Source organism: Balaenoptera borealis, assembly GCF_965194805.1.
Source record: "Balaenoptera borealis genome assembly, chromosome: 8".
NCBI lineage: Eukaryota > Metazoa > Chordata > Mammalia > Artiodactyla > Balaenopteridae > Balaenoptera > Balaenoptera borealis.
Window position 1 is genome coordinate 13,698,057 of NC_138865.1, and position 576,716 is coordinate 14,274,772.

Sequence of the window (576,716 nt, forward strand, 5' to 3'; positions counted from 1 at the left end):
AAGTCTAGGGTTGCAGACAGTTTCATTAAAGGTCAGCAGGCTGCCAGGAGCAATTCGTTCGCGGGGAGGAAATGAGCAGGATGTATTTTCATAGGAGCCTAGGGCTGGGAGGGACCTGGTGAGACCGTGGATCTCCAATCCCCTTCAGGGAAGATCGCCTGTAAATCAGGCCATGTGGCTGACCTCTCTTGTGTTCTTAGAGGACTTTCATCAGGGATGAAGGGCATCTTTGATGACATTTGCCGAGATACTATTTCACATTCGGAGGGCAGATGTATTACACAGGGATTCTATTGTTCTTAATGTTCTGAAGCCAGGCCAAACCTGGTTCTCACAGAGCACAGCACTAGTCTGACCAGAATTCTCCTCTCCAGAGGCTCCAAAGTCATCACAGGAAAAACGGGAGAGTGAATCTTCGGAGGACCAGCCTTGCATAAACGCTGACTCCTCTTGAGAGCAGGGCCTAAACGTCCCACCCCTTCTCTATTCCTTACCACTGCCTTGTTTCTTTCACATAGCTTAACTCTCCCTTCTTATCTCCTCCTGCTTCCAAGGATTCCTGTCACCGCCCCTCACAGGGACTGAGTTAACTTTGCTTTCTGGAGAATGTGTCTTATTTTCCACCAGAAACAGAAGGATACCCATCTTTACTTCCTGCACTGGAATTACTTCTAAAATGATTTGGCTCCGAGAGAGCCATTTCCAGCCCTTCATAAACTGAACCTTAGAGAACTCTGCTTAAGAAAAAAAAAATCCACAAGAACTACCACATTAAAACCTTCTATAATTAAGACAGTAATGCCCCCAATACCATCCAAGGTGCCTTCAGAGGAAAATCCATCTGTACATCAAAGATAATATTCCTTTAAATTATTTATACCAATTCAGTTACATAAACATTTACAAACATAGCAGTGGTGATGGTTTAGTGATGTCAAATGAAAGAGGAATTATCACTAGCCAGAAACCTTTTTATTGTAAATCTCTTCTTGTACTTGTACATTAAACATTCTCTTGATGTTTGTCTCCTTGTCACTCTTACATCTTGAATCCATATTGTCTCTTTACTCAGAGCAAGATGACTTGAATATCCTGAAGAGCATTAGTAAAATATTGCCTGTTGAATAAATTTAATTTTGTATATTGTATCAAGCCCTAAGTTTGAGGGTATGTTCCTAGGGTATCAGTCTATAAAGGAAAGATCTTGTTGTTTTGTAAGACTAATGTAAAGGGTGGTATTTCAGAGAGTTTGGTATTTTAGATGTTACTATTTGTGTGTGTCTGCAAACAACAACAACAAGAACAACAACAAAAAAATAAAATAAGGACTAGAAGACCCCCAGGAGCCTGGAGAAAGTTAAAAGAAAGCCCCACATATTTATGGTTACCAGAGGGTAAGTGGGGGGAGGGATAAATTGGGAGATTGGGATTGACATATACATACTACTATATATAAAATAGATAACTAATAAGGACCTACTGTATAGCACAGGGAACTCTACTCAATAGTCTATAATGGCCTATATGGGAAAAGAATTGAGAAAAGAGTGGAGATATATATATATATATACACACATACACACATATATATATCACTTACAATATACAATATTGTAAATCAACTATACTCCAATAAAAGTAAAAAAAAGAAAAGAAGGCTGCACAATCTCAGCCCTCAACCTCCTTCTTCAGCTGCCCTGCCCTTCCCCACTCTGGTTGCAGGGAAACCCAGTGCCTTCATGTGGTATGCCATTGTCCCGAGGCCTGGACTAAGGTGTCTTTTCTATGGCTGTACACTCCGACATTCCTCTCTCCTTTATCTCATCAGGATATTTTGATGTGCATTCCAGTTGAGCCAAGCACTCAGTTAATTAGTTTCATAGATGGACACCTTCAGGGTATTTGCCAGATGTGCCTGGAGCCACAGTAGGGCTTTACCTTTGACAGACCTTGAGGTGTGTGTGGGGCAGGGAATGACAGGATGTGGACTCATTGTTTGGGAAGAAAAAACAAAAGCAGGATGTGGAAAGTTAATGAGCTCTTGCTCATCAGAGTCTGTATCTGCCTCCCAATGCCTAGAGCTTTGCACACGAGTGGGAACTTATTCTGTGTTAGATGATGTCAAATTGCAAGAAGAAAGGAGAGAGAAGGTGATTTGAAGGACCACGATGTCTAGACAATATGTTAACTTTGCCACTAGGCATCAGATCTTGTGATACTTAACTAGTCAGGTGTTAGAAATGGAAGTATAAATAGATTTCATAGTCAATCATAATTAGAAAATAGGCTGATGGCAGAATTTCAATGCATAAGAAAGACATTACTCCATAAGTAAAGGTATAGGCAAATGACACACTCTGAATTAATAAGAAGAAACAAAGAAACGTTATGAAAGCTAGACAATTATTAAGAGGATAAAGAAGATTAAAAAACCTAGTAGGAAATATTGACAATAAGCATGAAATGGCAATTCACAACAGAAAGAACAAAGGCCCAATTCTGTGAAATGTAATCAAAGATATAGAACAAACAAATGTAATTTATTTCTGTTAATTTGGCAAAGTATTTTTTAAACACTACTGCCCAATATTGATGAGGATATGAAAAAAAGATAAGTCAATTTTGTAGTCATAAGAATATACATTTGTACAACTTTCTTGAAGACTAATTTGGTGTTTTAATTAAAAATGTATATAAAGTTCAGTTCATATTCTTTAACAATACAATTCAACTTTTAAGAATCAATTCCCATAAAATAAATTGCACACAAAGATTTAATATAGGGACTTCCCTAGTGGGCCAGTGGTAAAGAATCCACCTTCCAATGTAGGGGACGTGGGTTCGGTCCCTGGTAGGGGAACTAAGATCCCACATGCCACAGAACACCTAAGCCTGCATGCCACAACTACAGAGCTCACGTGCCTTGGAGCCCATGCTTCACAACTAGGAAGAAGCCCGAGCGCTGCAATGAAAGATCCTGCATGCCTCAAAGAAGATCCTGCATGCCGCAACTAAGACACGACACAGCCAAATAAATAAATAAATAAATAAATATATATATATATATATATATATATTTTTTTTTTTTTTTTTAAAAAAAAAACAAGAAAAGGTCATTGAAAGAGGACAAATCCCAGAGAATGATCACAACTTTAAAAAAAGATTTAATATAAATATATTAATTGCAGTTTTGAATGGTAGATTATTGGAAACAAATATCTGTAAGAAGTTAGGTTCAGACTGTTGGGCCATTACTTTGATATTAAAATAAGGGACCCAGAAATGAGTCAATATGACTTGATTCCATCACATCTTCTTCTCAAGAAGACTGGAGGGAAATATAGTATGTACTTTCTTTTCCTATATATCCACATATAGGAAAAGAAGTGTCAATGGAAGGCAAAGTTACACTTTAGCTGGGCTCTGACTCTGAACTTCAGATAATCTGGGCTGTGTAGAGAAACTTTTATTTTACCAGGTCAGCTTGAATGATCCTGTGGGGCAAAGTAATATTCTTTGCCTTTTTCACTGGGTGTTCTCAGAATTTGCCTCTTCAGTGAGTCAAAAACCCATACTCACTACATCAGATGAAATGAGCCTGCAAAATTGCAAAAAAAAAAAAAAGGAAATAAAAAGAGAAGAGTAAATGTTTCCTTCTCAACTACCTCTGGACTTTCTACCTGAATTTACTCAAATACTCAGTCTTGTGTAACTTTTTCTGGCGTGGGCTATACTTGGTAGAAACAGACTTAGTTAACTTGAGAGAAACGTAGACTTGAATTTTCTAACATTTCACAAGAAGCTCTGCATGGACCAATGTTTTGCAAAGACAGAAGAGAGTGAAAATAGCAATGGCTATGAACACTGAAATTTATCCCTTCAAAACATCATTGCTTGAAAAATACAGCCTTAAAGTATATTCTTCAACTTGAGCAATATACCCTCCTCTAGGAGACATTAGCTCTTTTGACCTGTTTTCTGAATCTTCCTTGAGAAGAATAAGGGTGAGGGAAGAGGAGGAACCTTGAGATTACAGTGGAGGCCCAAAATGTCCACACATTACATATGTCTTGGCACATATAATTTGCAAAATGTCATAAGATCAAGACATTAAAAACCATGGACATGAAGAGTAACATCACAAAAAATGTGGAGTTTAGTGAAAAAAAAAGCTAGCTATAGTATGCACAGTCTGAATTTAATAGTGTAAGGGTTATACATATTTATAGAAAAAAGACTATATGATAATGATGGTAGATAACTCAAAGTAGTGAGAATACAGATGGCTCACATTTCCCTCTTCCTATGCAAAAAAAAAATTTTTTTAACATCTTTATTGGAGTATAATTGCTTTACAATGGTGTGTTAGTTTCTGCTTTATAACAAAGTGAATCAGTTATACATATACATATGTTCCCAAATCTCTTCCCTCTTGCATCTCCCTCCCTCCCACCCTCCCTATCCCACCCCCCTAGGTGGTCATAAACCACCGAGCTGATCTCCCTGTGCTATGCGGCTGCTTCCCACTAGCTATCTATTTTACGTTTGCTAGTGTATATATGTCCATGCCACTCTCTCACTTTGTCACAGCTTACCCTTTCCCCACCCCCCCCACCCCGTATCCTCAAGTCCATTCTCTAGTAGATCTGTGTCTTTATTCCCTCCTTGCCCCTAGGTTCTTCATGACCATATATATATATTTTTTACATTCCATATATATGTGTTAGCATACAGTATTTATTTTTCTCTTTCTGACTTACTTCACTCTGTCTGGCAGACTCTAAGTCCATCCACCTCACCACAAATAACTCAATTTCATTTCTTTATATGGCTGAGTAATATACCATTGTATATATGTGCCACATCTTCTTTACCCATTCATCTGTTGATGGACACTAAGGTTGCTTCCATGACCTGGCTATTGTAAACAGAGCTGCAATGAACATTTTGGTACATGACTCTTTTTGAATTATGGTTTTCTCAGGGTATATGCCCAGTAGTGGGATTACTGGGTCGTATGGTAGTTCTATTTTTACTTTTTTTTTTTTTTTTTTTTAAAGGAATTCCTTTATTTTTATTTATTTTTATTCATTTATTATTATTATTATTTTTTGGCTGTGTTGGGTCTTCGTTTCTGTGCGAGGGCTTTCTCTAGTTGCGGCAAGCGGGGGCCACTCTTCATCGCGGTGCGCGGGCCTCTCACTATCGTGGCCTCTCCTGTTGCGGAGCACTGGCTCCAGACGCGCAGGCTCAGTAGTTGTGGCACATGGGCTTAGTTGCTCCACGGCATGTGGGATCTTCCCAGACCAGGGCTCGAACCCGTGTCCGCTGCATTCGTAGGCAGATTCTCAACCACTGCGCCACCAGGGAAGCCCCTCTATTTTTACTTTTTAAAGGGACCTCCATACTGTTCTCCATAGCGGCTGTATCAATTTCCATTCCCACCAACAGTGCAAGAGGGTTCCCTTTTCTCCACACCCTCTCCAGCATTTATTGTTTGTAGATTTTTTGATGATGGCCATTCTGACCAGTGTGAGATGATATCTCATTGTACTTTTGATTTGCATTTCTCTAATAATTAGTGATGTTGAGCATTCTTTCATGTGTTTGTTGGCAATCTGTATATCTTCTTTGGAGAAATATCTGTTTAGGTCTTCGGCCGATTTTTGGATTGGGTTGTTGGTTTTTTTGATATTGAGCTGCATGAGCTGCCTGTAAATTTTGGACATTAATCCTTTGTCAGTTGCTTCATTTGCAAATCTTTTCTCCCATTCTAAGGGTTGTCTTTTCGTCTTGTTTATGGTTCCCTTTGCTGTGCAAAAGCTTTTAAGTTCCATTAGGTCCCATTTGTTTATTTTTGTTTTTACTTCCATTTCTTTAGGAGGTGGGTCAAAAAGGATCTTGCTGTGATTTATGTCATAGAGTGTTCTGCCTATGTTTTCCTCTAAGAGTTTTATAGTCTCTGGCCTTACATTTAGGTCTTTAATCCATTTTGAGTTTATTTTTGTGTATGGTGTTGGGAGTGTTCTAATTTCATTCTTTTACATGTAGTTGTCCAGTTTTCCCAGCATTGAAGACGCTGTCTTTTCTCCACTGTATTTTCTTGCCTCCTTTATCAAAGATAAGGTGACCATATGTGCATGGGTTTATCTCTGGGCTTTCTATCCCGTTCCATTGACCTATATTTCTGTTTTTGTGCCAGTACCATACTGTCTTGATTACTGTAGCTTTGTACTATAGTCTGAAGTCAGGGAGCCTGATTCCTCCAGCTCCGTTTTTCTATCTCAAGATTGCTGTGGCTATTTGGGGTCTTTTGTGTTTCCATACAAATTGTGAAATTTTTTGTTCTAATTCTGTGAAAAATGCCAGTGGTAGTTTGATAGGGATTGCGTTGAATCTGTAGATTGCTTTGGGTAGTAGAGTCATTTTCACAATGTTGATTCTTCCAATCCAAGAACATGGTATATCTCTCCATCTATTTGTATCATCTTTAATTTCTTTCATCAGTGTCTTATAATTTTCTGCATACAGGTCTTTTGTCTCCTTAGGTAGGTTTATTCCTAGGTATTTTTTTCTTTTTGTTGCAATGGTAGATGGAAGTGTTTTCTTAATTTCACTTTCAGATTTTCCATCACTAGTGTTTAGGAATGCAAGAGATTTCTGTGCATTAATTTTGTATCCTGCTACTTTTCCAAATTCATTGATTAGCTCTAGTAGTTTTCTGGTAGCATCTTTAGGATTCCCTATGCATAGTATCATGTCATCTGCAATCAGTGACAGCTTTACTACTTCTTTTCCGATTTGGATTCCTTTTATTTCTTTTTCTTCTCTGATTGCTATGGCAAAAGCTTCCAAAACTATGTTGAATAATAGTGGTGAGAGTGGGCAACCTTGTCTTGTTCCTGATCTTAGTGGAAATGGTTTCAGTTTTTCACCATTGAGGACGATGTTGGCTGTGGGTTTGTCATATATGGCCTTTATTATGTTGAGGAAAGTTCCCTCTATGCCTACTTTCTGGAGGGTTTTTATCATAAATTGGTGTTGAATTTTGTCGAAAGCTTTCTCTGCATCTATTGAGATGATCATATGGTTTTTCTCCTTCAATTTGTTAATATGGTGTATCACATTGATTGATTTGCATATATTGAAGAATCCTTGCATTCCTGGGATAAACCCCACTTGATCATGGTGTATGATCCTTTTAAAGTGCTGTTGGATTCTGTTTGCTAGTATTTTGTTGAGGATTTTTGCATCTATGTTCATCAGTGATATTGACCTGTAGTTTTCTTTTTTTGTGACATCTTTGTCTGGCTTTAGTATCAGGGTGATGCTGGCCTCATAGAATGAGTTTGGGAGTGTTCCTCCCTCTGCTATATTTTGGAAGGGTTTGAGAAAGAAAGGTGTTAGCTCTTCTCTAAATGTTTGATAGAATTCACCTGTGAAGCCATCTGGTCTTGGGCTTTTGTTTGTTGGAAGATTTTTAATCACAGTTTCAATTAAAGTGCTTGTGATTGGTCTGTTCATATTTTCTCTTTCTTCCTCGTTCAGTCTTGCAAGGTTGTGCTTTTCTAAGAATTTGTCCATTTCTTCCAGGTTATCCATTTTATTGGCATATAGTTGCTTGTAGTAATCTGTCATGATCCTTTGTATTTCTGCAGTGTCAGTAGTTACTTCTCCTTTTTTATTTCTACTTCTATTGATTTGAGTCTTCTCCCTTTTTTTCTTGATGAGTCTGGAGAATGGTTTATCAATTTTGTTTATCTTCTCAAAGAACCAGCTTTCATTTTATTGATCTTTGCTATTGTTTTCTTCATTTCTTTTTCATTTATTTCTGATCTGATCTTTATTATTTCTTTCCTTCTGCTAACTTTAGGTTTCTTTTTTTCTTCTTTCTCTAATTGCTTTAGGTGTAAGGTTAGGTTGTTTATTTGAGTTGTTTCTTGTTTCTTGAGGTAGGATTGTATTGCTATAAATTTCCCTCTTAGAACTGCTTTTGCTGCATCCCATAGGTTTTGGGTCCTCGTGTTTTCATTGTCATTTGTTTCTAGGTATTTTTCATTTCCTTTTTGATTTCTTCAGTGATCTCTTGGTTATTAAGTAGTGTATTGTTTAGCCTCCATGTGCTTGTATTTTTTACAGATTTTTTTTCCTTTAATTTATATCTAGTCTCATAGTGTTGTGGTCGGAAAAGATACTTTATACGATTTCAATTTTCTTAAATTTACCAAGGCTTGGTGTGACCCAGTATATGATCTATCCTGGAGAATATTCCATGAGCACTTGAGAAGAATGTGTATTCTGTGTTTTTTTGGATGGAATGTCCTATAAATATCAATTAAGTCCATCTTGTTTAATGTATCATTTAAAGCTTGGGTTTCCTTATTTATTTTCATTTTGGATGATCTGTCCATTGGTGAAAGTGGGGTGTTAAAGTCCCCTACTATGATTGTGTTACTGTCGATTTCCCCTTTTATGGTTGTTAGTATTTGCCTTATGTATTGAGGTGCTCCTTTGTTGGATGCATAAATATTTACAATTGTTATATCTTCTTCTTTCATTGATCCCTTGATCATTATGTAGTGTCCTTCTTTGTCTCTTGTAATAGTCTTTGTTTTAAAGTCTATTTTGTCTGATATGAGAATTGCTACTCCAGCTTTCTGTTGATTTCCATTTGCATGGAATATCCTTTTCCATCCCCTCACTTTCAGTCTGTATGTGTCCCTAGGTCTGAAGTGGGTCTCTTGTAGACAGCATATATCCAGGTCTTGTTTTTGTATCTATTCAGCCAATCTATGTCTTTTGGTTGGAGCTTTTAATCCATTTACATTTAAGGTAATTATTGATATGTATGTTCCTATTACCATTTTCTTAATTGTTTTAGGTTTGTTATTGTAGGTCTTTTCCTTGTCTTGTGTTTCCTGCGTAGAGAAGTTCCTTTAGCATTTGTTGTAAAGCTGGTTTGGTGGTGCTGAATTCTCTTAGGTTTTGCTTGTCTGTAAAGGTTTTAATTTCTCTGTCAAATCTGAATGAGATCCTTGCTGGGTAGAGTAACCTTGGTTGTAGGTTTTTCTCCTTCATCACTTTAAATATGTCCTGCCACTCCCTTCTGGCTTGCAGTTTCTGCTGAAAAATCAGCTGTTAACCTTATGGAGACTCCCTTGTATGTTATTTTTTTTTTTTCCCTTGTTGCTTTTAATATTTTTTCTCTGTATTTAATTTTTGATGGTTTGATTAATATGTGTCTTGGCGTGTTTCTCCTTGGATTTATCCTGTATGGCACTCTCTGTGCTTCGTGGACTTGATTAACTATTTCCTTTTCCATATTAGGGAAGTTTTCAACTATAATCTCTTCAAATATTTTCGCAGTCCCTTTCTTTTTCTCTCCTTCTTCTGGGACCTGTATAATTCTAACGTTGTTGCATTTAATGTTGTCCCAGAGGTCTCTGAGACTGTCCTCAATTCTTTTCATTCTTTTTTCTTTATTCTGCTCTGCAGTAGTTATTTCCACTATTTTATCTTCCAGGTCACTTATCTGTTCTTCTGCCTCAGTTATTCTGCTATTGATTCCTTCTAGAGAATTTTTAATTTCATTTATTGTGTTGTTCATCATTGTTTGTTTGCTGTTTAGTTCTTTTAGGTCCTTTTTAAACGTTTCTTGTATTTTCTCCAGTCTAATTCCAAGATTTTGGATCATCTTTACTAACATTATTCTGAATTCTTCTTCAGGTAGACTCTTCATTTCCCCTTCATTTTTTTGGTCTGTTGGGTTTTTACCCTGCTCCTTTATCTGCCGCGTATTTCTCAGTCTTCTCATTTTCCTTTATTTACTGTGTTTGGGGGTCTCCTTTTCACAGGCTGCAGGTTCGTAATTCCCATTGTTTTTAGTGTCTGCCCCCAGTGGGTAAGGTTGTTTCAGTGGGTTGTATAGGCTTCCTGGTGGAGGGGACTGGTGCCTGTGTTCTGGTGGATGAGGCTGGATCTTGTCTTTCTGGTGGGCAGGTCCACATCTGGTGGTGTGTTTTGGGGTGTCTGTGATGTTATTATGATTTTAGGTGGCCTCTCTGCTAGTGGATGGGGTTGTGTTCCTGTCTTGCTAGTTGTTTGGCATAATGTGTCCAGCACTGTAGCTTGCTGGTCATTGAGTGGAGCTGGGTCTTGGTGTTAAGATAGAGATCTCTGGGAGATTTTTGCCATTTGAAATTATGTGGAGCTGGGAGGTCTCTTGTTTACCAGTGTCCTGAACCTTGGTCTGTCACTTCAGAGGCACAGCCCTGACACCTGGCTGGAGCAGCAAGAACCTGTCATCCATACCACTTTTGGGAGGTCTGAGCTCTTCTGCCAGTGTTCAGTAGATTTTCTGTAGGAGTTGTTCCATATATAGATGTATTTCTGATGTATTTGTGGGGAGGAAGGTGATCTCCACGTCTTACTCTTCTGCCATCTTGAAGCTCCTCTCCCAGTACTTTTTTTTTTTTTAATTTTTACTTATTTATTTATTTATTTATGGCTGTATTGGGTCTTCGTTTCTATGCGAGGGCTTTCTCTTGTTGCGGCAAGCGGGGGCCACTCTTTTTTGCGGTGTGTGGGCCTCTCACTATCGCGGCCTCTCTTGTTGTGGAGCACAGGCTCCAGGCACGCAGGCTCAGTAATTGTGGCCCATGGGCCCAGCTGCTCCACGGCATGTGGGATCCTCCCAGACTAGGGCTCGAACCCGTGTCCCCTGCATCGGCAGGCAGACTCTCAACCACTGCACCACCAGGGAAGCCCTCCCAGTACTTTTAAAATCAAAGTAAATGAATTTGTCTAAGCCACTGCAATAAGGTAAGAATGAGAAATATAATAATTATTTATAATAGATAGGAAAAAGAGCAAGTCAAACAGTCTCTATAGTTGATACGATTTTTTTAATATTGAAAAACCTTAGGTGTCTAAAAAATTACTAGATCTAATAAGCAAATTTAGCAAGGTTGCAGAATGCAATATCAGTATTCAAATATCAATCATTTTTCCATATATCAGCAGTAAACAGATGGAAATCTATTTCTAATAGTATAAAATATACAATAATTAGGAAAAAATGAACATAAAATGTTCAAGACTTTTATGCTGAACTACATAGTATTACTGAGTGAAATTAAATATTGCTGGCCTCAATAAATGGAATGATATATGTTCATGAATTGGAAGACTCAATAGTGTTGAGATGTCCATTCTTTCCAAATTGATCTATAGATTTCAATGCATTTCCAATCAAAATCTAAGCAGCCTTATTTGTGGAAAATGACAAGCTGATTCTAAAATTTATATTGAAATGTAAGTCTAAAAGAGCTTCAAAATTTTGAAAAAAGAGGAATTTTAGTATCTTATATTTATGTACACTATAAAATTACAATAATTTACAGTATGCCATTAGCAAAAGCATAAATGTATACATCAATGGAATAGAATATTCTGTAAGTAGATCTTCACATATACATGGTCAATTGGTTTTCATCAATAGTGCCAAGTTAATTTATTGGGGGTGGGTAGGAAAGAATGGATAGGTTTTTCAAAAATGATAATGGAACAACTTGTTATCTATATGAAAAAGAATGATCCTCAGCCCTTACCTCACACCATTTATAAAAAACTAACTTGAAATGGATCAGAGAACCAAATTTAAGGGTGAAAGCTCTTTAACTTCTAGGCAAACAAGCAAAAAAAATTTGAACCTTCAGGTAGTTTTCTAGTTATCAACTGCTATGTAACCCACTGCTATCAACCCACATACAGTGGCTTAAAACAACAATTTTTAATTTTGCCCACAAATCTGCAACTTGGACAGGATAGCTAATGTCTCCTTCACACGTCAGGCTGGGATTACTCAACTGGAGCTGGCATATCACCTCCCCAATGGCTGGCCAGTTGATTCTAACTATCAGTGGGGAGCCCAGCCACAGTTACCATTTAGTGACCTCTGTCCCACCCCAGGGGCCATTCCACAGGACTACTTCAGTAGAACATGGTAGATGGGTTTCAAAAGCCAGGATTCAAAAAGACAGGAAGAGGTTGCTGGTAGTCTCTTAAGGCCTGAGCCTCCAAACTGGCATGTCAATAACTTCTACCATATTCTCTTGGTCAAGCAGTCATAGAGCCATTGCAGATGGCTTGTGGAGGGAGCATAGGCTCTGTCTGTTGATCAGAGGAATGTCAAAGAATTTGCTCACATCTTTAATCTACCACAAATGAGCAAAAAATTTTTAAGTAAGACACAAAAGGCACTAAAGATATTTTAAAAATTTGACAAATTATATTTTATTAAAGTTAAAAATTCTTTCTCTTCCCAAGATATCATTAAGAAAATAAAGAGATAAACCAAAATCTGAGAGGAAATATTCAAAATGCATACATCCAACAAAGACCTTGTATCTGGAATAAAGAACTCTTGTGATTCAGTAATATAATGATAAATAATAAGAGAGTCTTCACAAAAGGCTATGTATGAATGGGCAATAAGTACCTGAAAAGAAATTCTAAATCATTAGTCATCAGGGAAATGCAAGTTAAAACCACAATGAGATATCATTGCACATTCACTAGAATGGATAAAATTAAAAATACTGAAAAAAATAAATGTTGATGAAGATGGGGAGCAAGTGAACCACTCATATATTACTTGTGGGAGTGTATAATGACACAACTGATTATAAAAATTGTAAAAGTTGCATGTGTATAAAAGTTAAAATCCATGAAATATCCTATTAAAATTTTTTTTATAAGTTAGTATATATGACAGAAGAACTGGAAGATGAGAAAATGAGTATGTATGTGTCTTTAAAGAACATTGTAGGAAGTTGAGGAGGAGGTAATACTAGCACCCATTCTAAGCATCTATTGTCAGGCAAGTCTCATTCCAAGAAATATCATCACCACTGCTGTGTGCACAGAGATTCCTCTTCCCCCTCGCTCTCTTCTCTTCTCTCTGGGCCAAGACTCAGTGCTTAGTGTTTACAAAATCCAGCTCCTTCTGTGTCATTGATGGCCCTCTATTGGAGGGAGGGAACCTCTAAGAGTGTAAATGGTTGGCTACAGCTAAATGCATTCCTGGTCCCAGAACTCTTTGCATTTTAACAAGTATGTAAATATCTACGTTTTGTATTTTTAAAAATCCATGGACTATATTTTTCAGGGTATATTTTCAGTCAGTTTTACAAATCTACAGGGGAAGATGTTTTGGCCTTGATAGTGGTGGCAGTTCTAAACTCTTCCTGTTATTTCTTTTTTATCAGAGTTATCAGATATTCTAACTATGAGTATGGCTTCATTTACTTCAGAGAGTTATTATATTATAAATCTCACAATGAGAAGGGACCACTAGAGGTGGGTCTAGAGTTAAGGTTCTAGGACCTTGGGCCAAATAGAGTGAAGGGATACATTCCAGGTGAATTTTAACCCATTCAAGAGAACTAGAATAAAATCAAGTCCTCAGGAAAAAATAAACAACTTGGAACACTATTTCTTCTTAATCTATCCTACGTTATTCATTCCTTGTTCAAAAGTCACCTAGTTCTGCAAATTCTTACTATATTAAACCTTTTTTTTTTAACAGTATTTTTTTTTTTTTTAATCCTCTTGGGCTTTGCTTTTTTTTTTAATATAAATTTATTTATTTATTTATTTATTTTTGGCTGTGTTGGGTCTTCGTTTCTGTGCGAGGGCTTTCTCCAGTTGCGGCAAGTGGGGGCCACTCTTCATTGCAGTGCGCGCGGGCCTCTCACTGTCACGGCCTCTCCCGTTTCGGAGCACAAGCTCCAGACGCGCAGGCTCAGTAGTTGTGGCTCACGGGCTTAGTTGCTCCGCGGCATGTGGGATCTTCCCAGACCAGGGCTTGAACCCGTGTCCCCTGCATTGGCAGGCAGATTCTCAACCACTGCGCCACCAGGGAAGCCCACTATATTAAACCTTTTAAATAGCTATTGATATTATCTACATTCTTCTCAGAGAACCTCTGCTTTTGTTTTAGGGAAAATAAGGAATCAACCTACATTCTTCATTGGCACAGAAATGTGAGTATGAATATAAGATATTGAACATATTATTTTGAAAGGTATTAATCTACCCAATTTTTCTGCCATCATATAGATGTTCTTTTCCGGCATTTATTCATTCATTATTTCTTCTTTATGGCTCTACAATATGGGCATACCTAATTTTACTGCACTTTGCTTTATTGCTATTCATAAATGTTGTATTTTTACAAATTGAAAGTTTGTGGCAACCCTGGGTCAAACGAGTCTATCGATGCCGTTTTTCCAACAACATTTGCTCATTTCATGTCTCTGTGTCACATTTTGGTATTTCTCGCAATATTTCAAACCCTCCACCAGCAAAAAGTCTATGACTTGCTGAAGGCTCAGATGGTGGTTAGCATTTTTTTAGCAACAAAATATTTTAAAATAAGGTATGTGCATGGTTTTTTTAAGACATAATGCTATTGTACACTTAATAGACTACAGTATAGTGTAAACATAACTTTTATATGCACTGGGAAACCAAGAAAATTCACATGACTTGCTTCATTGCAAATCCACTTTATTGTGCTGTTCTGGAACTGAACCGGAAATATCTCCAAAGTCTGCCTGTATGCCCAAGGCTATGCTAGGCAGTGTAATAAACAGTGGAGATATAAAAGCAAATGAAATAAAACCTCTGTCTTCAGTGAGTTCACATTTAATGCACGGTAACATAAATGTTGTCATTGGAAAAGGCACAAATAGCCCAGCGGGCGTGAGATACTCAGTGGAAACTTTACAGAGGAGAAGATATTTGAAGTATAATCGAGACAGCTTCAGGCAGGAAAGGAAAGGGATGGATTTTCAATGCAGGGATAAAGCAGGTAAAATTTAGATTCTGACCATTTCCTTGTCAACCATTCTTAAGGGCTTATGTGTTCAAACACTAAACAGATAGAGGCTTACTGGATTTGAAAAAAGGAGTAAAAGTTATAGTTTTTATATTTCCATCTGTGAGAATACATTATGTACAACAAATCACTTAGCAGTCATGGGTCTGTTTCTTCATTTTTCAATCATCAGATCAGATATATTTTTAGTACACCGTGACTGGTCCTCAGCAGGTGGTAAAGATGAAACTTGTACTTACCCTTTTTACTAAGCTAAAACAACAATAACCACCTCCTAGCTATTTAAAACATTATAAGCAATTTCCTCCCTCTAAGATAGAAATTTTGGAGAAGAGTGACTCACTGATCTGGGGAAAAAAAAACCCTAATCCTTGAAAGAATCCTTTTACTTAGGCAAATAAAGACGATATTCCCACCCCTTATTCTTGTAGAAGACCTGAATCCAATGAAACACTCCAAATGTTAACACTTCAACCTGAAAAACATTATTCTGTAGAGTAACGCAAATATGGATATTTCTTCTAACTCGTCTTTATTTCTGTAGGTTATACTTATAACTGGGATATTTTCCCCTAACTTTAGTTTTGTATCTCCAAGCAAAACTAGTGTCATTATTTTTACGTGATGTAGAGCTGGGATGCAGATTGTGGGAAGTACTTGAAAAGTTTGATGAGAAACTAGGAGGAAAAAGACTTCAGGAAAGGAACTGGTCTAGAATTGTTTCAGCATAATGTTGACTGGATTGTGAAATTACAGACCTGGTTTTGTTTACAATTCAATAACTACATCCTTGGGAAATGTACTGATGCCAGAAAGAGGTTCTGACCAGAGGAGGCTGATGATGGGCAGAAGAACAGCTCAGTGCCAGATGCTGGCCAAGGGGCCAAGCTGTAACAAAATTGTTTTGAAGAACATTTAAATGATCCCCAGTGATAAACTCTCTAGTTGTTCCAAAATGTTAGTGACCTTCAATGTTTCATTTTCATTTTCAATGAGAGAAAGGATTTCCACTTATGAACTTAACAACAATATTTGAAAAGATGAAGTTGGTCAAACACTGGGTCCAACAGTCTATTGGCTTGGACCACTGTGTCTTGGTCATTAAAGTGAAGTTAAGACTCTATAGACTGGTTAAATTCATGATACTTCTATTGTAGCTGAAAATAGTTACGCATTATGTGTATTATAAGTAATATACCAATAATGGATTATTATTTCATACATAAATATAATGACAAAATGTCATTTTAATAATGATGATAAGGTAAAATGTGGATAAAGTTGGTAGGTGGAGAAATCTAGGGTTATTAGCAAAGAAACTACATGGTACTTTATTGTGTAAAATGTTTAAATTTTTATATTTGCTAAAATTATATCACTTTTCTGAGGATGATATTTTATCTTAATCATCTAAAAGACAAAGTATTTTCTCCTGACTTTACCTCATTATCCATGAGATAGGTTAACCTCAATTGTAAAACAGTGAAGAAAGGGCAAAAGTACATGGAACCCTATTGAAATTCATGCTTAATCTATTTACAAATTCAGTGCAAAATTCAGTATAGACACCTACTTAGGCTTCAGATGCATTTACTTCATCCAATTTAGGGGTGGTTAGGGAGATAAAAATAAAAAGTGATATAATAATGTTAGCAACGGCTGTGGGTTCTGAGTTTTACATCCAGTTGACTTTGTATTAGCTACCAGGAAGCATACATAGTACTGAGCTCATATAGAAATATACAGGATTAAGATCCAGAACAAGTGAGTCCAATTCCAGGTTACTCTAGTAATGTGCTTTGTTGTCAGCTTTCTTCTTCTCCTCCTTTGCCTTCTCCTTCCCCTTGCCCTTCTCTTCTTTTCCTCCTCCTTCATCATCATCATCCTACAGTGAAGGACACTGTTTGCAGCAGCCTCAGGCTTACAAATTAACATAGTAACAGTACTTTGTAGCTGTAAAGTAGAACTGATTTCTCAGCTTATATACTCGGGAAGAGGGAACAAATGGAACATTTAGCACTTACTAGGTGTTAAAGTAAGTGTTAAATGGAACATTTAACACTTACTAGGTCTTACAGTTTGTAAGAAACATGTTTTCCCATTTTACACAGAAGTGTTTAGAGAGGTTAAATTGCTCAATGACAGATAGCTGGTAAGTGCCAGTGAATCAGAGACCAAAAATAATTCTGCCTAATTCTAAAGCCTGTACATTGCCCATGATATCACCCAGCTTTCCATCTGATCTCATGGCTGGATAAACCCGCAAATGCTCTCCTACGATCTATTGATAGTGGTGAACAACCTTAATCAGAAAGTAGAAAAAAAACCAGGGGGGAAATGTTGGGAGAGGGATAAATTGGGAGATTGGGAATGACATAGACACACTACTATATATAAAATAGATAACTAATAAGGACCTACTGTATAGCACAGGGAACTCTTCTCAATACTCTGTAATGACCCATATGAGAAAAGAATTTTAAAAAGAGTGGATATATGTATATGTATAACTGATTCACTTTGCTGTATGTATAGCAGAAACTAACACAGCATTTTAAATCAACTATACTCCAATAAAAATTAAAAAAAAAAAAAGAAACTATGTGAAAGAGATCTAGTGCCTATTGCAAAGACATATGCCTGGAGCTACTGTGAAGTGCAAGAAAGCATTATGAACCTTGTGTCAACATGAATTGTTGGTAGTAGAGTGTGAAGAGGGCTATGTCTAACACTGGCAGTATAGAATGGCTCTGAGTGAATGTTCAATATCACAGATTATTACTCAATGAACCCAGTGAGTTTTCAATGTACTCTGTAAATTTTCAAGACATTTTCACCTACGTTATCATATGTTAGTTTTCATAACAATCATGACACCTAGTTAGGGCAAATTTATTCATTTTATTTTATCTCTGAAAACAGTAAAATCCAGAAAGTTACGTGGCTAATTAGTTAGCAGCCTTTTGAATGTTTCTGTATAACTTATTTCCATTATATCATATAATTCTTATCCCTTAAGGTTTGGGTATTAAATGGGATTAAAGATACAGCCACTATAGAAAACAGTATGCAGGATCCTCAAAAAATTAAAAATAGAATTACCATATGATCCAGTAATTCCACTTCTGGGAATACATCCAAAGGAAGCAAACACACTAACTTGAAAAGATACCTGAACACCCATGTTTATAGCAACATTATGTACAATAGCCAAGGCATGGAAACAACCTAAGTGTCCATTAATGGATGAATGGATAAAGAAGTTGTGGTATATAGATAATATTCCATTGTTTGTATATACATTAACATTATATAGCATTGTATATAACCATTAAAATGAGGAAATCTTACCATTTTCTACAACGTGGATGAACCTCAAAGGCATTATATTAAGTGAAATAAGTCAGACAGAGAAAGACAAATACTGAATGATCTCACTAATATGTGGAATCTTAAAAAAAACAAAACAAAAAAGACCAAACCTACAAAAACGGAGATCAGACTTGTGGTTACCAGAGGTGGGGGGTGGGGGAAGGGGAAATTAGAGAAAGGTAGTCTTAAGGTGCAAACTTCCAGTTATAAGATAAGTAAGTACTAGGGATGTAACGTACAGCAGGATGACTATAGCTAACCCTGCTGTAATGATATATAGGAAAGTGTTGAGAGTAAATCCTATGTGTTCTCATCACAAGGAGGAATTCTTTTTCCTTCTTTTTATTGTATCTATTATGAGAAGATGGATGTTAACTGAACTTACTGTGGTCATCATTTCACAGTATATGTGAATCAAACCATCATGCTCTATACGTTAAACTTACACAGTGATGTATGTCAATTATTTCTCAATAAAACTGGAAAAAAAATAAATGGGAATAGAATTTCTTGCTCTTTGACCACTGCTTTTGAGAGAGAAAGATGAGAAGTTGACTAAGATATGCCTTGAGCTGAATAATCCTTTTTAGTTAATACAGAATTTCTTAGTTATTTTTTTTAATCCCCAACTCCCAAAAGAAGCTGACTGGTTGGCCCTTGGTATTTCTTTTAGTTAGTAATACCAGATTGCAACTTTGATCGGAAAGCAGATATACCAATCCATTACTTATTAAAATGAATACCTAATGGATGTATTACAGGAAGGAAGTACTAACATGTTGAAGCTTTACTTTGTTAGGGGTTTTACATATATTACTTTATTTCACCTTCACAGTCAGTGATTCACAAATGAGTGATATAGGTCTATAATTCCTAGTTTACAAATATAGAAGGGAGGCTCGGAGGGATTAAGTAACTGCCCAAGGTCATGTAGCTTGATTTTGTAGGATAGAAACCAGACGGAAGTCTTCTGTCATCAAAGCTCATGATCTTTCCAGATCGGCTTGGAATTTAGAGTATTCTGTGCTACTATTCTATTCTTCCCTATTCTACTACTTGGTATATGTTGAGCTTTCAATGGCTTTTAAATTGCTATGGGCTTTCTCATCTTTCTAAGGACATATTTTGTTGCCCTAAAATATGCGAACTGCTTCTTGTTGCCTGTTGAAATCCCCTCTGTCTTTGAAGTCCAGCTGATATTTTGTCTCTTCGAGAAAAATCTTGAGGAAACTGAAACTGAAAGTGATCTTTGCCTCCTCTGGACTGTAGTAAAACTTACTTGTATTATTTGAGTGTCATTTGTTGCTTGTAGCTGCTAATTATTTTTCGTGTCATTTTAAATTTTCTCCATTTCATTCAAGGCTTTTGAGGGCAGGGACCACTCCTGTTAAATCTTATCTCAATCAGTGGCACAAAGTAGATGTTCAATAAATATTGTTTAAACTTTATTAGAGAGTGATTAGTGAAAACTAATTTGGTCCAGATATACAGAAGGTCAGAATTTACTAATAAGCAATGTTAAGCCATTTAAATTTTTGACAGCAACATCAATGGAGCTAAAAAGATTGTCAAATGGGAATTCGTCTAGTCTTGCTTGAGTGCCTTAATACTGATGATTTGTACTAGTCCACTAATTTTATTCTATATGTGGATATTAATAAATCCCTTACAATATTTATTTTTTAAAAAAGTAAGGTAAGTTTTTTTCCTTCCATTTTTGTTAACAGTATTTTTTTGCTTACCACATTTTAATCTTTTTTCCATTGAGCACTAAAGTAAGTGCCAGTCCAGCTTCTCTCAAAATAATCACAAGTGGACCCAGTTTAAACTGATGAGCCTTTATGGGGTCTTTGCAAATCCTCCTGGTGCAGACTTAAGGCATGAACATTTTAGGCTTTGTTGCAGAGGAGATAGAAAACTTGTCTTATAAACTTAAAACTGAGAGTTGAATTTTCTACAAGCAAATACAGATTAGCTCCTTACCTTCACCTTATGGCTACCTCTCGGAATATGATATATAATACATGTTTAATACATATTTGTTAGGTTAAATGTAAAAACTTGAGATTTTATAAATGGCCTATTGAATGTCACAGGTACAGAGGACTGACGTGCCCTCAAAATTCTTCTTCTCTTTTCCTATCTCTTTGTAGGCAGATCTTAATATTGAAATTTAGGGCTGGAGGATAACTCACTTTCAAGAGGCCAGTCTAGGCATGTGGCATGAAGCCAGTGGTTCAATTACCAAAGTGGAAATTTGCCTGATTAGCCTCATTTGGCCTTCAGGGTCCTCAATCATCTTAGATGACTTATGACATACTGCAGTTGGAACCTCAGAGTTTCCAAAAGTTAGAAGCACTGATGATGTTTAATTAAAACTTCTCACGTTTTAAAAATTGAATAATACAAAAATTAAACTTCTTACAATAATGCAGTGGCACTAACTTAGGAATTGAGCTGATAAAACTAATTTAAGATCTTCAATAACCTTGAATCCACTGACTTTTGGGGAAGAATCTGAAATTTACAAGTTCAGTGAACAAAGTAATACAAGGAGAAATTTAGAATCATCTCTAAGTCACCCTTGCTCCTAAGAAAAGTTAATTATTATGTAACACTTGGATAATATTTGTAATTTTGGAAAGTACTTTTTGTCTATTATCTCATTCAATTCATCATCATTGCAAATACTAGATCTTATTTACTAAAGTGGAGATGAAACAAGAACATTTTCTTTAGATTTATAAGACCAAATTTTAAGTAATAAGGCAACTAAAAATGATTTAATATATTTCTGTGGTGAAATTCTATGTGCATCTGTAGCTTTCATAAAACAGAAGTTCATACAGAAAATAGTCTAATGCAAAGTTAATTTATCCTAAACACATTTATATACTCAAAAGGGACCTTATTTCATCATTATTTATTAATTAGGGTAGAGTAGCTTGCTGTAAGATATACTCTAAGATTTCAGTGACTTAGCACATAGTAATCCAAGGAAGTTGTTTCTGATCAACTGCCCTTCCTTTGGGTTAGTCATTCAAAGATCCAGTTTCCTTCCACCTTGTGGCTCTGTTATCCTTTAGGGTCTCAGAGAGAGGCCCTCTGAGGAGCAAAGAGAAGGTAAAGAAGGTCCATTTACTTCTTAACCACATTAGCCTAGAGGTGACATGCATCACTTTCACTCATAGCACATAATAAAGAACTAATTACATGGAGACTTTCTGGGGGTTGCAGAAGAAGGGGAATTGGGCTTGGTAAACAGCTAGCCCACCTAAGCCACAATTTATTTTTGAGTTACTTAAAAATATCTTCTATTCCCCACATACCTTCCTTTATATACTTTCAGATATCTAAAATTTTTACAACTAGAATAAATTTTTAAAAATTTAACCAGAAATTATAGTTGATAATGAAACTTATGGACAAGGAGGAAGATCTAAAGACAAATATGTTGGTATTAGGGAAATTCTGATGCATCAAAATATTACAGCATGACTTTAGCTCAATAAGGCAGGCTGGGAGAGACTTTCAAGATGGCGGAGGAGTAAGACGTGGATATCACCTTCCTCCCCACAAATACATCAGAAATACATCTACATGTGGAACAACTCCTACAGAACACCTACTGAACACTGGCAGAAGACCTCAGACTTCCCAAAAGACAAGAAACTCCCCACGTACCTGGGTAGTGCAAAAGAAAAAAGAAAAAACAGCAACAAAAGAATAGGGACGGGACCTGCACCACTGGGAGGGAGCTGTGAAGGAGGAAAAGTTTCCACACACTAGGAAGCCCTTTCACTGGCAGAGACAGGGGGTGGGTGGGGGGGAGGGAAGCTTCGGAGCCACGGGGGAGAGCGCAGCCACAGGGGTGCAGAGGGCAAAGTGGAGAGATTCCCACACAGAGGATTGGTGCCGACCAGCACTCACCAGCCTGGGAGGCTTGTCTGCTCACCCACTGGGTCGGGTGGTGGCTGGGAGCTGAGGCTCGGGATTCAGAGGTCAGATCCCAGGGAGAGGAATAGGGTTGGCTGCGTGAACACAGCCTGAAGGGGGCTAGTGTGCCAGAGCTAGCTGGGAGGGAGTCCGGGAAAAAGTCTGGAACTGCCTAAGAGGCAAGAGACCATTGTTTCGGGGTGCGCGAGGAGAGGGGATTCAGAGCTCCAACTAAAAGAACTCCAAGGATGGGTGGAAGCCGTGGCTATTGGCGGCTGTGTGCAAGCATAGGTCACTATCCACACCTCTCCTCCTGGGAGCCTGTGCAGCCCACCACTGCCAGGGTCCCATGATCCAGGGAGAACTTCCCCGGGAGAACACACGGCATGCCTCAGGCTGTGGCAATGTCATACTGGCCTCTGCCACTGCAGGCTCGCCCCGCATTCCATACCCTTCCGTTCCCCTGGCCTGAGTGAGCCAGAGCCCCCTAGTCAGCTGCTACTTTAACACTGTCCTGTCTGAGCGAAGAACAGACGCCCTCAGGCGACCTACATGCAGAGGTGGGGCCAAATCCAAAGCTGAACCCCAGGAGTTGTGTGAAAAAGGAGAGAGAGGGAAATTTCTCCCAGCAGCCTCAGGAGCAACAGATGAAATCTCCACAATCAACTTGATGTACCCTGCCCTGCAACTCTGGAAGACCTGAATAGACAACAAATCATCCCAAAATTGAGGCAGTGGACTTTGGGAAAAACTGTAGACTTGGGATTTGCTTTCTGGATCTAATTTCTTTCTGGTTTTATGTTTATCTTAGTTTAGTATTTAGACTTTTTTATCATTGTTAGATTTGTTTAATGATTTGGTTGCTCTCTTCCTTTCCTTTTTTTATATATAGATATATAAATTATTTTCATTTTTCTCTTTTTGTGAGTGTGTATGTGTATGATTCTTTGTGTGATTTTCTCTGTATAGCTTTGCTTTTACTATTTGTCCTAGGGTTCTGTCTTTTTTTTTTTTTTTTAGCATAGTTTTTAGTGCTTGTTATCATTGGTGGATTTGTTTTTTGGTTTGGATGCTCTCTTCTTTCTTTTCTTTTTTTTAATAATTAAAATTTTTTATTTTTAATATTTAATTTTAATAACTATTTTATTCTTTCTTTCTTTCTTTCTTTCTTCCTACCTTTCTTTCTCTCTCTCCCTTTTCTTCTGAGCTGTGTGGCTGACAGGGTCTTGGTGTTCTGGCAGGGTGTCAGGCCTGTGCCTCTGAGGTGGGAGAGCTGAGTTCAGGACACTGGTTCACCACAGACCTCCAGGCTCCACGTAATATCAAATGGCAAAAGATCTCCCAGAGATCTCCATCTCAACACTAAAACCCAGCTCCACTCAATGACCAGCAAGCTACAGTGCTGGACACCCTATGCCAGACAACTAGCAGGACAGGAATACAACCCCATCCATTAGCAGATAGGCTGCCTAAAAACATAATAAGGTCACAGACACCCCAAAACACACCACAGACACAGTCCTGCCCACGAGAAAGACAAAATCCAGCCTCATGCACCAGAACACAGGCACCAGTCCTCTCCACAAGTAAGCCTCCACACCCACTGAACCAACCTTTGCCACTGGGGGCAGACACCAAAAACAACGGGAACTACGAACTTGCAGCCTGCAAAAAGGAGACCCCAAACACAGTATGTTAAGCAAAATGAGAAGACAGAGGAACACACAGCAGATGAAGGAGGAAGGTAAAAACCCATTAGACCAAACAAATGAAGAGGAAATAGGCAGTCTACCTGAAAAAGAATTCAGAGTAATGATAGTAAAGATGATCCAAAATCTTGGAAATAGAATGGAGAAAATACAAGAAACGTTTAACAAGGACCTAGAAGAACTAAAGAGCAAACAAACAATGATGAACAACACAATAAATGAAATAAAAAATTCACTAGAAGGAATCAATAGCAGAATAACTGAGGCAGAAGAACGGATAAGTGACCTGGAAGATAAAAGAGAGGAAATAACTACCACAGAGCAGAATAAAGAAGAAAGAATGAAAAGAATTGAGGACAGGCTCAGAGACCTCTGAGATAACATTAAACACACCAACATTCGAATTATAGGAGTCCCAGAAGAAAAGAGAAAAAGAAAGGGACTGCGAAAATATTTGAAGAGATTATAGTTGAAAACTTCCCTAATATGGGAAAGGAAGTAGTCAATCAAGTCCAGGAAGAGCAGAGAGTCCCATACAAGATAAATCCAAGGAGGAACATGCCAAGACACATATTATTCAAACTATCAAAAATTAAATAAAGAGAAAAAATATTAAAGGCAACAAGGGAATCTCCATAAGGTTAACAGCTGATCTTTCAGCAGAAACTCTGCAAGCCAGAAGAAAGCGGCAGGACATATTTAAAGTGATGAAAGGGAAAAACCTAAAACCAAGGTTACTCTACCCAGCAAAGATCTCATTTAGATTTGACAGAGAAATTGAAATCTTTACAGACAAGCAAAAGCTAAGAGAATTTAGCACCACCAAACCAGCTTTACAACAAATGCTAAAGGAACTTCTCTACGCAGGAAACACAAGACAAGGAAAACACCTACAATAACAAACGTAAAACAATTAAGAAAATGGTAATAGGAACATGCATATTGATAATTACCTTAAATGTAAATGGATTAAATGCTCCCATCAAAAGACATAGATGGGCGGAAATATACAAAAACAAGACCCGTATATATGCTGTATACAAGAGACCCACTTCAGACCAAGGGACACATACAGACTGAAAGTGAGGGGATGGAAAAAGACATTCCATGCAAATGGAAATCAACAGAAAGCTGGAGTAGCAATTCTCATATCAGACAAAATAGACTTTAAAATAAAGATTATTACTGGAGGCAAAGAAAGACATTGCATAATGATCAAGGGATCAATCCAAGAAGATACAACAATTGTAAATATTTATGCACCCAACGTAGGAGCACCTCAATACATAAGGCAAATGCTAACAGCCATAAAAGGGGAAATCGACAGTAACACAATCATAATAGGGGACTTTAACACCCCACTTTCACCATGGACAGATCATCCAAAATGAATATAAAGAAGGAAACACAAAGCTTTAAATGACACATTAAACAAGATGTACTTAATTGATATTTATAGGACATTCCATCGAAAACAACAGAATACACTTTCTTCTCAAGTGCTCATGGAACAATCTCCAGGATAGATCATATCTTGGGTCACAAATCAAGCCTTGGTAAATTTAAGAAAACTGAAATTGTATGAAGTATCCTTTCACACCACAACACTATGAGACTAGATATCAACTACAGGAAAAAATCTGTAAAAAATACAAGCACATGGAGGCTAAACAATACACAACTAAATAAGCAAGAGATCGCTGAAGAAATCAAAGAGGAAATCAAAAATATACCTGGAAACAGGATGACTCAAAACCTTTGGGATGCAGCAAAAGCAGTTCTAAGAGGGAAGTTTATAGCAATACAATCCTACCTCATGAAACAAGAAACATCTCAAATAAGCAACCTAAACTTACACCTAAAGCAATTAGAGAAAAAGAAGCACAAAAACCCCCCAAAGGTAGCACAAGGAAAGAAATCATAAAGATCAGATCAGAAATAAATGAAAAAGAAATGGAGGAAACAATAGCAAATATCAGTAAAACTAAAAGCTGGTTCTTTGGGAAGATAAACAAAATTTATAAACCATTAGCCAGATTCATCAAGAAAAAAAGGGAGAATACTCAAATCAATAGATTCAGTAATGAAAAAGGAGAAGTAACAACTGACACTGCAGAAATACAAAGGATCATGAGAGATTAGTACAAGCAACTCTATGCCAATAAAATGGACAACCTGGAAGAAATGGACAAATTCTTAGAAAAGAACAACCTTCCAGACTGAACCAGGAAGAAATAGAAAATATAAACAGACCAATCCCAAGCACTGAAATTGAAACTGTGATGAAAAATCTTCCAACAAACAAAAGCCCAGGACCAGATGGCTTCACAGGTGAATTCTATCAAACATTTAGAGAAGAGCTAACACCTCTCCTTCTCAAAGTCTTCCAAAATATAACAGAGGGAGGAACACTCCCAAGCTCATTCTACGAGGCCACCATCACCCTGATACCACAACCAGACAAAGATGTCACAAAGAAAGAAAACGACAGGCCAATATCACTGATGAACATAGATGCAAAAATCCTCAACAAAATAGTAGCAAACAGAACTCAACAGCACTTTAAAAGGATCATACACTATGATCAAGTGGAATTTATCCCAGGAATGCAAGGATTCTTCAATATATGCAAATCAATCAATGTGATACACCATATTAATAAATTGAGGGAGAAAAACCATATGATCATCTCAATAGATGCAGAAAAAGCTTTTGACAAAATTGAATGCCCGTTTATGATAAAAACCCACAAGAAAGTAGGCATAGAGGGAACTTACCTCAACATAATAAAGGCCGTGTGTGACAAACCAACAGTAAACACCATTCTCAAAGGTGAAAAACTAAAACCATTTCCTCTAAGATTAGGAACAAGACAAGGTTGTCCACTCTTACCACTATTACTCAACATAGGTTTGGAAGTTTTAGCCACAGAAATCAGAGAAGAAAAAGAAATAAATGGACTCCAAATCAGAAAGAAGAAGTAAAACTGTCACTGTTTGCAGATGACATGATACTCTACATAGAGAATCCTAAAGATGCTACCAGAAAACTACTAGAGCTAATCAATGAATTTGGTAAAGTAGCAGGATACAAAATTAATGCACAGAAATCTCTTGCATTCCTATACACTAATGATGAAAAATCTGAAAGTGAAATTAAGGAAACACTCCATTTGCTATTGCAACAAGAAGAATAAAATACCTAGGAATAAACCTACTTAAGGAGACAAAAGACCTGTATGCAGAAAACTATAAGACACTGATGAAAGAAATTAAAGATGATACAAACAGATGGAGAGATATACCATGTTCTTGGATTAGAAGAATCAACATTGTGAAAATGACGATACTACCCAAAGCAATCTACAGATTCAATGCAATCCCTATCAAACTATCAATGGCATTTTTCACAGAACTAGAACAAAAAATTTCAGAATTTGTATGGAGACACAAAAGACCCCAAATAGCCAAAGCAATCTTAAGAAAGAAAAATGGAGCTGGAGGATTCAGGCTCCCTGACTTCAGACTATACTACAAAACTACAGTAATCAAGACCATATGGTAGTGGTACAAAAACAGAAATATAGATCAATGGAACAGGATAGAAAGCCCAGAGATAAACCCATGCACATATGGTCACCTTATTTTTGATAAATGAGGCAAGAATATACAATGGAGAAAAGACAGCCTCTTCATTAAGTGGTGCTGGAAAAACTGGACAGCTACTACATGGAAAAGAATGAACTTAGAACACTTCCTAACACCATACACAAAAATAAACTCAAAATGGGTTAAAGACCTAAATGTAAAGCCAGATACTATCAAACTCTGAGAGGAAAACATAGGCAGAACACTCTATGACATAAATCACAGCAAGATCCTTTTTGATGCATCTCCTAGAGAAATGGAAATAAAAACATAAAGAAACAAATGGGACCTAATGAAACTTGAAAACTTTTGCACAGCAAAGGAAATCATAAACAAGATGAAAAGACAACCCTCACAATGGGAGAAAAAGTTTGCAAATGAAGTAACTGACAAAGGATTAATTTCCCAACTTTACAAGCAGCTCATGCAGCTCAATATCAAAAAAAAAAACAACCCACTCCTAAAAATGTGCAGAAGACCTAAATAGACATTTCTCCAAAGAAGATATACAGATTGCAAGCAAACACATGAAAGGATGCTCAACATCACTAATCATTAGGGTAATGCAAATCAAAACTACAATGAGGTATCACCTCACACCAGTCAGAATGACCATGATGAAAAAATCTACAAACAATAAATCTGGAGAGGGTGTGGAGAAAAGGGAACACTCTTGCACTGATGGTTGACATGTAAATTGATACAGCCACTATGGAGAACAGTATGGAGGTTCCTCAAAAAACTAAAAATAGAACTACCATACGACCCAGCAATCCCACTACTGGGCATATACCCTGACAAAACCATAATTCAAAGAGTCATGTACCACAATGTTCATTGCAACTCTATTTACAATAGCCAGTACATGGAAGCAACTTAAGTGTCCATCAACAGATGAATGGATAAACAAGATGTGGCACAAATGTACAATGGAATATTACTCAGCCAAAAAAGAAACGAAATTGAGTTATTTGTAGTGAGGTGGATTGACTTAGAGTCTGTCATACAGAGTGAAGTAAGTCAGAAAGAGAAAAACAAATACCATATGCTAACACATGTATATGGAATCTAAAAAAAAAAAAGGTTTTGAAGAACCTAGGGGCAGGACAGGAATAAAGAAGCACACATAGAGAATGGACTTGAGGACATGGGGAGTAGGAAGTGTAAGCTGTGACGAAGTGAGAGAGTGGCATGGACGTATACACACTACCAAATGTAAAATAGATAGCTAGTGGGAAGCAGCCACATAGCACAGGGAGATCAGCTCAGTGCTTTGTGACCACCTAGAGGGGTGGGATAGGGAGGATAGGAGGCAGATGCAAGAGGGAGGAGATATGGGGATATATGTTTATGTATAGCTGATTCACTTTGTTATACAGCAGAAACTAACACAACACTGTAAAGCAATTTTACTCCAGTAAAGATGTTTGAAAAAAAATAATAAGGCAGTCTGACAACATAAGTTTATATTCTCTCTTTTTCCAAAAGTTATTAATGTGATAGTAAAGAAAACAAACTAATCAACAAAAGGAAAGCAAAAAAAAGTATTGCCCCTAATATAGGGTTTGGAGGTGGACCATTAGTAGAAAAGAAATTTTAGCAACTTTGTGCAAGATGGAAACAAGGTAGAGAACAGATGGCCAATGAAGCAGAATGAAGGAAATTGGGTTCTAAAATATCCGAGGCTGATGAGGTCAACTGAGGCACAAGCAGTACTCCCTTGCAGAGCATCATTTTCACCTGAACACTTGTTAGAAATGTTAGCTCCCAGGCCCTACCCAGATCATCTGATTCAGAAACTCTGGGGATGCCAGTATGAATTGTGGCATTACTTAATAAAGACTTTTGCATTCTGCCCCCCCACCCCCAGCCACCTTCTCGGCCACTTCTAATCTGAAGCCTGGTTGGCGCAGTGGTTGAGAATCTGCCTGCCAATGCAGGGGACACAGGTTTGAGCCCAGGAAGATCCCACATGCCACGTAGCAAGCAACTAAGCCTGTGTGCCACAACTACTGAGCCTGCACTCTAGAGCCTGCGAGCCAGAACTACTGAGCCTGTGTGCCACAGCTACTGAAGCCCACACAGCTAGAGCCCATGTTTCACAATAAGAGAACCCACCGCAGTGAGAAGCCCAAGCACTGCAACGTAGCATAGCCCCCACTCGTTGCAAATAGATAAAGCCTGCACATAGCAATGAAGACCCAATGTAGACAAAAATTTTTTAAAAAAATAAATACATTTATAAAAAATAATTAAATAAAGTGAAGCCTGATGATGGTTTCTCTGTTCACATAAACAGGTAATCCAATCAACATGTGGCAATTTTGCAACATTAAAGGAAATAGGCAAAGAAAAATTATTAGGAAAAAAAATGACTCTAACAAAGTGTAAGATAACCCAGGCACTGTAAAATAACTCAGTACCTTCAGAGAGATTTAAGAAAATATCATCTCCATAAATAATATCAGAGGAGCCTCGAAAAATTAGTAAGTTAGAGAATAAAAAGTAGTTTTTTGGAAATTCAAAAGATTAGTAAAAAATACACAAATTCCAATTATGCAATTAGAATGTCAGTTTTAGGAAATTTTATTAGCTACTATAAAAAAAGACAAGTAGAGGGAAAAGATAAGTGAAAAGATGAGAGACATAGAGGACTGAAAATGGAGGTAAACATTTGACTAACAGGCAATACAGAGAAAATAAGTAGAAGGAAATTATAGAATAAAGGCTGAAAGATAAATTTCAAGAGCTGGAGTATAAGTGCCCTCAGATTGAAAGGGTATAGAACATCACAAATTACAAAAATGTACAAGACAAATCACTGTGAAATTTTAGAATGACTGACAGAGTAAATGAAAGATTCTGAAATCTTCCAGAGAGCAAAACCAGTTCAAGGATAAAGGAATGAGAATCAGACTAATACTAATTTCACATCTGCAATACTGGATACTGAAAGGAAATGAAGTGCTTTCAAAGTTCTGAGGGAAAATTATTTTCAAAGATATGTAAAATCCCAATTTAAATCCTCAATCAGGATGAGTAAAGAATCAAGACATTTACAAAACTAAGGGATATTACTTCCCAGACAAAATTTCTTAGGAACTTACTTAACGATTTTGTTTAGCAAAATGAGGAGAGTAAGAATGAAGAAGACATGGAATCCAAGGCAACGCAGATTCAGGGTAGGGGACAAAGGCAGGGGTCCCAGGATGGCAGCTTTGCAGCAGGTCTGGAGGATGGCAGTCCAGACAAAATTGAGGGAACAGAGAGAGGATCCAAGACGGAGGCATCTAGCAAAAAATGGCATTTCATAAATTTGATATTATTGTTGAGAAGGTAGAACTACTTAAGTATTTAATAAGGGCAAGCAATATGAGAAAATAAAAAGGTAATTAAAAACTCCAGAAAAATGCAAAAGCTATACAAAACAGCAAAATCAACTACATGGCTCTGCAGTGCACAGTACCTACAGAGGAATAACAAACAAAACATGATTAATCGGCTTTCTGTTTTTATAGTCAAACTATAGATCAGTCATAGAAGACATTTGTAGCCTTGGAAAAGGATGCAAATATTATTCACCTTGACAGTTTAAAGGCAAGAGATGTAGCTTATGGTTGCTACAAAAAGAAATATAATGGTGGACATTTATTTAAAGTTACAAAAATAATTAAAAGAAAGCAAAAAAGGAGGGTAAGAATCACATTGGCAGGAGGCCTGAGATGATACAAGACTTAAATCTTGTGTCAGAATAGGAAGTCAACAGATCTTATCTCAAATTAATGAATCAAGAAATATAGTAGAAAAGTAGATTAGTTAAAGACTGAAAGTAATAATCAGAAATACAATTTTAGAAATAATTTTAAAGGTTAAATGGTGTTACTCCTGTAAGAAAAACTAGATATTGGGAAGTATGGAGCAAAAGAGTTTTGTTTTTAATTTAAATCGCTCCACTTGGTTTGCTTTTTTCAAATCATACGAATGAATGAATCCATTTGAGTGGATTATGAGTTAAAACTCATAAAAAATAAAACACTTATCTTTTTTCTTAGTTTAGGGGTTACTGTTGGTTGCTTAGTCATTTTTTTTTAATAAATTTATTTATTCGTTGTTTTTTATTTTTGGCTGCATTGGGTCTTAACTGCTGCCCGCGAGTGTTCTCTAGTTGCCGTGAACGGGGGCTGCTTTTCCTTGTGGTGCACTGGCTTCTCATTGCACTGGCTTCTCTTGTTACGGAGCACGGGCTCTAGGCGTGCTGGCTTCAGTAGTTGTGGCACGTGGGGTCAGTAGTTGTGGCTCGCGGGCTCTAGAGCGCAGGCTCAGTAGTTGTGGCGCATGGGCTTAGTTTCTCTATGGCATGTGGGATCTTCCTGGACCAGGGCTTGGACCCGTGTCCCCTGCATTGGCAGGTGGATTCTTAGCCACTGCGCCACCAGGGAAGTCCTGCTACTCATTTTTTATTCCCTTTCTTCTTTATTGACAGATCTCCAGAATTCTTTGTACAGCTGTTTCCTCCATGCAGCTGAGTGTAGGGAAGGTGACTTTACCTCCAACTATGAGGTACATTCGCATTAATTAAATTATCAAGGTAATTCCATATTTCTAATTGAGAGATAGAGTTAGAGTTATTCGTGCGATCAGTTCTGACCAAAGAGATAAGAGGTGTGTCTGCTAGCAGCTTTTGATAAAAAGTTCCTTGTTTTTAAAAAGGTACAAAAAAAAGGTGTCACTTTTCCTAGGTGTGACTTCTGGAACTCTTCAGGCCAACTGACAGCCCTGAGGGCAACTAGTCTGGGGACAGAGCAGAGATGCTGAGGATGTTTAAACAGAATGATGGTAAGAACCTGGGTCCTTGGTGAAGTTGCCACTCATTCCAAGGACTTATTGTATGTAATAATTTTCCTTGTGTTAATCTATTTTGAGTTTGATATTTTGCTCCTTGCAGTTGAGGGCATAGGCTCCAAGACCAGGATGTTTTTACAGGATGTTTTCTGGCAAAAGTAGGTTGGAATTGGGCTCTGATGGCTCTCCCAACAGTGCGATTGCTTTCTTTTTAATCTTTATTGACTTTAAAAATTGATTTATTCATCGTTTTTATTGAAGACCATAAAGAACTAAAAAAATGGAAGACCAATCCAGTTCATCACAGATATTCAAAATATAGACATGGATAAATGACAACATCTATGATTCTGAACTAATACTGAAATTTAGATATTACTTGTACTCAAATTACTTTTTAAAATCAACTTGGGAAATTACATAACCATATTTAATTCCTCTGAGAAGAATTGTTCAGTTCCAACCATCTGCTAAATTAAGCAACACTGATAATAATGAACATTTACAACAAACCTGATATAAAAGAAGGTAATAACTTTAGGTATAAAATAAAGCCTTGGGAGGCTATTGCAGTCTTATAATTAGGAGTACAGATTTTTCAGTGTACTGGAACTCTAGGGGTGGTGATGGTCAAAGTGTTACATCACATATCCTTAAATTCTTTAGTTCATTTTAGGAAAAATGACCACCAAATTCTATCAAACTATCAGTTTTCCAGATTCTTTCACCATGTCTCACCAGACTACTATTTTTCTTTTTTCCCTTTCTTTCTGTCTTTGTTTCATTTTTTTTCTGGTGGTAATGTAGATTTTGTTTCTTAACTCTTAAAAAAACTTTTAAAATTCAATTTCTTTAAACTTAAAAAAAAGTTCACCATTTCTCCCACTGCACCACTCCCTGCCTCTTGCAACCACCAATCTGTTCTCTATACCCATGAGCTTGGTTTTTGTTGTTGATGTTATTTATTTATTTTTTTTGAGATTCCATATATAAGAGAGATCATACAGTATTTGTTGTTCCCTGTCTGACACTTTTTACTAAACATAATACCTTTATCCATTCATTTGTTTTAGATGGCAAGATTTCATTCTTTTTAAGGCTGAATAATATTCTATATATATATATCACAATTTCTTTGTCCACTCATCCGTCAATGGATACTTAGGCTGCTTCCAACTCTTGGCTATTGTAAAGGGACTGTCCCTTCCCTATTGTATATTCTTGGCTCTTTGGTCATAAATTAATTAATTGGTCATATATGTGTGGGTTTATTTCTGGACACTCTATTCTGTTTTATTGATCTATGTGTCTTTTTATGCCAGAACCATATTGTAAAGAATGCTGCAGTAAAAATAGGAGTGCATAATCTTTTTGAATTAATATTTTTGTTTTCTTCAGGTAGATACCCAGAGGTGGAATTGCTAAATCATATGGTAGTTCTATTGTTTTTCAGGAACTCCATACCATTGTCCACAAGGTTGCACCAATTTACATTTCTGTCAACAGAGCACAAGAGTTCCCTTTTCCACATCTTTGCCAACACTTGTTAGTTCTAGTCTTTTTAATAATAGCCATTCTAACAGGTGTGAGGTAAAACCTCATTGCAGATTTGATTTGCACTTTCCTGATGATTATGATGTAGAGCATCTTTTCATATACCTGTTTGTCATCTGTATGTCTTCTTTAGAAAAATGTTTAATCAGATTTTTGGCCTATTTTTAAATGCTTTTTTGTTATTGAATTTTATGAGTTTTATATATTTTCAGTTTTAGCCCTTTATCAGATATACAATTTGCAAATATATTCTCTGTTTGGTAGGTTGCCTTTTCATTTTGTTGATGGTTTCCTGTTTTGTGCAGAAGCTTTTTAGTTTGATGTAGTCTCACTTGTTTATTTTTGTTGCTTTTGCTCTTGGTGTCAGATTTTTAAAAATCATCATCAAGACCTATGTCAAGGAACTTCTTGCCTGTGTTTTCTTCTAGGAACTTTATGGTTTCAGGTCTTATCTTTAGGTCCTTAATCCATTTGGTGTTAATTTCTGTGTCTGGTATAAGATAGTAGTTCAGTTTCATTCTTTTGCATGTGGCTCTCCAGTTTTCCCAGCACCATTTTTGAAGAGACTGTCCCTTCCCTATTGTATATTCTTGGCACTTTGGTCATAAATTAATTAATTGACCATATATGTGTGGGTTTATTTCTGGACTCTCTATTCTGTTTTATTGATCTATGTGTCTTTTTATGCCAATACCATATTGTTTTAATTACAATGGCTTTGTAATATAGTTTGAAATCAGGGAGCATGATGTCTCCAGCTTTGTTCTTCTTTCTCAAGATTGCTTTGGGTGTTTGGTGTCTTTTGTAGTTTCATACAAATTTTAGGATTGTTTGTTCTAACTCTATGAAAAATGCCATTGGAATTTTGATAGGGATTGCATTCAATCTGTAGATTGCTTTGGGTAGTATGGGCATTTAACAATATTAATTTTCCCATTCCATGAGCATAGAATATCTTTCCATTTATTTGTGTCTTCTTCAGTTTCTTTCATTAATGTCTTATAGTTTTCAATATACAGGTCTTTCACTTCCTTAAATTCGTTCCTAGGTATTTTCTTCTTTTCTATTTTTTCTTTTTGAATTTAAATGAGATAGTTTTCTTAATTTCTCTTTCTGATAATTCATTATTAGTGTATATAAAATCAACAGGGTTTTGTGTATTGATTTTGTATCCTTCAACTTTACTTAATTCATTTATTAGCTCTAACAGTTTTTTTTTAAACGGAGTGTTTAGGTTTTACACATATATAATATCAAGTCATCTGGAAATAGTGACAGTTTTACTTCTTCTTTTCCAATTTGGATGCATTTTATTTCTTTTTCTTGCCTGATTTCTCTGGCTAGGACTCCCAATACTATGTTAAATAAAAACTGAGAATGGACATCCTGTCTTGTTCTTGATCTTAGAGGAAAAATCACTCAATTTTCACTGTTGAGTATGATGTTAGCTTTGGGCTTGTAATATGGCCTTTCTTATGTTGAAGTATGTTTTCCTCTATAACCATTTTATTGAGAGTTTTTATCATAAATTGATGTTGACTTTTTTCAAATGCTGTTTTTCGCATCTTTTGAGATGATTATATGATTTTTATCCTTCATTTTCTTAATGCTGTTTATCAAATTGACTGTGATGTTGAACCATCCTTGCATCCCTGGAATAAATCCCATTTGATCATGGTGTATAATTCTTTTAATGTGTTGTTGAATTTGGTTTGCTATTACTTTGTTGAGGATTGTTTTTACATCTATGTTCATCAGGGATATTGACCTGTAATTTTCTCTTTTTCTGTGGCATCCTTGTCTGGTTTTGGCATCAGGGTAATGCTGACCTCATAAAATGTGTTTGGAAGAGTTCCTCTCCTTCTGTTTAAAAAATTTTTGAGAAGGATTGGTATTAATTCTTCTTTGAAAGTTTGGTATAATTCACCAGTAAAGTCATCTGGTCCTGAACTTTTGTTTGCTGGAAAGTTTTTGACTATTGATTCAAACTCCTTGCTAGTAATTGATCTGTTCAGATTTTCTATTTCATCCTGATTCAGTCTTAGTAAGTTGTATGTTTCTAGGAATTTATTCCTTTCTAATAGGTTTTCCAATTTCTTTGCATATAATTGTAGTAATCTCTTATGATCTTTTGTGTTTCTGTGGTACCAGTTATAACATCTCTTCTTTCATTTTTGATTTTATTTATTTGAGTCTCCCATCTTTCTTTCTTGGCAAGTCTAGCTAAAGTTTTGTCAATTTTGTTTATCTTTTCAAAGAACCAGCTCTTAGTTTCATTGATTTTTTAAATTGTCTTTTTAGTCTTTATTTTATTTCTGCTCTAATCTTTATTTCCTTCCTTCAACTAATTTAAGCTTCAGTTTTTCTTCTTTTTATGTTCTTGTATGTTTTTTATGATATCTCAAGGCCATATTCAAGGAAACATTCCTGGGATCATCTACCTAAGACATGAAGTGACAAGCTCAAATTCTAACTCCCTCTTGATGAAAAAACTCAACTTGAACCCAGGTTGTAAGTGTCAGCCTTGAGCCTTCATATTAGCTCGTGCTGACTTCATCAGCAGATTAATTGCTCCCAAGTTTGTTAGTGCTGATGGTTCTGCCATTGTAGGAGCAGGGATACTTACCTTTTCAAATGAAAAACAGAGCTAGGATCAAAGCTGTCAACTCAGGGACTTTAAGAAATGATTTCTCTTTTGACTTTTTATTGCCTAGGCTATCATAAAATAGTCTACTCTTTCCACACAGTTGATTGAAGCCTGAATAGAAGTCTTCACTCAGATGACAGCCAGAGGAGATATTTGTAATTTGGCACTAGCTTTGATGGAGATATTCTGTGATTTATGGCTTTGGCAAGTGGAAGCCAAGATAAAATTAAGATATTATAGCTTTGGGAACAAAGATTTTTTTGTAAGTTTTCTTGGGCAGTTAATTTGTGTTTGGCAGATTGTTCTCAAAGTAATGGAGATGAATAGAAATAACTTTACCCTGAATGGTCTTTTGGGGAACATATTCCTTTTAATGTATCAGTTTATAGGGCCTGGAATCTTTAGAATTTGGTAACAGAGACCTAAGCAGAGATGTTCTGCTGAGTATTCAAGACTATTTTTACATAAGGCTTCATTTTTCTTCATTTTACATAGGGCACTATTTTTACAAAGTGCATCGACTGTCTGGTCTAATGAGTCTTCATAGGCAAGGAGGTGAGAGCATCAATATGTTCCTCAGTTTTGGGATGGGCAAACTGAACTCAACATCTCACTAACTGTCAGAATTAGGGTCATGTAGAAGATCCAAATCTCCAAAATTCTGGCTTATACATGGTTACCTGGGATGACTATTTCTTTGTATTTTCTAAACTAGACAAGGTCATTTAGCTGTCATAGCAATAGAAAATTAAATATCTAAGGTCAGTGCACCAGTGTTCTTTGGAAGATAGTCAATGAGGAGCCAGGTGGATCTGAGTAATCTTCGGTGCATATGCCCCATGCTCAGCCTACTCTTGAAGCTTTCAACAAGAGTAGAAGTTTACCTAAGGGGATTCTTATGAACTTTATTTCATTTCCTAATAGCGTCTCCACATCTTCATCAACCTTTCATTTTCCAAGTTACTTCCAGTATAACATGCATTTCTGTCTGGTCAGTTTCCAGGTAGGAAAAATGATAGTCATTGCTTTTGCTTTTGACAACTTTTCTGTTTCCATGGAGCTCTGCTCAGCTGGTTTAAACTAAAACTTCTTCTATTTCCTGATATTTCTATCACTAAGTTGGCTGCCCTTCTGTTCTCTGGTTGGAACACTATGGGTACTAATAGAAATCTTGAGATATTAGTTTGAAAATGTTAAGTTTTTGAAGCTTCTGGTTTTTGGTATATTATTTCCCCTTATTCTTTACACTGCTAGGAAGTTTGAAAGAAAGAAGGATGTTTTGATAAACAAAGAGAATTCAAGTGATGACCCCAAAGCTCACAGATTATAAGTGATGCTCACTCTATATTAATTTTCTCACCTTTGTAGAATTGATTAGTTGGCTTATAGTTTGCACTCTTTAAGAAAATATTATATTAGAGGCTAATGAATAAATTAGGAGTGGTAGTAATTATTCATTTGCTATGGACTGAATGTCTGTTTCCCCACCAAATTCATATGTTCAAATTCTATCTCTCAAGGTGATGATATTAGGAGGTGGGGGGGGCAGTCCTTGGGAGGTGAATATGTTATGAGGGCAGAGCCCTTATAAGTGAGATTAGTAAATTTATGAAAGAGGCCCCAGAGAGTTCCCTCACTCCTTCTATCACATGAGAACACAGCTAGTGAAAAGGCACTGTCTATGAACCAGAAAGCAGGTCCTCACCAGACACAGAATCTGAAGGTGTCTTCATCTTGGACTTCCTAGCCTCCAGGACTGTGTGAAATAAATTTCTGTTGTTTATAAGCTACACAGTCTATGGTATTTTAAAATAGTAACCTGAATGGACTAAGCCATTATTTTTATAAGATTACATTCTTTAAGACTAAGATTTGGGAAAAAAACAGAAAGACTTTGAATAATTTTTTTCCAAAATGAAATTGTGTTAGTTCATAAATCATTAAATATTTGGGAAGAAAAGGGTAAGCTGATGATGAAGAATGGTAATGTGGCTAAAAAATACAGGCAAATGATGTGGTGGCATAAGAAAAATCATGCCTTTTAAGATAAAATTCCCTTGAAAGGGTAATACGAGTAAAATTCCCAAATGTTATTTTGGATAAAATCAACACAACTTTTCAGTACACATTTCAACCAATAAATCAATTAAATATGCTTAGTAAATGTGTACCATAATTTTGCTCAGTGCTGTTCCATATATTGAGAAGAACACGGAAAAAATGTAAGTTATTGAGCCTTGAGAAGCTTCCATTCTAGTTGAAGAGGCATGATATTGTATAAGCAACAATTAAAGCAAAACACAGGGAGTAGCTGAAGTCCAGGGCTCCATTGTGCAAAACAATTCTCAAGCACTATTAGTGTTTCATACATGGAAAGATCAAATCAATAAGGACCACTTTTACCATGACAGCTCCATTGGAGGAGATAGGAAAATTCATCCTTATAATTATGGAGCTTTCCAGTTCTTATATTTATCCTATATTTTGATATATTAAGGTCAATCAAGTCAAGTGAATGGAAAACTAAAGATTTCTATTACGTTCAAATATTTGAAGTGGAATGATCTTGTAAAGTCTTCTCTGACTTCCAGAGTATGTTTATTTAGTATTAATTTAAAGAATAGAGGAGAAGGAACAGGATGGAAGGGAGACCAAGAAATGGAGGAAGAAAGAAAGACCTTTTAAAAATCCTAAATGAATTCTCTGTTTGTTTGCCTTCAATAATGATCAGATGAAAATCAAAGGATAACCTTCCCTCTGACATTTCCATACATTCTACTGTGTAAATAACCTGCATTCACTCTGCATATTAAAGTCAAATTTGGTTAAAGAAGAGGCATCAACTAGTTCACAGAGAGCTGTCCAAAGCATTTTTATGGAACTTTTTCAGTGCATCCCTCGTACACCTTTTCCTATTGTCTAATCCTTCTTGGTCTCCAAAAAGAAAAAAATGAATCTTTTTATCAAATGTTCAGGACTGCTTGGGTTTCATAGGCACTGCATCTTCACTAAATCTACTTTAGTTCTAGAATCTGTGCTTCATTAAACCTCTGTTGCTTCGATAGTTTTCACTTTATTAGGAGCAATTAATTTTCTGTACATCTATTATTTGTCTATAGGTCCCCACCTGCCTGAATGGGAAGATTTTTTTCACACATGATTTGGGATTTTGTATTTTCTGTGCATGCTAAAGATTACATGATGCTTTTTTCTAAACATGCTATTTAAGTCCTTTGCCACCATGATTTTTCTTTAGGTAAAATTTTGAATGAGATTGTAAGTATTTTACTCTCAGATTGATGGTGCAGTGGAATATGTCCCAGTAGTATGGACAGCTCAGGTTCCATTTTACAGATCCCAAAGTAATTCATTTAGAGCAGTGACTTATGTGTGAAGCATTTGACTTTTGAAACCATCTGGCTTATAGTTTCAGGAATAATGCAGCAGCCTTTCAATTGTCCCCTCATCTCCCATTCTTGGAGAGGCCATTTCATTTAATTTCAGAAATGGGGATGTCTTGATTGGCTGCCAAGTATCAGCTTTCAGTGCATTTTTTATAATTCCATTTACACACCCTCCCAGAGATCAGAGTTGTATGGAAAAGCTTATGGTCTCTTTGTTCTGGCTTTGGTGTTAAAACAAATGAAGCTGCAATAAAATAAATATCCGTACAGCTTGGGATGTTACAGTATTATTTCCTTCCATTTTCAAAACAGTGAAATATGGCATAAATTCTTCAGATAGCTTCTTGACTTCTAGATAAATATTGATTTCTCTCTTTTCTCTACATACGTGCTTATTTTTCTTTTTAACCTTTGCTGTTTGCTTTGGCTTGGGTTATGTATTTATTGGAAGGATAAAATTATTTCAGCTTATCATCTAACTATGCAGAGGAAAACCTGGTGCTGCTTTTTAGAATTATACACAAGAAAGTATTAGGGATATAGCAGAATATATTCTTATTTTCAAAAATGTCCTGGGGTTTATTTAGTGATTGTTTTTATAATCCTAGTTAGTTTATGTAAAGAGTTTAGAATTAGTTACACTAAAATGTAGTAGGCAGGAGAAATAAAACATCTGTTTAATTTAAGATTTGTTTCTGATGCTGGTTAGATATGTAACGTTCCCCTCTGGGATGCAAATTTGTTGAATTACATTGCTAATCTTGTTTCTTGCGTTTCCCGCATATTCTCTGTGCTCCTATCAAACTGAACCACTTCTTTTTTCCCTAGATATTTGCACATGTTCCTGTTTTGCAACCGTTCCTGTTTTTTTCTGCTCCTTCTAACTCCATCTAACTCTTCTAAAAGAGCACTTCTCATCACCTCATGCCTAAACTCTTTCTCCTTACCTCTTCTGGATCCTAAACCACTTCTTTCTGGTGGCCATAGGAAATTTCTTCCTTGACCTCCTATAGCACTTACTTTCCATCATTTCAATTTTCTTCTCTTTCCTTTTATATTATACCGTCTCTCTTTATCTCTCTCTCTATCTACCTATCTATCATCTCTCCATCCGTCCATCCATCCATCCTCCATTTTCTATCTGGTTTCATTGTTTTATCTTCTCTTGTAGTTCTGTACACTGATTTATCGTTGTATTCTCTCACTATATCCAGCATGCCTTACTTACAATCTTATAATAACTACTCATTAAATATTTATTGATAAGAAATGAATGAAAGTCCTTGCAGGTTGTTGCTGCATAATAAATGTATGTTTTTAAAGATTGCGATAATTACAAATTCCCTAACTGGATCCTTGTAACCTATTGGTTCTGTTCTTTGTTTTTCTTCAGTCACTCTCATTATATAAAGCAGGTGGGTAGTGGACTAGAAATAGTTAAGACTAAGGACATAAAATGGAAAGAGAAAACAAGGAAACATCTTTCTTCATTCTCTCCATTATCTAATGTTTATTTTTTCCCGTTTACAGGAGTAAAGGCAGAAAACTTCATTTTTCTTGTGCATTGTGAAACCCATCACATAATCTCTCCAATGCGGAGGGTTTTCTTTTTTCCCTAGGTATTTCTTGAATACTTTTTGTGGCAGTTGAGTTTTTTTTTAACCAAAATGTAAATTTTTCAAATTTCCTCTGACACAATCTGTTATGTATCTTTCACCACATACCATTATATTTGGAAAGGAAATTAGAGGTTTCAAAAGTGATTGTAAATTATTTTTTCATAGACTTTGAGAGATATTTTGTAGGACAGCAAGGTGGCATTGACTTCAAAAGTGTAGAGCAGCATCATGAAATGCCATAGTTTCCTTTATAAAGGTATTAATAGATCAGTCATTGGAAATGAATGTCTACAATCATCTCTAAATTGTATTTTCAGTTGCCACAATCTTAGAAGAAATGTGTGTTGTAATTTTAGGATTCACTGTATAAGTCTATTTGATGAAAGCTGATTTATGCAGATTGCATCATTCCAGTTAAAGATTCAAGGACATCTCTAGGGATTGCCTAAGTATAGGTACTTATGCTGAACTTTGAAAAGCGGATTCTACCAGAAGTGTGAGAGTCATAAGATAGTAATGCTCTTCATGCTGTGAGCAATGTGGAAGAGACCAGATTGGGAGAAGAAAGTGCTGGATACTTGGAGAAACAGCTGGGTCAGGAGCTAAGGGCCATCTGTAATCCAAAATAGACAAGTCTTAGTGAATGCAGCAAGATTTCATTCCATTCCCCAGTAAGCAAACAGATTGATATAAAATGAGGTAGGTCTTGTTAGTTTGAGAGGAATAGTGCCTGCTTTGAAATTTCTGGACAGACCCAATGCTCACTGTTGGTACAATAAGATCTTTCAGCTAGTGAATTGGATGCAAGGTAGGTTACAGTGAATAGTTAAGATTCCTGAAAAAAAAGTTGCCAGGATCCCCTAATTGGAAAATGCCCTGATGGAGGGTACATTACTAGTATCCCTCTAGATACCAACAACCCAAACTTACAGATAAACTCTAGAGACTTGGAAAGTTTGCCTTCCCATCTTCAACTGGATGGCAAGTAAATTTAAATGCCGATGGTCATTTATTCGTTAGTTATTCATTTATTCACCCTAACATTTATTGAGCACTTGTTCTGAGTCTTTTAACACCTTAGGTGCTGGAGATATAAGGAATATCTCTTTGCTCTTAAGGAGCTTACCCTTTGGTGGGAGAGTGGTAGACTGATTGTATAAATTGCCCCAATTCTTCATGATATCTGTATAGGTATCCTTTGCCTTGAAATTTTTGAGTTTTTCTGACTGAAAAGATAGCTTATTTCTGTGCATCTTGATTCTGAGTTTGGCCATGTGACTTGCTTTGGCCAATGGCATTTTAGCAGAGGTGAGATAATTGAGGCTTGAAAAAGGATTTACACCCTTTTGCTTCCACTTGAACTGTGAGAATATATCAGGGTAAGCCTCTGAGAGGGATATGAAAAACACATGGAACAGAGCCAAGTGATCCTAGTTGACAACTTGTCAACTATCAGCCATGTGAAGAGCCCACCTGAGCACAGAAGAACTGTCCATTCTAAATCACCAATTCATAGACTCATGAGCAAATAAAGGTATGTAGTTTTTGATCACTGAATTTTGAGCTGGTTTGTCTCACAATGATTATTATGGTAATAAGTATCTAATATGGGAAATATACAAAAGTAAATAATCACAATTTAGAGTGATAAAGTGATAAAGGGTATGAGAAAGTGCACACAGGGGAGACTTTTGCTTTGGGAAGATGAAGTAGTACTTATCCCTACTTCCCTTGCTAAGTTCAACTAAGAATTCTGAACACTAAATAGAAAACTAACATAAGAAGACTTGGAAAGGTGTAGAGATGAAGGCAGATAGGTGATGGATCACACAACCCAAGGAATAATGTGATGGTTAATTGCATGGGTTCCCTTTCTGTCTGATATATCCCAAACTTGGAGTTGAAAAAACTGGCAACCCAGAAATGTCAACAGGTGCCAAAAAAAAAATTCCCAACCAAAGCCTGCTCTCCATCCAAAGGACCAGAAGAGAGGCAGCTTACCAATACAAAATTTTTTTTCAATAATAATTATTCTACTCCAGACAAACACCACAGAAGATGCTGTGGTCCAACCCCCACCCAACCAACAAATTTAAAAGTTTAATTAAAAAAATGCACGTGGGGTGATGGAGAGCTTGCCACTGCCCTTGAGATTGTCTTTTTATTACTTCCTAGGTACTTTTTTTAACATCTTTATTGGAGTATAATTGCTTTATAATATTCTGTTAGTTTCTGCTGTATAACAAAGTGAATCAGCTATACATATACATACATCCCCACATCCCCTCCCTCTTGTGCCTCCCTCACACACTCCCTATCCCACCCCTCTAGGTGGTCACAAAGCACCGAGCTGATCTCCCTGTGCTACGCAGCTGCTTCTTACTAGCTATCTATTTTATATTTGGTAGTGTACATATGTGAATGCTACTCTCTCACTTCATCCCAGCTTACACTTCCCTCTCCCCGTATCCTCAAGTCCATTCTCTACATCTGCGTTTTTATTCCTGTCCTGCCCCTAGGTTCTTCAGAACCATTTTTTTAGATTCCATACATATGTATTAGCATACAGTATTTGTTTTTCTCTTTTTGACTTACTTCACTCTTTATGACTGACTCTAGGTCCATCCACCTCACTACAAATAACTCAATTTCGTTTCTTCTGATGGCTGAGTAATATTCCATTGTATATTTGTGCCACATCTTCTTTATCCATTCATCTGTCGATGGTCACTTAGGTTGCTTCCATGTCCTGGCTATTGTAAATAGTGCTGCAATGAACATTGTGGTACATGACTCATTTTGAATTACAGTTTTCTCAAGATATATGCCCAGTAGTGGGATTGCTGGGTCATATGGTAGTACTATTTTTAGTTTTTTAAGGAACTTCCATACTGTTTTCCATAGTGGCAGTATCAATTTACATTCCAACTAACAGTGCAAGAGGGTTCCCTTTTCTCTACACCCTCTCCAGCATTTATTGTTTGTAGACTTTTTGATGATGGCCATTCTGACTGGTGTGAGATGAAACCTCATTGTAGTTTTGATTTGCTTCTCTAATGACTAATGAGGTTGAGCATCCTTTCATGTGTTTGTTGGCAACCTGTATATCTTCTTTGGAGAAATGTCTATTTAGGTCTTCTGCCTATTTTTGGATTGGGTTTTTTGTTTTTATGATATTGAGTTGCGTGAGCTGCTTGTATATTTTTGAGATTAATCCTTTGTCAGTTGCTTTGTTTTCGAATATTTTCTCCCACTCTGAGGGTTGTCTTTTAGTCTTGTTTATGGTTTCCTTGGCTGTGCAAAAGGTTTTAAGTTTCATTAGGTCCCATTTGTTTATTTTTGTTTTTATTTCCATATCTCTAGGAGGTGGGTCAAAGAGCATCTTGTGGTGATTTATGTCATAGAGTGTTCTGCCTATGTTTCCCTCTAAGAGTTTTACAGTGTCTGGTCTTACATTTAGGTGTTTAATCCATTTTGAGTTTATTTTTGTGTATGGTGTTAGGGAGTGTTCTAATTTCATTCTTTTACATGTGGCAGTCCATTTTCCCCAGCACCACTTATTGCAGAGGCTGTCTTTTCTCCACTGTATTTTCTTGCCTCCTTTATCAAAGATAAGGTGACCATATGTACGTGGGTTTATCTCTGGGCTTTCTATCCCGTTCCATTAATCTATATTTCTGTTTTTGTGCCAGTACCATACTGTCTTGATTACTGTAGCATTGTACTATAATCTGAAGTCAGGGAGCCTGATTCCTCCAGCTCCGTTTTTCTATCTCAAGATTGCTGTGGCTATTCGGGGTCTTTTGTGTTTCCATACAAATTGTGAAATTTTTTGTTCTAGTTCTGTGAAAAATGCCAGTGGTAGTTTGATAGGGATTGCACTGAATCTGTAGATTGCTTTGGGTAGTATCGTCATTTTCACAATGTTGATTCTTCCAGTCAAAGAACATGGTATATCTCTCCATCTGTTTGTATCATATTTAATTTCTTTCATCAGTGTCTTATAGTTTTCTGCGTACAGGTCTTTTGTCTCCTTAGGTAGGTTTATTCCTTGGTATTTTATTCTTTTTGTTGCAGTGTTAAATGGGAGTGTTTCCTTAGTTTCTCTTTCAGATTTTTCATCATTAGTGTATAGGAATGCAAGGGATTTCTGTGCACTAATTTTGTATCCTGCTACTTTTCCAAATTCATTGATTAGCTCTAGTAGTTTTCTGGTAACATCTTTAGGATTCTCTGTGCATAATATCATGTCATCTGCAAACAGTGAAAGTACTTATTTTTTTCTGATTTGGATTCCTTTTATTTCTTTTATTTCTTTGATTGCTGTGGCTAAAACTTCCAAAACTACGTTGAATAATAGTGGTGACAGTGGACAACCTTGTCTTGTTTCTGATCTTAGAGGAAATGCTTTCAGTTTTTCACCATTCAGAACGATGTTGGCTGTGGGTTTGCCATATATAGCCTTTATTATGTTGAGGTAAGTTCCCTCTATGCCTACTTTCTGGAGGGCTTTTATCATAAATGGGTGTTGAATTTTGTCAAAAGCTTTTTCTGCATCTATGGAGATGATCATAAGGTTTTTCTCCTTCAATTTTTTAATATCGTTTATCACATTGATTGATTTGCGTATATTGAACAATCCTTGCATTCCTGGGATAAACCACACTTGATCATGGTGTATGATCCTTTTAATGTGCTGTTGAATTCTGTTTGCTAGTATTTTGTTGAGGAATTTTGTATCTATGTTCATCAGTGATATTGCCCTGTAGTTTTCTTTTTTTGTGACATCTTTGTCTGGTTTTGGCATCAGGGTGATGATGGCCTCATAGAATGAGTTTCAGGGTATTCCTCCCTCTGCTATATTTTGGAAGAGTTTGAGAAAGATAGGTGTTTGCTCTTCTCTAAATGTTGGCTAGAATTCGCCTGTGAAGCCATCTGGTCCTGGGCTTTTGTTTGCTGGAAGATTTTTAATCACCGTTTCAATTTAAGTGCTTGTGATCTGTCTGTTCATATTTTCTGTTTCTTCCTGGTTCAGTCTTGGAAGGTTGTGCTTTTTAAAGAGTTTGTCCGTTTATTCCAGGTTGTCGATTTTATTGGCATATGGTTGCTTGTAGTAATCTCCCATGATCCTTTGTATTTCTGCATTGTCAGTTGTTAATTGTCCTGTTTCATTTCTAATTCTGTTGATTTGAGTCTTCTCCCTCTTTTTCTTGTTGATTCTGGTTAATGGTTTATCAATTTGTTTATCTTCTCAAAGAACCAGATATTCATTTTATTGATCTTTGCGATTGTTTCCTTCACTTCTTTTTCATTTATTTCTGATCTGATCTTTATGATTTCTTTCCTTCTGCTAACTTTGGGTTTTTGGGTCTTTTTTTCTTCTTTCTCTAATTGCTTTAGGTGTAAGGTTAGGTTGTTTACTTGAGATGTTTCTTGTTTCTTGAGGTAGGATTGTATTGCTATAAACTTCCCCCTTAGAACTGCTTCTGCTGCATCCCATAGATTTTGGGTTGTCGTCTTTCCATTGTCATTTGTTTATAGGTATTTCTTGATTTCCTTAGTGATTTCTTGGTTTTTTAGTAGCATATGGTTTAGCTTCCATGTGTGCATTTTTTACATTTTTTTTCATGCAATTGATATCTAGTCTCATAGCATTGTGGTCGGAAAAGATACTTGATACGATTTCAATTTTCTTAAATTTACCAAGGCTTAATTTGTGACCCAAGATATGATCTATCCTGGAGGATGTTCCATGAGCACTTGAGGAGAAAGTGTATTCTGTTGTTTTGGATGGAATGTCCTATAAATATCAATTAAGTCCATCTTGTTTAATGTGCCATTTAAAGCTTTTGTTCCGTTCTTTATTTTCATTTTGGATGATCTGTCCGTGGTGAAAGTGGGGTGTTAAAGTCTCCTACTATGATTGTGTTACTGGCGATTTCCCCTTTTATGGCTGTTAGCATTTGCCTTGTGTATTGAGGTGCTCCTATGTTAGGTGAATAAATATTTACAATTTTTATATCTTCTTCTTGGGTTGATCCCTTGATCATTATGTAGTGCCCTTCTTTGTTTCTTGTAATAGTCTTTATTTTAAAGTCTATATTGTCTGATATGAGAATTGCTACTCCAGCTTTCTTTTGATTTCCATTTGCATGGAATATCTTTTTCCATCCCCTCACTTTCAGTCTGTATGTGTCCCTAGGTGTGAAGTGGGTCTCTTGTAGACAGTGTATATACGGGTCTTGTTTTTGTATCCATTCAGCCAGACTGTGTCTTTTGGTTGGAGCATTTAATCCATTTACATTTAAGGTAGTTATCAATATGTATGTTCCTATTACCATTTTCTTAGCTGTTTTGGCTTTGTTTTTGTAGGTCTTTTCCTTCTCTTGTGTTTCCTGACTAGAGAGGTTCCTTTAGAATTTGTTGTAAAGCTGGTTGTGTGGTGCTGAATTCTCTTAGATTTTGCTTGCCTGTAAAGGTGTTAATTTCTTTGTCATAGCTGAATGAGATCCTTGCTGGGTAGAATAATCTTTGTTGTAGTTTTTTCCCTTTCATCACTTTAAATATGTCCTGCCACACCTTTCTGGCTTACAGAGTTTCTGCTGAAAGATCACCTGTTAAGTTTATGGGGATTCCCTTATGTGTTCTTTGTTTCTTTTCCCTTGCAACTTTTTTTTTTTTAAGGTTTAAGAGTTTTATTTCTACAAATCACAGCTGATGAACACCAAAGCCTTCACACGTAGAGACCATGCTCCTACTCGGGCCTGGGGAACTGCTCTGAGGAAGAGCTGCTCCCAGGAAAGGGTGGCGTGACAGGCAGAAACCTGCGCAGTCCAGAGTCCAGGGCGGAGAGGGGTCGGGCCCGATGGCCTCAGCCAGAGCAGCCCCGGCAGCCGCAGTGCGTGCACTCGATGATCCGACCCACTTCCAGCTTGCTTTTGGGGACCCGGCAAATGCAGTTTGTCCCCAAAATTGGTGTCCCATGTCTGAATGCACCGCAGGCAGCATAGGTTCTCATATTCCTGCTTTTTCCATTTTGCGATCAGGTTTTTATCTGCATAGCCTTCTTTAATACAGTATTCATACAGTTCTATGCTTATGGCTTTCCGCTTGTAGAAGAGGTCAAAAATATAGCGGGTTTTCTGGTGATGGATCCTAAAGATGGGCCACAGAGATTCCACTTTCCTCTTTCCCTCGTGAGGTTCTGTTTCAGCTTCTCTCATCTTTTGATCTAATTCATCCAATGTTGGCTCGATCAACTCCCAGCCATCTGGGGGAGCTTTCCAGCTTCCTTTGACTTTAGGCATTTTTTCCCCAGAAGATAATCTGCAAAGATCACGTCCTCCGTCGCCGTCGGACGCCCCTTCTCTATTGCCTGCCTCCCTTGCAACTTTTAATATTTTTTTCTTTGTATTTAATTTTTGATAGTTTGATTAATATGTGTCTTGTCATGTTTTTCTTTTGATTTATCCTGTATGGGATTCTTTGTGCTTCCTGCATTTGATTGACTATTTCCTTTTCCATATTAGGGAAGTTTTCAACTATAATCTTTTCAAATATTTTCTCAGTCCCTTTCTTTTTCTCTTCTTCTTCTGGGCCCCCTATAATTCGAATGCTGGTGCATTTAATGTTGTCCCAGAGGTCTCTGATAGCGTCCTCAGTTCTTTTCATTCTTTTCTCTTTATTCTGCTCTGCGGTAGTGATTTCTACTATTTTATCTTCCAGGTCACTTTTCCGTTCTTCTGCCTCAGTTATTCTGCTATTGATTCCTTCTAGAGAATTTTTAATTTCATTTATCGTGTTGTTCATCATTGTTTGTTTGCTGTTTAGTTCTTCTAGCTCCTTTTTAAACGTTTCTTGTATTTTCTCCATTTTATTTCCAAGATTTTGGATCATCTTTACTATCATTATTCTAATCTTCTTCAGGTAGACTGTCTATTTCCCCTTCAGTTATTTGGTCTGGTGGGTTTTTACCCTGCTCCGTTATCTGCTGCATATTTCTCTGTCTTCTCATTTTGCTTAATTTACTGTGTTTGGGGTCTCCCTTTCACAGGCTGCAGGTTTGCAATTCCCATTGTTTTTAGTGTCTGCCCCCAGTGGGTAAGGTTGTTTCAGTGGGTTGTATAGGCTTCCTGGTGGAGGGGACTGGTGCCTGTGTTCTGGTGGATGAGGCTGGATCTTGTCTTTCTGATGGGCAGGACCACATCCAGTGATGTGTTTTGACGAGCCTGTGACCTTATTATGATTTTAGGCAGCCTCTCTGCTAACGAGTGGGGTTGTGTTCCTGTCTTGCTAGTTGTTTGGCATGGGGTGTTCAGTGCTGGAGCTTGCTGGTCGTTGAGTGGAGCTGGGTCTTAGAGTTGAGACGGAGATCTCTGGTAGAGGTCTCGCCAATTGATATTACATGAGGCCAGGAGTTCTCTGGTTGTCCAATATTCTGAACTTGGCTCTCTCACTTCAGAGGCTCAGGCCTGACACCCAGTTGGAGCACCAAGACACTGTCAGCCACACAGCTCAGAAGAAAAGGGAGAAAAGATTAAAGAAATTAAAAAAAAAAAAATTAAAAAGTTATTAAAATAAAATATTAAAAAATTATTAAAATAAAAAAATTAAAAAGTAATAAAAAAGAAAATGTAGAGAGTAACCAAACCAATAAACAAATCCACCAATGATAACAAGCACTAAAAACTAAACTAAGATAAACATAAAATCAGAAACTAGTCAGTCCCTTACAGCATACCCCATGTCTACAGTTGCTCCCAAAGTTCACCGCCTCAATTTTGGGATGAATCGTTGTCTATCTAGGTATTCCACAGGTGCATGGTACATCAAGTTGATTGTGGGGATTTAGTCCGCTGCTCCTGAGGCTACACGGAGAAATTTCCCTTTCTCTTCTTTGTTTGCACAGCTCCTGGGGTTCAGCTTTGCATTTGTCCCCGTGTCTGCATGTAGGTCACCGTCTGGTGTCTGTTCTTTGCCCAGACAAGAGGGGGTTAAGGTAATGGCTGATTAGGGGTCTCCGGCTCACTCAGGCCGGGGGGGAGGGGTGTGGAATGCAGGGTGAGCCTGCGGCAGCAGAGGCCAGCGTAATTTTGCAACAGCCTGAGGCACGCCATGTGTTCTCCCAGGGAAACTGTCTGTAGATCATGGGACCTTGTCAGTGGCGGGCTGCACATGCTCCCAGGAGGGGCTGTGTGGATAGTGACCTGTGCTTGCACACAGGATTCTTGGTGGCTGAAGCAGCAGAGTTAGTGTTTCATGCCCATCTCTTGTGTCCACGCTGATAGCCGTGGCTCGTGCCGATCGCTGAAGCTCATTTAGGCAGTGCTCTGAATCTCCTCTCCTATGCACCCTGAAACAATGGTCTCTTGACTCTTAGGCAGTTCCAGACTTTTTCCCAGACTCCCTCTTGGCTAGCTGTGGCACACTAGCCCCCTTCAGGCTGTGTTCACGCAGCCAACCCCAGTTCTCTCCCTGGAATCTGACCTCTGAAGCCTGAGCCTCAGCTCCCAGCCCCTGCCTGCCCTGGCTGGTGAGCAGACAAGCCTCTCAGGCTGGTGAGTGCTGGTTGGCACCGATCCTCTGTGCGGTAATCTCTCCGCTTTGCCCTCTGCACTTCTGTTGCTGTGCTCTCCTTCGTGGTCCCAAAGCTCTGCCACCCCCTGTCTCTGCCAGGGAAGGGGCTTCCTAGTGTGTGGAAACTTTTCCTCCTTCACAGCTCCCTCCCAGAGTTGCAGGTCCTGTCCCTATTCTTTTGTCTTTGTGGTTTTTTTTCTTTTGCCCTACCCAGGTACGTGGGGAGTTTCTTGCCTTTTGGGAAGTCTCAGGTCTTCTGCCAGAGTTCAGTAGGTGTTCTGTAGGAGTTGTTCCACATGTAGATGTATTTCTGATGTATTTGTCGGGAGGAAGGTGATCTCCACGTCTTACTCCTCTGCCTTCTTGAAGGTCTTCTTTCACTCTATTTTTTTTTTTTTAATAATTATTTATTTATTTATTTATTTTTGGCTGTGCTGGGTCTTCGTTTCTGTGCGAGGGCTTTGTCCAGTTGCGGCAAGCGGGGGCCACTCTTCATCGCGGTGCGCGGGCCTCTCACCACCGCGGCCTCTCCCGTTGTGGAGCACAGGCTCCAGACGCGCAGGCCCAGTAGCCGTGGCTCACGGGCCCAGCTGCTCTGCGGCATGTGGGATCTTCCCAGACCAGGGCTCGAACCCGTGTGCCCTGCATTGGCAGGCAGATTCTCAGCCACTGCGCCACCAGGGAAGCCCTTTCACTCTATTTTTGATGCATGTTTTTTTTCATGAGCTCTTCTGGCTTTGCTCTGTTGACTTGTCTTTCAGAAAAGCTCTCCCACAGCCTGATACCTGACCAGCCGTGTGGCTGGATTGATGCCTTGCCACATTCTTGGAATCCCCTCACATGCTGTTCCTCAGAAGGTTGCATTCAGTGAGTCAATGATCTTGCTGTCCAAGGGAGGGGAGAGGGGGAGCCAGAATCATACATGAACTGCAGAGATTCTTTTTCATGATGATGAAGCTCTTGAGTTAGCAGCCAACCTTCTACTTGTAGGTTTTAGTTCATCTTGGTCCATGGTTCAGGTTCAATGGCTCTGAAGCTTGCTTGCACCAATTAAATCAGAATCTCTGGGACAAAGGCACTCAGACATCAGTCTATCTTAAAGGTCCTAAATGATCCACCCATGCAGCTGGGCTGGAGAATTCCTGGCTATGGTGCAGCTGTGAATGGACTCCTTCTGGGAGCTACTGCATTAGAAGACTCACCACCTTCTGACTTCTTAGATCTCTCAGAAAATTCGTTTTTGTGTGTTGTTGTTAAGCAGTGGTGAAAGTGGTATTAAATGGAGTGCTCCCCATTGTTCTCATAGCTTTCATTTGACCTTAGATTTTTTTCTTTTAGATAAGCAGGCATTCATGACTGTTTGCAAATATATTTTCCATTTACCATCTGAGGCATTGTACCAGTTTTTGGATAATGGACTTTGTGAGTTAGCTGTTTGCAACAGAGCTAGCAGAAATATCTGTCTACTGGATTGTACTTTTGTTTATTTTTTTCATTGTCACTGTTGGATTCCCTACATTTTTATATTCCTTTGAGTATTTTACTTATCAGCTAATAGGGAGAAAGATGCTTATGCTTCATAATAATTATGATGATGATGATGATTATAACTACTGTATAATGTGTACCTAACACTATTAGACACCATAGCTATAAACTGTGCATGAATTATCACATTTAATCTTTGCAATAATTTTGAGAGGTAGTGTATCTCCATTTTATAAATGATAGTCTAGTTGTCATCTTACCTGGAAATCTTCAGCTAAATTGTGAAAAATGACAAAAGGCAATCTACCACCTGACATGGTGGTGTTGGGTTCCAGATGAAAGAGGAGGGTAGAGAGAAGGGTTGATGCAAGGCGTTCTGCTACTGCTAATTCCAGCCTATTCAGGACCAGGTTCCATGAGAACCAAGCTTCGTGGTACAATTATGAACCACTCTCCAGCAAATATTATTTAGGAGTAGCCTAATTAGTCCAGTTTCCTTCATTCTTCCAGCAGTAATTTCCAGCATTCCTAGTGTAATAGACTTGATGATGAATTTGGAATTTGGTGTCCATAGGAAGACTGATTTAATCTACCTTCACCATGTATGGACTAGGTTTCTTTCTTTTTTATTTTTTTAAATTTATTTATTTTATTTATTTTTGTCTGCGTTGGGTCTTTGTTGCTGCTTGCAGGCTTTCTCTAGTTTCTCTTTGTTGCGGTGCGAGGGCTTCTCACTACAGTGGCTTCTCTTGTTGTGGAGCACAGGCTCTACGCATGCAGGCTTCAGTAGTTGCAGTGCATGGGCTCAGTAGTTGTGGCTCACAGGCTCTAGAGCGCAGGCTCAGTAGTTGTGGCACACGGGCTTAGTTGCTCCGTGGCATGTGGGATATTCCCAGACCAGGGCTCGAACCTGTGTCCCCTGCATTGGCAGGCGGATTCTTAACCACTGTGTCACCAGGGAAGCCCCGGACTAGATTTCTTCTCTTTTCTTTTAAAAAAATTTTTATTGGAGTATAGTTGGTTTACAATGTTGTGTTAGTTTCAGGCATACAGCAAAGTGAATCAGTTATAAATATACATATGTCCACTCTTTTTGGACTAGTTTTCTTGAAGAGTTCTTGACAACCTGGTGCCTTGAATGGTTCCCTTTGGAAAATGCAACCTCATTTTGAATCCCTGAGAGTTGACTAACAGCCATGACCTTCTCTTCTTCTGTTTACCCATCTTTTCTGGGGGCTGAATTCTGCCTCAGAGCTCCCTCGTCCCATCTTTTAAAGTGTTTTTATTGTTAAAATTTTTATTATTTTTCCAGTATATATATATATCCAGTATGTGTGTGTGTGTGTGTGTGTGTGTGTGTGTGTGTGTGTGTGTATGTATACACACAAACACATTTTCTTTATCCATTCATCTGCTGATGGACACTTAGCTTGTTTCCATATCTTCCCTTGTTTCACCTTAAATGAGCTTATCTTACCTGGTGAGAATGGCTCCTGACTCAAAAGCTGCATGTGGCCTCACTGCATTCTCTTTGTTTGGGTTCCATCTTGCTCGCTGAGTTTTGCTTACATGATTTTTCCTTCTTACTCTCTTGGTTACTTGTAAGTGTGCTGCTCTTCCCTTCAGGAAGGAAATGCTCTTGCTGCATGGTCAGTTTTCCCAGTTTCTTATCCTGTCTGGTAGAAGCGTGCTCTGCTTTTCTCTGAAATAAAGTTCTCCACGTGCTACGTGTCCAGGAGAGAATTGCCTCTGACACTTGTGTTTATCTGACTTGAATTTCTCATCACTGTTTCTGCAAGGAGGCTCCTTTGATTCTCATGCCATTGGGATTTCTAGGGGCCTGCCCTATTTTTTTCTCCCTGGAGTAGACACAGTCCCTTCAGAACTTTGTGACACAAGCATTAGAGAAACTCCAAAAACATTTAATCTGTCATTGAAGATTTTCTATCTTGAAAAGGAGAAATCTCAGCCACAGTTCAAGATTGCCTATCTCTGGTTATGAAGGCAGAAGAATATAAAGTCTTTGGAGACTGAGAAAATTTCACTCTACCTGGACACGTCACAATGAGAGGAGTATATTTGGGTTGGCACTAGGAACCTTGGCCAAAAGTATTAAGCTGTTAATCCTTTTGATTCATTGTGAACCCATCTCCTGAATGTCAAAGGTTTGCAGTACACTGATGAGCCTACTCTATTATTTCTCTCCCTTATCTCACCAGGAGCTTCTCACCCAGGTGTTCAAAAATGTCAATATTTGAAAATTCAACGGTGATCTCAATTCCAGAGAGACAGCACTTAGCTGAGGAATTGATTGGAAGCTTTGAACAAGAAGGTCAGGTTGCGGAGGAATAAAATTCCCCAGCAGGGACAATAAGGAGAAGGAGAGTGTTTGCAAAAGTTTATTTTGAGTCATTGGCTGACTTTTATTCTCATGATGTGCAAAGTTCAGTAGAGGAAAGAACTTCCAGCTTAATAACATGGGATGTTAACTCTTCCAAACACACTTGTCTTTTCAGGTGTTTGCTGACCCCTGGCATGAAAACTAGCCCCCACACTGTGACAGGCAAGACACAACCCAGCAACAAAGCATTTTTTTTTTCTAGATGGATTCTAACAGAAAATTGCCCTTGCCCTGAAAGGTTGGAGGTGGAGGCCCTTGGGAGTAAGTGACAAAAAGGAATTAAGCAGAAGGTCCTTAAGGTCAGTCAGGGGTATAATTTTTTTAGTTTCTCTTTTTCACCCTTAGTAGTTAAAAATGAGTCCTAATCTTCTAAAAATCTTCTGGCCAACTCAATGATCCCCATTAATTATTTCTCTGTTAAGTACTTTCATTTGTCTCTTGACATTTGAACAAGTCAAGTTTTTTCTGTCTTAGAGGCTAGTATGTTTTTAATCAGGGCATGCTGTAATTGGTACTCTAGGTTTATGAACAGGACTGGTAGAAGGAATTCCATTTATTCACTTATGGATCTTGCAGGAGAAATTTGACTTTTTCATGCTTTAACATTTAAAAAAATTTTTTATTTCTTACCCAAAAAAACAAAAAAACAAAAAAAACCCACCAAAACATCTCTTGGAGCCACCAGACAAGGGGGAAATTTCTTCGCATTCTTCCTTTTCTTCTCTTGCCTTCTAAGCAAACCTTTGTTCTCAGTATGTGGAATAGATGTTTCTTTCATAATAGCAAATTGTACTGGTATTTAACTGCCTTAATAAAATTAACTCAATAACACAGAAAAGAAGAAATTGGTACTGAAATTTAGCATAAAATAATAGAAAAGTGAATATTTATTGAGTGTATAAAATAAGCTAAGCCTGGTACTCAATTCTTTTTCTACAATATATTTTCAGTTGTCTTAAAAATTTTATGAAATATTATTATCCACCTTTTATAGATAAGGAACTATATAGGTTCATAGATATTAGGTAACTTATTCAAGGTCACACAAGTAATAGATGACAGAGGCTGTATTTAAATTTGGGATTGTTTGATTTTAGAATTCTATTTCATATCCATTATACAATACTTCCTTTCAGTATGGAATGACTTGTAAAGTTGGTAGAAAGATGTGTTCTATTCCATTATTAAGTTTCAGGTAATCACTCAAGCAGACAGAGTAGTTATTTAGTGCCTATAGATTTTGTGACCACCACTGTATCAGACACCTATTGTATTGTGTTCAAATCTAAGCAGAATATAAGTTATGGAATTTCTAAGATTTGAGATCACCTAGAGCAATGAGAAGAATGAGTCCTGAATGTGGTATCAGAATATGCTAATATCAGAATATGCCATCAGAGACCTGGGTCTAGAACTTACTAGATGTGTAATGTTCAAAAAGTCACGAATTGCTTTTTTTAGACCTAATTTTTTAGAGTAGTTTTTAAAAAAAATTTGTATTGGAATATAGTTGATCTACAATGTTGTGTTAGTTTTAGGTGTTCAACAAAGTGCATCAGTTATACATATACATATATCCACTCTTTTTAAAGATTCTTTTCCCATATAGGCCATTACAGAGTATTGAGTAGAGTTCCCTGTGCTATACAGTAGGTGCGTATTACTTATGTATTTCATATATAGTAGTGTGTATATGTCAATCCCAATCTCCCAATTTATCCCTCCCCTAGAGTAGTTTTAAGTTCACAGAAAAATTAAGAGGCAGATACAGAGATTTTCCCATATACATGTATAGCCTCTTTCACTATAAACGTCCTCCACCAGAGTGGTACATGTGTTACAGGTGATGAACCTTCATTGACACACCATTATCTCCCCAAATCCATAGTTTACCTTAGGAGTCACTCTTGGTGTTGTGCATGTCACTAATCTTTTCAAGCTTCAGTTTCTACATCTGCAAAATATTTGCTTGTATTTGTAACATGCTTTTTGTTTACAAAAAGTTTTTAATACATTTTCTTATTTAAGTCTCATCAGAATTGGGTGAAAAAGGCATAATTATCCTAGTTTCACAGATGAAAAACAAAGAGGTTAAGTGGCTTGCCTAAAGCCAAATACTAAGTGGCAGAGAGGGAATGCCAATTCTAATGTAAAATCAAGCGCCCCTATACCCTTGACAAGATTGTGAGGAACAAGCAACATAAGTAAGTGAAAATGCTTTGCAGTCTATAAAATCTTAGAAATACTGGTCACAATGATGATCAAGTTTTAACTATTTATTCAGCAAATTATTATGGGAGAGCTCATTCTTGGTGAAGTTACCCCTTTGGTACCCAGGATGGTTGTAATAGGGGTGGAGGAACAGGACATAAGTGGACTTTTCTTGACTCGAACATCTACCCAGTGTAACACAGAGATCTATACCACATTCAGCATTCCTTAGAAGCACTGTTTATTCAGGATGGGAGAAGGATATTTCATTAACAGGAAACAGCCTATAAAAAGGTACACTCTACAATGTGCATAATGTCTCTGAAAGTCCTACAATGGATCAGGCTCTTAGAGGTCACAGAGTATTATTGACTCTGTCTCTTCTAGGCACTTGAGAAGAGGAAGAAGTCCTTTTGACATCTAGATGCCTGCAATTTATGTCATGGCCCTCTGATGCATGCTACATGTCTGGATCTATGTAAGCTGGGGGACCCTCCCTTGACTTTCCTGGCAGACAGTCTCAGTGCTTTCTTCTCCTCTGTTATTCTGTTACTGAACCAAACTTGGGTCCACTTGCCCTCATGCAGTAAAGTCAATCTACTGACATTGGGTTGTGGTGAAGGAAAGTACAGTGTTTATTGCAACGTGGGGCCAGGCAAGGAGAATGGACAGTGCATGCTCAACAGACCCAAGCTGTCTGATGGCTTTTAGGGAAGGATTTTTAAAGGCAAGGTGAGGGAGGGGTTGCAGGGTGGGTGATCAGCTCATGGGCGTTCTTCTGAATGGTTGATGGTGAGGTAACTGGGTGATGTTTTGGGAATCTCAATCATCAACCTCTGGTTCCAACAGGTATGGGGTCTACATCTTGGTAGTCAACATGAAGTTAACTTCTTCCACCTGGAGGGGGTTTTAGTATCTGCAAAACAACTCAAGGATAAGGCTCAAGATGTTATCTATAGTCCTTGAGGAGGAACTAAAGGTCCTTGACTTTGTTTTATGGCTAAAGTATTATTATTTTGTCTTGCTTGCCTGTTTTCCTTTGTTTCTGCATTTTCTTGTTTCTCTGATAAAATTTTCTCCTTGGAATTCAGAGAAGACCAAGGATGCTAAAGCTTTTCTACAAACAACAGGCAGGGGCATGGGGGGTTTGTCCTTGGGAAGGCCCTGTAGGGTCCTGCTCAGTTTCAATACCACATACCCCTATCAATTCTGGAGCATCTCCCATCCATTTAGTCTTCACAGAGAAACTCTCCCTCTTTAGGGATGCCACCACATTTTGTTAATTCATTTTGAAGACCAAACCTTTCAAAGAATTTGAAGAATAGATAACCAAGTCCATAATAAAATATGGAAAATATCCATTCAAAGCATTTCAGTACAAAAATGTATGTGTATGTATAAGGGAAAAAGAGAGAGAGGGAGGGAGGGGGAGAGGGAACTAACTAAGGATGGGAAAATGAAAAAAAAAAAGTTTCTAAGCACAGTTGGAGAGGAGGGCTATAGCAGAGACAAAAAAAGAAGCAAGTACCTCATTCACTAGAGTGTGTTCACTGATTGCTTGATAATTCCATGTGGAAAATTGGCTACCAGAAGACAAGGGATGAACCAGGAAATTAATTGAAAGTATCAGAGAAACCAGAAATACAATAGGTATGGGAAACCCTAGACTATATTAGGCTTTGTCTAGACCAAATGTTCTCAGTTTTAACACTATTGATATCTTGGGCTGGGTAACTCTTTCTTGTGGCTGGCGGTCCTGTGCACTGTAAAATGTTTAGAAGCATCCCTGGCCTCTACCTACTAGATGTTCGTAGCACCCCTCTCCAAGTGTGGCAACCAAAAATGTCTCCAGAAAGTGTCAAATATCTCTTGCAGTGGGAGGGCAGGGGCAGTAAAGTGAAGTCATTCCTGATTGAGAACCACTGGTCTAAATCTTCGACCTGAAAACAGGCTGAGTTAGAAAAAAAAGTAGAATCAATATAGAATATTGCAGAATATTAACAGTGAAAATCTCTTTGCAGTAATGAGGATACAGATAACTTTTAAATTTTATTTGGTTTGCTTCCCTATAGTTTTGAAAATTTCCATGAAGAACATGCATTGCTTGTATAACCATAAAATAAGGACTGTTCATGTTGCCTTAAAAGTAAAGATACTCAAATTAATTTTGTGAGTTCTCTGATGAGTGAAGATGTATTCTGAGAAAAAAAGGACTTACAGTGTTCAAATAAGGTGAAATAGAGAAGAAAATCAGATTAGACCAGGGGAAGTAGAACATTCATGAAAAAGAAGGAAGAAGGGGGAGAACAAAGAATCAGTAAAATATGAAGCTTCCTAGAATTAAAGACCCTTTTCATCTATTTAGGGATGGAATTGAGCTCCCAAGCGTGGAATGGTGACATTTGATTGTGTCTTATGCAAATGTGTTAAGGAGAGAGTGAACATTAACAAATATGAATGAATGCATATGGTTGATGGTGTCTCTAAATGCTTATGTTTGTATTTTCTTCTTGCTTATGACTCAGAAGTATTGTAGTCTTTGTTAGCTGTCGACAACATTGAGTCTCTCCCTCTAGAAAGATTTTAAATGATGGCTCGTGAATTCATGTGTGTGATCACCACACAAGTAGGCTAGAGGAATTGGATAAAACCACTGATCTTTCCATTTAAACACCCAATTTACTTAGCAGGAGGCTGGAGTTCAAAGACGTTTGGAGATGTCAGGTCATCAGACTTGGCACTGGCCCAGGGATCTTCTGAGCACATACGGGTTATAGGCATGGGCTTTGGAACCAAATCAACTTGAGATTGAGCTTAAGCTCCAACACTACCCAGCTGTATGGTTTGGGGGAAGTTTTCTCGTGTCTCACCGACTGTGTCCTTATTCATAAAGAAGGAGTAATAATGGTACTTGTCACCAGTAGCATGCTGGTTAATGTTTAACAACCAGTTAAGCAAAAACAAAACCCAAACACGGGGAGGGGGAAGGGTAAGCTGGGACAAAGTGAGAGAGTGGCATGGACATATATACACTACCAAATGTAAAATAGATAGCTAGTGGGAAGCAGCCGCATAGCACAGGGAGATCAGCTCGGTGCTTTGTGATCACCTAGAGGGGTGGGATAGGGAGGGTGGGAGGGAGGGAGACGCAAGAGGGAAGAGATATGGGAACATATGTATATGTATAACTGATTCACTTTGTTATAAAGCAGAAACTAACACACCATTGTAAAGCAATTATCCTCCAATAAAGATGTTTAAAAAACAAAACAAAACAAAACAAAAAACAAAACTGAATTGTTGTCTTTGCTGATTGCTCTTAAGTAGATGGATGGTCCCACCGTGGCTAATTTCAAGCTAGCAGTGTGATGTCACTGAACATGGACTTGGGAAGAGATGCAAACCGCAGAGATGCTCTCATAAACTGGTACAAGCTGGCTCCAGCACACCACTGCCTATCACAGAAGGTGCTGGGAGGATTGAACAGCTACTGCTCTTAAAGCGCTTAGCACAGTATCTGCTAAATAGCAGGTGGTCAATAATGTTTGCAGGTATTTCCTAGTGCTCCAAACTCCTAGGAGACTGCCCTTTTCACTGTATCATGCTGCTTTTCTATAATGCTGCACACAATCTTATGAATCATGTCTGTAGTGGGATTGGGACTAGATTGACTACTGCAAGTGCAGTATTGCTTGTCCCTAGATGCTGACAGCACCCACTTAATGCATTCCTGTTGTTTTGGAATCACAGTTAAAATCATTTATCTAAGTCAGTCTGCCTGAGAGTTTTCTCCCCACTTGAATGGCATCACTCCATTCTTTATCTCCTATACTATGAGGTCAGCCTCTGGGCCTACCCCCTTCTTGGAGAGTTTTAATAGTTTTTGACAAGGAACATCTGTTCCTCTTTCTAACAGTCCTCCAGATATCTGCAGACATTGCCCCCGATGGCTTGGAGGACAGCTTGAGCATGCATGTGTGGTTCTGGTAGGCCTATATTTACAATCAAATGGCCCTTCTCTCCTAGCCAAGGGGCTATCTTGTCTAATGTATCTCAGATTATGATACAGAGTGGTTTCCAAATATCCACTCTTGTTGAGACAGCCTGTGATTCTCTGGTTCCTTGTTGTCTAAATCAGGTTATATCTACACAAATTAAAGTGTATTTAAGTCTTAGTGAGGATTATAAAGCAAAATGAATTTGTCTGTCTGCTTCTATTCTTCCATTTTCCCCCCATGTCCTTTTAGAATACTCATCCTTTTCACATAAGATGCTTAAAGACTGAATGCTGATTTTTCATTCTCAATCTTGTTGGGTGTTCTCATTATTTCCAAGCTCCTATCTGTTAAGTGAAAAGGATGGTTCTGAGCTAATCAAATAAAATGATTTCTGTTGACTTTAGCCTTAAATATGTAATTCCTTCTAGATCGTGCAGTTTAGATGATTGGAAACGTTAATATACATACCGCCAAAAGTTCCCAAGTAATAATACCAATAAATGACCACAAGCACTGTGGCAGGGGTACACAGGATGGTAGTGGGGTGTGCTCTGGCAGAGGACAGGGATTTGGGGGTACAGGTGTTCCTAAAATAGTGCAAGATAGGCATGATACCATAGTGTGACAAAAATGAGTTTTTTCCTAACTCAAGTGGAGTTAACAATACAACCCAGGCAATGATTTTCTAAAAATCTCTCTCAAACTTTTAAGTTTAAAATGATCAGAACTTTAGCTTCCTTAGTATGCAGGGCTTATTGAGCTGCGGCTCATTAGAGTCATATACAGAGAGAAAAGGATTGTGTTTTGCTGGAACAATTTCCCAGACTCTGACTTTAGTAAGATTCTGTATCATATTTTTCTGGGCAAAACAGCTACTAGAACAAACCACCGTGTGCCAAGTGGGTAGTAATTCCTGAGTTTGGAAGAGTCAGCTGACAGAGGTATTCCATGTATAGTCTATCTTTTATGAAGTTCTAGATTCTTCCCAGTAAATGGAATTTTGCATACTCCATAAATACCTGTTAGTGTCACTGATTTCTTTGGGTGGTGTATGTCACTAGATTCACATCTTTTGTAGGGACTACTTGGATTTTAGACATTTTGTACCTTACTTTGTCCTTTCAGTGTCTCTCATTTGACTCAGAAGAGAAAAGGCACTTATATCTGCACACTCAGTGGATGTTCTGCTGAATCTGTTTTATTGGGGATATTTCTGATTGTAGATTTCTCACATGGACACTTTCATTTACTGAACCAATCTATCAACCAAGGGTATTGATTGAGCACCCCTGTTATAAGGCAGCAGGCTGGGGTTGGTTCCAAAAACAATAATGCATTATATATCTGTCAAAGGCCTTTCTGGCAAAAGAAAGCTCTGAGCACACAATCTTATTTTATTCTCTCTGAGAGAGATTAATGGAAAATAGATTCAGTTCCATCTTTGCATCTATTCACACAAGCCCAAAGATGCTTTATGACCTGCTCAAGGTCATGCAGAGAGTGAGTGAAAAACTGACATCTTATATCATAATCAAGAGGTAAATTAAGTGGTCACAGAGGACTTTCAAGTCACGGGCCAATGTAAGACCTAGGATTTCCTTTATGCATATGCTGGAGAACTGGTTTCAGCAAAAACAATTTGTGCAGGAGGTAATCTGATTATTGACACTATCAATCTTCACAATGCAAGGTCAGCATTGACTTTCCACTTGGCCATTCTCAACAGCTGGGCAAGGTAAGCATAATCACAGGCAAATTTCAACTGTTTTGTCTCATTCAAATTGTGCTTACCTACACGGGTTCTTCAAATACAAAAAGCTGCTGTTTCAGAACTTCTCAAGCATATCATAATTTTCACTTCTCAGAGCTGAGATCTTCTGATTAGAACTTGACAAGAACAAGACTTTGACCTTCAGTCCACTGAGGGGACAATGTGTGTTTGCATTTATTTTTAAAATGCTGAAGTAGAGGTTGAGTTGACAGCAACCACTGACCTTGAGAAAGTATTGGGATCTTGTTGTCTTGTTATCCGAAAGAGAAGAAGTTAAATCATAAAAAACCAAACCAAACCAAATCAAACATTGAAGTCATATCTCATAAACACCCATTTAATAATTTACTTTGAAATGCAATAATTGCTAGTTGTCATGATTAAGTGGGAAAGCCTTGTGTGGTAAGGTGGGAAGAGGTGGTATGCTTAGCCATCTCGCTAAGGGTCATACATTTCCACTTCGTTGCATGTCTGGTGATCTTTGACTGGGTGTGCACATTGCGAATTTTACCTTGTTGGGTGCTGGACATTTTTGTATTGCTTTAAATACTCTTGGCCTTTATTTTGGCGTGCAGTTAAGATACTTGGAAACAGTTTAATCTTTTGGAGTCTTGCTTTTAAGATGGGATCAGAACAGCACCATTCCCCACTACTGAGGCCAAATGATTCTGAATACTCTATGCAATGCCCCACGAATGATAAGATTTTCCAGTCTGTCTGGTGAGAACAGAAACGATCCCCAGACCTGTATAGCTACTGGGTACTGCTTCCTCTAATCCTTCAAATAGTTCTTTCTCCTGGCCTTGGGTAATTTCCTCACATGCATGTATTGGAGTGATGGATCCAGCAGGTTGCTCTGGAGATCTCTGGGGTTCTCTCTGGGTAGAGAATTTTGATACTCTCTACACAGTCTTCTCATTGGTGTTATATCCCGGGAACTCTGGTTGCCTTATTCTCCCAGACTCCTAGTTCTATCTGCTCAACTCAGGGAGTCTGCAGGTCTCTGCCTGGATTCCCCCTCCCTGCACTGTGGCCTGGAGACCCTGGAGGCAGGAAGCTGGGGCAACAGTAGGGCTCATCTCCTCTGTTCCCTGTCTCCCAGAGGTCCCTACCCTTCTTTGCCTTTTGTACAGTGTTTTGAAAGGTTTTGTTTCATATATATATACATATACATATATACGTATATATATATATGTTGTGTTTGTGTGCAAGTGTGTATGTGTGTGTGATGTTGTTTCAGGTGGCAGGGTAAATTGGGTCCCTGTTATCACATCTTAGCCAGAAGTAGAAGTTTGTGTTGATTATGAGTGGTAGAAACTGCAACCAATAAATCAAGTAAAGCTCTTGTCAAAGAACAATAGAGGCTGGGCCAGGGAATATCATTCATGACAGCTAGCTCTTGGGAGCAGCCAGATCAGACCAGGGGATGGGCTGACGTAAAGAAATAGGTGTCCAGATACTTGAGTGCTCGCTAGAAATGAAGTGTGTTTGTATAACATTTCTCCTTTGGCCATGATTTTTCTTTTCCTTAAAGTGGCAGTGCTCTTGAGTTACCAACCAATATTTATAACCCACTTATTGGAATATTAATACAGTGCAATTCTTTGCAAAATACCAATATCTGGCATAAGAGATATCTATCGTTACAAAAAAGATCTCTCCCAATTTAGAGGAATTACTTTTTTTTTAATCTGATGCAGGAATATAGCAGATCCTTACAAGCACAGTTTTGCACTTAATACAGAAGACTGCTTGTCAAGGAGAAGCTTGTGAGAGATTGTTGTAGGCTTCCTTTACTCTTTTTAAGATTTGATCCTGGGACTTCCTTGGTGGTGCAGTGGTTAAGAATCCACCTGCCAATGCAGGGGACACAGGTTCGAGCCCTGGTCTGGGAAGATCCCACATGCCACGGAGCAATGAAGCCCGTGCGCCACAACTACTGAGCCCGCGTGCCACAACTACTGAAGCCCGTGTGCCTAGAGCCCAAGCTCCGCAATAAGAGAAGCCACAACAGTGAGAAGCCCACTCACCACAACAAAGAGTAGCCCCCGCTCGACACAACTAGAGAAAGCCCACAAGCAGCAATGAAGACCCAAAGCAACCAAAAAAAAAAAAAAAAAAAGGTTTGATCCTCACTCACCAGTTGAGAAACTACATCGGTTTTTTTCTTTCACTTCTATTCATTTTTGCCTCATGGATTTTGATGCTCTGTTGTTTGGTGTATACACATTGAGGAATGCTAAGTGAATTGACCCATTTATTATTGTGTAATGACTCTCTTTGTCTCTAGTAATTTTCTTTGCTCTGAGGTCTACTTTATCTGATATGAACATAACCTCTTCTGCTTTTCTTTAATGCTTGCATGATATATCTTTTCCCATCCTTTTACTTCCAACCTACTAGGTCATATTTGAAGTGAGTTTCTTTTACACAGCATATAGTTCAGTCATGTTTTTTATAATCCACTCTGACAATCTCTGGTATATTTAAACCATTTACAGTTAAATTTATGATATGCTAGGGCTTAAGTCTGCCATTTTATTTTTTGTTTTCTGTTTGTTTCCTCTGTTTCTCATTTCTCTGATCTTTTCTTGTCCTCCTTTGAGTTTCTTGAACTTTTATTTTTAGAATCTACTTTATTTGTCATGATTGTGAATATACCTCTTTGCATAATTTTCTTAGTGATTGCTCTAGACATTACAATATACATATATAACTGTATATGTTATACATATACATATACAATATACATATATAACTGTATATGTCACAGTCTACTGGTAATGAAGTTTTACCACTTCAAGTGAAGTGTAGAAATCATATTTTCATTTAGGTATCTTTACCCTCTCTACTTTAAAAATATAGCATTTTTGGTATTTCCTCTTCATACACTGAGTGCCACATTGGGTGATACTATATTTTTCTTCAACCATCAAATATAGTTTTAAAAACTCATGAGGAGAAGGGTAGCCTACTTTACTGAGCCCTATTTTGACCCATTCTTTTGGTCTTTCTTCCTTTATAGATTTCCATGTCTCCTCTGTTATACTTCCTTTCTGTTTGGAGAACTTCCTATAATCGTTCTTCTTTGTTTGCTAATGACAAATTCTCTTAGCTTTATCTCCTTTGAGCATGTCTTTATTTCCCCTTCATTACTGAAGAATATTTTTGCTGGATATAGAACTTAAAGGTAGCAGTTCTTTCTGTCAGTGTTTTAAAAATGTTGTCCTGCTTCCTGTTGGCTCCATGGTTTCAGATGAGAAACCTACTGCCATTCAAATCAGGGTTCCCCTATATGTGTCCTTAATTTCTAGCTGTTTTCAAGATTTTTTTCTTTGTTTTCAGTTTTTAGAAGTTTGATTATAATGTATCTTGACATGGATTTCTTTGAGTGAATACTGTTTGGGGATTGCTCAGTTTCTTGAATTTGTAGGTTTAGGGTTTTTACAAATTTGGGAAATTTTCAGCTATTATTTCTGTGAATATTTTTTCAGCTTCACATTTTCCCCCTGTCATTCTGGAACTCTGATGACATAAGTGTTAAATCTCTTGTTACTGCCCCTCAGGTTTCGGAGGCTCTGTTTTTATATTGTTTTGGTTTGTTTGTTTGTTGCTTTTTTGGCGGTCTACCTTCTTTCTTCTGTTCCAGTCAGGTAAATTCTATTGATTTGAGCTCAAGTTCAGTGATTCTTCCTTAACATTTCCATCTTACTTTTGGGTCCATGCAGTGAAGTTTTTAAGAAAAACTATTACAGTATTTTTCAGGTCTGCAGCTTCCATTTTGGTTCCCTTTTATAACTTTTTTTTTTTTCTTGAGATTTTCTCCTCATTTACTGGTTGCATGAGAATCTGTAATTTTTTGCTGAAGTATTTTTACAATGGATCCTTTAAAATCCCTGCCAGTCAATTTCAGCATCTCAGCCATCTCAGTGTTCGTGTCTGTTATTGTCTTTTCTCCTCCAGGTTGTGATTTTCCTGGTTCTTGATATTTATGTCTTTTATTTTAGCAGAAAGTTACCCTGTTTAATTTAGAACACACATCCTGGTCTGCTTTGTGGGCTGTAATACTGATAACACTTTAGTTTTAAGAAAGAACGGACCTAGGGCTCTGCCTTTATTAGGATCTGAGGGTGAGGTATCTAGGGTTTCTCAGGTTCACTGTCTGAGATACATGGCAGATAAAAAGAAAACCCAAGGAACTCACTACCATGCCCTTTCTTAAGTCCTAAGGTCCTCAGTCAGTCTGCCCTCATGGCCACCTTTCAGAGGTTTTCTGTTTGTTTTGTTTTTTATGATTGTCTATCAGATTATTTCCAGGATTTTTTTAGTTGAACTTAGAGGAGAGGAACAGGGAGAAATGGGTCTACACTTTCTTTTCCTGAACTGACAGTTTCATCAGAGTCTTTTGCCGTTTAAATTTAGGAAAGAACCCTTGCTTTTTCTCTATTCTTGGCTCAGACTGATGATCTAACAGTTCATTTAAAGGCATAGTCTGAGAAGACAATTTCTAGTTTAGTTCAACAGTTATGGTACACACTGTGTATGCACCAGACATTATGCAGGTTCCTGACATTTCAACATTTAGAGGAAAAACAACCTCAATTCTAGCCAGGGAGACAGACATGGCAACAAATAGCTCAAGGTCACTGAGTTGACTGGACTTGAGTTGAAGTTTGTATAAAATGTGACAGGAAAATAAATGGAGGAGGTAATAGTGTGTGGTCAGGAAAGCAGGGAGCCAGAGAGAAATCCAGAAAAGAGAAACTATGATGTGGGCCTTGATGGATAGGTAGGAATTCAACTGACAGTAAATTAGGGGATAACATTCTGAGGAAAGAACACAGCATGAGCCAACATGTAGAATGTAATGATACCTGGCAGTGTGGAAACAGTTGAGTAGTCTAATTTTTCAGAAGTAAAGGGCTTATGGGCTTAGATCAACTCAAGTTTAGAGAATACCTACCAGATTGTAAAGGGCCTTCCATTCGGGATTAGGAGTTTGAAAGTTGTTCATAAAAAAATGGGAGCTACTGGAAGGCTCCTAAGTGGAAACTTAACAGGATCACCTGAGCATTTTAGAAAGATTCTGATACCAATGCGAAAAATAAGTGATTAGAGATGTAATTGGAAGTTTTATTCAAAAAGATGTTGTACATACACAAGGCAAAGATTCAAATAATGCAGAACGTATAGAATAAAAACTCCCCCTTCCCCCTCTCCTGGTTAACCCCCAATCTTCTCCTAAGAGAACCCTAATTGAGATTGTTGTGTATATTTCCATGCATCTTTCAGCACACACGTGTGCACATGTGCACACACACACAAGCACATCTTTAAAATTTTTATTCTTTCCATTTTTAAATTTTTTTGGACTTCAGGTGCAGAGGGTTGAATTAATCATTTCCTTCCGTTTATGGCATACTGTCATTATCACTGGTCTGTATAAGGCACCTTTAGATATTTCTCCCCTTTGCCATTAAATCCATTCTCTCATTTCCTCCCCATGGGCACATGCTCCAAGGACTTTGATATATGGCCTTGAATTTATATGCACTCATAAAATATTTAATGTTGTTTTTCATGTGTCTCCAGTTTACATAAGGGATACCTATCGTTTCTTTTTCTTGCAATAAACTACATTCACTGTGTATACATCTAGTTTGTATCATTTAACAGTTGCATGGAATGTTAAATGCATCTACCACATTTTATTTCATTATGGGCACCTGGATTATCTTCAACTCCCCAGTATAATCAACAACTCTGCAATAATTCTTCTCATTTTAATTTCTTTATGGATTTATATGAGAAGTTCTCTGGGATATATTCCCAAGGCTGAGATGTCTGGTTGTGTGTATATACAGTGAACATATACTTAATTTCACAAGGATTGACAGAGTGCTTTCCCAAATGGCTGCTCCAGTTTATTCTCTCCTTTGCAGCCTAGAAGATTCCTGTCTAAACACTCCTTGCCAACATTTAGTATTATATGATGGACCTAAAGGATTCTTTTATTTTGAATTTGTCTGATTGCTAGAGAATTCGAACATTTCTTCCCATACTTGATGGAGCTAAAAAAATCAGAGAAAAGCAAACTCATATTTACTGAGCTCCTAATGTGTGTGTGTGTTACATGTTTAATACTTCCTATCAATTTGTGTTGAAGGCATTACTGTTATCCTCATTTTCAAGATGAGAAAGCCAAGTTTTAGATGATTATGTCAATAGTGTAAATTCACACAGCGCTCCCTTTGTAATCTGCCGTCTGACCCCAAAGCTCATAATTAACATCATTCATTACACTGGGCACTAGAATGCTTATTGAAGAGGTTAAATGGAATTTTTTTCCCCTCTTAGCAGAAGCAAGGGAATTAGGTGGAGGAAATGAATGCAACCGCATAGTTTTACAATTTCCCCTAAGAAAACAGAAATTGCCAACATGACTTTAAGTAATGGGCAAGTAAGTCTGGTTGGGCTGACATCTCACTTTGGGTTCTGAGCCACTAAAATTCATTCACGGACACTCCCTGTATCTGCTCTATGCATGGTATTGTGAAGAGACTGTGAATGCTGGTGAAATAAATTAGAAATGAACCTTGCTTTCAAGGTACTTTCTATCCAGCCAAGGATTAAGTGAAAATAGCCACAATTCTAAGCAGATGCAGTAAAGTGGAGGCACTGACTCAGTCCTCCATAGGCATCCAGTGTCAGACATCAAGGCCCAGTGCGTGCAAGACCAGGTGGGGATCGCCTTCAACTATCTGTGTTGTTTTCAGTACATTCTGACTAAAAGAAACTTTCTGGTGTTGTAAGAAACATATAGAACAGATGTTGGAGAGGGTGGAACTTTTATTTAATAAAAATTCTAGGGCCCTAAAGATGCTGAAAATAAATTTAAAAAGCTAAGACTGTGATGCATTTAAGGCTAACTTGATATTAAGGCAAAAAAAAAAAAAAAATTTGGATTCCCCCCCTGCTTCCCTGAAGTGTTTGGCCCAGCATACTGCCCTAAGCCAGCTTGAGTGAGTGTTCTATAACAACCTGAAATTGACAAAGCCTCACTGAAAAAGTCCACCTTGCCCCTCAGTTCACCAGCCTGCCTCTGACCCCCAAGGCATGCACTTTGGCCAAGACTCCCCCAGCTCAGCCCAGTTGACCTGCTGCAGGAAAGGACTACCCTGGACAGTCCAGAGGGATAAATTATTGCAAACTGGGCTCCTATCAGATCAGCAAACTGCTCTGATATTCAGCACCCCACATCCTTTCTCTCTCTTCTCCAGTGAACTTCAGAGATGTTAAAGCAGTTATCAGGGAGAAAAAAGATTGTTTCAAAAATTCCCCGAGGAACATGTGCCCCTTTTTAGCAGCTTTCAGTGAGAGAGTGTTGCCCAACATCAGAGATTTTGAACATATTCACACAACTTCGAAAAGTAGGGATTATTCCCATTTTGCAAATGAGAAAACTGAGGCTTAGAGAGGTGACGTTACTTGATTGAGTTCACCAAGCAACTCAGTGGCACATCTAGCCATTGAACTCAGGCTTCCTAAGTCTAAAACCCATGTTTTTAAGCCCATCACTTTAATATAAAGTATGGAAAGGAGGAAAACATTGGACTTTATTACAAAGTCCAGCTCATGAGGCATCTAAACCTGGAAAAATAGAAAATCATACAAGGAAAAAATGTAGTAAAAATGGACCAGAAGAATGGAAACAAGGGAGATCACCAATGAGAACATGCCCCTCCCCCTCCACATTTTTTTTTTAAGTATTTAATAAATTGTTCGGGGTTGGTACAGATGGCTTTTCTATTCCAGGGGGACCAAAGCAGGGATTGGTTTTAAAAAAGGCTATTAGATTAATGGATGAAATATACTGCAGTCCTAAATAACTTGCATCATTTCATTATTTACAAATACATTGAGGCTATGTATTGCCAGGTCCATGACATAGGCTCTTTGCTGGGAACTGGGGTCTCCTGGGTCAGCCCAGTAATGGTTTTGGGTGCCTCCAAACCAATCCATCTCAGGCACTCATGACATTTATAAGAAAGTTAAACAAACCTTTGGCCCTGTTAAAGAAACTCTCAAAGTAGAAAATATAAATATACTATATTTACATATACATCTACAAGGGAAAACAGGAACAAGTTAAAAAATGCACATATACCATCCTGGGTGGGGCAGCTACAGGATGGTGCAGTTGAAGAAGAAATTAAAGAATTTTCCAGCACCACGGGTTAAGAACTTTAGAAGTTGAGATAACCAGAATTTTTGTTTGGGGAACAGTGGATGGTTCTGAGTCCAAAGAAAATGAAAATTTAAGGCTGTATTGTATGATCTTGTTGATCACATCAGTGAAAGTTGCAAACGGGAAGAAAAGAGCAAGACAGGTGAAGGGCAGAGGGATCATAAATGTAGTCAGCCAAAGGGTGAAATTATTTGCAACTGAAGCCTGTCTCCAAGGCATGAGGTATTTGAACAAGTGAAATGTTTGCTTGCCTCAATCTGTACACAGGATAAATTTAATAAATAGATGGTGATGCAGTCTTTTGGAAGTGAACCAGTTCCTGTTTTAATCAGCTAAGCATCTCCTTTGGACAAGAGTGGAGGAGAGAGGGAGCTGGCTTTCTTTCCTGTGTCTAAGCAGTTTTGAAGTATCCTCAAGACTCCTTTGTTTCCTCGCTTATCTTATTCTCTTCTTCCTCTTTCTTCCAGATCACATTTTTTTTTTTTTTACTTTAAAAATATTTTCACGCATTGGTGACAAATTTACAGGACTATATCAGACTCTTCACCATCCAAGTTATCTAAATGGAGAGGGGTTCTGAATATTATGCATATTAAAGCACTACCCTGTTTAATATGCAGAAAAGAAATAAAGAAGTGTCAGGTCCATCCTTTTCTTACTCCTCTCTCTTTTTCCTCTCTCCCTCCCTTCCTCCTCCCATCCTTTCTCTTGCCTTCCTCCCTTCCTCCATGCTACACATTAGGAGGACAAAGTTATAGTTTCTACCATTAAGGAAGCTTATGTTAAGTAGGGAGAGAAAGAGGCAAACTAATATTAAGATCCACTCTAAAAAGTGCTGTAGTAATAGGAATGTACAAGTTATGTGGGTACACAGAAGAAAGAATGATTATTTCTACCTGAGGGTAAAGCATCCATTTAAACCGAAAAAGGAATTAGTTACATGGATAAACAAAGAGAAAAGGACATAGCAACCAGATTTAAAACTAGGGAAGACTGATGAAGCAACTTCGTTCAATTTTCACTTTTGTTGTGCTTTTCATTTCGCATCTCACACACTAATACATATGAGGCAGTAGAGAGTAGTGGTGGAGAGTGTGGATTGGATCCAGTTTGCCTGGCTTCAAATTCCAACTCTGCTCCTTACAGGAGTGTGATTTGGAAAAGTCGTTTAACCTCTCTGTGCCTTGGTTTCCTGATCCATAAGATGAGAGATAATAATGGTAACTACTCACGGATTATGATTGTCAAAGTTAATAGCAAATATATAGGGAGCACTTAGAAGTGGTACCTGGCACATAGTAAGCTATTGTTATAAGAGTTTAATCAATAAAATCATAAGTGCTGTGCTAATGATTAAATTTGCTAATTTACAGTGCTGTGTTGATTAAATTGGATTATTCTTTTTACCATCTGGCTACTTGCTGGAATGAGATCTTATGCATTGCCATTAACCAGTGCCTAATGCATCTGACAAAGTCATCAAGTTGTTTAAATTAAGAAAGTATAGAATGCTAAAGAATTTGTACCATCTTCTAAAAAATAATGAATGTGAATTCCATGGGGTTATACTTGTTGTAAAAGTGATTTGACCTCAAGATATTACATCTGTGGACCGTGACATATACAACCAAGAGTGAGGTAGTCCCATCCCATACCCTCACCAAACATGGAATTCTCAATCCACCAATGTTGATGTCTTGGCCTCAGGTTTTTGGAAGGTGGACCAAATATAGTGATTCTACTGCAGTCATGCTTTTGAGTGTTTTTGGTCTCTCCAGTGATTGAAGAATGTCCTGTCCTAGCTTTTTATCTTATTTGGCCAAATTCATTCAATTCCTAGCTTTTATTTACTTAGATTTCTTTACTTATATAGAAATATTAATTTTGCTCTAATAATATTTAATGCTATCATCCATATGAAACAAGAAAATAATAATACTCCCAAAGTACTTTTATGTATAGAATGCCTTTTGTTGTTTACCACAAACTTGAGAAATGGTAAATTTTATGACTTCTATCTATCAGATGTTGAGAATTACATGGCTTAGATGATTTTACTTTTTGGGTCCTTTTTTGGGGGGCTGTGAAATTTGAGCCAAATTTCACAGCCAACAAAGTTATTCTTCATGACTAATTAGATTATTATTGATGGAATTTCAGTATAGTGAAGTGATTAAGACATCAAAGGAGTTTGAACAGTGTCTAGTGTCTAGTGTTTACACTAGACACTAGTGGTAACATTCAATAAGTACTTTAAATGCAGTATTTAAAAAAGTAGAAGTAGCTTATAGTAAAAGACAACTGTAAAATGAGATTATTAAAATAAAATATATTAAAAATATTGAGTACAATGTACCAGGTGTGGGGAAATAAATATTTTACATGGCTTTTCTTATTGAATCTTCATAACATAGGTAGGAGTTATTGTAATCCCTGTTTTATAGATAAAGAAATGGATGGTTAGAACAGCTATATAAATTGTCAAAACTCATATAGCTGGTACATAGCAGGTCTCTGATTTAAAAGCAGAAAATAGGTACGTTGGTCAGGGTATTAATGTTTGATTGGGCATTGACTTCGGCTCAAAGGCCCTGGCTACCAAAATCAAAAAGGGAAATAAGCTGTGTCACTTTTTCTTTTTTTTTTTTTGCTGTTTATGGTGTTTCTATAAGATAACTTCCTTACTTGTTTATTTTTCATTAGATCTGTATAGAACTGTATTTCTTTTAAAATAAAATTGTCCTTTCATTTTATATGTGCAAACATTTTACTAAGAATAAGTAGCCTCAGTTTGGGCTAATCAATGTGTAGATTTGTATACTTATACCCTCTGTGAAGACTTCCTGGTTTTGACATTCCTCAAGGAAGAACCACCCAAAGACTTTCTGTCTTTCAACTGCGGAAAATTCTCTGACTGTAGGTTGAAAAACACATCTGACATCTGTTTCAGAAACTGTCTTCTTTAATTCACCTTACCTTAAATACGAACTCAACTAAGTTGACTGGTATTATTTCGTCAAAGAAATGTGGCCCTCTGATATCCTCTATAGATAGGCAAAACGACATTAAGCTCCAGGAAAGGACACTACAGTCTACATAAACCTGTCTCAGGCTTTAGCCTTTAGTTTAATCCTTCCTTAGCCTTTAAGGTGTCTTGTGGTCACTCACTTAATGCCACTTTTCAATTTGACACAATTGGAAAATACTATGTGAATAAGTAATAAGCTTTTCTTTGATGGAAATATAATCTATTTAATATTTCCAACAGGTTTTGGGTGGAAAAGTTCCCTTTGCAAGTAGGGAAAAAAACTAAGTTATTTCCACAGAACTGCAAAATTAAACAAAAGGTGACAGTCTCTTTAAGGAGAAACTTCTAGAATCCACAAGTGTACTTTAATTTTCATTAGTGAGAAAACCCTTGAATAGTCTGTGCGAGAGCTGTGATCTACATAAAAGAGAAAATACAGAATTTTGAAAATGTGACTTGTTTTATTTACTAAGGAAGCATTTGTAGCTTTGAAAAAGAACATGCATCTTTTTTATTCCTAGTAATTTACTAGTGAAAAGTACAAAAGAAGAATTCAATATAAAAAATTAAAGTTGTGTTACAAGTAATGCTTTAGGCTTCTAGCTTGCAGATAACTTCTTCCATTGTTGACACATTTTTATCATTGGCCGTTAAGGTCATTATAAGAAATACCATATGGAACATAATGATTTCACTCTAGGGATATGGTTCTAAAGCAGTGGTCAACAGCAGGGACTTAATGGACAAATAGGCCCAGTCAAGTCCCAGCGCCGCCATTTATGCTATACAACCTGGCCAAGTTCTTGAACTTCTTTGAACCTCAGTTTCCTCATCTCAGAAAAGCCTTGTAAAGTTTTTCTGAAATGTGAAGGTAGCAATGTAGACAAAGAATACTTGGATAATTCCCACTAAGTGCTCGTCATTATATTAGATAACTACATTATATGGAGTCCACTGTTGAGGAGCCATGGAAGAAATTTTTTTACATAATTCTTAACATACAATAGGAAGACACACATGTTAGATATCTATACCTCAAAGGAGACAAAGTTTTACTAGTTCCAAAAGGAATTTATCATGTGAAACTTCATTCAGGAGACATCAAGTAGCATGATGAAAATGTCCCAATGATACCTCTAAATGAGTGTAAAGTTATTTCCATAGGTCTATTTCCTGTTCAAACCTAAGGCATATGACAGGATCCCCAAATTCGTTGCAAATAATATGGTGAAAATGATTATTAGTCAATAAGCTAAGTTAGTGTGATCTAAGTATGTCATATTTTATGCTCTAACTTGTTATAACTCTTATGTACTTAAAATGCCTAGAGTGGTATATAGACAGCACATCCTTTAGTTTGTCTTATTTGGAGATTGTTAATCCAAGCTGGGTTTTGCAAAAGGTAAACAGTGGACAAAATATGGTAATACTCTCTGTCCTGCATTTGTGATATTCCATGGATCTGGGCTGGGAAAATTGATGAATTATGAATGCTTGACAAAGAGATAATATGCTGTTCTACTATGATAGCTAAAGTTGTTATTCCCAAATGGAAAACCATCCCATCTTTCCATGGAAGGTGGACCTCAAGGTCCCTGAAGTGGAACTAGAATGATATTACAGTGATTTGTCCATGATCAGAAGTAAACAGTGGAAAAGACCTCTGTCCCAAGTTTTTTGACTCTGGTCTAAGATCACTGTTCAACAGCACCACCATATTTAGCTGACTTAGTTGCTATTAGAGGCATTTAGTTCAAATATTTAGACTTGAATTATATAACTGTGGTAAATAGGATTCAGGACAGAACTGCTTCTTCTGTTTAATTTGTTAGAGATCTAGTATCATGTGGGTAGTAGATTTCTGAGATAACAGATCTCAGATAACAGATCTCAGATTTCTGAGATAACAGTGTATGGATTTATACGTAAGCAGTTATAAACCAAGAGATACGATGCCTAATGCATTTGGGGACCATTTTACAGACATGGCCCAACCATTATTCAGATCACTGGTTGATGTCACCTTTCTCACTGGGAAGGGGCAGAGAGAGAAGAAGGGTGTCTAGGGGACACATGATCCCATTCTCTTTCTTTTTCTCTTTTTGTTTTTTAAATTGTTTTTAGTTTAAAAAATTGGGGGCTAATTATTTCTTCCATTTCCAAATTCAGTAATTTCTACTTTTATCTTCAGTATTGCTTACCTCCTACTTGCATTAAGCTTTCTTTACTGTTTTTTTTTAAAAATAAATCCTTGAGTTAAATCTTAGTTTTTAATTTTATTTTTTTCTTTTACAATTATGAAATAAGTCAAAATCATGATTTTACTATACAGACAATTTTGGCCACATCTCCATGGGTTTTGCTATGTCAGTGTTTTATGTCATTCTCTATAGTTTCTGTAAAAGCTGATTTAATTTTCACTTTCATCTAAAAGTTACAGTAGTGAATTTCAATTTTTAGGTGGATTTAAATTTTAGAAAACTTTTATTATTATTAATTCAGATCTATTATATTCTATTCTATTTTATATTCAGAGAATGTGACCTAAATAATTTCTGTCTTTAGAAATAAATTGACAAAATCTTGAATACCTTTCTAAAGTATGTGTGATACATGACACACTTGTGTAATGATTACATAAATTTTTATGTCAAACTTTTTATTGACGTGTAACATACACACATTAAAGTACAGCAGTCATAAGTATACAGCTTAATTAATTTTCACAAAGTAAACACATACCTTGAGAAATAAATAGACCATCCCAGCACCTGAGATGCTCTCCTTGCATCTCCTCTTAGTCACAACTCCTTTTAAGGGTAACCACTATCCTGTTTTCTATTACTGTTAGGTTTGTCTGATTTGGAACTATGTTCTCTTTGGTAATGGGCTTCTTTGTTCAACATTATGTTTGTGAGATTTATCCAGGTTGCTGCATTTAGTAGTGGTTCATTCATTTACATTCCATTAAATAAGTATTCCAAAATTTATTTATACATTTTACTCAATATATTTTTGGGTTGTCTCCATTTTGAGGCTATTATGAATAGGACTGTTATTAAAATTCTTATATTTCTCTTTGGGTGCATATTAGTATAATTAAAATTAAATAATGGGCAATAGTTGCATAACTCTATGAATTCTGAATTGCCAGTTTCTTCAAAGAAGCCAGTTGGGATTTTGATAGAAATTGAGTTGAATCTGTAGATCAATTTGAAGATTAATGCCATCCTAACAGTATTTACTATTCTAACCCATGAACATGGATGTCATTCTTTTTATTTAGATATTTTAAAGTTTCTTTCAACAATGCTTTGTACTTTTCAATGTATAAATCTTACACTCCTTTTGTTAATTTTATTCCTAACTATATTATTCTTATTGATGCTATTATAAATGGAATTCCTTTCTAAATCTCATTTTCAGATTGCTAGTATATAGAAACAATTGATTTTGTATATCAAAATTGTATTTTGCAAGTTTGCTGAATTTATTAGTTCTAGTAGTTTTTAAAATTGATTAGTTAGGAATTTTTTGTATGTAAGATCATGTTATCTGCAAATAGAAATAATTTTATTTCTGCCATTGAAATATGGATGCCTTTTCTTTCCTCATTTCCCTAGCCAAAATCTATAGTACAATGTAGAATAGAGGTGGCAAGAGCAAACATCCTTGGCTTGTTCCTGATCTTAGAGAAAAGCATCCAGTCTTTCTCCATTAAGTATGATCTTAGTAGGATACAGAGGCCTTTCTCTCTGTGTCCGTGTCCCTGTCTTTCTCCGTCTCTCTGTTTTTTTCTCTCTCTTTTTTTAAAAATTTATTTATTTATTTATTTTTGGCTGTGTTGGGTCTTCGTTTCTGTGCGAGGGCTTTCTCTAGTTGCAGCAAGCGGGGGCCACTCTTCATCGCGGTGCGCAGGCCCCTCACTATTGTGGCCTCTCTTGTTGTGGAGCACAGGCTCCAGCCAGACGTGCAGGCTCAGTAGTTGTGGCACACGGGCCTAGTTGCTCTGTGGCATGTGGGATCTACCCAGACCAGGGCTCGAACCCGTGTCCCCTGCATTAGCAGGCAGATTCTCAACCACTGCGCCACCAAGGAAGTCCCTGTTTTTTTCTCTTTGACAAAGAAAATAGTGGGTTAATGTCTCTCTGTGTGTGATCGTTAATGACATCAGGTCTTCCCTTTCTTTCTCTCCCTATTGCTTCCTGTCTCACAGTATGTCATATTCTTTAAAAGGTTGAGGACAAATGGAAAGATCTAAGAAGGACCCCTATCTTACTCACATTGTCCTGACTATGAAACTATATTGAATTAGTGCTATGTTGTCTGAAGAAGGAGAATCGAATTTAAGCAGAAGGTAACCCCTCCCATAGCAATCTTGTTAAAGACTAACCCCAAATACATGGTGCTGCTCTTATACTCCCAGAAATCATGCCAAAACTGAACATAGAGTTAGGTGTGGTCAAGTATTTGTTGGAGTTAGCAAAGATGTTGTAGTGTACTGCCCAGGTGTTGGGTGTGTATTGAAATTTTCATTCTCTCAAGCTGGAGTGGGGTGGGAATTGAGTAACATTTCCAAAACTTCAGACTAGACACCACCTATCATCCTGTGCTAAGGACATTAGTTCCATTAAGCCAGTGGGTGCATATTGGAAGGGGAAGAATTTGATCTGAGCCCCAACATTAGCTAAGATCTCAGGCTCACCCCTGTGACTTTATAGTAGAAGGTCAGGGAGCATCTAAGACAACATGGTAAACAGGTTGTTTCCCTCCTGACTATTGATTATATTTGGACATGTATGCTTGAGTGTGAACGTGTTTATGGGATAAGAGAAGTTAGCTGGGAAGTATGACTTTTTTAAAACTTTACAACAAACACAGATATATGATAGAATAAAAAGAAAATTTTGCACAAATTTTAAGATAAACCATGAGGTTTCAGAACACTTTACACTTCTGGTTAACTGTTTTCCTTTTTTTTTTTTTTTCCCCACCCAGGGATAGGTGCTTACTCTCCTTTGCTGTTAGATTTATATTTGTGGAAGAGTCTAGGGAGTTTTCAAAAACAAGACTAAATTTGGACTCTATCAAAATTTTTTCAAACACTGAAAAAGGTGCTCATTTCATTGATTTAGAGAATTATTGACTGTTTAACTATTGTAGACAAGAGTGCAACACTGATTTTAATCATCACCTTATTTTTTATGCTCCCTGCTTTCCATTATATATATTTTTCAAGTACTGTATTTCATCTTACTAACATTCTCAGTGACAATAACATTTGCTTAAATTTGCTTAACCATCTTTCAGTTTTTAACCATTTAAGTATTTTTTTTTCTTTCAATAAAGCACTAATTTGTTCATTTTCTTGGCATTATGATTTTCTTGGATATAAATAATAGTGAAAAACCTTTCATTATCAACAATTATATCTTCTTCTGCTCCAGAAAGTCAAGAACTGCATTTCCTCATAATCCAAAAAACAAATAAATAAAACCCAAACCAAAACAAAATGCAGTATTTTCTATAGGGTTGAGTGGAAGAAAGTAAATTACAGAAACTTTGGTTATTGAAAGTCTGATATGGAGTCCAAAAAGTTTTGTGTTTTTCACTTTTAATTACCTATGAGTTTCACTGCTCTGAGATTAAGGTAATAAATATGTTCACTTCTGTATTTGTAGCAGTGTCTTTCAGAGTTACCTTTCAGTGACGTAGGGAAAAATAACTAATCGTAGACTTTTATCTACAATTATGTTTTTATATGCTTACAAGCTTACATGTTCATATATATTAATACATGTACAAATTTTTTTTTGCTATATGAATTCTATTTAGGAGCTTATAATGAATTAGAACATTTTCCAGAATCTCCACTTTTTTTAGCCTCATAAGTAATGATGGAGGTAAGTCTTAATGGTGGCAGTGACAGGAAAAGCCAGTTGTCTGGGGATAAGGTCTTAGGCTGAGATAGGCAGTTGGGTTTCATTAGGGAGCATGGAGCACAGAGCATGTGCCCGCTCCCAGGAATGCTTCTCATTTTCGTTTGTTCTCGGGAGGCAGCAGGCCACAGGGGCGAATGGGCAGGCTTTATCATCAGCAGCACTTGGGCTTGAATCTTCATGCTGCTTCTTGCTTGATGTGGGTTTTGGAGAAATTACTTTTATAAGCCACAGTAAGATTATCTGAAAACTGGAACTAATATGATCTACTTCCTAAATAGGGGTAATTAATTGAAATCACGTGTATAAAGCCTAGCACAGAGCAGTCATCATAGGCATTATACTTCGTAGACCAGCAACCCCTTTCTTGTAACAATTACATGTCTTATCCGAGCAAACGTGATTTCAAAGATTATCTTAACTAATATGTATCTTTAAAAAATGTATTTTTTAAGGTAATTATTTCCTTTTCAATGCAGAGTAATATGCTGAACACATTACTAAGGTTGATTTACATATTAATGTGGTTATGAGTCTTTTATTGATAAACTAACAAATTAGAAATATTATTTTCATTTTTAGTTGAGGCAGTATGCTCATTGTGTCTATACCCCATGCCCTCTTTCCTCGTCCCTTCTGCGAATCATTTGATATTTAGCTTAGTTTATAATATGCACAATGTATCAAAGCCTTCTTTTATTCAATCTAAGTATCAGTGGTCTGACTGTGTTACTTAATCCTTAAAGATTTTCACCCACAATTGCTACTAGACTTAGGAGAAATCATAACACATTAGAGAGCATCTGTGAAAGTTAAGGATGACATTTGCTCATAATCCAAAAAACCAACAAACAAAAACCAAACCAAACCAAGACAGAACATGGAGACACGTAATTAGAAGTGTTCAAAATACGAAAAAAGTAAAATGTTTAGAATCTAGTTCTTTAAAAGTAGACTAAATGTTTACGTGATATAAGGAGCAAAGAGCTACTTTGGATGCTGAAGAAAGATTTTCAGTTAAGTTTTATGTCTGCTGTAAAAGCATAACAGGCACACACACATATGAATCTTCCACACTCTTTGGGGCTATAAAGCCATGCTTTCTAATTAGATCTATAAAACTTGGCTTGCTCAGAATCAATTTTTGTTCTGAAGCAACTGATCTGTAGCAGCTGGGAGTTTCTAGCACCCTGTGCTGTTACTAGAACTACTGCTCAGAACCAGGCCCCAGGGCATGTTCTCAATCTTTCTTGCTTGGAGGGTTCTAGGTTGGATTCTTGGACAACTGTTTTTGCAGGGAAGTATAGGGTGTTCAGAGGGATTCAAATTCAGTATTTATTTAGCACTTGTTTGATGAGTGTTTTAGGGGAGATAACTCATTTAATGCTCACAAAAGTCATTGGCGTTAGGTACTCTCAGAATCTCCATTTGATAGATTAGGAAACCAGAGCAGTTTTTGCAAGGTTATATAGCTTGTTAGTAATGACAATGAGATCTGAACTCAGGCAGTTTGTAACAAGCCCATCTATATAACTACTGCCTCCTACCTAAGAAGGGGTTGCTGCCTCATACCTTCCTTCTCTGCCTTAAAGGAGAAAAATATTCCTGTGCAGGCATACCTTGTTTTATTAGACTTTGCTTTATTGTGCTTCACAGGTACTGCATTTTTCTTACAAACTGAAGGTTTGTGGCAACCTTGAATTGAGCAAGTCTGTCAGTGTCATTTTTCCAACACTTGTTCACTTCATGTCTCTGTTTCGCATTTTGGTAACTCTCTCAATATGTCAAACTTTTCCTTTATTATTATATTTGCTATGGTGATATGTGATCAGTGACCTTTGATGTCGCTATTGAAAAAGATTACACCTAGCTGAAGGCTCAGACGATGGTTAGCAGTTTTTAGCAATAAAGTATTTTTAAATTAAGCTATGTATATATATTTTAGACATAATACTAATGCATACTTAATGACTACATTATAGTGTAAACATAACTTTTATATGCATTGGGAAACCAAAAAATTCAGGCAACTCACTTTTTTGGGATATTTGCTTGAACCTGCAGTATCCCAGAGCTATACCTGTACTGCATCAGCCCCTGGAAAAGGTGTTTTTTTCATTTTATAGACATGGAAAATGATTATAAGTGTGAAATGAGGGTGACATTCTACAATGTATACTATGGTGTCATTCTAATCTCTTTCCCTTATCTCCCAAAACAAATGGTAAACATTTAGGGAAGGAAATGGTAATTTTAAGACATTTATATTTTCTTTAACATCAAGCTTAATGTCTTGAATATAGTGGGTGCTCAATGAATATTTGCTGATTTGATTTGCAGATGGGGGTGATTTTTTTTCCCTCAGGAACTATCTTTAGTTTTTTATACCCAGTTTATCTGCACTGGTACATTGGCAGGTATTTTTTTCTCAAGTTGAACTTTTTAATATGTGTTTCCACTCTTTAAATTTTGCCTTTCTATTCTAGAAATATATATTTTCAAATGGCAGGTATGTTTGGGAATTTCTACTCTTTGCAACCTTGAAGATGAGGGAAAATGAAAGAATGAGGTATAATGTATAGAAAAAAAAGATTGGATTTATATTTTGGTGAGTGAGAAAAACTAAAGCTGGGATTTGTATTGATAGAGGTGGATTAGATGATGTTGACTAGCTACCAAAATTCTTTGTGTTTTGAGCAGAGAGATGCATGAAAGCTGTTTCAATTCCTTTTATTTGGATGGGATGGAGATTTGATGGGCCTCTGTGGGGAGTTTACATAATCCTGCCTATAGGATGAAGCCAACATATGGCCAGCTCCTCCTCCACAGTCCAGGGAGGTTCCCTCTCCCTATTATGGGAAGGACCTGATTTTTTTTTTTTTTTTTTTTTTTTCAAAGCAAGGGAGATAGTCAGTTATATTCCCAAACGCTGGCTGTGCTTTGTGGGCTGCTTAGAAACTATCGCTAAGGTGTTTCCCATCCTTTCAATTCCCTGCTGCCGCATGGGTTCCTGTGGGACATCCCAGAGCAGCAGAAGGATGGGCTGATGGGCAGGCAGCTAGATTGCAACCCAGCCTCACCACCTGGCTCCGTAGCTGCTCCATCTGTCAGTTGTTCCGGGTGCTGACGAGTCCAGCAGTTCAAAGCTCCACTCAGGGCTGCTTCTGAGCATTTCTTTATCCCCCAGGGACCTGATATTCTGGCCAGGGAGAGGAGATTGGAGCCAAGCGCTCCTCAGCCCAGCAGCCGAGGGGGTACGGGGTTGGCAGCCACAAGGCCCCATGCTGTTCTGCTCCTTAGGAATTTGCATAAGAATTGTTGTGCTTATTTCTGTTCATTTTACCATCTTCTTTTTTCATGATGCATCTGTGTCAAGTTTGGAATGAATTAGAAATTTACAATCCAATAAGGATTGTAAATTTATTTCAGTAATGGCACAGATAAGAAAGCAGAGTGTTTACCTAGTAAATCTGACAAGAAGAAAACATTATCAGTGTGGGAGGATGATTAGCATAGCACATACAGGGAGGTCCCTTTCTAGAGGACTGGGAAACAAAATTGACACTTAGGTTGATGTGTGTGTTGTCCATTTCCAAATCCATCTTGAACAGTCAAGTTTTAAGGCTTTGGATTACCAATCCGTGTTGTAGCTGCACAGCTCAGGCAGAGGAACAAATGATGTTCCTGTGTTGATTTCCTATTTGTACATAACAAACTACCACAAACTTGGCTGCTTAACCCACGCACGTTTATGACCTCACAGTCTCTGTGGTTTAGGAATCCAGGCTTGGCTTAACTGGACCTTCAGCTCAGGGTCTCACCTGGCTGCAATCCAAGTGTGAGTTGGACTGTGTTTTCATCTGAAGGCTCAACTGGTGAGGCATCTACTTCTGAGCTCACTCATGTTGTTGCAGAATTTATTTCTTTGTAATTGTAAGACTTAGGGCCACAATTTCTTGCTGACTGGCAGTCAGAGGCTTCTTAAGGGCCCAGCCTGGCCCTTAAATATCTCCACCATAAACATCATGCCAGCTTTCTACCTCCTATTCCTGAATAGAGGGGACTGCAAGAACCCAGAAGAGGGCAGAGCCACAAAAGATGGAAAGAGATCCCTGCATGACTGTGTGGAACAGAGCACGGCCCTGTCCACCTGTATTGGACAGAGACTTGTTCAAAACATGAACTATTATGGTGTTAAGTAAATTATTGAAACAAACAAACAAAATTCTGTCATTGTGCCTTAATACAAGTTTCTTTTTACATGTTCAGATTCAAAGATCTCTGGGAAGGCCCTCACCTCAAAGCACTTGGGTAGAAATGCCTAAAATTCCATTATTAAGCATTCATTTCTTAAGTGTGATCATTATCTTGTTCATAGCATCTTTCAAAACTAAAATACTCTGTGAAGGAGAAATGCATACATCTTTAAATATCAGTGTACCTGACAAGAGAAATGATAGTAACTCCCGAGAGAAAAGAAGGATGAAAGAGAGGCAGAAGAGGGGCAGATAGTAATCTATTTTACAAACGTTTGTTGAGTATCTCCTAGGTGGCAGGCACTATGCTAGGCTTGGAATATAAAGAATACTGTGCCTCAGTCTCCAGGGGGTTAACCTTTTACTATTTCAGAAGTGAAGCAGCACCTTACACTAAATGTGTACATCTAAGTAGTCATGATTCTTTATCCCCCACAAAGCTGTTGTTAAATAAATGTGTCTTTTTATTCATATCATCTCAAAATCAAGGAAATATGCCATGTCCTGAGGCTTCTCATACAGTGTTTCAGTTAATCCTCTTGATGACACTGTGATAAGATATTATTAAGCCCATTAACTCTTACTCATCCTTCAACATCCAGTTAATTTTCTGGAAAATTTATCTCACCTCCCACATTAAATTACTTTCCCTTATTAATGACTCTTACAGTGGCATGCATCTTATCTCCCCAGGACCTCAAAAAGTTGCAATTATATTGGTGGGATTATTAAATTTACTTTTATCTTCCTTACCATACTGCAAAATGCATGAGGAAAAGGACCGTGGCTACTTTTGCACTCTTTTAAAATCTATTACATACAGGACATCATTGACCTATAGTCCATGTTTGTTGAATGGATGAAGAAATATGTAATCGACTTATTAGCTTTCTAATATTGTGGAAAAAGCAAGGTTATCTCTCAATGACACCTGAGTTGTTTCCATGGAGTAACTGCTACTTGACTGCATTTTCTTGTCCTGTAGACCACTGACCATCGACTCAAATCATGGTCTGACCACCCAGACATCATGGAGAAACCCGGGAGAGGAGCTCACACTTCACTTCAGCTACTCATTCCTTTAATCACCATTATATCTCTTGTAGATAAGTCAGGTTTTAAAGAAGGTCTGGACAGTGAGAGGGTATTTTCATAACAGCAGCAACACAAACAAATTAGAATCAACTAACAGCTCAGATCTTAAAAGTCTTTCCATCACTGTTCCTTAATTTTTCAGTGGCCACATTTTCCCTAAGTGCTTACCACTTGAAAAGTCACAGTCTCTTCCCACCCACTTCCTCCCTTTCTTGGTCATTGCTCTGGCATATCAATGTACCTTTTTCTTTCTCTCTTTATTCCATTCTATTTCCAGTCCTCAAGGCCTCTGGGCTTTACCTTCTACTTCCTCAGGGAGCTAATTTCCTAAGAAAGCTCTATTGTCCACCCAAGGGTGGCTCTGGTGCTGATAATATTTTGATTTCTTCCTCACACACATGCATTATCTCTTTCTACTTCAACAGAGAGCCATCAAGACACTCATGAGTTGCACCTCCAATGCCCGTGTTCTCCTCACATGATCCATGACTATTTGTGCAGAATCACTTGAGAGCTTTATAAGTACAGATTCCTGGGCTCCAATGCATTACTACTGAATCCAAGTCTCTGAGAATGATCCTAGACTCTCCATTTTCAACAAGACCCCTAATGACTATTATATACACTGAAGTTTGATTTAAAAAAACAAACAAACTGACTTCGGAGAGTCCTATCTTGCTGTCACTCCACTCCTCACTCCACTCCTCACTCCACTCCTTACTCCACTCCTCACTCCCCTGAGTTCTGAAGTCAGCCCCATCATTGTATTCACCGTCTTTGTTTCATTTTTATCTTTCAAGCATCCCCAATATAACAACTTATTATATTGCCCTCTCTATACCACTTCTAAAAGTTAAACTTCTATTCAACTGGTTCCTTTCTATGAATAAGTGAACAAACATAAATCTCTCTCCTCTTAAGAACCGAAACAACCTTCCTGACCTCTGCCAACCACCATCAGCCTTATTTCTCTCCTTCTACTCAAAGAAAAATGTCTCAGGGGAATTGCCTACATTCACCATCTTTTTTTTTTCTGCACATCCCATTCCCTCCTCAGCCCACAGTTTTCCAAACTGTTATAAAAAAAACAAAATCTCTAAGCCAGATAAATATTATTTTTCAGTTCACGTTTTAATTGATACTTTAACTTCTTTGCATCTGTGACAACCACTCTTGCCTACTTCTACTTGTATTCGTTTGGTTCTATTGTCCCTATCTTCTTTATGGTTCTTCTTGCCTTAAGGGGGACTAAATATTTGGACTAATTAAGGCTCAGTCCTAGACCTCTTTCCATTTCCACTCTAAGACTGGTTTCCCCAGGATTAGCATGTGCTGTATTTGCTAAGGAGTGTTCTTGGGATCAACACCTGTGGACAGGAGAAGGACGTCAGGTTTGGTTGAGGGAAAAGCTGAGCTGTGATGAAAGCTGAGACAGGTTGGGACCCGAGACCCTTTGCTGCAGTGCTGCAATGCTAGCACCTGGACAAACTTCTCCTTGAGCAACAAAATACAAAGAAACTATATGGAACTGAAAAGAACTGCATTCATGCACAGTTGGGTTGCAGTTCTGGGGCAATTTCTGGACAAAAGATACAAAGTGAACAAAAAACCCAACTGCCAATTTTTTGTTGTTGTTAACATCTTTATTGGAGTATAATTGCTTTACAATGGTGTGTTAGTTTCTGCTTTATAACAAAGTGAATCAGTTATACATATACATATGTTCCCATATCTCTTCCCTCTTGCGTCTCCCTCCCTCCCACCCTCCCTATCCCACCCCTCTAGGTGGTCACAAAGCACTGAGCTGATCTCCCTGTGCTATGCAGCTGCTTCCCACTAGCTATCTATTTTACATTTGGTAGTGTATATATGTCCATGCCACTCTCTCACTTTGTCCCAGCTTACCCTTCCCCATCCCCGTATCCTCAAGTCCATTCTCCAGTAAGTCTGTGTCTTTATTCCTGTCTTGCCCCTAGGTTCTTCACGACCTTTTTATTTTTTTTTTAGATTCCATATGTATGTGTTAGCATACAATATTTGTTTTTCTCTTTTTGACTTACTTCACTCTGTATGACAGAATCTAGGTCCATCCACTTCAATACAAATAACTCAGTTTCGTTTCTTTTTATAGCTGAGTAATATTCCATTGTATATATGTGCCACATCTTCTTTATCCATTCATCTGTTGATGGACATATAGGTTGCTTCTATGTCCTGGCTATTGTAAATAGAGCTGCAATGAACATTTTGGTACATGACTCTTTTTGAATTATGGTTTTCTCAGGGTATATGCCCAGTAGTGGGGTTGTTGGGTCATATGGTATTTCTATTTTTAGTTTTTTAAGGAAACTCCATACTGTTCTCCATAGTGGCTGTATCAATTTACATTCCCACCAACAGTGCAGGAGGGTTCCCTTTTCTCCACACCCTCTCCAGAATTTACTGTTTGTAGATTTTTTGATGATGGCCATTCTGACCGGTGTGAGATGATATCTCATTGTAGTTTTGATTTGCATTTCTCTAATGATTAGTGATGTTGAGCATTCTTTCATGTGTTTGTTGGCAATCTGTATATCTTCTTTGGAGAAATGTCTATTTAGGTTTTCTGCCCATTTTCGGATTGGGATGTTTGTTTTTTTGATATTGAGCTGCATGAGCTGCTTGAAAATTTTGGAGATCAATCCTTTGTCAGTTGCTTCATTTTCAAATATTTTCTCCCATTCTGTGGGTTGTCTTTTCATCTTGTTTATGGTTCCCTTTGGTGTGCAAAAGCTTTTAAGTTTCCTTAGGTCACATTTGTTTATTTTTGTTTTTATTTCCATTTTTCTAGGAGGTGGATCAAAAAGGATCTTGCTGTGATTCATGTCATACAGTGTTCTGCCTATGTTTTCCTCTAAAGTTTGATAGTGTCTGGCCTTATATTTAGGTCTTTAATCCTTTTTGAGTTTATTTTTGTGTATGGTGTTAGGGAGTGTTCTAATTTCGTTCCTTTAATTGTAGCTGTCCAGTTTTCCCAGCACCACTTATTGAAGAGACTGTCTTTTCTCCACTGTATATTCTTGCCTCCTTTATCAAAGATAAGGTGACCATATGTGCGTGGGTTTATCTCTGGACTTTCTATCCTGTTCCATTGATCTACATTTCTGTTTTTATGCCAGTACCATACTGTCTTGATTACTGTAGCTTTGTAGTATAGTCTGATGTCAGGGAGCATGATTCCTCCAGTTCCGTTTTTCTTTCTCAAGATTGGTTTGGCTATTCGGGGTCTTTTGTCTAAACATACAAATTGTGAAAATTTTTGTTCTAGTTCTGTGAAAAATGCCAGTGGTAGTTTGATAGGGACTGCATTGAATCTGTAGATTGCTTTGGGTAGTATTGTCATTTTCACAATGTTGATTCCTCTAGTCAAAGAAAATGGTATATCTCTCCATCTATTTTTATCATCTTTAATTTCTTTCATCAAGTGTCTTATAATTTTCTGCATACAGGTCTTTTGTCTCCATAGGTAGGTTTATTCCTAGGTATTTTATTCTTTTTGTTGCAGTGGTAAATGGGAGTGTTTTCTTAATATCACTTTCAGATTTTTCAACATTAGTGTATAGGAATGCAAGAGATTTCTGTGCGTTAATTTTGTATCCTGCTACTTTACCAAATTCATTGATTAGCTCTAGTAGTTTTCTGGTAGCATCTTTAGGACTCTCTATGTATAGTATCATGTCAACTGCAAACAGTGACAGCTTTACTTCTTCTTTTACGATTTGTATTCCTTTTATTTCTTTTTCTTCTCTGCTTGCTGTGGCTAAAACTTCCAAAACTATGTTGAATAATAGTGGTGAGAGTGGGCAACCTTGTCTTGTTCCTGATCTTAGTGGAAATGGTTTCAGTTTTTCACCATTGAGGATGATGTTGGCTGTGAGTTTGTCATAGATGGCCTTTATTATGTTGAGGAATGTTCCCTTTATGCCTACTTTCTGGAGGGTTTTTTTTTATCATAAATGGGTGTTGAATTTTGTTGAAAGCTTTCTCTGCATCTATTGAGGTGATCATATGGTTTTTCTCCTTCAATTTGTTAATATGGTGTATCACATTGATTGATTTGCGTATATTGAAGAATCCTTGGATTCCTGGGATAAACCCCACTTGATCATGGTGTATGATCCTTTTAATGTGCTGTTGGATTCTCTTTGCTAGTATTTTGTTGAAGATTTTTGCATCTATGTTCATCAGTGATATTGGCCTGTAGTTTTCTTTCTTTGTGACATCTTTGTCTGGCTTTGGTATCAGGGTGATGGTGGCCTCGTAGAATGAGTTTGGGAGTGTTCCTTCCTCTGCTATATTTTGGAAGAGTTTGAGAAGGATAGGTGTTAGCTCTACTCTAAATGTTTAGTAGAGTTCATCTGTGAAGCCATCTCGTCCTGGGCTTTTGTTTGTTGGAAGATTTTTAATCACAGTTTCAATTTCAGTGCTTGTGATTGGTCTGTTCATATTTTCTATTTCTTCCTGGTTCAGTCTCGGAAGGTTGTGCATTTCTAAGATTTTGTCCATTTCTTCCAGGTTGTCCATTTTATTGGCATATAGTTGCTTGTAGTAATGTCTCATGATCCTTTGTATTTCTGCAGTGTCAGTTGTTACTTCTCCTTTTTCATTTCTAATTCTATTGATTCGAGTCTTCTCCATTTTTTTCTTAGTGAGTCTGACTAATGGTTTATCAATATTGTTTATCTTCTCAAAGAACTAGCTTTTAGTTTTATTGACCTTTCCTTTCGTTTCCTTCATTTCTTTTTCCTTCATTTCTGATCTGATCTTTATGATTTCTTTCCTTCTGCTAACTTTGGGATTTTTTTGCTCTTCTTTCTCTAATTGCTTTAGGTGTAAGGTTAGGTTGTTTATTTGAGATGTGTCTTGTTTCTTAAGGTAGGATTGTATTCCTATAAACTTCCCTCTTAGCACTGCCTTTGCTGTATCCCATAGGTTTGGGTTGTCGTGTTTTCATTGTCATTTGTTTCTAGGTATTTTTAAATTTCCTCCTTGATTTCTTCAGTGATCTCTTGGTTATTGAGGAGTGTATTGCTTAGCGTCCATGTGTTTGTATTTTTCACAGATTTTTTCTTGTAATTGATGTCTAGTCTCATAGCGTTGTGGTCAGAAAAGATACTTTATACGATTTCCATTTTCTTAAATTTACAGAGGCTTGATTTGTGACCCAAGATATGATGTATCCTGAAGAATGTTCCATGAGCACTTGAGAAGAATGTGTATTCTGTTGTTTTTGGGTGGAATGTCTTATAAATATCAATTAAGTCCATCTTGTTTAATGTATCATTTAAAGCTTGTATTCCCTTATTTATTGTCATTTTGGATGATCTGTCCATTGGTGAATGTGGGGTGTTAAAGTCCCCTACTATGATTGTGTTACTGTCGATTTCCCCTTTTATGACTGTTAGTATTTCCCTTATGTATTGAGGTGCTCCTATGTTGGGTGCATAAATATTTACAATTGTTATATCTTCTTCTTGGATTGATACCTGGATCTTTATGTAGTGTCCTTCTTTGTCTCTTGAAATAGTCTTTGTTTTAAAGTCTATTTTGTCTGATAGGAGAATTGCTACTCCAGCTTTCTCTTGATTTCCATCTGCATGGAATATCTTTTTCCATCCCCTCACTTTCAGTCTGTATGTGTCCCTAGGTCTGAAGTGGGTCTCTTGTTCACAGCATATATACGGGTCTTGTTTTTGTATCCATTTAGCAGTCTATGTCTTTTGGTTGAAGCATTTAATCCATTTACATTTAAAGTAATTATCCATATGTATGTTCTTATTACCATTTTCTTACTTGTTTTGGGTTTGTTATCATAGGTCTTTTCCTTGTCTTGTGTTTCCTGTTTACAGAAGTTCCTTTAGCATTTGTTGTAATGCTGGTTTTGTGGTGCTGAATTCTCTCAGCTTTTGCTTGTCTGTAAAGGTTTTAATTTCTCCGTCAAATCTGAATGAGATCCTTGCTGGGTAGAGTAATCTTGATTGTAGGTTTTTCTCCTTCATCAATTTAAATATGTCCTGCCACTCCCTTCTGGCTTGCAGAGTTTCTGCTGAAAGGTCAGCTGTTAACCTTATGGGGATTCCCTTGTGTGTTATTTGTTGTTTTTCCCTTGCTGCTTTTAACATTTTTTCTTTGCATTTAATTTTTGATAGTTTGATTAATATGTGTCTCGGCGTGTTTCTCCTTGGATTTATCCTGTATGGGACTCTCTGTTCTTCCTGGACTTGATTAACTATTTCCTTTCCCATATTAGGGAAGTTTTCAACTATAATCTCTTCAAATATTTTCGCAGTCCCTTTCTTTTTCTCTTCTTCTTCTGGGACCCCTATAATTCGAATGTTGGTGCATTTAATGTTGTCCCAGAGGTCTCTAAGACTGTCTTCAATTCTTTTCATTCTTTTTTCTTTATTCTGCTCTGCAGTAGTTATTTCCACTATTTTATCTTCCAGGTCACTTATCTGTTCTTCTGCCTCAGTTATTCTGGTATTGATCCCTTCTGGAGAATTTTAAATTTCATTTATTGTGTTGTTCATCACTGTTTGTTTGCTCTTTAGTTCTTCTAGGTCCTTGTTAAACGTTTATTTTATTTTCTCCATTCTATTTTCAAGATTTTGGATCATCTTTACTGTCATTATTCTGAATTCTTTTTCAGGTAGACTGCCTATTTCTTCTTCAGTTGTTAGCTCTGGTGGGTTTTTGCCTTTCTCCTTCATCTGCTGTGTGTTTCTCTGTCTTCTCATTTTGCTTAACTTACTGTGTTTGGGGTCTCTTTTTCCCAGGCTGCAGGTTCGTAGTTCCTGTTGTTTTTGGTATCTGATCGCTCTACTCATTTGAAAGGACCATCTTTTCTCTGTCTTTATTCTCCCTAAGGCCTAGCACTTCAGGGCATCCTGAGGGAACTATGGAGAATCTTGGACTGATGCCCAGCCTAGAGGAACCTAGGAACCTACTACACTTCTAGACATGTGGCTCTTTGGATAAAAGTGGGAGATGCAAGAGAGAGAAGATATGGGGATATATGTATAGTATAGCTGATTCACTTTGTTATAAAGCAGAAACTAACACACCATTGTAATGCAATTATACTCCAATAAAGATGTTCAAAACAAACAAAACAACAAAACAAACAAACAAACAAAAACATTTTGGGGGACTCTGAAACTGGAATGGCTCTTCAGTTTTTCTGGGTTGGGCCATGATGCTCTGGGCTTTATAGTCCTTCAGATATTTTTCAGCCAACCTGGAAATAGGTATAACATGATCTTTGCAGATAAAATAATTCCTGAAGCAGCTGACAGGCTCTCAGCCAATGGTACTTTTAGCAGTAGGGGCAAAGAGTAGTTCACTAAAAGGGGATCTGGGTGCCTCACTGTAGTGTCCTCCAGATACTTTGTTTTGTGTGCATTGGCAAACTCATCTACAATTACCATTTTGTTGACCTCTTTTCTGAGCTCTAGCTCCACATACTCAACTGTCTACCCAACATCTACAATTCAATGCATCAAGGGCATCCTCAACTCAGCACAACCAAACTGGACTCACAGCCTTCACTCATTTTTCTCCCCAAACACCATAACCCTGTTTTTTCTTTTTTTCCTTCTTAGTAGGTGACACCATCACCTGGTTAATCCCAGAAATCATCATTCTCTCTTCCTTGATCTTTTTTCAATTCCCATGTGTAATAATAACTCACATCTTGTTGATTTTACCTCCTGACATCTTTTGAATCCATCTGCTGCTTTCTCTTTTCACTGTTAAGTCTTGAGTTCATGTTCCCATTATTTCATGTCAAGACTACTGCAGTAACATTCTAACTAGTCTCTTTCCATCATTTTTGCATCTTTTCAATCTCTCTCTCATACTGAAATCATGATAATCTTTTTATAACTTAGATTAATCAAATCACTATCCTGCTTAAAACCCTGAAATAATTTTCCTGTTATTTTAAGGTAAGGACTAATATCTTTAACATAAACTGCCAGGTTCCTGCCTATTTCACCAGCATAACCTCATGGTCCAGTGTCAGCGATACTGGCCTTCATATTGTTTAAATGTGCCATGCTCCTTCTAACCTAGGCCCTGGACATGGTATTCCCTTTACCTGAACAACTCTCTCACCCCACCTCCCTACCATTACCTTTGTCTACATATGTGATTCCTACTCAAGCCTTAGATTTCATGTCAGTGGTTATTTCACTGAGATTTCCCTAAACTGGACTGGGTTTCCTGTTTTAATGTCTCATAGTACACTTTTCCTTCTCCTTATAACAATTGTAACTGCTTCCAAATATACATTTATTTGTATGATAATTAATGAATTTTTTACATTAGAGTATAATTTCCACAAAAGCGAGGACCCTGTTTTTGCTTATAATTGTATCTTCAGTTCCTGGTATATGGAAGGAAAACAGCTCAACTCCCCATATCAAAAGAGAAACCAAACAATTTCTGGGATAAGTATTCTTCATGGATGGTTTTTCTATAATCATCTAGTAGGTGGAGGATGCTAATGGTTCTCAAGATACTTAAAAACCCCTCACTAGATTACATGGCTGCATGGGGGCAGAATGTAGGTAAAGCAATACCATAGAGAAAGTAGAAAATGCAAAGCATCTTATAGAAGTTAGGCATTAAACCCAGAGTGTGAGTGTGACAGGAGAAGGAAATTACCTGTAATGCCTGAGAATCTAACATTCTCAGATAAAATAAACATTAAGACTGTGTAAAGTATCAGACTATGACTTTTTTAAGCTAAAAATTATTCACTCAGGGAAAGTACCCTTTTAAAAATCTGCCATGATTATAATTTCAGTGTCTTTAATCATTCCTAAATACCTTGAGAAAGGTAGAAATATTGTGTCATTTCAATATATTAAAGATGGATATAATCAAATCTAGTAAAAACCAGAGGTCGACCAAAGTCAGTAAAAGCTAGCATAAGAGAACAAACTGTTACAGAACTGATCTCCTGTTGTGAACATCTGTAAATTAGAGTTACTATAAAAGCATCTGCTTTTATACATAAGATAACAGACAGGACAGGATTGCAATCTTTGAGAAAAGGGAAAGGAGGGAAACAAATGAGATGAACCCTACCATTACAAGGAAAAAATATGTAAAAAATTTTTTGAAGATATTTCTGGACTGCAGGCCAGGGCAATGAACCTCTGATAGACTCTAGCAATCTCCTGTAGCAATAGAAATGACAGAGATCAAAGTTCAGGGAGGACAAAGAGTCTGGAATTTCTGAGGAAAAGACCCAAGATGAGGAAGAAATACATAGAAAGAACTCCAGAAATGTGTATAATTGTTTTCATGCATCTTTGGATGAGAACTCTGCACATGTGTAGGGTAAAACCCGAAAGAGCTAGACAAGAACAACTTCTGAAGAAAGAGCAATTACTGGAAATCTTTAAGGTGAACAATGCCCAGAGCTTGTATAGGTATAGGGAACACTCTGATTGTTCCATCTAAAGTGGGAAGACCTCATTAAATACATAGGGCATTGAGCAGAGACCATAGAACACATTAAAATGGTTACTTTAACCTCAGGAGTATTCTAGACCCACTCTGAATAGGTTTAAAAATAAACCTTGGAAGGATAAACCTAATCTCCAAACAATCTAACTACCTTCTAGGTGAATACAATAAAATCTAGCATTTAATAATATAAAGTTCATAGCATTCAGTATCCAATAAAAATTTTTGCTGGTCATGTAAAGAGGAAAATATGACCTGTAACCAGGAGAAAAATAAGTAAAGAGAAACAGACCAAGAATTGATAGAGATGATGGAATAAGAAGACAAGGACATTAAAAAAAAAAAACCTGTCATTAATATACCCTATATGTTCAAGGATCTAAAGGAAGATGCCATAAATATGTATGATGAAAATTTTAAGGCAGCTACAAAAGCAGATACTAGAACTCACAAGTGAGTGAGTAAAGAACTCAATATAAAAATTTTATTCTATATATGATATAAACTATTGGAAGATAAAAATAAAAATACTGTTAATAGCATACAAATCATGAACTAGTTATAGATAAATTTAATAAAATTTGTACAAGACTTGGTAAAGAAAATTTCAAAATATTGCCAAGAGAAATTTTAAAAAGATGTAAATAAATGGAGAGAGAAACCATGTTTGTGAACTGGGAGACTCAATATTATTAAGATCGTGGTTCTCCCCAGATTGATCTGTAATTTTAATGTAATCCCAATCAAAATCTCTGCAGGCTTCTTAAATTTATTATTTATTTATTTTTATAGAAATTGGGAAGCTGAAAGCTGAATATAAAACCTACATGAATATTCAAAGGAGCTAGAATAGACAAAACAATTCTGAAAAAGAACAACATTGGAGGATTTCACTAATTAATTTCGAGGCTTAGTATAAATCTAAAGAAATTTTGATACTGGTATTGACATAAGGATTGACATATAGATCAATAGAACAGAATAGAGAACCTAGAAACAAATCCTCAAAATATGGCCAATAGCTTTTTGACAAAAGAGCCGAGGTAATTTAGTGGAGAAAGTAGAGTTTTTTCAAAAAATGATGATGAACCTTGACCATTTCCTCATGCCACATAAAATTACTTAAAATGGATTATAAGCCTAAATATTATAATTTATCATAAAAACTAAAACTATAGTTTTTTCCAGAAGAAATAAGAGAAAATCTTTACAACATTGGGATGGGCAAATATTTAGATAGAACAAAATAGGTCTAAACCAGGAAAGGGAATTAATAAACTTGACATCACGAAAACTATAAACTTCTCTTACAATGACACAATTAAATGAAAAAGCAAATCACAGACTTGGAGAAACTATTTTAATAATACATAGTATCTAACAAAGGACTTGTACCCAGAAGATATATAGAACTCTTCATTCACAAAAATAAGACAATAAACTCAATAAAAATGTGAAAAAGATTCACAGAATTTATAAAAGAAGATATATGAGGTAATAGGTAATCAACTCATAGCTATATGCTCAATACCATCAGTCAGTAGGAAATGCAAATTAAATCCATATTGAAATAATACTACATGCCCATTTAGTTTCTGATGAGAAGTCCATGGCCTTTTGAATTTGTGTTCCCATGTACATAATATATCTCTTTCTCCAACTTTTTAAAGAATTCATTATTTCTTTGTTTTTCAGCATTTTGACTATGCTCTGCTTATGTGTGTTTCCTCTGTATTTATTCAGTTTGGGGTGTGCAGCATAATCCAGTGAAACCATCTCAGTCAATGCTTCTTTTCTTTTTTTGAAAGATTATTAATTTGTTACCAAAGACCATCCAATCACAGCCAAAACCATTGCCAAAGGTGTGGGCATCCTCTCAGAAGACAAGGAAACCATAGAAGACATTGCATCCTACCTCATCATCCCAGTGAGCCAGGTGAACCCAAGAAGTGCCAATGCCTGCATGGTACATGGAAGTGATCTGAAGAACTTGACTTTCCAGCAGCTGGATGACATTTTGAAGTACCATACTGAGACTGTTTTTCCCAGGTCCTCTCCTCAACAGAAGCTGATCGTTCAGGAAGACTGCCAGAGAGAGGGCACTATCATGGCTGTAACTGGTGATGGTGTCAATGACTCAGCTTTGAAGAAGGTGGACACTGGGGTTACTATGGGAATTGCAGGCTCAGAAGTGTCTATGTAAACTACTGACATGATTCTCTTGGATGAGAATTTTGCCTCAATTGTGACTGGAGTGGAGGAAGGTCGTCTAATCATTATTACAAACATTCCACTACCCCTGAGGATCATCACCATCCTCTGCATTAACTAGGGCATGGACATGGTTCCAGCCACCTCCCTGGCTTATGAGCTAGCTCGGAGTGACATCATGAAGAGACAGCTCAAAAACCCCAAAATGGACAAACGTGTGAATAAGCAGCTGATCAGCATGGCCTATGGACAGGTTGGTATGATCCAGGCTCTGGGGGTCTTATTCACTTACTTTGTGATCCTAGGCTGAGAAGAGCTTCCTCCCAATTCACCTGCTGGGTCTGAGTGGCCTGAGATGACCACTGGATCAATGATGTTGAGGACAGCTGCGGAAAGCAGTGGACCTACAAGCAGAGGAAAATCTTGACTTTTACCTGCCACACAGCCTTCTTTGTCAGTATCTTGGTGGCACAATGGGCCAACTTGGTCATCTGCAAGACCAGGAGGAATTCAGTCTTCCAGCAGGGGATTTGGCCTCTTTGAAGAGATGGCCCTTGCTGCTTTCCTTTTCTACTGCCCTGGAGTGGGTGTTGCCTTGAGGATGTATCCTCTCAAACCTACCTGGTGGCTCAGTGTCTTCTCCTACTCTCTCCACATCTTCCTATATGACAAAGTCAGAAAAGTCATCATCAGGTGATGCTGATGCCTTGGTGGCTGGTGGAGAAGGAAACCTACTACTAGACCCCATGTTGCACACTGTGAAGCACCATGTCACACACTCTGCTCCCACTATCCACCCCCTTTTTGTGTACTTTATTTTTGGAGTTCATAATTCTATACTGGTAGGAAAGCACTGAAGCATGTGGAGGAAGCAAGATGTTCTGAAATGAAACATGTAGCTATATGGGGCGGGTGTGTGGGTGGAGGTGGGGAAAGGGTTCCCAGAGAAGCATCCATCTATGGAAATCACAGCAGGGAAGGTTATTTTGTGCCTTTTTGTCTTTGTAGAGAGGAAAACTAGGATCTCCTTGCCTGATGCACAGCAAAGCCAATTTACTGACATTGGGTTGTGATGAAGGAAAGTATAACATTTATTGCAGGGTGCCAAGCAAGGAGAACAGTCAGCTAGTGCCAAAAGACCCAAACTCCCTGAGGCTTTCAAGGAAGGGTTTTAAAAGGCAACATTTGTGGTGAGGGTTCCAAGGTGTGTGATCAGATAGTGGACTTTCTTCTAATTATTTGGTGGTGAGGTGACAGCGTGATGTTTCAAGAATCTTAATCATCAGCCTTCTGGTTCCAACCAGTTTAAGGTCTACGTGCTTGTGGTCAGCATGTAGTCACCATCCTCCACTTGGGTGGGGGTCTTATTTTCTGCAGAGCAACCTAAAGATATGTGTCAGATTGTTATGTATATCCCTTGAGGAGGAACTAGGACTCTGTTTTGTCACTGAACTATTGCTTAAGCTATCATTACTTTTCTTGTGTGACTGCTTTTCCTTTGTTTCTGCATTCCCTCATTTCCCTAATTAATAACTGCTTGAGCTTTCTCTTTGGAACTCAAGGAAAACCTAGAAGAATAAAACCTTTTTCTACAAATGAGAAATGGGGAATGCAAAAAGGCTTTTGTACCCACTGGGCCCCATAGAGTCTTGCTCATTTTCAATTATTGATTCAATTTCTTTAGCATGTCTTATACTTTTTTTCTTGGAAGCCAGACATTGGGTATTGGGAACTGAGATAAATAATCCTTTAGTCTGAGGTTTTGTGTTAATCTGCCTAGGAGTTGGGCTGTGTTTAAAGTTTGCTGTAGGTATAGGTGCTAGAGGTTCCGAGTTCTTCCAAGTCTTTTGTTTCTTTGTTTCCCTTGTTTTCCTTTGTGTATCCTGAAGGACTCTTCTTTAAATAGAGTATGTGCTTTGCAGCTTTTCCATCTGTCATCTATTATTATATTGGGTTCCCATTAATGTGGTGGTAAGTTGGGGGGCAGGGGAACTATTCTACAATTTTATGATTGAATCTCAGTCTTCTAGTGGGCCCTGAAGGGAATTGAGGATAGAAAAAAGAGGTGAGGCATTCTGGGCTTTGGATAAATGGCCCTCTAGATAGTTAAAATGCATATTTCAAGGAGAATTTCCATGACCCCAGATTCTTGCATCTTCCCATACACAGAAAAGCACTAAAATAATTAACTTGAGATATCTGTTCTTTGTGATTGGCAATAATGTTTTACCAAGATGTATGCTTGACTATGTGTATTTCCAAGCCTAAAAATTCATATATCAATATATGCTGGCTCTTCCCCTACCACCCCTACCTCTTTGGAGCAGTTCCTCAGAGTTACTGAGTGGCCATCTCCTGGTCTATAGTCCTCAGTAAGACCCTGAATAAAGCTTAAACTCACAACTCCAATGTTGTACATTTTTCTTTAAGTTGACAGATCTCTGGTCTCTGGTGGGTCCAGTGATTTCCAGTTTGTTCAGCTTCTTATAAGGATAGGAGTGCTAACTTCTAAGCTCTTTTCATGTGGGGAACTGCTCCTATGTTTTATAATTTATTTGCTAACCAGATTCCATTTTATACTCTAAGTATTTACTATTACTTTTTGAAATGAAAACATTTGTCTTGCAGAAAATAAATGTTCTAAATAAATGTGCATAACAATAGGAATTAAAATTTAAAATTTAATTATATAAGTTCATTAGTAGGGAGGTGTTTAAATAAATTATGTATTATTCATACCGAGTGATACCATGCAGCTGTGAAAAGATATGAGACAGATTTGTATATTGGTAAGGTGATAAGAAAAGATCACAAGGTTCACAGTTAAGTAAAAAAATGAAAATTTGATAGTATAATTTGCTTTCATTTGTGTATTATAAAGGGCAATGTGTCTATATGTCATTGTAGTAGAATAAATAAGAAAAGAGTAAAATTAGTTGCTTTTGAGAACTGAGGAACTAAGGGTTTAAGGTTGGACAGAGACCTGATTTTCATGGTGTATCCTTTGGTGTCATTTGATTTTAACATATTGCTTTAAAAAATACAGTTATTAAAAAATTACAAAACTGGGACTTCCCTGGTGGTGCAGTGGTTAAGAATCCGCCTGCCAACACAGGGGACATGGGTTCGATCCCTGGTCTGGGAAAATCCCACATGCCGCAGAGCAACTAAGCCCATGAGCCACAACTACTGAGCCTGCACTCTAGAGCCTGCAGGCACAACTGCTGAGCCCCTGTGCCACAACTACTGAAGCCCGTGCACCTAGAACCCGAGCTCCGCAACAAGAGAAGCCACCGCAATGAGAAGCCCGCACACTGCAACGAAGAGTAGCCCCTGCTCGCCGCAGCTAGAGAAAGCCTGCATGCAGCAACGAAGACCCAACGCAGCCAAAGATAAAAATAAATACATAAATAAAAAATTTATTTAAAAAAATTACAAAACCAACGTGTTTAAAATTCCTTTCAATTTTTTATACAGTGTGTCCATTTGATTAATGAAACTGGACCCATTGATCACTTCTGGTCTTAAGAGATAAAATAATGAAACCTTTTTTCTAGAAAGGAGAAAGCATCTGTAAAGTGATGAGAGAGAACATGTTTGCAAATAAAAAAGCTGAGCATAGGTAGTGAGACTTTCAAACACAGATATTGAGAGATTTTAAATGTTTATGTTCCTATTTTACTAGCTATAAGAGAGCAATGTTTGCCAGCAACAAAGCACTATTGATTATAGCAGCTGCAGATAAAAGCTAGCTTGTAGGGAGTAGGTGTTAAATGACAAACATAATTAATTAGGAACCTTGTTTTCCAGTGGGGTGTTTGTTTATCATCCTGTAGCTCATTGTAGTTACTAGTTCTCATTGCCTGACTGCAATAGTAGTTTATTCCTGCCATTTTTCAAAATGCTTCTGAATTTTATTCTTCACTGACACCTTTGGTGATCAGAGTTAATAGGTGGTATTCTCATTTTCAAAATGCATTTGTAGTAACAGTATCAAAGCCCTAAGAGAAGCTTTAGAAATACCCTTCATAACTTAACAGTCATAAAACCTTCAACTTTGCATCTAACTGAATCCAAATCTCTTATGCATAGTCCCTCCAAAACATAAAATTCAACAAGAAGTATAATAAAACCATACATTGACTTATGATTTCAGCATTTCTTTAGTAGGAGACAGAGAATATCATGAACTTCAAGTAACCTCTGAGAAAAATAAACTCCAAATTGCAACAGAGCTGCTAAACCTTCCAGCCTGTGGGTGTAGAAAGTGGGTAATGGAGGACTTAAAAGATTCCATCAAAAGGAGGCGAGAAGAAAGAGGGATTTAGATGAAACACAGACAAAATCACCCTCTGAAAGAGAAATTTCAACACTGAATGATAAAATGTATGTGGTAGGAAAAATAATGGCCTGTAAATGTGTCCATGCCCCAATCACCAAGAATCTGAATATCCTGCTTTACTTGACAAAAGAGACTTTGCAGATGTGATAAGTGTAAGACATTTGAGATGGAGAAGTTATCCTGGATTATCTGAGTGGGCACACTGTAATCACGAGTCCTTAGAAGTGGCTGCAGCTCACTATTTACAATAACCAAGACATGGAAGTGACAGAGGAGTGGATAAAGAAGATGTGGTACATATATACAATGGAATATTGCTCAGCCATAAAAAGAATGAAACAATGCCATGTACAGGAAAATGGATTTACTAGAGATTATCATACTAAGTGAAGTAAGTCATAAATAGAAAGACAAATATCATATGATATTGCTTACATGTGGAATCTAAAAAAGTAATCGTACAAATAAACTTATTTACAAAATAGAAATAGAGTCACAGATGTAGAGAACAAAATTATGGTTACCAGGGGGGAAAGGGGGAAGAGGGATAAACTGGGAGATTAGGATTGACATATACACACTACTATATATAAAATAGATAACTAATAAGGACCTACTGTATAGCACAGGGAACTCTACTCAATACTCTGAAATAACCTATATGGGAAAAGAATCTAAAGAAGAGTGGATATATGTATATGCATAATTGATTCACTTTGCTGTACACCTGAAACTAACACAACATTGTAAATCAACTGTACTCCATTAAAAGTTATTTTTTAAAAAGTGGCTGCAGTTATAAAGAGAGAGATGTGAGGGCAGAAAAAGGAAGAGAGATGTGATGTTGCTGGTCTCTACGATGGAGGAAGGGGGCCATACATGCTCCAAAGAACTAGGGAGATCTCTAGAAGCTGAGAAAGGCAAGGACATGGATTTTCTCCTAGAGCTTCCAGAATGAACACAGCCCTCCCTACACTTTGATTTAAGCTCAGTGAAGGCCAGTTTTGGACTTCTGACCTTCAGAAGTGTAAGATAAGAACTTAACCAAGGTTTTGGTGAGGATGTGAGAAACTAGGCACCTTCGTACATCGCTGATAGGACTGCAAACTGGTACAATCCTTATGGAGGGGAATATGACAATATTTAAGAAATCTACATATGCATTTTACATTTTGACCCAGAAATACTATTTCTAGGAGTTTATCCTAAAGATGTATCTCCAACAATGTAAAATTACAGTTGCACAATGATATTTGTTTCAGTATTTCTTTTTTGTGATTTACTATACTGAAACATCTTGAATGGCCATACATAGAAGAGCAGTGTGGTAGGACATAGTACCTTGCAGCTACTATAAAAGAATGATGAAGATCTCTATGATCAGTTATAAAGTGATTTCTAAGAAACAGAGTGCAGAAAAGTATCTATAGTACTCAAACTTTTGGTTTAGAAAAAAAGGAAAATGTAACTCTATAGATTTATCTATTTTACAAAAAACTTGTGTAAAATGTTAACTAGAAAATAATGATCGGCAACCTACAGGGGAGAATGGGAATGAGGTGGAAGTGGTGAGGATGACCCTTTTCTAAGTGTACCTATCAGATAGTTTTGACTTCTTGGAACCGTGATAATGTTGTACATACTCAAAATAACAGTAAAATAAAAATGAACCCCTAAAATTGAATGTAAAAGTATTTCAGATGAATAACATTACTACATTGAATGGAGAGGAAACTTAACTTGAGTAGCTTTTGAGTTCAGTGTTTTGACTGTGTGCCCTCAGACTAAAGATTTTTTTTAAAAGATATAAATAAATATTGAGCTAGTAACTTTTTGTTTGAAGTGCTATGGGTTAACTATAGTAAACTACTTTCTGTGTATTTTATGACTGGGCCATCAAATAAATACATTGAGGACAATGTGAGCTAGATTTCTCCCTGTCAGATGCAGAAAAGGGGAAGACTAAAATAAACCCTCTGTGGTTGTCATTGGAAATTTTAGAATGAACTCATTTATGTGTGTGTGTGTGTGTGTGTGTGTGTGTGTGTGTGTATCCACCACATATATTTGTTGTGTATATATATGTATGTTTATATATGTTATTTGAATAACTTGTTTATTTCTGTCCATCAAACTTTGATTATTAACTCAGTTGGAATAAAGTAGCAAAAGGTATTTGTATATATGACATATAAATTATGTCTTTTATCCTAATTATATTTTCTTTTAAGCCAATATTCATTTTCATTTGTATTCCCTGATTAGGGTGGTGTAATCTGAAGTGTGCTCAGAGAAAGGAAGAAACAATTTTGGATTTAAAAAATTAACCATGATGATCTGAGTGAGTAACTGAGAATTGCTGTCATGTATTTGTGATAATTGATATTGCAGAGAATTAGTTAATCTTACTTATAGCTGCCTAAAATTTATGATTTTAAAATACCCAACAGCATTTATAAAAACCCATTATTCTTAATTTGTTAGGGAAGTTAATTATATCTGGTCAAATATGATTATGGCAAGTTGTATGATTAAGAACTAAAAACCATCAAGAAAGGTAATGTTTGCAAGGAGATTGCATTTATGGTAACCATTTGTGAGAACATATTTCATTAGGAAGAGACAAAATGCAATAGCAACTTTATGGATTCTGCCATGAAATAGTAAAATGGGGAAGAACTTTAGGCATGGAACCAGGAGTCTGCCAGGGGTCTCTGTGTGTCTTTTATAAAGTCATTTAATCTTTTTTTTAAACATCTTTATTGGAGTATAATTGTTTTACAATGGTGTGTTAGTTTCTGCTGTATAACAAAGTGAATCATCTATACATATACATATATCCCCATATCTCCTCCCTCTTGTGTCTCCCTCCTACCCTCCCTATCCCACCCCTCTAGGTGGACACAAAGCACCGAGCTGATCTCACTGAGCTATGCGGCTGCTTCCCACTAGCTAGCTATTTTACGTTTGGTAGTGTATATATGTCCATGCCACTCTCTCACTTTGTTCCATCTTACCCTTCCCCCTCCCCACGTCCTCTAGTCCATTCTCTACGTCTCCGTCTTTATTCCCGTCCTGTGCCTAGGTTTTTCAGAACCATCTTTTTTTTTTTTTTTTAGATTCCATATATATGTGTTAGCATACAGTATTTGTTTTTCTTTTTCTGACTTAACTTCACTCTGTATGACAGTCTCTAGGTCCATCCACCTCACTACAAATAACTCAATTTCATTTCTTTTTATGGCTGAATAATATTCCATTGTATATATGTGTGCCACATCTTCTTTACCCATTCATCTGTCAATGGACAATTAGGTTGCTTCCATGTCCTGCCTATTGTAAATAGAGCTGCAATGAACATTGTGGTACACGACTCTTTGAATTATGGTTTTCTCAGGGTATGTGCCCAGTGGTGGGATTGCTGGGACATATGGTAGTTCTATTTTTAGATTTTTAATGAAACTCCATACAGTTCTCCACAGTGGTTGTATCAATTTACATTCTCACCAACAGTGCAAGAGGGTTCCCTTTTCTCCACACCCTCTCCAGCATTTATTGTTTGTAGATTTTTTGATCAAGGCCATTCTAACCAGTGTTAGGTGATACCTCATTGTACTTTTGATTTGCATTTCTCTAATGATTAGTAATCAAAGGATGAGTCAGTTGAGCATCCTTTCATGTGTTTGTTGGCAATCTGTATATCTTCTTTGGAGAAGTATCTATTTAGGTTTTCTGCCCATTTTTGGATTGGGTTTTTTGTTTTTTGATATTGAACTACATGAGCTGCTTGCATATTTTGGAGATTAATCCTTTGTCAGTTGCTTCGTTTGCAAATATTTTCTCCCAATCTGAGGGTTGTCTTTTGGCCTTGTTTATTGTTTCCTTTGCTGTGCAAAAGCTTTTAAGTTGCATTAGGTCCCATTTGTTTCTTTTTGTTTTTATTTCCATTTCTCTAGGAGGTGGGTCAAAAAGGATCTTGCTGTGATTTATGTCATAGAGTGTTCTGCCTATGTTTCCCTCTAAGAGTTTGATAGTGTCTGGCCTTACATTTAGGTCTTTAATGCATTTTGAGTTTATTTTTGTGAATGGTGTTAGGGAGTGTTCTAATTTCGTTCCTTTAATTGTAGCTGTCCAGTTTTCCCAGCACCACTTATTGAAGAGGCTGTCTTTTCTCCATGGTATATTCTTGCCTCCTTTATCAAAGACGAGGTGAGCATATGTGCATGGGTTTATCTCTGGTCTTTGTATCCTGTTCCATTGATCTATATTTCTGTTTTTGTGCCAGTACCATACTGTCTTGATTACTGTAGCTTTGTAGTATTGTCTGAAGTCAGGGAGCCTGATTCCTCCAGCTCCATTTTTCTTTCTCAAGATTGCTTTGGCTATTCGGGGTCTTTTGTGTTTCCATAAAAATTGTGAAATTTTTTGTTCTAGTTCTGTGAAAAATGCCATTGGTAGTTTGATAGGGATTGCATTGAATCTGTAGATTGCTTTGGATAGTATAGTCATTTTCACAAAGTTGATTCTTCTAGTCCAAGATCATGGTATATCTCTCCATCTGTTTGTATCATCTTTAATTTCTTTCATCACTATTGCTTGTAGTAATCTCTTATGATCCTTTGTATTTCTGCAGTGTCAGTTGTTATTCTCCCTTTTCATTTCAAATTCTATTGACCTGAGTCTTCTCCTTTTCTTTCGTGATGAGTCTGGCTAATGGTTTATCAATTTTGTTTATCTTCTCAAAGAACTAGCTTTTAGTTTTATTGATCTTTGCTATTGTTTCCTTCATTTCTTTTTCATGTATTTCTGATCTGATCTTTATGATTTCTTTCCTTCTGCTAACTTTGGGGATTTTTGTTCTTCTTCCTCTAATTGCTTTAGGTGTAAGGTTAGGTTCTTTATTTGAGATGTTTCTTGTTTCTTGAGATAGGATTGTATTGCTATAAACTTCCCTCTTAGAACTGCTTTTGCTCCATCCTATTGGATTTGGGTCATCGTGTTTTCATTGTCATTTGTTTCTAGGTATTTTTTGATTTCCCCTTTGATTTCTTCAGAGATCTCTTGCTTATTTAGTAGTGTATTATTTAGCCTCCATGTGTTTGTATTTTTTACAGATTTTTTTCCTGTAATCGATATCTAGTCTCATAGCATTGTGGTCAGAAAAGATACTCGATACGATTTCAATTTTCTTAAATTTACCAAGGTTTGATTTGTGACCCAAGATATGATCTATCCTGGAAAATGTTCCATGAGCACTTGAGAAGAAAGTGTAATCTGCTGTTTTTGGATGGAATGTCCTATAAAAATCAATTAAGTCCATCTTGTTTAATGTATCCTTTAAAGCTTGTATTTCCTTATTTATTTTCACTTTGGATTATCAGTCCATTGGTGAAAGTGGGGTATTAAAGTCCCCTACTATGATTGTGTTACTGTCGATTTCCCCTTTTATGGGTGTTAGCATTTGCCTTATGTATTGAGGTGCTCCTATGTTGGGTGTATAAATATTTACAATTGTTCTGTCTTCTTCTTGGATTGATCCCTTCATCATTGTGTAGTGTCCTTTTTTGTCTCTTGTAATTGTCTTTATTTTGAAGTCTATTTTGTCTGATATGAGAATTGCTACTCTAGCTTTCTTTTGATTTCCATTTGCATGGAATATCTTTTTCCATCCCCTAACTTTCAGTATGTATGTGTCCCTAGTCTGAAGTGGTTCTCTTGTAGACAGCATATATACGGGTCTTGTTTTTCAGCCAGTCTATGTCTTTTGGTTGGAACATTTAATCCATTTACATTTAAGGTAGTTATCAATATGTGTGTTCCTATTACCATTTTCTTAACTGTTTTGGGTTTGTTATTGTAATTCTTTTCCTTCTCTTGTATTTCTGCCTAAAGAAGTTCCTTTAGCATTTGTTGTTAAGATGGTTTGCTGGTGCTGAATTCTCTTAGCTTCTACTTGTCTGTAAAGGTTTTAATATCTCTGTCAAATCTGAATGAGATCCTTGCTGGGTAGAGTAATCTTGGTTGTAGGTTTTTCCCTTTCATCACTTTAAATATGTCCTGCCACGCCCTTCTGGCTTGCTTAGTTTCTCTGAAAGATCAGCTCTTAATCTTATGGGGATTTTCTTGTATATTATTTGTTGCTTTTCCCTTGCTGCTTTTAATATTTTTTCTTTGTATTTAATATTTGATAGTTTGATTAATATGTGTCTTGATGTGTTTCTCCTTGGATTTATCCTGTATGGGACTCTCTGCACTTCCTGGACTTGATTGAATATTTCCTTTCCCATATTAGGGAAGTTTTCAACTATAATCTTCAAATATTTTCTCAGTCCCTTTCTCTTTCTCTTCTTCTTCTGGGACCCCTATAATTCGAATGTTGGTGTGTTTAATGTTGTCCCAGAAGTCTCTGAGACTGTCCTCATTTCTTTTCATTCTTTTTTCTTTATTCTGCTCTGCAGTAGTTATTTCCACTATTTTATCTTCCAGATCACTTATCCGTTCTTCTGCCTCAGTTATTCTGCTATTGATTCCAATTTCATTTTTTTGTGTTGTTCATCATTGTTTGTTTGCTCTTTAGTTCTAGGTCCTTGTTAAATGTTTCTTTCATTTTCTCCATTCTATTTCCAATATTTTGGATCATCTTTACTATCATCACTCTGAATTCTTTTTCAGGTAGACTGCCTATTTCCTCTTCATTTGTTTGGTCTGGTGGGTTTTACCTTGCTCTTTCATCTGCTGTGTGTTTTTCTGTCTTCTCACTTTGCTTAACTTACTGTGTTTTGGGTGTCCTTTTTGCAGGCTGCAGGTTCATAGTTCCCGTTGTTTTTGGTGTCTGCCCCCAGTGGGTAAGGTTGGTTCAGTGGGTTGTGTAGGCTTCCTGGTGGAGGGGACTGGTGCCTGTGTTCTGCTGGGTGAGGCTGTATCTTGTCTTTCTGGTGGGCAGGACTGCATCCAGTGGTGTGTTTTGAGGTGTCTGTGAACTTATTATGATTTTAGGCAGCCTCTCTGCTAATGGGTGGGGTTGTGCTCCTGTCTTGCTAATTGTTTGGCATAGGGTGTCCAGCACTGTAGCTTGCTCATCGTTGAGTAGAGATGGGTCTCAGCATTGAGATGGAGATCTCTGTGAAAGCTCTCGCCGATTGATATTACATGGGGCTGGGAGGTCTCTGGTGGACCAATGTCCTGAACTCGGGTCTCCCATCTCAGAGGCCCAGGCCTGACACTGGCTGCAGAGCCATGGCACTGTCAGCAACATGGCTGCTAGTGTTGGAGTGTCTCCTGCAGAGGTGGAGGTGGCTGTGGCTCACCATGGGGACAACGACACTGGTAGCAGAATTTCTGGGAAGTACTCCTTGGCGTAAGCCCTCCCAGAGTCTCCATTTAATTTTTTTGTACCTTGAATTCTTCAAGACGGAAATACCTGTCTCAGGTGTTCTGTGATGATTTAAATATGGTAGTGCATGTGAAAATGCCTGAGAAAGGTAAGATATTACACAAATACTAATTGCCGTGATTGTTTGTCTGCTCCATTTTATTTTTATTTTTTTAGTTTAAAAGTTATCTTTATATTTTCTTTTTTATAATATTATTTATTTTATTTTATTGTTTATTTTATTTTTTATTTTTTTGGCTGTGGCGGGTCTTAGTTGCAGCACCCAGGATCTTCGTTGAGGCATGCGGTGTCTTTTTCATTGTGGTGTGTGAGCTCTTTGTTGTGCCTCACGGGCTTCTCTTTCGCTGTGGCATGCAGGGTTTTCTCTCTCTAGTTGTGGTGCTTGTGCTCCAGAGTGCATGGGCTCTGTAGTTTGAAGTATGTGGGCTCTCTCATTGAGGTGCATGAGCTCAGTAGTTGTGGCTTGCAGGCTTTGTTGCCCCAAGGGATCGAACCCGCATCCCCTACATTGTAAGGCGGACTCTTTACCACTGGACCACCAGGGAAGTCCCTGTCTGCTCCATTTTAAATGAGACTTTAGCAGCTTAAATCCTCACATCTCTCAGACATTTTACTGCTTGCATCATGATTCATAATAAAACAGAGCAGCCTCTCACTGCTGGGGCTGCTGATTCCTTTCCTGAACATACATGGAGATAAAAAGATAATTGATTCTACTTTTATTGATTGCTGGATGTCTCAGAGTTTTTAAAAAATAAAAATTTAGAAAAGATTAATGCAGGTTTCATTGCCTAGTAAATTTACCCTATCAGCTTAAGTAATGAGGAGTTAAATCCCATTTATTTCAAGCTTGTTTTAGAAATACAGCTATTACCTACCTGATACTGTAACAAAGTATTCGGAAATAATTGAATGTTGGATCATCCTTCTAGGGATCAGTTAATATGTCAAAGCCAGTAGTGAAGGTGTGATCATGAAAAGTGTCATAGGACAATATCGTAGAGCAGATCTCTGAAATGTACTCATCTTGTATAACTGTAACTTTATAGCCATTGAACACCAAGTTCTCCCTTCCCCTATCCCCTGGTAACCACTATTCTTTTATCTACTTCTATATCTTTGACTATTTTAGATACCCCATATAAGAGAAATCATGCAGTGTTTGTCCTTCTGTGACTGACTTATTTCACTTAGCATTATATCTTCCAGGTTCATCCTTATTGTCACAAATGGCAGAATTTCCTTCTTTGTTTAAAGGGTGAATAATATTCCATTGTCTGTATGTACCACATTTTCTTTATCATTTGTCTGTTGATGGACATTTAAGTTGCTTTCATGTCTTGGCTATTGTGAATAATGCTGCAATGAACATGGGAGTACAGATATCTCTTGGAGATCCTGATTTCAATTCTTTTGGATATACACCCAGAAGTGGGATTGCTGGATCATATGGTAGTTCTATTTCTAATTTTTCTGAGGAATCTCCATACTGTTTTCCATACATAGTGCCTATAGTTAGCAATAAGGTATTGCGTTCTTAAAATTTTGTTAAGCAGGTAGATCTCATGTTGTGTTCTTGTCACACACAAAAAATAAAATAAAACAAAATAAAACAAACAAAACTCCATAGGGACACAAGGAAACATTTGGAGGTGGTGGGCATGTTTATTACCTGGATTGTGGTGATGTTAATAAGAGTATATACATATGTCCTAACTCACCAGATTAGATACATTAATTATGTGCAATTTTTGGTACACTAGTTATATCTCAAAAAAGCTGAAAAAAATGTCATGGGAGTCAACTCAAATTTTAATATTCTCAATATTGATATTTTCCTAGGAATTTCATAGCATGGATGTGTGTATTTGTGGATCCCCTGAGTCCTCAGAGGTCATTTTTTAGGGCTGTTATTCAGAGTGGCACTAGTCTCACATTCTCTTATGCTAGGCCTTTTGAGGAGCATTTAGGATAGGACTATTTACTTCTTATTTACTTAGATCAGAGAGGAGGACGTTTGGGTTTCAGGACATGATTTTTATATGGTTTTGAATATATCAGCGTGTTAAATCCAGTTATCATGCTTTTTTTTTTTTTTTTTTTTGGCTCTACAACTTTGGTGCCACTGTTGATTTTCCTTTGATTAAAAGAGAACAATGCTTACAAAATAATAAAAACTATATCTAATAACAGGATTAAAACACACACAACTGCTGTCTCAGAAGAGTGGAACTTGTTAAACTGAAGATCCTTTGTGCTGAAAATTATGATGGTTTTTATCTAAGAAAATGTAGGGGCATAGCTACATTTGGAATTAGAGCCTGGAAAAAGCCACATTGAGATGTACTTGGGGTAGGAGAAGAGCGGAAAGGGAGAGAGGAATGAGGAGCCGTGATACGGGTGCAACGTGGGGTGATTTTATAAATTTGGGGGATGATTTGTTACACAGCAGAGACTAACTGATAAAGGCCCATTAAGAACTAATTACTCTTTCATTTGAATTTTGTTTAAATTCATTCCTTGAGAACGAGAATTAAGCCATATAAATCTTGTACTCTTTCAGCTCTTTCCTCAGTTCCTTACACATTATAATCATTATACTTAACATTTATTATACACTTACTTTGTATCAGGTACTTACTAATGGCTTTCTGTGTAATAATAAACTGAATATTTGGAAAAGCCTCACAATGTAGGACTATGATCTACAGTGTTTAGATGAGAAAACTGAGGTCCAGAAAGGAGAAATACCTGCCACCTTCACAAATCCAGTCACTGGCAGGGTGGGCATTTGCACAAGAGTTATCCAGCTCCAAAGCATGCATCTTTAATATCTATAATAGACTTCTTTGTTACACTAAATGGCACCTATATGTATTATGTAAATTCTTAACTATGGTAACAAAGTGTGATTCTGTTAGCTGTGTTCTAACTTACTTGATTTTTCAGAAAGTGTCCCCTTTGTAGAAAGCATCTAACATTTTCCAGAGAACCTTTTACTCTGGGAGCTATTGGAATGAGTCACAGTTAAGTTCATTAAGCGTTAGTGCTTCAGGAATGCCTCTGAGACTGAGTGGCATGTTTTAAGGGATGTAAAACATTGTGTGGAAAAGAAAACAGTGAACACGGAGGCTATGGAAATTTATCTCCCTGCAAATCTTCCCTTCTGGTTTTCTTCTGGAGAATGTCCTCAGTTCACTTCTAGCACTGCACTCCATCCAGGAGGATCTGTTACATAATCCCCTCCTGTTTGCTGCTTCTTCTCTCAGGCTCTAATCATCTCAGGGCCCTATGAAGCACCAGGCACTTGAGGACTATTTTATTTCAGATTAAAAATTATATATAAATAGCTAGTGCCATTTGCAGCAACATGGATGGACCTAGAGATTGTCGTACTGAATGAAGTGAGTCAGAGAAGGAGAAATATCATGTGATATCACTTATATGTGGAATCTAAAAAACAAATTGATACAAATGAGCTTATTTACAAAACAGAAACAGACTCACAAACTTAGAGAACGAAACTATGGTTACAGGAGTGGGGGAATGGTGGCGGGGAGGGATAGTTAGGGAGTTTGGGATTGACATGTACTCACTGCTATATTTAAAATGGATAACCAACAAGGACCTACTGTATAGCACAGGGAACTCTGCTCAATATTATGTAACAACCTAAATGGGAAAAAGACTTTGAATAGACGAAGTGAGAGAGTGGCATGGACATATATACACTACCAAATGTAAAATAGATAGCTAGTGGGAAGCAGCTGCATAGCACAGGGAGATCAGCTTGGTGCTTTGTGACCACCTAGAGGGGTGGGATAGGGAGGGTGGGAGGGAGATGCAAGAGGGAGGAGATATGGGGATATATGTATACATATAGCTGATTCACTTTTTTATAAAGCAGAAACTAACACACCATTGTAAAGCAATTATACTCCAATAAAGATGTTAAAAAAAAAAGAATGGATACATGTATATGTATAACTGAATCACTTTGCTGTACACCTGAAACTAACAACATTGGTAATCAACTATACTCCAATATAAAATAAAAAGTTAAAAAAATTATATATAAATATCTAGTACACATCCCTTGACCTCAAGAACTATGACAATAGATGGGGAGAGATTGATTTGATTTCAGGGGAGGATCTGTGACTAGCAATAGTTAGGGGGCTGTGTTTTAACCTGGCTGAGCCACAATTCACCTCTATGACCTTAGGTCCAGGCAGACCTCAGAGATATTGCAGGTTCAGTTCCAGACGACTGCAATAAAGTGAATACTGCAATAAAGCAAGTCAAATGGATTTTTTGGCTTCCCAGTGCATAAAAAGGTTATGTTTACACTATACTGTAGTCTATTAAGTGTGCAATAGCATTATGCCTAAAGAAACAATGTACATAACTTGATTAAAAATACTTTATTGCTGAAAAATGCTAGCCATCATCTGAGCCCTCAGCGAGTCATAATATTTTTGCAATAGTAACATCAATGATCACTGATCACAGATCACCATAACAAATACAATAATAATAAAAAAGTGTGAAATATTGAGAGAAATACCAAAATGTGACACAGAGACATGAAGTCAGCAAATGCTATTGGAAAAATGGCGCCAATAGACTTGCTTGACACAGGGTTGCCACAAACCTTCAATTTGTAAAAAATGCAGTATCTGTGAAGTACAGTAAAGCAAAGCACAATAAAATGAGGTACGCCTGTAAATCTTTTAGCGTATCCTCAACCAGCAGCTTTTGCTAGAGTACAATCTCGAAGTGTTGGCTATTTAGATTTTATCAAAAGTCTAGTGAAGAGAAATAATTCTTTAAAAAAAATTGTGATATACTGTCTATTCACTTCTGAGATCTAAGTCTTATTGTTGGCTCAGGTCAGACCATTGGGAGACTACGTTTTGGAAAATTTGCATAATCACCTTTATGGATTATACTTGTATTTTAGTGTTTTATCCTCAGAATTTAAAATGTCAAAGCTGAGCTGGAGCCTGGCTCTGCCAATTATTGGCTGTGTAATGTGGGGAGAACTGCTTATCCACTTTAAGACTCCATTTCTTAATTTACAAAATGTGATAATAAATACTACTTCATAGAGTTTTTGTGAGACTTGAATGATACAGCCCATGTAAGGAAAATATAAGTCCCTATAGCTTTAAAATAATTTGAAGTTTAAAACTAATTTGTAGCTTGAAAGAAAAGCCATATGAAATTCATTTTGGCGTATTTGCTGTAAAATCTGCTGTAAAATCTGTTGTCAAGGTCATCGCCAATTTTTAATGTCGCCTAGAAAGAATTTCATTTAGGCTTTACTACCAGGTTAGAAAGAACCCTGCTTCTCCGAAGAAGTAGCATTTTTCTCCCCACCTACCACTGCTCTCCAGTAATAAGAATGAGCTAATTTCCCATAGTTACCTTCTTGTCCTGGCTACAGAGAAGATCAGGGTAATATCTGTGCTTCCCAGCAAGTATATCAGCTTGCCTGGTTGTATTATCTACTTCCTTCTCTTCTTTGTGGCTGTGATGTTTAAATTTCTATTTGACTACCAACATGGTTTAAATGTCTTGTTTTAAGCCATCTTGAATCCTTTTTAACAGCGGAGTGATCTGAATTCAATCAAAGTATCCTTTAGACTCTCAAGGTCTCTATTTCCTCATCTGACAAAATGCTTCTATTGGAAGGCTGACAAAATCAGGTAATGTTGTCGAGTGCATTTTGGAAAACCAGACACTACAAAAGTCAGCCCTGTCCAGCCATGACAGACGTGCAGCCACCAACATGATGACATGACGTCACTGCCTCTCAAATGCTCTTCAGCACAACCCTCATTGCTGAGCTCAGAATTCGTTCCATAGTGTATCTTGAAAGTGAACTTGTACTTGGAATGACGCAGACCAACGTCATGGCTCAGCGACCCTGGGTGAAAGGGAAGATCATTGAGATTTAGAAACCTGATAATGATAATAGTGAACCTAGTGGTGACAGCCTAAGGAAACGTAAGGAAAGTGGTAGGAGAAGAAGCTCTCTGAGACTACAGTGATGGCTTTAGTTCATTTCCCTGTGAGTCCAAACCCCTTTTCCCGCTGGGCAGGCCATGTCCTAGGGCAGCCCATGTCCCGGGTTGGTCTTTTCCGGTGTCTGTGCTTCTTGCAGCATCGTGTTTAGAACAATAGAGGGGAGAGTTTTCCATCAGAACATCTAAGATCCTTGCTCAGGTGCTAACTAACAATGTAGGAGCAACTAACTGTATGTAGCCTCTGAGGTTTTTGTGTTTGTTTTTTTTAAAATACATATATTGTTTACTAATTTTAGAAATAATACATAATTACTGCAGATTTTTAAATGGGGGGACAGAAACTATAAAGAATGAATCTACTAGGATTCACAATCCTATTTCATGCAGAAATAACCACAATTATCCTGTTTCTTTCTCACTGTACAGGTTTGTGATTTTACCACAGATATAATTTTGTTTCATTTGCTCTTTTAAAAAAAGTATGTGTCATATTATATCATCTTGAGCCTCAGTATTTTCATCTGTCAATTGGATATGCTAATATCTACCTCAGAACTTGTCTAAGGGTTAAATAAAATAGGTGGATAGAAACAGCCTGAAGCATAGTAAGTGCTGAGTAAATATTAATTAATTTTGGATTGAATCAGTGTTTGGCCTTGGAATTGCATCTTTCTGCCTTGCTCCATTAGATACCTTATTTCTACTAAAGTTGTGAAGCAGGTGAACAGAAACAAATGTACACACTCGGAAACATCTTGGGGTAAGAACAACCAGAATCTGCTTCCTGAGTAGACAAATGTGAGTGGAAAAAATAAGGGCAGTGCCAGATTTCCTTAAGATTTAAACTCTGCTGTTTCAGCAACTCAACCGAAAAAGCCAATCTTTCAAGTAAAATGGTCTCAAAATAAAACGGGGCACAGTTCTATTCCTCTGCAAAAGGAATTACAAATAGGAAATACGACACGGCCACTGTTTGGTGTGCAGCATTAATTACTATGCTTTTTACCTAGGAAATCCGACAAAGTTTAAAACTCTGGATGAGAACGTGTCTGCACGCGTAACTCATCCCCAGGGGACTGGTTTCCCAGCCTCTGTGCAAGGACAGTGGAGATCAGAGCACCTGCTCCTTGATATTGCCATGTCTCGGAGCGATCAGCTCTAGCCAAATTATGCTGCAACTGAACCGGGGGGAAATATAAAACAGCAAAGAAAACAAAACAAAACATAACCCCAAACAGTCTTTTCCTTGAGGATGGAGTTATTATTGACTGTAGTGGAAGAGTGATTCGGAACCAGCACTAGAGGTCAGTGGACATCAATAGTGAACTTGTCAAGTGCCCATGAGAGAAGCCCAGTATGGAGTAAAATAAGTAAAAAGGCAGAGAAGTGGTTGTTTGATGACATGGTATGATGGGGTCAGAGCAGGAGGCAGAGAAACTACTCATCCAAAGACAGCTATAACTCCCTGAAACTCATTTACTCATTCAAATCTTCTCTCTTCCTACCCCTCTACTACTCAGGGAACACCTAACTCTTACAAGTAGCTACTTTTTTAGTGGTATGAGAAAACAATCTGATCAGCCCCAATCATTTGCTCTTTTATTTATGTATGTACCATCCACCCATTCACACGAGTTTTACTGAGAGCCAATGGCTGTAAGTCGTCCTTTTGGAGATTCTAATATGAATCAAATATGTGTTCTACCTTTTAGGAGCTCACCGTCTAGTGAGGGAGATAATGATTTGAATATCAATAATCACAATAAAAAGAAAACTATTGATAAGCCTACTGAGGAGGCAAAGGCAGGGTGCCTGATTATCAGCAAGAATAGCTGGTCTGCAGCAATGTGGGACCTGATGAACTCCCCTGTCAATCCCGCAGGGTTAAGCGTCTCTGCCCTTCCCATCCATCTGCAGGGCCCTCCAGGATGCATTTTCCCCAAATGAGCACTGCATGATCCCCTGTTTTCCTGGGTTGCCAGTCCTTTCAAGACCTGCCCATCTATCCAAACTCCAAATCAAGAGGTGGTACCCAAGGATCCGGGAGTCCCCCTGTGTGTATTCTGCAGGCGATGCCTGTGTTGGTAAGAATTGACCTGCGTGTCCTCAAGGCTGTTCAATTCTCTAATTCTATGAATTTATCATGAGTCTGAAATAGTTTCTTAAGGCAGCAGATGCAATTGCATATAGGACAACAGGCATAGGGAAATGAAGATTTTTGTCTCTCTCCCTCCATCTCCTGCTGTTGCATGGCCTCTAAACGACCTGCAGGTGGTAGGTGGGTAGGATGGACACATCATGTTGGGCCCAGGCGAGCGCTGCCTCGGCAGAGCCTGTGAGTGGAATAAACCAAGCAGGAGGTATCTGTGGCTGGGCCAGGATGAGCCACGACCTGACGACCTGACTGCAGGGCTGTTGATGGGGGATGATGACTCAGAGGAGAAGGCCCCCTCCTGACTCAGGAGCTGCAGGCAGAGAGGAGGCAGGGAATTGGAGGTGGCTTCCCAGAGCCATTCTTTGCAGGACAATGGGGATTGCAGCTGCCCCAGCCTCTGACTCATTCATCTCCAACTGGCAGGTCAGGTCCGAGGGCTCTTTGAATACTAAGAAGGAAAACAAATCAACAGAACATGCCTATTTAGATGCATGTGGATTTAGAGATTGTTGGCTGCCAGTTAGAAAAAATAGGGAAGTTTTAAAAAGTACTGATGGACAGTCCCCACCCCAGAGAGTTGGACCTGGGCATTCGTGACTCCTAAAAGCTCTGCAAGGGATTTTTTTTTTAATGTTATTTTTAATTAATTAATTTATTTTTAATTAATTTATTTTATTTTATTTATTTTTATTTTTGGCTACGTTAGGTCTTCGTTGCTGCGCACGGGCTTTCTCTAGTTGCGGCAAGCGGGGGCTACTCTTTGTTGCGGTGCGCGGGCTTCTCATCGTGGTGGCTTCTCTTTGCGGCAGCTTCTCTTGTTGCAGAGCACAGGCTCTAGGTGTGCGGGCTTCAGTAGTTGTGGCACGTGGGCTCAGTAATTGTGGCTCACGGGCCTAGTTGCTCCGCGGCATGTGGGATCCTCCCAGACCAGGGCTCGAACCCGTGTCCCCTGCATTGGCGGGCAGATTCTTAACCACTGTGCCACCAGGGAAGCCCTCTGCAAGGGATTCTAATGAGTGGGAGAGACCTAGAAAACCTGAGCTATTGCAAAGTGATTCAAGCTGAGAGTAACTAGCGGGTGATAGTCTGAAAACTACTAAAGTTTGTTCTTGTTTATTCACAAAGCACAGCACCTCACATATATATGATGCGTTTCCATTTACAAAACATCTTATACACAATTTAATCTGACCCTTACAATACCCAAGAGAAAGGTAAAGGGATTATTAACGCTGTCTTACCCACGACGACATGGCTGCCCGGAGTCAGCAGGTGATTTACGTGATCCCAAGTAACTGAAGAGCCCAGCAATCAAACCTAGACGTTCTGGCTTGTAGGCCAGTGCTTCTTCTCGTTTACCACCTAGAAGTTCGTTTCTCAGAACTCCATGTGCCCTGGACTTCTGTGCTCTGACTTCTGCTCCAGTCTGTTTCTACCTCCACCTCTGCTCCTAAAAAAATTCATATAGGGGGCTTCCTTGGTGGCGCAGTGGTTGAGAATCTGTCTGCCAATGCAGGGGACACGGGTTCGAGCCCTGGTCCGGGAGGATCCCACATGCCGCGGAGCAACCGGGCCCGTGAGCCACAACTACTGAGCCTGCGCGTCTGGAGCCTGTGCTCCGCAACAAGAGAGGTTGCGATAGTGAGAGGCCCGCGTACTGCGATGAAGAGTGGCCCCCGCTTGCCGCAACTAGAGAAAGCCCTCGCACAGAAACGAAGACCCAACGCAGCCATAAATAAATAAATAAATAAAATTTTTAAAAAATTCATATATTCTTGGGAAGAAGAAATACAGATCTATACAGTATGATGTGGCCAAGCCTGGGTTCTCTCCTGGGGTAATCAAGCATTTTGAAACACTGCCTTTTGCTTGTTTTCTGCTGAAGCTTATAGAACGACAATCCTCAACCTCTCCTGCATATTAGAACCACCTTGGGAATTTTTAAAACTCTCAGTGCCCAAGTTGTACCCAGGACTAATTAAATCTGAATCTCTGGGGGTGGCTCAGGCTTCAGTATTTTTAAAGCTTTCTTGTGAACCCAATGTGCAGCCACTGTGATGAAGCCTTGTAAGATTTTGAGATGAGGAGAGAGATGATCTGTGAACATTTATGGAGCATTTTGCTCTAGAATATCATTAACATGTTTCTCTAGCATTCTGTGTGTGGATACACATGTTCCTACAGGTGGCTTCTTTATTGCCATACCATTTTAATTATTCATAATCTGACATGGGGTTCTCTGCCATGCTGGGGTGGTATTTCATCTGTTGTATCTCCTACAACGCAGCTTTTATCTGTTGGGATGATTTATTTGTAAGTAACAGGTAAACCAGCTCTAAATGTCTTAAACAATAAGAAGTATTTGTTATTCTACATCACAAGACTCCCAGAGTAGGTCAGCTTCATGGCTGGCCAACTCAGTAGCTCAATAACCTTAGCAAAGACCCAGGTTCTTTTCACCTCTGATTTGCCCTCCTTCATGTGTTGGCTTTGTTCTTAGACTTGAGCCTCAAGGTCAAAAAATAGCTGCCACTGTTCCAGACATTATGACAATGTCTGATTGAACAATATTATTTTTGTTCACTTTTTACGAGCAGGAAACATTTTTCCAGAAAATTCTCAGAGAACTTTTTCGAATACCTCATTGGCCAGAATTGGATCACATACACACCACTGAAAACCAACAATGGCAAGGAAACTGGGATTTGCCTAATTGGCATAGACACATTCAAAGTAATGCTTCATCTGGGATAGAATCATTTTCCCCCAAGGAGTGGCCCCCTGGGGTTCTGTTGGCCAGGAAGATGAAGGAGGTTGTGGTTTGTTAAGAAGCCAGTCACTTCTGATGAAATGTAAGGAACTGGATTTGGACTTAGAAGACTAATCTCAGCACTTGCCCTCACAATATTTGTGCCTTTGAATAAGTCACAGTCTCTCTGAACCTCAGTTTTCTCAACTGCCAAATGGAGACCATAGTACCTGTATGACCGGATGGCTGTGAGGATAAAATGTATGAATGTGCCCGGAAATCACTAGACAATACCTGAAACATACTAGGTACATAATATATGTTGATACCCTCCTTCCCCTCCTCTTTCTTCTTTACCCCTTTCCTGATAATTTTCAGTCATTGCCAACTCCAAGTTAAATAGTGAGCCTATAGGTAGTAGAAAAATTTGGTTGGAAAAGGTATGGAGAGAAATAGGAGACAAAGTGGAAGAGAACAAAATGACAAAGGTATAATATATTGTAGCTTAGGGCCATCTGACAAAAACCTTCCCTTCTCAAAACCTTTTCTCACTTTCTGTGGGAGTTTTCACCTATCATGCAGTTTTTTTTTTTCTTTCTTTATTTTCTTTTACTGTTTTTTTGGCTGCGTTGGGTCTTAGTTGAGGCATGTCGGATCTTCGCTGAGGCATACGGGATCTTTCATTGTGGCATGCGGGCTCCAGGGTGTGTGGACTCTATAGTTGTGGTGTGTGGGCTCCAGAGTGCATGGGCTCTGTAGTTGCAGTACACAGGCTCTCTTGTTGAGGCGCATGAGCTCAGTAGTTGTGTTGCGCAGGCTTAATTACCCCTTGGCAAGTGAGATCTTAGTTCCCCGACCAGGGATCAAACCCGCGTCCCCTGCATTGGAAGGCAAATTCTTTACCACCACCAGGGAAGTCCCTATCATGCAGTTTTGTTTTTAACTTTTCTAAGGGTATGTGAGACTTCTTTGCCTTTCAGATTCTAATCAGGGTTCATCATATTTTATTTACTAACTTAAAATGGACATTATGCTTGAGAGGATTTATAGAAACAAATGCTTCAAAGAGAAATATTTCCTAAGACATGGTAACTGTAGAATGAAATTGAGCAGAGTTGCTTATATCCTTCCCCATCTTTGTGAAGGGGATGGTAGTCTATTTATCATAAATGTAGATAGAAATACTGAAATGACTCACCCTTGTTTTCTGTTGCATATACTTCTGAGTCCCTGAGCCGCTGCAGAAGGGAGTGTTCCTGGAAATCTTGGCAGCCTAACTCCAAGGCATTGGAATATCTCTGGGATTCACCTCCTCAGTCTCTTCTTACAGGAGGTGAATTCAGTTGAAATACAGTCACTGAGACACATTCTACCACCATTGAATGTCCTATCTCTGTTAATCTCTTTTAACCATTACCTTTAGATGTTTACTAAAATCAAATCCCTAAACTCAGAGATACTTAAGAGCACATGATTGGTCTGTAAGGCAAGATTGGGAGGCAGAAGTGTTTTCAAACGTTTTATCTGCTCTCCTCAGTTTCCTTGAAATGAGTCCTTTGTGTTTCTTCTTTTTCTTTTCCTTGACTTTTTATTGATTCTCAATCCTTTTTTCTTTCTTTTATTCTTTCTCCTCATTCTCCTATCTCCCTCCTCTGACACACTTTCTTCAGAATCTGACCAGGGAAAATGATCTCATATTAACCATTTATAATTTAGTGGAAAGGCAAGTTCATGTTTTGTTAGTTCTGATAGAGATCCTCATTTTATATTTGAGTTATTTTGTACCTAGAGGATTCCCATGGAACGTCTTTTGAGGGGAAGAAGCTGGAAGCTCATAACACAGGTAGCCACCATTTTCAAGCTCCATCTGTTCTTAGTATCTGTTACTCTGATATTGCCCTCAAGAAAGAAATTGCCCTTATTTTAGGATGAAAGCCTGGAATTGAAAAGCTGGAGTCATGGATGGTGGCAAAAAGTGGTCATGATGGAGGGACTCCTGGATTAAGGATGAAGCCGACTTTAATGAATGTATTACTCTCCAACACCAAACCAAAGTCAGCCAAAAGGAAATCTGAAAGGTGGATGTCACATCAAGTGGAGTCAGAAAAGTCAAGGATTAAACGAGGCCGAAGTAGATACCCAGCTACATGGATGACAGTCCAGAGGCAAAGATGGCTAATTATATTTTAGTCTACATTTTCTCCGTTTAGGGTCACTACTTGTCCATCTTCTGTGTTTAGCAAACACAGTCTCACATTTGGACTCTTATCTCGATAATTCTTATTTATCATCCCATAGATGTTTTCAACACCATTCTTTTTAAAGTAGGCTAGTACTCCAATTGGGAATTTTCTATGGTGCACTGAACCTTAAATCTAGAAGTACTGCTAGGGAAACTAACAGATAAGAAAGATGCTGATAATTACAGAGTGCAGATCATGCCTATGCACACAACTGCAAACTACTTACAGGATCCAATTTAACCTATGCTTCTATCATTATCATCTCTAACTTATAGGTGGGTTGTAGAAAGATAATATCCCTGCCGGAGGTGCACAGTGAAGTAGGCTCTACGACAGAAAGCCCACACGTTTCATTACTCCCATGTTTCCCCGGCCTGTCTGATCATTAGAATCACAGATTCCTTGGTGCCTCTGCACCCTTGAATCAGAATCTCCAAGAGACAGGCAGAGAAATATGTCTTTTAGATGGTATCCCTGATAATTACTTAGACCAGGCAAGTTTAGGGACCTTCTTCTAAACCGTTCTGGGGTGTATCCTGGAGCCCCAGCCAGTAAGGTGTTTGTCTATTGAGCTAGTTGTATTGAGAGTAGGTCTTCTCCTGTTACGAGGACTCCCAGGACAGAACATGCAAAGCTGGAAGCATGGAACAGCGGCACAGGTGACAGATGTTGGGCTCTCTCTTTCCTTTGCCTAATCTCTGTTCTGTATCCTCTCCCATTCCTACAGTCTCCTACTCCCTGATCCTCTGGGAACCTTTAACTCTTAAGCTTGGCATTCTCTGCCTTAACTTATCCCTCCTTTAATTTCCCTGGTTGGTCTCCTGAATCCTTCGGTTGCTCTGTGATGTTAAGAAAAGCAACTGAAGCAAGTCATCCTTGATTCTTTCCTCAGCAAGGAGATAGTTTCTCCTTTTTATTTTCTTGTGGTAGATCAGAATTATCAGGATGCTATTACTTCTTTAAATTTTTTTCTCTCCCGTTTCCTCATCATCAAAATCAAGGTGGAGCATGGGAAAGTGTGATAAACTAGATCAGCTCTTCAGGAGTCTTCCCAATGCAACATTTGGCAGGTCTATGAATGTTATTTAGTGGAAATAGATTTCATCCCTCATGAGAAGGGAATGCAACTGCTATCTTAAACCTTAAATAAAAGATGAGTTTGTTTGAAACATCTTGGTGTCCATGGAAGTGGCTTTAAAACAAAAATTAATATGCATTATTTACACAACATTATCTTCAAGAATTCTATAGGTTTCCATACAATTGATGATGTCATGCACTGCAGTAATCAGGGAAAAGAGGAGATAAAAAGGCAAGAGTGTTAACAACATTTGTGGTTACTGTGGTTCTTGATCCCTATACAGAATGGACTTGCCTTACACATTAGTGGGACAGGGCCCCACATGGGATGATCTGAAGGGAACTGAAGGCTCCTCCCATTCTTCCCTTCTAAGCCTTCTATTTTTAACTCGCCACAATATCTGAAATTTCACTGTTTGAAATTTACATGTTTGAGTGAATTTAGGAATCACATGCTAAATTGCAAACATGGCAACAGAAGAATATTCTTCCACAGCTTTTAATCATTAACATGAGTTTGCTAAGTCATAGGAAATGAGTTAGACAAGCTATGAATACTAGGTGATGTGGCATAGAAACTTCTAGAATTGAGAGAATGCTGTGCCAGTGCACCAGGAATGTAGAAACAGACAGTGACAGGGATGCTGGCATGACCCTCAAGCCTTGCCTGTAATAATAATTTATTAAATTTTCAATAGTTTCTCTCTCTTGGGAATTTTCTTGGCATTAGAGCAATAATATCTGCTAAGATCTGAAAACCTGACCAAGGTCATTAATTTCTACTCCCATATGGATTCTTTTCCTTTTGAACATTCTTTGTGTGTAGCAGATGTTGCTCAACATAATAATACTCCAGTCAACTTGCTTTTCATTAGCAGATTAATATAAAAGTAATCTTTAAAAAATCTTGCAGAATTTCAATGACTCTATCAATACTAAAATTTATATTTATGCATCTAGAATATATTACTCTGATTTATGGACCAGATCTTAAATGTTAATGGAGATAGCAAGAAACATTTTGGCAGGGTTTTAAGATATTAGCATAAAATAATTTCTTCCTGCAACTTGCTTACTTTTGGTCCTGAGGAAAATGGGTAAGTGACTCCCTCTAGAGTGATTTCTCTGCTATTATATCAGGTAGCATCTGTAAAAGACATACTTTGGAATGGCAAAAATTAAAAAAAAAATTGAAGAAAGAAAGGAAGAGAAAGGAAAAAGAAAAGAAAAAAGTGTCTTTAAGTTTTAAGGCACAGTCTCTCCTTTTGACTATGCATTTACAGACAAATTTGATTACAAGGAGGAACATTTTGTTTGTTTTATTTTGTTTTGCTTTCATTTTCCTTCATTGATTCAGGCTACTTCATTACCCTGTAATTCAGTTGCTGTTGGGAATGACAAGATAACTGCATAACTCTTTCCCTTTAATTATTAATTTTAGCCTAGAGCTGTGCAATTGCCACCCAAAGGATGGAGACACACTGTGCTGTGCAGTAGATTCTTTTCTGAATTTTCAGAATTTTAACTCAGAAAAGCTGAATGTTGGATTGTACTAAGGCACCCTGGCTTGTTACTGGCCTGAAACATGAAGAGATATTTTGGGAGGTAGTAGAAACATGGAAGAGCCACCCTGCCTGGATTCACACCTCTGATCTGTACCTTGTTAGATCTGTGATCATGGGCACAGTGCTTCATTTCCCCATGGCTCATTTTCCTTATCAGCTGAATGGAGGTGATGATGTTAGTATTTCAGCTTCCCATTTCAGTTCTATGGGAAGCACTGCCCATAAGCCTGGGTAGGAAGAAACCCTGCACTGGGCCCTGTCCTTCAGGAGCCCCCATATCATATATTCACAATAAATCCTTATACAACATGGCGCCTGGTCTCCTTTGTCACTCAGGATCCAGAGTCAGCACTGTGCAGTGCACCCTGTTCCTCTAAATATCCTCTCCCATTACTAATACCATTCAGGCCCTAGGAAATTCAAAGCAAAACGTGCTGTGTCCTAATGCTGTTAAGGTGTGTAGGTCATGCTGCTGCTGAGATTGGAAATGGACCCTTGTCTCAGAGTGCAGGGAGGACTTGGAAAGTGGAAGGACTTACGTGAGAGAAAAGACAAATAAATTAACTTGTTGAACCTTCTTTTAGACAGCAGGTGTGCAATAGAATGTTTAATATTAAAACTTTACTTCTTAGTGCCGCTGATCATCCTATTTCTTTCTCCTCTTTGGGTCCAATACATAATTCTTTTTTTCTTTTTTTAAAAATAAATTTATTTATTTATTTTTGGCTGCATTGCGTCTTTGTTGCTGCAGACAGGCTTTCTCCAGTTGCGGCAAGCAGGGGTTACTCTTCACTGTGGTGCGTGGGCTTCTCATTGCGGTGGCTTCTCTTGTTGTGGAGCACGGGCTCTAGGCATGTGGGCTTCAGTAGTTGTGGCTCATGGGCTCAGTAGTTGTGACTCGCGGGCTGTAGAGCACAGGCTCAGTAGTTGTGGCGCATGAGCTTTGTTGCTCTGCGGCATGTGGGATCTTCCCCGACTAGGACTCAAACCCGTGTCCCCTGCATTGTCAGGTGGATTCTTAAACACTATGCCACCAGGGAAGTCCCCAATTCATAATTCTTGAGGTATAAGTTAGTGCAGCATTCAACGCTTACACATGGAGGCTAAGCAATATTTTGTAATATTGAGCAATTCATATCTGAAATTTGTGTATATGTTGGTGCAGACATCATATGTATGAGGCATAATATTGATTTTTTAACATTGCAACTACATGGACACTGAATTCCAGTTCTGAAGATAGTTTTATTTTTATAAGCATGTAATAAGATTTAACTAAATTTTAAAAAGTAAAATTTAAGAATATTTTATTTAAATTATTTTGATTTAAGATATTTATATGTATTTTTATAATTTGTACTTTGCATTTGAATTTTCATAGATAATTCTGAATATTTTAAAAGATAGCTTTTTGAGAAACATGAAAATAATTTAAATTTTATATTTCCACATTTATTTTATTTTACATTCTTTGATAAAAATACTCATAATTATATACTTGGATAAAATCTTTTACTATCTAATCCTTAGATCATTTAGAATGATTATATACTAGGATTATAATAGAAAAAATATTTTAAATAGAGCTCAACAACATCCAGAAACATGAATATAAAATGGAAATAGAATATCTTCTAAAAAGCTGTGTGCTTAAATATTTAAAAATTGGAAACAGTGAAAGTGAGCAGATTTCATGTGTGCATAAAAAAAGCACATGAATACAACAGTGGAAAATATCTAAATTAAAAAGATATGATTTTGAAATTTTGTGCTAGAATAACTAGATGTCTAAGATAAATAAAAATAATTTAAAAATTATTATTATTTAGGGTGGAGAATTCAAAATGTGCTCATTAAATTATAGGTGATAAAGTAAGAAAAGAAATCCTACCCATACTAGAAAAATTTCAATTAGATTGTTCCAGGAATATTGTACAGTCATACTGAACAAATAAGATTTATTATATGAATTGTTGAGCTACCAGCAAAAGAAAACCAAGAAATCAAAATTAAGAAGTATTTCATTGATTTTTAGACCTCTTGTTAAAAGTATAGCTTTTTACTTAAGTGAAGACCTGAAAAATTACTTCTTCACTGTCCTCACTAATTTAAAAGATTTGTCTAGGGCAAGCCTTTTATAATCCTCTAGTCCATAATCTAGAAGCATACTCTGTATCTGTATAAACTATATATATATATTTATTTTGTAGGAGACAAGGCCTCGGTTGTTCTGATTACAGTGGCATTCTTCGAAACAATTCAGAAATTATGTTAGATATTTTTGGGATTTTTCAAAATAGGGAACTTCTTGATGAAACACGTGTATTTAACTTTACAACTACCCTTGGAAAGACAATGGGAATTCTGACTAAGTGTTCTTGAAGTAATTAGGGTTTATTTAGACAGGATATAATTTATACTAAAGAGCTGAGCTAACCAACATAAAATCCACAAAGATGAATAGTGTTTGGAGGAAGATGAAATAAATTCTGAATTTGTGTTCTCCATAATTATTTTTTTATCAACCGTTTTTTAAAATTATAAGTTATATTAGCAAAATTTACAAAATAACCCCCAAACTAGTCTAGATTTTGCTACTTTACCTTTAAAATGATTAAAAATATTTTTTAAAATTGTAGAGAACATTTTTTGTCTAAATTAAAAGAAACTGTGAAATACGCAACACTATGTGACATTCCAATAAAATATAAATTCTTGCATGTCTATGAAGCCGACTATTTCTGTACATAAAATACTGGTGGTAGAAAGCTGCACTTTCTGATCAGAGAACATAAGTGCTGAGTACCAGATATTAGAAATTATGAAGTCACTGGATGCCTTTGTGACAAGAGCTTCAGAAAACCAGATGAGGTGGCAGGTAATTTTTAAAAATATATAGAACAGTAGACCTTTAAGATGGCGGAAGAGTAAGACGTGGGGATCACCTTCCTCCCCACAAATACATCAGAAATACATCTACATGTGGAGCTCCTACAGAACACCTACTGAACGCTGGCAGAAGACCTCAGACCTCCCAAAAGGCAAGAAACTCCCCACGTACCTGGGTAGGACAAAAGAAAAAAAGAAAAAAACAGCGACAAAAGAATAGGGACGGGACCTGCACCAGTGAGAGGGAGCTGTGAAGGAGGAAAAGTTTCCACACACTAGGAAGCCCCTTCACTGGTGGAGACAGGGGGTGGCAAAGGGGAAGCTTTGGATCCATGGAGGAGAGCGCAGCAACAAGGGTGCAGAGGGCAAAGCGGAGAGATTCCTGCACAGAGGATCGGTGCCGACCAGCACTCACCAGCCTGAGAGTCTTCTCTGCTCACCCGCTGGGTCGGGTGGTGGCTGGGAGCTGAGGCTCAGGCTTCGGAGGTCAGACCCCAGGGAGAGGACTGGGGTTGGCTGCGTGAACACAGCCTGAAGGGGCTAGTGCACCACAGCTAGCCAGGAGGGAGTCCGGGAAAAGGTCTGGAGCTGCCGAAGAGATAGGACACCATTGTTTCAGGGTGCGCAAGGAGAGGGGATTCAGAGCACCGCCTAAATGAGCTCTAGAGATGGGCGTGAGCCAAGGCTATCAGCGTGGACCCCAGAGACGGGCAAGAGACGCTAAGGCTGCTGCTGCTGCCTCCAAAAAGCCTGTGTGCAAGCACAGGTTACTATCCATACCTCCCCTCCTGGGAGCCTGTGCAGCCCGCCACTGCCAGGGTCCCGTGATCCAGGGACAACTTACCCGGGAGAAGACACAGCGTGCCTCAGGCTGGTGCAATGTCACGCCGGCCTCTGCCGCCACAGGCTCGCCCCGCATCCATACCCCTCCCTCCCCCTGGCCTGAGTGAGCCAGAGCCCCCGAATCAGCTGCTCCTTTAACCCCATCCTGTCTGGGCGGGAACAGATGCCCTCAGGCGACCTACACACAGAGGCGGGTCCAAATCCAAAGCTGAAACCCAGAAGCTGTGAGAACAAAGAAGAGAAAGGTAAATCTCTCCCAGCAGCCTCAGAAGCAGCGGATTAAAACTCCACAATCAACTTGATGTACCCTGCACCTGTGGAATACCTGAATAGACAATGAATCATCCCAAATTGAGGAGGTGGACTTTGGGAGCAACGATATCTATATATTTTTCCCATTTTCTCTTTTTGTGAGTGTGTATGAGTATGCTTCTGTGTGTGATTTTGTCTGTATAGCTTTGCTTCTACCATTTGTCCTAGAGTTCTGTCTGTGCTTTTTTTCCCTTTTTTTAGTATAGTTTTTAGCACTTGTTATCATTGGTGGATTTGTTTTTTGGTTTGGTTGCTCTCTTCCTTCTTTTTTCTTTTTTTTTTATTACTTAAAGAATTTTTTTAATAACTATTTTTTAACTTTTATTTTAATAACTTTATTTTATTTTATTTTACTTTTTTATTTTATTTTGTTTGCTTCTATCTTTCTTTCTTTTTTTTCCTCCCTTTTATTCTGAGCCGTGTGGATGACAAGCTCTTGGTGCTCCAGCCAGGCATCAGGGCTGTGCCTCTGAGGTGGGAGAGCCAAGTTAAGGACACTGGTCCACAAGAGACCTCCCAGCTCCACATAATATCAAACGGTGAAAATCTCCCAGAGATCTCCATCTCAAAGCCAAGACCCAGCTCCACTCAACCACCAGCAAGCTACAGTGCTGCTCACGCTATGCCAAACAACTAGCAAGACAGGAACACAACCCCATCCATTAGCAGAGAGGCTGCCTAAAATCATAATAAGGCCACAGACACCCCAAAACACACCACCAGACGTGGACCTGCCCACCAGAAAGAAAAGATCCAGCCTCATTCACCAGAACACAGGCACTAGTCCCCTCCACCAGGAAGCCTACACAACCCACTGAACCATCCTTAGCCACTGGGGGCAGACAGCAAAAACAATGGGAATTAAGAACCTGCAGCCTGTGAAAAGGAGACCCCAAACACAGTAAGTTAAGCAAAATGAGAAGACAGAAAAACACACAGCAGATGAAGGAGAAAGGCAAAACCCCACCAGACTTAACAAATGAAGAGGAAACAGGCAGTCAACCTGAAAATTCAGAATAATGACAGTAAAGATGACCCAAATTCTTGAAAATAGAATGGAGAGAATAAAAGAAATGTTTAACAAGGACCTAGAAGAACTGAAGAGCAAACAAACAGTGATGAACAACATAAAAAATGAAATTAAAAATTCTCTAGAAGGAATCAATACCGGAATAACTGAGGCAGAAAAACGGATAAGTGACCTGGAAGATAAAATAGTGGAAATAACTACTGCAGAGCAGAATAAAGAAAAAAGAATGAAAAGAATTGAGGACAGTCTCAGAGACCTCTGAGACAACATTAAACACACCAACATTCGAATTATAGGGGTCCCAGAAGAAGAAGAGAAGATGAAAGGGACTGAGAAAATATTTGAAGAGATTATAGATGAAAACTTCCCTAATATGGGAAAGGAAAGAGTCAATCAAGTCCAGGAAGCACAGAGAGTCCCAAACAGGATCAAACCAAGGAGAAACAAGCCAAGTTTAATTATTAATTAAACTATCAAAAATTAAATACAAAGAAAAAATATTAAAAGCAGCAAGGGAAAAAAAAAAAATAACACACAAGGGAATCCCCATAAGGTTAACAGCTTACGTTTCAGCAGAAACTCTGCAAGCCAGAAGGGAGTGGCAGGACATATTTAAAGCGATTAAGGTGAAAAACCTACAACCAAGATTTCTCTACCAGGCAAGGATCTCATTCAGATTTGACGGAGAAATTAAAACCTTTACAGACAAGCAAAAGCTAAGAGAATTCAGCACCACCAAACCAGCTTTACAACAAATGCTAAAGGAACTTCTCTAGGCAGGAAACACAAGAGAAGGAAAAGACCTACAATAACAAACCCAAAACAATTAAGGAAGTGGTAATAGGAAATACATATCAATATTTACCTTAAATATAAATGGATGAAATGCTGCAGCCAAAAGACATAGACTGGCTGAATGGATACAAAAACAAGACCCATCTTTATGCTGTCTAAAAGAGACCCACTTCAGACCTAGGGACACATACAGCCTGAAAGTGAGGAGATGGAAAAAGATATTCCATACAAATGGAAATCAAAAGAAAGCTGGAGTAGCAATTCTCATATCAGACAAAATAGACTTTAAAACAAAGACTATTATAAGAGACAAGGAAGGACACTACATAATGATTAAGGGATCAATCCAAGAGGAAGATGTAACAATTGTTAATATTTATGCACTCAACATAGGAGCACCTCAATACTTAAGGCAACTACTAACAGACATAATGGGGGAAATCGACAGTAACACAATCATAGTAGGGAACTTTTACACCACACGTTCACCAATGGACAGATCATCCAAAATCAAAATGAATAAGAAAACACAAGCTTTAAATGATACATTAAACAAGATGGACTTAATTGATATTTATAGGACATTCCATCCAAAAACAACAGAATACACATTTTTCTCAAGTGCTCATGGAACATTCTCCAGGATAGATCATATCTTGGGTCACAAGTCAAGCCTTGGTAAATTTAAGAAAATTGAAATCGTATGAAGTATCTTTTCTGACCACAACGCTATGAGACTAGATATCAATTACAGGAAAAGATCTGTAAAAAATATAAACACATGGAGGCTAAACAATACACTACTTAATAACCAAGTGATCACTGAAGAAATCAAAGAGGAAATCAAAAAATACCTAGAAACAAATGACAAAGGAGATACGATGACCCAAAACCTATGGGATGCAGCAAAAGCAGTTATAAGAGGGAAATTTATAGCAATACAAGCCTACCTCAAGAAACAGGAAACATCTCGAATAAACAATCTAACCTTGCACCTAAAGCAATTAGAGAAAGAAGAACAAAAAAACCCCAAAGTTAGCAGAAGGAAAGAAATCATAACGATCAGATCAGAAATAAATGAAAAAGAAATGAAGGAAATGATAGCAAAGATCAATGAAACTAAAAGCTGGTTCTTTGAGAAGATAAACAAAATTGATAAACCATTAGCCAGACTCAACAAGAAAAAAAGGGAGAAGACTCAAATCAATAGAATTAGAAATGAAACAGAAGAAGTAACAACTGACACTGCAGAAATACAAAGGATCATGAGAGATTACTACAAGCAACTCTATGCCAATAAAATGGACAACCTGGAAGAAATGGACAAAATCTTAGAAATGCACAACCTTCCAAGACTGAACCAGGAAGAAATAGAAAATACGAACAGACCAATCACAAGCACTGAAACTGAAACTGTGATTAAAAATCTTCCAACAAACAAAAGCCTAGGACCAGATGGCTTCACAGGTGAATTCTATCAAACATTTAGAGAAGGGATAACACCTATCCTTCTCAAATTCTTCCAAAATATACCAGAGGGAGGAACACTCCCAAACTCATTCTACGAGGCCACCATCACTCTGATACCAAAACCAGACAAAGATGTCACAAAGAAAGAAAACCACAGGCCAATATCACTGATGAACATAGATGCAAAAATCCTCAACAAAATACTAGCATACAGAATCCAAGAGCACATTAAAAGGATCATACACCTTGATCAAGTGGGGTTTATTCCAGGAATGCAAGGATTCTTCAATATACGCAAATCAGTCAACGTGATACACCGTATTAACAAATTGAAGGAGAAAAACCATATGATCATCTCAACAGATGCAGAGAAAGCTTTTGACAAAATTCAACACCCATTTATGATAAAAGCCCTGCAGAAAGTAGGCATAGAGGGAACTTTCCTCAACATAATAAAGGCCATATATGACAAACCCACAGCCAACTTCGTCCTCAATGGTGGAAAACTGAAATCATTTCCACTAAGATCAGGAGCAAGACAAGGTTGCCCACTCTCACCACTATTATTCAACATAGTTTTGGAAGTTTTAGCCACAGCAAGCAGAGAAGAAAAAGAAATAAAAGGAATCCAAATCAGAAAAGAAGAAGTAAAGCTGTCACTGTTTGCAGATGACATGATATTCTACACAGAGAATCCTAAAGATGCTACCAGAAAACTACTAGAGCTAATCAATGAATTTGGTAAAGTAGCAGGATACAAAATTAATGCACAGAAATCTCTGGCATTCCTATACACTAATGATGAAAAATCTGAAAGAGAAATTAAGAAAACATTCCCATTTACCATTGCAACAAAAAGAATAAAATATCTAGGAATAAACCTACCTAAGGAGACAAAAGACCTGTATGCAGAAAATTATAAGACACTGATGAAGAAATTAAAGATGATACAAATAGATGGAGAGATATACCATGTTCTTGGATTGGAAGAATCACCATTGAGAAAATGACTCTATTACCCAAAGCAATCTACAGATTCAATGCAATCCGTACCAAACTACCACTGGCATTTTTCACGAACTAGAACAAAAATTTCACAATTTGTATGGAAACACAAAAGACCCCAAGTAGCCAAAGCAATCTTGAGAACGAAAAATGGAGCTGGAGGAATCAGGCTCCCTGACTTCAGACTATACTACAAAGCTACAGTAATCAAGACAGTATGGTACTGGCAGAAAAACAGAAATATAGATCAATGGAACAGGATAGAAAGCCCAGAGATAAACCCACACACATATGGTCACCTTATCTTTGATAAAGGAGGCAAGCATATACAGTGGAGAAAAGACAGCCTCTTCAATAAGTGGTGCTGGGAAAACCTGACAGGTACATGTAAAAGTATGAAATTAGAACACTCCCTAACACCATACACAAAAATAAACTCAAAATGGATTAAAGACCTAAATGTAAGGCCAGAGACTATAAAACTCTTAGAGGAAAACATAGGCAGAACACTCTATGACATAAATCACAGCAAGATCCTTTTTGACCCAGCTCCTAGAGAAATGGAAATAAAAACAAAAATAAACAAATGGGACCTAATGAAACTTAAAAGCTTTTGCACAGCAAAGGAAACCATAAACAAGACCAGAAGACAACCGTCAGAATGGGAGAAAATATTTGCAAATGAAGCAACTGACAAAGGATTAATCTCCAAGATTTACAAGCAGTTCATGCAGCTCAATAACAAAAAAAAAACAACCCAATCCAAAAATGGGCAGAAGACCTAAATAGACATTTCTCCAAAGAAGATATACAGATTGCCAACAAACACATGAACGAATGCTCAACATCATTAATCATTAGAGAAATGCAAATCAAAACTACAATGAGATATCATCTCACACCGGTCAGAATGGCCATCATCAAAAAATCGAGAAACAATAAATGCTGGAGAGGGTGTGGAGAAAAGGGAACCCTCTTGCACTGTTGGTGGGAGTGTAAATTGATACAGCCACTATGGAGAACAGTATGGAGGTTTCTTAAAAAACTAAAAATAGAAGTACCATACCACCCAGCAATCCCCCTACTGGGCATATACCCTGAGAAAACCATAATTCAAAAGGAGTCATGTACCAAAATGTTCATTGCAGCACTATTTACAATAGCCAGGACATGGAAGAAACCTAAGTGTCCATCATCAGATGAATGGATAAAGAAGATGTGGCACATATATACAATGGAATATTACTCAGCCATAAAAAGAAACGAGATTGAGATATTTGTAGTGAGGTGGATGGACCTAGAGTGTGTCATACAGAGTGAAGTAAGTCAGAAAGAGAAAAACAAATACTGTATGCTAGCACATATATATGGAATCTAAGAAAAAAAAAAGAGGTCATGAAGAACCTAGGGGTAAGACAGGAATAAAGACACAGACCTACTAGCGAATGGACTTGAGGATATGGGGAGGCAGAAGGATAAGCTGGGACGAAGTGAGAGAGTGGCATGGACATAGATACAGTACCAAGTGTAAAATAGATAGCTAGTGGGAAGCAGCCGCGTAGTACAGGGAGATCAGCTCAGTGGTTGGTGACCACCTAGAGGGGTGGGATAGGGAGGGTGGGAGGGAGTGAGACGCAAGAGGGAAGAGATATGGGAACATATGTATATGTATAACTGATTCACTTTGTTATAAAGCAGAAATTAACACACCACTGTAAAGCAATTGTACTCCAATAAAGATGTTAAAAAAAAATTAGTCTGACACACCTTGTGGAAATGAGGCATACTATTTAACAATACTTTAATAGTTCTCAGATACATGTGTACCTTCTCTTAAGAGGTTAGATAAGGGGTTCAAGGGTGAAAATGCAGCTGATGGTACTGAAATTAGAACCCAGAATACATACATTCCTTGAGATGTATTCCAACTAAATCAGGATAAGTGAGTGAAGGAAGGGTATGGAAATGATGTTGAATACAAAGTCTTTTAAGCAGCTTGGGAGAAAATGCAAGGATAGCAATCTAGAATAAGTGATATTTATACAAAAGGCTCCGAGTGCACAAGCTGTCATTTTTCTAATCATCCATGAATAAGTACTCTATAAGTGAGAGTGGGACTGAATCTGTATCTTTTTAAAATTTGAAGGCTCTATTATTGTTATTCATTTTAAAAGAAAACTTTAATGTTACTTACATATATCTGTAAGGAATATCCCTTGAATCTCAACTGAATTTGTGGGAAATGCGTTTTGCATTTGGTTACTGTGCTGACAAACCATTGCATAGAAAAGGGAGAGAGAAGTTGGTGGGAGAAAAACATGCATCTCCAATACAAATTTATTTTAACCTATCTCACCACTATTTTTGATCAAGTTCTCCTTATTTTTTATTCAAACCCATTTGTGGGGGAAAAGTTTTAATGAAAGTATTAATTCAGTCAAAATAATTATGCAAAATAAACTGTTAATTTAATTGTAGACTATGTATGGAAGCTTATTTCAAAGCAAATGTTTGGGTTCAATCACTAGTATTTAAAATCCTATGCAGTAACTGGTAATTTGACTTAATTCAACCTTGTCATTATTACTTCCTATGTGTCATTTAAAATTATTTTATTTTCACAGATTTAGTATAGAAAAATAAGAAACTTAGATTCAGTCAGCTTGAGATAATCACTATTACCATTTTGATCGCTAGCCCTCTAAATATATATGTTGTTAGATATGATACATAGATTTCCATGAAAATGCAAATTTTGCAAGGCTGTAAATTTGTGATTCAATGAATAAGTGCATAGTAACAGAATTAAATTACAACACATCTACGGTTTTTATTTTTTATTTTAATTTTTTTCTGAAGTACAGTTGCTGTACATTATATGTTACATGTGTACAATATAGTGATTCACACTTTTTAAAGGTTATACTCCATTTATAGTTATTGTAAAATATTGGCTATATTCCTCATGTTGCATAATATATCCTTGTAGCTTATTTTATACCTAATAGTTTGTATCTCTTACTCTTACTTACAATTTTTAAATATGAAATTTTCTCACAAAATACATTTTCTATTATTATGATATTTTTATCATATACTTTTTATGGACTACATATAACTTCATGACTTTTATCAGGCCCTAAGCTTGAATATTTAGATTATTTCTAATTTTTTGCCATTTTACTTATTTAAATTTTTTTAACTTAAAATTTTTTTCCAGCTTTATTGAAATATAACTGGCATATAACATTGTATAAGTTTAAATTGTACAATGTGGTGATTTGATATATGTATTACTGCAAAATGATTAACACAAGAAGGTTAGTTAACACATACATCACCTCATATAGTTCCCATTTGTGTGTGTATATGTGATCTTTTGCAATTTTAAACAGTACTATAATTGAAAGGCTTTGACTACATCTTTGGATATATTTGTACTTATTTTATTAGAATCATTCCCTAGTCATGGGACTGCAAAAGAGATGTGCCCATTTTAAAGATGTTTATTGAATACATATATATTCAAATTGTGCTAAAGAAAGATTGTGTCAATTTATATTCTCATAGGCATGGCAGTGCCCATTTTTCTGACTCTTGCCGTTCATGAGTTATAATTTGCATGCAGTCTGTTTGGTATTTAAAAAATTATATTTCAAGGTTTTAATATTATTTGCTTATGGTATGCTTAAACACTTTATTCATATATTTAAGGGCGATTAGTGTTTTGTTGAAGAGTTCAAAGACTTTATTTTCCTCATATTAATGTCCTAGCATTCTTTATATAGGAGGGATTTGTCATACAGATTTCATTATATACTCCAATATTTTAATATTTTATTGAAATTTTAAAATTTAGTTATTTATGGAAATTTTATTTATTTAATATCTGACTATTAAATGGATTTGTTGTTTTTGAACTGCTCTTTTCCTTTAAGATGTTGCCTTTAGGGTTATATTTTAGAAGAATTAATATTATATAAATGATATTATGTAGATAAACACTTCCATTTCCTTCTAATACGTATTTTATAATAAATCTATTTTATATATTTGATAAACTATTTTAAAAATTTTAAGACTCAATTTTCTACCTTTTACTCTTGAATTTAGCAGAATTTACATTGTTATTGTAAATAAGGACTTTTTTCCTTTTAGGGTACGATTGACACTTGAATAACAGGGGTTTGAACTGTGTGGGTCCAGTTATAGGCAGAGTTTTTTCAATAAATGCTTACTACAATATAAATGATCTGCAACTGATGGACTCTTTGGATGCTGGAACCCAGGATATGGAGGACTCTGGACCCTTTGAAAAATTATAGTTGGATTTTCATTTGCATGGGTGTCGGTGCCAATAACTCCCAGAGTTGTTTAAATGTCTAACTGTATGTTCTTATTGCTGGCACATAAGGAAGTGATGGATTTTGATCTTTATTGTTTCTTCACTTGCAACCTGGCTGAATTTTCTCATTGGTTGACTCTTACTGACCCCCACTCTCGTACTGAGCCCAAAGTCCTGCCAGATGAAAGTCAAGAGGGGCAGTGCAGACATTTGTTCTTGTGTCAGCACTGACATGCTTTTCCAGAGACAGTGGTTGGGCCATAGATTGTCCCCTGGTCTAACCTTATTGCCCAGGCTCCCTGCTTCCCCCTCAGGCAAGGCAGGATTTCTCTTCATGCAGTGATCCAGGTGCCTGTCAGGAGACTCCCTCCCATGGTCTTGCCAGCACTGTTTCTTGCAAAAATCCCTTGAAATTTTGCACATGTGAACACTGTTGCCTGGGTTTAGGATCTACAGGTGTAGATTTTGATACCTTTTTTACGTTCCTTTTATCATATTAGTAGGATTTGAGAGGCAGGGAGGATTAAAAAGGTGGGCTCCATTTTCACCTTCAACCAGAATCTTCAAAGTCAGTTTGTTTATTGGTTATCCTGTGCATCTTATAATTTAGAGAGTTTAAAAGAGCGGAAATTAAAACTCTTACATAGAAATTGCTGTTTCTAGAAGCCACATTTGCTTTTGTCTCTCTCTGCCTATTCTTTAACATTGCATTTCTAAGCTGTGCTCTGCTATAATTAATGAGTGCTGTCTTTGACTAGTAATAGATGAAGAATCAATGCATATCATCTACCATTACAGCTTCTTGATTGCATGAAGAGGCTCATGATCTGGGGGGAGGGGCTTTGTGATTTTTTTTTTTTTTCTGGTGCAAATGTAAGTTACTGGATCACCTATCCTACGTGCGACTGCAATTCTGATCCTTATTTCCAATAAAAGAGTAAAATTCGGTTGTTCACTTTCAGGAGTTTCCGACAGGAAGGAATTCTAATGTAGAAGGAAGGAAGGAAGGTTTTCCAGTATGTACTGCAGAAATCACAACTCACAGATGCTTTAGTTATGTTAGTTGCTTCAATGCAATGGGTTTTCCAACACCTTTACCACCCACTTATATGTGACCTTGAGAAAAGCTCTTCCTGTTTGAAAGCATGAGTTTCTCAGTAGCCAGCACTGCATTTTTGGAGAAAATGACCACAAGGCACAAGAAGCTCACTAGTCTAATATTCTGTTGTGTAAAGATTGTGATCTATATGGCTTGGCCATAGGACACGTAGACCATTAGAATGGCTGGTTGCTGTGAGTGGCTGAGATTGGGGGTGAAATAGGGTAACTGACGTCCCTCCCTCTGAGAACAGTCATCAAGTCTGGGGGGCTCAGGGACTGCAGGGGGGTTGTTACACTCTCACCACATTAGTGAGTAAGATGCTCACGTTCACTCACCGAGCTTCTCACTGTACCTAGATTTCAGGTCATGATTTAAGCCCAGCCAAGAGTTTCTTCTCCTCTTTTACCATAAATAGAAATACTAGGCCTGTGTGATAGAGTTTTCTGGGCTCAAGTCTTTGCCTGCTGTTCTGTGCCGAGCTGCAGATCTGCTGGGATATTTTCTGCTGCGTGAGCAACTCAGCTTCTATTCTGAATATTTTATACATTCTGTGCATGCTTGGCAGAATAAGGGCTTTCACCAGTGATGAATTCATAGTATACACATTGGCAGCTTTCCTGAACCGGTTACTTTAATGACATTATCAATTAGCCCTAAAAGTTGAAATTTAAATGAAATCCACAAACAAGCCTTTGAATCAGCTAATCACAGGAGATGGGCCTAACAGCCCCTATATAATTAAGCAGGACAATAGTGAGGGGAAATTAATTGAGGGGTGGAACATAAAGGGCACTGGGTTCTTTCTCCACAGCTTTGAAAAATTCTATAACGCCAAAGGGAATAGAAGAGATTGGGTTATGAAACGGGTAGAATCAATCAATACTCTTTATCCTGTTTATTGACACATTTAATCTTTACCCAAGAGCTCTGCTGGCCACTGGAGATACAAAAGGGAGGGAGTGAAGAGGAATTACTTACTTAACCCTTTCTGTCTGGCAGATGTGACACTCATTGAAAACCATTTTATTATCTTTAATTTTGACAATATTCTGCAGAGTAGAGACTTAGTAGGTGAAGATTTTATGGATGAAGAATCATTCAGGAGATGGAACAATAGTGCACAAGAGAACACGGGTGGGAGTGTCATTGAGAAGGAAATCCCACTATTTGTGGAAATGCAGAATGTGTACTGTAACTGCTGTTAGGGTTAAAGGAAGGGAGAGGCCGACAAGATCGGGACAATCATGAAAGGCTTCAAGGAAATTAGACAAATAAATGTGACTTAACACAGGTGTAGGATCTTAAGCAGAGGCCAACAGGATGGGCTTCTAGAAAAAAATATTCTCTTTTGCTTCTTTTTTATTAGGTCATGTTTTTTTCCTCCTAAAAGAATGATCTTTTTTTGCATTATGCTTAATTTTTAAAAGAAATTTTATTGGAGTGTAGTTGATTTACAATATTGTGTCAGTTTCAGGTGTACAGTAAAGTGAATCGGTTATACATATACATATATCCACTCATTTTTAGATTTTTTTCCCATATCGGTCATTACAGAGTACTGAGTAGAGTTCCCAAGAATGATCTTTAAAGGAGGGAGGAAGACTAGAAGGAGATTGTGTGTGTGTGTGTGTGTGTGTGTGTGTGTGTGTGTGTGTGTGTGTGTGTGTGTGTGCACATGTATGAGAGAGGGAGGAAGGGATAGAGAGAGAGAGAGAAAAACAGAGAGACACTGGTGCAGAAAGCACCAGTGAGCACTAGAGAGGAATCCAGAGACAATTTCTTTCATGAATCATTTTTCTATCATAGATGTGTATGTGGTTGAGAGTGAGCTCTACTTGGCAGGGCCGTTTCTAAGGCTGTCCAGCATGCTTGTGACTACGAAGGAGCTGGCTTAGCTGCAACCAAAGAGTATGGAAGGGAGATTCTCCATGTGGAGCAAAATGTGTCTCCTCTGAGAATTTTTATCATGTTAAGTTTGTTCTAGAGTCAGGCATTAGAAAATTCATGATATTATTTAACTTTGTTCTGGAAGGCAATGTTATAGTTTACAAAGATCTTTCACAGCATTATGTCTTTTTTTAGATTTTACCTTTGCAAGGATTCTGATGATAGAAAAGATAGTATATAATATTATATAAAAGATAATAGGTATTATTGTTTGAGCAGCTATTTTCAATTATTTTGGGTACTTACCCAAGAGCAGAATTGTAGGGTCACTTAATAATTCTATGTTTAACTCTTCGAGGCGCCACCAAACTGTTTTCCACAGTGGCTAAACCATTGCCTTCCCACTAGTGATATATAAGTGTTTCAATTTCTCCACATCCTCACCAAGACTTGCTATTTTTCACTTTCTTGAGTGTCGCCATCCTAGTGGATGAGAAGTGGTACCTCATAGTGGTTTTGATTTGCATTTTCCTAATGACTATTTATGCTGAGCATCTTTTCATGTGTTTGTTGGCCATCTGGAGAAATGTCCATTTCAGTTTTCTGCCCAACTTAAAAATTGTATTTTTTTTCTTGTGGAGTTGTAAAAATTCTTTATATATTCTGGGTACAAGATCTTTATCAGATATATGATTTGCCAACATTTTTTTTCCATTCTGTGAATTATTTCACTTTCTTGATAAGGTCCTTTGAGTTGAGAAGTTTTTAATTTTGATGAAGTCTAATATATCTACTTTTTCTTTTGTTCCTTGTGCTTTTGGGGTCATACCTAAGAATTCATTGCCAAATCCAAGGTCATGAAGATTTACCCTATGTTTTCTTCTAAGAGTTTTATAGCTTTAGCTCTTATATTTAGGTTGTTCCATTCTGAATTAATTTTTGTATGTAGTGTTAAGTAATGTTCAGATTCATTCTTCTGCATGTGGGTATCCAGTTGTCCCAGCACCATTTTTTGAAGAGACTATTCTCTCCTCATTGAATGGCCTTGGCACCCTTACTGCAAATTAATTGGCGTACATGTACAAGTTATTTTTGAATTCTCAATTTTATTCTATTGGTCTGCATGGCTAACCTTATGCCAGTACTACATTGTTTTGATTACTACACCTTTGCACTAAGTTTTGAAATCAGACCTTTGTTATTCTTTTTCAACATTCAGGGCCCTTGGCAATTCTATATAAATACAACCATCAACTTTTCCAATTCTGCAAAAAAGGTCATAGGAATTTTGAGAGAGATTGCACTGAATCTGTAGATCATTTTAGGTATTATTAACATCTTCACAATGTTAATTCTTACAATTCATGAATACGAATGTCTTTCCTGACTGTCCTAAGACAGCCATCTAACTCTTCCCCTTGCTTTCATTCTTAACCTATACTCCTAAAGCTGATTCTTCTCACAGCAGCCAAGATAAGCATTTTTAAAGGAAAATAAGATCATGTCATTCCTGTACTTTCAACCCTCCAATGGCTTCTCCTCACAATTAGAATAAAATCCACAGTCCTCACTGAGCCGGTGAGAATCTGCAGCGTTGGTCCTTACTGCTCCCTTTGTTCTCATTTTCTACCACTCTTTCCTTGCTTACTTGGCTCCAGCAATTCCAGCCTTGCCATTCCTTCACTATAGGAAGCATACTTCTCTCTCAGGACATTTGCACTTCTTTTCTCCTTTGCCTGGAGAGCTCTTCCCCCTGATATTTACTTATCTTGCTTCCTCTCCTTATTCATATCAGCTCAATGCTATGTCTTTCGAGAGGCCTTTTGTGACTATTTTATTTATAGTAGTATTCCATTCGTATCACCCCATACCCTATTTTATATTTCTTTATAGATTGATTACTACAATGTGAGAAAGGATTTTGCTTCATTCACTACTGTCATTCTAGCATTTAGAGCAGTGTCTGATACATATTAGGCAGCGACTAATTTCTGCATGGAGGAAGGAATGAATGAATTCTCCAGAGAAAGAGAAGTTGAAGTAGCATAACGAACATAAATAAAATAGGATTTGGAATGAGGCAGAATTTGATTTTTTTTTTAAATTTTTATTTATTTATTTATTTTTGGCTGCGTTGGGTCTTCGTTTCTGTGCGAGGGCTTTCTCTAGTTGCAGCGAGTGGGGGCCACTCTTCATCGCGGTGCGCGGGCCTCTCACTGTCGCGGCCTCTCTTGTTGCGGAGCACAGGCTCCAGACGCGCAGGCTCAGTAGTTGTGGCGCACGGGCTTAGTTGCTCCGCGGCATGTGAGATCTTCCCAGACCAGGGCTCGAACCCATGTCCCCTGCATTGGCAGGCAGACTCTCAACCACTGCGCCACCAGGGAAGCCCAGAATTTGATTTTTTAACGCCATTCTGTCACTTACCAACTGCGTGATCTCAGTAAATTATTCGACCTCTCTGGACCTCAGTTTGGAGGACATGAAATGGACATGGTAGTATTTTACTTGCAAAGTTGTGGAGAAGCTTGGCTGTTAGGCATGTGAATCCCCTGGTACAGTGCTTGGCAAGAAGGAAGTACTTAAATAATTGCAGCTATTGCTATGGAGATTATTTCTTGCCCTCAGCTAGGTTAAAACACATGAAAGTCATGTTCCTTAGACGACAGTAATATATTTTGGCCTCTGGACTCAGAGCTGCAGTATTGAAATTGCTTGGTGTCTGATTACACAAAACACCGAGTTTTCCTAAAATTGCTCAGCTAGTTTCCAGGGGTTATTTTCTCCTGTTTATTGTTTTTCCCCCTCGAAGAAGGTGTATTTTGGTTTCTGAGTCCATTAGGAATTTCAAAAGAGATACATGTATATTGATAATCCAGAGCTAGCTTGTTGCCATGAACATTATTTTGAACCTTCAAATTTGTAATCAAAATTTCATTGGTGTCATAGTTAACTTCCTCTTGAAACTCACATACCATTTTCTTAGTGAACTGTTGAGAATTTAGTAAAATTCTTTAGCCAATCTTAAACTGTACTGTGGATGACTTAGTCACAATGCAGATAGAAACAAATAAGAGAGACTACATATGTCATATCATCCATTCAACCCCATTATTTTATATTCACTGCTGCCACAGACAAGTCCTTTGTTAGGGACTATATTGTATCGTATCTAATTCCAGGGTTGGGAAATAAAGTTGCATTAATGATGAGAGGACTGGCTTGGTACATAGCCAGGTACAAATGGTGGAAGCTTAGTGTTTGATTCTGCTGATGTGCTCTTTTCGCTCAGATCCTGGAACACCATCCCCACTGCTCCTCTTGGCTCTTGTCTCTACTGCAGGCTCTCACATGATGTTAAAGAACTCTAAGGAATCAGTCTTTCAGACAGACATGAGCTAAAGATTCTGACATAACTGCCCACGGGACTGGCATCAAGATACTAAATTTGTACTGAAAAAAAAAAAAGCAGCAAAATCAATCAGATTTAAGAAACTGCCGTACCAGAGGGTGGGTGGGCACCTGGAGGATAGATGTTATTTATTTTCTTTTTTTAAAAACAATAATTATGCATTATCTAGAATGCTGAGTGGTAGAGGTAAAATCTATTCAATAACTCAGTGATTTGACAGTTGAACCATGCTTGCTAATATTGTTTCACACAGCACATTAGACACAGCTTGTTCTCAATAAATATTTTTCCTGCATAATGGCTCTCATACACTTCTTTTCCCTCTGATTTTGAGCTGGCAGCCATGATACCCAAGGAGTCTTCATCTTGTTAGCAAGATGCATTATCTCGTTGGCCATCAAAAGATTAGAGCAGAGGAACAGCTGGAAACCAGCAGGGATGGGTGGGGGGAAGAAAACCTGCTCTGTAATTATTTCATTTCTCTTCTTTGACAGCTTCCTCCTATTCTAAGACATGGATTCAAAGTGACTGAGTGCCTCCCTCCCTGATCCTGTGTCAAGATGAGCCTTGTAAACTAGGGTCACAGAAGTTGCTTTACTTTCCTATCACAGTGAAATAATGTGCTAAAGCTCCAAACTTGAAGCATGGAAGAAAGAATAGATGTTAAATGTAGCCATAAATATACTCACGTTTTTCTCTTTATTTTTCTTAGTAACCTGAATGGATACGTAGTCCTAAGCAGTACTTTCCAGGGACATGGGGCCTATTTAAATAACAGCTACTTTTAAAATCTGGATTCCAGTTTTTCACTGTGTTTTAATCAGTGAAAGTTAATTTTAAAGAAGATATTTTAAAGAAAGTTAATAAGTTTGGGTGAAAACTCAGTTTAGATTCTATATTAGTTGTGCTTTCTATTGTTTTCTTGTTCCCACACTTAACTCTAGGCTGAAACAAATCAATATAAAAGGATTAGACATAAGTAAAGACGATGACAAAACCAGATTTGGCCAGATATGTGTACAATGCATTTAGTGTCTGGAAACATAAAAAAAATGCACAAACTGTGATGAGACAAAATCAATTGTAATGAACACGTGCTGAATTTCAACTCTGTGCTAAGCACTTAACATGTATTCTTTTATTTATTCTCTAAAACAACTCTGGGAGATGATAGAAATAGTAAAGTAGAAAATGTGGATAGTAATAGCTATTTCACAAAGTCTTTGAAGTGCTTTAATAAGCTAGTTAGCTACACAGATGGCAAGATGCCTTCGACATAACATAATTTATGCATAATAATAATTGATTCCCCTTTGAATTTGACATAAAAGAAAAATCGAAGCTCAGTGAAGTCAAGTCACTTTCCCTAGGTCTTATCACTGGCAAATAGTGGCATAGCTGTTCTAGAACTCAGGTGTTAAGAGAGTCCCTTGGAAAAAAGGCTTTCAGGACCCCCAATTCCCCTAACATTGTCATGAAAGTATTTTTCTAGCTCACAGAAAGCAGGCGGGACAAACAGAATAGTAAGGTAATAGGGTCTGTGCATTCCTCTTCAGGATTAACATACATTTGCAACAAAAGAAAAAAAATGTATTAGGATCTGAAAATTCCCTTTTAAAAGTCTCTTTTGGCTTTGAATTCAGACTTGCTCATTTTTCATTATTTTTATTAATGACTTTCAGAGTGAACTGGGATACGTATAAAAATATTCTCAACAGTGTTATTCATAATGGCCCAATTGAGAAAAAAACACATGTTCATCAACAGAAACACTATACATCAATTAAAATGAATAAATGTCTGCTATGCATTCATTAGCCAAGCGTGTAAAGAGATCTCAAAATATAATAATGAAGAAATATGTATAATAATGTGTAAAAGAAGCCAAACTAAAAATACATACTGTACAATTCCATTCATATAAAGCTAAAAATAAGCGAAACTAAACCACATTATTTGGAAGTTCATACATAAGTATTAAAAGTATAACAAAAAGCAAGGAAATGATCGCCATAAAAGTCAGGTCAGGGTTATTCCAGGATATAGGAGAGAGTTTTAATTAGGAACAATAAGTTGAGTGCTTTTGGAATGCAAGGATATTCCTTTTTTGTCCTCAGAGGTGGTTTTAGGGATGTTTACTTTACAATAATTCATTAAACTGCACATTTATATTTTATGCATTTTTCTGTAGGTGTGCTATATTTTACATTTCACAATAAGAAAGGTTTCAAAAAAGAATAGAAACTTGTCTTATTGAGAAGACACATTTCTTTGATGAGAGAAGAAATAGAAGGGGTTAGTACACTTGATTCCCATTCTCATGGTGTGACTTGTCCCCTATTGGAACGGATGCCAGGTCAGGCCAGCAAGGCCTGCTGTCTGCCTGGTCACGAGCCATCTGAGCCAGTGATGGGGCCTGGGCCTCTGGGGAAATGCCTGGCTCTTTCCTTCACGCAGAAGATGGGAGATAAGCTGGAAATGATTTGGATAGTGTCGGACACTGCTTTTATGGATCATTTTAGTGAGTTTATCTTTGGGGATTCTGCAATTTCTTTCTCACCTCAATAGAAAGAACCAAACTATACTCAGACCCTAAAGAGAAAACATCCTTATTTTCAGCAGACCCCCAAACATCAAGTCAGTTTCACTCTGAAATCTGTTACATCATCATTAGTAATCATTTTGCATGGTTGCTGAGCTTATTTCAGGGGACTGCTCATCTGTGAAATTAGGTGTGTCTGCCCCCCGATTCCCTGAGTGAAATGGTTTCAGGGTGGACATGCGGCTGAACTAAGTCAGCTTGAGGGTGGAGTGTTCTGAACAAAAGAAACCCAGCATCCAGATGGAAGCAGCTTGAGTGGACGCAGCCACAGGGGCTGCAGGGCAGAGGCTGGGAGCCTGTATCTGCTAAGGATGTAAGATTATCTCAAAAGTCAGGGCCTGGGCTGCTCGTCTTGACATGACATTTGTAAGATCCAGAACGAGGTTTGAATGTGAGGAGGATGTAAAGGATGCAAGTGATACTTATTTTAAAAAGAAAAATACAGCAGTCAGCTTGAGTGTCTACACAATCTCCTCGGCTTCCCTGGTCAGTCAATTCTTATAACCAAGGCTGATTCTTGACCGTGGTGCATGATTTAGAGTCGAGGCTGTATGCTAAACAGGACAGGAAATAAGGTGGGCCCTGGAGGGCTTTAATACAGAGTCTGGGAGGTCCGTGTTCACACTGCCAGTAGGAACCTGAAACAGAATTCTAAGGCAAATAAGGTTAAAGAATCAGATTTTCCCCCATTCACTCCATATGTCTAGAGTTATGCCTGATTTTTTTTAGAAAAAGAAGATATCTTCACTGGCTAGTAAACTGCCTGTGACATTTTGGTGATTAATAAATTACTTTGTTTGTTAAAGATTACATAGAAATTACAGAGCCACTTGCTCGTTTTAACTTATTGAGCTCCTTATATCAAAACAGAAAGATGGGGTCCTCTGCGTCTTGTAGTTGTCTGCAGATGCTGCCCCATCTGACTAGTTGCAGTACAAATAATTACAAACGAAATCTAGTTTAACAGGGGGTCATGGAAGGCACATCCACCACTTGTGTGATGTTAAACATTTTCAATGATTCTTAATGCCGGGATTTCCTCATCTCTAAATCAGAGATGACCACATTTTTCCTAAAATTGTTACAAAGATTAAATAAATAAATAAATATGTATATATAATACACACACATATATTATAAATATATATATAACCTCTTTAATTTCATTTAATGCCACATATATGTAACATGCCACGTCATACCATGCTCAATAACAAAAGTCATGGTGCCATGCTTTTCCCCATACGTTGGTGTTCAATGAAAAACCTCACCTACAGGATAACAAAGTAATACCAATGTGTAACTGAATATTTTGCAATATAAGATCTATGGTTTACGACATCTGAGTGATTTTTAAAGTAAAATGTATAAAAATAACTTATACATCTTTGCTACCTATAAGCAAGTTCTCTTTCGTGGATTAGGAACTCTTTATAATTTACAAAGAGAAAACATCCTTAATTTTGGTGGGCCCGAGAACATCAGGTCAGTTGGACTGAGCAGGTCAGTGCTTCTTATACAATTTTGTTTTTATTTTATCGACTGAAATAAGGGTGCTCTCTTGCCCTTTCTACTTCTAAATACCATGCTTAGATTGCATTTCTTGGTTTTTCTTAATGCTTGGTTTAAGCATTAGTTACTGAATTTCTCCTCTGCCCATCCTCATCACATACATGTCAACAGCCTGTCAGTCTCTCTAGTTTAGATTTTATAACTTTGGTCAGATCAATGATTCTCAAACTTTAGAGTGCCTTAGAATCACTTTGATAGCTTGTATAAATACAGATTCGTGGGTCCTACTCCCCTCTGATTCAGTAAGGGAGAATCCAGAGACTTTGCATTCCAAACAAATTTCTAGGTGATGTCATGATGTTGTTGGACTGGCCGAGGGACCACACTCTGGGAACCACTGGGTGACATAAACATTTTATCTTCACATTGTAAAACATACGTTATAGCTGAGCCCTGTATATATACCATAGTTGCTTTCTGTTTCTCATGGATATATTTTTGTTCTCCCTGGAGTTAATAATTGTCTTTTCACCATTTGATTTAGTTTGTATGCACCTATCATTAAGTTATACCCAAATTCTCTCTCAGTGATGTAAATCTCCCAATATGTTCAGATTCATTAGGTATTTTTAAATATCTTTTAAAAAAATAAATATCCCAGAGTTTTTTTTGACATGCTCCAACATGGACTGACACACACAGCTGCTGTGTTGAACACCCTACTTTTCAGATTTTGTAGCTTTTTAAAAAAGTATCTGAGAATGTCTTTTTTTCTCCCCTTTTATTCCATTGAAAGTTGGTTGACTAAAATTCTAGGTTGAAAGTAATTTCTTTTTGAAAGCATTGTTCCATGGTCCTCTGACTTCCACTGTTGCTACTGAGTAATCTGACACTATCTGATTCTTGATCCTTTGCAAGAAACCAGTTTTCTTTCTGGAAGTTTTAGAATCTTTTCTTAATCTCCAGTCTTCTGAAATTTTTCAGGGGTTCTAGTGTAGGCCTATTTTCATCTATCGTGCTGAGCACGAAATGGGCTCTTCCAATCTGGAAACTCACATCCTACAAGTCTGAGACACTTTCTCCAGTTATCTCGTGGATAATTTCTTACTTTCTATTTTCTCTGTCCACTTTTTCTGTGACTCCTATGTGTGTATGATGGACATTCTGGAAAAGTTGTCCAATTTTCTTATCTTTTCTCTCCATTTTCTAACTCTTTATATTTTAGTTCTACATTCTGCGAGATTTCTTCAAATTTATGGGGTTTTTTTCCTCATTTTTAATTCTTAACATCTCTTTCTGGCTGTTGTCTTAATATTTTTTTTGAAGCATCTTGTTTTTGCTTCATGGATGTAATATCTTTTATCTCTTGGAAGGTATTAATATAGATTTAAAAACTTTTTTTCTCCCTGTATTATCTCTGTGTCCTTCCTATTACTTTATGTGATTTCTGTCTTTTATAATACAATTTTCCTCAAATATGTGGTAATTGTTGACTGTAAATTCTTATTTAAGAGTGGACTACTAAAAAGCCAACTGGATGCTTTTGTATCAATAAATAGAGTTGTTTGTCTCTCACTAAACCCTCACTGCCCAGGACCATGAAGCCCTGTCTTTTTCTACCTCTGGAGAGACATGATAACTTATGTGATAGAAAGACCATGAGATTTGCTATGAAGATCTGCATGTAGGGTCTTGAATCTCCCCCTTAGAAGCTGCCTGAGCTTGAATAGTTGTCTTGTTTTCTCAGTGTCAATCTGAACGCTTAGAACAGTGTATGGCACATGTCATACATGTAATACATATTTGTGGAATGAACAGATATCCTCAGCTGAGAAATGAAGATCATAACACCCTTCTCCTCACTTTGTGGAGTTATTTAATTAAGAGAGTATGTCAAAAAGTCCCTTGAAATTATCAAGTGCTACTCAAATTTCAGAGGTTATTATCAAAGAGACGCTAACATTTATTGCACAAGGGCAGTATTGTAGGGAGGGTGCTGTACTGGTCAGTTTCACTGCAGGCATATCCTTCATAATACATGTGCAAGTATGGATGCTGTGCTTCTGTAAAATGAGAAGCATTGTTTTTTTTTTAGGATAGAAAAGACATAATTTAATTTTTTCATAAAGTATAATTTTTAAAAAACATTAACCCAGGAAATCATGGTCGTTGGTGTTTGCAGATCAGGAAATAAAATATTTCATCATCACACAAACACCTTATGTATAAACCAGCTTACATAAATAATGAAATTACTTACAGTGTGAAGCCTAGAGTATACTCCATTCTTTGTTGTTCTCATTAGCATAAGCAAACGTATAAGTTCCTTCTTATATCTTGAGAATGAATGATGGATGTTTGTTTGAACCACCAGGGTTTCTCATCATAGCTGAAGCCGTTTTATAGTGTAGAATTTCCTTTTCCATTATTAAGAATGAAAGTCCATTCTCGAGTATATGTGGTCCAACAACTAGCATTCTCAGGGTTTGTTGCTTGTCTGTGATTAATACTAACTCCACCTTCTGTTAGCCAGTACCCTCGTGGACCATGCGGAATGGCATGTGCTTTGCAGCTTGTATTTAGGACACTTGTTGCAAGGTTAAGAACTACTTCAGAGGGGCTTCCCTGGTGGCGCAGTGGTTGAGAGTCTGCCTGCCAATGCAGGGGACACGGGTTTGAGCCCTGGTCTGGGAAGATCCCATATGTCGCGGAGCGACTAAGCCCGTGAGCCACAATTACTGAGCCTGCGCGTCTGGAGCCCGTGCTCTGCAACAAGAGAGGCCGCGATAGTGAGAGGCCCGCGCACCGCGATGAAGCGTGGCCCCCGCTTGCCGCAACTAGAGAAAGCCCTCGCAGAGAAACGAAGACCCAACACAGCCAAAAATAATAAATAAATAAATTTAAAAAAAAAAAGTAGAGGAATTTAAACAAAAACTCCTAAAGAAACTCAGCATTTTCTGAGTCAACAAAGTTGAGCCCTCATAGTAAAAAAAAAAAAAAAAAAAAAGAACTACTTCAGAAAATGAAGTTTCTTTAAACTCTTGATCAGAGGTAACCTCCAGTGCATTTATGCTACTATGGCAAAGGGCTTGTGGACACTTTTTCACAGAATCCAGCTCTCCTGGTCCACGAACAAACTTTGTTACTTCTGCAGCAAGTCGTTTCTGAGGACGCCGATTTTCTGGCTCTGTGACATGCTGCTGCATTATGTCATTAATCTCTGGAAGGGGTGGAAAAGTGAAGGGCTTTCGGTACCTTTCTATTGAATCATCTTGCTGCCTGACAACCGATACAATTCAAAGGGAGGTATCTTAACTCTGTGTAGCCAAACAGCACTGTCAGATGACTTTCATGGTTTTGATCCACTTGTAATTAGGGGAACAGTGATTCCAAATACGTCTTCTCCAGTCATCTTGTGGATGAAATCATACCTGGCCATGAGATTGCTTAGCTCATCAGATCCACCCAGCCGGATCAACAGCCATAACGCTGGAACAGGTAGTAGAAGTCATAGGCCTGGAGCATTCAGTATAAGAAGAACTCGTTCATAGGCCTGGAGCACTCAGTATAAAAGAACTCGTTCGACCTCATGATCTCAGGGCTCTAGTGCCGACGAGTCTGAATGCTCATGCGCAAGCGTCCGCCCGCCGCTGCTCGGAAGGGCATAGAGTCCTGCGCTGTGAAGCTGCAGGTCGGCCCATCAGCAAAGAAATGCTTATCAGCCGCTGGAGCCCTCTGCGCAGGCGCAATGGCCCCTCCCACCTGCGCAATCGCTTTGAAGGTAAAGCGGCGCAGCGGCGCCAGCAGACGGCCCACAAGCGGCAACAAGTCGGCCGTGGGATGAGGCCGCAGTACGTGGTCTGAAGAAAGCTTCCGGCCTTGCCACAGTGGAAGAGCTCTGGCAATTCTATCTTCATACCCCTTTTGGGGGAGAACTTCTTGAACAGACCCCCGGACTCCTGCACCGCCGGCCACCCCTGAGAGCCGGAGTGAGCCTCACGCAGCCCCAGGGGCAAGACTCCTGAAGGGCCTGGGGCTCCAGACCAGCTGCCTGAGGAAAAGGACCGCAACATGGGCGCCACCATTTTGGTGGCAGCCAATCAGAAGCAGCTTTGGAATATGTGAAAACTGTCATGTAGAAGAGCAGGTAAGGTTCAATAGAGTGGCAAGGTGGGGGAAGATAGGTGATGTACATGCTGGCTTCCTATCAGGAGGAACTCTGTTAGAACTTTGAACCAAAGAGATGTGCTGTCTTATCGTGGGTAGGCTTCCTGTCCCTGGACAAAGCAGAATTTTCCAGGAACGCTGCAAAGGAAAATACCTCCTGGAATGCTGTAAAGGAAATTTCCTGGGAGGGATAGATGACGTCACTAGACTCAAAGTGCTCTAAAACCTTTTTTGTCTTTAAGCTCTTCGTTATTACAAAATTACAGATTTTAAAGCTACCATCAACATTCCAAATGCTAGAAAATAGACATAAATGTTCTCAGTCAGATTTACTTGGGATGTTTTATAAACATCTTTTGAAATGAATCAGTAAAGAAACAAAACATTCCCAATATGTCTAAGTCGTTGGAGCTGATTCTGTCTTCAGAAAATGCAGTTTGATAACTGCTTGGAGAGGTCAAAGTCCCCCGCTGTAGGACAGTGGCTTCTTCGTTGAGGCCAGTCCTTTATTTGATATTTTCTTGAAGAAATGAAAGGCGTTTGGGGAATGCAGACAAGGGGGATGGTGCGCTTCCAGGAAAGAACACAATTTCTTCCTTGAACGGGGGCTTGCTGCCCAGAAAACAGGTTGATTCCCATTTTATCTGCGGTGCATCAGTCATTCATGTGCAGTGCTGTAGGGCTGCCAGCCTCTGCCTGGATACAGTCTTGTCCCCTGAGAAGGGCTGCGTTCATTTGTAACCATCCGATGCTGTTGAGTTGACAAGTCAGCATTTTCATCCTCTTTTACCAAGACCCCAAGAAAAGAAACTACTGTAAGATCTTCTTTAGCCTTTCAAGGTCGCTTCAGAAGAGAGCTGAAATAAGAAAATATCACTATATTTTCGTTTGAACAGGATTTAAAGGATCAAATAAGCAAGAAATAAAAGAGTGCAGGCTTTAAAGATTGAGTTATATTTTCAGGAAGTGTAAATCAAGGGAGATAATTGCACCTTTTTTCTTCATCTCTCTTATTGAAATCCAGGTAGAATTGGTGACTAAGAAAAAGGTTACTGAGCTGCGATGGCTTTGCAGTGTCATTTTCTGACCAATCCATTCCAATACCCTGTAGAATAGATACTGCAGTAAAGGGTTATCTAATGGTTTAAAATTAAGCTTCTGTTGATAACTTTGGCTCAGGCCTAAGGTAAGGGGAGAGGGCCCGCATAGTTGCAGGTGTCCGACGAAGAGTGGTAGAATATCTCAAGAGCAACAGCAATATGCCTGTCACTGGGAGGTTCCCTAGAGCCCTGTCCTAAGTCCTCATCTGCTGTCTACCTAGATGGTATCATCCAATGCCTTGTTTTAAATTCCTATCTGAATATTTCCAAACCTCTATCTCATGCCCATACTTATTTTAAGTTTTAGAAATGAATGTCAACTGAGTAATGAACATTTACATATGAATGGATCAAATGAACTAAAAACTAACCTCTCTTTTGGGGAATAGGGCAGAGAATTGAAAATCTTACCCCTCACTTCATCTCCACTGGGGTTCCCTATACACAATGTATAAGATATATACACAAGGTGGAAAACCAAATAGGAATCAAAATACTGTTCTACTGTGGATCAGCTATTACCTAACACAGCCTTGCCACAGGAGTTAACCCAGCCCTCTCTGTTAAAACTGATTTGGAGTGTATGACTCGAGCTTGGATTCCCCAGTGGGATTTCCTGTTCTCTCTCTGTCCTGAAACTAAAATGGCTAAGTCTTCAGATTAGACCGTAGACTAATTACATGGCCTGCCCCTAACAATTAGACCCAGCCCATATTTGTTTTCCACCTGGGGGACCAGAAGGACACAAGTGGAGGACAGGAAGACTGCATAGGGTTCTGAACTTCAGTTTGCACATGTTTTTTCTTCCCATTCAATACCTTTCCTCCACTGCCTGATGAATTTCTAATCATTCATCTTGATTAAGCTTAAATTTCACCTTCTCTGAAAATGTCTTGATATAGCAAGCTTTACTTATCCATTGTGCTCCCATAGCATACTGGTGCTGACACTGTGGCTCTTAGAAATATTCTTTGTCCTTGCTGGTTCTGCTCTGCGTGGTGGGGGACTGGCTTTTCCAGGCTGCATTCTCCAAGCTCCTATAGCAGGTGAAGCTTATGGCTGGCATCACTGGCAGGAGATGGGGGATGGGCTCTTCCCTTCCCTCCCTGCATTGAGTGACTTTTCTAGTAGTGAGTATGTTCCTTCTGAAATTCCTCCCTCTGGACATGCTTACTTCTGTTCCAGTTCCAAGTGGGGAACCCTAGCTCTGGTAACAACACGGTATTAGTTTCCTGGGGCTACTGTAACAAATTACTACAAATTTGGTGATTCCCAACAATAGAAATTTATTCTCTCCTAGTTCTGGTGGCCAAAAGTCTGAAATTAAGGTTTCAGTAGGGATAAGCTCCTTCCAACAGTTCTTGAAGAGGATTCTTCCTTGTCTCTTCCAGCTTCTGGTGGTTCCAGGTGCTCCTTGGCTTATGGCAGCATTACTCCAATCTATGCCTCTGTCTTTACATGGTCTTCTTCTCTTCTCTTTCTGCACCTTCTACTCTTGTCTCTTGGAAGAAAATATTTTTGGATTTAGGGTCCACCTGATTAGTTCAAGATAATCTCATCTCAGGATCTTTAATTACATCTGCAAAGACCTTTTTTCCAAATAAGATAATATTCACTGGCTCCAGGTATTAGGATGTGGACATATTTTGGGGGAGGTCTACCATTCAACCCACTACAATCACTTCCTCTCCTTGTTTCTCCCATCTATGATTGGTAGAGGCTGTCTGCTTTGGAAAATCTCTAGGTTATCTTATTGTTCACTCTTTAGCTGCTTAGATCCTGCCTCTTCTGAGTAACCAGCTACTTACATTTTCTCTGTTATAAATATTTGAAATGGTTATAGTGAGATCCTGATGGATATATATAGTGATTTTTATATGTGTCTATTGTACACTCATAATACAACATATTGTCATGCTTTGTTTACATGTCTATGTCCCTTGGTATGCTGTATAACCTTTGTTATTTTTCTTTCTGTCCCCAGGACTCAACGCAATGCCTAGTTTGGAAAGTTTTCAACAAATAATGGATTATGAACAATGATCTGAAGATGAAATGAGAAAAATATGCTTAATAGATCTAAAATCTGCAATGAATATATTATAAAGTGTCCATTGAAACTATTCAAAGAAAATGTTTGTGTCCTTCGACAAAACAGCATCACTTGGAGAGAAAAATATCTTCATGTGGACAGAGAAATTATCGGCTTTTTTGAGTCCAGTATGGATAAACACCACAAAACAGTGAGTCTGGCAGAATTTTATAAATATTTCTTAACACCTTCTTATCTCTCAGAGTTTCACTCGATGAAATACTCATTCACGGCAGATGCTTTCCAAACTTCCTCTTTTTACCCATAGTCAACATTTTCGATAAACAATCTGCTTCTAATTACCACTAATAATTTTAATTGGGGAGTGTGTGTTCTTTATGGATATTCATTATTGTTCAATATATAATCTTTTCTATAGACTGTTTTCTGGACAGTCTTTTAGAATAAGAGTTCTGGTGATTTTACTCCCTTTTTAAAAGTCTTCAGTGGTTTTGCATTTTTCACCAAAAAGGTCCAAAGTGGCATTCAAAGCTGTCTTTCGTCCTTGAGCCCTCTAATATTCTCTCCTACTGTGCCTGTGTGGATTACTGACAGTCGACCAACATCCCTATGGTCTTTGGTTCATATACCTTTTCACTTTAATCCTCCACATCTGAGGAAATTTGACAACAGTTCTGCTTGTTTCAACTTTCTGTTTTTAAAGCCATTATACCGACCTGGCTAAACCTTGGGAACTAGATAGATTTGGGTTTGAACTCAGATTCTATTTATTGACCACGCGTGAACTTGAGAAATTCAGTAATGTCTTGGAACTTTGGTTTTCTCATTTGTAAAATGGAGATTTTCATACCTACCTCAGAGTGTTATTTCTAGGATTAAATGAGAAAATAAATGTGATATGCTTGTCACACAAATACTTAAAAGATGGTATTATTCTTATCTTCTGTCAAAGAAAATTTTCTGATTGAAAGCTTTCCTGATTTTCCAAACATGTTTCTTACTTTAAAACTTGAAAATACATTTTATTTTAGTCCTCTTTTAGTATTTATATTACTCAAAGTTAAATTTATCTTTTAAATCTAACCCACTCACTATATTGAATAGAGTATTTATGATTTACATTTCTCTATATCCTTTAGAACAATCCTGTGTCTGGCACATAGTAGGCATTCAAAAAATTGTTGAATTGAATTCATTATCAATCCATTGAGCTGATAAATTGCAGTACGTTCCTGCTCTATGCTCCTTGTTCTGAAGGGCTCTGCTCTACACATTAATCTTAGAATCACAGGGAATGTAGGCCCTGAAGCTGTGGTGTCTCAGTTTCATTATATTAATGAGATAGCTCAGAAGATTGGAAATAGAATGGTATTTAACCATTGATTAGCCATCAAAAGTTTCCTGAGGTGCTGAAGTATATGTTCTATAATTTCAGAAGCACTAATTCATTTTATAAAAGCTACTTAAGGGTAGGTTTTCCACAAGCATTAATCGGTTGGGTCACTATTCAGTGTTGAAGCAAACAATAGCCTAAACCACTTGTTTCTTTAATAAGTCCAAGTGGTTTGGAGTCAGGGAATTTAATAAGAATGCGTTATCTATTAATTTATTCACACATAAGAATACTTATCATTTACTCCTTTTATTCACTCATCCATATTTTAAGAACTGAAAACATGGTATTTGAAAGAGAAATTATTTCTCTAGTAGAGCCTATACTATTTCTTTGAGGTATTTTGTTAATATTTAGGATTTTTATTGCTTCGAGTATATACATTTATTACAGTGTCACATTTTGTTTAATCTTAATATTCTTTTCCTGAAAATTTTGAGTCATTAATATGAATACATAGGTTATTCAATTAGTATTAATATTCCTTTTGTCCTCAGGCATATTCATTTCTGTCTTGTGATAACAGTACTTTTAGTGCTGAGACCACGAGACCCAACCAAATGCCCCAGGGTGCTGATCAGTTGTATAACATCGGATAATATTCCAGCATCCCACACATATAACCTTTGGTTGATGCCCTTGATGTTACCACCACAGTAAGACTGTGCCAGCTGTCCTCTCAGTGGCTTTACTATGGACCCGTTGATGTCTGATGAAGGGTCTACTGGGGATGAAAGATGTTCTCAGTGACTTGAGTTGTCATAACTAAGTCTTAGGCTTTTCCCAGAAATCTATGGGTTATTATCTTGAAGTCGTGTAAATAAGTTGAAATCAGGTCTCAGCAATTGCAGTCACATCCGCACCTTTATTTTTTACTCTCCTCCAGGGAGAACATTAATGGATTGCCAGAATTTCATTTGCAGAGACACTCAGAATCATCTTAGAGTCATATTTAAGGTTTCATTTGATTTACTTTATGGCCATACCTCAGTGATAAACTTCTTAAATGTGATTCATATCGGAAGCTTTTATGCCTTTGAATTCTATCAGTTTGCAGAAATAGCTTTTTTTAAACTTAACCAGTGGATTCTTCTTCCTTTTAAAACAGACTTATTGGGATTTGATTTATACACTATAAAATTCAGCCAACGTAAGTGTACAATTCAATGGTTTAAGTATATCTACATAGTTGTCCAGTCATCAAGATATAACCTTAGAATATTTTTATAACCCTGGGAAAAAACCTTATACCCATTAGCAGTCCCTCCCCATTCTGCCAATCTCCACTATCCGTAGGCAAATATTAATCTACTTTCTATTTCTATGGATTTGCCTATACTGGACATTTCATATAAATGGAATAATGCAGTATGTAGTCTTTCATGACTAACTTCTTTCATTTATCATAATGTTTTCAAGGTTCATCCTTGTTTTAGCTAGTCCTGTGTTTTATTCCTTTTTATTGCCAAATAATATTTCATTGTATGGATAAACTGTGTTTTGTTTATCCATTAATAAGTTGATGGACATTTGGGTTGTTCCATTTTTGCCTATCATGAATAATGCTACTATGAACATTTGTGTACAAGTCTTTGTGTGGACATATGTCTTCATTTCTCTCTGGGTAGATACCTAGGGGTAGAATTGCTGGTTCGTATAGTATCTCTGTGTTTAATATCTGTGAAAACTGTGAAAGAAACTGTGGAAGTATTTGCAAAGTGAATGCACCAATGAATTCTTATTTTCAATGTTAATATTGGTCTTACTAATTTTTATCATTGATTGCTCTGTACCATTTTGCTGTGATGACCTTCCATTTTCCTTGTAACTTCTTATTTGGGTTTGTGATGCTTTAATATTCTGGGTTTTTTCCCTGTCTTTTCTGTGACTCTTTTCCCCTTCCTACATGCAATTTTGTTCCTGGTTCTTCTCTCTTTCTACCTCAGCGATTTCATTCAGAAAAGGATACTTCACTTCGCTGCCTTGTGGTGATTCAAATCAGTTACCCCATGATTTAGTCTCTCCTAAGTTGCAGTCACACGGTTCTGATTGTTCTTTTAGCACCTCTACATAGCCGTCTGGTTTCTATGCAGTATGTCAAGAGAGCTCATCATCTGCTCTGCAAAGCTGGTCTTTTTTTCTGATTGCTCTCTTTTGAAAATTCCTCTACTGTCCTCACAACTCAGACTTGAAATTTCAGTCATCTTTTATTCTTTCTTCTTCCTTGATTCTTTTGCCTAATATTTGCCAACTCCTGTCTATTTTATGTGTCTATCACCCTCAGAGATAGTCCCTTTCTCTGCATTTACCCTCCCACTGCTCTGCTTTGCTCAAGCACCCTTATTGCTCAATTTGACTTTCATACATTCTCTTTAATTGGCCCACATAATTATTGTATTTTTCCTTTTCCTTTTTCCCAACATTTTACATTTACATCTTCATAGTTCAATCTCATTCCTATGACTCCTCTCTTAAAAATCTTCAAAGATTCTATATTATCCTCTAAGTAAAGAAACGATTCCTTAGGTGTACATTCAAGTCTCTAATATATAGTCTGGTCTCCACTGCATTCCTGCATAGAACTTATGTTTGAGTCAATCTCAATTCTCTTTGTTTATCAACCAAGTTTAGTATTTTCCTGCCTCCAGCTTTGCTCATGCCTCTCCTTGGGGTGCCCTGTCACTGAATCTACAGAAGCCAATTCCTCAAGGCCCTAATAAAATGTGTCCTCCTTCACAATGATACCCATGATCTCACTAGACTGAATTTATGACTCTTTACTCTCAACTCTCACAATGCCTTTTTCAATTATTTATTACAGTCATTTGATATACATCTAACCTTCCCTCTTTAAATCTATGGTCCTTGAGGGCAGAGGCCATGGCATATTTATCACAATTAGAGAAGTTACCATTTCCTGAATATTTACTATGACCTGGGCACTGAACTAGGTATTTTGTCTGCAGTATTTTCTTTAATTATCAAAACAGTCCTCTGAATTAGGCATCTTTTTAATCCTCATTTTATAGATGAGGTAGTTAATGCTTAGAGAAGATAAGTAACTTCCTCAAGGCTAAACAGCTTGTAAATGACAAAGCTGGAATTTTAGCCTTCTCTGACTCTAAAGTCTGTGTAATTAACTAGGACTATGTCACTTTCTCTACAATACCTAATTTAATAAATGCCAGTTAAGTGAATAAAAACTGGTCAGTAAGGGCTGCTGAAAAGACACATAAGGTTTAGTAGTTAGATTTTAGTTCATATTGAAGTTCTAATGCTTTCTTTGGAGTGAATTATTTACCATGTCCGAGCTGTTTACTCATTCATAAGGCAGAGGAAAGAGATAATAGTCCCTGCCTCACAAGGGCATTGTGAAGATAAATGAAACAATGCACAAGATGGCAGGTACTAGTAGGCTCTCAGTAAATATTAGTTGATAGTAATAAAAGTAAATTTCCATTTTTACTAATCCTCCTTGATAAGGTTGGCTGTCCTTGAAGGTAGCGAGATGAAAGGAGAGGCATGCAACCATCAGTAACCATAACAATTTCACAGAATTCACCCCACCAGGAAATAAATTTTATTATCCACTGTGCAGTCATTCATAGTCATTGACCTAAAATGAAACTAACAAACTATACGATGCTTTATAGTTGAGTGCTGTTTTTACCATTTATATATCAATATCTCTATCTACCTATCTATCTACCTATCATCTATCTATCTATCTATTGTTTATCTATCTATGGGTTTAAGTATAATAACACTAAATTGACCAGGTAACTCTGTCACTGGGTTTCTAGAAGTGACATTTGGATAGTTCAATCTTTATGAAGACATCTACCTTCTCGTCTGAGTTCCAACTCTGTTCTTGTTGATATCCCTCAATTAGCCTCAAATATGCAAGTAAAATTTGATTCTCTTTCCTCTAATCTTGTTTTTCTGGGTAAGTTTCTCCTCTTTATCTCGCTGACCACAGTGATTCATTATGGCATGTCAAATGCTTCTAGACATTGGTGTTCATGGGAATATTGTCACCTCTATCAAGGCCTTTTACCAAATGAAAAATTTTAATTATAATGAGTGTACATGCTTTCACCAAATTGTACTATTTCTTACTGTTACCCTTATTTTCATAGAATAAATGCCCTTTGACATTTTATAAGATCCCATTACTAATCAGTGGTTGAAGAAATCCTGGATCTTATATTAACTCCTTATGTAAGATGAATCCTATTCTCAATACCTTTTTCTTTATAAAAACAAAATCAAAGACTTGTTTAAGATACTTGGGGAAAGAGACAGTTCTCAAGCAGGAGGTGAGAAGAGAAAGTGAGGGTGAGTGTGATATGGAAATACAGAGTTAATTTTCTGGTTGCTCGGGCTATCTGAATATGGGTAAGGTACATTAAGATGTCACAGTAAAGATGAACTTTGTCAGTATATTTTCAAGTCCATGACTGAGGAACTGTAGGTGGAGAATTTTCTATGCAGTTCCCATTCTATTGATATTCAGGAAAAAATATATGAAACTCTTATGTGCTGTCTTGATTTTTTTTGTTTTGGGTACTCTGTATTCTAATGGGAGGTGTAAAATTCAGTCTTCACAACCTGGAGGGATTTCATAAGTGCAGGGTGCAATTTGGAATATTAAATATTTTTAAAAAATCTCTGTGCTTAAAATGTCATAGCAAAAATCTACAGTAAACATCCAAATCATCTCTATTTCAATACTAGTATTGTAGCTAAATGTGCAGAGATTGCATCTCGTTTAATATAATTTTAAGGATGTCTTTGATACTGCAAGATAACATTTTCTGTGCTTGTGATTGCTTATAGAAACAGTGATTCATAGATCTGGAGACCTTTCTTCAAGGAACAGTGGTGTAGAGTTGCTCGTTCTGTCCTTACTAGTTTTTGTCAGGTGTCTGTCAAAGGACCTTTATGTTGATGGTGTTATAAGTAGGAAAGGGATGAGCAGGGGAACACCAGTAGTGTTTCTGGTCCCCACAGTTTTCTTGTGCCAGCATCAAGGAACACTTTCACATATATGCTCATTAACTTTCTCCAAACGAAATACCCTAACACCCTCGTCAGAAAATAGTAAACTGCAATAGCACTCACCAAAATAACATAAAACAGACACAGTCCTAGGACCCTGGAGAAGGACCCTACCAACTCAAACTACTTATTTTTAATTATAACTAAACAATTAGAAAGCTTATTTTTTCATTCAGTGTCTTTCCATGAAGAACAATTACTCATTAATCTGGATAAAATTCTATAAAAGGTAAATCATTTGGGAATTTTGTCTAAAGTTTGAGATAAAATGATATTTCACTTATATTTATATTTTATTATCCTTTGGAGTGGCAAAACGACAGATATTAGGATAGTAGATGCCATGCGTGTGAGCAAACTCTGAACATATAATAACAACTAGGACTACCCTTAACAGGTGACTAACCACTTTTACAAGAACTACTCAGTTGATTTGCACTACTTTGCCAAGAAGTAGACTGAGCCCATACTATTAATTCCCTTTTGCTGGGCTCAAAATGCTGGAGAGATTTACACACATTCACTTAGAAAGTAAATGGAAGATTTGGAACATGAAACAAAGTTTTTGACTATAGATTTTTTTCTTTTTCCAATATTTAACAGTGCATCAGGGGAATAGAAACCTATGTGAACAGACAATAATGTAGGAGAACCTCTGTACATGGGGTTGGGTGAGAATCTTTTGTCTAGAAGCATATTCCCAATGGTGTAGGCACCAATAGAGCTAGTAGTAAGACTGCAAAAAGGCATCTCTTCCTAAGAAATTTGGAATACTGGTGGCTCCTATAAAAATAAATAAAGGAAAAATTGCATTTCATTGAGAGTAATTCTGTATTTAGGTTTTTATGGCTCAAATAAACATGGAAAGTTACCTATTTAATAAATACTTGACTAAAAAACAATGGACATAATGACTTCTTTAAAGTTCTCTTTGGATAAAACTTAGAAGACTGTATTAATCATGGTTTTCTTGAGGAAATGGAAATTTTAAAAAATTAATTGCAGAAATATTTATTGCTTGCTATATACCTGTTTTTATACACGAAGTGTACCAAGATGAATAATGTGGTGATTGCTCTCAAGAAGCTCAATCTTAAAGGAGATAAAGGCATGTGATTTATATTTTATGATATGATTTTAGATGACATGGTAAGACAAGAATAAATATATAAAGGAAGAAGATAGTGACAGTATACTGAAGTATCAAGGATGGCTTTCCAAAGAAAATAACGTCTCATTAGATTTTAAAGAAAGAATGGAACATTCACCAGAAGGTCGTGGTCATTCCCACCAAGGAATAATAGGTCCTGGGACAGGTGTTTATTCCTCCTGGAACTTTATATTATAGCAATGAATAACCCTCACATGTTGTAGTAGAAAGATTTCCAGGCTAGGATGAGTACATCTGACTTCTATTCCAAACTCTGCCCTTGACTTTCTTTGAGTCACTGGAAAATATCTCCATCTCTCTGGGCCTCAGTGTGGACAGGATTAATACTACAGTTTCTTCTGTGTCTGATGCAATCAACTTTATTGAACAAAGCATGAGACTTAAGAGTATAGGCTCTAGGGTCCAGCTAGATCTGTGTATGAATTCTAGTTTGACCACTTTCTTGCCATGTTAACTTAGGCAAATTCCTTAATGTGTCTGAGCCTTAGCATCCTCCTGAGTAGAAAGAAAATAACATCAACCTCAGAGACTAATTGTAAGGACTGTGTAAGATAATGTGTATAAAGTGAACTAACTGACACGATTATTGGAGCCATTATACGTTTAGTTATAACATTTAAGGGGGAATTGCATACGTTGGGGGCAGTTGATGAACAGTTAAATAGATAATACTAAAATAAGCTTTTGTGCTTCCTTACATATGCCCTCATTGGTCCTACCCGAGTCACAGGTAAAATACCCTTAACATACTGTTGAGGCTACTGTGGGGCCAGTCCCTTGGGCATAACTGGCAGGTGAGCTCTATTAACACAGGGAACAGGTGAGGCCAAGGTTGTGGGTTTGATCCCCATTGGGGCACTTAGGTTCACATTGCTCCATTTTCAACCAATGGCTGCTGGGTGCTGGTCGTCAGATGGGTGCTGACATGTAACTAAATCTGCTCAAACCTATGTCGAATCTCAAATACCTTCCTTCTTCCAGATCTTAAGTCACCTAAGTTAGATCTTCCCCAGCTATCCTCTATAAACATTCACCATCTTTGGATGCCCTTTTTTCTTTTCAAATATTCTTAGCACTTATCACTTTCAGGTATCACTTGGTACTTATCACTTATAATTAATTGAGTTACCACTTTTATTGTCTGTTTCCCCATCTGAAAGGTAAGCTCCTGGAAGGCAAGAAGGTTTCTCTGTTTGTTTACTAATATTTCCCTATGGCTTTGATTAGTCACTGATATATAATAGACATGTTGAATAAAGAAATGTCACATGAAAATGGATATGATGTATACAGTTGCCAACACTTTAACCAAGGAGCATGCAGGGGATTATTTTATACCAGGAGACAAGAAGCTATTAAAGAGTAAATGGCTTCTAAGTAACGGATGTGAGTTTGCCAGCTGTGAGATTTTCTTTCTCAAAGTTGGAAAGGTCTATAAAATCCTGTTTCACGCTGGCCAGAGACTATATCTTTATAAAGGCATATTTGCAAAGATTGTCAGCAAGGTTTAAAAACAAAAGGAACACTGGAGAAAATAGCCATTGAAAATTCATGACTCCTGAATTCCAGTCATTTGCATGGATCTGTGAAAATGCTGAAGACAGAAAAAATAAAACAATATCAGTAGAGTTAATAAGGTAGAAAAAATCATGTACAATAAAACCTATAATTATAAAATTTTCAGTTGAAGAAGCACATTATCCGGATTCAGGTATGGGCTGTAGGAGTCATAGAAGACTTAATCTTTATATTTTTGATATTTAATGGTAATTTTAATATATTTCACTCTAACATTTTATAAATTCAATCTTATAAAAATTATTTTCAGTTTGTCCATTTAAAAATCTCTCTTTTTATCACATTTTGATCCTATGTAGCTTGATAGATTGGCTTCACTTTTTTTTTAGAGCAGTTTTAGGTTCATAGGAAAATTGAGTGGAAGGTATAGAGATTTCCCACATACCTCTGCTTCCACACATGCATAGAGTTGCCCATACTGACATATCGTAATCAGCCAAGTCTGTACTGTGCTCCACCTATTCGTCCCTCCCTCCAAGCCCTTGGAAACCATTGATCTTTTTATTGTCTCCATAGTTTTGCCTTTTCTGGAATGTCATATAGTTAGAATCGTACAGTATATAGCCTTTTCAGATTGGCTTCTTTCACATAGTAATATGCATTTAAGTTTCCTCTATGTCTTTTTATGCTTAATAGTCATTGCTTCTTGGAACTGAATAATGTTCTGTTGTCTGGATGGACAAGTTTACTTATCCATTCACCTACTGAAGGACATCTTGGTTGTTTCCAAGTTTTGGCAATTATAAATAAAGCTTCTATAAATATCCACATACAGGTTTTTGTGCAGATATAAGCTAAATGGGAAAAGAACTTGAAAAAGAATAGATATATGTATATGCATAACTGAATCACTTTGCTGTACACCTGAAACTAACACAACATTGTTAATCAGCTATACTCCAATATAAAATTAAATTTTTTTAAAATAAATTAAAAAAATAATTTGCATTTCCCTGATGAAATATGATATGAAACATCTCTTTATATGCTTACTTTCTGTCTGCATATCTTCTTTGGTGAGGTTTCTGTTAAGGTCCTTACCCCATTTTTTAATTGGATTGTTGGTTTCCTTATTGTTGAGTTTTAAGCATTCTTTGTATGTTTTTAGAAAACAGTCCTTTATCAGATGTGTCTTTTGCAAATATTTCCTTCCTGTCTATGGCTTATTTTCTCATTCTTTTGACATTGTCTTTCACAGAGCATAAAATTTTAATTTTAATGAAGTTCAGCTTATCATTATTTCTTTCATGGATTTGCCTTTGGTGTTTTATTTAAAAAGTCATTGCTATACCCAAGGTTATCTAGATTTGCTCTTGTGCTATCTTCTAGGAGTTTTATAGTTTTATGTTTTACATTTAACTCTATGATCCATTTTGAGTTAATTTTTGTGAAGGGTGTAAGGGCTGTATCTAAAATTTTTTGCTTGTGGATGTCCAATTGTTCCAGCACCATTTGTTGAAAAGATTATTATTGCTCCATTGTATTGCCTTTGCTCCTTTGTCAAAGATATATTGAGTATATTTATCCAGGTCTATTCTGTTTCATTGATCTATTTGTCTATTCTTTTTTCAATACCACACCATCTTGATTGCAGGAGGGTTCCCTTTTCACAACACCCTTTGCAGCATTTACTGTAGCTTTATAGTAAGTCTTAAATAGAATAGCATCAGTCCTCCAACTTTGTTCTTTTTCCTCAATATTGTGTTGGTATTCTGGGTTTTTTGCCTCTCCATATAAATGTTAGAATCAGTTTGTCAGTATCCTCAAAATAACTTGCTGGAATTTTGATTGGGATTGCATTGAATCTACAAATCAAGTTGGGAAGAACAGGCATCTTGACGATATTATGTCTTCCTCTTCTTGAATATGGAATGTTTCTCCATTTATTTAGTCTTCCTTTGATTTCATTCATCATAGTTTTGCAGTTTTTCTCATATAGATCTTAAACGTAATTTGTTAGATTTACACCTAAGTTTTTAGCTTTGTGGTGCTAATATAAATGGAACTGTGTTTCTGATTTCAAGTTCCACTTGTTCATTGCTTGTATATAGGAAATCAAATGAATTTTGTATATTAAATTCATATTCTGCAATCTTGTTATAATTGTTTATTAGTTCCAGGTGCTTTTTTTTTTTTGTTATTGTTGATTCTTTTGGATTTTCTACATATGTTTTTCTAATGTCATTTGCAAACAAAGACAGTTTTAATTCTTCCTAACCAATCTTTATACCTTTTATTTCCTTTGCTTGTCTTATTTCATTAGCTATAACTTCCAGTATGATGTTGAAAAGGAGTGACGAGAGGGGATATTCTTGCCTTGTACTTGATTTTAGTAAGAAAGCTTCAACTTTCTCACCATTAATATAATGTTAGGTGTAGGTTTTTTGTAGATATTATCTGTCAAATTGAGGAAGTTTGCCTCTACTCCTAGTTTACTGATAGTTTTTACCATGAATGGGTGTTGAATTTTGTCAAATGCTTTTTCTGCATCTATAGATATGATCATGAGGTTTTCCTTTTTTAGTCAGTTGATGTGATGGAGTATGTTAATTGATTTTTTAAAATAGATCTTTATTGGAGTATAATTGCTTTACAATACTGTGTTACTTTCTGTTGTACACCAAAGTGAATCAGCCATATGTATGCATATATCTCCATATCCCCTCCCTCTTGAGCCTCCCTCCCATCCTCCCTATCCCACCCCTCTAGGTCATTGCAAAGCACCGAGTTGATCTCCCTGTGCTATGCTGCTGCTTCCCACTAGCTAACTGTTTTACATTCGTTAGTGTATATATGTCAATGCTACTCTCACTTCGCCCCAACATCCCTCTCCCACCCTGTGTCCTCAAGTCCATTCTTTATATCTACATCTTTATAACTGCCCTGCAACTAGGTTCATCAGTACCATTTGATTTTTAGTTTCCACATGTATGCGTTAGCATACAGTATTTGTTTTTCTCTTTCTGACTTACGTCACTTTGTATGACATACTCTAGGTCCATCCACCTCACTACAAATAACTCAATTTCGTTTCTTTTTATGGCTGAGTAATATTCCATTGTGTATATGTGCCACATCTTCTTTATCCATTCATCTGTCGAGGGACACTTAGATTGCTTCCATGTCCTGGCTATTGTAAATAGAGCTGCAATGAACATTTTGGTACATGGCTCTTTTTTTTTTTTTAAAAATTAATCCACACTAATCACTTTTTTTTTGTTTTAATTTTTATTTATTTATTTATGGCTGTGCCGGGTCTTCGTTTCTGTGCGAGGGCCTTCCCCAGCTGCGGTGAGCGGGGGCCACTCTTCATCGCATTGCGTGGGCCTCTCACCATCACGGTCTCTCCCGTTGTGGAGCACAGGCCCCAGACGCACAGGCTCAGCAATTGTGGCTCACGGGCCCAGCCGCTCTGCGGCATGTGGGATCCTCCCAGACCAGGGCTCGAACCCATGTCCCCTGCATTAGCAGGCAGATTCTCAACCACTGCGCCACCAGGGAAGCCCCATGGCTCTCTTTGAATTATGGTTTTCTCAGAGTATATGCCCAGTAGTGGGATTGCTGGGTTATATGCTAGTTCTATTTTTAGTTTTTTTAAGGAACCTCCATATTGTTTTCCATAGTGGTTGTATCAATTTACATTCCCACCAACAGTGCAGGAGGGTTCCCTTTTCACAACACCCTTTGCAGCATTTACTGTTTCTAGATTTTTTGATAATGGCCATTCTGACTGGCATGAGGTGATACCTCATTGTAGTTCTGATTTGCATTACTCTAATAATTAGTGATGTTGAACATCTTTTCATGTGCCTCTTGGCCCTCTGTCTTCCTTGGTGAAATGTCTATTTAGGGCTTCCACCCATTTTTTAATTGTATTGTATTTTTGATATTGAGCTCCATGAGCTGTTTGTATATTTTGGAGATTAATCCTTTGTCTGTTATTTCATTTGCAAATATTTTCTCCCATTCTGAGGGATGTCTTTTTGTCTTGTTTATGGTTTCCTTTGCTATGCAAAAGCTTTTAAGTTTAATTAAGTCCCATTTGTTTATTTTTGTTTTTATTTCTCTTACTCTAGGAGGTGGGTACAAAAAGATCTTGCTGTGGTTTATGTCAAAGAGTGTTCTTCCTATGTTTTCCTCTAAGAGTTTTATAGTGTCTGGTCTTACATTTAGGTCTTTAATCCATTTGGAGTTTATTTTTGTGTATGGTGTTATGTAGCATTTTATTTTCATTCTTTTACATGTAGCTGTCTTTTCTCCATTGTATGTTCTTGCCTCCTTTGTCGTGAATTAGGTGACCATATGTGCGTGGGTTTATCTCTGGGCATTCTATCCTGTACCATTGATCTATATTTCTGTTTTGGTGCCAGTGCCATACTGTCTTGATTACTGTAGCTTTGTGGTATAGTTTGAAGCCAGGGAGCCTGATTCCTCCAACTCCATTTTTCTTTCTCAAGATCACTTTGCTTATCCGGGGTCTTTTGTGCTTCCATATGAATTGTAAGATTTTTTTGTTCTAATTCTGTGAAGAATGCCGTTGGTAGTTTGATAGGGATTGCATTGAATCTGTAAGTTGTTTTGGGTAGTATAATCATTTTCACACTATTGAGTCTTCCAATCCAAGAACATGGTATATTTCTCCATCTATTTATGTCACCTTTGATTTCATTCATCAGTGTTTTATAGTTTTCTGAGTAGAAGTCTTTTGCCTCCTTAGGCAGGTTTATTCCTAGGTATTTTATTTTTTGTTGTTGCAATGGTAAATGGGAGTGTTTCCTTAAATTCTCTTTCACATTTTTTGTCATTAGTGTATAGGAATGCAAGAGATTTCTGTGCATTAATTTTGTATCCTGCTACTTTCCCAAATTCATTGATTAGTTCTAGTAGTTTTCTAGCAACATCTTTAGGATTCTCTATGCATAGTATCATGTCATCTGCAAACAGTGACAGTTTTACTTCTTTTCCAATTTGTATTCCTTTTATTTATTTTTCTTCTCTGATTGCTGTGGCTAGGACTTTCAAGACTATATTGAATAATACTGGTGAATGAGGACATCCTTGTCTTGTTCCTGATCTTAGTGGAAATGCTTTCAGTTTTTCACCATTGAGTATGATGCTTGCTGTGGGTTTGTCATATATGGCCTTTATTCTGTTGAGGTAGGTTCCCTCTATGCCCATTTTCTGGAGAGTTTTTATCATAAATGGGTGTTGAATATTGTCAAAAGCTTTTTCTGCATCTATTGAGATGATCATATGGTTTTTATTCCTTAATTGGTTAATGTGGTGTATCACATTGATTGATTTGCATGTATTGAAGAATCCTTGCATCCCTGGGATATCTCCCACTTGATCACGGTGTATGATCCTTCTAATGTGTTGTTGGATTCTGTTTGCTAGTATTTTGTTGAGGATTTTTGCATCTATGTTCATCAATGATATTGGTCTATAATTTTCTTTTTTTGTAATATCTTTTTCTGGTTTTGGTATCAGAGTGATGGTGGCTTCGTAGAATGAATTTGGTAGTGTTTCTCCCTCTGCAATTTTTTGGAAGAGTTTGAGATGGATCAGTGTTAGCTCTTCTCTAAATGTTTGATAGAATTCGCCTGTGAAGCCATCTCATCCTGGACTTTTGTTTGTTGAAAAATTTTAAATTATGGTTTCAATTTCATTACTTGTCATAGGTCTGTTTATATTTTCTAATTGTTCCTGGTTCAGTCTTGGAAACTTGTACCTTTCTAAGAATTTGTCGATTTCTTCGTGGTTGTCCATTTTATTGGCATATAGTTGTTTGTAGTAGTCTCTTATAATCCTTTGTATTTCTGTGGTGTCAGTTGTGATTTCTCCTTTTTCATTTCTAATTTTATTGATTTGCATCCTCTCCCTTTTTTTCTTGATGAGTCTGGCTAAGAGTTTATCAATTTTGTTTATCTTCTCAATGAACCAGCTTTTAGTTTTATTGATCTTTGCTATTGTTTTCTTCATTTCTATTTCACTTATTTCTGCTCTGGTTTTTATGATTTCTTTCTTCCTACTGACTTTGGGTTTGCTTTGTTCTTCTTTCTCTAGTTGTTTTAAGTGTAGGGTTAGATTGTTTATTTGAGATTTTTCTTGTTTCTTGAGGTGAGATTGAATTGCTATAAACTTCCATCTTAGAACTGCTTTTTCTGCATCCCATAGGTTTTGGCTCATCGTGTTTTCATTGTCATTTTTTTCTATGTATTTTTTAATTTCTTCTTTGATTTCTTCAGCTATGTCTTGATTATTTAGTAGTGCACTGTTTAGCCTCCATGTATTTGTGTTTTTTACTGTTTTTTTTCTGTAACTGATTTCCAATCTCATAGCATTGTGGTCAGAAAAGATGCTTGATATGATTTCAATTTTCTTAAATTTAGTGAGGCTTGATTTGTGACCCAAGATGTGATCTATCCTGGAGAATGTTCCATGTGCACTCGAGAAGAAAGCCTGTTCTGCCACTTTTGGGTGGAATGTTCTATAAATATCAATTAAATCTATCTGGTCTTTTGTGTCATTTAAAGCTTGTTTTTCCTTATTTATTTTCTGTTTGCATGATGTGTTCTTTGGTGTAAGTGGGGTGTTAAAAGTCCCCTACTATTATTGTGTTTCTGTCGATTTCTCCTTTCATGGTTGTTAGCATTTGCCTTATGTATTGAGGTGCTCCTATATTGGGTGCATAAATATTTACAGTTGTTATATCTTCTTCTTAGATTGTTCCTTTGATCATTAAGTAATGTCCCTCCTTGTCTCTTGTAACTGTCTTTATTTTAACGTCTATTTTTTCTGATACGAGTATTGCTACCCAAGCTTTCTTTTGATTTTCATTTACATGGAATATCTTTTTCCATCCCCTCACTTTCAGTCTGTATGTGTCCCTAGGTGTGAAGTGGGTCTCTTGTAGACAGCATATATATGGGTCTTGTTTTTGTATCCATTCAGTCAGTCTGTGTCTTTTGGTTGCAGCATTTAATCCATTTACATTCAAGGTTATTATCAATATGTATGTTCCTATTACAATTTTCTTAATTGTTTTGGGTTTGTTTTCATCGTCTTTTTCTTCTCTTGTGTTTCCTGCCTAGAGAAGTTTCTTTAGCATTTGTTGTAAAGCTGGTTTGGTGGTGCTGAATTCTCTTAGCTTTTGCTTGTCTGTAAAGCTTTTGATTTCTCCATCGAATCTGAATGAGATCCTTGCTGGCTAGAGTAATCTTGGTTGTAGGTGTTTCTGTTTCATCACTTTAAGTATATCCTGCCACTCCCTTCTGGCCTACAGAGCTTCTGCTGAACAGTCAGCTGATAACCTCATGGGAATTCCTTTGTATGTCATTTTTTTGTTTTTCCCTTGCTGCTTTTAATATTTTTTCTTTGAACTTAATTTTTGTTAGTTTGATTAATATGTGTCTTAGTGTGTTTTTCCTAGGGTTTATCCTGTATGGGATTCTCTGTGTTTCCTGGACTTAGGTGACTCTTTCCTTTCCCATGTTAGGGAATTTTTTGCTATAATCTCTTCAAATATTTTCTCAGGCCCTTTCTTTTTCTATTCTTCTTCTGGGACCCCTATAATTCGAATGTTGGTGCGTTTAGTGTTGTCCCAGAGGTCTCTCAGATTGTCTTCAATCCTTTTCTTTCTTTTTTGTTTATTCTGCTCCTCAGCAGTTATTTCCACCATTTTGTCTTCCAGCTCACTTATTCATTCTTTTGTCTCAGTTATTCTGTTACTGATTGCTTCTAGTGTATTTTTCATTTCGGTTATTGTGTTGTTCATCTCTGTTTGCTTGTTCTTTAGTTCTTCTAGATCTTTGTTAAATATTTCTTGTATTTTCTCAGTACGCGCCTCCATTCTATTTCTGAGATACTCGATTATCTTTACTATCATTACTCTGAGTTCTTTTTCAGATAGATTGCCTATTTCCTCTTCATTTTATTGGTTTTGTAGGTTTTTACCTTGCTCCTTCATCTGTGACCTATTTTTTTGCCGTCTCACTTTTTTTTCTTTATGAGTGAGATTGTGTTCCTGTCTTACTGGTTGTTTGGCCTGAAGCTTCCAACACTGGAGTTTGTAGGCTGTTGGGTAGAGCTGGTTCTTGGTGCTGAGATGAGAACCTCTGTGAGACATCACTCCAATGAATATTCCCTGGGGTCTGAGATTCTCTGTTAGTCCAGTGGTTCGGACTCAGAGCTCTCACCACAGGAGCTTTGGCTCAACCCCCGGGTCATGAACCAAGGTCCCACAAGCCACGTGGGGTGGCAAAAAAAAGAAAAAAAAATAATAAAAAAAAGAAAGAGAACAATAACAAAGTTAGAAATATAATTAGACACGGAAACTAACAGATATTTTAGAAAGAATATAAAAATAAAAATATAGATGAATCAACAACCAGAAAGTACCACAGTACCACAATAGTAAAAAAGAGGAAGAGGGGAAAAAAATGGGGGGTGAAGACCTTGGCTTTGTACGGCGGGGCCTAAGCAAGGGCATGGTTTGGGTGGTGGACGGGGCCTATGCTTAGGACCCAAAGGGCTGGAAAAGGCCTTGGGGGCTGTGGGGGTTGAGTCTTAGGCTCAACGGAACAGTAGGCATCCAGGCATGCCCCCCACCCCTGATCTTGGGGGGGAACCTCACCTGGGAGCCCAGCAGGCTCCTTGGGCCCGAGTGGGTGGGGCAATCGCCCTCCGCTCCTCTCTTGCTCCTCCTAGAGGGCCCCTCCCACCTGCCTCTCCTGATCTCCCTGGCCTCAGGGGCGCCGATCCTGTCTGGCCTCCACTTCTCCTTCCCCTTCGGTACCCCCACATCCTACCGGTTCACTTGGGGGTTCCTCCCATTTCCTTGGGCGTCAGAGTCCCCCACCAGTGGCCAGCAGGTGACCTAGTTGTGGGGAGACGCTAACTCAGTGTCTTCCCACACTGCCATCTTGACTCCACCCCCTAATTGATTTTAAAATGTAGAGCTAGCCTTGCATACCTGAGATAAATCCCACTTGGTCATGATGTGTAATTATTTTTATACACTGTTGCATTAGATTTGCTAATATTTTGTTGACGGTTTTTGCATCTATGTTCATGAGAGTTATTGGTCTGTAGATTTTTTGCAATATCTTTGTCTGCTGTTGATATTTTGGTAATGTTGGCCTCATACAATGAGTTAGGAAGTATTCCTTCTGCTTTTAGATACTAAAAGAGATTGTAGAAAATCAATATACTTTCTCTGTAAATGTTTGATAGAGTTCACCAATGAACCCATCTAGGCCTGGTGCTTTCTGTTTTGGTGGATTATTAACTATTGGTTCAATTTTTTTATAGATATAGGCCTACTCAAGTTTTCTGTTTCTTCTAGTGTGAGTTTTGGCATCTCGTATCTTTCAAGGAATTGGTCAATTTCATCTAGGACTTGTTCCCGACCTTAGTGGTAAGGCTTCTAGCTTCTCACCAAAAGGTATGATGTTATCTGTAGGTATCTTTATTCTTTAATCATTTGAGAATTCATGAATTTCTGACATTAATAGCATTAAGCCTTCTTTGGAAAAACAGAATCTAGCTCTGTCATTCAATAGCTAAATGACCCTTTGCAACTTATTGAGGCTCTACAAGTCTCAATTTCTTTCTGTTAAATGGAGAAGTAAAATTTCTCCTTTATAGAGAGATTGTGAGACAACATAATGTAGGTTTACAGCACACTTTGCTAACACATATTAAGTACAGAACAAATGTGGGTCAAATAATAAAATGTGCATAAAAACGTCAAAAATTTTCCTCCACTTTAGACAAACATATGTGAAATACAAATTTACTAGGTTTGTGATGAGTCCAGTGATACCACTTACAAAATGTATTTGTTTGGTAAAAATTGGGTCCAAGTAAGAATCTCTTTGCATGATTTTTGGGGAAAAGGCAATAGAATTAAAATGTAACTCTCTCTTACTGCTTTTGCATCTTCCCTTTTATCAGATCAAGGTCCCTGAAATTATCCTTCTGAAGACCTATTAAAATGAGTTGAGTGTATCTTCAAAAATATTTTTAGAAAATTGAAATGGTGAATAAAGGAGAAAAGATAACTGTCAGCTAATTCCTCACCTAGAATATGGGATTTTTTTTTATATTCTAGCATACATGAGAACAGAAAATGTCATGTGTCTAGTAAAATATTCAGTATCAGAGGGATAGTTTATGATTCACATTTTACAACACAGATGAAGCAGATTTAAGTAATCCTGTACATTGATGGAGTCATAACAGAATTGGTTGATACAGAGAGTGTCAAAAATGTCTCCAGTTTTCTTAAGTTGGTGTAAGTTTTACTAAACAGACTCAATATACTATACACGAATCTGTGTATTCCACATGGTTAAAATGGGGCCTGTTCAATATTGATAGAGCTCATGTGATGTAGGAAAATTCTCAGAAGAAATGTACAAATAAAGAAGAAAATAGAACTAACTCTACCTCTGTTTTACATCTGGGAACAACAATAAAACTATGAATTATATTTCCCAGGGCCTTTGATTAAAACAGCAATTTAAAAACTCTATTTTTTGCAATTAATCAAATAAACTGAGAACTATAAGATTTTCTTTCTTGGGGGTGGTAGGGGAACCATAAATGGGAGTGCCAAAATAATTTGTAAATCTCTGTATTGGAGAGTTGTTAAGTGGTGTCAGTTTTAATTCTGGAAATAAGAATTATCTCCTAGCATATCTGATAGCTTGTGATAATACAATGACAGATACAGAGTAAAACAGAAATACCATATTTAAGGAAATTATATTTTAATGAGTTTTAATCATCTCTACTGCACATTGCTCATGTCCCCTGATTAAAAATCACTGATTCAGAGACTTCCAATTTAAAATGGAATCTGGCTACAAGCCTATGATGAATCTTCTCCAATTTCCCACTAAATACCTGTGAAGGCAGAAATATATGACACCCCAGAAGAATATAAAATTAGGACTGACAGATAACTATCAGAATATGTAAAAAATTAACTAGGAAGAAAGTGAACCAAGGAAATGCAAATATTTATGCAAAAGAAAAAGCATTAAAACTATTTGTAAAAATACTTCCTGATCTCTTCACTGCTGCTCTCCCCCTGCCAGACACACATAAACACTCAAAGTCTGTTCCTTCCTGCTAGAAAATGGCTCCTTTGCAGTATGGCTGCTACTTTTTGAGCATCCAGGTTATTTTTGTTCCTTCCTCATTAAGTGAATATATTTATTTGGGGCACCTAGAAAACAGGTTGCTGGAAAACAACCTGCATTTAGGATGGTAATAAAGTCTAATAGCACCTTAGGAGATGTAGTTCCCACAAGTAAATCACTAATACACTTTACTAATGATATATTTAGGGATTTTACTTTACATATGTATACTACCCCAGCTTAAAATAATGAGAATCAAGAAGCAAGAATCAGAAGAGGAAATCAGCTGAGAGTTGTGCCTGTCATCTTGCCCTTCAGCTATTAAACTGAAAAGAGAATTTTCCACTAAGCATGTGGGGAGAGAACAGGGATAAAGGCAATCAATACATCCCATCCCATCCTGTCTATTGGTAAATAAGCAAGCTGAAAAAAAAATCCCACTGTTTTTTAGATTGAGACAAGATTAGTGTGACCACATATTCTGGTTTGTCTGGGAAAGTCCCAGTTTACCACTGCTGTCCAAATATCTCATCTGGTTTCCTGTTTATTCTGATTTTTTTTCATTTTTACTGAAGTATTGTTATCAACAGCAGCATAATAAGCATGTGAATTGTGCTTTTGTCTTCTGCCATGGTCTTGTCTACTAGGGTGTAAAAGGAATATGTAGTAATGAGAGTTCTTGCCTTAATATATAAATAAATATGAAAGGCCATCAATGATAATACTTTGTCTTTACACTTTCCAGCTCCAATGTAACTAACATCTTCCTGCCAAAGAGTGTACAGAAATTCACTGATGTAACAAGTGAGCTTGGATTGGAGAAGCTAGGGATAATGAACTCTTTCTGGTCTGGGTGATGGTAGGATAATTCAATATGCTGCTCCTTTTGGCTACTTGGTGCATTAGTCAGTTGCGCCATGATGACTGCTTTTTACTTTTAAAAGTGATTCTTGGCTAACGTTTTTAATGGCCAACCTTTATTCAATTTTAGTAACTTTTGTTTTTGAAAAGAATATAAAATCTGTAATTATTTAGAACAGTCTTTCATGTATTTCAGTTAGGTCAAGTTTTAAATTTTGTTGTTTGGATCTTCAATATATTTTCTCCTTACTGGTTTTTGTCTATTTGTTCTATCAGTTTTTAAGACAGTTGTGCTAATATGGTTGTGGATTTGTCTCTTTTCTCATTTATCAATTTTTGTTTTATGCGTTTTAAAGCCAAGTTATGTGGTACGCAGTTTAGATTGCAATATCTTCTGGTAGTTTAATCCATTTATCATTACAATATATTCTTTAATTGAATTAATCTTCTTTCCTTAAAGTCTACATTGTCTGATATTTGTGTAGGTACAACAACTCTCTTTTCATTTACACACACACATATAAATCTTTATAAATATATATATTATGCATTGTAATATATAAAGCAACATATATCATCCTGTATTATATATTATATATAAACATGTATAGAAATTACATATACATATAGAATGTAATGTTTATAACATATGTAGAATATAATTCTCTCTATAAATTCCCTATATGTTTACATATAATATATAGTACAGGTGTATATATATATGTAAATATATGTCCATTTATTTTCACTTTTCTTTGACTTTAAAGTTAAGAAATGTTCTCTTTTACTGAGAATATAATTGCTTGTGTTGCTTTTGTAGTTTTTTTTTTGTTTGATCCATTCTGTTAATCCTATTCATCCACTTGGAGTATTTAGTCCATTTACACTTAGTGTAATTACTGATATAGTTGGGTTTTATTTTCTATCCATTTTTTTTTTATAATTTTAAAAATACATTTATTTAGTTTTGGCTGCGTTGGGTCTTTGTTGCTGCACGTGGGCTTTCTCTAGTTGCGGCGAGCGGGGGCTACTCTTCGTTGCGGTACGTGGGCTTCTCATTGTGGTGGCTTCTCTTGTTGCGGAGCATGGGCTCTAGGCACACCAGCTTCAGTAGTTGCAGCAAGCAGGCTCTAGAGCACAGGCTCAGTAGTTTTGGTGCACGGGCTTAGTTGCTCTGCGGCATGTGGGATCTTCCTGGACCAGGGCTCAAACCTGTGTCCCCTGCATTGGCAGGTGGATTCTTAACCACTGTGCCACCAGGGAAGTCCCTCCATCCATTTTTTATTTCCAATTTTATGCATCTGTTTTATGTTACTTTTATGTTTTATGTTACTGTTTTTCTAATTTCTTGCCTTTTTTTAGGTTAGCCAACTATTTTTGTATTACATTTTCTTCTATTAACCTGTAATTATTTGTTCATTCTTTCAATGGCTACCCTAAAGATGACAACATGAGTCATGGCATTATTATCCAATGCAAATTCTTACTTTTAACACTTCTATGATAATGCTATGACACATAGAAGTATTTACTCATCTGTTAATAATGCCATGCATTTCAGTTAGACATATTTTAAACTCAAAACGCAGTATTCTTATTTTTGTAAATTTGATATTTATTTACATTTACCCTTTCCAGTGCTTCTCACTAATTCCTGTGTATATGAAATGGTTGAAGAGTAGTGCAATGGACATCCATAAACTCACTTCTCAGAAACAATTACGTTAACATTTTATTGTACCTATTTGCAAATAGGTGTGTGTATGTGTATACGTGCTAAACCATTTCATAAAAGCTGCAGACTTTACCACCTAGAGCATCTTCATGAATATTTTTAACAAAAGGACTTTTTTTTACATTATTATGATGCAGCTATCTCCAAAGAGTCAATATTTACATAATTTCATTTCATACCTAATCCATCTTCAAAGTTCTCCAGTTGTCCCACAAATAACTTCTATAGTTGTATTTCTCCAACCAAATCCAATTAAGATTTATATATTATAGTTGTTTTTTCTAGTTTGTTACCTTAGAACAGTTCTCTCTATCTTAATTTAATGACACATACTTTTGAAGTGATAAGACCAGTTGTATTGTAGAAGAAGCTACATTCTGCATTTATTTATCTGATTGTGGTGTCATTTATCTTGTTTCTCTTTCCCCAATAGTCCCAGGTAAACTGGAAGTTAAGTCCAAAGTCTTGATTATATTCAAGTTTAATATTTTTTGTAAATTATTCTTAGGTGGTATTATGTTCTTTATATTGCATCTCATCAAGAAACACATAATTTCATGCTGTCACACAATTAGTGATGATAAGTTGGATTGCTTAATTATAGTGATAATCTTTTAAAACAAGTATTTTTGTCTAAGGTTCTTTAATCATATTATCTTAGTCTAAAGCAACCAAGATTTTGCTCAAAAACATTTTTTATTGTGGTTTTTCTTATTACTTATTTTTGATATGTCATTTTATTTAGGAAGGATAGCATGTGTTTTAGATCTCTGTTATATTTCTTGATCTAGCATTTTCATCTATTTATCTTTTTATTTTGCAAACTGAGAACATTGCCTGTGTTTATCTTATGTATAATGGGTCTCATTTCTGCATGTCCCCTCTGCCCTTGACTATTCCTAATGCCATTTTAAGTTCTGCTTTAAAATTATCAATATTCTTAGTCTGTTCATCATACTATAACAAAATATCATAGACTGGGTGGCTTATGAACAACAAGCAGAACTGGAGGCTGGAAGTCCAAGATCAGGGTATCAGCATGGTCAGGTGAGGGCCCTGTTCTAGGTTGCAGGCTTCTCACTGTATCCTTACTTAGCTGAAGGGGCTGGGGATCTCTCTGGAGCTTCTTTTATAAGGCACTAATCTCATTCAAAAGGGTGGACACTTAAGGACCTCTCAAAGGCCCCACCTTTTAATAATGTCACCTTTGAGGGTTAGGATTTCAACATACGAATTTGGGGCAGGGGGACACAAACATTCAGACCATAGCAATTACCTTTTTTTTTCTGGATCCCTTCCTTTGCTTTTCCTTAAAGTTTCATAATCATTTCTGCATCTTTTTCATGATGTCCTGGTATTCTTGAATTTTGCTTATACCACAGAGAAGATTCTCTTTATTTGTATCTTTTTTTGCATTTATCTTTTTTGCAAGAATGTTCTTCTGATATATACTTTTTTGAGTGCTGCATTATAGCCTTCCTTCTTCATAAAGAATAAGTTCAAAGGGCTTGTGTTAGTTTCCTATTCTCGTTGTGACAAGTTACCATGAAATTAGTAGCTTAAAGCAACACAAATTTATTATCTTACAGTTCTGGATTTTAGAAGTCCAAAATTAATCTCATTGGCCTAAAATTAAGTTGTTGGCAGGGCTGGTTTCTTCTGGAAGGGGAAAATCCACTTCCTTGCCTTTTCCAGCTTCTAGAGGCCACCTGCATTCCTTGGCTAGTGACCCTTTCTGTGAATTATTCCAACCCATTGCTTCCATTGTCACATCTTCTACTCTGACCTAAATCTGAAGGTCTTGCCTCCCTCTTAAAAGGACCTTTGTGATTACATTGGGCTCATCCAGAATAATTTCCTCATCTAAAAATCTTTAATCACACCCGCAAATTCCCTTTCACCATGTAGATGATATATTCAAAGGTTCTGAGGATTAAGATGTGAACATTTTGTGGGGGGAAGGCATCATTCAACCTACCACAGGCTCCATATTGGTTTTGTGTTTTTGTTCTTTGATATTTAGATAGGATGAGAATTCTAATCTGGTATTATGTCCTAAAATAGACTCCTTACTTGAGTGCTTTTAAAATCCTTTTTCAGATCTTAAGTTGAAGAACTGGTTGATATGCATTATATTGCCAACTCTTTGATCCCAACATTCTGAGAAAATGGTGAGCACCCTGAAGTGCAGTTGTAGTATAAGGAATTTAGTTTCCATGCTACTTTTCTGCATAAATCTACCACCAGGAATAAGCTTTCTGGAATTAATTTTCTGTTCTGTTTTGTCTTCACATAAGAGAGCTTGTCCAGCTCTTTTCCTTGCATTACTATAAAAAAGGAAGGACCATAAGTCTTCAAGAGGTGAAGGTCATGATGATGATAGTGATGATAATGATAATGATGATAATAATGACAATAGTGGTTGCCACATATTGAGTGCTTATTTTACGCTAGTCACCATGATTAAAGCTTTGCACATATTCTTTCATCTCCTCCTTTCCACAAACCCTTGAGGTAAGTACCATTGTTATCACTATTTGACATTTTAGAGAAAGGATAGTCACAGAAAGAGTAATTAACTAACCTGAGGTCGCATGGAGAGGAAATAGTAGAGCTGGGACAGAGGCTTCGTTTTCACACTTTGCTGTAGCAAAACTCTCTCCAGGGTTTTTCTAGCACAGTTGGTTCAGAATGCTTTGCTATGCATCAGTGTCTTTCCTCTGCCCTTGCAAATTGGAACTTGTTAGCAGTGTTCTGCTTGTATATCTTTTGTTAGTACACTTGAAATTATTGCGTTCCAGAGAGAGTGATTATGAGTTGGTTCTTGCTGTGTTTCTACTCAGTATATTCCTGTTTGTTCAGTATTTAGTGGAATGTGACTTCATGTTTTATAAGATGTGGATAGCATTATTTTCTAGTTTCCAGTGCTGATACGTATTTCCTCGCAATTTTGTATTCCTTTGGTCTTATGCTATACTTTAAGAAAGAAACTGGCTTAGATGTTTTTATTCAAGATGCCACCATTCTAGGAAGTGCTCTAATCTCTCTTTCTGAAAAATTTCTTTTTAGATAACTTAATGAACAAGTCACCATCTGCATCATTTACTTCAAACTCTCAAATTCATAATAATTACTGTTTAGAATCATTTTGGATCTTTCCTTTTTATGTCATAATTTACTTCATAGCCTGCTGATTCATGTCAGCTGTATTTAGATTAGTAGGTACCCAGTTTTGATTTGACTTGACACATTAGTGAGAGACTTTTAATCAAATAAGCAAAACACTTTCTCTGTTGGGCTACTGACTGTGCTCCACTCAATCTACTTCTGTTTTTTTAAGACACCACGATAATTTAAATAGGCAAATAGGTTTTCTACTTACACTTCAGCATTTAAGGAACATCATCAAATGTATCTCTGTGTGTTATTTTGGAAGGTACTTGGGAGAACTGCGCTTAAGCCACAGCCCTGTCATTATTGGTTGTGTGGCATTAACTTTCCTTTTTTTTTTTTTCTTCTATAAAAAACAAAGGTTGTTGAAACAGATAATCCCTTCCTCCTTTAGAATTGCCTAATTTTCAGTAGCAAGAGATTAAATGGCTAGTTCTTGCCTCAAGTAAATGAATAGAAGTTGAATATAGTTTCTACTTTGGATATTAGAAAGCAAATGATAATAATGCAAGAACTAATCTTACTATTTAAGAAGATAACCTTATAACCCAACATTTCACTTGAATGTCATAGAATTTGGCCATAGGAGAAACTCTGTTCTGAAAGCCCATGACCTTTCAAGGGTAAGGGAGAAAAAAAATGGCGTTGAGACAAACACAGTTCATTAGCACTTCTCAAGTTCTTATTAATACAGGTTTTCATTTTCCCTAAGAGCCCTTAAAATCTTTGCAGCAGAAGATATTTGATTAGTCATAAAGCATTTCACAACATACAGAGCTGATATAGGGGACAGAGAGTCTAAGTGGAACAAACCTAGGTCGGAAAGCTGAAATTTGTCGTCAGCTGTTCTTGAAGCTTAACACATTATAAATTTATGCATTGCATATGGCAAGTGAGGGTAAATTAGAGACTCTGGCAAGCCAGACTTTCTGTACATAAGCATCTTTTTCCTTGTGCAGGAGAGAGAAAAGTGTAAAGGAATAGCACTGAAGAGAGTTTCTCTTGGCAAGAAAAGGATACATAATGATTTTAGAATTAATTGTTGTGATGAAAAGAACAATAACGAAGATATACAGTATCATTCTTTAGTTATTATAGTTTTCTTTGTATTAGATTAATGAGATATTCTGAGGCCTAATCTGGTGATTTCATGAGTAAGAAAGTTTTGCTTGAATATATTTAAACCTTGGCCCAAATCTAAGCATTTAAGGCCTGAATCCAGAAATGATAAAAGTTATGTGTTAGTTTAGACAAAGATATATAAAGGAGAAAAAAAGTCTGTGGACTGGAAATAACATGCTGGTCAAAAAAAAAAAAAAAAAGGATATTTGTCATCAGTGCCTTGTGTTAATGAAAATGAGTAGTTGAGAGCTCCTGGGTGCACTTGATACCTTGAGGTCTTGCTGAGAATGCAGCTGCTGGCTCTATATATAGACTTAATTCTGATGCTGAGGGAATAAAAGCATACGTACCATAGTAATGAGATTACTGGGACAGCTCCCAAATCGAGACAGCTGAGCCAAATCAATAAATGCATTTTTCTTCCCCTTAAAATTGCTGAGCTCATTAGAAAGACCAATATACTTCATGGTTAGACCTCTTAGACTGTGTGTCAAGCTCCCTCTAGCATTTTGCAAATTAAAAATTTAAATACAAAGATGATTCCCAAATATGACCACACCATCAAATTTACAATTTCCCTAGGATAAGCATTACTATTTCTCTTTTTAAAAATTCCCTTATGCATTTTGGGCACGTGGATTGGACATAGTTTTCTGACTGGTATGCTGTCATAGGAGACCATATGGTACAGTGGAAAATGCAGGAACTTTTAAGTTATATATATTGGAGGTTAGAATCCAAGCCACTTTGTGCACTGGCTATATATATATATATAAAACCTTTGTATATTCACTTAACTACAGATCAAAACAAACTCTTTCCCTTTGTAAAGCTGTAAATTTGAAGAAGACAAAAATCCAGAAGTAATTTTAAGGAAATAGTTGAAGATGCAGTTAAGTACTCAACTACAATGATAATCCTTGCACCATTGTGTTTACAATTGAAAATAAAGTATTTAATAATAAAAGATTGCTTAAATAACATGATGTGTTTATACAAAGTATTATTATGTAGCCACTTACATGATAATTTAAAAGAATATTTTTTGTAATAGAAAGAGGCTCAAGATATATTATTAGGTTAAAAAACAGAATCACCTAGTACGTATGGTTTGTGTGGTATGACACTGCTGTATGTATGGTCATGTATATGCACGATACTCATACAATATTTATATACACACACATACATATCATACATAGAAAAGGACATCTAGAAAATTGTGGACAGCAGTAAATAGTGTGATTACGGATGAGTCTTTCTTTCTCTTTGTTGCTTCTCTGTATTACTAAGTACTCTATAATAAACATCGTACTCCTTTTATAAAGAATAAAGTTAAACAGTAATAGTTCAAAAATAACAAAAAGACTGAGACTCTCTTCAACCAAACAAAGGAATATTGTAGCACATAAATCGGTAAGAATCATGAACTGCTTACACAGAAATTCAGCCTGCTTTCAGTGAGAAATCCTGAGGCACATATTATGAAGCCCAGTTTGTGAGAGGGGCAGAACGAGAAGATAAGAGTCTGAAACTGCATCTGATTAAGGAGACACACAATAAATAGTCCAGACTATTCACAGACTCTTTAAAGGTCTGTCAAACCATACAGAGGGATAAGCAGTTTTGCAATAATAGACAAAGATGGCCCTTCTGTCTGGGGAAACATCTCAGTAATCATATCCACATCTTTGGAGAAGCAGCAGAATAAAACATCTGACTAGGAGGTAGGATATCAGATAGGTGTGAGTTTAAGTCCTTGTTTCACCATTTACTCACCATGTTACCTTGGTTGCCTTCACATTTCTGAAACTCAGTTTCTTCACCTGTTGAAGGAGAATAATAAGAATTATCATTATCTCAATCACAGTTAACACTGACTAAGGGCTGTATTCTAAGGGCTACTTGTAACATCCCCTTGGAGATTAAGGGAGACTTGTCTGCAAAACATTTAGCTTGGTGACCAAGAACATAGTAAGTGCTCAATAAATGCTAGTTCTCAGTACAGCTACGAGCATAGAAATGGTATTTATTTAACAACTATCATTTGTGGCTATAATTCACATAGCTCTATATTGTAAAACAGGGAGGGATAAAAGGATGAATAAGACACATTCTCTGCTCCCAAGGAATCTACAGTTTTGGGGAGGGTGGAGGCCAGACACAGGAGGAAATGCTGAGGAAGGTCTCAGTGTAAAAGTGGCCAACCTCATGGTGCCAAAGCGAATTCAGTATGTTTGTTTTGGAATTCTGTCCCAAGGAGTTGTCAAGGGTGTTGTTCTCCCTGGGATCTGAGGATAGGTGGCTCCATAGATTGGGAGGGGGGTCACCTTTCAGCCCTATCTTAATACAGAAAAAAATGTAGCAAATGTTTAATTTCTAATTTGAAGATTATCGTAGAGTTGTTATACCTCATTTGACTCAGCTGGGTCTGAAAGTCAAAATATAATAGTGTCCACTGGCAAGATAAGAGAGTTATTCTATTGTTTTGTTTTTCCTTAAGAGATGCAATGCCTCAGATCACATATTTTTTTTTTAAAGGGCACTTTCTTTTTCCAAACATGAGAAAAATGGTCTATAAATAAATGACCTTTGAAGTTTTAAAAATCACATTATCTTGTATTTGCATTTTTCTCTTACACTTTTCAAAGTATATTTCCAGTCACTTGAGTCTTTTAACAGTCTTGTGAGGTAGCAAAAAGCAGTGTTATTAATCTCATTTTGTTGACGATGAAAATGAGATGCCCAAAGGTCAATGACTTTCTTAAAAGTCATATAAGGTGATGGAATTAGGCTCAGGATCCAGAGCTCTTGATTCTTAGCCTTAAATTGTTTTATTTCTATTACACTCAAAAATATTTTAAGACATTTTATATGGATGACTTATGTAATTTTTATATTTGAACACATAGCATTAAAAGAGTGACTTCATTTTTTAGGCTGGTTGAGAGAGGTTTTGTGAAAAGACCATTCTGATATTTCACAAGCCTGAATTACAACCCACTCGTAACACTGATTGTCTCCTGGACTATGTACACAACCAGATCATTCATCTCCAGATGCAACATGCAGTTCACATAAGAGAATTTAAGCAATCCACAATCTCGCTGGACCAAAGATTCAGAAGCAAAAGCTCAAAAGAGCTAGCCCTAGTTTCTGTAATGCACTAAAGCACCCTGATAGCACAGTGGAGACTGATGATATGGTAATTTGGTATTTATTAAAATATTCTTTCTTGTTTAACATTTATGAGTATGGCTGGTGAAAATAAAGCTAAAGTTCCTTCTCAAAAGAAGGAGTGCAAAGCACATGTTAAAAGAGTTTTATAGTTAATAATGAATAAAGCTGTGGAACATTTGGCACCTCTCTTTGGATACAGAGATACTGGAGCATTATTTCTCATGTATTTGCCACATGGGGGAAGATATAGCTTCCACTAGCAGAGTTTAATATATCCATACAATTAAAAAAGAGAATAATAAACTTCCATTCCCCAAACTGCACTCATTTCATGAAAGTTAAACAATTCATTCCAGAGGAAGACTGTTAATAATCCAAGAAACCTCATATATTCTAATGTTAATTGTTTTATTATTTAATATAGCCATGCTATTACTTTATTAAATTTGAAATTAGTCTTTCTGTGGTGATTAATATAACAGAAATGGGTTCCTATGGATTTTCTTCATTCAAAAATAACAGATTATCTAAAAATAATTTTAAAAAGCCACATAGCTGTACTTAAGAAAAATTATATAAATATAAAAAAAGCATAAAGAAGAAAGTAAACACTTGTAATCATACAAAAGACAACTACTGTTAATATTTTGGTGTACTGCCATCATGTATTTTTTTCCGCAATCAGGGTTTTTTTTTAATATATCTATATCTCCCTGTATGTATTATGTAAAATTTTGTATTTTTTTATGGAGTCGGAGAATATATTGTATATACTCTATTGCATGATTTTTTTTTCTCGTGACATAGAGATTTTTCTTCTAAATTTTTGTTCCTAATAGTAAACAAGAGGAGATAATTAACTTTGAGGGTCTTGATATAGAAGCCTAACTAGGTCCACGAAAAATAGATACTTTCTTTGAATTCCGTGTTTTTCTCTTTCATGTGAATTTTGCACTGCAATCCATATCAAATGCATGTTAGTTTTAAAGAATTGTCCCTTGGATATATTTAATAAAATTGACAGTCTGTGGAGATAAGCTATGTTTATCCTATGAGTCAAACATCATCTCACATGTAAGGGGACAGACATCCTCTTTAGAGGAGCATAGACAATACCGTATGGAAAGCCATTCCCTGTGTGATTAACTGATTCTCTAATCCATCAGTTGTTTTATGTACATGGTCTTCCATTGCATCACTGTGCTGTGAGTTGCACACTCTCTTCCTCTGGGTGAACTTGTGTTTATTCTCCCTCACTCAACTAACAGTTTTTAAAAAGAATTGGGCCACACTGCTCAAGAGAAGACTTTTTGCAATGAAGAATCAATTAGAGTGTTCTTTAGGACCAGTAATTGCAAACATAGACCTTGGAGTCAGGTAAACCTGGGATCAAATCTTGTCTCTACTACTTGAAAACTGGTTTACCGGGGAGACCTTCAAGATGGCGGAGGAGTAAGACATGGAGATCACCTTCCTACCCACAAATACATCAAAAATACATCTACATGTGGAACAACTTCTACAGAACCTACTGAATGCTGGCAGAATACCTCAGACTTCCCTAAAGGCAAGAAAATCCCCACGTACCTGGGTAGGGAAAAGAAAAAAGAAAAAACCGAGACAAAAGAATAGGGACGGGACCTGCACCAGTGGGAGGGAGCCGTGAAGGAGGAAAGGTTTCCACACACTAGGAAGGCCCTTCACAGGCGGAGACTGCGGGGGGCAGAGGGGGGAAGCTTCGGAGCCACGGAGGAGAGCACAGCCACAGGGGTGCAGAGGGCAAAGCGGAGAGATTTCCACACAGAGGATCGGTGCTGACCAGCACTCACCAACCTGAGATGCTTGTCTGCTCACCTGCCAGGGCGGGTGGGGGCTAGGAGCTGAGGCTCAGGCTTTGGAGGTCAGACCCCGGGGAGAGGACTGGGGTAGGCTGTGTGAAGACAGCCTGAAGGGGGCTAGTGCACCACAACTAGCTGGGAGGGAGTCAGGGAAGAACTCTGGACCTGCCAAAGAGGCAAGAGATCATTGTTTCGGGGTGCTCAAAGAGAGGGGATTCCTTCCCCATGTGCCCACAAAAGGCAGAGCACCACCTAAGCAACCTCCAGAGACAGGTGCGAGCCATGACTATCAGCTCAGACCCCAGAGACAGGGGTGAAATGCTAACGCTGCCGCCGCTGCCAACAAAAATCCTGTGTGCAAACACAGGATACTACCCACTCCCCCAAGGAGCCTGTGCAGCCTGCCACTGCCAGGGTCCCGAGATCCAGGGACAAATTCCCTGGGAGAACACATGGCACACCTCAGGCTGTTGCAATGTCATGCTGGCCTCTGCCATCACAGGCTCGCACCACATTCCAATTATGACTATTGTACCCCTCCCTCTCCTTGGCCTGAGTGAGCAAGAGAGCCTTAATCAGCTGCTGCTTTAACCCTCTCCTGTCTGGGTGGGGAACAGACTCCTGAGGGCGACCTACACACAGAGGCGGGGCCAATACTAAAGCTGAACCCCAGGAGCTGTGCTAACAAAGAAGAGAAAGAAAAATTTCTCCATGCAGCCTCAGGAGCAGCGGATTAAATCCCCACAATCAACTTGATGAGCCCTGCATCTGTGGAATACCTGAAGAGACAACTAATGTCCCCAAAATTGAGGCGGTGGATTTTGGGAGCAACTGTTGACATGGGGTTTGCTTTCTGTGACTGATTTGTTGCTGATTTTTATGTTTATCTTAGTTTACTTTTTAGTCCTTGTTATCACTGGTGAATTTGTTTATTAGTTTGGTGGCTTTCTTCTTTTTTTAATTTTTTAATTTTTATTTTATTATATTATTTTATTTATTTATTATTTTTTCCTTTTTTTTCTTCCTTTTCTTCTGAGACGTGTGGCTGGCAGGGATTTGGTGCTCTGGCCGGGTGTCAGGCCTGAGACTCCGAGGTGGGAGAATACTTTTGACATCTCCTTCTCTTTCTTCCTCTCTGTTCCACGAATCACCAAGTCTTGCCTATTCATTATGTTTCAGATTAAATGCTCTCAAATCCTTGCCACAAGTCCTATCTATGCTCCCATGGCCTCTCACTGGATTACTGTAATAGCCTCCAAAATGGATTTTCCTATTTTGATTCTTGCACTTTCTAATGCTCTCTACACACAGTAGCCACTCTTTAATACATACAGATGTGGCTAAAATCCTTCTAGGTTTCCTTGCTTAAATCTTCTATGATAAATACTGAAGTCCCTAACATGGTTTATAGATAGGATGGCTGTATAATTTGTTATCTAAAGTAGCACACACTTGTGTATAACTGATTCACTTTGTTATAAAGCAGAAACTAACACACCATTGTAAAGCAATTATACTCCAATAAAGATGTTAAAAAAATACCATTAATATAATGTAAAAAAAAAAATAAAAATAAAAGGAATTATAATATAAAAAAAATAAAGTAGCACACATTTGAAAGTGAAAGAGGGGTTCTATTTATAATTACACCAATAATTAGGGCAGTAAGAGTAAAATGGGAAAAGCTGAGGCAGACCAGGGTGTATGGATACCCTTCCTAAAATGTTCTTTGTGATTTAGTTTCTTACAAATATTTTATGCTATATTCCTCTTCATCCACTGTGCACCAGAAACATTCTTTCAAATTCCCTAACATATCATACTTTTTCTCACCTTAGAGATTTTTGTACAGCTGTTTTTCCCCTTAGAACACACTCTTTCTAACCTGTCTAAATCCTACTTTCTCCAGTGTAACTCCCTACTCATCTCTCAGAAAATGCTATTTCTTTAGGAACACGTTGCCATACTCCCATTGTACCTTATATTTTTACTTCTGTCTGGTATATAGTAAGGTCAATAAATATTTATCATGAATGAATGAATGTGGTATAATTAAATAATAAATAATATAATTCTTATAATATTTGTCTTTCTTACAAGAATGTTTGTTTCAGATAAACAGTGGCCATGCCATCATGGAACACAGTGTTTTGTACATTCAGTGCTGTCCCAGAGCCAGCTCGTTCTGGTCTGCAAGCACAGGTTATTAAATTTTCAGGAATTTTATGAGCCAGTTGTTAAATAGAACTATTGTTAAAATTAAATTATATAAACTTTCAATTAAATAACTTATAATAAAAAACAGAGGCAATAAAAACTCATTTTCCATTACTTCCTAATTATTTTACTACATTTTCCTATATCCTTTGCTCTTGAGATTATGTATGAATATTGTATCTTGAGATTATGTATGAATATTGATACTATATAATGGTGTGCCAGCATGCATCTCTTCTCTACTCTGCATCCAGTGATGTACGTAGGTGCATTTAAAATCAGTCAAGGTGGGAGTATTTGCATCGTGGAAAGAAACCATTACCATTTATTGTTTTGTTGATTGTCTAGACTTTGAAAAATGACGAAGAAAATGTTAAGAATGCAGAAAATGTTAAACTTATTGGCTGTAGCCACTTCAGTGTCAATAAGACCAGAATCAGAGGAACTATTCCTCTAATATTTGGAAATTATTAACTGATTCAGCAAAAAGTGTTGCTCATGTCATTAATGAATGAAGTTCTGACATATGTCTTCACTGTGTCATTTTTCTCTTCTTTGTTAACACAAACAAACCATCCCCAACATTTATGTCACAACAACACCCATTTGCCAATTGCAACCGTAGGTTGACTATGGATATGAAAGTTCAGCAAAAATCAAGGAAATGTATTCTGTGATAATTAATTGGTAATTTGGAATCTCCAATAAAGAATATTGCATATTTTATTTTTATTTGTAAATTGCTGCCTCGCACCTTTGAATCAGTTACATTTATATAAAAACCGATATTTGTATACATATATCCAGACCGTATTTTTGGAGAGTTGCTGGTTAAATATTTACAAATGTACCACTGCTCACAGTAGAAACCCAAAAAATATATGAAAGAATATACTGTTGACTTACTCTTCTACATGTCTCCTTTCTTCTTATAGAACATACCTCTAATAAGAATGGTGAGATGTTAGAATGACTGAAAGAATGAAGGTTGTAAGGAAGGGCAGGTGATGGCCATGGTAATATGCCTCATTAACCTGCATTGTTGGTGCCCTGAGTATGGAGACAGTCAGTGGGGGAAAGATAGCAGGTGTCCTCTTACTTATTACTATTTTTCATTATGTCTTTATTTTATGAAGAAATATTGGTTTAAAATCAGTCCTAAGTAGGATTTCTTCTAAATCTAATTTGACCTGTCCTGTTGATTAATAATTAGGATTTCATCTTGACACCAGTATGAAGGTGTATCTTCATCTTGGTTTTTGGTCTTGCTGATATTTGTCTTTTTTCCTTAACTTGCAATTTTGAGTTGTGAATGTTGTTCTCCTTTGCATGTGAGAAATGTGTTCCTTAGAAGCACTTTCTTGTTGGAAAAAGTTGTTTCCAAGGAAAATAAGTTGTTTTCTACTTTCATTCGCCTCATTGATTTCCCTGTGAGCCATCTGACTTGTCCATTCATAGACATTGTTGGGTCAACTTCCTGCATGTCAGGGTTCTCAGTGAGCTTTGATTATCTCATGCTCAAAGGTTGATGAATGCTATTCACTCAGTGAACTAAAAGGCCTGTTTCAATAATCTTTTAGCTTCTTTATGCAACCTATATATATATAATGATATCACCTTTTTATTTTCTGAACGGAAGAAAAATATTGAAGTGAACCCATCCTCGTGCTCTATTCGTCCATATTAACTTCAGAAATATGCTGTTCATTTATTTATATAATTTGAGTATAGAATCTAAGAAAGAGAGAAATGAACATTTATTGTGTATTTGTCTTAATGCCAGATATTTTATGTAAACGGCTTTAATTAATTCTCACATTAACCCTGTAAGCAGATAACTATTGTCGCCTTTTGTATACGAGGAAATTGAAAACTAAAAAGATTGTATACTGGCTCCAAGATAGTGGCAGAAGCTGGATTTGAGTTAAAGTCTGTCTGATTTTAAACACTGTTCTTCCCATGACAATGGTGCTACTTTGTTGTTGTTGATCTTTAATATATCAAAGCCTAGTTGTAAAACTGACAGCATAATCAGTTTTGCCACTGTTCTGTTACCCAGCAAGGAGCAGAATGCAGTAGAAAAAAGCTTCTAGGGGAATCAAGAGAGAGATTTAAAGTCTCAGTGACCCCTCAAGGCTTGCTTTTTAGACAATCCATTTTATCTTATTTTTGTGCTTCAGTTTCGTTCTTTTTAAAGTTAGGCAGAGAACTAGAAGATCCATTAGGTTTCATTTTAATTATAACACTCTTAAATTTTCTTTGCTCCCAAACTCCTAGAGAAACACAGAAAATGGTTTCTTCATGCAGAAAATATTTTAAAATAGTAAGCAGACATCTCAAACTTCGCAATAATACACGAATTGAAAAATGTTGGCTGCCCATTAGAGATAAAGGACTGATTATATTTTGCCCCAAATTATGTTAGACCAGCATTTTATCATTGGCATCTTGGTTTGATTGATATTAGGCAGCTGTCAACATGGGCACGTGGTATTTTCCCTTGACTGAAAGCAGACCATATGAGTGCCCAATTTAAAACATTTAAACAGGAATTGTGGTTTTCACTATGGATGGTCAAAAGGTCAGCATGGTGATGGGGCTGTGTCTTCCGAGGATTGTTGCCACGGTTACTAGGGCTCCATATGGTGCATTTAATGGAGAGCCAAGTGCCTCCTGCTTTGAAGCAGCTGGGACGCTCAGACAAGGGCATGACCTGAGGCTGGAAATGGAGCCTAAAGTGATCAGCCTGTACTGAAATAAGGGGTTGCCTGTAAAGCTGCAGAGTCAAATGCTGTCTCCTAGAATTCTGCAAGGATCAATTAATCAAAGGAAGCAGGACAGGTCGCCTGGGGTGAGATCAGCAACCGGAGATTCTGCTGCAGTTAACTGATCCTAGAGGCAGTAAGAACTGTGCTCTGTAAATTATTTTTTTTATCTGTGTCATAGGAATTATATTTTCTTCCACTCATTGAATCATAGTTTCTCATCAAGCCCAGGGTGTTAATCTCCTCTGTGATATTCCTAACGGAATGCTGAGTCAGGAATTTCAGAGTCATCCTTACATTTTTACCCATCCCATATGAAGCTAAATTTATGTATTTTTAATTCTGTACTTGACACTGCAGTTTGTTTTTGAATGTGTTATTTTATTTTGTCTTCATAACAGCCTTATGAAAATGCATTGTTATTTTCTCTATTTTACAAATGAGGGAACTGAGCCACAGAATTTAAGTGTCCAAGTTACTCACAGGTAGTTAGTGGTAGAACCAGAATTTCCACCCATGTCTGCCTGACTCTATAGCACATCCTCTTCCAGTATCCCGGTCAATGACCCAATCCTCTGACTTCTACCTCCCTAATAGTTCTTGATTCATCCGCATCTCCATTTTTCCAAGGCCATTGCTTTAGGACAGACCTTCAGCAACCTTCACTTGATTATTGTAAAAATTGTCCTAAAGGTGTATATACCTACAGATTACTCTGCCATGAGAGTGATCTTTATAAATATACAAATACAAATCTGATCAAGTTACTTGTCTGCTTAAAATCTCCCAATCTACTGCATATACTATAAAATAAAGTCCAAATGCCTTAGCCTAGCAACTGTATTCTTTACACTCTAACTACAGCTTGTGTTTACTGCCTTGTGTCCACTTTCTTGCTAAGAACTTTTCCTAAGAACATTCCTCACTCTAATTACACAATTCACGAATGTCTTGCCCTTTCCTGAACGTGGCACGCACTTCTACTTTTCCATATGTTTGGGCATCGATGCTTGAGGGATTGTGAGACGGTAAGTAGTGCCAGGGTGCTGTACTTTGTTAGAGTCAGGGTGAAGAGGGCATATTTTATAGTGAAACAGGAAAAAAACCCAGCAGGATTTCTGTTTCTTTGTGGTTTGTTGTTGTTTGCTCTCTTGTTTAAAATTACAGGAAAGTTTATGAGTTATTGTAGCACTCTGCTAACACCTGCCAAAGGTCAGGGCTTGCTATAAAGCTCACCACTGCAGTGCTTGCAGTCAGAAGCTGCCTGCACAGTAGTGGGCAACTGAGGCAAGCACTTTTGCAGAGCACATACTGGAAGGATGTACTGTGGTGGACCTTCTTAAGATCAGCAGTAGCAGATATGCACAGAAGCATTCAAGAACCAGTGACTAAATTAATAGAATTACATACATATGCTCATAAAACATCACCTAAAGCTGTTCACCAATCCATTCTATATTCGGAAAAGTATAAAAGCTTTATCATACTACCGGGTCAAATTTAAATGTAATTTGTAAGCCAAGATGTTTAAATTTATTTCGAGGAATTTTTTTATGTCTCTCAAGCTATATAATTCTAACAGTAAAACAACCTTTGAGTATTATTCAAAATATATGCACAACTATATTTCCTTAAAATATTTTTGCAACTTATGCCTTGATTTATCATACCAATACATTTCTCTATAGTTAATAATAAAAAAGTCAATAATGACAAATTATTCTAACTCTGTACTGTTCATTATATCATCCTTTTCAGATAGCATCTACAAATGTATTATGCTTAAATTGGATGAGCTATTAAATATATTTCAGATAATCATTATGTGGATAATTTTTTTCCATTAATGACTTGTAGAGAAGAATGTTGTCTACAGAATCATATTCAGCAAGTACAGATAATTGTTAATATTTTCTTTTTTTTTGAATTTTATTTTATTTATATTTTTATACAGCAGGTTCTTATTAGTTATCTATTTTATACATATTAGTGTATATATGTCAATCCCAATCTCCCAGTTCATCCCACCACCACCACCACCCCCCGCTGCTGTCCCCCCTTGGTGTCCATAGTTTTGTTCTCTACATCTGTGTCTCAATTTGTGCCTTGCAAACCAGTTCATCTGTACCATTTTCTTTTTTTTTTTTTTAAACATCTTTATTGAAGTATAATTGCCTTACAGTGGTGTGTTAGCTTCTGCTTTATAACAAAGTTAATCAGTTATACATATACAATATGTTCCCATATCTCTTCCCTCTTGCATCTCCCTCCCTCCCACCCTCCCCATCTCACCCCTCTAGGTGGTCACAAAGCACTGAGCTGATCTCCCTGTGCTATGCGGCTGCTTCCCACTAGCTATCTATTTTACATTTGGTAGTGTATATATGTCCATGACACTCTCTCACCCTGTCACATCTCACCCCACCCCCTCCCCATATCCTCAAGTCCATTCTCTAGTAGGTCTGTGTCTTTATTCCTGTCTTGCCACTAGGTTCTTCATGGCTTTTTTTTCCCTTAGATTCCATATATATGTGTTAGCATACTGTATTTGTTTTTCTCTTTCTGACTTATTTCACTCTGTATGACAGACTCTAACTCCATCCACCTCATTACAAATACCTCCATTTCATTTCTTTTTATGGCTGAGTAATATTCCATTGTATATATGTGCCACATCTTCTTTATCCATTCATCTGTCGATGGACATTTAGGTTGCTTCCATGTCCTGGCTATTGTAAATAGAGCTGCAATGAACATTTTGGTACATGACTCTTTTTGAACTATGGTTTTCTCAGGGTATATGCCCAGTAGTGGGATTGCTGGATCGTATGGTAGTTCTATTTGTAGTTTTTTAAGGAACCTCCATACTGTTCTCCATAGTGGCTGTATCAATTTACATTCCCACCAACAGTGCAAGAGAGTTCCCTTTCCTCCACACCCTCTCCAGCATTTATTGTTTCTAGATTTTTTGATGATGGCCATTCTGACCGGTGTGAGATGATATCTCATTGTAGTTTTGATTTGCATTTCTCTAATGATTAATGATGTTGAGCATTCTTTCATGTGTCTGTAGGCCATCTGTATATCTTCTTTGGAGAAATGTCTATTTAGGTCTTCTGCCCATTTTTGGATTGGGTTGTTCGTTTTTTTGTTATTGAGCTGCATGAGCTGCTTGTAAATCTTGGAGATTAATCCTTTGTCAGTTGCTTCATTTGCAAATATTTTCTCCCATTCTGAGGGTTGTCTTTTGGTCTTGTTTATGGTTTCCTTTGCTGTGCAAAAGCTTTTAAGTTTCATTAGGTCCCATTTGTTTATTTGTGTTCTTATTTCCACTTCTCTGGGAGCTGGGTCAAAAAGAATCTTGCTGTGATGTATGTCATAGAGTGTTCTGCCTATGTTTTCCTCTAAGAGTTTGATAGTGTCTGGTCTTACACTTAGGTCTTTAATCCATTTTGAGTTTATTTTTGTGTATGGTGTTAGGGAGTGTTCTAATTTCATACTTTTACATGTACCTGTCCAATTTTCCCAGCACCACTTATTGAAGAGGCTGTCTTTTCTCCACTGTATATGCTTGCCTCCTTTATCAAAGATAAGGTGACCATATGTGCGTGGGTTAATCTCTGGGCTTTCTATCCTGTTCCATTGATCTATATTTCTGTTTTTGTGCCAGTACCAAACTGTCTTGATTACTGTAGCTTTGTAATATAGTCTGAAGTCAGGGAGCCTGATTCCCCCAGCTCCATTTTTCGTTCTCAAGATTGCTTTGGCTATTCGGGGTCTTTTGTGTTTCCATACAAATTGTGAAATTTTTTGTTCTAGTTCTGTGAAAAATGCCAGTGGTAGTTTGATAGGGATTGCATTGAATCTGTAGATTGCTTTGGGTAGTAGAGTCATTTTCACAATGTTGATTCTTCCAATCCAGGAACATGGTATATCTTTCCATCTATTTGTATCATCTTTAATTTCTTTCATCAGTGTCTTATAATTTTCTGCATACAGGTCTTTTGTCTCCTTAGGTAGGTTTATTCCTAGATATTTTATTCTTTTTGTTGCAATGGTAAACGGGAGTGTTTTCTTAATTTCACTTTCAGATTTTTCGTCATTAGTGTATAGAAATGCAAGAGATTTCTGTGCATTAATTTTGTATCCTGCTACTTTACCAAATTCATTGATTAGCTCTAGGAGTTTTCTGGTAGCATCTTTAGGATTCTTTATGTATAGTATCATGTCATCTGCAAACAGTGACAGCTTTACTTCTTCTTTTCCGATTTGGATTCCTTTTATTTCTTTGTCTTCTCTGATTGCTGTGGCTAACACTTCCAAAACTATGTTGAATAATAGTGGTGAGAGTGGGCAACCTTGTCTTGTTCCTGATCTTAGTGGAAATGGTTTCAGTTTTTCACCATTGAGGACAATGTTGGCTGTGGGTTTGTCATATATGGCCTTTATTATGTTGAGGAAAGTTCCCTCTATGCCTACTTTCTGCAGGGCTTTTATCATAAATGGGTGTTGAATTTTGTCGAAAGCTTTCTCTGCATCTATTGAGATGATCATATGGTTTTTCTCCTTCAATTTGTTAATATGGTGTATCACATTGATTGATTTACGTATATTGAAGAATCCTTGCATTCCTGGGATAAACCCCACTTGATCATGGTGTATGATCCTTTTAATGTGCTGTTGGATTCTGTTTGCGAGTATTTTGTTGAGGATTTTTGCATCTATGTTCATCAGTGATATTGGCCTGTAGTTTTCTTTCTTTGTGACATCTTTGTCTGGTTTTGGTATCAGGGTGATGGTGGCCTCGTAGAATGAGTTTGGGAGTGTTCCTCCCTCTGCAATATTTTGGAAGAGTTTGAGAAGGATAGGTGTTAGCTCTTCTCTAAATGTTTGATAGAATTCACCTGTGAAGCCATCTGGTCCTGGGCTTTTGTTTGTTGGAAGGTTTTTAATCACAGTTTCAATTTCAGTGCTTGTGATTGGTCTGTTCATATTTTCTATTTCTTCCTGGTTCAGTCTCGGCAGTTTGTGCATTTCTAAGAATCTGTCCATTTCTTCCAGGTTGTCCATTTTATTGGCGTAGAGTTGCTTGTAGTAATCTCTCATGATCTTTTGTATTTCTGCAGTGTCAGTGGTTACTTCTCCTTTTTCATTTCTAATTCTATTGATTTGAGTCTTCTCCCTTTTTCTCTTGATGAGTCTGGCTAATGGTTTATCAATTTTGTTTATCTTCTCAAAGAACCAACTTTTGGTTTTATTGATTTTTGCTATTGTTTCCTTCATTTCTTTTTCATTTATTTCTGACCTGATCTTTATGATTTCTTTCCTTCTGCTAGCTTTGGGGTTTTTTTGTTCTTCTTTCTCTAATTGCTTTAGGTGCAAGGTTAGGTTGTTTATTCGAGATGTTTCCTGTTTCTTGAGGTAGGCTTGTATTGCTATAAACTTCCCTCTTAGCACTGCTTTTGCTGCATCCCATAGGTTTTGGGTTGTCGTATTTCCATTGTCATTTGTTTCTAGGTATTTTTTGATTTCCCCTTTGATTTCTTCAGTGATCACTTCGTTATTAAGTAGTGTATTGTGTAGTCTCCATGTGTTTGTATTTTTTACACATCTTTTCCTGTAATTGATATCTAGTCTCATAGCGTTGTGGTCGGAAAAGATACTTGATACGATTTCAATTTTCTTAAATTTACCAAGGCTTGATTTGTGACCCAAGATATGATCTATCCTGGAGAATGTTCCATGCGCACTTGAGAAAAATATGTATTCTGTTGTTTTTGGGTGGAATGTCCTATAAATATCAATTAAGTCCATCTTGTTTAATGTATCATTTAAAGCTTGTGTTTCCTTATTTATTTTCATTTTGGATGATCTGTCCATTGGTGAAAGTGGGGTGTTAAAGTCCCCTACTATGATTGTGTTGCTGTCGATTTCCCCTTTTATGGCTGTTAGTATTTGCCTTATGTATTGAGGTGCTCCTATGTTGGGTGCATAAATATTTACAATTGTTATACCTTCCTCTTGGATCGATCCCTTGTTCATTATATAGTGTCCTTCTTTGTCTCTTATAATATTCTTTATTTTAAAGTCTATTTTGTCTGATATGAGAATTGCTACTCCAGCTTTCTTTTGATTTCCATTTGCATGGAATATATTTTTCCATCCCCTCACTTTCAGTCTGTATGTGTCTCTAGGTCTGAAGTGGGTCTCTTGTAGACAGCATATATATGGGTCTTGTTTTTGTATCCATTCAGCCAGTCTGTGTCTTTTGGTGGGAGCATTTAATCCATTTACATTCAAGGTAATTATCAATATGTATGTTCCTATTCCCATTTTCTTAAATGTTTTGGGTTTGTTATTGTAGGTGTTTTCCTTCTCTTGTGTTTCTTGCCTAGAGAAGCTCCTTTAGCATTTGTTGTAAAGCTGGTTTGGTGGTGCTGAACTCTCTCAGCTTTTGCTTGTCTGTAAAGGTTTTAGTTTCTCCATCACATCTGAATGAGATCCTTGCTGGGTAGAGTAATCTTGGTTGTAGGTTTTTCTCCTTCATCACTTTAAGTATATCCTGCCACTCCCTTCTGGCTTGCAGAGTTTCTGCTGAAAGATCAGATGTTAACCTTATGGGGATTCCCTTGTGTGTTATTTGTTGTTTTTCCCTTGCTGCTTTTAATATGTTTTCTTTATATTTAATTTTTGACAGTTTGATTAATATGTGTCTTGGCGTGTTTCTCCTTGGGTTTATCCTGTATGGGACTCTCTGTGCTTCCTGGACTTGATTAACTATTTCCTTTCCCATATTAGGGAAGTTTTCAACTATAATCTCTTCAAATATTTTCTCAGTCCCTTTCTTTTTCTCTTCTTCTTCTGGGACCCCTATAATTCGAATGTTGGTGCGTTTAATGTTGTCCCAGAGGTCTCTGAGACTGTCCTCAGTTCTTTTCATTCTTTTTTCTTTATCCTGCTGTGCAGTAGTTATTTCCACCATTTTATCTTCCAGGTCACTTATCCTTTCTTCTGCCTCAGTTATTCTGCTATTGATCCCATCTAGAGTATTTTTAATTTCATTTATTGTGTTTTTCATCGTTGCTTGGTTCCTCTTTAGTTCTTCTACGTCCTTGTTAAATGTTTCTTGCATTTTGTCTATTCTATTTCCAAGATTTTGGATCATCCTTACTATCATTATTCTGAATTCTTTTTCAGGTAGACTACCTATTTCCTCTTCATTTGTTAGGTCTGGTGTGTTTTGACCTTGCTCCTTCATCTGCTGTGTGTTTTTCTGTCGTCTCATTTTGCTTATCTTACTCTGTTTGGGGTCTCCTTTTCACAGGCTGCAGGTTCGTAGTTCCCGTTGTTTTTGGTATCTGTCCCCAGTGGGTAAGGTTGGTTCAGTGGGTTGTGTAGGCTTCCTGGTGGAGGGGACTATTGCCTGTGTTCTGGTGGATGAGGTTGAATCTTGTCTTTCTGGTGGGCACGTCCACGTCTGGTGGTGTGTTTTGGGGTGTCTGTGGCCTTATGATTTTAGGCAGCCTCCCTGCTAATGGATGGGGCTGTGTTCCTGTCTTGCTAGTTGTTTGGCATAGGGTGTCCAGCACTGTAGCTTGCTGGTCGTTGAGTGAAGCTGGGTCTTGATGTTGAGATGGAGATTTCGGAGAGATTTTTGCCGTTTGGTATTATGTGGAGCTGGTAGGTCTCTTGTGGACCAGTGTCCTGAAGTTGGCTCTCCCACCTCAGAGGCACAGCCCTGATACCTGGCTGGAGCACCAAGAGCCTTTCATCCACACAGCTCAGAATATAAGGGAGAAAAAAATAGAAAGAAAAAAAGAGGTTAAAATAAAATAAAATAAAGCTATTATAATAAAAAATAAGAAAAAAAATTATTAAGAGTAAATGTATTCAGAAAAATTTTTTTTTTAATTTTTTAAAAATAGATTTATTAATTTTTTATAGTAAAAAATAAAAAAAATTTAAGAATAAAATTTATTTAAAAAAATTTTAATTTTTTAAAATAAAAAGTATGAAAAAACTTATTAAAAATTTTTTTAATTTCTAAAAATAGAAAATATGGAAAAAATTAAGAAAACATATATTAGGGAAAAAAATTTTTTTTAATTAAAAAAAAAAAAAAAAAGGACAGACCTAACCCTAGGACTGATGGTGAAAGCAAAGCTATACAGACAAAATCTCACCCAGAAGCATACACATATACACTCACAAAAAAAGGAAAAGGGGAAATTAATATATCCTGCTCCTAAAGTCCACCTTTTGAATTTGGGATGATTCGTTGTCTATTCAGGTATTCTACAGATGCAGGCACATCAAGTTGTTTGTGGAGCTTTAATCCGCTGCTTCTGAGGCTGCTGGGGGAGATTTCCCTTTCTCTTCTTTGTTCGTACAGCTCCCAGCGTTCAGCTTTGGATTTGGACCCGCCTCTGCATGTACGTCACCTGAGGGCGTCCGTTCCCCGCCCAGACAGAACGGGGTTAAAGGAGCAGCTGCTTCGGGGGGCTCTGACTCACTCAGGCCGGGGGAGATAGCGGTTTGGAGGAGGCGGGGCGAGCCTGCGGCGTCAGAGGCGTCGTGACGTTGCAGCAGCCTGAGGTGCGCCGTGTGTTCTCCCGGGGAAGTTGTCCCCGGATCACGGGAGCCTGGCAGTGGCGAGCTGCACCGGCTCCCAGGAGGGGCAGTGTGGAGAGTGACCTGTGCTCGCACACAGGCTTCTTGGTGGCAGCAGCAGCAGCCTTAGCGTTTCCTACCAGTCTCTGGGGTCCGCGCTGATGGCCGCGGCTCGTGCCCGTCTCTGGGGTCCGCGCTGTTAGCCACGGCTCACGCCCACCTCTGGAGTTCGTCTAGGCGGCGCTCTGAATCCCCTCTCCTTGCGCGCCGCGAAACAAAGAGGCAAGAAAAAGTCTCTTGCCTCCTCGGTGGCTGCAGACCTCCTCTCCGGCTCCCTCCCAGCTCGCCGAGGCACGCCAACCCCTTCAGGCTGTGTTCACGCCGCCAACCCCAGTCCTCTCCCTGCGATCTGACCGAAGCCCGCGCCTCAGCTCCCAGCCCCGCCCGCCCCGGCGGGTGAGCAGACAAGCCTCTCGGGCTGGTAAGCGCTGCTCGGCGCTGAGCCTCTGTGTGGGAATCTCTCCGTTTTTCCCTCTGCGCCCCTGTTGCTGTGGGATCCGCGCTGATAGCCGCGGCTTGCACCCGTCTCTGGATTTCGTTTAGGCAGCGCTCTGAATCCCCTCTCCTTGCGCGCCACGAAAAAAAGAGGCAAGAAAAAGTCTCTTGCCTCTTCGGCAGCTGCAGACTTTTTCCCGGACTCCCTCCTGGCTAGCACCAAAGCCCGAGCCTCAGCTCCCAGCCCCCGCCCGCCCCGGCGGGTGAGCAGACAAGCCTCTCGGGCTGGTGAGTGCTGGTTGGCGCTGAGCCTCTGTGCGGGAGTCTCTCCGCTTTGCCCTCCGCACCCCTGTGGCTACGCTCTCCTCCGCGGCTCCGAAGCTTCCCCCCTCTGCCACCCACAGTCTCCGCCCACAAAGGGGCTTCCTAGTGCCTGGAAACCTTTCCTCCTTCACGGCTCCCTCCCACTGGCGCAGGTCCCGTCCCTATTCTTTTGTCTCTGTTATTTCTCTTTTCTTTTACCCTACCCAAGTACGTGGGGATTTTCTTGCCTTTTGGGAGGTCTGACGTCTTCTGCCAGCGTTCAGTGGGTGTTCTGTAGGAGCAGTTCCACGTGTAGATGTATTTCTACTGTATCTGTGGGAAGGAAGGTGATCTCCGCGTCTTACTCTTCCGCCATCTTGCCCCTACTCCTGTACCATTTTCTTAAATGAAGCTAAGTCTGAATCTAGTAGAAGATTACACTATGTTTATTAATTTATTTATTCATTGATTTTTCCAACCCCACATGCTTTTTAAAAAAAAAGTTAAAACCACAGTGATGATAGTTAAAAGTAAATTCATTCTGCCATTTGTTCTCTGAAAGTGAGAAAGACACAAACTAAATTACTTTTGTAGAATTTTTTATTGTGTATATGTGATTGCCTTGCCTGCTAAAAGAAGAAATAGAGAACTTTCTGTCTTTCCATGCCTTCAGTTCATCAGAGAGTATAGTTTAGTTTTGGGTGTCCTGTCATAATCTAAGAAACATAATAACAAATTTATTTTGCCAAATATATCAGTTAAAGGAGTTTTAAAAACAACCAAGGCCAAAACATTTATATGCAATGTAAACCTTTTATACCTTTGGTGTTGAGAGTAGGAATAATATCACTTCTATTGGTATGTAAATTGTACCATGCCCAGTTTTCTCTTTCTATTTTGAGATATAATCCCAACATTGGTACATCTAATTCGGCAGGATTCAGCAGTATGACTCCCCAACTGTGAGTTTTATATATCACAAGAGAATGAATATTTTTAAGCTGGAAATAAGCAAGTATTGAACTTACTAAACTTAAATGTTTGGCAGTTCTTAGGACTGAAGCACCTTTTCCAAATCAAGGTTTCTAGTTGTATGTCTTTTTTTTCAATCTAGAAAGATGATTCTACCAACATGTTCACTAGAGAGATTTTGAAATTCTTGATTCTGATAGAAATAAATTACAACTGAAGAGTCAATTCTACCCATACACTTATGGTCAATTATTCTACAACAAGGGAGGCAAGAATGTACAATGGAGAAAAGACAGTCTCTTCAATAAGTGGTGCTGGGAAAACTGGACAGCTACATGTAAAAGAATAAAATTAGAATATTCTCTAAGACCATATACAAAAATAAACTCAAAATGGATTAAAGACCTAAATGGAAGATTGGATACTATAAAACTCCTAGAGGAAAACATAGGAGAACACTTTTTGACATAAATTGCAGCAATATTTTTATTGGATCCATCTCCTAGAGTAATGGAAATAAAAAGAAAAATAAACAAATGGGACCTAATTAAACTTAAAAGCTTTTGCACAGCAAAGGAAACCATAAACAAAACGAAAAGACAACCTACAGACTGGGAGCAAACATTTGCAAATGATGCTACCAACAAGGGATTAATTTCCAAAATACAGAAACAGCTCATATAGCTTAATATAAAAAAGTGAATAACCCAATCAAAAATGTGCAGAAGACCTAAATAGACATTTCTCCAAAGAAGACATACAGATGGCCAACATATGAAAAGATGCTCAGTATCGCTAATTATTAGAGAAATGCAAATCAAATCTGCAATAAGGTATCACATCACACTAGTCAGAATGGCCATCATTAAAAAGTCTACAAATAATAAATGCTGGAGAGGGTGTGGAGAAAAAATAACCCTCCTACAGTGTTGGTGGGAATATAAACTATACGCTATATACATTATATATATTTACCGTGTGATCCTGCAATCCCACTCCTGGTCATATATCCAGAGAAAACTCTAATTTGAAAAGATACACGCACCCCAATGTTCACTGCAGCACTATTTACAGCAGCCAAGACATGGAAACAACCTAAGTGTCCATTGACTGATGAATAGATAAAGAAGATGTAGTATATCTACACCATGGAATATTACTCAGCCATTAAAAAAGAATGAAATAATGCCATTTGCAGCAACATGGATGGACTTAGAGATTATTATGTTAAGTGAAGTAAGTCAGACAGAGAAAGACAAATATCATATGGTATCACTTACATGTGGAATCTAAAAAAATGATATAAATGAACGTATATACAAAACAGAAATAGAGTCACAGACATAGAAAACAAACTTATGGTTACCAGAAGGAATATTGGGGGGGGTGGAAATTAGGAGTTTGGGATTAACATATACACACCACTATGTATAAAATACATAAACAACAAGGACCTACTGTATAGCACAAGGAACTATATTCAATGTCTTGTAATAACCTGTAATGGAAACGAATCTGAAAAATATATATATATATATTTATATATATATCACTTTGCTATGATATGTATATATCATATATATTTATATATATATATGTATTTTTATCACTTTGCTGTACACCTGAAGCTAACACAACATTGTAAACTAACTATACTTCAATTTTAAAAAATGGTTAAAAAAGGAAAAACAGAGTGAATCCTATAATTAGTAGGAAATATGAATTTAAGGTGTGTAACAAACAGCCCCCCAAATCTTATTAGCTTTAAACAACAAAATTGTAATCCCCACTCACATTCCTGTTCATCAAGGGGTTGGCTCTGATGTGCCCCTGTCCTGTCTTCATTCTGGGACCAGGTTGAAAGAGCAGCTCCTATCTGGAACATTTCTTGTCCTGTGGAAGAGGCAAGTTAAGAATAGCAGAGCCAGAAGATAACTCTTGAAGCTCCTACTTAAAATTGGCATACATTACTGATATTTCATTGACCAAAACAAGTCATATGGCCAAACCTGATATCAAAATTATGGGGAGGTATAATCCTCCTATAGGGAGAGAAATATTTGGAACAATAGTAATACCAGTTGATACTCATTTGCCATATGCATAAAATCACATGTTTAAAAATAGTCACATTATTTACCTGACCTAACAGAATTAGTGTGATAGCCAGGATCTGTTCCAGGAAAGCCATCACTCTCTGCAACTCTGGGCACTTTTCCCTCTGATTTGCCTAGAGATCTAGCAGATTGACTATAGCCAAAGGGGCCACTCCTACTTGCAAACACTGGGTAAAAGAGGAATAGTGAAACTTAGGTTTCATCTGCTATTGTTCTGATCACAGTTGCACTGTTCAAGGAATTCTTGTCCATTGCTGTGATAATTGTCTTTCTGGTCCACCTCCCTGTGCAGCCATCTGATCTTTTAACAAGGACGACTTCATCCGTATTATGCATGCCAACAGTCACTCTACTTTTGGTCTCCCAAGACTTCTGCTCTTTGAATTTACACTCACAGGCATTGCCATGCCTCTGTGATAAGAAACAGAGGCTAGAAGTGGACTCAAAATATACCTGAACAAACCCTTTTTTTCCCACTAACTTCCAAGGTTGTTAAACCAGTTCTCTGGTTCAGATAACGCCTAATCTTACTAAAAGTTATCCTTGGGGACTGTTGGTGTCTTCAGTACTGGCAAACCTTAGTTGAGACTGTCTCAGTTCATTAGAGATGCCACAAAACAAAGAAACTGGGTTCTCAATCACTTCCCTTACAGGATACTCGATGCCGTGATTTTGCCAATCTTTTCTCTGCAGGCAAAGTCCACTCAACAAAGGTTATTGAAAGGAGTTGTCTCTGTCAGACTAATCAGTGAAGGTCCTATAATACTTTATCCTCAAGGTAATGAGTGTCTGCTTACCTCACATTTATACAACTGGAAAGCATCTCTTTCCTGAAAAAAATGTGGTCCAAGGTGACTTGTCTTCACTCACGGAAGAAAGTGACCAGCAGCTTATTACAGTTCTGTTCAGTCAGGTTCTCCTCTGTGGGTACCAATTCCTGCCTGAAAAACTATTAAGATAAAGTAGAGGGAAAGATTCTTTTAATCAAATAATATGTACCCTGTTATGAGTTGAATTTTACCACCCCTCCAAATCCATGCATCCAAGTCCTAACCCCCAGTGGCTCAGAATGTGAACTGATTTGGAAACATGATTATTTTAGATGTAATTAGCTAAGACAAGGTTTTACTGGAGTAGAGTGGCCCCCTAATCCAATAAGACTGGTGTTTTTATAAAAGGGGGAAATTTGGGCACAGCCATGCATACAGGGGGAATGCCATGCAAACATGAAGGTGGCCATGTATAACCCAAGGCGAAGAGTCTGGAACAGATCCTTCCCTCAAAGCCATCAGAAGGAATCAACCCTGCCAGCACCTTAATCTTGGATGTCTAGCCTCCAGAACTGTGAGACAGTAAATTTCTGCTATTTAAGCCATTCAATTTGTGGTACTCTGTTTTGGCAACCCTAGAAAACTAGCATAAACCTGTTGCACAAAAAAGAGTGCTTAGGACTTCTTACATTTGTACTGGATAGTTATCTTAGATTTTATGTGCTAATTCTGAAATTCTTCTTTTCATACATACCATGAAAATACTAGAAGGTTCACTATATTTCATCATCTAATCTACATATCCTAAATTGTCCTACCTGGCTGAAAGTGGTGCAAAAGTCCTTGGTTATCACATGGGCTCATTTGCTTGGGGAGCAATGGTCAAATGTTCTTTTAGTAGCTGAGGTGGTTCCTAGGCTCCTGCCCGGCTGGTCTGTCCCAAGATGTAGGGCTCCAACAAGAGAGAAAGACTTTTAAAGATGAGCCTCCCGCCTTTATATGCCCCTGCTAATAATTGAATTCGCTGAAGTACTTCTCTGAACTCTTCCTCTGAATCCAATCTAACAGTGTTACAGACATCCTTCTCAAGGTTTCTATTTTAATTTCAACTTTTCCCACATTGATAAAAGTTTGCTGAATTCTGTTGGGTTCACCCCATTTTTTTAAAGCAAGGTGGGTGTAATATATTGTATTCCAAAATAAGTATTGTCAAGGTTCATAAATGTTAAGGTTGTGTTTGTAACTTGGAGAAGCTCATTTGCCTGAAAGTGTGAATATTGAAAACATGAGGTAGCATATTTATACGTTTCTATAATTGGATCTATGTAATTATTTACTGTAGGAAATGAGGCAGCATACCACAGCAATTACCTTCTTTTGAAACTTATTTCAATAGTCTTTTGTTTTAGAAACCATTGAGTTATTTGAAAGTCATTCCTGAACTTTAAATACAACTGTATCTAAAAATGACAAGCATTTTCAAGATGTTTTTATATCCAGAAACTGGAGTTGATGCTCTAAATATCATCCTCTTTACAGAATACCTCACTACAAAGTGTGCAAAACATAGTTTTGTTTGTTTTCTCAAGAAAGCTGCTTTACTCATTAAGAAAAGGCTGTTTCAAAAGGATATATCCTATATGGTTCCATGTATGTAACATTTGTGAGATAAAACTATAAAGATGGAGAACAGATTAGTGATTGCCAGATGCCAGGGATGGGAGAGGAGTTAGGTCTAATAATGAAAATGTAACACAAAGAAATCTTGCAGTGATGGTACAGTTGAGCGTCTTGATTTTGGTCGTGGTTAAGGAGGTACACATTGCAAACATTGCAAAGATACACACGCACAAATGAATGCATGTATTACTGTTGAAAGATGAATAAGCTTTACAGATTGTATGAATGTCTTGATTTTGATATTACACTATAGTTGTGTTATAGGTGAATTTTAGTTGGGGAAGGGTGCACAGGGTTTCCTTGTACAGTTCTTTGCAATCTCCTATGAATCTATAATTTTTTCAAACTTAAAAGTTAAAAATATTGAACCTATGAAAAGAAAAAAAAAACCTTAAAAGTCAAGAAACTAATGAATTCCCTATCTTGGGTCTGTACAGAATTCTATTCAGCCTATTCAGGAACATCGATTCAATCATTTCTCTCTGTCTTATGTATTTTCAGCTTCTACTCTTATTCTAGGTGCTCTGTCAGCTCAAGTCTATCAAATCATTAAAGAAAACAAACAAATCTTCCTCAATCCCAATTTATCCTCCAAACATTGTTTTCTTCTCTTTTTTATTGCCAAGCTTCTTAAATATATATATATATATATATATATATATATATATATATATGTATTTCAAGTTGTACTATAAACATCTTGACTGGGAAATATGTTTCTCAGAGAATCTCTAGATGGAGTGACTGGGGTTTATTAATTTCTGGATTCCCAACAGTTTGCTTTGCTAGCTTCTTTGGAAACCTTGCTGCTAATTATTGTCTGAGAGATAGTAAAGCTCATGGTGACTTTTATCCACTTGGAACCTCGTTGTAGCCAGGTCAGTCTCCTATAGGTCCTATGTCTACTACAGGAAGCTCAGTCAGGACCTGATTCCGCTTACTCTTCCTCAGACACAAATGATCATAGAAAAGACCTAACCCAAGGTTTAATACCATTCCTGTTTACAAAATGTTTATTCTCACCACATTTTATCATATTTTTTAAAGCCTTAGCTGTAACATGGCATTGATAATTATTTTTTCTGTTGGGAAAAAAAATCAAAGCATTAAAAAAACAAATGAGTGACAGCAAGTCAATAGCTAAATAAGAAAAGAGAATATCATCCCAAATGGATTCTCTTCAACTGTAAATGTGGGCTTTTCTTATAATTTATGAAATAGCAGCTTCCTAAATTGGTAGATGGTAAAAATAAACATGAAGTAGTTCTTTAGTGTTGTTATTGCTTTTTTTTTTTTTAAGTCTTTTAATGTTTTTGTTACACCTACGCTAAGTGCCAGATTCTCAGACTGTCAACAATTTTATAAGAACTGGAAAACTATCTTCCAAAAAGAAAAAAATATTAAGCTAAAGACAATTGGTATGTTTACTTGGGAGAGAAAAAGCATGTCTGTAATCCAAAAAGGATGCTCTCAGCTAATTAGTTTTATTAAAAATGCTTCTGTAGTGTTTCTTTCAACATTGTACTCATTTTCATTATATCTTTACGTTTTATCTATGCGTAGCAACATTTATTGCTAATTATAACCACCTTCATTTGTATGATTCTGTACTTTCCCCTAGAGCTGCATTTTGGCACGCTGAGAACCTCTGTTGTTTGAAATTATTATAAAAATATATGTGTTTCTTATAGCCATGTTACATCTTATTAATTATTCCAGTTCAGGGATGATCCCTGATCATCTTTAAATCTGCAGCCTCTAGCACAGAGCACAGACCTAGGTGGACAGTCTTCATGTATCTATCAAGTTCAGTTGAATCATTTAATATCTAATTGCCATTCATTTGAGAGTCACCACTCCCCATAGTTACTGTCTTCATACCCCATACTTTCATCTGACCAGAAAAGATTTGTGAAGAATATCTTCATTTAAACTTTCAAACTGGTGGGACTTCCCTGGTGGTGCAGTGGTTAAGAAGCTGCCTGCCAATGCAGGGGACATGGGTTCGAGCCTTGGTCCGGGAAGATCCCATATGCTGTAGAGCAACTAAGCCCCTGCACCGCAACTACTGGGCCTGTGCTCTAGAGCCCGTGAGCCACAACTACTGAAGCCTGTGCACAAGTTGTGGACACAAGAGCCCTTGCTCCACAAGAAGAGAAACCACCACAATGAGAAGCCTGCGCACCGCAACGAAGAGTAGCCCCCGCTCGCCACAACTAAGAAAGCCTGCGTGCAGCAATGAAGACCCAACGGAGCCAAAAATAAATTAATTAATTAATTTAAAAAATTTTCCAACTGGTTAAACATTTGAGAATTTTCAGTTTCAATATCTTGGTTAGAGTGATTCTGGTTTGCCCAGGACTGCCCTGGTTTTAAAACTAAAAGTCCCACACTCACGAACCCATTCAGTCCTGGGCAAATTGGTAGACTGGTCATCCTAATCTTGGAACATCCTAATATTTAAAAAAAAATGTTGAAAATCCATGTTCCATATATTTATTTCATATGTACTTGTGGAAACTGTAAGATTTGGTGAAAACTAGACTGAATATTTTTATCCACCATACTTGACTATTCTCACTTATCATAAAAACAATTCAGTAAAATCTCATAAAATGTTAGATAGTTCAGAAAACTGGCTTCCTATTGATGATACCTTGGTTTTCCCCTAAATCAAGATATTTGGAACTGTCTTAGCCTTGGTTAACTGTACCACATATGTGATGAGTAGCACTCCTAGTATCATTGAAATAATGAAATATTCTCTGCTTGTTTTTGTGAGTCAGGAAGAAATATGGCATAAGCATAGTGATCTAATTTACACCTAGTTTCATATTCTTGCTAACCTTCATTTTTCTCTAAGTAGACTAATGTACATATTAGTGCCATTGTGGTAAAAATGGCCTGTCTGGACTCTTGTAAACAAGGCAGATATTAGGATTGTTAAACTAGAGTGGTCTGGGTTATTTTTGTTTTTTTTTTTAACGTCTTTATTGGAGTATAATTGCTTTACAATGGTGTGTTAGTTTCTGCTTTATAACAAAGTGAATCAGTTATACGTATACATATGTCCCCATATCTCTTCCCTCTTGCATCTCCCTCCCTCCCACCCTCCCTATCCCACCCCTCTAGGTGGTCACAAAGCACCGAGCTGATCTCCCTGTGCTATGCGGCTGCTTCCCACTAGCTATCTATTTTGCGTTTGGTAGTGTATATATGTCCATGCCACTGTCTCACTTTGTCCCAGTTTACCCTTCCCCCTCCCCGTATCCTCAAGTCCATTCTCTAGTAGGTCAAGCAGTCTGGTTTTTAAATAAGAGTTCTGAGAGTAAGGAGATCAATGTGTACCAGTTAATCCAAGAAGACTACAATAATAAGATTTTTTATTTGGATCCTGAAGTAGAAGGTAGGGAAAAAAAATGGGGAAATGGAAATTAGCATCTACTAAGGTAGAGTGTTAAGTTGCTTTCTTTGTACACATTATTCTATTTAGTCCTTGCGTTTATTCTGTGTTTGCTATTAGATATAAATGTTTTTTTATATGAACTATATAAATTTTTTTTTTTTTTTTTTTTTACTAATGGTCAAAATGGGCAACTTTGTATGGTCTAAACAAACATTGTTATCCTTATTAAACAGAGAATTTTAGTCTCAGAAAAGTTAAAGAGTTTTTACAGGGTCGTATAATGATGTCTGACTCTAAAGTCCTTACTGATTAATATCTTTCTGTTTTTCCTGTTTTGTCACCCACCAGCCAGGTCCTGTAAATTCTACTCTTAATATAGCCAGAATCTGCTGACTTCTCTCAATCTCCACTGCTATCATCTTAGTCCACGTCATAATAATTTCTCCCAAGTAATATAATAGCCACCCTGCCTCTCTGTGGCTTCCTGAGAATCCATTTTCTATACAGTGTCCAGAGTGACCCTTTAAAGATTCAAAGCAGAAGCAGGTTGTGTCAGTCTTTATTTTAAAATACAATTAAATAAAATTTTAAAAACAAAAATTAACCCTCCCCAAACTGCTGATGGCTTCCCACCATGCTTTGAAAAAAGTTCAATTATTTTTACGATTTTTTAAACATGGCTCCTGCCTATAACTTAAATAGTGCTTGAGACATAGGTGTTCAGATTGTTTGTTGGATGAATAAAAAGTGGGATATCTGTTAAAGAGAGTTTGGACGATGAAGTAGGAGTGATAAGGTGGGAACCAACTGTAAAGCTTTTTGAATAGCAAGCATTTTAACTTTATTCTCTTGGTCACTGGAACCCATTGCAAGTCTATAACAATGGAGGTTTAGGAAAAAAAAAAAGTAGTGTCATAGATTAGTTTGAAAGCAGAGAATAAAAAGGGAGAGAAAAAAGTGAGAAAGGGCAAGAAAACCAGTTGAAAAGTTGTCTCAGTTGACTCCACTGGTTAAAGATGGCTTGGGCAAAAAGGTATACTGCTTGGAAAGAACAAGGAAAATATGAATTTGAGTTTCTGGGCAACTAATAAAGGAGAAAGAACAAAGGACACTGTGGACTCAGATTATAGCTCTTTTATGAAATAATGACATTTGCAGCAACATGGACACAACTAGAGATTATTATACTAAGTGAAGTAAGTCAGGAGAAAGACAAATGCCATATGATATCACTTATATGTGGAATCTAAAATATGGCACAAAAGAACCTATCTACAAAACAGAAACAGACTCACAGACATAGAGGACAGACTTGTGATTGCCAAGGGGGAGGTGGGTAGGGAGAGGGATGGATTGGGAGTTTGGTGTTAGGTGATGCAAATGATTACATATAGAATGGATAAACAACAAGGTCCTACTGTATGGCACAGGGAATTATATTCAGTCTCCTGGGATAAACCATAATGGAAAAGAATATATGTGTATAACTGAGTCACTTTGCTGTAAAGCAGAAATTACACGGCATTGTAAATCAAGTATACTTCAATTAAAAAAAAAGATTATAGTTCTTTTTTTCCTCTGAGTGACCAGATGACGCTCCTATGAGTGATGACTCCAGTCACAAATGGAAAATATTTTTCTAGAAAAAATATTTTATTTTTAGATGCTTTGAATATGTGTTAAAATGTGAAAGTGAAAAAATACATTGGAGACATGGGACCCAATCCTTTGTTTTTTAAAAATGCCTTGAATATACCCCATCTTCCCCTCCATCTCCCTGCTAGTGTCCTTCTCCACACTTTCATTCCTCTCATCCTCTTGCCTGGGCTAAGAAATGATCTCCTTAGTTGTCTCTTGGTCTTTACATCCTCCAGAGTACTTCCTTAAATGCAAATATGTTTCTGCACCTCCTGACTTAAAACTGGCAGAGGTCTCTCTTGTGACTCCCACTCCTTTGTCCTCATTTCCCAAAGCATCATGTCCAAAATCCTTAGCATGACACACAGGGAACTTTTCTCTCTGTCTCTACCTTAATTCTCTAGCCTTCTCCATCTTTTACTTCCCCATGCCCCACCCCTCCCATGCCCAAGAAAGTTATCAGTAATTGGTGTCAGTAGGTTCTTCGCGTTTCACCCTCCATTCCTGACTCTAAGAGACAGTGGACAATACCTTCCCCAACAAAGCAAAAGAAGTCATGGCCACTGTTTCCATGTCAGCCACATAGTCAGAAACTTTAAATTATCCAAATAAAAAGAAAGATTCTGACAGAGCCTCCAGAAAAGAGCACAAATGCCAGAGTCAAGAAGTGGTGCTTCAAGGAAGTGAGAGTATTCTGTAACACAAATGCTTCATCTCTACTACATGTTCAACTTTTATCCAGAAAGCTGCACTATGTCGGTGGTCTTCTTGTCCAACAGGAGTAGGTGAGAGTGAGGAGAAGACTTGAGCTGCCCTAGAGCACTGGCTATCATTTTTCTTTTTTTTTAACCTTGATTTAGAGTAGATTGCTAACTGACCTAAGCCAATATGGTTATGTATGCTATTTTGGGGAAGGTTGAGCTGGGTAAAGGGTTTAGGTCTCTTCTGTCACATTCTCCCCACTAAATTATAAGAAAGTAAACCTCAAACCAAGTTCTTTCACAACTCAAGGACTCATTAGAAAATAGCACAGAATAATCTTGCAACCTGTTCTGTAATCTCTGTGTCTTTTAGGAAACTCATCACTACTGTGCATGGATGGGCTCTTCAGGAAATCACTGTTTTAGAGACAGGATTCAGTTAGATTACAGTCTTCATCAGGCAACCAGAATCTTCTTAACGCAAGATATTTCTGAGTCAAGCTCTATTCCAAGGAGGATTAGCAAAAATCTCAAGCAATATTATACTCTGTTCACTCAAGGCCAGGAAGCATTTCTACAAATTTTAGCTTGAACGCTAGTAATTTCTCCAATGATTATGCACTTCTAAAAATCAAGAAAATGACTTTCTTATGGCTCCAGATCTAACAGCTTTTCTCTGTCAAGATTAGCTCTTCATTTAAAAAGAAAAAAAAAAAAAGATATCTGAGTGCGGAGAGGGGTCTCATCCAAAGATTGATAGAAAAAGTCTTTCTATAAGCATAGACATATTGTGACAATAGATTTAGAATTAGAATGTAAAAGCAATTGTTAATGATAATGGCTTCTCCATTTTCCTGACAGTCACCTACACACTTTAGCACATTGATTTTTCAATGTAATTTTATAGGCCATCAATATTGAAGGCATTAAACCAAACCTAAGTGTATTCTCTTCTGATAGAGTTAATGCCAAACATATAATTGATAATGTAAAATGTATAAATCATCACTTTTGGCATCTCATCGCTTTTTCCTTTAGCGTGTTTCCAGAAGGAATGTCTGGAGAGAACAAATCCATGGTTCACTTAGAAAATGACTCTTTAAATCAATACTACCTGTGGATGCACTTAACTGTATTTATTTATTTACTTTATTTATTGATGTGTAACTTAGAATGTTATGTCAGTTTCATGTGTACAATACAGTTATTCAATATTTGTACACATTATAAAATCACCACTGTAAATCTAGTTACCATCTATCATATACAAAGTTATTACAGTATTATTGACTATATTATATGTGCTGTATGTTATATCACTGTAACTTATTTATTTTATTAATGGAAGTTTGTACCTCTTAATTTTCCTTACCTAGTTAACTCATCTTCCCACTCCTCTCCTCTCTGGAAATCACCAATTGTTCTCTGTATCTATGACTCTGTTTCTATTTTGATGTGTTTGTTCATTTGTTTTGTTTTTTAGATTGTACATATAAGTGAAATCATACAATATGTACATACATATCATACAATATGTATCTCTCTATGACATTTCATTTAGCATAATATCCTCTAGATCCATCCATGTTGTTGCAAATGTCAAGATTTCATTATGTTTTATATCTGAGTAATATTTTAATGTGTATATGTATATCTATGTACATACATATGTATATGCATGTGTATATATATATATATTTATATCTCACATATTCTTTATCCATTCATCTATCAGTGTTCTTCCACATCTTTGCTATTGTAAATACTACATTGAACATAGGGTACATATATCTTTTTGAGTTAGTGTTTTTTTTCCTTTGGAAAAATACCCAGACGTGAAATTGCTGAATTGTATGGTAGTTCTATTTTTAATTTTTTGAAAAACTTTTATACTCTTCTACATAGCAGCTGTACGATTTACATCCCCATTGACAGTGCATAAGGGCCCCTTTTCTCCATATCCTCATCAACACTTGTTGTTTCTTTTCTTTTTGATAATATCCCTTCTGACAGGTGTGAAGTGATCTCATGGTTTTGATTTGAATTTCCCTGATAATTAGTGTTGAGCATCTTTTCATATGCCTGTTGACCCCCTGTATGTCTTCTTTCGAAAAATATCTATGTATTTCCTCTGCCATTTATTTATTTATTGATTGATTCATGTTGAGTTGTATGGGTTCTCTGAATATTTTGGATATTAAACCCTTATTGGATATACCATTTGCAAATATCTTCTCTCATTCAGTGCGCTGCCTTTCCATTTTGTTGAAAGTTTCCTTTGCTGTGCAAAAGCTTTTTAGTTTGTTGTAGTCCCATTTGTTTATTTTTGCTTTTGTTTCCCTTACCTAAATTTCTTTTCCTCTCCTTGCTTATACTTAAATTGTTTTTTTAAACATCTAGTTTCCTGAGGTGGAAGCTAGATTGATTTTAAATATTTCTTCTTTTTGAATATATGCATTTAGTGCTCTACACTTTCCCTAATTATAGCTTTTATTGCATCCCACAAAGTTTGATAACATGTATTTCCATTTCATTTAATTCAAAACATTTTAAAATTTATCTTGTGACTTCCTTTTTGGTCTATGTGTTATGTAGAAGTATGTTGTTTACTTTACAAACAACTGGGGATTTTCTAGCTATTTTTCTGTTATTGATTTTATTTTAAATCCATTACTATCTGCAAACATAATTTGTATAATATATATTGTTTTACATTTGTTAAAGTGTATTTTGTGATCCAACATGTGTTCTATCTTGGTAAATGTTCTATGTGAGCTTGAAAAAAATGTCTATTCTGTAGTTATTGAGTGGAGTATTCAAAAACTAACAGCCAGTTTGTCTGACTGTTTAGATAAGTTGATTGATAGTGCTGTTCAGGTCAATTATAACCTTACTGATTTTTTGCCTGCTTGATCTATTAATTACTAATGGGAATAGGGTGTTAAAAACTCCATCTCTAACAGTGTATTTATCTATTTCTTTCTGTTTTTAAGTCATGTATTTTGGTGCTCTATTGTTAGATACATACAACTTCAGGATTCTTGGAGAATTGTTTTATTGAAAAATCGACCCCTTTACCATTATGTAATGTCCTTTTTATCAGTGATAATTTTCCTTGCTCTAAACTCTACTTTGTCTAAAATTAATGTAACTACTTCCGTTTTCTTTTGATTAATGTTAGCAAGATATATCTTTTCCACTTCTTTACTTTTAACCTATCAGAATTTTTATACTTAAGGTGGATTTCCTGTAGACAAAGTAGTCAGACTTTGTTTTTTTCTTTTTAATCCATTCTGATAATCTCTATTTTGATTGATGTGTTTAACTTTGACCATATTTAAAGTGATTATTGAAATAGTTAGATTAACCACCATGTTTGCAGTATTTTTTATTCATTGTGTTTGTTCTGTTTATTTTTTTCCTTTTTTTGGCTTCTCCAATTTTAATTGAGCCTTTAATATAGTTTCATTTTATCTACTCTCTTTTAAAAAATAGTTGTCCTAGAGCTTGCAATATTCTTAAGCTAATTGAAGTCCACCTTCAAATAACACTATAGCACTTTATCTGAAATGCATGTATTTTATAACAGAGTAGAGTCATCTCTTAGTATCCATGCAGGCTTGGTTGCAGGATGCCCCACAGATATGAAAATCCATGGATTCTCAAGGTTCTTATATAAAATGACATAGTGTTTGAATATAACCTATGCATATCCTCCCATATACTTCAAATCATCTCCAGGTTACTTATAATACCTAATACAATGTAAATGCTATGTAAATAGTTGTAAATTCAATGTAAATTATATGTAAATAGTTACTAGCATGTGGCAAATTCAAGTTTTGATTTTTGAACTTCCTGGAACTTTTTTTCAAAAATTTTTAATCTGTGGTTCATTGAATCCATACATATGGAACTCACAGATATGGACCACAAGCTGTATTCCTAATTCCTCTCTTTCATATTTTTTGGTATTGCTCTTATCCATTTAATTTATCCATGTGCTATCATCACCCAATACTTTTGCTATTATTGATTTAAATAGAATTATATTTAAGATTAGTTAAGAATAAAAAAATTATAAGTTTTAATTTACTTTCACCTATTCTTTCTCTGATGTTCTTCATTTCTTTATGTATATCAAAGTTTCTGACCTATATCCTTTTTCTTCTCACTGAAGCCTTTGTAGGGCAGTTCATCTGGCTGTAAATTCTGTCCATTTTTATTTGACTGAGAAAGTATATTTGTCCTTTGCCTTTTAAGAATAATGCCACTGAGGGACTTCCCTGGCAGTTCCGTGGTTGACTCCACACTTCCAACGCACGGGGCACGGGTTCCATCCCTAGTTGGGGAACTAAGATCCATATGCTGCATGGTGTGGCCAAAAAAAAAGACTGCTAAGAACAAATAAATGAAAGGATAAATGAGTGATTATGGCTTAAAAAAAAAAAAAAAGAATAATGCCACTGAAGTAGAATTCTAAGTTGGTGTTTTTTTTCTTTTACCACTTTAAATATATTATTATTAACGATATGACTATAGTTATGTGTGTGTATATATGTATATATAATATATGCTGTACATTAGGTCTCCAGAACTGATTTATCTAATGACTGAAAGTTTGTACTCAGGACAAATAGTTCCACATTTCCCCCCACCAGCTCTAGGTAATCATCATTCTAGTCTCTGTTTCTACAACTTTGACTTTTTCAGATTCCGCATATAACTGAGATTATGCAGTATTTATCTTTCTGTGTCTAGCTTATTTGACATAACATGCTCTCCTGATGTTGTTGCAAGTGGCAGAATTTTCTTTTTTCCTTAAGGCTGAATAATATTCATATATATGTATATATATCTTGTTGTTGTTTCCATATCTTGACTATAGTGAATAATGCTGCATTGAACATGGAAGTGCAAATATCTCTTTGAGATCCAGATTTTCACTCCTTTGGATATATACCCAGAAATGGAATTGCGGGATCATATGGTAGTTCTATATGTAATTTTTTGAGAAACCTCTATATTGTTTTCTGTAATGGATGTACCAATTTTCATTCCCATCAATAATGCACAAGGGTTCTCCTTTCTCGACATCCTCTCCAACACTTTAACTTTTTGTTGACAGCCATCCTAACTGGTGTAAGGCGACATCTCACTATGGTTTGCTTTTTTCTTTTTTTTTTTAATAGATCTTTATTGGAGTATAATTGTTTCACAATACCATGTTAGTTTCTGTTGCACAACACATCAGCCATATGCATACACACGTCCTCATATACCCTCCCTCTTGAGCCTCCCTCCCATCCTCCTTATCCCACTCCTCTAAGGTCATCGCAAAGCACCAAGCCGATCTCCCTGTGCTACGCTGCTGCTTCCTACCAGCCAACTATTTTACATTCGGTAGTGTATATATGTCAATGCTACTTTGACTTCGCCCCAGCTTCACCCTCCCACCCCATGTCATCAAGTCAATTCTCTATGTCTGCCTCTTTATTCCTGCCCTGCAACTAGGTTCATCAGTAACTTTTTTTTTTTTTTTTTTTTAGATTCCATATATATGCGTTAGCATACGGTATTTGTTTTTCTCTTTCTGACTTATTTCACTCTGTATGACAGACTCTAGGTCCATACACCTCACTACAAAAAACTCAATTTCATTTCTTTTTATGGTGAGTAATATTCCAATGTATATATATGCCACGTCTTCTTTATCCATTCATCTGTCGATGGGCACTTAGGTTGCTTCCATGTCCTGGCTATTGTAAATAGTGCTGCAGTGAACATTGTGGTGCATGTGTCTTTTTGAATTATGGTTTTCTCAGGGTATATGCCCGGTAGTGGGACTGCTGGGTCATATGGTAGTTCTATTTTTAGTTTTTTAAGGAACCTCCATACTGTTTTCCATAGTGGTTGTATCAATTTATATTCCCACCAACAGTGTAGGAGGGTTCCCTTTTCACCACACCCTTTCCAGCATTTACTGTTTCTAGCTTTTTTGATAATGGCCATTCTGACTGGCATGAGGTGATACCACATTGTAGTTTTGATTTGCATTTCTCTAATAATTAGTGATGTTGAGCGTCTTTTCATGTGCCTCTTGGCCATCTCTATGTCTTCCTTGGTGAAATGTCTATTTAGATCTTCTGCCCATTTTTTAACTGGATTGTTTGTTTTTTTGATATTGAGCTCCGTAAAATTAAAAAATACGTAGAAACAAATGATAATGAAAACGCAATGACCCAAAATCTATGGGATGCAGCAAAATCAGTTCTAAGAGGGAAGTTTACAGCAATTCAATCTCACCTCAAGAAACAAAAATCTCAAATAAACAATCTAACCCTACACTTAAAACAACTAGAGAAAGAAGAACAAAGAAAACTCAAAGTCAGTAGAAGGAAAGAAATCATAAAGAAGATCAGAGCAGGAATAAATGAAATAGAAATGAAGAAAACAATAGCAAAGATCGATAAAACTAAAAGCTGGTTCTTTGAGAAGATAAACAAAATTGATAAACTCTTAACCAGACTCATCCAGAAAGAAAGAGGATGCAAATCAATAAAATTAGAAGTGAAAAAGGAGAAATCACAACTGACACCACAGAAATACAAAGGATTATAAGAGACTACTACAAACAACTATATGCCAATAAAATGGACAACCACGAAGAAATGGACAAATTCTTGGAAAGGTACAATTTTCCAAAACTGAACCAGGAAGAATTAGAAAATATAAACAGGCCTACCATGATTTATGAAATTGAAACAATAATTAAAAATCTTCCAACAAACAAAAGTCTAGGACCAGATGGCTTCGCAGGTGAATTCTATCAAACATTTAGAGAAGAGCTAACACTGATCCTTCTCAAACTCTTCCAAAAAATTGCAGAGGGAGAAACACTCCCAAATTCATCCTACAAAGCCACCGTCACCCTGATACCAAAACCAGAAAAAGATATCACAATAAAAGAAAATTATAGACCAATATCACTGATGAACATAGATGCAAAAATCCTCAACAAAATACTAAGAAACAGAATCCAACAACACATTAAAAGGATCATACACCATGAACAAGTGAGATTTATCCCAGGGATGCAAGGATTCTTCAGTATATGCAAAGGAATCAAAGATGACATAAACAGATGGAGAAATATACCATGTTCTTGGATTGGAAGAATCAATATTGTGAAAATGACTATACTACCCAAAGCAATCTACAGATTCAATGCAAACCCTATTAAACTACCAATGGCATTCTTCACAGAATTAGAACAAAAAATCTTACAATTCGTATGGAAACACAAAAGACCCCGAATAGCCAAAGCAATCTTGAGAAAGAAAAATGGAGCTGGAGGAATCAGGCTCCCCAACTTCAAACTATACCACAAAGCTACAGTAATCAAGACAGAATGCCACTGGCACAAAAACAGAAATATAGATCAATGGTACAGGATAGAAAGCCCAGAGACAAACCCACAGACGTATGGACACCTAATTTACGACAAAGTAGCAAGAACATACAATGGAGAAAAGACAGCCTCTTCAATAAGTGATGCTGGGAAAACTAGACAGCTACATGTAAAAGAATGAAATTAGAACACTACCTAACACCATACACAAAAATAAACTCTAAATGGATTAAAGACTTAAATGTAAGACCAGACATTATAAAACTTCTAGAGGAAAACATAGCAAAAACACTCTTTGACATAAACCACAGCAAGATCTTTTTTGACCCACCTCCTAGAGTAACAGAAATAAAAACAAATAAAATAAATGGGACTTAATTAAACTTAAAGGCTTTTGCACAGTAAAGGAAACCATAAACAAGACAAAAAGACAACCCTCAGAATGGGAGAAAATATTTGCAAATGAAACAACAGACAAAGGATTAATCTCATTATGGTTTTGAGGTGTCATCTTTGCATTTCCCTGATGATTAGTGATGTTGAACATCTTTTCATGTTCCTGTTGGCCATTTGTATGTCTTCTTTTGAAAAATATCAATTCAGACCCTTTGCCCATTTTTTAAATCAGTTTTTTGTTTTGTTTGTTTTGTTTTGTTTTTGCTTTGTTTTGCTTTTGAGTTGTATAAGTTCCTTATGTATTTTGGATATTAACCCCTTATCATATATATGGTTTGCAAATATTTTCTCCCATTCTGTAGGTTGCCTTTACACTTTTTTTAAACTCCTTCCTTTGCTGTGAAGAAACTTTTTAGTTTGACATAATTCCACTTACTTATTTTTGCTTTCGTTGCCTTTGCTTTTGGTGTCACATCCAAAAAGTTACCACCAAGGCCAATGTCAATGAGATTTTCCCCTATGTTTTCTTCTAGGTGTTTTATGGCTTCATATCTTACATGTAAGTCTTTAATCAATTTTGAGTTAATTTTTGTTCATGGTGTAAAATAAGCATCCAATTTAATTCTTCTGCATGTAGATATGCAATTTTCCCAACAACATTTATTGAAGAGACTATCTTTTATCCATTGTGTGTTCTTGGCAACTTTGTTGAAGATTCATTGATCATACATATATGGGTTAATTTTTGCATTCTGTATTTTGTTCCATTTGTCTGTTTTTATTATTACATCAGTACCATACTCTTTTCATTACTATAACTTTGTAATATAGTCTGAAAAAAGAAAGTGTGTTGCCTCCAGCTTTGTTCTTGCTCAAGACTGGCTTAGCTATTTGGGGTCTTTTTGGTTCTATATAAATTTTATAATTGTTTTTTTCTGTTTTTGTGCAATATGCTATTGGAATTTTCATAGAAATTGCATTGAACCATTTGAGTATTATGGACATTTAAAGGATATTAATTCTTCTAATCCATTAACATGGGCTATCTTTCCATTTATTTATGTCTTTTTGTTATCTATTTTCTGTCTAAATGGTCTATCCATTATTGAAAGTAGGATATTGAAGTCTCTTACTATTATTATATTGATGTCTATTTCTCCCTTGAGATCTGTTAATGCTGCTTTCTATATTTAGGTGCTCTGACATTAGGGGCATGTATATTTATAGTTGTTATAGCCTTTTATGAATTGACTCCTTTGCCTAAAATTACCTTCTTTGTCTCTCATTACAGTGTCTGACTTAAAGTCTATTTTGTCTGATATAAATGTAGCTATTCTCATTCTCTTCTTATTTCCATTTACGTGGAATATCTTTTTCCATCCCTTCACTTTCAGCCTATGTACACTCTCAAATCTGCAGTAAGTCCCTTATAGGTAACATGTAGTTGAGTGCTTTTTTTTTTTTTAATACTTTTTTTCCTTTTTTAATCATTTCAGTCACTCTATGTCTTAAGTAGAGAGTTTAATCCATTTACAATTAATTATTGATAGGTAAAAATTACTATTGACATTTTTTGGCTGTTTTGTAGTTCTTTCTTGGACCCTCATTGTGAAAACCTTGTGAGGTTCCTAGAGGGAAAGCCCACAAAAGTGTGGGATCCCCTAAGACTGAGTTCCCAAGAGTTTCTTCCTTTCATGCTAGTTCACAGTCAGCTTCCAACAGTAAATCTAAATTGTGAATTTTCCTACCAGTTAATGACTCCCAATTTTTCTCTTCCAGTAAGCGTATCTTTCTGGATACCACCGTCTTTCCAGATTTGGGGTTTGGTGTTATGCCCTATGTTTTCAGTGCTCTGAAGTGTGCAAGAAAAGTCATTGCTTTTTAGATTGTCCAGCTTTGTTTGTTGTAAAGATGGCATAGAAAACTTTTACCTCTTTATGTGTGAAAGCTGAAACAAGAAGTTCATGGGCTTGGAGTTTAAATAGGTAGAAGGAAGTTCAGTAGGGTTTGAGGTTAGGCAATACCAAGACCTATTGAAGTCACAACACCATTTAACGTGAGATGTGGGTTTGTGCTGTAGCAGATGGAATAGGACCTATATAGCCATCTTCCACTCCTTGCTCGGGGGACTTTTTAAAGGATGTTTTAAGAGTCTCATCCAAAGGGAAGAAAGGTTCTGGGTGAATACGCTTTCTGGGTAAAATAAAAGACTAATACTAATCATTGGTGGAAAAAAAATCACAGAATAAAGATTTTCTTGGTCAGTCAGTTCCCTAGCTCAGTCAAATTTCTGCTCAAAGCCTAAAGTGATGTGGTTCTAGTAAAGAGTGATTGGGATTTTAAAATGCTATTTCATTAATAGCTCTGTTTATAGTGTAACACAGGATAGTCCTTCTTTGGGTCATTCTTAGGATTGAAAGGAAGGTGTGGGCCCAGATACAAGAGGACCTTGCAAACAGATGAAATAATTTAGATGACTGTAGGGGTAAAAAAACAAACATGCCACTTTTGAGTAAGAGACTTTTGAGTAAGAGATTGATATAATATCCCCATTGGTTCAGTATCAACTTCTGAGTCTGGGTACATGACGGGTTATATTGACATGTTTGTTCACAGTTTGTGCAACATAAAGGAGAACCTGGCTTAGGAGCCAGGCATTAAAGAGATTGAATATTGGTTCTAATACTTAATAACTGAGCCATTTGGCAAATTTCTTTGCAAACAATTTTGTAAATTACCTCTCTGGACCATATTTTCCTTCCTAGAAGATGCATGTAGCAGTTATCTTTGTCATAATGATGTCACATAGCTAACCATCACAAACCTCATTGGCTTAAAATATGTTTATTATTGTTCATGAATATAGGTGAAGTTGGCTGTTAGTCTAGGCTCAGTGAGGCTCTCCCATATGTCTGTGGTCAGCTATAGTTCAGCTAGTCTAATGCACATCTTAGCTGGGCTTTCTCACAGTTCTGAGAGATTGAAACTACCATGAGGGCACACTCTCTCTGAGCCTGCCCACATGTCTTTGCTGGGCAACTGACTCAGCTCTGTTTCATGGGGCCCCTCGCCCTCTAGAAGGTAGGCTTAATCTTGTTCTGTTGGGGAAGGCAGAGGACCAAGAGAAAAAGTGGAAGTGTACAAGGTCTCTTGGGGTCTAATTTTGGAACTGGCTCAGCCAAAAGAATGTATGTATGTAATGTAGGGACATAAAAGTAAAGGTTATTTGATGTTGTGAAAAGAATTCCAGATCTTCAGACTGTGCTTATCTGCAGATACAATCTTTGTGTCACTTTCAGTCATGATGAGACTATATGGGAAGTATCTATGGGACTTTGTAAGTTGGTAAGTCTCCCTCCCCTAGGATTCCTTATTTCCACACTCCTATTGATTCTATCTCAGATCTATGATAACTCTCCATCCTCATTATCATCATCATATTGGTGGGATGTGTAAAATAATTAGTAAACAGAAACCTGAATTAAATAGAGGTGAGAGGCCAGAGGGGGAGCTCTCAGGTCCTATGATGGTAGCAGAGCCCAAAAGGAAGCAGAAAGACTACTTCTTTTCTAGCAACAACTCAGCCAATGAAAAGCCATGGACTCTGTTTATGATAGCCCTCCCAACTTCCCTTTCCCCTCTATAAAAGAGTTCTCCTTCCTTTGCCTTGCAGTGACTTGCATGTGGCTTGCCATTGTTGCACACCCCAAATTGCAATTCTCTCCTGATCCTGAATAAATTTGTTTTTGCTGGAGAAATAACTGACAGTCTATATGTTTTAGGTCAACAGATGGTTGTGATAGCCTCCTAACTGGCCTCCCTGCTTTCATTACAATTCATTTATTTATAAGCATCCAGAGTCATTATATAAAAATTATAAATAAGATTGTCACTTCTCTGTGTGAAACAATAGTTAATTAGAAATCTGAAGGCATTCAAATCCCAAATATTCTTCATGTGATTTTCTTTCACTTGGAAACTTTTGAAATTTTCTTCATGTATTGTTTTGTAACTCAGTTGTTCTTTTAAATCTGGAGACATTTCTTCAGCTCTGGAAATTTTATTGTATTATTGCTTTAATAAGATTCTCCCTTTTTTCTTTGTTCTTAAATTCTTCTAGATTTATCCTCTGGTTTTCTTATATTTTAATCTTAATTTCCATTTTGCAATATCTTCACTGGGAGATAGAAATGATTTACCAGAATGTTGTTCCCCAAACTTGCTTGTGAAGATTATGGTTTTAATGAGCTTGACCCCAAGCTATATCTATTTTGATATACTTAACCTTTCAGTTAAGTGACAAACTAGGATAAGTTTTAATTTTTTTCCTCTTGCTATCTCTTCAGTAGTTTTACACATCTCATCTTGAACTGATGGGCTTGCTAAGAGTTTAAGTTAAAAATTCACCGAAATGGAAAAAGTCACAGTTCTTCTCCTGTGTAAGGAAAAACCCAGTTCTTCACTATTATATGTTTCTCTTCCTTGTGTGTCTCCATTACTTTCTCAGGAACACTTCAATTCTGGTCCCCAAATATATGAAGGTTTCTCCGCCCCCACTCCCACCAAGAAATTCTCTGGCTGTCCTAAATTTAATTCAATTCTGACATTCTTTACCCAGAGATAGCATCAGATTCCACACGCTGAGGGCTCAGTCCTACAAGACTGCACCCTCCCCCCCAACTTCAGATGCCAATCACAAGCCCAGGTTGTTACCTGTACTTCTGACCAAAAGGCTTTAAATAAGAGGTTGCCACAACTCCCTCCTCCAGTTCGCTTAATTGGCTAGAGTGGCTCACAGAATTCAGAGAAACATTTTATTTATCGATCACTGGTTTATTATAAAAGAATATAACTCAGGAACAGCCAGATGGAGGAGAAGCATAGAGCAAGCATGGCAAAAGGCTGGAGCTTCCATCCCCTCTGGGAGTGCACCATTATCACCACATCTCCAGGTGTTCACCAACCCAGAAGCTCTCTGAACCTTGTCTGTTTGGGTTTCTATAGAGGCTTCGTTACAGAAACATGATTAATGATATTATTGGCCATTAGCAGTTGACCCAGTCCCTAGCCCCTTGCCCTGCCCCAGAGGTCAGGGGGTGGGACTGAAATTTCCAATCACCTGGTTGACTCCATTGGCAACCAGCCACCATCCATAGGTGCTTTACAAAAGTCACCTCATTAGCATAATAGAAGACACTTTTATCGCTTTCAAGACTTAAGAAATTCTAAGGGTTTATATATTTCTTATAAACCACAATATCACATTCACCAAGAAGTGTGCTCACATCAATTTTTTTCTTCAAAGCAGTGAGATAAATTGGGTTGCTCAAAGTGAGGGTAAAGTGCGATGTAATATAAATTTAGAAAGTAGGTCAAGTCCTACATCTGTGTCAGAAATAAAAAATGAATCTAAGATTCTGAAAGGGAATATTCAGTAATTGACACAAAGAGAGAGCTACCTAATGTCAAAGTCATTTGTCATTTGGTTATGGGATTCAGGAACTCTAATCAAAAGCATAAACTCCAGGGAAGGAAACTCCAGTCTGTTCACTATAGAATTTACAAGGTATAATAAGATTTTAGAAGAACAGGCTGTAAGAGAAAAAAAGAGAGAGGAAGAGAGGGAGACTAGTGGTCAGGCAGCATGGAGTAATGGGAAAATCACTGGATTTGAAAAGGAGTTTAACTCAGGTTCAGCGCTTGTGACCAAGGGTCAGGCAGACATAATGTCTGCTTGTGGCTCATAATGTCATAAAATGTGAGGATGAAATAAAATATGTGACATCTTTGAGAAGTATACTTTTTATAAAAATTTAACAATTCTTATGACTGATAAACTATTTTAATTTACAGTAGGATCAGTGATACATTTAATTGCATTTTATTATAATAAAAATTACATTATTTTCTCTATCATCTTTTTTAGATTAGAAAATTGTCACTAAGTGAAAGTAAAGGATCTTGAAGTTGATATAATAAAAAATTGTAAATTTTGGTCCATTAAACGTAAGAAAAGTTAGCTGAGTTTTTGATGACCTGCTCCATGTGGAAGGAAATTGATGTCCTCAAAGGCTGTGGTGACATTTTCAAGAATAGTTGGTAAAATAGATGGTGAGTTTAACAGATTGCAATTTTAGTTTGTTATTGTTTGTGCTCTCGCTTGTTTATCATCATTTAATCTTACCCAAGGCAGAAACAGGTAGTATATGAGCTCTGAAGATTATTTATTGAAATAATTCTGAAATAAAAGAAGTGTTATTAGCAAATGGAAAATATTATTAGAAAGAGTATAAAGGTTTTGTTTTGTTTTTTTTTTATGGACTAATGCCCACTTGGCTGGTATCATTAAGATGCTATGTGGCTACTAACAAGTAGACTGGCTGGGCAGACTCTGGGGAACAATTCTAGCTCTAAGAATCTTTAATAGAGTATAAGTTAATCACTGCCTCTGAACCATTCTCCAGGTGGAATATTGTACTTAGAACATTAGAGCATGTGTCTTTCCATTTACTTTTGCCTCTGGAAAATGTTCTTCCTTTATTCTTAGCCCAACCCTTGCACCTTGAAAACTCAGCACGTGTCATTCCTCAGATAAACCTTTACTAATCTTGAAGCAGGAGATAGATGGGCCCCAGGCTGAACAGCTGGAGTTTGTCCCCTGTGGACAAATACTCCAAGATGAAGAGGAGGAGGAGCTAAGCCCTGCCCAGATAAGAGACCACATATTTCTCATTTTCAAGGTCAAGGAGACCTTCCTGACTGCACATGCACAGAAAGGCTCCTTGAAGGTCAGAAAGGGAGGGGTCGCCATCCCATAGTAGGTGATGTCAACCTACCCATTGGCCTCTTCGCTAGAATCCGCGTTGGCTAAGAGATGCACATGCACACATGGGAGGACCCTGAGATAAACCAAATACAGACTCAGAACCAGGCAAAGCAAGAGACTGGCCAAAGGGAACATGGAAAAAATGCCCCATATAAGTGATTGAAACTACCATGAAGGCACACTCTCTCTGAGCCTGCCCACGTGTCTATCCACACGTACCTTTTTTCCTCCTAATAAACACTTTACTTGTTTCACTACTTTCCATCTCTCTGTGGAAATTCAGTTCTACACAGCTGACAGGTCAAGGCCTTGTCACTGGACACTGGTCTAGTGGCTAGGATTCAGCGCTCTCACTGCTGTAGTCCGACTTCTATCTCTGGCCAGGAACCAAAACCTTGCTTCAAGCCGCTGCAGGCTGAGGCCACCTGAGATCAATCCATTGTTTTTAATTTAAATATTAAGTCTCTATGTTCCCATATCATCATCTGCATAGTATGATATTTATTACACTGTCTGAAAATTGTGTGTCATTAGCCTGTGTCTTCTCATGGTCTACGTAGACATAAGGGCAGGACCTGATATGATTACATTTTCCCAGTTTCTAGCACAATACTTGCTATGCTAGTTATCCTCACTAAAGCAATGAAGTAAAAGGAAACAGCATGGAATTTATAAAAAGACCTGAATTTGAGCCCCAGTTCAATTTACTTCTAGCCACTTTACTTTGGGGAAATCAATAAATCTCTCCAATGGAGATAATAATAACTTGGTTATATGATTTTTGACATGTAAATGTGAGATTATGTAAAGCTACTTTGTAAGCAAAAAAACTCTACACTAATATTACCATTGTTATTGTTCTACCAAAGGAAAGAGGTGTCAGAACTTCTCAATCTCATTATACCAGACAAATGCTGATATCAAATGCCTTTATATTTAGAAAGTCTCAAATCCCTCTACAGACATGTTTGTCAACTAAAATTATATTATGAAACTCAGAAGTATCAAATCTGGTGATCAACACTGAGGGAGAAGGTCATGTTTGGATGCTTGAAGTCGAGGTGTGGGGCAAGAGTGGAGTTAATCTGCAAACAGTGACACTGAAGGGGGGACAGGGGACAAAAAAGACATGAGTGAAGAGCTTGATTTTTCCAATCCTTAAATGAATAATTAGAAAACACTCTGCTATAAAATTTATTAGTAAAGAAATTCTTATTCAGAAATCATAAGTCCAGATGTTATCTAAAAGCTAACATTTACAGAAAAACTGGTTTTGATGGTTTCTCTTATCAGTGATTGTAGATTAAAAAACACCCAGCAACTTTTGGAAAAGATGAAATAAATTATGATTATGGATTTTCCTTTCCTTTGAAATAAAATTATTTTGTCAGTTTTCATTTATATGCTGAGAAGCCCCAAGTAAAGCTATTGGGTATACATTCAGAAGATCTGAACGTAACTTCCATGTAGAAGTAAAAAAATGAGGAATGACACCTATTTAATTTATATAAAAAGCCAAATCAGGACTTCTGCTTTGGGGTAGGATAGAGAATTTCATAGCAGACCAATACTCCTGCTGAAACCAACTGGACAAGTCAGATAAAATAACAATTTTTAAAGATTTAATGTGTCAGAGAACCACAGAACTATGAGGACGACAGAGAAAGCCTGGACTCAGCCTGGTTGTGGACTACTTCTGGGGTATAAAATAAGCACTAGAGATTGGTGCAGTCAGGAAAGGTTTGAGGGACGGGTTTAGAGATATGAAAGTCCTCAAACAGATGGCCAATTTCCTCTTTAATACCTGTACTGAACGACAAATCTACATAGAATAGGAGACTAAAGAACTAAGCCCAAGTCTCGGAAAAGCTGAGTGGAATTTTCCACAGCCTCCTGCTACTTAGAAAACAAATACTTACAAGGGACAGGAAACCTGAAAGCAAGGGATGAGAACTGAAAACCCCCTTAGGAGTGGTGAGCTGACACAGATGCAAAGCTCTAACTTCTTTTTTCCTGGAGGCACTTGCAGATCTGGTACAGCTATAATCTAAGGACCTAGGCTTGACCTCTGAAAGAGGACCATTCCTGTAGACAGAGAAACCAGCGGAGCTTTTGTCATTTATTCAGAATTGGAGTGATAAAATTGGAAATTTGAGGGACTTTAAACACAGCTGGTCTCCTCCTCAAGACAATTGTCAAACTGTGATGCTGTGTGGGATGGAAGGCTGAAGAGCTAAACTGAAACCCCCCAGAAATTAGAGCAGAAATTCCTGCAGTTTTTTATTGCTGAGGAGACAAAGATTTACAAAGATCTCAATTGAAAGCCCTGAGGGGCCATGCCCTAGGAACAGGTACAAAAAAGAAGTTGACCAAACCTTAACACAACTGCACCTCAGTGTTGGCCCAGAGCAGTTTGTGATTAGATTAACACAATCGTCTCCTAACTATTTAGCAAAGGAAAGGGGAAACCTCTCTTATGGTAGATAAAATAATTTGAAGCATCTACAGATTTTTTACCCAAATATGTGGCATTCAATAAAAAATTACTAAACATGTGAAGAGATAGGATATAGGGCCAAACCCTAAGACACAAAATAGACACTAGAGGGTAAACCAGCAAGTAGTCCAGATACTGGCGTTGGCGGACAAGCTCTTTAAAATAAATTTGATTAGAATGTTCCAGAAAATAGAGGAAAAGAGGGAAAATAGTAATAATGTACAATTTTAACATGTAATTGGAACATATATAGAAAATCAAGTGGACATTATTGAATAGAAAAATAACAGTCTCTGAATTGGTGATTTTAACTGCAAATTGAACATAACAGAAGACAGAGCAGTGACTAGGGAGACCAGTTAGTAGAAAATACCCAAAATGAAGCACAGAGAGAAAAATGAGTTAAAAAATTCACTGAAATTATCATATGCTGGACTGTGAAGGAAGCTTTAATGAACTCAAAGGATTAATAATGTTCAGAGTATGATGTCCAATCCCCAGTGGAATTAAGCTAGAAATAAATAATAACAACATACCTTGAGCATCTCCAACCTTTTAGAAATTAGACAATGCTCTCCTAAGTAATTTGTGGGTCAAAGAAGAAATTACAACTGAAATTAGAGAATATTTTGAATGGAATTACTGCAAAGATACAACACTTAGCAACTTGTGAGATTCAGCTAAAGTAGGGCTCAGAAGCAAATTTTTAATTTTACATACATATATTAAAAGAGAAAGAAGCCATGAGTGAAGAAAAGACATGAGTGAAGACATAAAAAAAAAAAAAAACCCAGGAAAACTAAATTAAATAAAAAAGAAGGAAAATAATAAAGTCAACAGTAGATATTAATAAAATACAAAAGAGTACAAAGACAAAAGTTGATTCTTTTTAAAAACTTAACATTGATAAAAACCTAGAAGGAGTGATCAATGACAAAAGGAAGAAAGGAAGAAGAAGGATGGAAGGAAGAAAAGAAGAAAGGCAGCAAGGGAGAGGAAACACAAATAACCAACAGAAAGAATGAACATCAGTACATATCCCCTACATGCATTAAAGTGATAAGAGGATGTTAGAAACAACTTTTTGCCAATAAGTTTGACAATTGGGATGAAATAAATAAATTACTTAAGAAAAAACTACTCAAACTGAAAGTAATGGGAACAAAAATCTCTAGCCTAATATTTAGCAAAGAAATTGAACCCATTGTTAAATACCTTCCACACACAAAAAACAAAAACTTGTTTTTGTTGTTACAAAACCCAAAAAACATCCTCATATAACTTCACCAATGAATATTTCCAAATATTTAAGAAAAAAAAAATAACACCAATCTTAAAAAATTATTTCAAGGAATAGAAACAAAGGGAACACTTCCCTATTGTTTTTGAGGCCAATATAACCTGGAATTCAAAACTTGATAATGACATTGCACAGCAATCTTTCTCATGGACGTAGATGCAAATAGTCTTACCAAAATTTGGGCACAGTGAATCCATCAGTATGTATATCATATACATATCTATATATCATATATATATATGATATATATTTGATATATATATATGATAATACATCTTGGCTAAACTGATCTTTCTCCACCAATATAAGAGTAAGCTAATATTTGAAAATCAACTAATGAAGCAATTCTCCATATTAGCAGGAAAATGATGTGTGTGGGGAAATCACATTATCTCTCCTCTTGATGCAGAAAAATATTTGAGAAAATTCAACACCGTTCAGAGTTAAAAAAAAAAAAAAAAGAAACAAAAGGAAACCTTTCAGTAAACTAAAAATACCAAAAGCATTTCCTTATTCTGGGAAATATGGATGAATTTCTCATTATACCAAGGTAAAAAAGCTAAACATGAAGAATGCATACAGTGTAATTCTAGATATATAAAATTCAAAACCAAGGAAGAATAATTTATGCTGCTAGAAGTCAGAACAGTGGTTACAATTTGTCTCAGTCTGCTTGGGCTGCCATAACAAAATACTGTAAATTGGGTGGCTTAAACAGCAGTAATTTATTCTGTTGTGGAGGCTGGGAAGTCGAAGATCCAGGTGTCAGAAAGACAGGTTTCATCTTGAGGCCTCTCCTCTTGGCTTGTAGGTGGCTACCATCTTGCTGTCTGCCCACATGACTTCTGTTTTGTGCATCTGTGGGGGGAGATCAAGGTCTCTGGTATATCTTCTTGTAAGGGAACTAATCCCATTATGGGGGCCCCACCCTCATGGTCTCATCTAACCCTAAATATCTCCCTAAACCCCATCCAAATACCATCACATTAAAGGTTAGGGCTTCAACCAATGAATTTTGAGAGGATACAAACATTGTCCGTAACTTCATCGTTCAAGAGGAAGTAGTGATTGAAGTGATGACCAGGTTCTGATTCTTGAATTGGTCACTGTTTCCATGGATGGGATCACTGTAAAAATACAACAGCTTATACACAAAGTCTGTGCACATTTTGGTGTATATGTTATATCTAAAAAAAAAACAACAAATTGCTCAGAAAACTTTACATGATGTCCTTCTTGTATATATTATCATTTCATGGCTTCTCACCTCTTAAGATTTAGGGATTGTGCCAAGATAATCTATATCAACTTTGATCACTTTTTCCATTCTGAGGTTTAATTTGCATTTCTCAAAAAGTTATCCAGCCTTCTAAATATGAAGGCTTTTTTGAACATGATTTATGAAAATTCAACACAAACAACAAACTATTTACAGATTACAATTTTTAAGATGTAAAATACAGGACTTAGCAGGAACTTAACCTCCCATTGGCCTTTCTGAAAAATTCTGAATCATGCTATTTCATGCCCTGAATCCCCAGGGTGCTCGTATTATTATGGGGAAAGGTCCCCTGAAACCAGGTAAACTGGACTTGAGTTCTGGTAGTTCTCTTGTCTGGCTTTTTCTGGAAAATCATAAGTAGCTACTGCTTTTACTTTTCTTCTAGGGGGAAAACCATGACTAGTGCAAATTTGACCTTGACCAGTTTTCATGAAGATATGAGAGAGAAATTAAGGGAATCTGTTTCTGGGGCTGCTAACCAAGTGATTTTTTTTTTTTTTTTAATTGCAGTTCCCTTAGAGATCTGTAACTTTATTTTTCCTCTCAAGGGCATGAATTAAGAGTTGGTGTTAGGGAATGAGCCTTCACTCCTTATAAACAGACTACTGGTCTGGGGCTGAGGAAATTTGTCCTGTTTTGTAGAGGCTGACTCATGCAGTGTCAGGATGATACCGTGTTTATGTTGTCTCACTTTTTAAAACTGTTGTTTATAAGCTCTGTGACAAAGGCTGCTAAGTAAGTCTTCCTGCCTGGAATTAAAATATAATGCAACAAGAGAGGCAATTTTCTTTTTCTTAATGACCATGGCCCATGAGTTTAAAACAACTCTATTAATCACTAATCAGATTTTCCAAATTGCCAAGTAAATATTTACCATGGTGAGAATCCTGTATAATTGTGCAGATTCCCATCATCCTTTGGGAAATATAAAATAATGAAATGTCATTAATATCTGCTTGAGAACATTGCTTTAACTCTTGAATTGCTGATGATTGTCCACTATTGTTTGTTTACATCTTTCAAAGCTACTCCCTTCTCACCAGCTGCCCAGTTTCTGCCTCATCATTTACCTCCAGATATCGGCTAAGGCTTTCTAATTGGTCCTGATTTGCTTTCCTCTGCCCCTGGCTCCCCCTTTCCTCCTCTATCCCCACCTCTAAGTCTATCTTTATAAAATACAGGTCTGAGCATGCCACTCTTTTAGTTGAAATCCTTCCATGTCTCCCCATTGCTTTCAGAGGTAAACTCCAAGTCTGGCTTGGAATATAAGAACTTTTATCACCTGGCCTTTGCCTAGCTACAGAACTGAATGACCTTGACCAGTACATCACAATCTCTGCATTTCAGTTCACTCCTTTGCAAAACTGGGATAATGATGTTCCTACCTCACAGGGCCCTGGTGAGGATTGAATGAGATAAGGCATTTAACAGACTTAGCTCAGTGCCCTACATGGAGTAAGTGAGCAAGACGTTGGCCATATAATTATAATTGTATAACAATAATTAGTTATGCTTATCTCCAACCACTCCCACCACCCACTCTCCTTCCAGTCTTATCAAACCTTACTGGTTGCCACATCCAAAGTGCCTCTTTCATTCTCCCACGCCCACCTCCCAATAGCCTATATACTTGGTACAATTCAGACACTAATTCCAATGTGTGTGTTTCGTTCTTTTTACACATCAGTTTTCTGGGGACATTAGCCAGGTGTCCCATAAATTTAACTCGATTCTGACACTGTCTACCTGGAGACAGCATCAGATTTCACAGGTTAAGCAGGGCTCAGTCCCACAAGTCCACCTCCACTTCCAATGCCAATCTTAGGTCCAAGTTGATACTTGTTCTTCTGACTATCTATACATTAGAGGTTCCCATGACCCCCCTCCTTGGTCGATTAATCTGCAGGAAAGGCTCACAGAACTCAGGAAATCAGTTTATTCACTAGATTACAGATTTATTACAAAGGATACTAAAGGTAACAGCCAAATGAAGACATACATGGGGTGAGGTCTGGGAGGGTCCTGAGCCTGGGAGCTTCTGTCCCTCTGGAGTTGGGGTGCATCACCTTCCAGGTACTTGGATGTGTTCACCAACCTGGAGGCTCTCTGAACCCTGTCCTTTTGGGGTTTTAATGGAGGCTTCATTGCACAGGCACCATTGGTTAAATCATTGGCCGTTGGTGATTGTAGCCACCCTCCACTCCCTGGAAGTCAAGAGGGTGGGACTGAAAGTTCCAACCCTCTAATCACATGTTTGGCTCCCCTGGCAACCGTCCCCATCCTTAGGTGTTTTCCAAAAGTCACCTCATTAACATAAAGAAAGACATCTTTATCACGTTCATTATAGGAAATATCAAGGGCTTTACAGGCTGTGTGCCAGGAACAACAGTGACCTGAGATCAAATATATATTTCTTATTATAAATCACAATATTATACCTGGCTATCTCCTTTGAGTTTTATCTGAAGAATGATCTGATCCAGCAACGTTGTGCAAAGAGTGTTTCTACTGCATGTGCCTTTCACTTGGCTTCCTTTGTTTTTCTGCACCGTTCCTGATATGCCTGCAGATTCTTCAATGAGACAGTCAAAGCATGTTATTGAAGGCTGGGGATTAGAAACTTAGTTTAATTGTCTGTGGATTTCTGAAGTGGAATTCTGGCACTAATTGCATTCTTTTTTTGTGCTTAAGAAGCTTATTTATGTATTTTTTTTGTTTGACGTCTCTATATTTTGCATCCTTTAAGGTGCATACAATATTCCAAAATGGTTCTTTTCTCTATAGCTTGACAGAGTCCTGTTCCCCTGTTACTGTCCTGGGGAGCCCTGACAAGCACACCCTAGGATAGAGTCATCATTCTGTTGGGATACAAAGAAAGAGATGAGAGCGTTATTAGTCTTTGGTTCTAATGGATGGAAAGGCTGTGAGCTGCACCTCAGTATGATAGCTGAGGACCTCATTCCTAGAGTTTGCAGGTGAAAATCTGAAATGGCCACAGCAAGAGTTCAGATGCATCTGAAGTTGTCCCTGGGTAACCCAACAGTGACAACGACAAACTTCTTCAATGAGGCCCAGAGCGCCTGGCATTTTTAAGTCATTGCTGCAAGGAAAGGCAAGTTTAATTACTGCAGATGAAATAAATCAGAAGGATCTCATTGGAAATGCAGACACGCCAGACATCTTTAACTGCAGTAGTCTCAGCCATCTGCCAATAAGGGTAATTTGTTTTAGTTTCTGAAGGAACATACTGCACAGTCTAAAGGGAAAGCTTAAAGACAGAGAGTCCAAATGCCTCTACAATCTCTGCCTTTAGGAAAGCAACTGAGGAAACACTGGTGACACTGTGGGGAAAAGGATTCAGTTCCAGTACCTGGGTGCCCTCTCTGACCCTCCTTATCTCCACCCACACAGCCTAGTTTCCAGCTTCTGGAAACTTTAATTTTCACTGTCTCTTAAATATACTCATCACACCTTTGCACAAACTATGACTGACTCTACCCTCTACCTGAAATGCCCTTCCCCAACTCACTTGCCTCTGTTGCATTGTATCTTTATGCATGTCGGTCTCCTTACTGAACCATAAGCATCTAGAGGCACATCTATTTTCATTTTTACGTACATACATTTAACCATATCTTAATATTTGTTAAATCCTCGAATCCCTACGCTTGTGCCTGACACAAAGCACATGGTACCTACTCAGAACAAATATTTAAAAAACAACATATGTTTGTAGTATCTACCCCTGGGGCTAACTCTGACCATCTTCCATGCATTTTCTCATTTAATCCTCCAAAAATGCAAATGACCTTGATGTTTTCATCACTGGAATTCTGTAGAGGTAGATAGTGTCCAGGAACTTAAGTGACAAGCACCATGTCACAGAGCTTACAAGTGACAGGGGTGGTCACCTCCATCAAATCAAATGATTCAAGGACCCTAGAGTTTCACCTTGCATATTCTGCTTAGCTGGCACTGAATCGTGGAATGTAATTTGTTATAAAACAGTATGATTATAAATAACACAATCATAAAATCATTAATATCTTTTACAGCAGTAATCTCACCCTGGCAATATGGCTGATGAGAATAATTCCTTAGGAGAAAGAAGCCAGAATATGAGTATACAAAGGACAAATCCTGAATGTAAATATTCAGAAGAAAGACAAACAGGTATGGCTTGTGGGATAAAGACTTATACCTCTATATTAATATTGTTGATGCTTGCTTCTTAAAATTTTCTATGATTTTGTATATTTCTTTAGAAATATATAATGTGAGAGTTGGAAGCACAGAAAGGTTAACTAACTTACACTTTTCATCAGAGTTAGGAGGTAGTAAGTGTAAACCCAAATACCTGGCTCAAAACTGTATCCTTACTTCTAGCCTTGAGCATGAGACTGGACCCCTCTGACCTCTCTGAATTTCCCTGGTTTACTCCACAGCTGGGCCAGGTCTGTTCCTTGGGTATAATGCTTTTGGCATGAAACTTCACTCTAAGTATAGAGTGATACACATGAAATCCAGAATTCAAGCTCCAGCTCCAGCTGTAGCTCAGATTTCCTTGGTAGCCATTTCCAAACTGAAGTTTCAGTAACTCTTGTGACACTTAGCAAGCACTTACTGAAGGTTTTTAGTTTTCTCAGCAACTGTGTCAAGGATTCCAAGACCACCTTCAGGTTCAGTGATTTACTAGAAGGACTCACAGAGCTCAGTAAAGCTGTCATCCTCACGGTTAAAATTCATTACAAATTGAAATCATATGGATTAAGATAAACAAAGGAAAAAGGTCCATAGTGCAGTGTCCAGGAGAAACCAGGCCTCAGTTTCCAACTGTGCTCTCCCAGTGGAGTCATATGGACAGCACCTAACTCTCACAGCAATGATATGGGACAATACATCTGAAGTGTTGCCAATGGGGAAGTTCAGCTGTGCTTTGGAGTCTAGTGTTTTTATTTTAGGTCGGTCCCATAGGCATAGAGTGCCTGCAAGACTGACCTTAACTACTCAGCCTTAGCCTTCCTCTTGCTCCCCAGAGGTCAAACTGATAAAGTGTGGCCCAAGACCCCAAGCAAATAAAAATATGTTTTCATCGTAAATCACATTGTTGGAGTAAATCTGGTTTGTCTCAAGTCCCCAGGTATACAAAGATACTCTTATCAAGTAGAGTATTACAGGGACTTAGAGGTTATCTCTCGGAAGCTGGCAAGGACCAGTCCTTTCTTTGAAATGTGCAGGGTTTGGGTATCCCAAGCCCACTAAATTAACCCTTTACTACATAGCAACAAAATTGCATCTACCTCAAACATTAGAAAAATCTCATGGTCTATCTTCTTCTAAATGTGTTCCACAAAAGCACATGTTGGGGTGCTAAAGCATAATGCTTTAGCATTCATATATATTTTATTTGTCAGTTTACAGAAAGCTTTAAAAGATGAATTATCTGATTTTTGCCACTTTTAGCTGAATATCATGTAAAAAGTTATTGTTTACTTATGACTCATTATTAATGGCATGAGAATCAATTTTTATAACATTTTGGAGTGAGTAAATTATTTGTCACTCTATTAAATGACCTTCAACCATTGTGTTATTTATTCCTCCTGCCTGTATTTTGCTCTGCATCTCCCTTTTCCATTATTGTCAAGATTGAACATAATTTCTCACTGCTCTTTATAAGCCTTCTTTTAGATTTAATGCTTTTCATACTTTCTAATCTTAGTGAATCAGGAATGCTACAATCAAGGTCACTTGACTAGGCTCTAGACTGACAATGTGTAGATTCTGTGTAAGAGGCTGAGATTTAATGCCTGCTGTTTGTCCTGTGGAATGTAGATGCTTACAGGCCTCTTTTCCTCCAGCAGGTTCTTGGCTGCATTCTAGAGATCTGAGATTATTAGATAGATGTCATTAAATACTCTAAAATATTGGGGAAGATGTAACTTTTTCTGTACTCTTTTTTTTTTTTAATTTATTTATTTATTTTTGGCTGTGTTGGGTCTTCATTTCTGTGCGAGGGCTTTCCCTAGTTGCGGCAAGTGGGGGCCACTCTTCATCGCGGTGTGCGGGCCTCTCATTAGCGGCCTCTGTTGTTGCGGAGCACAGGCTCCAGACGCGCAGGCTCAGTAGTTGTGGCTCACGGGCCTAGTTGCTCTGCGGCATGTGGGATCTTCCCAGACCAGGGCTCGAACCCGTGTCCCCTGCATTGGCAGGCGGATTCTCAACCACCACGCCACCAGGGAAGCCCTTTCTGTACTCTTAACTATGTTTTTTTTAAATCTCTAAAAGATGTATAAACGCACTATAAAATTCATTTTATAAAACATTATGATTGCAGATATCTCTTGTACAAGTACATTTTGGAATGGCTTTCCAAATCAGTAAGCAAAGGATTGCTTAATCAATGTGGGTAAAAGGCTAGGAATTTCAACAAAATAAAGTTGGTTCCTTCCTTCTCAACTATCATAATAAAGTTAAAAATAAAACTGACAATATCGTAAACTGGAGAAATCATTTTCAAATTATATGATAGGGAAAGATTCAATATTCTTAATATATGAAATCTCTTACACATTAAAAAACAATGAGTATTTTAATGGTAGAGTAAATGTATTACTGTGTTTTAAGCACCAAGAACAGTGTCTGGCACATACTAGGTGCTACATTTTATTTTTTAAATGAATAAATAGTGCAGAGAAGTTTTGAGTATATAAGTTAAGAAATTCAAGTAGAAAATTACTATATGAAAATATGTTCAGTCATCTAATTAAGAAAAACATAAATTAGAGTGAACATTGGTTTTTGTCTCTCAGAGTTCCAGTGATTAAAAGAATTAATAACAGTCAATAGAGCAACTGTACCACTGTTGTCAGGATTGTGAATTCATACAGTCTTTTAGAGGGAACTTTGTTAATATTTATCAAATCATATCTGGGTAATTGAACAAAGATGTTCACGGTGGCATTGTGTATAAAGTACAAAATTGGAAATAAAAAAAAAACTAAATATCTAAAACTTTCACAATTAAAAGAAAAAACATTAAGATGGCTAAAAGGCAAAAGTTTTCATCCAAAGACTGAAGATGCAATTTATAGATATTAGCATTCAAAACAAAGAATTTTTAAAAACTCTAGCAGTAATAATAGATAAATAGATAGATACCATAGAAACACTCTTGAATTGAACAAAATGGATGTTTGCAGAAAAAATATCCATTGAATACAAAGGTTGAAAATAAACTCTTATCTTCTTAAAACAAAGAACACCTTGAGTACATATTGAAAATACTAATGCCCATGCCCACTCCTGAAGAGTATGAGTCAGTGGGTTTGGATGGAACCAAACAAGCTGGGTTTGCAGACAAAGTCCGATGTGATTTCTATCATCAGATAAGTTTGGAAAACACTAATCTGGTGACAAAGAGAAATCCAAGCAAACAGTAGGTCTAAAATCCAAGAAAATAGCACCAAAAGCCTAGAAAATAGAAAATAATTTATTCCCCTTTCACATGAAAGACAGTTAATGTTTTCCCATTCCTGACTCTAATTATTACAGAAATAAATTTCTTGGATAGTTTTAAAAGTTTGAGTTAACCAGACATAAAATGCAAAAATAGGTATAAGTTTCCCAAATTATTGGAGAAAGCCAAACCAAATAAGAAAGCTTAGCTAAAAAAATAGAAAATATGAACAGACCAATCACAAGCACTGAAATTGAAACTGTGATTAAAAATCTTCCAACAAACAAAAGCCCAGGACCAGATGGCTTCACAGGCGAATTCTATCAAACATTTAGAGAAGAGATAACACCTATCCTTCTCAAACTCTTCCAAAATATAGCAGAGGGAGGAACACTCCCAAACTCATGCTACGAGGCCACCATCACCCTGATACCAAAACCAGACAAAGATGTCACAAAGAAAGAAAACCACAGGCCAATATCACTGATGAACATAGATGCAAAAATCTGCAACAAAATACTAGCAAACAGAATCCAAGAGCACATTAAAAGGATCATACACCATGATCAAGTGAGGTTTATCGCAGGAATGCAAGGATTCTTCAATATACGCAAACCAATCAATGTGATACACCATATTAACAAATTGAAGGAGAAAAACCATATGCTCATCTCAATAGATGCAGAGAAAGCTTTCGACAAAATTCAACACCCATTTATGATAAAAACCCACCAGAAAGTAGGCATAGAGGGAACTTTCCTCACCATAATAAAGGCCATATATGACAAACCCACAGCCAACATCGTCCTCAATGGTGAAAAACTGAAACCATTTCCACTAAGATCAGGAACAAGACAAGGTTGCCCACTCTCACCACTATTATTCAACATAGTTTTGGAAGTCCTAGCCACAGAAATCAGAGAAGAAAAATAAACAAAAGGAATCCAAATTGGAAAAGAAAAGTAAAGCTGTCACTGTTTGCAGATGACATGATACTATACATAGAGAATCCTAAAGATGATACCAGAAACCTACTAGAGCTAATCAATGAATTTGGTAAAGTAGCAGGATACAAAATTAATGCACAGAAATCTATTGCATTCCTATACACTAATGATGAAAAATCTGAAAGTGAAGTTAAGAAAACACTCCTATTTACCACTGCAACAAAAAGAATAAAATATCTAGGAATAAACCTACCTAAGGAGACAAAAGACCTGTATGCAGAAAGCTATAAGACACTGATGAAAGAAATTAAAGATGATACAAATAGATGGAGAGATATACCATGTTCTTGGATTGGAACAATCAACATTGTGAAAATGACTCTACTACCCAAAGCAATCTACAAATTCAGTGCAATCCCTATCAAACTACCACTGGCATTTTTCACAGAACTAGAACAAAAAATTTCACAATTTTTATGGAAATACAAAAGATCCCGAATAGCCAAAGCAATCTTGAGAAAGAAAAACAGAGCTGGAGGAATCATGCTCCCTGACTTCAGACTATACTACAAAGCTACAGTAAGCAAGACAGTATGGTACTGGCAGAAAAACAGAAATATAGATCAATGGAACAGGATAGAAAGCCCAGAGATAAACCCACGCACATATGGTCACCTTATCTTTGATAAAGGAGGCAAGCATATACAGTGGAGAAAAGACAGCCTCTTCAATAAGTGGTGCTGGGAAAACTGGACTGCTACATGTAAAAGAATGAAATTAGAACACTCCCTGGGCTTCCCTGGTGGCGCAGTGGTTGAGAATCTGCCTGCCAATGCAGGGGACACGGGTTCGATCCCTGGTCTGGGAAGATCCCACATGCCGCGGAGCGACTGGGCCAATGAGCCACAACTACTGAGCCTGCGCGTCTGGAGCCTGTGCTCCGCAACAAGAGAGGCCGCGATAATGAGAGGCGCGCACACCGCGATGAAGAGTGGCCCCCGCTTGCCACAACTAGAGAAAGCCCTCGCACAGAAACGAAGACCCAACACAGCCATAAATAAATAAATAAATAAAAATTAAAAAAAAAAAAAAAAAAAAAGAACGCTCCCTAATACCATACACAAAAATAAACTCAAAATGGATTAAAGACCTAAATGTAAGGCCAGACACTATCAAACTCTTAGAGGAAAACATAGGCAGAACACTCTATGACATAAATCACAGCAAGATCCTTTTTGACCCAGCTCCTAGAGAAATGGAAATAAAAATCAAAATAAGCAAATGGGACCTAATGAAACTTAAGAGCTTTTGCACAGCAAAGGAAACCATAAACAAGACAAAAAGACAACCCTCAGAATGGGAGAAAATGTTTGCAAATGAAGCAACTGACAAAGGATTAATCTCCAAAATTTGCAAGCAGCTCATGCAGCTCAATATCAAAAAAACAAACAACCCAATCCAAAAATGGGCAGAAGACCTAAATAGACATTTCTCCAAAGAAGATATACAGATTGCCAACAAACACATGAAAGAATGCTCAACATCATTAATCATTAGAGAAATACAAATCAAAACTACAATGAGATATCATCTCACACCGGTCAGAATGGCCATCATCAGAAAATCTACAAACAATAAATGCTGAAGAGGGTGTGGAGAAAAGGGAACCGTCTTGCACTGTTGGTGGGAATGTAAATTGATACAGCCACTATGGAGAACAGTGTGGAGGTTCCTTAAAAAACTAAAAATAGAACTACCATATGACCTAGCAATCCCACTACTGGGCATCTACCCTGAGAAAACCATAATTCAGAAAGAGTCATGTACCAAAATGTTCATTGCAGCTCTATTTACAATAGTCAGAACATGGAAACAACCTACGTGTCCATCGACAAATGAGTGGATAAAGAAGATGTGGCACATATATACAATGGAATATTACTCAGCCATAAAAAGAAACGAAATGGAGTTATTTGTAGTGAGGTGGATGGACCTAGAGTCTGTCATACAGAGTGAAGTAAGGCAGAAAGAGAAAAACAAATACCGTATGCTAACACATATATATGGAATAAAAAAAAAATAAAAAGGTCATGAAGAGCCTAGGGGCAAGACGGGAATAAAGACACAGACCTACTAGAGAATGGACTTGAGGATACAGGGAGGGGTAGGGGTAGGCTGGGACAAAGTGAGAGAGTGGCATGGACACATATACACTACCAAACGTGGAATGGATAGCTGGTGGGAGGCAGCCGCATGGCACAGGGAGATCGGCTCAGTGCTTTGTGACCGCCTGGAGGGGTGGGATGGTGAGGGTGAGAGGGAGTGAGACGCAAGATGGAAGAGATATGGGGACATATGTATATGTATAGCTGATTCACTTTGTTATAAAGCAGAAACTAACACACCATTGTAAAGCAATTATACTCCAATAAAGATGTTAAAAAAAAAAAAAAAGCTTAGCTAAAAGAGCAAAAGAGACAAAAGACAAAATGGAAAAAGAAAGACCAAACATGAGTTATGGTAAAATATTCAATCAAGATACTCTGATTATCCCTATAGAGTGGATAACAAAAACAAAGAACAGCCCTGTTATCCAATACATACTCTTCTAAAATAAGGTTAGATGGTATTATCATCAGTAAAATGAAGAGAATATTTTAGACCAAGAATAATTTATAAAATACTAAAGCAAAGTACACACAGTATCAGTTTACAGATAAATAATTCCACAACAAAAGCCTTAAATGGGAAAAAGAAGACCATTTATAGATTAAAGAATTGATAACGCCCCAAGAAATGAAGTACTGGTCTTTACTAATTAACTGGAGTATAAAAATTTTTGTAATCCATTTTAAAAAGAGGTATAGAAAAAACTTCACAAAGTTAAGAGTATAAAAAGAGTATATAACTAATGAAACAAAAGGAGTTTTTAATAAATAATCAAATATATAAAACTCTCTGACACATCTGTCTTGAAAGAGAAATGTACAGTTGTCTCATAAAATTTTATGACTTCCATGGTCTTAAAAAATAGAAGAAATGAGTTGACCATGGATATGGTAAAAGGGGATTTTTTTTTTTTTTTGGTTAGAAAAATTACATCTGAAAATACTATAGTCCCAACAGATAATTCCAGGTCCACTTTTACTTTGAACTTCCAAGAAGATTTAATGTCCATGACAAATAAATCATGTGAGAGAAGAAGAAAAAAAATGAAAAATTTTTCCAATTCATTTAACAAAAAAATACATATTCCTAAAATCTATACCTGATAATGATAGAAAGAGAGAGAGAGGATATAATACGACCATTACTAAAATATAGAAAAAGAAATAGAAGGAAAGAAGAGAGGAAGAAAAGGAGGAGGAAGGAAAGAGGGAGGGAGAGAGGAAATAATCATAAAGGATGTTTGGCTTCCCTAGCAATCAAAGAATGCAGATTAAAGTTTCTTGCTATCATGACCATGACCATAATCATCATTATTATTAACGGTGGTGAATATGTGGGGAAAGAAGAAATGTTCATTTATGAGTAAAAATTCTGATAAATTTTCCAAAATTTTGGGAAGTTTCTCCTGGCTAATTCTAATCAAGAACTTTATTCATAGGAAATCATCAAAGAGGTCCACAAAGACTTACATACAAGAATATTTATTATATTCTTATTTATGATAGCAAAAATTGGAAAGTACTTAATATCTAACGATTAAAGGTTGTTTAAATATATGATAGTATATCCATAATGTGGAATTTTGAGATCATTGCTAAAGATTTGGGAGAATGACCTTCATATAATGTGAAAAGAGATATCAACAGTATATAGTAAGATACTAATCTATTTAGATATATAAAATATACATTTAAATATATTGTGCCAGAATAGCCAACACAATATTGAAAGAGAAGAACAAAGTTGGAGGACTGACACTGACACTGCCCGAATTCAAGACTTACTGTAAACCTACAGTAATCAAGAGAGTGTGGTATTGGCAAAAGAATAGACAAATAGATCATTGAAAGAGAATAGAGAGCCCAGAAATAGATCCACATGAATATAGTCAACTGATATTTGACAAAGGAGCAAAGGCAATACGACAGAACAAAGATAATCTGTTCAACAAATGGTACTGAAAAAACTGGACATCCACTTGCAAAAGAATGAAATCTAGGTATAGAACTTATACTCTTCATAAAAATTAACTCAAAATAATGTTATTTCAGGGAATAGATGTGATAGTCATTCTGTAATGCATTTAGAGAAGTACTTGAAAGAAGCACATGTAATAAAGAAGGTTATGAGTACAAAAAAATTAATTTAAAATGGATAACAAATCGAACTGTAAAATGTAAAACTATGAAACTTCTAAAAGATAACATAGGCCAAAATATAGATGACCTTGAGTATGATGATGACTTTTAGATATAACAACAAAGGTACAACCCATGAAAGAAATAATTGATAAGCTGAACTTGATTAAAATAAAAACTTCTGCTATGGAAAAGACAAAGTCAAGAGAATAATAAGACAAGACACAGACTAGGAGAAAATATTGATATTTGCAAAAGACATATCTGATAAAAGACTGTTATCCAAAAATATACAAAAAACTCCTAAAAGTCAACAATAAGAAAACAACCCAATTAAAAATGGGCCAAAGATCTAAACAGACACTTCACAAAAGAAGAGGTACAGATGGAAAATAAGCATATGAAAAGATACTCCACATCATATCTCATGAGAGAAATGCAAATTAAAAAAAAATACCATTACCCATCTATCAGGATGGCCAAAGTCTGGAACACTGACCATCCCTAATGCTGGTGAGGAATGTGAAGTGGTGGGAACTCTCATTCATTGCTAGTGGGAATGTAAAATGTCACAGCCACTTTGGAAAACAGTTTGGTGGGTTTTTGTTTGTTTGTTTACAAAACTAAGTATCCTCTTAGCGTAGGATTCAGCAACTGCACTCCTTGGTATCTGCCCAGAGTTGAAACTTATGTTTATGCAAGAACCTGCACACAGACAGATGTTTATAGCAGCTTTATTCATCATTGCTAAAATTTGGAAGCACCCAAGATGTTCTTCAGTAGATAAATAGATAAATGTATAGGGGTACATCCAGACAATGGAATATTACTCAGTACTAAAAGGTAATGAGTTATCAAGCATGAAATGACATGGAAGAAACTTAAACGCATATTACTGAGTGAAAGAAGCCAATCTGAAAAGGCTTCATACTGTATGATTCCAACTACATGACATTCTGGACAAGGCAAAACTATGTGGATGGTAAAAGGATCAGTGGTTGCCAGGGGTTGTGAGTGTGGAGAGATGAATAGGTGAAGCACAGAGGATTCTTAGGCCAGTGAAAATATTCTGTATGATACTGTAATGAAGGATACATGCTATTATGCAGTTGACCAAACCCATAAAATGTACAACACCAAAGAGTGAACTCCAATGTAAGCTATGGACTTTGGATGATTATGATATGTCACCATAGGTTCATCAGTTTAAACAAATGTACCACTCTGGTGGGGATGTTGATAGTGGGGGAGACTATGCATGTGTGGAGGCAGGGTGTATGTGGGAACTCTCTGTACCTTCCCCTCAATTTTGCTGTGAACCTAACACTGCTCTTCAAAAAGTCTTAGAAAAGATTGTGTATATGTGTATACAGGTAGATTAGATAGATAAGTAGACAGGTTAAAAATTTGCATAAAGGAATTTATATATGATAAATAAATAATAGTCTATTGTGTTAACGGTGTTCATAATTTTAATTTTGTGTAGGGGATTAAAAGCATTTGGGCTTTCTTTGTACAGCTTTGTATCTTTCCCAATTTGTACAAAGATCAGCTCATGCTTAGGGGAAAAACGATACCTTTAGGTGCACAATTTTGCCAAAATAAATAAGTTTGAGGCTATCTGAATTTTGAAACCCTTCCTGGGGATCCAGAAATATCCAATTATAGACACCATCTTAAGAAAGAATGGGATACTATTGCTTTGTAGCTGTCTGAATTGTGCTTCTTGTTTCTTACCAATTCATTTCAAGTCACATGCCCCCGTAACTCAGGGGAGGCTGATTCAGAGGAGATTTGCTCTTTGGAGTGGGGTGCTATACTTTCATTTCCCAAGAACTCAGCATCCTTCCTTAACTAACTGTATCTGGTTAGCTGTAGAAAATTTACTGTTTCTATTTTAACTGTTCCCAGAAAACCATCAGAGGGTTTTAGCTAGAGTGTGTCTATGAATATTCATAGACAGTCAGCTTCTGTATTAGAAACCACACCCACATCTCTGCAGTATCTGCAGCATGAATAAGGGCGTCCTCTGGGACTCATAGGGCAGCATGAAAACTTGACAGGAGTCTGTCTGAAGAATACATTTAAGGTTTGCTTTGCTGTGTTGACCTGTATAGAAAAGCCTTTCTGATTAAGTTTTTGGTATCCTGGAAATGTTTTTAAGCTTCTTTTTTCTGTTTTGCATGATTTGCCTAATCACAAAACTCTCATAAAATTAAAATTGTCATTTTCGAAAATCAGAGATTGATATGTAGCTTTAAGAAGAGTGTGTATATATATATATATATATATATTCTTTCTGTATTATTTTGGGATGTACAATGAAGCAACATTTTGCATGTATACATAGTAATGAATGTAGAAAGGTGGTGAAATATATAGACAAATATGATGGTTCATGCTAAGCATCTCAATGAGAGTATCATTTTGAATTTGAATTTGATATGTGAGTATGGGAACATGTATAAGAGAGTTGATATATGGGTAAATATTGGCAACTTGGCAAAGATTACATAGCTGGCCAGCTGAATCCAGTGTATATTTTATTCATATGTATCATTTATATATGTCTATACTATGTAACACAAAGGTCAACTGGAACATTCCTGTCCCTGTGAGAAACGGGGAACCCTCCACGCAATATTTTTTGGTCAGTTCTCAAGGCCTAGTCTCTCATGGCCTCCTCTATTTTATGTATCGTCTTTTAATTGTACTAAGTAGGCAAAAGTGGAAATCAATAGATCTTTGAGAACTGACTACCACCCCCCATACCCCCTGCCAGTGAATCCACAGGCATAAAGACATCAGTGGACTGCGGACTTACTGAAGTTTTCATTTGGGGACGAGAACTTAAAGCTGAACATAGAACTTCAATCTCTTTACAGCATATTTTTTTCCTAAAGTTCCTGCCAAGGTATATCCCTCTGATCTCGCTAAGCATCCTGCCTTTCTTTTTTTGTTCTCTTTTCCCCAATTTTTCTCTAAAGAATTTCAGTTCTTTTCTTTTTAACGTGCAGAGTAATTCAGCAAACTTGCATAGCCCAAATTTGCTTACCGAAACCTATCAGTGTGCTCTCAAAACAAGGCTTTTCTCATTAATATAATACGCCTTCTTTAAGAACAGTTGAGTTTATATAACATAAAACATGCTTTTTTTATTGGACACACCAGGCTTTCTCTTAAGCATTAGTGCATCATGGTTCCATTTTCCACTTGCCTCCTTACCTGGTGTTCTTCCTGTATCCCCTTTCCTTCTCCAGTGTTTCAAACTTCCGTTTCTATTACAGTGATTTGCAAATTCCTTTCTCAACTTCCACCTCCTCCTGTGCTGCAAACCCACACACAGATCTGCATACTGGACATCTAGATTTGGACTCTCAAGCACCTTAAATTGAACGTTTTCAAAGCAAATCTCTCTATATCCCACAGACAACTTGCTCTTGCTTTTTGTACTCCTTACATTTGTTAATACCACCACTATCTTCACAAACACCCAACCCAGAAATCTGGGAGCCATTATTAAGTTCTAACTTTTCCTTATACTTTATATTAGATTAGTAATAGAAATCTGTCTTCTCTAAAATCTGTAGTTTCCTTTCCAGACCCATTATCTCTCCTTGAGATCTTCAGTATTTTCTCTCCTAGGATCTGAACTACTAAGTTAGTTGACTTCTATTTGGCCTGTTCCTATTCCAATCTATCCTCTTCCACTCGTGCCAGAGAAATCTTTCTGAATTACAAATTTGACTGTCTCTCCCCTCCCATCATCAAAGGTCAAGCCCAAGTCCATGAAGTATTCAAGGACAATGTCTTTCACAGTCTGGCTCCAGGTGACTACCAGCCTTATCTATTTCTGTTTCTCTCCGGCCTCCCAGTGCTGCTTCTAGCCTCTTCCTCCATTTATCAGTGAGCTGTTTTTTTTTTTTTTTTTTTGAGCTGTTACTTTTGATATCGTATGTTTCTGTATGTACCTGTGTAAGTGTTGTTGCTTTTGCCTTGAAAAGCCAATCTTTTTTTTCTAACTGGTCAGTGCCTCCACTTCCTTCTGGATCTAATCCAAAAGAATCTTCTTCTGAGAAGACTTTCTTGATCCGTGTTCTTTTCTCTCTTACTTAGCATTAATTCCCTTCCCACCCCTGTGTTTCCATAGCAGGAATGCTTTACCCCTTTAATAAAGCATGTACTCTATTACATTATAATTATTAACTTAACACCTTGATTTCCCCACTAGAGTGGCAGCTCCCAGGTCAGGATTGCATCATATTCAAATTTATTCCCTCCTTATTTAGCACAGTGCCTAGAGCAAGCTCAGTGGATGAATACTGTTGAATTAAACAATGGGTGATTCTTACTTAATTATTGATATTTGGAGGCAAAGGGACTTCAAATGGGCTCTTGAGAAAACCTTTTATGTGACAAAGACTCTCTCCCCAAACTTTAGTCAGGCTCCTCTGAGCTCTTTTTGCGACTAGGCATTGTCCTTGGGTCCTGACTTTGGTCTGCCTAGTTCAGTTTTAGCAAGAATCCTGCTAAGTTTAGCTAAAATCTCCCTACCCTTTATGTCTTCTCTTAGCAATTTTCTACCCACTGACCCCTAGGTCTGCTCTTTGGCTATAAATCCCCAGCTGTCTTTTTGTATTCAGGATTGAGCCTTATCTATTTCCTCTGTTGGGATAGTCTTGAAATCTATTGCAATAGTCCTGAATAAAATCTTCCTTAACATTTTAACTAGGGTCAGAATAAATTTTTCTTTAACATATGCCATGTTGTTCCCTATGAGATTGCTATGCTCTGCACATAAATGAGGATCTCTGAGAGGTATGCTGATTCTTCCAGACCCTTTTCTAAAGTCTACAGAACTGATTAAATATGTTCTTCCCAACCTACATGATGGTTAATTCTTGTCTAGAGAGTAACTTAATTGTATGTCAGAATTTGTCTCTCTATATCCAGGATAATACCATTTTTAATATCTCAGCATATGTGAACATATGTTCACACTTAAACATATGAAAGACTGGTTTTATAAAGAATGCAAAAGAATATGTACATCTAAATAATTATTGACCACTGAAATTCTCTAAATGAGATAAAAATGCTAACAAAAGAAAATTACCCAGTGTCTAAGGAATTCTAAGCATTCATTGTATGCTACTTTTCCATATTTGCCAAATCAATATAATATCCTTAAGCAGCTGTACACTATTCCAATGGTATTGACACTGATTAAATGCTGGAAGTCTCTTCCAGGAACATATAAATTGCAATATTTTTAGGAACAATCTTAATACTTCATAGTTGTACTTCAGTGTTTCTTAAATATTAAAATATTTCATGCCTACCTCAAATCACATATTAAACAGTACCTTTGCCGAGTACTTTGTTAAATATTTTTTTTAGCACTTACTGCTAGTGGCTGAATATGGGAGAATATGGGAGAAAAATCCAGACCAAGCTCTTGTCCTCATGGAGTTTATTTTGTAGTGCAAGAGAATGGCAATAAACAAGAAAATATAAAGTCTACCAGATGGTGATAAGAAACATGGAGAAAAATATAGCAATGTAAAAAAACATAGCAATGTAAAAAAGATAGGGTTTATGGAGAAGATGTTATTTTGTATGGAGTGGTCTGAAAAAGACCTCTGAAAAGGAATAGAGGAAAAATCTGGAGAGAGAGAGAGAGAGAGATCATCCTGTACAAACCCTGTACAAATACCCCATGCAAAAGTGAGGTGGAAGGGTTGAATTATTCAAGGAGCTGAAGGGGTCAGTGATAAGAGAGAGGAGGCAGACAGGAGGTGGTAGGGCCAGGTCATTGTAAAGCCTCTGCCTTTTATTTTTGAGTAAGATGGGACCATTGGAGGGTTTGGAGGAGAGGAGTGACATAGCTGTCTTCTTTTTAAAAACAATCACTCAAATAGTTGTGTGAACAATAGACTTTATGAGGACAAGCCATAAGCAAAGAAAAGAGGAGGTGACTGCAATAATCCAGAGGAAAAATGACAGCAATTTTGACCGGCAGTGTAGTCAAACACTGGGCTGGATTGTGGATATATTTTGAAGATAGGCCTGCAGGATTTGCTGATAGATTCACAGTTGGATGAAGGGGAAAAAAAAGGAAAGAAGAATGCTTCCATGGTGTTTTGTCTTAACAACATGAAGACTAAGATTACCACTTACTAAGATAGGAGGAGTGGTGATTTTGGAAGGTGGGAGTTGGGTAGTAAGGATATCAGGAGTTTGCTTTTGAATGTGTTAAAAATCTATAACCAGCACTGTCTCTTCAAAAAGGAATCTGTTGCATTTTTTCTTGCCAAGATAGCAAGAGACTTAAAGCTGTAGCTGTACCTATGCAGTGGGTCGTGCACCTAGATGGTTAGACATTGTAACATGAAGGTGGGCTACTTGCCTCAAACCCTAGTGGATTTGAAGATGGAAGTTAAGTGTCCCAGTGTCCCAGACAACTTTTCTGTATTTCACAAAGGTAAAAGTGGTTTCTAATTAGATAATTAAGCCTCAAAGCAGCTTGGATAGAACTCTGTCCAAAGAAAGCCTGCATCTTTCTCTCTAGCATTAAAGCGCAGACAGCTTTCTCAGCTCCGGGGATTCTTCAACATATGAAAGTACCACTTCTAGCCAAGAGGCTTTCTGTGCTTGCTTATAAAGGGTGCTAATATTGCCTCAAAAATGAGAAATCATCAATATTGTCTTCCTTAAAATGATAGGCAAGTCTGGAAGTTGAGGTAGACATTTATGTCTTTTAGAACTCTGGCACATACAGTATTAATTAGATGTCCTTGCATGCAAAAATTCTATGAAGTAGGCTGGACTAGCACAGTTATTACCATTGTGAGTTAAGAAATCCAAAGTTCCCCTCCCCAAAAAAGAAAAGAATAGAAGAAACTACATTCTAGATGTAGTAAGTAGCAGCACAAGGTTGCAAAGGTGAGAGGAAGGTTGCAGTATTCTTTGCACCATAGCAAACAAATATAATCAATGAGCATTTAACTGCATTTCTCAATATCTTATGTAGGTTTTCTTTTGAACCCAGCAAAAATCCCTGCAGTTGACTTTATGTGCAAGTGTTGTTGGGAAATAATTCACAGGAAGCTATTGGCAAGTTGAGGAGGGACTTGCTTTTATTGAGTGATCATAAAATATCTTATATAAGCAATTGGAGACTCTCCAGTTCTTTCTGGTTGCAGGGAAACTTATCCTTCAACTCCTGGAAACAGGAATTTTAGACTCAACCAGTGAAGTACAAGCAAACAGCATTACCTCATCCAAAGAGTGTTTCATTGGCTGTTCACTTTCCAAGTTGCTTAAAGATAGTTTCTAATACTTTAACCCTTGTGTTTATAAATCCTACATGATGCAGTGTTGGAGCTAACTCTTGATACTAAAGACATTCTGTGTGATATAACATATGGTTAAAGAAGCAAATGCCACTTATCTCCATTAAAAACATATCACAATGCTAATGGTCAATTTGATTTAAAAAAAGGAACCTTAATTTCCTTTTTTGCTGAATCATAATATCTCTATTTGCACGCTAGAAAAAAAAGAGCAAAGAGAATCACAAACGGATGGTCTTCTATGTGTATCAAACCCCGTGGCTTCCAAAATATCCAATATTTTCCATGGATTATACTTTCTTATACATTTATCTTTGGCAAGTTGGGGATTACTCTTGGTTTAGTTGCTGGAGAGGGGCGTAGAAATCTATGTATGTGGAAAAAGAATGTTGAATGCAGCTAAAGTATAGGAGCAGCTTTAAAGAGATCCAGGGGTAAGAGGCTCATGTCATGTTTATCATGAGCAGATACTTGCTCTTCTCTGTTATAGGAAAGCCTTTCCCATCATCTCTCTTCCTAATCCCACTGATCCTTTAGGCAAAAGTAAAATCCCATTTCTTCTATTTAAAGCAGTTCTAACTATTCTTACCCCATATCTTGACCCCTCACATAGTGCTTCTGTCCTGTTTCATGACAGTTCTATACTAGTATTGTGACCTAGCACGTTGTTATCTAACCATTTTTATCTCCTGTTGTCAATTAGATTGTAAATTCTATGAGGTCAAGATGTAGGAGTTACAATTTTTTATGTCCCACTCAGAACCTAGCACAATAAACATTTGAAGACTGGTTAATATTGTGATGGTCTGAGTCAGAACTTGGGAGTAAGTACCTGAAAATGACCATAATTCTTAATAGCTAATAGGATTAAGAAAGTTCACTCCAGAAGAGAAGACCTGAGTCTTTTGTCTCTTTTACACGTCACAGACTTAGTTCCTCTGAGTTTTAAGATGGCTGAAGGTATAACGATTTTGGAAAAGATATAGATTTGACCCCTAGCTCTATCACTTTCTGTATTATAATTTCAGATAAGCTCTTTAAATTATATGAGCTTCAGATTCCTTGTCTGTAAAACTAGGAGAAATGGAACCTAGTTCACAAATAGTTATAGGGATTTCAAGAAGTTGCATAGATCCTTCCACCTCGCCATCTTCTTTACCATCTCCCCTTTACTCTGGGTGAAACTTATTCATTCTGGATGATAACTAAGAAAATTTTGATCTTAGCAGGAATTTTCTGGTATCACCTCCTACTTTACTCATTCCTGCTCTGTCATGAGATGCTGAAACATTTTACTCGTGGCTTAACTACGCTCTAAGTCTCTAACCAATCCTCATCAAGACAGAAAGAAGTATATTGACAGCCTCCAACTTCTGAATTAATGGATATTGAATTAATTTTCTTGTCATTTATCTGTTTCACCTCTGATGAACCTTGAACCTCTGAATGTCACAGGGATACAGCCTTCAGCTTTACCTCTTAGGTGTACCTCTTTGTTCTAAATGGCTATGTCTTGTCTTCCTGTTCAACTATTGCAGTTCCATGATAAAATTAGCCTTAACCTTTAACCTAGCTATTGTTGCTGGTACCTGCCTTTCCTCAAGAATGAGCTGTGCTACCCTCTCAAAGTATGGGGACTCTTGTGAACCGTGGGCTTGACCTGATTCCATGTTATCATGGCTAATAGTAACCTATTTGTCTTGCTCTCTTTGGGCCTTATTTTGGACCGCTGGGCAGCTAATTTGCATACATATCCTTCAAGATTAGTTAGTTCATTTACTCTTTCATTTTTTCATTCATTCTTTCATCCAGTTTCTGAGCATGTAAACTCCACTTCAGACCCTTCCCTAAGTTCTAGGATGCAGAGTTAAGTATACCAGAGTTAGTACCATTGGTCTTGATCTGACCATGTCTCAGCTTCACCTCATACTGCACTTATCCCAACGCAACTTATAGCTGAGCCTGAATTATCCTTAAATGCTACATTTTACTATTTATAGAAAAAGATGTTCAAATGGGAAATGAAGAAAATGTTAACAGATCCAAATGCATATTGAATAGTTTAGATATTTCCTGAAGTCTTTAATTCACCTCAGAACAAATAATCAAATGGTCTTTTCTAAGTAGAATTATTTACATTAAAACAAAATAACAAGTTAGAAACAGAAACATCTTTAAAATTTATTTATGGCTGTGTTGGGTCTTCGTTTCTGTGCGAGGGCTTTCCCTAATTGCAGCAAGGGGGGCCACTCTTCACCGCGGTGCGCGGGCCTCTCACTGTCGCGGCCTCTCCCGTTGCGGAGCACAGGCTCCAGACGCGCAGGCTCAGTAATTGTGGCTCACGGGCCTAGTTGCTCCGCGGCATGTGGGATCTTCCCAGACCAGGGCTCGAACCCGTGTCCCCTGCATTGGCAGGCAGATTCTCAACCACTGCGCCGCCAGGGAAGCCCCAGAAACATCTTTAGAAGTACTTTTAGGTAACATACTATGCTTGCCTAGTGAGAGGCAGAGCATGGGACAAAACAAATTTAATGCAGGACTCTGTCTTCTCTACACAAATGCTCTAATCTTGAGTGAGATGATTTGTTATAGTCCTAATAAAGTTAATGGAAATGATCAAAATCTTTCCAAGTATTTCTTGCTTTTATTTAAAAAATCAATACCCAGCTTTCCATCAAATTGCAATAAACAATGAAGCCAATATGTAGACTTTACAGAGTCTGCCAGAAATGTCTATTTTAAATGACCTAATGCAAGGACAAATACCCTAATGCCTTTGTGACTCTCCAGTGCTTGATCCATTGGCAGCCAGCCTTGTGTTCTCTTAGCCAGCCCTAATAAGAAGAGAGGTTGTCAACGGCAGTTGCTCCTCTCTGGTTAGATTTGGGATTAAGTCATATACTTCAGTCTGAATTTCAGTTGTCCCATGGAGTCTCTTTTTCTGCCAAGTTGACCTTGGACTTTGTATGTGGAGGTAAGTGCACACCACTACCAGAATTTCAGGCTGGCCCCTAGGACCCCAACTTGATTTCCATGTTAGAGTTTTCTCTCCCTGAATTGTTAGTTTCTATCTGAAGTGTGGTTTGTTTTTTTTTAATTCTATTCTATCTAGTCTCCATAATTAAGATTCTCTTGTTCTATGTAGCTTTTCAATTCATGTATTTTTGCAACAAATATTTATTGAATAATTACAATGTGCCAGCTAGGTACTGGATTACAGCAGGAACAAGGTGAGATTTCCCTTACCTTCACAGAGTTTACAGTCTATTGAGGAGATAGGTATTTAACAAGACCTTACTATAAAATGTAATGAGTGCTAATAAGAGAAGCAGAATTCCTGTCTCCTCTAGGGGCTCAATCTTGAATTCTGCTCAATGAGGAAATTTCCTAGAACCACAACAACAGTTTACCTGATTTCCAAGAGTCCTGCCCCTCTCCCTTTTGATTTCCCCATACTATGTCCTCCCTACCTGATTCTATTCCTCAACACTGATCACTTAGATACTCATAATTGAGTCTTGTTTCACTATTTCACTATGTTTGGAGCTGCCTGATTACCTCTTCAGCGGACCTCAGTTGCAAGGTCAGCTCCTTCTAGTAAGACTTTGGCATTTTGTCTCAAGCTAGCCACTGTGTCTTACTCTCCCTCCCAGCCCTACAGTCAAAAGTCCCAGAATTCTATGCATATCGGCTTATTAAGATCTCTGCAAATATATATTTATGCAAACTTTGATTTGGAACTGACTTTCTCTGTAGTTAAACCATGTCAGTGCCTTAAGATACAATGCAATGTTTCTTTAAGGAACTTATCTCTAACAGAGAGCCTGATTCATTTTAAGACCATGCTATACTTTATACTTCCTTAACGAGGTATGTACTGTTTTCTCATGTGCAAAATGGAAATAATGAGTGTTGAGTTGGGGATCAAAAAGAGATAATACATGGGAAAAGACTTCAATGCGTCCCACTCTTGTAAAATATTTTTACTGTTGCTTGCTAAGGGATACCCTAGTAAGATGAAAGAAGTGTTATAACTGTCAAAATTGTTTTGCTTATGCCCAAGAGGGTAAAATTTGTTCTTCTTTGGGTGTCAGTTTTCTCTTCTATTAAATGAATGAATTTCTGGTATCAATATCGATTCCATGATACTATTGTATCTTATTGATGTTTAAATATTTCAGTAAGATCAATTCATAGACAAATCCACTATCAACAAACATTTATTACACAAAGAGAATGTACACAGACACGTATTGAATGCTTGGGACATTCAATGTTTTAACATCTTATTACATCTACTGAGGAACTTCTCTAATTTGGAAGAGAAGAAGCATATATGGGAAGATATAATGGTCAGTATGCAGTTAAGTGTTAAATATGAATAAGATACCAGAAGTGAAGAATGGGAACAAACTTCTACTGGCAGCCAGTGATTTTCCATTACTTAATCCTCATAATAACTGTGCAAGATTTATATTGGTATCCCTATTTTGCAAATGAAAGATATGAGACTGAAATAACATCCTTAATTTCATCAAACTAAAACAGCTAGTAACTAGAAACCACACTTGTCAATTTTATAACAAAATGTAGGTTTTTCCACTAATTCAAAGTCTTTGGTAGCTCAGAAACTACAGGTTTCTTACCACATAATGTACTACCCAAATTGGGAAGCTTTTGAGAGTGAAAGGCGTACTGTTAATAGTTTCTCTGAAACAAAAGGCATAAAACAGAAATGACCTGGGCAAACTGGAATGTATGATCATCCTAACTACCATGTTTTATTCAAACTATGTCACTGGGAAAAAAAAAAAGATGTAGGAATATCTTAGAGCAGGATTGTGCTCTAAAATACACAAGTGTCCCAATCAACACTTGGTGGAAGGGCCATTCCTCTACTCTACCCCCATCTTCAGCTGTGTTCTCAGACCTCCAGTGCTTGAATTTAATATTCTTTAGCTGCATAGTCTTGATAGCTTACAATGCCTCTTCCTTCATAAACCTAGCACCGTATTTGCTTGAAGCTTTCAGGGATTTAATACTAGCATAATGACCTTGGGGTGGCAGGAAGGGTTCCCAAATGAACCCCTGAGCTTGCATAGTCCTCACTGCCCCTTATTTCTAGCTAGCTGCCTTATACGTGTTACATCAAACCAGGGGTGTTTAGGAGTCACCAACTGGCCTAGGTCTGAATCTTCACTTTCCCTCTTAAGTATGTGAAATTTGGCAAGTTACTTCACTTGTCTTTGCCTGAGTTTTCTCATCAGTAAAAAGAGGATAATCATAGGGCCTATGTGACAGGCTTCCAAAAGTATTAGCTACTTTTAGTATTAGTATTAGATAATTAGAATTATCACTGCTTTCTAACAAGCAGAGGATGGGATAAACAGCTCAATAAGTATAGTTTACTGACTCTTGACAAAGAGAAGCATTATTAGTACAGTAGTGGATTTGAAGTTATAAGTCTTGGTTTCAGGTCCCAGCATTTCCATGGAATGCTTTTGGGCAAGTCACGTTACCTCTCCGAGTCTCAGTTCTCTCATCTGTATAAACTGCAGCTGATGCTTACCTTTACAGAGCTGTCTACCTCCCAGGGTCATTATGAACTTCAAAAATAAAATACTTTATATTCTGAAAAGTGCTGCATAAAACTAAATGATTATAAGTTGTTATTCTAACATGTTTTATTACAAATGATTCAAGAATTTATTCAATAAAATGTATCTGTCACTTGGACACTTTCAAATACTTTTAAGTATAAAAATAGCCTTAGCTCTTTTATCACCTGTAACTTAATAGGTGACTAATCATTGGCAGGGTTAGATTAAGATCTTTAAAAAACCCACAATTATCAGTTTTTGTTAAAAGTACGTATGTCCAGAGTTTGCCTCTTGGGCAAAAGAGTTGTCAGGAGAGTAGTAATTGGATACAATCTGTTCATCATTTCCAAGGCTCTGAAGAACAACAGACTGCATCCTCTTAAATACGTGGCCCACATGTCAAAATGGAAGTATATTATACATTAAAAAAATACAGGAATGAAAACATTACCAGAATTAAGGCTAGCTCTGCTTGGAAGAGATTTTTGTGGTGCATTGCAGACAAATAAGAGCAGCAGTGCTGAATCCAGTTATAGAATCAGCTTCAATTTCCCCTTGCTGCCTTGGTCAAGCAGCCAAGGAAACTAAGAGAACCAGAGTTCAGCAGTGGGCCAGAAGGGATCCCAGGGCAATTTTCCAGGGAAAGTTGAAAATAATCAGGTGAGAGAGAAAGGTCTCTGTACTGCTTTGAGTTGCTATAAAAATCAGATTAAATACAGAACATCCCAAGTGAAAATCCTCTTAAAGAAAATAATTTAAAAATGTAATTTTACATAAAATCTGTATTCTAGAAGGACATACTGAGATTAATATTCACTGCCCTTGAAAGAGATGTGAGTGCTTCAGTCAGCTTTCCCAGGGCATGTGTGGATGCTGAGTGCTTGATGTTGTAATGCCATTACCCTGCTCATTATTCCCAACAGGCAGGACAGTCCCACTTTCCAGTTGGGGAAATGGATTGGGTTTAGCTGCCATAAGCTCACAAACTGGCCATTTCCAGGCTCTTTCTTTTTCCCTACTAAACTCCACCATCATTCAGATCTGTCAAGCAGAGAGATTTTATAAAATGCACTTAAAACTTAAGTGGCTGAAAGAGCTCACAGTTGCCTAACAACAGAACTTCCAGAGGAAAGCAATGTGAAACACTGAAGAAATCTCTAGAGAAGAGAGAAAACCTTGCTTCTAGCTGTAGCTTTCTTGCTACATTAAGTGGGAAAAGCATTTCAGCACTTGAGGGAACTCATGTATAAAATGACATGCTTGAATTAGATGATCACTAGAGTTCCTTTCACTATTTTATCTGTGATTGGATGAACTATAAAGTTATTATCATCTCGGACTCTGAGACATGACACTTAGGTTTAGATTGTGATGTTATCATTGATTACAGCATCTTTGACCATTCCGAATCAAATTCCTTAGTTACCTAACTCTCTATGTAAGATACCATCCTGTCAATATATGGTTCTTTTTCATGATTTACTCAAATATTTCTTGAGCATGTATAGTATATAAGGTACTATACTTGGGCTAAGGGAGTAAAAATGAGTAAATCACAAACACCATCTTCTAGGAGCTTGCAGCACTGCAGAGGGTAGGAAAATGTACACAAGTATCTGTAAAACATGGAGAGGTTCATGAAACTTGGAGAGACCCTAGAGGTCGCCTAACAAAGTGTCTTTTATTTGGCTCCCAAGACTCCCTAGAGATGTGAAAGGCTTTTATTTGATGATAAGGGTTATATTGTGATGGGTCTTGGAAAGTCTTATGCATCTCTCACATCTTGACAAAAAAAGACATGGAGGCTCAAGTTAAATGACTTGCCCCAAATCACACAGCTAGTAAGTGGCAAAGGTAGCATTCAAACTCATGCTTTCCAATTACGCATTTAGTATTTTTATGCAAATTCGGCCCTTTATGTAAGGCGAAAATTGATAGATGCACACCAGAGCTATAGAAGTAAAGTGATGATCTTGGAAAGGAGGGAAAAGTTCAATCAGGAAGGAATTAAGGAACAAATTTCATGGAAGAGGTGGCATTTGAATTGGGCATTGTAGAACATTTTAACTTAGGTCTCTGCAGTTGGTAAGAAAGACACTCTTGGCAGAGGAAATATTATGAACAAAGGAAACAAAAATAGATAGTAACACCATGTGGTTCAGAGGCCTTGGTTTCAATCAGTAAGCAATTGAAGAATGTTGACATTTTTGAACCAAAGAATGGCATCATCATATTTATAGTCTTGAAGGAATTATGTTTACAATACGTATAAAATGCCTTTGTGAAGGTCAATTAGGTGGTCACTACAATTGTCCAGGAAAAGGCAGGAGGGTGTCAAGCAGAATTGTCAGACACGGGAGGAGAAAATGGACTCAGTGATTTTAGAAAGAACAGAATTGTGGGATGAGATGAGGAAGTACTCAAGGGATCACATTGCATCAAGTCTGGTTGACAGCAGGGTAGCAGTGTCAGGGCTACAGCTACAGATTTTGGCATTAGTGACCCACAGGAAAATATTACTAGAATGCAGGTGGATAAATGAGCAAGAGAAAGATCATGTATTATTTGTGAATCTTTAGTCCCCACATTAAGTTCGCAAGGATCTTAGCTGCAGGGACCATATTTTAATGTTTTAATAACAGGTAATTACAGCATAATGTACATTCAAATAAGTGCACAGATATTAAATATGAAAATGTCTTTTCACAGAGCAATTGCAATAGAACATTATCTGCATCCCAGATGGCACTCTTACTACTATTCCCACTTAGTTTTTCCTGGTTTTTCCCTTTACATAAACACAATCATCTAGCATACGCTCTTCTGTGTTTGGCTTCTTTTACTCAAAATTATGCCTGTGAATTCATCTATAATACTGCATGTAGCAGTAAATCATATTTTTCATTCCTCTGTAGTATTCTATTGTATGACTACACCACAATATATTTAATATATTCTGTTATTCAATCACTTGAAATTAAAAATAATACTGCTATGACATCCTTGTACATGTTTTCAGATGCATGTAAGCATGTATTTCTTTTGGACATAAACTAGGGAGTGTTATTTCTGGATCTTAAAATGCACACACACACACACACACACACACACACACACACACACACACACACACACTGATATATCTTTAGCAGACTGCTGAAGGGTTTTCCAAAATAATTATACCAATTTACATTCTCACCAGCAGTGTATATGAGAGTTTCGGTTGTTCTGTCTCTTCGCCAACATTTTTTTATCACTCTTTTCATATTAGTCATTCTGGAGAGCAAGTGGTATTTCGTTGCAATTTGTATTTCTTTGATGACTAATGAGGTTGAGCACCTTTGCATGTGTCTGTTGCTGTTTGGTGATTTGGTTATCCTCATTGGTGAATGCCTCTTTAGCATTCTTGCCTGATATTCTATCCAATTATCTGTCTATATGCTAATTGATAAGCAGGAGTCATTTATTAATTTGTGCTGCAAATGCTCTTAAACTTTATGTTTTTCAAGTATCTTCTCCCATTTTGTGGCTTGTATTTTGACATTTCTAATGGTATATTTTGATGACCAGAAATTGCTAATTTTATTCCATTCATCCGTCTTTTCCTTTACCATAATGATATTTGTGTGTGTGTGTGTGTGTGTGCGCACACGTGTGTGTGTGTCTCCTGCATAAGGGCAACTTTCTCTTCCTCAATATTATAAAGACATTCTTGTACATTATCTTCTCTATTATTTCAAAATTAGGTCACCGTCCACCAACAATTGATTTTTGTATATGGAGTGAGATAGAGGTAGATGTTCACCTTTTCCCAGAAGGCTATCAAAAGACACAGCAGCATTCAGAGAAAGACTACCCTTTGCCACTGCTCTGACATGTGTCAGTATATGTGTGGGTCTGCTTTTGAACACTTCATTTTTTGTATTACTGTTTTTTCCTGTTTATCTATATTTACAGACTGTCTTAATTTTTGTAGCTTTATAAAAAATCTTGATGTCTGCTAACACTGCCTTAATTACTGTGGCTTTATAAAATTCTTAATACCTGGAAGTATAAGTTCTCCAATTTCGCTCTTCTTCAAGTTGATCTGAGCCATTTCCAATCCTTTGCATTTCCAGATGCAAAACACTACTTAAAATCAGCTTGCTATTTTCCATATACTTCCACACACACACACACACACACACACACTCACTCAAGGATCTGGGATTCTATCAGATCTCTAGATCAGTTTAGAAAGAATGTATATCTTAAAATATGCATTCTTCTTTTTGAAGACTATGAACATGATATGTCTCTCTCTCCATTTATTAAACTTTTCTTAATTTCTCTCAAGAATGTTTTATCATTTTTTTGTGTAGAGGTTTTTGCACATATTTTGTTAGATTTATTCCTAAGTTTACAATTTTTGATGGTATTGTAAATGGTATGGTTTTTCAAAATTTCATTTTCTAATTGTTTTTAGATAGTATAATGAAATACAATTTACATTTGCACTGTGATCTTGTATCTCGTGACCTTGTTAAATCCACTTAGTAATTGGAACACTTAGTCTGTAGATTTTGTTGTTTATTCAACAATAAAAAGCCACATTACCAATGAATAATATTGCTTCCTCTCTATCTTCATATATTTTTTTTTTTACTTGCCTTAATGTGCTAGCCAAGACATCTAATACAATGTTAAATAAAATTAATGATAAGATGTGTTCTTGCCTCATTCCTGATTTCAGAGGTAAAGCTTCATATTTCTCACCATTAAGGATACATTTTGCTGTAGGTTTTTTGTAGATGCCTTAAATCAGATTAATAAACATCCTTCTATTGCTACTTTTCTAAGAATTTTTGCCATAAATGGATGCTAAATTTTATCAAATGATGTTCTGTATAAATCAAGATGATAGTGTAATTTTTCTTCTTTAGTCTGTTAATATGATGATTTATATTAAGTTTTAATGTTAAATCAAACTTTTCTTTCTGGAATAAACCCAACTTTATTGTGATGTATTATCCTTTTTATATACGGATTAATTTTATTTGAATCTATTTTGCTTTTGAATTTTGCAACTCTATTCATGATTGATCTGTCATTTTAAAAAAATTTATTTATTTATTTATTTATTTTTGGCTGTGTTGGGTCTTCGTTTCTGTGCAAGGGCTTTTTCTAGTTGTGGCAAGCGGGGGCCACTCTTCATCGCGGTGCGTGGGCCTCTCACTATCGCGGCCTCTCTTACTGCGGAGCACAGGCTCCAGACGCGCAGGCTCAATAGTTGTGGCTCACGGGCCCAGTTGCTCCGCGGCATGTGGGATCCTCCCAGACCAGGGCTCGAACCCGTGTCCCCTGCGTTGGCAGGCAGATTCTCAACCACTGCGCCACCAGGGAAGCCCCTGATCTGTCATTTTTTTAATATCCTTTTCAAGTTTTGGCATCAGGGTTATCCTCCTCTCATAAAATAAACTGGGGAAAAGTTTTCATTTTGCTATTCAGTGGAAGAATTTTGGTATTCACTGGAAGAATTTGTATAGAATTAACACAATTAATTACCAAATATTTGATAGAACTCATTGGTATAGCTTCTAGACCTGAGGTTTGCTTTGTGGGAAGATTTGTTTTTTTTTTTTAACTATGGTTTTAATATTTTAAGATACATAAGATTATCCAGATTTTCTATTTCTTCTTGTGTTGGACCATATCTCCTTAATCTTTAGTTCTTCCTCTATTTTCCAGTACCTGGCATGATGCAGTTGCTCAAATAATATTTATTGAATGAGTAAAGGACTTAAAAGTGGATTTGGCATATGAATTCATGAGAAAATAGTGACCCAGACTGCATATGTGTATACATACTTATATGTGTAAACATACACACACATAGACACATATATACATATACATGTGTTTATATCTAATTCTAATGTTTAATGAAGCATGGCTACAAGAGGCTCTGCCGTGGGGCGTGATAAATCACCTACAGCTGCTCAGTGAGGAGCAGAGTAAGTAGACACACACTGGGCCAAAACTAAGAGACCCAAATGTAGTACTAATCTCTGCGAGCATACATAAATCTGGATGAGTTTATCTACAAGCAGCATTAATTATCTTTTGATCTGGGTTGTCATTTAAACACGAGAGAATCTGATCTGATGGGTGGTGCAAAATAAGGAGAGCTTCTAAATAGTGGGGATGCACCTAGTCAAGTGAAATCGACATTATGACTGCAGGTGGTCCATTTGCCTTAGAACAAAATAGAAACCAACAAAGGAGGTAGAGAAAGCAAATCTAATCCCCAAAGTAAATGCCAGTGAGGCTTCAGTTGTGTGTCAGAGTCCTACGTACTTCAGTTGGGCTCCAGCTTCAATTTCCAATGCCATCAGGAACTGGAGTGAAAATCAGGAAACAGAGAGAGACAGAAGCCCAGGCCCGTAGTCTGCAAACTGATAGTAGAGGTTAATGCAAGACTGCAGCACAATTTACAAGCAGCTGCTTGTGAATAACTAAAGAAAAAACAGACCCTGGGCTTGATGAAGGAAGACCAATACTTGAGCCCCAAAGTGGCAGCCAGTTTCCTTGTAGATCTCTCTGGTTTCGTCTAACTTGGCCCAGAGTCTTCACATGATAGGCCCACGAGCTATAGTTAGGACTGCATGACTAGGGCAGAAGGGGCTCAGGATCATGATCTTGTAAAGGGTTTCAACCCTGTTCATTCAAGGAGGTCTCATTGTAAATAGATTACTTATGTGTTTTAAGGACAAAATTAGAAATTTTATTGCCTTATTCCTTCGGAAATAATTCAGTGGAACGTGTAAACCTCTAAGTCATGCATAAGATGTAGAATCTGAAACAGTGCTTCCCCAGTGGGACTGTTATGAGTATATACATGTGGAGCAAGAGCCAGCAAATTAATGGCCTCAAAGACAAAGTTTATGATAAACATCTTATGCCCAGAGAAAGAATGCAAACAGTAATACTGAATTCAAACAAGGGAATTAGATAGCAAACCTGCCCTCTAGTCCTCTTTCCCAGTTGTAAGAAGATGCCTTTCATTTTCACATTCCTGAGTTAATGAGTGAACGCATTGTATTTTATGAAAGCGCGTTGTTAAAATGCTTTGATTTGTTTGTACTCTAGGACATGACAGCAACCTGGGGAATCTGGGATGTGTAAGATGTTTATTCTTGCTCTTTGATTACTCATCGTTGCCTTCACTTTCCCTTGCTCTTCACTGGGCATTTTGGTATTCATAAATACCTTTCATAGAAATTATAAATAGAATAAAGGACTCATAGAGCTAATGAAGCTATTTTTTACACAGTAATATTGCTGACATGTACTAACGTTTTCTATGTGCAGGATATGTCCTAATTTCTTTACATGTATTAGCTCCTTTCCTCATGAGAAGGGTACTGTTATATTTTACACTTGAGGAAAATCAGACCCAGAAAGGTTTCCGAACTCGACCAGGTTTACATGTGTTAAGCAGTGTAGTTAAGATTCAAACACAGGATTTATGAGTCCCATCTATATACACTTAACCACCAAACTATGCTGTCTCTTAACGATGTCGCATGCTATAGGCAATCGGAAGACCAAATCCTAAGTTATTCAATAAACCTAACTTTAGTGTCATCTATGAATTAAATGCTGCTGTGCTCTACATGAATAAGACATGCCAGTAGGTCAAAAAGATATATGCCCCAAACTACAGATGTGGAAATAGGTACCCCAATTCAGATTTTGTGTCTAATATTACTCCAAAACAATCAGTGCAGAACGAGGAGCAAGTCCAGATTTTTGTAGCACCTGCCTTAGACTTGAGTTGCAGCCCCGTAGAGTTTTTTGAAATTTTATTTATTTATTTTTTGGCTCCATTGGGTCTTCGTTGCTGCACACTCTTTAGTTGCGGTGAGCGGGGCCAGACTTCATTGCGGTGCACGGGCTTCTCCTTGCAGTGGTTTCTCTTGCTGCGGAGCACAGGCTCTAGAGCGCAGGCTCAGTAGTGGTCGCGCACTGGCTTCGTTGCTCCACGGTATGCGGGATCCTCCCGGTCCAGGGCTCGAACCCACGTCCCCTGCATTGGCAGGCGGATTCTCAACCATTGCGCCACCAGGGAAGTGCCAGCCCCATAGATTTTAGGCACAATGTTTCACAGAAGAATTTGTTGCTGCACCTTTTTCATGCCTGCTGGTAAGGTCCCTGTATCAGTACTCCATTTCTTGTTTTTCTTTCCGCTTATGATCTAAATCATCTTGCGTAGTCTATTTCTGTAGCTGGAGGTAGGTGGGAAGACTAACTCCCACATCTTAGTTCAACCTTGCAGCACCTCGATTGTGTTTAAATATACTATTCTCAAGTTTTCAGTTCTGGGAACCATGAGGTTAGAGTTTCTGGAGAATTGATGTTTCTAAGTAGAGGTCACTGCAGTATAAACCAGACTACTATCTCTGCTGTGTTTATGTGAATTCATGCAGCCTAATCAATAGCGCCAAAGGAAATGGGTGGGAAAGCAGTCACTGTATTGGCCACTGCATAGAAGTGCTATGACACAGTGACACTGTCTCCTGCTCACCCACCCCAGTGGATTTGTAATGTTAGGTGATTTAAGGCTTATGATGGCTCATTAGATTACATGGAGTCATTGATTTATCAGTGGTGGTAACAAGACTTCCACAACTCACAACCATGAGTTCTCTGTGACTCCCAAATCTATCTTTGTAATGTTTTTCATTTTGCTTTTTAATAGAGAGACCTGGTATTTTAGTCCTCAGTGGCCCTGGCAATCAATCCTATACCAATTCTGGACTGGAAACTGATGGGCTTATCAATCTAGGACATTAACAAAACCCAGGGAACTTTAAAAGTTGTAATCCTTCCTTGGGTCTGACGGCATAGAATGCCAGAACCATCACTACTCAGGGCACTTACTCCTTGCTTTTTTTTTTTAACCACCATGACTTGCAAAAATCACTTATAAACATTTTCCCCATAAAGCAAGCAATAAAAAAGGATACCAAACCTTTGGGAAATGCAAAATGCTATATAAATTCAAGTGCAGTTCTGTTCATTGTAAACCTTGCATGGAAGCAAATATTACATTTACTTAATTTAGGGGCAGAATGGATGCATTCAGTGAGGATACTGGTGCAGTGAAAAGAGCATGGATTTGGGTTTGGAGAGACCAGAGTTTACTTCCAGCTTTGCCACTCACTAGGTATTGGACCTGGACAGATTAATCTCTCAGAGCTTCAGTTTTGTAATCTACATAATAAAGGTAATCACGCACACCCATGCACACACACACACACACACACGTACGTACACACAACCCCTCAGAGATACGAGATATGAGAACTGAATGAGATAACAGGCAAAGTGTCTAGCAGAATGTCTATCTTACAGATTTTCCTAATGTTTTCAATGCTAAATCACTAGAGCAAACAGCATTCAATAGAAGACAGGCTAGCAAGCGTGGTGCATTCAATAAAGTTGCCACAAAAGAAGAGGAAACCCTGATGGAGTCTCATTCTTTCTCATCCTAGCTGCTCTGCTTGGAATAAAAATCCATGTGGACCCAGAATGACATTGAATGAGTAGGTGGAACTCTTCCTGAAACTGCTCCATAATGGGTCATTGCAAGTTCATTAATGATGGTGGAATTACGTTGGAGAAGGTATTAAAGAAACAAGGTACAGTGGAAGCAATCCTGGACACGTGCTAGGTGTGGAGGGATCTAGTTCCACCTGCTTGCTCGCTAGCCAGTCCCCCAGGCTCCGTGGGTGTCACTTTCCTCACCTGATAAAAAATGAGGAAAATGGCCCAATGACCTTTGATAGCCTTGAACTGCTATTTGAATCTGTGAAATGAAATTCCTTCATGAAAGAGAGATTGTTCTGTAGCTCAACAAATAGGCCAGCTGCTAAAGAAGAGTTATAAGCTTTTAGAGCAGGAAAGAAAACTACCTCTATCATTTCCAGGATGGGAATTTAGTTTCAGCCGTCTCTGGAGCACTGGCTGTTGGCAAAGCCGTGGGCTCAGTCACTGAAGAGTAAAGCACAAACGGCCTTATTCCAAATGGGAAATGTCACCTGTAGATGCAGCAACATTTTTCTAACCAGTATCATTTATAAAGTTATTCCAGACCTTGAGGATTTTACAACAAAGTGAAAAATTTTAAAAAAAGAAAAGAAAAGAAAAACCTCTCTTGGCTTGAACATCTTCTTTGACAAATGAGAGAGTGGAACAGAGTAATTTTAAAAGCATCTTCCATTTCTAAATTCTATATTTTTATTCTACATACATCATGGATTCTTGATAATCTCACAGTTGTATTTGGAAATGACACGGATTTAAGGGATACTAAAATGACTTTTCTCCTCAAAAATATAAAATGACTCTTCAGTGCCTAAATTTCAAGTACCTGAAACCTGGCATTCAGATCCTTCACAACATACAATTTATCAATTCAACATGATATGTTTTCCAGGGTCACTTTCAACATACATTACTCAATATACATGTACAATTTTAGAGGATCAATAATATTTCTTGCCACAATTGTCCATTCCTTAAGTCTTTGTAAAAACTCCTTGAATAAGGATTGAAGTTTTATTTTTCTTTTAGTTCTTGTGAATGTTTTGCATATAGCTGGTGCTAAAATATATGAAAATATAAATGAATAAATGGCATCAAATCTATTTTTTCAAACACAAAATGAAGGAGCAAAAAAAATAAGGAAACCCAATGAAAGTGTCAGGAAAGGAATAGAGAGTGGATCTTCTTTAACTAGAGGTTTAATTCAGATCAGAGAGATATAGGAGTGATTGCAAGCAGGCAGGGTCTTAGCTCTGCAACACACCTGTTGAAAATACTTGGAAGAAAAATATCAGATCTATTGGGTTGAGCATATATAGATTCAAACAAACTACTTCTGCTCAGTTATACCAGGTGAGAAGCACATAGAAGTCATTGATTGTTGAAGATGGTGCATCCTAATTTACAACCTGGTGCTGTGTGATCCTGAACAAACCACTTAACACCCCTGGGCTTAATAAAACTGATAGTAAATGAGGAAATGCAAAGAACATAGCACAGAGCTCGACCCTTCTTAAATGTTCAGAAACATGTTAGTTTTATTCCCCTCCACTAATTTTGTACTTCTTATTCTTCTCTATGAGATTATAAAGAAAAAGTCATGTGCAGCCATTTAGATGATCAAAAAGCATAGACCATTTTATGACCTGTAATCTTACTGGAGTCCATCCATGATAAATTGACTTTGCTTGCAGCCAATTCTGGTCATTTTCATCTCTTTGCCCATTTCTACACTATTGCTTCTTTTAGACTGCAAATCAAACAATGTGTCATAATAGATGTAGCATAAACCTAAAGAATTATTGACTCATTTTTTTAAGAAAAGGAAATTAGGGAAACTTTCCTGTGTGGCAATCACTTTTGGGTGAGTTTCTGGGCACTTTGACAGCTTTGCAGTTTCCAAACTCAGAATTGTGTCCTAGGCCTATTTATCTGTCACCTCTCCTCCTTGCAGAGATTTAGCAAAGCGCCATAACTCTCTTAACTAAAGATTTCAGGATTTCCAAATGGGCCATTATAGAAGAATTGGCTTGGCTCTATTGGTTCCTGCATCTTCCTGAAGGTCTAACGTGGTGATTCTGAGGAGAGCACCTTCACAACTCCAAAATCCTATTAAATTAACCCAAATTGCTGAAACAATTCCTCCCAGTGATCTGGTCATGTTTAGCTTATAACTTTAATGTTTTCCTATTGCAGACTACATCTAATTTAAATATTTCTTTTTTAAAAAAATTTTTATTGGAGTCTAGTTGATTTACAGTGTTGTGGTAGTTTCCTGTGTATACAAAGTGAATCAGTTATACCTATACATATATCCACTCTTTTTTAGATTCCTTTCCCTTATAGGCAATTACAGAGTATTGCATAGAGTGCCCTGTGCTATAATACAGTAGGTCCTTTTTAGTTATCTATTTTATATCTCATAGTGTGTATGTGTCAATCCCAGTCTCCCAATTCATCCCTCCCCCCCCTTACCCACTGATAGCCATAAGTTTGTTTTCTACATCTGTGACTCTATTTCTGTTTTGTAGATAAGTTCCTTTGTACCCTTTTTGTGGAGTCTTAATTTAAATATTTCTACCTAGCTTTCAAGCTCTTCTATTGAATGACTTTGTCCACCCATTCAACCCCATCTCCCCTTACTCCCCAGCACCTGCTGCCCACAGTCTTTTAATGTTCTACCTCGTTATCTTTACATAAATGTTACCCACCCCTGAAATGCACTCCAAGCTCTCTAGTCCCAAGTCCTTCGTCTCTATCAAGGTCAAGTTGGTTTTATCTTCTCCATAAAAGCTTTCCTGATTAGTCCAACCTTTGTAATTATGAATTTCGTACCTCTGCCGCTAACACCCTCCCCTACCCCCTCAGCGTGCATGCTTCTATATTGGAACTCAGAATGACTTGCTTAGATAAGTTAATCGCTCTAGGCCAAGCCTTCCTTCCTCATGCCCCTATCAGCCATGTCTCTTCGTATCCATATTTTATGCCTGAAAGGGGTGCTGTGAATAGGAGCAGGGCCTAATGAGAAGGATGGAGAGAATTATTAAATTTTTTTCTTTTTGCCTGTTTCCTAAGATCGTAGGAAACTGAGTTTCATGAAATTTTCATGACTTAACTATATAGAAACTGAACTGTTTTAGGGCTCATGTAATTGCATGTGGCACCAAACCAGGAAAAAGGGTGAATATTCTCCCCACCTCTGCATGAAACTAAGCAGAATTTTGTTGTTGTAGCCAACAGGGTCTAGGCAGATCACAGATGCCACATTCAAATGTGGGTAATTGATGAATGTCAATGAAAAGAGTAGCAAGAAGAGTAGCAAGTCACATTGAAGTAAAGAATGACCAAATATCTTCATCCTAACTGCTTCTCCCCCAGTAGCACACAGGGTAGATGGGGAACTCTGAGTGGCTTTTTACTTAGGAGAGGGGTGGGCAGTGGGGCTGAAAATGCACTTAACAATCCGCCTTCTGTGGTAGCAGAGGCCGAGGATGCGATGCCCTTATTACAGAAGATTATTTGTTCTGGTTCTGACTCTGTTTAGGACATCGACAAGCCATTTTCTATGCTGAGAATGGAGATGGGAAATCAGGCGTGACTCATTTATCTATCTTAAAAAACACATTATTTCTTTTTAAATTACAAAAAGTAATCTCTTTTGCTTTTAACTAGTAAATTATGCAAACGTATAAAGAGAAATTTAATCATCTCCTTGCCTCCTTTACTTTCTCTTCCCTGCAATGGCCAAAGTTTGGAGCCTGAAAGACAGTCTTTCGCAAGGTCTTTGGAGTTCAAACCCATACACGTTCACACGTGAGGTAGTTCACACTGTGTTTCTCTTCTGTCTGAGGTGAGTGCTTGACACTTAACACGGGATTTTTTTCTCGACAAATTAGCCTTTATTCCCAAGCTGATATAAGTGACTTGATGACAAGGATGATTTAAATTATCTTTTGTTTCCTATCAGATACATCCTTACCTCCCAAACCAATGAAAACCCACACAGCACCAGGGTGTACTGCAGACCATATCTTGAGCTTCCTACCCTACTCTGGTTGCCATTAGAAATACAAAAATTTCCTTGGTTATCGTTGGCTTTATAAGAAACTAACTAAAACAAAACTTGTAGTTCTTCTATTTCTGATATCTTGCCCAAATGCAACTGTCTTAAGGAGCAACTTTGTACCTCCTGTAATTAAGAGAAAAATTATATACTGAACAATATGCATAGCTGAAAAATTTGGTATGAAAAAGAGAAGGATTTTAACCACAAGAATGCAAGTATTAGCATCATTAGCTTAGTGGATTTTTAATATTTTTCTTGTGACATAGCTATTCCTCTTTTAAAAACCATCTCTACTTATACATGCCTGCATCCTCTGAATCTGCTAATAAAAATTATTCTCAGTAATAAGAAGAAAACTGCACTGTCATCTTCTAAGTACTGTAGTGTAATGCAAGATAGTTTAATCACCACCACATCTAATTAAAATAGTAAATCACTTAAAAAAATCCTTGTGTATTATTGAAGACTTGATTATAACAGGCCTATGTTAGCAGTGCCCCTTAAAGCAAAGAGGTAAGTAAACCCATTACCCAGAAGAAACAAGCCCTCAATGCTAGACTTCTTAGTCAAAAGCAGGATGCTTTGTCAAGTTAATCAGATTTCTAGTGACACTGTCATCCAATGATGCTGTTTCAGTATTGCAGCAAAGCAGGGCTCTGACTTGATCACTTGAAGACTGGTAATCTCATCTATTTCGTTAATTTAGGGTGGTTTACAGATGTCATGCATCGAATTTCACAATAAGAGAACAATTTACCCTTTGTGTATTTGTTCAATTTTTGAGTCTTCCTTTCATGAGATAGTCTGACATTCTTTTCTGCTCCATCCTCTTTACTGGGTGAACTCACAGATGCTGATGTATATGGAGAATTTACACAACCTTAGTGGTGGTCATGGGCTCCCACCTCTCTGGTTATTCCAGGACACCTCCTAGTCTTGTCATTCCAGCCAATTCTCTCCAAATGGCCAAGCTCTCCAATTCCAGTTGATTTTCAATATGTGGGCTCTGGATGCTTCCTGTATTGCAGTTTAAGGACCCACTCTGCACACGTCTCTTTGGATCAGGCTCAATTATGTCTCTTAATCGCAATTTTACATTGTCCCTCTGGCAGGATGTTGATGGAACCGTCTTGGTGCTTGCTGAATCAACCCCTCCATACACTCCCTTTAGTCTGCCCAGCCTGAATTCTCCACTAGGGGAAACCAACTTGAAATATAAAGGACAATTTATTGTGAAGATCAGAAAAATTGCATCTTTTGGTGTCTCAATCAGAAAATTAAAATATTACATTTTCATCGAAATTGTCTAAGTTATTTACTCATTTACATGAACCAGAAGTCTAATTTCTTAATTAGATTACTGGGTCTCAGGATGAACAGAGACCTTATGTCCATTAAAGGTATTTTTTTTCATGAAACATACATATAGTTTAAAATATCAAATAATATTCAAGATTTATAATGAAAGACAGGAGCTTCTGCCCCATACTTTCCCATTCACTCTACACTAAACAACCCGTACTGTAAGTTATTTCCACTACCAGATACCTCCATATTTCTAAATAAGTCACTTATGTTTCCATTGGTACATTTGTCAATTTTAGGAATTTTCTACCATCTTCCATCTAAGAACGATAAAGACTCACCACTCTTTTACCTCCTTCTTCTTACCACTTGTTTCCTAATCTTTCCAAAATAGGTATAGCACAGTTGTTTTAAATATCGCTCATAGTTGAACAGCACAGTATATGTGATTACATTTCTTTCCTTGTACATTTTCTTCCTTGGATTTCAAATAGCCCCATTAAAATTTTTTTGTATTAAACTCTCCAGGACAGGGTTTTTTTTTTAACCTTGGATCTATTGATAGTTTGGTCTGATAATTCTTGAATGGGATGGTAAAGGGCAGGAGGCTGTCTTGTGCATTGTAGGATGTTTAGATGCATCACTGGTCTCATTCTACTAGATGCCAGTAACACCTCCATCTAGTTGGAACAACCAAAAATGTCTCCAGACATTGTCATATGCCTCCGGAAGAACAAAATCACCCTCACTGAGAACCACTGCTCCAGAAGAACTGGAAACCACATCTCAGGATGGTAAAGACACTGTGTTCTCAGCCAGGTCCACTATTGTGTTTTTGTTTATCTCCTCTTGGGGACATCTCTTCTGGAGCTTTCTATCCTTTCTGCAATCTGACCAGTGACTTTCTGGGACTCCCTAGGACAGCAGTCATCCTGGGACCTCCCTCCACCCACATCTGGGAAATTTCCTTTGCTTTTCTACTATGTTGAATCATCTGTTCCTCAAATCTCTTTGTCTTCTTTATTCTTTTATTCTCTTACATTTTGGAGCACCTCCTCTACCAACTTCCAGTAGGTGAATAATAGCAAAAATTTTGAAAGCTTGCATGGTGAAAATGTTTATTCTACCTTCATACTTGATTATGAAGTTTAGCTGAGTTTAGACTTCTGGTTTGAAAAACATTTTTCCTCAGTATTTGAAGGCATTGATCTATTTTCTCCTAACCTCCTATACAGTATTGAGAAATATAATATCCCTGATTTTGATTCTCCTCTTTATAACCTATAACTTGCCTCTGAGGGTTTGAGTTCTTCTCTTTAAAACTGGTGGTTTGACATTTCACTACACTATAACTTTTTTTAAAATTAATTAATTAATTTATTTTTGGCTGCATCGGGTCTTCGTTGCTGCACGTGGGCTTCTCATTGCTGTGGCTTCTCTTGTTGCGGAGCATGGACTCTAAGCACGCGGGCTTCAATCATCATGGCTCGTGGGCTCTAGAGCGCAGGCTCAGTAGTTGTGGTGCACGGGCTTCGTTGGTCTGTGGCATGTGGGATCTTCCCAAATCAGGGCTCGAACCCGCGTCCCCTGCATTGGCAGGCGGATTCTTAACCACTGCGTCAACAGGGAAGTCCTTTTTAACATCTTTATTGGAGTATAATTGCTTTACAATGTTGTGTTAATTTCTGCTGTATAACAAAGTGAATCAGCTATATTACACTGTAACTTTTAAGGTGGGTACTTTCTATCTGGAAACTCACATGCCTTTTTGAAGGCTTCTCCACTCTGCCAAATAGTACACACCTCCTCTTCCTTCCCCTGGGCAACCCCATCTACTGCCTTCCTCCTTTGTGCCTTTCATCACACTATTTTATGACCATCCATTTAGAGGCCTGTTTTGCTTTCCCATGAGGGTTGGGTTTCTTAGGGCAGAGCTTTATCCACCTGTATATCTTCATGTCCCTAGAACAATACCTCCAACACAGCAAGTGTGCAATGAATCCTTATTGAATAATGAAGTAAATGGATAATGAAACAAGAAGAACCTAAATGCTATCAATCCGTATTTGTGATTCATTTTGTTATTTTTATGCCATTTTTTTCCCCTCTGAAATTTACAAGGATTATTGGTCTCTGTTTCTAGTTTTTGCTTGTTCGCTTTTAGAAGTGTCACTGAGTGGGGGAGTTCCTAGTGAAGAAGGTCATATTTTGGCTGTTCTGTGATCCTGAAATGATGTTCATTGTATCACTTGTCTTTCCTTTTTTTTAAATTAATTTGTATTGGAGTATAGTTGCTTTACAATATTTTGTTAGTTTCTGCTGTACAACAAAGTGAGTCAGTTATACATGTACATATATCCACTCTTTTTTAGATTTCTCACTCTTCTTTCTATATCCACTCTTTTTTAGATTTCTCTCTCTTCTTTCTGAGCATTCTCTCAGTTGAAGATCCAAGTGAACCCAGGCAGGAGTATGACATTACATTGGCCTTGTGTCTGATAATTCAGTTCTGAAGGTGGGATGTTGAGTGGCAGAGGGTTCAGCTGGTGAGATTTTCAGCATAGAAACCTGTTAAACCACCAAAGCATCATTAATGAGATGGGGTGAATTGATTTCTATTCTGAATTGCTTGGCAGTGCCTCAGTACTGAGACATCAAATGTGCTCAGTGTGCTACGTGGAAGACCATTTCTTTTTTTTTTTTTTTGAATTTTTGAATTTTATTTTATTGATTTTTTTATACAGCAGGTTCTTATTAGTTATCCATTTTATACATATTAGTGGATACATGTCAATCCCAATCTCCCAATTCACCCCACCACCACCACCCCTGCCACTTTCCCCCCTTTGTATCCATACATTTGTTCTCTACATCTGTGTCTCTATTTCTGCCCTGCAAACCGGTTCATCTGTACCATTTTTTTAGGTTCCACATATATGCGTTAATATACAATATTTGTTTTACCCTTTCTGACTTACTTCACTCTGTATGACAGTCCCTAGATCCATCCACGTCTCTACAAATGACCCAATTTCGTTCCTTTTTTTGACTGAGTAATATTCCATTGTATATATGTACCACATCTTCTTTATGCATTCATCTGTCAATGGGCACTTAGGTTGCTTCCATGTCCTGGCTACTGTAAATAGTGCTGCAATGAACATTGGGGTACATGACTCTTTTTGAGTTATGGTTTTCTCAGGGTATATGCCCAATAGTGGGATTGCTGGGCCATATGGTAGTTCTATTTTTAGCTTTTTAAGGAACCTCCATACTGTTCTCCATAGTGGCTGCATCAATTTACATTCCCACCAACAGTGCAAGAGGGTACCCTTTTCTGCACACCCTCTCCAGCATTTGTTGCTTGTAGATTTTCTGATGATGCCCATTCAAACTGGTGTGAGGTGATATCTCATTGTAGTTTTGATTTGCATTTCTCTAATGATTAGTGATGTTGAGCAGCTTTTCATGTGCTTCTTGGCCATCTGTATGTCTTCTTTGGAGAAATGTCTATTTAGGTCTTCTGCCCATTTTTGGATTGGGTTGTTTGTTTTTTTAAAATTGAGCTGCATGAGCTGTTTATATATTTTGGATATTAATCCTTTGTCCGTTGATTCATTTGCAAATATTTTCTCCCAGTCTGAGGGTTGTCTTTTCATCTTGTTTGTAGTTTCCTTTGCTGTGCAAAAGCTTTTAAGTTTCATTAGGTTCCATCTGTTTATTTTTGTTTTTGTTTCCATTACTCTAGGAGGTGGATCGAAAAAAATCTTGCTGTGATTTATGTCAAAGAGTGCTCTTCCTATGTTTTCCTCTGAGTTTTATAGTGTCCCGTCTTACATTTAGGTCTCTAATCCATTTTGAATTTATTTTGTGTATGGTGTTAAGGAGTGTCCTAATTTCATTCTTTTACATGTAGCTTTCCAGTTTTCCCAGCACCACTTATTGAAGAGACTGTCTTTTCTCCACTGTATATCTTTGCCTCCTTTGTCATAGATTAGTTGACCATAGGTACGTGGGTTTATCTATGGGCTTTCTGTCCTGTTCCATTGATCTATATTTCTGTTTTTGTGCCAGTACCATTTGTCTTGATTACTGTAGCTTTATAGTATAGTCTGAAGTCAGGGAGTCTGATTCCTCCAGCTCTGTTTTTTTCCCTCAAGACAGCTTTGACTATTCAGGATCTTTTGTGTCTCCATACAAATTTTAAGATTTTTTGTTCTAGTTCTCTAAAAAATGCCATTGGTAATTTGATAGGGATTGCATTGAATCTGTAGATTGCTTTGGGTAGTATAGTCATTTTCACAATGTTGAGTCTTCCAATCCAAGAACATGGTATATCTCTCCATCTGTTTGTATCATCTTTAATTTCTTTCACCAGTGTCATAGTTTTCTGCATACAGGTCTTTTGTCTCCCTAGGTATGTTTATTCCTAGGTATTTTATTCTTTTTGTTGCAGTGGTAAATGGGACTGTTTCCTTAACTTCTCTTTCAGATTTTTCATAACTAGTGTATAGGAAAGCAAGAGATTTCTGTGCATTAATTTTGTATCCTGCAACGTTACCAAATTCATTGATTAGCTCTAGTAGTTTTCTGGTGGCATCTTTAGGATTCTCTATGTATAGTGTCATGTCATCTGCAAACAGTGACAGTTTTACTTCTTCTTTTCCAATTTGTATTCCTTTTATTTCTTTTTCTTCTCTGATTGCCATGGCTAGGACTTCCAAAACTATGTTGAATAATAGTGTGAGAGGGGACATCCTTGTCTTGTTCCTGATCTTAGAGGAAATGCGTTCAGTTTTTCACCATTGAGAATGATGTTTGCTGTGGGTTTGTTGTATATGGCCTTTATTATGTTGAGGTAGGTTCCATCTATGCCCAGTTTCTGGAGAGTTTTTATCATAAATCAGTGTTGAACTTTGTCAGAAGCTTTTTCTGCACCTATTGAGATGATCATATGGTTTTTATTCTTCAATTTGTTAATATGGTGTATCACATTGATTGATTTGCATATATTGAAGAATCCTTGCATCCCTGGGATAAATCCCACTTGATCATGGAGTATGATCCTTTTAATGTGTTGTTGCATTCTCTTTGTTAGTATTTTGTTGAGGATTTTTGCATCTATATTCATCAGTGATATTGGTCTGTAATTTTCTTTTTTTATAGTATCTTTGCCTAGTTTTGGTATCAGGGTGATGGTGGCCGCATAGAATGAGTTTGGGAGTGTTCCTTCCTCTCCAATTTTTTGGAAGAGTTTGAGAAGGATGGGAGTTAGCTCTTCTCTAAATGTTTGATAGAATTCACCTGTGAAGCCATCTGGTCCTGGACTTTTGTTTGTTGGAAGATTTTAAATCACAGTTTCAATTTCATTACTTGTGATTGGTCTGTTCATATTTTCTATTTCTTCCTGGTTCAGTCTTAGAAGGCTATAGCTTTCTAAGAATTTGTCCATTTCTTCCAGGTTGCCCATTTTATTAGCATAGAGTTGCTTGTAGTAGTCTTTTAGGATGCTTTGTATTTCTGCAGTGTCTGTTGTAACTTCTTTTTCATTTCTAATTTTGTTGATTTGAGTCCTCTGCTTCTTGTTCTTGATGAGTCTGGCTAATGGTTTATCAATTTTATCTTCTCAAAGAACAAGCTTTTAGTTTTATTGATCTTTGCTTTTGTTTTCTTTATTTCTATTTCATTTATTTCTGCTCTGATCAGTATGATTTCTTTCCTTCTGCTAACTCTGGGTTTTATTTGTTCTTCTTTCTCTAGTTCCTTTAGGTGTAAGGTTAGATTGTTTGTTTGAGATTTTTCTTGTTTCTTGAGGTAGGCTTGTATTGCTATAAACTTCCCTCTTAGAACTGCTTTTGCTGTATCCCATAGATTTTGGATTGTTGTGTTTCATTGTCATTTGTCTCTAGGTATTTTTGATTTCCTCTTTGATTTCTTCAGTGATCTCTTGGTTATTTAGTAACGTATTGTTTAGCCTCCATGTGTTTGTGTTTTTTACGTTTTTTCCCCTGTAATTCATTTCTAATCTCATAGCGTTGTGGTCAGAAAAGGTGCTTGATATGATTTCAATTTTCTTAAATTTACTGAGGCTTGATTTGTGACCCAAGATGTGACCTATCTTGGAGAATGTTTCATGCACACTTGAGAAGAAAGTATAATCTGCTGTTTTTGGATGGACTGTCCTATAAATATCAATTAAATCTATCTGGTCTATTTTGTCATTTAAAGCTTGTGTTTCCTTATTAATTTTCTGTTGGATGATCTGTCCATTGGTGTAAGTGAGGTGTTAATGTCCCCCACTATTATTGTGTTACTGTCGATTTCCTCCTTTATAGCTGTTAGCAGTTGCCTTATGTATTGAGGTGCTCCTATGTTGGGTGCATATATATTTATAATTGCTCTATCTTCTTCTTGGATTGATCCCTTGATCATTATGTAGTGTCTGTCCTTCCTTGTCTCTTGTAACATTCTTTATTTTAAAGTCTGTTTTATCTGATATGAGTATTGCTACTTTGGCTTTCTTTTGATTTCCATTTGCATGGAATATCTTTTTCCATCCCCTCACTTTCAGTCTATATGTGTCCCTAGGTCTGAAGTGGGTCTCTTGTAGACAGCATATATATGGTTCTTGTTTTTGTATCCATTCATCTAGACTGTGTCTTTTGTTGGAGCATTTAATCCTTTCACCTTTAAGGTAATTATCGATATGTATGTTCCATTTTCTTAATTGTTTTGGGTTTGTTTTTGTAGGTCCTTTTCTTCTCTTGTGTTTCCCACTTAGAGAAGTTCCTTTAGCATTTGTTGTAGAGCTGGTTTGGTGGTGCTGAATTCTCTTAGCTTTTGCTTGTCTGTAAAGCTTTTGATTTCTCCATCGAATCTGAATGAGATCCTTGCCAGGTAGAGTAATGTTGGTTGTAGGTTCTTCCCTTTCATCACTTTAAGTATATCATGCCACTCCCTTCTGGCTTGTAGAGTTTCTGCGGAGAAATCAGCTGTTAACCTTATGGGAGTTCCCTTGTATGTTATTTGTCATTTTTCCCTTGCTGCTTTCAATAATTTTTCTTTGTCTTTAATTTTTGCCTATTTGATTACTATGTGTCTTGGTGTGTTTCTCCTTGGGTTTATCCTGTATTGGACTCTCTGTGCTTCCTGGACTTGTGTGGCTATTTCCTTTACCATGTTAGGGAATTTTTCGACTATAATCTCTTCAGATATTTTCTTGGGTCCTTTCTCTTTCTCTTCTTCTTCTGGGACCCCTATAATGCAAATTTTGTCGCATTTAATGTTGTCCCAGAAGTCTTTTAGGCTGTCTTCATTTCTTTTTGTTCTTTTTTCTTTATTCTGTTCCACAGCATTGAACTCTGCCATTCTGTCTTCCTGGTCACTTATCCATTCTTCTGCCTCAGTTATTCTGCTATTGATTCCTTCTAGTGTATTTTTCATTTGTTACTGTATTGTTCCTCTCTGTTTGTTTGTTCTTTAATTCTTCTAGGTCTTTGTTAAACATTTCTTGCATCTTCTCGATCTTTGCCTCCATTCCTTTTCTGAGGTCCTGGATCATCTTCACTATCATTATTCTGAATTCTTTTTCTGGAAGGTTGCCTATCTCTACTTCATTTAGTTGTTTTTCTGGGGTTTTATCTTGTTCCTTCATCTGGTACATAGCCCTCTGCCCTTTCATCTTGTCTATCTTTCTGTGAATGTGGTTTTTGTTCCACAGGCTGCAGGATTATAGTTCTTCTTGCTTTTGCTGTCTGCCCTCTGGTGGATGAGGCTATCTAAGAGGCTTGTGCAAGTTTCCTAACGGGAGGGACTGGTGGTGGGTAGAGCTCAGTAAAACTGTAATCCACTTGTCTGCTGATGGGTGGGGCTGGGTTCCCTCCCTGTTGGTTGTTTGGCCTGAGGTGACCCAACACTGGAGCCTCTGCAGGATCTTTGGTGGGGCTAATGGCAGACTCTGGGAGGGCTCACACCAAGGAGTACTTCCCAGAACTTCTGCTTCCAGTGTCCTTGTCCCCATGGTGAGACACAGCCACCCCCTGCCTCTGCAGGAGACCCTCCAACTCTAGCAGGTAGGTTTAGGTCAGTGTCCTATGGGGTCACTGCTCCTTCCCCTGGACCCGATGCACACACTACTTTGTGTGTGCCCTCCAAGAGTGGAGTCTCTGTTTCCCTCAGTCCTGTCAAAGTCCTGCAATCAAATCCCACTAGCCTTCAAAGTCTAATTCTCTAGGAATTCCTCCTCCAGTTGCTGGACCCCCAGGTTGGGAAGCCTGACGTGGGGCTCAGAACCTTCACTCCAGTGGGTGGACTTCTACAGTATAAGTGTTCTCCAGTTTGTGAGTCACCCACCCTGTGGTTATGGGCTTTGATTTTATTGTGATTGCGCCCCTCCTACTGTCTCATTGTGGCTTCTCCTTTGTCTTTGGATGTGGGGTATCTTTTCTGGTGAGTTCCAGTGTCTTCCTGTCGATGATTGTTCAGCAGTTAGCTGTGATTCCAGTGCTCTCGCAAGAGGAAGTGAGAGCACGTCCTTCTTCTCCGTCATCTTGAACCAATCTCGGAAGATCATTTCTTTTCCTTTCCTCGGCAGCCTAAAGACTGCAGTAGATAATGATATCTTAATCTAAGTCCCTCTTCAGAGAGAGCATCACACACATTTCCGAGATCAAACTAATCTCCAGCTACTTTGCTGGGTGGACCTGAAGAAGCATGTTCCAGAGTCAGGACCTCAGATTTCTCCTTTTTTAAAAAAAATGTCACCTTTCCCGGGTCATCATCATAAACTTTTATATCAAGAGGCTGATCCTGATAAAGTGAGGGAATGGAGAAGTTTAAATATGGGATGAGAATGATTTTTAAATGCTGGAGGATTTGCCTAAAATCATTCATGTTTTTCTATCCAGTGAGTCCTTTTATTGAGTCCTGTTGGAATGACGACAGACATTTGAATATTTTCTTCCCTCTAATCATTACTTCGAAGAACCTGGAGAAGATGTGAAAAATGAAATTGATATCTGTTGCTTTATGGCCAAAACCCAGGCCCACCCACTTCACTTCATCGGGCAACCCCTTTCTAGATCAAAGTCGCGTTCCCCAGGAATAAACTCTTAGGTCATTCACCGGCGACCTGTTATGTTGTTGTCACATTGGTGCCTGACTGTTACCCACTCCAGCCTCAAAACTGGAATGGGTAACAGTTCAGATCATGGTTTTAGTCTGAGGCCCATTTACAGCTGTATGTCTGGGGACCACTTATCGTTAGTTTCCTTGTCTATAAAATAATGGTTGTCACAGAACTTTGCAGTGGACAGCCCAGGAGAAGTGTGTAAAGGTCTAGCAGGTGCCTGGAGTCTGAAAGGGTGCAGTACAGATACCCTCTCTTTCCTTACCTGTGAAAGGTGACCATCTGGGGCATTTTTTTTTTTTATTAAAGCAAGGAAGAAGGCTTCATCAGAGGGTTCTGCCTCTTTATTGATGCCTGCACCCCCCTGGCCCATCAGCTGCTAAGTGTCAATAATTCTGCTGGTTTTCCTTCCCTGAACACAGATGGTGGAGGCAGCATCAGACAGTTTCCCAGGCATGCTAAACTGAACTAAAACATCACCCAGGGAGAGTCCCGTTCTGTTGAGAAAGCATCGTCCGGAACCTGAAGTAGTTGTAAAACACAGAAAAGATTCCAGGATCACAAGCACCCCCTAGGGAGTGGCCAGGAGAACGGTAAAAGGTATTAAAGCCTCAGCTGTATCCCCAAACACAGCTGTCTGTGGACAACAGCTTCTCAACTAGGGTGAATCGGCTAAATCGGGTGGTCACTGCTGCCTGGCTTCCCTTTTCTTTCCTTGCTGTGTTAACCCATGAATCACTGTCCCTGTGGCTGCAAAGGTTGGGAAGTTTGGTGGATGGAAAATGAGAACGGGTGTGAGATATATTAATTTCCTTTCCAGGAGTATGAATTTGGAGGAGGCCTCTGCTTTTTCCCTGTCAGAATTATATTTACAGCAGCAGCGTGGGAGTGATTGAAAGCATACTCTTTGGAGTTAGACTTCCTGGGTTGATGCCCTGACTATGTAATTTAATCAGCCATCTCTCTCTTTCGGTGGATTATTTGACTTTTGACCTTGATTTTCTCAAACTGTAAAATGAGAATAATAATATTAGTTCGCTCAGAACTGTTTTAATTTTAAAATGAAATTATACATATGAAGTGCTTAGAATAATGCTTAACAAATAGCGTGCACTCAGTAAATGCTGTATTTGCTCTCCTTGAAGCAAATTGCTGGTATCCATGGCAAGAACACTGGCTTTTACATTCCGTTATCTAAGATTCTCTAAGACAGCTCTGGCATAATTTCTTCTGAGCTAGCACTCGGGTGACGCTGAAGACATCTTTTTCTATGTCTTTCATTCCTGGAGACCCCTGAGGTTTAAAGTTATATGTATCTTCTTTCCTTAGCAATCAATATCCATTACGTATGGCTCACGGTTACCGCTTTTCCTGGAGAAAGATGTTAATGGATTCTGTCAAGGCCACGAGGCAGCCACTTCCTTACAGAATGGCTTTTGGGTTTCTTAAAAGCCTGACCTTCAGTTAGAAAGTGATCCGGAAGCTTCCAATAAGCTCAGGAGTCTAATCAATATTTCTGTCTTTGGTGATGATCAGTTGTCATCAAGGGTCCACCAAAAAGTCATGGAAGTCACACAGGCTGTGGCTTTTCCTGACATTTTCTATCCATTAGGTGTCCCTGGAAAAGGGGGAGCTCTTCAAGTTTCCACGGCAGAAGTGGCTAATCTGCTGGCCTTCTAAAAAATAAGTATACAGATAATACAAAATTTAAAAACAAAAGCAAAATCTCACAGGAGTCTTCAGGAGACTGGGTTATTTGGGACTATTGACAGGTCAGCTTCAAGAAGACTGGATTGCAGAACTGAAAGTAAATAGTATTTGTCTTTCCAATTTAAAACCTCCAATCATAGCTTTCAGGCTGCCAGCCCAGCTCCCCTTTCATTCGGTGATATGATCCCTATTTTTCTAACTCAACCCACGACCCTGGCAGACAGGAAGTTGTGTCTGGCTAAATTCACAGAGTTACCTCCTTAATAATCAAGAACAAGACTTTAACACATTTCTTAGTAAATTTATTTAAAGTCATGATTTTGACAGCCTGGTGTTGTCTGACAAAGGGATGAAATCGTCCAGCAAGCTGCCCGCTCACAGGAGATGTAGTTTCCTATGTCGCCACCTAGTGACCATTGTAGGAACTTCATTGATGGATTGTCGGGTACAGACAGACCTGCCACATATGTGCACGTTTATAAGGAGGTTATTAGCTTTCTTTAGAATATATTTCCCAGTTTTAGCACATGTGTGTGCTAAAATGTATGGTTTTTTTAAATTCCACAATCTCTTGTCAGTACAGATGCTTTGAGAAAAAGGCAAATTGGGTATATGGAGCTGGTTGGTATTTGAGAATACAGTCATCCCTCTGTAATCATGAGTTCTGCATGCAGGGATTCAACCAACTGAGGATGAAAAAATAGTTTTTAAAAAATTCAGAACGTTCCAAAAAGCAAAACTTGAACATGCCACATCCCGGCCACTATTTACATAGCATTTACATTTTATTTACAACTATTTACAAAGCTACTATTTTCATTGTATTAGGTATTATAAGTAATCTAGAAATGACTTAAAGTATACTGGGAGGATATGCTTAGGTTATATGCAAATACTTTGCCGTTTTATGTTAGCGACTTGAGCTTGGGAGGAGTTTTGTTTGGGGGGTCCTGGAGCCAATCTTCCACAGATACCGAGGCAGGACTGTAATGGATGCTATTGGGAATGCTGGTTTTGTTTTGTTTTCGTTTGTGTCACCATCACTGCATTCCTGGCAGAACTGATGTAAAAATATACTTGAGATTCCTTGGCACTGTAGCATTTAGGCAATATATTATAACAAATACGGATTCTGATTTATTTTTTTGGAGAATTTTTTAAAGTGATTTGTGGGAAGTTAAACTGCAGAATCTGTCCCCCACCTGCCCTCCACCCCCTGAAATGTACAGCCACTAATGTCTCTGCTCAGTTTGACTTCTTTTTATATTTTACTGATTTCTATGGGTTTCCCTGGTTCTGTATCACTCACTGGTCAGAGGTTTGGGCAGTGGTTTTGCTCAAATTCTGGGAGCCAATATACCTTTGGCCCTCTGCCCTTGATCTGTGCCTGGGCTGGGGAGCATAGTCAAAGTTCAGCTGGGTTTCACTCATGCCTTGGATTTTCCTCTGTGGCACTCTCTCAGGTACTCACCCCCCAGGTGGGGGTGGGATGGTGTGGGGGGCTTGTCAAACCTGCCATGCTTCTCTCATGCCCATACCCCCCTCTTCCCATTTCAGGTCGGCCCACTCTCGCCCTCCCTATGACTAAACCTCAGCCTAACTAAGATGCGTCTTTGTCCTATTTGTTTTCTGTCGGCACTTTTGCTCATCAATCGTTTGAGTTCCTGCTCCCCAACCCAAACCAGCCCACTGAATGTCCTTAAAAAATGTAAATACAAAGTTAGATAAAAGGTCTTGGAAGGAGCAGTGCATGTGATGGGCCCTGAAGCCCCAGCTTCATGAGCTTGCCGATAAATCTGCCTCTGTCCAGGGCAGAGGGCACATGACCCAGCTGTAAGCATAGCCCAGCATCCCACGACACAACATCCCAGACCCGTAGCAAGCTCTGTCTAAGTTTAGGCAAGTACTAGCATCAAGAAGGGTTATTTATTCGTGGCAGGGCAGCAAGGCACTCACGGGGCTGAGGTGGGAGGCAGAGGTGCTCGGACAGTAGGTCTAGCAGGTGTGTCCATTCCCACCAGGAGCGGGCCTAGCAGGTACGTCCATTCCCACCAGGAGTAGGTCTAGCAGGTGCGTCCATTCCCACCAGGAGTTCTGTCAGTGCTTGTGGGTTCAAGGGAAAGGATTCAAACCCTGGGAGGTGACAAGAGCTAGAAATATCAAGGCTATGAAATCATAACTGGCTCCATAACCAGGGACAGAACTGGGCCTACAAGGGGTCCACTAGTAGGGGATAGCTGTGAAAATGCTTCCTAATCTGTAGACAATATTGGAAGAAGAAGATCCCTAAGAAATAAAGCAGAGAGAGGCAGCATTTGAAAGGACTGTAGGTAAAGTCTCTAAGGTCCAGGTTGAGTAGTATGGGCAAGCATGATGAATACCACCTGAAATTAAAAAGAGGCTCAATTGTCAGAAGGTCCCTGGGGTTATTTGAAAAATAAGGAAGTAGATTAGAAGACTAGAGTGATTATCTAGGCAGGAAGCAATGAAGCAGGAGAACTTAGGGAATTCCAGACATATTTATAATTGGAGAGAAGAAATTTGAAAAAAAGAAAAATCACTAGAAATTGGTAGTGGAGCCCAAGACAAAGGACATGAGTGGCGTCCTCGGAAAGGACACCATGAGGGGAGTTTTCTGAAAGAGATATGGGAACAATAAAAAAAACCCAGCAAATCAAGAAAATGATTCTTTTAAAGGGGGAATATCACCAAAATGTATATTGTACATCAACACGTATTGTTCAGGCAAATATGGATATGTGGACATCCCTTCATTTTGTCTTTTTTAAAAAAATTGTTTATAGTTGATTTACAGTGTTGTGTTACTTTCAGGTGTACAGCAAAGTGAATCAGTTATACATATACATATATCCACTCTTCTTTAGATTCTTTTCCCATATAGGTCATTACAGAGTATTGAGTAGAGTTCCCTGTGCTATACAATAGGTCCTTATTAGTTATCTATTTTATATATATAGTAGTGTGTATATCTCAATCCCAGTCTCCCAATTTAACCCTCCCCCTGCCCCCGCTTCCCCCCACTTCCCCTCCCAACCATAAGTTTGTTTTCTACATCTGTGACTATTTGTTTTGTAAATGAGTTCATTTGTACCATTTTTTTTTTTTAGATTCCACACATAAGCAATATCATATGATATTTGTCTTGGACATGAGGACTATTGTTTGCTTTAATGAGGCTAGTGTATATGATATGGAATTTCTCTTCTCTCAAAAATTTACATAAAATATTTCAATTAGTATATTTTGCATTAAGCATGCCTTTATCGGTATTGTTTCTTTCTTTTTTTTTTTTTTTTTTACAGATAAAGATTTATTTTAATCAGGTAAGTATTCATTATCTCTTTTAAGTGTCCAACTTATCCTGTGGAGGACACACAGGAGACAGGCACTTTTGTGGAGGCCGGAGCACAGAGGCAAACTCTGTATCTCCTACCAAGACCAGACTCATGTCACTCTGGAAAATGGGACAAATTAAATCTATAACACCTATCAATATATACTGTGAAACCTTATTTCATTACCACAGGCTGGTAAATGCCCTTGGTGCATGAATGCATTGCCCATCCAAGGTGCCAGTTTTGTTTCTTAAAGGAATAGCTTTGATTAGAAAAACAGATGCTTTTTGAAAGCACATTAGGTACAGAGTGCTGAGTCACTGCTGTCCTTTGCTGATTTCACTCACTCTTCCCATCTACCAGTCAGCAGAGCAACAGAAGTTCACCAAGAACCACCAGCTTTCTTCTTTGATTCGCAGCCTTTATTTCATTGAATCAGAAAATTTGCAGTTAGCCCTTGAAAACTTTATTTCAGTAAGTGAAAGAATAATTGCAGATAGCTTTAGCAGTTAACAAAAAAGAAAATAGAGAACACATGAGAACACTTTGAGGAGCCCCCGTATAAGAAGGAGCTGAAATCATTCCCAGGACAATCCCACGCATCACCATCAACTGACGGAAGGGAAGGAAACAGTGCAGAAAATGCACAGGAAGTGCTCAAACCCGTATATTGTAAGGATCTCAAAAGCCCTTCATGGGAATTGTCTTTCTTCTCTGCTGGAGTCAATTTTCTGAAATTTTTGTAATGCTCTGACTTTTCTGTCAAGTTCTTAAGGAATTCTAAAAAATAAGGAATTTTGAATTAACTTCTAGGCATTTAGAATTACCAGGAGCATTTCATGTCCTCTTTGGCTGCCACCACAAGTTTAAGAAGGATTTTTGTAGTTAAAGTGACTATTCTTTTCCCTCTTTCACTGTTAGGACTGAGTGGGACAACTGTCTACCTTTTAATTAACTAGTGGAATCTGATGTTTCCTGCACCGATTTCCTTGGCATCTCTGCAGGAGAGAAGTTTATTTAAACCATAATTAATGGTAATTATGTCAGGTTCAAATTAAGATAAGTACTTTTATGTTCCCAAAGAAATAACCTGTTATAAGAGATGTTTTACTTCTTAGACTCAGCATTGTAATTTACTATCCTCTAAGTTTTGACTCTTTTTTTTTTTAAGTAATTAGATTAATATTTTGTAAGAAAATACTAGAGCAAGAAGACTATTTTTGTATTAAACTAAGGAGCGTTTGAAAAATGGTAGATTTTTTTGGTAGCATATGTCTATGCCATTCTACAGGTAAATATTACAGAAGATGTTGTTTCTCTTCACCGTATTCTGTCTGGATAAAAAACATTTGAAAAACTACCAGAAATATGTGTAGCAAACATCTAGGGAAGGTTAAGAAGATCTCGCATCCAGAATCCTCAGCCTAGCCTTGCACAGCCATTCTGGATATCCAATTTCAAGCTCTAAATAAAAAGAGATGGTTAAAAGTAAATTGTTTTCTGCAAAATCTATAAGCATGTTATATTTCATTTATAGCTACTAATTACAGTAACCTTTCTGGATTCTGTTGTACTTCATTTATTCACATTTTCCCAGATTGCCTTAGCCATGGCTAATTAAATAGTTATTATAAAATCGACAAGCCTATCACAAAAGAAAGAAAATCATTTTATTTTTCAATACAAGAAGCCAATTTGCTTGCACTAAGGAGCATGTCTTTCTACTCCCCAGTATGAGACAGGTTCATCCTTGAGGAGTGGAAGGGCCATTAGAAAAGTCTTTCCTTCTCCATCCCAACAGGGAAAGTGTATTGGGCAGTATTTCTAGTAAGAATGCTTTCTGGGGGAAAGCTTCACATTAACCCAGTACATTGTAGGGACTCAGCAAAAGTCACTGAACGGATGAATGAAGGAATGAAAACAAAAACTCTGAAATGTAGTCTCCCTTTGGCAAAAATCACAATTTTTTGATAACTTTTCTGACATTAGACATAATAATTCAAAAGTGAAATCATCCCTCGGGCATAGTCAGTTATTGATTTGTAAGTGAAAACTTTGGCAAAGTAATCATGAAAAAAACTGTTCCATTAGAAAGGATATCTTTTATATGATTACCAGTACTGTTGTTTCCTTTAAAATACCTCATGAGAACCCATGGGTATGTATACTCTAGCCAAGAAAAGTTTGAGAAAGAAATTTTGTTTTGTTGTTATTTCCAAAGTGTATTCAGACTCTGACACCGTTGAATTCTAGCTTGCTCCTTGAGTCAGGTTGAAAACTCTTGGACTAAAACATGCACTGCGGAATTATCAGAAATTTAAGCATATCAGGGGAAACAATTTCAACCCTCCTAATCTTTTGATAAGAACAGAGGATCTCTCCAATCAATGAGTAGACAAAGAACACAAAAGGAGGCTAGCATTTGAAAAATTTAAAAAGGAGGGAACCGTCTGTCACTGGAACCTACCACTTTGGCACTTGGATTGGGATCTGCGATTCCTCTTGGCTCTTTATTTGCAGGTTTCTATAATAAACACATTTTGTTGTGTCAGGAACCAAACCAGATTTCACACACAGGCACACATACACATGAGCACATATACACACAGACCACCTCTTTTTGAGCCATGAAAAATCTAAGGCTGTAAATCGCTAGGGAATGGAGGAGATGGGGCTGGGGTGAGGCAATGATAGTTCAGGATAAGTGAAGTTTTATCAGAAACCATGTTTCCTTGTTATCCTGGTTGTAACTCTCTCCAACAATATATTTGGTAAGAAGATTGCCGAACATTTTTCAAGTACTAGAGCTTTCATTCAAAAAAAAATCTCAGTTGAAATCCCAGTAAAACCAATTTATCAAAAGGGGCTGCGCTGGTGGAGCAGGGCGTGGGGAGGTAAGCTCATTCCGTGCCGCCCTGACTATGCCGCACGTTCGGAGACCCTTTTGTGTGACAGGCAGATCCTGTGGAGCCACAGACTGAACACTACCTTAATCACATCCTTCTAGCCATTAAACAATGCGTAATGAGAACTGCTGAGTTTACAAAGATGTAGTTGAGAATCTCGGTGATTTCGGCACCCAGTTCTGAATAAGAAGTGTTCTGTGTGACCTTGAGGATACAGGTGTAGATAAAGATTCCAGTGGCTCAGGTGCTCTTAGAAACCTGGTAATATCTCTTTTTTGGCTCCGTGTCTCTGGTGCATGTGTGGGCTGATTTAGCTAGTTTATTTCTTTCTCATCAATATTTATTCAGGGAAGACATCTCCTCAGTTAGTGGAAAGCCCGCTGCTGATCAAGGCCTCTCTGGAAGCTGTCATTGGGTTTGACCCCTGAGAACCAGGGCTGGGACCAGGGCGAAGTGAGCAAGGCATTTGTCCCAGGGGCAACATTTAAGGGGTACAAACAAACTCTGTGATCACAATAAATAATACGTTAATGTGTTGTTTAAAAAAAAAGTCAGAACTAATTCCCAAGAATTCATGATGAGCATGGTCAGTATTTTAAATAATGACGGTATCTGACTGTGTACTTACAAGGGTCACTGTGCTCTTTATCACCCTAATCCCAGCCCTGCTGAGAAGTAGGAAGTCCCTGTTTCTGCCTCAAGTCAGAGAGCCATGTTATATTGTTGGAAAATTTCAAGGAACCAATGAGTGGTTAAGTGGCACCAAGATTATCAATGAAAAGGACACAGACTAGCACAACCAACAGAAAAGAGCCAGGGGACCGACCATACCAGCGTGATGCAGTGCGGGCTCGAGCAACTGGCTGGAAGTCTCTCCAAGGACTCTGCCGTTCTTGGCTGATGAAGAGAGATACTCTTAACCTGCAGTTAGGGCTCAAACAAGTAGGACTATTTTCCAAGCCTACAAAATACATTTGCTAGTCGTCTCTTAGAATACAGTCCTAGTAAATGTACAAATATTGAAACACACACAGACAATGTTCTTGCCTAGGTTGTTCTCTTGTGATGGATGCGTCTAACAACTTATCTGTAAATCAAGCATACATGTAAGAGTGGGAGTTTCTTTACATGTTATGATATGAGTAGTTCAAGGTCAGTCTATTAACTTCCAAATCTTAGAGTCTCTAATGGTCTGCATGCCTGAAATTCCACAACCAGGCACAACATCCCTTTGGACCTTGGAGGTCTTTGAGGATTTCCAGAACTTACTATTGTAATGCAGATGTGCCTGGCCGAAGTTACCCCTTTTTTTCCTTAACATCTTTATTGGAGTATAATTGCTTTACAATGGTGTGTTAGTTTCTGCTTTATAACAAAGTGAATCAGTTATACACATACATATGTTCCCATATCTCTTCCCTCTTGCGTCTCCCTCCCTGCCACCCTCCCTATCCCACCCCTCTAGGTGGACACAAAGCACCGAGCTGATCTCCCTGTGCTATGCAGCTGCTTCCCACTAGCTATCTATTTTACATTTGGTAGTGTATATATGTCCATGCCACTCTCTCACTTTGTCCCAGCTTCCCCTTCCCCCTCCCCATATCCTCAAGTCCATTCTCTAGTAGGTCTGTGTCTTTATTCGCATCTTACCCCTAGGTTCTTCATGACCTTTTTTTTTTTCTTAGATTCCATATATATGTGTTACCCTTTTTGAAGTGCTTTCTTTTAACCCCCAGTGGACATTAATACAACCAGGCAGCATGGTTCAGTGGAAACAGGACCTAGGAGAGGCACTGGGTACCAGACAGAAAAGCTAACCAAATATCATTAATGTAACTGGGAAAGGACACCAAACACAGATCTTTTCCAAACCACAATTTTGCTGAGAACTGGCCTTTGATGGGTAACTAATGTATCAAACAGGAGTCAGATAAATCATTATTATTCATATAATTTTATGACAAATAATACAAAAAACCTAAACAAGAGATTCAGGGACCCAAACTGTCCTATACAATCTACATTTATAATATATTATGCTATATGGTTAATTAAATTCATTCATATATTTAACAAATATTTATTAAGCTCTTCTTCTAAGTTCGCACATTTAACTAAAAATCCAAAAAGCCCTTAAGGATTTTGTATTCAATACAAATATGCCCCAGGCTCTATTTGAACCTCTGGTGACTATCTATCATTGATCATATGCTCAGGCTAACTTCACCTGAATCCTTTCTCTGGGAGTGCAACTGTTCTGCACATTAATTTAAAGAAAATGTAATTAGGAAAGTCACTGAGACAGTGCATGAGGCATAGTAGATATTTAACACATATTAAGTGCTAAATATATACCAAACACGGTGCTAAGTGCATTTACATTCAGTTTCTTATTTAAACCTGATATTAGCATCCTGTGTTTTCATATCAGAAAATCTCAGTGTAAGCTTAAAAAATTATTACACAATATTTTCCTGTCATTTGTGTGGACAATGAAGACTTGTTTATTTGGGTCACCACTGGCATAATAAAATGTATGAATGGATAAAAATGATAAACCATCATATTTCCAGAGAAAGGGTAACTATACAGACATAAGTAAGAGAAGTTCAGTAAAAGCCTTTCTACTATAATGTCATATATGTGTTCCTGGGGGTAGGGTGGGAGCTTGTTCTGTAATATCGTACAGTAAAAAGCACAGGGCTTATGGGACATGGAGAGTTGGGGCAAAGCATTCAGAATCTCTGGAGCCGTGGAGCAAGATTACCACTAACCAAAAAAAAAAAAAAAAATCCTAATTTAAAAATACTAACACCATTATATTCTCATTGGCATTTGCATCTAACAATGATCAGTTCATACTTCCTTCAAGACTTAGGTCCTAGTGGGCAGTTTCATCGGTATAATCTTATTGCAAATTCTTTCTTCACTGGTTAATTGTTTTAAAAGGAATGCTTTTGTAGCTTCCTAACCAGCACTCACATTTTTTTTTTTCCCCCACTGTGTCAAATGCACTGGAAATCATAGCTGTTGTTAAAGGTGCTGAACAAGCCACTGCTTGCAGGGACTTTTATAGGATTGTCAGCTTTTTTATTAGGTTTTCATATATTGCTATGGGTGTTATTTTAATAAACTTTTCTTTTAATGTAAAAGATACACACAGAAATGTACAAACAGAAAGTATGAGGTGGGTGAATTTTTAAAAATGAGCACCTATGGTTAACCGAACCCCACCCAGATCAAAACATAAAACTTTACCGTTCCCTCTGAAAATCTTCCCTGTGGTATGACTACCCTGACTTCTAATACCATAGAGTAGTTTTGTCAGTTTGAATTTATATAAGTTGAATCAAACAGTTTGCTTTTGGGTTTGGTGTGTTTTCTAAGAGTATGTGATAGTAAGATATCACATACAATAGTATGTTGTAAATGTCAGTAGTTTGTTCATTTTTCCTTCTCTGTAGTGTTATTGGACATTCGTATTATTTTCACTTTTTGCAAATAATGCTGTTGGAACATTATTGTTGATGTTTTCCGACATACACATGTACACATTTCTGTTTGGTGTGTTCATAATGACAGGAATTGCTGGATTACAGGGAATGTGTATGATCAGGTTTAGGGTATAGTATGAATTTTACCTATTGGTTGTACTATTTAAAGTTTCATTAGCTTTTATGAAAGTTTTTACTCTCTATATCCCCACTAATAATTGGCATTGTTGCCCTTATTCATTTTTAGTCATTTCTTGGGAAAATACAATAGAGATAAAAAACACACACAAAACAGATTCATGGCTTAATGAACCATTTAAGGTAAATATCCTTGCAATCACTGCACTGATTAAGGAATAAAACTTTGCCATTTCAAGTTTCCTATCATTACTGTCACCCACTTCCTCCCTCCAAATTAGCCACTTTCCCAACTTAAAAATAATGACCTCCTCCTTGCATGTGATTATACTTTTACCCCCGAATATTTATCTCTTAACACTATCATTTAGTCTTGTACATTTTAAATTTTTTACGAGAAAAAGATTTTTCCCAGTATTTTTCTGATACTGATTTCTAATAGAATTTTATTTTGAGAACATATTTTGTATGACCCCAATTCTTCTAAATTTATTAAGACTTGTTTTATATCCCAGAATATGGTTTATGCTTGTACATTTTTCCAGTCATGCACACATTAGTATTTTATTTAACCAATATATTCTGCTCTGAAATAGTGTCTTGGTGTGTTTGTGTCCTGCCATCCTCTCCTTCCCCACCTGTCAACTGAAGGTTATTGGTGTGGAATCATGTTAGACTATTCTGCATTTCCCACCTCACTTAGCTTAGGGATAGTTCCACTTCAAACATACATACAACTACTTTTTAAATTGATTAACTAGTGCAAATGGTATTTTCTTACATGTAGGGGGTGAATATCAGGTAAAATGGGCTCAGTCCTTGTCTGCTGCTCATCACCGAAGTATCCTTTATTCTCCACTCCTAGGGTTTCTCTCGGTGGGCTGCCAAGAAGGGAATTGAATGTTGATACCAGCTAAAGTATGAGGTAAGCCTGTGGTTAATATTAAATCATCTAGGAGATTTTTTAAAGACTGATACTCATGTTACACTCTATAACAATTAAATCTGATGGAGGAATCAAATTTAGTATTTTTTTAAAATCCCTTTTTTAAAAAAAATTGGAGTATAGTTGCTTCACAATGTTGTGTTAGTTTCTGCTGTATAGCAAGGTGAATCAGCCACGCGTATACAAATATCCCCTCTTCCTTGGATTTCCTTCCCATTTGGGTCACCACAGAGCATTGAGTAGAGTTCCCTGTGCTATACAGTCTGTTCTCATTAGTTATCTGTTTTATACATAGTAGTATATGTCTGTCAATCCTAAATCCCTTTTGATTCCAGTGTGCAGCAAAGTTTGGGAGTCACTGGGATAAACATTTCAATGAGAGCAAAGTGTGTAAAAGCTTGACTTATTACTACTCTTACCTGGTCTTCAGTAAGAGGCTTATACTTTTCTCCCATCTCTATGGCCATAAAGCTTACATAATCTCAGTCATGGGCCACTTCAACACACAGAGAATACAGACATACCTTTGAACTTGCTTCAACTTAATACATTTTTTGTAACGAATTAATACTATGACAACCACGACACCAATAATAACCAGGATGAGAACAACCACCAGGATGGAGATATACATTAAAACACATGAACTTCAGCCAGGACATCAACTTTAGGACAATGGAATATTAACATTTAACTGAGCTGTTACCATTCTGCTTCTTCCTTCTTTAAAGGGCTTTAATTCTCCCTCCTCTGGTTATTTTTTTAAATAAAGTAAAAGGCCAAAACATTGCACAAATTATTATCTGTATTAACAATTAGCACTCCACCCAAGATTCCATTGTGTTTAAGGGAATCACAGTCAGCAGGAAAAGTTGGATTGTCAGTTATTGACTATAGAAAAGGCCTTACTGTGTTATGGGTTCTTAGAAGAACTCATCCAAATTTAACTAGAAGGAGATACGTTCATTCTAAAAAGAAATTTTAGTAAATTCAAACTTGGGTATTTAAATATCCAAAGTACCAAGAAGACCATACAAATCCATACAGAAATACAACATATGTGTAGTAGACTTAGCATATAAGCAAAAAGCATTCTCACCGGTGAGGCTTTTGATATATGCAAGATATTATATTAATCTAGGATGCTCACTGGTAACATTTAAGGTTTCCTCCCATTCCGCAGATGCCTGTACTGCCTCGCACTGGCACTCAAGTTCACCGTCATCCACCTGGAAGAGCCATAAATCATAATTCATCAAATGACTGACGTAAGTTGTGTTTTGCAGCTCATTTAGCTTAGTGCCAGCTCTACATCAAACACACACACAAAAATACACACACCCACACACTCATGAACTTTTTATTGATTAATTAACTAAACTGCATACCAAAATCAACGTTGGGAAAAATAAGCAAACAAAATACAAGGAGCAGCTATCTTTGAAGATGGCCTTGGAACAAGAGAATGATCCTGACAAATTCAAAACCAGGTGAGCCAGATAGTTTGACTTATTTTTCCAGAAGCCATAAATCTTATTAAATGAACAGCCCCGGCTAGAGCTGGACATGTCATAGCCAAAGAGGAGACTCTAACTAGGCTTAGTAACAGTGAGATAATATTAACGTGGGAAAAAAGTGATGGCATAATGTTTAGTTCATCAAAGAGCATTGTGTAATGGTTAAGAACACACACTCTTTCTGTATCGAATTCTCACCTTTTCCTTGCACATACCATCAGTGTGACTGGTTTGCCATCTCTAAAAGTGGGCATAGGAATAGTACTTATATTTTAATGTTGTTATGAAGCCTTTAAAATTTAATATATATGTAAAATAATTGAAAGAGTACAACTCTATATATGTGTTACTGATTAATTTGGCTTAGGAAAGATGTTACCCACACATGCAAACTGCTAGGTACTGCTAGTATTGAACAGTGTTAAATGAGTGAAAAAAATTGCTTTTATTGTTTTTCTCAAAAGCTTTAGGCAAATGTTGATATTGGTGTAATTTAACTGTAAGTGAAATTATGATAGATCCAATGTTAAACTTCAGGTTTAAACTTCATTCATACGTAAGCTCCTGGGTTTCTGGATTACCAGTCCAATGATAAGACATATACTTGCAACACTGGCGTTATCTATGTATAATACTTGGTTTGGCTTTTGGATCAATATTATTGATGATACACAAAAGAAATGGATCCCAAATGCATATTTGATTTAAAAATCACTATGCATACATATATACATACATACATACATGTGTATGTGCACACCTGCACTTATACATAGGCTCAGGAATGAAGTCTTGTGTAAATAAATGACTGGTAAGACACTAATTTTAAAAGAAGTCAAACCTTACAGAATTTTCATTGCACTGAGAGGAGCAATCGGTTGAATTGTAGGCCTTTGCAGTAGTCACACATTCACCATTGCTGCACACCTAGAAATGAAGTCACCAAGATGAATTAGAATTACTTGCTCTTAGAATTTGCATCATTTGTTCTATTGTGAAAAACCATATGTAGAATCTTCTGTGGAAGAAGAAATCCTCTATAAATATTCGATGGTTATTTGAAATGTGTACTGCACATTCAAATACTGTTGTATACAAACATTAATTATTATAATGTCTATGTCCTTATTAATTCTTCAAATGTTAATCTATCAAAGATTCCACCATTGTAATTGCAGCAATTTCTTCTATTACTTCTATCAACTTTTCTTCTGATTTGATAAGGATCCATGATTGTTTATTTCACAGTTGCTGGTTGGGCATTTTGTCAAAATCAATTAATCTTCTTATTTATACTTATTACTTTTGTTTTAAATTATGCTCGTTTTTGGGGGTAAGTTTTATGACCAAATTACTGTTGTTTTGTTGCTTGTGGTTATTGCCTGGCTTATCTTAGCTCATTTATTTGTCGACTGTTATTTTTATTTTTACCTGTTTCTTTAGAAAAAAAGCAGACATCTAGAAATGTTTTTCCAACTCTATTGAGGTATAATTAACAATTAATAATTGTATATATTTAAAGTGTATATCGTGATGACTTTAGGTACTCTTATACATTGTGAGATGACCACAAACAACCTAATTAACACATCTGTCACCTCACATAGTTACTTTTTTTGTGATAACACCTAAGATCTACTTCTCAGAAAATTTCAAGTACACATTATGGTATTATTAACTATAGTCACCATGCTTTACATTAGATCTCCAGAATTTACTCATTTTATAACAGAGAGTTTGTACCCTTTAACCAATGTCTCTCTGTTTTCCCTACCCCTCATCCTCAGCAACCATCATTCTGCTTCCTGCTTCTGTGACTTTAATTTTTTTAGATTCCACATATAAGTGAGATCATACAGTATTTGTCTTTCTGTGTCTGGCTTATTTTGCTTAGCATAAGTGAAATCTCCAAGTTCATCCATGTTGTTAAAAATGATTTCTATTTTTTAAGGCTAAAAATATTCATATATATATATATATATATATATATATACACACACATATATAAAGTCACATATATGTGTATATATATATTTACATATATAATCACATTTTCATTATCCATTCACCTGTCCAAGGACATTTAAATTGTTTCCATTGGCTATTGTGAATAATGTTGCAGTGTGAATACGAAAGTGCAGATATCACTTCAATTTAAATCCATTTTCCAGTTGGCTGGAGTACTTGACTATTTTTCTTTTCAGAAAATAAATGCTGTCTAATTTTAACTGTATATTGTCTTAATCATAAGGTTGTGAGGGTGTTGTTCTATTACTTTACACTCTGAATAATAGCTTGGTTATATATATGGTTTTAGGGTCACCATATTTCTGTTTCCCAAAACTCTGTGGATTTTGCTGCATTATCTTCCGGCATTTTTTGTTGGAGATAAATATGATGGTAATGTGATAATTTTTCCTATTGAAACAATACTTGCCTTCTTTTGTGCTCATAGAACATTTTCTTTATTGTTGACTTCATGGTATGAAGGTAAGTCTAAATGCTCATTTATTTTTATGATTTTTTCCTGGTACTGAGTTTTTACTTTATGCATTCCTAAGCTCAGGGACATTTTTGAGTATTATTTCCTTAATTACATTTTTTTTTACCTCTATTCTGTTTCCTTTATCTAGAATTCCTATTAACACTGTATCAGGTTTCTTAGCACTGTTTCTCTTGCTTTTATTCATTTTCTTTTATTTTTAAAAATTTCCTTATCTTATTTTTCTGTGTTAAGAAGTTTAGCTTCCAATTTCCTTTTTTTTTTTTCATGGAGTTTCTATTCCATGGCTTACTGCATAAATTGCATATAAACAGGCAATCATGATTCATTTTGCAATTTGAAGGCAGTGCTTCTTGATTTCAAATTATATCATTTTTATAGATTTAATATCCTTCTAAATAGTATAAAATATAAATTTAACTTATTTCTAAAGGATTTTCCTCTTTTAAAAATGTTTCTGTGTCATAGGAGACTATCATCTTTGATATCTCACACTGGTCTCCTTTGTTCACCATACTGAATTCTCTTATGTCTGTTGTTTATCTTCTTTCCTTATGCTTATAGAATGGGTTTTCTATATACATGATTAAACACTGAGAAACATTGTTTTAAAACCCATGTAGACCTTACTTCAAGTATTTCAGGCTCAACTAAAGGAAAACACTGAGACGTATTTTATTTTGATTTTGCTGTTCTGTATGTTTAATAAAGAGATAACTACAGAGACAGTTTTTGAGCAATTCTTCTGTGGTAGAGAATGAAAGAATTAACTAATTTCCTCTCTTTCTTCTCTTCTCTCCTCTACTCTCATTCTCTCTGCAGTCTACTATCTTTCTCTCTTACCGTCTCTCGTCTTTTATTTTTCATCTTTTTTTCTTATCTGTGTTGTAAGTTCTATAGTATAACTAAGGAAAAGGGCACCCAGGGGTAATGGGATATGTTTGTCCTCTTTTCCCATGCCAAATTAAAATTTACCCAGAAAGAATAACTACTAAGAGAAACTAGAGTGTTTTTAGGCATTTAAAGTTCCTCAAGTCTAAAAAATAGTATCTCAGAATAAATATGAAAATGACAAATTCTGTCAGTAGTGTCTTTGTGATACCCCTACAGACTAGCGTTTGCTATGCATAGATTCCCTCAATAGGAATTGGTTCAAGAATTGGTACCATTGTGAGTGGTGCACTTCTGTACTAAGATTTCTCTAGAGGGAATTAGGCACTCTATGTGGTGGCACATGGTCGTGATGTGTTTGCACAATCGCAAAGTGTTCCTTAACAACTGCTCCCTTATCAATTTCTTGGCTGAATCCCTGCCATTCTATGAAAGGGATGTCATATGTTTGCTTTGTACCTCTGGCTGATTTTCCTTACCTGAAGTGAGTAGAAAATTATTCGGTATTTTCTTCAAACCAATGCCGCGTATACTCTATCTTACTGAACGTCCTTGAACTTTCTAGTTTGGGTAGGTACACATACCCAAATTTTCACGGCTATTAACTCTTCGCCATTTTTATGTTTATTTAGTCCTTTTAATGGGAAACTGTATAATTAAATCTATGGACTTGAAATAGAGGTCTCTATGAAATTATTAAATTCTGGTTCTGCTTTTACATGCTGAATTTTTACTTTCCAATTCATTTATCTATCTAATTATATGAATGATACTGTAATGCTTGTGGATGGCAGTGTCGGGGGGTGGTGCATATCACAGAAACTGCTCAACTTCAAAATTGCTGATTTTCTCTACAGCGTTATATTTTTTCAAATATTCTTGTGTTTATAAACCTTGATGAGATGGCTGCTTTTTTTAGTTTACATTCTCAGGTTTTCATCTTGGAGTGATAAAGCCTTTCCAGTCAGGCTTCACTCTACCTGTTCAATTTAGTTTTTTGCCATTTCACTCGGAGCGCCAGTCACTCTGAAATTGTCAGCTACCTGTCTGTGCCATACACTTGTACCTTTTCGTATTATGTAGGTATATTTCTTTTTAAAAAGTCTTTTCTCATCTTCTGTGTGTTGAAAAATGTTGTTCATAAAGTCAAAGCTGAAATGTCACTCATTTAATGGCATCAGAAGATGCCACTCTGCGTTCTACAAGTAAGGTCAGTCACTTCCTTTGGACTCGTGCACATTGATCACATCACCGTGAAAACAGTTGAGTTGGATTGTGGTGATACACTTGATTTAATCTACGAAATTCTCAAGTACACTCATCTTTACATCAAGTGTGTCCTGCACAGACACTGGCACCATAGTATGTGCCCAGTAAATATGTTTGAATGAATAAAATAAATGAAGATTCTATGGCTACTTCATAGTCAAATAAATTTTAAAAATTCAGTCTATAATTTTATTGAGCATCTACTGTAAGACACTAATTAAGCACATTTATAATATTTTCATAATTTGTATAACAAATATTAAGCAAAATGAATATTTACTATAGTGTTATTGCTACTCTGCTCAATTAAAAAAATACTGCAGAGTTTTTTTCTGTGTTCCCGTATATAAGCCCTCTGGAACCGTTTATAGGATCCAATGAAGTTTTAAGTGACTGGACAAGCAGTTTTAATAAAACAAAGGGCGTTCATTTTACCAGTCCATCTCCACATTTTTTTCCAGGAGCAACCAGGCCAAAATCCTTAGAATCGTGGTATAAAAAAAAAGTTTTGCATTCAGTGGCATTCTGCTTCAGAGGCTTCTTAAGGTGATAGATCTTTTCTTCTCCAAGGACAGAAGAATGCTGCCCACCTGTGCAGAATATCTTTCCACATTTGATATCTCTGAAGGAAAGGAAGAGTGTTCTCACACTTGGGACCAGAAATACAATAGAACTTTAGAGACTAGGTTGGAAGTGAAGTGACCCGGTCACTTTTTTCTAAACCAGGCTTGTCAGAGCCCAGGAGAGGCTGGGTAAACTGTTGGACCCTGTTTCCTGACCCTGGAAACTGAGATGAGTAGACAAAGATGTAAAATGATTGTATTTCTTTATGATATCTATGTAATTCTCATAAAGCAATATTAGCTCAAGTTTACAGGAGAATATTTCTTATTAGTAATTTGAATTAGCATAACTTTAATCAGGATATTAAGATTTCCTTCTTACTCTTTCTTGCCTGGAGCACATCAGTTGATTCTCACGACAAATCTATGAAGTTGCTGTTATTATAACTCCCTCTTTACAGATTAGGCAGCAATTGGAAGTGAGAGAAGTTAAGCTACTGCCCATTTTTAGGATTATATTTAGAAGCAAAGTTGAACTTGATTCTAGGTTTTTATTATTGTTGTTTTCAGTCCAAATCCTGTTTGGGGGCACACAGAAGGCCTTGCCAAATGTCAGAAACAAACCCAGAAGTGGGGGTCAACACATGCTTTTTAAAAATCAGATCTAACATCCAATTCTCCCATTCTGTCTTCAACTTCAGCGTCTACCTTTCTTTCTTCTGATGGCTTTCCTTCTTTTTTCCTCTTCTCCCCTTTTCTACTTATTTTCCCCCTCCTTCTGTTTGCTTCTTTCTCCCTTTTTTTGTACCTTCTTTTCCTCCCTTTCTTCCTAAGAATCTTAAATCTTTCCCATCTTTCCTCCTTGTATTCCATGACTTTCAGTTACAAAATACAGAACATAAATGCCAGTTAATTCCATCAGGGATGTATGCTCTCTCCCTTCTTGCTTCCCTTTCTTCCTAATCTCCTCAGTAAAAACAGGCTGGCAGCTGTCAGAACAAGAGCGGCTCTGATTTTGCAAAACACTCTGAGAGGGAACGTACTTTTCTTTACAAGGCACTTACTTTTCTTCACAAGGAATTAATACGTGTTTCTTGTTTTTGCAGTATCCAAATTTATTTCCAATTTTATTCATCTTGTAGCAGATATCAGAACTGTCTTTTGCCTCTGGGATGCAAAAAATGGTATGATAAAAGTAAAAGAATGAAAGCATGAATATGACAAATCATAAAATGCCTTACTTTTCTAATATAATTGAAATTTCAGTGTCATGTAGCAGTGAAGCAGAATGGAACAAATAAATTACTTAAAAACTATCCTATTGCCTCAGGAGGATATTTTAGGAAGGACTATGGATATAAAAAAGAAATACTGAGCTAGTCAATTAATATTAGAGGTAAAGTCAATGAATATGAAAGGTATTATTCAGAAAGGTGCCAGGTAATATCTGCCACAAATGGCATTATCTCCAATCTTGTCCCCAGATTCCTAAAGGACAATAACAGAAATAACGGCTATTATCTTTATCAATCATTCACTGTAATTGTCTCTCACCTTTATCAAACAGTTCAGAGCACTGGTCATCCCGGGTGGGACGATTCCCCATGAAGCAGTAGCCTTTTGCATTCTTGCAAGGAAATCCATTTATTTGGAATTGGTCCTTAGGACACCCGGAAGAGTGGCCAGTACACATCTCAGGAAAATCACACTCATCTTTTGCTGGTCTGCATATAGATGCTGCTTTTTTCAACTGTTGAAGAAAAACGAATAGATTGACTCTTGGACACCCATAGGTTAGGAAAGGTTCAGTAAGTAGGAGGAAGTAAGGAGGTTGACCCATTTAATTTATCTAAAAATGTTTTAAGGATGGATCATGACTTCCCTCTCCATTCCACTGAGAATTATTAGCATTCTTGGTTTTTATGTAATTTTAGGAACGACAGGTTGGTGTTTTTGAAATTTGGTATTAGAGCAGCACTGGGAAGAGTTGGAATGGACATAAAATGGGGACATGAAGCATATGTTTTGTTCATCTTTCCTTCTTCATCCCTTTAGTACACCCCTTTCTCACACCCCACCCCACTGTACACGCACAACTGGGAACGCCTGACTCTAATGAGGAATCACCACTCCCAATAAATCAGATCTTTTCAGATGAACTAAAAAAGTACCCAGGCTCTCACTGCTGGAGGGCACGACATGGAAATATTCTCTTTCATTCAGCCATTCAATATGCATTTAATTTGTGCTGGGTTTTGGAAAGATTTGAAGATGAATAAAACACACTTCCTTTCCTTTGTCAGTTCACAATCCAGTGGCGTGAAAGAAGTGTCAGTAAACCCTTGGACAGAGGCATTTGGACTTTTGGTCATCTTTCCTAGGAATACATCTCCAGCTGCTGGTCACTATCACTTTCCAACTCCAGGATAACCCTTTTCCCTTTCAGTTCACTGTCGTTGGGATGCCATTTTCCCCCTCAGCTGAGGTGAAATAGGTTGGTAATGATCGACAAAAAAAGCAAGAATAATGTTAGTCGTATAACTCCACTCCTAAAAGTCCAAGCACTGCTTACCTGCTTCTCCACTCCCCAGACCATAACACTGCTTAGTATTTAGAAGTCTGAGTATCTCAGAAGAGGCTGTATTGGGTACGAGCAATCTTAGCTCCTATCTGGGATTAGTGGTGGAAGGTCATTCAGTGGCCAGATGACTCTGGTTCTATGTATACTTAATAAACTGAAAACAGAGAAACCCAGTCCTAGCAAAGGATCTTACCTGACAAGATTCACAGCATTCTCCTTCTGCACAACTAAATCCTGGCTTCAACATACATTTGTGTGCATCACAGCAAGGATTAGTGCACTCCTGGCAATAATCAAAAATGAAAAAATTAGAAGCGGTTTGTAGTTTGCCTCCTGTTTGAAGAGTTAATTTGTGGTGCTTCTATGCAATTTAGCCATAATTGTTTTTCAGAGTTAAATCCAAATGCATGGTCCTTGTCTATGATATGTATACAAAGACTACTGCTTGCAACTGGTGTTTGGGACTTTTACTTTGTTTCCTTCCCTTGTGCTGTTCAGTACTCCACAGCTAATGATTCTCACTGGTAGCATACAAAGCCCAAAGTTTGTGACCTTCCATTCTCCTGATGACTTCTGTTCTCTGGAAGAGTCCTGCTGCTTCTCATGCTAAATGTTGGGTGTGAGATAATACAACTTCTGATTTTATTTTTTCTCAAGATGCTAAATATTTCAGGCTGAACTTTTAACAAAATGCATCATTAGATAATAACAGGATAGACACTTAGACCCTATCTGCTGAAACAAAGTTAAAACTGCAAAATATTGTCTGCATCTTGTCATGTAAGGTACTTCAAGTGTTGGAATGAAACTGTAAAACCATTCCAAAAAATGCACATAGGCAAAAGCATCACTTTCCAAAGTTAGGATTCTCTTTCCATTTAATCTGAGACATTTGAAAAATAGAAGCTGTAACCTCTGGACATTCGCTGCCTCCGCTCTGATCTTGGAGTCTCTTCATGGCCAGAATGAATTTTGAATTGTGCAGTGTCTAGAGCATAGCTACTTAAAATGTGCTCCTTGGACCAGCAGCCTTAGACAGCTTTGCAGGTTGGTAGGAATAGGATCTCAGTTCCACTCCAGACCTACTGAATCAGAATCCACATTTTAACAACATGCCCAGGTGATTTATGAGCACTTGATTATGTGAGAAGTCATTATCTAGGACACATACCTATATGATGAGCTCTTGAAAGAAAAAGCTCCTATGTTAGAGAAAAGCAGAATAAGAATTAATTTAAAATATGCCTCTAAGGCTTATTCTAAACATATCAGAGACTGCAATAAATATGTGTAAGTTTAGAAGGTTTCTGCTCAATTAAGTTTTCTAATAATGTGAACTGGTCAACAGGGATATAGACTAGCCTCATAAGACCCTGAGTAAAACTCAATTGACTGACTGTGAGGAATTTTGTAGAACAGATTCCTACTGTTCATGAGAGATCAGACTTAACGACACCTATGAGCCCTTCTCACAAGAAGAGCCAATTAATGTATAAACCAGGCTAACGTGATGCTTTGAATCTCCAGCAAGATCATTACATGACTTGGTAAGAAACCTTGCATTGAGGCTGCACCAGCAATTTGTTTCTGTTTTTTTTAAAGCACAGTTTTTAAAGCTTTACAAGAATTACCATGGTTGATTAGTGGCTACATCCCTGTCTAGGTTCTAGCTGAGGTTACACTTTGTAAATGTAAAGGTAATATCATTTGCAAATACCTGAACAGGGCCACAATCACACTCTTCTCCATCATCCAGCCTCTTGTTTCCACAATATGGATAATCACTTAACTTATCAGAAAATGGAATATTGAACATGCACGTTGGCTTGTAATCCTTGAGATATTGCTGGTACTGGGTTTTGCTGCATTTACTGAATTTTAGTGCAGGAGTGCTAGAAATAGGATGAGTTAAAAATAAAGATCAATCATATCAATGCATAGTGGTAGAACAGCTATGAAAGTTCTATGAAGAATTTAGAACAAAAAAAATATGTAAATGATGGACTCAAGGTCCATTTACCTTTTTTACTCTTGTCTTACTGTTACAACAGAGTAGTAGCTGGGCTCTTTATTATAGGAAATGTCTTATTGAAACACAGCCAACACATACTACTTTAGTGAAAATTCTCAGACTATACATCCGCCAGAATATCCTTCCTGAAGCCCACGGTTTAGACCAATTGTGCCTGCTGCTCCCATATCACTTTTTATTTGTCCCACTTGAAATAATCTATATATTTGCCTACCATCCATGCAAGAATACAAGCTTCTCAATACAGGGCCTGACTTGTGTTCAAAGTTTTTAAAAATAAGCACTAGTTAACACAGTGCCTGGCACAAAGTAGTTCTCTGTAAACATTTTCTGAAACAAACTATTAATATTTAGTACGCTCTTACACATCTTAGGAATGTGACATATTTCTTTTTAAGCTGAAACTTGCCTCCCTTCCATCTTCCTTTTGTTTTGACTCCCTTGTCATTATTATTGATACAATGATTGGATACAGATGGACTTTTAAAGTCTTGGAGACGTTTCAGTGGGATGTTGTGGTCCCCCCAAAATTATGGTCCCCCTACTAATTATGTAGATAATGATGTAAAATTAGATATCAGTTACTGAGTTCTTACCCAGGAGATATTAGGAAAATTCCAGATAATAACAATATGTCCCTACAATATTGAGTTTTACTCAAAGCCACTCCCCCAATATTGAAATATATTCTCTATGTTGTTTAAGCCTCACCTTCCATCACTATCCATCACGCATTTTCCCAAAGTACAGGTACATGGGTAATCATCATGCCACATCCCAAGGTTATGCCCCAACTGATGTGCCATTCTGCTTGCAATTGCATTTAGGTCAGGTAAAAGATCCTGATGCCAAAAAAGATGTGCATTAGAAATTTCTATAAGATAGTACACTACAGTACATAAAGCTTTGAACTAGTGGTTGAGAGCTGGTTTCTAGATTCTGGTTAACTAGTATTTTATCTAAGAGGTCGTGGACTTAGTTATCTTCTGTTCTTGCACCTTAAGTTTCTTCAGTTATATAATGAGGTTGGACAAGTAACCTTTTGGATGTCTCTAACACTAACACTTTGAAATTTTTTTTTTTTTTTGGTGCAGTAATAGTCATTGTTGGTTTTATATAGACTCATTTTTACAAATAGCTCAAATTTATTAATTAAAGTCCTACACAATAAAATAAACATTATTGATTGTCTTCTATTACTAGATATTCAAAGGGAGTAAAAATAAAAATATGTGAGTTTTGGGTTTCCAATTTATAGTCTCACATTAGACAATAATGTTATACAATCATGAAGAGGCAGTTACTACCTTGAAAAAAGTCGGAAGATCAGTAATGTAAAATCCAACACAGAGTTGATAGTTATCTCTGTTCTTAGTTCTATTTCATGTTTTAATCTCTATATTAATGAAAAAATTAAATTTCCAAAGAGGGGTGGGATATCAGGTTACTGTAAAAGTAAAACACCCCTAATTTGGTGATTTCATCTTACTCATATGACATTTAAAATGTGTCCTGGATGGGTTACAATGTCATAATTGGAGTGGACAGCCTATATTAGATTAATTTGACTCTATTATGCAAAATTTTGTTTCTAAAATACCATGGGCAAAGGCATAATCATAAAAAGAACCATAGGAATAATAAATCATGTAGTCATTTTAATAAGTACTGGCTTTTAAGTTCAAGGTCTTACAAGACTCGCTTAAGCATAACAACAATTAGGCAGAGACACTACAGGAAATCAACCCAAACCTTGATATCTTAAAGAATATCTTAGATAGTGTTATTTGGGCAGCATTTACTAGAAGTGTAGTGACTTGGGAAGAGATCAGATAAACAAGGGGAGTCAGCAGTATGTAGGTCTTAGGCTTTCTGAAAGTGAATGGTAAAGCCATCTAGATATGATATTTTCCACATAAGAACAATTATCCTTACTTGCTAAACCAGCCATCAAGTTTTGTGTATATCACATGTCCTTATAAATAACTATATTTAATATGCAAAAGAGCTTTCCTAATCTTTGTAGGTTAATTCATGTATGACATTCATATAAACTCTGGAAAACACTGGTTTATCTTCATTATTTATCTATAGTTTTTAATAAAACATTTCCCATTTAATAACGGAAACATGACAGTTTCATCATGACATTTTGGTGGGAATGTATGACAGGATGCATACATGGTCCCTTTCAATAGGACACAGAAGATTACAGAAATCTAAGGTAAGCATTTTGATTAAGTAATATAACATAAATAAAACACAGCCCACCTTAACGACACTGGAGGAATAATAGGGCAGGCATATACCCCTTGGATAAGAAGTTCCTTGTGCATGTGCGTAGAGCCACTTTCCACTATAAACAAGATATAAATAAACTCATAGTTCAGTTAACACAAACACTGAAGTGCAGTGAGCCCCCCCAATGCTAGTGCCTTGGCACTGGAGTTCTGGAATTGAGGATGACCTTGGTTGATATGAAGCTCATTTTAAACCTGTGGCATTTTAGAGGCATGGAGAAAGTCAATGTAATCTTGAGTTGAAATCATAAAAGAGTACTTTCCCCCCCAAAATAATAATAAGGTCAGAGTCCATTTGACTTGACTTTAGTTTGCCCTACACTCAACTTTGGATAAAACCACTTAAAAGACCAAAAAAGTTTAAAGTGTTTAGAGGGGAAAATGCAACATAGTGAATGGACTCAACACCACGATTAATTTGCCGTGGTTGAAAATTAAAACAAAAAATTAACCATAGAAACTCATAGAGGATACGATAACTATAATCAAACATTTAAAACACTTGTCATGTGAAAACATGTCTATTCCTGGATTATCTAAAAAGACAGATGTAGATTTGAATATTAAAGGGAGCCAACTTTGATATGCTTTCAAGAAGAACATTTAGAGTTGGACCACTTTAAAAAGAACTTCATAGGCTGAAGGACCATACGTAGAGTATAATAGAGATGGTTCAAATACAAGAAAGCTAGTCAGGCTAGAGGACCCCTTTCCATGTTTAACTTTTTTGATCAAGAAAATATGCTATATTTCTTTCTTCACTGCTGATATGTTTCTGTCCCTACATTTTAAAGTCTTAGTATTTGACTATGCATACTGGAAGAACTTAGAATTCTGGTCTTCCCAGACTCTGGAGATCTTGGGAGAATATCAGCTATGGAGATGAAGCACCAGAGAAAGCACAATCTGGATTCTGACTTTGCTCATGGTCACTGAAAACCAAAAGTCACACCATGATAATATCATATACGGTATCCAATCACTTCTAGATCTATGTGACTATAGAGGGAAGACATATAAGAAACCAACATGAGAAGTTCTAAATATTATGCCCAGTTAGTCATTTACTAGCACTCCCCCATATCTCTATTTGTAGACATACTATTGGTGTGTGAAACTACTGCTCAGAATAAGAGACACACATGGAAGTAAAAGATTGTCTACTTATATCAGGTTAATTTTCCTAGGCTAATTTATTAAGTATTTTAAGACATACATCCACGGAATAGGCAAAAGAGCTAATCTTGCCTGCTGTGAAGGTCATGATAATATTTTACTTTACCTCCATAATTTTGGGGCACAGTAGTACATGAATATCTGAACCTAACCACTATTCCCCTGGAGATATGTGTTATGGACCATCCTGGATATGAAAATCAGAAATGATATTTGGAGGTCTGGTTCACTCATCAATCTGCCAAAGGGCTGAACCTGACCTCTGACTATGGGCATTGGAAGCTTCACAGTTCTGAGTTCAGACTGAAAGTTAACATTTAGATAACGATAGAAAGCATATTTGCAGGCTATGTTTGTAGCCCTTAGGAGAAATACTGGTAATATAGGTAGATGAAATAGTTAAAGTGGATACCACTCTTATATAGTAGCTTTAAGGACATCAAAAGAGATGCTAAAAGACTCCACTGCTTCAAAGTTGTTCTTCCCTAATTTAACATTCCTTATGATGACAGGACTATGTGAAACACAGAGGTGAAGTCAGATCAGTTCCACCATAATTTATCATTTTCCTATAGGCTGAGTAGTGTACTAGGTATTTTGAATGACAAAATGGTAAGATTAGCCCCCCTTTTAAGGAATTAATGACCTAGTATTACAGAAAAATCCAACCCTTTACTTAGGAACATTAAAGCTGTGGCAGGTTTAATTTATCAGATTAATTATTTGTTATCTTAAATATAGATGCTCTTGAAGAGCTGGTCTGGATGCACACACTCTGTTGAGGGAAAATGTCCAGGAAATGAAGTGCTTTCTCAGAAAGGTTGGTTTAAGTGCAGTGTTGAAACGGCATAGCATGGAAGGCTGAAGAGAGTTAAAATTGGCTGCTGATAAGTAAAGTAAATGGATTCTAAGGGTGCTTTGCTTACCTAATGACATTTTCAACTCTGCCCAGCAACATGAATATTTCAAGGTTTTCCTTTCTGATATTAATCATTATTAGGAAGAAAGGTTATTTACAAGTTCATCTGGAAATTTTCTGTATAGCTACACATAACATTTTTATCCCTGTGACTTTTATCCAAAGATCAGCAGCTTTAAAAAGTATTTTGGTTTATTTATTTTGTTTTATTTTTTAATAATCCACCTAAGATATGCAGGAAAATAGAGCAGCGACATACCTGAGTAACATAATGTGATCAAAATTCTTCCTTTTTTTAAGGATTATTTCTTGCCAAGCCGAAAAACGTAATAAGGTAGTTTCTATTTTAGAATCTATATCTATTTTGTCTCCATTTGTCCATATTTCAAAGCCAACTAATGTCACTTGAATGTCCAAGGTTTTATAAATCTGTTCAAAGGAGAAATAATTTTTCACAATGTCAAGTTGCAGAAGGATCCTTTATCATGACTATATTCCTTTATATTAAAAAAAGAAATTTTAATGTGTGAAGTACATAAGCAAAAGTTCAGACCTCATTTTACAAACAGTTGTATTGAAACAGAATATAGAGTTGAATTGTCCAGAATATTGGGTGAATTGCCATGACCAACAAAGAAACTTGACTAAAAACACCTGATTCTCCTTGAACTATTATAATCCTTACAGACACTGGGCTCAGGATATGTCTAAAATAAATAATTTACTAAAGCTCTGAGATTATACCTGACCTGAAAATATGAATTTATGAACAGTGGCACATAATGGAATGAATGTTCTTTATTCATCTCTCTACTTAGGTCATGAGTTTGTTCTGTAGCAGATTAGAAAGTTGATATTGTTTTCAAAAACCAATAGCTTAGCTTTCATGTTTGTTCCCCATGTTTGATTTTTGGAACTACTTTGTTGTGTAAGAAATCTTATTGGGAATTGCTCAAAGCCTCAAAACAGACAGAAATAGTTGTAGCCCAAGGCTTCTTACACCCATTCCCATCTGCTTTTGTAAACACCTAGTTGATAGGTACTTTGATGCCAGGACAAAAGAGTTTAAGAGTTTAAGGAAATATTATGATGATTTTGAGATGAAGAACTATATATTATATCAATTTTATATTTCATAACAGCCAGTACAAAGTTGGTTGAAAGGAAGAATGAATGATAATCTATGAACACTAAGTTAGGAACAGAAATAGAGAGGTCAACTCAACAATATTAATAGAGAATGTAACTGATTATTAAGAAGTTTAATATTCACATCATTGCTATAACAATAACCTTGTATTAATTTTTCACTTTTCTTAACCTGCATAATATGAATATATTGAATTTCATGTGCCAACATGATAACCGTGACCCATAGTCATTTCATAACCGTGAGAACTGTGGTTCTCATAAACTCTTATAATGTTAGACCTTTAGTTAAATCATGATCTCAAACCTAACTAGATGTCCATTCCTTTTGGATCTGATCATATTGTGGAATAAACCTTATGAATTAGGTCCCACCAAGAAAGATAATTTTTTTAACCTTTGGATTCTCTACATTCATGGGTGGGCTTTAGGTCCATAAAACTGGATTCAAGTGCAAATGGGAACAATATTTGTTATTCTATGGATGTATTCTCTTCTAGTGAGAAAATATCCTATAAAATAAAGCCATATTTTATCTACAGCATGCTTGGATGGGTTTGGATATACATATTCGGAAGGTTGTTGAGAGAGTTGGTTCACTCTTCTTAACAGAGAAAGAACTTTGGAATTTCTGAGGCAAAAGAGGTGAAGACATGAAAGTAAAGTGAGAAAGGATGCAGTGAAATAATGAGTGTGGAGGAGAAAGGGCCAGTAAGAAGAGATATGACGGGAAGAGTCAAGGACTTTTAGACTATGCTACTTTAAATTGTTTGTGGTATGAGCCCCCAGTCTGAACTGAAAATCTTTAGTAAAAGTTCAGCAATGTGTAACAGTTTTGGAGATGGGACCCCAAGGAGAGAGATAGAGTCTTATATTTGGGTCAGTGTTAGAGGAGTAATAAAGACAATTGCAAGATATAAGAAACAGGAGAAGCAGCACTTGAGATCACCCCCAGAGCAAAGCCAGTAGTGGGTGTGGGAGCTCCCCACTATGCCCAGGAAACGGATTAATTTATATCCAAGGCTAATGGTAGCTCTCAGCCTCTCCAATCCTGTTTGGGAAATTGAGAGTACCCTGAAGCAACTCCTCCACATCCTGCCCATGCTAGGGGGCTGAGACAGCCCCGCCCACTGTGGAGAGTGTTTTCCAGCCCCATCTGACCCGAAGGGCTGGTGAGAACACCTGAAAGATGTGCATCCCAGTGGTGCTCAAGCTGAGAGAAGGGCAGACAGAGCCAGTAGTTTGCAAGCAAAGCCAGTAATCCTGTTCAGCTGGGAAACTTGGGGTCAGCTTGAGTTAAGGAAACAAACAAGGAGCTTTACCAGTTTCAGGGCTGCTTCTCCTGCTGTGCCCAAGCAGGGAATTTAATTTGCAGCCCCACTCATTGCTGAATATAGACTTCAGCCTGTCTGACCAGGGACCTTCACTGTGAGACGCTACGTAGCCCATTCAACTGTGGAACTTGAACAGAGTTCAGCCCGTGGCTTCCCCCATCTGCGGAGCAAACCTGGTGGCCTCATCTAACCCTGGAATTCAGTGCACTCAGGTCTGATTCAGGCCCCAAACATTCTAGTAAAAAACTAGAAAAAGATCAAATGTCCTTCAACTGGTGAATGCAGAAACCACTGATCTAAAAGAGCGATTTCTTACAATGTCTTTCTTTGGGGCCTCTTTATCCTGGTAATGGAGCTGGTCGGAAGGAGTCAGCTTTAAAAAGATGTGTATAAATCACAGTATTACTTCTTTAACAGGATTCTAGTTCATTTCATGTTAGACGAATTAATCATTTTAGTGAATTTTACAGAAATATTTCCCCTGATTTCTCTGTCTAAACATGGGCAATAAATTATAGCTTGAAAGACTTTTTGCTATGCAAAGGTCATGGAAGAGTGATTTAAAATAGTGGATTTGATTTACTCATGATGGGTATTCAAATCTTTGTACATTGCTTTATAAATTTTGTGATAGTGACCAATATTTGAAACTTATGTAAATATTAAGTGTCATTTACTTAGAAAACCAAAAACTTAGAGCTGTGATGCATTTGTTGCTGTGATTTTTTTTTTTCAATGGAATTTTGCTAGACTACTTGGTGAACTGTTATGTTTTGGGCTGTCTTAATATCAGTATTACTACAAAAATCCAGCAGAGATCTATCCTAAAAGTTTCTTTCCATTTGTGTTTTTGGCTTGATTCAGACTGTATCAAATCTTACCATGTTGACAAAATTGACCATTCCCCAAACTCGATTCCTCAGTTTGTTAGGGTGATTATTCCTGCGATACTGGAAATAGAGACATCAAATCAATACTCATTAATCATAGGAGTTGAATAAAAATTCAACATCATGAGATATTTCAAAGAAAAAAATTCATTGACTTTCCTTCCAGAGAGCTAAAAAATCTGGGCAGCTTATGCAGAAATACATGTTTTATATAAAATAACTAGATATAGCAGTTTCAAAAGTCATGCTTCACCTTGGCACTACTTTAAGGTTTTCTTTATAACTCTGCTCCCTCTTCACATTAAATATATTACATTACGTTGATTTATTAAACCAACTGATAAGTGTTCTTTAGAGTCCATATTCATAACAAAACTTATTAAAGCTCCACAGCAACCATTATATTGCAAAAAACAACTTTGTCAGCACTCCTGTATCCATGGCGGCTACAAACTAAGGAGCATATAATCAAGGATCATCCTGGAGCCAGGGATATGATGGAGAGGGGCAAGAAATTGTGGTTTCCCCCTCCTTTCTCTCCAGGAAAAGACTAAGAAGACAAAGCAGTTTCCTGCTCCAGCTTATTTAGTATGTTGTTCTCTTCTTACAGGTGGATTCCCTATTTGTACTTGTTCTCAACATTATCAATTTAGACCTAATAAAATACACTTAATAATAACATAAGGTATCCCATAGAGATAAATGCAAATGGTCAAGCTTCTTTTATAATAATTAAAAAAAAATGCCTTTTCTGAATGCTGCAATTATCCTATAGTTAACATTCCATTGCTCGCCTGTTATCTTAAATACCTGAATACCCCAAAGATATTACATTAGAATCCCTTTAATTTTCATTTCCTACCCACTCCTCAACCTACTACTCATTGATTTAAATGCCCCTATTCTACTGAAACTATTCCTGATAGGCCCATAAATGTCCTCTTAATTATCAAATCCATTGCGTTACTAGAATAAACCTTCATTGTTATGCACACTTTTTCTTGTGATATGTGCTGGGTTGGGCTTGCAAATATTTTTAGGGTATTTGCAGTCATATTTGTAAGTGAAATTGGCTTATAATTTTACTTTTTTTTTTTAAATAAATTTATTTTATTTATTTAATTATTTTTTGACTGTGTTGGGTTTTCGTTTCTGTGCGAGGGCTTTCTCTAGTTGTGGCAAGCGGGGACCACTCCTCATCGCGGTGCACGGGCCTCTCACCATTGCAGCCTCTCTTGTTGCGGAGCACAGGCTCCAGACGCGCAGGCTCAGCAGTTGTGGCTCACGGGCCCAGCCGCTCCGCGGCACGTGGGATCCTCCCAGGCCAGGGGTCGAACCCGTGTCTCCTGCATTAGCAGGCAGATTCTCAACCACTGCGCCACCAGGGAAGCCCTAATTTTACTTTCTTGTCTGGATTTATTATCAGTGTCATCATAGGTTGTTATGGTAATGACCCTTAAGGAATCGCTCTTCCGGGTATCTGCACCAATGTGTGGTTCCCTCAACCATTGATTCTAGACTTGGCCGTATGACTTTAGTTAATAAGACATTAATAATTGTCCTATAAGCAGAAGCTTGAAAAGCTCTTGTACATTGAAGCCTGGTCTCTCTCATGATGTTTTGATGCCCAGCTATAATACCAGAAGCACGGGCTTGCCTACTGGGGACACATGGGCCAAACCCAACACTATATACCACACAAGTGGCTAAGGCCAAGTTACACCATCCAGCCAGCCCAGTGGAACCACCAGATTACTGCAACTGTATACATGACCCACACTAAGTTTTGGGTAGTTTGTTACACAGCAGTAGATAACTAATATGAATGTTATAATAACTATGAAATGTGTGAAGAATTTTTCCTATTCTTGAAAACAGTGTATAAAAGATGGGGTTTTCTGTTACAATAAATTTCAGTAAAATTTGTCTTTAAACTCATCTGAGCCTAGTTATTTGTCAATAGATTGTGGACTACTTATTTAACTTTAAAACTTTGTTATATTCTTTTTGGAGTTTCTTATTTCTTCTCAAGTCAGCTTCTTAACATTGTACTACATTCTTCTGCTCATAAATTTATTGGCACAAGGTTGTTCATATATTTTTTAATGATATATAACCTTTCCTATATTTATAGTTATGTTTTTCTTTCATTTCTAATTTTATTTGTACTTCTATTTTTGTCTTAATAAGTATGGTCAGAAGTTCCTCTATTTTATTTATCTTTCCAAGGGACTAGCATTTGACTTTGTTTCTTTTTGTCTTGTGCTTTTTATCAATTTTACTCATTATTAAAATCATTTTTCCTTCTCTTTTTTGGTTTTATTCTGTGTTTATGTTCTAACTTTTCCAGTTAGACTCTTAATTCATTAAATTTCTTTCTTTTTTAATATAAATATTTGTCTACAAATGTCCTTCTAATTACTGTTATGCCACCTGCATCTAGAAAAATTTATCTCAACTAATGTTTTCTTTTTGCTATTATAAATATTTAACACTTTCAGATTTGACTTTTTTAGTCAATTAATATTTGGCAATGTATTTTTCTTTTAGTTTCCAAATCAATTTTCTTTTTGTAGTCTAGTTTAACAATTTTTTTGTTATACCTTCCAATTTGGTTGTGGTTAAAAAAAAAGCAGTGATCTTCTCCATATATATCTTTCCTATCTGTTTTACTTCCTTTGTGGCAAAATGTCAGTTTAATTCTTGAAAATGTTTTGTTTGAACTTGAAATGAATACATATTGTCTTTTTTTCTGGTTGCAGTATACATCCATCAATTGATTAGATCAAACCTATATTTATGTGGTTCAAATCTTTTCTATTTTTGTTGAATTTTTTCCCTGCTTAGCCTAAAATTTTCTAATAGAGAAGTAAAAAGACACCCTTCTTACCCTGTAACCATGTTTTTGTTGTTATTGTTGTTGTATATCTTTTTATACTCTGCTGTAAGGTGTATAATCTGAAATATCATTGGATGATTTGCAGTTCTTGGAGAGCTCATTCTTCTTTTCGTTATGTTGGTTGACTCTTCCTCATGTGATTAGTTTTACCTTGGATTATGATTATAGGGCATTTTTGACTTGGAGTCTAGCAGTTTACCGAATTTATAATCAGTTTTTTTGTTGAAAGCTTGGCGTGGCATTTCTGTATCTATAGAAAAGTATGTCATGCCCCACATCAGTGCAGGACACAGGCTTAGGGTTTTGTTTTCCCATGCATAATATTTTCCCTGCCCATTGCTACAGGCAGACAAACAAAACATTTCCTTTCTCTTTGCAGTTTCACTAGAGAGCTTTTCCAGTTCCCTTTCAGAGGTGGGACAGCCCTTTGTGGCTCTGGGCCTTATGCAATATATTCTATATACTGTGTGTTGTGTCACCATGCCTTTGAATTTTAGTTACTGTTTTGATGGAGATTCTCTGCCTCATTTTTAGCACTTGGAGATTTTCTGTGTTTTTTTAGCTCAACTATAGATTGTGGACATATTTTCAATTTTTTGAAGTTGTTCATCATTTCCATATGTTCATAATGCGGAGGGAGGTTCTATTTTGGCTTAGTCTGCTATACTGCCAAAGGACATTATCATCTCTTATATATGTCTGTTCGGGGAAGCTAAAAACAGAACATTGAACCTGGAATGGAATTCTGATTAAAATACTACTTTCTCTTTGTTAAAAATCACAACTATAGTTTTATAAGAATGAATGGGGAGCAAATGTTTATCTGAAAACTTACCATGTTATCATCAGCAACAATGAACAGTTCAATATACTTTTCTTTTTCCATACTCTGGAAATTTATGGAAAATTGAATGAAGTATGGTTAATGTCTCTTATCTTCACATTTTAAGCTAAAATTTTCAAGGTAAGAAATGTTAGTATTATTGGAAGTTGACACGCAGGAGTATATCTAATAATTCTAGAAATGTAGGTAAATAAAACCCACTATATTATTAAAATGTGTGCTTCTATGCATCAGATTCTAGTAAACCTGAAACAACATTCCATATTTTATTATCCTTTTTTTTTTTGTTTAGTCTTTCAGGTAAAATAAGGATTATAAATAAAGGATCATGAATCCAGTTTTTAACATTTAGGTTTTTTTTTTAATTTACAAAGTAAATGCTTACTAAGTAAGCTCATGTAAAAAGGACCATCTACAGTTGAGAGCAAGACGTATAACTGGCCAACAGGAGTGACTGTATTCCTTCTACTCCTCTTCTATCTCCCAATCTCCCTTTGTGGGAGTGTCAATTCCAAGGAAACATATAAAAGTTGTTAATTATAGATCTTTTATTTTATAAAACACAATACCAAGAAATTCTAAGTTTTCAGCTTTCAGTGTCATGCATTGAGGTACATGCATATGCTCTTGAATATAAACCAGAGGCATATTGTTCAAATATTTGACTGTCATTCTTTTCTGAACTAAGTAATCATTTATTTATTGATTTATTCAATCAAAAAAACCCATCTATTAGGCATCTAGTAAGTTTCAGACACAGTCTACACCATGGATATGTGAAGAAGATAAACACTCACAGATCTTAAAGGCTAACATGTAGAGGGGATTTAAGTTGATATGAACAAGTATAGAAAAGCCTAAAATATGGAGGACTATCATTGTGCCTTCATTCTACTAGAAATTCCACCTTAACAATTAGAATATTTGGCCTGATGAAAGGGGGATAACCTGGCTTATCATCAACAACTCCTCCAAAAAAAGTGGCAGGAAAGACAAGGAAAGAAAAGACAATATCTAAGAGAGATTTCAAGATGTAAATTTCATTCTTTCCAACCACTTATAGCCCTAATACTATAAATCTATATGTAGGGTTGTAGATATCCCCCTTCTTAGAAATTGATGAGACAAACTGAGATTCGATGTAGGGAATGAACACTTTCTTTATAGATAATAAAAACAAAAGTTTGACATCTCAGATTTCAAACAATGAAGAGTCAGATTCAGGCAGCCTATACACTTCATTAATTGGGCTCATAATCTCTCTCTTGAGATCAGTAAGAAAGTAGGAGGCATTTGACTTGGGATAAAGGTAATTTAAAAATAAGGCACTCACTTCCATTTTGGAGTCTTCCATGGATTTAGTGTTGTCATTTGGAACAGCTGTCCTGGTAAAATTGAGCTCTGTACAAGAATAATTGGCAGGTTGCTGCATCTGGGGTTTATATTTGAACACCAAATGTTCTCCTTCATCTGAATATTTCACTGGTTCAATGTGGTACCTTTGGTCACTCACCCTGAAGAACCCCCTGTGGAAATTGGGAATACAGTGTCTATTTAAGATCGTTTCCATTTTACTACTACATTACTTACACAATATTTATCTGTTCCACTTTATGGAGTTTGCCTTTTTAAGAAAGGGAAACTGCAGAGTCAAGGCCTCATGTAAGCATGTAGCCAGGTATTCTGAGAGACAAAGAGGTGAGATGGCATGTAACCTTTGACTCAATAACTTTTCTAAGAGTCAACTCATCTGGATTTTCAGAAGTTTAACAGCCCAATCTCTCCTTTGAAGCATAGGTAGAGTAACAATTCCCACCCGGGGTTGAGGACCTCTGGCAAGTCTGAGTTCTTGCAAAAATTTTGTGAATTTTCATGTCCATCATTCATTAATTACAGAGTAAATATATGAAGGTACAGACACTATTATGGGTAATTGTGTCATTAAAGGGTTTCTCATTCTTGAAAATACTGGGACCTACTCAAGTAAAATCCTCAAAAATGAAGACACAGGTTTCTTGCTCTTCTACTCTTTGCCTCCCCACATCTTCTTCCTTTGTCCTTGAGCCCGAGATCTAGAGACAACTTATATAGGCTTTACTTCTGACATTTTTTACTTTCCAGAGTCTGGAAACACTGCCTAATTTAGTAAAAAGCTGTGAAGCATTGTGGTGTGATGCAGTGGGGATTCACAGGCCTAGAAATTAGTAGGCCTGGTTTTTGGATGGAGTTCAACCACCAGCAAAATGAATGTTCAGGAGCAAGTCTCTGATGTCAGTATCCTGATCTGTAGCATGAGAGGACAGGCTGGATGAGTTCCAGTCACCTTCCAACTCTGAATCCCTTGATCATATACTGAAAAACTTGTCTTGCTTAGGGCTGTGTTTTACATCTTTTTGTCAAAAATGAACGTAAACAATGGGCTGGAGTGGATCCTCATGCTGAAAATATACAGTAGCTTTTTTCCATTAATTTTTCTATTTAAAGGTCTTAAAAAGAAAAGAGAAGTGAATGTCTTTGAAAATTCATAGGAAAACTCATAAAGGTAGAAAGATACGGTGCATACCTCAGACCATTACATGTGCTGATACTGGCAGCAGAATCAAATTCATGTATGATGGATCCTTGGTAAAAGCAATGATCCTAAAATAGATGAAGAGGCTATTGATATAAGTACATGTATTGATATTATATAAATATTAATATCTACATATTTTATGTTCAAAATACATCATTATTTCATTTTCACAAACTACACTTATGTTCATTTATGCATTCATTCATGCATTCATTCATTGCATTCTTTCATTGGAAAATTTCGAAGCTACTTTAGAAGCCTTTTCTTTTAATTGCATGATTACTTTGTGTGAAGCAGTGTATGAATTATTCTCTCACAAATTTAAGAGTCTATTAGTTGATGCTAACCTCAGAAATGTGACCCTTTTCCTTTGAAATATTACTCTTTTAATCCATCTTAAAATCCTATCAAACTACCCCTCTTGTGCTATTATTATAAATTTTCCCCAGTTGCCTATGAAATAAAGTCAAAATTTTTGATGATCGCAGAAATTAGGTCTCACTCTCCAACCAGGTCCCCTCGTGCCTTTGTCTCCTGCCTCTCTGCTTCGATCAAGTTGGTATCTTTATTACTCCCTACTGGGTGTTCCATCCTTGGTGATTCCACCAAATAATTTCTCTTTCTATCAGTTCCTTATGTTCAACTCCTGCCTATATGTGACACTTTCCATGGTCCTGGACCTCAGACTCTCACAGACGAACAACCACTCACTGTATAAAAGAACGTTACCCAGTTTTCTTACTGTTCTACTTTACAAAGATTGCATGATGACTGAGATTTCATAGTTGACAGCTCCTTAAACAGAGGCAATGTGGTTTAAACGTATACATTTAATAGAAGAGAATAAAGTCATCCTTGGCTAGAAGGCTGCAGTGGGCATGTTCTGTAAAGGGGAATAAATATAAAAATAAAACTCATATCCACTGGAATAATATTCATGATTAATGAACAAAGATTCATTTGGAGAATGAAGGAGAGGACTCAATGTTGGTGCATCAGAAGGACAGGGCAAGAGGATTTGACTCCCATAAGGGTCAGTTAGATGGAGGTTTTAAACTTGTTTCATGTCTTTAAGTTTTATCCTTTAGCTTAATTACTATTCCATCATGGTACCTTATACTTCTCTGGTGTCCTGCTTTACCCTTCCTCCAGACTTTACCCCATTTTGGGTACATAGAAGTTAGTGTGGTAAAGGAAAATACATTAGCAGTCATTGATTTGCTTGTTAGGCAGTGATCAATCTCCTTTAGAGGTCAGAGTGTCATAGTTTCTGTTCTAGAATCATTCAGTGATGGTAGTCAATGCAGGAGTAATTTCTGATGTAACACTTTCTGAAGCTGCTTGTAAAGCTAGGATGGGGTTTAAAAATCATACGAGGAAACAAAATAGTTTCAGAGAAGAGACGTAGGAAGGTCCCATAAGATACCGTGATCTGAGGATGCTTGGTGATCTGCTCTCCTTTTGTGGAGTAGTATGTCTCACTGTAATCTGAGGCTAGGAACTTCCTGGAAAAGAGGGCAGAGAGGTAGTGAGATTCACTTATTCTAAAAAGTTAGGAGGTAAAACATATTATGTGAGAGTGAAGGCCCTAGGCTGCTTTCACTTCTCAGCAAGATCCTCTTATGCTAAAAGCAAATAAGCAAAATCAATCCCAGTCACATGAAAAGCCTTTCTACCTAGATTTCATGGTTTGGTAAAGATGATAAAAGATTCTGGCAGTTCTAGCAAGGCATCATTTTGAGAAGAACCTAGAGAAAATATTATCTAAGTAAAAATCTTCTTGCTTTAAGCGCCAAAATTAATGCAAAAAAATTGTGATGTGTATGTATCATATATATAAATATATATACTATATATATTTTATCTAAATATACAGCTGTTGGGTTGATATGTATTAAGATATATGTATCATATGTACATAGATATGGATTTAATATGATTGCAAAGTTTTTACATTTTACATAAAATTATACAATATTAACTGTAAATATTGTAACCTCTAAAACAAAAGCTTTAAACTAAAGCAGAGAGATATTGCTATAAAAACAATCAATAAACAAAAAGCCAGTAAATAAGAGTAAAAAAGAAATCAAATAATTCAAAGATCCAAAGAAGGGCAGGAAGAGAAAACCAGAGGAACAAAATCAGAGGCAAACAGAAATTAAATATTAAATACAACCATATCATTCATAACATTAAATGTTAATGGATTAAACTTTCCAATTAGAAATCAGATTGTCAGAATTCACTAAAAAGGCAGAACCCAACTACTTGCCATCTTACAAGAGACACATTTTAAATGTTAAGACACAGGTAGGTTGGCATGAAAAATAGTATTTTATGGAAACGGTAAATATGTGAATGCAGAGCTAAGCTGTATTAATATCAGGTAGAATACAGTTCCCAAAAAGATGGGCATTCCATAATGACATAATGATAAAAGAGTAAATTCACCATAAAGAAAAAATAATAGTACATGTGCATAACCTAATAGCTAAGCTTCCAAAATATGAAGAAAATATTTTAAAAATTGAAAAGATAAACAATTCTAAATCATAATTGAATGTTTTGACATTCCTCCCTCAGCAGTTGACAGAACAAATAAACAAGTAATATAAGTAAAAATAGAAGATCTAAATAATCCTGTCAACCACTTTGTCCTAATTGTTGTTTATAGAGCACTTCACCCAGTAACTGCAAAATACATATTCTTTTCAAGGTATGTTTAACAAATTAGAACATAGGTTTGGCCATAAAACAAATTGCAATACATTTTTTAAAAAATGGTATCATACAAAGCTTGAGAAAGGGTATGCAAAAAGTACCAAATGTTGGAAATTAAATAGCCCACTCTTAAATAATCCATGAATCAAAGAAGAAATCTTAAAAGAAATTAGACAATATTTTGAAAGGAATAATAATAAAAATAAAAGACATCAAGGTGTTTGAAATGCATCTAAATTAATGCTTGAAGGAAATGTCTTGGTTTTAAATATTTTAAATACTATGACAAAAAGATGAAATGTTTTCATAAAAAAGTAAACACTAAATAAGTAGAACAAATTAAATAATAAAGATAATAGATGGATTCAGTGAAATAAACAGACAATTGCAATAATAAACAAATTCAAATGTTGGTTATTTGAAAAGATCAACAAATTGATAAACCTCTTTAGATTTGTCAAGAAAAAAAAAAGAGGGAGAACTCAGATTACCAATATTAGAAATTATAAAAAGGTTATCATTAAAGGTACCACAGATATTAAAAGAATAATCAGAGAATAATATGAAACACTTTATACCAAAAATTTGACAACTTACATGAAATATACATTTTCCTTGTAAATTACAATTTAAAACTGACATAAAATGGAATAGAAAATCTGAATAACCCTCTCAATAAAATTGAATTTGTAATCATAAAACCTCCTCCCCACATATACACACAAAAAAACCCTCAAGGCACAGGTAGTTTCATTCGTGAATTCTATTCAACAATCTAAAAATAACATTCTTCAGAAAATATAGGAAGAGAGAACACTTCCCACTTCACTTTTGAGAACACTTCCCAATTCACCTCTTAATATTAAATATGTGACAAAGACATCACACACAAAAAGCTAAAAATGCAGAATAATATCTATCGTTAACATGGTGTCAAAATCCTTAAGAAAATCTTCGTGAACTGTATACAGCAAAGAGGGTTTTATCACAGGGATGCAAGTATGATTTAACATTCAAATATCAATCAGTGTAAATTACCATATGGACATTTCAATGGATGCAGATATGCTTTCAGTAAACTTCTCAGGGAGCTATCTTAATCTCATAAAGTACACAAATGACAAGTCTACTGGCAATATAATATTAATCATTCAATATTTATCACTTTTCCCTTAAGATCAGGGATACTGTAAGATTGCCAACTCTTCTATTTCTACTCAAATTGTACTGGAGTTCCTAGCCATTACAATAAAGCATAGAAATAAAAGGAATAATGACTAGAAAGAAAGATATACAACTGCCAATACTTGCTGATGAAAATCTCTAAGTAATCTATGAAACAATAGATAAATCCATAGATTAAGACCTCTCAATAGAAAAATGAAATAATAAAAAACAATTCTGCTTACAAGAACATTGCAAGCATTAAATATGTAGAAATACATCTAACCAAAGACATATGAGAGCTGTACACTATAAAATACAAAAAATTGTTGATAGAAATTAAAGAAGATCTAAATTAATATAGAGATGCAACACGAAGACTCAATATTATTGATATCAATTCTTTCAAATTCATGTATAAATTCAGTAAAATCACAACCAAAATTCTAGCAGGCTCTTTAAAAAATAAAAATTAACAAGTGAGTTCTAAATTTTATAGAGAAATGCTAAGGATCTAGAATTTTTTTTAATTCTGCAAAAGAAGAGCAAAATTGGAGAAGTTACCCACACTGGCTTTTAGACTTACTTTAAAGCTGCAGTAATCAAGACAATGTGGTCATAACTTGGAGATTGAAAAGCAGGTGAACAGGATAAAATAGAGAGCTCAGAAATAGTCATTTGCTTTTGGTCAAAGGTGCAAAAGCTATCCAATCCAAAGAAAGGCAATTCAACAAAAGAGCCTGGCAATGTATATGCAAAACCAAGAACCTTGACCCACCTTCAAATTACACACACACACACACACACACACACACACACACACACACACACATACACACACACAAAACACAAACACAAATTCAAGATGATAATAGACCAAAACTAAAAGCTAAAACCATGAAAACATTAGAAAATTTAGTAAACTGAAATTTCTTCAAAATTATAAATTTTACTTTTTAAAAGAATATTAAGAAAATGAATATAAAAAGTAACAGGATGGAGAAAACAGTTGACAAGAAATATATCTGACAAAGGGCTAATCTCCAAATTATATGAAGATCTTCAACTCAGTAAAGGACAATTAACCCAATTAAAAATGGGTAAATATTTAAACAGACACTTTACAAAAGATATACACATGGTCAATAATCACATTAAAAAGTTTTCAACAGGGAACTGAAAACTTATCCAAAATGAAATCTCACCACAAACCCACCAGTATAACTAAAATTAAAAAGGGGTGAGAACACAAAATGACAAAGAGGATTTGGAGCAACTAGAATTCTCATACATTGTTCACAGTATTTTGGAAAATGATCTGACAATTTTTTATAAAACTAAACATATACATACCCTATGATCCAGAAACTTCACTCCTTGGCATTCACCAAGGAGAAATGAAAACATATATTTATAAAAAGACTATAAAAGAATGCTCATTCAAGCTTTACTCATGATAGCCAAACACTGGAAACAGCCAAGGTCTCCATCAATAGAATGGATAAAAAAATGGTAATGTGTATATATATATGTGTGTGTGTGTGTGTGTGTGTGTGTGTGTGTATATATATACATATATATATGTATATATATACACACACACACACACATATATACACATACACATCATGGAGTAGTACTCAGAAAGTAAAAGAACCACACTTCTGATACATGAACTACATGAATGAATCTCTGTTTATGGAATGCTGAAATAAGAAGCCTTACACAAAGGGTACATGCAGTGTAAATCTACTTATAAAAACTTCCAGAATGGACAGAATAATCTATGATGAGTAAAACCTCTGTGAACAGGTTTTGAGAGAAGTTGACTAGGAAGGAGCAGGAGGAAATTTTCTGAGTGACAGTTCTTTTATAATTCATTTGTATAGAAATTTGGGTAACACAGGTATGTGCATTCGTCAAAATTCAATGCATGTACACTTAAGGTTTGTGCATTTCATTGCATGAAAATTTTACATCAAAAGAAAAACTGTCAACACATATTAAACTCTAATGATATGCTTGCTGAAGTACTTAGGAGGAAGTAACTAATGTCTGCGATATAATTTGGTATGCATAAAAATAAGAAGGAGGATGGATGGATGATAGAGTAATGGATAGACAAAGAAATATGATATAAAATAAATATAGTGAAATGTTAATGAGCATATTTGTATTTGTGTGTCTTGATGGGATTATGGGTATATGTATATATTAATGGGTATATGAATGGTCAGTATAAGATTCTTTCAACTCTGCTCTCTGTATAAATTTCTTTTCTAATAAACTGTTGGTAAAAATGAAAGATACCACAAATAAGTAGAATACAGTCATTTTTGTGGTTATTTTGAAATAGCATATATAAAAGTTTTAGTTAAGTACTTGGCTGTATAGTATATTCTAAATTAATGGGGTTTTTTTTGCCTCACATACACATACAAATGTAACTTTTCACCTATTAATGGGTTTGTTATAGTGAAAACAAAGTTGACCCAGTCAATGTTTCCACTGGATGAATAAACAATCAGATTTGACATGGTTGACCTATGAAGGTTCACCTCTAATACTCAACATCAGGTTATACAATAATTATTCATTATGATTAAAACCAAGCCAAATGAAACTCATAGGGAAAATATGGGAAAAAAGTGGTGATGGAGAAAAAGAAAAAGAAAAATCAAAATTAATAAGATCAAATTTTTGTTTGCTACCATATTATATGAAAACATCTGAATAAATAATATTCACAGATTTGGGAGGCTCAGTGGTATGCACTAAACTCATTTACTTCATAGAGCTGGGGGAATGAGGGTAATGTTGCCCACTGGAGATATCACATCAGATTTAAGTGCTTTGCATGTCTACAATTCTATATTATACCACTGCAGGCTGATTAACAGAATTAAACAATGGCTAGTCTATTACGATTGGCTACTTGAGGCATAGGCAGCATTGGGTAATTTTGAAAGCAGGAAGGTCTGAGTTAGAGCATCAGCCTCATCACCTGCATTGTGACCTTGGACAAGTTATTATTTCAGTGAATCTATGATTCTTCCTCTGTGAAATGGAAATAAAACAATATCTGCTTCATATGGATATTGTAGGGATTAAAAGAGAAATTTGAGGAAAGGCAAACAGAAATTGCTCAATAAATGTTAGCTTTCTTCCATCCTAAGAATGTTAGAATATGCAGATTTTGAACAAATTATCAATATATTATGTTATTAGGTTTATATTTCTGTACATTTGTCCAGTGGGGAACTCAGAGTGGAAGGAGAGGTTTTTTTGTTTATTTATTTGTTTTGTACTTCTGTTTGTTTTTAGCTAATAGGCCAGAGTCTCAGTTCTTCAATGGAGTTATCCTTAGATTTTATGTAACGTTTGACAATTCTTTATAATTTCAATGTCTGGGGCTGAGAGGCAGAGCTATTGTGTATGGGAACGGCCCAAAGGAACACAGTGGAAATTCAACAACAACAGCAAAGGCTGTGAAGAGAACTAAAGAAGAAAGTTAAAGGTGTTAGAATTATTTAGCTTACAGACAATTAACTTGATAAATTAAATTCTTCCCAGCCCTTAGCTTCCTCTCCAACAGAACCTGGTTTGATATCTATTTTCAATAACTTAGAAGTCACTTTAAAAACTACGGTTTTCCAATTTCTTTTGTTCCACTGATTTACAAAGAAGTAATGTACGAACTCTCAGAGTGAGCATACTCCAAGTACCCCAAATAGGGAGTAATTTAGGAACTGGAGAACAGGGTATGTAATTGTTATTAAGGTGCTGAAGTGAAATGGGCTTATTTTAGAGGAGTAGGAATTCAGAGTAGTATAGATAACAAGTTCTTGAAGAATTCCCTGGAAGTTTTTATGAAAACTAGGATACTATAGACTAATACATCTATAAGGTATTGAATCTTAATAGGACTTACCTTGATTTTAAAAGGTGAATTATCAAGATTTTTCTATTTAGGCTTAGTTCATACAACAATTCTTCTTCATAAGCTTCCTGAAAAACAGTATCCATCATGTGATTTAAATGTGTGCTCATTTATTAGTGTGTGTTGGTGGTGGGTAGAGGGGTGGGTGGAGGGGGAAATTACAGATCTTTCACAGTCTACCCAGTAGTCCTTTCAGGCAAAATAATAAATACTGATAAAGCTGAATTTATATGGAGGGTTTTCTTTTCAAGTTATTTTTTAATTAAAACTTTGGATGGGCTTTTCTTCTAGTTGTAAAATGAAATGAAATGAAAAAAATGCATATTCTCCCCTTATTCAGAGATACACAAGTTACTATATGTCCTTGTAGTTCTACCCACCCTGGATCTTCTGTTTATGTATTTTTAACAGTTTGTGTATACCGTCTTATAGTCTACATTTTCACATAAAAATAAATGATAACCATGAGCATTTCCTATTCCAATACATGTTGTCTTACAGTATGTATTTTTTGAAAAAGTGAATTTATTTAATTTACATCTATATTAGAAATTTCATTGGGGTATTCACTACAGTTAGAATTTCATTTTCAATAACATGGAAAAAATGTAAAGCTTTTGGTAAATACTGCCAGGTAACCTTGAAGAAAGGAAGTTCAAAATTAGAATTTCACCAGAAATTTATAGTGATTCTTGTTTCCTTGCCTTAGGTATTGTCATTAATAAAAGTCTTTTGAATAATGAAATGATAACTTATTGTGATAAATTATTCTCTTTGATGACCACTGGAATTTATATTTTCCTTTTGTTTAGTTTATTTATATATTTGCATATGAGTTTCTAATTTTTGTCCTTTCACCATTTTCTTTTGTGGTATTTTATTTCTTTATGATTCATAAGGGTTCTTTATAATTTAAGTATTCACAGTTACTAGTCATATATCTTGCACATTTCTTTAGTTTATTGTTTATTCATTTATTCAACAGTGGTGCACAAGATACAGGTCACTGCCCTCAAGGAAGCCACAGCTTGGCAAAGAAAAAATCAAGTAAATGTAATTGGGTATTATAAGCATCATAATATGAGAAATGCAGCGACTGTGTGAGAGATATTGAAAAGAGGGGTCAGGGGCAAGGAACAGCACATGCAAAGGCCCTGAGGTAGGAAGAGGCTTGACACATTTGAAGGACAGAGAAGTTTAATATTTCCAGAAAATCAAGTGTCAGTTGAATAGAAATGAGAAACGAAAAGTTAGGAAAGAGTCAAATCATGTACAGCCCACTAAGTCACTTAAGAGGATTTGGACTTTATCCTAAGAGCAAAGAGAAGCAAAAGGTTTAGGCAGAAAAATGCAGAAGTTGGTCTGGTGTTTTAGATGGCTTGCTTATTATGGATAATGGATCAGCAGAAATCACGACTGTAGGCAGAAAAAGAATTTACAGGTTATTGATGGTGTACAGGTGATTTGAGCAGGGGAGTGGCTGCAGGAATAGTGATGAGTAGATGATTCCAAAGACTATTTACATACTGGAATCTTCAAGGCTTAGTGATTGCTTGATAGAGGAGGCAAAAGAGAAAAGTCAAGGATTGCCCCAGGTTTCTGGTTTGTTTAACTTTGTCACCACTGAAAGGTGGGTCTTTTGAAGAGGGGCAGCTTTGAGGGAGGAAGAGGGGAGGTTTGTGTTTGTTGAATGTGAGGAACGCATTAGTTAGGACTTTTTTGATTTCAAGTTTAATATAAAATTAGAACTTTATTGTAAAGATGCAGAATTCATAGATGGACAGGCAAGAAACTAGGTGCTCAATCAAATAAGAAGGGTTGAATCCCATCTTACAACATAACTATATGTATAGGGGTGTGTGTGTGTGTGTGTGTGTGTGTGTGTGTGTGTGTGTGTGTGTAACAAGATGTTATAATGGGACTTTTTTGAAATTTCAGTGCTTGAATATGGATTTTATATTAGCTAATATTATAAAACTGTTGTTAATATTGTTAAATGTGATAATATTGCTTTTCATCTTGTCATTCTGTTGTCAATAAACAGAATTTTCACTTTTTTATTTTAGAATTATATTTATTTTTGTTTAATTTTGAATTCATTTTAATTTTAGAAGCATTTTAGATTTAGAGAAACATTGGATAGACAATATAGAAAATTCCCATGGACCCCACAACTCAGATTTCCCCGTTGTTAACACCTTATATTACTGTGGTATATTTGTCCCAACTAATGAACCAAGATTGATATTATCAATTAAAGGCTACATTTATCCAGATTTCATAGTTTTTGTCTAATGTCCTTTTACTGTTTTAGGATTCCATCCAGGACACATTATATTTAGTTGTCATTTCTCCTTAGGCTCCTCTAGATTGTGATAGTTTTTCAGACTTCCGTTATTTTTGATGACCTTGACAGTTTTGAAGCATACTGGTCAAATACTGGTCAGGTTGTTTGTAGGCTTTCCCTCAATTTAGGTTTTTCTGATGTTTTTCTCATGTTTAGACTGGAGTTATGGAGACTTGATAGAAAACAACAAAATCAAGTGCCATTTTTCATCACATCATATAAAAAGTGTGTGCTGTCAACATGACTTATTACTGATGTTAACATGGACCGCTTTGCCGAGGTAGCATTTGTCAGCTTTCTCCACTGTAAAGTTATACTTTTTCCTCCTTACATATTATTCTATCTACTCTTTGGAAGGAAATCACTATGCACAGCCCACGCTCAAAGGGTAGGGCTCTATGCTCCACCTCCTGGGGGGATGAGTTTCTACATCAATTTTTTGATTCTTCCTTATGGGAGATTTGTCTATTCTCCCTCATGAATTTACTTGTTCAATCTTTTATTTATATCAATGTGGGCTCATGGATATTAACTGATACTTTGTGTTATGGTCCAAAACCATGTTATTGACTTTGTTGCTCAAATTGTCCTTTTGGCCACTGATCTTTCAGCTGTCCTCTGTGTTCTCTTGACATATTCCCATCAATGTGGGTTTGGGTTTGTTTTTTCATTTGTTTGAGAGCTTCCTGACTTTCTAGAACTACAAGATGCTCCCAACTCATTTTGTATATTTCCTGCCCTGTCCAGACTCATCTTGTAGATTCATATTGGAAATTTTCATATTAGTCTGGATTAAGTCTTAAGACAATAGATGCCAGAAGAACCCATCAGCTTTGGACAATGGGTGATAGAAATTTGGTTTTGACCTCTTAGCTGAGTACCAACGTCCAACCAGTGAAAGGTTTGAGAATGTGAGAAAAGAATTGAAGATCAAGAGACAAACTATTTGCAAGGAGATCATTAGAGAAAAAATGGTTAGACATTATTTCCAAATGGCAGTAGATGGAGACTTGCTTGTTTATCATCACAAGCCATGGGAAAAAGGCCTCAATGGGACCATTTGGAAACTTGAAATGTGTCTTACTTGTGACTGAGAAACCTAAAAAGTGAAAGCCTGGAAGGCTGTCTCCTCTCATGGTAGGGGGAAGACAGGTCATTCCATTGGGAAAGGTCTGCTTTCTCAAGGAGTGCTGGGGCAAAGCGACAGTCAGGATGCTCCGTGGGCCAAATTAAAATCCTAAAGCTCAAAATGGAAATGCCTGATAATAATTGTCTAAAAACAGTCATTGAATGTCTTTTATAATTGTGGGCATTGAAAAGAACCTAATTTTGAAGCTTCCTCCCCATTAGGTGTATTGTATATTTTCTACATAAATATTTATTATTTTTGGAATGAATTTTAAATGTATTTAAATTTTAACACCTGAGTAAACACTCTTCTGAGCAACAGGCTAAGTAGGCCTTTGTGTTCCTGTGAAAGTTGTCCAAGTTTGCTGTAGAATTTGTGAGGTAAATAAATCTGCATATTAGATCACTGGGAAAGCAAAATGCTCAGAGATTACATTCCACTGGCACCAGCTCAGAACAAATGAGGTTGCCTTAGATCAGCCTGGAAAGCTGTTAGTGGAACTCGTCACATCAACTGGAAGAATTTAAATGTCTCTCCCCCACAAAACCTGAGCTTTATTCTTTGTTGTTTCCTAATCTGTCAAGGGATTACTTTCTCCCCCAACCTCTATTTCCCACCCACCAAGCACAGGCAGTAAGCTGAATAAGAGTCCTCAGAAAAATCAAGACACCTCCCTTGTTTGCTTCTGATTGGAGACAGGTTGCTTTCTTTATGCCTGTGAAAGTAATGCATCTTTTTATTAAATCAAAGCCTGTACCTGTATGTCATCCTCATGGGTGTGCCAAATATCTCGCTCCTGTATCAGAGGAAGCCTTTTAGGATAAACCAGTTCTTGACCCTCTACTCCAAGGATGACCTTTTCTAAAAGGAAACATAGTGGTGGAAATATATTTGGTATTAACATTCACCCACAGTAATTGGATAACAGAATTATTCTCATAGAGTTCACTTGCTCCCAATTAGCAGTCATGGACAAGAGCATCCCCACCTTATGGATATGGAAATTGAGACTGATATTTCTAAATTAGGAAAATACAAGCAAAATTGGAAAGTAGGGTCCTTCAGCTTCTTCTGTCTTTTCACCTTGTTCTGCAGGTGTCACCTTTGTCATCTTATTCCTCTCATGCCTGTCTCTGGATTCTGCCACCTATCCAAGCCAGCCACTGGAATGGGCTGTTTCAATGTAAATTAGTGATTTCAACTCCATGGGACATTTGCATTTGAAGTCTTAACTCTCATAGCGAATATAAGGCTTTCCCCTGTGAAAGGGATTTTAGATACTGAGATAATCTTCTATGCTTTACCTATCAAATTGGTAGTCATCTGTCAGGTGAGCCCTGTCAACCCCACTACAGAGAGGTATAGAGAAAAGAGTATAGGATTTTGGAATCTGCTCTTATTTGAACCAAAGTTTTACTAGTTTATTAGCAATATGACCATAAGTAGCATATCTAATCTTCCTGATCTGTAGATATTAGTCTCAATTTCTTTACCTGTGAAGTGGAGATAATAACATAGCATTTTAAGCATGCTAATATACAAAGTGGCTGATGGCTAACAGTGTCTGCTGCCTTGCAGATATTCAGTAAAATCCACTCCTTCCTCCTTCTCACGGTCCATCAGAGTATTTAAGAGTGATACTGCATTTCATAGACTTGTAGAATCTCAAGATTAGCCATAATCTAGTCCAAATCCTATGCTATGTTCTCAGCAAAATCATCAATGGATATTAATGTTTTTATCATTTACAATTTAAACTTAATGATGAGAGAGACATTACCTCATAGCTTAATAAGGAAACCCTCATAAAAAGATTATGACATACCTTTAATCTGAGAAATGAGTAAAATCGTGAAGAATAAACTCCTGGGAAACATTCTGAATGATTCTGGCAAAAGTGGGGCACATGTGCTTGAGAAGAGACACGCACAGTTTTTGGTCCTTGCTTCCGCAGTGAGGATGAAAACCCTAGCAGATAGACAGGCAGTTTTAATCCAGCACAAGGAAGTGTTCCTTGATCATGTTACACAATTTGTGAGGTACTTGAGGCTAAAACCGAGAAAGTGGACGTCATGTACTAATTAAAGGCAACCGCTGAGATGGTGGTGGTGGAGGAGGTGGGCTGGGCAGAGATCCCTACTTTATGCCTAATATAAATATGATTCCAGATGTATTAAAAATTCAAAAGTGAAAAAAATCACCTATGACTTGGAAAAAATTATTGAAGAATCTTTATATAAACTGTGGTTGAAGAAGGTCTTTCTATGCTGAAAGCCACTTGTAAGAACTGTTAAGGAAAATTTGATAAAAAAAACTAGACAGAAATATTGAGAACTTTTTTTCCTAGCTAAATAAAGGTCTGGGCCAGGAACATGAGGATAATGGTCTTTAGAGTACTGAATGAAACACAATCAAAATGAATATTTCACCCCCCATCCTGATAAAAGAACCCAGAGAGTCACTGGGGCAAGAGGGGGAAATGAAGGGAAATAACCTCCTTTTTTTTCTTCCAAGTTTTATTGAGATGTAATTGACTACAGCACTGTATAAGATTAAGGTGTACATTATAATGATTTGACATCATATGTTATGAAATGATTCATCTCATACAGATACCAAAAAAAATATTTTTCCTTGTGATGAGAGCTCTTAAGATCTGCTGTCTTAACAACTTTCAGATATACCAGACAACCCTGTTCACTACAGTCACCATGTTGTACATTCCGTCCCTAGTACTTATTTATATTATAACTGGGAGTTTGCACCTTTGACCACTTTCATCCAAACTTATTTATGAAAACTTATTTATGCCATAAATCGCAAATTAATTACAATTAAAAGACAAATAAAAACTCCAGAAATGTATGCAACATATATAATAAAATGTAAGGGCACATATCCTTATAATATAGAGCTCTTTCAAATCAATACAAAAAGCAAACATTAATGGGCAAATGTGCAGAAGACCTGTACAAACCTATCTATATGCATGTGTTCTCTCGTTATATTAGAAGAGAGATCCCTTTGCAATACAATCCCTTATCTGGGATTTTATCCCCTCCCCTATCTCACATTATTGATTATCCCTATAATATTCCCATGAACGGAACCAATCTACCATAGTGGGAAGCTTTCTTTTGATATTTAAATAATCTAAAATCTCTCCCTTTCACAAAATCCTACCCTCAATCCTATATTCCACAGACCGCCACCATCACCCTCTTTCATTCCCTTTTCAGTTAAACTTCTCACAAAGTTGATCTATATTTCTTGTGCCAATCTCCTCACCTCCAACTCATCCTAACACATCCCACTTGCACTGCCTTTATTATTCTACTGATATAGCTAGCTAATATCTCTGATGATTTCACAATTTCTATAGCCAATGGATACTTTGGTTCCTCATCTACTTGCCCTCTCGGCATTGTTGACCATACCCTTCCCCTTGAAATATTCTATTGAAGTACCTTGACACTTAATCTTCTTAATTTCTTTCTAGCTCTCTGGCAACTTGAGTGCTGTATCTTTTACCCAACCTTTAAATTATGGAGTTCCTCAAGGTATTATCCTATATCTTCTTTTCCCTTAACTGTACACTTGTTCCAAATCCATCTCATCTTCAGTTATGGTTTAATTCTCTATAATATGCCTCACACTTTATATTTCCAGTCATCTGAGCGATAGACCTTTACAGCCAACTCTCTACTCAACACCTGCATTGGAAGTGCTCAAAGCCCCTACAAACTCAATAGATACAAAACTGAAAGTGCTGCTCCCCCAACCTGTTCTCTTAGTTAATGATGTCATCATCCATTCCTCATTGCAAGTCTGAAACCCAGTAGTCATCATGGATATCCCTCATAATCAGTCCATCACTAACTATGTTTATCTTACCTTCTAAAAAATCCCATCCACTTTTCTCCAACTTTTCTGTCTCCATCCTAGTCCAGGATATCATAGACTGTCTTTGGCTATATTCCAACAAGCGTGATCTTTTCAAAATGCATTTTTTTTTATGGGTGCTAGGATTAAGACTCACTTGGCTTTAAAGCCTCAGAAGGTAAATTGCCTGCCACCTTTTGACTCTGTGGCTTTGGGCAAAACATGAAACATTTCTCTACTTCTGTTTTTTCTCATCTATAAGATAGGTATAATATTATCAATAACATGTACCTCATAGGGATGGTGTGCATATTAAATGAATCTGTGCTGACAGGCAACCTTACATTCCCTGGTTTATTCACTCTCCAGTTCTTAGCTGACTATTTTATACTCCTTCTTCTCACCTCAAATCTCTAAATCTCCCCTTAGTATCAGCTGATCACCATGCTTTCTTTCTATTTCGCTGAGAAAAAAGAAGCCATCAGACGAAAAAAATCTCGCCTTCTCCAATGATCACACATCTACATTACTGTCAAGATGTAGAGAGAAAACAGACTAGTTCTCTCTCGTTTCTATAAATGTACTGCCCATTCCTCTAAGGTCTACCCACCATTAATATATTGGTTTCCATTTCTTCTTGTCCCCTAGCCCCAATATCATCATTCTGGCAAGCTCTTTCTTGAGACTGAATACTCTCAATTAGTATGTATACAAATATGCTGCCATTTTTATATCTTTTCAAAAAGCATTTCTTCTTTTACATCACCCTACCTTCCACCCAACTACTACTCCGTTCCTGACTTCTTTTAATAGCACAGCTTCTTGAAAGATGAATGTACAGTTCCTCTCTCCCCATTTGCTCTTGAAATTACTCCAAACAGACTTTTTATCCTTTACTCAATGAAACACTTCTTGTCGATGTTACCGATGATCTGCACCTCTGCCAAATCCAGTGGTCAATTTTCAATCTTCACTAACTTGACCTTTTACAACCTTTGAAACTGTTGATGACTTTCACCTTTTGAAGGGTTTAGCTCATTTGTGGATCTCCTCCATGCTTATTCACTGCTTCTTCTTAGTCTCATTTGTTGCATCATCCTTCCCTCCCCAGTATCTAAATACCTCAGATCCCCAGGGCTTGATTCTTGGAATGTTATATACAGTCACTAACAAGGTGGTTCTCAACCAAACTAATGGCTTTTTCTTACTCTGGTACCACAAATCTAGCAGTGCCTTGCATATACACACTGTATTCAATATAAATTTGTTGAATGAAATAAACCTAATTTGCAACATGATTATCCACGTGTGTTTCTAAAAATTTTGAACGTAACTGAAACAACTTTGATCCAAATGATCATCTCTACCAGTAGAGTTTCTGATAATCTTTCAGGTCATTACAAGAGATAGTAGAAGACTGATGGGCGTACTCAGTATATCTGACCCGTCACCAAACAAATACTCATCCACATATCAAATGGAACTTAGCAGCTTCATTCACAGTGACAGTTAAAGAGAGCATTTTAAATTGGGTGATAGGTTGGAACTATATTGAGCTTGCCTTTATTACAGTCTAAATTGTGGAAACTAAAATAAACAATGTTTAAAATACCAATTGTGGAATCCCAATTATTTATGGTGTCATGTTAAATGATAAGGCTTAAAGGCATTTGTCTGATGCCTTTAGTTATGGCTGAGCTAACTTTCTAGCATGTCTATAAGATTAGAGATATGACATTATCCATGGCTAATCCAGGTGAAACAGCCAAGAACTTTCAAAGAAGAAAAATTTTTGGAACTTACTCATGACCCATAATCAATAAGTGAAAAGCAGACATTAAAATAAAATTTCTGCTTGGCTCTCTGTTCTTATTATACACTCTTATTATACACTAGTGCTTTTTTTGAGGGGAAAAGAAACTATTTCTTCTCATAAAACTCTATCAAGTGACTAGTGTGGAATAGTGCAATATTATAATATAACTAGTTTATAATTTATTCTCACTCTCAGGTCACAGCTTTCTGTGTTTAAATTAACATCATCACTAAAGTATATAAAGCTTTAGAAACAAACAAACAAACAAACAATGATCCCTGAAGCAGATTTCAGTCAAAGTGGCTCTGGGAAGTCTGCTTATCAGGCAAAAGCAGATTTTAAAAATTAGACAAATATGAGACTGTTCTGTCCTCTCATATCTTAGCTGCAAATTAGTGAAGCAACCTCTCATAGGAGGTTCTCCAATCTAATGCCGTCTTGGTTTCAGGGAGGGGTTTGGAGGTTGTAGATTCTTGTGTCCAATCCTTATCATTACTAGGATCACCCTTTAACAAGTAGTGAAGCAGGAGTATGTGTCTTGGGGGCTTCCCAGCTTTGTGAAGCGCATGTCCACTTTCTCCCTTTGACCTCCCTCACAATCCAGGTACCCCTTCAAGCTTGCCCTCCTCAGCTTCCTTCTCTCTTTCTTTCCCTCAGTCCTGTTCCCTCTCTCCTAGCCAGCAACTTAGAGAGCAATCCCTCACCCCTTCTTAAGGACTTAACAGAGTGAATTCACAATAGTGGAGGCCCAGGAAGCATGACAGATGATAAAGAATATATTCTAAGTCAGAAACGAGAGGCGGCCCACTCTGCAGACTCAAAATGCTTATTCTTGTATGTCCTTTGCCAAGAGAAACATGAAGAAAAGGGGCAGTAAATTCAAGTGAATGAAGAGAATGAAGTGAATAAAAAAAAAATCTTATTCAAATTACAATAGAAATGGCAAAAACTTCACACAGAAATACTGGAATAAAGATTAGCATTTTCTGTCTGACTTCAAAAGAAATATCATTATAAAGTACTCCAAAACCACATTAAGGGGAACTTTCAATTCTTTTTGTAGAAGCTAGTTTCAGCCCATTGTGTTTTAAGTGCATTGAAAAGAACACTAGATTCAAAATCAGGAACTCTATGTTCACCTGTAACTAATTCTGCTATCTCTGACAAATCACTTATTTTCTGGGCCCCAGTGCCTTATTTATAAATTGGGAATATCAGATTATTTGATATTTAAGATTTTTTTTAACATCAGGATGCTATGTTTCCATGCTTTTACTGAATTTTTTTCTCCTTTTCCAAGACCTCTTCACTGTAAGTAGAAATTTTGACTTGATAGAATAACGACAAGTTTGGAGGTTTTTTTTTTTAATCATTATGCTACTTTCTACAAATTAATATGCATAGTAAATGTCATGTTATAAATACAACAAGGCCATAAAAAATTGACTCACTCTGCTACCCAAAAGGACAAGGTTATTCCTGGGGAATGGCAGACCCAGAGTAAAAAGAGTGTATAGAAATTTCATCTCTTAATTCTGATAATCACATTACTTAACTAGTGACATTGAACAAATTACTTAATATTCCTAGAGTTTTGGTTTCCTCATGACAAATTAAAGATAATAGTGCTTCCTACACAAGATCACTGGGTAGATTAATAAGATTAATGAATAGTGCATAATACATATACGACTCTCAATTTTGTTGAAGGGTTGACATTATTTCTCACTTTCAATTTAACTGTTTCATAAGAGCTTTAGGGAATACAGTAACTTCGGTAAGGTCAAAATGTTTAAACAACATAGACTTAAAGCCAAGTGATGACAGGGTATGAAATGAAATGCAATTAGATTTTCTCCAGTTGCATAAGTGGTAGCATTCATGATCCTATCCATAAGTCCAATTCCTACAGAACTATGTCACACCTTCACTTCATTCCTCAACAAGCTGTAATTTTCATTTTTAAACAAATTATAGTAACTCTTTTGATCTCTCATGCCCTTCCAGCAACCTTGATATTTTTCTGATCCCTTTATAACAAAATCCACTCAAGGAGTTATCTATAATCACTGTTCTCAGTTCTTCATTCTCTCTTTAAGCCACTCCAGTCAGGGACAAGAGACAATCTCTTTTGTACCCACTACTCTACTGAAATTACTCATCAAGGTCACCAGTGATCTCCATATTTTAAATTTGTGGTTAATTTTTAGTCCCAATTTCACTTCTTGGTCATATTCGATTTGTCATTTGACCCTCTCTCTCTTTTTTTTTTGATACACTATCCTTACTGGAAAGGAAGCCCTGCTTTTTCTCTCTCATTAGATGCTTTTTTTTTTTTTTTTTTTTACTTTGATTCACTCATTTCTCCATATATCCCAAACCTTTAAACATTGGAGGGTCTCAGGGCTCACTCTTTGAACTTATTCTCTTTTCTGTCTATACTTATTCCCTTGGAGATCTCAACAAATCACGTCTTAAAAACTATTGCGCTGCTGTTGATTGCCAAATTCATAGGTCCCAGAATTATTTCCTTGACCCCAGTTGTCCGTTTGGCATCAGATGTCTAGTGAGCATAGCAAATTTAATATACACAGAAACAAAACTCCTGATTTTCATCCCCAAAACTGCTCCTCCGCACGTCCCGCTCATCTCAGGAAATGACAATGCTGTCAATCAAAATAGCTACTCAAGCCAAAGACCTTGATGTTGGCCTGGGCACCTCTCTTTCTCTCACATTCCATACACCATCTCTCAGGAAGCCCCAGTGGCTTTTCTTTCAGAATATACTCTGCATCTAATCTTTTCTCATCTCCTCCACTGCTACCACTCTGAGCAAATCCACAATCGTCTGTTATTACAATAACCTCCTGACCAGTGGTTTCACCATTTGTATCCTTGCCTCTCCCTCATAGTCTCTTTTCCAAAAGTACCATTTTTTTTTTCTGTTTGGTACTATACCCCCAATGCTTAGGATTGTTCCTTGCATTTAACAGACTCTCAATAAACTTTTTGTGTAAATTAACCATTTATTTCAGGATATTGTCCATATAGCTTATATTTTCTTTTCAAGAAACTGAATATTACCAATGAATGACTGAGATTCTGGCCTCTTCTGCCTTTCTGAAGAGGATTTCTTAGTAGCATGGATGGTCAAATGTAAGGAGACATAAGTTACCATATCTAGCCACTGTTTGCACAATATTTTAAGATTATCAACAAAACGGTGTAAGGACTCTACTTTTAGCCAAGTGACCGTTTGGTTGGTTGTCCTGTTCGGTTCTTGGTGCCCCTGCTCCTTTTATCAGCACGCCTGTGGGAGTTCTCCTACACAGTTGGCCCTCCTTTCATCTGCCTACAATTTCAGCTGAAACATCTTTTTTCAAGGTTGATTAAACAGAACTCAGAGTATACTTGTCAGTCTTTTGTGGCTTCATCATATGCTTCATTCCATGCCACCCTTCACCTCCAATTTGACAAATATAATAAATCACTCTCTGGGGTGAAGGGCCATCATCCCCTGTCCACCTTCCCTGAACCCAACACATCTAGTACCACATTCTTCATGATACTTCTGTTACCCCTATTACCCACCATAGCACGCACTACTCCTTCCTTCCCCTGACTCCTATTACTCTGCCTAGCTCTGCTCTACAGTCTGCATGTTGGTATGTGAGTACCTTTGAGTGAGTCTTTCTTCTCTGCTTGTTATGGTAGACTAGATACAGTGGAATCCACAGTATTGAGTAAGTTTGTTTGTTTATATCTTAATAAAGTGATATATCTGAAGTTACCCTCTGCCTATCACTGCTCTCAAATATTTGCAGTCATAGAAATTATTAGTATAATTTTCACTTTATCTTCTGAAATATGTGCAAGCTCTTTGAAGACAGAGACCATGGCGAGCATTCACATGTCACCTGCGGAGTCTAACAGTACCAGACCTTGCATGTTGCCGGTACTCAATAAATAGTAATGTAAGAAGTTGATCATAATTTATCATAACATTATTGCTACACTCATTTTATAGAATAGATGATAAATATTGTGGATTCACTGGGACTGAACAAAAATTTCACAATAATTCTCATTTTCCTGAAAAGTTGAGCTTCTTTGGGTCTCTGTATAGCTAACCTAAGGCTGCTTAAAACCCCCTAATCACCTGTGACTAAGGGCTATTCATGGACCATCAAGTAGTAGGAGTCAGGGTCATAGTAATATTTTGAATAACTTGGATATCGATCGTGCCTTTCTTCTGAATATGGGAAAGAATGTGATACCATCTCTACAGTTTGCGCATTCAAACTCTGTAGATTGCTTTCACCCACAATAATACCTTCCGGCACAGCTTGATCTTGATGTGCCTGTACCAGCAGCACTTCATTAATCGTGGAGCAGAGGCTGGGAATGGCTCTCAAACCTGTGCCAGAAGCTCCCCATGGGGCCAAAGTTGTCACCTCACAAAGAGAACATTAAGGGAAGGAGGGATATTGGCACCTGGATATTCCTTAACTCAGAATGCACAGTCTTGATTCAGCCTTGAAATTAAAGGCTTGGTGAAGTAAAACTTATACCCTGAGCACTCACTCTGTCAGTCACTTGCTCGTTCAGTGTTAACAATATGTGGTAGTTAAATTAAATAATAATTTAGCCATTTTACAAATGAAAAAATTGAGTCTCAAAAAGGAAATTCACCCATTCAAGGATAATCAGCAAATGGTGGAGCTTTGTGTATGCTCAAGTCCCTTAGACAATGTGTGAGGTTCCCATTATCCTACTCTCTCACTTCTGAGCATAACAGAGAAGTCCTACAGTAGTGATAATCTCAAAAAAAATTCTTTTAATCTTTCAAAGTAACCAGCCCCTGCATAAGGTTTGAAATTCCCTTCCAGTTTCAAACTCCAGCCACGGGCCATGCAAATATATAGGGAGTATTTTTGAGCCTTTGCTTTCCACGGTGCTTTGTTGGTGATGGTCCTGCTGCCTGCTAGTATCCATGGTTAGAAGCAGAAATAGGAAGAGAAAGTTGAGATTGAGAGTTTTAATTTTTTTCATTGGTTTCTTCTTTTAAGAATCATACTAATTTCTCCCTAATTCTTAAGGAGAATTCACCCAAGAAAACTATTTACTCTCATTCTCTTCCTATGAAGTGAGGAAGTATGCTTTTGTTTTGTTTCTGTGTTATGTTTTTCTCTTTTGTTTGTTGTTATGGTTTGAGCTCCTCTAATCTTTGCTTCTGCCATTTCCTTTGTTGAACTTTCTCAGTTGCTTCAACTGAGTAACATATTCTTGTAGAAATTGTAATAGTCTTTTAAGCAGGACAAAAAAAAAAATTAGTTGGATATTAATGGAATGAGACTTGCTCAAAGGTATGAACTCTCTAGGAGAGTATTGCTATGAAATTAAATGAAATTGTTTAAAAACAATCTAGATGAAGTCAACTCATATCTAAAACTCTGACAGATCCTTTGATTTGGGTGATCAATGGAGATGCTAACAATGGAACATGTTAAATGAGATTGGGGAGGTGGATTGTGCCATGAAAGAAGGCTTCCCACATAGGTTGAAGATGGAATATGAAGAGGTCAGTTTGCCAGAGTAACAGGATGATACTTTATCCTGAAGACAATAGCTGTTAAAATTTTCAACACAGAAAAAATGTTGTCAGACCTGTTTCTCATATGATAAGGATATCTGGCTTGATGAATTGTAGTGGAAAAAGGAGAAAATGGTGTTGATTGTACTAGATCTTCTGACTGACCAGGAAGAGGAATTTTATCAGTTTTATCTTAATTTAGTTTTCAGTCAAATTGGTAAGTTTCAATCCTATCCCTCAGATGGAGGGATTTTATTCCTGGGAGTTTTCCTTGCTAGAGACAGGATATTCCAGCTGTATTTAGTGTGGAATATTAAATGTAATGATTTGTAACCCACTATTTGGAAGGTTGCTCTGTGATATTCTGCAAAATTAAGAAATAAAATTGCATCCATTGTATTTTATGAGCCAGGGGTTGTGATATGATGGTCTGTGGGACACCAGTTTTATAAATAAAATTTTATTGAAACTTAGCCACACCCATTTGTTTATGTATTGTCTATGGCTACTGCAGAGAAGTAGTTGTTACATCAGAGACCACATGACCCACAAAGCCTAAAATACTTGCTTACTTTCTAGTCCCTTACAGAAAATATATACCAACTCCTGTCTTAGGCAATGTTGTTTTTGTCAGTGTATTTTTCCTTTGTTTGTTTTTAAAGTTTTGAACCATTGAGGAGATAAATATTCAATAGTATTGAGGTTGCTGCATTACATTTTACTGATCAGAGCTCTTAAGAGGAACTGAAATGGAAATCTGGAGAAAAGAGTTGAATAGAAGTCCTCTCAAATAGCCAAAGTTACAGAGTACTGCACATAATACACACAGACATGTACACACACACATAGTAAAAAACAGAAAAGCAAGAAGAAACAAAAATGGAACAATTTGTTTTGCTCACTGTGTTACATAACACTTTATCTTTTTTGTTGAAAGAAAGCCAAACTTGTCTTTTAGAATATTTAATCTCATAATGAAGTTTCTAGGCATTCTTTTCCTGGACACCAAGGCACCACTCTTTGTTGAAAGTGTGTAAATGATCATGTCAGTATAAGTGATGCAAAAGAGTGCAGTCCTCAGATGCACAAGAAGTTTTCCAACTGTGTCCTGAGTTACCCTCCTGTTGTTGAAGAAGATAGAGCTATGGAAAGTCAGAGATGTTTAGATGGTCCATCTGAGATTGAACAAAGAGAAAAATGATTTCTATTATAGAAATCTGCTAAAATTATTTTCCATGGGTTGAGTGCTTACTGTGTCTCACACACACAGCTAGCAATTTATATATCTCTGTTAAACTGTCAAAAGTTTGCAGCATGTAACCATACTTCATCCAGTGCCTCTACATCCTGTGTCCTTATCTATTAATGGGGGTAATTTCATAGGTGAGTAAACCAATCTCACTTTCCAATTTCATACAGGTGGTAAGTGGCAGAGTAAGGATTCCAACCAAGTCTATATTCTAGAAAGCCAGTGCTTTTCAGGATATCACACTGACTCTAATAAAGGTCAATACCTTTTTAAAAAATCCCAAGCATCTACCTCCTGTCAACATTTATGATTTACAAAACAGAAACAGACTCACAGGCTTCAAAAACAAACTTATGGTTACCAAAGGGGAAAGGTGGGGGGAGGGATAATTAGGAGTTTGGGATTAACATATACACACTACTATATATAAAATAGATAATCAACAAGGACCTACTGTATAGCACAGGGAACTGTACTCAATATTCTGTAATAATCTATATGGGAAAAAAATCTGAAAAAGAATGGATATATATATATATGTATAGCTGAATCACTTTGCTGTACACGTGAAACTAACACAGTATGGCAAATCAACTATACTCCAATAGAAAATAAATTAAATTTTTAAAAAGATATAATAATTTTAAAAGATTTATGATTTAAAGCGGTTAGAAAGCCTGTCTGGGTAATAAGAACATAGAAAGGTAACTGGAAATATATAATTCTGAAGAAACACAAACTTCGTCAGTACTACAAATCAATATGTATCCTAGACATACTTTTTCTAAAATTAGCTCTGATTCCATTAGGGTTGTTAAATATTGAAGGGTTCTTCTAGCTCTAAAATGCTCTGTTCCTAATAAGGAAATCTGACTTCAATAACATGCCCTGGGCAAAAAGCCCTTTATCTGAAAAAGTAAAATCAAAAGAGCATTTAAGTCAACCTAATGAGTTTTTCTCTCTATTTTACAACAAAATATTTTGGTTCTCTAATTTCTGTGAAGCTTATTTTAATTTCCCAAGAGGAAGTAAAACAAAAACAAAACAAAATATAGTCACTTATTTTGAGTGAAAATAATGGATTTTTTCTGCTTGTCTTCTGTGTGTGTATATGCACAGGACTATATGTATATGTATTTTACTCAAAAGAGAGAGTCTCTTAACTAGGAAATTAGTTGATTTCTGGGATTTATTAAAAGAGAAATTTCAAGGACTCAACCTAGAGCTACTTTCTCCTACTTTTGCTGTTCATATAAATTTTATGATCTTGCCATTGTATGACTGAGGAATATAGAGAAAATATTTTTGTGTTTCTGCAGATCAAGGATCTTCTGAATAAATCTTGTAGAAATTTTGTATCCTGACCTAAGAATAAGCCATGAGAAGATAATACACCAGTATAGAGAGTGAGAGAACTCCAGTGACATTTATCTAATTCCATAGGTACAAGTATGAGTTAACATTTCAATGGAAAATGAGACCTGGGACCTTGGAGATATACCTATAGGTCATCGAAGCCTGAAAGTCTGGGGCATCTCTAGCCTTTGGAGTGATATATTTATATTCCAAAAGATTAGAGTAAGAACTTAGAAACTTTTCCATCCTGTCTCTAAGGAACAAAGGTTTTTCTGTCTTCTTCTTGGACTGGAGAGAAAGACAGCCGTGAGACAGCTGAGAAAATCCAATTTTTTCCATTTCTTGCTTAGGGAGTATCTGACCACTCAAATAAGTTTTCCCATCTGGCTTTCTTTGTATTGTCTTGGGGTAAGAGTGGAGCAAAGGAAACAATAGAGCTATTATTATGGAAATACTAATAACTAATCTCTCTCTGATCCAGAACACCTCTTATTCACATTGAGGACAAAATTAATAAAGATGAATATTTTAAAACCCAGAGGTTTACTTTTTGTTCCTTGCTTCAAACTGATGTTTTCATCTTTGTGTATTATGTATCATTATTAGTTACCTTAACAATTTTGTTAACTACCCAGTGTAGGAATAAGTAGGTTGGTATGGATAGGATGATAGATTAGAAGAGAGAGAGAGACCAGGCAATAAGCTTTGATATTCATATTTACTAGTTGTTTTTTTTTTTTGTTTTTTTTTTACTGCGGGTTACCAATTAAGGGAGATATATGATTTTTTAAAATCTAATTTAAATCTGAGGATAATGAATAAATATTTGACTATACTAATTGGAGATCCCATTAATTTTCTTAATGAAATGCATGCAAATGTTCCAATTCTCCATATAGTTAAAATCAAATGCTTTTCAGGAAGAGAGACTCAGGACATACACTATCAAAGTAATTTCGTAGTAAAATAAATATTCTCACATACATTATAATGGCTTATGTCAAGGACATTGGGACTTCACAAACGTGTGTATGACATATCTATAGCTCAATACATCTAAAAATAGGCACCTCATAGATTATCTCATGTGATCCTGGTCATACCTCATAAGTTAGTAAAATAGAAATTATCCTTATGTCTTAAGCTATGAATAGTGAAGTTTAGAAAGAATAAGTGGTCAGGCCAAGGCATGCAGACCAGGCGTGTAGAATTCCCATAAAACAAACAAAAAATATTTACAAGCATACCTCATTTTATTGTGCTTCATAGATATTGTGTTTTTTTAGAAATTGAAAGCTTGTGGCAATCCTGCATAAAGCAAGTCTGTCAGTGCCATTTCTTCAACAGCATTTGCTCACTTCGTGTCTCTGTGTCACATTTTGTAATTCTCTCAATATTTCAAACTTTTTCATTTTCATCCTATTTGTTATGGTGATCTGTGGTCAGTGATCTTTGATGTTACTGCTATGACTCACTGAAGTCTCAGATGATGGTTAGCATTTTTCAGCAATAAAATATTTTTAATAAGGGTATGTACTTCTTTGGATATAATGCTATTGCACATTTAATAGACTACAGTATAGTGTAAACATAACTTTTATATGCATTGGGAAACCAAAAAATTCATGTGATTTGCTTTATTTTGATATTCACTTTATTGTAGTGGTCTGGAACTGAACTTGCAGTATGCCTGTATTGAATGGAAAAACACTGAATAAAGAGACATATAGTTCTGGTTTGAATAAGAACTTCAAGAACTGGAAATGATTGCATTTCAATCATGAGATCGATGTACAGTGCTCTAAAATAAGTTTCTTCCTGCCCTTTTATCTAGTGATGAGAAATGGAGTACATGGAATAGTTTCTGTGAGTGGGAGGTACACTTACGTTTATAAATTCATGATGCGTTTTATCTTTGAATTTAGCGTTTATTTAAAGGGATTGGATTTTTCTTATATTTTACAATAAGAACAAAGTTTTGTTAGGATAACTGCATCCAAAAACCATATGTTATGGTTAAAATGTTCACTTCACTGTTTCGAAACTATAGGTGTTAAGGTGACAAATTAAACTTAGGTGTTCCTTTCTCCAAAATCCATAGATAACTGATGAATGGAATAAGAAAAAATAGGTCCAAATATTTCCAATTTCCTCATTAGGGGGTATCGAAATTTGGGTTTATACTATAGACAACCAGAAAACAGGACAAATTATATGTAATGATTTTTTTAGAAATTAGACAACAGACTTCCCTGAAATAAGGGAAACAAACAAGGAAGCCCCACAGCAACCTTGATTTCAACCTGAAATGCAGCACAAGAAGAGGAAACACAAACATAGCCTCTGGTTCTGCTGAATTGAGGAGAGAGTTCAATTGGGTGGGAGAGTCCTTAGGAAGATAGGATTTGTAGATCAGTGTAGCAGAGAAAGTGCTCCAGAAATCTGCACATTGGGTCCATTGAGTGTATGGATGAACAAAAATTTGTGCATGTGTGTAACAGAAAACTTCGTGATTCAGGAAAATAGCGACTTCTGGAGAAAGAATAATTACAGAGGAGTAATAAACCAAACAATTACAAAAGCTCAGCTAGTAATTCTAAAAGCTAAATTCAGAACCAGAATGGAGAGACTTTGTTCATCACTCAGAACATTCAGTAGAGTAAGAGGGGATCACGTCTTAGTAGTAAGGCTAAGCTAGTGTTAGATTCATGCTCTAAAAGGCTACTCTAGATCCATGCTAAAAGTTCTAGAGTCCATGCTGAAAAGACTATCAGAGGGAAGTCCAGTACACTGTATTTATTTATTTATTTTATTGGAGTAAAATTGCTTTACAATGTTGTGTTAGTTTCTGCTGCACAAAGAAGTGAATCAGCCACATGTACACCCACATCTCCTCCCTCTTGGACCTCCCTCCCAACCCCCCATCCCACCCACCTAGGTCATCACAGAGCACCAAGCTGAGCTCCCTGAGCTATACAGCGGGTTCCCATTAGCTATATATTTTACACATAGTAGTGTATTTATGTCAAACCTAATCTCCCAATTCGTCCCACCCTCCCCTTCCCCCCCATGTCCACATGTCCGTTCTTTACGTCTATATCTCTATTCCTGCCCTGCAAATATGTTCATCTGCACCATTTTTCTACACACGTATGCGTTAATATATGATATTTGTTTTTCTCTTTCTGGCTTACTTCACTCTGTATAACAGACTCTAGGTCTATCCATGTCTCTGCAAATGGCACTCTTTCATTCCTTTTTATGGTTGAGTAATATTCCATTGTATATATGTACCACATCTTCTTCATCCATTCATCTATCGTTGGACATTTAGGTTGTTTCCATGTCCTGGCTATTGTAAATAGTGCTGCAATGAACATTGGGGTACATGTGTCCTTTTGAATTATGGTTCTCTCAGGGTATATACCCAGTAGTGGGATTGCTGGGTCATATGGTAGCTCTATTTTTAGTTTTTTAAGGAACCTCCATACTGTTCTCCATAGTGTCTGTATCAATTTACGTTCCCACCAACAGCGCAAAAGGGTTCCCTTTTCTCCACACCCTCTCCAGCATTTATTGCTTGTAGATTTTTTGATGATGGCCATTCTGACTGGTGTGAGGTGATACCTCATTGTAGTTTTGATTTGCATTTCTCTAATAATGAGTGATGTTGAGCATCTTTTCATGTGCCTCTTGGCCATCTGTATGTCTTCTTTGGTGAAATGTCTATTTAGGTCTTCCACCATTTTTTAATTGGATTGTTTGCTTTTTTGATATTGAGCTCCATGAGCTGTTTGTATATTTTGGAGATTAATCCTTTGTCCATTACTTCATTTGCAAATATTTTCTCCCATTTTGAGCATTGTCTTTTCATCCTGTTTATGGTTTGCTTTGCTGTGCAAAAGCTTTTACATTTCATTAGGTCCCATTTTTGTTTTTACTTTCATTACTCTAAGAGGTGGGTCAAAAAATATCTTGCTGTGGTTTATGTCAAATAGTGTTTTTCCTATGTTTTCCTCTAAGAGTTTTATAGTGTCCAGTCTTATATTTAGGTCTTTAATCCATTTTGAGTTTATTTTTGTGTATGGTGTTAGGTAGTTTCATTCTTTTACATGTAGCTGTCCAGTTTTCCCAATACCACTTATTGAAGAGGCTGTCTTTTCTCCATTGTATGTTCTTGCTTCCTTTGTCATAAATTAGGTGACCATATGTGTGTGGATTTATTTCTTGGCTTTCTATCCTGTACCATTGATCTATATTTCTGTTTTTATGCCAGTACCATACTGTCTTGATTACTGTAGCTTTCTAATACAGTTTGAAGTCAGGGAGCCTGATTCCTCCAGCTCCTTTTTTCTTTCTCAAGATTGCTTTGTCTATTCGGGGTCTTTTGTGTTTCCATACAAATTGTAAATTTTTTTTTCTAATTCTGTGAAGAATGCCATTGGTAGTTTGATAAGGATTGCATTGAATCTGTAGATTGCTCTGGGTAGTATAGTCATTTTCACAATATTGATTCTTCCAATCCAAGAACATGGTATATTTCTCTTTTGTTTATGTCATCTTTGATTTCTTTCATCAGTGTTTTTAGTTTTCTGAGTACAAGTCTTTTGCCTACTTAGGTAGGTTTATTCCTAGGTATTGTATCACTGATGAACATAGATGCAAAAATTCTGAACAAAATACTAGCAAACAGAATCCAACAACACCTTAAAAGGATCATACACCATGATCAAGTGGGATTTATTCCAGGAATGCAAGTATTCTTCAATATGTGCAGATCAATTAATGTGATACACCACATTAACCAATTAAGGAATAAAAACCATATGATCATCTGAATAGATGCAGAATAAGCTTTTGATAAAATTCAACACCCATTTATGATAAAAACTCTCCAGAAAATGCGTATAGAGGGAACCTACGTCAACATAATAAAGGCCATATATGACAAACCCACAGCAAACATCATTCTCAATGGTGAAAAACTGAAAGCATTTCCACTAAGATCAGGAAGAAGACAAGGATGTCCACTCTCGTCACTCTTATTCAACATAGTTTTGGAAGTCCTAACCACGGCAATCAGAGAAGAAAAAGGAATAAAAGAAATTGGAAAAGAAGAAGTAAAACTGTCACTGTTTGCTTATGACGTGATATTATACATAGAAAATCCTAAAGATGTCACTAGAAAACTACTAGAACTAATCGATGCATTTGGTAAGGTTGCAGGATACAAAATTAATGCACAGAAATCTCTGGCACTCCTATACACTAATAACAAACAATCAGAAAGAGAAATTAAGGAAAAAAATCCCAGTACACTTTAAAGGAACACAACAAAGCCCAGAATTCAACAGTATAAATTGAAAATGCCTGGCATCCAATAAAAATTACTAAACATGATAGAGAAAAATATTACCCAGTACCAGGAGAAGATCAACCAATAAAAAAAGAACTAGAAATCACAGAAATAATGGAATTAGCCCACTAGAACAATAAAACATTGATATGAAATATGTTCAAAGATTTAAAAGAAAACGAAGTTAATGAAGTGATAAATGAATTATATAAAGAGTACAAAAAAGGAATTATTAGAAATTAAAAAATTGGTCTCAAAATTTAAATTTTTGCTTATGATTTACAGTAGATTAGGCATGCAAAGGGAAAGATCAGTGAACCTGAAGATATAACAATAGAAAATGTCTATAATGGAGCATAGAGTGTACAAATACTGAAAAAAATAAACAAAATTTCAACAACTTATGGGAAAAGGTCAAGATTTCTAATATGTATATAATTTTAGTCCCATAAAGAGAGGGAAAGTAAAATTAAACAACACAATCTTAAACAACCAATGATCAAATAAGAAATCACAAACAAAATTAAAAAATACTTTGAAGCAAGTGGAAATGATAAAAAAAAAAAAAAAAAAAATTCAAGAAGCCAAAGGAAAAACACCTTTACCTACAGAGGAGCAAAGATAAGATTACATCTGACTTTTCCTCAGAAATTATACAAGAAAGAAAAGAGTAGAGTAAAATATTCAAAGTATTGAGAGAAAACACCAACTATCCTAGAATTCCATACCCAGAATAATTACTTTTTAAAAGTGAAGAAGAAATAAAGACTTTCTCAGATGAAGAAAACTGAAGGACTTTTTTGCTGGTATACCTGCCTTCCAAAATGTGTTAAAAGAAATTCTTCAGAAAGAAGGAAAATGATAAAGTCAGAAACTCAGATATACATAAGGAAAGAGCATTGAAGGAGGAGTAATTGAAGGTAAATAAAAAATTTTATTGTTCTTATTCTTAATTAATCTAGTGGATAACAATTTGTTCAAAATGATATTATCAACAATGTATTCAATTATGTTATGCTTATGTATATATCATATATATGGTTGTGTGATATATATATATATATATATATATATATATATGGTGTGTGTGTGTGTGTGTGTGTGTGAAGTGAATGGTAGCAATCAGGATGGGACTGGTGAGAAATTAGAATTATTTTGTTGTTATAAAATACACTACCTATGAAGTGGTAAAATGTTTTGTGAAAAGGGAACCTGGATTAGTTATATATGTATATTAAAAATTCTAGGGCAACGACTAAAAAAAAGTAAGAAATGTAATATAACTAACGTGCTAAGTAAGGAGAGAAAATGGAATCATATGAAAATCTCAATTAAAAATCTCAAAAGGCAGAAAAAGAATGGAAGACAAAAACGGGAACAGAGAACAATGGCAAAAAATAAAAGAAAAACCAGAAACAAGTATGGTAGCTATGATTCCAACTATATCAATAATCATTTTAAATGTCTCAATTATAAGAGGAATAATTTCTGAAGATCTAATGTACAGCATGGTGACTATTGTTAATAATACTGCATTATTTACTTGAAATTTGCTAAGAGAGTAGGTTTAAGCATTCTCACCACACAAAAAGGTACCTATGTGAGGTGATGGATGTACTAATTAACTTGATTGTGGGAATTATTTCATGATGTATATGTATATCATATCATCACATTGTGAATTTTAAATATATTACAATTTTATTTGTCATTTTGTTAAATTAAAGCTGGAAAAAATGTCAATGGTCCAAATGTTATCAATTAAAATTTAAAGACTGAGATTGTCAGAGTGGATCAAAAAACAATACCCAAGCATATGTCATTTACAAGAAATCCACTTGTCATCTACAAGATATATATAGCTTAAAAGTAAATGGATGGAGAAAAAATACCATGTTAACACTAATCAAAAGAAAGTAGGAGTAGCCATATTAATTTCAGACAGAACAGACTTCAAAGCAACGAACGTTATCACAGATAAAGAAGAGTATTACATTATGATAAAGGGGTCAATTCTCCAAGAAGGTATACAATTCCTACTGTGTAGGCACCTAACAACAGTGTGTTGCAAAGGCTGATAGAACTGCAAGAAGAAATAGGTAAATCCACCTGATAGTTGATAGTTGGAGACACAACACTCCTCTCTCAGAAATGGACAGATCCAGCAGGCAGAGAACCAATTAAGACATAGCTGAAATAAACAGCACTATCAATCAACAAAAAAGAGTTGACATCTATAGACTACTTCATCCAACATCAGCAGAATATACATTCTTCTCAAGCTCATGCCTAACATTCAGCAAGATAGACCGCATTCTGGGCCGTAAAACACACCTTAACAAATTTAACAGAATAGAAATCATACATCTGCTCATGGACCACACACTAGAAATCAGTAACAGAAAGATAACTAGAAACTCCCCAAATATGTGGAGATTAAACAACATGTAGGTATTAAGGTAAGGCTGGACCTCATTAAAATTTACTTCTGTTTTGCAAAAGACAATGTAAAGAGAATGAGAAGACAAGACACAGACTGGGAAAAAATATTTGCAAAAGACACATCTGATAAAGGACTGCTATCCAAAATATACAAAGAACTCAAAATTCAATAGTAAGAAAACAAATGACCAAATTTAAAAATTGGCCAAAGTCCTTAACAGACACCTCAGCAAATACTATCTACAGATGGGAGAAAAGCATATGAAAAGATGCTCCATACCATATATCAGGGAAACACAGGTTAAAACAACAATGAGATAACACTGCACAACTATTAGAATGGCCAGAATCCAGAACACTGAGAATACCAAGTGCTGATGAGGATGTGGAGTGCCAGGAACCGTTACTCATTGTTGGTGGGAATGCAAAATTGTACAACCACTATAGAAGATGATTTGGTGGTTTCTTGCTAAACTAAATATACTCTTTCCATGTAATACAGCGTTTGCCCTCTGTACTACTTTCCCAAAGTTGATGAAAATTTAGGTCCACACAAAAACCTATATGCATGAGTGTTTATAGCTCTTTTATTCATAATTGCCAAAACTTGGAAACAACCAAGTTATTCTTTAGTAGGTAAATGGATAAATACACTGTGGTACATCCAGACAATGGAATATTATTCAGTGCTAAAAAGAAATGCGATCTCAAGCATGACAAGACATGAAAATACCTTAAATGAATATTACTAAGTGAAGAAGCCAACCTGAAAGGGGTGCTTACTATATGATTCTAACTCTATATACAATATTCTGAACAACGCAAAATTATGGAGACGATTAAAAGGATCAGTAGTTATCAAGGGTTGGGGCAAGGAAGGAAAAACATCTGCAGAGCACAGAGGATTTTTTAAGGCAATGAAAATGCTCTGTTAGATACTGTAATGATGGATACATGTCATTATACATTTGTCCGAACCCTTAGAATGTACAGCACCAAGACTGAACCCTAATGTAAACTGTAGATTTTGGTTGATAATGACATGTCAGTGTAGGTTCCTCGGCTGTAACAGATATGCCACTCTGGTTTAGGACATTGAGGAGGCTATGTGCATATGCCTGTCGGGGCAGGGGCTATATGGGAAATCTCCCTTTCTCTCAATTTTGCTGAGAACTTAAAACTGCTCTAAAAAATAAATTCTTAAAAAAACAAAAAGAAATAAAACTCTTTTTTTATTGAAGTGTAGTTGATTTAGCATGTTGTGTTGGTTTCTGGTATACAGCAGAGTGATTCAGTTATACATATATATCTATTCTTTTTCATATTCTTTTCCATTATGGTTTATTACAGGATATTGAATAAAGTTCCCTGTGCTCTACAGTAGGGCCTTGTTGTTTATCTATCCTGTATATAATTTGCATCTGCTAACCCCAAACTCCCAGTCCAGCTCTCCCCTGCCTCTCTGTCCCCCTTGGCAACCACAAGTCTAAAACAACAATCCTTTTTTTTTTTTGGAATTTTTGAATTTTATTTTATTTATTTTTTTATACAGCAGGTTCTTATTAGTTATCCATTTTATACATATTAGTGTATATATGTCAATCCCAATCTCCCAATTCATCACACCACCACCCCTACCCCGCCACTTTCCCCCCTTGGTGTCCATACGTTTGTTCTCTACATCTGTGTCTCTATTTTTGCCCTGCAAACCAGTTCATCTGTACCATTTTTCTAGGTTCCACATATATGCTAAAACAACAATCTTTTACTCTTGGAAAGAAATCTTTAAGAAAATGAAAAGGCAAGAGATAGCCTAGGAGGAAATATTTGTAATAAGTATATCTGACAAAGAACTTGTGTCCAGATACATAACGAATTACTATCACTCAATAATAGGATACACAACATAATAAAAATGTGCAAGTGATCTGAATGCACACGTTGCACAAGAAAATACATATAGCCAATAAGCATACAAAAATGTGTTCAATAACATTTGTCAATAAGAACACGCAAATTAAAATCACATGGAGATAATGCTGCATACACAGCAGAATGCCTAAAATTAAAAAAGATGAATGATACTAACTGTTGGTGAAGATGTGGAGTAACTTGAGTTCTCACATATAAACTGATGGGGATACAAAGTCATAATATTCTAGAAAACATTGTGTTACTTTCTTATGTTACATATATACTGCCATATGGCCTAGTAATTTTATTTTTAAACACTTTTTAATTTTATTTATTTATTTATTTATTTATTTATTTTTGGCTGTGTTGGGTCTTCGTTTCTGTGCGAGGGCTTTCTCTAGTTGCGGCAAGTGGGGGCCACTCTTCATCGCGGTGCGCGGGCCTCTCACTATCGTGGCCTCTCTTGTTGTGGAGCACAGGCTCCAGACGCGCAGGCTCAGTAGCTGTGGCTCACGGGCCTAGTTGCTCCGCGGCATGTGGGATCTTCCCAGACCAGGGCTCGAACCCGTGTCCCCTGCATTAGCAAGCAGATTCTCAACCACTGCGCCACCAGGGAAGCCCCTGGCCTAGTAATTTTATCCTCAGTATTTTCCTGAGAAATAAAAATATATGTCCATAGAAAGACTTGTACACAAATATTTATTGCAGTTATAGTCATAATAGCCACAAACTAGAAACCACCTAAATATCTATGAAAGGTTAAATCAATTACACTAAGTATGGCACAGCCATACAATGGTGCTCTACTAATTGATTTTAAGAAATGAACTACCAGGGCACACAATTAAATAGATGCGATAGTTTTAAAACATGTTCACAGATTCTCTGAACATGGACCTCTCCTCTTGAATCTAGACTGACCACAGGGGTGCATTTGCAAGCAATACAATACAGCACATGTGGTGCTATACAACCTCCGGGACTGTGTCAGAAAAGGCCATGCAGCTTCTGCCTGGTTCTGGACGCTGCCTTTGGATCCAGGACCTGCCGCATGCTAATGCTCACTCACCATGCTGTGGGGAAGCAGCAGATAAGTGTCCCAGTCTATAGAGCACAGAGGTCTCTGCCCATAACATCAACCGCTAGATGCATGGGTGACATCGCCTCAATTGCTCTGACACCCAGGCATTTAGTCACTCCTAGTACTTCCAGCTGAGACCCCAGACGGTAAAGTGCTGTCCCCACCGTGCCCTGTTGAAATCCTAACCCACAGAGCCCATGGGCAAACTAAACTCCAATAAAAATTAAAAGAAAAGAAAAGAAAATGCTCAAAACGAAACATAGGAACAAACATACAAAAGGAACTAGAAACTATAGAAGGGTGCTATCTACCTGCTCAAAGAATGGGTAGATGTCTGCAAATATTTGTCCATCTGGTGGTCACTAAATCACTCATCACCAAATCCTCAGGAAAAAACAAGGGGGAGACACAGAGACATGCTTTGGGCTGCTTACAATATTTCAACACATAATGCTACCTACTTAATACTGGAATTTCAACGGTCAGGAAAAATTAACTGTTCTTTGCTCATTTTCTCCTAGAAGTTTCCATGTTCTAGCAATATTTATCTCTTTTCCATAGGAAAGACCAGCAAGGAATTGGAAAGTAAGTTCTTTGTTTCTGACAGCAGGTGTCACAATTGCCTAATAAAAGAGAAGCATGCTGTAAGTTTTCTTAATGAAAAAGAGAAAGGCACTAATCACTTTGACATATAGCTTTAAAATACAGGCAACTAGTATCATTAACACATTGTGAGAATTGACATGGTAATGAGTGCATTCCTGCATTGGCAAGTAACATGCTGGTAAACTACAGCATTGATTTAATTATAGTTATTGAAGAGAAAAATAGAACACTACCTCATCAAATGTGCGTGTGTGTGTGTAAAAATATACAACCATATATACTACAAGCAATATCCCAACTTCATAAATGTTAAAATGTGAAAGGATGTTACCCTTAGCACCAAGTAAGTATGGTCACTAACCACATGCTATTTGCAAGTGGCTGGTGAGTTTCACACCCCTGCCACTGCTTCCCAGTTTCCCAGACATCTGCCCTGTTCAGTTTCCCTTGCGCAGAGCCTAATTCTGAAGGGTGCCAACCGAATGTCAATACACCTGCTGGCTGATGCTTTAAGAAAACAACATGATGCTATACATTATCAGAATTTTGAGAATTTCGAGGCCACAGGGCCTGGGGTGATGAAGGATGGTGGTGGGCCCTGGTATTTGCTGATGGACACAGGAGGTGGTACCCTCTTTTCCATTTGCATTTTTGGAGTGGTTAAGAGGGAAGTAAAGAAGTCTCTCTGCTGCCTGAAATAGGAGCCTGCAGCAAGTGCCTGCTGTTTTTTTTTTTCCCTTGGCCCACAGTAGGAGTTCAATAAACACAAGAAAAATAAACCAGGTAACAATCTCCGCACAATGACCATCCCAACCCTGGCAGCAGACCATGAGAAACTTTATCCCCCAGTGTTCAGCGGAAGCTTTTATCTTTCTTTGCTCACATTCTTAGAGAAGACTTTACTATTGAATATTGTTCGTTTGTATTTCCCTTTTTTAAAAAAAGTAAATTAGTCCCTAGTTTTTCATATAATACATCTCTGCACTCAATCCTGGGCCCCTCATTTTAGTGAAGACCATCACATCCTTTTGGGTGGATATCCCTATGTAAGACAAGAGGTCTACATGTACTGTGGTCAAAAAAGATGTCCTCTTGTAGCTGAGTTGTGAAAAATATCCTGGCATATTCCAAACATGAGTCCATCTTCCTCAAATTTATAATTTCTTCTGTACTTCTATTTATCCTACAAAAGGAAGAAATATTGCCACAAACAATCAAATAAATAGACAACAAAAAAATAAAGCAAAAAAATACAAATCTTAAATTATCAATTATGGAATATGAGATCCCCCCCCCCCATGGAGACAGCCCTCTCCAGGGTAAAAGCTGGAATCTCCAGTGTCCGAATTACTGGGCTAGCAATGTTGCCTAAAGCAAAATGTAGATGATGCCACTGACTTGGAGGATGGGGAAGGCAGAGTGATGGTCGTATCAGCCTGCTTCTTGGTGGGAGGGCATGTGTACGGGACAGGAAGTCATCACATAGCAGCATTAGGAAAGAGTGAGGCACCAGGGTGTGGAACAGAATGCACATGCCACATCCAGACTGAATGGCGGTCACTGAACTGGCTGCACAAACTGACTTAGGAATAGCCGCTAGATCCTAAATAAGGTGACACATCAATGAAGAGCATTGGGATTTGTAGTCCTCTAGACGACATACAACAAGAAAAGACATACAACAAGAAAAGGCAGTATTTAAATTGGGATAAAAAGCTGTTAGGGGCTTCCCTGGTGGTGCAGTGGTTGAGAGTCCGCCTGCCAATGCAGGGGATGCGGGTTCGAGCCCTGGTCCCGAAGATCCCACGTGCCGCGGAGCAGCTGGGCCCGTGAGCCACAACTACTGAGCCTGCGCGTCTGGAGCCTGTGCTCCGTGACAAGAGAGGCTGCGATAGTGAGAGGCCCGCGCACTGCGATGAAGAGTGGCCCCCACTTGCCACAACTGGAGAAAGCCCTCGTGCAGAAACGAAGACCTAACACAGCCATAAAATAAATAAATAAATAAAATTTAAAAAGAGATAAGCAAAACATTCTCTCTATAAATCTGATCTTAAAAAAAAAAAAAAGCTGTTAGAATGAGTAAGTTAGTTGAGCAAGGTCATAGATTAGATACATAGATCAATGAAACAGAATAAAGAATCCAGAAACACGCTCTCACATATAAACCATTGATTTTTTGTTTTTACAAATGCATCAAGGAAACTCAGTGAGGAACTGATACTTTTTTTTTCAACAAATGGTGCTGGAACCACAGGCCATATATATATGGAAAAAGTGAACTTTGGACCTTACCTAACACCACGCATGAAAATTAACTTGAAATTCATAGAGCTAAATGTAAAAACCATCAATACAATAATAAAAATTCTGGTAGAAAGCATAAGAGAAAATCTTAACAACCCTAAGGGAAGAAGGATGTGCGAATGTAGAGTAAACAACAAACATTTAAAAAAATCATAAATTAGCCTTCATTAAAATTAAAAACTTTGAATCTTGGAAAGATAGCATTAAGATAATGAAAAGGCAAGTTGCACTATACCCAATGGGGATATATATATATATATATATATATATATATTCATATTCTGGCTTATCTGAATGTTTGTAATACATATATCTGACAAAGGACTTGTGTCCAGAATATTAGCACTCAAAAATGGTAGTAGATGGATAGCCATATCCAAGAGATTTGTGGTCCACAGGCAAGGAATGAGGGGTAAGTCTCAGGTCCCAGGTAGAATTAACAAGGAAAAGCAAGGGAGCAGGTCATCCTGCATCTTGTGTCTCTAGGCTAAGGTTAAGGAGAAAGGAGGGAGCTTGTGTAGGATTTAATGAGAAGATAGCTTTCCTTTTGAGTAGAAGAGGAAAGGAAAAGTTTGATGAACCCTTGGATAGGAGATAGCATGGTTGGACTAATTTTAATTCTTAGGCAGAATAGAGGATGTATCCTAGTGATTCAGTGTTTACTCTTGGCCCTAAACTTTCTGAAAGCTCACTAAATGGAACATCCGCCCAACAGGGCTTAGCAGGGTTCCTTTTGGCTGAATGAACCAGCTTACCTCTAGGGTCTGCGAGTCTGGGAATGAAACCCAAATGCTTGAAGTCTCTGACATATGTCACTCTGCCAGAGCAGAAGCAATCTGCCAGAACAATCTTCAGACCTCTGATTTCCTCTGATCCAGTTTTTTTTTTTTTTTTTCCTTGTATCCCTGGGAAATAAACCAGAGTGTCCTCAGTATTTGACCTTTCCTTTTGTGTTTCTGACTAGGGACAATAATCCTGTGGTTTATACCCCCTGCCCAGGCTCTGAGTGACAGCTGCGTGGAATCTGTAAACCCCGTGGGTAATTATCCCAGGTAATCAGTGCAGTCAGCTTGGTGTGTGAATATCTGTGTATGTGCAGTACATTAGCAGTGCTGGGAGGAGACCATTTCCAGAGCATGCATGCCCATCTGTCCTCTGAGCTCCTTCAAAGAGTCTTCTTAGGTGGGAAACTGGTCAAATCTGAAAGGAATGAGGAAGAGTGTCCTTATAAACTCTTAAAACTCAGTACAGTTTCAAACCAAAAGTAGAACCAAGATACCAACTTCCTCATTTCAACAGTTAACCAGAGAGCAGTTTGTTGTATTGAACTGAATGGATGAAGCTTGGCCAGGGGTGCAGCTTTCAACCCCAGGGGATCAACTTTGTTAAGATGACTTGAAGGAAATGCAGATTGGACCGGTAGTAAACGCTACAGGTAGGACTTAGGTCAGGGACAGGTCCTAAGTAATTCTCTTTGGAGCTGGGTTTCTTCTCTCTGCCACGGTGGCATGGTCACATATACTTCACCAGCACATTCCGAGGCCTGTCGTAAAGGCATTCTCTGAGGGTCATGTTAGCGCTGAGGATTTACTAGGTCAACAGAGAATTTCGACCTGGGCTCTGCTGCGATATATATTGTGGCCACACGAGGGCGCGTAAAACCCTAAATAGTGTCCACAACTGCAAAAGCCGGCGTTGAGTCCACAAGTCCTGGCCCTGCCTGAGCCCCTCTCTAAGCTTCCAGACTTCAGAGTAAAGTCCACCCGCCCTGATCCTGGAGTCCTCTACTCTGTTCAACAACGCGCACTGGTCACAGCCCCTCTGATGCGGGAGAAAAGTGGACTAGACTGAGATGCAAAGATGGGGAAAGGCAAGAAGTCCTTGCTCCCCGGAGGTCCTGACGATCAGCCGGCCTCGGAGAGCCCCTCCCACCCTGCTCTGTGTCGCCAAGGCCGCTGGGCTGAGCAAATCTGCTGTCTGTTCCCTGTCACCGGAACTCGGCTCCTTGTCCAAAACCTTCCTGGAAGAGAGTCTCCTGCAGGGAAGTAAGCGGCTTTCCTGGAAACTTACAGGGAGGGCCTTGCAGATGGTTCTTAAGTGGGATTTTTTAGGGATGAATAAGGATCAGAAATTCAGGATGAAAAGTTAATAGATAAAAAATGGAATCCCTCCTGTGGAAATAAAGAGGAGGAGGAAGGGCTCTGGGCAAAGTACATGAAGATGTACAGTCCTTTGGACTGGCGCTTGTCAGAAAAGCCACACTGTGGGAAGACGGCTATCTTTTATGTTTCCTTTTTATGCTGTTATTTATTTTTTCCTATTATTAAGTCTACAGTAAAGTGAGTTTTTTCAAAAAGCACTTTAGTTAGCTCTGCTAAGAGAAACAAGAAAGAAGTCATTATTTTTCATTATTTAAGATTGGCTTGTGTCGATAACAGGTGAGGAAGAGCTATATCAGGAATTTTCATGGTGCATCAGCAGAAGTAAAATGAGTGAGCCCAGTCTAGGAGGACAGTCAGGGGCTCCAGAATATTTGAAGAGTTATACATGTTTCCTGTATGATGGGTTAGATTCCTTATAAGCAGTCTCTATATAGCTGATCTAACTGTGTAGTTCTAATTTGATTCCACAGCACTGACCTTTCAAACCTTGATTCTCCCTCTCAGCTTCTTCCTATCGGTCCACAGAAACATTATTACCTACCCTTGACCCTGATTTCTCACTGCTTTCTTGTATCCCATGGACCTTATTATACCTGAGAAAACAGCACTTCTCTTTTTACCCCTAAGATGTGTAGGGGCACTCTCTCCCTCTTACAGGTTTATCTTTTCTTGATTATTGTCATTTGTCTGTGAAGTTGCCAAAAATCCTGATTAATTTGATTTCAGAAATTAAAAGCTCTGTCAATTTTGGGCTGTCCCTAGGTGGTGGTAGACTCGGGGATAGGCAAAGCTGAGTAGCTGTGAGTAACTATCTAATATTCTGATGTGTTGATATTTGATGGTCAAGATGAAGAATGATTTTTCTAGTCACCTGGTACAGAGCGGTAGCCACCTAGAAAGGGTATTTTCTAATATATCCATTGAGGAGAGTAGATTTCTTTTCCTTCTACTTCCTCTCTTTCCCCTCTCTCTTACCTTTTCTCTTCTGGTGAGCTTCTTCTATTTTTTAATAATTTATTTACTTGGCTGTGCGGGTCTTAGTTGCGGTATGTGGGACCTTTATTGCGGCATGCGGGATCTAGTTCCCTGACCAGGGATCGAACCCAGGCCCCTTGCATTGGGAGCGTGGAGTTTTAACCACTGACCACCCAGGAAGTCCCTGGTGAGCTTTTACTGACCCTCTGTTTCTATGCCTCCGTTTTTCTCTTAGAATTTGTTGACTATGTGATCACAAGGAAGATGGAGAAAGGCAATGTAAAAACTGATTCCAACATTTCAAGACTTCCTGAAACATGTATTTGAAAAGGAAGCTCTTTGGAGGAAACAGAAGTAACATCTGCAGTGTCTTTAGAAAGCACATTACTGAGCACTATCTGTAGACATTAGGCCTTTGAGCTCAAATTAATTTTCCAACATCCTAGGTTCTCTTAGGATTTATGACACACTCTAAGGTTTAATATATAAATGCCATCTGAATGCTTTAAGATGTGAGGTTCATCCATTTCCAGAGATAATCCCATCAGAAGGGAGGATAAAATGGTAAAAATCTAAATTATTTGTAAGTGATCTGACGTTGGGACTCAGGGCACTTGAGTCTGAGTTCTGTCAAACTTTACTATAGAAGTCTAGATAAATCACTAAACAACCTCTTTGGCCACAGATTCTTTCCTTATGAAATAAAAATAATAATATTTTTCATGCATATCTCTTATTGATTTCATTAAGAATCAAACTAAGTAAAAGATATAAAAATAGTTTGAAAAACTTACAGCATCGAACAGATGTATGGTGGTGTTTTGATTTTGCTTTGGTTGGAAACAAAATTATGCCTTTGAAAAGTAATTTCTAGATGTTAAAAACACATCACATTTAACTGTTGGACTGTCTGCATATTACCAAACATCAAAAGCAAACTATCCAGATGTTTGGTCTACCAACATGCCAATCATCTGAAGGTTTCCAAAAACAGTATTTAAGTCTTTATCACAGCAATTTTTTCCCCAAATAGTTTGATGACTCCTGATAAATTCAATGGGAAGACTTTTATATAAATTGGTTATTTGGTAATATGCCAGTTATACCCAGCCTTTAAAAATTGTCCAAATCTCTAAGCCACTTTTCTGAAGATGCTATCTTTTCATGACAGATAGAAACAGAACAGGACCCTATGGTCCTTGTCCCCCATGTCCTCTGCCTGTCTTTCATCTGTGGAAAAACTTTAGCCAAAGAATAAGTTTAATCAGAGAAGTGAGAAAATGCAGAAACAAAGGAAAATGGTCAAAGGAGACCAAATAATAATAGTTTAGTCATTAAGCATAGTCAAGGACCCTTAGTTCCTTCTCAAGGGCTACAGATAATATTATGAGCCATATCCTGTGAGGTCTCTTATAGATACTGAAACCCCCACCAGGTGGAAGAAGTTAACTACATGATGCCCAGACGGTAGCCATGATATAAGCTGCCACAGTTCCAAGAATTGGCCTCAAGGAAATGGGAACAAACCAACCCTAGAACTGAAGATTAACTGTACTTAAAACAATCAAGATGGCAGTGGTCAGACCACCTCATGAGCAATTTCAAGATGACTGTCAGAGCTGAATGTGCTGTTTCCGCATGTAGTCTCCTCCCTCAGCCTATAAAAGCTCTGCCCCCAATTGTCCGAGTTGGGGAGTCAGCCTTTGGACAGGTGTCCGCCCTGGTTGCTGGCATCCAAAATAAAGCAAACTTTCCTTTCCACCAACCTTGCCTCTTTATTGGCTTTTGAGCAGCAAGCAGCTAGACCCCACTTTTGGTTACAAAATGAGAAGTTGTTTAGAAATTTAAAATTATGTAATAGGACATTTTAGCTAGGCAAGGGCTTGGGACTTACAGCCTGAAGCCACTTGGAGTTAGGTGTCGCCCCTCCCCCTCAATATACATCAGCTTTTGGAGCTTAGATACTATTAAGTAGAATTGGAAGGGGTCCTCCCTACTTCAACTCTAGTCCGTGTATTTATATACTGTTTTAAGGTGGAAAAAAAATCAAAATCCTGACTCTTGCCTTTGAGGTTTATAGATATAAGCCCAAGTTGGATAGACTGGAGCAGCCCTAATCAACGCAAGTTTCAGAAAAACACTAGGGATCTTTTAGGAAAAAAAAAAAAAAAAAACACTGAAAGGAAGAGGAAAGGACCAGACTATGTTATCTGGACTTAGTAGGTGAGAAGAGAGTGGAAAAGGGATGGAGATGATATTTCTGGGCTATTAGAATCCATTCCCATGACCTGAGCATTCTGATAACACTGATATACCCTGGACAAAGTGATTTTAAGTCACATGAGTATGACTTAAAAATTTTAGATATAAAATGCTCTAATCAGTGGTACATTGGTAAAACTTTAACAACTGGCTCTCAGGGGGGAAAAAAGGCATGTTTGCACATAAGTACATATGCTTATTATAAACTTTACTGATATAAAGGATGTGTGTCATATAATTTTTAAATAATAATAAAACATACAATATTCTTTATTGTAAATTCCATACAGCCTTTGGATTCTCACAGGATGCTTTCTTCGATTTCTGTTGAACAATTGTGTCTGTAGCCAAACTAGCTGCTGCAAGTGATGAATGAGGGTAATTCTGATATGAATATCAGAACTTGTATCTTTGTTTATGCAAATGAACAAAAATGAAACAACAAAAATATATATTGGAATTTCTCTCATTTGTCAAAGATGTGAGTGACTTTGTTTAAGTGGATAATAGTTTTCCAATACTGACAGAATAGTCTCTCAATTTTTTTGTGCTATTCACATTGTAATTGCTATAAAGACTCACTTTTAAGTTGAATCTGCATTATAAGAAACTACTCCATCAGTTTCTGAAGTATAGACAATACACAAAACAATCAGTGATTTATAGCACTTGCCTGTTTCTGTAATAAAATTCTCCCGCCAGGGTCCATTTCAAAGCTACTAATGTGACGTCACTGAACACAGAGTAGAGGTGTACCCACTACACAGAGTAGCACACGGGTATACAGACAGTCCCAGACTTATGATGGTTCAACTTACAATTTTTTGACTTTATGATGGTGCAAAAGCGATACCCATTCAGTAGAAACTGTCCTTCAAATTTTGAAATTTGATCTTTTCGCGGGCTAGTGATATGCGGTATGATCCTCTCTCAAGATGCTGGGCAGTGGCAGGGAAGCAAAGCCTCCGGCCAGCCATGCAGTCATGATGGGAAACAACCCATACACTTATAACCATTCTGTACCCAGACAGTCATTCTGTTCTTCACTTTCAGTACAGTATTCAATAAACTACTTGCAAGATTGAACACTTTGGTGTAAAGCAGACTTTTTGTTAGATGATTTTGCCCAACTGTAGGCTAATGGAAGTGTTCTGAGCGCATTTAAAGTAGGCGAGGCTAAGCTACGATGTTAGGTGTATTAACTGCATTTTCAACTTAATGATAGGTTTGCTGGGACATAATCCCATCATAAATCAAGGAAGATCTGTATGAGATTTCTATCACATGATTATGGTAGACCTAGACAACAAGAAGAGCACAGGTTAGTAAAATGTAGTATAATAGGAAGTGATAAGTTTTCGGTATGTCCTTTGCTTTTGTGACTGCTAATTTTATGGGTCAACTTGACTGCACCACGGGGGGTCGTAGGGCTCAGTAAAGCAGATTCTTCCTCAAGGTTAGTGGGCATCATCCAATCTGTTGAGGATCTGAGCAGAACAAAGGGTGGAGAAAAAAGAATTTTCCTGCTTTCTCTTCCTGCCTGCCTGCTCGCGCTGGGGCACCTCATCTCAACTTCTCCTGCCCTTGGACTGAATTACACCACCAGCTCTCCTGGTTCTCCAGATGGTAGATCTGGGGACTTCTCAGCCTTCATAATTGTGTGAGCAAATTCCTCACAGCAAAATTCAATCTCTCTCTCTCTTACATAGGTAGGTAGATAGACAGACAGACAGATAGATATAAATATAGATGTAGATATGTATTTATCTATTTATCATATGTATATGATAAATAGATATCATATGTATATGATATCTATTTATCATATAGAGTGAATAAATGTAAATATAGTATGTATGGTGTTTCTCTGGGGAGCTCTAATATAGGTTTTAATATAATATATTTAATTATAAATTTTTTACAGGCTGGTTTTTTAGTAATGGCTGTGTTTTACAACCAATACTAGCTGTCTCCAGCATGCCACTGGCTATAATCCTTGCAGGTCAAGCAGTTTTACTATAAGAAGCCTCTATCTGAGCATGAGGTAGGGGAGAAATAAACCTAAAGAAACCCTTTTTCCTTGGAAGATTTGGGTGGGAGTTTGTATCAGACCAGTGGACAGTGGGGGATATTGACAAGTCCTGGCCGCAGCAGGGCTACCAGCAACCTCAGATGTGCAGCTTCACTGTAACACTTGTAGTTACAAACCCACCAATAACATGGAAGCAAGGAAGGGGAAGACAGCCGACACCAGCAAGCAGGGCTTTCTGGAAGGTTGCTTGTTTCAAAAGCTAATCTTTAGAAGTATGTTTAAGTTCCTGTTCTCCCAGCCCAGGCATCAGTGGAAATGTGGGCAATTATTTTAATTGTTAAAAAGGGTTTAGAGAAACTTCAAAAAGAAGTCTAGTCTTGTGCAACTGGCCTCAAGTCATTTCATTTTGGGCATTAAAATATGATGTAACCTTTTCCATCTCCATCACGATGCCCAGCTCTCCGTGGCAATGCCATCAAATGACCAGAGGGAAAATTGTCTAATTATGTGAGGCTTTAACGTCTAACACAGACCTATAGCGAAGCTAGAAAATATTCATTTTTGAAAATGACCACACAGAAAATCCTCAAAAAGTTGTGCTTTTATTCATTGACATTGTGGTTCATTACGCCAATAGATGAATGAAGCATTCCTTGGTGGCTAAATTCCAGTGTGAGCAATGCAGACTTCTCCAAATTAATATTAAGTGTGATGGTGAGAGGATTACACATGACAAAATTAAAAATGCTTAATTAGTCTTGACATGATATAGAAAAATACCACATTTCTAAGAGCAAGGTAAGCAGAACACTGAAGAGCAAGAAATGACACGGGAACTCTGCTTTCCTTTCTTCCACCAAAGACTTTACTCTTCAAATGGCCTTATATTTTCATGGACTATACTAAAATAAAAGTGGGGTTAAGACACAAGACACTTGTCATTTTACAATTCTGAATTGAGCCTGCATAATTCAGCGGAACATTTTGAGGTGTTTTAGTCAAAGGCTAATTTCTTTTGTTCTCCAAAGAGCAGAGCTAAACAACAGCTTCAGGGTCCTTAAAAATACATTAAAGATCAGGCTTAGAAAACATGCAGCTTCTCTAAATACATTTATTGACCTGTTGGCTGGAGTGGTAAAAATATAGGAAGCATAATGACAAGTGAAAAGCAAAATATATCTCAGGACAACAGTGAGAATATGCAAGATTCTTGGCATGTTTAGATTTCTTGATTCTTGTCCTGGCAAGTAACATCTCAATGAAGTGGATTTTTGGATTCATTCTCTGATCAAAAGAAAAAAGTTTGGAAGCCATGGTTATTATAAATTATAAAATATGTAATGATAATAAATATTTACAGAATTTAAAAAATGCTAACAACCCTACTGAAAGACAATATCATTAGCTTCATTTTACAGGTGAGAAAACTAATTAAAGAACTTGGCTTAAAGTCCCTAGTTTTGGGAAGAACTAAGAAAAGAATCGAAGCTTCCTTAGTCCAAGTCCAATTTTCTTTCCATGATACTAAATTGCCAATCTTGCCCGGTAATGGGGCATGCCCACCTATCATTCCAAGCCCCTAAAGAGTTGAATGGATATTTTTTGTGATGCTATGCTTCTGGTCTCTGTGACAGAGGAAGAAAATGGGCCTAATGTCTAGCATTCCCTGCAGAGTGGATCACACCAGGGTTTCAGCTGAGTGCAATGATGCTTGGTGAGAGAATGAATGATACTCCTCATCTTATGACCTTTCTGAGCCTTTCCTTGAGGAAGTTATAGTCAATGGTCTTTGAGTCAATTATTCCCTTTATAATCTCTCTGCAGGTTCCGTCCCAGAAAAGATTCAGGAAATTCAGGAAAGGGTGGGGATTTGTAAGAATAGCTCCTTTAATATAATTTATCCTGAACCTTTCCCCTATTTATAACTTTTTGTTGTTGTTGCCATTTTTAGATTTGGAGACTGTTTTTCACTGGAAGGAATATATTCAGAACAATTAGGTTTCCTAGTCTAACTCATGTAGGAGTGTGTGAAACACAAAAATAATAAGTGAATTATGAATTATTGAGGCATTTTGAAAGGAATAAAATTGCTAAATCTTGTAGTGTGTTCTTAAATGTTATTTTCTGACTATGCTTCAAGTTTCAATGACCAGCATTTAAGAACAAAATTTGCTCTTTAATTGAGACCTTTTTAAATAAAATTTTCTGTCTGTCATACTACGTTGTATTAAACTTATAACTATCTAATAGAAATTTATACAAATTTTAGCACAGATTTCAGCAGTCCTGATCTAGTAGATGATAAAGTAGCCACTTTTCTCATTACTATATTAGTATACACACAACTCTGAGCTATTTACGTTCGTATTGATGGCTTTTTTCATTTCTGAAACTGTCATTTAAAAAATGTAAAATAAATTGTGTTTTAGTGTATTGTAGAACTCAGTGTCACATCTTTTTTAAGTCACATAGAAGTATGAAAATATTTGGAAACAAAGAACGAAAAAAAAGTCTTACGTGTTATGGTTTACTGTTTTTTCCACAGTCAGCTTCAGGTTTTAACATACAGGTCATGGCCTCACAGCAAGGATTGGCACATTCCTTTAAAGCACACAAACAATGGGAAAGTAGGTTCAAGTATTTTTTTTTCCTGTAGACTAGGTGCACAGAATTCTGGTACAAGATGACAGTGAAATTTCACTTTTTAAACTAAATTACTCTGCTATACAAATTCCAATGGAAATGACCAAAGAAATTTAATAATAGAAAAAATGCTGAGTAATGAAAACTACCTCCTAAAAGGACAAAAATAGAATTATCCAAGAATTATCCCAAATAAATTTGCCCACATGATATTACATGTAAGTTAATTTAAAAGTTCAAAGGACAATATTTCTATACTATTCAAACAGCTTGAAGATAGAGAAAAAAATTTTCTTAATTCTCAATTCATTTTACCAAGCCTGCATAATTTCAATAATGAGATTTGGTAATGAATATACACATACATACTATTCTCATTTATGAATATAAATGCAAAAACTTGAATAAAATATTAGTAAAACACTAGCTTATTAATATAACAACTCTCTACTACAAACTATGCAGGTTTTTTTTGTCACCAAAAATGCAAGAGTGACTCAACTGTACAGAATAAAGTAATATAATCCATCATATTAAAAGGCTGAGGGGAGAAAACAACTAATATTATTGTGATAGATGGCAAAAATTAGTACAAATTAGGTAGCCATTATTTATTTAAGCATATATTAGTAAACTATGAACAGAGTTATGCATCATTATGATAAAATCTATCTGATGAATAGCAAAAATATATTCAATAATGTAAACTATAAGACAAGAATTATTTATAAGCTATGTAAAGCAACTATACTCCAATAAAAATTAATTTTAAAAACTTACTCATAGGCTATATTTTAATGTAAATTCTGACAAATGCTATGAGTGAAAAAATACATGAAAGTATAATAATTGGAACAAAATCACACTTTCATTATTCATATGTGATACAATTCTTGACCTAGGAAAAAAAGAGAGGATCAACTCTAAAAACTTTGAATGAGTCACTAAGATAGCTGTTTAAGATAACAATAAAATAACGTCAAGAATACTAATAAATAAGAACCTAAATAAAAAAGAAAACATTACACATATTAATAGCAAAAAGAAAAAATTGAAAATACTTCAAAATAAACTTTCAAAATGTGCAAGAACTGCATGAAGAACATTTTATATAACTTCCCTGAAAAACTTCAAAGGCAACTTGTCTTTTAAAACAATACTTAACATTGTGAAAATGCCAGTGGCCTTCAGAGTGAATTATGAATTTAACACATTTCAACCAGAATCTCAATTGTATTTGTGGGCAAGTTGACAAAAAAAAAAATACCGGGAGTTTTATGGAAGAATGGACACTGAATAATTGCTATGTAAACACTGCAAAAAAAAAAAAAAAAGCCAGTGAAGAAATTTTCTATTAAAGATATTAAAGTGTGTTACATAGTTACAGTCATTAAAATAGCATTCCGGTTGTGTGATAATATCTAGACAGATAGAATGATTATTTTTTAAATCTAGGAAAATACCTAAATACGTACAGAAAAATAATAAAGTAGCATATAAGATCATGGAAAACTGGATTTTTCACTAAAGGATACTATATGAAGTATATATACACTACTTTTTAGATAAGAAAACAGTTGTTTAAAAATTCAGTTGTTCGTAAGCTCGAACTCTCTAACTGTCTGAGTTTATTCAACTACAGAAGAAGAAAATCAACAAGATATGGAAACAGTATAGCAGTTGGATGATATACTTAAAGACTATTAGATATTATACATCATATATATAGTAGTTTCTCTCTCTCCTCTCCTCCTCCCTTCCCTCCCTCTTTTTTTGTATGTGTGTCTGTATGTACTGAATACATGTAATTTACCTGCTGACATTAGAAATACCAAGGATTGTGAACAACTTCAATGATCCTCCACCCAAGAAACCACATGGGAATGTAAGGAAGTAAGAATAAGTCTAACCTATTGTAAAGTATCACATCATTTGTAAATTTCATATCTCATTATAATTAAGAGAGTATTTGCAATATTCTTTGCAAATGATTAAGTTGCACCATGTAAACTTTTAATATAATTCAATAGCTTAAAATTTCTGAATAAATAAACTCAGGCATAGGGAAATTACATGCCTTCCCCATTGTCATAGAGCCTCTTAAAGTAATGGATAAGTCTTGGGTTGCAACAGGCTTCACCAATTACTAGCTTTGTATCCTTGGATCTAGTTACTTAAATTTTCTGAGTCTCACTTCTTTTCTAAATTGGGAAAATAACAAACCTATTTTGTAGATTTGTTGTGAGTAATAAGGAGATTGTGATTATAAAAGCATTTTGCGATTGACACATAAAAATTCTCTTCAAATAGTAACTCATTTTCTTAGTCTTCAAAGTAAAAGAAGATTGCTAAGAAAATAGAATGCTTTCTTTTAGAAACCTAGTCTGGGATTGCTAGTAAACATACTATCAGAGACATTCTTTAGAGTACACTGATGCCTTGAAGGGGTCAGATTTTTATGAAGATTAGCAGAAGTATAGTAATTATCTTAGACGTTCTATGTTAACCCATTTCCTACAGTTTTGTGTGATTTTTCTTTTTTCTCCTTCTGTTTTAATTTCTCCTCGTTTACACACTGGTTTGATGAGAGAAGGCCAGCTTTTTCTATGGAGAGAACTTACTTCTAGACGTTTAATTGTTATTGCTCAACAAATGATCAGCTGTGACTTTATGTGATTTAGGAATTTCTGACTAATATATCTAGGAAAGATCATAAGTGACATGCTATAGTTAATGATTTACTTCTTTACACTGAACTTCATAAAATCATGTCATAAGTGTATCCTGGCTTTGAAGTGCTTTTCAAAAGATTACTAAAAGCAGTACTGAAAACAAGCACAAGCCTACTTTTTACTAAGATGCCAAGTTTGTCTTTAAAAAGAATTTCTAAAAGAACATTTTAAAGGAAAAAAAAAAAACAGTATAATTCTTATGCAACAATAACTCTTTAGTAAATGTTTTAAACCGTGGATATTTTCATACCTCAGGAGAGCCACAATCACAGACTTCTCCTACTTCCAGAAGTTGGTTCCCACACACTGGTTTTATCATCATATTTTTAGGAACCAATGTTTGCAGCAAGCATCTTGGTTTTTGAGATAAAATATATTTTTTAAAATGTGAGCGACTGACTGTACTGAAATCCTTTGGGAATTTTGAACTGTAACCAGAAGAAAAATGAGAAATACCATGACACACAGTGATAAGTCAACATGAGAATCTGACTTGTCTAACTATATTACGTAGTTCAATGAAAATTCCAATTTTAGTATAAATGGACCATGTTATATGTGGAGCGTGATAATAGAGCCTGCATACTATGCTGGTTGGAAAATTCTTTTCCTAGACACCCAGTTGTAGAGTTGGAAGAATTCAAATTTCCGTGTGGATTCACTTCTGTCCTAAAGGGCAGCAGTGATGAGCCTCGCCATTTGTTTTCATTCACTCATCTCGCCAAGGGCTAAGAGGTAAGCGATAATAACAATGAATAGTGAAAGGAAATAATTGCAGAATTAGAGGTTCTATGGACATATTTATCTTTCTATTTATGAACACTTCAAAAGCAAGGTATGTTTATTCATTTTTCTATCCCAAGTCCTTGCAAAGTGCCTGGAATTAAAAGGCAACTATTAATAACATAAAAATGAGTTGATTGGTGATGGGGATTTATAAGGATGTTGTCATCATCTTAATTAGATAAATATTTTTAGAAAATATATTATTTTAAGTTAAAATAACATGGTCACTATACTTATAAACTCTATCTTGGCATATTTGGAGATCTTTAATAATGAACTCTGCTAGCTGGTAAATCCTATACATCAAGAAGCTGGAGGGTGGGGATTTCCCTGGCAGTCCAGTGGTTAAGGCTCTGTGCTTCCAATGCAGGGGACACGGGTTTGATCCCTGGTTGGGGAACTAAGATCCCACATGCTGTGTGGTGCAGCCAAAAAAAAAAAAAAAAAAAAGAAAAGAAAAAAGAAGCTGGAGGGTGAATTAGCAGGAAGCACAGCCCTACGTAAAAAAAATGTCCATCCAACTATATAGGCTGCATCTGAATTCTTTAAGATTTAAGAAGTATCTTTTTCTCTAGGGTGACAAGGGCTCACCTCAGATATTCATTCATCACACAACTCCCAGAGGGACAGTTGGTGTTATATGGAACATCAGGCATACCAAGGACATGACCCAACTCATGTGCCATCACTCCTACAAGAGAGACACTATTCTTTCTCTTACCCTGGAAAACAAATAGAAATATCTATTACTTCTGATTTTATTCAGTTATTTGTTAATTTTTGCCAATGTTCCGTGTTACAAAAAAATAGTTTGACAGATGAAAATTATTGAATCATTGAGCTTCTTCCCCTGTCATTGGTTATTGTAAATTGTTGCATAAACATTTGAAATGATTGCCTCCTGGGAATCTAACCATTGAGCCAGTGTTCAATCAATATTTGCTGAATTAATGATGAATTCTTGGTAAACCATGGTTAAATTATGGTAATTCCATTCTTCATAAGAAGTACTAAAATACACCATAGTATGTACTCAAAACCTCCAAAAACTATTGCCGTGATGCTTATGACATTGGTAGTGTTTGGCCATATGACACCAGCATGCACTTTGTCTGACCTTCCTGGCCATAGATACTAAGGATGATTAATGTGAAGTTGCCTCGGGCCCCAGAGGGTACCTGGATTCCCTTTATGTCCCAATCTTCCTGTTCTTATTCCCTAACACAAACTAAAGAGTGAAACCTCTGAGATGGTCAATGTAAATGAGATATTCTGTTTCATAATCCAAGGAATCTTCAGTGTAGTGATCTAGCAGGAGGTTCATTTCTACTTTTATTTACTGACTCAGCAAATGTACATTGTGCTAACTCTGAATAAGACATTGTGCTTGTCTTCCTGGAGGTTATAGAACCTCATGGAGCTATATTTTTACAAACCTCAATAACGGCAACAGATGATGGGGAGCACAAGGAATTCGAGGCTGCCAGTCCTGTAATTCGATTTCTGAAGCCAACTCCACTGTGTGAAAGTTACAGGTACATTGTCACAATTTGAATCTTTGGAACCATCAGCTTTTTTCAACTATGTTTGAGATTTCCCTAGCTCCCCTACCCTTTTCATATTCATGAGGCCCCAGAAAAGCTTCTGCTGTTCTATAGCACTATAATGACCACAGATGGCTATCCCACATCCAAGAGTCGATTTTAGTGATCTGACATGGGTCTCCAATAATCTCACAGGTGAACTGCTATTAGTAGAACTTTAGGCTCTCTGACATCTGATCAGGGAGGTAGAATTGAACAGGAATCTCTGCCAAGAAACCTTTGGGATAACTATCTTCTCTGCCAAAATAGGCCTGGCCCTGTCCAGCGTGTGCTCACCTGAGTAGCTGAGCGTGGTCATGGATCTTCATCTTCCCCAGGTTAGAACGATGCCAATTCAGAAAGTTATTAAAGGTGACACCTGTGTTGGGTACCACCTTTATCTTATCACCATCAGACCAGATTTCCATACCTATCAAGACCACTTGAATGTCTATGGTATTATAAATCTGTGGAAAGAACATTTTTCTTCATGAAAATGTTTGAGATTTCTTTTTTTAAAAATTTTGATTGAAGTATAGTTGATTTACAATGTGTTAATTTCTGCTGTACAGCAAACTGACTCAGTTATATATATATATATATATATATATATATATATATATATATATATATATATTCTTTTTCATATTCTTTTCCATTATGGTTTATCCCAGGATATTGAATATAGTGTCCTGTGCTATATAGTAGAAGAGATTTCTTTAGTATTTTAGATATTTTACTGACCACAAGTGATGGATAAATGTATCCGAATTTTGAAAATAGAAAACCTAGAAGTTGCCTTTGCTACAGTATATGTGATTTTACCTTGATGTTGATCATTATCTGCTAAATTTCCCAAAACTGCTGGCCATAAGCCATTGTGACTCTCCCAGCTCCTTATTTGGTGAACACATAGGGAAGCCCTAAGCTCCTGTGTGGAAATATATGTTTAGAGAACAAATATCTTACCACATTGAGTAGGTTTATCACATCAAACACAAAGCTTCTTATCAAAGTTATATTCCTATTATACATGTTATACTGTAAAACACAAAATGCAAAGAGTAATTAAAACCACAAATTAAAGTGAGAAAGCTGATGGGGTACAGGATTTTACATTCTAAGAAAAATTACACATTTCAATGTAAATAAATGTCTATTCATTCCACGTCTATCTTACATAAGAATCTGTTTCAACAAATTCTAATTCAAATGTAAGAAGTTTTTGGCAGGAGAACAATTTGGCATTCATATAAAATTTCAATTCAAATTAAGTTGAATAAATCAAATTAATTTCAATGTTTTTAAACCAATTTAATGTTATTAAAATTTGGTTATAAAGCAGTATTTCAGAGTTAGAAGCACAGATTCTAGTATTTTTGACCATATGAATATAACTTGTAAAGTATATATAGTTTTATGTCTATATTTACGTATTATAGTGAGAACTTTAAAAAGATAACCCATTCTTTTATGTTTCTAGTTATTGTGGTTGTTTTACTGTTGCTATCTGGCATTAAGTATATTTCCAATATCTGAATATTTTGGCAGAAGATTTTAAAGGGGGGGATGAATGAAAACTATTTCTGACAAAGCAGGTAGAACAGACAAGACAATCAGGTGGACAGGCTTTGTATTTTCAGCTAGAATAGTTTATTGCTTGTGTCCGCTTGATAAGAAAACTTAAAAATTGACTTAACTGGCCAAGAAGTACTTATATTTCATACTCACAAAGGCATTATCCAGCACCAAAAAGAGATCGATGTATTTCTCAGCCTGAAGAAAGTCTTTCTTTACAAAGAGTGAAAGAACATTGTTAATAATGTCTTCAACCTAAGAGATTAAAAAGCTTACAAAGAGATTTAAATAAGTAAATAAGGGTTGGGCTTTACTCATACGAGTCATTGCTGGGTGCACCAGTATTTCATATATCATTACTGAGATAGTTGAAATGAATGTTGGTCAGAAAGCTGCACTCACCTCTGGCCTTTTGAGTGACCTTGAGGTTCGAATAAGGCCCTGTTTCCTGCCAACATTTCTTACACCACAGGTGTGATTAGCTGGGTCTAGCTCCTCCTGGTTGTGTATGAGGACAGCATGTTCTTCTTGGTCTGTGATTTTCAGAGGCTTTATCATGTATCTCTGATTGTGATGTGTGAAGTATCCCCTGTGAGATACAGAGGCTCATATTTCAAGATTGTCTGCCAGAGTCACATCCACTGACCAGAGTGGAGGGATACCTCTCCCTCAATCCCAAGCTCACACACAGAGTTTTCATTCGTAGGCCTTGCAGCTAACTTTTGCTAACTTAAGTTATACTCAGTATTTGTCAATACTAAAATAGAGCCTATTTTAATTACCCAGAGAATTCTGAACAAGAAGTACTAAGATGAAGCTATCCCAAAGAATTTGGAATTTACACCATAGTTTACTTTCACATTTAGCAAATATTTCTTGGCAGGTCCCAGACATATAATGGAAAATGCAGTAAAGGCATGTTTAGATACCAAGAACCCCAGAAGAGAGAAAGAATGATGAGCAGATCAGCCAGAGGAACAGTTTGTAATTAGTATTAACTTAAAGATTTTCTCTTCTTAGAAGGAAAATTAGTTCAGAAATACAAAGTAAGTCCATATGATGGAATATTAGAAAGCCAACACAGCTGTTAAAAATTACATCTATGAAGGTATTTTATGATCTGGGAAAAGGCTTATGATGTCATGTGGTATGTCCCAGGTTGGCAGAAGAATCATGTATATTTTATTTCATATTTCAATCATGTAAAAGATATATTTGTCTATATGCATAAAAGGCAGCAACCATGACAAAATATTAATAATAGCGATACACAGAGGTAAAATTTTATGGTGGATAATTTTGTATTTGTGCTTTCTCACACTTTACAAATTTTCCCTAATTGGCAAGAATTACTTTAGTAAACAGAAATACCGCACAGACACACACACACCCATACACACAAACTTCTAAAAATTATGTTCAACCATGACAATTGCAGGGTAGAATCTTTAAGAAAATGAAACAGGTAGTTTTGGGGAGTGAGTGGTAGAGTGGGTGATAAACATGAAAATGGATCCAGATATCATCATGCTCCAGAATGTAGTACTTGTTTAAAAATTGCTAACTTTAACTTTTACTAGAACCACAGATAATGAAATGAGTGCAAGGATGATACATTATTCTTCACTTTAACCACATATATTCAACATTTTATTATTGGAGACAATTTTACCAAGATAGCAAGAAGATATGGTGTTCAGAAAGACTCAATTTTGTGTAACAAAATGGTGCTTGATGTTTAACATTTTTGCAAGTGACACTCACCTCAACCCATCACAAGTACAAATACTGGCAACAGAATCCTTTTCATTTAGGACGTGTCCTTTATAGTAGCAGTGTTCCTAAGGTTGGAAAAAAATGTGTTTGTTTTTTTTTTTAACTACAAAAATAAACATATCACAGTTGTGTTGAAAGCTCTTATCTTGAATATGTAGGAAAGTTCTTCAAGTAGTGGCTGTGGCCAGACCAGTTCCCAGAAACAAAAACATTGAGAACCTCAGTGGTTTCATGAACTACTCCACCACTGACCCTGGAAACTCTCCATATTTGGTGGCTGAGCTGTCTTTCTGATACTAATTCACACTAAAGAAAAGTCCGGGGAATTTGAATCTAAATAGACTCATGGCAAGAGTGGATGCTGCATTTGAGAAGTAGCCAGGTCCCCCATGGGATCTACAGCACTCCCCAAGAGCTCTCAGGTTTGAGTGCCAACTTTTGAGAGTTTAGTTCCCTTGTGCAAGCTCCACTGTGCATCACATATCAATAAAATGAGGTATTCATTTTTCCAGATTCTAGAGTCCTCAAGGGGCCACACCACCACTCCTGAGCTCCTCAGACTAACGGGTCCAACTCATTATTTTAACTAGTGTGTTAGTGGCAACCCTTTACCAGCATCCAAAGCCCAGAGAATTTATCTACAACTAGAGATTCACACATGGTTGGCGCTTTGTAGAAGCAAAGTAGTGGCTCACTTATGTAGAATGGTCCAAGAAAGCTAATGAATAAACTCTTGCTCAAAATAAACTGACTTGCCTCAGGGTCTGAAAATCCATCTGTGTCTTTCTTTCCTTTGTAAGAAACCTTGTCATCATAAACATTTTCTTATAGATGACTTGGAAAAGGTACCACATTAAGATATCACTGGCCATTCACACTTGAGCATGAATTAATTTATCAGATATTTTCCCCAGAGGTCAATGTTAGCAACAATCCAGACGTCCATGAAATGAGAGTCTTGATTTGAGAAAGGAATGGACAGTCATTCAGTGGCATAAGTCTTGTCTGTTTTTTTATAGAAACATAGATGTTTGGGGCACCGTGGAGGGTGGCTCTGAGAAACTCGCTTAGCTTGGTAATACTCTATGAATGAGTCTTTTTATATTCTCTTCCTGTTTTTCCTTGGCCTTGATTCTCTATGTCTGATATCTATACCTTGGCATTATTCATATGATGGTGGTTTAACCAGATAAAAAATTATATTAATTAAATAATTGATATACCTTTGCTGATCTCAGGATAAATGCATATATCACTAGAAAACAGTAAACAGTGACATGACCTTTCAAGTACCTAGGGGAGAATATTTCTAACCTATTGATAAGATGGTTTAGGGGAAAGCAGACTTTTGGTTGCTTCTAAAAATGCAACACTTGGAAGCCTCCTACTACTTCTATCTTTTAAAAAAGATACAAATTTTTTCATCTGTTATCTCATTGGTCTTAGACGAGCACCCTGTTTTCAAGTCCTTTAATTTTTTTTAAGTTGTCCTTGAACCTATGAATCTTATGATGTAAGCAGCAGATCCAAGTAAGAGTCCCAGAAAGCATTTGGAACCTACCATGTTCTGAGGGCTTGTTGTGATTTTCTCTCCTCTGGGTGAGTAATATGTTTCAGTGTAGTCTGGCCCCAGGAGATGCCTGTAGAGAGCAGAAAGTTGCATGATACTCTCATGGTGGTAATAAAGGCTAATATTCCTGTATGATCATCAGTACTAAAGGAATGATAATGTCTACAGTGAGAAAGAGCTGGCATTCTGACCCACTGGTCCTTTTCCAACATCAGAAGTCTGCTCCTGAAGCAAATCAAAGCATTAGTTATACCTCTTAGAGCTGAGGAAAGAAATACCCTGAAATACTTTACTGATAGAAAAATTACATAAGAATTTTTCTACCTTCAAATGGATTATTTTGGGATTCTTTGAACCAAGGATATAGCCTCCAAAGGATCTTTGTAGGGTGTTGGGTCATAAATACACATGAAAGACCATTGCATTCAGGGAGAAGTTTACTGACTATTATAGAACTTGGTGGAGCCCCATCCCCTGGGATCTATCTCAAACTTGTGTGCCCTGAATGAGCATTAGATATATGTTATTATAAAAGTAATGGAGGAGAGGACCTTCAAGATGGCAGAGGAGTAAGACGGGGAGATCACCTTCCTCCCCAAAAATACATCAAAAATACATCTACATGTGGAACAGCTCCTACAGAACACCTACTGAACGCTGGCAGAAGACCTCAGACTTCCCAAAAGGCAAGAAACTCCCCACGTACCTGGGTAGAGCAAAAGAAAAAAGAAAAAACTGAGACAAAAGAATAGGGACAGGACCTGCACTTCTGGGAGGGAGCTGTGAAGGAGGAAAAGTTTCCACACACTAGGAAGTCCCTTTGTGGGCGGAGATTGTGGGTGGCAGAGGTGGGAAGCTTCAGAACCACGGAGAACAGTGCAGGAACAAGGGTGCAGAGGGTAAAGTGGAGAGATTCTCGCACAGAGGACCGGCGCCAACCAGCATTCACCAGCCTGAGATGCTTCTCTGCTCACCCACCGGGGTGGGTGGGGGCTGGGAGCTGAGGCTCCACCTTTGGAGGTCAGATCCCAGGGAGAGGACTGGGGTTGGCTGTGTGAACACAGCCGGAAGGGGGCTAGTGCGCCACAACTAGCCGGGAGGGAGTCCGGGAAAAAGTCTGGAGCTGCCTAAGCGTCAAGAGACCACTGTTTCGGGGTGCACGTGGAGAGGAGATTCAGAACACCACCTAAATGACCTTCAGAGATGGGCACAAGCTGCAGCTATCAGCGCAGACCCCAGAGATGGGCATGAGATGCTAAGGCTGCTGCTGCTGCCACCAAGAAGCCTGTGTGCAAGCACAGGTCACTATCCACACCGCCCCTCCTGGGAACCTGTGCAGCCCGCCCCTGCCAGGGTCCTGTGATCCAGAGACAATTTCCCCAGGAGAACATATGGTGCACCTCAGGCTGGTACAACATCACACCGGCCTCTGCTGCTGCAGGCTCGCCCTGCATTCCATACCTCTCCCTCCCCCTGGCCTAAGTGAGCCAGAGCCCCCTAATCAGCAGCTCTTTAACCCCCTCCTGTCTGGACGAAGAAGAGTTGCCAGAGGGTGACCTACATGCAGAGGCGGGACCAAATCCAAAGCTGAACCCCAGGAGCTGTGTGAACAAAGAAGAGAAAGGGAAATTTCTCTGTGCAGCCTCAGGGGCAGCGTATTAAATCTCTGCAATCAACTTGATGTACCCTGCATCTGTGGAATACCTGAATACACAACAGATCATTCCAAAATTGAGGTGGTGGTCTTTAGGAGCAACTGTAGACTTGGGGTTTGCTGTATGTGACTGACTAGTTTCTGATTTTTATGTTTATCTTAGTATTATTTTTAGTGCTTCTTATCATTGGTGGATTTGTTTATTGGTTTGGTTGCTCTCATCTTTTTTTTTAATTAAAAATTTTTTAAATTTAATAATATCTTTTTATTTTTTTTAATAACTTTATTTTATTTATTCTTTTCTTTCTTTCTTTCTTTCTTTTCTCCCTTTTCTTCTGAGCTATGTGGCTGAGAGGGTCTTGGTGCTCCAGTTGGGTCTCAGACTTGAGTTGGGAGACACAAGTTCAAGACATTGGACCACCAGAGACCTCCCGGCCCCTCATAATATTAATTGGTGAGAGCTCTCCCAAGATCTCTGTCTCAACACTAGGAACCAGCTCCACTCAACAACCAGCAAGCTCCAGCACTGGACACCCCATGCCAAACAACTGGCAAGACAGGAACACAACCCCACCCATTAGCAGAGAGGCTGCCTAAAATAATGATAAGTTCACAGACACCCCCAAAACACACCACTGGATGCGGTCCTGCCCACCAGAAAGACAAGATCCAGCCTTATACACCAGAGCACAGGCACCAGTCCCCTCCACCAGGAGCCTACACAAGCCACTGAAACAATCTTAACCACTGGGGGCAGACACCAAAAACAACGGGAACTACAAACCTGTAGACTGTGAAGAGGAGACCCCAAACACAGTAAGTTAAGCAAAATGAGAAGACAGAGAAATACACAGCAGATGAAGGAGCAAAGTAAAAACCCACCACACCAAACAAATGAAGAGAAAATAGGCAGTCTACCTGGAAAAGAATTCAGAGTAATGATAGTAAAGATGATCCAAAATATTGGAAATAGAATGGAGAAATACAAGAAACGTTTAACAAGGACCTAGAAGAACTAAAGAGCAAACAAACAATGATGAGCAACAGAATAAATGGAATTAAAAATTCTCTAGAAGGAATCAATAGCAGAATAACTAAGGCAGAAGAACGAATAAGTGAGCTGGAAGTAAAATAGTGGAAATAACTGCCCCAGAGCTGAATAAAGAAAAAAGAATGAAAAGAATTGAGGACAGTCTCAGAGACTTCTGGGACAACATTAAACACAACATTCAAATTATAGGGATCCCAGAAGAAAAAGAGAAAAAGAAAGAGACTGAGAAAATATTTGAAGAGATTATAGTTGAAAACTTCCCTAATATGGGAAAGGAAATAGTTAATCAAGTCCAGGAAGCGCAGAGACCCATACAGGATAAATGCAAGGAGAAACACGCCAAGACACATATTAATCAAACTATCAAAAATTAAATACAAAGAAAAAATGTTAAAAGCAGCAAGGGAGAAGCAATAAATAACATAGATGGGAATCCCCATAAGGTTAACAGCTAATCTTTCAACAGAAACTCTGCAAGCCAGAAGGGAATGGCAGGAGATATTTGAAGTGATGAAAGGGAAAAGCCTATAACCAAGATTACTCTACCCAGAAAGGATCTCATTCAGATTTGATGGGGAAATTAAAATCTTTACAAGCAAGCAAAAGCTAAGAGAATTCAGCACTACCAAACCAGCTTTACAGCAAATGCTAAAGGAACTTCTCTAGGCAGGAAACACAAGAGAATGAAAAGACCTACGAAAACAAACCCAAAACAATTAAGAATATGGTAAAAGGAATATACATATCGATAATTACCTTAAATGTAAATGGATTAAATGCTACAACCAAAAGACATCAACTGGCTGAACGGATACAAAAACAAGACCCGTATATATGCTGTCTACCAGAGACCCACTTCAGACCTAGGGACACATACAGACTGAAAGTGAGGGGATGGAAAAAGATACTCCATGTAAATGGAAATCAAAAGAAAGCTGGAGTAGCAATTCTCATATGAGACAAAATAGACTTTAAAATAAAGACTATTACAAGAGACAAAGAAGGACACTACATAATAATCAAGGGATCAATCCAAGAAAGAAGACCTAACAGTTGTATATATTTTTGCACGCAACATAGGAGCAACTCAACATAAGGCAGATGCTAACAGCCATAAAAGAGGAAATAGACAGTAACACAATCACAGTAGGGGAATTTAACACCCCACTTTCACCAATGGACAGATCATCCAAAATGAAAATAAATAAGGAAACACAAGCTTTAAATGACACAATAGACCAGATAGATTTAATTGATATTTATAGGACATTCCATCCAAAAACAACAGAATACACATTCTTCTCAAGTGCTCATGGAACATTCTCCAGGATAGATCATATCTTGGGTCACAAATCAAGCCTTGGTAAATTTAAGAAAATTGAAATCGTATCAAGTATGTTTTCCAACCACAATGCTATGAGACTAGATACCAATTACAGGAAAAAAAACTGTAAAAAGTACAAACACATGGAGGCTAAGCAATGCACTACTAAATATCCAACAGATCACTGAAGAAATCAAAGAGGAAATCAAAAAATACCTAGAAACAAATGATAGTAAAGAGACGACCACCCAAAACCTATGGGATTTGGCAGAAGCAGTTCTAAGAGGGAAATTTATAGCAATACAATCCTACTTCAAGAAACAAGAAAAATCTCAAACAACGTAACGTTACACCTAAAGCAATTAGAGAAAGAAGAACAAAAAACCCCAAAGTTAGCAGAAAGAAAGAAATCATAAAGATCAGATGAGAAATAAATGAAAAAGAAAGAAGGAAACAACAGCAAAGTTCAATAAAACTAAAAGCTGGTTCTTTGAGAAGATAAACAAAATAGATAAACCACTAGCCAGACTCATCAAGAAAAAAAGGGAGAAGACTCAAATCAACAGAATTAGAAATGAAAAAGGAGAAGTAACAACTGACCCTGCAGAAATACAAAGAATCATGAAGGATTATTATAAGCAACTCTATGCCAATAAAATGGACAACTTGGAAGAAATGGACAAATTCTTAGAAAAGCACAACCTTCCGAGACTGAACCAGGAAGAAATAGAAAAAATAAACACCAATCACAAGCATAGAAATTGAGACTGTGATTAAAAATCTTCCAAAAACAAAAGCCAAGGACCAGATGGCTTCACAGGTGAAGTCTATCAAACATTTAGAGAAGAGCTAACTCCCATCCTTCTCAAACTCTTCCAAAAAATTGCAGAGGAAGGAACACTCCCAAACTCATTCTACGAGGCCACCATCACCCTGATACCAGAACCAGACAAAGATGTCACAAAAAAAGAAAACTAAAGGCCAATATCACTGATGAACATAGATGCAAAAATCCTCAAGAAAATACTAGCAAACAGCATCCAACAGCACATTAAAAGGATCATACACCATGATCAAGTGGGGTTTATCCCAGGAATGCAAGGATTCTTCAATATACGCAAATCAATCAATGTGATCCACCACATTAAAAAATTGAAGGATAAAAACCATATGATATTCTCAATAGATGTAGAAACAGCTTTCAACAAAATTCAACACCTATTTATGAAAAGAACCCTCCAGAAAGTAGGCATATAGGGAACTTACCTCAACCTAATAAAGGCCATATATGACAAACCCACAGCCAACATCGTTCTCAATGGTGAAAAACTGAAACCATTTCCACTAAGATCAGGAGCAAGACAAGGTTGCCCACTCCCACTGCTATTATTCAACATAGTTTTGGAAGTTTTAGCCACAGCAATCAGAGAAGAAAAAGAAATAAAAGGAATCCAAATCAGAAAAGAAGAAGAAAAACTGTCACTCTTTGCAGATGACATGGTACTATACAACGAGAATCCTAAAGATGCCACCAGAAATCTACTAGAGCTAATCAATGAATTTGGTAAAGTTGCAGGATACAAAATTAATGCACAGAAATCTCTTGCATTCCTATACACTAATGATGACAAATCTGAAAGAGAAATAAAGGAAACACTCCCATTTACCACTGCAACAAAAAGAATAAAATACCTAGGAATAAACCTACCTAAGGAGACAAAAGACCTGTATGCAGAAAAGTATAAGACACTGATGAAAGAAATTAAAGATGATAGCAGCAGATGGAGAGATATACCATGTTCTTGGATTGGAAGAATCAATATTGTGAAAATGACTCTACTACCCAAAGCAATCTACAGATTCAATGCAATCCCTATCAAATTACCAATGGAATTTTTCACAGAACTAGAACAAAAAATTTCACAATTAGTGTGGAAACACAAAAGTCCCTGAGTAGCCAAAGCAATCTTGAGAAACAAAAACGGAGCTGGAGGAATCAGGCTCCCTATCTTCAGACTATACTACAAATCTACAATAATCAAGGCAGTATGGGACTGGCACAAAAACAGAAATATAGATCAATGGAACAGGATAGAAAGCCCAGAGATAAACCCATGCATATATGGTCACCTTATCTTTGTTAAAGGAGGCAAGAATATACAATGGAGAAAAGACAGCCTCTTCAATAAGTGGTGCTGGGTAAACTGGACAGCTACATGTAAAAGAATGAAATTAGAACACTCCCTAACACCATACACAAAAATAAACTCAAAATGGATTAAAGACCTAAATCTAAGGCCAGACACTATCAAACTCTTAGAGGAAAACATAGGCAGAACCCTCTGACATAAATCACAGCAAGATCCTTTTTGACCCACCTCCTAGAGAAATGGAAATAAAAACAAAAATAAATAAATGGGACCTAATGAAACTTAAAGGCTTTTGCACACCAAAGGAAACCATAAACAAGATGAAAAGACAACCCTCAGAATGGGAGAAAATATTTACATACGAAGCAACTGACAAAGCGTTAATCTCCAAAATATACAAGCAGCTCATGCAGCTCAATATCAAAAAAACAAACAACGCAATCCAAAAATGGGCAGAAGACCTAAATAGACATTTGTCCAATGAAGATATACAGATTGCCAACAACACATGAAAGGATGCTCAACATCACTAATCATTAGAGGAATGCAAATCAAAACTACAATAAGGTATCACCTCACACCGGTCTGAATGGCCATCATCAAAAAATCTACAAACAATAAATGCTGGAGAGGGTGTGGAGAAAAGGGAACCCTCTTGCACTGTTGGTGGGAATGTAAATTGGTACAGCCACTATGGAGAACAGTGTGGAGGTTCCTTAAAAAACTAAAAATAGTACTACCATATGACCCCGCAATCCCACTACTGGGCATATACCCTAGAAAACCATAATTCAGAAAGTATCATGTACCACAATATTCATTGCAGCACTATTTACAATAGCCAGGACACGGAAGCAACCTAAGTGTCCATCGACAGATGAATGGATAAAGAAGATGTGGCACATATATACAATGGAATATTACTCAGCCATAAGAAGAAATGAAATTGAGTTATTTGTACTGAGGTGGATGGACATAGAGTCTGTCATACAGAGTGAAGTAAGTCAGAAAGCGAAAAACAAATACTGTATGCTAACACATGTATATGGAATCTAAATAAATAAATAAATAAATAATAGTTCTGAGGATCCTAGGGGCAGGACAGGAACAAAGACGCAGGCGTAGAGAATGGACTTGAGGACATGGGGAGGGGGAAGGGTAAGATGGGACGAAGTGAGAGAGTGGTATTGACATATATACTCTACCAAATGTAAAATAGATAGCTAGTGGGAAGCAGCTGCATAGCACAGGGAGATCAGCTGGGTGCTTTGTGACCACCTAGAGGGGTGGGATAAGGAGGGTGGGAGGGAGACGCAAGAGGGAAGAGATATGGGGATATATGTATATGTATAGCTGATTCACTTTGTTATAAAGCAGGAACTAACACACCATTGTAAAGCAGTTATACTCCAATAAAGATGTTTAAAAAAATTAAAATGCTTTACAGAACAACAACAGCAACAAAAAGTAATGGAAAGTCACATCAAAGGTTTCAGTTTATCTGGGTGGAAAATATTTTCAGTAAATTCCAAAAGCAGCAGGGAAGAAAGTCATTCGTGCAGCTTTCTTTGTTTTACTCTTTGCATACAATTTCCTAGGGAAACATCAAACTTCTTAGGTAATATTAACACCAACTATTAGAATCTAATGCTCAATATGCTTCATGTCTTCTATGTCAAAGTACAGTATACAGAGTCTCAAGAAGATTTATTTTTCCACATTCTCTTAGGTATAATCCAGTGGTTAGACTTGCAGGAAATACAACTTACTTGGCTTTTTGTAGGCAAAGAATGACTTCTTCTCCATTTAATATCATCTGATACTGAAGTTCAGGTTCATATCTTTCCTAAAAATATTTAATAATATAATGATAATTTATATTTATGAGTCTATCTAAAATAATTATAATATAATGATATAGGTAGCTGTATAGAATAATAAGTACAAATGTAATAGTCAGAAAGTTAATATCTATAATACATTTTTAAAATCTTGTTAATTAATGAGATAATATGATTTATCTATTATAGACAAAAGGCAATTCAGTGGGGCCAGGGGGTGAGGGTAGGGAGGAGACATGGGTTTGGTGGGCTTGGCAAGGAACGTCTCCTCCTAGATATACTGCCGTTCTGTCCTCCTTTTTTTTTGTTCCCCCCACAGACTTGGAGAAACACCCAAACTTTTATTTTTTCTGAGCCAGTGTGGGAGTTAACTCCCTTCCTGCTGCTTAATTGTAAAAGCATTTAGAGAAATCCTATGCCCTCTCCTGGGCAAAGGGGAGCATTTGTGTAAATGGGCTTCAAGACTAAACTACTAGATGTTGACTGTGACATGACTTCTACTAGTAAAAAGGTCCTTTACTGTCTCTTTAGATGACAGCAAAATCCCACGGTCATCCCATTGCTTACCTCTTTGCCATGCTTCTCTGTCTGGTTGTTCTGTATTTCTCTTTTGTGTAAAATGTGTAGTTTTTTAGGACGAACCACTTCATAGGGCTCTAGTTCAGGAGTCGGCTTTATGGCTATTGCTAGAGAAAGAGAGGTAATACTGACAAAATTAAGGTTTTTGTTGGTTGGTTTCTTGAAACTGAGTGGAAGACAATTTCCACTGAGAAGGGAAATATTGAGAAGAACAAGTTACTCCTCCAGTTCAGCTTTGATAACAAAAACTTTTTCTTTAGTTTTCTCTCCCTATTCTGGAAAGATGTGACAATGATGAAACAATTCTTTGGAACTGTCAATATATTAGTACTTACCTTGAGCTTGAACGATGAGCCAGAGGGTGGAAAGCAGGACCAAAGACATGCTGGCTACTGTAGGTAGCTGAGATGTCCCACACAACATGAAGATTTTGTCCCCCGCAGCTGTCCAGTTTTATCTTCCCCTACTTCTCTTTACAAATTGAAAAAAATAATAAAGTTAAAAACCTCAGACCTTCTTTGGGAGATTGAGGAATGTTTCCTAATGACACTGGGAAGTTGCTAAGAGATTGCAGTGTCAAGATCGTGAGAATGTTCTTCATTTATGAGAGGTGTTTATGTCTGTGGTTACAGCTTAAGGAGTCACATCTGGACAGCTGCTTGGCCCTGGTGCTCCTATAGTAGTGGGAAAGTACCAACTGAGACTGAGCTGTGTGTGCATATATTTGCATATTCATTAAATTCAGCCATTGCTCATGCTGTTCGGTAATGTTATAGAAATTGATCCATACATTTAGAAAATATTTCAGTAACCTGTACATATTTTGAAAAATTGGCACAGAGAAAACAATCTGTAAAACAAGCACCAGACAAAGTTTTATAAGCTAGGATATTATAATTTCTCTGACCCTCACTTTCCTTATCTGTGAAAAGGGGATGATGATAACGATACCTACCCTAAGTTTCTTATAAAGTTCATACAAGGTAACACACACACATGCATGCACACACACACACAAAACTATAAGGAAATGTGCAAATGTAAATTCTCTTGACAGTGTTAACCTCAAATTATACTGCATATAAAGTATTTTTGAAACGCACTATGAGTTCTACTGAAGGGAAATAACTATTTTTCTGATTACAAAAATGACACATTTTCATGGTCATAGGCATCAAAACAGTATATTGAGGCAAAGAAGTTGGTCACCCAACAGCCCAACATCAAGAAGTGACTTCTGTTAACATTTTGACAACTTATTTTCATCTCTCTTCCATGCACTAGTAAAAGAAAGGAAAGGAAAAGAAAAGAAAAGAAAAGAAAAGAAAATTAAACTTTATAAACTATAGTTCTTACTGTAGAAAAGGTTTGGGGAACCTGTTATTTTTTGCATAGCATTATAACATAAACATTGTCATCCTATTGTATATTAATGTGTTATTTTAATGACTTAAGAATATTGCCTTGAGTGTAATGTTTTATATGTCGCTATATGTGTATATTTCTATGATTGAATTTCTGATTAGTTCTTTTCGATAAATTACTAGAAATGGTATTATTTAGTTAAAAAGGTAGAACAATTTGAGATTCTTGGTATACATTGACCTGGTAATTCTCAGAGAATTAGCTCCAAATTACACTCCCATTTGCAGAGTTTTCCCAGTCTAAAAATCTATGCTCTTTAACTACTGAGCTTAGTTTTTACTGATACATTTGGGAGTTTGCTAGCATCGGATTGTAAGTTTTATAGTTACCTCTCCATGTTTATGCTTCTTTTTGTTCTTCTACATTCTGTTGAGTCATTTAAGCTTTCTCTATAACTTTATATATATATATATATATATATATATATATAATATATATATAATATATTATATATAATTATATATATAAATATATAATATATATATTATTAATATATATATTATATTTTATATATATATATATATTTTTTTTTTTTTTTGCTGGTCCAGAAGATCAACAGTCTACATATATCCTATAGTAGTTACCATTAAAATTTCACAAAATATAATCTTAATTAACATCTACCATCAAATAATACAAGACCTTAGAATGGTGTAACTCTTATCAACATCCCACCCCTTGCCATCTTACATGTTGTTGTCAGGTATTTTAGTTCTACCATGATTTTCACCCCTAAGTTAGTCATTATCATTAGTTTGTGTTTTATACAGATAATACTATTTGAAATTACTCACACTCATACCACCTTCTTTGCTTACAGATCCTTTTAGCATTAGTATTTTATTTTTTTAAAGTCTTTATAAAACATATTCTCTGACAAATCATTTCTTAGAGTAAACACTACTTTTTAAAAAAATTTTTTTTCTGAGGGTATTTATTTCACCCTATTCTTCAGTGGTGGTTTAGCTGGGAATACAGTTTTAGAATGACAATGTCTCAGCATTTGTGAGCTATTCTACTGGGTTTTTTTTTTTTTTTTTTTTTTTTGACAACTAGTGTTGCTGTTGAAAAGTCTGCTTTCAGACTATTAAACACCACATTAATTTTTGGTTACTTATACAGCTAGTATTTCAGGATAAGTTAAATATTTATTGAGATCATGTTAAATTTGAGTTTATATTAAATTAATACTACATTTCTGGGCATTTCAAGATGACCCTGATACTACCCTTAGTATTGTGATAGTCCCATAACAAAGTCTAATAAGATTAGAGATTAATTTACAAATAGGTCAGTTTATACAAATGGTAAACATTATGATTGAGGCTTGTGCACTACATTCAGGTAGATTTTAGAATACATCATTTGGTGGGCAGAGAGAGTCAGATAATATTAGCTGGAAAGGAAATAGGGGAATGAGTATTCTGTGAGAGAAAACTATGTGAGAAAAGCCATGGATATGTAGAAAATCATAATATGTGTGTAGAACTACAATATATTCTCCATGATTGAACATAACAGGAAAAGTAATAGGTATATGGCATAAAGCTTTTGAGATATGCAGGGAGCCAAGTTATGGAGAGACAAATGCTAAAGGGCTTAAAGAAAATGGTACCTATCTGAGAAATATTTAGCTCATAAAATTGTCACACTTGCTAATTGATTGGATGTAACAACTAAGGAAGATAGAAAAATCTGGAATGAGTTCTAAGGTGCAGCTTGAGCAACTGTATGAATCTTATAGATGACATCTTCCCATTTGGTCAGTTGATCAGACTGTTTAGTTATAACCATTAAAGGCTGGATATATATCTCCTGGTGTGTCTTTCAAGAGCACAGCACCTTGAAGATAATAGATGTTCAAAAATACTCATATTCAATGAAAGAAGTTTGTAAACTGAACTATCTTCCTGAGATACGAATGCTGTTTGTTAAATGGTTGAGTATCAGTCTATAAATTAAAACTATGGAAATAATAGTGAAGAGATTGTTTACTTGATGCATCTGGAGGGAATGAGGAATGACATATACATGTATCCTTATGAACACATTATCCAAGTATTTACTAAACATAGGACTTAATTTATGATCATAAAACTAAGAAATCATGACCAACGTCTTGACCACAGAGAATTTTGTTCCCATAAAACTTAACATTCTGAAATGTTTCATAATAAAGTATACTTGATGACTGGGAAAGATGTTTAAACAGTGTCTAACTAGAAATGAAAATAGAACAGCAACATGAATAAAAATTACAATAATCCCTTAAAATGTGAATATTTTACATACATTATTTTATTTGGTAATCATAATAGATCTAAGTAGTCAGTTCAAAGATTATGATTCCAATTTTATAGATGACTCAAAGAGACTTCAAATCATCCAGAAGGTCTGTAATATGTCTCCTAAGTCACTGACATAGGAGAAGAGTTGCTTGATACGAGAACTAAAGTATTTCAAATATCTTATTATGGGAGAGATCCATGATGGCTTCAATTCCTTCAAGGAAGAAGCCTATTTTAAGAATATGAGAGGATAGGAATTAGTGGGTTGGGTGAGAGGTTTGAGATGAGAAGAGAGGGTTTAGAATAATTAAATGTATATATATGTATAAAGGAATCACTTTGCTGTACAACAGAAATTAATACAACATTGTAAATCAACTATACTTTAATAAGAAAATAAATAAGTACTCAGAATAATTATTCAAAACAATGGAAGGGGAGCTGACTAAGGAAAGGTAAGAAGATTGTTTAGTTAGTATTACTGAAACAACTAAGGTTATAAATCACAGAAGGAGGTAGATGTACAAGAGTCTCATATTAGACAATAGATTAGGTACCTAAGTTATCTGAAATGATAGTAAGGCTTGATACCACTAGAGTTAAAGTTTTGTCTTGCAGTAAGATCCAAGAACTATAATGTTAGTATGCTTCCGGGTCTTTAAATGTTAAAAGTTCTAAAGTTATAGAAGACTTTATTGATACGGAGAAGTACCACGGTGCACTATTAAAGGGAATTCTAAGGGTAGTAACATGTAAATCTTAAATCTCAGTGGCTGTACACAACATATAGTTCACTTAAAATCCAATCAGCAGCAAGGGGCTCTGTTCCACACAGTCATTCGGAGACACCGGATGATGGAGGCCCCACCATTTTCAACACGTAACTTTCAGTGTTACCATGGACATCAACATCCATCTGAAAGATGGAGGAAGAGAAAGAGTGGAGCATTTATGGAGCTAGGCTTGGAAATAACATCACATCTTTGGAACTCCATTGGCCAGAACTTACAGGGTCACATTTTAATTGTAAGGAAGGCTGGGACAATAGTCCAGCTACATGATTCCAGAGGAAAGGGAAATGGGTTTGGTGAACAGCTACATCACACAGCTTTAATGTGTATTTGTTAGCTATCATCAAGTTTTTGGATATCAAAGATAAGTAAAAATAGAAGGTGATAGCTGAGCAACATGAGACTTAATGGAAGTAAAAGTGAAAATGCAATAGTTTTAAAGCCATCTTTGGTGAACTAGCAGTTTTCCCAATTAATGTGGGAAATAAGTGGAGTATGTTGGAAATATCCCTAAAATGCATGCAAGGTAACAAGGTCATTGAATGGAGAATGGGATTTCAGTTATGACAGATGGTAAAGAGATTGAAGATGAGGGGTAAGTATATTTTCAGGTGAATAAAGTAAAAGGAATGAGAGAGGGTTCAGTTGGGTTTGCTCATTCATTCAACAAATATTTAGAATTCCTTATGTTCCAGGCTTTGTATAAGGGTTTTGGGAGGTGAGATTCAATAGTATAATTGTGAGGAAAATTACACTGAACAGTAAGTGGAACGGTGCATGAGGGAAAAGAAAATACAGAATTGGGTAAGAGAAGAGTATTTTGGGTATCAACCAAAGAAAGCTCCCAGCTATTGTGGACTAGGTTGTATCAGACCAGTCCTCCACTAGTAATATGTTCATGAACTAGAGAAAAAAAATGTATAAAACCTATTAAAATGAGTTTGAGAATAGCTATATAATATGTCTTGGAATTAGGTAAATTGATCTTTTCACTTCTTCCTTTTCAATATTGTTTTAGCTATACTAATTTCTATGCCTTTCCCTATAAATTTTAGAGTTATCTTGTCTGTATATAGAAAAAATCCTCATGAGATTTTGATAGGAATTGTGTTGAACCCATGTATCAGTTTGCAAAGAATTGACATGTTACTATACTAAGTCTCCCTAACCATTAATATGGTAGGTCTCCCCATTTATTTAAATCTTCTTTGATATACTTCATCAGCATTTTTTATTGTTCAGCATATAAATCCTATATATGTTTGTTAGATTTACACGCATGTTTAATTTTTAAAAAAACTGCAAATGGGATTGTAGTTTTAGTTTAAGCTTCCTTGTTTTCATTAGTAATATAGAGAAATAAACTTATTTTTATATGTTTATCTTGTATCCTGCAACCTTGTGGAACTTACTTATTCTAGGATTATTTTGTAGATTCCTTGAGATTTTCTATATAGACCATCATGTCATCTGCAAATAAAGTTTTATTTTATCTTTTCTGATCTGATTTTTTCCCCCTTACTTGCTTGTAGCACTGGCTAGCACTTCTATTACACTGATGAATAAGAGTGACGAGAGGAGATATCCTCACCTTGTTCCCAGTTTTAGGAGAAAACACTGAGTTTTTCATCATTAAATATAATTAAATATAATATTATATAATTAAATATAAAAAATTGTTAGAAGTTCTTTAACAAATTAAGGAAATTCCCTTCTATTCCTTTTTTCTGAGGGTTTAATCATGCACTACAGTTGAATTTTGTTAATTTTTTTCTTCATTGATTGATATGATCATTTGATGTTTCTTCTTTAGTCTATTAATGTGATTGATTTTTAAATACTGGCTTTTGTTTCTAGCATGCTAATAGTTGCTCTTTCATGCATCTTTATAAAGACTGGTTTAAAATCTTTGTCAGATGATTCTATAATCTCTGTCATCTCAGTGTTGTCATCTATACTGGGTGTTTTCTTGTTTTTGTTTTTTTATCATTTAGTATGAGATACCCACTGTTCTTGGTATAATGAGTAATTTCTTATTAAAACTTGGGCTTTGGAGATATTATGCTTTGAAACACTAAATATTACTTAAACTTTCTGTTTTAGCTGGCTTCTTCTAACACCTCTCTGGCAGGAGAAGGGGGACACTGCCTCATTACTTCCTACTGCAGGTAGAAATCCACATTCTCCTCTCTAACTCAACTGACACCTAAAGGTGGGAATGCTTCTTATCACTCCTGGGTAGGAGTGGAGGTTCTGGCTCCCCACTAGGTTTCCACTGACACTTCCCTCTCTGGAGAGGTAGGAGCACCTTGTTACTGCTCCCCACATGGTCTCCATTGACACCTCGGTTAGGGAAAGTGGCCTTGTTACACCCGGGAGGTGATGAAAATCTTGACTCTCCATTAAGCTTCCTCTGACAACCCTGCAGCAGTGAGTGGGGAGGGAGCTCTTCATTATCCCCAGGTAGGAGTAGAAGTCGAGGCTCTCTACCTCTTTTCCACTGAGACCAAGGGGAGGGGGCTGTCATGATCATTACCGCCTGGTGAGAATGAAAAAAGCTCAGGCCTCCACTTAGCCTTGTCTGACATCACCCCAGTATGGGGGTCAAAGGCTTTTGCTGATATAGTTGGAGTGTAGCCATAAATATTTGTGTAGTGTTTGGCTGGAGTAGAGCATTTGAAGTTTTCTGTGTTGCTAACCTGTCTTGTTCCTGGTTCTTTGACTAAAATGAACAGACTTCTGTTGAGGATTTTCTTGTCTGTGTCCATTGACATTTCCAAGTTGATGGCTTCTTCAGATACAATCTGGGTGAAAGAAAACCCAGGGAACTCACCATTATGTCCTTCCTTGCAGCCCAAGGTCCTAGATGTTCTGTCTTCTCTCCACCTTTGAGTCTTATTATGTTTATTTTATATATATTCCACGTACGGTTTTTAGTTGTACTTCATGTGAGAAATAAGGAAAAGTACACCTACTCTGTCTTCCTGGTTAAATTGTTTTTAAAGGAATTTTTCTGTTTTATCTAAGCTGCTGAATTTTTACTGTAAAGTTTTCACACTACTTTGTTATTATCCTTTTAATGTCTAAAGGGTCTGTTTTGATGGCATCACTCTGATTCTTGATATTAGTAATTTCTGCTTTCTCTTTATACTTGATATGTTTGGTAAAAGTTTATCAAACCTTTACCAAATTTCTCTTTTCAAATCAAATTATTACTTTGTTCATTCCTTTATTATTTTTTGTGTGCCATTTCATTTTTTCTTATTTTTTTAAAGATATTTTTGATGTGGACTATTTTTAAAGTCTTTATTGAATTTGTTACAATATTGCTTCTGTTCTATGTTTTGATTTTTTGGCCACGAGGCATGTGGGATCTTAGCTCCCCAACCAGGGATTGAACCTGCACCCCCTACATTGGAAGGTGAAGTCTTAACCATTGGACCACCAGGGAAGTCCCTCATTTTTTCTTATTTTTTATAAGTTTAATTTTAATTAATTTATTTTCTTTTTAATTTTTTATTATTTGAATCATTGATTTTAAATTTCTAACATAAACATTGGGAAGCTATATATTTCTCAGCACTATCCACTATTTCTTTTATTTAAAAGAGATAAAAATATCAGTTAAAAATATCTCCTAATTTTATTTTTGTTATTAATTTATGAGATTTTGAAGCATACTGCCTAATTGCAAAATATTTGGAGCTTTCCAATATATCTCACTTAAATGAAATTCTAATATATTTCTGTTGTGTTCTGAGAAAATTTTTGTAACATTACAGTCTTTTGAAATATATGAGACATTCATCAACATATTAGTGAAAAATCCATGTTCTCTTAAAAATCATATATTTTCTGTGGTTATGAATATAATACTGTACTCATTATTAATTAAGTCATACTAGTTGCCTAGTTGGTAGTGTTGTTCAAGTCTTCTATAACTGTACTGTTAAAATTTTCCAGGTTGTTCCATCAATGCCTGAAAGAGGTATTTTAAATCACCTACCATAATTGTGGATTTACCTATTTCTCCCTTAATGCTTTTTAGTTTGTGTTTCATGTATTTTTAAGCTTTATAACTTGGTGCACAACATTTGACATTATTATATGTTCATGATGAATGTCCCTTTTTGTTTCCAGCTGTATTTCTTGTATAAAATCTATTTTTTCTTATATTTATGTAACCACACTAGCTTTCTTAAAGAGTGTTTACATGATATGTGTTTTTATGGTCAATTCTATTTTACAGTACTATTGAGTATATGTCTCTATGGATGTAAATCAAACTTTAAACTTTTTTCTGGAAATATTTTCTCTACTTGATTTCTTTAATTTACTGATTTGTTCTTCAATTCCGTACATTCCACAATTTATTCTATTTTATTCTGTATTTCAACTGTTAAGTTTTTCATGCCTAATATTTTTCCTTATATTTTTTAATGTTTTCTTGTTTTATATTTGGAGTAACTTCTTATGCCTATTAATAAGTTTATTGTTATTTTTGGACTCTCCCTTCTAATATATCTGCTTAGGCTGTTTTATTTTAGGTGTTTTGCCCATTTTCATTTTAGATATTTTTATTATGGTGGGGAGAATATGCTATTTGCTGTTTTCTTTCTCTTTTTTGCATTTGCTTTTTTTTTAATTTTTGAATTTTATTTTTTTCATTTTTTTATACAGCAGGTTCTTATTAGTCATCAATTTTATACACATCAGTGTATCCATGTCAATCCCAATCACCCAATTCAGCACACCACCATCCCCCCACCCCCGCCACAGCTTTCCGCCCTTGGTGTCCATACGTTTGTTCTCTACATCTATGTCTCAGCTTCTGCCCTGCAAACCGGTTCATCTGTACCATTTTTCTAGGTTCCACATACATGTGTTAATATACGATATTTGTTTTTCTCTTTCTGACTTACTTCACTCTGTATGACAGTCTCTAGATCCATCCACGTCTCAACAAATGACCCAATATCGTTCTTTTTATGGCTGAGTAATATTCCATCATATATATGTACCACATCTTCTTTATCCATTCATCTGTCAATGGGCATTTAGGTTGCTTCCAGGACCTGGCTATTGTAAATAGTGCTGCAGTGAACATTGGGGTGCGTGTGTCTTTTTGAATTATGGTTTTCTCTGGGTATGTGCCCAGTAGTGGGATTGCTGGATCATATGGAAATTCTATTTTTAGTTTATTAAGGAACCACCATACTGTTCTTCATAGTGGCTGTATCAATTTATATTCCCACCAACAGTGCAAGAGGGTTCCCTTTTCTCCACACCCTCTCCAGCATTTGTCGTTTGTAGATTTTCTTATGATGACCATTCTAACTGGTGTGAGGTGATACCTCATTGTAGTTTAGATTTGCATTTCTCTAATAATTAGTGATGTTGAGCAGCTTTTCATGTGCTTCTTGGCCATCTGTATGTCTTCTTTGGAGAAATGTCTATTTAGGTCTTCTGCCCATTTTTGGATTGGGTTTTTTGTTTCTTTAATATTGAGCTGCATGAGCTGTTTATATATTTTGGAGATTAATCCTTTGTCCATTGATTCGTTTGCAAATATTTTCTCCCATTCTGAGGGTTGTCTTTCATCTTGTTTATGGTTTCCTTTGCTATGCAAAAGCTTTTACATTTCATTAGGTCCCATTTGCTTGTTTTTGTTTTTATTTCCATTACTCTAGGAGGTGGATCAAAAAAGATCTTGCTGTGATTTATGTCAAAGAGTGTTCTTCCTATGTTTTCCTCTAAGAGTTTTATAGTGTCCAGTCTTACATTTAGGTCTCGAATCCATTTTGAGTTTATTTTTGTGTATTGTGTTAGGGAGTGTTCTAATTTCATTCTTTTACATGTAGCTGTCCAATTTTCCCAGCATCACTTATTGAAGAGACTGTCTTTTCTCCATTGTATATCTTTGCCTCCTTTGTCATAGATTAGTTGACCATAGATGCGTGGGTTTATCTCTGGGCTTTCTATCTTTTTCCATTGATCTATGTTTCTGTTTTTGTGCCAGTACCATATTGTCTTGATTACTGTAGCTTTGTAGTACAGTCTGAAGTCAGGGAGTCTGATTCCTCCAGCTCCGTTTTTTTCCCTCAAGACTGCTTTGGCTATTCGGGGTCTTTTGTGTCTCCCTACAAATTTTAAGATGATTTGTTCTAGTTCTGTAAAAAATGCCATTGGTAATTTGATAGGGATTGCATTGAATCTGTAGGTTGCTTTGGGTAGTGTAGTCATTTTCACAATATTGATTCTTCCAATCCAAGAACATGGTGTATCTCTCCATCTGTTGCTATCATCTTTAATTTCTTTCATCAGTGTCTCATACTTTTCTGCATACAGGTCTTTTGTCTCCTTAGGTAGGTTTATTCCTAGGTATTTTATTCTTTCTGTTGCAATGGTAAATGGGAGTGTTTCCATAATTTCTCTTTCAGATTTTTCATCATTAGTGTATAGGAATGCAAGAGATTTCTGTGCATTAATTTTGTATCCTGCAACTTAACTAAATTCATTGATTAGCTGTAGTAGTTTACTGGTGTCATTTTTAGGATCCTCTATGTATAGTATCATGTCATCTGCAAACAGTGACAGTTTTACTTCTTCTTTTCCAATTTGTATTCCTTTTATTTCTTTTTCTTCTCTGATTGCCATGGCTAGGACTTCCAAAACTATGTTGAATAATAGTGGTGAGAGTGGACATCCTTATCTTGTTCCTGATCTTAGAGGAAATGCGTTCAGTTTTTCACCATTGAGAATGATGTTTGCTGTGGGTTTGTCATATATGGCCTGTATCATGTTGAGGTAGGTTCCCTCTATGCCCACTTTCTGGAGAGTTTTTATCATAAATGGGTGTTGAATTTTGTCAGAAGCTTTTTCTGCATCTATTGAGATCATCATATGGTTTTTATTCTTCAATTTGTTAATATGGTGTATCACATTGATTGATTTGCATATATTTAAGAATCCTTGCATCCCTGGGATAAATCCCACTTGATCATGGTGTATGATCCTTTTAATGTGTTGTTGGATTCTGTTTGCTAGTATTTTGTTGAGGATTTTTGCATCTATATTCATCAGTGATATTGGTCTGTAATTTTCTTTTTTTTGTAGTATCTTTGTCTGGTTTTGGTATCAGGGTGATGGTGGCCTCATAGAATGAGTTTGGGAGTGTTCCTTCCCCTGCAAATTTTTGGAAGAGCTTGAGAAGGATGCGTGTTAGCTCTTCCCTAAATGTTTGATAGAATTCACCTGTGAAGCCATCTGGTCCTGGACTTCTGTTTGTTGGAAGATTTTTAATCACAGTTTCAATTTCATTACTTGTGATTGGTCTGTTCATATTTTCTATTTCTTCCTGGTTCAGTCTTGGAAGGTTATACCTTTCTAAGAATTTGTCCATTTCTTCCAGGTTGTCCTTTTTATTGGTATAGAGTTGCTTGTAGTAGTCTCTTAGGATGCTTTGTATTTCTGCGGTGTCTGTTGTAACTTCTCCTTTTTCATTTCTAATTTCATTGATTTGAGTCCTTTCCCTCTTTTTCTTGATGAGTTTGGCTAATGGTTTATCAAATTTGTTTACCTTCTCAAAGAACCAGCGTTTAGTTTTATTGATCTTTGCTATTGTTTTCTTTGTTTCTATTTCATTTATTTCTGCTCTGATCTTTATGATATCTTTCCTTCTGCTAACTTTGGGTTTTGTTTGCTTTTCTTTCTCTGGTTCCTTTCAGTGTAATGTTAGATTGTTTATTTGAGATTATTCTTGTTTCTTTAGGTAGGCTTGTATAGCTATAAACTTCCCTCTTAGAACTGCTTTTGCTGCATCCCATTGGTTTTGGATCGGCGTGTTTTCATTGTCATTTGTCTCTAGGTATTTTTTGATTTCCTCTTTGATTTCTTCAGTGATCTCTTGGTTATTTAGTAACATAGTGTTTAGCCTCCATGTGTTTTTGTTTTTTCACGTTTTTTTCCCTGTAATTCATTTCGAATCTCATAGCATTGTGGTTAGAAAAGATGCTTGATATGACTTCAATTTTCTTAAATTTACTGAGGCTAGATTTGTGACCCAAGGTGTGATGTCTCCTGGAGAATGTTCCGTGCACACTTGAGAAGAAAGTGTAATCTGCTGTTTTTGGATGGAATGTCCCGTAAATATCAGTGAAATCTGTCTATTGTGTCATTTAAAACTTCTGTTTACTTACTTATTTTCATTTTGGATGATCTGTCCATTGGTGTAAGTGAGGTGTTAAAGTCCCCCACTATTATTGTGTTACTGTCGATTTCCTCTTTTATAGCTGTTAGCAGTTGCCTTATGTATTGAGATGCTCCTATGTTGGGTTCATATATATTTTTAATTGTTATATCTTCTTCTTGGATTGATCCCTTGATCATTATGTAGTGTCCTTCCTTGTCTCTTGTAACATTCTTTATTTTAAAGTCTATTTTATCTGATATGAGTATTGCTACTCCAGCTTTCTTTTGATTTCCATTTGCATGGAATATCTTTTTCCATCCCCTCACTTTCGGTCTGTATGTGTCCCTAGGTGTGAAGTGGGTCTCTTGTAGACAGCATATATATGGGTCTTGTTTTTGTATCCATTCAGCAAGCCTGTGTCTTTTGGTTGTAGCATTTAATCCATTCACATTTAAGGTAATTATCGATATGTATGTTCCTATGACCATTTTCTTAATTGTTTTGGGTTTGTTTTTGTAGGTCCTTTTCTTCTCTTGTGTTTCCCACGTAGAGAAGTTCCTTTAGCATTTGTTGTAGAGCTGGTTTGGTGGTGCTGAATTCTCTTAGCTTTTGCTTGTCTGTAAAGCTTTTGATTTCTCCGTCGAATCTGAATGAGATCCTTGCTGGGTAGAGTAATCTTGGTTGTAGGTTCTTCCCTTTCATCACTTTAAGTATATCATGCCACTGCCTTCTGGGTTGTAGAGTTTCTGCTGAGAAATCAGCTGTTAACCTTATGGGAGTTCCCTTGTATGTTATTTGTCCTTTTTCCCTTGCTGCTTTCAATAATTTTTCTTTGTCTTTATTTTTTGCCAATTTGATTACTATGTGTCTCTGCATGTTTCTCCTTGGGTTTATCCTGTATGGGACTCACTGCACTTCCTGGACTTGGGTGGCTATTTCCTTTCCCATGTTTGGGAAGTTTTTGACATAATCTGTTCAAATATTTTCTCTGGTCCTTTCTCTCTCTCTTCTCCTTCTGGGACCCCTATAATGTGAATGTTCCTGCGTTTAATGTTGTCCCAGAAATGAATATTGTCTTCATTTCTTTTCATTCTTTTTTCTTTATTCTGTTCCGCAGCAGTGAATTCCAGCATTCTGTCTTCCAGTTCCCTTATCCGTTCTTCTGCCTCAGTTATTCTGCTATTGATTCCTTCTAGTGTAGTTTTCATTTCAGTTATTGTATTGTTCATCTCTGTTTGTTTGTTCTTTAATTCTTCTAGGTCTTGGTTAAACATTTCTTGCATCTTCTCGATCTTTGCCTCCATTCTTTTTCCGAAATCCTGGATCATCTTCACTATCATTTTTCGGAATTATTTTTCTGGAAGGTTGCCTATCTCCACTTCATTTAGTTGTTTTTCTGGAGTTTTATCTTGTTCCTTCATCTGGCACATAGCCCTCTGCCTTTTCATCCTGTCTATCTTTTTGTGAATGTGGTTTTTGTTCCACAGCCTGCAGGATTGTAGTTCTTCTTGCTTCTGCTGTCTGCCCTCTGATGGATGAGGCTATCTAAGGCTTGTGTAAGTTTCCTGATGGGAGGGACTGGTTGTGGGTAGAGCTGACAGTTGCTCTGGTGGTCAGAGCTCAGTAAAACTGTAATCCGCTTGACTGCTGATGGGTGGGGCTGGGTTCCCTCCCTGTTGGTTGTTTGCCCTGAGGTAACCCTACACTGGAGCCTACCTGGGCTCTTTGGTGGGGCTAATGACAGACTCTGGGAGGGCTCATGCCAAGGAGCACTTCCCAGAACCTCCGCCGCCACTGTCCCCATCCCCACGGTGAGCCACAGCCACCCCCCACCTCCACAGGTGACCCTCCAACACCAGCAGGTAGGTCTGGTTCAGTCTCCCCTGGGATCACTGCTCCTTCCCCTGGGTCCTGATGTGCACACTACTTTGTGTGTGCCCTCCAAGAGTGGAGTCTCTGTTTCCCCCAGTCCTGTTGAAGTCCTGCAATCAAATCCCACTAGGCTTCAATGTCTGATTCTCTAGGAATTCCTCCTCCCATTGCCAGACCCCCAGGTTGGGAAGCCTGACGTGGGGCTCAGAACCTTCACTCCAGTGGGTGGACTTCTGTGGTATAAGTGTTCTCCAGTCTGTGAGTCACCCACCCAGCAGTTATGGGATTTGGTTTTACTGTGATTGCGCCCCTCCTACCATCTCATTGTGGCTTCTCCTTTGTCTTTGGATGTGGGGTATCTTTTTTGGTGAGTTCCAGTGTCTTCCTGTCGATGATTGTCCAGCAGCTAGTTGTGATTCTGGTGTTCTCACAAGAGGGAGTGAGAGCACGTCCTTCTACTCCACCATCTTGGTTCCTCTTCTCTTTTGAGTTTTTATGTAAACAACTTTTGGCAGTAGCCTTTTAAAAGCCTGCTAGTGTTGGAGGGCCTCCTGCAGAGGCAAGGGGTGGCCCTGTTCCACCGTGAGGACAAGGACACCGGCAGCAGAAGCCCCAGGAAGCACTCCCTGGCATGAGCCCCTTCAGAGTCTGCATGCATTTGCTTTTTATTCTCTTGTTTTTCCTTTCTTGCCTTCTTTTGGGTATTCAAATATTTTTTTAGTGTCACATTTTAATCCCTGTATTTGGATTTTTGGCTATATCTCTTTGTAATACTTTTTTTAGATTTTTTTTCTTGTTGTTTGATGCAGACCTCTATATAATTACATTAGTCCTAGCTTGTTAATTATATTGTCCACATCACCTATATATTCTTCCTAATTTTTTGTCTGTTTGAACTGTTCATAATCAAAAGGAAGATGTTGAGATCTCTTACAATGAAGGCAAGTTTATCACTTTCCCCTTGTGGTTCTAGAAATTTATTAGGTGTACATATGCATAAAATACTACATTTTATTTTGTACCTTTTAAAATTATACAATAACTCTCTTTGTTCCCTACCCTCTCCATCCCTCATAATGCTTTTTTACCATAAAGTATATATTCTCTGATAATTGGATACCCCAGGTTTCTTTTTATTTATATTTGCCTGATATTTCTATTCCTATCTTTTCACTTTACATGAAATTATATTTTAGATGTTTCACTTGTAAACTATGCATATCTGTATTTTATTTTTATTTAGTTCATCAATCTTTGTCTCTTAACTTGTAAGTTTAGTTTAATTATATTTATTGTTACTATTGGTATTTTTTGTCCTTGTTTTCATCTTTTCACATTCTTTCTTACTTTTTAAATAATTGATAACTATTTCTCTCCCCAAATAAGACGAGAATTCACCTGGCTTTCATATTCCTTGCTCTTTCCCAAGTCTTACATTTTATTGATATCATCTAGACTTATACTGTCCAAAAAGTAGTCACTAGCCACATGTGGCTATTAAGATTAACATTAATTAAAATTAAATACAATTTAAACATTCAGTCCCTAAGTCATAGAAGCCATATCTCAAACATTCAATAGTTATGTGGCTAGTGGCTACCATTTACAGGGTGAAGATGTAGAATACTTCCATCATAACAGAAAGTTTTCTTGAATAGAATTGATCCAGACTTTCAAATCAGGGAAATTATGGATATACTTTGGGGGAGGGAGCTATAACTATTTTGTTTTAGGATACATACATTTTATCAAGGTGTTTAATCATCTCTGCTTCATATATTTCTTGTGGTGTACTCTGGATTTTTTTTTGTCTTATTTATTAATTTATCCAAAAGGCTTTTCAAGTGGGTCTTTGTGTAGTTAATTTCTGTAACCCCTGATGCTTGAGAATATTGTTGAACAAACCCTTACAATTAAATAGAGTTTGGTTGGGTATAAAATCCTAGTTCTAAGTTTTTTCCTTCAAAACTTTAAAATTGCTATTGTATTTCCTTCATGAATCTATTACAGCTGTTGGAAAATGTGAGGTCAATGAAAATCTTGGGTTTTTTTCTATTTGATATGCTATTTCTCTTGGAATCATTGGATTTTTTTCTTTGCTTTGATATTCCTAAATTTGCCATACATTTGCTAGGGGCAAGATTTTTTTTTTAATGTTTTGTTTCCCTTTCCCCTTTGACTCTCCATGGCTTTTCTCATACGGTGCTCTTTTCTCTTTTTTAAGTCTGGAAAATTCATCTCCATTATTCAAGTATTTACTTATCTCCCCTTTGTTGAGATATCATTTTTCTGGGATTTCTATTATTTGGACTTCAGCATTTTTACTTTTACCCTCCATAATTTTTGGCTCTCCTTTTTTTAAAAAAAAAAATTCTTCGTTATTTTTTGGTTCTTTCTGGAAAAAACTTTTTATTTGGTCTCTGAAGTTTACTGATTTGTTCCTCAATTCTATCCATTCTATTATTTATTCTATCTATTTTATTCTATATATTTCAACTATTATGTTTTCTTATGTCTCATATTTTCCCTTGGTTCCTTTCTTTATGTTTTCTTGTCCTAGTTTCATATTTGAACTATCTTCCTTTACTCCTATTAGTATGTTTATTATTATTTTTGTCTCCTCTCTTCTAATATTTCTGCCTAGGTTGGAATCTGTAATCCAACATATTGCTTGTCTTTGGAAATGTTTGTTTCCCTAATGTGTTATTTTTGGGTCAGCTGCCTCATTTTTACACAACACTATTGCTTATTCTACTAAGAAATGTATATAGAGAAGGACAGCCTCAGATATTGTCAGCTAGAAAAGCTAGAAAGTGGGAAGTTGATGCATCTCCCACAGGGTGGAAAACCTCAAATACAAGGAAACAAGTCAGTTACTCCCCACCCACACACAGCTCTCAGACCTTCATCGTTTGCCCCTAGAGAAACAGCATTAGTAAGATAAACTCCTTAGATGTTACTTCCTTTGTCAGTTTAGAGCGGGTGAGGTGAGAAAACAACTGTCAAGGATTAGTTAGTCTCATTTCCTCTGGAATCATACTGCTCAGCGTTTCTCTATTGCCCTGATTTTATCCCTGAGTCCACCAGGACTAACCCCAGTTGGAGCAGATATAATACACCACACTGTGTATTCAAGGCAAAGCGGGCAAACAGCCAGAGAAGCTCAATACCTTCTGTTCCTCTTTTACCCTCTCACAGATCTCCAAGCTGCCTCCTGTTCCAAGCCAAAGCCACACACAGAAATCTAAAAACAAATCCACCCCCACTCCCACATTATCTGGGGAAGTCTTCCAGCTTCCTTAAGTTCTCCTGGGACTAAAGAAATAGCCAGATGTGCCACATCAGCTTATTTCCTTGAAATGACTGGATGATTTTTAAATGTAAACAAGATATGCATGTTTTCTTTCCTAAATAAATTTACCTAGAATTAGATCATTCAGCTGAATGTGTCCTTTAAAATCCCTTTCTAATTACAAAACCTATTTGTATCAGCCTAGCTTCCTTTTTCCCTCTTTACTTCTCCATTTTGTGTTCTAAGAAGAAAGCAGAAGTCTAAACCAAACAGCTCATGTATCTTTAGTTGTAAGACCCACCTATTGCAATGGAGGTATCATTTGAGGTCATCTGAGTCACTGCATGGAAGATTTACCATCTCAAGAGATATTAGAAGGACTCAAATATAAATTTTATTATGACATTATCTTCAGTTGCAACAAAATAAAAGGTGCCTGGATCAGTTCAAAAGGCTATGTTTGGCAAATAAGCATATGAAAACACTCAACATCATATATCATGAGGAACTGCAAATTAAGACAACAATAAGATACCACTACACACCTATTAGAAAGGCCAACATCCAGAGCACTGACAGTATCAAATGCTGGGGAGGATGCGGAGCAACAGGAACTCTCATTCTTTGCTGGTGGGAAAGCAAAATGTTTCAGCCACTTTGGAAGACAATTTGGAGTAACCATACAATCCAGCAATCTCTTTCCTTGGTATTTAGCCAAATGCATGAAACTTATGTTCACACAAATACCTGAATATGGATAATTATAGAAGCTTTTTCATAATTGCCAGAAATTGGAAGCAACTAAGATATCCTTTAGCAAGTGAATGGATAAATAGACTGTAGTACATCCAGAAATGCAATTTTATTCAACACTGAAAAGAAATGAACTATCAAGAATGAAAAGACATGGAAGAAACTTAAATGTATATTGCCACATGACAGAAGCCAATCTGAAAAAAGTTACATACTTTATGATTCCAACTCTATGACATTCTGAAAAGGGAAAACTTTGGAGACAATAAAAGGATCAGTGATTGTCAGGGGCTGGGTGGGTGGGAAGAATGAATGTGCAGAGTAAAGAAGATACTTTATATGGTACTATAATGGTGGATATATGGCATTATATGTTTGTCCAACCCCTAGAATAGACAACACTAAAAGTGGACACTAATGTAAACTATGTACTTTGAATGATAACAATGTGTCAATGTAGTTTCATCGATTATGACAAATGTACCATCTGGTGGGCAATGTTGATAGTGGGGGAGGCTGTGTGCATGTGAGGGGGGGGCAGGAGGTACGTGGGAACTCTCTGTACCTTCCACTCAATTTTACTGTGAACCCAAAACTGCTCTAGAAAATAAAAGCTTTCTCTTTTCTCTTCAATCATGGGAATGAACCTCAAAAATTTAGTGAACCATGAATGTGTGTGGCAACTAATCAGATTATCTCAATTGCTTTGGGTTCTGCTACAGTTGCATATATTTTGTTGTTTACACTTGATATCCTTATACAACTTTCTTATTCAGCGAACACCAAGAGAGAAAATGATAGCTTCAAATATAAATATTGCTCGTTCTTGATTCTTTACAAGTTAAATTTTCAATATTGTCTGTAGCCTTTGTTTCTAATACTTAACTTTGGCTTCCTTTTACTTCAGTTAAAGCCCCAAAGTTTTTTATCAGTTGGAATGAAATATCAATACCAATAAAATACCCTATGTTTATAATTTAATTACAATGTATTGGATAAGAGGTTGTGACTGCTGAAAAACATATATATTTTAAAATATTTTTGTAATCAAATAACTTTTCCTGTTCCTGATGCTAATTTCCATGAACAAACAAGATCAGTTAGGATATAGGAATGGGATATAGGTAGCAAATGATGGCTGATATATTCCCATTAAATCTTTGGTTCTTAGTGAAGAGTACACATCGGGATCACCTCTAGAAGTTATTAAAAATCTGATGTTTTGATTCCTTCCTCCTCTGTTCAAATTCTGTTGGTATAAAGTGGGGCCCTTATTATTTTAAAGTAATATAGATGATTTCAGTGCTCACCTTTCATCAAGACTCATTATTGCAGGAGAGAGAATATTGTAATACTCTCTCTAAATATTTTAGTGACCAAAAACTATCAATCCAATGAGGCTAGAAATGATTTTATAGAAAAACAATAGATTCAGGTTTCCAAATAATCAACTGAAATAGAAACATTTATAACTAATGATTGTAAAATGATATAAAATGTAACCAGTGTCACTTGGTGTAAAGCCATCCAGTTTTCAGATATTAGATTTTCTCAGTGGCAAATTTAAATATGCTATGAATGCACATTTTAAAAAATTTGAGTACTCTTTTTAATTTTTAAAAAATTTTTATTGAAATATAGTTGATTTACAATGTTGTGGTAGTTTCAGGTGTACAACAAAGTGATTCAGTTTCATATGTGTATACATATATATATATTCTTTTCCATTATAGGTTATTGCAAGATATTGAGTATAGTTCCCTGTGCTACACAGTAGGACCTTGTTGGTTATCTATTTTATATGTAACAATATGTGTGTGTGTGTGTATATATATATATATATATATATATATATATATATATATATATATAATATGTATATTTTAATCCCAAACTCTTAATTTATCCCTCTCCCTGATTTTCCACTTTGGAAAACCCTTTGTTTTCTAGGTCTGTGAGTCTGCTTCTATTTTGTAAATAAATTCATTTGTATCATTTTTTTAGATTCCACATATAAGTCATATCATATGATATTTGTCTTTCTCTGTCTGACTTATTTCACCTAATATGATAATCTCTAGGTCCATCCATATTGCTGCAAGTACTCTTAAAACAGGTTAAAATACCTATTTCATTTGTTCAGCGATGATATGAGATATTAGCATGAGAAAGGTCAATTATCTGGTTTCTCAATTCATGGTTTACAGCTTAGTTAGAAATAATTACTCCATTACTGTGACAAGTAATGGATTAAAGTCACTGGTGAAAAGGTTGGGCCAATGAGCTGAATTGAGCCTACACATTCCTCCCTTTTGAGGTTCTTTTCCTACTGGGTGTGAGTATAGCATGGGTTAGGGCAAGTAGTCGAGAATCTGTATCTGTAAAATACCTGGGGGATACCAGTGTGAGAGCTCAAGAAAAAGGCAAAGTCAGGTTTTCAAGTTTGATCCAATAACGATACCACCATGAAAACTCTCAGAAACAGGAAGAGCTGTGCTCCTTCTAATTTTTATGTATTTGTTTGGTTGGCTTTGCTCTGTTTATGTAGTTTTATTATCCTTGTTGATAGTATGTTTGTTTTTATTTTATGGGTGCTATCCATCTCCTATCAATCCTGTTTACTTCTCTTGTTTGTTTACTTTTTTGTCTTCAGATAGTTTGGAGTAAAACTTAGAGCTCATACTTAAACTTGTAGGGCTGTATGTTTTATATTTCACTGGTCTCATCTTACCCATGGCTTTATGGTTTCTGGAACTTTATTGCTTTCTTATTTTCTAATTCTCTTAACTGTTTCTCTTCCTTTTGTTATACTTTTTGAAACCTCCACAATTTGTGTGTGCACAGTGTGTGTGTATGTTTAATGAAGGGTGGTGTATGTAAATATATAAAGAGACTCCTTAAAAAATAAATAAATAAAACGCTTTATTTCAGGCTAACCTCGATAAACCTGATGAACCATAACTTCATACATGCTATTGTTGAATCTCATTATCTCCCTAGAATGCCCCTTTCTTCTTGTTTCCTTTATAGGCCTGACAAACCTGCTATTTTAAGTTTAAATGGCACCTCCCTGAGAAATTTCTCATGCCCTGCTTTGATAAATATTTCCCCCGTGTTCCCTGGTGCTGTTATTTTAGCAATAAGTTTATTTCTATATTTATTTACATCAGTCTTTAGAACGAGGCTGTGTGTCCCAGGACAGCAGGGAAAGAGGTTAATCTTTCTATCCCAAAAGTCAACATAGTAAATTGACATTTTTGTAAATGTTTGCATTAAAGAACAAAAGAAAACAACCAGGTAAGTGTAAGTTGCATAATGCTAAATCCAGAGTCTTGACCAAAGACTTTTGTTAAGGACTTTTTGAGTACTTACCATTTTCCAGGCTCTGTGCTATCAATAGCGGGAAGAATGGGGAGAAAAATTAAAAGTTATTTTCAGAAGGAGTGGACAGCCAAGGGGCATAAAATTTGACTCCAGCAATAGATAAATTTTCACTGGTAACACTGTAGAAAGGAAATTATAGCTGGAGATAAAGGGGAATTTCTCTACTTAGTACTATAACGTTAAATGAGCCTTTCTGTTCAAAATAGTTTTGCTGCAGACAGTATGGTTGTGTAGAAGGGACTAAAAACTTGGAGTCAGAATAGTTGGGTTTGAGACCCTATTTCAACACGTCCTAGCTGAGTAATCTAGAGAAAAATAACCTACTCTCATTTTTATCTCTGTTTTCTCATCTGTAAAATGAGGACAATGTTGTAAGGATTAAGCGAAGACATACATGCACACACATACACACAGGCTTGTATAAATCATATTGTACTCTACAGTTGTAAACTTTTATCATTACCCTATGATATTCTAACTTTTTAAAAAATCACCAAATTTACAATCATTTGTGATTTCATTTTTTCTAATAGTTTTATGGATCCAGTGCTTGTTGATTTCCCTCAGATATCAATTCCAGGTCATTTTACATGGCAGCCCCAAATCTAGGACAGTGTTTGATTTAACCCAGAAGTTCTGGCTGAGATTTAGACTTAATGGAAGAGGAGGAATAAGGGTATGGAGACAAATTCTAAAAGCACTTCATAGACGCAACAAAACACTAAAAAAAATAGAGGCTCACCAATGAAGTATCTACACATAATAAGTAACTTTGCCCTACTTCCTGCTCAAAGATGCGTGAAACAGTAGCCTGTACAGAGAAGGGCTCCACCTTTGACAAATCCAAGAATGGAAGCATCTTATGGGTAGATCCTTGACAGATGGACATTATCTGCCCTTCTAGACTATGGACATCTCTCTTCTTTTCTCTTTTTCTTTTTATGTTTTTCATACTACCTTTACACATTTCTTAGAAAACCCTCTTTAGATATTGGCAATTCGTGAATTGTTAATTGCATTTCATAGGAAATTTAAAGATGCCCACAGATTTCAAATTATTTACTAAGTCTAAAAGGCTAGTTAATGGAAGAGCTGGGAGAACTGTCTCTGCTTTTATCCCTGTGTATTGTATATCCCCCACACATAACATTTTTTTAAAACTTTTCCTGATTCTTTTCTGAACATTTCCATTAAATTTGCTCTTGACTTTCTCTGGGTCCCCATCTGACACTTCAGCTTTTCGCTGGGTCTGCTCAGCCTGCTATTGGCAAGTAGGACTAAAGGAGTCTGCCTAGAACTGACTGCTGTAGACTCCATTCTAATTATAGTTATAAGATGTCCCCAAAGACACACAAACGTCAGCAGGCTACGTCACAGCAGTTGGAGTTTAGAAAGCCAAACAGGTGGCACACATTGACTTAGAAGGGACAATGTTATATACTGAGTCATTATGTACTTGGCCTCTGAATCAGGGGCTTTCTCAAATGCAACAATTTTTGCAGTCAGAGGCTGCAATCACCTTCATCAGAAGTTACTGGGACATCAGGAGGAGACCATTATCTATAGTCAGATTGTTATCACCCTGTTTTTCACTTAGACAAACTTACCAGCTTCCTTTAGGTCCCCATCAGGGTTGTACACTAAGGATTTCAACACTCAGCTCATGCAGATGCTTGGTAAGGCTAGGAAAGCAACTTAAGACATGGTTCTTGCTAAGAAGAGGCTAGCAAGACCCTTACTTTAAAACAAGGTTCTAAAATACTAAGAATAAAGTGAGTAAAATGATCAACTCAAAAGTATGTTCATCAAGAAGCAACGTGTAAAAAGAATTAGTGGGTTAGGAAATGAGCAAGTCTGAAAACAGTGATAATGTGCGTGAGGATGTGGAACCCCAGAAATTGCCTCCAACTGTTTTAAGGAGAAAATAAATATATTAAAATGATATTAGGCTCTTAAGCCTTTTAAAGGAATGACATTCTGATATATTCTATGACATGGATGAACCTTGAAAACATTGTGCTAAGTGAAATAAACAAGTTACGTGAAAGAAAAAAAATACTGTATAATCCCACTTATTAGGGTACCTAGAATCGGCAAATTCATATGGACAGAAGGTGAAGAAAGGTTATCAGGCTTGGGGGAAGTAGTAATGGGAAGTATTTAATGGGTACAGAATTTCTGTTTGGGATGATGAACAAGTTCTGAAAGTGGATAGTGGTGATGGGTACACAGCATTGTGAATGTACTTATGCCACTGAATTGTAAACTTAAAATTGGTTAAAATGGTAAAATTTTTATATATATTTTCAAAAAAACAACCAGGTTTAAAAAAATGGGCAAAGGAGTCTAACAGACATTTTTCCAAAGAAGACAGACAACAGGTATATAAAAAAGTGCTCAACCTCATTGATCATCAGGGAAATGCAAATCAAAACCACAATGAAATATCACCTCACACTTGTTAGGATGGCTAGTATCAAAGAGGCCAGAGGTCAGAAGAGTTGGCGAGGGTGTGGAGAAAAGGGAAACTTTGTGCTCTGTTCGTGCGAGTGTTAATTGGTACAGCTGCTATGGAAAACAGTATGAAGATTCCTCCAAAAAATTTAAAATGGAACTACCATATGATTCAACAGTTCTACCTCTGGGTATTTATATAAACTAATTAAAATCAGGGTCTCAGAGAGTTATCTGCAATCCCATGTTCATTGCAGCACTCTTCATAATACCCCAAATGTGGAAGCAATGTAACATCAAGGAATGAATGGGTTTTTTAAATGTGTTATATACGTAAAAAGGAATATTATTTGGCCTTAAAAAAGGAAGGAAATCCTGTCATATGCAACAACATGGGTGAACCTGCAGGACATTATGCTAAATGAAATAAGCGAATTACAGAAGGACAAATATTGCATGATTCCATTTATATGAGATGTCCAAAATAGGCAAACTCTTGGAAGCAAAGAACAGAATTGTGGTTGCCAGAGGCTGGGAGGGGAAAATGGGGAGTTGCCAATCAATGGGTATAAAATTTCAATTATGCAAGATGAATAAGAACTGGAGAGCTGCTGTCTAATATTGTACTTACAGGTAACAATACTTTGATGTACATTTAAGTATCTGTTAAGAGGACAGATGTCATGTCAAATGTTCTTACCACAATACATTTTAAAAAATTTATTTTAAAAAAAAGAGTATGGACTTCAACACCAGGTGTGAGAGAGAAAAGAATTAAATTTTAACAAGGAGATACTTTCATAGTAAACTGCATACCATAATTTTCTTCTGCTTAGGGATTTAGTTTCCATAACAATATTACTTATTTAGCAGATTAAGAATAGTAATATTGTATTAGTGTTGAGCAGAATAGCAGACTGTCCAGGACTAATTGCTAAGCAATGTCTAAAGTTGTCATTGGCAAGGGAAGGTCTTTTTCTGGAAGCAATATATAGCGATGATGATGAAGTGGAAAGCATGTGCCCTAATAATAGGAGCAGCTACTTTATTAGTCAGGATGGCTTCTGTCACAAATAAGAGCAAATTTAACTTGAAATGGCTTAAACAATAAGAAAATTTTATTGGTCATGCAACAGAAGTCCCAAGAAAGTACATGGTGACTCAGGCAGTTATTAATCTACTAGTTCATGACATCATTAAAAGACCAGGTTTTATTCTTTTCATTTTTCTGCTCTATCTTATTCAGTATATCAGCCATACCCTCATAATCACAACATGGCTGCAACAATACCAGATAGGATATCCAAATAGCCAGAAGGGACAAGGATATCTTTCCTAGAAATTCCCCAGCATATCTCCTGTCTTGTCCCATTGGCAAAAAAAAGGGGGGGGGGGGGTAGGGTGGGTTAATACACTTACCTCCAAATCAATCAACCACTGGTAAGGGAAATGAGATTATTATGATTGACTTAGAGTGATAGAAATGTATCCAGGAGATGGAGTTAGGATTATCTTTTTTGTTTAATTTTTTATTTTATATTGGAGTATAGTTGATTTACAATGTTGTGTTAGTTTCAGGTGTACAGCAAAGTGATTTAGTTATGCATATTCATTTATCTATTCTTTTTCAGATTCTTTTCCCATATAGGTTATTACAGAGATTATCTTTTCATGCATGCATGAAAATGGAAATGCATATGGAAAACTGAACAAAATTTGGGTTCTGAAAAGCAAGAAAGGAGTTTTTGGTAGGTAACCTACAATGTTTGTTCCATCACCAGTCAACTAAGCTGATGGTTGCTGTGGGCAATGTGATTCCAGTGTTGACAAACCATTTGATTACTTTTAAAATGCTGGAGATCTGGATGTTTACGCAAGATCTCCCAAGTTTTAAATATTGGCAATACATTCAAAACATTAAAAAATACTTTTTGGCCAAAATCATTGAGGCCAAATAAAACAAATCTGCAGTCCAGACACATCCTGCTGGCCAGCAGTTTACAACTTCTGGTTTATGTTATTAATTTGTTTAACTAAAACTTTTTCTACTTAGAAAGTAATGTTCACTTTAAGCTTGCCAGTAACAGAATTATACAAATTTCTATGAAAAAACAATTTAATTAATAAAGTTTTAATCAATTGTAGTGAACTTCCAATGACACAGCTAATAAGAATTCCAGAAGATAATGTAGGGTAGGAAAGGGTAGGAAAAAGACATGATATAAACCAGAGAATGTTTGTATAATTTTCTTTGTAACTGAGGGTTCTAATTTGACAGTTTCAGGGTTAAAACAGTTAAGCTATTGCTAGTCATGGAATGAGGAGTATACAATTTTCTCCCATCCTTCCCAGTTTCCTGTGATTTCTTGTTTTTTGCTTTCATTAGAGGGTGAATTAATTCCTACTGAATGAGAAAATCAAGGTGCTCAAAACCCTTTAACAAATATTAGTCAACATCACAGTAAAAAAGGGGGGGGGGTGTGGGGAAGGTTAGGAAATTCACCTAATTAGAGATTTCAGCTTTATAGCTCTTTCTTTAGAGCCATCCTCTTTCCCATGAGTATAGAGAACAGAAAATTTTAATTCATACAAAGATTCTCAAGAGTATGTCTCTCTTGAAAGTTTTATGTCTTCAAAGTATAATCAAGAAATAGTAACCTCCTTGAGTGTCAACAGCAATATTAGTACATTTCTCTTCCATCCAGATTGTCCAGTCTTCTAAGTTGATCATTTACCCACCAATCCTTGCTTAGCTGTTACTTCAGACTTTTGGATTGGAGCCCTAAAAAAAGACAGAACTCTTAAATAATGAACTTTTCCTAAAAATTTAGATATTACATAACTTTGAACTATTAAGAAATTAAAATGATTTCTCTGTAGTCACACTTCCTATTCTGTAGCTTATTTGATACTTCACAGTGAAGGAGTGGAAACATAAGAGGGTAGAGAAAGGAGAGAAAAACATCACACTGGGATTCAACTATCCACCTGGCCACTTATCAAATGTAGAGGGTGGGGCATCGGGAGAAGAATTATGCCACGCTGAGTAATTTTTCTGTGGAGAATTTTCTCCATCTCACTATCCCTGGGTAATTTTTCTGAGAAAACAAAGAATACTGGGGTCATCATCACTTTCTAGCAAAGACCCTTACATCTTCTTTCTCTTGGTTTTTGTCCAAGCTCAGAAGGAAGACATATACTAGAACCCAAAATATACTCATATAGACACTGTCCTTAGTGAACATCTTCTAGGAAGACATGGTTAGAACTTCTGTCCTTGATTCTAGGAGGGCTACAAGATTAGAATAGTTTGGTTATAGATCTCTTACCTTAAGTGTAGACATTGGCTTATCCTTGAAAACAGTAGAGGAAAGTCTTTTTGTGTCTTTATGCTATATTAGGGACAAAAATAATGGTAGGGCATTAGGAATGCTGTGCAATTCCCATCTTTGCTATACTTATTTCCTTATTTAAATCCTTTCTTATCTCCTTGTCACTTATTTTAAATTCTACCCAACTCTAAGGGTCCAGTACAAATTCCAACCACTTAGTCAATGGACCTTCCTCTTACTTTCCCATTCCTACCCCATTCATTGTCCCCTCACCATACTTCTCTCAATAGTACTGCCTGCTTTGGCACACATAATATATGAGGAGTTAAGTGCTCCATATGCATATGACTTGTTTTCCCACCAAAAATGTAAAAATTATTGAAAAAAATGACCTTAAGTTTTAATTCCTTCTCATTTACTCACAACAAAGTACCAAGTATGAGGGGAATATGTTCCGGATTCATTTGAGCGAATGACTCTACCTGTTACTTCATGAGTGCTTGGCTTTTATTCTGGGTTTGCCTTCATGTGCTCCATTTTTCATACCCTTCCTGCTCTAGAAAACTGTGAATAATATAGGCCTTATTTATTCTATCTAGAATAAACAAGTACAGTCTAATTTATAATACAATTTTGTATCCTCCAAAACAAGCGTCTAGAAACTAACCTGTGAAGGAGACAATTCAACTTCTACAGCAGAACCATTTATCATTTCTTAACAATTATGTAACAGTAGAACTATTTTTAACAGTAAAAAATTAATAGCCATTCTAATTTGTAGATAGTGAGTAGGCCTTCTTTCTCAGATATTCCTATGGGCTATGATATCTCAGGTTACCTTAGCATACCCTGAAAGGGAACCCAGAAATCTGAAGACACCCTTCACATTGGGCACAAGAGACATTTAAAACACCGCCAGTGACCATCTGATACTTACAAGGAAAGAGAATGACACAGATGTAGGAATCGGCGGTGGAGAAAAATCTGGCTTCGTAATTAGCTAGTAAGAAGGTTAAAAAAAAAAAATTTAAAAACGGGGCCTCGAAAACAGGTGTGCTTAATGGAAAGGCTTAAATCACTTTCAGAAATGGAAGACTAGGAATCTTCTAAACCTGTACATTTAATTGCTTTCACTTAGGTGCACACATGCAGTTCAGAAATAAGCTCAATGCCAACAGACATATGATGAAGATAGCATTCTATGAAGCAGATCGGTTCTCTTCTTTAATGAATTAGCTTTTCAGACCCGGTAATTCAGGTTGAAGGGTTAAATTTAGTAGTATAATGGAAAGGCAAGCTCGTATTTCGTCTTTTCAAAAAGTTTTGCAGAAGAATCCATATTTTCTATGAATATTCACACAGATCTGAACATTCTCCTGAAGAAATAATTGGGCATTGTGGGTTATGTCTTTCACTAGTATTCCCTTGAGGTTAGATTGGAAGGGACCAACTCACAACAGAAGCTGGAGGCACATCCTCCTCTGCCGGAAGGTCAGGTGTGTCAAGCTTCATCTAAAAAGAACAAAATAAAATTTTCAAATGGGTTTATATGAAATCATGTGTGTGAAAATTTTGAAAATTGTAAAGCACTATAGAATTTAAAGAATGTTTCATTCAATAAAAATAAATTTAAAAAAATGAAACGATTGGTATCCTAATTTCAGCTTCCAAATAAGCATCCCTTTCTGATCGTGTGAGCTCAGAACTAAGACGACACTAAGAGATTGGATGGAAAATCACAGTGGCCCAGCTGCTGCATTCTGCTGTGTACAGAGCTATCAGAGATGGGTAAGTTTCCATCAAAAACATTATTACCAATGTCACTGTCATTAGATAACTGCCACTTAAATTTTTAAACTTGCAGGACACAACTAGGGCATTAAGGATTATACATATTACAGGTATTGCCGTACAAGTATACATGTTATTGCCATTATTGGGATATTGCAAAAGGAATAAGGAATCAACCTAGAATCACAGAGAGAGAGAGAAAGAGAGAGCGGGCATCTGCCCTCTCCTTTCTCTTTATTCTCTTTGCATTTTGTGAACCCCAGCAAAGCAGCCTCTGAATTGTAGAGAGACTCTTTTGCATTGAACAAAAGGCAAAGGTGAATTTTCTGAATGTGTAGTTACAGAGCCCACAGTCCTTGCTACATACTAACTAATGAGATGGATTTGTAAAACACTGCTGGGTAGAAATGACAGCCAGCTGGTCAGGACAAGAGAGTGAGAGAATCACAAACTGGGACCCAGGGCAAACACAGTACAGACTATGGTTCACCTCTTGGGGTTGAACAGTCTTCGCCGTCTGTGGTTTCCTCTTCTGCTTGTGTGGCCTGGTGTCAGTGGTAGACAGTGGCCTGTATGGGAAAGCATATCATATAAACTGACTTAGAAATTCCTTCCCCGTGAGAGGGAGATTCAAGAGAAGTCTGCTAGTTTCCTTTGCCCATTGTTTCATACTTGGTAATTGACTGGGTTTTCAGCTGCTCCCTAGGACATCCTGCAGGTTTTCTTGTCCTGTAATTAATAATCATTACCACTAATTTTCTTTTCCATTCTCTACCAATCCCTGAAACCTAATAATGATGGTGCTGAATCCAACTTTTATCTAAATTATGCCATTTAATTAAAGATTTGTTTTATTCATTCAATATTTATTAAAAGCCCATTCTGGGTGAATAAATCAATTTTTAAAAATGTTAGAAAGAGACTGTAGTGTCAAGATTATCTTTGAAAGACTGACTGATCTATGTGCAAACCTAGACTCCATTACTTACTTTGTAAGACCTTGAACATGTTAGTTTATCTCCCTGAGCTTCTGTTTCCACATCAGTAAAAAAGTGAAGTGCCTGACCTTGCAGGATTGTTGTGAGGATCAATCTATAACACCTTTTCATCTATAAAATGGAAATAATAGTAACTATTATTTCCTTATGAAGATTAAATGACATAATATATGTAAAAGGGCTAAGCAGAGTGCTTGTCATAAAGCTATGATCAATACATTTTAGATACTGTATTTGGATAATGAGCGTAAAAATCTTTAATAATGAGAGTTATTCTTATTATTAATTATAAATGGTGATTAACAGAAGAAAAAAAGGAGATCTTACTGTGAAGAATTTCCCAATAAAAAGAATAACCAGCCTCTGGTCCAAGAAAAATGTATCTGTACTTATTTCTGTGTATTTGAAGTAAACTAAAATTAAATTGGATAATTTGGGTCCTTACATTTAAAGTGAGTTAGAGGCCAAAAAAGTCCCCAAGGCAAGATAATGCCTACCTCTGGACTTCCTTCTGCTTTACTCTGGTGCTTTGGTATCGGGTTACTATAGCAACCACCACAAATATGACGGCCACAGGGAACAGCACCCCAACCACAATGGAGAAATCTGCAACCAAGAGAACGAGGGCCTCGTGAGAATATGGGAAATTCACAAATATACATCACACTGGTCCTTATTTCTTTATTTATCACAAACTCCACCTACCTTTTCCCCAAAGAACATGCAGTCCCTGGAAAATCTCTCATAGCCAGTAAAATGAAAATATATTTTGATAATGATCATTATAATATTATTTAGATAGAAGAAATTAAGAGGATGTCTAGGGAAAACATTTTACATGAGATAGGTAAAGCATCATACTACTGGGAATTCTTAGAAGGGGTGATGTTTGTAATAAATTGAAAACAAAAGGCTGGGAGATCAGAAAGAATATGAAGTAAGGAGGATGCGGAAGAAGAGGGAAACGTTAAAATTCAGCCTTGGAATAAAACCAGTGAAAAGAATCTGAAGACTTGAAATCATATTCCTCTTAGTAGCAAGTAAGAAGCTGAGACGTGAAAAAGAGAATTGATGGATAACTGATAAGTGATAGATAGATAGGACACAAGTGAGTGTCCTGCTGATGTTTGCTCTATAGTGGAATTATTATGGACAAAAAAATTATGTGACCTTGTGAATTGGGGAATGGTTTTAACAAAGTTTTTTGGTTTATAGGGTGTTTTTTACCTACTAATCTAATTAATGAATGCAACTTCAATCTTTTGCTATCTCATATATTCATTTCTCTTATAATAATCTGAAAGCACAAAGACCAGGAGGTACAAATTTGAAGAGCAATGCAAACAGCTACTGCTCTCTTATTACAGAGATGGTGGAGATCAGTAAATCAATAATAAGAATGATTTTTGCATAAAGTTCACAAGTGTGAGCACACATACATGCAGAAAGATAGAGACCTCAGAAGTAGAATTCTAGGTAAGATAATCACAGTTCAAATACCTAATACTCTCTACCCTCCATAAAAATTCCTACCCAAAAAGTCAAAGGAAATAAAGTTCTGAGGCATCTGTGTTAGAAACAGTATAGATGTGTTCAGAATTTTAAAAGTGTACTTGCACTAACAACAGAATTGTAGCTATTTTCAAAAGAGTGACACGGTCCAGAGGAAATAAAGAGGAACTTGGCAGTACTTCACAGACACCCATAGTTTGAAAGGATGTGGTCTAGAGGTAAACCCGGGGCATAAGGCAGATGGAGAGTATTATAACAGGAAGCAGGTTTACAGCTGAAGATGTCAGTGAACAAAAAATACAGCCCTTTCTGTTTCAGCCATTTCTGGAAATGGTGGTCTAGGAAATTTGGACTAGCTCTCTCACTAAAAACAACTAATGAATTTTAAAAAGAATCTTCCTAAAAGCACAGAAGTGCTGAAGAAATAGGGGGAAATTATTTTGGAGTGAGAGAAAATTACTTTGGAGTGAGAAAGCAGGAACTCAGAAACACAGGAAGGAAAACGATCATAAAAGGAAGCTCAGAAATGCAGAAAGGAATGAAAAGTAAATAAACCAAGAGTGAACCTTAATGTAAACTGTGGACTTTGGATGATAATCACATGTCAATGAAGGTTCATTAATTGTAACAAACGTTCCACTCTGGTTGGGGAATGTTAGCCGTGGGAGACTGTGCACGTGTGGGGCAGGGATATAGGGGAAATCTCTGTACTTTCTGCTCAGTTTTGCTGTGAACCTAAGACTGCTCTAAAAAGTAAAGTCTCTATTAAAAATAATAAAATGGAAATTTTTATGCTGGCCACTAAAAGAATATAAAATAAATGTATAACCTCCAAATTAACAAAAATAAAAATGAAGTGATTAAAATCCTCAGTAAGTCCATACGAAAACAAGAAAGGAGAGAAGAAGGAAGAGGAACCAGGCGGGACAAATAAAAAGCATATAATAAGATTGTAGATTACACCCAACTATATATCAATAATTACATTTAATTTGAATGGACTAAGATTTTAAAAAATGATTGAGACTAAAATTTTAAAATATATCTGTATTTTTTTTAATGAGAGACAGATATAAAACATGAGGATTCAGAAAGGATGAAAGTAAAAGTATGAAGAAAAAGTTATACCAAAGCAAAAGAGACCAAGAGAAATATGGTACAGCTATATTTTTCTCCAGGAACTGTGGACTTTTAAAAAGGCAAGAAGACTGGAGATACACAAAAGCATTTCATAATGACAAAAGTGTTAATTCACTGGGAAGACATACAATTCTAAACTTTATTGTAGATAACAGCATGGTCTCAAAATATATAGGTATTGATAGAACCAGAAGTAATAGCCAAATTCACAGTTATAGTGGGGGATTTTAACACTCTTGACTCAGTAATTGGTACAACAAACAAACAAGATATCAGTAAGGGTTAATATGTTACACACAATTAACAAACATGGCATTAAAAACATATGGAAAACACTGCACATAAGTGCAGAACACACATTTTTGTGTGCATAGACAGAACACTTACAATATGGGAATATGCTGGGTCATAAAGCAAGTGTCAACAAATTTCAGCATATTCTCAACACAGTAGGTTTTCTGATCCCTATGGAATTATGCTAAGTATTAATTTAACAAAAGCTAGAAAATCTCCATATGCATGTATGTTGAGAAATATATGTCTAAACTGTTCAAGGGCCAAAGAAGAAAGCAAATGGCAAATAGAAAATAATTTGAACCAAATGATAATGAAAATACCAATTATGATATGGTCTACAAACTGAAAATTAATGAGCCAAAGATTCCTTTCAAGATTTTTTTTTTAAAGATGAAATAAACTTAAGGAAATGGAATTGTATAAAGTAGAAATTGAAATAGCAAAAAAAATGTTAAAAAAATAAATCATAAACAATAATAAGTTTTAAAATTTTGTTAGGATAATATAAAAAAAGAGAAAAAACAATGCTACAGATACTATTGATATTGAAAAGATAAGTGAGTATTATGAGCAATCTTAAACCAAAACATTGAAATTTAGGTGAAGTGGGAAAATGTCTAGGAAAAATATAACATACTAAAACTTGCATAAGAAGAAATTAAATACCTGAAGGGTCTTATAGCTACTAAAGACACTGAATCTTTAACTAAAATATTATCCAGAATTCTAGGCCTACATGGCTTACTGACAAGTTCTACCAGATATTTAAGGAAAGAGTCTTCCATTCTTATACAAACTCTTCCAGAGAATTTAAATGAATGAAAACGCTCCACTTCATTTAATATGTCTAGCATAACCATGATACTCAAATTTAGCAAGTACAGGCACCACTCATGAACATGAAATAATAGCAAACATCATCCATCAGTATCCGTAAGAGCTGTTTCCATGTTGGGTTTATCCAAAGTACGAACAGTTAGATAAATGTTAAAATATCAATCAGTTTATTTTGCAATACCAACAGAGTGAAGAGGTAAAAATCTTAACCAATAAATAAAAAGTATTTGATAAAATTCTTAGCAAACTAGAAATAAAAGTGAATTTTCTTGATCAAATGAAGAGGATCCAATATGTACAGAATACCTTCAGATAACAGGGCAAAATACTGAAAGTCTTTCCTAAGATTGGGAAAGAAATAAAGAGGCTTGCTATCTCTATTTCTATTCAGCATTGCACAAGAGTACTACTCAGTGAAGGGAAACAAGTACGAGAAATTAAAATTGTGAAGATTAGAGAAGAAACAAAACTGTCATTTTTCTGAAACAGAATGATTGAATATGTAGAAAATCTAATAGAATCTACAAATAAATTACTAAAATTATTAAGAGAGGTTAGCAGAGGTGCTTGATATAAAAATAAATATACAAAAATTAGTTGACCTTCTATATTCTAGTAATAGTTGAAAAATATTTTTTCAAAAAATACCATTTAAAAATACAATAAAAATTAATTTCTTATAAAACAAATCAAACAAAATATATGTAAAATTTCTATGGTGAAAACCATTAACTATTATTGGTCAAAATTAAAGAAGACTAAGTAAATGGATAGATATTTCATGTCAATAGGTTTGGAATTCAATAATTTAAATATGCTCATTTTCTGCAAGTAAATCTATAGTTGTAGTTTACACTAAATTAAACTCCCAACAGGAATTGTGTGTATAACTTGAGAATCTGATTATAAAATATATGTGGAAATACAAAAGCTAATAGCCAAAACGTTCTTGAAGAACAAAGTTAAAGGACCTCCTATATGATAACAAAATTTTTTTAAAGATACAATAATAAAAGAGTGTTATACTGGCATAAGGATAGCCAAATAGGACCACCAGAAAAGAATAGATATCCCAGAACAACCCACGTGCATAGACACACGTGCTTTATTAGAAAACTGGCACTACAGAGCATTAAGGAAGGATGATCTATTACATGAATAATGGTGTGACAACTGGGCATCTATCCGAGACAAAAACGAAATTGAACACTTGCATCACACACAAAATAATTCCAGATACGTTATAGACTTAAATTTGAAAAGGCAATACAAAAATCCTTTTTAGAAGATAATATATGGGTATACATTCATAACTTCAGGATAGGAAAAATTTCCTTAAAAAGGACACAAAAAGAAAAAAAACTAATCATCAAGGAAATGATTAACAAATTGACTGCATTACAATTAAAAGCTTCCTTAGGGCTTCCCTGGTGGTGCAGTGGTTAAGAATCCGCCTGCCAATGCAGGGGACACGGGTTCAAGCCCTGGTCTGGGAAGAGTCCCACATGCCGCAGAGCAACTAAGTCTGTGCGCCACAACTACTGAGCCTGCGCTCTAGAGTCCGCAAGCCACAACTACTGAAGCCCGCACGCCTAGAGCCCGTGCTCCGCAACAAAAGAAGCCACTGCAATGAGAAGCCCGTGCACCGCAATGAAGAGTAGCCCCCGCTCGCTGCAACTAGAGAAAGTCCGCGAGCAGCAACAAGGACCCAATGCAGCCAAAAATAGATTAAAAATAATAATAATAATAATAAAATAAGCTTCTTTAATCACATGACATCACGAAGAGAGTGAGAAAAGACAGAATGAAGGGAGTTATTTGCAGCATATATAAATGAAAAAATAGCTTATATCAAGAATATATTAAAACTTACACAAGTTATTAAGGGGTCAGGGGAGACACCCAATAGAAGAATAAACAAAATGGCTTGAACAAATGTTTTGCAAAAGACAAAATCCAAATGGCCAAAAAAATAAGAAAATATTTTATTATTATTATTATTATTAGTTATAAAGAGCAAGTCAACCTAATCCCACATTCAAAGAAGGATCATACATCCTGAAGAAAAACAGCGCAGTGAAATACAAGAGACAGGGTGAAAAAACAAAACAACTCAACTCAAAAGAAATAGAGATAATCTCGAGAACAAAGTGAACCTACAAAAATAATGTCATATTCTTAGAGTTTTATGAGGATATTATATCTAGTATACATTCAGTCAAGTCTGCTATGAAAATGGAACAATCATAAAGCAAGAAAATTTGGAAAATTAAAATAAAATGACAAATATAAAATTTCAAGAAATCTTTTTGTATGTAGCATAAAAACATAAGAATGTGGAAAATATGATTAAAAAGTTGCTGGAGAGACTTTGGGGATTAATATTGTGGATTCAATATCTACAGAATAGGAATTCCAAGAGGAGTGGAAAAAAGGCGATGAAATCTTACGTAACAGGAAATAAAAGCTTGGAAGAGGAGAGAAATTTTCTCACGTTAGATGTGCAATATTACTTACTGAAGACCATGGAAGAACCATCGCAATCAGGAGGGGCCCATCCTTCTTTACACTGACATTGGAGCTCGTGGTCACACACCTAGAGGAGCAATGATCCTGTTAGTTTTCTCACTGGACTAATCCCCAACCCGAGGGCTGATTCATCCATAATTAAGTCCATTCCAAAAAAAGAATAACCTCTGCTCTGTAGCCTTTCAACTGTCTACATAATGTATGAATCAGTAATAGGAATTTCAGTACCAGGTTCTTTGAAGGAATTTTTCATTGAATCAAACTAGTGAGGAGTTAGATAATAATTTTAATCATTCAACGCTGAAACATTATTTTAACATCATCCAAACTGTCTGACCTAAAATGACACAAGATTCAGCAAGCTTGGGGAAACGTTGTCAAGACTTACAGCATGTCCTTTGCACTTAGAGGAGCAATTGGCCGATTGGTAAGCTCTTTCGACATCCATACATTCTGCATTAATGCAAACCTGAAAGTGATATGAAAAACACAAAGTAGACATGAATGTCCAGTGGTTTCAGTTCTGCAAACTGTCGACTCTTTGGTATTTAGCCTTGTATTTTTAGCTACTCTTATTGTTATCAAACTTGCCTTTTTATTAGGGAAATCACCAAATCCTTTTGAAAATAGGAATATGGAATCTAGATAATTTTTATAATAAAATACTTAGGAAGTCCTCTTTAAAGAAGATTTCCTTACTTCACGTCATTCCTCATGGGTCATCTTTAATGCACCTCTTTAGTCCAACTCTGAAGACTGAGAGCACTGAGCTAAGCATTGCACATGATATAAGGTACCCATCCTAAACAAAAATACTATGGAAAACATGGTAATATCACATCATCTCCAATATTAAGATAATTATCATTCATGTAAAAATAAATAGTATTGTTATGATTTTTTTCATTATTATCATCAGAATGGCTATCATTTATTGAGAACCTACCAATTTTGGGGAAATAAAATTTACCTAAATTTAACAAGCTAGTGCTAAGCACATGATAGGTACTTATTAAATAACATTGAAGGGAAGAATGCAGTCACGTATACATGAATGGCATAAACATTGCTTTGAAAACTGTGCTCCATGAAACACAAGGAGGCCTTGAGAAGCAAGCAAACAAAACGAACAAACAACCAGAACATTTTGAGTAAAAGCCACCATTTCAACGTACCTTATTCTCTCCACACTTGGTTCCATTGGCTACTATGCTGATTTCTTGACTGCTGTCTTCAGGTTCAAATGTTTTACATGTCAGGAATGTTATTATACGTCCTTTCCAGAGCAGATAATCTGACCCACCATTACAGAACAACTTCCCACACATGGCATCACTGAAGAAAAGCCAAAATTTGCTGCCTTTGAAAGAGCAGGATCCAAAATGCAGTTTTATACAAATGTAAATCAGCTCCCTATCGATATTTAACTAATGGTATTTCCCCCTATGGCAGAGACTTCTAGTTCTCCTTTATACCAATTTCCCCCTTATTCTTCAGTAATAGAACCATTGAATATTAGCAAGGCACAATGTTGCTCAAGAGAAAAATCCCATGTCTCCCATATTCCCAAATTTTGGCCAGTTGCCTAAATCGTAGCCAATGGGAAGGCAGCAGAATCTTAACTGCAGATTCTTGAGGGTGGCCTTACGTGAGGGTGTATGTCCTCTCCTCAATATTTTCTCCTTTTTGCTTATTGGAATATGACGACGGTTGGAGTTGGAGAAGCCATCACAGACCGAGAGAAACATTTGGGAGAGGAGGTCATACGTATGATGGAGAAAGAAGTTATAAGGAGGATGGATGTCTAACATCATGGAGGGCACCTAGGAAATCAGTTTCTGTCTTGTTTCAGCTAAGGTTATTTATTGCCATGAAGGGCAGCAGAATAATTCCCTCGACTATAGTTGTATCAGTATAAGGCTGAGCCTTGGTTGTCACTCCAAGGCATCGTGTGTGTTACTGAAAGAACCCCTGCAAATTCAGATGAAACTGCTCAGTGCTCACTAAAGCCTTGCCTTCACTAGCAAGAGGAAAAAAGTCATCGCCAACAAAATTGGAAACAATTGCTTTATGCAGAATTTAGAGGAATACTCTGAAAACCTCTTCTGAGAGTGGTAGAATCAGATTCTTCTGATGTCTCTGAGGCTTTTAGAAAATACCATTGAGGAGTGGAGAAAGGCACGCATTCTCTCCAGACTTGAGAGGGGGTTTTTCTTGAATCATTTAGGAGAGCTTTATGAGGAAAAGCTCTAGGACACAGGGACTTTCAGGCTTACTTCCCACTACAGCCAAAGACTATCAAGAAGTGACCAGGAGGTCAGCCTGTGGGAAGAAATGAAATGCTTGTGCCTCTGGTTGCAGAAATTACCCAGTGTTCACGCAAAGTTATACAGGACAAGGGTGTATACACTCTAAAGAGGAAAGATGGAGTTACCCTAGTCTCTTTTCCCTGTCACGACCTCTCAGACTAAATATTGCCACACTCCCACCCCACTCTCCCACACATATTGCCTTTTACATAATTTTCCCTGATTTCCTGTAAAGAAGAGCCCACAGGGTATGATTATCTTTGAGGCTCAGACTCCCCAAGAGATGACCTTCTGTCCAAAATATAGTTTGTTTGGTAATATCTATCATTGAGAAAAATTAGTGTTATTTTAATAGAAAAACTTTGAGAAATGCTGATTTTTTTCATTCAATCTCTGGTTACACATTAGTTTGTATGTGTAAAATTTGGAGCAGGTATAAAGTTTAATCTATTATCATTTGAATTTTAAATGTCATCTTAAAATTGCAGAATCGAAGGAAAATATATAGAAAAATCTCAAGTTCATTGCTTATGGTGTTCTATCATTTTTTTCAGACTATCAATACAAAAAGGAAAACAAATTCTTTAGGTAAATTTTCAATCTTTCCCTTACTGTATTTTTTCTTTATGGAATGCCATGGCAAGTTTAAATAAAACTGTACAATCATCGTATTGCTTATTCCTCTGAGTAGATACATATTTATACCCTAGAATCATAATGAAAGACACTAGATGGAAAAGCATCTAAAGTATACTGGAGAATCAGTGTGCAAATTTTCAAGCAGGCCCATTTAACTATTGCATGCTCGGTCTCAAACATTCATTCTATTTAACAACAGCTGTACTTGGTGTCCTTTGAAGCATCCATTATGAGAGACTGGAAAAAGGAGATCATTCCCTATTTGTCTTTTTAACTCAGTGCCCAGCCTAAAATATAGCATATAATAGTAACTCAATGAATGTTTATCAAATGAATGATGTCCAAATTCACTTTCTCTTTAAATGGGATAAATCAGAATGTGTCAAAATGAGCAGGAAGGTTCAAATAACAAGGCCACTTACTTTGCTTTACAGGGAATGCGTGTGTCATCCACTTTTCGACAGTACCCGTAACTTGACCCACCTTCATTCCTGCTAAAACATGACTTATCTGCAACCTGGGTTCCTGGGACCAGGCATAGTCAGTAGGCACACAGTTGAAAAGGAAAGAGATAAATAGTTCAGTGCCCTAAAGGATTCATGAAACAGAAAACCAGCATGAGGAATACAATTTTAGCATCATCCCCTTGACCCTTCTTGTAAATATAGGTTGCGCTGGTTTGATATCAAGAGAGATGGCTGGAGTTAAAACAATCTTTTAGATAGCCTATTTTTGAATAATGGCTATCTAAATATTTGGAAACATCTGGATGATTGAAGACTTAGCTGGAAGAGCTGTAGTCATCGTAGTAGCAGCCCACAGGCAGATACTGGAATGTTATCCTGCTGGAGGGTGCAGCTGTGACAAGTATATGCTGTGCTTAGTCAAACTTCTACTCTGCCAGGCACAGAGATGAGCATCGCATGTTTAATTTCTCATGTAATCTTCCTCAGATCCCCATCAACTGGGGCAACAGAACACAGTGGTTAAGAGCTCAGGCGTTAAGTAAGAGCTGTGTGGTCTTTGGCAAGTGCCTTAACCTCTTGGTTTGCTCTGTGTAAAAATAAGGATTCTATAATAGTACCTCCCCCATAGCGTTATTATGAGAATTAAATGAGTTAATATATGTGAGCCACTGAGAAGAGTGCCTGTTCTGTAGTACATGGTTCAGAAAGAAAATGCTGGCTGAAAATCCTTTGTAAATAAATATTCCTGGGTACTATTGCTAAGGAAAGGAGCACATTTTCTTTTTAGGTTGCACATACATTTTTCCAAATTCTCTGTGAAATGATTGTACTAATTCATACTCTTACCAGAGCATATTAAACTAAGTGTTTTGTCACATCCTCACCAACACTAAGCATTAACTGTAACAAAGCTTTGCAATTTAACAAGTGTAGAAGATTAACTTGTCTTCATTTATATTTCTTACCATATATTGCATGTGCTGATGTATTAATAGTATTTCATACTTCTTGCTTGTGAGTTAAAATGATTTTAATGTTTATTAAACACTTGTACTTCTTTATGATGAATTGCCTGTTTATTCCTTGGTCACATTTTCAATATTTGGAATTCCAAATGATTCATAGGAGGTTAAAGGCAGTGATTTTTCCCCCTTATATGTGTTATAAGACTTTTCAAACTTTGAAGACTAATTTAAAATAAAGGTGTGATCCTTGTGAACTGTAAAATTTGAAATTTTATTTAGGCAAATCTATTTTTCTGGTCTTTTATAAAGGCCACCTTTAAATATATGATTTAAAAGTTCTTCTCTCTTCCAATATCGGATAAATATATTCAACATTAATTCAATAGATCACTTGGAACATTTACTAAAGTCAGGCCCTGTGCTAGGATACACTGGGAATAACAACTATGAACAAAACAGTGTCTAGGTACTAGAAAAGTTACAGATTTGTAAGGGAGGCGATATTGAAGGGTCAGGCAAAAAGAAGAAAAGTAATAGTTTTTATCGCAGTGATTTATAGCCAAGTAACAAAGGAGATGTTCAGAGCTTCATCTCTGTGCTGAAGATTCCCTTTCCCCAGGTTTCTGCCATGTACTGAAGTTAGCCAAGGACGTACAAGTTCTTTAACCAGCAAAGCCATCTTTGCTTGCACCTGTAACTTAGCACGTCCATCTGCATTACCTATAAACTGGAGGAGAGCCAGAACCGAATTCCAGACCATCAGAGCACTTCCTGATGCACCAATGGTATCAAGCTTTCTCCTCAAATTGTGTCTCAGCTCACCCTAGTCTGATACAGAGGCTTTCATTCAGGGGTTTTTCTAGGTTCCTGTTCATTTATTTCCCAGGTTTCTTTTTTTCTGGGTGTATTGTCAATCAGTGATTTTTGTTGCTTTCTTTCATCTTGTCTTATGTATATTTTCAGGAATTATGGAAAGTTTCCAGCATATGATAACCTTCTTCAGATATTTTTAGGAATATGTATTTTCCCTATTAAAAATAGTCCTTCAGCCATTTAAGTAGGAATCTGGAAATGTAGCAGAAAATGGTATGAAAATTAAATATATGTACACAATATACATCATATCCAGGAAGTCCAAAGAATTGATATTTTAAAAATTGCTCTTCTAATCAAGTTATTTAGCATAATTTAAATTTGGGTTTAAAGTTTTTGAAGATTCTTAAGTTATGCTTTTACTTTTAATTTCTTTTTTATGGTGTAATCAGAGAATATGACCTCTAAAATTCTGGTATTATGGACAAAATAAACATTTTAAGAACTTTCAGTTTTCCTCACTGCTCCTTTGCATTCCACCCCTATACACACACACACACACACACAATTCCAAGGGTCTGCTTAACTGGGAAGGATTTTGGTTAGAGGTGCCAGATAAAGTACAGGACATCCTGTTAAATTTAAATTCCAGATAAAAACAAAGACTTTTTTTCAGCATAAGTCTAACTCAAATATTGCATGAGACATACTGATACTTAAAAAAAAAAAATTGTTAATCTGAAATTCAAATTTAACTGGACTGTCCTTATTTTTATTTGCTAAATCTAGCAGCACCAAAATTCTCCACTTATCCAGGATTTTGAGCAGTGGCACAGTTTCTAAGATGGAAGAAAGGGACAGAATGCTACTTTGGCCATGATTAAACACTGTCACTTGGAGCGATACGATTTTCCTTTGTATGTACAAAGGCAGTGCCAGCATCACTGGGGTTTGTCCTCCTACCTGGTCCCCATAGCTCGGTGCACTGCTCCTCCAGGGTGGGGCACATCCCCATCAAGCAGTAGCCCTTCCCATTTTGGCAAGGGAAGCCATTGACTTGGAATCGATCATCGGGGCAAAGACCGGATTTGCCATCACACATTTCGAGCAGGTCACACTCATCTTTTGCTGGTCTGCACACCTCACCAGCCTTTTTAAACTGTAGGGAAATAAAATTGGAGAGAAGGCTTTTTTTCCACCTGACTTAACCCTAATGTCTCAAATTGATTCAAATAATATTTTCCCTGTGGCCTTTTACTGGCAACGTAGTTAGAGGCATCGTTCTATTTTAGTTCACGTTTTCATTGTATAAGCTAAAGCCATCTCCTATAATGTCACTTCTGTTGACTTTGGCCAAGCCCTGAGTCTTTAAGCAATCAATAATTCTGAATTTGTAGAGCAAACGTTATAGAAATAACAATGAAAAAATACAGAAGAAAACTGAGCAATATCTTAGATGGAAAGAAGGAAGTTATTTCTCCCTTTGCTGAATGCATCTTTGACAAGCTTTTCAAGGAGATTTAAATCTGCAGCTTCAGAGAGTTATTGGTGAAGTAAATCTTCCATAGTAAGGAAGATAAGTTTACAAGCCCAGATCAGCATGCTCTGAGACTTTCCCAGGCATAGAGTTTCCTAATCCTTCATTCCTTTTATTGTATGGTCAGATATTTCTTTTCAACTCACGTCTTTCTATAGAATGATTTATCAGAAGGAGGAGACAACCAAATATTCATTTCATGTGTTAATTAATTCCATTGCAATCTATTATTGCGAGTCTTGCTCTTATGAGCTCAGAGAAACCTTAGGAAAAGAAATTCTGCCATTCGTACAAATCTGAAGAGGCCTGTGTGGATATTGGAAGCATACCCTTCTTTAGTTGAAGTGAGAAGGCATGCTCTCATATCATCAAAAGGCTTTCCATATCTTTACGCTGGTGAAAGAATGTGCCAAAACTAAGATCCGGCACAGCCAAATAAATAAATAAATAAATATTTTTTTAAAAATCCAAATTTTCATCAGAACATATGAGACCCTCCAAATTCAAGCCCCCCCTACTCCAGTCAGACTAGCTTTCTTACCAGATGTCACACAAACCATGCTTATATCTTCTTTTCTTTCTTCTTTCTCCTTGCCTGCTCACTTGGAATTTTTTCTTTCTATTTATCTAAAATCTACTCACTACTTTCCAGACTAATTGAAAGCCTCATTTTCCATGAAGTCTCCTCTGACCTCTTCAATGCAAATCACTGTTCATCTTTTCTACATGTGGTAGGAAAAGAGCCCTGGATTTGGATTTGAAAGATACAGGTTTGAATCTTGGCTCTGCCAGTGGCTAGATGTGTACCCTTAGCAAATGGATTTAATCTCTCTGAAAATCCATTTCCCGATCCAATACTAACTTTATAAGGTCATTATGAACATTAAGTGAAAATATATGTGGAAACTATTACCCATATAATGGCCATCTGTCATTATAAAATCTACCTGAGCATTTAATCACGTATTATATTTTCATCTGTTTTAGTTATGTATATCATCACCCTAAAGAAATAGCAAGTTTTTTGAAGTCAAATACTAGTTTTCTTTATCACCCATAATCTCTAACAAACAAGACTTAATAAACACTTGTTGAATACTGCTTAAGTTCTCAAATTTTCTTCATTTTGGCCTCCTTTATTTCTTTCCTCTCCCTCCAACATTAAAAAAAAAGAAAAGAAAAAAGAAACAAACAAAAAAAACCCTATCTCAAACACTGCCTATAACCTGGCATGCCATCTGCACATTCCTTTTACAGATGGTTATTGGGCTTTTAAAATGAACGCAATTCTGTGTTAGGTGAGCATGAATCAGACTCCAGACATTAAGAATCAGTCTAACTAAGATGACACATAAACAAATAATCATAACAGAGAATTCTCTGCAACAGTAGAATGTAACATGCTGAACTCTAGCTGGAAGAGAAAGTCAAAAAAGCCCCCCAGAGAAAATGACACGGCATCCTCATCTTATGTCTTTTTTCTAAGAATTTCACCCGGAAGTGACTTCAAAGGTTGAAGACAGAGGAACCCCTATATTATTAAAATTAAAAGCTTTTCCACTACACCATATTAAAGTGTGAAATAAAATTCATATTTTATGGCAAGACACGGAAAATTTAAACATAAGAAATTGTCTCTGCCCTCTGGCCTCCTCTCTCCCCACACTGTGCACTGCGTATCTGCATTAGGCATTGACCAGACCTCCCCATCAGCAGAAATACCTGCTCAACCATAAAGACCAACATACTCCCAGCACCAACAAGATAACTCCTTAAAAGATAACATTCCTTCTTGATCTTGTAAGGGACCATGGTGACGCTTAGATATTGATTGTGTAAATTATCAATCATATGCCATTTAACGTACAGCCCTCTGTCTCAAAAAACTTACACAACTGTGCTTTGACTTCTAACTGGCTCAACAGTTTTTGGAGCTTTCTGAGATGCTCTTCCCCGGTTATAATCCTCAATTTGGCTAGAATAAAATTTTCCATTTCTTTCTTAGATCGACTGATTAATTTTTTGCTGACAAAAGGGATATGCAAGCAATTGCTGGATTTGGTCCAAGAGGGTCACACAGCATCAGAAGAAATAGCAGGTGGGAGTAACAAAGCATTGGCTTTGGAACTGATCATACTTGGCTTTTGCCATTTAGTGGCTGTATTATTTTGTACATTATCTGTTCTGAGACTCTGTCCCCTCTAAAACAAAATTAAATTATAATATACACTTCAAAAGGCTGTTGGAAGATTAAAGAGCCCATCTTCGCAAAGTACTCAGTGAGGACTTGATAGATGGTAGGTAACATTATTTTATAGACAGAAAAATATTACTTTGCCTATTTCATTTAACATAATCCCTAAGATTTTAATACAGAAAAAACAAAGAGTAATCATAATTATTAAGATAGAATAAAATAATAATCTTACCCGGCATTTTTCACAGCATTTCCCTACTGCACATTGAAAATTTGCTTTGATTTTACATGTTTTTGCATCACAGCAAACGTTGGTACATTCCTAAGAAATACCAGAAACAAATGCAAATGCAAGATTACCTTTTGGTCTCATTTCGGCACAGTTCATAATACAATTTATTCATCACACAGACCTTTCTTTGATGTAGTCTGAAAATGATTTGGGGGGAAATTAAAAAAAAAAAAGAACAAAGTTTAACATTAGAAATACTGAGTTTGGGGGCTTCCCTGGTGGCGCAGTGGTTGAGAATCTGCCTGCCAATGCAGGGGACACGGGTTCGAGCCCTGGTCTGGGAAGATCCCACATGCTGCGGAGCAATTACGCCCATGAGCCACAACTACTGAGCTTGCGCGTCTGGAGCCTGTGCTCTGCAACAAGAGAGGCCACGATAGTGAGAGGCCCGTGCACCGCGATGAAGAGTGGCCCCCGCTTGCCGCAACTAGAGAAAGCCCTCGCACAGAAACGAAGACCCAACACAGCCATAAATAAATTAATAAATTAATTAATTTTAAAAAAGAAATACTGAGTTTATCTGAATTCTACTTATATCATTTTTTTATTTGAATATCTTTTCTAGTTCCCCCAATCTCCCATAGTAATACTGAACATGGTCTATTTTTGGTGAAATATGAGAGAAAACAAAAGAAAGGGACAGTTTTTGAAAATCAAATTCCTCTGGATAGTTATAGAACATAATTAGTTCAGCTCATCAATTTTGTATCTATGCAGCAGTAAACTTAATCTCTAGAGCATGTACTGAAAATCTAAAAATATAGTTCTTTATTCAAGTTTGACATTTAATTCAGCTCTCTGTAAAGCAGTATACTTTGTCTTGTTCTCCCCACCTTGCTTCTGAGAAATCAGGCATCTGCACAGGGCTTTGGAGAAACTCCTACTTTGGGAACCTCAGAGTGAGATATTTTCAGTTACCAATTTTTAGGGTTAAAACTCTTGCCCTTATTCAAACAAACATCATCTGGGAAAGATTCCTTTTTCTCACAGAAGGGATAAATGTGTAATCCTATTTTGAAGTTACTGAAAAGCTGACCCCCTGAGAGCTTGGCCTGGTACTCGCATTAGGTGTTAATAAGATGGGGGCAAAGGTCCCATTCAGAATCCTGGCTGCCCTGTCAAGAGGATGGGACCAAGCCAGGCACTTCGAATGGTAACAAGTCCTGCGTCCCAAAGTTGGCCTGACAAATGTCTACAAACAAACATTTACAAAATTACAAGAAGTGTGATTTTTTTAGTGAACTGCACATTCTTTGATAGTTTATCTCTCAGCAATTGAAAAACAAAATAGATCATTTTAGAAAGAACTTGGTGGTACCTCGGGGGTCCCACAGTCACAATCTTCTCCCATTTCTATCAACTGGTTCCCACAGATCGGGGTGGATACGATATCTGTAGGCAGCGGAACGTTAAAGAGGCAATTGGATAATTTATCTTCCAAGAATTTTTCGTAGCTGACACGGCTGCAGGAACTGAAGTCCGTAGGTATGTAGAAGCTGTAAAGGTAAGGAAAAAGAAAATGGAATACAGTCACGCTGAGCAGATAGGGAGAAATATCAGACACTGGGTGTGATACGCTCAAAACGTGACCCAAAAGATCAAAGGGAATACACTCACCAACTGCTAAATCATGAGCTCTTATTTTTGCGCCTGAATTAGCCCACCGGGCAGGTATAAACACCTCCGGCTTAATGAGCAAGGCAAGCATGGTCACATCTCAAAATAGAGCATCCAGGCTGCTGTTTAATAAACTAAAAACCCTTCTAATTTATCCAGATAATCTCATTCAGCCTTCGGTCATTTTGGTTTTGAAGTCCTAAAGGCACTAAAATTATATTTATTTACATGTTTAAGAATTCATTTTCCTTCAGAGGGATTTCTGTTGACAGCCTCTCTTCATTCCACAAATAACAATGAGGTTAATAAAGCAGTAGCCAAGGGGAGTAGGGGGGAGGGAAGGAATGGGAGTTTGGGATTAGCAGAGGCAAACTATTATACATAGGATGGATAAACAGCAAGGTCATACTGTATAGCACAGGGAACTATATTCAATATCCTGTGATAAACCATAATGGAAAAGAATATGAAAAAAATATATATGTCTATCTATCTGAGTCACTTTGCTGTACAGAAGAAATTAACACAACATTGTAAATCAACTATACTTAAATAAAATTTTAAGAAAATTTTTAAAATGCAGTAATATCTGTGAGAGATAGCATAAGATATGTAACTGGCATGCAGCCGTATGCTATTTTGTGGAAGGGCATGGGAGACTAACCCTAGCTTGAATGAGCTGGAAGAGGAAATGAACACATAAAAGGGATTGTGGGGTTCTTAAAAATAAAATTCCAGGGCAGTTTTGCCTAAGGTGTGGCAGGAATGTGTAATCTCTTTTCAAAGACTCTCATCATCTTCCTGTGAGAACATTCTTCTTTTTTTAAAAAAATTTTTATTAGAGTATAGTTGCTTTACAATGTTGTGTTAGTTTCGCGTATACAGCAAAGTGAATCAGTTATACATATACATAAATCCACTCTTTTTAGATTATTTTCCCAAATAGGCCATTACAGAGTATTTAATAGAGTTCCTTGCATGATACAGTAGGTCCTTATTAGTTATCTATTTTATATCTAGTAGTGTGTATATGTCAATCCCAGTCTCCCAATTTATCTGCCCTCCCTTTACACCCTGGTAACCATTAGTTTGTTTTCTACATCTGTAACTCTATTTCTGTCTTGTAGCTAAGTTCATTTGTACCCTTTTTTTAGATTCCACATATAAGTGGTATCATATATTTATCTTTCTCTGTCTGACTTAGGTCACTCTGTATGACAATCTCTAGGTCCATCCATGTTGCTGCAAATGGCATTATTTCATTCTTTCTTATGGCTGAGTAATATTCCTTTGTATATACGTACCACATCTTCTTTATCCATTCCTCTGTTGATGGACATTTAGGTTGCTTCCATGTCCTGGCTATCGTAAATAATGCTGCAGTAAACATTGTGGTGCATGTATCTTTTCGAATTATGGTTTTCTCTGGATATATGCCCAGGAGTGGGATTATATGGTAACTCTATTTTTAGTGTTTTAAGGAACCTCCATACTGTTCTCCATAGTGGCTGTACCAATTTACATTCCCACCAACAGTGTAGGCGGGTTCCCTGTTCTCCACACCCTCTCCAGCATTTATTGTTTGTAGATTTTGTGATGATGGCCATTCTGACCCATGTGAGTTGATACCTCATTGTAGTTTTGATTTGCATTTCTCTAATAATTAATGATGTTTAGCATCTTTTCATGTGCTTTTTAGTCATCTGTATGTCTTCTTTGGAAAAATGTCTAATTAGATCTTCTCATTTTTTGATTGGTTTGTTTGTTTTTTTGATATTGAGCTGCATGAGCTGTTTGTATATTTTTGGAGATTAATCCCTTGTCAGTTGCTTCATTTGCAAATATATTCTCCCATTCTGAGGGTTGTATTTTTGTTTTGTTTATGGTTTCCTTTGCTGTGCAAAACCTTTTAAGTTTAATTAGGTCCCATTTGTTTATTTTTGTTTTTATTTTCATTACTCTAGGAGATGGATTGAAAAAGATCTTGCTGTGGTTTATGTCAAAGAGTGTTCTGCCTATGTTTTCCTCTAAGAGTTTTATAGTATCCAGCCTTACCTTTAGGTCTTTAATCCATTTTGAGTTTACTTTTTTGTATGGTGTTAGGAAGTGTTCTAATCATTCTTCTTTAATTACATTTTTCTTCTAAAACTTCTCCATTACCACCACCCAATCTGAATTCACTGAAAATGTGATAAATGCTAATGATTTTCTGAACCCAGATCTTGTGTAGCTAAGATGAGGATAAAGTGACACATCACCCCAACAGCAAAGAGACAGTATGTTTAAACAATGTCTCAGTTAATGAAAAACATTACACATAGATGAGGTACAAGGTAGTTTGGTATAGATACACCTCCATGATTTTGTCCTGATACTGCTATTTAATAATTTGAAAGTTTGAACATGTCACTGAAGATGACAGCCCAGAGTGAACCCAAAACATGGATAAATAGCACCTTCCCAGAAAGGCTCACCTTAGTGCTCTGTCCATCACACATACTGTAGAAGGGCACTTGCAAGCATAGGTGTCATGAAACATTCCAAAGTTATGGCCCATTTCATGGGCCATGGTCCCTGCAACGCTAAGCATGTTGTGACTGTGGTCCTGAGGATGAGAATAGGGAGACAGATCCTCTGGTTTGCAAATTGACTTATCACTCAGGACATAGTAAGTATTTTCACTGTAGTCAAGTGGAGTAGAGAATCTGATTTTAGCTTCAGTCTCCTCACCTTACCCATCTCTTCCCCTCTCTCCTTCTCTTCCCTTCTCTCCTGCCTCTCACCCTGACTTTCTCTGCCCTTTTGTCTCTCTGTCTCTGTATCTCTTGCTGTCTCCCCCCCCCCCCCACACACACACCCCTTTGGTACTGAATCCCCATCGCAAGGCATACAGCCTACTCTCTGTTCTTGTCAATGGGTCCCTATAATGAAAATTTTTGTTATTTCCTGCCATGATGGATAATGACAACTTTTTTTCAACAATAATAAGAAGTTAGAATTTTTTAAAACTGATATACCTCCCCCCTCACATTCGGATTGTTTTTCAAATTCTTTCCAATTTATCAATAATTGGAGGTCTTTAATGTATTTAGTTCATAGGGATCTAGAAGTGCTCATGAACCTAGAACTTTAGAACCACTGGTATCTTTTTCAAATCTACTGCTGCCAAGACTAGACATCAGTCAACTCCAGACTTGCCTTATTGCATGAAGTTCAGCTAGTAGCCAACTTCATTACCAGATAGTTTCTGATTAAAGGTGTTGGACCAGGGCCTCCAAGTTATCCAGAAGCAATAAAACAACACTAAAGAATCATTGCTGGTTGTAATTTCCCAGTAGGGATACAGGAATCTGCCAATAAAACCCACCCACAGAAAACTGATTCCCTTATGTACTTCATTTCAAAGAACAAAATAGAGAAGTCCATCAGGCACAGTACAAGGCTGGCAAACAAGGAACACTTATGTGAGACAGGAAGTTAATACCTACCACTCACAATATTGTTTCATCCTGTTGAGATGAACCTGGTAACCTTACTATCTATTAAAATGGAGTGTCTTCAGTGGGGACAAAAACAAACCAACCAATTTAAGAAAAAAAGAAATGTGTTTAAATAGACACTTTCCAGATTGCCTTATTTGAGGTTCCTTCAAATTTAGGGTACCTTCCTTTAAATAATTATTTTCAAAACTTAAATGGTTTTTTCTACTGGAATTACCTCCATCCTCTCTTCCCCTTAAATCCAATCCATGCTTTGAGGTTCATCTTAATGCAACTTTTCCTGACCACATTACTCTTCATCAACAATCCTCTCCTCTGGATTCCTACTGCAGTTTTAAGTCTATTGGGTTGGCCAAAAAGTTTGTTCAGGTTTTTTCCATAACATCTTATGGATGTTACTATCATATATTATTAACTATTGCTTTAAGTAGGCTAGTTTCTCTTCCAATTTTATGGTAGGCACTTCCAAGTTTTAAAATACATATTTTACTTCCTCTGTTTGTCATAGGAAGCCTATCATAAACCCAGACTCATAAGATATATTGGAGAGATATATACATATTCACTGACGGGAGAAGTAGCAACAACCTATAGCAGAACTGAAGACCTGTTACAGATAGGGCACGAGTTTAACACACACACACACACACACACACACACACACACACACACACACACACACACACACCCCACAAAACTACAAAAACCTCTGCTCCTAAGAGAGAGGGGCAGACAAAAATCCTGAGCCTAGGATCCTATATTGATATCAATTGAGGTTTTCTGCCATTGCAGGAGGGCCAGGAAACTCTTTTCCAGGAATGATCTGCAAAAGTCAGAAAGCAGAGTTTTGCTGCCATTGAAAGGATGCAGGATCACTGAGAAAGCCTAACTGCTGAGACCCAGGGCCTGCTGAAAACTGAAATTAGACAAAGTCAGATGAGAATTCCCTGACCCCTGTTTCCCATCACCAGATAATAGAAAGCTGGACAGAGCATCACACCCAAATTTATTGTAGTCAGATTCACAATTTTCTAGAACCACTCCTAGAGCTGAGGTCACAAGGCAACAAGGCTGAAATCTAAAGAAAGACAGGCTGGCACCTAGTGGGAGAGATGGACATGAACTTCTGTTTACCTGGGGCAGACACTACCAGATGCCAGTAATAACTCATACAAAACATTAAAAACTGATGCGAAGTGAGAGTAGCAGTGACATATATACACTACCAAATGTAAAATTGTCACCTAGTGGGAAGCAGCAGCATAGCACAGGGAGATCAGCTCAGTGCTTTGCAATGACCTAGAGGGGTGGGATAGGGAGGGTGGGAGGGAGGCTCAAGAGGGAGGAGATATGGGGATGTATGTGTGCATGTGGCTGATTCACTTTGTTTTGTGACAGAGGCTAGTGCAATATTGTGAAGCAGTTATACTCCAATAAAGATCTATTAAAAAAAAAAAAGTGTGGTGAAAACACCAAAAAAACCCCCAAAAAACTGATAAATGTTGATTGTGGAATAGCAAAAGAATATGCAAAATGTGAGGAATTCAGACATAAGAGGAATTCCCACCTATTCACAGATTTTTCTCAACATGACGTCACTAAGTGAGAGTTCTGGGAAATCCTCCATCATGGTATTGGCCTGGGGGAGCAGAACAGCAGTAGCAAAGTCATGAAACCCCTTCACGATCCTTCTCCCTTATCCCTGTAATGGAGCAAACATGACCAGCACCAGGGTGAGCTAAGTGCCTCACTTGGCTTACTCTAGTCCTAGCCCTAACTAAGGTCTTAAACTTCTGAGAGAAGGGCAACCAATCTTGTCACCCTCAAGGCACTGGTGAAGTCTCAATGCAACTGTGAAAAAGAAAAAGAAAGGGAAAAACCCCCCCCAAAACCAAAAAACCTCTACCACTGGAGGGGAGGGGCAGAAGGGGCAGGAATGCCTGCTGGGTTTACATCACTAGACGTCTCTACCATCTGGCAGTGGGACAGGATCACTAGAAGGACCCACGCCAGAAACTAAGAGATGCAGGACTTGCCTAAGACTGAGCTTAATGAGAACAGAAGGGAATGCCCTCCTCCCACCAAAAGTCCAACAATCATCCAGTAACAAGTAACAACAACCTATTGATGGGAGATGGATAACAGCTTAAAGAGACTCCCTGTGAGGTGCAGTAAAGCCCTAAAGACGAGTGTGGAACACACAGTGAGAAAAACTCTGGCAAACCATCCTTCATTCTAAACACAAAGTAATGTGAAAGGAATGTAACATCTATGATGTACTGAGGATGGCCATACCAACCAAAAAATACCAAACCCAGCTCAACTCCTGCTAGATTGATTCAAATCCTCACACTGAAGTCTTAGAAGAAGGAAAGAAGTGATCATTTCCAGGCCAAAAAAAAAAAAAAAAAAAAATTATTTACCTCAGACTATTGCCTTTCACGAGATGCCTAACTTTCAACAAAAAATAATACGGCATCCAAAAAAAAAAAAACCAAGAAAAAACAATACCCTGCCAATCAACAGAACCAGACTCAGATTATTAGTGCTTTTGGAGAGGCACTTTAAAATAACTATGATTAATGTGTTAAAAGCTCCAGTGGAAAAGATGACTATCATATAAGACTGGATGGAAAATTTCAGCAGAGAGTTGGACACCATAAGAGAGAATCAAATGGAAACACTAGAATTGAAAAAGACAGTAACAGAGATGAATAATGCCTTCCATAGGCTTAACAGTAGATCCGGAATAACTGAGGAAGGAATCAGTGGATTTAATATTTCAACAGAAATTACCCAAATGGTAACACGAAGTGAAAAAAATGATACAAAGGAAAAACCAAACAAAATGAAACAAACAATGGAGATACAAGTTTTGTGGGGTAATATAGAATGATCGTACATATATGTTCAATTACTTATATGTAATTGAAATCCCAGAAAGTAAAAAGGATGAGAATGGAGTCGAAGAAATATTTGAAGACATAATGGCCTAAAATTTTCCAAAATTAATCACAAATACCAAGCCCCAGGACAAAGGAACACTAAGTAGGATAATTACCTCTCCCCACAAAAACCCCTTAGTTATAACATAATTATAATTATAATCAAATTGAAGAAATTAAGGACAAAGGAAAAATCTTAAAATCAGAAAAAAAAAAAAAGAAACCCACACACATTAGAGAGGAACAAAGGTAAAGTTACAGCAGATTTCTCGTTAGGAACTCCAGCAGACAGTGAAATCACTAAAAGTGCTGAAAGAAAAATGCTATCCACCCAGAATTGTAAACCCAGTGAAATATATATACAAAAAAGAAAGAGAGATAAGGTCATCTTCTTAAAAAAATGGAAAGAATTCATGGACAGGAGACTAGTATTATAAGAAATATTTTTTAAAAATTCTTATGGAAGAAGAAATATTATTATGCCAGATAGAAATTTTCTCTCTGCAAAGAAATGAAGAATGTTGGTAATGTAACCAAAATAAGCACCAGTAAAGATAAGATAAATGGAAAACTAATTTTTTCTCATTTCAAATTGCACGGCAAGATGACTTTTAAAGAAAAATTAGTAACAATGTATATTGTATTTATAGTACATGCGAAGTTAAACATTTGATAAAAATAGCACACAGGATGGAAGGGAGTAATTAGAGCTGCTCCCTTGTAAAGTCCTTATACTATATGTGAACCAGTTAATACCATTTCAAGGTAAAACATACAAGCAGAGATGTATAATAAACCCCAGGGTAACCATTAAAAAGAAACAAATCAATAAAAAGCTAATAATGGAGATAAATGAAATTTTTTTTTATATACTCAATCCTAAAAAGGCAGAAAAAAATAGAAGAGATGGCATAGGAAACATCTAGCAAAATGAAAAATTTTAATCCAACAATATCAATAATGATATTACATATAAATTATTTAAACATACCAAATAAAAGACAGAGATTGTCAGATTAGATAAAAAAAAAAATCCAAGTATATACTGTCTAGCAGAAACCTTCTTTAAATGTAAAGAAATACATATGCTAAAAATAAAAGTAAGGAAGAGGTTGTATCAAGTACACTATAGCCACAAAGTATTGGAGTGATTATACTGAATTTGAACAAAGTAGACTTCAGAATAGGAATATTTCAGGGAAATAGAGGGACATAATATGATAAATGGATCAGTTCTCCAACAAGACATGACAACTCTGTGTATTCACTTTACAATAGAGCTTCAAAATACATGAAGTGAAACTTATAGAATTGAAAGAAGAAACAGACACATCTACAGTTCTTCTTGGGTACTTAAACACTCCATAAACGATTCAAAAGAACTGAACAACACTATAAGTCAACTTGACATAATTGACAATTACAGAACACTCCAACAACAGCAGGACACATTCTTTTTGAAGTTCATATGGGGTAATGACCAAGAACAAACCTCAAAAAAATTTAAAATATCAAAATTCTACAAAGTATATTCCCAGACTCCTATGAACTAAATTGTGTCCTGCCCACTAATTCATATGTTGAAGCCCTAACTCCTAACTGCTAACTCCTAAATGATTATACGTGAAAAGAAGAAAACCCTCAAATTCACAATCTAAAATTCTTCCTTAAGTAACTAGAAAAAGAGTAACAAATTAAATGCAGAGAATGCAGAAAAAAATCAATAATCAAGAGAAGAGCGGAAATCAATGAAGTTGAAACTAGGAAAGCCTCAGTAAAGCAAAAACTGTTTCCTTGAGATCAATAAAATTGATATACCTTTGGCCAGACTGATCATGGGGAAAAAAACCCCCACAAATTACTAATATCATGAATGATAGAGGGAAAATCACTACAAATCCTACAGATATTAAAAGGATAGTAAAGGAATATCATCGACAAGTATATGCCAACTTAAATGAAATGGACAACTTTCCTTGAAGACACAAACTACCAAGGCTCACTCAAGAAGAGATAAATAACCTGAGAAGTCCAATATCTATTGAAGAAATTGAAAATGTAGTTTAAAAATTTTCCACAAAGAAATGCCAGACCCATATGGTTTTACTGGTGAATTATACCGAACATTTCAGGAAGGAATAATACTAATTTTACTCAAATATTCCAGAAAATCGAAGAGTTGGGAGCACATCATTTTATGTGGCCAGCTTTACCCTGATATTTGCTCTAATAACAAAACCTGAAAAACACATTACAGGATAAGATAACTACAGACTAATATCCCTCATGAATATAGATGCAAAAATCCTCAACATATGTTATCATGTTGACTCCAGCATATATACAAATAATACATTATGACCATGTTGGGTTTATACTGGATATGCAAGATCGATTCAACATTTGAAATTCAGTCACTGTTTTTTACCATGCCAAAGGACCAAAGGAGAAAAACTACATGACCTTCTCAATAGATGGAGCAGAACAGCATTTGACAGGCTTGAGCTGTAGAACCAGCAGTTTAAACAAACCTGAACAATGCCAACAGAATGATACGGAGAGCACATTGTAGACGTGAAAGCAAGGCCCACAGTTGTTCCAGAAAATTCACTTGCCCTGCGAAAAAGAGAGAAATTGATAAAGCTTATGACTCTAAGTATATTTTCTATAGACAATTCATCCAGAACCCTAACTAATTAACAGAGAAACTCACATCGCAAATCATCACTCAAATATTACCTTCAGCGTTTGAGTTTGCAGAAGGCATTTTTTAAAATATGATGGTTTTCATACCACCTAAATGCAAGCATCTGGGAGTAATCACTTTAATATTTTATATCTCTTACTCATGGTTCTTGTATTTTTCATTGTGGAATTCATCTCTTGTCAGGAAATAAAGGGGGATTTTTTTTCTAACAAATGTTTTGCTTTATATGTACATATGTATGTATAAATCTATATAAATATATAAATTAAGATGAAACATGTCTCGCTTTAATTTATATTCTCCTCATGTATTTTTATATACGTTTACTTTTATTTTTGCACTGTTTTAGCTGTAGCTTGATTTAAGTTTGGGCTCATTCTATAAGTATTTGTGTTATTGAAGCATTTATGCATTTGCAATATTTGTCCTATTGGAGAGACATTTGAACCACTTGCATTTATTTACATAGATGATATATTTGGTCTTTAGTAATTTTAATTTCTATTTTGGTTTTGTTTCATTTTTTCTTTCAATTTTTAATAATTCCATGTGCTTTTTTGGTTACTATTATTCTGTTATTATTGTCTGTTAAGAATCTGACCCTGATTTGTATCTAGAAATTTGCAAGTATGCATCATTTTAAAAATTCCCTTATAGGTGCATTTACATAAAAAGTTGAACCTATATTTTCCCACTTATCAACATAAAGAATGGCAAGTACACATTTTGCCATGAAAAATGAGGAAATTAGAGAACTTCCTGCCACTTTCCATTCCCTATGGAGTTTTCAATATCTGTTATTCTGAAATGATATTTTGTATCATACATGATATTTTAAAGATTTATGGCATTTATATTCTCTTTTAAAATTATATTGTAAAATTATACTTAAGTCTACATTTTTGTGGATTTAATTCTTACTACTAGCTCATTTATAAAAAAATAAAATCTTCCTCTATTATGGGATTAACTATTTTGGTTTCTCTTTTCAGTAGATAGAGTATATTTGGACTCTAAGATTCATACCCGGTTATGCCCAGGTATGGGTATATTTTGTTAATTTGTCAGGTAAATGGTAAGGCTTTCAATTTACACATGAAAGGACAATTATTTCCTTCCATCCTTATCTTTTTAGTTCTTTTATCCTGTTTATTCTGGTCTATTCAGGAAATCTACTCTTGATACTGGATTACTATTTTTTATCTATACATCTGTCATCTTGTCTATAATTTATATTTCTCTACCCTATTACTTCACAATACTGGATTCAACTACAATTTTGGCTTTGTCCTGGGACCAGTCTGGTAAGAGTTGAATTCCCTTACTACTCACTACCTTCGAGACCCTGGAAAATCACCAAACCGCTCCCCAAAATGAGCTATGTCTTGTGGTGGGCCCCTGAGTCTGGAACACATCTTTCCAAATTAAGGAACTGTGGCAGCTAGCCTTCAAAGATAACCCAGTGAGCCAGCCTTGTGATATTCATATCCTGTGTAGCACCTTCCCTGAAACTGGATAGGTCTATGACTTGTTCTTGACCAACAGAATACACCAGAAATGATGTGTGATTTCTAAGACTGAGTCATAACAAGCCTTGAAGTTTTCTCCTGGGCCTCTTAGAATGCTTCTTCTGGGGAAAGCTAGTCACCTTGTTAAGATTTCCAGAAACCTGAGATTGCCATATTGGAGGAAGTCCAAGTTAGCCACATGAAAAGCTGTATATGCAAAGAGATGACCAACCAGCACCCCACGCAAGTCACTAGACATATAAATGAAGAAGACTGAGTTTAAGTCTGGAAGTTGTGGGCTGCTGCATCGTGCAGTCATAGAGAACCAGCACAGAATATCAATTAATTCTGACAGGACCTAGTCCACTTATTTCCCATGACACCCACTGTTTTCTTAGGTAGTGAAACTCAAGTAATTTTAAATCACTCTTTGTTGCAAACTGATTCCAGCTGCAAACCATCCAGCAGAACTGTCTTGAGGCATATGCTTAGCAGTCTTGTGTCATGTATAGCTGTTGGATTTATTTCCCCTATTTTTTAAATTAGTCACTAATTAGTCATTTTGGCAGGATGGTAGAAGTATGGGATTAGAATATCATGTTCAATTTTCCTTCTGTCCTAGAAGTTTGTCCTGACTGGTGCATAAAGCTAATCCATTCTTTTAAAACATTGAATCTAAATCCCTCTTGCCATTATCTAAACCTGCCTTTCCTTTCTGTTCTACACAATCAAAACAAACAAGCTTGTTATGAATCATTGCTCACTTACTAGCCTCTCTCTTAAAAAAAAAGAAAAAAAGAAAAAGAAATAGTGGGAACAAAAGTAAGAGTACATGCAACATACGATCCAAATGAATACTTTTTAAACTTTAACGCTCTATGTGTAAACCTGTAACCTGAGATACCATTTGCTTTGCCAAGGCTTTGAAAAATGTCTATGGCAAATACCACAGAACATACAAAGGGGAAAATCTATACATACGTGATTAACTGAGCAACATCATGACGCTTTCTTCTTAGGAGGACACCCCCCCTCCATTTAGCAAAATTTTCCAAGGTGAGGCTTGCATTGGGGGATATCTTTATCTTATCCTTGTCATTCCAGATTTCCATCCCAATTAAGGCAACATGAGTATTGAGCTTTTTATAAAGCTGTTGAAAGAGAATAAATGGCAAAGTAACAACGCATAATGGTGTTATTATCTTTTAATATTTTCAATGTACTTTAGATTTTGAAACTTATTTACAACAGCACTGTAAAAACCTTCTTTCCAAACATACTTGTGAAATGGAAGTTACCATCTCTTTTGGCAGACACTAGCGTCCCCATTTGTAGGCAAGACAGACACCCTTAGATATTTCAGGTCTATAAACTCCCTTTTTTGGGACAAAGGGTCTAAAACTTTTCCTGCTTGCAACCTCAAAAAATATTATAATTTCCTGCTAGTAGTTCATGACTATGACTTTACTATAAATATATTTCCTCAAATGTTATGTAACCTCCTCAGAGTCATAATTTTTCAGAATTAGCAGGCTTGACTCGGTGCTGATTTGGACATCAGAAAAGGAACAGGCTACATGAAAAAGTCTTGCAATGTGAGTTACAATAAAGTAAAGGACCTCTAATACTTGAAACTGGACTGAACCAAATAATCTACAATGCATATAGAATAACCTTTAGAAATAACTAGTTAAGCTTATGAGACAATACACTTACTCTAAAGATAAAAACTTAAATTACTACTATAGTTTATAAAACTGCACAGTGTTGGTCAAAGAGTACAAGCTTCCAGTTATAAGATGAATAAGTTCTGGGGATCTAATGTACAACATGGTGATTAAAGTTAATAATACTGTATTCTATGCTTCAAAATTGCTAAGAGAGTAGATCTTTAATGTTCTCATCACAAAAAAGAAATGGTGGCATCATGTGACGTGATGGAGGTGTTAGCCAACCTATTAGGTGAGCGAACCTAATCATTTTGCAATATATAAGTATATCAGATCAACACAATGAACACCTTAAATTTGCCCAATGTAATATGCCAATTATATCTCAATAAAGCTGGGGAAAAAACTACAGTTACAGGCTTTCTCCTGGGACAACTTTCTGCTGAGAAACCTGAGGAGATATTTTTTCAAAAAAAACAAGAAAACAAGAAAAGTGTTGAGGAATGCAATTATCATCAAAAGTAAAGTAAAAATCTAATCAGATTAAAATCTTGCCTTTGATTTTTTTCCAACTTCCTTATTCCTCTCTTCTTTATTTTACTCACCTGACAAAACTCCAATCCCAGTTAAAACAAACTCTCCCTTCTGTCTCTCCTCCATCAAGCCCCGAACACAGACAGGGGAAAGTAAATGATGTTGGCTGCTTTCACTTAGAAGCCATGACCACTAACCTCAAGTGGTCTGAACCACCCTCCAGCAAACCTGCTGCATTTCCAAAACCCATTCACTCTCACAACCTTCTATACATTTTTTTCATGCTTGCTCTTCTTTCTCAAAAATTCTGGCATTTTCTTTTAAATCCTCACTTCGAGCAGATGTCCCTGGTGCCAAATTCATCGAAGAGCATAGATGCAACCAGAAGAGAATTTCCACAAGCTCCCACCCAGACCACCGACTGGTCTACACCTGTTCAAACAACCTGTGCTTCCCCTTCCTCACTATATGAATGAACTGTGAGCCCAAGGGCAACTTCTCCACGCATGCACTGGACCTGCCATCTCTCCCCAGGTCAAAGAGATTCCTCTAACAATTATTCCATCTTTTTTGCATTGTCAGTGTTTAGCCTTTCGTGCAATGGTTCTCCTCAGCATAAAAAGGATGCCTCATCATGGCGGGACCGGAATTTCTCCTTATGATTCTTCCTCCAATGACTTATGCCCCATTTCTCTGCTTCCATTTATAACCAAACTTCTGTATTTGCTGTCTCTAATTCCACTTCTCTCATTGTCTCCTGGACTCCCTGGAATCATGCTTTTACACTCCACAGAAACTTGCTTCATCCAGGAGACCAATAACTTCTACTTTGTTAAATCCAGTGGCCAGTCCCTGGCCCTCAGAAGCATCTCACAGCATTGATCATGTCTTCCTTTGATAGATTTTTGTTTCAAGTAGCTTCCAGAATAACAACCTCTCCTGGATTTCCTCCTATCTCACTGTCTACTCCGTGGTCTCACCTCCACTCTCACCTCCTCCCCTCTTACTCCTCCTTAGAGCAGTACTTCGAGTATATATCTTTGTGTCCTTTTCCTACTTATCTACACCCATTCCCTTGGTGATTTTACAAACATTTTCTGCAAAGGTCCAGGTAGAAAATATTTAAGGCTTTGAGGCCATGTGGTCTTGGTTGCAATTACTCACCACCTTTGGTATTGTAGCAGGGACGCAACCATAAACAATGTAAACAAATGGGCATGACTGTGTTTGAATAAAATGGCAACAGGCCAGAGTTGGTCCACAGGCTACAGTTTGCTAACCTGTGTCTTATGCATCTATATGTGGTAAAGACATAGATTTATCTATGGACCTGGACCTGCCATCTCTTGCCCTGAACTTCAATCTTGTATCTCCAGCACTTCCACCTAAAAATTTTTATACAAAGAGATATCTCAAAGTTGATGTGTCCAAAATGGAAATCCTAATCTTTCCTCTGATAGATTTCCATTATCCCCCACCATTGTTCCCCATTCTTGAAGTTGCTTAGGTCAAAACCCTTGATGTCACCTGACTCCACTCTTTTTCTTATGCTTCTCATCTTCCACCCACCTCATAAACCCAGTTGACTCTATCCAGACATCAGATCTTCTCAATAGGTCCCCCATCACTGCCTTTTCTCAAGCCACCATCTTCTCTTGCCCTGAATTATGACACGATTCCCCTACCTGGTCTTGTTTCTGCCCTTGCTTTCCTTCAGTTTATTTTCAACAGAATGGCCAACGTAATCTTTTAAGAACACAGATCTGAACATGTCACACCTCAGCTCAGGCTTTCCAATGTCTTCCTCATTCATTAAGAATAACAAAGTGCTAAATACCATCTGATATCATTTATATGTGGAATCTAAAATATGACATAAATGAACCTATCCACGAAACAGAAACAGACTACACACATAGAGAACAGACTTGTGATTGCCAAGGGAGAGAGGGTGGGAGAGGGAAGGATTTGGAGTTTGAGATTAGCACATGAAAACTATTACATATAGGATGGATAAACAACAAGGTCCTACTTATAGCACAGGGAACTATACCCAGTATCCTGTGATAAACCATAATGGAAAAGAATATGAAAAAGAATGTGTGTATATATATGTGTGTGTGTGTGTGTGTGTGTGTGTGTGTGTGTGTGTGTGTGTGTGTGTGTATAACTGAATCACTTTGCTGTACAGCAGAAATTAACATAACATTGTAAATCAACTATACTTCAATAAAAAAAAAAAAAAGAATAACAAAGTCCTTATGCAGACCCACAGGGCCTTCAGGTTCTGGTCACTGCTACCTTTAGATGTCATCTCCCACCCTAGCCCTGGCTTATTACAACCAGCCACAGTGGCCTTCCCCTTATGCCTCAAACAAGGCAATCTAGGTTCTGCCCTCAGGTCCTTTGCTCTGCCTAGGCTCAGACTTCTCTCCCTTCCTTCAAGTCTCTACTCAAACGTTACCCTACTAGAAATGACTTCCCTGTCTACCACAGCACCCAAGATATCTCAATCTTTCTCCTCTCTCTCTCTCTCTCTCCCTTTCTCTCTCTCTTTTTAAAAACTCTGCTTTATTTTTCTTTATAGCACTTATCACCATCTTACGTACTCTTTATTTGACTTGTTTGTTTGCCTCCTTGAACAAGGATGCTAACTTCCTGAAGGGAAGGATAACTCCTTGAAAAAAGGGATATTTGTCAGTTTTGTCCCCCATTTTATTTCCATAATCTAGAAAAGTACCTGACACAAAGTAGGTGCTCAATAAATATGGTCAGTTCTTGGGGCTCCTTAAGAAGAGTCAGCATACTCTTTGTGGTGAGAAGATGAGATATGACCTTGGTCATTGTATCCACCTTCGTTTTATTTCTATCCTCAGAGGATTTGCAGGACCACAAGTGACTCAGCCATTTCAACTAAGTAGGTAACCATATGTTCAACTAATAGGAAACTAACAAGATTTAAATAGAAGGGATATAAAAATCATTTTTTAAAAGTTTTTAGAAATTAGATAATAAAATCATGTTTAAAGAACTGAATCAACAGTTGTACAATGGAAATAGGCTTGGAAATCCAACCAATCTAAGTTCAAATCTTCTCTCTACCATTTCCTAACTTTGTGATTTTAGGCAAGTTATTTTGCATCTTAGAAACTAATTTCTTAGCTATAAATTACATTTAATAATATGTTAGTGTTGTTCAAGGACTAAATGAGATTAGGTATTGAAAGCTGCTACTGTACCAGAGCTTGGCTTATTTTGTTTTTTGGTTGGTTGGTTGGTTGGTTTTCCGTTTTCTTCCTTAGATTGGTTTTCTTTTGGGATTTGTATGTCAGCATTTTCTTACTGGGTTTTAGAAAAACAAAAACCATGAAACAAAACCACCTCCTATACCTTCATGGACCTGAGAATAGTGTGGTGAGTACGTGGGCTACTTCTCTATCATGTAATATTAATATTCAATTAAGTTGCCAAAGTTGTGGTCACCCTTCAAAAGCCAGTAAGCAATATTAGTCTTAGGACTATTGGCTTTTCTTCCCTGCTTCATGAGCATTCATAGAAACACCCAATGACACCACGTAGCAAATTGTTAAAATTACACTTAATAAAATATATCATACCATGTTGATGTAATTGACCATCTCAAACACCCTCTTTCTTATTTCCTCTTGATCTTGATTGTACTTTTTAAACTACAGACAAAATATAGACATTGATAGAAATGAATATAATTGGAAGGTAAAAAAAGCAATTTCACTTTATTTTACTTATTATAATTAATGATCAGTTATAAAAGTTAACATTTAAACATTAAAAACAAAGCACTTCCTTATTTCTCTACCTAATTTAAAGCAGTTTGGGAGAAGAGATGATGTTTTGTCCCCTGAAGTACTAGCTCAGTGTAAAGCTCTAAGGAGCTATTGCAGACATATTTTCAGTTAAATACCATGGTTTCCTAAGCTGTGGGGCACTAGTGCAAGGAATAGTCTACTTATTTCAAAAAATATGAGCAGTAAGTGAATTTAGTATAATAAGAGAGGTCAAAATTTTAGGGTCTGAACTAACTTACTTATATTATCATAACACAAAATTTTTCCTTTTGAGAGCACACATGTGGACTTCAGGTTTAGAATAATCAATATATAAAATGCATTCTTATAAAAGAAGATTAACAATGAATATTACCAAAAAATCATCTTTTTCAGAAAATTCTATCCATTAGTTTTTTTTTTTTTATTTACCACTCCCTGATGAGCATAAACTTTAATATACCAATGATTTAACTACTTAACAGAAGACAAAGTGACAAAGGAATTTAATTGGAAAATAAGTTTGGAGCTCTTAAGACAATGAGAAAGGAGCATTATAGTGCAAAAAAATCAGTCTATGCATATCATATTAGGTGTACATTCCTTAAAAGGTAAGATCATATCAGTCTAATTATATGTCATATTTCCTAGGTTCAAAACAATTTGTAAAAAAGAATAGCTCATACTCATTATTTTTAAAAGCTTATCCATTATTTAATATCTTGCATAATAAATTTATGTAGTATAGCATTTTAAAAGATACATTTATCTGATATAATTACCTCACCATTATCCAGGACCAAAAAATATTCTATGTATTTATTTTGTTCCCAAGGCTTCTGGTCTTTGGACTTCTATAATAAACATAAAAAAGAAGATTACTAAGACAACATCTTTCTCTGCAAGAGTCATTCTTAAATTTTAAATGTGTAATTTTGTAAGAGTTGGTTGGTCTGGGAATGAAGGAAGACAATATTACCATTTTGACTCTAGCTAACCATCCAGAATCATCTATAGACAAGGCTCAGAATGTCAGAGGTAGAAGAGACATTGGTGATATTCTAGTCTAGCCCCTTCATTTTTACCAAAGAGTGTAAAGGATTACACAACTGAGTGCTAAAAATAAAACCAAAGTCTTCATATTTTTTGAACGGTGGACTTTCTCCACTAGCCTGCTGTGAAATAGAGGCACGTTAACTTCAGCATCCTCCTGGGTTTTGTTTTGTTTTGGTTGCCTTTTATTCCTATCCCAGTGAATACACCCTCCTTTACCAATGGTGCAAAGCCCAGAGACACCACGGCACCCAGCCTGTCCTTTCTTCTCAGATAGTTCTTGATCTCCTTCCCACATTCCAAGCCTCCCTATTTTCAGTTTCTTCCTCTCCACAAAACGAAACAAAAACAAAAACCATGTTTCACAGTAGATTTTTTACTGACCTGGGTTCTTGAACTCTTTAATCAATACAAATTGATAAGAGGCCAGATGAGAGATTCAGACAAGGGTTAGAAGCATGAAGTAGGTAGCTACTTGTAACAGTCTGGCCTCTAAAGGCAAAGGCTGGAGATATACATTTGATGGTAATTAGCGCAGAGTTCCTATTTAAATAAGACATAGCACTGGATGAGATTACCTCGGAGGAATGTGTAGATAAAGTAAAGAATGGGACCCAGTATTGAGTTACATGAGGCCTCTAATATTTAGTGGTCCATCAGAGGCGGGATAACAGTGAGAGGAACTGAGAAGGAGTAGCAAAGCCAAACAGTAAGATGTCATGAGAGCGAGGTTATTTGCACACAGTTACCAAGGAATTGAGACAGAAAGACTAGAGGCCTGTACCAAGCTAAACCAGGAGATCAACATTCATAGGAACATATAGCTCAGAGTGATTTTCCTGGACCCTTAGATATCATACCGCTGGTAGAATTTAAACCCATAGCAAATTGAACCCAACAGAGATTCTATTTTATTCAAACCTATTCTGTCCAGTGCTTATGCATTCTGAGAACATGTATCAGTAGAAGAGATGATTGGATGTGAAGTGTATCCTAAAGAAAATTAAGGTAATAATGACAAAGTTTTTGTGTATATATTTTATAGTTTCAAACACAAGCAATATTCATTTTCCTTCTGTGACCAGAAGCTGAATTCCAGGTATGAAAGAATATTCTAAGTTCCTGTGGGAAGATCTGATATTTATTTTGCTCACTGCTATATCCCCAGCACCTATGGCAGTACTTTAAGAAAGATTTATTGAATAAATTCATTCATGGAGACAGCAGGGTATTTTATCTCAAAGCAGTAATAATACTTTACACCTTTGTTGTATGTTGTAGCATCGTGAAAGTTGTCTGCTTCTAGGAGGCCAGCATTATATCTATGCATCTTTTTAACCCTTGCACACAACATGTTGTTAATAATAGTTGATTCTTACACACTCATTAAATAAATCATCAATGCACAGTAAGGTTTTAATGTCTCTGTAACCTACTAGTTTCAACAATGACTGTAAAGTTTCAGTCAGTTGGAGCTACTAAGACTGGAGCCCTGAGCAGCCAGGATGAGATACATGAGAGCACTGCAAATAAAAAATAAAAGTAGGCATACCACAAGACTGGTGGCCGATGGGACTGCATTCTGATGAATTTCAGGTACCCATAACATGTCATCCATCCCACAGTTGCTGTTAGTCTTCTGTTCATCAGGATCGTGCTTGAAGAGTGCATGTTCCTGTTCATCCTGATTTGTGGGGCTTAAAGGTTCAATGAAGTACTTTTGATCTCCCTGACTGAAGTAACCCCTGAAAAACACAAGAATCTAAGCTTCCTAAAAATATTCCAGTTCTGAGCACTAACGACTTGTCGACTTCAAAAAATGACCAATGCCAAAGCATTCTAAGCTCATGGCAGTAAAATATAGTATAACATTATAGCTGAAGAGACCCTTAGAGATTACCTAAACTTATTTTCTCTATGAGGAAATTGGACTAGTTGGGGAGAAGTAACTACTGCAGTCATATAGCTAACCTGTGTCAGAACTGGTGCTAGAATGGAAAATTCCTGACTCTCAGTCAAGTGTCCTTCCGATTCTCATGCCTGGTCTGCTCTAAAGATACACCGACAATAAAAGAGACTTTGAAGTCTTATAGATAGGGTTAAACTTCTGGGTCTATCACTTATTATCCATGATACCATGGGAAAATGACTTAAACTCACATAGCCTCAGTTCTCCACCTCTAAAATGGGAATAATAATACCTACCTAATAGGATAGTTGTAAAGATTGAAGGAGATGATACGTAAGGCACATAATCAATGAATATTATCAATTTCTTCTCGATTCTCTCTGCTGAAGCCCTGAGCTAAGAGTCATTTAACCATGAATTAGGGAGCACCATTATTCATTAGACTTTGGAGCAAGGGCAGAAGGTAAAAGGAAAAGAGTCGTGGTCTCTCATCTCATGGAGCTTATATTCAAATAAGGAAGATGGATGTGGATCGAATAATCACATTTGATCCACAAATATATACAATTATATGATGTATATGTAATACATGCAATTATGGCAGATAATTACTAGGAAGAAAAAGTCTGAGAATATATAGAAGGGGGACTGGACTAAGCATACATGGAAGTAGAAGAGTGGATTGGGGAAATAAGTTAGGTGATTTATTGCAATAGTCTGCCTAAAGGATCATGGCAGTTTGGACTAGGATGTGGCAGTAGAGAGAGAATGTAGTGAATAATCTCAGGGAATATTTAGAACACATAATCAGTAGGGCTTGTTAAATGGATTGAAAATGCATATTTGAAAGGCAAGAAGTCATCAAGGAACCTAGGTTTCTGCATTAGATGGTTGGTTGACTATATCTTTTATTGAGTTAAGAAACACTGGAAAAACACCACATTAGGGAGAATATCATTAGTTTGATTTGGAGTATATTAAGATTGAGATTTCCTTAAGATATCCAGATATGGAGAGATATGGAGATATGGAAGAGGAAGTGAGATAATGAAGTCTGGGCATCAGAAGAGATATCTTACTGTAGACAAATACATGACAAGTCATTAACATCCCGAAAGAAATGGATGTCATAGGCATGGATTGGACACACTAGAGAGAGTTTAGAGTGAAGAGAGGTGCTCCCATTCCCTAAAGATTCTGACTCTAAAACTGGGACTCGAAAAACTATATTTTGAAAACAAGCAAACAATCAAAAACAACTCTGCAAGCAATTCAGAGGGGTAACTTACAAACTACTACCAAGAAAAGCCATGTTTCCTTCAAATTTCAAAATTTTTGAGCCCTTAGATTTCATACTCAACTATAGTATAATTTATTATATTTGAGATTCTTTAGGTAATTATACACACACATACACACCCATCATCACAGGTACATACAAACCATTATGAAGCCTTACCTTAGACCCCTACATGTGCTGATACTAGCATCAGAAAGTTTTTCATTAATGATGTGTCCTTGGTAGTAACAGTCATCCTAGAGAAAAGGGAAAAGCGGTTTGACAAAGGAAAAGTGTGCATGTATTTTAGACCCGCTACTAAATTTGAATTTGAAATCTTGAAACAAGATCTATAATGTTTTCAAATCATTTTATGCTGAACAACAGTCAATTAGAGATGTAAAAGAAAATTTTTTTTAATTTATTTTCTTTCTTTCTTTCTTTCTTTGGCTGCATCGGGTCTTAGTTGCAGCACACAGGATCATCGTTGAGGCATGCAGGATCTTTCATTGCGGCGTGCTGGCTTCTCTCTAGTTGTGGTGTATGGGCTCTCTAGTTGAGACACGCAAGCTCAGTAGTTGTGGCATGCAGGCTTAGTTGCCACACGGCATGTGGTATCTTAGTCCCCCGACCAGGGATCAAACGCTCATCCCCTGCATTGGAAGGTGGATTCTTTACCACTGGACCACCAGGGAAATCTCCCTAAAAAAAATTTTTTTAAAACAGCCTTTTGTGGTTAAAATCTTTACTATTTAGATAATGATCCCAAATGCTTAGGGGGCATTAACTAAACACTGTTGTAAATTTTGTTGTTGCAGAAGAAGGATAACAGGGATGAATACAGTCTGGGAAAAAATCAACTCACAGGTGTAAGTTTAAAACCTGAGCCCCCAAAACACCAGACATTCATTCTTTCCCTTGGCTAATTGCTCATTAAATTTTCCTAACACTGATGAGCTCTTTCCAACGAATGGATTATTCAGTTTGTGTTGTTATTTCTTGATTTATCCAAAGAGTGCCACCAGACTAACTAGATTAGTTTAACATCCCTGTATCCACTCGAAGCAAAATGCTCAGTCTTAGCACTTTTCCACATGGATGTACTTCAGTCAGATTCACCTTTCTACTTTGGAACAGGTGAGGTATTGGCCCACATAAACCTCTGTGCATTGCTATGGAAGAAGATGCTTGAAAAACTTCCTCGGAATAAATGGCAAGGATAAAACACTCCTCCTACCACTTCATCCTGTCTTCTTCTCTGAATAAGTGTCCAGAGTGGAAATTATTTAGGGAAAACATAGAATTCTACAATTCTACCATTGAGGAAATAGTCTTAAGTTTGAGAGACTACATGATCCTGAGAGGTGATTGGCACTGAGTAAGAACACCAGATACATTTAATTCTTTACTTTTCAAATGAAAATAAGAAGCTCTTTCTGCCCACTCTCCTATAAGGAGTCCTTAAAGGTGGTCAAGGAATACATTTGTTCTTGTCAAACTGTAAAAGTGTTAGAGGATCTATTAAGAAATTACTACTGTTTCTGTTGTGTAAATAAGTTCATTTCTATCATTTTTTTTTACATTCCACATATAAGTGATATCATATGATAATTGTATTTCCCTGTCTGACTTACTTCACTTAGTATGATAATCTCTAGGTCCATCCATGTTGCTGCAAATGTGATTTTTTCATTCATTTTTATGACTGAGTAATATTCCATAGTATATAAGTACCACATCTTATATACACTACTATATATAAAATAGATAATCAATCAACAAGGACCTACTGTATAGCACAGGGAACTCTACTCAGTATTCCATAATAAGCTATATGGGAAAAGAATCTGGAAAAGAACAGATATATGTATATGTATAACTGAATCACTTTGCTGTACACCTGAAACTGACACAATATTGTAAATCAACAATACTCCAATTTAAAATAAAAGTTAAAAAAAAGAAATTACTACTGCTGAAAAAAACATCGTTGCTATAACACCATTTCACTTTCACTAATTGGCAATGACACTGCCTCTGAGTGTGTGGGTCACATGTCAATTAGCAATGAATTTAGGATACTCTGTCTTACCATGATCTGTGGGCTCGTGGTGACCTCCTTTCCAGTGGAATTATAATATGTTTCCGTGTAGCCTGGTGCAAGGAGACCCCTGGGGGTGGGGGGAAAATGTCATGTTTACTCATACTAATTGCAAAGTCCAGTGATCAAAGTGAGAGCTTTCCCTGGGTGTGGAGAAAAGTTTTATCTCTTAGCCCTTCAGGACAAATCCAAGCGTGAAAGGGATGCTTAAACTGGAGAGAGTGGGAAGGGCAGGGACATTCCTGAGTAGTGTGGAACAATGTCTGTTGCCTCATCAGACTCTGCATGTTTGTCTGAGGAGAGATTTGAGGAAGAAATAGAACTGAGTAGGGCAAAGTTGATAAAAATGACTGAAAAGAGCAATGTTCTTCCCCACAGCTAAGGATGACTGCCTTTTTCACCCAGTCCTTGTCAGTTACCAGTAACTGTTAACAGTTGCAGCAGTGGAAAGTGTATTGAAAATTGACTTGCACTTGGTAGTTTGGGCTCTTTCAGCATTCTCACTGAGCTTCTTAAAGATCTTTCAATTATCCACCAGCAAATAGGAGTCTGAATATATTTTTAAAAGAGGCAGGGCAAGGAAAAAAGGAAGTAACTAATATGTATTCTGTACCATCTCTATCCTGGCCGCTGGGATAGACCTATTACACATATCATTTAATCATTTCAACAATCCTACCAGATAAATATTACTCTCCCTATTTTGCAGATGAGATTAAACAGTTCAAGTGGCAAAGAATCCTATCCAGATTTGCCTGAATTCAAAGCCTGTACTATTTCCATTGTACCACACTGTTTCCAAACTCTCGACAGTTGTGACTTTTTGCAAAAGGTGATAGTCTATTTGAGGGGAAAAAAAAAATCTCATTGCCCTATATTGAACAATTTAGGGATTAAAAAAGCTTGAAAGCATAGAATTAGGAAAAAACTACTTTGGATATAGTCTAGATATAGGATGATCAAGATCTGGGTGAGAGCTGAGGTAGTGAAATTTGAAAAAGAATGTTGAATTTCAATGAACCGAATGAAGAGAATGAAGGAATACAGGAAAATGTAATGTATGAGAAAATGGAGGGTTAGTTGTTGGCTGGGTAGAAAGAGCATTGGCGTTGCAATCAGGGGACCCTGATTCAGTTTTTACCACTGACTTGTTTTTTGGCTCTAGAGTTTATTTAACTTATGTATGTCTTGTTTTTCTGATGAAAATAGTTGCAAAATTTTTTAATATCTAATCTTTCAGTGTTAAAATAACAAAATGCAGTGATGCATGGGGGAGACTTAAAAATCTATGTGCTGTTTCATAGAAGTTGATAAAATATACGTCTGCTTGCACCTCATTCATTGTGTTTTATGACTTCAACTAGCAGAATACTAGTAAACTGTTACCTTACTCAGTGTCTCTACTACTTCAGTACGAACAAATAGTCGCGGAAGCCCTTGGGTCAGTTGAGAGTAAAAGGTGATTAGCCAAGGTTTGTGGGAGTCATAAGTAGTAACAGACTCAATTGTCACATACTTGCCACATGCTAACTGGCTGTTGGTGAGGACAGTATCAGAAGTAAAGACTCTTACTTGTTTTTCTTCAAGTAAAGCACTGCGATTTTTCCATTAACTGTCATTTCATACTTCAATTCAGTTTCAAATTTTTCCTGCAAAAATGCACAAACACTTACTGGTGATTAAAAACATACACACACAGATTCATTTGGCTATGTCCATCTGTCTCATCATTAGAAAGCAATGCCTGCTTTTCTTTAACAGTGGTCTCTATAATTCCAAATGTCTGCTTCTGTCTCTTTTAACAAGTCAAACAACTGCCAACTGAATAGACAAATTATCTGAGACCTTTATACAAACCCATCTATCCATCCAGCCAGCCTCACATTCTACAAAGACGATGTGAGTGCGGGTTATATGCCAGGCACTGTTAAGTTCTGGAAACTGGCCTCTGAGCAGGAAAAATCGGTGCTGACTGTCAGAATGCTTATAATATTGTGGAAAGACAGACAATAAACGTGAGTTATATGATAAGGGGTGTGAATCTGGAAGCAGGGTAGGATGTCTAACATCTTAAGGGCAGGGAAAGGCTTTCTTGAGGAAGGAACATGTAAGCTGAGATATGAATTAGCCAGGTGACACAGGGTGGGGAAGTTATTTGAGAAGAAGTACTACTATGCACACAGACCCAAAGACCTGCAAGCCTCTCAACTGATGATTTTTGGTCTAGAGGTCTTCTCAAGGCTACATGGAGGGCAGAATATGGACAAAATAACAGGAATCTGTACCCCAAGGCAGGAAGAAGTCATCAGGAAGAAAACATAGTCTCGGGTGTTCAGAAAGAGAAAAAAATGTCACTTCTAGTAAACTGTGTGGAAAAGGAGAACTATTTTAAGTTTAGATTTATATATACAGGAGGAGATAGAGAGGTCTATACAGAAGAATTTTAAAGAAGATGTTATCAGGTACTGAATTCTGACTTTGTTCTATAAAACAAGGTTATTAGCCATGGTGACACGTAATATCTACCAATTCACTGGGAAGTACCAGGACATTGTCGTTATTAAAGAGATCCAATATGGCAGAACAAATGTGATAGAGCACCGGTTATTATGGACTCAGTGATGCTTCCGCTGCTGTGTTACACCTAAGGTCAAGCTTTCTTGTCTACTCCCTCTCCTGAAGGAGAGAAAAGGACCTGAGCTCATCCAGGGACAATAGAAAGTTAGAGCCAAATGAGAAGGAAATTCAAATAAGAGGGGATATATGTATACATATAGCTGATTCATTTTGCTGCACAGTATAAGCTAACACAATATTATAAAGCAACTATACTCCAATAAAAATTTTTAAAAATAAAATAAAATTGTTGATTAAAAAAAGAAAGTTAGAGCCATCTGGTCAGAATATTGTGCAGGGATTTGCCATCTCCAAGGTCAGTTATTTCAGCTAAAATTTCCTTTAAATTTTCAGTTATTGAAGTCTTCTCTGGTGTCAAAAATCTCAGACTATAAATATCCTACATTGTGGGTCTAGATGAGGGGAAGCTGCTATAATTCAGTTCACTTTCATGAATAACAAGAGCTGGAAAAAAGCCTGAGGGTTGAAAACAAACGTCATGGAGAATTGTTGTCACCACTTCTTGTTCAGACTTAAGAAAGGCCAGATAAAATGAAAATATTAGGAGGATACCAGATATGACCTTCCATACAGAAGAGCCTTCCAGATATCTGTTTTCTGTCAGCAATGGATTTTAGTAGATTTTCAGATAAAATATTATTTGGAGGTTGTTTCAGAAAAGATAATTGGGTAATGGGAGTTTTAGCCAATACTATCATAGAGGGTATGGATGAAAGAAAACAGCAAAGAAGAAAACCAGAGACTATATGAAAGAGGGTGCACTGGGTAATGTTGTAACTGTGCTTCTCAAGTAGAAGCTCATGGTGGAGAACAATGCCTGCTAATAAGAAGTGTGTCTTATTTGTATTCTATCTAGGTTCTGAGCTATGGGTTGGGAGAGGAAATAGGCACCTTGATTTGGAGAGCGTCCACTAGAAGGAAATGATTTGGAGCCCATTGAGTAAGATTAGCTGGGCACAGGGACATATAAATAAAAATTTCCTCCAGGAAACACCATGGGTAAGGTCTAGTGGGTGGATTGGGACGATTAGAGTCCTGTATGGTTCTGAGATGGAAACAGAACTGTAAAGTCAACATGATGCCTGTGAGTACACAAAGGAAACCCTGTAGCCCAACTATTGTGATAACATACAGTAATCCCAGGCCTCTGAAAGCCCTGGTGGACCTAGCTAACGCCTGACATTGTTCCCAATAGGGGAGGCATTGTGATGCCAGATATTCTGTTTTAAGGCATGGACCAACAGCAAGATGATTTTGGCCTCTAAGGAAGCATGTGATCTGAAGACTGAATCCTAGGAAGAATAGTGACCACCTTTAGAATGTAAGTTTCAACATCAGGGACCTTAACTGAGAATGTGTTGACTATACATCTATGCAGGTTTATAGGAAATGTATTCCACTTACACTCATTCATTTGTCTATTTGTTTACTTACTCATTTGCTCACTTATTCAACAAACGCTTCTTCAGGTCTCCTTATGCCATGTATGTAAAATACAATCAAGGATACAATCATGAATCAAATCTTTAAGATTCTGCCTTGGCTGTTAGTGCCTCCTCCAGAAAATTTTTCAGAGGATTACTTCATTCTAGCTCAAATCTTAAGTAATGTGGCCAGGTGTGATGAAGTCAGAAAGATGGGCCATGTTCTTGGCATACCTGACAGGTAATGTTGGTGCCTTAGTTCTCTGGTCCAGCAGAGGGCACAGTGGTATAATAATAAGTACAAGAGTCCTCCTCTTCACTGCCTTGAGAAGTGATCAATCCAGACTGAGATCTACGTAGATACAGAGATCCCCTCTGTCCCATGCACTCTAAATTCTAAATGTTTCAAGTAATTGCTAATCAATTATTTGCACAAGGAAGACCAAGAGTCTCAACACAGAAACCACAAAGTTAATTTCTAGGAACTTGGCTTTCACCTCAAAATATTCAGTGAAAAATGTAGCTGGCATTTTTAAGAGACTGCCAGAAAGCATTTGAAGAAAGCCATATTGACAGGGAATCCAATGCATATGGGTCCTATATAAATTTAGCAGAAACATTTTGTTGACAGACAATTATTTTGGGAAACAGAGTCTACTCTGGGTTCTGTTGCTATACATGTGTTTGCTTTAGAAAAAATAATTTGTGAGAAACTTTGTCCAGTTGGGGAATATGAGCTTCCAGTGAGTTTCATCTTACAATAGGTAGATGTAAAAGTTGTCATTTATGTCTCATTTATTTGTATTTTCCTGGTTCCCAGCAGAAGACTTCCAGGTGTAGGTAATTAGAAAATTGCTGTGGAATGAATCATCATGTTTTAGCTTTCCTCTTTTGACTGAGAATGTGTGTTTTGTCAAGTGGTAAGAATTCTACAAACTTTAATAGCCGACTTTTTTGAAAAAACAGAGGTAAATTTTATGTTCAATTACAGTAATTAATCCTAATTTACTACACATATATGCATTTATTCACCCACAATATTTTATTTTTTACTTCAATTTTAGTGTTCACGGTTTTGTTTGTATGTGTGTGTGTATAGATGATAGATAGAGATATATAAAGAGATAGATAAAAGAAGTTGCATCAAATTCTTTAGAAGTAACAGAATAAGTTATAAATTACCACAAATAATTAAAATTTACCCTCTGTGTGACCTTGGACAGTTAATTTCAACTGCCAGAACTCTAAAATCAAAATAAAGCTAATAATAGAATGTTGGGTTATCGTGAAGATTAATAAAGATAAGATAGGTTAAAAAACATACACAAATGTGTGTATGTATATATACAAAAATATGTATATATATCTACATATTAAATATAGTTATATATATGCATATGTGTGTGTGTATATATATATATATATATGTGTATGTGTGTGTGTGTGTGTGCGTGTATTCAAAATTCTTTATTAAATCAAAAGCTGTACCTGTTCACCTGGATCCTTGACCTCTCTTTTATGTAGTGGATGAAGTCTTCTGGGATAAACCACTTCATAGTTTTTCACTCCAGGGAGTTCTTTTATAGAATTTACTGAGCCAAAAAAAAAAGTTAGAGAAGATTCAGCTAAGCAGAAGTAACATAGGCTGTTCGGTAGTGGTCATCTTGATTGCGTTTCTGATGAATGATGCCACACGCAGGGGCTTTAACTGAGTTATGTGAGAGAGTTATAAAAGTGCAGACACCAGAAAAGATCAACAAAATCAGAAGCCCACTCTTCCTGTCAGATCTTTAATCTATATCTTCAGATATTTTCCCACTGAAAGTTTACCGGTGTTTCTCAGCTAAGTGAACATATTTCTTTGGAATTTTCCCGCTTCTCTTTACCACTTTGTGTCCCCTAGGGGAAGGTAGCAAACAGTACAGGCAAAAGCCAGGACAGGAGAACAGAAGCCAAACTAATCCTCTAAGAAGCTAATCAGTGTCAGAATAATCAAGTTGAAGCACTCTGAAACTACACAGTGTCATAAAAATGAAATAACTAATGGATGCCATTTCAGATTCTAATATATTTTTCTTGGGTTTTCCAACAGCAATATTTTACACTAATGAAAGAAATGAAATCAGTAAGAAAAGGCTCCAATATCAGCTCCATAGAATGGGCTGACTTTTGCAGTACAGACATACCTTCATTTTTTGAATACAAAACATGAAAAATATGAAACTTGGAGGAGCAGACAATTAGAACACTAGGACTGGCTTGGAAAGAAAACTTCTGGACCTGCAGTTATATTGAAAGAGAATTGGAAAGATGCAACCTACTATTGGCATCTTGAATTCTCATTTCAATGTTGTTTCTAGAAGTTACTTTTTTTAGAGAAATTCAGTTTTCCCAAAGCTGATGCTGAATTTTCTATTTTCTTTTTTATTTGCCCACATGGTCCAGTCCCTGCTCTGTATAAAGTGCCTGAGGAAATGTCAACAGAGCAGCTCTTTAGAGATTAAGGGGCTGCAGATCCACAGAGAATGTAGGTACAGGGGAACAGGGATCCACAGTATGGCCCCAACCCAGCAGTTTCCTAACTGGAACTGGAAAGGCTTTAAATGACTAGAGGGTAATTCTAGCTCATTAAAATAGGCAGACCTAAATTCTATGGTAATATAAATTTATGTGACTGGGGTTGATCTTTTAGCAAATAAAACAGTATTTTTCATTAGTCACCTTGCATGAATGTACACTTATCCCAGTGATGCCCCAGAGAATAAATGCTTATTTTTTCAAAGTTTCTTCAGAAACTAAAGTAGAAACTTTTCAAAATTCCTAGTGATATCGATTTTCTTTTATCATTTTAGGATGGCTTTCATTCATCTGACCATTCAAGAGCCATTTGCATCTAACTTTGAAGAATAGAAAAAGTGATTAAATTTGCTAAAAGCTCACTGGGTCAAAAATGGAGTGTTAAAGTGATGAAATGGCGTTTCTTTCACTGGCTCAAGATTTACTGTTAAAAATAATTCAAAAACACTTAAAGCCATGGCATCAACACTAGACTACATTAACTCTGGGTTTAGTTTGGGTTTTTTAATTGTGAAAAGAGGGGGCAGATTAAATGATCTTGAAGAACAATTCAAGTAGTCTACAATTTTATGCAAATAAATACAGAATCTCCAGTGATCTCTTTGAATAGGTGATGATCATTTCAATAATGTTCTAATCAGAACCTTGTGATAAAATGTCTCATTACACAGTCACACTTCAAGAATTACATCACAAGTTCCCTCAGTCACTTACTTCTTGCTGTTATAGAGCTAATCACTGGGCATCTTTTATTTCTATTTAATTAATTTTTGGTAGAGGAAAATAATAACGTTAGTTTTAAAACAATAAGCGAGGTTCCAAAGCCTAAAGGAACAGTAAATCAGTCATTTTCTTTCCATCGAGTGAAAATTGTCCTAATTATCATAATTATTTCAAAATAATAGGATGCCAAGAGTAAGAAAATTACTCTTGCCAGAAATTAACTGATGGTAGCAACACAATTCCATACAGTCTCCTGTTGCTCTCTAAGTACACCATAAGGCACCCGCATGCTGTCTGTAGGACTGTGTTCAATCAATGCAATTAGTCCCATTAATATGGAGCTCATGAAGCCATATATTCACCAACATTGCAACCAGAGTAACTCTTCTAAAAATGCTGCATGAAACACACATTATTCTGATGGGAAATATTAGTCCAAGCTGCCCTCAGTTCATAAAATAATAACTACCCAACTAATTCTTTTTATAAAAGCAGAAGGGGATAACACTCACATGTTCCCCATCAGAAGTGGTGAGAAGGGGACAGGCCAATCCAACCAACACAAGTTTTCTCTGATATACACATTGATCTCCATGCCTCTAGTTAGTATCTAAATGCTAATGTTTCCCAATTGACTATGAAATATGGAGTCTAAACTTGTAAATCAGTGGAGAAATTTCTTTCCAACTCTTTGATGGCCAAGCACTTCCAAATGGCAACCAAAACAAATCAATGAATAAACTAAACCAGAATTTTTTTTTTAAACGTAATTATTATTATTATTTTTTTAATGAGTTCTCTCATGAATGTATATATAATTATCTGCTTTTTTTTAAATAGGCTTTAATATCAGAATTCAGAAAGGCTAATTGACTTTTTTTTTTTTTTTTTTTTTAGCTGTGTTGGGTCTTCGTTTCTGTGCGAGGGCTTTCTCTTGTTGCGGCAAGTGGGGGCCACTCGTCATCGCGGTGCGCGGGCCTCTCACTATCGCGGCCTCTCTTGTTGCGGAGCACAGACTCCAGACGCGCAGGCTCAGCAGTTGTGGCTCACGGGCCCAGTTGGTCCGCGGCATGTGGGATCTTCCCGGACCAGGGCTCGAACCCGTGTCCCCTGCATTGGCAGGTAGATTCTCAACCACTGCGCCACCAGGGAAGCCCCTAAACCAGAATATTTTTGAAAAGGCCTCCAGCAACCTCTCACTTTCTTCAGTTTGAAGTGAAAAGATTTCCAGCTTTTCACATTCTTGCAACAGGGTACATTCTCTAAAGATAACAGATAGAATTTCCCTTAATGACCCTTCTTTTTCTGAAACCAAGAAGGCCCTGAAAGAATGAGATCTGAGATACAACAAACTATACAGCAGTTAAAGAGAGGCAATAGACCTAAGTGTTGTTTGGCTCATTCATCCTAAAGTGTGATGGTGCAGTCTCCTCCCAGCTGAATAACAGCAGACTAATTATTTTGAGGCCTGTGGAACAAACACAACTAACTGTCATCCAGGGATTACATAAAGCTGAGATGAAACACAATATGTTTCTACTAATTCATTTTAATACTTGCTTTTCTCCCTCCCACAGAACTCACAGGATGGATTAGTTTTGACTAGCAAAACCGGATCAAGAAAAATAAAACTGTTACTTGGCTTTGGGTTAGATAATTATTTTCACTGTTTATTAGTTTTAGAAAAGTTAAATCTTTTGGGGGGGGTACTTTTAAACACTTTTTATTTGGCAATAATTTCAAATGTATACAAGAATTGCAAGAATAGGAATAGTACAAATAACGTCTTTATATCCTTCACCCAGATTTACCTAATTCACAGATTTACCCTTTTGCCAACATGTTCATGAGTGACAAATAAAGTATTCTTGTAAGCCACCAATATTTTGAGGTTGTTGTCACTGAGATTTTGAATATTCTCAGTCTCTCACATATATACATATGTGTATATACACATACATATGTATATAAATATACATACACATACACACAATTTTTTCTAACCATTTGAGGATGAGTTACACTACATACATCATGGTTCTTTACCCCTACAAACTTGAGTATTTCCCAACTATAAGAATATTCTCTTACACAACCATAGCACAGCTCTCAAATTTAAGAAATTTAACACTGAGCCAGTACTTTTATCTAATCTATCATCTGTATTCCAGTTTTGTCAATTGACCAAATAATATCCTTTATAGCATTTTCCCCATTCCAGTGAAGGGTCCACTCTAGGGTCAGGTATTTTATCTAGTTTTCATGTCTCTTTACTCTCTTTTAATCTGGAAACTTCTCTCCTTCCTTCCTCCCTCCCTTCATCCTTCCTTCCAACCGTTTTCTTTCTTTCTTTCTCTTTCTTCCTTCCTCTATCTCTCTCTCTCTGCCTTCCTCCCTCTGTCTTTAGAAAAGTTAAATCTTGTTGACAAGATTAATATACCAGACATTAGTCTGGATGGCTACTTTATTTTTTAATGTGTTTGGAGCCATTTTAGAGTTTAGCCCCTTTGTACATAATACTGATATTTCCATTTTTCTTCAAATCTGTTCCAAACTGTTGAAAGCAATGTCTTTTCAAACTAAACACATGATGTTAAGCCCTGAATCAGGGTTTATGCAATGACATGGACTTTTAAGTTCTGGGATTCTCTGTACCCCATCAAACTATCTGGTGATTTTAAACTTCATGCAGTGAAAGTGAGTACAAACACTAAGGGAAAAAACACATCCTAATTAAGTCTATCACTTTGGCTATAAAGATTAAATTACGTATACTCTTTGGGGTCTTCCAGTCGGTTTATGAAGACAGGAAGAAATTGCAATTTGAAATAAAATAATTTCAAAAAGTACTGTACCCCCTGGATATTCTGCTGAAGTAAAGAAATTTCTCCTTACTTCTTCACCCCCAAGCACCTGTCACATTCTTTAAATTTTTTTCCCTTTCCTACAATGAAATCTTATCAGTTATTTTTCTCAGGGGATTGTAAAGCTCATTACAAACAGTTGGCCTGATTTGACCTCATTTTTAAGTTTTGCGTATGTAAGATCTGGGCAGAAGTCATGGTTGGAGGGGCACATACTTATTCTCTGGATGATGGGGGCAGAGAAACAAAAAAAGGAGGAGATGGGAAAATGGAAATTGCTTTACGCCTTACATTTCAGTGGGTATTTCATTTCAGAGTTATTTCAGTGACCATGGAGACATTCCTTTTTTTTTTTTTTTGGCTGCATTGTGTCTTGGTTGCTGCACGCGGGCTTTCTCTAGTTGTGGTGAGCAGGGGCTACTCTTCGTTGCGGTGCGTGGCCTTCTTATTGCTGTGGCTTCTCTTGTTGTGGAGCACGGGCTCTCGGTGCATGGGCTTCAGTAGTTGCGGCACGTGGGCTCAGTAGTTGCGGCACGTGGGCTCAGTAGTTGTGGCTCACAGGCTTAGTTGCTCTGCGGCATGTGGGATCTACCAGACCAGGGCTCGAACCCGTGTCCCTTGAATTGGCAGGCGGATTCATGGAGACATTCTTGAAAATACACGATGGAAAATAAAAAAGAGGAGGCAGCTTTCTGTTCCAGATGGAAGATAAGTTGGACTTAAGTTCAACAGAAAGGCAGCTTTCTGTTCATCCCCCCATCCTCTCAAAAGCCACTTCAGAACCTCTGTCCCCTTCTCACCAAGTATTCAGAGATGGCTTTGAGACACGACCTCTAAAAATGTTTTGTCTCTTGGGGCAAATGATGTGAATGCAAAGACAGGAGAACAGAATCAGTTGGTATGCCCAAATTCACCAAAAAGGCTATAATGTGGGTGGACCGCACTGGTAGCTATGTTATTCTGTTAACAGATCCAGCTTGATCTTTATGCTCTTGGGTAAGTCTAGTACACAAACAATTCTTATGTTTCAACCAAGCAAAGTGTCCCAGAGAGTGTTCAGTGATCCTACTTTTGGAGAGTGTAGGGAAAGAAGATTTCTAATAACTTTGATTCAAAAAATAGGAATTTTAAAGTCAATAATTTAAATTCCTAGCACAGTTCTATACCAAAAGATATTAAGTAAAACTTTCCCAAGTCTGAAAAACAAATCAGAAACCAGCATAAAAGGAAAGTCGCTTTTAGTGACAAAGTACTGTGTGGGCAAAAGGGGTAGGAGAATATTTCCCTACCTAACCCCATCCTTCTTGTTGATAATTTGTTCCCATTTCTAGGTCCCGGCAAACATTCTAAAGCCCAGGAGAAGGTTTACCAAGGAAGGAGTCTCACGCACTGAAGCTAACGTGCTGACTTCAATAAGCTCTCGAAGTAGAAATAAACAAAGGAAATGTGTTAGCCAATCTAATTTAACCAAAATCTAATTGGAGAATTCATCAGAGATGGAGAGACATGCTAGATATAATTGATTATTAGGAAGTAATATTACTCTACTTTTGAATTCTTAAACTAAAAATTGCTGCTCGCCATATGGCACTTCAAGAATGAAGTCACTGGCCACTGCAGTAGTTGACCTTCAACACACAGCCTGAAACAGGAGTTCAGGGCCGACAAAGATCAGAAATGAGACACTCTGTACTCTGGGAAAAACTGGCAGAACAGACCTTCAGATAATTAGATACTTTTAGGAGAAGATGTTATGAACCCAGTTTCTTGCATTTTCTCATATCTAGAAAAGCTCTAAAATTCTTAATGGAGACATGGGCTCACCGTGACTAGCAGAAACCTCCTGCCAAAATGTATGCTTGAGTCCATGGACCCCCTTCAACAAAACACATAATACCGATCTCCCTGCCCTACTTCTTCTGAACAGCTCCTCAGAGTTATCTGAGAGGTTGTCTCCCAGGCTATAGTCCTCATTTTGCCCCAAATAAAACTTCACTCACAACTCTCACATTGTGCTTTTTTTTTTTTTCAGTCGACAAATGTTTGATCTAACCAGCAAAATGGAAGTGAATGATCAACATAAGTTCAACGGCAACATTGTTTTGATCAAGTAATATCAGAGTGCTTTATAAACATGAAATGGGTCCACTACTTATTTCTAATTCGTCATATTTATCATCACCAATAATGAAAGGACTAAATATAAAAATGTGATCGAAAGGAATAGGACAAATCAAACTGGCCTCAATAATAATAACAGCTACTTTCTGAAGCCTTCTGTACCACAATAACCAGTCAAATCTGCCTCATCTTAACTGCTCTAAAAACTGACAGGGTTGATTTTGGTGCCTTCCATTCTTTAATGCAAAGATCACATTCATTGTTTAAATGACGCTGAATGAAATTTCCCCTTTGATTTCTAACTGTTCTCAGATCAGATGTGTAAATATTGATTCAAGAAGTCTGCTTGCCTCTCCTTTACACTGAGTGTTTAAATCAGTCAGAGCCCCCCAAAACAACAAATTAAACCAGCTCAACTGGGTAGTAAAATTGGTTAAAAAAAAATACTGGGAGAAGATGAAAAGCAGGCAGTTCCCTGGGTATTTAACAGAACCTGAAAAGGAGTTAAACACCTACCCGGAGGTGGAGAAAGGAGGAAAGTGGTCGTCAAAAGAAGCCCTCGCCACATGCTGGGGGATCCCAGGAGCCTGGTGTCTGTCCTTCTGTCTCAAGCAGACGTGCGCTGCTGGGTCTGAACCTTCCTCTCAAGTGAGACAGAATGAAACCTCAGGGCTCATTCTTGTCTCTGCTTCCGGAAGTGTTTACTAAAGGTGTTGCACAACCTCAGAGCTATGGTCCTATGACAATGGCACAACAGGCGGAAGTTCTGGCCACAGTCTGGCTCTAAGGTGCCTTGATCCTACGCTATTGTTTCTCTTTCTTTCTTCCCCATATTCCCCACTCAGTAGTAGTACATTTCCAATAAACTACTATATTCCAATAAGCCACTGCAATAGTGGCTTCAATGTAGCTTGATAAATGTGTGGGTTTATTATGTGTATAATAAATATATGTGTATGTACACACTACTATATATAAAATAGATAACCAGCAAGGACCTACTGTATAGCACAGGGAACTATACTCAGTATTTTGTAATGACCTATAAAGGAAAAGAATCTGAAAAAGTATATATATTTGTATATATATATATATATATATATATATATATATATATACACATATATACATGTATATATAAAAGTATATATATATATGTAGCTTAATCACTTTGCAGACCCCTGAAACTAACACAACACTGTAAATCAACTATACTTCAATAAAAAAATGAATAAATAAAAATTTTAAAAATAAAAAGCAAAATAAATACATGTTTATGTATTTATATATGTATTTGCTATGTTGGCAAAAATGTATTGAGAAGGTTATTCTCTCACATATACATGTGGTTCAGTGAAGCAATTTCTGATCCAATCCCATTATTATATAAAATTCTCTTTTCCAATTATTTTGTATCCTTAGCCTGTTCTTCCACAATGGTGATCTCAGGGAGCTTGAACTATCATGAAATAAGAATGTAGGACTCTATAAGCTCAAGGTTTTTCAGCTCCCCAAGGGTATTCATATCATTAATAACAACCAAGAGAAGGGGGTTGGGGGAAGCCTTTAAGACTCAAAAAATGTAATTTCCAGGAAAATTTCAGGAGTTGTCACAGGTGGTAGTGAGTCTAAGTTGGCATGCCCAGATATCACACAGTATAGCTAATTAAATAGCTAATATTAATTAGAGCTGCTTACTAATTTCCAGGTCCTTTATACTTATTATCATACTGATTCTTATGATACTCCTGTGTGATAAATATCATCTTACCCGTATTTTGTATATGAAAAAAACGGGGGTTTAAAAAGATTAAAAATTCAGGAGATTAAGACTCAGTTTTCCTCATTTTATAGAATAAAAAGAGTAAGCAGCTTGCCCAAAGTTACCTAGCTAGTAAGTGGTAGGAGTGGAATTTGGACCTGGTGTTGTCTGATCTCCTACTCACAGGCTCTAATGCTTCCTACTTATGGAGCTGATTTATACACCCAGTTATATTTCTGTTGAGAAATAAATATACAATTCCTACTAAAAAACCCTGAAGTATTATTACAAAACCCATTCTTGGTCCACTAAAATTATGCATCATTTTATGGATTCTGAAGCACATTCTTATACTAGTGATTGCAATGAAAAGGGATATCTCTAAATGATAATACACATATTGGCCAACAAGCATAAGGGAATTTTTTAATCTAGTTATTGAACATTTCAGCCATCAGGACTGGGAATCTCACAGGTGTCTTGTCTCTTCCATCCAAGTTCTACTGGTTTGTTTCTTTCAGGGAACAGAAAGAATACATCTGTTTTTAAATGATTACATGGTTTTTCTCCATTAATTCTGTACACATTCATTAGTATCTTATGCGTAGGACACTGAGGTCATGGCTGAAAACACAATCATTTCCTTTGAGATGCTTACAGTCTGGTGAGGCAGATAGGCAAGAACGGTTACCATGAAGTTGTGCAAAGTGAGTACTGTCCGTATATCACAGTACCTTGTGTTTAGTGCTATGATAGATTTAGGCATAGAGGTCAGAGGTCAGAGGTGACCTCTATGCCGAAATCCTAGCAGGGCAAGGAAGGCTTCCTGGAGGCAAGAACAATGAGATCAATGAAGAACCAACTGTGAGAAGAAATTAGGAGGATGCCACATAACACATTAGTTTATGGCTGGTAATGTTTTGGTGTTTTTGGAGCAAAGAGTGCCTGGGGGAATGGGAAGATGTTGTGATATCAGCACAGGATCTTGAGTGGGAAAATACAGGTTCAAGTTCTTACTCTGCCACTTGCTTTATTACACTGGGAATATAACTTTCTCTTAAATCTTGATTACGGGCAAAGTTAAGTTCCAAAGTCATGTAGCAAATAACTTCCAGCATTCTACTTCACTGGACTTTATAAGGATCAGATGATAATATACATTTGAAAAGCGTTTGTAAAATGTTCACTTTATCCTCTATTCTACACAAATTTCTCTTAGTTAAATGTCACCTAAAAAGAGGATTCTAACAAGATGATCCATTTGAATCATTTGATTAAAAATAGGAATGGGCTTCCCTGGTGGCGCAGTGGTTGAGAATCTGCCTGCTAATGCAGGGAACACGGGTTCGAGCCCTGGTCTGGGAGGATCCCACATGCCGCGGAGCGGCTGGGCCCGTGAGCCACAATTACTGAGCCTGCGTGTCTGGAGCCTGTGCTCCGCAACAAGAGAGGCCGCGATACTGAGAGGCCCGCGCACAGCGATGAAGAGTGGCCCCCACTTGCCACAACTAGTGAAAGCCCTCGCACAGAAACGAAGACCCAACACAGCCATAAATTAAAAATAAATAAATAAATAAATAAAAATTAAAAAAAAAAAAAAAAAATAGGAATGAAATCTGATCCGGACACAGGTAAGAACATTACCACTTTGAACTGGTGTTCCAGATTGTGTAGTTCCTATGCGTTGTAATGTATAAGACACTTGTAAAGCCCCTTCCCTTTAATAGATGCCTGATGCCATTTGAAGTGCATTGTATGTGATGTCGCTAGTTCCTATTAAAATTTTTCGATGTAGGTATCAACAACTCCAAGTTACATATGCAGAAACTGAGGTCCAGATGTATTAAGGGAGTTTTTGCAGGGACTCCAGCAGTGTGTAGCTTATGAAGGATTGTTTTTTGGTAGCGTTGGAGTTACTCAGATCCTACTCCATCCTTCAGGGCCACAGTTCACTGGGAGATGATTATCAGAAAAAGGAAATCCTTTAGGGATGCTGGCTGGGAAAGACTGATAGTGAAAGGACCCCACAGCACCAAGCAGGAGACAGAGAATGAGGATCAATGTATCCAGGAGGATCTGGTCTTGAGCTCTGCCTTTTCATTGATGCTTTGGGAAGTGTTTCTTGGAGCAGAGTATCTGTACCACAATAGGATACCCTCCCTTCTTATTTTCCTCCCTGCTGCACGCCTCAAAAAAGAAACTTCTGGAGAAACAGACATAGATAAATGGGTAGGGGAGGTGATCAAGGTTTAAAACACCTTATCTTTACCTCTTAGGAGCAGATGGACCTGAAACCGAGAGTGGGATCATGGGAAAAAAAGGACCCAATTATGGGTAGGTTACTAAGACTCATAGATTGTATCAGATTTAATAAATATAATCGTTCTGCTGTGTTCTCTGTATGTTTATGTCATTCAAGGCTTTCAAAATTTCTTCAACGGTAATTATTTAGAATCATCAAATCATATGAATGAGAGATCAAGTCTTGAACTCTGCCCAAGATGGGTTCTCACTGAAGCTCCAGGAAGATCTTACTGTCACTGTTTCACCTCCCAGGACCATTATAGCTCTGTCCCTATTCACTAAGGGCAAAGAGGAATAGCACACATGGAAGACTGTATTTTTCCTCAAAAGAACTTCACAAAAATCTCTTTTCAGCCCAGAATTCTCACTATTCTTTCTGCTTTCCATTCGGATTAGTTCAAAGGACATCACATAGAAAAAAGACCAAATGGTGTTAGTATTGGAACTGGGAGAAAAGGATGATTCAGTCACCACCTACCTGATGCCACTCAGACCAAGGGGATGCAAAGTCTTCTTAGCAGGATGAAAGGAGCAAATGCTTACTGTGTGATTAGAATGTGCCAGTTGCTTTGTATTAACATGAATCATCTTCACCACAACCTAGAACCTAGAGAAGGAAGTGTCATTGAATTATCAAAGACTTGATATTGATCTTTTCTTTTCTTTTTTTTTTTTTGGCTGCTCTGGCTTGCGGGATCATAGTTCCCTGACCAGGGATCGAACCTGCACCTCCTGCAGCAGAAGTGTGGGGTCTTAACCACTGGACCCCCAGAGAAGTCCCAGTATTGATCTTTTCTGAGCATGTGTGACAAATCTTGGGACCACTGGGTGTAGGATCTTTCTTCAATATGTTTTTATTTAATTAAAACATTCCTACACTGCTATGCTCTTACAAAATTGCTTCTGGAACAGAGAGGTACCATTCCTTCAACCCAAAGACACACTACAGGGTCAGTGAATACTGAGGCACCACCTTTGTTTTTCCCTGTGCCCAGAAATGAACTACACAGAGCTCGCACTGAGTAAATTAAATAGCTTCCAGAGACGCTATTAAAGGATGCCTTGTAGAACATAAGGAACTCAGGCGTTAACACGGCTGAATGCATTCCTTCTGCCTGCTCTATACACGTACTGTACACATGTTGAAAATTTATTGGATCACATCTCTATAACAGAACAAACAAAAATACAAACTTAGAGTTTAAAGGAAGACAGAGTGGTCATCAAATTCAAGATTTTAAAATATTTTCTATTTTAAACAAGTAATTCAACCACTGAGAATCACTCTAAGAAAATTGTCTGAAATATAAAATGGGTTTTATGCAACAAGATGTTAATTACATTATCTATAAGGAATAAAACTAAAACTAAATATCCAAAAATAAAAAGATGGGCATATAGTCAACTACATACCTACTCAATGAAATATTAAGCCACTTACAATGAAATTTAATATTATGGGAAATCTTAACATTATAATATTGGAATAAAACTGAAGCCACAAATTTATATACAAAATGATCACAACTACATAAAAATTTCAAAAACCTATTTGGAGTAAAAAAAAAAGCAAAAAAATTCCCAAATATTTAGGGAGGTGTTTCTGTATGTGCTGGCAAGATGAGTGTTTTTACCTCTTTTCTTTCTGTATTTCTTAATTTTTAAGTAGTGGTTGCTATTATTTTTATAATTTAAAAATTACATAAAGTAAACACAAAAATCAAAATATTTTCCAAAACTATAGACAGACCTATTCTCCCCTAAACTGAGCTCTCCTTGAGGATACATATTAGTCATCATTGCACCCTCAAGACCCCAACATAGTGCTTAGAAAATAGTAGCTAATGAATATATGTTTGCACACTGATTTAATGATTTGAAGGAGGATCACTCAAAAAACAAGTAGAGCCCCTGATCTACAAGCCCTGAGCAGCTGAGTCTTAGAAGAAAAGAGAGAAAAGCGCTGTTAGTCTTTTAAAACCAGAACAAAGGTAAAGCCTTAAGGTTTCCTCTTCTAACTTATTATGTTCCCACCTGTGGTAAGTAGATAGTGTAACACAAAGAAAGAAAGCTATTGGCTTTTAAGCTCTGTAAATACATTTTTACATACAAAAGCCAAGAGGTTTTTGTTATCTCCTTTCAGGTACTATATTTACATAAGATTTTACTTTCTTGCTTAAGTTTTACTGTTATAATCAGCCAATAACTCCTCTCACATTGAATCACCCTGAATTCCTAGCTATTATTTAAGACTTGATACATTGCATTAGGCTCTTTGTAACATGAAGTGACCTTTCCTCTCATCATACAATATCTAAATTAAAAAGCAGTAGCTAATCACAGAGATTTATTGAGTCCAATCAAACTGATGCATCATTTGCATAATCTGATGTACTTAACAAGCAGATAGAGCTGTCAGAACACTCTGTCTTCCAGATGGAATGAGAATAAACATTGTCCATCTTTATATCTGTGATTCTTCTAGTTTTTCTGTGCTCCATTGCTGACCTACACTCTCCCCTACCCTTCATCTGGTATAAAAACTAAAATTAAGATCCAATAATATGTGTGCTTTGATATGGCAAAAAAAAAAAAAGAGGGCCTGGATTGGCCTAACTACAAATTCCCCTCCCTACTCTATTTTTATGGATAAGGTTCCCTAATCAAACAGTAATCCTTTCCAAAGGGACCAGGGAGGCATTCTGCTTATATCTGTTTTGATTCATTATGTGTTGATTTCACATTTAAACTCCCATAGGGAAATCTCATTCCTCTTATTTACAATCAAAGGTAGAGAAAGTTTTCTTATGGTCGTCCCCTCATGGTCTTCCTACACTTGAAAATCCAGACTGACTGAAAAATCTTCACCATCCTAATTAAACTCAACTCCATCCATTACAATGACTTTCAAGGCTGTACAGGACCTGCACTCTGACACTCGGCACTCACCCCTCAGTCCCTTCTGGTCTGAGCTCATCTTCTTGCTCACTCTAATCAAGCCACACTGGATTACTCCATATTTCTTGAATAATCAGGCACAGGCTTGCCTCAGCATTCACTGTGATTCTTCCTTCTGCCTGAAATACTCTTCCCTCAGATATGTACCTGAATGATTAGTTCAAGTATTTGGTCAAAGATTGCCTTCTCAATGAGACGTAACTTAATCAGAAATTTCCATTTTTCTTTTCTCTAGCACAACTCATACCCTTTCTGTTTTATTTTTCTCCATTGCACTTATTACACACCAACATTCTACATTATGTATTTGTGTGTTTATTTATTCATTTTGAAAGCCTTTCTCTCATCCCCTTGAATGTAAATCCCATGAAGCAAGTAATGGTTCAATAAGTTAGCTCTAACACTTAGAACTGTGCATGTTTTAGAAAAAGTGCCCAATAAATATTTGTTAATGTTTTTTAAATGGATGAATTTAAATTAAACATTAAAAAATTGGAGCAAAAATTCTTTTATCTATTAACATAAAATTCTGATATATATTTTAACTTTAGAAAAGTTTTTAGTAACCTACTTCAGCCCCCATTACACACTTAACAGGAAACCTATTATAATTCTCTGTATACACCCTTCCATTCCCCAAATCATTCAAAACTCTTACAGATTTACATAGTTGAAAGTACGTCATGCCTTTTCAAGATATTAAGCAGAGACAGAGAACTGGATTCTGATTGGTCTATTATTGCAACTGTTTTGTCACTGGATGGAAAAACTGGTCCATAATATAGAAGTATTTTTACAGGCTCTGAACCCTCCCTGGATAGTGATGGTGCTCCAAATAAGGCACTAAGGTTCTTAGTTCACATTGACTTCATTAGCTATTGTTCACATTGCTTATTCATGGAAGGATAGCTAGATTTAAAGGAAGTGGCAGCTGCGTATTGCTTCAAATCAACTCTTCTCAATCAAACTTAAGGCCTTGTCTAAAGCCTGTTCTCCAGCTTAAATTCCCTTTTCCCACATGCTATTTAATTCAGAGGTCTCTGTCTTTGGTCCTCATATCCTGAAGTATTCCCTGAGTTGCCTTACACAATTGTGGAGGCTGGCGAGTCCAAAATCTGCAGGGTATGCTAGCAGGCTGGAAACCCAGAAGACTTAGGATTGCAGCTCAAGTCTGAAGGCAGGCTACTGGCAGAATGCCCTCTTTCTCAGGGGAGGTCATTCTTTTTTCTATTAAAGCCTTCAACTAATTGGATGAGGCCTATACATATTAAGGTGGATAATCTCCTTTGCTGAAGTCTACTGATTTAAATGTTAATGTCATCTGCAAAAATATCTTAACAGGAACAGGATATTGTTTGACCAAATATCTTAGTACTGTGGTCTAGCCAAGTTAACATAGAAAATTAATCATACACTGGGCATATAGATTGGGATTTGACTCTTTCCTTCCAGAAAGCCCAGGGCTTTTTATTTAAATTGTCACTCCCTCCACAGAGATGTACTCCACATTGCAGCTATTTCATCATTGAAAAAAGAAAAAAAAAGAACTGGTTATACACTAATTCTCTAATCCTAGAAAAATGTGTTCCTGCTAGCCCTACATTTGCATATCAAAGAGGGCTCTCCAAGAGATCCTTTGCCAGACAAAGAGGATCAACTCAGGATTAGAAATCTTGGGCCCACTGTACAAAGGAAGGGATACCCACATGAGTAATAATGCCCAAAGCTGTGACAGGTTAATTAAAATGAACTTTAAACACCTGAACTTTCACAACAGGAAGTGAAAGCAAGATGCTGATTGCAAGTTCTGAGTAAATGTTTTTTGAGTAGGTTCTCAGACCCAATTGTTCATCTTTTGACCTGGTGGGATCATGAAAACCAGGACCAACAAAAACCTTGAAGCTGAAGGCATTGTCCTTACTTTTATACAAACTGTATAGAAGAACATTGTTCCAGGAGTCACATTCAACAAATTTATTTATTTGTAACTTATTCATTCTACAAACTCTACGTCTGTGTCACATGCTCTGTGTTGATAAGAAGTGCTCTGTAAGCTTGATAGAATAAGAATATAGGACTGGGTGATCCTTTCTGATTTCTCTCTGGACTTAACCAAGCAAAACTGCTAACCCGTGCTCTTATTAATGTGTGAGCATTTATGCAGTATATGTATGAATGAAAACCACTCAATTATTCATAAATTAAATTAATTTTGTGTTGAGCAGATCTTCTTAATAGGTCAAGAATAGAGCCATGGACTTCCCTGATGGCGCAGTGGTTAAGAATCTGCCTGCCAATGCAGGGGTCACGGGTTCGAGCCCTGGTCCGGGAAGACCCCACATGCCGCGGAGCAACTAAGCCCGTGTGCCACAACTACTGAGCCTGCACTCTAGAGCCCGCGAGCCACAACTATGGAGCCCACGTGCCACAACTACTGAAGCCCATGCGCCTAGAGCTCATGCTCCACAACAAGAGAAGCCACTGCAGTGAGAAGCCCGTGCACCGCAACGAAGAGTAGCCCCCCACTCGCCGCAACTAGAGAAAGCCTGCATGCAGCAACGAAGACCCAACGCAGCCAAAAATAAATAAAATTAAAAAAAAAAAAGAATAAAACTTTCCTTAAAAAAAAAAATAAATAAATAAAACCATTTCTGAGAGTGGCTTAAGAAGAGAAAAGATAAATGCAACTGAATGCCAAGGAACTGAGAAGAGTTTGAAGAAATTAAGATTTAGAATTTAACTTATAAATATGTGATGGTTAATATTATGTGGCAACTTGGCTGAGCCATGATACCCAGATATTTGTTCAAATATTATTCTGGATCTTTCTATGAAGGTTTTTTGATGAGATTAACATTTAAGTCAGCAGACTTTTTTTTAAACCACTTTATTGAGGTATAATTGACATGTAAAAAGGCTGTACGTATTCAAAGTATATAAGTTGATGTGTCTGGGGATAAGTATACACCTGTGAAGCCATCACCACTATCAAGGCCACAGATATATCCAAGTCCTCCTAAAGTTTCCTCCCACCTCCTTTGTAAATTATTGTTTATTACTACTATTATTATTATTTTGTGTGGTAAAAACACTTAACATAAGATCTACCCTCTTAGTAAATTTTAAGTATACAATACAGTATTGTTAGATCTAGGCACTCTCCTGTACAGTAGATTTCTAGAACTTATTTACCACACAAAACTGAAACTTTGTACCCTTTAACCATAAACTCCCCATTTCCCTTCCCCCCAGCTCCTGGTAACCACCATTCTACTCTCTGCTTCTATGAATTTGATGATTTTAGATTCCACATATAAATGAGATAATTCTGTATTTGTCTTTCCATGTCTAGATTATTTCATTTAGCATAACCTTCTCCTGGTCCATCTATGTTATCATAAATGGTAGGATTTTCTTCTTTTTTAAGCTTGAATAATATTCCATTGTATGCATATATAAATTTTTTAATCCACTCATCCATCAATGGACATTACATTGTTTCCATATCTTGGCTATTGTGAATAATGCTGCACTGAACAGGGGAGTACAGACATCTCTTCGAGATCTTGATTTCAATTGTTTTTGATAAATACCTACAAGTCAGATTTCTGGATCATATGGTAGCTCTATTTTTAATTTCTTGAGGGATCATCATACTGTTTTCTTTAGTTGCTGCACCAATTAACATTCTCACCAATAGTGCACAAGGGTTGCCTTTTCTCCACATTCTCACCAGCACTTCCTATCGATTGTTTTTTTGATGATGGCCATTCTAACAGGCGTGAGGTGATATCTCATTGTAGTTTTGTTCTGCATTTCCCTGATGATTAGTTATGCTGAACATCATTTCATGTACCTGTTGACCATCTGTATGTCTTCTTTGGAAAAATGTTTTTTCAGGTCTTTGCCCATTTTTAAATTGGATTGTATTTTTTTTGTTATTGAGTTGTATAAGTTCCTATATACTTTGGTTATTAACCCCTTACCAGATATATAATTTGCAAATATTTTCTCTCATTCTGTAGGTTGCCTTTTCATTTTGTCAATTGTTTACCTGTTGTGCAGTTTTGGTTTGTTGTTTTATTATTTTTTATTTTTTTAGTTTGATGTAGTCTTACTTGTTTATTTTTGTTTTTGTTGCTTTTGCTTTTGGCATCAAATCCAAACACTCATTGCCAGAACCATTGTCAAGAATATTTTTTCCTATGTTTTATTCTAGGAGTTTTGTGATTTCAGGTCTTATGGTTAAGTCTTTAATCCATTTTGAGTTATTTTTTGTGTACGGTATAAGATAGGGGTCCAACTGCATTCTTCTGTGTGTTATTATCCAGTTTTCTCTAAACCATTTATTGCAGAGGCTATCTTTTCTCCATTGAGTATTCTTGGCTCCTTTGTCAAATATTAATTGATTATTTATGTGAGGGTTTATAAATGGATTAAACTAAGGTTCTGGTTATAAATTGTTAAGATAAAGGAACATCTAAAAAGTATTACTGAAGGTTGGTGAAGAAGTATACACACTATGAAAAGTACTTTCTCCATAAAATAAGAGCAAAGTCATGTGTTAAAAGTAAGGGGTAGGGGCTAGGTGAGGGACTGGGGGAGCATGTTGGACATTAGGATTCATAAATCTGTTGTTGCAACTCCATCAGCGTGTATATTAGGAAACACCAGAACTAGAATGATATCTTTCCATTCAAACTGAATATAGATAAAATAACCAACTTGAAGTCTATAAAAATATATGCAGAAATGAGGCAATGAAGTATTGCTCTCAAGTTTCCAAAAAAAAAAAAAAAAAGCATGCTTGTTAAAATAATTTTTTAAAAGATATATAAAACAATTTAGGAGTCATACATTGCCCCATGCAAAGTACATATATTTTAAATCTCTGTATAACAGGTGAAGAAAGCCATGAGAAGGAAACACACTTACATGTGCAAAGAGAGCTACCTGTAATGAAAAAAACATGCACAAGAACACCTGTGTCAGATGGCCATGTGAGCCTAGGGAGTTAATCTTTCTGCTCCAGACACTACAAGTCCCCTGGAGGTACACAGAACATGATGGAACTTGGGTGTCTTGCAGGATAGTTGCTGCACTGCTGTTGGTCACACTATTCATGATTATTCAAGAGCAAGAGGCAGTTAAAGAGGTGTTCTGTTTAGACTCTGAGAGTCAATAAGGCTGAAACTGTGTGTTTCTTGCTCAAATCTGCTTGGATCTCAACATTACAACTTTGGGAATTCACCTACACAGCCATAGTTCCAGGGCACGTGTTTATGCCTAGCAGTTTGGGCCAGAATGAGTTTCAATTGCCACTTCATGCAGACATAGAAAAAATGATGTATGTATACCTATATATTAGTACATGTGTGTTAGTGTATGGCTGAGGGTTTTGAGAGGGAGAATTATAGGTAAATAGCTAGCTAGCTAGCTAGATAACATGCACATTATAGACAATAAATAGATGGATGGATGGATGAATAGATAGATCGATATAGAGGTAGATTGATATATAACTTACAAATTATCAATATCCTGGGCTTACTGGTGAGTTGTATGTTCTTTATATACTTAAATTCTCTTAAAATTTTTCTAAAGTGAACATTATTAATTTTATATAATAGATTAGAAATCAAAAACTTTTTTTAATATTCCAAAACTGGAGAATTTTAGAGTGATGAACAGGTTGAGGATGAAGCTATTTCTGAGAATGACGTAAAGGGAAGATAAATGCAACAGAATGTCAAGGAACGGAGCGATAAGCTCAGCTTTTTTTTATCAGATTACATGGACATTGTACTCACTTGCATAATGGCAGAAACTAGGGTTTGAAAGAGGAAAATCTGTGAAAAGTGTGCTAACTTGTAGATGAATATGCAGAAGTAGCTCGGAGGCTAAGCAAATATAGAGTGCTGCCCAGCTTCAAAGGAAAAAAGATTTGCACACATGTAGAAGAGGAAAGATGCTAATAGATGGGAAACTTAGGAAAACTGAACACTGCTTCCTGCATACTTAGGAGGTAATAGAATGAGGACTGTCTACTAAAAAGCTACAGATGTACATTATCCTTGCTAGAGCTGAATGAAGTGAAGCGATGTCAAAAGTAACACAGGTTTTGTAAACAATGCCACAGTCATTCTGGAAGGCACAATGGAAAGCCTGAAAAGAGAGCAGTGGTGTGGTGACAAGGTGGCACAAGAAGCACAGAGAAATTTTGAGACAAGAATATAGAAAAAAATTGACCAAAGTCGTTTTCACCTGGAAGATGACCACGAATGGCAGGACTTGAAAGAAAAAGGTACAGTTCGATAGTCAACAAGGGCCTAATATATAGCACAGGGAACTCTACTCAATACTCTGTAATAACCTATATGGGAAAAGAATCTGAAAAGGAATGGATATATATATATATATATATATATATACACACACAACTATATATATATATATATATAAACTGAATCACTTTGCTGTATACCTGAAACTAACACAACATTGTAAATCCACTGTACTCCAATATAAAATAAAAATTAAATTAAAAAAAGAAAAAGGTACAGCTCTAGGAGAACATACTTGGAAGAATAAGAAGAATGCAGAATGGGAGATGAGAGCTTCAGGTACAAATATTGTCTTGAACTATCTTCATAGATCACAGAGACTTGCAGAAGCAATCTCAGATGTCTCCAGTATGCAATTCTCTAATGAATCACTGCCAGGGTTGCTTGACTTACCAGAGTTGTTAGCACATGTCTTACTATATATAGGAAAGGTATTTATCAGGAACAACCTTGTGAATGGGGTCAGGATGAATAGAATGAAACATGACCCACAGAACACAAGGAGTTATCTGAAGTTTCTACATTGTTATTTCTTGTTCCTAGGAAAGAAGCTGGGTGGCAAGGAGTAAGAACATTTATAGTAGAAAAGCTGATTAGGAGAAATACTGATCTGCAGGTGAACACTGTCTATGTGTGCAAACAAGTCGTAGTGATATCACTGACCCAGATACCTAGAGAAATACATCACAAGTTTACCTGTCAAAACTTTGTAAGGGGTCCCCAAACAGTCCTATTCATGCTCTTGAGTTCCTTGATTAATAATTCTCTATTCATTTAAGTAAACACCCCTTCATTAAAGTGAGGACAAGGAGGGGCAAATTTTCACCAGAGTTAAATCATGAAGCTACAATATTTAAAAGTCTTGTCCAGGCAGAGTAACAGACAGATAAATGAGATCGACTAGATAGTCCAGAAATAGGCCATAATATAGCTATAAATTTAGTGTATAATAAGGTTAAATTTTCATACCAGCTTATGGTCCTCAATAAATGGCATTAATTAGTAGGTTTACTAATTAATAAGTCTAACTAATTAACTATATAGAAAAGAAAAACATCGACTTAGAATTCCTGTCTGATATACTAATTCCACATTAATTAAAGATTAATATATAAAATATAAATAAAAATATTCTTCACCCATCAAATTGGCACAGATTTTTAAAATGATAGTGCTTAATATTGCCAAGGATATCACTGCTAAAGGAAGGGGAAATTAGTCCAATATTTTGGATACGTTGTATACATTCTAATCATTTTCTTGGGTCTTATTCCAAACTATAAAATTTTTCTTATGCTGAGGGCATGATGATTCTTGGGCTTTAACATATATGGCCAAATAGCCATCCTGAAAGTGTTTTTCCTTATTATCATATTAACTCATGTTGAGTATAGAAGAACAGAAAGTACCAACAAGCAAAAAAAGAGAAAGGCTTTTAAAGGCTCTAACTTCTCCACACCAGAGACAAGTTCTCACCAGGGTATATTCATTTAGAAAATTTTCAACACATCTATATGTGTGTTACTTTTTCCAAAATGAGACCATGATATTAAGTTCTATAGCTTTCCTTTACATTTAAAAATGTATTGTGAAGATCTTTTAACTTAATAGGTACAGTTCTGAAGCATTTGTATTGCTGCCCGGTGCTCTGCTGGATGGATGCACAACAATTTAACTAATGCACTTTTGCTGGGATTGCTTCCAACGTTTCATGGTCACAATGTTACAGAAAAATACTCATGCAGAAGCATGTGAACATTTTCACCATTTGGGGATAGATACGCAATTTTATTAGAACATCTTTTGGTATTGTAGCCAATTTTACTGATACTGGCAAATTGGAATGCAGTCTTGGATAGCTGGGCTGTTTGCTGGGAGAGTGTATGCATATATAAATATACATGTGTGTAAGTGTGTGTGTGTGTATACACACAACACCAGCGTAAATTAGTGATTTATAAATTAGTTCCACTCTTGCCAAAATAGGTAACACCTTTCACTGGAAACAAAAATATACCTGTTGTTGGCAGATCTCACGCTATTGAGTGTAGTGTGCTCACAAAGTCCCTATCAACTGAGAATTAATAGGCATAGTCATCTGAGAATTTGAAATCAACTAATTCTTAGCATGGTGACATTTTCCTGAAAGCACGATTTATTTTACTTACATTTAAAAACCTTAAATACACCTTCTAAGAAGATGTGGGGTTTAGAAAATCCTGAAATAAATCTGAAAAGTGGGAGCTACAAAAAAAAATCTCATTGAATTTTTCAAAACTTTGGCTTTTCTTACTTAAGTATAAATTAGTAGGTGAATGTGTTTCTCTGTTCTAATTATTAATAGAAAATGACACCCCATTGATTTTCATATTTTTTAACCAGTTTCATTCACTCACTCCATAAGTGATTACTCATTACCTTCTTTATATTCTCACATTCCCTCTCTCTCTCCCTCTCCCTCTCATACACACACACACACACACACACACACACACACACACAGAGCAGACACTAAAGAAACTACCTTCAAGAGGCTCACAAAAGCTCCTAATCTGAGCATTTTTGAAAAAAATAGAGCAAGGGAAGAAAGCAACTCATTTACACCATGAGGACACTCTGAGATCATGCGACAGGTACTAACATGAATTTGCATACATCATACAACAGTCCTTTGCCAAAGATCACAAAGCAAGTAACAAAATAAGCATGAGAATTGGGTTCTCCCATGCCCACTGCTCAAGTAGGGAATGTTTTTCTTCTCTGAGAATTTATCATCAAGAACTGGTGACCTGAATATCATAAAATCAATGATTAAATAACACACTACGTATGGGAGAAGATGGCAGGAGAGAGGCAATATTTTCATTGGTTGTGTTTTATTGATTCTTTCTGTCCAGGCAAGAAAACTTCTTATAAGAATAAACTAGGCTTAGGAACAAAATTGGGTCATTTGTAGAGACATGAATGGACCTAGAGACTGTTATACAGGGTGAAGTAAGTCAGAAAGAGAAAAATATCGTATATTAACACATATATGTGGAATCTGAAAAAGTTGGTATAGATGATCTTATTTACAAACAGAAATAAAGACACAGATGTAGAGAACAAATGTATGGATACAAAGGGGGAAAGGGGGGGTTGAGATGAATTGGGAGATTGGGATTGACATATATACACTATTGATACTATGTATAAAATAGGTAACTAATGAGGACCTACTGTATAGCACAGGGAAACTCAATGCCCTGTGGTGACCTAAATGAGAAGGAAATCCAAAAAAGAAGGGATAAATGTATATGTATAGCTGATTCACTTTACTGTACAGTATAAACTAACACAATATTGTAAAGCAACTATACCCCAATTAAAAAAAAAAGAATAAACAAGACTTAGAGAGGAAGAAGCAGGCTGAAGACATAAAGGGAACAGTTGTAATGACTGCTCATGACTTGGGTACAAGATTGAAGGCTGAGAGAGAGGAACCAGTGAGGAAATGAGGAGAGAACATTTAGAATTTAGAACTAATGAAAGGTAGAAGGGACAGGAAGGCCGGTGATGCTATGTGACGTGAAGTGAACTGATAATGTGCGTGGCGAGAAGATAATTTGGAGAGGGAGAAGACAGAACCAAGCAAAGGAAAGATTGAGTTGTGAAAATCAAGTTTGCTTTGCACGATACACCATTATTAACCCCAACAGAAATGCTGCTGAATGTATCAGGGATCTGAGTTACAGAATAACTAGTTAGGGGGGCCTTCTAGCCAAACCTACTTATTTTCCTGATAAGAAAGCTGGAGTCAACAAGGCTAAGTTATCTTTTTAAAAAGTCCCAGGAGGAAATAAAGTCAGTTCTCTCTCTCAGTCAAAAAAAATTTCTTTCTTTTTTTTTTTTTTTTTGCTGCAGACCTTGGCTCCAATTATAGTATTTCTTATGAGTTCATTTAGGCAGAAATGGACCAGGGCCAGGGCAAGAGATTTATTCGCATGGACTGAGAGAATTTGCATTCCCTCCCCCAGCCCCCTACACACACAGTGTGAGAAAAAATACAGGATTTGAGGGCCTTGTGTTTGGAGATAAGGGTCATGTAAAAAACACACTAGACCCTTCAGAGGCTCATCTTACAAAACAAGTTTTTCCAAAGCCATCTGTTCCCACCATTTCTGGATGGGAAAGAGGGACATGTTTGCACACCAGAGGGTGTGGTTTGTACCAGATGACAAAGTGAGTCATGATTACTTTCTGCTTCTCTTTATCACGTCTCATTAATGCTTGATCCCAGCGTAAATGGTGTAGCACTCAGGTCTTCTCCAAAAGCCCTACGTGCATATTAACCATGGTTCTATGCTCTTACTGTCACTCTAGCTTCGTTTTGGCCTGTCAATGTTTACTTCAGGGAAACTTCAGATGGCATTTTGAGCAAACATGATCTTGTAGATCAGAATGAGGCACTCAGGAGGTATCGGGTAGGTAATTTGAGCTCAAGCTACCCAGAAACCTGAGTTTTATTCCATTCCAGCCTAATAAACTGGGGTGTCACCCCTGAGTTCTGTCTAGCACATCTTTTTAAAAATTTTATTGGAGTATAGTTGATTTACAATGTTGTGTTAGTTTCAAGTGTCCAGCAAAGTGATTCAGTTATACATACACATATATCTATTCTTTTTCAGATTCTTTTCCCATATAGGTTATTACAGAGTATTGAATAGAGGTCCCTGTGCTCTACAGTAGGTCCTTGCTGATTTCTATTTTATATGTAGTAGTGTGTGCGTGTTCATCCCAAACTCCTAGTTTATCCTTCCCCCACACCTTTCCCCTTTGGTAACCATAAGTTTATTTTCTAAGTCTGTGAATCTGTTTCTGTTTGGTAAATAAGTTCATTTATATCATTTTTTTTACATTCCACATATAAGTGATATCATATGATAATTGTCTTTCCCTGTCTGACTTACTTCACTTAGTATGATAATCTCTAGGTCCATCCATGTTACTGCAAATGGCATTATTTCATTCTTTTTCATTGTCTAGCCCATTCTTGAAATGAAGATCTTTACTGGTCCAGAAAGGACATTGGATGGCTTGGAGCAAAAGCTTTTATTCAGTTGCACAGAATCTCTTTTGGCAAAATTAGAAAGTTAGCAATGCACCTAAAAGCATAAATTTAGCCCCTAGTGAGATGTTTCAGCAACAGTCTAAGACATCAAGTAGAAACAGAGAGCTTTTCTAGTTTTTTTTCAATACTCTCTGTGATACACTGGAATTTTTTAGATTAAGAATTGTTTCTACCAAAAGAGGGGGTAGGGGTGGTCCAGTCGTACCAGTTGGGTTGCTACTTTATCCTCTGAGTCCCTTTTGCTAACCCAGAGCTTTGTATTTCCAGAAAAGAGTTCTGGATACAAGTTGTACAACTGATATAACTCCTCCGCCAGCCTAACCAAATGGTGGCCTAGCCTGCTGTCCTGTGTCTTTGATATGGGATAATGTATGTGCGAACGTGCACGTGTGTATTTGTACAGAGAGATAACCCGACACCTGTCTTAGCCCCACCTCAAGACTCGAGCGCTGCCCTAGACCTAAGTAAGTATGAAGAATCTTGTCATCCAGGAAGAATTTTCACAAATAACAACTACTTCCTTACCTTCCCGCCGAAATCTGAAAACTAACCTTTGCCTAAATTCCCTACTATTTTGCTCTGAATACCTGATTCACTGGCCACCTGAATTCTTTACCAAATCGTCTTCTGTCCCCTTTACCCATCTGCACCTCTAGAGTACCCCTTGCAGGCAAGTCACTTTCTTGAGCATCTTTTTTTTCCAAAAGTCCCCGCAAAGAGACCATGTTCTGTACCTAAATCTGTAAAGATAACACTGTTTAAATTCACCATGGAATAGAAGACCCTACATAACTTATCTTCCTGTAGGTGCTCAGCCTTACTTCCTATAATTCCCAAAGCAGATCCCTTCTCTTCAGGCTAGTCCAGCAGTCCTTTTCTCGTGTATATGTGGAATCTTAAAAAAAAAAAAAAAAAGTCAAACGCAGAGCAGCAGAGAGTAGAATGATAGTAACCAGAGAATGGGGGTGTAAGGGAAAAGGGGAGATACTGATCAAAGGGGACAAACTGTCAGTTATAAAATGAATACATTCTGGAGCCCTCATGTTAAACATGGTGACCAGAGTTAATAATGATGTATACTTTAGATTTGCCAAGATAGTAGGTCTCTCTCTCTCTCTCTCTCTCTCACACACACAAAATGTTAACTATGGGAGGTGATGGATATGTTAATTAGTATGATTGTGGTAATCATTTCACGAAAAAAACTGCATGTTCTCTAGAACATGAAGTTGATAAACACAGGAAAAGAATTATATCCCATCTGGAATCATTAAAGTTGGTCTGAAAGAGAGGATGGCAAATAGCCAAGGAATGTTGAGGACATCCTCTCATTACCAAAGCGGGAAGTGGCTGGACACCTTCAAACCTCCAGCTCAACTAAACAAAAGAGAGTAGATGAATGACCGCTTTATGGGTCACATCCCTCTCAGTGGGGAGGAAAGAGTTTTGAATATTTTTTTTCTTGAAGACAGGCTTTGAAGAGGGAGAAAAAGACCATCAGAACAGAGTATTGATATGGGAGGGAATGACTGGAACAGAATATTGTTAATGAAGACAAAATATTACAGAAAGGAGAGGCTGGAAATACTAAACATAAAAGCATCAACTTTGCAGTTTTAGAGCAGGATTTACTTCCTTTGACAGTCTAGATCTGTGATTTTTATGTCTTCTTTGGCTCATAAAACCCTTAGATAATTTGAGGAAATCTTTGGACTTGGCCAATAAATGCAAAAAAAAAAAAAAAATTAACAAAATTCTGCATAGATTTTCATGAGAAGTACTGAGCCTGTGAAGTCCATTTATTGATTTGTTTTCAAAACCAGTGTTCTAGAACGTACACTCATTCCTGATATCAAAGGTAAGCTATAATAATGTTGGCAAGGAGGTTGTTCCCACTCTGTTGTAACTGCCAACATCACCCCCTCAAACTAAAGAGTGAGGTTTCACCTCTAAGAAGCCTCTTACACCTATTTTCTTTGTCAGAAAGACCCTACTAGGTAGGTGGTCCCGGAACAATTAACCCATTTCCTAGAACACTACCTCCCTAAATTGCATTTATTGGTCATCTTCAAAGCCTGAGAAATTCACTAGGGATGGTGAGGAAGTGGTGAAAGTGAAGTAGACTTGGACTTGAAGATCTGGGTTCTGGCCTCAGAACAACTGTGTGACTTTAGGCCACTCACATAACCTCTCGACAGCTCAATCCTCTCACCTGTGAAATAACAGCCAGATAAGATGATTTTTAATTTTCCTTTCTGCAGTGCGGATGTGTCCAGGAGAAAGTGAGACCTGAATTTGGAGGGTTTGGTAGGATTAATGAACAGGGGAGGAAGTCTATTCTGTGTTTTTGGTGAACCTTTATTAAGTCTCCAAAGTGTGTTAACAACTGGCTTTAAAATTTCCTGTAAAGAAACAGACATATGAAGTTGAATTTATTTAACAGGTTTGGGTGTGTTATTTTGGGACAGGAATACCTCCCATTTACAATACTGCATTAGAGCATCTATTGAAAATAGATGAGTCAGCAAGATGTTTTCTTCATCCTATTATATTTGTAGGGCCATATTTTGAGATACGACACATCAATCCATAGACATTTCTGTTTTGTAGGAATATTTCTAGTGTGTCACACTGGAGAATTCTGGCCCCTGCTTTCTCTTACTTTTCTGAATTTAACTCTTTATGTTTCCATAAAACAATAGAAACATATACTGGTGACTCTTAAGGTAATTAAAAAAAAAACCTTGTTAAGGTTGCACTACTTCTTTGAAAATTTCATATATATATAACATTTATATATAACATATGCAAATTATATGTTAATATATTTTATATATAAATATAAAATTTTATATTAATACATTCACATCTATATCTTCACTTAAAATATACCGCCTTTCTGAATAGATACAAAGATGAAGCAGAACTTCTTTCCTGACATTGAGGAGCTTACAATCCGTCATAAATTCAAATCTTTCCTAAACTCCATGTTGTCCAATATTGCTTTAAATGATTTGCAATATAATAATGCCTTCCTTTTATTTAGCTATTTATCATTTTACAAAGTGCTGTTATTAACTTGTCTTTATTTAATTTGACTTACACTCATGAATAAGTGTTTGGCAGTAAATTCTGAACTTTGTTTTATCTGTGTAGGCTAAAAGAAAAAATAAAAGTCAAAGAAAAGGTATTTGTGGGGTTTTTTTTTTCCTTTCTTTCCCCTTATTTCTTCCCTGGTAAATATTCCATACATCATGTGTGAGTCTAAGAAATCAAATATCAAACTATCGATTTAAAAACTTTGCAAGATTTAAATCATGTCTTCATATTCTAAGGTTTCTTAGAATATGTTTCTGACTTTACACACTGCTGGTATAAGCGGTAGCCCACACCAGCACATTCATTTACAGCAAATGACTCATTTGAAAATAATTCCCATTGCCACAAAGAATGGAAACTATTCCACTTACCCACTAAGTATTCTATGAGGGTATATATAACATGCTGGCAACGAAAATAAAAAACTGGATTTTGTTGACATGCCCACAATTTTAGGCATGGTGCTTAGAACCAACACCAGCCAAACTAATAAAAAGGCAGTATGAAACCAACCAAAAGTCAGATAAGAATAGCGGCTTGATTCTGAGACAATCCAGTTCCAAAATAAAATGGAAAGTACTGGAATTTTATAATTTTTTTTAAACAAATAACTTTGAAACTTAAAGAGGAAATTTATAAAGTTGGAAGTTAGTTTCCCTAAGGTTTATGTTTTCATAATTCTTGGCACAGACTGCTTTTATAAAATGTCTAAATTTTGCTCACTGTCTCTTTAAGCACTGCCTCCAATTGGACTTCAAATGGTTCCATAGAGCTCTGTTGGTCTTGAGAATTGTTGAATCCATGTTTCTCTTTATTAACTCATTATCATTATTACAAGTAATAATCATGTAGTACAATTGCTCAAGTTTCATAAGTGAGCTAATCTCATGATATTTCTAGAAGGACACCCAGAATGAACATTAAGCTAAATATGTAGGGCTTGCCAATCACAAAGAAAAAGATGGGATATAAAAAACACAGAGTGCAGACCTACTAGAGAATGGCCTTGAGGATATGGGTGGGGGGGAAGGGTAAGCTGGGACAAAGTGAGAGAGTGGCATGGACATATATACACTACCAAATGTAAAACAGATAGCTAGTGGGAAGCAGCCGCATAGCACAGGGAGATCAGCTCGGTGCTTTGTGACCACCTAGAGGGGTGGGATGGGGAGGGTGGGAGGGAGGGAGATGCAAGAGGGAAGAGATATGGGAACATACGTGTATGTATAACTGATTCACTTTGTTATAAAGCAGAAACTAACACACCATTGTAAACCAATTATACTCCAATAAAGAAGTTTAAAAATAAGTAAATAAATAATATAAAAATTAAAAAACACAAAGTGTTAATATGGGTAGAAATGTATGCATTTCTTGTATTAATGTCCTTGTTTCTTACTGAAGATGCCACAGTAATGTCTGGGCCTAGGAAAAAATACATAAATAAGTAAAGATTGCTCTTTGCAACCTTTCTACTCTGTTGTCAGCAATTGTTCCACTAGCCATTCAACATTTGGGGTGGCTTTTTGCATTATACCTCAAGAACTTCGTGAATGCCTTTGTAAATTTAGTGAATGTTTACTGATTACCTATTTTACAAGAGCAAGTTCTAGGGGCCACAGATAAAACAGAGATGAATGGAATACAATTTCTGCTATCACTTAACATTTCAACCTAAGATATAAAATAAGACAAATTTTAAAATACACTAAAGGCAGAATGCATTTGTTACTGTAAAAGACATTCATGCTACAATATGTATTTGATTTGGTTAGTTCCTGGACAATAGTTGCATGTCCAATTACTATAAATACATTCCTTTCTTCCAATAAATACAATGCCATCAAATCAGATTATCCTTAGTAACCAATTTCATACTCATAATATTTACATGTTATTCACAAAAATAAATGATATAGAGGAAAAATGTGTGTGTGTATTTAGGAGGTTTTTTCACTGCATGGACTAGACTGATTACATGATTTTAAATATGAATCTAATACGTTTAGACATTTAGACTAAATATGATTGAATCAGTGGTTGAGTGAGATTGAAATGCCAATATTATACAGTTGATAATGTCATTAATAGAAATAAGAAGACTGGAGAAAATGTGCTTGAGGGAAATACAACAAATTCAATTTTAAATATGAGTTTGGTGGGGGTAATCATCAAACAATTGGAAATACAAGAATAGAACTCAAAAGACTGGCATTGACCAAATTTGAGAGTTATGTACATATTAGAATTTGTGAGAATGGTTAATAATCTTAAGGGAGAAATTCTAAAATGAAAAGATGGCTGTGGAATGGATTTAGTGTAAAACTATTTGGAAGACAAGAAAGAAAAGGGAGTCAGTGAAAGAGTGTGAGATGTAAGACAAAAATGGGGACAGCCATTGTCACAGAGACCAAAGAAGATGCTAGTGCCACAAAGATGGGAAGGACAACTGAAAAGTCACAGGAAACAGGGTGTGAGAAATAACGAGGGTTAAATATTGAAAGGGGGATGAGGAAAGACTACTCACATAAGAGACTTGGGATCCAGGAAAGAGGGAGATGTCATGGTAATATAAAATAGAACCGGGGTGAAGGAGAGTTTATATGGAGGTAGTGAGACCTGAACATGTCTGAAGGCAACAAGTCAGTGAGTAGGGAGTGAGGGAAGAGGCTGAGCGGAGAGAGGATAATGACTTAGGCTTCATAGGAGCAGGAGAAGATGGGCTTCAGTCAAGCTAATCTTCAGGAGAGATTTTGGGCAGGAGCAAAGAGAGGTAGGAAAGATGACAATCCAGGAAAATACATCCAGATAAAATGCAAAATCATTAAAGGGACCTCCCATTGGATGGACCCAATCATTCTTGATAATAGAGCCAAGGCCATCTACTCACAGGAGCTGAAATGAGGCAGAAGTAGAGATTTGAGGCAAGTGAAAAAAGTATGAAACAACCGTTTTAGATAATGCAACAGAGAGGCCACAAAAGTTAAAGAAAAGAATTATAGGACGGCAGTGAGGTACAGACTGACATTGAATATGTCAATGGGATCAGCATATTTGCAATACTTCCCACATTGATCTTTGGCAGTAAAAAACAAAGAAAGTAAGCAACGTGAATTTTCCTAGGTTGAGCTTTGGTTAAGGTTGAGTAGCAAAAGTTTACAGTATACTTTCCCATACGTTAATCTAATTTTTGCTCTAATAAAAATCATAGGACAAGTCATATCATTTCCATTTTACACACTGAGGTTGACAAATGTCACATAAGTATTATGAGCCAGAATTTTAATGGGATCTCCAATAGGCACCCTGCCAATGGCCGAGAAGGATTCAGATAGTACAGAGGGAAAGGATGCAAGCCTAGGTCGCAGTAACAGGATCTGGGGAGTACGGGACTGGGAAGTCCACTCATGTTAATCTTTGAGGAAGAGAAATCTATGCGAAAACACTTGGATATAGGCTTCCAATATATTGGTGGAAAATGTTTCGCCTCAACTCTGCTACCTAGTCAATGTTTCATTCTTGTCCAGCACTGACTTCCAACTAATCTCTGAAAGTATGTTAAATTACTAGTATAATCTAATAAAAGTAAATAATAAATGGTTATTAAAAAAAATTTGCATGTTTCTAGTAGGGAGACCCTACCTCCTTCCTCATCATGCTGAATCCTGCCACTCTCTTCCTACCTATCTATTTGCTCTTCAATTGTGAAGCTTATGGGCATATTCCCAGGGGTCTTTGACTACATTCAGCCCAACTACTTTGAATTATAGCAGTTTCTCAATGTGGAAGAAAATTTTGATGAGGACTGCACCCCCATCCACATCCCTACTTTCACTCTCCACGTGTCGTCACTTTCACCTCCAAGAGGGAATGAATAAAAGATCGCTGGACAGCCTCTCCCAAAGAATTTGTCAATTCATGTCTATACTACTAGAGTTAAGAGCTTTATTCAATGTTTAATCTTAGAGGCACAAACTGTGAAATTCTATTTTTATTAAAGACCAGTGATTATCACTGTGACAGGTATTGCCACTTGAAGATTTGGAGCAATAGCATTTAAAGACCATGATAAAGTCTGAACCTCTTTGTTGCTCTAAAGATCTGAGCCAGTCGGGTGTTCTGTTGTGCCTGTGTGTGTATAATGTCTAACTACAATATTTCCTGAAACTGAAAGGAGTTTAAGATGATTAAGTTCAACAGGTAGAGTAGAAAAACCAATGAAACGTACTTCTGATTATATTATCTGTATATTTCATAGGGGCAGTAGAGACAGTTTCTAGACCAGTGGTTCTCAACACTGGCTGTACATTAGAATCACCTGGAGAGCTATTAAGAAGCACCAATGCCCAGACATCACCAAAGCCAATTAAATCAGATACTCCAGGGGTGAGACCCAGACTTTGGTGTTTGTTAAAAGCTCCCCAGATGACTGTAATGCTCAGCCAGGCTTAAGAACCTCTAATCTCAGGCTTTTGGTCCATAAATCTGCTTCGTTAAAATATCTGGGTAAAGAGGTTGGATGGTTGTCTTAGCTCATTACTTCCCTTTGTAAAAATTCCCTTCTCCATGAATAAATTGTTCTCATTTCCCTATTTTATTATTGTGACTCCTTTCCTAAGTATTGCTGAAGAGTTTTATAATAGGAAGTGACTAATTTTTGATGTATCTTGAAATAAAGTAAAAGTCTATTCTTTAAGTTTGTCTAAGAAACACATCCACTGGAAATTGAAAATTGAAATTTTAAAATGTCAGATTTAAAGTAGACAAAGAACAAGCTGTTAAAGACTTGTTAAGACCTGAGACCATAAAACTCCTAGAAGAAAACATAGGCAGTAAGCTCCTTGACATAGGTCTTGGCAATGAATTTTTTTAGATTTCACACCAAAGCAAAGACAACAAAAGCAAAACTAAACAAGTGAGACCACATCAAACTAAAATGCATCAACACAACAAAGGAAACCATTAAAAAAAAAAAAAGAAAAAGCAACCTACTGAATGGAAGAAATCATTTGCAAATCATAAGTTTATAAGGGGTTAATATCCAAAACATGTAAAAATTTATACAACTCAATAGTAAAACAAACAATCTTATTAAAAAATGGGCAGAGGATCTGAATAGGCATCTTTCCAAGGAAGACATACAGAGGGCCAACCAGTGCATGAAAATGTGCTCAACATCACTAATCACTAGGGAAATGCAAATCAGAATCACAATGATATATCAGAACCACAGTGATATATATCATATATCAATGATATGCATTTCACAGCTGTTAGAATGGCCATAGCAAAAAGACAAGAAAAAAACAGGTGTTGGTGAGGATGTGGACAAAAGGAAACTTTGGGCACTGTTGGGAGGAATGTAAATTGGTGCAGCCACTATGGAAAACAGTATGCGGCGGGGGGGTCCTCAAAAAAAAAAAAAAAAAAAAAGAACTACCATATGATCCAGCAATTCCATTTCTGGGTATTTATCCAAAGGAAAAGAAAACACTAACTTGAAAAGATATCTATACCTCCATGTTCATTGAAGCATTATTTACAATAGTCAAGACATGAAAACAGCCTAAGTGTCCATCCAAGGGTGACTAGATCAAGAAAATGTGACACACACACACACACACACACACACACACACACACACACACACACACTGGAATATTATTCAGCCCTAAAAAAAGAAGGAAGCCTTGACATTTGCTACAACTTGGTTGGCTCTTGTGGCATTATGCTAAGTGAAATAAGTCAGACAGAGAAAGACAAAAACCGTATGATCTCACTCATATGTAAACATGTATTAAGAAAAGCCAAACTCATAGGTAGAGAGAACAGATTGTTGGTTGCCAGAGGCTGGGATCAGGGGTGGGTGAAATGAGTGAAGGGGATCAAAAGGTATAAACTTTCAGTTAAAAAATAAATAATACCCAGCATGGTGACTATAATACTGTATTGTATATCTGAAAATTGCCGAGAGTAGATCTTAAAATTTCTCAACACAAGAAAAAAAATTGTAACAATGTGTGGTGATAGATGGTAACTAAACTTATTGTGATGATCACTTCCCAATATATGCATATATTGAATCATTTTGTTGTGTGTCTGAAACTAATATTATGCTATATGTCAATTATATTACAATAAAAGAAAAAAAAATAAGCTGTCTTAACAAGAAAAGTTTACTAGCACCTTGAGGAGAAAGATTTAGGAAGATTCAAGTATTGCCTTAACACTATCCAATCAACAACATATGTCTACAACATCAAGAGCTAATATTACAGTTTAGTCTACTAGACAACAAGTATTTATTTGGCACCTATTGTGTATATTCCAAAGTCGACTTAGTCACTTTGAGAAAAGATCTCAGGTAATCATTAAAGACATGGCTAAAGCTATTTCAGATTTATTTAGAGCCTTAAAGAGAATGAAGGGAAACAAAACTCAGTAGAGTCTTACAAACCATTTTCTCATGTTCAAACCTAATCTATTTCACCTTGATTTCTGCTTTAAATGGTTTGTTTTCTTTGAAATCACTACACCCACAAAACAGAGGATTGCCTATAAAAAAGAAGAATAGTTAAGAAGTACAGGCAGTGACCAAGCGCCATCTCTGCCCCTATCTTTGAACTCTCACTGCAAATATATGGTTAGGTAAAAATCATGGAGCTTGACAATATCTTAATCAACTATGCTCCAGTAAGCTCACAGTATACTTGAAAGAGATTGTTTTATCTGTCAAGATCCTGTACTTACCAAGACACATTCCCTGACCATACACAGCCCACACTGATTTCTTGCTTTAATGAACAACAATTGTATGATACTTACGGCCTCTAACACTCATTTGGCAGTTAGTGCAATTCTTTTTCTTTTTTAACATCAATGATCTTTCCATGTATGTGTCTTATTTCAGCTCCACCGCATACTAGTTAGAGTGATATCACTTCTCTTTGTCTCAGTTTCCTCTTAGATGTAATATGTTACCTGTCTCACTAGGTTATTGTGAAAATTCAACAAGTTAATGTATGTCAAACTCTTAGAATAGTGTCTGGCACATAGCGCTTGGCAGACGCCATCATAGCAGTGATAGTAGTAGTAGTATATTAGACTGAACACTCTTGAAGAGCTTACGTTATGTCCCAGAGATTATCACAGTGTGGATAATGAATGCGTATTTGTTGATTTACAATGTATATGAATCATTGGACCTAAGAAGGATTAATGCATTTGTGCCTTTTTAAAACCTAATTTTTATTGCAAAAGAAGCAATCCTTTGTGAGGCTCAGCCTCAAGGTGAATGGCTGTCTCTCATCAAAGTCAAGTTATAGTCAACATGTCAGATATGACAACATTTAACTGTATATACCTTGACCTTGGCTAGAATACATAGACCTGTGCAAAAGGATAATAAACAAATGACACAGCAAATTACTGGTTAATACAGGTAACTGAGAAGAGAGTTCACTTGCTGATCTTTGATGTTATAACTATTACTCTGTCAGCTGTCACCAGCTTAAGATCAAAAACAAAATTAAACTTCTATCAAAAACCAAATATGTATTTAGAAAATCACATCACGCAAAAACAAGCAAACAAACAAACGAAAACAAACCTTCCTTTTATTACAACTTATTCCTAACATATGGTATAAATGCAAGTTTTTCTCTGCCTGTGCCTGGCCCCTCTCCCCTTTTGCTGTTCAGAACATAATTCATGACATAAAAAAGGAAAAATGAAGAAAAATCAAATTAAGAAGAGAATAGTATTAAAATGTAGAAACTTTATGAGATATAATTATACATTAGGAGAAAATCTTAAATGTGTCCTATGTACAGTATTTACATGTTAAACAGCACCAATCAAAAGATTCAAATATAACCTTTAAACTGAACTGTGAGAAACGTGTTTAAAGTGTACAATGTCATAAGGAGCAGTAAGAGAACTGAGCACAAGGGCGAGCTGGTGCTGTGATTCTGCTGGTATGTGTGGAAGGGATGGGTGGAGGGGAAGCAAGCAGCAGCTGAGAAGTCAAGCTACCAATATTTTGACCCAGGAATTACCACTGACTTGCTGGGTGATTTCAACAAATCACTTCCAGTCTCGTGTCCTTTCTTCTTAGTAAACAGGGGATAATAATATATTATTTCGGGCTTCCCTGGTGACGCAGTGGTTGAGAATCTGCCTGCCAATGCAGGGGACACGGGTTCGAGTCCTGGTCTGGGAAGATCCCACATGCCGCGGAGCAACTGGACCCGTGAGCCACAATTACTGAGCCTGCGTGTCTGGAGCCTGTGCTCCGCAACGAGAGAGGCCGCGACAGTGAGAGGCCCGCGCACCGCAATGAAGAGTGGCCCCCGCTCGCCGCAACTAGAGAAAGCCCTCCCACAGAAACGAAGACCCAACCCAACCAAAAAAAAAGAAAAAGAAAATAATATATTATTTCCCTGTCCCACAGATAGTAGAGGAAAAGATAGACTTTATTGCACCGTGGAAAGCTAAAGACAGTCTACAAATTAGGCACATGTTAAGATCCTATCAAAACAAGAACAAAATACTTAATATAAAACTTGTGTTGATTGCCATCTTGCTGTCTTTAAGACCGGTGTAATGATTGGCACCGGTGTTTTGGGTCTAAGGACAAATTATTGACTCTTGAATAGGATATTAAACCATTTTTTCAGGCACTTTGGTGAACATTTTCTAAACTCCAGTTTGTCATATATCATCAATACTTAATTTAACAAAGTGTCTTCTTTGATTATTCCAATCCTTAAAGTTTAATTTACCATAGGCCGTATCACAGAAACTCAATCCTGTGTATTCAACTCTATTTCTACTCTTTACTGCAAAGTATATCAAATAACTGGTCACTAAGTGATAAATAAATACATGACTCAGAGTTGGCTGATAAAACAACTTTTATTTGGTGATTCTCTCTGTTGCTGAGAAAAGACAATGTACTCTGTGTTTTTAATAATTGAAAAAACTCTTTTAACATGTCATTTTGGTAGACATATGTAAGGAAAGGGGAAAAAAATGTTTCTCCATCACTCAATACTTCTAACACACACATGTGGATTTTTTCCCAACACTGACCAATTTTCTGACACCGGCTGGTTGCCCTACAATTCAATTCGATTCTGACAGTATCTACCTGGAGTTAGCTTCAAATCCCACAGGTTAGGGCTCAGTCCCACAAGATTGCTCCAAATTCAGATGCCAATCACGAGTCCAGGCCTCAAATAGTTTTGACCAACCAGCTATAAATAGAAAAGGGTTAAACAACTCCTCAGGTTCAAAAAATTTCTTGGAATGGCTCACAGAACTCAGGAAAGACCTTCACTTATTATTACCTGTCTATTTTAAAGGATACAACTTAGGAACAGCCAAATGGAAGAGATGAATGGGGCAAGGCATGGGGGGAAGGAGCCCAGGGCTCTCATATTCTCTCTGAATGTGTCACCCCGCCCCCATGACTTTGATGTGTTCACCAACCCAGAAGCTTTCTGAATCCCGTTAGTTGGGGTTTTTATAAAGGCTTCATTACATGGGCATCGTTGATTACATCATTGGACATTAGTGGTTTTTTCCTCCCAGCTTTATTGAGGTGTAATTGACAAATAAAATGGTAAGATATTTAAGGTATACAACTTGATATTTGTATATATTATGAAAGGATTTCCCTCACTGAGTTGATTAACCTATCCATCACCCCACATATTTACCTTATTATTATTATAATTATTATTTTTGGTGAGAACATTTAAATTCTACTGTTTTAGCAAATTTCAATTATGCAATGCAGTGTTATCAACTGTAGTCACCAGGTTATACATTAGACCCTCAGACCTTATTCATCTTATAACTGAAAGTTTGTAGCCTTCTACTAACCTCTCCCTACTTCCCCCACCCTCAAGCCCTGACAACCACTTTTCTACTCTCTATTGCAATGAGTTTCACTTTTGGGGGATTTAGATTCCACATGTAAGGAATGCCGTGTAGTATCTGTCTTTCTCAGTCTGGCTTATTTCACTAAGCATAATGTCCTCCAGCTTCTTCCATGTTGGCACAAATGACAAGATTTCCTTCTTTTTTAAGGCTGAATAATATTCCGTTGGAGATATATATAATACATATATGTATATTAAATTATATATATAATTTTCTTTTTCCATTTATCCATTGATGATCACTTAGCTTACATCCACAACTTGGCTATTATGGATAATGCAGCAATGAACATGGGAGTACAGCTATCTCTTCAAGATAATTATTTCATTTACTTTGGATAAATTCCCAGAAGTGAGATTGCTGGATAATATGGTAGTTTATTTTTAATTTTTTCAGGAACCTCCATACTGTCTTCCATAGTGGCTGCACCAGTTTACATTCCCACCAACAGTGCACAAGGTTTCCATTTTTTTCATACCCTTGCTAGTACTTATCTCTTGTCTTTTTGATAATACCCATCTTAACAGGTGTGAAGTGATATCTCACTGTGGTTTTGATTTTCATTTCCTTGATGACTGGTGACGTTGAACACTTTTTCATGCACCCATTGGCCATTTATATGTCTTCTCTTGAAAAATGTCTATTCAGGTCATCTGCCCATTTTTTTGGTCATTGGTGATTAACCCTCTTTAGTCATGTGGTTGTTTCTCCTGGCAACCAGCACCCCCATCCTGAGAGGCTTTCCAAAAGTCACTTTATTAACATAATAAAGGTTGAAATGAACCTGTTATGAATAAGAAAAGATGCAAATTTCACATTTATAGCTCCAAAGCCATTTTCAGGAACTAGGGACAAAAAAGGAATGTAACTAAAGATGCTCCTTTTGCTCTTATTATTTAGGAAATTACAAGGGTTTTAGGAGGTCTGGCCAGGAGTCAAGGACAAGGATCAAGATATATATTTCTTATTATTGTAATAAGGAAGAACAAATCTGACTCCATATTGGGTCTGTTTCTTTTACTTTAACTTTTGTATTCTATGCCTTTTGCTAACCACAAGTTAATCACTGAAGGAATGTTGCCCATAGCATAAAGTATACATAATAATCCATCACTGGCAATTCTGCCTCCCAAGCCTAAATGTTAAGCTAAAACACCTTTCTTCAAGCCCACAGGAAACATCCTGACCAGGCCCACCTGTCAATGGCTGGAGGAAAGAAGAAATGAACACATTCCCACCAAAGTCTGTCAGGAACCAGGAAATATTTGCTACAACTTATCCTCTTTTTACTTTACCTTCTCATCACCCCCTCTTTGTTCTATAAAAGAAACTAGCATCCAAATCCAGACAGGATGGTTTTGGGGGACACTCATCCACCATCTTCTCGGTTTACTGGCTTTCCAAATAAAGTCGCTATCTTATTCCTTGCCCCAGCAACTCACAACATTATAACACAATACCACTGTAAGATAGAGAGATACTGTTAGTTTTTCTCAACTCAGTTTTAACAGGAGTTGAAAAGAATTTCGTCATTGTTAAGCCATAAACTTATATCAGCCATCTAGCGTCTCAGCATGACAGGTGTCTCCAGTTGCTGGCATCAAACCTGCCCTCCCACAAAGGTTATAATTTGATGAGTGTTCGTTGTCATTCATTCACTTTTTTTAGGTGGTATCATTCTTGATGATTTCAGTATAAAATGTCTCTTAGTGATCCTCTCTATTAGAGCTTCTCTTAACAACCCCCCCCCCCATTTCTCTATTTCTCTCTCTCTCTCCCTTACTTCCTCCTAAGCTTGTGCAAGCACGTGCACACACACACACACACACACACGCTCCTGACCCCTTTCCTCCAAAACATAAAACTCAGAAATTTGTAGCTAATGAGAAATAGCCATTAACAGAGATTTTTTTACCCTACACCTAAAGTTAGAATTTTAAAAATAGCACTGTCTTGAGATTACAAGATAGACCTGAAACTAGAAAAAATTCTCCTAACATGATAAAATGGATTTCTTGCTTTCTTTCTGTAAAGCCATGTTAATAAAAGACTGCACAAAATTTGCTGACATAAATAGTAACATGCACTAACAATTAGTCTTCCTTTTATTAATTTCAGTGATTTCATCTATAAATAAATTTCGATCCTGTCCATTTTTGAAGGAAACCATTAATATCAGAATACTATTTGACAGACAGCCTCCATCGTAGAGAACATACCTTCCAGATACTCCAGAAATTCTAACATTTAGGGTATACTTCTTAGCATGCTTTTTGTCACCCAGAAGTTGCATTAAAATGTTTTTTCAGGGCTTCCCTGGTGGCTCAGTGGTTAAGAATCCGCCTGCCAATGCAGGGGACACGGGTTCGAGCCCTGGTCCAGGAAGATCCCACATGCCACGGAGCAACTAAGCCTGTGCACCACAACTACTGAAGCCCGCGTGCCTAGAGCCTGTGCTCCGCAACAAGAGAAGCCACCTCAGTGAGAAGCCCATGCACCGCAACGAAGACCCAACGCAGCTAAAAATAAATAAATGAAAAAAAAAAAAAAAAAGAATTAAAAAAAAATTTTTTTTCAGACCATGTGTCTTTTTATAGCTTATTACATAGGATCATTGTGTAGGGGAGGATTAGCTGCACATGAAAGGACAGCTATTCAAAAAAAGGAGTTGAGCTGAGACATCAACAAATAGCCCTCAAGGAAACACATACATTGTGAAATGGAAGAAATGTTTGTAAATATTTAATCTTTGTTCATCAAGTTATCTGATAAAATATTACATCTTGAAATTAGACCAGGCCTTTATGAGGGGGGAAAAAGCTCAAATAAGGAAAATTCTAGGACGAAAAATATAATCTCTACTGAAGTGTAGAGGAGGCAGAATATATTAGATTGGATAAGAAAGGGAATTAGAAAACAAGCTTGAGAAATTGTCCTGAATTCAGAAGAAAAGTGCTTGCACAGAAAACATATAAAGAGGAACAAAGAACTCATCTGATACAATATGAATATAATAGAAAATTGCAATGACTGTAACAAAAAATAAGCAGAGATATTTACTGTAGAAGTATTTATGATAGTTACAAATAGAAGCATAAACATTCCTTACTAAAATATTAATTAAAATATAGAATAGGGAGATAATGGCATACTACAAAAATATTTAAATGACATTATAGAAGATAAGTAATGTATAACATGGTATAACATGCACATTGTATTGTTAAATTTAAAAGAAAATTATAAAATAGTATCATGTGATTCAGATTTTATTAAAAATGTGTTATATATTCCAAGAAAAAACAGTAATACTACAAAATACTAATAGTGGGTCATGACAGATGGATGGAAATATGAGAAAATTTTTTCTTTTTTTTCTTTGTTTATTGCCTCCAAATTATCTAGTATAAGTCTGTACTCTGTTTTTAATTAAAACCACATGGGTTTTTCTTTTTTTAAAGAGTTGAATTCTGAGAGTGAAACAAATAAATGCCAAATTACTCTCTGAAGTCTTGAATGGGAAAGTCAAGTCCCCTTACTTCTGTCTCGTCCTCTCAGGATATTTAGGTGAGTTATAATACAAGCAGTTGGAAAATACCACCTCAGTTATTGTCAGGGTATTAAGTTAGCGATGTATGTAATTGTCTTATGGACATGATTAACTCTGAAGGCAGAATGAGTTAGGATGGTTGGCCCTAATACAGTGTGTAACTGAACAATCCTGGAAATGTGTAGCTTTTGATTTTCCAACTGAGTAATGGAATACTACAGAGCAAACATCTGTTTGCTGTGGGAAAGGAGAACATAATCATGGTAAGTGTAAAGAAATATAGACTAAATGACCACAATTACAGGCTCTGTTCATTCCCTCAGTCCCCTGATCTCAATCACATTCATCTAAAACTTTCAAATCCTTGAAAAACTTAGCAACAGATTTATCCTGTGATTATTTAAACCCATCTTCTCACACTCCACTAACTTGACAAACATATGTTCCTTTGAATTTTTGGCTCCAGGACAAACAAACTTAACTGTGCTATAACTTCTCCACAATTCTGGGAATGTTTATTGTGCTTTTAATAAGAAGCTCTAGGAAAAACATTGATTGTCTTCTTTTCAAAGTTTAGTCCCAAATCAGAGCCATTCAATAAGAACGATTTTTAGCCAGAATTACCATTTAACATCTTTAAAAATTGTGCTTGAACATTTAAAATTAGGGACTGTTGAAAAAAACTGGAAAAGAAACTCACATGTTATCCAAAGATAATATGAAAATAAAAAAATAAGTGACTGGAACGAATACTAACTTTTTTCATATATTAAAAAATACCTTACTGTTAGAAACAGTTAGATATTCAGTTGTGTAATACTTACTCTATATCTACTTCTGTTGGGTGTACCAAAAATTAAATACATATTTGAGTGTGGTATGAAAGGCACATTTTATGCTATGAAAGATTACAAAGAAGAAACCTCCAAATTTCTATCCTTAGGGACTTTCAACATAACTGAGATAACAAGATACAAACATAGCTTTAAAGTTCACTGACAGTGCAGACAACTTATGTTAAGGGCCAGTAGAATGAAATGGGCCTTCAATGATACAGAAATTCTGGGAAAGAACACTTTGGTCTTGGGAGGTCAAGAAAGGCTTTTCAGTTTGGGTCCAATGTAAACTAGGTGTTAGATTACAAGTAGGACTCAGATATATGGAAAAAAGTTTGGTTGCCCTTTCTGAAGAGTGGGAAATCCTGAACAAAGGTATTTTCCCTAGGAATGAGGAAACTGTGTAGTCTGGGTGAAACAGAGGGTTCTTAGAGAAAAATAGGTGAAAATGAGGCTTGAAGGAGTGATTATAGCCAGATCATGAAAGTTATTGGAAATATAAAACTAGATAATTTTAATTTTTGGCCTTGAATGATGAGTACCTAAGGATGGTAGTGAAGCAAGGACATGATATCATGAATTCAATAGGGACCAGACACTGACCACTATATTAAGTGTCTTACTCCATTCTGGCTACTATAACAAAATAGCAGATTGAGTTGCTTATAAATAACAAAAAATATTCCTTAAAGTTCTAGAGGCTGGAAGTCTGAGGTCAGGGTACCAGCACGGTAGAGTGAGGGTCCTGTTCCAGGTCATAGACTTCGTTTATCATCACATAGTGGAAGGGGCCTCATAAGCTCTCTGGGGCCTCTTTTATAAAGGCACTAATTCACCAAGTATAAAATACTATTGGAATCCCCTGAGTTTCATTTTAACCTCATGTAGTTTTAATTTTTTATACCAAACCCCAAAGATATGACCCTGAAATGCTGAGGGTAAGCTCATCTTTTTGTTCATTGACTCATATAATTAGTATAGGGATGTCATCTCAGAATCCATTCAATGATACACACTCCAAGTCTGCTTTTTACCAGGTTAGTTTTTATTTTTATGCTTTCAAATTATGAGCCTCTGTGTTTTTATATTTAAACATATGTACACATTACACTTAATATACAACAGTGTTGCAAATTAAGAATATTAAATATACCTAAATCAGAAGGTCCTGTGGGAAGACTGTACTTTTAAGTCATACATTACTATAATCACTGTTTTGGTTTTTTTTTAATAATGGGAAGGTGTTCTTAATAACAGGGTAGTTAAGAAAAAAAAACAAGAAAGTGTGGAAAACAGAAAAACAAATATATGTTCAAATTTTTAAAAGAAATCACGAGTGCAAGATTAGGAGACATATTATATATGGATTGGGGCAAGGTCTTTTTTAAACAGGAGGTCCCATTGTACAGAATTATGCCAATTCCCTGAAAATCATGCAATTAATATTTTGTAGCTTAAAAATCTCCAGCAGCAAGCAGTGAGATAAGCCAAGCCACTCAGAAGAGGCAGCTCAGTAACAAAATCGCACACACCAGCTGTAAGAGGCTTCCCAGGCTTGGAAACCACTCCTTCCTTGTGGCACAGATTTTATGGAAAATAATATATATATATACGGGATTGTGGCTAATTTAAAAAAATTATTCTCATCTCTTTTTGTGCCATGAGTATAAGCCAAGGGAAAGAGAGTAAGGCCCAATACAAATTGATGGGATCTATATATTAGGTCAGTGCTCTACCTAAAGCCAGGAACACAGGCAGTGAGGACCTGGCCCCCCCAGACTGGAGTACAGGAGGGTATATGATGCAAATTAAGCTGGGCCCAAGCAGGACTCAGGGGCCAGCAATACGTGTTGCATCTCAGAAACTCTGTAAGCCTGTCCCCAGATATGGCAGGATCCATAAGTGCAGTCACACCTGCAAGGCAGCTCTTCACCTTAAATCCCCAGAACCCAATTTCTTAAACTTGATCGCTCTTCAGAATCACCTGGGATGCTTTCCAAAAGTACAGATCCTTGGATCCCAATCTGGATGATTTTCATTGAGCATATCTGTGGTGGGCATGGCATCTATGCGTTATAAATTTTACAGGTAATGTGATGACCTGCCAGGTGTGAGAGCATACTGCCTTAAGCTTTTCCACCCCAGATTTGTTCTCTGGGCTTCCATATTTTGGGTTTCTTTCCTCGTAATGCCTGGAGGACCTCCATTTTCAGCTCCACTTTTCAGACCTTGGACCAATCGAGAAATGTAATTGTTACTTTCTCTTTTATACCAGCCACACAAGGCCAGGACTCTGCTTTTATTTTTTTCCTATGTCTCAAGGAGAAACACGAGCAGTAATGTGAGTATGTTGAAACATGAGTAGATGAATAACCGTGAAAGTTATTAAATTTGCTCCATGACTTAAAAGTCATGTCATGGAACAAATTTAATTCCAAGAACTATATAAAGAGTGGATGAAATGTCTGGTTGACAAGCAAGAACAAAGCAGTCAGATCCGCCTGAGGGGAGAGGCGTAGCGTCCAATACTCAGGCAGGATAAACAGGAGTTTTACAGGAAATGAGGAATACATAATAAATGCATAAATGAGTGAATGAGTGAATAAATAAATAAATAAAATGGAGCCAAGCAGTGTGCAGAGAATGAGATTAAGGTACAAAAAAACTTTTGATAACTAAATCAGCTTTTCAAGTCCCCAGTCAAAAAACGTTAATTCAAAAGACCTAAATCCTTCTGATTTACCCAGGTTGCTTCTCCCCACTGGTCTCTTCTCCCAGATCTGCCTCTGACGACCTCTCTGGTCACTGAACTCTGTACTTGGCTGCTGGTTGCTAATGAGGGTGAGACAGACAGGCCTGTTTCTTTATTTTCCAGACACAACTTTAGATCAGATTTTATTGAAGGGTTAGGAAAACTTAAAAAATGAATTACAACATAGGAGAAGGATAAACACTTAAAATTGTACTTTTATGTTAGTCTAATGGCAAAGCGCTCAAGAAATAAAATCCTTCCCTGTGTGGGCTCTATGTGTTCACTCTGGGGGCTAAGCTTGCTCCATGATTCGGATGAAAGAGGGCTTTATTAATAGCTATCTGGACAACAGGGCTAAATTAGAACTCTGCTGAGAACCCGGGATGTATGCCCCGCCCCCCATCCATAGTCCTGTGTGTGCTTCTCTGTGAAACTGTCTGTCTCTTCTAAATTCTGCTATGTGACTCTCCACCTTCACTTGGGGCTCACCATTGTACCCACAGTACCTGTCCCTCTCTCAAGAAGTACATTTTTCCTAGTCTCAATTATATTTGGAAATTCTTGAATGGCAAAGCACAGGAAAGTATTGGTTTAGATCTTCAACTTTTTCTACAAGGAAGGCAGTGACATCCAAATTGAGTCCAATCTAGCCCCAGCTAGACATACCTCTTTATTCTCCTGGTTATTCAGTAAGTAACTGTTCAGTCAAACACACAAACTACACACACACACACACACACACACACACACACACCCCTCCTGAAGGACACACAACGAATCTCACAGATTGTAGGATATAATCCACTAAGAAGGGAAAAAAATATTTTTTCTGTCCCATATTCTACAATGATACTTTTGAGCAGAGGTGAATAATTCTTTGTTGTCAGGAGCTGCCCTGTGCATTGTACTGATAGAATGTTTAGCAGCTGCTCTGGTCTCTAAACACCGGATGCCAATACCACCAACTTTCTCCACTTGTGACCCCCCAAAATATCTTCAAACATTGCCGATTGTTCCCTGAGGGACAAAGCTGTCCCCGTTGAGAACTATTGCTCTAGGTTTACGACCTTACCTTACTATGAATAGCAATTTTAGTTATTTTTCTTCATACTCTAGTTTTCAAAATTTCCCTTCTCAGGCTTGATGATAACAAGAGAGAAACCTAGTACAGACCAAAACGTCTCTTAATGGACATTCTCTTAGCACATTGAAACTACTAAAATTATCACTTGTTAGAAGTCAAGTGAATTCTTAACCAGAGACTGTCCTCCTTTCTGGTCTGTCTGGGGGAGAGATGGTTGGTGATGGTTTCATTCCTCCAGTTACACAATGTTCCTGTGGAGAAGGATATAACCCAAGGATACGACCATACCAAGTTGACAAAATTATTGGGGACACCTGGATGAAGTGGATAGAGAGCTTTCTGGAACATGCATTTTAGTGCCAAGCCCTATTAGAACTCAGGTAGATGAGGGGTCAGTGTCTAGTTGAGCCATTCAAGTCATTCATGAGAAAAAAGGGAACCGATTTTCTGCTAGGTGCTTTAACCTCTGCTATCTCAATCCCTCAAGAATTAAGTATTTTTATTGTTGACTCAGAATTTGTGATGTGTTTAAGTTAGATGGTTAGTAAATTTTGTATCCAGCAAAATTAACTAACCATCTAAATATGGCTAAATATCTTGGTGTTTAGCCAACAGCAAGATATGACTCCTGATAAAAGGTCTTGATACTACAGAAAAATCTCAGTTATTATAAATCTCACCCCAAGTATTCCAAAGAGAGGATTTCAAAGAGAGGAAGTAACTGTGAGGAAATATGAGGAAGTAATAATTGATAAAATAATATATTGAAGAAGCCTAAAAACAGGGGCACAGTGAAGGAAGTATAATTTGCTGATTGCCACCCAATATCCATCTCCCTCTTCTTCTGCCTAAAGACTTTGGAGAATCGAGGCTGCCTCCATTCTGTGGCCTGGGACTTGGCAAGATTAGCTCCTTTCCAGCTATGGGAATGGACCCTGGTTAGTTAAAGCCAATCAGTGAATCCTATCTCCTGCTCTGTATGGTTTGAGGAATAGTCATAATATTCTATTCAGGCCAAAGAGAAAAGATAAATCCCAGGATTTGCTTGGGATCTTCCGGAAGAGGATCTCTCTCTATCTTTAGATGGTATAGTCTGGGGTCTGGAACCACAGCAGTCATTTTGCTCATGGAGCTGTTTGGGGACAAGGAGATTGGGATGGGAAAAAGGACACACAGAGCCTGAGGAAGACGCTGACACTGCAGAAGGCAGGATGAAGAGAGAGAGAAAACAGAATCTCAAAAACATGATTGGAGTGTCCAGATTAAGTCTTTTCTGAAGTCAGACCCACATTTGTACTTTTAGTCAGAAATCAATATAATCCCTTTGGTGTGTAAAGCAGGGCAGGCTGGATTTTCTGTCACTTTTGATCAAAGGGCCCTGACTGTTACAAAGGGTATGTGTGAATGTCGGATGAAGAGAAATTTTTTATATCTCTAAGCCCTCAAAGGTTATTTATAAGGGATAGTTCTTACCAGGACAATTTGAGCCATTTTACTGAAAACTATAGAGTAAAAGAGATTGTCTTCAAATGTCTAGCCTGCAGATTAAATGCTGTTCAAAGCCTTAGAGCCTAATTCATTCTTACCTCTTATTAAGATGTATTTGCAGGACAGCATCATGATATTTCTACTGAGGAAAAAGCAGCAAGGTAGAGAAGAAAGAACGGTAAAGTGGGAGTCAAACTCTTCAGTATAAATTCCTACACTGATTTAGTTCCCATGTAGTTAATCTCTCTAATTGTCACTTTAATGATCTGTGAAATCTGTAAAGTTGACACAGTAATGCCTGTTTCATCTACTCATAAAGATTGCAGTAAAGAGTAAATACATGGGCTTCCCTGGTGGTGCAGTGGTTGAGAATCTGCCTGCCAATGCAGGGGACACGGGTTCGAGCCCTGGTCTGGGAGGATCCCACATGCCGTGGAGCAACTAGGCCCGTGAGCCACAACTACTGAGCCTGCGCGTCTGGAGCCTGTGCTCCACAACAGGAGAGAGAGGCCGCGACGGTGAGAGGCCCGCGCACTGCGATGAAGAGTGGCCCCCGCTTGCTGCAACTAGAGAAAGCACTCGCACAGAAACGAAGACCCAACACAGCCATAAATAAATAAATAAATAAAAGAAAAACCTTAAAAAAAAAAAAAAAAGAGTAAATACATGAAAATCCTGTGAGAATTGTGAATAAAATGCAAGCAGGCAGGTACGAATAGAGTTTTGAAATGGCAATAAGAAACAACTTGGTTCAAAACCTTGGGCAAACAAAGGTAACTATCAGATGCTGGATTTCTCGGGATGGTGACTAGATACAGAAAGTTTCATCTGGACTCTGGTATTTGCTTAAAACCATCCTACACAATACATTTCGGAAGTAAGATTATTTCTGGAGTAATTATTATTGAATCATTTTCTTTTTCAACTGTGGGGAATGGTACTAGCCATCAAGGTTACCGAGAGAGGTAAAATATCCTCATGGGGAGAATAGTTGGGGATTCTTTGTACTATTTTTATAACTTTCTTATAAACCTGAAATTATTCCAAAATAAAAAAGTATAAAATTTAGAAAAATCACAGCTAGTTCCACAATCTGTGTTCTAATTGGTTAAAACAAATGCCCCTAGAGAATATTATAACTAAATTTGAAGAATGATAATAATATATAAATTTAAATATGCTAAAGGTAAAAAAAAGTATACCCTCACCAGGGGCTCGTGACACAGCTACAGAAACAGACAGAGGACAAGCTGATTTGAGCTGAAGTAGAGATAGTACCAAGTGCAATGGGAGCACTTTTAAAGTATATTGTTCATTTAGTAATTTTTTTCACTTGAAACAAAAAGAAATCCCCAAATATCACTCTGAGAATCCTGTTGGGATGGTCCAGGAGAGAACCTATGGCTTTCCTTCATTAGCATCAGCTATGAAATGTATTCATGGTGACGATTAGGAAGTAACTCAGGCCATTACCAGCAGCCGGGAAGCTGACGCGCTGGTTAATGCTGACACAGACCAGCTAACTTGTACAAGAGAAAGTCAGTGTCTTTCCCTATATGTTGCTGCCACCTCGTGGTTAAATCTTTCTGTGACACACCAAGACAAGACGGATCTGAGCACTCTCAACTTACTTTTCAGTTTTATGTTTCTATGAGCATAATAAGTGCTCGATAAGATAACGCGGAATGAATAAATTTTTTGGATAACTCTTCCACATTAGTCATATATCTGGGTTCTGTGGAAGATACATAAATCCTGTTTCTTAAAAAGCTTGCATACTACTGATTCACAAAATTGAAAATAGTACAATATAATGAGTGAGATGAGGATTCTTATACTTCCGCTCTTACTTCGGTTCTTTTGATAACAGCACAAACAGAAATAACTACCATTTGAAGGATGTCTTCATTGTGGCAGGTTTTGTGCTTTCAATAAACTACATTTATAACCCTCATATCATGACTTTATGAGACATTATTATTATTATATGCTTAACTATGACAAAACTGAGTCTCAGTGAAGTTATAGAACTTGCTCAAGATCACACAATTAGTGACTGATTAAGGCAGGATGCCAACTCAGGTAGCTAACTCCAAATTTGTTATATTTTGAACAAGACTGTACTGATACAATGAGAATATTTTTTTAAACAATGCAGAGTTTGCAGATGCATATGAATGTTATTGCTTTCAAAGTAGTCACCATTGAAAGTTATCTCCTTTACTTATTCTAAAGATATTCTTCCATTGCCTTAGTTAATGTCTTGAATTTTTTTTTAAAATTAATTGACTTTAGAACCAATTTCAGTACATTTAGTAATCCCTATTTGAGTCTATCCTTTTTTAAAGATTATTATCTTTCTTATTTCTTATTCCCCCATTTATTCATTTATTTATTTATTTACTTGCACTGGGACTTAGCTGTGGCAGGCGGGCTCCTTAGTTGCGGCATGTGAGCTCCTTAGTTGTGGCATCTTAGTTGCGGCACGCATGTGTGATCTAGTTCCCTGACGAGGGATCAAACCTGGGCCCCCTGCACTGGGAGCGCGGAGTCTTATCCACTGGGCCACCAGGGAAGTCCCTGACTCTAACTTTTTTTTTTTTTTTAACATCTTTATTGGAGTATAATTGCTTTACAATGATGTGTTAGTTTCTGCTTTATGACAAAGTGAATCAGTTATACATATACATATGTTCCCATATCTCTTCCCTCTTGCGTCTCCCTCCCTCCCACCTTCCCTATCCCACCACTCTAGGTGGTCACAAACCACCGAGCTGATTTCCCTGTGCTATGCGGCTGCTTCCCACTAGCTATCTATTTTACGTTTGGTAGTGTATATATGTCCATGCCACTCTCTCACTTTGTCACAGCTTACCTTCCCCCTCCCCATATCCCCAAGTCCATTCTCTAGTAGAAGTCTAGTTTCACATGCTTTGCTTTTTTTCTGAAAAAGTGTGAATGAGAATGAAGAGGACCCTAAAATAAATATTACTGGCAATGTCATTGATATTCTCAACAAGTTTCCCCAAAACTGCTCCAGCCTCTTCAAAGGAGTAGATGGCAAAATCTCTTCAAAAACATCCTAGGGGGAAAAGGGATTCAAGCAATAGACTGGAAACTACTAAGAAAACCAGAAAACAAAGAGCTCTTATTGCTTGTAAATAAAAATTATTTACCTTAAATAACTTGTGGGTCAATTATATAATAAAGCAAAAGTTTCACATTTTCCAAAAATAATGATATGATGGTATATAGGAAAGTCTGTAGGCTGCAGTTAAACTATAGCTCAGAAAAAATTATAGCATTATTAAGAAAAAATTTTTAAAAATAAATTAAGCATATAAATTCAGAAGTAGAAAAGGAAAAACAAGCCATTACAGGAAAACGAAAGGCAAAACTGATAGATAAAAGCAAAAATCAACTAGAAAACAGAGTAAAATTAATAAATACAAAGAAAGATGGTTCTGTAAGAAAATAAATCACCATCTAAATCTAGTAAAAAAAAAAAAAACACAGATGAAAAGTTACCTAAAGAATTAAAAAATGGAAAATAACCACAGAAAAAGAGAAAAATGTAGATACATAGAAGACAACTTTGTTTTCTATGCAAATAAATTAGAAAATATGAATGAAATGGAAAATATTTTTAAAATATGTAATATATACTCAAATGACTACAGAAAACATAGGAACTAAAATCATACTGATTTTCAAAGAGGAAATAGCAAAAGTTATTAAAATCCTCTCCTCCCAAAATAACCAGCCCTCAGTGGTCCTTTAAAGTACAAACTTCTATTCTTTGTTTTTTAGGTCAATATTATTGAGTTATAACTTACTTACAATAAAATCCAGCTACTTTAATTAAATTGATCAATGAGTTTGGAAAAATGTATACACCGATGTAACTACCATCACAATCAAGACAGAGAATGTTTCCTTACACAAAGAAGTCTCCCTGGCCCTTTGCTGGCTATCCCTCTTCCTTAATCCAGATAATTAGTGACCTGATTTCTATTAATATCAAGCTTTGTTTTATATAGAACATATCAATGGAATCATACAGTGTGTATTATTATACATCTGCCTTCTTTCATTTAGTGAAATATTTTGAGTCATCCGTGTTAATACCTGTATTGGTGGACTGTTTCTTTTTATTGATAAGTAGAATTCCAATGCATGTATGCACCGTAATTTGCTTATTCATTCACCTGTTGATATATATTTGAAGTTATTATTAACAAAATTGCTGTGAACATTTCTGTTCAAGACCAAGTATGGACATCTATTTTTATTTATCTGGGATAAATACCTAGTAGTAAAATTGCTGGATTTTATGATCATTCTCAAAATGTTTAATTGTATGAGAAATATCCAAAAAGTATCCCGAGTATTACTACCACTTTATACTTCCACCAGCAGTGTTTAAGTGACAGTTTTCCACAAGATCCCCTACACATGGTATTTTCAGTCTTCTTGACTACAGCCATTCTAGAGGCTATCTAGAGGCTATATAATATCTATTACAGTCTCATCTTGATATTTTCCTGGTGACTAATGATGTTGAGCATCTTTCAACATGCATTTTAGCCATTCAAGACCGTCTTTAGTAAAGTGTTAATTCAAATCTTTTGACCATTTTTATTTGCTTTATCTTGTTATTAATTTATGAGTTTTATCTATTAAGGGTCCTACTTCCTTGTCATATATATACATTGCAAATAAATTAATTCAGAATGAGATTTGCATTTCATTTTCTAATGGTGTCCAAACAAAGGAATGAAGAGCAACAGAAATATGTGGGAAATGTAACCTACTTGTTCTTAATTATTAAATTCCTTAAAAACTTTTATTCCTTAAAAATTGGTTGTATACAAAAGCAGTGGGGATGAAATGAAAGTATATTTTTACAGAGGTCCCAAATTATATGTGCATTAGAATAACATTATTTGAAAAAAGACTTAATAAAGTTGAAAATATGTACTGTAAATGCTTAATATTTTAAGGTAGATGAGTTAGTTAACAACACAGTATTGGAGATAAAATGGAACACTAAGAATACTAGTTAATCAAAAAGAGACAATAAAATTGAAGAAAAAAATAAAATGGCAGTTTATATATCAAGATGGTACATTAAATGTAACTCTATCAATAACATTAATTTAAATAAACTAAATACTTCAATTAAAAGTCAGACTTTCAGACTATCAGACTGAATAAAAATGTGAGTCCAACTATATGCTGTCTTTAAGAAATTCACTTTTAATTTAATGAAACAAATAAGTTTAAAGTTAAAAAAATAGGAAAAAATGCATTATACAAACACAAATAATAAAACAGCTGTAGCTTACATATTTTTCTATTTCTCTTTTCATATAAGGGTTTTTTTGTTTCTTTTATTTTGAAGCCCTTCTATATGATAATGAGAGCATAGTGTATCAAAATGTGTTAGAAACAGTTAAATTTAAATTTTATATTAGAAAATAAATAATAATTATAAAATTAATAATCTTAGGTCTCCATCTTAACAAGCTAGAAAAATAAATGTTGATTAAACCCAGGTAAGTAGAAACATACAAAGTAATAAATAGATATAAATAAAATTTAAAATGGACAAACAATAAGTAATCCATGAAGCCAAAAGCTGTTTTACTGAAATGGTCAATAAAATTGATAAACTTCTAGCTAAACTGATCAAGAAAAAAGAGAGAAGGTACAAATGACCAATATCAGGAATCAAATAGATTTCAGTACTATAGTTCTCATAGAAATGAAAAGGGCAATTAGGGAGTATTATAGAAAAAAATTGTGCCAATAAACCTGAAAACTCAAATGAAATGGACAAATTCCATGAAAGATAAACATTACCAAAATTGATACAAGAAAAAGAAAATTTCAGTAGTCCTATAACTACTAAAGAAATTGAATTCATAATCTATACATGTATCTATTCTCAGAATTTTAGGTGACTCACATGATATCACTGATGAATTCCATCAAAACGTTCAAACAAGAAATAAGACCAACCCTACACAAACTCCTTCAGAAAATAGATGAGACCAATACTTCTAGATTCACTTTATGAGAACAGAATACTTTTGATCTAAAGTCAGACAAAGATATCACAGGAAACGAAAGCTCAGTGTGACCTCTCTCAAGAACACAAATACAAAAATAATTTTTTTAACTATTAACAATCTAATCCAGCTACGTATAAAAAGAATAATATATCATGACTAACCATAGTTTATTCTAAGAAGGCAATGTTGGTTTACCACAAATATCAGTGTAATTTATCATATTAACAGAATGAAGAAGAAAACACATGTGATTTTCTCAATAGATGAAGAAAAAGAATATTTGAAAAAATTCAACAACCATGATTAAGGACATTTATGAAAAACTTCTGGATAACATTATACTTAAAATATGGAATAAGCCAAGAATATCTACTCACTACATTTATCTAGAAGTTTTAACCAGTGCAATAAGGCAAGAAATAAAAGGCTAACAGTTTGGAAAGGAAGAAGTAAAATTGTCTTTATTTATAGAAGACAAAATAATTTAAGTAGAAAATCTTCAATAATCTGCAGTAAAAGTATTACAACTAAAGAGGAGTGTAGCAAACAGGTGAATATACAAAATTTATTGTATATTTACATATTATCAACAAATAATTTAAATGAAATTTTAAAAATACCATAAACCATGGCAACAAAAATCATGAAATAATTGGGACAAAATTTTTTAAATATGTACAAAATTGATACATTGACTATTATAAAATATTGCTAAGAGAAATTAAAGGGAGCTAAATGAATTGAGAAATAAACCATGTTTATGTATTGGAAGACTCCAAATTGTTCGGGTATCGATTCTCATGACATACAATAAAACTTAAGTATTAGATATTGTTGTTAATAACAGACTTTTATTAAACACCCAACAGGAAATTGTCACTATTTGACCTGTCTGGCTTCTCCCTGAAAAATAATAATAAAGAAAAATACAGTCTCAAAGACATGTGGGGACCAAAAATCATACCAAAGTAGGCACAACTGGAGTCCAAGAAGAAAAGGAGAAAGAATTGGGTAGAAAAAATAGTTGAAGAAATAATGGCCAAAAAATTTCCCAAGCTTAAGGAAAATCATTTATCTAACATCTGAGAAACTCAACAAATATTAACTGGGATTAATTCATAGAGTTTCAACCTAGAAACATCATGGTTAAACTGTCAAAAGTCAAGAAAAAGAGTGGATGTTGACAACATCAACGGTCACTTTTGACTCATCATATACTAGGGAATCCTCATAAGATTAACAGAATATTTATCATCAGAAACTATTGAGGCCAGAAGACAGTGTAATGATCTATTGAAAGTGCTGAAAGAAATATACTATTAACCAAGAATTCTATGTCTAACAAAACTATCCTCCAAAATAAGATGGTGAAATTAAAACATTTGTAGACAACAAAAATTGAGAGAACCTTTTGCTAAGACACCTGCACTACAAGGTGCTTAAAAGAGTACTTTAGGCTGAAATTAAAGGATACTAGAAGATTTGATTGACTGAAGAAATAAAAAACAGCAATAAAATGAAATCTATTTACTCTTTTATATGAGTGTATTTTCGTTTGTAACACTTTTCTTCTCCTATCTGATTTAAAACAAATGTACAAAGAAAAATATAAGACTATGTTGATCCACTTTCATTCATGATAAAAACTCTCAACAAAGTGGGTATGAGAGAATGGACATCAACATAATAAAGGCCATATATGGCAAGCCCATAATTAAATTATGCTCTATGGTGAAAAGGTGTAAGTTTTCCCCTCTAAGATCAGAACAAGCCGAGGATACCCACTCTCACCACTTTTACTCAACTTAGTACTGGAAGTCCTAGCCAAGGAAAAGAAAAGAAATAAGAGGCATCCTAATCCTAAAAAGGATGAAGTAAAACTGTCATTATTTGCAAATGACATGATATCATATATATAGAAAATCATAAAGACACCAGAAAACTGTTAGAATTAACACACAAATTCAGTAAACTTGCAGAAAACAAAATCAGTATACAAAAATCAGTTGTGTTTCTATACAGTAATAATAATGACAAGAAAGAAAAATTGAGGAAAAAAAATACCATTTACAACTGCATCAAAAAGAATAAAATATCTAGGAAAAAATTTAACCAAAAAGGTGAAAGACTTGTACACTGAAAATTATGACATTAGTGAAAGAAATTAGAAGACACGAATAAATAGAAAGATATTCCATGCCCATACATTGGAAGAATTAATATTGTTAAAATGTCCACAGTACCAAAAGCTATCTACAGATTCAACACAACCCCTATCAAAATTCCAATGGCATTTTTCACAGAAATAGAACAAACAATCCTGAATTTGTGTGGAACCACAAAAGACCCCAAATAGCTAAAGCAATTTTCAGAAAGAAGAATAAAGCTGCAGGCATTATACTTCTTGATTTCAAACTATATTACAAAACTACAGTAATCAAGAGTATGGTATTGGCATGAAAACATAGATTAATAGAATAAAATAGAGAGCCTAGAAATAAACCCACACAGATATGTTCAATTAATTAATGACAAAGAAGGAAAGAATATATACAATGAAGAACAATCTCATCAATAAATAGTATTGGAAAAACTGGACAGCCACATGCAAAAGAATGAAGCTGAACCACTATCCTACACCAGACACAAAAATTAACTCAAAATGGATTAAGGATTTGCCTATAAGACCTAAAACCATAAAACTTTTAGAAGGAAATATAGGTGGTAAACTACTTGACACAGGTCTTGGTGATGATTTTTTGAATCTAATACCAAAAGCAAAAGCAACCAAAGCAAAAATCAACAAGTGAGACTAAATAAAACTAAAAAGATTCTGCAAAGCAAGGGAAACTATTCACAAAATGAAAAGGCAACCTACAGAATGATTATTCTGCACTTTGAAATAGTGAACATTATAGCATGTGTAGTATCTCTCAGTAAAGCTATTTATTAAAAAAAAAAAAAATCTACTAGGACTTCAGCTTCAAGCCAAGATGGAGTAGCATTAACCCTCCTAGCAGACACAAATAAACAACTGGAAAAAATTCATTAAGTAACAGTTTTCAAGAATTTGGACGTTTAGCAATTCAAAGACAGTGATACCAGAATGATGAGAAACACAGAGGTAAGCCTTACATTTGCTCCAGCCTAGAAAGATTTTCCATGACAAAGCACAAGAAGGCAGACTCAATGTGTAGTTTCCCTGATTTATGAAGATGGGGATGGGAACCTGAGGTAAGTTTTTAGGGCAGAATATTTATCCTACAGAAATGAAAGCATATGTCCATACAACAACTTACACATAATGTTTGTAACAGCTTCATTTGTAACAATCAAAAATTAGAAACAATTCAAATGTCTATCAACAGATGAATAAATAAATATATTGGGATATATACATACAATGAAATACTACTCAGCTCTAAGGAAATGAATTATTGATACGTATAAGCAAAAAGGATAGAGCTCAAGAAAATTATGCTAAGATTTTTGCCTTTGATGTCAAGCTTGGTAATTTTTTGTTTCTTGATCTAGTTGCTGATTATAAGGATATATTCAATTTATGAAAATTCATGTGATATGTATACTTTTCTAAATGTATATTATATTTCAATAAAACAATCTTACGAATCAATGACTTCTCTATATTTTGGCAAACGCCAGTTTAAAAACCATATGAAGACCTCATTTGAAACAGAAAAATTACCTTGGAATAAATTTAGTAAATTTATCTTCACTTGAAGATATTTGCAGACTTTGTTATAAAATATAAATGAATATGTAAATCAATTGAGTCATGCTATATTCCTAGATGGAAATACTGGGTATCATAAAACGTAAATTTTTTTCAAGTTATCTGATTGATTTAAATCTACTCTAATGAAAGTTGGAACTCTACTTAATTATTTCAAAACATATCATGTGACCCTATGATTCCTTTGGAAACAAAAAATAAGATAGAAATGTTGAGATGAAATGTTTTTCAGAAAGAAAATACATGAGCAAGAACTTCCCCTACTTACTATTTGTCATTGTTTTTGCATCCCGGCAACAGAACCCCTTCCTATGCTTAGGGACTCCTTTCCCTGAAGAAGCTAAGCCTGCCTCCTTAGAAGACTTGTAAATATAAAGTATTTGTATTCCCAGCCTCCATAGCTCAAGTTGTGGTCACACAGTTTATGCCATGCCAATCAGACACACCCTTCCTCACACCCTTTCCAATCACACCCTTAGTGATTGGAAATTCACGTTGTGTTGATAGGTAGTAGCAGAGGCAGCAGCTACTTCTAGTTTCCAAGAGCTGCAGCGACAGCAATTCCAGTGGCATTAGTGTCCAGTTTTAGTCATATGTACTACCTACGTCCCAGCAGCAGCAGAAGAGTACTGGGTAGGATTTGAGGCATTCTTTTCCGTGTAACCTCTACACCTATTTGTCTGGCACCTTAAGAGATTCTGTCAGTTACCACCATCCTTTTAATAATCCTTTCCTACTTATATAAACCATCATCCTTTTGCTTATAGCAATGTTTTGTTGGACTCTTAACATTATAAGTTAGACTCTCATGTTTACAACTGAACTAATGCAACTGACAACAATTCCACCAAGAAAGTTTGTGAAATTTAGGATGTATTACTGGCCTAGTTGGTGCTGAGAGCAGTGAAAAATCCTGGTGCAATTAAGGGCTGGAACTCTGGCAGCTAGAGGCATGCATGGGCTGTCTGGGATCACATGTAATAAACGGTGCATTACAGGCAAAGCTTGGAAGTCTGAGTGGTCTGTGCATGGAAGAATATGTAGGGCATGAGAATTTCAAGGGATTGGAGGTGAACTGGTGGCTCCTAATAGTGATTGACAACTTAAAGATAGGGAGAAACAACTTAAAAGTCCAGAATTCTCAGCTCAGGGCATAGATTGAAAAGCAGAGAATTTTCCTAATAGTAGCATAGCTATAATCTCTTACCTCTTGCACCCCAAAGCTGACACAGCTAAAGAAATAAACTTTGCAAGTTTCCGTAACACAATAGATTATATCTACATTAAATCATTTTCTATTACTATGTCCTTCAAAATTTTTTCTAAAACATTTCTTGGTATGTTTTATTCATGATGTTTTCATTTTTCTTGATATTGTAAGTGGAATATTTCCCATTCACATTATAACTTGTTATTGCTCTAAAGAGAACATCTAATAATTTTCATATGTAAATATTATAATCATGCACTTAAAATCTCTTGGTTCTAAATAGTTGTCAAAGTAATTTATTCATTTTCCTGATTGGTGCATCATGTACATATAATAATAATTCTTTGTCCTCTTTTCCATTATTTATATATTATTTTCCCTAAAAAACATATTGCCTGTTTATTCTAGTATTATACATCTTTTGATTCCAAGTGTCCTAAAATATTTTTCATTGGTGAACAGATGTTGAGTTTCTTTTTTCAAATAGCTTTCCAGCATTGTTTGAGAGTATCATATTTTTCTTCCATTCGGCCTATATATGTGATAAAATATGTTAATTGACTTTCTATCAATGTTCTTTCTTGGTGGGAGTCACAATCTTATTAACAGCAAGTCTCCTTCTCAGGGAATGAAACAGACTGATTTAGAAAGATTTCAGGAACTGACTTGAGTCCACACCTCCAGGTCCTTAGAACTTCCTAGTGCTGACTTGTCAGGAAACAGAGTAGGAGAAATGATGTTTTCCTGTTTTCGCTTCAACCTGTTTCAGGGCCAGAAAGCCCATGAGCCAGGGTGCGAAATGAAAGAGAAAAATAATAGCAATTTAAGAGGAGAAACACCACCAACTTCTATGGAGGGGTAGATTTTTATTGTTCCTTCACCAAATAGGATCAACGATGATTTATAAAATCATCAAACGAAAGGTGAAATGTCATCTTTAAGGAACAAAGCCCAGATAGATATGGTAAGAGGTAATATGGTAGTAGTTGATCCTACCTTATCTATCTGGGGCTTGTTCCTTAAAAATGACATTTCACCCTTCGTTTTAGTCTTATTCCACCTCTTATATGTGAAAAGCTAGATTTCCAACATAACATATCCCACTTCTTGGAACAGCTGATACCCCATGACTTGTGCCGTCTGTTTTGGGCAGCATCGACCTACCAGGCAGAGCTCCTTACGCATGACTACCTGACAGTAAGAAATATTTCACAGAACTATATGCATTCACGTTTGAAGATATTATACCAATTCTTAACATCACCAATCTACATATGAAAAATGAATTCTCTGCTTAGAGTAAAGGTCAAAACTTAAACACATTTCAAAGTATAAGTTGTGCACTTATACCATAAATACATTGTATTCTTCCAATATTTTGACACGGTCAAAATAATATATAGGTGGGAGCAGAGTGGATTAAGTTTTTCCTCATATCCCCCTCTAAGAGAGAAGAAAAAATGAATGGTTTTTAGTGCCAAATATTCTTTGTGTCTTCACAAACATTCTTTCATTGACTAAGGAGGAAAGTCAGGGTCCAGCAGCAGAGCTGTTGACCCCAGCTCTTGGTCCTTCTGCATACCACACAGCCTCACAAAGCTGGGTTCCGTGCACTCAGTCCTGCCACCAAACTTGTATAAGGACCTCATCAACCTCTGATCCTTTTGTCTGTCCAAAGTCTTGCTTTCTTCTAGACTCAGCTCATCTCACTTTGTCCTTTTTCTGACTCCTGCAAAATATACTGGCCTCCCTTTCCTCTGAACAGCAGTAAAATTCAGACAACTTTATCACATGAATTTCAACGCTCATATATATTTTAGTGTTATTCAATTAGTTATGATACAGTACTTTATAGTTTTCAAAAGTTTTGTCAGTTAGATTATACCTCAACCAGTTTCTTTATCCTGACCAAATCCAACATCAAGTTGAGTTTCTGATACTCAAGTGTGTGTGATTAAATAGAATTGTTTATAGATTCATAAAGTCTCCAAAGCATGAGGATCGATATGAACCTTGAAAGTTCATCTTTTCTACTTTACTGCCTTTGTGCACATGTTGATGATTGAAGTGAAAAAAAAAGTTTTATTACAGAACAATAGAAAAATTAAAATTGTAGGAACCTATAAGGCAATTAACTAAATATTTTGAAACAGTTTTTAAAATTGGAGCTTAAATAAATAATAATGATCATTAGTACTATGATTTTATAACTGTGTTCTCTGGAGCTCTGGGATTCTCTAAGGTGTATCAAAGACTTTGGGGGTGGGGTGAGGATAAAAAGAAAAGAAGACTAAACAGGTAAAAGTCAGCCTCTTCAACACAGCCTAAGCCACAATAGTCCCACTCCCATTTATTTGACATTTTGAAGTTGTATGGAATACGTCTTTTATAAAAAGAGGATCAGAGGATCAAACCAATAGATAACTTTAAAAACCAGTCATTTGGTTAAGTGCTTATCTTTTAAGAATAAAGAAATTATAGGTCAACTAGGACAAGTAACTATCTGACCTCACCCAGCTTGATAGTGGCTGACTTGAGACAAGAGAAAGATTCAGGAAACATTTATGAAGAACCGATTGTCTGCTCAGTACCTCCATAAGCCCTCATGTATCCACAAGGCAGCTTTCAGTGTAGGGACAGAAAGATTTGTCCCAACAACCTGTTGAGTGATTAGATTATTAAGAAAAAAATTTATTGTGGCTATACTTTGCCATTCAGAAGAGATACTAATATTATTTTTCAATATAGTGAAGACTGAGGAGAGACCTTCAAGATGGTGGAAGAGTAAGACGTGGAGATCACCTTCCTCCCCACAAATACATCAGAAATACATCTACATGTGGAACTCCTAAAGAACACCTACTGAACGCTGGCAGGAGACCTCAGACTTCCCAAAAGGCAAGAAACTTCCCACGTACCTGGGGAGGGCAAAAGAAAAAGGAAAAGCAGAGACAAAAGAATAGGGACGGGACCTGCGCCAGTGGGAGGGAGCCGTGAAGGAGGAAAGGTTTCCACACACTAGGAAGCCCCTTCGTGGGCGGAGACTGCGGGTGGCAGAGGGGGGAGCTTCAGAGCCACGGAGGAGAGCGCAGCCACAGGGGTGCGGAGGGCAAAGCGGAGAGATTCCCGCACAGAGGCTCGGCGCCGACCAGCACTCACCAGCCCGAGAGGCTTGTCTGCTCAGCTGCCGGGGCGGGCGGGGCTGGGAGCTGAGGCTCGGGCTTCAGTGCTAGCCGGGAGGGAGTCCGGGAAAAAGTCTGCAGCTGCCGGAGAGGCAAGAGACTTTTTCTTGCCTCTTTGTTTCGCGGCGCGCAAGGAGAGGAGATTCAGAGAGCCACCTAAACGAGCTCCAGACAGCAACAGGGGCGCAGAGGGAAAAACGGAGATTCCCACACGGAGGCTCGGCGCCGACCAGCACTCACCAGCCCGAGAGGCTTGTCTGCTCAGCCGCCGGGGCGGGCGGGGCTGGGAGCTCAGGCTCGGGCTTCGGTCGGATCGCAGGGAGAGGACTGGGGTTGGCGGCGTGAACACAGCCTGAAGGGGCTAGTGCGCCACAGCTAGCCGGGAGGGAGTCCGGGAAAAGGTCTGCAGCTGCCGAAGAGGCAAGAGACTTTTTCTTGCCTCTTTGTTTCCTGGTGCGCAAGGAGAGGGGATTCAGAGCGCCGCCTAAACGAGCTCCAGAGACGGGCGCGAGCCGCGGCTCTCAGCGCGGACCCCAGAGACGGGCGTGAGACGCTAAGGCTGCTGCTGCCGCCACCAAGAAGCCTGTGTGCGAGCACAGGTCACTCTCCACACCGCCCCTCCCGGGAGCCAGTGCAGCCCGCCACTGCCAGGGTCCCGTGTTCCAGGGACAACTTACCCGGGAGAACACACGGCGCGCCTCAGGCTGGTGCAACGTCACGCCGGCCTCTGCCGCCGCAGGCTCGCCCCGCCTCCGCCGTACCGCTCCCTCCCCCCGGCCTGAGTGAGCCAGAGCCCCGGAAGCAGCTGCTCCTTTAACCCCGTTCTGCCTGGGCGGGAACAGACACCCTCAGGCGACCTACACGCAGAGGCGGGTCCAAATCCAAAGCTGAACCCCGGGAGCTGTGCGAACAAAGAAGAGAAGGGGAAATCTCTCCCAGCAGCCTCAGAAGCAGCGGATTAAATCTCCACAATCAACCTGATGTACCCTGCATCTGTGGAATCCCTGAATTGACAATGAATCATCCCAAAATTGAGGCGGTGGACTTTGGGAGCAAAGAAATATATATATATTTTTTTTCCTTTTTCTCTTTATCTGAGTGTGTATGTGTATGCTTCTGTGTGTGATTTTGTCTGTATAGCTTTGCTTTTACTATTTGCCCTAGGGTTGTGTCTGTCCTTTTTTTTTTTTTTTTTTTTGTAGTTTAGTTTTTAGCACTTGTTATCATTGGTGGATTTGTTTTTTGGTGTGGTTGCTCTCTTCTTTCTTTCTTTTTTTTCTTTTTCTATTACTTTTTAATTTTTTATTTTTAATAATTATTTTTTATTTTAATAACTTTATTTTATTATTTTTCTTCCTTTCTTTCTTGTTTTCTCCCTTCTGAGCTGTGTGGCTGACAGGGTCTTGGTGATCCGGCCGGGTGTCAGACCTGTGACTCTGAGGTGGGAGAGCCAAGTTCAGGACATTGGTCCACCAGAGACCTCCCGGCTCCACGTAATATCAAATGGCAAAAGCTCTCCCAGAGATCTCCATCTCAACGATAAGACCCAGCTCCACTCAATGACCAGCAAGCTCCAGCACTGGACACCCCATGCCAAACAACAAGCAAGACAGGAACACAACCCCACCCATTAGTAGAGAGACTGCCTAAAATCATAATAAGGTCAAAGACACCCCAAAACACACCAACGGACGTGGTCCTGCCCACCAGAAAGACAAGATCCAACCTCATCCACCAGAACACAGGCACTAGTCCCCTCCACCAGGAAGCCAACACAACCCACTGAACCAAACTTAGCCACTGGGGGCAGACACCAAAAACAAGGGGAAACATGAACCTGTGGCCTGCAAGAAGGAAAGCCCAAACACAGTAAGTTAAGCAAAATGAGAAGACAGAGAAACACACAGCAGATAAAGGAGCAAGGTAAAAACCCACCAGACCAAACTAATGAAGAGCAAATAGGCAGTCTACCTGAAAAAGAATTCAGAGTAATGATAGTAAAGATGATCCAAAATATTGGAAATAGAATGGAGTAAATACAAGAAACGTTTAACAAGGACCTAGAAGAAGTAAAGAGCAAAGAAATAATGATGAACAACTCAATAAATGATATTAAAAATTCTCTAGAAGGAATCAATAGCAGAATAACTGAGGCAGAAGAACGGATAAGTGACCAGGAAGATAAAATAGTGGAAATAACTACTGCAGAGCAGAATTTAAAAAAAGAATGAAAAGAACTGAGGACAGTCGAGAGACCTCTGGGACAACATTAAACACAATAACATTTGAATTATAGGGGTCCCAGAAAAAGAAGGGAAAAGAAAGGGACTGAGAAAATATTTGAAGAGATTATAGTTGAAAACTTCCCTAATATGGGAAAGGAAATGTTTAAGCAAGCCTAGGAAGCACAGAGAGTCCCATACAGGGTAAATGCAAGGAGAAACATGCCAAGATACATGTTAATCAAACTATCAAAAATTAAATACAAAGGAAAAATATTAAAAACAGCAAGGGAAAAACAACAAGTAACATACAAGGGAATCCCCATAAGGTTAACAGCGGATATTTCAGCAGAAACTCTGCAAGCCAGAAGGGAGTGGCAGGACATATTTAAAATGATGAAAAGGGAAAACCTACAACCAAGATTACTCTACCCAGCAAGGATGTCATTCAGATTCAATGGAGAAATTAAAACCTTTACAGACAAGCAAAAGCTAAGAGAATTCAGCACCACCAAACCAGCTTTACAACAAAAGCTAAAGGAAGTTGTCTAGGCAGGAAACACAAGAGAAGGAAAAGACCTACATAACAAAACCAAAACAGTTAAGAAAATAGTAATAGGAACATACATATGAATAATTACCTTAAATGTAAATGGATTAAATACTCCAACCAAAAGACACAGCCTTGCTGAGTGGATACAAAAACAAGACCCATCTATATGCTGTCTACAAGAGACCCATTTCAGACCTAGGGACACATACAGACTGAAAGTGAGGGGATGGAAAAAGATATTCCATGCAAAAGGAAATCAAAAGAAAGCTGGAGTAGCAATTCTCATATCAGACAAAGTAGACTTTAAAATAAAGAGTATTACAAGAGACAAAGAAGGACAGTACATAATGATCAAGGGATCAATCCAAGAAGAAGATATAACAATTGTAAATATTTATGCACCCAACATAGGAGCACCTCAATACATAAGGCAAATGCTAACAGCCATAAAAGGGGAAATCAACAGTAACACAATCATAGTAGGGAACTTTAACACCCCACTTTCTCCAAAATGAAAACAAATAAGGAAACACAAGCTTTAAATGATACATTAAGCAAGATGGACTTAATTGATATTTATAGGACATTCTATTCAAAAAACAACAGAATACACTTTCTTCTCAGGTGCTCATGGAACATTCTCCAGGATAGATCATATCTGGGGTCACAGATCAAGCCTTGGTAAATTTAAGAAAATTGAAATCTTACCAAGTATCTTTTCTGACCACAACACTATGAAACTAGATATCAATTACAGGAAAAAAACTGTAAAAATTACAAACACATGGAGGCTAAATGATACACTAATAGTAACCAAGAGATCACTGAAGAAATCAAAGACGAAATCAAAAAATACCTAGAAACGAATGACAATGAAAATACGACGGCCCAAAACCTATGGGACGCAGCATAAGCATCACTAAGAGGGAATTTTATAGCAATACAATCCTACCTCAAGAAACAAGAAACATCTCAAATAATCAACCTAACCTTACACCTAAAGCAATTAGAGAAAGAAGAAGAACAACAACAAAAACCCCAAAGTTAGCAGAAGGAAAGAAATCATAAAGATCAGATCAGAAATAAATGAAAAAGAAATGAAGGAAACAATAGCAAAGATAAATAAAACTAAAAGCTGGTTCTTTGAGAAGATAAACAAAATCGATAAACCATTAGCCAGACTCATCAAGAAAAAAAGGGGAAGACTCAAATCAATAGAATTAGAAATGAAGAAGGAGAAATAACAACTGACACTGCAGAAATACAAAGGGTAATGAGAGATTACTACAAGCAACTATATGCCAATAAAATGGACAACCTGGAAGAAATGGACAAATTCTTAGAAAAACACAACCTTCTGAGACTGAACTAAGAAGAAATAGAAAATATAAACAGACCAATCACAGCACTGAAATTGAGACTGTGATTAAAAATCTTCCAACATACAAAAGCCCAGGACCAGATGGCTTCACAGGTGAATTCTATCAAACACTTAGAGAAGAGCTAACACCTATCCTTCTCAAACTCTTCCAAAATATAGCAGAGGGAGGAACACTCCCAAACTCATTCTACGAGACCACCATCACCCTGATACCAAAACCAGACAAAGATGTCACAGAAAAGAAAACTACAGGCCAATATCACTGATGAACATAGATGCAAAATTCCTCAACAAAATACTAGCAAACAGAATCTAACAGCACATTAAAAGGATCATACACCGTGATTAAGTGGGGTTTAACCCAGGAATGCAAGGATTCTTCAATATATGCAAATCCATCAATGTGATAAAACATAGTAACAAATTGAAGGATAAAAACCATATGATCATCTCAAAAAGAGTTGATGGAAAAGCTTTAGACAAAATCCAACCCCCATTTATAATAAAAACCCTCCAGAAAGTAGGCATAGAGGGAACTTACCTCAACATAATAAAGGCGATATATGACAAACCCACAGCCAACATTGTTCTCAAAGGTGAAAACTGAAACCATTTCCACTAAGATCAGGAACAAGACAAGGTTTCCCACTCTCACCACTGCTATTCAATATAGTTTTGGAAGTCTTAGCCACAGCAATCAGAGATGGAAAAGAAAGAAAAGGAATCCAAATCATAAAAGAAGAAGTAAAGCTGTCACTGTTTGCAGATGACATGACACTATACACAGAGAATCCTAAAGACTCTACCAGAAACTACTAGAGGTAATCAATGAATTTGATAAAGTTGCAGGATCCAAAATTAATGCACAGAACTCTCTTGCATTCCTATACACTAATTATGAAAAATCTGAAAGAGAAATTAAGGAAACACTCCCATTTACCATTGCAACAAAAAGAATAAAATACCTAGGAATAAACCTATCTAAGGAGAGAAAAGACCTGTATGCAGAAAAGTATAAGACACTGATGAAAGAAATTAAAGATGATACCAACAGATGGAGAGATATACCATGTTCTTGGATTGGAAGAATCAATATTGTGAAAATGACTCTACTACCCAAAGCAAGCTACAGATTCAATGCAATCCCTATCAAACTACCAATGGCATTTTTCACAGAAGTAGAACAAAAAATTTCACAATTTGTATGGAAACACAAAAGTCCCTGAGTAGCCAAAGCAATCTTGAGAAAGAAAAATGGAGCTGGAGGAATCAGGCTCCCTGACTTCAGACAATAGTACAAAGCTACAGTAATCAAGACAGTACGGTAGTGGCACAAAAAACAGAAATACAGATCAATGGAACAGGATAGAAAGCCCAGAGATAAACCCATGCACATATGGTCACCTTATCTTTGATAAAGGAGGCAAGCATATACAGTGGAGAAAAGACAGCCTCTTCAATAAGTGGTGCTGGGAAAACTGGACAGCTACATGTAAAAGTATGAAATTAGAACACTCCCTAACACCATACACAAAAATAAACTCAAAATGGATTAAAGACCTAAATGTAAGGCCAGACACTATCAAACTCTTAGAGGAAAACATAGGCAGAACACTCTATGACATAAATCACAGCAAGATCCTTTTTGACCCACCTCCTAGAGAAATGGAAATAAAAACAAAAATAAACAAATGGTACCTAATGAAATTTAAAGGCTTTTGCACAGCAAAGGAAGCCATAAACAAGATGAAAAGACAACCTTCAGAATGGGAGAAAATATTTGCAAATGAAGCAACTGACAAAGGATTAATCTCCAAAATTTACAAGCAGGTCATTTAGCTCCATATCACAAAAACAAACAACCCAATCCAAAAATGGGCAGAAAACCTAAATAGACATTTCTCCAAAGAAGATGCACAGATTGTCAACAAACACATGAAAGAATGCTCAACATCACTAATCATTAGAGAAATGTGAATCAAAACTATAATGAGGTATCACCTCACACCAGTCAGAATGGCCATCAAAAAATCTACAAACAATAAATGCTGGAGAGAGTGTGGAGAAAAGGGAACCTTCTTGCGCTGTTGTTGCGAATGTAAATTGATACAGCCATTATAGAGAACAGTATGGAAGTTCCTTAAAAAACTAAAAATAGAACTACCATATGACATAGCAATCCCACTACTGGGCATATACCCTGAGAAAACCATAATTCAAAAAGAGTCATGTACCACAATGTTCATTGCAGCTCTATTTACAATAGCCAGGACATGGAAGCAACCTAAGTGTCCATCATCAGATGAATGGATAAAGAAGATGTGGCACATATATACAATGGAATATTACTCAGCCATAAAAAGAAACGAAATTGAGTTATTTGTAGTGAGGTGGATGGACCTAGAGTCTGTCATACAGAGTGAAGTAAGTCAGAAAGAGAAAAACAAAAACCATATGCTAACACATATATCTTGAACCTAAAAAAAAAGGTTCTGAAGAACCTAGGGGCAGGGCAGGAATAAAGACGCAGACGTAGAAAGTGTACTTGAGGACACAGGGTTGTGGGAAGGGTAAGCTGGGACGAAGTGAGAGAGTGGTATGGACTTATATACGCTACCAGTTGTAAAATAGATAGCTTGTGGGAAGGAGCTGCATAGCGCAGGGAGATCAGCTCAGTGCTTTGTGACCACCTAGAGGGGTTGGATATGGAGGGTGGGAAGGAGACGCAAGAGGGAGAAGATATGGGGATATATGTATATGTATAGCTGATTCACTTTGTTATGAAGCAGAAACTAACACAACATTGTAAAGCAGTTATACTCCAATAAAGATGTTAAAAAAATAAAATAAAAATAAATAAACAAATATAGTGAAGACTGCCTGGTATTTTAATACATGTAAATAATTTTGTTTGAAAAATATTAACCTAAGAAGCCTTATATTCTTTTGTGTATATATATATATATATATTTCCCCCTCTAAACTGGCGTGTTCTAGGGCATCGTTTCTATGCCATGAGCTTCAGCTCCACAGCTCATGTCTACTAGAGGCAACCACTTGAGGGCACCAAAGGCATTGCTCTCAAACTCTGCATCTAGTTGGAGGAAGCAATGCCTTCCACCTCATTGTAAGTTTAGAGGAAGTGGGTGGGGAAGCCCAAGGTCTGGGAAAATGACCATAATAATATTACCTCGTGTTTATATAGCACCTTTCTTCAATTAGCTCAGCATGTTTGGATGTGATTATTCAGCTGGGAGCTTCCAGTTGTGGGAAATGAGGCACAAGGCAAACACGTGGCCTAGGTGGGACAGAGGGTGAGAACTAATTCTTATTCATTTCAAATGCCCATTCATTATTTTTACTCTAAAAAACTGATGTGTGACCTTTCCGAGCCATTTCCTTAGAAACAATAAGCTGAGAAGTCAGAGTCCCAAACTCAAATATATCTAATGGAAAGACTCATACGTTCTACTAGGAAAGAAATCATGCTCTCCACAGCCAAGGAGGGAACCAAAACAGAATTATTTTCAACTATCTAAGTGTAGTTAAAGGTGACAAGTTGAATGTACTGATTCTAAAGCACATCATGAAAACAATATAGCATAAATAATCCATTATACTTTTATTCCTCAAGCAAATGTACTCAGATTTGTATTGGAAATCATGCATCTTTTATCCATTTTCTGCCAAAAAAATGATAAAAGGGGTAAAGAAAAAAATTCAACTTGTATTAGAAAAAGCTAAACTCTTGTCCCACATAAGAAAATATTATTCCAGGGCTTCCCTGGTGGCACAGAGGTTAAGAATCTGCCTGCCAATGCACAGGATGTGGGTTCAAGCACTGGTCTGGGAAGATCCCATGTGCCGTGGAGCAACTAAGCCCACGCGCTACAACTACTGAGCCTGCTCTCTAGAGCCTGCGAGCCACAACTACTGAGCCCGTGCACCACAACTACTGAAGCCCGCATGCCTAGAGCCCGTGCTCCGCAACAAGAGAAGCCGCTGCAATGAGAAGCCCGCGCACTGCAACGAAGAGTAGCCCCCGCTCGCCGCAACTAGAGAAAGCCCGCGAGCAGGAACAAAGACCCAACACAGCCAAAAATAAATAAAATAAAATAAATAAATTTTTGAAAAAGAAAGAAAATATTCCAGACTTTAATGTGTTAATTAAATGCTCCAACAAGGTTTAGTAAAGAAACATCATGACAGAGCACTTAATTAACAGAGACAGTTAGGTCTGGCTTAGTCATCTACTAAGATTGCTATAGTGAAAGTTTCCACTGAGAGCATTTGCAATGGCCGATGTGTAATTCACAATTAAGATGCTTTCTTCCTGCAGAGTCATTTAGGGTCTCACCTGCTAATGAAAAGTCTCACATTTTCTCCAAATACTAAACATGTGCCTTTAACTTCTGAGTTACGATGTGGACGTTCACTCACCCTCATGTTTGAGTCTGGCTGTCCCTTTACAGGTTTAAACCTAACAGACTCACCCTTCAGGGTCATCTTTTTTCACCAAATCCCTACTGTTTTCTTTAAATTTTAAATGATGCTTGAGTATGGCTTCCTTAATAGTTCAAATGATCTTAACACACATCTGTTATATAAAGGGTTTCTCCAAGGTATTAGGGAACTAATATGATTGCAAGTAACTGATTTTCATTTTATAAAAATATACAATTCAGAGACTCTTCAGGTCCTGAAATGGAAAGTAATTAAATAGTACTTCTTTCTCTCTTACTTACCTCTTTCTCAGGTCCCCATTATACTAAATTTGAGAAATGCCAGTGATTTATTGGGTTTTATGGGAAAATATTTGTTTTTACCTTATTAATTTGGACACTTACCTCAGATGTCTACTTTTCTAAGATGGGTGCAGATTGACTTCCATAAACTACCTATAACAATTGTACATCATGTCCACTCTCAAAATAATATATAATACAGATTTTGGCATTGGAGGTTAGGGTTTTAAGGGTGTTAGATTCTTTGAAGAGCTCAAATACACATAAATCCAAAGGTACGAAAGAAAAGTGGTACTGCCTTAGACTTGTTCTTATCACCATCCCATTCCAATTCAAAATCATTGATTCCTCAAGCTTTAAAGCTAGAAAACCAAACCACAGCAAGGTAAGGTAACTTGCTCATGCACAGACAGTGGTAGATTCAAATCTCCAATCTCTTTCTTCTCTAATAGCCCTTACTTTATTGTTTTCATTAATCTTTATATTCCATTTGGATTTTTTTAACTTCCAGGTAGTAAGTGGATGAAAAAGCCAAATTTTCCTAAGATAGAGAATAAATCAATTTCATTTCATCTCATAAATATTTTTCAGGCACTACCTTGTGTAGTGTTTTGCTTGACACAGAGATCAAGAGGTAGATTTGACTTTCAAGTAGTCAAAACCATTTCTTACACTTTCTAATCATTTTAGAGAAAATGAAAAAAAAAAAAAAACCTTGGCACGTGCCATTTCAAATTTCCAGATTAGTAGTGTTTTCACAACCAGGAATAATCCACGTGAAGTATTAAATTTAAAATGGCATGCCTTTGAAACTTTCTTTTCATGATAGTTTTCCTCCAGAGTTCTTTCATGTAAATATTCAAACGGCAAATTTTACCTGAAAATGATTAAGTAAAAGATGCCATTAAGAATTTCAGAGATTTAGCTGCTATTATTCATATTTTAAATGTAATTTTATAAGAAAAACTTCGAATGTTGTCAGATTTCAAATTACTTCGTTCTCTTACTCATCAGAATCATAAGTTCTAATATCACATATACCACAAATCTACTAAAACATGCAGCACATTTTTTACCTAAAACTGTTTGAGTTTTGCCATTCCAACTAATCTGTGACTTCCCTGAAGATAGGGCTTTTATCTTGATTATGTCCCATAGCACATACAAGACTGGCAATAAATGCCTGGTAAATGAATGATGAAAGACTGGGTTGATAATATGTATCTAATGTTACTATAGGGTCACTCAAGGACAGACAAAAGAGATAAAATTGAAAATGAACAAGGACAGAAATTTAAGGATCAACTACACTTAGGTCATTGCAAAAAGAGAAGAAGTTGGAGGAAAATATGATAAACAATCAGAGAGCTAGGGATTTCGTGTCATGGAAAACAAAGAGGAAATTTTAGAAGTTTGGGTTGGCAATAGTATTAAAAGTTAAAAATGATAGGAAATGTGGTAGTTATTAAAACTGTCCATAAATATTCTAGCTCTCTCTTCTTCGTGGTACATTAAAGGTTGTGTTTCCCTGACTTGTTTTGCTAATGAAATGTGATTGAAAGTGATATGTATTATTTTCCATTGAAAGCTTTGAGTGTCAATGAGAACTTCCCGATGCTTCCTTTTGTTTCCTTTGCCATGGTGATGGAAGGTTCAGATAATGGCTGCTTCATTAGCTTGGGACAAAGCATGAGGACATAGTGTGTGTGCATCAGAGCCCCCTGCCAACCCACAAAGGGCATGCAGTATGGGCGAGAAATACATCTCATTTGTTTAAACGCATAGGTGGTGGGATTGTTTGTTACTGTAGCATACAGATAGCTTATCCTGACTGATACAGGGAGTAAGAAAAAGTAAGAACTTATTAAATAAGACTAATTAAAATAACCAGAATTTTTACTTGAATATTTCTAAGCAGTAAGTGGATTTAAGGACTTAATAATGAGTTATTGATTTTAAAAAATTATGAGAAAAGAGTACCAACTATCCATTTAAAATATTTAATACAAACTGAAGAGAATCATCCCTCCTCATCCCTATCAAAGTTTTTTAAAAATAATCATAAGAAATAAAAATAGTGGGAGAAAAATTGTATTGACACTAAAAACAAAAGAATAGTTCCAGCAATACACCAACACTTTGAATAATATTGAAGAAAAATATCTGACATATACCTGCTTGTGAGACAGAATTGAGGGAATTCTGAGTGACCTGCTGTTTACCACATAATAGAAAAAGTCTGTTTTAGGAACACAGAACTCACTACCCAGCAGAACTATAATAACATCTTCTGGTGTAGAAAACAAGACACGGAAAGGGAAGAAGTCTCTGGGGGGATTGGTAAAAGCCTATTTTCTAGCCTACTGATATTTTTGGGGAGGTAAAGACTCCCTTTTTAAAGTCACACCTTTGAGTTGCTGAGTAAAGAACAAGCTAAATGAAACGTGGGTAATATTCCACTGGCCAGTATTGGGATTAGTTAAAGAGGGGGGTCATGGGCTAAGATATAATTAGGCTGTCACAACAACCTTGTAAAGGGCAACTATTTAACACATAAGCAAACCTGCCTTCATGAGATACAGCCCTCTATTTTCAGCAATGGTCTTGGATATATGATCTGGCAAAGTTAAACTCTAATAAATATAAATCTTTCCACCTCCTATAGGGTATCAGTGACTTAAACAGGGGCCTAAACATTATCCAAAAGCATCCATTTCAACTCTCTAAAATAGAAAAATATGGTCTCTTTCTATTAGATTAATAAACAGAAGGATCACTATAGAGGAGAAATCAGTAAGTGAATATATCTTATGGAACACAGCTACTGAAAGAAGCAGAAGAAAACTTTAGAATATCTTTAATTAAACTTTCAAAGAAACCTGAGCAGATATTGCATGTATGAAATTGGAAAAAGAAAGAAACTCATGACAGAATAGAAGTTAAACAAAACTTGATTGTTAAACAAAAAAAAGTACAAGGGAGGCAGTGTGCTTAAAATGAAACTTAAAAATTAGAGGACATTTTAATGTTACTTAGAAAAATCAGAGTAAGACTATAAAGACATAAAAGTGAAGAGAGAAATGGTCAGAAATGTAGATAACAGAATAGGGAGGTCAAATGTAGTCATAATAGGAATTTTTTAAAAAATGAATTGAGGAGAAGACAATAAAGAAAAGGGAGGAAAATTGCCCTAAGATAAGAAAACTTTGATATTTAGATGCAGAGGGGTCCTAAATAAAAACTAGATAATTTTAATGAAAAAGTACCCACTCCAACAATATATTTGTCACTAGACATAGGAAATTTAAAAAATTATTTCTAGAACAAAAATATCCCATAAGTATTCAGTCAGAAAATGATATGAACATATACATAGGAAAATGAGAAAAATATTAATCCCTGGTTTATGAAAGAAGAAATATAAATAGCCAATAAACATATGGAGAGACAAAGATTTAAACAAGAGTGACAGTTTTCTTATCACACTGAAGTAAATTAAAATAGTATAAAGCTTGGTGTTATCAAAAGTATTGGATGTGCACTCTAGTACATTTCTGAGGGTATAAATTAGGATGAACTTTTTATATGACAATTAACATGTAGCTAATGCTTACATTTCTATTTCCTAGCATTAATTCAAAGGGAAAAAATCACTTATATGTGCAAATATCTAGCCATAAGAATAGTCGGCAAAAATACAACAAGAGCATACCATCAGAAACAAATAAGTATCTAAACTTTGGTCTTTGAGTAAAGACAATACAATCATGAGTAATACACTGTAGATGTATACGCTTAAATGAATGGAAAAGTATTCACAAAATTAAAAGAAAACAAGTCTTAAAAATATATCAATAGTATATTTTATGTTTAGGTGTTAAGTTTATTGTTATGTGAACAATATGTTCACATTTGTGTTTTCAATAAGCTCCCTTAGCCAAACAACCCTCCTTATCATGGGGACCAGGCACAGACCTCCTTATCCCTAAGTAGCAGGCTTCAGTTCCCTGCCAGCCCACAGAACTATTCAAACAAACAACTCACGTCCTCTTATAGGTACCAGGATTCCCCTCACGCCCTTGTTAGGCAGCCTCTGGTTGTTCACTCTTTTCTGAATGCAAACCCCATGTGACCATGCGTCACAAGTGGTGTCCTCCTCTGGTCTGTGAGTACATGTGACTAATAAACTGTTGTCAAATGAACCTGTACAGTGTCAGGTTTCATGTGTTTGGCCATCCCCATAACCCTACAGTGGGAATCCCTCTGTAACCAATATGGTGAGGAGGAGGCAAGAAAAACAAACAAACAAAAAAGAAATGAAGGCTCAAGTGAAATAGAGGCTTGATGGAGCAATGTCCTAGAGCAGGGATAAGCTGAGGGACTCCAATGGGTAGATAAATGAGTTAATTTTGCCAAGAAAGAGAGCTTCATCCTATTAAATAGAAGAAAGGGAGAATAGAACGGGTGGTGATCTAGCTGTGCCCTTGCAGGATAGTTAGTAAAGTAGGAAGCAGTGACATCTGCGAGATCAAGAGGCAGTAATAAGGTTTGGAGCTTAAGAAGTTGATCCCTTAGGATATTTTGGCTCACAAGTAGCATAATTGCCAACTAAGAGTAATTTACAGGCAACTGACTGTCTCGGATATAAGAAACCTAGAAACAGGCAATTCCAGGATGACTTGAGGAACTCAATAAATGTTAGGATACAGGTATGTCATTTTCAAAATCTTCTCCATCTTCTTCTGAAAGTGGTAAGATGGCTGTTGCATCACGATTTTACATGACCTCTCCAAAGAAGGGAGAAAAAAGATAGAAAAGAAACACATTTTCTCCTGAATATAGATAGATATTACATATGGATATTTTATATATAAATATACACACCATATATGTATATATGTGTATATATATATACACACACACACACACACACATATATAATGTTTTACAGAAGCCACTAGCAAATATCCCCTAATTTCATTGACCAATACTGGTCAATAAATGACCATAAATGAGCAAAGAAAATGAGATTAGCATGACTGGCTTAGAATAATCACAATTTTTATTCCGGGGCTGAACATTTTGCTTCCTGAATAAAAGTGGGTTTCTGTTAGCAAATAACAAAGGGGGAAATATTTCAGGTCAAGCAATTTACAGAGATTGTTCAAAGGAGTATGGAAAGGTTTTGGAATAGCAGCTGTGGATAATGCCATAAGAAATCCATAAAATGTGAATGAAAGGATTGCTGAGCATCTGTCAATACAACAATGAAGGTGGAAAATCATGAATTTATAGAGAATATGATATCCTAGATTTGAGACTTTCTTTGGCAACACATAATGGACTAGGAATCAGAAGTAAACATGTGGAGTATGAAAGAAACAAGAATGCTAGGCTATTCATGAAAAAAGGTTTTGAATGTCTGACCATAAGATCCAGAACTTTAGAAGGTAATGGACCTAGCTATGAGTTACAAGAATTAAGAGAAAAAACATACAGCTTTGGGTATTTGGAAATCAGGATGAAAAAATTGGAATGAGCAGGTGGCATGAAAGAAATGAGAGTTTAGTAAGAGAAATAGAATCCAAATTCACTGGCATTTGGAATCATTTTGCCTCAAAGTGCAGACATGGCAGAGAGAGTTTGATAAAATTTGGATATAAATGCAGTGGTTGTAAAGAGGTTAAGAATATCAAAAGGGTATTTTGGGGGGCAGTGGAGAGAGTGGCAGGAATAATTTTTATATTGCCTATGTTGTTCTGCATTCCCAGTTAGATGGCATTTTTCTTTCAGGTCAGGGAGTATATTTTACATTTTTTTTCTTATCCTACTCTATGAAGAGGAGTGAGAAGTGGTGGCTGTTGTGCTACTGGAGATAGTCCCCTTGGATTCCAAGATTTCACACAGGCTTCAAATTTCAGTTATTATGTTAGGCTTATTGTACTTAGTTTAAAAACAGGAGGCTAGGGCTTCCCTGGTGGCACAGTGGTTGAGAGTCTGCCTGTCAATGCAGGGGACACGGGTTTGAGCCCTGGTCTGGGAAGATCCCATATGCCGCGGAGCAACGAGGCCCGTGAGCCATAATTACTGAGCCTGCGCGTCTGGAGCCTGTGCTCTGCAACAAGAGAGGCCATGATAGTGAGAGGCCCGCGGACCATGATGAAGAGTGGCCCCCGCTTGCCACAACTAGAGAAAGCCCTCGCACAGAAACGAAGACCCAACACAGCCATAAATAAATAAATTAAAAAAAAAAAAAACAGGAGGCTAGAAAAACAATGTCAAACAATAGTCAAGAGGTTGAATAAATTGTGATATTTCTACAAAGGGATATTCTATAAGGCATAGCCATAAGACAATATTATTTTTTAAAATATGTATTAACATAAAAATAAAGCACAATGTAACTCTACGAATCAACACTTTTACTCATGTGAAATGTCCAAAAGTTATGTTTATAAGAATGTAGGTGATTTTCAAAATAATTTTTGATTTTATCATTTTTCCAAAGTAAATATTGTGTTATTTAAGTAATAATTCTTATGTAACAAGTATCAAATAACAACAGACCCAAGGCAAAATTTGTCCTTTAAAAAAAAAAGAAGAGGATGGACGTGGAGGGAAAGAATCAGAATTGTTGAGAGTATCAGAAGACTTTTCTTGTGCAATGGGAAAGATTTCCATCCCCATCCCAGATTCCCCTTCCCTCCCCCTTTCCCTTCCCTTCTCCCTCTTCCCGCCAGGTATGTAGTGAGATTAGCCTCTGAGTCACAATTCTTATAGCTTTATTTCCTGTTTGGGACTCAGACCAGAAGACTTGAGCACAGTCTGATTCACCCACTGTTTTAAATAAATATTACCCAAGGCTTTTCCGAGTCCCTCAGGCAATTTCCCTTCACCCTTTCAGAATGTCTGTGCTTGATCGTCCTATTGATGCCTCCTAGATTGCCTAATTAAAAACACTCCACATTTGGTCAAGAAGACTTTGAGCTCTCTCAAGACTCTCCATATTCAAACGTGGCTCAGTACATCACAGCTGTGAGGGTCCTTTGGCTTTAGTTGGGGTTCTATGGAAAGTAGGGGAGGAAGCTGAACGGTGCTTCTGGGATAGATGCCTGGACTTCCCCAGGAGAGACATCTGTACCACTCTGACAAGTATTTTCCACTGGTACCCACAACTGGCTCTTCTAAAACAGCAGTACGAGTATGTGAATAGTTATAAAGCAAATAATCAAAAGCCAATAATGATTACATCCCAGGATATCGCCATGGTCTGCTCCTCTTCTGATTTTTCTTGATGTTTTCTTCGCTTTTTCAAGCTTCTTCACAGGCCTTTCTTCTTTTGAAATGTTATTCTCAAGGATCATTTCTATCTTCTAAACCATCTGTTTTCATATCCCATCCACTTCTTGTTCTAACTTCTACAAACAGGTGGATGAATTCTAAACTTAGGTCTCTTTCTGGATGCTTCAGTGTTCTGGCTAGATCCTTCTCACATCCTGTTTTCTTGTTCCATGTGCCCACCCTCAGGTTCTGCATGCTTTGTTTCTGAAGGCTTGCCTCTGCATCTGCATCCCTCTTCTGAAGGCAATTCTTGGGCTACTGGAGCCACTTTGCCTGAACATGTGAAGAACTTAAGTACCTGGAATTTTGTCCTGTGGGGCAGACCATAGCTAATGATGGATGCAACAGTATAAAAGCCCAGCTCCCTTGTTTTGAGCAAGACAAGTTTGAGGTGTGGTTTATTCTGCAGAGTTCCTTTTAAGATCAGAGGAGGCTGGGACTTCACCAGAGACTGCATCCTTGATTGACTTCTCTTCCTCATTCAGCCTCCACTACTGCTGCAAGCACTTTAATAAATCACTTGCCCATAAATTTTTCTCCCAGAATCTCCTGGGCAAACTGACCTAAGATGCTGCTGGACTTGTAATCTATTTATAAAACTGTCTATTAAACATGGTCACCTGGATTATCCCCATGCACCTTAAACTCAATTTGTTGATAACTGATTTTATCCTTTTCCTCCTAATCCTGCTCCCCCTTCCATATTCCCTAATGTATAAATGCACTCAGTTATCCGAGACAGAAGCATTGGAGTTATTCTAGGCATTTCTCTCACCATCAACCCCCACTTTCACTTAATCACAATTTCTACCTATTTTAATTCATTAGCATTTCTTGAATATGTCCTCTTGTTTCCATTACCATTGCCTTTATATGTTTCTAGCCTCCATTTTTAAAAAAAATTTCTCAACCCTCACTTACCACTTAATCTTACCGAGGCAAGGCCCCAGAGACAATCACTTACCCTTTTACCAGAACCCTCAGTTCCTTTTTATTCCTTTCCTTCTGCCACATCCACAAACTTACTACTTTAAATCAGTTCCAGAATATTTTATCTCCTCTTTTGTAGAGATGAAAACTGCCAGAAAATTATCAGTCAACAGTCTTTAGTGTTCTTATACTTAAAAATAGAACACCACAACATTTTAAAATTATTTTCTTGTATAATTAAATTTACTAATTCATCATTTGTCTTATGTAGCTCTGTTAAATTTATTTCTATGTAGTATTTTAAGGGTCTTTTAAAATTGCAATTGGGAAATAAACATTTCTTTCATTACTTTTTAGATTTTACCTTTGCCTTCTGGGCTACAATAAGCAGTTAATTTTTTGTTTCTCTAGTATCCAGCTACCTTAATAAACTTTTATTAGTTGTGATAACTTTTAGTTATCAAGAGTGATTGAAAAGAATGTGTAATGGATTTACTCTTCTATATTCTCTATTGAACCATATGAAACTAATTGCCAATATTAAGTCAAGAATGTTTGAATAAGGCTTCCCTGGTCGCTCAGTGGTTAAGAATCCGTCTGCCAATGCAGGGGACACAGGTGTGAGCCCTGGTCCAGGAAGATCCCACATGCCGCGGAGCAACTAAGCCCGTGAGCCACAACTACTGAGCCCATGAGCCACAACTACTGAAGCCCACACTACTAGAGCCTGTGCTCTGCAACAAGAGAAGCTACCACAATGAGAAGCCTGCTCACCACAATGAAGTGTAGCCCCTGCTCACCGCAACTACAGAAAGCCCGCGGGCAGCAAACAAGATCCAATGCAGCCAAAAATAAATAAATAAAATTTAAAAATTAAAAAAAAATCTTTGAATAGAGGTAATTTCATAAGTTATGTATATATCTATATGTATCTACATATATCCATATCTATCTATGTATCATGGATCTATCTATCTATCTATCTATCTATCTATCTATCTATCATGTTTTCATTGTGTGGTTTAACTTTTATATATGGTTAACCAAGATATTTTCTTCTTAATCAAATAATTACCTAGTGACATACTCTAAATTCTGTCACTACAATGATGTATTTATATTTTTCTTCTTGTAATTCTATCAAGTTTTGCCTTATACAGTGTGAAGCTTTAAGCATACACATTTGTATCTTCTTCATAAGTTTTTCTTTCTATGATTATGCAGCAACCATTTTATCTCTATGTTTCTGCCTTAAAATATTTTTTCTGATAGTACTGTAACTTCACTAGCTTTTATTTGGTGATTTGTCTATTGTAACTTTTATCTTTCTACTTTCAACCTCTCAGTGCACTTTTGTTTTAGATACGTTTTTATGTGACCGAAATTCTTTTTTTCCTTTTTAAATTTTTTAAAAATTTATTTATTTTATTATTTTTCGCTGCTTTGGGTCTTGGTTGCTGCCTGCGGGCCCTCTGTAGTTGCGGTGAGCAGGGGCTACACTTTGTTGCGGTGCATGGGCTTCTCATTGCAGTGGCTTCTCTTGTTGCAGAGCACAGGCTCTAGTCATGCAGGCTTCAGTAATTGTAGCTCATGGGCTCAGTAGTTGTGGCTCGTGGGCTCTAGAGCGCAGGCTCAATAGTTGTGGCGCGTGGACTTAGTTGCTCTGCGGCATGTGGGATCGTCCTGGACCAGGGCTCGAACCCGTGTCCCCTGCATTGGCAGACGGATTCTTAACCACTGAGCCACCAGGGAAGTCCCCTTTTTTCCTTTTTATTAAATTTCACAAGTTTTTAGCTGATAAGCTTTGTCTTATTACCGATACATTTAAAGTTATGTTTACCATCTTTTTCTGTGTTTCTGTTTACCATGTTGCTGCTACAGATTTCTTTGTTTTATTTTTTCTTTTATTCACTAAGTTTGACATTTATACATTATATTTCTGTTGTTGGTTGATTACCCCAAATTTGTAGCACATGTATTTCCTCAACAATGTATAAAGTTAACCATAATTTTCACTCTTCTCCCAAAATATTCGAGTCTTAGAACACTTAAATTTCAATTATCCTCCTTTCAACTTACATCGTATCATTGGCCAATATATTAGTTGCACCTGTATATGCCCTCCATTAAATTAGTCTTCATTATTATTATTTTATACCATTAATGTTGGTTCATACTTTCCCTCATGTGTACCAATTTATTTATTTACCATTCTGTCTTGCATATCCTATCTTCCTTAGGTTTTTATTGTTTTTCTTCTGGAAGTACATTCTTTGAGGCTCCTTCAGTATGAGTATGTTAATGGTAAACATGTTCTTTGTAGAAAATTTACTTTTCATCTCCAGTTATTTATAGAATCTCTTTTTCCTTTGGTGTCTTGAGGTTCCCTGTGATGTGTTTAGCTCAATCTAATTTATTTATCCTTCACTAGATTCCTTAGGCTTCCTGAATCTGAGCTTCTAAGCTATTATGTCTTCTTTTATTTCTGAGAAAATTCCTTTTTTAATACTGCATTCTCTTTATTCTGTCCTTCCAGTACTCCAGTTGGCAGTACTACTTGAACACTTGGGAAAGAGAGGTTCTTGGATCCCGTATTTTAAAATGTCCTGCATATGACAACACACACACACACAGAATATTTTAAAACTATTGTCACTTGGAAGTCAACACTGTGTTAGTACACTGCAACCTAAAACTAAATATCTGGTCTTACAAGTAACATCATTCAGATGCCTAGAAACGTTCTCTTTGGAATTCTTGGGAAAAAAACAATTACTGTGAAATGCCATGAATATTTGAGGGTTGTGTGACAGCCATGGTCAAGGATGGACAATGCTTCATAGTGAAGAGGATCTGAGCGATAGAAGAGTTAGTAAGAGAAAAGACTACATAACTTGCCAAATCCTTCTTTTCCAAGAGAATGAGTGTAAAATATTCTTCCATAACATAATGCATCCCCACTTGGTGCCTTGAGTCCATTCTCTCACTTCTCTTTTAATTTTTAAAAATTTTACTCCAATTCATGGAATTATTAGTTCTGCCAGTTTTATTGTGGAGTCCTTAGGCTTGTGTACAACCTATTATATATGTTACCTGCAAACAGGATAATTTTACTTTTTCTTTTTTGATTTAAATGCCTTTTATTTATTTTTCTTGCCTAGTTGCTCTTAGGATTTCTAATACTATATTAATAGAAGTGATGAGAGTGGGTATCCTTGTGTTGTTCCTGATCTTAAATGAAAAGCTTTCAGCTTTTAACTGTTGCGTATAATGTATTTTGCTGAGAATTTTTGCATCTACTTTCATTAGGGATATTGGTCTATAGTTTTTCTTCTTATGCAGTGTCTTTGTCTGGCTTTGGTATCAGGATAATGCTGGCCTCATAAAATGAGGTTGGAAGTGTCCCCTACTTTTCAATTTTTTGGAAGAGTTTGAGAAGGATTGGTGGTAATTCTTTTTTAAATGATTGGTAAAATTTACCAGTGAAGCCATCTGATCCTGGGCCTTTCTTTGTTGGGAGGATGTTGATTACTGACTCAATATCCTTATTCACATTTGTCTGTTTAGATTTTTCATTTCTTCATGACAGTCTTGATAGGTTGTATGTTTCTAGGAATTCATCCATTTCTTCTAGCTTATTAAATTTGTCGATGTATAATTTTTCATATGTTGCACTTTAGCCTCTTATTTTGCACTTTATTTCTATGACATTAGTTATAATGTCTCATTTCATTTATAATTTTATTTACTTGAGTGTTCTCTTTTTCTTCATCTAGCTAAGCTAAATGTCAATTTTGTTTATTTTTTTTTAAAAAAAAGATCTTAGTTGTGTTGATTTTTTCCTATTTTTTCTGATCTCTATTTTGTTGATATCTGCTCTACTGTATTATTTCCTTCCTTCTGCTAACTTTGGGCTTAGTTTGTTTTTCTTATTTGAGGTGTAAAATTGGGTTGTTTATTTGAGATCTCCTTTTTCTTAATGTAACATTTATCACTAGAAGCTTCCCTCTTAGAACTGCTTTTGCTGCATCTCATAAGTTTTGGTATGTTGTGCTTTCATTTTCATTTGTCTTAAGATATTTTTAAAATTTCTCCTTTAATTACTTCTTTGACCTATTGATTGCTTAGGAGTGTGTTGTTTAATTTCCACATATTTGTGAATTTCCCAATTTTCCTTCTGTTTTTGATTTCTAACTTCATACCAATATGGTTGGGAAAGATAGTTGGTATGATTTCAGTTTTCCTTAATTTTTTAAGACTTGTTTTATGGCCTAATATATGATTTCTCCTGGAGGACATTCTTTGTGCACTTGTGATGTCTGTATTCTACTGTTGTAGGATGAAATGATCTGTACATGTCTGTTAGGTCCATTTGGTCTATAGTATTGGTCAAATTCCCTTTTCTTATTGATTTACTGTTGGCATGTTCTATTCATTGTTGAAAATGAGGTTTTGAATTTTCCTATTATTATTTTATTGTTGTCTATTTTTCCCCCAGTACTATCAATATTCATTTTATATATTTAGGAGCTCTCATATTGAGTGCATATGTATTTATATGTAATTGTTATATCTTCCTGATGAATTGATCCTTTATCATTATATAATGCCTTTCTGTGTCTCTTGTGACCATTTTAGGCTTAAAGTATATTCTGTCTAAATATAACTACACTTGCCCTCTTTTGGGTATCTTTTTCTGTGGTTTCACTTTCAGCCCATGTGTGTCCTTGAGTCTAAAGTGAGTCTCTGGTAGACAGCATATAGTTGAATCTTGATTTTTAGTCAATTCAGCCACTCTATGTCTTTTCATTGGGGAGTTTAATTTACATTTAAAGTAACTATTGATAGGGAAGGGCTTACTACGTCATTTTTATCATTGTTTTCTGTCCATCTTCTTGTTCTTTTGTTTCTGCTTTCCTTTCTTGCTATCTGTGTGTTTTGTTGATTTTTTAAGAGTAATATTCTTTGAATATCTTTTTCTTTCTGTTTTGTGTATCTTCTACAGGTATTTTGCTTGTGGTTAACATGATGCTTACATAAAACAGCTTTTAGTTACACAGTCTTTTTAAAGCTGATAACAAAGTGACTTCAATCACATACAAAAAGTCTACACTTTTACTTCTCTCACACATACTCTTTATCTTATGGATGTCACAATTTCCGTGTTTTATATTGGATATTCATTAACAAACTTTTGTAATAGTAGTTATACTTAATACTTTTGTCTTTTAACTTTTTTCTATTCTTTTTCAAATTCTTTTAACTTTTATACTAAAATTAAATTGTTTTACACACCAACATTACAATACCACAGTATTCTGTACTTGTCTGTAGAGTTAACAGTGAGTTATATTCTTTCATATGCTTTTGTGTTTCTGCTTAATGTCATTCTGTTTCAACTTGAAGAACTCCCTTTAGCATTTCTCCCTTTGCCATTTCTTATATGGCAGGTCTAGTGAAGATTTAACTCCCTTATCTTTTGTCTTGAAAAGTATTTCTCCTTCATTTTTTGATGGACAGTTTTGCAGAATACAGTATTCTTGGCTGGCAATTTTTTTTTCTCTCTACACTTTGAATATAGCATCTCACTCTCTCCTGCAAGGTTTCTGCTGAGCAATCTGCTGATAGTCATGGGGGCTCCCATATATGTGATGAGTTGCTTTTCCCTTGTTGCTTTCAGAATTTTCTCTTTGTCCATGACTTTTAACAATTTGATTATAAAGTGTCTTGGTGTAGATTTCTTTAGATTCATCCTCTTTGGAAGGTTTAGGCTTTATGAATGTGAATGTCTACTTCCCTCTCGATATTTGGGACGTTTTCAGCCGTAATGCATATTGGCTCACTTAATGGTATTCCATAAGTTCTTTAGGCTCTCTACACTTTTTTTTTTTTAATTCTTGTTTTCTGTTCTCCTCCTCTAACTGTATAATTTGGAATTACCTGTCTTGAGTTTATTGATCCTTTCTCCTACTTGATCAAGTCTTCTATTTAAATTCTCTATTATATTTTTAGGCTCAGTTTTTGTATTCTTCAGCTCCAAAGTTTCTGTTTGGTTCTCTTTATGGTTTCTCTTTATTTATATTCTCATTTTGTCCATGTATTGTTTTCTTGATTTAATTTAGTTTTTTTATGTTTTGTAGCTTACTGAGCTTCTTTAAAATGACTATTTTGAAATTCTTTTTCAGGCAATTCATAGATCTCCGTTACTTTAGTGTTGGTTACTGGAGACTTATTTTGTTCTTTTGCTTGTGGAAATTTCCCTGATTTTTCATACTTCTTGTAGCTTTGCATTCATGTTGGCACATTTGAAGAAGGAGTCATCCCTTCAGTCTTTGTGGACTGACTTTGACAGGGAAAGATCTTCACTAATCATCCTGGCTTGAAATTCTGGGACCCTCGAAAACCTTCTCTATGAATATGCATAGTCCATTCCTCATCCTTCTTCCTGGAAGAGATGTTTCAGAGGTATGCACCTTCTCCTAATCTTGCAGAGCCATGCAGGTCACCATAAATTACCCACTCCTTTTCATTAGGTTGGTGCAGTGAATGGCCTGGATGTTGGGTGCAAGTTCCACTCCTCTCCTTCCTTCCTAAAGGGAAAGCTTCATGGCCTATACACCTTTTCCCAACCTTGCAGATCTATGCTGGCTGCTGAGAGCCAACTGCCCATTTTCTTTGTTCTTATCTACCCCTAGACTTTCACACTTTATTGATTCCCTCAACACTTCACTCTGGGTTAAGTGGGACAGAAGTAGGTCTCTTGGGCAATGCCTCAAAAGACTAGAGACATTGAATGCATGTTTTACTCTCTCTTTCTCCCAAGAGAGACATCTCAGGCCAAGGTGATCTCTCTCAGTGCTGACCTGAGACAGCTTGGGGGAGGGTCTAACATGGGAAAAGTGAAACTGCTCTTCTTATCCATTTCAATGAGTTTACTCTTGGATGTGTGCTCATCTGGGACGTTGCAGCCTCTTAACTGGATTCTGGAAATTGCATAAAGTTATTTTGATCCATCCATTGATGTTAAATCAGTGTTTCTGTGAGAGAACAAGGGCTGGGACTTCCTATTCTAAGATCTTGCTAATAACCCCAAAAGTCACTTTTATATCTAAAAGTTCTATTTGATTTCATTTAACTCTGTTATTGAGTATTTTTATATCATCTTTTTTTGTTGTTTTGGATCCTTTTTATGTGTATAATAATTTTAAACATTTTTACTTAATAGCTCAATGATGTACTCTTCTTTCTAATCACCCCCTGCCTTTCACCAAAGACACTGTTATACAGGTGTATTTGGTTTGAGTGTGGCTATGTCAAGAAGCAGTGGTGTGTGTGCGTGTGTGTGTGTGTATTTTTAGGTGGTCATTGAGATGATAGAGCACATACATAAGATTAAACATCTGTAATTTAAAAGTGCATAAGAATTAATTGTTTTAGGGTGTGGCAAAGTATTATCAGAGTCTCAGAGGATTCGCGCCTCTCTAAAAATGAAGAATATTCTCATCTGAAATGAACTACTCTAATAAATGTTGATTATAATCACAATCATCACAATAATGTAACTGCTATTTTGAGCAGTACTTTTTTTAAAGTTTTTTTCCATTGTTGAGATGATTCAGCTGTTTCGGAAAACAAAACAAAGTACAAATGAGTGGGTGAGTATGCCATGAAAGCCCTTCTTAAATGATTAAAGCCCTGGCTATCTCAGTTATTGTCAGCATTGTACCTGCCTCCTTCATAAATACTGTTTTTAACAGTCAGCCTACACAACATTAAAGGTCTGCATGGACTCTTTACTTGGGCTGAGGGTCCCAGAAAACTGGAATAATTCTCAAATCAATATGTTCCCTTTTCACTATATTGTTATCACTTGTGATTACAGCTAGGGGAGGAGATATTTAATTTAAAATCCTGGGCCTGAATTTTCTCTCTTTAGGTTATGTGCTCTCACTGAACCCTTGTTGAAAGCAGATCAGAGGAAAAAGGAAGAAGAGGGTCCTTACACTCATCGGAATGGCTAGTTTCCTACATTATAGACAGAATACATTTCTAAATCCTAGCCTCAGAAATCAACCATTTTAGGTAGGACATCTGATTATAAGAGACAGAAACACAATTTTAAAAGACCTAAGGAAAAAAAATGTGGATGAGAGAGGTTTTGTTTGCTTTGCTTGAAAAGTACTGGGGGCTTATATACTCAAACAAAGAGTTGAACAACCAACCTCAGAAAACAGAAACTAAGGCAGTTCTGGTCCTCAGGTAATGAAAACCAGGATCCAATGTTGTCAGGTTTCTCTGCCTCCCCCGCTTCCTTTTTCATCTCTGGTCTTGCCTGTTAGTTTTCCTCTTTCTTATTATAAGCCGGTGTCTTCACACAGTGGGAGACTTTGACTCTAGAAGCAGTGGGTTCACAGCCTCACAGCTTCAGAACAGAGATAATAGAGTTCTTTCTTTACAGCTCCATTGAAAAATATTCCTGGAAAGGAATCCAATTAGCCCGGCTCAGCTGGAGCCACATGTCCACCACTTAGATAAGTCATTATGACTAAGGGCTAGGGAGGATTACTAGGATTGCCCCCAAGTTAAATTGTGTCCTCTTCTTTGACTATCACTGAACTTTGATGAAAGTTGCTGTCAAGGGGTATGGAGGTGTTCTCTGAGGGCCATGGGGTGAGAGGTAGAGAAGGGGGTACTATCTACAGCAGAAAAGGGAGGGATTTATCCAGAAAAAAACAAAACAAACCACATCAACCTCAGTAACCACCAGCATAACACTGATTTTATGGGATGTTATGTTCTCAGTTCCAACAGTTCTCCTGACAAATGAACTTTGTGAACTTACAAGATGGGGACCGCCTATATCTGAAAAATTACTCAAGCGGAAAAAAGAAAATAGTTATGGGAGAAAGTACATCATGTCATTTATCATCTGTTTTCCCCTTGAAGAACAGGTGTGGCTTTCCTTTGGGTTTTTGGTCTTTCCAATGAGGTCGCTTCCTTAGTTGATAGTCCAGAGCCCTTGAGCTTTAGGTCAAAGTCCAAAGTCAATCTGATTGTCAGCATTAATAAGGGCGTATGTAGCACAATCTCTCCTATCCTCTGAGGATTGAATGAGGAAATTCTTCACTTTTAATAGAGTATAAAACATATAGGTTATCTTGTTCAGGTCAATGCTTCTTACATATAATGTCAAAGTTTAAGTTAACACCATAAGATAGTATATATGTATACTCTCTATATTTGACTCTATTCTAAAATACCTTCTCTAAAGTTCACATTAGAATACTCCCTATGATGAGATTTTTGTAGTAATTATCCTTATACTACACAGACATATTTTCGTTAGACAATTACTACATAGAAACTGTATGGTGTGCAGTGTATTCATTTTATATGAATGCCAAAATAATATGAATGAATACATCTCAAAAGCCATGCTGTTCTTATTTGTCCATATAGCCCTGCCCTAGGGCATCTGAGTAGCTCATCAGTTCTGAAGAAAGACCTATAGTAACACAGTGTAGGAAAAGTTACTCAAAGATCTTTGGCAGAGAACTCTGGAAAGATTTTTAAAAAGTCATTTCATGGAATTACTTTACAAATGGTAAAAAAAAAAAAAGAAAGAAAGAAACAGAACATGGAAAGTTTCCAAAAATGGAAAATGCAAAATCCAGCAATCAAAACTGAAATATAGTTCATAACACTACCAGATTCCCAACAATTTCCTAAGGAAAAACTCACAGAAAAAGTTAACCTCTTGTTGCTTGTAAAATAAAAATGCCCTCTTCTTCTATGCTTTTTTTTTTCCTCTTCCCCTTCACTGTGGAAGAATGTAAGATTTCATAACAACAGATATGCAGTTTGCTTTTGATTGAGTCACTTTATGCAAATGTTTCACTATGCCAAAAAAGAGAATTGGGTAAGAAAATACTCTTCCTTTCGCTGGCTGGCATTCTTCATTTACTCACTGGAGCATTTGAGGTGACAGCATGGTCCTCAGAAGTTGTCACATTCTGTGATTTAGTCATAATCACTTACTTTAAGAGCCATTGAACTAAAGAGCTTTGCGTTGGGAACACTTTATGTACCCCGTGTGAAACAGGCCAGACTTCTTCAAGTAATCTTCAACTTTTACTGCAACTGATCTGAGATTTGCAGCATAGAGGAAACAAGTAACAAACCTTGCCCTGTCTTCAACCTTTTTAAAAATGCTTCTGTGGGATATGAATATTTTATTATTTTCTCAGCTGATGGTGAGAAACCCACTAAGATTTGCATTTGCTCTGTTGCAATGCATTTCAACTGTTTACTCTGGCCCTAAATTATTTCTTTTACTCAGATCCATTTAACTGTCCAACTCATCCCATTGGCATAGATGGAGTATTAAATGGAGTTAAAGATTAACAAACTCATGTGACTATCATTTCAATTCAAAGGGAAATTTCATCCCTGGGACAGAAAATGGATTTATTTCATAAACAGAGTTATCTTGTGATTTAATTTTGAGTAATTGTCTAATATCCATATACATCTCCCCAACTTTTAGCTAGACTTCTTGAAATTCACAATTTTAGAAATTATGTTAGGAGAAGCAATGGCAAGTACCCAAAGAATGAGTGTCTTGAAATTCAGTAGTTGTGTTTTTTAAGCACAGAGAGGAAGTAATTGATTGGAATTATTATACATTAAACAGCTCAATGTTAATTTCTCATGTTTTGATATTTTCCCCTTTTTTTATAACTAGCTGAGACTGGACAGTGAAAGGAATAAAGAGAAAATGAAATCAAATTAGAGATCAGAAACTTTTAGTTCCAGCCCTGGCACAAAACCATATGTCATTTAGAACAAACTACTTCAACTCTCTGAGATTCAGTTCTCTACCTGGGTATTACTTAATGATAACTGCTGTAACAAACACCTGTAAAATAAACTCATTTATTGTGTATTAATAAATCAGTAATTATTAATACATAATAAATTATATTCTCTGATCTCAAAGTTGGATGAAGATTTTCTTTATCAGGTGACTCTTAAATGGCCCTTGGGGTAGCACTCTGACAAGAAGTAATTTAGGGACCAGTCCCCTTCCATATTGTGCCTTTGTTGTTTTGGAGTCCTTCATTTTTGGCTCCACAGGGAGAGAGAAAGCAAGAAAGACCTTGTAGGATCATTTGAGAGCCAGACCTGAAGATAGCTTCTATCATTCTGACTACATTCCATAGACAAAAACTCCATGACATCAATTCTGAAAATTAGTGAATAAAGTGAATTCCTTAGATGTAAGGTAAGCTGAAACGTTGGGCACACAGCATGATAGCATTATCTTTGCCAGAAAATGTTAAATGAATGGGGTTAAATGAGTTTTATATTTCCCTCCAAGGGTATGTAATTTAGTGGAAAAATTAAAGAGAAAATACAGAGTAAGATTCAAGGAAGGCAGAACTAAGTCGAAGTTTCAAAGAGCAGCATAAAAGACTAGACTGTGAAACCTTGGAGAGCAAGAACCCCATGTGATAATTCTCATGATTTACAACACATTTGCATACAACTTACAGACACCTATTAATGTTTGCTGTTGATGATACTGGAAAGCTTATAGGCTTGAAGGTAAGATGAAACTGGTGAACAGAGCAAAATAGTTTGGGTATTCTTGAGGACAAATTTTTTACCTCAATATGTCATTATTAGCCAGTCTTGGCATGGATAAAAAAATCACTGTGCAACCAAACAGTCAGCTCAGAAGAGAACATCCTCCTACATGGTCATCCCCCTTTACGTGAACATGTCCATTTCACTTGAAGGACCTGGGTCACATTCCCAGTCATGGCAATGCAGTTGTGTATATCATAACAGTGAGGGATGCTTTCTAGGGAGAAGGACAGGCCTTCAAACCTCCTCAAAACTTTTTATTTTAAAAATTTTTATTGGGTTTATTTGTTGGTGGTGGTTTTGTTTTGTTTTTGTTTTTTGTTTTTTTTGAGATAAAAAACAAACACTTGTAGATCAAAGAGTCTTGTTTTTGTAGGGAGTTTTCCAGAATCCATAAATTATCCATGAAGATAATTCTTCAAAAACACAATGATTTCAACAAAATAAAACAAAGCTCTTGGACTTTTGCCCTTCGTTGTCAGAATCAAAGGCGTGTCTCAATTAGAAAACCCTTTGCTATAGCCTACGCTCATGGCTTGACATTGCTTGCTGATTTCTATCAGTTCTGATGCCAATCTGAGCCTGTTCTCTAAACTCCACAGGGACAGTGAAAACACTGTCTTAAAAACACACCCGTACTCTCACACCAATAGAGGAACAAATAGACTTCTGAGAAATTTATTAATAGTCAATATTTATTAAGTCCTTAATTGTGCTGGACACTGTTCTAAGATGTTTGTATGTATTAACAAAATTAATCCTCTTTTTGAGAGAAAGTTACTATTATGAACCTCATTTTACAGATGAAAAAACTAAGGAACAACAATGTGAAATATTTTTCTCAAAGTAACGTACTTGGAAAAGAAGTAGAGCCAGAATTCAAACTCTCATCTTTCAACTTCAGAGTCAAGTCCTTAAGTGCATTGCCTATTGCCTGCAGTGACATGAAATACCACAATCAGTCATTTCCAACCAAAAAAAAAACTGAACTGAGAGGGATTTTTTTTTTTTTTTTTTTAAAGAGGACGATGCATCCACTCTGGAAGTCAGAGAATAAAGAGTTAACATTCTAATAGTCCACATATGTCTTCCAGCATCTCTGACATGTAAAGAGCTTGAAGTCATCACTTTCATCTTTATGAAAAAAACTAAGAAAAAACTAAGAAAAAAACTAAGCCAAGTAAAACGAACTAAAAATCAACAACTCTTCTTGGACCTACCAGAGAACTGAGGTTGTTGGGAAAACTGCCACCCCAAAATCTAGACAGGTGACTCCAAAGAGTCACAGCTGAGATCTGTTTACCCAAAGAGCAGAAACCACTGGAATCATAAACTGGTAGGAACACTTAAATGGTAATTTTGATAAACTGCTGGAGACTGAATTGGACCAACCTATGGGAGAGAAACTCCTGGTGGTCGGAGCCTTATGGGGCCTCACACTTTCCTGGGCTTTACCTCGAGGAAACCCACTAGGTCCTCATGGTGAAATTCTGAGAAAGAGCCCCTCCTGGCTCTGGCAGGAAAGGAGGAAGTGTAACAATTGTGAAATATGCCTAAAGTCTTCTCCATAACAAAGGGCTATTCTCCAGGGAAAAATAAAACTTCATCAGAGCCTGTCACACCTGCAATACAGGCACTTCTCTCACTTGCATCACCCTCTAGATTTCATGAGTCACCAAAGGAGGTGAGGAGATATAAGACATACATGTGAAAGCGTACACTTCTGAGCCCAGCCGGTGCCAGGTAGACAGTCATCATGAAGTTCAATCCCTTTGTGACCTAGGACTGCAGCAAACACCACTTCAGTGCCCCCTGGCCCATGTCTGCCTGGCTCTCAGAGGAGATGCAGCAGAAGTACAATGTCTGGTCTATCCGCCTTTGCAAGGACGACGAGCTCCAGGTGGCCCAGGAACACTACCTAGGTCAGCAAATTGGCAACGCAGTGCAGGTGCACAGAAAGAAACATATCATCTACATCAAGTGGGTGCGAGAAGGCTAACAGTACAATTGTCCACGTGGACGTTCATCTGAGCAAGGTGGTTATCACTAGGCTAAAACTGGAAGAAAAAAAAAATTCTCGAATGTAAAGCCAAATCGTGACAAGTTGGAAAAGAGAAAGCCTACGATATAAAGAAGAACTTACTGATTAAATACAGGATTGACCATAGCCAGTTGTGCAGCCACAATTTAACTGTAGATTTTTAGCTAGTGTGTATTCCTTTGGAATTTTTCAAGCTATCTCTTGTAAGTTTCATTTCCCTCCTGTTCTGTTATTGATCTGTGGCTCTGTAAATAAGCTTCTGCAATTTTGATTAATAATCCTGAGAATAAAAATTGAAAATGTTTCCTAAAAAAAATTGTGAAGGTCAGAGCACAGGGACATAGACCTACTAAAAGAAGCCGATTTAATCATATGATTACAAAATGGTTCTTCTCCCCCACCCCACATTACCACCACACCAACAGGCCTCCAGTAGAATAACAGTGGATTGCAGCTGCTAGTTTTCCAAGACGCAGACTCCCTCTCGGGAGTAATATTTAGGAAAGTACAAAGTCAACAGGGGAAACAAAAACAAGGACACTAAATTCACTGGGAGACTCTGGCACCTACAGCTACAGTAAACATTAAACACAACCTACTCCTACCCAGATTAACACAAACTTCATATTAAAGGCCTATTTAGCTCACTTCCTATTCTCCAACACGTAATGTCAGGCTTTCAACAAAAATAACAAGGCAGCCTACAAGGCAAGAAAAGACAGAAGGATCAAAGCAAGTATCAGAACTAAACTCAGATATGGCAGAGATGTTGGAATTATACTGGAAATTTAAAGTAACTATGATTAATACGCTAAAGGCACTAATGGAAAAAGTGGACAGGATGTGAAAACAAATGAGTAATGTAAGCAGAGAGATGGAAACTCTAAGAAAGAATCAAGAGGAAATGCTAGAAATCAAAAACACTGTAACAAAAACGCAGAATGCCTTTGATGGGCTCATCTGTAGACTGAACACGGCTAAGGAAAAAAAATCAGTGAGCTTAAAGATAGATCAATATAAACTTCCCAAACCATCAAGAAGGTGAAAAGACAATGTAGGTAATAGGAGAAAAGTTTCCCTAAACATATTGTAATTAGTATACTTGTACTGGTATCTAGTGCTAGAACTTGTATCTAATAAGAAGTTCAACTCGTGAGTAAAACTCTGTGCGTGATTTTTCATATCTGAGCAGAGGCAATTACAAAGGCTTTACCAGGCAGGCCTCATATGGGAAAGCTTTCCCTCCTCACATCGAATTTGGTGCATAGCTACGCATTGCAGTTTCTGAAGAGAGTTGTAGTCAAGGACTCAAGCGTCTCTGGCTGGTCAAGGTCATGCTGTTTTTTTGCATTCCTAGCTCCATTCCTAGCCTTGGGCAGATCTTCCCAAACACCTCTGCTAAGACCTCCTTATGTAGGGGAGGAGGAGAACACCTTGAAGACACTTTAAACTACTCCAACTCAGTACCCAGCACTTTCACAAGCTTTACCCCTCTTTCTCCTCCCAAATCCATGGTCCATAAAACTGCCAGAGGCTTTTGTTGGGGGCTTCCTTGACCATGAGACAACCCCCGCACCAGGCTGATCCACGTGACCCTCGAATGGTACATTGTTCCATGGGGAAAAATGGAACAGGGGAGTCTGTACTTTCTCTGATTTTAATCTCTTGTTTATACCATCTTGGTTAGTGATTAAAGGCTTAACTCCTTCATTTTTGCCTTGTTGCTTTACATGGCTACTCTGACACCTGGAAGCTGTGCTCTGTCTCCCAGCTCAACTGCACTCATGAAATCTAAAATACATTTTAAACATTTTACAGCTCAATGATAAAACAACAAATAACCCAATTAAAAGATAGTCAAAGGATCTGAGCTGTTATGTTTCCAAAGAAGATATACAAATGGACAAAAAACCACATGAAAATATTCTCACCATCACTAACCATCAGGGAATTGCACAGCAAATGAGATAACACTTCATACCCACTAAGATGACTATAATAAAAATAACAATATAACATAATAATGGGTTGTCAAGGATGTGAAGAAATTGGAACCCTCCTACATTGCTGGTGTGAATGTAATATGGTGCAACTGCTTTGGAAAACAGTCTGGCAATTCCAGAAAAGGTTAAACTAGAGTTATCATATGACCCAGCAATTCTGCTCTCAGTTGTACAAGCAAGAGAGATGAAATGAAATGAAAGATAAATGAAAACATGTGCCCTTATAGAAACTTGCGCATGGATGATCACAGCAGCATTATTCATAATAGCTAATTGGTAGAAACAATCTAATGTCTATCAAATGATGAATAGATAAATTAAATGTGGTATATCCATACAATGGAATATTATTAAGAAAAAAAAATAAATGAAGTATCATTACTTGCTAAAACATAGACAAACCTTGAAAACATTATGCCACATGAAAGAGTCACAAAGGACCACATGTTGTGACTCAATTTATATGAAATGTCAAGAATAGGCAAACCTACACAGACAGAAATCAGACTATTAGTTGTCTACACCTAGAGGGTAGAATGGAAGGATTGAAGAGTGACGTTTAAGGTATGTGGGCTCTCATTTGGGAGCAATGAAAATATTCTAAAACAGATTGTGACGGTAGATGAATTACTCTGTGAATGTACCAAAAACCATTGAATTTTATACTTTAAAGTGGTGAATTGCAAGTTATATAAATTATATCTCAATAATGTGATCAAAATAAGTTATACCTAAAGTGTTCAACAGTATACAGTTTCTAATTAAAGGTGAAATCATTTAGAAATATTCTGACCATATCTCTATACAGTTTAAAATTCATCTACTATATTATTGTCTCTTTTGTACACAGGTATATTTCTAGTTCTTAAGATAGTATTTGTTACATAGTGGTGTTCAGTACATATTTATTTAATTAATGGAAAGTTGTTATATTCGTGTAATAAGGATACCAGCAGGAGAAGAAAATGAGAATATAAAATGAGAACTATATAAAGTAATAATGGTCCTGAACTTTCCAAAATTAATGACAGACATAGATTAGAGAAAGTCAGAAATCACAAAACAAGTTAAATACCAAAAACAAATAAAACCATACTTAGGTTAATATATTCAAACTGCAGAAAATCAAAGACAGCTGGGAGGTAGGAGAATAAGAATTACAGCATACATCTTGTCACAAACCATGCAAGCAAGAAAAGAATGGGGTGAAATATCTTATGTGTTGAAGGAAAAAACTAATCACCTAGAATTATTATCCTTCAAGAGTGAAGGAAAAATAAAGACTTTCTCAGACAAACAAGAGCTGAGGTAATTCATCGCAATTAGATAAGACCCTCAAGAAATATTAAAATAAGTTATTCAAGGAGAAGGCAAATAATATAGATAATTTTATGGGTTGAATTTTTTCCTCCAAAAAAGATATCTTGAAGTCCTAACTGCTAGTACTACAGAAAGTGGCTTTATTTGAAAATAGGGTCCTTACAGAGGTAATCAAGCTAAAATGAGGTCATTATGGTGTAAACCAATATTATGGGTGTTCTTAGAAAGGGGAAAATTGGACATAGAGATAGACACGCATAAAAGGAAGACAAAGTAAAGATGTAGAGAGAATGCCATCTGCTTGCTGAGGAATGCCTGAAATGACCAGAAACTAGGAGAGAAGCACAGACCAGAATCATATGCCAAGTCTCATTCATTAATTGATTTGATTGATTTAGATGATAAGGTTTTAGACTTGGAGTTAATGATGAAATAATTAAGATTTGGGGGATATAGGGATGGAGTGAACAGCTCTCAGAAAGAATCAACATTGCCAACATTTTGATGTTTGGACTTCTAACCCCCAAAACTGTGAGATAAATTTATGTTGTTTAATCCACCCAGTTCGTAGTACTTTGTTATAGCAGCACCAGAAACTAATATAGACGTTAGTAACAGTAAGTGGAGTGCTGCTGTAACAAATACCTTAAAATGTGGAAGTGACTTTGGAATTTGGTAATCGGTAGAGGCTAGAAGGCTTTGAGGAGTTTGATAGAAAAAGTCTAGGTTACCTTGAAGAGACTATTGTAGAAATATGAATGTTAAAATTGCTTCTGGGGGTATCTCAGACAGAAATGAACAGTATGTTATGGGTAACTGGAGGAAAGGTCATCCTTATCATAAAGAGGAAGAGAACTTATCTGAATTGTGTTCTGTTGGGCTGCAAGAAGAAATTGTAAGTGGGGAAAGTAATAAACCAAAGAAGGAATTTTTAACCAGAATGTGAAGACGTGGAAATTGTCAGCCAATCCACGTTGCAGAAAATTAGGAAGCATGTTCTGGAGAGAACACCAGGGGTGTAGCTGGACAACCGTTTGCTAAAGAGCCTAGGCATGTGATCTGTGAGTCCAATCCACCATTTCAGCAGAAACACATGCAGCTTGGACTGAAGGAGATAGAGATGAGATGAAATAAAGGAAGGCTGTCAGACATCTGAGATTCTACAGGCAGGAAACAGGCAAATAGAACTATCTGGCTGTGACTATCAGTTATTCTTTGAGAAAAGGGAAGAATGACCTCAAGGGAAGTTCAGAGGCCAGTGGATCTGTCACTGACATTAGCACTTTGAGGCTAAAGGCCAAGGGAGCCTTCCCAGTTCCAAAATGTAGGGCCACATCATGCGTTCCAAGGGGCGGGGTTGCTTCCCAGGAGCAGAGGAAGCAGATCATCACCCAGGGCTGCCACCGAGGGGCCCAGAAGACAAAGCATTCAACCAAAGAGGGTTAGTCTCAAGCCTTAAAATCTAATGGAATTTGCTCTGCTAGTTTTCAGACTTGTTGAGGACCCATGACTCCCCCGCTTCCTTGCCATTTCTCAGTTTTGGAAAGGGAATGTCTGTTCTATGTCTGCCCCATCATTGTAATTTGAAAGCCCCCTGAGATCAGAAAACATTTCTTCTTTTTAATTTGTTATTGATTTTCACCCACATCCTCCTGCCATCCTCTCAGTACAACCGTAAGGTTCAGCAGAGGACTGACCCATACAAGCGGCAAGAGGGAGTCTTGTCAATGTCTTCCCCTTTGTCCATTTCAGTCAAATGGAGTAGGGTTGGATAAGTACAAGCTTATGACTATCCCATTCACTGGGTAGCAAAGCAGACAGAGATCCAGCTTAGGCAGGTGGGGAAAAAAAACAACCCATCATTCCCTTAGGAAATTGTACAGTGATATTTAGGGCTACCATCATGGTGTCATGTTAAGCAATTGATTCTTTATCTGAAATTCTTACATGAAACCCAAGTCCTGGCACTACAGTATCAGGTAAAGATAAAGAAAAAAATTTACAGGTAGAGAAAAAGTTTATGTAACCTCCTATGCCCCATCCCCTCCTCTCCATCTTCTCCACAGTTTCTCAACAATCTATCTAATGACAACCACCCCTTACTTCTATGCATATTAAATTTGAACACACATTTATCCAATCTTGGAAGCCATCCCTTCAGTCTATGATCATTCCCAATTTAGTAAGCAAGTGTTTCATCTGCTTATTCCAATTTGTAGTCAACCCATGACTTTGTAGGGGTAAACTTCCTTGTATATGATGCTTTTTAGTTCACATTGCAGTGTACCTGTGATGAAATTGGTTCTTTGATTAGGTGATAAATAAGCAAGAAGTCCAAATTGAAACTGTATTTTCTGTTCTAGCTTATACTGTGTTAGGGGAATTTACTTCCGCTACCAGATATGCAAATCCAAACCCAGAATGAAAATCTATCCCAGTGAAGAACCATTGGAATCCACCACAGAATCATAAATTTACCTGCCAGCTATGGGTGGACCCAGATCACCTTAGTATGAAGCCCATGGCTATCTTTAGTCTCTCATGTTCTTGTCAACAAAAATAACAATTTTTAATCACCTTTCAAGTTTCTGAGTGGGATAGTTGAATACATCTTTTTCCTGCCCATTGTTGCATTGCTTGAATGTCTCTCCAGCCACTGATCTCCTGTATCTAAAAGTCTACCTTCAAAGTGCAAGTGGGGCATTTACTTTTTGGCTCATCACCTTAGAAATGGGAAGGGGGCTTTTTGATGTGCAAAAATATGTCCCACTTTAATTCCCTTCTTCAGATCCATAAGGTTTTCCATAACAGAGGACCCCAGTTCAATATTCCTTTAATTTTCTAGTCATCTAAGCCCCCCTTTTCCAAATTACTTTACCAGTCCATTAGTCCTCATCCAATAATCCTGGCTGTTGCCGCTGGATGGCAGTAACAGACTTTTGCCGGAAGCTCCAGTCAGCAGAACTGCAGGTAGTAGAAACTTCCACCATCATCACCCATTTCCTTATTCAGTTCTCTTACGATGTAAAGTTAACCTCCAAGCTCTCAGCTTTTCTTAGAGACTTTACTGAACTATGAAACAAGGGATTTGTGGTCACTGATATCACTGCATATCACAGATCCATACTTAAAGCCAAAATTGCTCTCCAGGGCATCCTATATTGTTTTAAATTAACCAGAGCAGGCTTGCACAACATCCCTTTCTCAATGATTCGGATAAGGGAAGGGTCCCCATTCAGACATCATATCCATTGCAATGATACATTCTTTGTAAGAGCGAGGCAATAATCATGCACAATTTGTATTCATAAATCCCCACTTTGAACCATACTTTCACTTGCAAGCCTTCTACACTTACATCACCATATTCTCCAAATGTAGTTATATTGCCCTTAAACCCTTCATGAGCAGGTTTAGGTACCAATGTCCAGCAATCCCAATAGTTTTTTCACCACCCATAGGCTGCTGGTACCAGACCAGTGTAAATGGCCTTGGGTCCCTGGCTGGAGCTTTTCTGGGACTGGGGTTCTCCCATCACTCAAAGTCATAATCCTCTCTTTGCTCTGCACTTTTTCCATTGGCCTAGGCTCTGAAGAGATTTTAGACTTTGCTTATGTGTAATACTCAGATTTTTAATCCATCAAAGCTAGGATAAATTGAGTGACTGTCATTTTATAATCTGAGGAGTTGGTGTTGGAGATTTTGTAATCTTTTATAGTGATTCGTTAACATTTACTGACTACTTCATTGATCTCTTCCTTTTCCATGCCATTTTTAATCAACTATAAGACATTTCTATCTGGTTCAGTTGTCCAAGGTTTTTTTTTCCCCCCATCTCTCATATTCTTATTGTTCCATTTCGTCTCAGTCTTCTTAATTTTTTTTTCCTATCATTAAATCCCATTCAGGGGAGCTGAGCAAGGAGATGTGGGGCAGCTTCCCTCACATGCTCTTATCCCCCCAACGATGTAGGTACTGAGGATTCCACGAAGTTGTAGCTCCCTTTTATCTCAGCATCAGTCATCACCTGAGTCAGAGTCTTAGTGTTGGGTTATGCATCATCATGCAATCAATCTAAAGCTTCTAGCATTTCCAGCATTTCAGCAGCCTCAGGGTATTCCATTTAATATGTAAGAGAGGAGGTAGGCAATATCCCTTTTCAGGGCACACACCACATACTCTTGCCTTTATGCAATTTATGCAATTTAACAGAGTGAGAGTTCATCCCTCTACACCCATTTCTAGGAAGGCTGCAAACCAGTGTAGGATCCTGAGTAAGATTGCACAGGCTGTCACCTCTAACCTTCCAAATCCAATTTCCATTTCAAAAGCAATTCCAAAAAGAGCTGCAAAATGTATGGAAAAGGTAACTTAACTCTTTACCAAATTTCAGTCAAAGCAAATTCTTCCTGGACACTCCATTCCTCCCCCTTACAGACAGACAGTCACAGGTCCTAGCACAGTGACTCTGGTAGCTTCACTCTGCTTTCAGTCATTTTAGTTAGAATAGACAGGAGCAAAAAGCCACCTCTTACTTTTTTACAAAAAAAAATTATTTTTATGCAATTTTCAAAGGTTACTTTCCATTTACAGTTATTACAAAATATTGGCTATATTCCCTGTGTTGTGCAATAGATCCTTGAGCCTATCTTATACCCAATAGTTGGTACCTCCCACTCTCCCTCCCCTATATTGCCCCTCTCCCGCACTGGTAATCACTAGCTTGTTCTCTGTATCTGTGAGTCTGCTTCTTTTTCTTTAAAATTAATTTTTGTTGGAGTATAGTTGATTTACAATGTTGTATTAGTTTCTGCTGTACAGCAAAGTGAATCAGTTATACATATACATATGTCCACCATATAGGTCATTACAGAGTATTGAGTAGAATTCCCTGTGCTATACAGTAGGTTCTTATTAGTTATCTATTTTATATATAATAGTGTGTATATGTCAATCCCAATCTTTTTTGTTATATTCACTAGAAAGACACATCTTCTTGACTGACTTCCCCTCTGTTTGAATCCCTTGTGTTATCCATTTAGCTACCTCCCTAGGCCCTGGGTCTACAAATGCTTTTCTGCTCATGAGTAGAAGGAATATTTTTGGGACCTCAGCCTAGGTGTGGACAGGGAGAAACCACATGGAAACAATGTTTTCATTCCTAACCACTTACCTCATTTTTCCTTTTCCTAGACAACGCCTTAGCCTTTCTTATCTAAATTACAGCATTGGGGAGTGTCATTTCAGATGTCCCATCTGGGTGGCTGTCTGGTGTTCAACTAAGTTTAAGGTGTTCTCCAGTTTGGGTATGCCACCACTGGACTCTACAGAGTGCACTCACGTGAGACTTTTATTTCAAGGTAAAGGGTACAGGACAGCAGGAAAAAGAGAATGCAGGGGAGTATCAGAGGTCCAAGACATGTCACTTGGCCCAAACTCCCCAGGACCCTTTCTCTGTGCACCAGGCAATGGACTGAGCCTCTTGCTTGAACCAGAAAATCTGTGCCAGGGATCTTAGGGAGAAATCCTCCCAAAAGCTCTCAGTGGCTCTTTAAGTAATCAAGTCAGGTTATCAAACCGGTTAGGCCAGTTACAGAACTTCAGTAAAGAAACTGACCTAGAGGTCACTAGGGGAGTTTCAGCGCATCATAAATACCACTGCCATTATCTTGGTTAAAAGTAAAACCAGACATCCAGGGGTCCCCAGAGATAAAGATCCAGCATTTCCAGTCCAGCTGTAAATCAGCTCTCTCTATACATGTCATCTCACGAGAAATCTTAAAGCATTTATTGTCTACATCATTTTTTAATTACTACATCATTGTTAAATATTCAGTAAAAATTTTTAAGTTTTATGTGTATATGTTTTAGCGCTCCAGCTAGATCATAAACTTTTTGGTGAGTGAGTCCATTTATGAATTGCTAATTCACATTTATTAAACAAAAACATGAAAAAATTATATAATTAATAAATAAAAAGTACCAATATGACAGGAAATTACAAAAAAGGTCATTAATTACCCAAGATACTAAAAGGGATTCTATAGTCACCATGAGAGAGATGCCACTTGCCAGTTCCTGTTTGGGAAAATCTAGTATCTCAAAATTTCTATTTGGGTTTTATGTCATTTAAATACGGTCTCGCATAAGAAATAGTAATTATAATACTCTAGATTCTATGCAGCTCAACAAAACAAGAATGATAAGATAATTAGAAATGAAGAAACAAAATTTTTGTTATAAAAAGACAATTTTACTTTCTACATAGAAAACCCAGGAGAATCACATAAGAAGCACTTCTGGGATTTTGTCAGTATTCCTTTTTTTTTTTTTTAACTTGTGCGATAGTTGTGTAGATATTTATTTTACTATTCATTGTACTGGACATCTATTCTTTATTTTCTTTTTGAATGTGTGTTGCATTCACAAATTTGAAAACAAAATTTAAAAATCTATGTGAATTGATGACCTATTGGAAATAAGATATTGCAAAAAAGTCAATAAACTAAAATTAATAATGATCCTAAATAGCAGAAATGGTGAATCAAGATAGGTAATTAAAAGAAATCAAGTGAATCTTAATTTATAAGAAAGTATTCCAGGGATTGGGAAGAATGTGCTAGAGAAATCTGGAATGAATAGCTCCTTATGTGTGCAGACAGTAAATCAAGACCCGTATAGCATCTGGGTTTAGTAGAGACGAAGTAGATATTGATCTGATAGTTGGAAATCCTATTTACCCATGTTTTAACTATGAATACGAGGAATTATCTGAGCAATTTTTTCCACCAAAACTTATTTCCCATGACCAAGTTTAGACTTCCTCTCCAAAATATTCCCGACCATGTGAAGAAAATTTCCTTTCCTTGCATTACCGAGTGTCATTGTCTAAATAAATCACATTTCATCAAAAATGACATTCTTCTCTACACAAATAAGATCAAGAAATAGATTTGTTTAAATATATCATCTCCTCTCAGCGTTCTCAACAGGCTCACTAACAAATACATGCAATGGAGCCATTTTTTCTTTATTTCTCTATTTTTATTATTTTTGATCAAGATACCAAGCCTTGGCCTAATTGCCTAACTTGGAGTTCACTTGGATCATGCTAGTTCAATTTCAGTAAACTTGGTTGTAAAAAGTATAAGGTCCTATAAAAATGCCCTGGATGAGAAAGAAATTATCTGATTATCTAAGCTGGGGTTTCCTCCAGATGCTGACACTCATCTTCTATTGTGAATTATATTTAATTTGTACATGTGACATGATCTATTCTCCCTATTAGGTCTCTTTCTCTTTAAAGACAGAGATTCTATCAATTTCATTTTTGGTGCGCTTATCACACCTGGCCAAGTATCCTGACTATTCTAAGCACTGAATAAATGTGTGCTAACTTTATTTTTTAGAGCTAGCATTTAATTATTCATTTATTCAAAATAAACACCTACCATGCAAAAAAAAGTGTAATGGAGAAAGTTGGGAGTTCTGTTTTTTTTCCTCCCACATTTCCAAATGGTTAAATAATGAATAAACACAATGTGTTGCATTATTCTCATTTGCGGAATAAGAGCAAACCTTGATTCCCTTTGGACTTCATGCTTCCCAAGTCATCTTCCTAAAGTGGAAATTAAATAGTACTACTATTTGGCTAAACAGAGGCAAGAGAACAATTCAGATTGGCATTTAATAAGAATACGTCTAATAATGATGACACTATCATACATTTATATAGCACTCTGAAGTTACCAACATTCTTTCACCTTTAACCTTCATGACAACCCTTTAAAATCAAGTTTCCCTATGAGGTATTACCATCATTTCATGGATAAGGAAGCAATTTTTAGTAATGCTCTGTTAATTGTTCCCTGTCAGAAGCAGGGAAGTCAAGCTTGAATCCAGGACTTTGGAGCTGTCTGGGTGTACTTTCCACTGTACAACATTGACATACACAGACTTAGGACAGCATAAAAAAGAATTAATCGACAGATAAGTATTTTGTTTCAAAATGTAAAGCCACTGATTTAAAATAAAGAACTATAAATCAAATATCAAATTATAGCTTAAGGAAAAAGAAAAGAAAATAGAAGTATAAGCAATATACTTTTTTGTCGATAACATTGATATTTTTATTTTTTTCCTTCTCGTACGTGGCTTATTCACAGCTGAGTTAATCAAAGAAGATTTTTAGAGTTTTTATTTTAGTATCCTGTCAATCCAAAATGTAATCAGACTAAAGATCTATAGTTACATTTTTTAAAGCTACTATTTGTTGAGTGTCAGGCACTATGCTAGGCATTCTATAATTTTCTTTAATCCTCATAATGGTCTTATGATAGGGATAAACATTAATACCACTCTATGACAGGCAAGAAATCTGATACTCAGAGAGGTTAAAAACTGTCTAAAGACACATGAGCAGCTAGTGTCAGAACTAAGATTTGAACGTGAGTTAGCCTAGACCACACAGTGTGGGCTCCTAACCATTCTGCTGTTTGAGCTTCCCATATGTAAGAAGAAGGAACTAGAAGAAATTTTAGAAATTATCTGACATGTGATTTTAATTCCTGCATCAGTCAGGGTTCAATCACAGAAGCAGAATCCCTAGGTTATACATGGATTTGTTACAGTGACTTGATCCTATGCAGCTGTGGGTCTCAGTAAGGTTGTGGTTTTTGTGTCCAGTTCTGGAGTCTAAAGTTCACAGGACAGAAGTTGGGAAGGGAAGATGGGTGAGGGATGAGCAAGAGTAAGACCAAGTGGGAACCCACAAACACAAGCTAAAGGATGGTGTGAAACCTGCATCAGGCTTGTCACCTCTGTACTTGGTGATGAGGATATCCTGCAGGAGCCAGGGACACAAACATACCTGGCCCAGGACTTGGAGAAATAGAAAGAGGATCCTTGGCAAGGGGAAGCTATCACAGGCCCATCTGCTGCCTCACACAAGCAAGGTGAATCAGCAGATGAGTGACAGTGTGTGTGGTCTACAGAATGGCTGCTGCTTCACTTCTGTCCTCCAAGTCGCCTGTAAGGATCTCTCTTCTGGCCAGCGCTAGCTGGAAACACACAGGAAAGGAAATTATGGGTATGTAATTCAGCCCAGCCATGTTGACACATCACAAAACCACCACAATTCTCTTGTTTTACAAATGTGAAAAGTAAGTCTTAGACAAGTTGTATGATATATCTAAGACCTTTAAGAGAGTTGAGAGTAAAGCAATCCTGTTGACTTCCTGTGCATTCTTCCTTTCCCTATAGACTGGATGGCATATGGATTTCATTTTATTAGTCAAACATTACAGATCGGTAGTGATTACTTGAAACCCTGTGTTGTGAATGATTCTGAGACCATGAGTTCTGTTATTGATTCATGATGTCTGCTGTGGGCACAAGAAAGGGGAGCCATGATAAATATGACACAAATGTGCCTCCCTATCTTTTACTATTCTGTCTTTCTTGAGAAAAGAAGATTGTAAGGGATATGGATAAATAAATCAATGAAAGCAATGTATATATTTATTAAGGGGACTTAAAATTGGGGGCACGGAACTCCCTATATTTATAAACTAGATATCAAGAAGATAATCACATGCTGTGGGGCTAAATGGACATTTCTAATATTCACTGGGAACAAAGGGTTGAATGGACTTTGTAATATTCACTTTCTCATTAAGATCCTGCTTAGAAATGGACATAAATCTTCACTTGAAAGTACTCTTCTTGACATGGAAATTACAAACACAAAGCACTTGATATTCTGCAATTGCTTACTCATAAAAAGTAAATTAATTGTGTCTTAATTGGTGAGGATTTTAAAGTTGGGTTTTTCACTGCAGGAGGCTAGAGCAGTGAGGGATTGAGGAAATGTTCTTCCACTTGGACACTAATGTATTCTGCTAAGTTTACATAGATCTTTCTGACTAGAGTCACACAAACATTTATCTTTTCTGTGCATATTCATTATCTCACCCCAAAGCAGGTATAATTCCTATTTTCACAGATGAAGAAATTCATGTTCACAGATGTAAATTTGCTTATGGCCCCATAGTTGGTGAGTGACAGTGTAATAATTCGAATTCAAGTTCAATGACTGCAGTCTGCTATATATAGTTTCCTGATGACTATATCAAATGTACACATTGATGTATATGTATAGCTGAGTCACTTTGCTGTGCACCTGAAACTATCACAACATTGTTAATCAGCTATACTCCAATATAAAATAAAAAGTTTAAAATGTATATATATATATATATATATATATATATATATATATATATATATATATATATATATATATATACACACACACACACATGTTGACACTAGCAAGAGGGAAATACTTTCATTTTGAGATGGACTCAGGGACCCTGCCCAGGAATTCTGCTTTCTACCTGGGTCTCCATTCGTTGACTGCTTTGCCATTTACCCTCATGAATGCTTACTTGAAGCGTGCATGCACAAGGGTAATACTTGCCTCCCTCCTTGATAGGAGACACACACACACATGAAAAGTTAGGAACAAAAGTATAGTAGGGGATGCTGGAACATTTTTAGCTTTCTAGCAAATTTCTGTCCTCAAGTACGTGCACTTATATTTATATTTGCCCTAGCTACAGTAGAATAAGTGCTACGTTAAAGCAGAAGGTGAAAACAGGGCCTTTCTGTGCATAATGTGTGGCACCCTGACAACTATGGATGTTTAAAAAAAGTGGGAAATTGAGATTTGTTCCTTTCAGATAAGATAAAAGGATGAAAATCACAGGGATTTGCAAAAGGAGCTGATATTTTGAGAGCATGGCACCCTGAATCTCATTTAATCTTTGCAACCATGATCTAATATAAATATCATCATTTCCATTTTATAAATGAATAATTGAAAAAAGCTTGTAAGGACTGCTAATCACCCCTAAACTAGTAAGACTTTTCTTTCTTTCTTTTTTTTTTAATCTTTATTGGAGTACAATTGCTTTACAATGTTGTGCTAGTTTCTGCTGTATAACAAAGTGAATCAGCTATATGTATACATATATCCTCATATCCCCTCCTTCTTGTTCCTCCCTCCTACACTCCCTATCTCACCCATCTAGGTGACCACAAAGCACCGAGCTGATCTCCCTGTGCTATGAAGATGCTTCCCACTAGCTATCTATTTTACATTTGGTTGTGTATATAAGCCTATGCCACTCTCTCACTTCATCCCAGCTTACCCTTCCCCCAACCCCATGTCCTCAAGTCCATTCTCTACATCTGTGTCTTTATTCCTGTCCTGCCCCTAGGTTCTTCAGAAGCATTTTTTTTTTTAGATTCCATATATATGTGTTAGCATATGGTATTTCTTTTTCTCTTTCTGACTTACTCTGTATGACATTCTCTAGGTCCATCCACCTCATTACAAATAACTCAATTTTGTTTCTTTTTAGGGCTGAGTAATATTCCATTGCATATATGTGCCACATCTTCTTTATCCATTCATTTGTCGATGGACACTTAGGTTGCTTCCATGTCCTGGTTATGGTAAATAGTGCTGCGATGAACATTGTGGTACATGACTCTTTTTGAATTATGGTTTTCTCAGGGTATATGCCCAGTAGTGGGATTGCTGGGTTGTATGGTAGTTCTATTTTTAGTTTTTTAAGGAACCTCCATACTGTTCTCCATAGTGACTGTATCAATTTGCATTCCCACCAACAGTGCAAGAGGGTTCCCTTTTCTCCACACCCTCTCCAGCATTTATTGTTTGTAGATTTTTTGAGGATGGCCATTCTGACTGGTGTGAGGTGATACCTCATTGTGGTTTTGATTTGCATTTCTCTAATGATTAGTGATGTTGAGAATTCTTTCATGTGTTTGCTGGCAATCTGTATTTCTTAGTGAGACTTATTCTCATGGAGTTCTTCCTTATTGTGAAGAAAAATTTCCTTCCTCTTCCACCTTTGGGTCCACAAAGAAGTATAAATTTTGTGCAAAAAATAAATCTTTAAAGACAGGTAATGGGCATAACCTAAAAGGCAGAAATTACTCTTTAGGATGACTAAGTACAACCAAGCAATGGACAGGATCAGGGATTTGAGTAGACTTCTCTGTACAACAGACCCATTTCCCCAGGACCAACCCATTTCCCTCCTCAGTGGCAACAATCATATTAACAATAGCTTCTGTGAATTTAAAATTTACAGAATGCTTCATGACAAACAAAGGAGGTATGTGTTTTCCCCTGTCATTGTATATCTGAGAAGCTCGAGGATTAGAGTAGGTAAGTAAATTTCCTCAAGCCATACAAGTATGGGGTGGAGCCTGGATTTGAATGAAGTCAGTCTGATACCATCAGGGCACTCTAAAACACTACATTCTATAGTCTACCAGTAAAAAAAAGTTCAGGTTAAAAAAAAAAAAACAGAGGAGGAGGAAGAGGAAGAGAAGTAAAAAATCCTTTACCAAAAACTCAATGGTATTTTTTTCCACTTTAGACTATTTTCAGCAGCTGGATAGGAAACAACCTAAAAACAAATAAACAGAAAAACCCAAAAAGTGTTTTGAGAAAGTACTTTGAGAATTAACTGTACAGATTTTTTTAATAGACTTTATTTTTTAGAGCAGTTTTAGGTTCCCAGCAAAATTAAGTGGAAGATATGGAGTTCCCATTTACACCCTGCACTCATACCTCACAATGTCCTGCACCACCGTGATGCATTTATTACAATTGATGAACCTACACTGACTCATCATTATCACCCAAAGTCTATAGTTTATATTAGGGTTCACTCTTGGAGTTGCACATTCTCTGGGTTTTAACAATGTGTAATGACGTGTATCCCCTAATATATTGGGTTGGCCAAAAAGTTCTTTCGGGTTTTTCTGTAAGAAAAAGTGTCAGGTAGTGTCATGTAGTTGGAATCATAAAATATGTAGTCTTTTCAGTGGCTTCGTTCACTTTGTAATATGCATTTAGGTTTCCTCCATGTCTACTTATGACTTGATAGCTTATTTTCATTTAGTGCTGTAATATATTCCATTGTCTGGATGTACCACAGTTTATCCATTTTCCTACTGAAGGACATCTTGGTTGCTACCAACTTTTGGCAATTATGGATAAAGCTGCTATAAATATCCTCATGCCCATTTATTTTGGGACATAACTTTTTAATTAATTTGGGTAAATGCCGAGGAGTGCAATTGTTGAACCCTATGGTTAAGAGTATGTTTAATTTTGTAAGAAACTGCCAACTTGCCTTGCAAAGTGGCTGTACCATTTTTTATTCCCACCAGTAATGAATGAGAGTTCCTATTGCTCCACATCCTCACCAGCATTTGGTGTTGTCAGTGTTTTAGATTTTGGTCATTCTAATAGGTGGGTGGTTTATTTCATTGTTGTTTTAATTTGCAATACCATAAGGACATATGATAATGAACACTTTTTCATATATTTATTTACCATCTGTATACCTTCTTTGGTTGGTAATTTTGCCCATTTTTAAATCAGGTAGTACATTTTCTTGTATTTGAGTTTTAAGTGTTCTTAGTATGTTTTGGATAACAGTCTTTTATCAGATGTGCTTTTACAAATATTTACTCCCAGTCTGTGGCTTGTCTTCTCATTCTCTTGATATTGTCTTTCATAAAACAGAAGTTTTAATTTTAGTGAAGTCTAGCTTATCAATTATTTCTGTCATGAATTGTGACTTTGCTATTGTAACAAAGAGTCATTGCCATGCACAGCATCATGGAGATTTTCTACTGTGTTATCTTCTATGAATTGTATAGTTTGGCATTTTACGTTTAGGTCCATTATATATATTATACATTTTGAGTTAAGGATGTATGGTCTGTGTCTAGATGCATCTTTTTTCTTCTTTTTTTCTTTTACTTCTTTTTTTTTTCTTTTTTTGCATGTGGTGGTCCAGTTGTTCTAGTATTATTTGTTGAAAAAAAAAAAATCTTTGCTCCATTATATTGTCTTTGCTCCTTTTTCAAAGACCAGTTAACTGTATTTATGAAGGTCTATTTCTGGGCTCTCTGTTCTGTTCCACTGATCTACTTGTCTATTCTTTTGCCAATAACACGCTGTCTTGATTACTGTAGCTTTATAGAAAGTCTTGAAGTTGGGTAATGTCAGTCCTCCAACTTTGTTCTTCTCCTTCAATATTGAGTTGACTATGCTGACTTTTTTTTGTCTCTCCATATAAAATTTAGAATCAGTTTGTTGATATACAAGAAATAATGTGCTGATATTTTGAAAGGAACTGTACCGAGTTTACAGATCAAGTTGAGAATAACTGACCTCTTGACAATATTGAGTCTCACAATGCATAAATATTGAATCTTTCTCTACTTATTTAGTTCTTCTTTGGTCTTTTTCATCAAACTTGTAAGTTTTCCTCATATAGAACTTAAATATATTTTGTTAGATTTATATCTAAGTATTTCATTTTTGAGAGGTACTAATATAAATGATAATGTGTTTTTAATTTCAAATTCCATTTGTTCATTGCTGGCATACAGGAAAGTGATTGACTTCTGTGTATTAACCTTATGTCTTACAACCTGACTGTAATTGCTTATTAGTTCCAGGAGGCTTTTTGTCAATTCTTTTGGATTTTCTTTATAGACAATCATGTCATAAGTGAACAAATATAGTTTTATTTCTTCCTTCTTATCTACATAGGTTTTGTTTCCTTTTCTTGTCTTACTGCATTAGCTAGGACTTCCAGTATGATGCAGAAAAGGAATGGTAAGATAGGACATCCTTGCCTTGCTCCTAATTTTGGTGAATAAGTTGGAGTTTCATATTTAATATCATTAAATATAATATCAATTGTTGATTTTTTGGCAAACGTTCTTTTCAAGTTGAAGAAGTACCCCTCTTGTTCTAGTCTGATGACTGTTTTTATCATGAATAGGTGTTGGATTTTGTTGAATGCGTTTTCTGCATTTATTGATATGATCATGTAATTTTTCTTCTTTAGCTTGTTGATGTGATGGATCAGTTTACTTGATATTTGAATGTTAAATCTGCCTTGTATACATGAGATGAGTCCCACTTAGTCACTGTGTATAATTCTTTTTATATATTGTTAGGTTTGATATGCTTATATTTTCTGGAGGATTTTTGTGTCTACGCTCATGAGAGGTATTGGTCTGCAGTTTTCTTTTCTCATATGTCTTTGTCTGGTTTTGGTATTGGGTTAATGCTGGCTTAGAATGAGTTGGGATTTATTATCTCTGCTTCTATCTTTTGGAAAAGATTCTAGAGAAATGGCATAATATCTTTCTTAAATATTTGGTGGAATTTACCAATAAACCCATCTGGGCCTGGTGTTTCCTGTTTTAATTTTCCTATTAATTATTGATTTAAGTTCCTTAATAGATATAGGCCTAAGCAGGTAATCTATTTCTTCTTGTGTGAGACTTGAGAGATTGTGTCTTTAAAAGAATTGGTCCATCTCATCTAGGTTATCAAATTTGTGGGCATAGTGTTGTTTAGTTTTTATTTTATTTTATTTGTTTTTGGTTTTACCTTTTTATTTAATAGATTTCCTAATGATGA

General features: G+C 36.8%; 3 protein-coding genes, 2 long non-coding RNA genes and 2 pseudogenes across 7 annotated transcripts; 1 reads left to right on the top strand and 6 right to left on the bottom strand.

Annotated features, from left to right (window-relative positions):
- Positions 1-48,301: 48,301 nt before the first annotated feature.
- Positions 48,302-49,010, bottom strand: LOC309633694 (protein BUD31 homolog pseudogene; annotated as a pseudogene). The gene has a single exon. The product of its transcript is annotated as a protein BUD31 homolog pseudogene (transcript).
- A 26,799-nt stretch (positions 49,011-75,809) lies between these two features.
- Positions 75,810-276,108, bottom strand: LOC309633717. Its single transcript, XR_014247684.1, has 2 exons — positions 275,071-276,108; positions 75,810-78,156 (listed from the first exon to the last, which is right to left on the bottom strand). It is a non-coding gene; the product is annotated as an uncharacterized lncRNA (long non-coding RNA).
- Positions 150,211-151,655, bottom strand: LOC309633763 (tyrosine--tRNA ligase, mitochondrial pseudogene; annotated as a pseudogene). Its single transcript has one exon. The product of its transcript is annotated as a tyrosine--tRNA ligase, mitochondrial pseudogene (transcript).
- LOC309633708 lies at positions 199,265-474,901 on the top strand. Its single transcript, XR_014247675.1, has 2 exons — positions 199,265-199,300; positions 474,570-474,901. It is a non-coding gene; the product is annotated as an uncharacterized lncRNA (long non-coding RNA).
- ADAM7 (ADAM metallopeptidase domain 7) lies at positions 291,366-334,868 on the bottom strand (the record flags this gene model as incomplete). The annotated part of the gene is made up of 22 exons (XM_082403024.1): positions 291,366-291,725; positions 295,236-295,335; positions 295,925-296,030; positions 296,551-296,629; positions 297,764-297,844; positions 302,016-302,202; positions 303,208-303,310; positions 303,698-303,893; positions 304,918-305,007; positions 306,442-306,616; positions 307,468-307,598; positions 309,028-309,112; positions 311,411-311,580; positions 314,516-314,584; positions 318,259-318,312; positions 319,601-319,793; positions 320,831-320,907; positions 322,269-322,347; positions 328,662-328,738; positions 332,904-333,007; positions 333,972-334,159; positions 334,831-334,868. The coding sequence occupies 22 exons, from the start codon at positions 334,866-334,868 to the stop codon at positions 291,594-291,596; spliced, it is 2,514 nt and encodes an 837-aa protein (XP_082259150.1). The 3' UTR covers positions 291,366-291,593.
- On the bottom strand, positions 368,348-390,286 carry ADAMDEC1 (ADAM like decysin 1). The gene is made up of 14 exons (XM_082402835.1): positions 388,779-390,286; positions 388,432-388,550; positions 387,793-387,869; positions 379,836-379,914; positions 378,263-378,339; positions 376,901-377,087; positions 376,652-376,711; positions 375,890-375,961; positions 375,218-375,387; positions 374,774-374,855; positions 373,929-374,059; positions 372,802-372,979; positions 369,694-369,777; positions 368,348-368,460 (listed from the first exon to the last, which is right to left on the bottom strand). Exons 1-13 carry the CDS (start codon positions 388,864-388,866, stop codon positions 369,697-369,699), a joined length of 1,401 nt encoding a protein of 466 aa, XP_082258961.1. The 5' UTR covers positions 388,867-390,286; the 3' UTR covers positions 368,348-368,460; positions 369,694-369,696.
- On the bottom strand, positions 413,990-474,395 carry ADAM28 (ADAM metallopeptidase domain 28). The gene is made up of 24 exons (XM_082402776.1): positions 472,040-474,395; positions 464,727-464,830; positions 460,750-460,826; positions 459,169-459,247; positions 457,257-457,333; positions 455,441-455,633; positions 453,618-453,689; positions 452,647-452,718; positions 447,807-447,976; positions 445,142-445,226; positions 438,640-438,770; positions 435,867-436,044; positions 434,489-434,578; positions 431,486-431,681; positions 428,700-428,802; positions 426,505-426,664; positions 425,718-425,798; positions 425,318-425,396; positions 419,512-419,620; positions 418,507-418,585; positions 417,681-417,737; positions 417,163-417,225; positions 416,223-416,285; positions 413,990-415,675 (listed from the first exon to the last, which is right to left on the bottom strand). The coding sequence occupies exons 1-24, from the start codon at positions 472,089-472,091 to the stop codon at positions 415,655-415,657; spliced, it is 2,391 nt and encodes a 796-aa protein (XP_082258902.1). The 5' UTR covers positions 472,092-474,395; the 3' UTR covers positions 413,990-415,654.
- Positions 474,902-576,716: the final 101,815 nt, after the last annotated feature.

Coding starts and splice junctions, on each gene's coding strand:
- ADAMDEC1 (XM_082402835.1), bottom strand. CDS start 388,866: ATGTTGTGTGGGACATCTCAGCTACCTACAGTAGCCAGCATGTCTTTG. Junction 379,915..387,792: donor CTTTGCCTACAAAAAGCCAA/GTAAGTTGTATT, acceptor TGCTCTCTACAG/GCATCTCCTGGGGCCAGACT. Junction 374,060..374,773: donor CATCTGTTGCCGTTATTGAG/GTTTGTAAAAAT, acceptor TTTGTTTTCCAG/GGTAAGAGAAAGAATAGTGT.
- ADAM28 (XM_082402776.1), bottom strand. CDS start 472,091: ATGTGGCGAGGGCTTCTTTTGACGACCACTTTCCTCCTTTCTCCACCT. Junction 453,690..455,440: donor CATCGGCCACCAGTCTTGTG/GTATGCCTACTT, acceptor TGTTTATTATAG/AAGTCCAAAGACCAGAAGCC. Junction 426,665..428,699: donor CGCATTCCCTGTAAAGCAAA/GTAAGTGGCCTT, acceptor GCTTTTCTTCAG/TGATGCCATGTGTGGGAAGT.